Source organism: Schistocerca nitens, chromosome 6 (genome assembly GCF_023898315.1).
Source record: "Schistocerca nitens isolate TAMUIC-IGC-003100 chromosome 6, iqSchNite1.1, whole genome shotgun sequence".
NCBI classification, from domain to species: Eukaryota; Metazoa; Arthropoda; class Insecta; order Orthoptera; family Acrididae; genus Schistocerca; species Schistocerca nitens.
The window spans coordinates 513,251,638-513,828,353 of NC_064619.1; the positions used below are offsets into that span (position 1 = coordinate 513,251,638).

At 41.6% G+C, this 576,716-nt stretch overlaps 2 protein-coding genes, 1 non-coding gene and 1 pseudogene across 6 annotated transcripts; 2 read left to right on the plus strand and 2 right to left on the minus strand.

The window, feature by feature from the left end:
• Positions 1-23,363: 23,363 nt before the first annotated feature.
• On the minus strand, positions 23,364-134,926 carry LOC126263193 (bromodomain-containing protein 7). Of its 2 annotated transcripts, none has more exons than XM_049960255.1 (11): positions 134,791-134,926; positions 108,184-108,491; positions 101,189-101,369; positions 99,987-100,246; positions 71,931-72,256; positions 69,818-69,932; positions 65,621-65,804; positions 50,988-51,123; positions 33,145-33,431; positions 32,877-33,053; positions 23,364-24,677 (listed from the first exon to the last, which is right to left on the minus strand). In XM_049960255.1, exons 1-11 carry the CDS (start codon positions 134,813-134,815, stop codon positions 24,217-24,219), a joined length of 2,460 nt encoding a protein of 819 aa, XP_049816212.1. In that variant the 5' UTR covers positions 134,816-134,926; the 3' UTR covers positions 23,364-24,216. The 2 variants fall into 2 exon arrangements, with proteins under 2 accessions (XP_049816212.1, XP_049816211.1); XM_049960254.1 differs by lacking the exon at positions 134,791-134,926 and adding an exon at positions 134,503-134,681.
• A 53-nt stretch (positions 134,927-134,979) lies between these two features.
• On the plus strand, positions 134,980-262,187 carry LOC126263194 (cytoplasmic tRNA 2-thiolation protein 2-A). Of its 3 annotated transcripts, XR_007546862.1 has the most exons (10): positions 134,980-135,235; positions 161,972-162,046; positions 162,127-162,326; positions 176,438-176,687; positions 176,813-176,948; positions 188,123-188,254; positions 195,741-195,899; positions 214,067-214,375; positions 250,781-251,185; positions 259,424-262,187. XR_007546862.1 is itself a non-coding variant. In XM_049960256.1 (9 exons), the coding sequence occupies exons 1-9, from the start codon at positions 135,171-135,173 to the stop codon at positions 214,698-214,700; spliced, it is 1,425 nt and encodes a 474-aa protein (XP_049816213.1). In that variant the 5' UTR covers positions 134,981-135,170; the 3' UTR covers positions 214,701-216,565. The 3 variants fall into 3 exon arrangements, 2 of the variants coding, with proteins under 2 accessions (XP_049816213.1, XP_049816214.1); XM_049960256.1 differs by lacking the exons at positions 250,781-251,185; positions 259,424-262,187 and adding an exon at positions 214,602-216,565 and having other exon boundaries at positions 134,981-135,235; XM_049960257.1 differs by lacking the exons at positions 134,980-135,235; positions 250,781-251,185; positions 259,424-262,187 and adding exons at positions 155,894-156,030; positions 214,602-216,565.
• Trnas-uga (transfer RNA serine (anticodon UGA)) lies at positions 180,599-180,673 on the minus strand. The gene has a single exon. It is a non-coding gene; the product is annotated as a tRNA-Ser (tRNA).
• Positions 262,188-509,689: 247,502 nt separating the features above from the next.
• Positions 509,690-509,807, plus strand: LOC126263756 (5S ribosomal RNA; annotated as a pseudogene).
• Positions 509,808-576,716: the final 66,909 nt, after the last annotated feature.

Genomic DNA, 576,716 nt, shown 5'->3' on the forward strand with positions numbered 1-576,716 from the left:
GCTGGTCTACTGACTACACTACAAAGGAATTAAATATTTCTACATATACGGTAAAGCAAGCTAGGAAAATAAAAGCAACCCAAGGAGTGCTTCCACAACTTCAGCAGGCTCAGGGTAAGCAATTGAGTTCAGAAATAAAGGTCCTAGTGTCAGAGTTTTATGAAAATAATGACTACAGCCGAATAATGCCTGAAAAAGAAAAGCCTATGTAACGGTGAAAATGGGAAATGTACATGTACAGATGTAAAAAATACTGTTGCTATGCAACATATCAGAACTATTTGTAGAATTCAAGGAAAAGTATCCCAATACCAAAGTAGGTTTATCGTCTTTTTTTCAATCTCTGGCCAAAATGGGTTGTGCCTGTAAGTGCAAGGGGCACACATAATGTTTGTGTGTGCGAGACCGATCAAAATGCTAAGCTGATGTTTGCTGCTATAAAGGATTCTGGTCTGGATTACAAAGGTGCAATGAAGCTGCTAGTGTGTGACATCAGTTCCTACCAGTGCATGATACACAGGTGTGAAAAGTGTCCTGGTAAGGCAAATCTTGCAGAACACATGAATAACAAACTGTACGGTGAACTCCTTATGGATGACGATGAACTTGTTTCTTATAAACAATGGACACACATGGATTGCACAAGTCTTGAAACAAAGCAAAGTACAGTGGAAGAGTTTGTTGAAATGTGTTGTCAAAAAATGGACAAACTGACCACACACGGCTTCACAGCAACAGCACAATTGGCTTATCTCCAGTTTTGTAAGGATAATTTGAAACAAGATGAAATTATAGTAATACTAGACTTTTCTGAAAATTATGCATTTATAGTTCAAGATGCCATCCAAGGATATCACTGGGACAACAGTCAAGCAACTCTCCAGCCATTTGCGATTTACATCAGGTGATGTGTCTGTCATGAACCTGTGACTGTTTAATTCACGATGCTATTGCAGTTCATGCCCACATTTGCACTTTCATCGCATATGTGAAAAACAAGCTGCCTCACATGCATTTTGCGAAATACTTTAGTGATGGGCAGATAGTCAGTACAAAAACTGTAAAAATGTCAAAAATTTATGCATGTGTTGCCACGATTTTCAGATTCACACAGAATGGAATTTTTTCGCAACAAGTCATGGTAAAAATGTATGTGATGGTATTGGTGCTGCCATTAAGCGCATGGCATCATGAGCTAGGCTGCAGCACCCCACAGGTCACATTCTAACACCTCTTCAATTATTTACCTGGGTACAGAAAAATATCTCTGGCATACAATCATTATGTTTTGAAAGATGAGGTGAAATCAGTCGAAGAGTTGCTAAAAAGCAGACTAGAACACGTTAAAACTGTTGCAGGCACAAGGAGCCATCATCACTTCTCTCCAGCGGACTATGACAATGTGCAGGTGAGCAGACTGTCCGGTTATAACTACAGGTTCATGCACAACATGTGTCTTCACAGTGTGTCTGACTCAGGATTCAGAAGAAAAAGCAGCAACATACAATCAGGTTGCTATGTTATTGCTGTTTATGATGACAAATGGTACTTGGGATGTGTTGCAGAGTGCTGTGAAGCAGAAGGTGATGTATTTGTGAACTTCATGGCACCAGCTGGACCAGCAAGATCATTTCATTGGCCATGTTTGTCAGTCAGATGTTGGATTCCTTTTGAACATATTCTTATGACAGTTCCAGTTCCTACCACAGTGTCAGGAAGACAGTACGATTTGCCACTCAATGTACAGAGTACAGTAGCTAAAGTGTGGGAGAACTTCTGTTCGAAGCACAATTGACTGGTTTTTAGCAGTTAAGGTGCAGTAAACATTAATGATAGGTTCGGTTAATCTGTCTATATGTTGTTGCTTAGTGATTAAACAGTTGTGGAAGAGGATAAGAAGAGGCAGAGCAGTTTACGATATGTTTTTACAAAACTGTGTTGTGGAACAATGACCACATCACCAAATACATCTGTCAACTTCCATTGTACACAAATGTCGTGCAATAACATGCTGAAATTGTGATATATATCATTATGGTCTACTTATGCAGTGTGTGAAATTTGGCTTGGATACCACTTGTCCCTTTTGTGCTACCACACTTCGAAAATCCATGTTTTTCAGGTAATTTTTGTATTTTTGTGTGCATGTAACTCAGTTTTTGTGACTGATATGGGCATGATGAGTTCTGTGTTTGTTTAGGCCACATTAAACTTACCACAAAAAAATTTAGGCCCTATACCCTTTTTGAGTGAATTATATTTGGCATAGAGGGCACCTACAATGTGTACCTTTTAACGTATTACATTTTTAAAATCACATTTTGGATTTTTTTAATTTCCCTCAGAAATATGTTGTTGGTGTTTTGATTCATGGATGTTACTGGGTTGCAAAAATTTCACTGGACTGTGTGGAATAGTTCCAAAGTTATTAAGACCTAAATTTGGGTTGCAATTTCCGGGTCACGCCACCTTCTTTCACAAGTCATAATTCTGGAACTAATTGGCAGGGGAAACTAATACTTTGTACACGAGTGTTCCACACCTGGTAGAATTAGTGTACTGAATTTCAGTCAAATCTGAGACTATGAGCTGGAGCCCTGGTTGAACTGACATGGAATGACCATATGAAGGAACAAGTAATCATTTACTGAGTATGTTGCAAAAGAAGTGCACAAGAAGTGTCTCCAAAACATGATGTGCCTGTTAGCTAAAACAAACTTGGTGGTCACACTGAATGTTCCCTTGCAACACAATATAAAAACAGGGAATTTAAAAATTTAACAGCCAAGCAAAAAGGGCCTTTTTATTTTTTTTAACCAACATTGTATAGAAAAATGGAAGAGAGGCCAACCCGTCACCATCTTCTTTCTTCACAGACAACTGATAGCTTTTAAAATTATGCATTCTTTGCCGAAGTGGTGCTGGATGTCAAAATTATCAAAATTATAGATGGATCTAAGTTTCTCTTCAGCGTCATAAAACTGAACAGCTTCTTGTTTGGTGATATTCAAGAGTTATAATCTCTGTAGACATTAACTCTCTTCTGTAACTCATTTTGAAAAGTTGATGTAATATTAGGATATGGCATTTGCATTCTTCTACAGATCCCAACACACTCCGATCCTGTTTCTTCTTCTAGACATTTGTCTTTGTCTTCTGAGTCAGGTGATTCATCAAAGAATCTCCTGCATTTAATGTCACATTTCCTTCTTTGATTCTCATCAGCTAAAGGAGGTGGAACTGTTTCTGAATTCCTGATCTCTTAAAGTTTCTTTTCAGGTGAATCCTTGTGAATTGAAAAATATGCCTGAGTCTTAGATAAAAACATTGCAAGTGTGTCATACATTTTAACAGGAGTAAAAATGTCCACATCCCTAGCTTGCAGTTTTTCCATTGCTTTGTCAAACTAATGCAGAATACAACCCCACACTGATGTCATGAAAGCTACCTCAATACTACTTAATTTTCCAAGAAAACCTTCGCTTCACATCTAACTGTATCGCTTTCACTTTCTGCTATTGTCCTTAAAGCAGAAAACACAGCTTTCCAATATGCATTCAAACTCTTACAAGCATCATCACATGCACGTCACTGTGCTGTGGACAGTGACTTCGATGTAATACTTGCAGGATAAAAAAATGTTTTCAGGGTGTTCATCTGCCTGCAGAATCTGAAAAGAATTTGTATAAACCTGAATTAACTCGAAAAACTGTATTGCAGCTGTGCAGAATAATCGTATGACTGACCTCTACAGCTGTCAAATTTTGGTCCATGTAGTTCTAAAAAATTCAAAACTGTTTGAGAAAGCTTCTCATTCATTGTGGCCTGCCGATTTTACAAAACACAGGAATCTTTCAACTGAGAGCCCATCTTCATTTATGTATCCAATTATCATACTTAACTTGTCATTATGGGATATATCTGGTGTAGAACCTACTATGACTGAAAAATATTTAGAAGAAATCACTTCGTTACATATTTTTTGGGTCAGTGACCTCTCCATAACACATATTAAATCTTCATAAGTTACTGATGACAAGTCTGATGGAAATCCTTTTCCAGGGTTAACAAACTTTTCTATGGTCAGCCAAAAATGAATCATACTCCGCAGTTAATTTCAGACAAATCATAAAACTTCCATTTGTCACAGAGCCAGACACCACCTTGTCTCCACAAAACTACTAGACACTTAGAAATCAGCTTCTTAACTACAGAAACAACTCTCCTTATCACACTTCTCCATTATGTAACTTCATATTCACACTTGGTGAGCAACCATCTGTCAGTTCCATTCATCTCTCTTGCTCTGTTTTTCAATTTTAAAATTCAGTCTCTGTGATTTTCATATTCAGCTCTCCAATCACTAACACCAGGTGTTGCAAACTGAGAACACCATCAAATAATTTACAACATGCACAGAACCACGGTCCTTTCCTAGGAGAATATACAAGATATTTACATTGATAATTTCCCCGTACACCAAATCCTTCTGAAAAAAAATTTTTCTGCAAAATCGCCGAGATCTGTCAGCACATCGGCGTGACGTGATAGAATAAGATCAACATTTTTGTTTTGAACAATGCCTTTTTTAATCACGTATACAGTGTCTGGTCATTGTTTCCCCAATATAATGGGTCATTACTGGGAACAGGAAAATCCTCTGCATTAGAGCTTGTAGATTCTTGACATCCTTCCGGAAATCCGAAGGTTAGAAATTCTGCATTCTGTTTGCCATTTATAGCTCAAATTTTGTCTGCACTTATTGGGCTACACTGTTCACTGTTAGGCTAGGCGCGCACAGGCGATTTTTCAGTCGGCACGACTTAACAATCGCTGTCGCGGAAGTACATTGTGGTGCGCACACAGCGGCAGGAAAATCACAACTACTCTCAGTACCAGCATGGATTTCATCGAAACAGCTTGTTTGGTGGCGCTTTTACTACGAAGAAGAGCGAGAAAACAGCACAAATGTCGTTACTGGGTGCATCCGATTGTAAGTCAAAGAATAGTGAAAGGGCAGTTTTACAAATTACACGAAGAGTTACAAAATCACCCAAATAAATTCTTTCAATACTATCGAATGAGTAAGAATAGTTTTGGTACACTGCTTCAGACAGTAGGACCGAATATAACAAAACAAGATACGACATGGAGGAAGTGTATACCACCTGAGGAGGGCTTATCAGTGACTTTGAGGTGAGCACACAGTATTTCATTCAACAATTTTTATTGCCCTTTTACATTATTGATTAGATACATCAAGAAAATCACTACTGCAAGTCGAAACTGGCGAAACAGCGTGTTTTTGATTATAGACAATATCGTGCTCGTAGAATGGTGGAATGTACTTTGGGGATTTTGGCTAACAAATGGAGAATATTTCATCGACCTATGGATGTGGATGTTGGTTTTTCAGACGTAATCATAAAAGCATGTTGTATTCTGCATTATTTCGTAAGACGAAGTGACTGTGCACGAACTGAGGACGAGCCGTACAAATACCTTCTGCAAGGCTGTGAGCCTGTAGGAATAAGAGCTGATGTGTGTGGTAAGCAGATAAGGGATTATTCTGCAAACTACTTTGTGACTCCACAAGGATCAGTATCTTGGCAATAGGAAAGAATTTAAATTGTTGTAACTGTGATGTCTACATGAATCAATAATATAAGTGAACTATGAAATACCTTTGTTAGTCTTTTCTGGTCCAGACAGTTCATTCCAGTTCCGAATTAGGCTGCAGCATACTTCTCCCCATAGTTTCTCTTTCAAATTGTGATCACTGTATTCTTTTAATTTCCTGTTGTAGAGAGCTGGTTGCTTTTCTACTTCTGCAGTTAGTCTTTCTGAATCGACAACACAACTTACAATGTCATCGGTAGCGCAACTCCCGTTATCAGACATGCTGCTTGCGCACTGAACTTGTGTGTATGCAACACAGAGCGAGAGCGACTGACTGAGAAATTGCGTCGCTAGTGCGCGCGGGCCCATGCCAGTAACTGTGAATCATTCCATACATGCGACAATCGCGTCGCGCGTGAAATAGGGCTGGTTGCGTCTTTTAAATCGCCGCACCTTTTTGTCGCACGTGCGCACGCTCCTATTCGAGCCACTATGTTTCATTCTTGCGACAAATAAATCGCGCGACGGAAAATCGCCAGTGCGCGCCTAGCCTTAATGTTCTGAGCCACAGCTTCACCTGATGTTCAGAGCCACATGGATCCTTTCACATTTACCACTAAAATGTGTGTCCAGTCGCCGTATTTTCTTTAAAAGTTTACTATACCTCTGTCTTTTTTTCTTCAGCTTGCTTTTGATATGCAGCTCGAACTAACCTTGATTGTCCATCCATACCACTACCGTGAACTTAAGATGAAAAATATCTGCAATGTAAAGTGTTCAAAACTGAACATATACGGTAGTAAACTCCAGACTATCCGGCTGAATGTGGTGAAAGGTCAAGGTGAACAACAAAAAAACCGGATAGGTTGGAGTTTCATAATTTTCTCTTCCGACTGCACCAGCACCATTAAATGCACCCTTTTTTATTCTAAAACCCTATTTTATTAACATTTTCCGACTTCCATACTTACAAAAGTTTTTGCGTTTGTCACCCACTTCGGACTCGTCAATTAAAAAAACAAAGGACCATACAAAGTAACAATTTAACAACGAAAGCACTATGAAAATCTGATCGCAATAGAAGAAACAATGAACACAGGGTTGCTAAGAGAACTGCTCTCTACGTTGTCCATTGTTGTTTGTGTGGGCTTCTAAGTATTGCTTTATGAAGAGTGGTTCCCGTGATTTATCCAATATTATAATTGTGACTCCAGATATGTCAGAAGCACAAAAGATGTTAAATAATTTTGAAAGGCAACGCAGCATTGTAGCCAGCACCTGCTTCCCAAAGCTCTGAAAAAGTACAGTAGATACAATAAATTAATCCTAACTTTGTTACGGAGAAGTATTATTATGATATTAATTAAATAGGCTGGAGAGTCACGAGCCGGTTAGTAGAGAGTTCACTGTACTTTGGTTATCACAAATACAACAGCACCAACTTCATTATGGCTAATTAGGAGTCGAATTACATACCTTGTTGACAACCACATCAAATATTTTGTTGTGAATGATGGTACCATCACTTGGGGTGATTTGGAACTACTGGGGTGAAATGGAACACGGTATCCATTTCAACAAATCATCTTTGCTGTGGTGTGATACTTTGGTGTAACTAATGAAAGCAGGGATTCCCAAAGTGGCCGATATCGACCCCTTGGGGTCGATATCGGATTCCTAGGGGTCGACATAAACGAAAACTGATTTTGGGGGTTGACGAGGTCTAAAAATCGACCCCTATTAAATTAAAACAAGTTCTTATTTAAAACTTTCAAGATAGGTAGCATTGCTAATTCTCACTCTTGTCTTCTTCTATTGACCTAAGTCAGAATGAAAAATAAAACTCTGTAGCAGCTGTTTTAAGTTAGCGGACCATTATGAATAAGGGGGTTGATCTTAAAAGTAGGTAATTTGGCCATGGGGGTCTGAGGTAACATTTCATTTTGGAAAAGGGGTCACTTGTCCAAAATAGTTTGGGGATCCCTGCTCTAGAGTAACCACAGATATTAGTTGTTCCAGTGATATACAAATTGTATGTGTCAAAGAGGTATGTGATATTTAAAAAAATAATGTATTTAAGTGTAAACTTTACCTTTTTTCTAAAACTCTGGAAACAAACTGTTGCACAGCTACTTTGGTAATAGTAATACAGTTCTCTGAGATTGGAATGTGGAGAACAACTATCAGTGATGATGTTTGAAAAGTTAGGTTAGGTTTGGTCATGTTATTCGTTAGCTGCAAGCACAAATGTAGAAAATCTTATTTTTTCAGGGTGAATTGGAACATGCCACAGGTATAGAAAAAGAAGATTGGGCCAGCTGGCTATCAAAAATACAGCAAGACAAACCTGCAGAAAGCTGTCAGTGATGTCAAGGCAAGTAAATTATCGCTCAGGAATGCATCCAAAAAATATGGTATACCACCTAGTACACTTTCAAGGAAATTAAATAACAAAAATCCTTTGAAAATAGGTGGACAAACTGTTTTGAGTTTAGAAGAAGAGAAGACATTAGTCAGTGGATTATTTAAATGTGCAGAATGGGGTCAGCCATTAACGACAAGTGAGATAAGGGATATTGTAAAGAGGTACTTGGGCTGAAGGGGAAGAGTGGAAGAGAGGTTTGAAGACAATTGGCCTGGATATGAGTGAGTGAAAAATCTGCTTTCACATCACCACAGTCTTACTGTCCGTTTGATCGAAAATGTAATGAGAGCTAGTGCTCAAGTGAACAGAGATGTCACAGCAAACTATTTCGAAAATTTGGAGGAGACTGTGAGAGGTGTTCCACCTAGCTACATAGTCAACTATGATGAGACAAACTTCTCCGAAGATCCTGGTGCTATCAGAGTGTTGGTCAAGAGGGGATGTAAACATCCTCATAGAATCATAGACTCATCCAAAAGAAGCACATATGTAATGACAGCTGCTGCAGGAGAGGGACATCTTCTGCCACCTTATGTAGTTTACAAGGCCACTCATCTGTATCCAAATAGGACTGAAGGTGGAGTGAATGGTACAGCCTACAACTGAAACCAAAGTGTATAGCTTTGCTGTATCTTAGAAGGCTTGAGGGGTTCAAAGTTCTGATAGGAGACAATCTCTCAAGGCACATTTCCTTGTTTGTAGTCTCCCAATGTGAGACGGAGAATATTAAGTTTGTGTTGGTCCCGCCAAATGCAACACACATCTGCCAGCCTCTAGACGTGGCACTCTTTTGCCCAATGAAGATAGCTTAGCGAAAAGCTTTGACTGATTGGAAGAAAGGCAATAGGGGTGTTCTTCCAAAAAGCGACTTCCCTAAGACATTGAAGGCGACATTTCACTACATGGGTGAGAAAATTCGAGACAATGTTATTGCAGGATTTCGTGCTTCTGGTCCAGGAAAAGTTCTCTCTCTCTCTTACCTGTTACTACTTTGGAAAATGAAACAGGTGACCAAATGTCTTTGTGGAACACTTGAAAGATGTTCGTTATGGATTTGTTAATTCCCAACCCAAAAAAGCTCGTGGTAGAAAACTGGAAGTTCTCCCTGAGAAAAGTGTCACGTCACAGACAGAAATTTCAGACAATATTAGAGAGGACAGCAAGGAGAAGGAAGCTGATGGTCCCAAAGTTTTGGAGCAAGAAACTATATCTGAGACAACAACTGAGACAACCTTCTGAGGCACCTAAAATGACACTGGCCAAAATTGATTTTAAGTTTCCTGTTACAGATACTAACCATTCAAAATTGTATGTAGGAAGGATTGAGGCTATGGAGCTGTATGATGACATTAAAGTTAATTTCATGAGGAAGAAAATTATTGAGAAACAAGAATACTTTTCTTTCCTGTTGTTTTAGACATGTGTGTGGTGTCAAAAGCACAAGTTGCGATGAAGATGCAAGGAACTGATTTCCGACGAGGTAGAAAGAAATTTAAAACTCTTGAAGGCATTGACATCATGTAACGTAAAGTGTTGTATTAAGTAATGAATGATATGGTTTGTTTTTTGTAACATCATTGTCTTAGAAAAGCATTTGTAAGCTCAGAGACTTAATGGTTAATAAAGCTGGTCGCTAATATAAAAAATATTAATTGGCAATAATTAATACAAAGTTGAGGTAGTATAAATGCATTTTTCTTAGTAAAATGCTTGTTAGATGTGTTTCACATGTTCCAATTCACCTCACCACGTTTCAAATGCAACTACAGTTCAAAATATGCAGATCAAATTCAATTCAGATCAAAATTTGAAGCAGAGTTATGGTACAGCATTTTCATTCATGTAACACATTGCTGTAGGAAGGACTAGAGATGCTGTATTTAAAATTTCAAAATTATAGTACAATATTTTGATATTAATTTTTAGTAAAAATTTCACTTTCTGTACCAATTCACCCGAAGTTACAGTAACATAACCGTGTACGGATGAAGAATTGCACAACATGTCACAGACAAATACTCTCAGGCTACGCAATCACAAGGAGAGTGAGGCTGTCTAATAGGGAACAGGCAGCCCGAGCACTCAGAATACACTGTCGCCCATGGCGGTAAGCTGTGATCAACTAGAGGGCAGGCAGGAAGCGCTGATCCAGTTTTCGAATGGCGTTCGTTACGAGCAAGACAGCTGCTGTCCAGTAAACAGGAGTAGCAGTTCTCAAGATGACCAACTTTATTCGCACTAACTTTGAGGGCACAAAGAAAGTGGAAATATTAAATTAACATCAAATGACAAGATGAGGGGAAGTCCACTGACTTTACAAGGAACTGTGGCGTTGCGAAGACCATTTCTACGGTTACTTTCGAATGTCTCATGAGCAACTGAAAACGTTATACAAACTCATTTAACCGAAAATCTCAAAAGCTGAAACAAACTAAAGAAAGTCCACAGGTTCAGAGCAAATACTTGTCAATTTGTCTGAGGCAAGCTCATTTTTATTTATCTTGTTAATTGATTCTCTTCTCATTGCTTTGTAGAACATTATGATACAAAATTATTTATGGTAGAAACCATTTACTTTATTTTATTACTTACTGTAACTACATATTTTCAAAAATAGTAATAATCATGAAACATGCAACTATATAAATAAAACATAAACTGAAAAATATTGCTCAGCTACAGGTCAATAGTTAGTTGCGCACACTAAAACAAACTTTTGCTTTCGCTTACATTTCTCTAGCACTACAAAAGAGTTTGGAAGATTCCCCTGTTTCCGAAACTCCAATTCATTTTACGATTTAGTACCAGCACTATTCTGTGACACCACTGAGCTGGGTGATACGTGTGATTTCATTGTTTAATATAGCAAGCTTATGATAGTATCAACAAGAATCAACTCTGGAAGGCAATGCAAGAGGCAGGCAATAAACTGATATGACTGGTTCAAATGCTTTGAGAAGAACAGTACACAAAGTAAAGGTTGTGGGCACTTTATCAAAGGCATTTGAAGTTAACAAAGGATTGTGACAGGGTGCTGTCCACTATTCTGTTTAATGTCGCCTTGGAGAGAGTAAAGCGAAAGACACAAAGCAGCAACCCTGGCAGAACACTGTTTAATAGAGTGATGCAGGATCATGCATATGCAGATGATATTGATTTATTATCCAGGAGGAAACACGATCTGGAAGAAAAGCTTAAAAAATTAGAAAGATATGGAGCGGAGATGGGGCTGACAATCAGTCAAAGACCAAGTATATGTTCACATACAGGAAAAGGTATAACAAAGGAGAAAGAAGCATGACTTTGAATGGGAAAGAACATGAACACTTTGGGAGCTTTAAATATCTTGGGTCACTGGTAACTGAGAATAACGATATGAAAGAAATATGGGCAGGATTATAGCTGTGGTGATGTATGGTTCGGAGACTTGGACACGATGCAAAATGATGAGTTGTTGCAGAGATGGGAAAGGAAAATACTTCGGAAAATCTTTGCGCCAGTGAATGATAGAGGGGTTTTGGCGGATTAGAAATAATAAGGAGACTAGAGAGTTGTTTAGCAACCCAGATATGGTGGTAGAAGCAAAGAGTAAAGAGTAATAGACTACACTGGTTGGTACATGTAGAAAGAATTGTGGAGAGCACCACTGTCAAGAAAGTTTTCAAAGGAAAACCAGGTGGACACCGTACAAGGGACAGACCAAGGACTAGATGGCTAGACAATGTGGAGGATGACTTTAGAAGAATGGGAGTTAGGAGGTGGAGAGCCAAGCAGCCAACACAGAAGAGTGGGCGAAGATTGTCCAGGAGGCTAAGGCCATACATGGGCTGTAGCACCAAGGTGTAAATAAATAAGTGCAAACCCTCCAAATAATGTGCCAGCTGCATCATTAAGTGAGTTTGTCTTTGAGCTGGGAGTGTACTGAATGAGTGCATCACTCAAAAAATAAGTTGCCATATGGTTGAGCTCGTGCTTCTCTCTCCTGTGACTGTCTCTGGTGTGTTGGTGATTTGTGGCTGTGGCTACATCTCGATTTATTTACTTTTGTTTTCGCTTGTTCGCCGGATGAACTGACATTACGAATTCAAATTATGCTGCTTCTTTGGATCCTCAATGTCAGGAAACAGTTCCTCTGACTTTTCAACATTTGATGATGTATTACGTGTGTCAGGAAGAAACTACATATAACCTGCCGGTGGGCAATTCTGATACTTCTTGGCTCAACATGTGCCTCCATTTATGACTTTTTGGTGTTTACTGTAGGAGGCTCTTACATTCTTCCATTTTGCTTGAACAAATTCACTTGTCAATCAAGCCATTTGCAAATTATTCTATTTCATATGGTGCATTTATTACTGATTATTATTAGTTCCAGATATTTGACCACTTGGTGATTCACACCATACAGGCAACTCAAATTTACTATCTATTCATCTATAACAGAACAGTTCAACATTTCTTAGGCTGCTGTACAATCACTTCATGATCCATACTATCCTGATGCTTCTGTGAACAGAAAATTCTTTTAATTGTTCTACAGGCAAACTGTCCCTTCAGTTAATTCTATGTTTCTGCGGTACTCCTGGCCTCTGCCCCCGAAAGTCTCAAACTGACATCTATCTTACACCATTACCATTTCCTGCTGCCCCCACCGCCCACCCCCATCTCTCTCTGCCCCTCTTCCTTCGTTTTATTTAGGTTTATAGCATTATGGAACATCATTCAAATTTTTGTCAGTGACTGTCCCTTTCCATCCTCCCCCTCCTTTGAGCTGTATGTGACCACCACTGCCTCTACCAGGATGAGTTTACTCTGCAGCTCCTACTTCACCAAGCTCTTCTCTCTACATTTTATTGGCCTCTGCAATTCATCTAGTCCATCCAAGACAATTACTCAACCCACAACACTGGGACAATGTTGCTGTGTGTTGCAAGTCTGTAAGCTGCCAACATGCATTGTAAGAAAACTGTCAGTGGGAGAGGGGGGGGGGGGGGGGTGTAGCAGAAGCTAATAGGAAAAATTGAATTAACAGAAAGCAGAATATTTTGACTGGTACTGAATGCATTCTGGTTGTTACCAACTGTAACTTACACACAACACAGTATTTACAGCAGCAAACATATCAGTAGATGATTTCAAACTCACAAGGGAATGGTCCAATCTGACATGCCAAAACAATCCCCTGAAAGTTTTTATGCAGGAAGAATACACTGGAATAAACACAATGTCAAAATTTTAACTGCTAAGACAAACTGCAAGTATTTAAAAAGTGTTGAGTTGACAAATTCATAGCTCACCAAGCAGCTGGAGAAATGTACACCCCTGCTGTAACTGTAGCAGACAGCACATGGGCAACTTGTTGGGCACATATGCTTGGTTGATGGTAAACAGATAACATGGCACAATATGATCATAATTTGTAAACCAAATTTCAGTGTGTTTATAGTTTATCTGAAACAATTCAGATCCTGGTAAGAAAAGTTAGAAGTTGAAAAACTGGACCTTTCTAGCACTTCAGTGAAAGGTAAGTGTGAAGTGCCCCTAATTGCTCGAAAAATATAATGGAATTTACTGCCAACACTACTTACTTGAATTTTAAAGTAAGCTTATATTATTTCACTAGAAGCTTTATTGAATTAATTTTTTATGTCAGGCTTTCTCAAATATTGCACTTTTTGAGTTGTGTCACTATTCTTGCCAGCATATGAATTGTTTACAGTTATTATTTTCTCAAATTTACAATTTATTTATTATCTTCAAGAATGCCTTTGTGGTATCACTAAATGTTGACAACAAATATAAAACTAAATTAATTGTTTTGTGATTACTTCATATATGCTTGCTAATAGTGTCATCTGTCTCTGTGCAGGTTCCAGAGTTTCACAGTAATGTAGAATCCAATTAATGTTTTCAACATTGTAAAGATGAAATATGAAAAATGTGGTATCCAACTGAAACCACCTACTTCTCCTGAAGACCTGCATGTGTATTACTTATATGTTAATTTCATGGACATTCATTCGAATGACGTCAACATTTGAAATTGTGGAAACATTGGAAGAAACGGGAATGGTTTGGATGATGACTGTGCTAATTAAAGACAAGAACAAAAATGGAGTACCTTCCAAGCCAAAATAAAATGTATACAGAAACAGCTTTCACTGACAATGAGAGGGCTGTAAATTTTTTTGTTTAAACAAAGGAAGGAGAAAATCCTTAAACTCAAGCAGCGAGTAATGGGGCAGGGGCAGGGAGGGATAGCAGGGCGGCGGACAGTGAAGTGCTGTTGGGGAGCGCGCAAGGATGAGGTGGAGAGAGGTTAGGCCAGCTAGGTGCAGTTGGGAGGTTAGGCGGATGGTAGGGGAGAGATGGGGGGATAGCAGAAAAGGAAAGAAGTAAAAAGACTGAGTGTAATGGCAGAATGATGGCTGTGCAGTGCTTCGTAGGATATATTGCAGGGAGAGTTCCCAACTGCGCAATTAAAAAAAGCTGGCGTTGTTTGTACACAGACTGTGAAGCAGTCACTGAAATAAAGGATGTCGTGTTGGGCAGTGTGCTCTGCAACAGGGTCGTCCACTTGTTTCTTGGCCACAGTTTGTGGTGGCCATTATGCGGACAGACAGCTTGTTGGCTGTCATGCCTGCACAGAATGCAGCACAATGGTTAGCTTGTAGATGACACGACTGGTTTCACAGGCAGCCCTGCCTTTGATGAGATAGGTGATGTTTATAACCGGACTGGAGTAGGTGGTGGTGGGAGGATGTATGGGACAGGTCTTGCATCTACGTCTACTACAGGGATATAATCCATGAGGTAAGGGGTCGTGTAGAGATGGACGAGTATATTGTGCAGGTTCGGTGGAATACCAATGTGGGAGGTGTTGGAAGGATAGTGTGCACGACATTTCTCATTTCAGGGCATAGCAAGAGGTGGTTCACATACTGGCTGAGAACGTAATTCAGTTGCTCCAGTCCTGGGTGGTACTGAGTTACGAGGGTAATGCTCCTCTGTGGCCGAACAGTGGGACTTTGTGAGGTGGTGGGTAACTGTGGGTGAGGATATAGTTGGCCATGGCAGCTAGTTAAGGAGGTTGTTGGCTTGGAATCTGTCAGGCATTGGGAAAGTGGCAAGGCCATGTAATCTACAAGCTAAGCTGCAACCACTGTGCTGCATTCTATGTGGGTATGACAACCAACAAGCTTTCTATCCGCATGAATGGCCACCGACAAACTGTGCCCAAAAAAACAAGTGGACCACCCTATTGTTGAGAACACTGGCCAACACGACATCCTTCATTTCAATGACTGCTTTACAGCCTGTGCCATATGGATCCTTACCACCAACGCCAGCTTTTCAGAATTGTGCAGTTGGGAACACTCCCTGCAATATATCCTACATTTCCTTAACCCTCCTGGCCTCAACCTTCGTTAATCATTTTTTTCACCCATCCAGCCCCTTCCCTGTTTCTGTTCGAGCACTACACATCCCTCATCCACCAATGCACGCAGTCCTTTTACTTCTTTCCTTTTTCGCTCTCCCCCCCCCCCCCCCTCCACCTCTTCCGAGCCCTCTGTCTAACCTCCCAACTGCAACTATCTGCCCTACCCCCCTCCACTTCGTGCTGCACGCAGCATTTCACCACTGTCCCCTGTCCGTACCTTGCTATACCCCTTCCTCCCCATCCCAGCCGCCTCCTTACCCCCATTCAGTTGCCATTCCCATCATGCACTGCAGCTGCTACTCGCAGTGTGGCTTCAGCTGCCAGAGGCTGCAGTCGTGTGTGTGTGTGTGTGTGTGTGTGTGAGAGAGAGAGAGAGAGAGAGAGAGAGAGAGAGAGAGAGAGTTGCGTTTGGGTTGGTGTGTGATGTATTTTCGACAAAGGCCTTGTTGGCCGAAAGCTTATATTGTGGCAATCTTTCATTTGTGCCTACCTGCGACTCAGCATCTCCACTACAATGTGAGTAGCAACTTTCTTTTTCATAATATTCTTACATTCCATCCTGGATTTTTCACTGTTTGATAAATGGAAGAAAGATTTACATGAAGTACAAAATGAAACTTGCAAATGTGTGAAAAAAAAAAAAAAAAACTATTCAAAAGATTTAGAACTACTCATGGGAGTCAATGCACCGTTACCAAGGAAGATCTACGAGTCTGGGGGCTCTGAATTGCAAGTCAGATGAATATCACTGATTTCCAGACTTCTACAACCTGGTTAAACAGATTCAGGAAATTACATGGAAAGGAAACTGCACAATTATCAAGTTTATCTCAAATAAAAGTGTAGAGGAGGTTAGTAGGTAATATCATAGTGAACTTCATAGCTGATGTGAAGATGAAGCTTCTTGTCATCCCAGGTTTCATGCAAATCACGCTTAATCATGTCAAATGAAAAAGGACAGAATCACTTGTCCAGTTCATGAGTTCTATGACACATTTGTGTACAACACTGCCAGTGGTAAGTATCAGTGGATTACTGTTTCTGCAGTATTACATGTCTTAATTTTCAATCCAAAAATGTCTTACTACTTGCAGAAAATAATTAATTGATTCTGTTGGACTCTTGGCCTGGGCATCTCCATCTTTGGGATGACGAAAAGACTTTTAATATAATTCGGATTCCACATGGAAAATATTTTTGTTGCACAGTATGATTTCTGATAGTTCTTTGTCATTTCAGGTTTATCAGCAGAACAGTATTATTTGACTTCAGTCACATTTGCACTGTCAGTTTGCAATAACAGATTTTACAAATCTGATCCAAGTTATGTCTGGCCGACAACACAATATGCAGAACAACAGCCACAACCACTTTTTACTCATTCCAATTCCGTCTAAATGAAACTAGTAAAGACTTTGCAGTGCCTGCATGCATTAATGTTTCTTTTACCTGCTGTAAGGAAAATATTCGTTTTTGTCATCCAGTAGACACTTCCAACTTTGTGATGGCTACAACAAATAAATAAGGAACTGTTTCATTGTTAGTACAACACAAATTATTCAAAAATTATCGTAAGAACTGTGCAACAGAAACAGTTATGAAATATTTGATGTCAACCAATTCAAGTCCCACTTGATGGTTGTTTTCTGTAATGTATAGCATACACTGTCTCAATTTTCTTTCCTCTACTAGTCATTCACCTAACAATTATATCTGCAACAGTTTATCTGTCGATGTGAACTGCAAGTTATTCAAAAAATGAACGTTGAGACATTTTTGGCATAGTTTAAGTGCTTAAGACACGAGTGTGTGCACATTGGATGTAGCGTTAGACTGCCGTCACAGTTGCAACTGCTTATTTACCATACCATGCAGGAAGGACTGTACAAACTGCTGTTACAAGCGGTTCTTTGTGCAGCAAAAATGAATAAACTTAAACTTTTTTTTTTTTTAATATACACAGTACATCTTAGAAGCTAAAATTTGGACTGAGCATGTCTTTCAGCATACTCTTCCTGTGGGAAAAGTTTCATGCTAGGTTTCAACTTGTCACATTGGATCGTTCCCTTGGATCGTCGATGAGACGCAACATCTCAGCAAGCAACTCTTCTCTGTCCCACTTCTCCTTTTCTAGACACAGAAACACCAAACACAGTATTGTCTGTTAGCTCACACTGGCACAGGCCAGAAAGTTATAAATGTAAGTTTATGTTGTTGAATTTAAATTGATTCAGTCAGTCCCATCAGCCACCTAATAAGTATTCTATAATAGGTTAAATATTCTTGTTTACATACAATACAGATCTCAACAGCTCCATGGCATGGTTGTCTTTTCTCACTCATACTGCCATAGTAAATACTTACTATTTTAGACAGCAAGTGTACAGATCAAAAGTTTTGGGTTTACTTCATAGATGGCTCTAGTATCTTTTTAATACTACTTACCAAGCTCTGGCTTGTGTATGTGAACAAGGCCAAAAGCAGTGTGATTCCGATTCCACATTAAATGTGCACATCTGCCATTAATTGGCATGGTAATCAGTTCAGAGATTATAAATGTAGGTGAGATGTATTGATCATTCCTCCTGGGACACCCTGTATATCATGCGGTTTAAAAAATCTCTGGATACTCACCTCTGTTCAATCTGTAGATAACAACCACACAATTACTAGCATGTAGCATCACATTTAAAATCTTTTTTTTAGTCTAATATAAAATTTCTGAGACTGAATGTGGAATTTGTTTTCATTTTTTCTAGAGAACAATGAGTGTTGTTCACACAATTTTGTGCAAAATAGTCAGACATGCAACGACACTTTACACTGCATCAAAGTTGTTAAAGATTTGAGCTCTGGCAGAATGTTCAAAAAAATTCACTTTAATTTCTTTGAGCCATGAAGCAATAGTTCTGGCTTTGTGGAGAAGCACTAGATCCTAATAGAAAAAGTATAATTTCAAACTATTTCACAGTCAAAAGACTTGGTATCTAATGTGTTTTCATTGCACTTACAACTGCCTGCCATCAATTCAGACCTGGAAAAATTCTCTATTCATCATCCTATACCCAATAAAATTTTAGTTTCCTAAACCTACTCAGTTAATTATTATTTATTAGGCATCTGTCAGGATAAAATATACTCATTCTAAAAAATGGAAACTTGAGGTTGGAATACAACAATGTAAGGAAGAGATACATTGCCACTTACGATATAGACAACATGTTGCAGACGGTCACAACTGAAAGATACTTACACATTGTCTTTTGACCACAAGTCTTCGTCACAAATGGAAACACACACACACACATTCATTCAATGAAGCAAGCACACCTCACACACACTGCCATCTCCAGTACGAGGTGCATTCAAGTTCTAAGGCCTCAGATTTTTTTTCTAATTAACTACTCACCCGAAATCGATGAAACTGGCGTTACTTCTCGACGTAATCGTCCTGCAGACGTACACATTTTTCACAACGCTGACGCCATGATTCCATGGCAGCGGCAAAGGCTTCTTTAGGAGTCTGTTTTGACCACTGGAAAATCGCTGAGGCGATAGCGGCATGGCTGGTGAATGTGCGGCCACGGAGAGTGTCTTTCATTGTTGGAAAACGCCAAAAGTCACTAGGAGCCAGGTCAGGTGAGTAGGGAGCATGAGGAATCACTTCAAAGTTGTTATCACGAAGAAACTGTTGCGTAACGTTAGCTCGATGTACTGGTGCGTTGTCTTGGTGAAACAGCACAAGCGCAGCCCTTCCCGGACGTGCAGGAAGGAACTTGTTCTTCAAAACATTTTCGTAGGATGCACCTGTTACCGTAGTGCCCTTTGGAACGCAATGGGTAAGGATTACGCCCTCGCTGTCCCAGAACATGGACACCATCATTTTTTCAGCACTGGTGGTTACCCGAAATTTTTTTGGTGGCGGTGAATCTGTGTGCTTCTATTGAGCTGACTGGCGCTTTGTTTCTGGATTGAAAAATGGCATCCACGTCTCATCCACTGTCACAACCGAAGAAAAGAAAGTCCCATTCATGCTGTCGTTGCGCGTCAACATTGCTTGGCAACATGCCACACGGGCAGCCATGTGGTCGTCCGTCAGCATTCGTGGCACCCACCCGGATGACACTTTTCGCATTTTCAGGTCGTCATGCAGGATTGTGTGCACAGAACCCACAGAAATGCCAATTCTGGAGGCGATCTGTTCAACAGTCATTCAGCGATCCCCCAAAACAATTCTCTCCACTTTCTCGATCATGTCATCAGACCGGCTTGTGCGAGCCCGAGGTTGTTTCGGTTTGTTGTCACACAATGTTCTGCCTTAATTAAACTGTCGCGCCCCCGAACGCACTTTCGACACACCCATAACTCCATCAACACACGTCTCCTTCAACTGTCTATGAATTTCAATTGGTTTCACACCACGCAAATTCAGAAAACGAATGATTGCACGCTGTTCAAGTAAGGAAAACGTCGTCATTTTAAGTATTTAAAACAGTTCTCATTCTCGCCGCTGGCGGTAAAATTCCATCTGCCGTACGGTGCTGCCATCTCTGGGATGTATTGACAATGAATGCGGCCTCATTTTAAAACAATGCGCATGTTTCTATCTCTTTCCAGTCCAGAGAAAAAAAATCGGAGGCCTTAGAACTTGAATGCACCTCGTAGCTTGGACCAGAATGGACCACTGGTTGAGCTGCCGGAAACGGCGCCAGAATACTTCATACTTCTCCTCATAAAAGTCAATTATATGTGAATGATAATTATATTTAGTGGTTCCCTGAGTTTTCCAGTTTTGAGCAAGATTGTTAACAGTGGATCAGGCCATATTCAACTCTCCCAAAATTTGTCACAGTGTTTCAACTTAATTCTTGCTAATGATTTTTTTTTTTCCCTGGCAGAAAACCTTTCTCTGATACTGACACACTGAACCTACATGTTTATGCTCTTGGATGTGTAACCTGATGTCACATACAGCATGTTCAAGTGGGGTATTCATAGACTGAGGCCACATAGTGTATAAGAATTTAGTAATTAAATCGATAAGTTCGATATTGTTATGCGTGGCACTGACAAAAAATAAAATAAAGCACTGTGTCACTCCCATCAAACAGTCCAACTTCAGTGCTTACTGTGTAACATGGCGATCAATAACTTATCTTGCCTCATTTTATGGGTTAGTGCATTGTGGTGTAACATTTGGCATAATTTTTCCATATGACACACACAAGTCTGAGTTTAATCTTTTCATAAACATCTACTTCATTGTTTGAAAGAGATTGTTAACAGTTACACATTCTAAATAGTCACCAAACAAAATTTGTCTTAATTATCTCCATCAAATCAATGAGACACAAAATGTGATGTACAAAAAAATTTGATGTTTTATAAAAAAATTCTTCTTAACAACTCCTACTACTCTATACAGGGTGTTACAAAAAGGTACGGCCAAACTTTCAGGTAACATTCCTCACACACAAATAAAGAAAAGATTTTATGTGGACATGTGTCCGGAAACGCTTAATTTCCATGTTAGAGCTCATTTTAGTTTCGTCAGTATGTACTGTACTTCCTTGATTCACCGCCAGTTGGCCCAATTGAAGGAAGGTAATGTTGACTTCGGTGCTTGTGTTGACATGCGACTCATTGCTCTACAGTACTAGCATCAAGCATATCAGTACATAGCAACAACAGGTTAGTGTTCATCACGAACGTGGTTTTGCAGTCACTGCAATGTTTACAAATGCGGAGTTGGCAGATGCCCATTTGATGTATGGATTAGCACGGGGCAGTAGCTGTGGCGCGGTATGTTTGTATCGAGACAGATTTCCACAACGAAGGTGTCCCGACAGGAAGACGTTCGAAGTAATTGATCGACATCTTAGGGAGCATAGAACATTCCAGCCTATGATTCGCAACTGGGGAAGACCTAGAACGACGAGGACACCTGCAATGGACGAGGCAATTCTTCGTGCAGTTGACAATAAACCTAATGTGAGCGTCAGAGAAGTTGCTGCTGTACAAGGTAACGTTACCACGTCACTGTATGGAGAGTGCTACGGGAGAACCAGTTGCTTCCGTACCATGTACAGCGTGTGCAGGCATTATCAGCAGCTGATTGGCCTCCACAGGTACACTTCTGCGAGGTTCGCCCAACAATGTGTCAATCCTCATTTCAGTGAAAATGTTCTCTTTACGGATGAGGCTTCATTCCAAACGTGATCAAAATGTAAATTTTCACAATCAACTTGTGTGGGCTGACGAGAATCCGCACTCAATTGTGCAATCACGTCATCAACACAGATTTTCTGTGAACGTTTGGGCAGGCATTGTTGGTGATGTCTTGATTGGGCCCCATGTTCTTCCACCTACGCTCAATGGAGCACGTTATCATGATTTAATACGGGATACTCTACCTGTGCTGCTAGAACATGTGCCTTTACAAGTACGACACAACATGTGGTTCATGCACGATGGAGCTCCTGCACATTTCAGTCGAAGTGTTCGTACGCTTCTCAACAACAGATTCGGTGACCGATGGATTGGTAGAGGCAGACCAATTCCATGGCCTCCACGCCCTCCTGACCTCAACCCTCTTGACTTTCATTTATGGGGGCATTTGAAAGCTCTTGTCTGCGCAAACCCGGTACCAAATGTAGAGACTCTTCGTGCTCATTGTGGACGGCTGTGATACAATACACCATTCTCCAGGGCTGCATCAGTGCATCAGGGATTCCATGCGACGGAGGGTAGATGCATGTATCCTCGCTAACGGAGGACATTTTGAATATTTCCTGTAACAAAGTGTTTGAAGTCACGCTGGTACGTTCTATTGCTGTGTGTTTCCATTCCATGATTAATGTGTTTTGAAGAGAAAAGTTTGGCCGTACCTTTTTGTAACACCCTGTATATGCAATTCAAATTCAATTCAACTGTACATATAATGGAAGTGAAAGGATAGTTTAGTGTTTGACTATTATTAAACTTCAAAAATTTCTCAAAGTATTTATGTAGGTATCTGTGTACAACTAACATACAGCCATACTTACATTCAAGTTATGTACAAGCAGATTTTGTAAAATTGATGTGTTCCACACCATTTTGATACATCACATACATCATTTATAGAATAAGAAGTTAAACAACAACTTAATACATTCATACAATATATTTCTTAAAATTGCTCTCAAAATTCTGGAAGTGCTATTGTTATTCTTAAGGTGACACTTATAACATTGTTACAGAAACTTACAGTTCAATGAGACTTTTTATCTACTGACACTCATTTTGTATGCTACAATATGATTTTTGCTATATACTTGAAAAGTTGTATTAAGAAAAGTGACATTGAGCAAAATACATTTTTAATTTTTAGTACAACAGAACTAAATCAGAATAAGCCAGAAAAACATTTGGCACAATCTCCTACATGTCACACAGTCAAAACATCTTATTTAACGATATTTCAAGTGACATTTTGAACAGACATGAACTAGAACTAATGTGAACACACTTTACACATGAAACAGCTATGATGCAAAAATGATTGATCCAGTGTCTATAAAAATTTGCAAGCTTGTTTTATCACAAGCTGATAGTTTTTTAATGTAATAATGTTCAAATTTAAATTTGGTTTCATGTACACACCCGCAAACAGGTGAAATGATCACTCAACATCCAATGAACCTACATTTTTAAGAAAGAATTTTATGGTTTATGTGGAATTCGTTCTTATTGAAAATTAAGGACGTTTATTATCAGCAGTAATAATTTATCTCACAATATTTCTAAACTATACAGGGGAAACTACAGAGAGGGAGGGAGAGATGAGAGAATTACACCGAAGTAACTGTATACTATTTGAATTTTTTCTTTTTCTGGGGGGGGGGGGGTGATGGGTTATATATGTGACTGACTGGCATACTGCCTTCACTATGAGAAGCTGTGATTATACAAAAATATTGTTGAATAACAATAAAATATTTTATAATGGGGAAGCTCTTCATCACAGCAGATGGAAGTTAATGTCTATAGTTGCCGACATATGGGGTTTGGAGACTGGAGAATAGGACATTTCAGGCGACAGCCATTATTGTAGTACAATTTAACTTTCCCCATTACTATGATACCTTAAATGTATTTACACATTAACAACATGTACAACAGCGCATTTGGTGGGAGCATTAGCATTGGGTCTAATTCAATAATGATTTTTTTTACATGAAGTTAAGGATAACACCAAGCACCATATTCCTGTCCTCTTACAGGAACTTAACATTTGATTCTTTCAAGTGTACCATACTTACAGTGGGCCATCATTCTCCCCCAATAATTATTCCAAAAAGATTTAACAGCACTGACACTTCATTCTATTGGATATCACAGTTTTTTTCAATGCCTGACACAGTTTGTAACAAACATTGAGTAAGTACTGACATTTGGCTTTTATGTTAAGACTTTCCATTACAATGTAAAAAATAAGGATTTTTGTATATATAAACAGTCTGTTAAGTGTTATAATATTTTACAACAAACTCAACTTAGAATTGAGTTTTACAGTTAAAATAAATTATCTAAAATCATAAAACTTGATGTATGTATCACATATACTATAAACAACAAATCTGTCATATTTTAAATAAAGTGTAATTTATAAAATATATGGAATTCAAATGACATTCTTATCATCAAATTGTAAGCTGTCATCAAAAATATCCCACGGGAGAGCATTATATCATGATTCTGAAAGAATCTCTTCTATTGTTTTGTCGTCATGAAGGGGAGAGTTACTAAGGGCAGGTTCACTTTCTAAAAATTCCCTCAGTTCTGATTCTAAATCTGGCACAAGGCTGACAGATGCTTCATTATGCTCTGCATGTGATGAAGTGCCTTCCACACCAACGTCTATTACATGTCCACTTGCTAAGGGTTCACTAAGTATTACTGGCATCTCACTGCCACTTGTTTGGGTTAATGCACTCTGTACAACATTATCAACGTCCATCATAACTGCACTGGTCTGATTCACTGCCTGCTGACTTCTGACAGCCATAGGTAACTTTTCAAAGTTTATGTTTGGAGGAACAATTTCACTTGGCAAAATTCCCATCGCCTTCCTTATAGATGGAACGGGAGCAACTGAAGCAGGTGGCAACTTTTTAGCCATATCCTTAAGACTTTCTGTTATTCTATCCGCTGAAATACAATCAAAATAAATGTGGTTAAAATAGCCATAGTGTATTATTAGAAAATAATTTGTTGTGAAAGTAACTAAGAACATGGAATAACTAAAATAAAATTGTTGTGTGTATCTAAATTGCAAATTTATTACGAAATATAAAATATGATTGTTGTGAGGTTAATTTATAGACTGCCATAATGTATAATAGTAAGATATGTGGTATTTTAATATGAACAGTGTGTGTGTGTGTGTGTGTGTGTGTGTGTGAAGCTGAAAGCTGTTCGGTGACTGTAAATCTATTGCAGAGAAATCACTGACTTCCATTTGATTCACATAGTTATACTAACCAAGGAAGTTATTTTCATCTGTTAGAACATGAGCAATACCCATCATTGCTCACTAAGGCAAAGCAAACATTCCGTTCTTAAAACAAGTATACTCATATATTTGACATTTCCTCTCTATATATTTATGGTGTGGTATGATTAATAAATCAGTTCGTTACCTCACTGAATCATTTTAAAGGGAACATGATTGTGGATTTCCTGGAAAAGCACTCTCCATCAAAACTGGTAGTTTTTGTTGGCAACAAACCGGAGCAGGCACTTTTAATATTGGACACTACTTGTTAATGACTGTAACCTACAACCTAACAAACAGGAGCAGTAGTGTCTGTTAATGTTTCATTGTTTTCAAAGGAACACAGTTACACTTTATCATGCTTTAAAATAGTAAAGTGAATGTTTAGGTCAGAGCTTCCAAATTTCTGATTAAGCCTTTTGGGTATGGAGAGGGAAGTACAGCATTTCTGTACTTTTTCATTTTTTCTCCCTTTAACTATGTCACTTTGTCTGGTATTTAGACTACACCATGTTTTTTGGTCTAATCTATATGCACTGTGGTAAATGTTCTGTTGCAACTGTAAATTGATGCAATACTGCAACAGTACACAACCAGACCAACTTCTAGTCCAGTATTTCAACTGTACACTGACCATCATCTTCATATGATGTGCTATTACTTAATGTTATTGGAGTGATTTTAATATTAGAGAGCAATCTTCTAAGAACCAAAAGCTTTCAGTTTGCCTCCAATGTAATGTATACATACAGCACTATCATGTGATAACCACTGGCTAGAATGACTTACCATTATTTTAAATTGCCATAAAAACTTCATTCAGCCAAGCCAGGTTGCATTTTGTTTTGATGCAGGTTAATGCAGATTAAATGTTTTACGTAAAGCTCTCATCTACATTCAACTGTTTATTACTATCCACCAATCTAATAAAGGGACATATCAACTATCGCCGCTATGGTGGATTTACCAGGTTGTAGCAGCAATGTTCTGTCTAACCAATATAAGCTTTCCCATACTGATACAGTATCTTATATACATCAGGATTCCTCGACCTCAAATCATTATTAAGACAACTAAGGAGAGCTCTAATTTTGCTCAGTTGGTATATTCAAACAGTGCATGGAGGTACTGGTTCTTATTTCTGAGTTTACTGTAAGCACAATGTCCTGGAGTTTTATCAATACATGAGGGCTTCCATTACTCTCTATTTCTATCGTAAACTTAATGCTGGGATGAAAATAATCAAAATGTTATGAGAAATAGTTAAGAGCATCTATTCAATGTGACCTGAACTTGAACATTTTGTCAAGGACAACCAATCTCTGCATAGATGAAGCATTCATGTAAAAGTAAATTATTTTAATTTACTGTCCCTTTCAGCTACTGTTATGGAGATCTTTGTTCCATTATTCATTCACACACAGTTTTTCAAAGATCCCATCATGAGTTGAATACTCATGGAGGCTGTAGGAGTTGAAGCATATAGTACTACAGAGATACAGCTATGATGATTTGCTTTTTTAGTATTTGTAATTATTACTTCACACACACACACACACACACACACACACACACACACACACACACACACACAAACAACCAAACGGCTCTACAGCCCCATTTTTGTTCATTCCAAACATGCAGTGTAATTAATAGCATATAGGGCTCATTCCAAATCAATGCTCTAATTTAATGGTGTCAAACTGCAGCCCAAATAAAATATTCGCACAGCCCATGGTTCTCAGTGTAACACTATTAGCTGAGTACTCAGCATTGCCAGAGTATGTACTTACTCCAAATTTCTACGAGTTCCTCTCTTACTCCTCTCATACACTCTATCTCCTACTCCCTCCTCTCTCTGTCCGTCTCCTCCTACCCCTCTCCCTGTCCATCTCATTCTCCTCTCTCTCATTGTTCACCACCTTCTTCCCCTCTCTGCTCATCGCTCCCTCTTCCCTTTCTACATCTACATTTATACTCCGCAAGCCACTCAACAGTGTGTGGCGGAGGGCACTTTACATGCCACTGTCATTACCTCCCTTTCATGTTCCTGTCGCGTAAGGTTCGCGGGAAGAACGACTGCCGGAAAGCCTCCGTGCGTGCTCGAATCTCTCTAATTTTACATTCGTGATCTCCTCGGGAGGTATAAGTAAGGGGAAGCAATATATTCGATACCTCATCCAGAAACGCACCCTCTCGAAACCTGGACAGCAAGCTACACCGCGATGCAGAGCGCCTCTCTTGCAGAGTCTGCCACTTGAGTTTGCTAAACATTCCATAACGCTACCACGCTTACCAAATAACCCTGTGACGAAACGCACCGCTCTTCTTTGGATCTTCTCTATCTCCTCTGTCAACCCAATGTGGTACCGATCCCACACTGATGAGCAATACTCGAGTATAGGTCGAACGAGTGTTACAGAAGTAACTGCTACCAGTGTTTGTTCCGCTATACATTACATTTGTCTGTGTTAAGGATCAGTTGCCACTCCCTGCACTAAGTGCTTATCCGCTGCAGATCTTCCTGCATTTCGCTGCAATTTTCTAATGCTGCAACTTCTCTGTATACTACAGCATCATCCACGAAAAGCCGCATGGAACTTCCGACACTATCTACTAGGTCATTTATATATATTGTGAAAAGCAATGGTCCCATAACACTCCCCTGTGGCACGCCAGAGATTACTTTAACGTCTGTAGAAGTCTCTCCATTGAGAACAACATGACAACATGCTGTGTTCTGTTTGCTAAAAACTCTTCAATCCAGCCACACAGCTGGTCTGATATTCCGTAAGCTCTTACTTTGTTTATCAGGCGACAGTGCGGAACTGTATCTAACGCCTTCCGGAAGCCGAGGAAAATGGCATCTACCTGGGAGCCTGTATCTAATATTTTCTGAGTCTCATGAACAAATAAAGCTAGTTGGGTCTCACACGATCGCTGTTTCTGGAATACATGTTGATTTCTACAGAGTAGATTCTGGGTTTCCAGAAATGACATGATACGTGAGCAAAAAACATGTTCTAAAATTCTACAACAGATCGATGTCAGAGATATAGGTCTATAGTTTTGCGCTTCTGCTCGACGATCCTTCCTGAGGACTGGGACTACCTGTGCTCTTTTCCAATCATTTGGAACCTTCTGTTCCTCTAGAGACTTGTGGTACACGGCTGTTAGAAGGGGGCCAAGTTCTTTCGCGTACTCTGTGTAGAATCGAATTCCCGTCAGGTCCAGTGGACTTTCCTCTGTTGAGTGATTTCAGTTGCTTTTCTATTCCTTGGACACTTATTTTGATGACAGCGATTTTTTCGTTTGTGCGAGGATTTAGAGAAGGAACTGCAGTGCGGTCTTCCTCTGTGAAACAGCTTTGGTAAAAGGTGTTTAGTATTTCAGCTTTACGCATGTCATCCTCAGTTTCAATGCCATCATCATCCCAGAGTATCTGGATATGCTGTTTCGAGCCACTTACTGATTTAAGGTAAGACCAGAACTTCCTAAGATTTTCTGTCAAGTCGGTACATAGAATTTTACTTTCGAATTCACTGAACGCTTCACACCTAGCCCTCCTTACGCTAACTTTGACATCGTTTAGCTTCTGTTTGTCTGAGAGGTTTTGGCTGCATTTAAACTTGCAGTGAAGCTCTCTTTGCTTTCGCAGTAGTTTCCTAACTTTGTTGTTGAACCACGGTGGGTTTTTCCCATCCCTCACAGTTTTACTTGGCACTTACCTGTCTAAAACGCATTTTACGATTGCCTTGAACTTTTTCCATAAACACTCAACATTGTCAGTGTTGGAACAGAAATTTTCGCATTGATCTGTTAGGTAGTCTGAAATCTTCCTTCTATTACTCTTGCTAAACAGATAAATCTTCTTCCTCTTTTTTATATTCCTATTTACTTCCATATTCAGGGATGCTACAACGGCCTTATGATCACTGATTCCCTTGTTCTGCACTTACAGAGTCGAAAAGTTCTGGTCTGTTTGTTATCAGTGGGTCCAAGATGTTATCTCCACGAGTCAGTTCTCTGTTTAATTGCTCGAGGTAATTTTCGGATAGTGCACTCAGTATAATTTCACTCGATGCTCTGTCCCTACCACCAGTCCTAAACATCTGAGTGTCCCAGTCTTTCTGTCCAGTTCCCCTTCATCTCCTCTCTGTTCAATTCCCCTTCATCCCCCCTCAGTCCACCTCCTCCTCCTGCCTATCTATGTCCATCTCCTCCTTCCCACTCTTTGTCCATCTCCTCCTGGCCCCTTGTCTCTCCATGTTATCACTCCCACCCCAATAGAAGGTTGCTGGTTTTTAACTCCAAAGTATGTTTTTCCAGATAGTAAGTAACAAGTGCACAAAATTTGGTTGAATTCGAACCAGGGGTTTAGGAGCAGTTTTTTCCCATGGCCTTGCTCACATACTCACATGTCACATATATTTCACTGCAATCTAATGTATTTCAAACATATTTGAACACACAAAGTGTGGGGCAAATAAAAGTGGCCCGGACCATATAGCCAACATTTTGAAACTACTTGCAGCAGCATTAATGGAGGAAGAAAAGGCCTATGGTTATTTCCAACAGGATGGAGCAACTGCCCCTACAGCCGACTGAATCTTGGAGCACATTTACACATCTTCATGCCTGACAGAGTTGTTGGTAGAGGTCAGTCTGATCACTGCCCTAGCTGGCCACCTAGGTCACCTGACCTGTCAGTGCGTGATTACTTTGTGTGGGGAGCCCTCAAGTCTAAGGTGTATCGCAAAAACCCTCATAGTCTTCAAGAACTACAGCAGAACATTTAGGACGAGACTGCAGCAATTCCAGCAGTCAAGCTTCGATCAGCCATCATCAAAAAAATGCTTCAAATGGTTCTGAGCACTATGGGAGTTAACATCTGAGGTTATCAGTCCCCTAGAACGTAGAACTACTTAAACCTAACTAACCTAAGGACATCACACACATCCATGCCTGAGGCAGGATTCAAACCTGCAACCATAGCGGTCGTACGGTTCCAGACTGAAGTGCCTAGAACCGCTCGGCCACTGCAGCTGGCAGCCATCGTCACCTTGCTGACCAGGGCCCAGAAGTGCCAAGAGATGAATTGTGGTCACTTTAAACATCTGCTACAGTCCGGTTAGTAGTATTTTCTTTCCTCTGTTGTGTTTCTTTGTACCTTGGAACTCTGTTCTCCAGCCCACTTTTATTTGCCCCACATTGTATAACACTTGTACTCCTCTAGAAGTTCACCTTGCAGTTTTGTTTCCATGCAGCTCAATATATGTGAGCTCATATCACCTGATACATGTGAACACCATCTTAAAAATGTGTTACAAATAGAGTTAGTAGTTAAGAAGCAATAAAGTAAAAGGTCATTTCTAAAATGGTAGTTATACTGCATAAATAGTGAAACTGTAGTAAGCAATAAACTTTTTTCCTTTCGTCATTTTACGTGGGACGTCAGTGAGAGAAAGTCCTGTAAAAATTGTAATTTATGTGTAAAGTTGGTTGCAAGTCACTAAGTACTCTCATCCTCAGGTACAGGATGAGTATAGTAGATACAGGATGAGTGTAGTATTTTACTCGTCTTCAGAAACTGTTTTTCTATTAGTTGAGCTAATGAGCATTCATTTACACACAAGAAAGTTTTTCCTTTAATCAGTTTCAGGAACCTAGCGCCCTTTTCAGAAGGTTACAATGATCAGCGTGACCACAGCACTATGCTACATACATCTTATTTTTCAAAATCACAAATAATGTGATGATTACAACCTTCTGAAGAAGGGCACTGGATGCCTGAAATCGGTACAGGAATAAAATTTCTTTTTGGCAAATGTTGCTGATTTTTTCAACAACAAGACTGAATATAGTCTGGCCATCTGTGTGGCGTGAAGTACACTTCTTTGTCACTGTCCCCCCCCCCCCCCCTCATTTGAGAGGCAGATGGTGGTTTTTACCCAGTGGTTCTTTGAAGACCCCATGCGATACATGCACCAAGTTTGGATGAAATCGACCCACTGGCGTAGGTGTGGATGCGGAACATACATACATACATACGAACATATACACATACATCCACTTTTATAACATATATGGATGCATCTAGTAAGTAACAGCAGCTGAATCTAAAAAACTTCAGCTAAATATAAGAGCTTTGAAGGAGTGAAGTTTTCCTGCTCACAAATAGTAACAAATAAAAATATTTACACACACATTAATTATTTTCCTTGCCTCAGGAGCAGAAGGATAAGTACAGTAGCTACTGCGGAATTAGAGGATATGAGAAAGAGGCTGTTTGATTTTTTTCTTCCCTCCATTTCTAACAACTCCTGGCCGTGTGTGCTTCGTATCGATCAGCTGATATGGTACACATTTCAAGTGCAAGTAACATGGAATCGTGAATGGGCATTATAGAGACGATCATGTTCAAATGCAGTACATATATGTAGAAAGGAATATGAAATCAAATTAAGGCTGTTGTAACACAACACAGCAAGTAGAAGGAAACTGAAATTCAAAGTATATAGTAAACTTTTGTGATCATGTCGCATATTGCATAATGCATTTAAATATAAGTACAATTACTATAATTGATCAATTAATCATCTGCTCCCAGGACACAATAACACTCCATCAGGCAATTACGGTGTCAGAATGTTGGGGTTGCTGAACGTTACAGAGATTTGAAGCAGACAATGGTTGACAAGAAGTGTTTTGAATAGTGCTGACTTTTAACAATCAGTGCTGTGGGGCTGGGAGTCAACTTATCACACCCTCACTGTAGCTGGTGTATTGGAGGCTCCTAACATACTAATTTATGTAAGTTACCAATCAATAATAACACTGACAAATATGTATCCCGAGATGCCAGCCAACAATGTCAGCATTGGCTCTTGATCAAAAACGTTCGATGAACACTGGTCCAATTCATCAAAAAGATGGTTGGAAGTGAACAATCTAGTCCGTTAAATACAACTGTTCTTTTTCTGCTAAGAACAGTATAATGATCCCAGATAACAGGTCCTTGCTTCGCAGACAGGATGATGCAAGTGAAAAGTAAATATATTTCAACCCATTGACAACTGCTTAAAGCTTTCACATGGACATCTGTGTTCATTTTTTTTTATTGTCGTCTGCCCCCCCGCCCCCCCCCCCCCCCAAAAAAAAACACCTAGATATTGCCTCCACACCATTTTAAAAGATCTTCCACTACCCCACAGACCACCGTGAATGTCAGGATTATCCTCACCAAGTTTAACCTCATGATGATGATGTGTTCAGTAGCTTTAGGGCAGCTGAGTCCTATTGGCTCTCAGCGGATTGTTCAGTCATTGTCCTCTGTACCTGACCTGCAGTGAAAGTCCACTGCACCAAATGACAAATGATCTGATGACTGCTTTGTACAGTATTCTTTGGAGTTCAGTTGACACTATCATTAATTACTTAGGCTGTGCAGATAATGGGTTTAGTGCTTTTAGAATAGTTCACTTCATAATAACATCAGTAACAGTGGACCTGGGCCCACAGAACACCAGTGTATGTTTTATGACCAAATTCCTGAATTTGTGGAGTTTTAAAATTATGCCAGGTTCAACTAACAGAATTGTATATGATGTCTTATTCTGATAAAAAAACACACCAGTGATGCTGATGCATTGAGCCTCCGCTTACATAGCTTTGAATGAATAATCTACAACCAGAAAAAGTAAAACGATGAGGTTGTCTGGAGACGAGACTCCTGGTTTCATTGTGTGTGTGTGTGTGTGTGTGTGTGTGTGTGTGTGTGTGTGAGAGAGAGAGAGAGAGAGAGAGAGAGAGAGAGAGAGAGAGAGAGATAGAGAGAGAGTAAAAATACATACCTAGATGAACTTCTCCATCTGAAGCATGTGGTACTTGTGATAAATGCATAGGTGGAGGAAGACTCAACCTGTCATTCTGAACTTGTTGGAGCTTCTGAATGAGAGATGAAGTTTGTTCTAACTGGGACTGCATTGCTTCATCACCGGCTTTTTGCTCACTGGGATAAAATGACTTCTCTGAAAGGAAATTTCATGGAAATGTAATGTAGAAATGAAATTTTTCATTATTTAATATAAACTACGTAATAGAAACACACAGTATACTCACCTAATACGTCAAGAAAACAAGTGTCTAAACCAAAATCCTTTATTGTCTTAAGCTGGTTCATATCCACTTTTTTCTCCTTTAAAGGCGGCACATTTTCATTATTTACTACGTTGGAATAATTTCCTTTGCCTTCTAACATCTGTTTTATTTTTTCCTCCTCTTCGCGTAACTTTCGCCTTTCCTCCAAAATCTTTTTTGTTTTGCTATGTTCCCCACTAGTCAAAAGGTCCAGTAGATTGTCTACCATTGTGAGGGTATAATCGTTATCCTTAGCAAAATCCAAAATGCTGAAAAATAAATGAAGATATCATCATTTAATATCCATTTGTGAATTCTTAATCACAGATCACAGGTCACAGTAATCCTATGCAACAAATAAATAAAGTAAGTAACAAAAATGAGTAAAAATCAAACAAGAAAACAAAGGAAAAGAACAGGAAAGAAAAATACTGAGTTTAATGTCCTGTCAACAAGGCCATTAGAGACAAAACTCAAGCTTAAGTTGGGAGCAGAATTTGACCACATCCTTTTCAAAGGAACCACCCAGGCATTTGCTTTAAGTTATTTGAGGAAACCATGGAAAACCTAAATCTAGATGGCCCAAAGGGCATTTGAACCACTGTCATCCTGAATATGAGTCATGTCTTACCACTGGGCTACCTCGCTCGGTAGTAAAATAACAGGCAGGCAGAGAGTAAAGGCTGTGAAACAAATAGCAACCCACGTAATGAGCTTTACTAACAAAACGACTACATCGAGTACTACTATTACTCGATTAAGTGAACTATTCATCCAGTCAAAGTGTGAACTAAGCTGATTACATGACTAGGCACAACCACATTCCAGTTCAAAGTAGTGTGCTTTTTCGTCTCATAGTGCAAGCATGGGAAGTGATTATGGAAAATGTCTTCTTGGACAGGTATGAAAGCCTGCTGTTATTGATAGCATTAAGGTGAAATGAGTGACAGTGCTGATGATATGCGCAAGAAAATGTTAAACTGGAAGAAGTCGATTGCATGCTAATTATAGAAGGGACACAATGCGGGGCAGGGTGGGATTCAAGTATTTACCCCAAAAAAGAAGAAGCAAAGTGCACACAGTAAATATTCCACTTATGATGGGGATATGTATTATTAGGTAGCAATTTCTACAGTAGTAAGACCAACACAAGGAAATACAAACTTCATGAAAATTTCACAGCCCTACTCGCAAAGCTTCAAGGATAGAAAAGACGCTCTGAGAAAAACAGTTCTTGTCTATGGGGTTTTGTTTTCCAAGGTGGCAGAACAGACAAGAAATCATGTGTGAACAAAGAGGACATAGTAGCAGAAAGCACCCATAACATTAAGGAAGCTTCACAATTAAAGCAGCCAGTAGTTTATAACAATGTGTTTTCATACAAATTACAGAGTGAACAAATATTGTTAAAATTACAATGTGTGAAGAGAATTGACAAACAGAAGTAATGGCCAACATATAGTTTTGTCCCTTGAGCTTTTCTCAAACAGCAAAAATTCGGACTATCATTCAAACAAGGATTTTAAAAATTTCAGAACACACATAAAGGTGCAGTTTATTTCAGGATTACATCCTAGAAGAACAGGGTGTCTACATGGACCAGGAAAAATAATTCCCGGATTTTTCCCCGATTTCCCAGCTGAAAATACACTTTCTTCTGGGTGAAAATACACTTTTTCCTTGTTAAGTGACAGTATACTTTTTCTCGGCACTTATCAATCCTTTTATGGTTTATGATTTTATATACCGGCGTAGAATTTACCGGCACTTTAGAAAATGAAACTCAGGGGAAAAAAACACGTTTTGGAAAGATCTTTCATGTGCAGCAACATATACACTGCATATTTCCGTGTTACAAAGGTATAAATTCGAATTCCACCAAACACCGCATGTTACTTTCCGAAGCATTAAAATCGAGATTGCGACGCGCTTTTGTAAGCCAGTCACAGCTCATGTCACCTGATCTCGCCAGCTGATGACAGCATTTGACACGTAATGTAGTCAGCCAATAGCAAGATCCGTGAACACACAAATAAGAAAAATTAATGGCTTAAATTAATGTACAATTATTGCTACAAGAAAAGCAAAGCTGCAAGAGAAGCTAAGCTTCCACTCTTTTTTGCGCGTCATACATCACATAAATGCGCCAGTAAAATTTTTTAATAATGACGTAAATGTCTGATCTTCTGGGCTCAAAATTCTTCATATGGTTGTCCCCAAAGAGTTGATTTTTAAATGTGAGCCAAATGCTCTGTGATTTAAGAAATTCGTCATACGCTCTCTCACATAGTTTATCTTACATAAAAGGAAATTTCCTTTGAAAGTAACGCTTTTCAAAGCAATATTTGCAATATTTTTCCGTGACCTATTAGAAAGGTACGTTTCTGCAGTTGCCAGAGAGCGCCAGATAACAGGCGTCACTGCACTTGCGCAGCTACGATGACGAAGGAAGCCCGCATGTTCATACGTGTGGAACATTAAAAGATCTTGCATTAAAACGAATCTAATGTAAAAAACTGTCACGTCACACTCATTGGAGGCAATTTGTTGTTAAGAAGCACTGCACTGTCTTCCTAAAGCCTTTGACACACTTTTGTTGGCAGACGCTTCTATGAGCATTGTGTTTTGTTGTTGTATATGGCGCATTTTCTTTGCGACTTAAGTTTTATTTTCATTTTTTTCTCTCGTTCATGTTTTGTTGCTGCAGTATTATTTTGCAGAAGCGGGATACAGTAAATTCTTTTGTTAGAGTATTGGTTCTTACCAGTCAAAATCACAAAAATTTAACTGAAAACTAAAACAATGAAAAATTCCCAGAACTCAAAAAGATTCCCGGGTTTTTTCCCGGTTTTCTCCCGGATCAAAAAATTCCTGGGTTTTTCCCGGATCTCCCGGGTCGTAGACACCCTGAAGAACAGTCATTTCTGATAATGCTCCTAGTCACACAAGAACTATGAAAATAAACCACATTCACATAATTTGCTAGAAAAGAGGAATAATGCCATGGCTGGCCAGTAATTGCATACATTTTGAGCAAGATGTAATGAAAACTGAGTTTTTAACATTAGTTATTTAGCACCGACCTACTCTGTTTATTTCACTGCCAAAATTTTGGAAGAAACTAGATTTACTTAATTTTGATTGCCACCACACCATCCAGAATTAAACACCACAGAATTGATTTGGAATCTTGTAAAGAATTTTTTTTAAGTTGTTATTATTAGAATAGGGGAGGAAAGTGGTAGGTCGCATGAAAAAAATATTTGACAAGAGATGCTTTGATGAACGAGAAAACTGTAAACATAATAATATTATTCATCATGAATATGAGCGAATAATCGTCTTCATGAGTCTTGACTGAAATGGCAGATAACGAACTGACAGGTATAAATGAGATAAGATAAATACACTGTAGGCCCTGTTTCTGTTCTTGTACTTAATTGACATTTAATGTGGAAATGCATACAGCAGGAGAACCTCCACATATAATCGTTTGCAATATTGACTGTGTGTCATGCAATATTTCCACTTCACAGCTTAGATACTGCACAGCTCAGGCTGCTAGGATATACAGTGAAGCAGTGTCAAATTAGGCATGGAGCACTGCCGTAGGTGTGGGGGTAGACAGGTGCTTGCTTATTATTATTATTACAATCACGAAAAATTGTGGGTGGAATACAACCAATAGGATGAGAAAAGATCCCGAGGCAGAACTATCTGTGAAATCAGATATCATACACCAATTACCAGCAATTCCTGCACATTTTTTAATCCCATAAGATTTGCAGAGACAAGATTAGACAAATTATAGCACATACAGAGGCTTTAAGCTGTCAACACTTTCTGTGCTCCAACTGTGATTGGAATGGGGAAAAAACCACAAGATGTGATACTGTCTTAAGTACCCTCTGCCATGTGTTTCACAGCACTTTGTATGGTACGTACATAGATGTAGTTTCAGCTTCTCCTCTCACTACTTCGTAGAACAATGTCACATTTATAGATGTAAAACACAAACTGTGTACATTCTACAGTATTAAGTTATTCAGTGGAACAGTTTTCAACTTACAAGCCCATCGTCAACAAAAAATCATAAAAAGCAATACAAGACTGGTATATAACTTTAAAAAAATATAGTACACACAGAGTGCCGAAGCAAAAACAGAGAAATAGCATGTTTGATAGTGTTGTTGAGAACAAATAAGTTAAACAGTACAAGTTGCATTCCAATTATAATATTTCAGATATTTTTCTCTCAAAAAAAGTCACACAAAAACTGTGGATATAGTGTCACTTCTAGGTATAATTTTCCAGCAGCCATACACATTTTTCACAATTTTGATGTAATGATTCCATGGTTGTTTTAAATGCTTCTTTGGGAGTCTGGTTTGAACACTGGAAATATCACTGTTGCAATAGTGGCACGGTTAGTGAACGTGTCACCACAGTGAGTGTCTTTCATTGTTGGAAACTGATAAAAGGCACAAGGAACCTGGTCAGGTGAGTAGGGGGCATGAGAGATCGCTTCAAAGTTGTCATCACAAAGAGAAACAGCAGTGTCGCACTTGCAGAATGTGCTGTCTTGGTGAAAGAGCACACGTGGTGTCTTTTCCAAGCATTTTTCATGCAATGCTGTAAGGAGCCTGTCCTTCCAAAATGTCTTGGTAGGATGCGCCTATTACCATAGTGGCCTTTGAAATGCAAAGATTCAAGGACTGGGTGTTGTGTTGTCCTAATCATCATCATTTCATCCCCATTGACGCGAAAGTCGCCAAAGTGGCGTCAAATCAAAAGACTTGCACCAGGCGAACCGTCTACCCGACGGGAGGCCCTCGTCACACAACATTTCATTTCATTTCATTTAAGGATTATGCCACCGCTGTCCCAGAACATGACCATTATCATTTTTCCAAGCACTGGCACTTACCCAAAATTGTTTTGGTGGCAGTGAGTGTGTGCGCTTCCACTGAGTTACCTGGTGCTTCGTTTCAGGATTGAAAAATGGGATGCATGTCTCATCCATTGTCACAATTGATGGAAAGGAATTACTACTCATGCCATCATCACACCTCAACATTGCCTGGCAACATGCCACATGAAAGCCTTGTGATCACCTGTCAGCATTCGTAGCAATGACCTACGGGACGGGACACTTCTCTCATTTTCACACCTTCATGCAGGGCTGTGTGGACACATCCCACAGAAATACCAACTTTGAGGCTGATGTGTCCCACACCCATTCAGTAATCCTCCAAAACAACTTTCTCCACTTGCTCGACCATGTCGTCAGCCTGGCTGGAGCATAGAACACCAAAGCATAAGAAGTGTGAGGCCCACATCACAATACAGAAACAGAGAACAGCAGCAGCACTCTAAGTGGCCTGGCAGTGAATTTCTACATGAGAAAATATAGTGTAAAACCCCACATTTTTAATTTGAAAGTGTGATTCACAAGACACTATTTTCCACTTATGTTTATGGGTGCACCTAGTAGTCTAGTAGTAAAGTGTGCGCCTGGAAACTGAAAAGTTTTAGAGACCTTGCAAAGTAATATAGTCAAGATATCTCAATAAAAGCTAATATTAACTTCTGTAAGCTGCATGTCACCATGTAAAATTCTGTAGATGACATGGTGGTTGCCTTCTCACTATAAAATTATTTACAGGTAAAACCCAATACTGGAATACTAACTATGTTATTATTATCAAGTAGAAATAACTGTGCTCTAGCATACGTCAGAACCTCGGAATCATCTGAATTGACATGATATAGAAGCTGGCTTCATTGCCTTGTGTTCATGATCACAACTTCTTGTGTGTATTGTGCACTTTGAACTGTATTGTGAATAGGTTGCTTGTACACTGCTTTATTTTGGCATGTACCTGTAATACCATTTGGAGCAAATGATTCCACATTTGTATTTGTTTCATATAAAACAGAAGCTGATTTCAATCACATGGTGTTTAGTGTTCTATGGGCTTGTGTATTTATGTTCCTGCTTACAAATCTGTATGAACAGCTCAAATGATTTTGTTGTATGAGGGTATGCTGGAAAGTGATGCCTCCGATTTTTTTTATTCTGTTCTCATTATCAGTTTAGGTATACCATGCACATTAACCAGTCGACTTTCCTGCTTTGCCGACAGAAGTTAAAATCCTTTGCCACAAGAGGGCTCTGAATTGTATTCAGGCTCCCACTCTCGGCTGATATATGTTTACAGATCAGTAAGTTAAGTGTTTATGTTTTTCTGTGTTTCCATGTAGTATTTTTATTAAATTTCATGTGTGTTTCTCTGTTTACGAGGTTTAATCTTGCATTTGTGTAAGTGTAAATTCATTCAGTCTGTAGTGCAATAGTTGCTCACTGAAAAGCCAGCTATGTAGCTTATTAATGCATCCACATCCATCGGTGACACATCAGGAGGGTAGCAAGTTACATATCTAGGATTGTCTGCTTTTATAGTTCACTTCTTCAGTTGGTCTTCATAGGATGGCTAGGATGTGTGCACACTGTGTGTGGACACAGGAGTAGCCGATTGCAGTTTGTGAATAGTTGAATGTACTTTTGGATAAGGTCAGTCACCTTCAGGCTGCTGCCTGGGGGTGTAGCATGGCGGAGAATCTCATGCATCACTGGGGACACCCCAAGTGTATAGTTTGTTTTTGCCAAGTGCTCTGCCTCCAAGGCACCTCCTAGTGCACCCAATGTTGTGGATCAGCCCTCACAGCTGGGTGAGCTGTGGGTGGTAACGCGTTCACGTCGCACAAGGCGGAGGGCCATTGTGGAGGCTGGCTGCCTGGCCTCGCCCACACACCCTGTAAGTGGACAGGTGGTTTTCAGCATGCTCTGAGCAGGCACACGGTGAGAGGGATTTACTAGTTATTGGGAGGTCCAATGTCAGGCACATTGTGGAACCCCTTAAGCAGACAGCATTCAGGGCAGGAAAGAAAGCCAATATGCACTTGGTACGTCTGCCGAAGGGCCTCATCCGAGATGTGGAAGCAGTCTTGCCTGGGGATATCAAGCGTGCAGGGTGCAGTCGTCTGCAGCTTGTGGCTCATGTCGGCATCAAACATGCCTGTCACGTGGTTTCTGAGGTGATCCTCAGTTCATACAGGCCCTGGCGGTAAAGACTGCTGGCCTCACGTGCTGGGTGCAAGCAGAGCTCGCAATTTTCATCAATCCCAGAGTTGATCAGGGTCCTTCGGTTTGGAGCCAAGTAGATGGTGTCAACCAAAGGCTTCTTCGACTCTGATGGTCTTGGTTGCAGATTTGTAGGACTCCCCTTGATAGGTCAGGGGTGCACTACATAAAGGAAGCAGCTACTAGGGTAGCAGAGTGAAGTGCACATGCGGGTTTTTTAAGGCTAGGCAGTAATTTGAGGTGCTCTGGTGAACACTCGCCAGTCAATATGCAGCAAGGGAAGTCAAACTGAGTTCAGAATACAGAACTTCTACTGTCACAATTTTATCAATAAACTTTCGAAGTATTCATAATGAAGTTCCTGAATTTACTGCCCTCCAGGAAAGTTCTCGTGCTCATATTATTCTTGGGACTGGTAGCTGGAAAGTGAATGTGGAAAGTGCAGACATATTTAACTAGTAATGGGAAGTATATCAGAAAGACAGATTAGAGGCCATAGGACAGGGAGTGTTCATAGTGGTTGACAAAAATATGATCTCTATTGAGGTCGTAGTTGAGTGTGAAAGTGAGGTCATTTGGTCGCATATAACAAGTGTAGATGAAACCAAGTTAATTGCTGAATGCATTTACCAGCCACCCGATTGTGCTGTGACAGTTCTAGAGTAATTCAAAGAAAGTTTACAGTCAATAGCACTTATATACGCAGTCATGTTGGCGAGTGCTCATTGGGATGTCTATGGATTCATTGCTGCGGTACAGATAACAGTCATGCAAAATACTTTTGAATACATTTTCTGAAAATTGTCTCGAATGGCTACTTCAGCAGCTCACACACTATGGAAATATCTTAGAACTTGTAGCTACAAATACACTGGACCTTATCAATAATGTCAGCAAAGAAACAGGGATTAGCGAGCATGAAGTCATTAAAGCATCTACGACAACAAAAGTTAATAAGTCAGTCAAGAAGACTAGGAGACCGTCTCTGCAAGATAGAGCAGTTATTAACATCTCACTTAGACAGTGAATTGGCATCATTTAGTTACTGTTAAGATGGATGTAGAGGAATTATTGGCAAAGTTTAAGCAGATTGTAAATCGTGGTCTGGAGAGTTATGTGCCTAGTAAGTGGATAAACAATGGAAAAGCCTACTATGGTTTAATAACAAAATTCTGCAGATGCTGAGGAAGTAGAGGCTGTTGCACTCTTAGTTCAAACAGAAAGCATAAATAACGACAAGTGAAGGTTAGTAGAGATTTGTGGTCTGTGAAAACAGCTGTGCACAAAGCATCCAACAACTACCACTGTCACACTTTAGCAAATGATCTGGCAGAGAACCTGAGAAAATTCTGGTCGGATTAAAATCGTCAAGTGGGCCTAAGGCTTCCGTCCAGTCCCTTGACGACCAGCCTGGTGAGGCAGTTGAACATAGCAAAACGAAAGCCTAAGTTTTAAATTTCACGTTCAAGAAATCGTTCACACAAGAGAATCATACAAACATACCATCATCTGACCGTCAGACAGACTCCCATAAGGACAACATAGTAATAAGCATACCTGGTGTAGAGAAACCAATGAAAGATTTGAAAGTAAATAAAACTCCAGGTCTGGAGGGAAACCCAATTTGATTTTACAAAGAGTACTCTACAGCATTGGCTCCTTAATTAGTTTGCTTTTATCGTGAATCTCTTGCCCAAGCAACTAGAAAAAAGCACAGGTGATGCCACCATATAAGAAGGGTAAAAGAACAGACTCACAAAATTACAGACCAATATCCCTAATTTCTGTTTGCTGCAGAATCCGTGAACATATTCTCAGTTTGAATATAATAAACTTTCTTCACGAATCAGCATGGTTTTAGAAAGCATCACTCGTGCAAAACTCAGCTTGTCCTTTCCTCATGTTATACTGAGAAATATGGATGAAGGGCAATAGGCGGACTCCATATTTATAGATTTCTGGGAAGATTTGATATGGTGTCCCACCGAAGAGCATATAAAATAAGTTCCGATACATGAGTGGCTCAAAGACTTCTTAAATAATAGAACCCAGAATGCTGTCCTGTACGGTGAGTGTTCATCAGAGGCAAGGGTATTATCAGGAGTTCACGAGGGAAGTTCTTTATATACAGAAGTGATCTGGCGGACAGAGTGGGCAGCACTCAATTACCCACCAGCCTAGTTCAAAAGCAGATTTCCAGGCCATTACATCCAATCCTGGTAAGGTTGATCCTCCCCCCCCCCCAAAAAAAAAAAAAAAAAAAAAAAAAAAAAAAAAAAAAAAAAAAAAAAAAACAACAACAACAACTTCGGAGCACAAGTCTTATCACTCAGTATTATCCTTGTCTTCAATGTATTAATCAGTTACTTCGACAAGGCCACGACTTCCTAAAACCATGCCCTGAGATGAGATCCATTCTGTCTGAGATTTTGCCCACCACATCTCAAACAACTATTTATCTTTCTGCCAATCTCTGCAATGTAATTGTTAGACCTTATGCTCCCACTGCCGCTGTCTCCCTAACCTACGACTCCTACCCCAGTGACAATCCCTGCTGCAAAACTTGCCCTATGCACCCTCCTACAATCACCTATACCAGCCCTGTATCTGGCAAAACATATACTATCACACAGAGAGCCACCTGAGAAACAACACTTCAAACACTAGCTATTCTGCAAACACTGTCAGCATGACTACTACCAAGTTGTCAGTTAGGACAAGTGGGCATAGGCAGAAGGTGTATATCAGTAACACACAATATCCTGTTATAGAGCACGTTCTACAACATGACAGTTGTGACCTAGGTGCCTGTTCCACCACACGAACCACATGGATTCTTACGCCAGACACTAGTCTCCCAGAACTTTTCAGGTGGGAACAATCGCTATTAAGTGTTCTTGGTTCTTGCCACCCACCTATCTTAGATTTACATCAATCTCTTCCATCTCAGCATTTCTTCACAGTAACTACTGCTTTCTTCACCCTGTTTTAGTTTCAACACCTTTCATTTTCTGAACTGTCTACTTTTCACCGCCCCCCTCCCACCTCTATTACATACAATTCTCTTAGTTTTCACTTGCATTAACTCGTTTATGATTTTATAGCAGTAATTTCTTTCTTACGTATTACTCTGTCTTCCACCTTAAGGTATCAGGTTTTCAAATCTTGTTCGATGTAGCCTCAACAATCAGTTTTTCCTTCAATCCAATCCAATAAGTCTGCCCCAATCTGTGGTTCTCGATGATCTTTCCGAACTCTGCCCCTTTTCCTAACTCCTCCAGTTCTTTTCCTCCACCCCTCTTCCTTACCCTTCTGCCAGAAGAAACAGCCACTGGCTTCAAAAGCTTGCATGCCTGAAACCATTTTTCGTATGTTTGTTCTCCTGCCGCTTCTCGGCGAGTAGATTTTATCTATCCAATTACTTTTTAACTATGTTGGCATGTGAAAAAACTCTCAGAAAATTAGAAGTATAAATCTGAAGAGTTCATCCAGACATGGAGCGCATTTCCCTTCAGCATGACAATGCAAGACAACACACAGTTCCAACTTGGCCCCATCCAATTTTCGTTTGTTTCCAAAACTTAAAGCACAACTTTGAGAATCTCACCCTGATAGTGATGAAGTCGTGTAAGCAGTGGTGAGGTTGAGGCTCCATCAAATAAGTCAAACATTCAACAGTGACGGTATCAACCTTATTTCTTGTTGGAAGGAATGTGTTTGTCGGCAGGGTGACTAAGTTGAGAAATTAATGTGTAAACATGAAGAATAAAGATGTAGAATGTTAATAATGTTTGTTTTATTTAAAAAGCTTTAAGAATTTTGACATAAAAAATTGGAGACATTACACTTTAGAACTCCCTTGCAAGTATAGTGTTCCTATTCTATTTCCTTTTAGTTTACAACTGTTTTTCTTACTTTCTTGTATTTAATGGAGAAATCCATGTGAGCGATTTCTGACAGAATTGGCATTCAGTTCTATTAGATCTTGTTACAGAATGATTACATATTTCTGCTTTGAATGGTGCTACTTCTTCTCACTGAGTATGCTTTGTATTCTTAAAGACTAGGCATTCTTCCTTGCAAATACTAAAGATGCAACAGTAGTTACGTAAATGTGTTAATACATATTAACAAGCACTGAAACAACACAATTTAGCAGAAATCAATGTTCTAAAATCATCCTTTCATAACGACAAAAATTTAAAAGCAAACACCACACATCCTCTCACTTTCATCACTGGATCTACTAGTTAATGCTGTGTAACTACAGTTCACTAAATCCAGTAGCATTCAGTATGGTGGAAGTAGGCTCAAACTATACCACACAATCCCACTTACAAAGATACCCGTTGACATAGAACATTTTTTGCTGCATAATAGTACCTTGCACAATAACTATATACTTTGTCACTAATAAGAATATAATAATCCCAATCCCAAAGAAAGCAGGTGTTGACATATGTGAAAATTACCGAACTATCAGTTTAATAAGTCACGGCTGCAAAATACTGACGCGAATTCTTTACAGACGAATGGAAAAATTAGTAGAAGCCAACCTTGGGGAAGATCAGTTTGGATTCCGTAGAAATATTGGAACACGTGAGGCAATACTGACCCTACGGCTTATCTTAGAAGCTAGATTAAGGAAAGGCAAACCTAGGTTTCTAGCATTTGTAGACTTAGAGAAAGCTTTTGACAATGTTCACTGGAATACTCTCTTTCAAATTCTGAAGGTGGCAGGGGTAAAATATAGGGAGCGAAAGGCTATTTACAATTTGTATAGAAACCAAATGGCAGTTATAAGAGTTGAGGGGCATGAGAGGGAAGCAGTGGTTGGGAAGGGAGTGAGACAGGGTTGTAGCCTCTCCCCGATGTTGAGCAAGCAGTGAAGGAAACAAAAGAAAAATTCGGAGTAGGTATTAAAATCCATGGAGAAGAAATAAAAGCTTTGAGGTTCACCGATGATATTGTAATTCTGTCAGAGACAGCAAAGGACTTGGAAGAGCAGTTGAACGGAATGGATGGTGTCTTGAAGGGAGGATATAAGATGAACATCAACAAAAGCAAAACGAGGATAATGGAATGTAGTCGAATTAAGTCGGGTGATGCTGAGGGAATTAGATTAGGAAATGAGACACTTAAAGTAGTAAAGGAGTTTTGCTATTTGGGGAGCAAAATAACTGATGATGGTCGAAGTAGAGAGGATATAAAATGCAGACTGGCAATGGCAAGGAAAGCGTTTCTGTAGAAGAGAAATTTTTTAACATCGAATATAGATTTAAGTGTCAGGAAGTCGCTTCTGAAAGTATTTGTATGGAGTGTAGCCATGTATGGAAGTGAAACATGGACGATAAACAGTTTAGACAAGAAGAGAATAGAAGCTTTCGAAATGTGGTGCTACAGAAGAATGCTGAAGATTAGATGGGTAGATCACATAACTAATGAGGAGGTGCTGAATAGGATTGGGGAGAAGTTTGTGGCACAACTTGACTAGAAGAAGGGATCAGTTGGTAGGACATGTTCTGAGGCATCAAGGGATCACCAATTTAGTACTGGAGGGCAGAGTGGAGGGTAGAAATCATAGAGGGAGACCAAGAAATGAATACACCAAGCAGATTCTGAAGGATGTAAGTTGCAGTAGGTACTGGGAGATGAAGAAGCTTGCACAGGATAGAGTAGCATGGAGAGCTGCATCAAACCAGTCTCAGGACTGAAGACCACAACAACAATTGTCACTAATACTACAAAGCTTAACAGTGGGAAGAAGCAACACCTTTCAAACCAGAAATACATACTCATTCTGTGACAAGATGAAGTAAAGCTGAATACCAGTTCCGTCAAATGTTGCTAACATGGAATTCTCCATTAAATGCGAGAAATTACGTAAAACAGATGCAATGACGATAGAGTACGAACAATACATTTACATGCCAAGTTCACACAAGGATTCCTAGGCAGGAACATATGTTCGCAGAACACTACATAATGAAACAAGTTTCCATTTTGTGTGAATCAAAAACAAATATGGAATCAGCTACTCCACCCAATACTGCAGCTGCAAGCAAAACACAAGCACAATGTTATGAAATATTTTCTGTACTGAATGAAACTGAAACAAAAGTGGAAGACAATAAGAAACTGAGATGATGGATTGATACAGTTGCAGAGTTACAAGTGGCCTGGCTGCCAACCAAGGTTGTGTAACAAATCTTGTGGGCTGGCTCCAGGCTGAGATTGTCTTGGTTTGTTGCCTTCTTTGAAGAGTTGCACCCATGAATGCACATTACACACATTCAAGACATCCCCACCACACACCTCACTCAACTGATGACGATTTTCACACCATGTAAATAGAGGAAAAAAAATGACTACACAGTGTTTTTATAATGAAAATATCGCCATTTTAAGTATCAAAAACAGTCCTCACTCTTGCCACAGCTACTAGGGTTTGTGTGCTGTACAGCGCTGCCATTTCTTCCACACATTCACAACAAGTTATGTAACTAAATGTTTAAGGGAGGGGAGGGAAGCACTAATGGTATCAGCTGCATGAGGACTTTGTGAGGAATCAGCAGTGACGAATGAAAATGCTTGCAAGATCAAGATTTGAACCTGGGAACTCCTGCTTACAAAGCAGTTACATTAACCACTACATCATCTGGACATACTGTTTATCACAAATGCATGGGCCGTCTCGGCACACTCCCCAGCTGACTCATACTCCCACCTAGTGCAACAATCCGCAGCCTCCATTCATGACCTCCATGCTCGATAATTTTACATCCCCACTGAAGGTCAAACGAACTGTGCGCCCAGACTGAAGGTTGTGGATTTATTGTTCTACAAGGAAAATCAATTATATGACTGCAGGGTGTCTATTCTTTTGGACAGGTCTGGATAGGTGGCCCTAGATGGGAAGGTGATTCGTTTGGAGAGTGTTCCAAAATAGTCGTGCATTTGCGATAAAAACTGTGTCTGGATGGTGCAGTGGTTAATACAACTGCCTCGTAAGCAGGAGATACCAGGTTTGAAGTACAATCTGGCATACATTTTCACTCGTCGCCACTGATTCAGCATAAAGTCCTGATGCACTTGATACTATTAGTTCCTTCCCTTTCCTTTTATTCCCCCCCCCCCTCCCCTCCACCTTCAATTTGTTTATTCTTTCAGACATGTCAGAAAGAACAGACACCACACATTCACGTAATTCACAAAAAGTGTATGCATATTTTAAAACAAACCACATATTTCTATTTCTTTCCAGTTCTGAGGAGGGGGGCAGGAAGAAGTAAACAAATGTAATAATATCGAAGGTGTTGTAACTTGACTGCACCTCAAAAGTGAATGAACCACACAGCATTAACAATAAATGTCATTTTAAACCAACACAGAATATATTGATGCAGCTACACTAACAATCTCATTCAGTTATATATATATATATATATATATATATATATATATATATATATATATATATATAAAACAGAGGGAAACATTCCACGTGGAAAAAATATATCTAAAAAGAAAGAAAGTGATGAGACTTACCAAACAAAAGTGCTGGCAGGTCGATAGACACACAAACAAACACAAACATACACACAAAATTCTAGCTTTCGCAACAAACTGTTGCCTCATCAGGAAAGAGGGAAGGAGAGGGAAAGATGAAAGGAAGTGGGTTTTAAGGGAGAGGGTAAGGAGTCATTCCAATCCCGGGAGCGGAAAGACTTACCTTAGGGGGAAAAAAGGACGGGTTACACTCGCACACACCACACATATCCATCCGCATATACACAGACACAAGCAGACATTTGTAAAGGCAAAGAGTTTGGGCAGAGATGTCAGTCGAGGCAGAAGTATAGAGGCAAAGGTGATGTTGAAAGACAGGTGAGGTACGAGCGGCGGCAAATAGAAATTGGAGATTAGCTGAGATTGAGGCCTGGCGGATAGCGAGAAGAGAGGATATGCTGAAGGGCAAGTTCCCACCTCCGGAGTTCCGACAGGTTGGTGTTAGTGGGAAGTATCCAGATAACCCGGACGGTGTTATCTTCCCTACAGCCTAGGTCTTCGTGGCAAACGAATCTGCTCCAGTCTGGAATCCTTGAACCATTACACCAACAACCTGAAAACAGCTTTCACATCCCGTAACTACCCTCCCGACCTGGTACAGAAGCAAATAACCAGAGCCACTTCCTCATCTCCTCAAACCCGGAACCTTCCACAGAAGAACCCCAAAAGTGCTCCACTTGTGACAGGATACTTTCCGGGACTGGATCAGATTCTGAATGTGGCTCTCCAGCAGGGATACGACTTCCTCAAATCCTGCCCTGAAATGAGATCCATCCTTCATGAAATCCTCCCCACTTCACCTAGAGTGTCTTTCCGCCGTCCACCTAACCTTCGTAACCTCTTAGTTCATCCCCATGAAATCCCCAAACCACCTTCCCTACCCTCTGGCTCCTACCCTTGTAACTGCCCCCGGTGTAAAACCTGTCCCATGCACCCTCCCACCACCACCTACTCCAGTCCTGTAACCCGGAAGGTGTACATGATCAAAGGCAGAGCCACGTGTGAAAGCACCCACGTGATTTACCAACTGACCTGCCTACACTGTGAAGCCTTCTATGTAGGAATGACCAGCAACAAACTGTCCATTCGCATGAATGGACACAGGCAGACAGTGTTTGTTGGTAATGAGGATCACCCTGTGGCTAAACATGCCTTGGTGCACGGCCAGCACATCTTGGCACAGTGTTGCACCGTCCGGGTTATCTGGATACTTCCCACTAACACCAACCTGTCGGAACTCCGGAGGTGGGAACTTGCCCTTCAGCATATCCTCTCTTCTCGCTATCCGCCAGGCCTCAATCTCCGCTAATCTCCAATTTCTATTTGCCGCCGCTCGTACCTCACCTGTCTTTCAACATCACCTTTGCCTCTGTACTTCTGCCTCGACTGACATCTCTGCCCAAACTCTTTGCCTTTACAAATGTCTGCTTGTGTCTGTGTATATGCGGATGGATATGTGTGTGTGTGTGCGAGTGTAACCCGTCCTTTTTTCCCCCTAAGGTAAGTCTTTCCGCTCCCGGGATTGGAATGACTCCTTACCCTCTCCCTTAAAACCCACTTCCTTTCATCTTTCCCTCTCCTTCCCTCTTTCCTGACGAAGCAACCGTTTGTTGTGAAAGCTAGAATTTTGTGTGTATGTTTGTGTTTGTTTGTGTGTCTATCGACCTGCCAGCACTTTTGTTTGGTAAGTCTCATCACTTTCTTTCTTTTATATATATATATGTGTGTGTGTGTGTGCTGTAGAATACTGGTGGACTATTTTGAAAAAGTATTACACACTGACTGTGATAAGACAGAGAAAGTAAGAGTTATCTCTGGCAATTGTAACATGGCCAGCTCATGGCGAGAAATGGAAGAGGAATCAGAACACAGCAGCTCAGCACAAGAAACTGTTTTCAATGAGACTATTTCACAGCTGCGAATAGTTCTATGGTGATGTATCGCTTCACTGTAGCTGGTTAGTGCCTTTCATGGAAATTTATTTTCTAAAACTGTTGCACTGATGAAGAATGACAATGAAACGAAACATACCTGTTTTAATTGCTGAGACAAAGAAGAAGGGGCTACTAGGTACAAAATATATTTGTTATGACTGGTGCAACCTTATGATGAATGTCATTTTCGGATAAAGTATAAATTGACATTAAATTGTATTTTGTAACTATTTTATTCACAGATTTTGAAGTCTGTCAGTGAACTTCTGCAGGTAAATTTAATTCTCATTACTGTAGAGAAAAGTTGCTCCACAAATATGTACGTCCAAACATAAAAAAAAAAATCGTAGATTGAAACCTGTGAAGTTATGGAAATTTACATTAAAGAAAATTTTTATATGAGTCTACAAGGCATATTTTACCACGAAACTTACCACACAAATGATTGTCACACTGGAATCTATAAGGCCCAACTGTAGCTAGACGTGTTAGAAATCGATACTAGTGTGTTTGACCTTCACTTTCAAGTTCTTAATCCAGCCACAATATTATCTTTTGTCAATTTTAAAAGAGCTACTCTGCACTTTATGCATTGTGCAGTTAAATATACAGGTATATGCTTGCATTTAAAACTATGGCAAACTTAACATATTGTCATTCTCCTGAAAACACTGCACAGTTTGCACTATCCTCTAATATTATTATTGTTTATTTATCTAATATTATTATTGTTATTATTATTATTATTTATAATGATGTCTGACAGCCACATTTTACAGTGAGCACTCACTACTCAAACAGCAGGTGACCATGATCACTCCTGATTGTCTGGCTGCCTCCTGGACAGGCCTCGCTAAACCACATATGATGCCTTCTCAGCGATCTCCCTATCTATTGTGATCACCCCTCCCTGAGTTTAGCCAACTTATGACAGCTCTACTGTCAGATGAGTAATGGACATCATTCGTTTTCTTGTCAGTCCTGTGTCGGGTAGTTGTAAGAAATTGGGTAACCACAACCAACAATTTTCCAAATGAACAAGTACTTACACAATATCTCTTTTAGTATTTAAACAATAATTAGTATCCTAAATTAATATATGAAACTGATTGCAGTGTTCTTAAAGTTACTGGGGTATTACTTTTTTGAAGAGTGTGAAAATTGGGCATCAAACATACCTCTCTGCATACTGCACTGCAGTTTCATCTCCATATGTTTGGTAAATAAGTTCTGTCTCTTCTTTTGTCAAATTAGCAAAAGTAGAATCGTAAGATGGTGCGTATGATCCGAAAGCTCCATAATACAAAGGTTTAACTGCAAAGAAGAAAAAATATTATTAGTAGTGAATACTAATGACTTCATTGTACCTATAAAACTGTAAAATGCCATGAAATGCAGTATTAATGCAAGAGTAAGACAGTGATCCTTCTATATTCATATTCTGTAAATAATCAAAATACGATGTGTTGGAAGCAGCTAATGCAACAATTATTTGCACCACTTCTTGTTCTATTCATTGATGCTGGACAGTAAGAATAAGACCTTGTAGGTTTCTGTACACGTTGCATTGCCTCTCTAATTTATTCCTTTCAACTCTGTGCTTATAACGTGAGAGAAAGAACACAAGAACAGAATCATCTGTGGAGTGACAGTCTTGAATCTGTAATAGTTTACCTTTTAGTACTGGTTACCACTTTTCTTTTCCTATAGACCAGTATTGTAAAATTCTTAGGACCGAGACTTGTCACACACATCCCCAACTCTTATTTGACGTTTTATTATTTCTCTGTAGAGCTAACAATGAGAGGAAGGAAGGATGATTAATGTCCTACTGGGATGAGGTTACTGGAGATGTAGCACTAACAGGTATTGGATAAGGGTAGTCGTGTCCTTGGAAACCATCATTATATTTTCCTTAGGCATGTTAAGAAACTTACATAAATCTGAATCTGAGTGGCCCGATGGAGATTTGGCCTTCATTCCTACTGGATGCTATTCCAGCGTTTTAACTCCTGCACCACCTTGCTCGGTAATCTTACAATGACTGTATGTCAGGCAGCAGGCAGTACTTCAGCATGAGTAACATAACATTTCAAAATCCACTTTCTTTGTAACAATGTGACGGCTAGACAGATCTATCCACAAGAACCAATTATAGAGTTTGCCCTCCCTGCTGTAAGGTTCACAGGACCACTACACTGTATTATCTTTTGAATCATCACAATGACATACTTAACCATGTCACTAACTGATGATCTTTGATTACGTTACACTGAAACTAACACACATTTGTTTGCTATAGGCAAATAAGATTTAGCTTTGCTGTTAATGCAAGAATTTTACAAATGACAAAACACACTGTACAAATACTGAACACGGTCCTCTGAGATTCGAAGTTGATTAGGAAACTCAATGACTGAAAACAAATTATCTGTAACACAACAAGAATCTACTGTGGTACTGACTGCACTTGGCACAACAATGATTTATCAATAGTACATATCTACAACATCAATTCAAACTGCTGGTCTCAGTTCTGAATTTAAAGTCAGAACTTCTGCCTGTTGTTATATTCAATTACTTACAACGATGTTAGCAAGAAAAGTATATGGGCATATTATTCACAACTCTTTCTGTTTATTATTTTTTTTCTCTTCTTTGAGTCAAAACACTTTGTGTTATCACAACTTTGTTTGCTCTGATACCACCTCACCACTCTTGTTTTTGCAAAGGATACCTTGTATTAATTGTATACTGTTTAATTCAGCTTCTTCAGAGTGATGGTGAAATATGTTACAAATGGCTAAGGTGGTTTATATAGTGACCGAAGTAACTCATAAATTCTTATTGTATGTGTGATTGTGGATTAGGGGCACTCAATGATGAGGTTATCAGCACTCACATGAAATAAGTTGAACTGAATGTGGTTAAAAAGCAAGAAAAGATTAAAATCAATCTGAAATAAAATCCCACTCAATCTCCACTATAATCACCCGCACAATCATATTAGCTCACATCAAGAAAAAAAAGAGTTGAAATTGTTCTGATGTCCTTAAAAAAAATCTCAGCAAGACAAGAGGAAAACTAAAATAGATTCACAGGAATATGCGGCTGGCAAATTGCTTAAAAAATATGGATGAGCCAGCCAGCCTGATAACACATTAAAAACATTGCCATAAAATTTTAGGGAACAATTCACAAAATCTTAAAAGTCGTACCACATTCATTCGATTCCCAATTTAAAAAGTGGGCAAGTCTATCTGCAAATAAGCTGCTGCCCTTTGGTCTGAATATAAAGCACTGTCTAGTAAAATATGGCACACTGTGATCTGCACACCACAAGCGCCACACATTGGAGGCTTCTTCTCACCAGAGCAAGAGCCATGTGTCATAGGGCTGTAACCTATGGGAAGACAAGTAAGAAGGACCTCGTTCCGCCTGCAGAGATGGAAGGAAGTATCCCCAGCTGTATCATGGACTTTGTAGACTGATGAGGGTCCTGGATATTCTGGACTACTTTATCTGCTTGGTACAAGCATTGTAGAGAGGGATACACTCAGGGAGTCATAACAGACAAGGAATGTAGCACTCCAAACACATTGCATCTGCTCTAGTGCCCACAAGATCATGTATACTTCCACATCGAAGACAGTAAAGTCTTGAGGCGATTGGGCACAATCAATGAAAATGACAGTGCAACCAACAGAGTCCTCAGTTAAGATTTCATAAAACAAATGTGTTAAAGATATATGCAGGAGTGAAACCTCTCCTCAACTGCAGTACATCTAAATGACTCTAGGTCCTTGCAGTAACCATGGTGGCATGTGGTTAAAACCCTTGATTTTGGGTTGTATTTGCTCTATACCAAGAAACTGCAGGTGGATCCCAAACAGCCTTGTTGCTTGTGGATGATGGAAGAAAAGGCTTTCCAGAGATGGACGAACAACATTTTGGTAGGCTGGTGAATTAGGAGGAGTGAGGATCTCACATACCTGACATACCATGAGGAGCTGCTCATAGATAGTGAGTAGCGGTACCTCAGGCTGAACACAGACTGGGTATCGAGGGGGGGGGGGGGTCCTGTAAGCACCCGTGGTCAGCCTAATATCCTCATGGTGGACAGTATCAACGATCTTCAGACCTCACTGATCCATACACTGTGCACCCGTCATCTAGCTGTGACTGCATGAAGGCCCTATAAAACTGAAGCGCACACACCCTGTCAGCTCCCCAAGACCTGGGGCTAAGGCACTATAAGAAACTCAGTACCTTAAGGTGTGGTAACCAAGACAGTTTGGAGTAAAAAATGAGGCCCAGAAACCCCAATGAGTCTTTAAAATGTAGAATGGTGTCCCTCATATGCAAGACAGGTAAATAAAAAATATGAGAACCCCCCCCCCCCATCCCACCCCACACTTATCTGCAGAAAAATGAACACTTGTCTTTTCAGCCCACTCCATTAACCTCAGCACTGTAAGTTGTGACTCATGAGTCACTGTTGCAATACTGAAGGAGAAACAGAAAACTGCAAAATCATCTACAAATAAGGAGTATTGTACAGGACTCCTTACCATAATTGTGATGCTGTTTATTGATATGGCAAAGAGGGTAACACTTAAAACACTGCCTTGAGGAACACCATTCTCCTGTTCAAAATTCCTAAAAAATGCTTCGGTAGGAAGCATCATACGAAGAAGGGGAGGTGGCCATGAAAGCCCCACTGGTGGAGCTGCCCTAGAATAATGTGTCCCCAAGTAGTGTCGAATGCCTTACTGATATGAAAGATACTGAGACAGTGACATAGGAAACCCTGCTGGATACAAACCTCTAAAAGTGCCAGGTTGTCAACAGCAGATCGAAATCTCCTGAATCCACACAAAGAGCAGTTAAGGAGTTGCCAGCTAACATCCAGACTAGATGACGGTTAACCATTCATTCCTAGGTCCTTCCTACACAGCTCATTAAGGTGACACTTCAGTAATTATTGAGATATGTTCAGGCCTTTCCTTGTTTGAGGAGAGGTATCAAAATAGCCTCTCTCAACAAGTTGGGAAAGTGGTCTGTCTGCCATATGAAATTAAAACATTCAAGGAAGATTTTCTTTGACACAATTTGCAAATGTCGGAGCACATTGTAACGAATTTGATTGTGACCATGTGCAGTATCATTAGCATCAAACAGTGCTGATCCCATTTGGACAATGGGCAACTGTAAGACTTTGAATTATTAGGTCTGAAGTCCAATTGGACCCTCTCCACAGTCACGCATTAGCAGCATACTGCTGGATCCTGGCTGGAATTTTGGCAGTAGCCGTTGCAAAATGCTCTGCCACTGGCTGGCTGATGTATCCGAGTGTGGTTTGGAGACACCCTTGTTTTAGCACTGCTGTGTCTGGCCATCCTGATTTAGATTTTCGTGATTTCCCTAAATCGCTCCAGGCAAATGCCAGGATGGTTCCTTTGAAAGGGCACGGCCAACTTCCTTCCCCATCCTTGCCTAATGCTATGAGACCAATAACCTCACAGTTTGGCCTCTTCCCCCCAAACAACCAACCAACTGCTGCTATTGGTAAACGACTGCGTTTACTGGAAATCCTCCTGATGGCTTTCTATACTTTTGTAAAACAGTGGAACAGTTGATATAGGCCAGTAACATTTGCTATGACCTTTTCTTGCTCTCCTTAATGATGTGTCGAGCCTTGGTCCTCACCACTCGAAAGGTTGCGAGGTTTTTTGCCATTGGGCGGCACTTGAACCATCGCAAAGCCAGACTCAGATTACTGAATGGTACTCATCAGTCCAATAAGTGACAGGTTGTCTTAAGAGATGACTAGAGGATGTCGGGTTGGAAAAGTCAGTGGCACGGTGGATCACATGCGTAACGGTAGCAGCATTCAAACACAGCCAGCTGTCTCAATAATGTCTAGTCAGCTCTGTTGATCATCCAACATGGCTGGATCCCTTCAGGGACAGGTCTGTCCAGTAGGTGAATCCGGAGTGGGATGTGGTCACTGTAATGGGGGTCATCAGTGACTTCCCACTGAACAGCATCCATGAGGGCAGGAGAACAGAAAGAGAGGTTGATGGCTGAGGATGACCCAGTTGCAGCACACAAATGAGAGGTAGTGCCTGTGTTCATGATGCTCAGCTTGTGAGATGTTATGAGGCTTCCAAAACCTGACGCTGAGGGCAAGAAGAGGTCGAGCCACATAATACATGAAGACTTGTTCTACAAGAAACTGTTTGAGGCTCAGAGTGAGCCGCAACTTGTAGAGGTAAATACAGCCAGCAGCAATCCTCCAACACACATGAATTTCAACTGCTAACACTTGCAATCAAGTAGACAGAGGGAGAGCAGAGCAGTGGTGCACATTATCGACAATCCAGAGTTTTGATTTCCCAGTTAGAAATACACTTTTCCTGGGTGAGAAATACACTTTGTGTTAAGTAACAATATAATTTCCCTTGGAACTGCAAAACTTTTACATATCAGCATAGAGCTTCCAGGGACTTTTGTAAATGAAACCGAGGAGAAAAAAGGAAAAATGCTTTTTGGAAAGATCTTTGATGCACAGAAACATGTACACCGCGTATTTTCGTTAAATATGAATTCCACGAAACATATAACGTTAGTTTCCTAAATCCTGAAACTGAGATTATGATGCATTTTTCTCAGTCAATCATAGCTCATGTCATGTTATTTCATCAGCAAATGACGGTAGATATTCAGAGCAGAGGACACATGATGTACTTAGAAAATAGCAATATCAATATTAAGAAGCACAAACACATAAATAGGAAGAGTTCATGGTTTACATTGATATGCATATTGTATAGCCACAAGGAAAGCTAAGCTTTCACATACACTATTGGTCTTTTTGCATGTGTGTTGCCCTTTAAGATATATCAAACACAAATGTGCCAGTAAAATTTTAAATGATGGCATAAATGTCTGGTTTCCTGGGCCCTAAATTTTTCTAAGCGGCTGGTGCTTAAGGTGTGAAGTTTTGAATGAGCATCAAATGCTCAGTGATTTAAGAAATTCATTGCACATTCTCACATGTAACATAATTCATTGTGTAAAAGGAAATTTACTTCAAAGTTCTCAAACCACCATTTGGAATATTTTTCTGCAACCAGTTAGCAGCCTAGAGGAGGTACCAGATAAATGTTAAAAATGTTAATTTTCATGGAAGGCAGATATGTAAGTGTCTGCTTAAGCTTTTCAGTGTGGTTTCTGGGAAGTCAGTTTTCTTGGAGCATCAAACTGTATTATCTCGTATTTGGTTCTTTATTGTGGCATAATGCCATAGGGATGGCTGGAGGACAAATGTAAGGAAGGCTGCAGAGGTGCATATCACTAGGGGTAAGATAGATACTCCATACAGGAAAATTAAAGAGACCTTTGGAGAAAAGAGAAAAACTTGCACAAATATCAAGAGCTCAGATGGAAACCCAGTTCTAAGCAAAGAAGGGAAAGCAGAAAGGTGGAAGGAGTATACAGACGGTGTATACAAGACCGATGTTCTTGAGGACAATATTATAGAAATGGAAGAGAATGTAGATGAAGATGAAATAGGAGATATGATACTGCATGAAGAGTCTGACTGAGCACTGAAAGACCTAAGTTGAAACAAGGCCCCGGGAGTAGACAACATTCCATTAGAACTACTGACAGCCTTGGGAGAGCCAGGCCTAACAAAACTCTACCATCTAGTGAGCAAGATGTATGAGACAGGCGAAATGCCCTCAGACTACAAGAAGAATATAATAATTCCAATCCCAAAGAAAGCAGGTGTTCACAGATGTGAAAGTTACCGAAATATCAGTTTAATAAGCCACGGCTGCAAAATTAAAAACACGAATTCTTTACAGATGAATGGAAAAACTGGTAGAAGCCGACCTCAGGGAAGATCAGTTTGGATTCAGTAGAAATGCTGGAACATGTGATGCAATACTGACCCTAAGACTTATCTTAGAAAATAGATTAAGGAAAGGCAAACCTACGTTTCTAGCATTTGTAGACTTAGAGAGAAAGCTTTTGACAATGTTGACTGGAATACTCTCTTTCAAATTCTGTAGGTGGCAGGGATAAATACAAGGAGTAAAAGGTTATTTACAGTTAGTACAGAAACCAGATGGCAGTTATAAGAGTTGAGGGACATGAAAGGGAAGCAGTGGTTGGGAAGGGAGTTGTAGCCTATCCCCAATGTTATTCGATCTGTATATTGAGCAAGCAGTAAAGGAAACAAAAGCAAAATTTGGAGTAGGAATTAAAATCCATGGAGAAGAAAAAAAAAACTTTGAGGTTCACCAATGATATTGTAATTCTGTCAGACACAGCATAGGACCTGGAAGAGCAGCTAGGATATAAGATGAACATCAACAAAAGCAAAACGAGGATAATGGAATGTAGTTGAATTAAATCAGGTGATGCTGCGGGAATTAGATTAGGAAATGAGACGATAAAGTAGTTTTGCTATTTGGGGAGCAAAATAACTGATGATGGTCGAAGTAGAGAGGATATAAAATGTACACTGGCAATGGCAAGGAAAGCGTTTCTGAAGAAGAGAAATTTGTTAACCTTGAGTATAGATTTAAGTGTCAGGAAGTCATTTCTGAACAGTATTTGTACGGAGTGTAGCCATGAATGGAACTGAAACGTGGATGATAAATAGTTTAGACAAGAAGAGAATAGAAGCTTTCGAAATGTGGTGCTAGAGAAGAATGCTGAAGATTAGATGGATGGATCACATAACTAATGAGGAGGTATTGAACAGAATTGGAGACAAAAGAAATTTGTGGCACAACTAGACTAGGAGAAGGGATCGGTTGGTAGGGCATATTCTGAGGCATCAAGGGATCACCAATTTAGTATTGGAGGGCAGCGTGGAGGGTAAAAATCGTAGAGGGAGACCAAGAGAGAAATACACTAAACAGATTCAGAAAGATGTAGGTTTCAGTAGGTAATGGGAGATGAAGCAGCTTGCACAGGATAGAGTAGCATGGAGAGCTGCATCAAACCAGTCGCTGGACTGAAGGCCACAACAACAACAACAACAACAACGCCATACAGGCCATATGATGAAAAAGTGCACTTGAAATTCAGAGAACAGTTCAAACCTGCTAATAGTGTGGAATGAAACATTTCATTTCAAATAAATTGACTGCCTCTGTGGAAATGATTAATAAAAGCCAAATTTCTCTAGCAAATCAACAAAAATAACTTCATTTTTCTGCTATGCAATTAATGCTTGATGGCCAATAATGTGGAAATATAATAAAATCAAAAACTGAAATTACTAACACACTTTAGTTGTCCACAATTATTTGAATGTCTTGAAATTCATTCAATAGCTCTCAGCCACACAAATATATTTTGTTTCATTTGACATGAGAGCTGTAAATCAAGAGAAAATTGCACAGTCATCAAATGTACACATGGGTCATGTGGATACTACTCCCCACAACAGCTGTCACTGCTCTGCGCATGCACAAATCTGGCAGCTTGGATGTGCCAGAAAATTTTTTCTGGATGGGCATCTGGCTGCTAGCAGCTACTGCTTAAACATCTAATAGCCACACTTTAAGTAGTGAGTAGAAGAAGATGGCGCTGTTCGTATGTGACTCCAGCTCTGTGCATGTGCATGAGCCCACTGGCAACTGCTCAGATGAACCTATTGGTGTCACAGGTGTGATACCACGCACATAGAAAGCAGTTTGTTGTTATGAAGTATTTCGTAGTCTTTGTCCTACAGCCTTCGACACATTTTACTGTTGGCGAATACTTGTGTGCGTACTGTGTTTAGTTGTTGTAAATGGTGCATTTTCTTAAGTTTTATATTGGTGTTTTTCTCTCATTTGTTTTATTGCTGCAATATTATTCTGCAGCATTGGGGACCAGACAACTAGGTCATCAGTCCCTCGATCTCAGAGTGACGCATCTACCAAGTAGAGGTATCCGCCAAGAATGTTTTCTGATCTAGCTGGGAAATTCATAAGGGAAAAGGCAAGAAGGCTAAAAACATAATGGACAGCTTTTGTACCGCCAATAATAAAATGAAGATGAAGGATATATGGAAGTCAGCAGGTGAGCGTCCCCAGGGTGACAGCAAATATTCTACTCACAGAAATGTAATACTGAGAGAATAATTTGACAGAGTACTGAAAGACCTATGTCAAAACAAGGCACATGAGTCGGCAACAGTCGCCAGAATTAAAGGCTCTGAAGCAGAGCTGCCCTGATAGATACATTAAATTTATTTTTCAATAAGGTATTGTAGAATTTAAATTATTAAAATGCATTTAGAATATTTTCCACTCACATTTTTCCTCAGAAAATATCAATCCTTTGAATGGTTATGGTCTTATACACTGGCGTAGAATTTCCCGGCACTTTATAAAATGAAACTCAAGGAAAAAACACATTTTGGAAAGATCTTTGATGTGCAGCAACATGTACACTGCATGTTTTCACATTACGAAAGTATAAATTCGAATTCTACCAAACACCACATGTTGCTTTCCGAAGCATTGAAATCGAGATTGCGATGCGTTTTTGTAAGCTAGTCATAGCTTATGTCACGTGATCTCACCAGCCAATGATAATGGATAATCAGAGCACAGGATATGTGATGTAGCACAGGATATATTAAGTAGTGCGAACACACAAATTGGAGAAGTTTATGGTTTAAATTAATATACATAGTGCTGCCCAAAAAAAAAAAAAAAAAAAAAAAAAACTTTCACATATAATATTTGTCTCAAAGATTAATAAGCTGCAAGAGAAGCTAAGCTTTCACATATAATGCTGATCTTTTTTGCGCGTTACACTTTTTTAAGATACATCACACAAATGTGCCACTAAATTTTTAACGACATAAATGTCTGATCTTCTGGGCTTGCAATTCTTCTAAACAGTCATCCTCAAAGAGTTTATTTTTAAATGACAGACATACACTCTGTGATTTAAGAAATTCATTGTACATTCTCGCACATGGTTCATCTTGCGTGAAAGGAAATTTACTTTGAAAGTAACGCTTGTCAATATTTTCCTGTGACCTGTTAGAAATAGGTTTGTTTCAGCAGTCGCCAGGAAGTGTCAGCAACAGGCATCACCGTGCTTGCGCAGCTACGATGATGCAGGAAGCTCGTACGTTCATATGTGTAAACCGTTAAAAGATCTTTCATTATGTCATAAAAGAAACAAGACAAGAACACCTGAATTTCATGAACTACAATAGAATACATAATTCGGCTTAAAGTGTACATTCATATAACCAGATTCGAGTTTATATTTTCTTGGAATACCCGTACCGTATTATCACGTGTTTGGTTCTTTATTATGGCATACACGCTGGAAGATGAAAATGTGCACTTGAAAAGCAGCGAACAGTTGAAACTAGCCAATAGTGTGGAATTAAACACTGCCTCAGCAGAAAAGATTAATGAAAGACACGTTTATTTAGCAAGCCGATAGAAATAACTTCAGTGTTCCACAAGGCGATTAATGCTCGACTGTCGGAAAGGTGGAAATAAAAAACAATCTGCAACTGATAACATGTTTTAGCCTTCTGTAATTATGTGAACGTATTTTAATTCACTTAATAGTTCCCGGCCACAAAAATCCGTTTTGTTTTTATTTGACATGACAGCAATAAACGAAGAGGAAACATCAAAATCACTAAATGTCAACACGGGTCACATGGAGACTACCCACTCCCCACTAAAACTCAGACTGCTCTGTGCAACAACCCCGAATCTACGATATTTCCGAACCCCACCCCCAAGTCCGAAGTATTTGAGGTAGGATGTCAAAAGTTTTTAAAATATCGACTTTTAAGAAATATGTTCATTTTGTAGCGCACATCTTTCTGAAGAGTCTGATACATAAAACATACATGTTCGAGGAAATGTAAGGCATGTTATTTGGCCTTACGTGTGCCGAAGTTCAGCACCACACCTCTTCACACACCATTCTTCTATCGCATTCAGGACAGTGGAAATTAAAATGTCCCATGGTGCCTCTCTTGCTCCTTGCCGGTTTGACATCCAGCCCCCCCCCCCCCCTTTCTTTTTAAAAAACCTTCACAGTTAATACTGAGTGGGATTATTTGTAAACGGGAGAATAAGAACTTTTCAGAAAATTTGCACTTTTTTTTTGCCTATTAGCTAATAATGTGCGACATAAAATTAAATATAGGATACATAAAACCAGTGAAGACAAGAGACAAGCAAGACAGTACACATTTCTTCAATCCTTACATCCTAGCATTTTTTATCTCTAATCTTGCTACAGATTTAGATGCCTTGCTTTCCTTTCTGCGACAGAATCTATTACCTCATCAAAGTTCGTCAAACGTTTTGCTACATAAAAAATCAAAATGTTGTTGTCTAATACTGTGTAAGCTGTTAATACAAATAGTATCCAAGACTGTGTGGTTTCTCAATCTGATTACGTCTATTTTGTCACAGTCTGCTAGATGAAACGAAATAGGCTTGCCTAATATTGCAGCAATTTTAACACATATCGAATAAATGAGATTGGTTTGGCACAAATGGTCATTTTTATAACACGACAGAATATAATTCATGAAGTACCAATATCAAATGCCTATTCGGCCTACTACAAGCAAAAAAGCTTTACGTTAGGAAATAGTTTCACATTTGATTCATATGCTTCAGCTTCTCAAGCATGAGATTGAAAAGTAGTAGTACAAAATTTTTATATAAATTTGGAATCGTTATATTCTTCCATAATTTGTGTGATGTCCCAATTTCTTCTCCTTCCTCATTCTCACAAACAAGCTTGTCATCACTAATTCTGTAACTATTCCTGCCACTGTCAGAAATTATTCTCATTAACTACACTCACCCTGCCGCAACCACCTGTTTAGTTATCCCACGATTATTCTCCGGTTAGGCGTTATTAATTGTTCGTACAATGCATTTTCCGTGCTACTCCCACAATAGAACTTAAGTGGCTGCTAGCCGGGGACTGTACAACTGGCCCTTACTAAGGTAGCAATCTAGCCAAAAATCTTGTGTCAAAATTTCATTTTATTGGGTACACCAAGAAGACAATACGTAATCTTTCTTCTCTGTTATTCCTGTTAGTCATTTATTTCCACTCTGGTAGTATGAATCTATATATTTCACTAGTAGTTATAACAATGCTGATCATTCGAAAACCCAGTCATCCACATAGCAGCAATTGACCTTCACCCATTTGGCTTTATTCCACTCAGCTCATATGGCCCAGTCCCCTTTTGTCTGCAGAAAAGTTTTTCTAGATGTGACGGGGATTCCCCTGGCAGAGACATCAAGTACACTATGTCGCATTCAAAAGTCAACTTATGATTCATTCAGAAATCAACTTAGAATGTGTTCAAAAACCAACAGAGACACGTTTCAAAGTCATATGAATAATCAATAGACCAACGTGCGCTGGATGCTACGCTCTTTGTGAAACAACATTTTTTCACTCAAGAATATGAATTTGGCACTCCCCCCCTCCCCCTGAAATTGCAGCCGGGTTAGATACCCCAGTTTGCTCCCCGCGCATGTGTGAATCTGGCAGCTTGGGCGCACCAGTCAAATTTTACCGGGTAGCATCAGGCTGTTTGCTGCTACTGCTTATACAGCTAACAGCCACATTTCTGTAGCCAGAGGCCAGAGAAGGTACTACTCATATGCAACGAAACTGCGCATGCACTTGCTCACAACAGCTCAAAGAAATGTAATGTAAACAGTTGTGACGTCACGCTCATTGGTGGCAATTTGTTGTTATAAAAGCATTGCATAGTCTTCCTAAAGCCTTTGACACAGTTTGCTGTTGGCATATGCTTGTATAAGCACTGTGTTTTGTTGTTATATATGACGAATTTCCTTTGCAACTTAAGTTTTACTTTCGATTTTTTTTTTCTCTCATTCATATTTTATTGCTGCAGTATTATTCTGCAGTAGCGTGATACAATAATATCCTTTGTTAGAGTATTGGTTCCTAGCAGTCAAAATTAAAAAAAATTAACTGAAAACTAAAACAATGAAAAATTCCTGGAATTCCAAAAAATTCCCAGACTTTTCTCATTTTTCCCTCGGATGAGAAAACTCCCGAGCTTTTCCTGGATATCCCAGTTGTCATGGATCGTATACACCCTGTATACACTACAGCAAGCAAGTTCATATCGAAATAGGTTGCAGTAGTTATTTAGAGGTGAAGAGACTTAAACAGGATAGACGAGCATGGTGAGCTGCATTAAACTAGTCTTTTGATGACCACCACCACCACCACCACCACCACCACCACCACCAACAACAACAACAACCACCAACAACAACACGACATAAGATTGCCAGAACTCTTTCATGAAATGAAAACTATGACTGTGAGGTAAGCAAGATCATTTCAAATCTTCAGCCACTGGTTTAATTTAAAAATTCCAGAGCTGGTAATTTTGTCAGTTAATTATTTTATTTAATCTCTGCATTGCATATTCTTGAGTGCATTATAACATCTCAAATATGATGTTTCCTCATGCCAGTTGCTATATCATTTTAGTGACTTCACTGTAACATAAAGACATGCAAGCACCTAGAAATTTTTTTACTTTGAAAAATATAAATGGTCTGTTAAGAAGAAGCTCACTATTCTATTACTTAAAATTTTCTTTCTGTTGACTGGTATACTACAAACGGGTGACACTTCATGATTGAATTCCCTTTATTCTTTATTTCCCTACAAATAAAATTGTTTTGAATTAATGTAATCTTTGTTCAATTAATTTATTTTTCCATTTCTTGCTACTGACATGGCCTTGCCGCAGCGGATACACCGATTCCTGTGAGATCACCAAAGTTAAGCACTGTCAGGTGTGGTCGGCACTTGGATGGGTGACCATCCAGGCCGCCATGTGCTGTTGCCATTTTTCGGGGTGCACTCAGCCTCGTGATGCCATTTGAGGAGCTACTCGACCGAATAGTAGCGACTTCGGTCAAGAATACCATCACAACAACCGGGAGAGCGGTGTGCTGATCCCACGCCCCTCCTATCTGCATCCTCCAATGAGGATGACACGGCGGTCGGATGGTCCTGATAGGCCACTCGTGGCCTGACGACGGAGTGCTGCACAAGGTTATCTCACTTTCCTGTGTTTCATATCTTTCTCTCAATTCCTCACTCTCCTCTTAGGCTACTTTGCCGGCTATGTAATCTCACATATTTTCTTCCATAATTCTGCAAGGGACCTGGCTCATACTTTAAACCCATTTCTCCAACTTCCTATAATTATAGCACAATTGCTATTGTTAATATTTGAGAGTCTCTTTATTTCATAACTTACCTTATTATCTAGTCAGGTACTGAAGATAAAAGCTTTGCAAAATCAAACCATAAAAGTCAGTTTGTTTCACAAGCCAGTATAATCTTATCAGTATAACACCAATTCCTGTCTTTAATAAAACATGAAAACTACAACAAACTATGTATTTTTTAGAGAGAAGAGCAACGATAAATTAATTGTACCATTAGCTCTTTCCTACTTTCTCATGTTGCCAATCTGCCGTCATCAGTGTTTAAGAATATGTCTCTCTTTACTGCTCTCTGTTCAACATAAACCTCAAAAACAATTAATTAAAAACTATTTAATGCTCACATTCAGTTACAGGCATTCATATAAAATAACAGTAAACTACTGTAATAAACACGTAGCTACAACTTTAAGCAGGACAGAAAAATGTGTAATTTGAGACAAAAACAATGACAATTAATTTGTACAGTTTACAATCAAAATAAATATATCACACATAGTTACCTCCTTTAGCTATGTTACGTCGATCTTCTCTAAATCCTTGAAGCTGTCCTGTGCCATGTGATAATTTCCCTGACAGCATGCCCAATGAAATTGGGCGTTCATTTGTGCCTGGAGCTATGCCATCATTTGGAACCAGGATGGCGAGAGAAGTACTACCATCCTTGTTCTGTCTTAAGAAGCCCATCTAAAAGTAAAATTTTCACTTTAATAAAGCCACAAATGTGTAAACTAAGTGTAGAACTGAAGTTTTGGCTTCTAAAAAAAGTTGTCAACTTTTCCTTGAGAACATTGTAACTGGTGACTTTCAGTTGAAACAACAAGGAAAATTAATACAGAAATAAATGTCTAAGGAAGGAAATACATCACAGTAAAATGACTCACTAACTGTCATCATGAGAATAAATTGCAGTGGCAAGACTCATATTAAAGATAGCAGTGACAGATGTCACTATATCTCGGGATGAGCAAAATTTCAATAATAGGACTGAATCATAATTGCACATTTTTATTTATGTATTAGTTGGTGTTGTTAGATATGATTAACACACTAGCAGATATTGCAGTCTGTTTTTCACAGTTGCTCACGCTCAGCACTACGGAAGGGTTGGAAAGGAACAGTGACACTTGCTTGGCTGACTGCCACGATGATTGCGAGAAGAAGAGTGGTGAGCGAGCAGCAAATTTCATGTTGGCAACCATGGGAATCTATACCACGTACTTTGGCTCTTTATGAACATCTACCACATTTAAACTGCAGTTTGCCTAAATCCATTTGCAGTCAGGATCGAAATCCAATATGCATTCTGGAGAAATAGCAACATAGTTGGAAGAAATAGCCAAATATTTGTGACAACAATGATACAAATTTCGCAGCTGTGCTGTTATGAGGACGATGCTGCTGCTGCTGCTGATGATTAAAAATAGTGATACCACAAACTATGAGGTTAGTAAGCAAAATAGGTAGAAAACAAAACAGTCCAAAAATTAATGTAAACCATTTCTTTTTGTTTATTTTATTTCTCCTAGTATTATCAAAACGTAGACGAGCTGCAAGCTTGTCCTTGAGTGCAGCCCTTTTGCTGCAAAGGTGGCTTGCATAAGTTTGGAATAGGTATAATGTTAACGTTTTGGCAGATGCTTTGTGTTAGTAAAACAGTTAGTAATTTTGATTATTCAGAATATGTTAAAAAATTTTTCCTAAAGGAGCCTCTTAAAAACAAGGGGGTGGGCAGGTGGAGGGGGAGGGGGGGATCTCACTAGGTCACGGACTGTCAATCGAGTCTGGTGTCAAAGGAGGCTAAGCAGCGTAGCTGCTGTTCCTCCCTTGCCCTCTCTGGTGTTAGTAATAGCCTCTTGTGGGAACTGTTATCGTGCTACTGCTGCGAGATCTTCAGTGGCAGGCTGTCTTCTGCCAGAGCGCCACTCCTCCTTCAGCCACTTCTCCACAACTTGGTAGACATGCTACCAGTCACGGGGGTGAAGATAGGGTGGGTGTTAATCAGGCGCAGCTCCTTCCGAGACACCACCTCGTGCTACAGACCACGGGTGTGGTGAAGGTTGTACCGATGATGGGAAGGAGAGGCTTGTGCTTGTCCGGCGGCATGAAAGGATAAGGATTGTCCTAATGTGGGTACAATCCATTAGCTCCTTGCACAGCTGCTGGAGCCGGCGATGGACAGCTGCGAGCTCAACCTTGAGTGCAGCCCTTTTGCTGCAAAGGTGGCTTGGAAGCCGGCCATTGCATCATCAGTGGCAGCTTCGAGGTGGCGCAGCTCGCACCCTTCGCCAGAGTGGGGGTGTGGGGCGGCCATCTTGGCACCAGACACCGCGGCAAGGCGTGTCGCGATGTGCTGGAAGCAGAACTCCTTGAGGTAGCCGCAGCTATGCGAGTCTGTGTTGTGTGAGCAGCAGCAGTTTGCGCATCTGCAAGCCACCCCTCGTGGCTTGGCGCAATTTTGAGTGTCGTGCACTGCCGCGCACTTCAAGCACATGATGGAATTCTTGCAAACACTCAAAGTGTGCCCCATTTGCTGGCACTTGTAGCACTGCATATTCTTCTGAGTACACTTCGGCTGTTGTTTGCGGCCGCAGTTGCTCCAGATTGCATCGATGAGGAGGTCCAACACAGCTGCCAACTTGCTTCCCTTGTGTCAACCCTTACCTGCTGGCTAGTGGCGTAGGTGAGAGACAGTAAAAAAATGAGCCACAGCGAGTCGAGCAGCAGAATGTGTGTGTGCGTGTGTTGGGGGGGGGATTGGATGTCGTCTTGTATTCAGGGTCGTCATATACTCGGATAAATACGATATGTGGGCATGACCACAAACCTTTTGTATCTGCAGAGGAAACCACCAACATCCCAGTCAGCGACTGTTCACCCAGTGGGTATGGATGCCTCTTAGCTCCAGGAACCAACAATGCTTGGCTCTAATGTGCTGGACAATCACAAAAAGATAGCATCGTCCCAGGTGGTAACTTATCCACCAGTTGACAGACAGCAACTGAGCACTTGGCTTTTGGAAGGCCTGGACAGTCATCAAAGCACAGTTCTCTGGCAAACTTCCATCTAGAATTCACACATACACTGGCAGCTTCATCACCAACAATATAATTCAATCTGTAAAATTATGTACTGTAGTGTCACTGTTAGAGCAACAAAAAATCCTGATATTAAGCCTCCAAGAATACTATTCACTGATGGCGGTCCAATGGACTACGATACCTATTGGATCTTGAAGAATTTGAAAATCACCTTTGTGGTACACAAAAATATAGTCAGCTCAATCGGAGAAGTCTCTACATAAACAAGTGCCTCATGGCTATGTGCTTACAATGTGCCAACAAGAAGTACATGTTTGATCTATGTCCTTGCACTCACAAACATATATACAAAAGAGACCTAGTGAACACCAAAAAGTTCTGGGTCAATCTCGAGAAAGTGATGGTAAAAGTCACAAGATGCAAAATTCTGCCATGTAACTTCCATGCAGAAACTGGCAATGAAAGAAAAGTCAGGATACCAGCACATAGATCCATGAACAAAAATGGCGCAAGACTCATTGAACCATACCAACAAAACAATTTAAAAATCAAGTCAAAAGTTTGAGAAAACTTCCGAAAAAACTTGGACGTCCTCCATAAAGGAAATAAATGAATATCCGATTGATCACACAGCCATTTCCTACCCTCTGCAGTCAGAAATCCATGAAGTTCAAATCTGCAGAGGAGCGAACATTGGCTTGGACCACTATTTAACAAAACTCAAAATGAACTTTGGACCGAAGATGATATGTCAGAAAAAGCTTATGTATAAAAAATCGACACAAGTAAAATCAGAGAAACCAACAGGAAAGGAGAATAGGCAAATCAACATACAAACAACTGGAAAAAAAATCCACATCAAAATCCCACATAGAGCCAAAGAATTAATTCCATCGAGAAAGAACTCCAGACAACCCTTGTGGGATCCCAAATGTGGAAAGGCACTGGAAGAATGCAAAGATGCTTCCCTAACCACAGAAAGCTTCATAAACTGGAGCAGCAGGTTGTTCAGTACTTCCAAAAGAATGACACTTAATTCCCCAACTAAACAAGAAATTATATGAATGAAGGTGCTGGAGATTAAGAGCAGTCTTCCAACTGAGTGCATTACAGAATTCAAAGCACGTACAGACTGGCACATGATAGTGATGATGAAGAGGGTGGAGCTAATGTTACGATGCTGAACAACACTAGCTCAGCAATTTCCCAATGCATATAATGAAAAATGGCTTGCACATCATCTCTCCAAGAAAACACTACCTGTACTACAATTTTAGGCAAATCTTAAGATACTTTTGATAAAAAACTTTTTCACAATATGTTAAAAATTAAAATTTCTCTAGGAGCATCTTAAAAAAATATATATAAAGAGAGGGCTGTCTTATAGTCAGGTATACTGATACATTAAAAAAAAACTTCTATAAGAGATCAAATAATCCTACACTGGTTTTTATTATTATTATTATTATTATTATTAAGGAAAACCAATCTGTGGTTGTGTTTCACTGCAGAATTACCTTAGACAGACACAAGAGAGAACCTGATAGAATATTGGGGAAAATATATTACAAGAGTCAAAACTGTACACATTACTTGGGCATTTGATTACCCTCACACAATATAAAAACGAAATGATGAAGACTGAAAATTTTCTCTTACTTTTGTATTTACTCGTTTCATTGACAGCCTATCAGCAGCGGCCTGGGCTGCCTTCTGCGCTTGTTCCAGAATTTCTTCAGGTGTCATATCATCTGGAATTGCTTCAAATTTGTTCCTGGAATGAGTAAATTGTGACACATGACATGATTATTTCCTTGTTTGTGGTGTAGCAGTTAAAGAATTCCCGGAATTCTAAAAATATCCTGGGTTTTTCCCGGTTTTCTCCCGGATGAAAATATTCACGGGTTTTTCCCGGATCTCCCGGTTGTCCCGGGTCGTATACACCCTGAATTAAAATTAAACAATGAGAGCCACAAACAACAGTAGTATTATCTTGATTGCCTTAGTAAAAGAAATGTTCCAATTTTGTTGCTACTTCATGATTGATTTGGATAGAAATTTTGAACTAATTCTGTCATTTTATTGGTATGTTGATGTTTAGCCAATGAAAGAGACCTGGTATTGATATAAAGATAGGGTGCTACTGCTTCACATAGTTAGTTAATTTAGAACTTGTCACTTTCCAATTTCATTCTGGAAGTAACTATACTGAAGTTCAGTTTCGTGTTGGATGGATGTGTATCTTAATACATGCTGAAGCGCCAAAGAAACTGGTATAGGCATGCGTATTCAAATACACAGATAAGTAAACAGGCAGAATACAGCACTGTGGTCGGCAATGCCTATATAGGACAACAAGTGTCTGGTGCAGTTGTTAGTTCGATTACTGCTGCTACAATGACAGTTTATCAAGATTAAAGTGAGTTTGAACGTGGCGTTATAGTCGGCACACGAGCGATGTGACACAGCATCTCTGAGGTAGCGATGAAATGGGGAGTATACTGTGAATATCCGGAATCCAGTAAAACATCAAATCTCTGACATCACAACGGCCAGAAAAAGATCCTGCAATAACGGGACCAACGATGACTGAAGAGAATCATTCAACATGACGCAAATGCAACACTTCTGCAAATTGCTGCAGTTTTCAATGCCGGGCCATCAACAAGTCTCAGTTTGCGAACCATTCAAGAAAACATCATTGATATCGGCCGAAAGCCAACTTGTGTGCCATTGATGACTGCACTACACAAATCTTTATGCCTCGCCTGGGCTCGTCAACCCAACATTGGACTGTTTATGACTGGAAATATGTTGCCTGGTCAGACGAGTCTCATTTCAAGCTGTGTCAAGCGGATGGACGTGTATGGGTATGGATGTGCATGGGTGCAGAGACAGCAGGGGACTGTTCAAGCTAGTGGAGGCGCTTTAATGGTGTGGAGCGTGTGCAGTGGAATGATATGGAATCCCTGATACATCTAGAAATGACTCTGACAGGCGACGCCTACATAAGAGTCCTGTCTGATCACCTGCATCCATTCATGTCCCGAGGCCTACATAAGAGTCCTGTCTGATCACCTGCATCCATTCATGTCCCGACGCCTACATAAGAGTCCTGTCTGATCACATGCATCCATTCATGTCCATTGTGCATTAGGACGGACTTGGGCAATTCCAGCAGGACAATGCAACACCCCACACATCCAGAATTGATACAGAGTGGCTCCAGGAACACTCCTCTGAGTTTAAACATTTTCGCTGGCCACCTAACTCTCCAGACATGAACATTATTGAGCATATCAGAGATGGCTTGCAACATGCTGTTCAGAAGAAATCTTCACTCCCTTGTACTCTTACAGATTTATGGCCAGTCCTGCAGGATTCATGGTGTCAATTCCCTCCAGCACTACTTCAGACATTAGTCGAGTCTATGCCACGTTATGTTGCAGTACTTCTGCGTGCTCGCAGTGGCCCTACACGATATTAGGCAGGTGAGCAGTTTCTTTGGCTCTTCAGTGTAGTTGCAGTTTAATGATACTTTACCATTAACTTTACAATATCAGAGCTTGTTATGTCAAATGGTAGGTCAGTTTGAGCTACATAATTAATTTTATGCTACAAATATATAATGACCATTGTGATTACATTATGCTGAATGGATATTCTGCATTAAGCCTAACCTCAGACATGTCACAACATAAGGAGACACAAAAAAACTTATATCCAGGTTGTTACACCTTTATAGAAAAAAATGATCCAAAGGAATACTCACAATGGCCTGTTATTTTCCTTCATTTTACGTTTATTTTCTTTACTGGCATCTGAGTCATCATCATTCACACAAATTCCATTTTCAGTGCTTTCTAATGTTGTATTTTGGGCACATGCAGATATAGAAGATTCATCAAAGCCCAGATCAAAACCAAGTTCTTCTCGAGACAGCTCCGACATATAAACCAGGACACTTCTAAGAGGCTTTAACTTATCAGGGCTCATCATTTTTACACCAACATGCAATAATTTTTTTGCAGCTTTATAATATATAGTATCTGGGTGGTTGTAAACCATAGCATTATTGCACATTAGTTTGAAGTCCTCCTGCAAATAAAGGAGATTATTACTTTAATTTCAAACAATGGAAAATCCAGGATGGAATAATGACAATATTATGAAAAATATAGACTACTATTCACAATATAGTGGAGATGCTGAGTCACAGGCAGGCACAAGAAAAAGATTGCTAACAAGTTATGCTTTTGGCTAAAACACCTTTTTCTGCTTTAGACAAATAACACACACATTCATGCAAACATGGCTCTCATTCATGTGACCATTGTCACTGGCACTTGAGGCCAGACTGCAAGCATAATGAGAGAAACAATCTGGGTGGTGGGGCTAACAAGGAGGCTGCGGTGGGGAGGGATAGCAGAGTAGGGGTGGGGGATGGTAAAGTGCAGATTGTGGGAGCATACAGGGCCAAGGTGGGGAGAGGGTAGGGCCGTTAGGTGCAGTCTGAAGGTTAGACAGGGGGCGGAGGAGGGGGCGCAGTAAAGAAGACAAGTCCTTTTCCTCACCCTCTCTGCCCTCCCTCGGCCTAACCTCCTGACTGCACCTAGATGCCCTACCCTCTCCTCACATAGTCCCTGTATACTCCAACAAGCAGCACTTACCCTCCCCCACCCATACCCTGCTATCCCCTTCCCTCCTGTCCCAGCCTCCTCCTTATCCCCATCCCCCACACTGCTTCTCCGATCATGCACTGCGGTTCACAGTCTGGCCTGAGCTGTCACTAACAGTGGTCATTATGAGTGTGAGTTGCATTTGTGTGAACGTGTGTCTTATTTGTCTAATGTAGAAAAAGGCTTTCTGGACAAAAGCGTAATTTGTTAGCATTCTCTGTTGTGCCTGTCTGTGATTCAGCATCTCCACTATACGGTGAGTAGTAATCTACCTGTTTTATAATACCAACATTACTTTAATTTCTGAGATTCCTTTAAAAAAAGTACTTAAAATACGTAAAATATGTTAGATCAATTAGTATCACATATCAGAATTTCAATACAGACACACAAAAAATTACTACTTTGAATTACTGTGACTGTTCTACCCTACCTATTTAATAAAACAAAACACAGATCAACCAAACAAGGAAATAAACATTTTAAAAAATGCCTAGTAAAATTAAAAAAATTTTGTTTATTACATGACCTACTTCATTACAAGATACACTAGGTCACATTGAGTTTTGACAATTTCAGTTGATAAATATATCATCTTTCTAATATCTTTTAATGCAGTCCACTGTCACACTTATTTTTACATTGATCTCCACATTCATTCTTAACATAATCTTCAGATTCATCATGTTCGCGAAACAGCCAGTCAGTTTTATGTGGTGTGTACAGCATACATAAATCAATAATGTACATAGAATATAATGGCAGGATTCTTAAACGAGTGGAGGGATGCACATGAGGAGGTGCAGTCCTCTGTGTATGGTACATCAAGATCATGAAGTCATTTTGCTTAATACAAAATCAGAATAGAATAAAATTTTGCAGCTCACTCCTTTATGTGAGAATTCAGTCCTGCGTCTTGAGAGAAGCAGCACACTCAAGAAGCAAAACAATAAACTATGTTCAAGACATTAACAATCTGACTTTGTATAGCATTCTTAATTATATTTTAAAACTACGAGTGCATGCTAAAAAGTAATGCATCCAAATTTTTTACGTGAAAATTGTTAGGGCTTTATACATAAAACAAACATAATTGATGTTCTACATGTCTACAGGGTGGCCCATTGACAGTGACCGGGCCGAATATCTCACGAATATCAAACGAAAAAACTACAAAGAACGAAAATCGTCTAGATTGAAGGGGGAAACCAGATGGCACTATGGTTGGCCCGCTAGATGGCACTGCCATAGGTCAAACGGATATCAACTGGGTTTTTTTAAAATAAGGACCCACATTTTTTATTACATATTCGTGTAGTACGTAAAGAAATATGAATGTTTTAGTTGGACCACTTTTTTCGCTTTGTGATAGATGGTGCTGTAACAGTCACAAAAGTACGTGATATCACGTAACATTCCGCCAGTGCAGATGGTACTTGCTTCGTGATACATTACCCGTGTTAAAGTGGACAATTTACCAATTGCGAAAAAGGTCAATATCGCGTTGATGTATGGCTATTGTGATCAATATGCCCAACGGGCGTGTGCTATGTATGCTGCTCGGTATCCTGGACGACATCATCCAAGTGTCCGGACTGTTCGCCGGATAGTTACGTTATTTAAGGAAACAGGAAGTGTTCAGCCACATGTGAAACGTCAATCACGACCTACAACAAATGATGATGCCCAAGTAGGTGTTTTAGCTGCTGTTGCGGCTCATCTGCACATAGTAGCAGACAAATTGAATGAGAATCGGGAATCTCAAAAACGTTGGTGTTGAGAATGCTACATCAACATCGATTGCACCCGTATCATATTTCTATACACCAGAAATTGCATGGCGACAACTTTGAACGTCGTGTACAGTTCTGCCACTGGGCACAAGAGAAATTACGGGACGAAGACAGATTTTTTGCACGCGTTCTATTTAGCGACGAAGTGTTATTCACCAACAGCGCTAACGTAAACCAAAGTGCAACATCAGCTACCTGGGCAGGTTAATGTATGGTGTGGCATTATGGGAGGAAGGATAATTGGCCCCCATTTTATCAATGGCAATCTAAGTGGTGCAATGTATGCTGATTTCCTACGTAATGTTCTACCGATGTTGCTACAAGATGTTTCACTGCATGACAGAATGGCAATGTACTTCCAACATGATGGATGTCCTGCACATAGCTCGCGTGTGGTTGAAGCGGTATTGAATAGCATATTTCATGACAGGTGGATTGGTCGTTGAAGCACCATACCGTGGCCCGCACGTTCACCGGATCTGACGTCCCCGGATTTCTTTCTGTGGGGAAAGTTGAAGGACATTTGCTATCGTGATCCACTGACAACGCCTGGGACAACATGCGCCAGCGCATTGTCAATGCATGTGCGAACATTACGGAAGTGGAACTACTTGCTGTTGAGACGAATGTCGTTACACGTACTGACAAATGCATTGAGGTTGATGGGCATCATTTTGAGCATTTATTGCATTAATGTGGTATTTACAGGTAATCACGCTGTAACAGCATGCGTTCTCAGAAGTGATAAACACAAAAAGGTACATGTATCACATTGGAACAACCGAAATAAAATGTTCAAACGTACCTATGTTCTGTATTTTAATTTAAAAAACCTACCTGTTACCAACTGTTCGTCTAAAATTGTGAGTCATATGTTTGTGACTATTACAGAGCCATCTATCACAAAGCGAAAAAAGTGGTCCAACTAAAACATTCATATTTCCTTATGTACTACACGAATATGTAATAAAAAAAATGGGGGTTCCTATTTTTAAAAAGGCAGTTGATATCCGTTTGACCTATGGCAACGCCATCTAGTGGGCCAACCATAGCGCCATCTAGTTTCCCCCTTCAAACTAGACAAGTTTCGTTCTTTGTAGTTTTTTCGTTTGACGCTTATTTTGAGAGATATTCGGACCGATCATGATCAATGGACCACCCTGTATGTATTTGCATCCTCTGTCACTAGAGGGCTCCGAATTGTAGTGCGTAATATGGCTGTGTGTAACATAACTATGTTGGCTTGTGGGAAACGACATGCTACAATTGAGTTTCGACTTCTAAAGAGTTTGTCATCCAATTTTCTTGTTTCCAAAACTTAAAGAATACCTTCAAAGACTTCACTTCGATTTTGATAAGGTGATGCAAGCAGGGGCAAGGTTGTGAATCCATCAACAATGTCAATGATTCTATAGTGATGGTATCAACGAACTGGTCTCTCAGTGGGAGGAATCTGTTCATCGCCAGAGTGATTATGTTGAGAAATAAATAAGTAGACATGAGGAGTAAACATATGTAGACTGTTAATACTATTTGTTTTACTTCAAAAGCTTTAACAGATTTCAAATAAAAACATTTGGAGGCATTATTTTTCAGAATGCTCTCACATAATTGAACACTCTCTATTACATTAGATACACTTTGTCCCAACCTGTCTCCCTCTGTTCTCCCCAGTTTTGCTGAAATCATCATACACTACCAGCTGTGACAACAGAGCTTTCCATGCTACTTATTGCATTTCTAGATGGACAATATGACAATACTAGAGGGAATGGCATGTTCATCATCATATAACTTGCATTACTACTATTTGTGAGCATGTGGTGAGCAGTTTAACTTGCAGTTTCAAAGAGGAACATCTTTCCGTAATAAAATGATGGCAGCTGCTTTTCCTTTGAATCTGATGACCGAAAATCCACTAAGTTGATATCTATCAATCTTCAAAAATACAAAAAGCAGTGATACATAGATGACCAAGTATACTGTCGAAGAATCAAGAAGACCGCTGCTATAGGCAATAATGTCTATGAATTTGTTTCTTGCACATGCAACCTCTTAAGTCTGTTCTATTACAGTACAATCCATAACTGAAAATATCAGGCTACAGATGCAGTCTATGAGTTGATTCCTGACACAGTTTATCAATGGAATTGGGATACAGACTGAGGGATGATACAATTTAGCCCAAATGAGTTGGAAGCACACTCCTCCTCAGGTTGAAGGGCAGGTCACAAACATTTTGAAACTAACAGAAACAACTGAAAACAAACCACCTGCTGCTCAAGGCACGTATGTCAGTGGCCTGTGTTGTCGCTAGGATGATTGCCCATTAATATCTGCTCTCCTTACACATACTTCCCTTACTGTCCAAGTTCCCACAATGCCACCAGGTGCATTCAATCTCACGGTGGGCTGAGATAATATTGTTTTGGCTCATCCGTATATATACAGTGAAACCTCACTTTTACACTTTTCAAGGGACTTCAAAAAATGGTGTAAAACATGGGAAAATGTTTAATGTGGGAAATAAAGTTTTAAGTTGTGAAAGTTACGTATAGGATACCCTCTTGCAGTTTATGTATGATATATGTACATAACAAGCATCAAAAGACTTGTCAGAGGCTTGTTTGTTATCTAATGAAGGTTTATTATCAAATAAAAATCGCTGATGTAACTGGAACTGATATTGTCTGGGAAGTAGGAACATTCGGCTCAATTTCATAGTCATAATCAATGTTTTTGAAAGCCTGCAGCTGTCATTCATTATTGAAATAATGAACACTGCACTTGTTACGTATTTTTTCATGGTTAGCATGACACTTTTCGAGAATTCTCTCTTGTTGTCAATTGCAAATATGTAAAATAAGTATTTTGTATGGTGGTTGAATATGTGTTATTCTGCGTCTCTTGCACTGTATTCGTCTTTTTGAGGTTATCAAGTAACAAAACTACACATACACGCAAATTAGCACTCACATTCTTTGTTTGTGTAACATCACAAAAAATACATACATAAATATTGAACTTGACAACGAGAATAAATTCTCAAAACACATTTTGCTCAGCATGAATAAAATATGTAACTGGCACTGTGTTTAAACTAAAAACATCTGATCAATGAAAATTGAATGACGGTGTCAATTAGTGCTCCAAGTGGCCATATGCCGAAACACGCTAAATATGGTTCGACAAAGATGTCACGATGATCACAACAATCACAAAACTGCGTTTGCGCAGTAGAGATAGTTTGGAAATGGTTGTGATTGTTCATAATATCGTGATTGTTCATGATATCTTCATTCAAACGAACCTAGCTACTCATATCAGCCACCACACCAAGTAGAGCTTGGAAACGGTGGGAGATACGGCATGAATTGTTCCAACTTTTACACCTTTACCGGTTCAAATCCACTGAGTAGAGTACCCTGGTGTCAAAAAACTTAACCATGTAATATTTGTAAATAAATGCTATTGGACAGCCAACATCATGCCAGCTTAATTTTTTTCTCCACAAACATTTTTTCGTAATGCATAAACTGCGGGCAAATTTTAAATGTGTCAACAAAAAATCAGGTGCAAATTAACACTGTGGGCATAGGAAATTTGACGGGACTGATTAAAAAAATGTCGTAAACGGTGGGAAAACATTAATTCCGGGACTGAAAAAGTTGAGTTATATTGTAATTGAGAATTTTCAGTTAATTAAAAGTGACATTACGTGGGGATTTCAAAGATTAAGTTACACATTGTTATGGTGAGTCAAATAACTTTTGTTGAATACTGCACTATATGTCAAAGTGACACACATATATACCACTATTTTTCAATGAAGTCATGAAGTCTCTAAACAATGATCAGAGCATTCTACAACTGTTCAATACCTCGACGATAGAAATCTGCTCCTTGGTCACAAAGCAATTCGAGAACTGCTGTGTGAACATCCCCAATGTTGGAAAAGCACTTTCCCTCCCATATGTTCTTTCAACTTGCTGAAAGGATGGAAATCACATGGTGCACGATCTTGAGTTTCCAACCAGCATGTCCCACATCTGTGCCTCCTTGGCCAAACTGTTGGCACCATTCCGCTACGGCTGAACACACACTGCATTTGATCCATATACCATCAGAATTTAACAGTGAATCTATGTGCAATTTAGAAATTTCAAATCTTATTCTCCCATGTACTTCAATTTTGGAATATGTTTCCAGTTGTCATCCATATCACAGGACAACTGTCTCTGAAGGAAACCTGAAAAAGTACTCTCTTCTAACAATACATTACTGTTCTTGCACAATGGTCTTAGTGTGGGATGAACTGTAACTTACTTCTGAAGTCTGTACGTACATATCTGAAGTAATGATAATTGTTTTCTTCACATAAAGTTTCTTTTAACAGCCAGTTCAATTTTTGATGCAACTAAAATACACTGGAAAGACAATTTATTGATCTACACAGTTAGCATGGGGTGCACAGGTTACTTCCTGGTTTAATTTACTTGATTTCTTCAGTGAGGAATGGAAGAAAGCAAGGCTGCACCAATTACAACCAAAACATACTTTCATCATCATGACTGCACCTGACTTTTTTCGATGAGTCACTATTTTCTATTTCAGTAGAGGACAATGAATACTTACATGAGGAAGGTAGCTCTCTGACAAAGTTGAAAATTTGCAGAATAAAAGGATGTAGAAAATAATGGGGTACCCATTTTGCCTTAGGTGCCAACACACAATAGTTCCAAGTAAATGATGATCAAAGCATGCAGAAAAAAGAAAGGAGCGAGCTTGTAGTGCAGTGACTAAGATTGCAGTACTGAATTTTTGCGCCCTGTGTTCAAATCCTATCTCATGTTTGTTACTTTTTTTTTTTTTGTACAAATACATGGCATCAATATTTTAAATACAATGGCATTACTGACAGAAAAAACACACTTCAAAACAATACAAATCTAACAGCAGTTGAAACTGAAAGAAATAGAGTGTTCATTAAAAGTAACTTCACCAAAGCGTATGCTGTCCTGTCAACTCTGCAACATATACTTTTACAGACAGGCAAAGAACTACAAATCCTGACTGCAGAAGTACCGGATTCTCAATGCACAGTAACAGGAAATCACAAGTTGAAGAATATAATTAAAATACAGGCCTTGATCCATAATCAGCTGCTGGTTTCAGATTTCAAGAATCTACTTCGATATGTGTGTTTCGCCACAAAATTAACACCAGATCGCAATGTAATTAGCAACTTAACAAGATTGCTTTTCCTAAAGATATTCACACTAAAGATGTGACTACGGCATTCTGCACATTACTTGTGCTCCAAATTTTTATGCTTTCAATGTTTTCCTGACAAATATCATCTTGCAGTATAAACTGGTTCTCTCCACATATAAAACCAAAAACCAAAGCAAAACTTGAAATGGTAAAATTTACGTTTTTCATTTTCAGTTATTGTGAATTATATAAAATTTGTAATGATAAAAGATAAAACCTATCAAAACAAGATTTGAATTTTTTATTTCTTTTGACAATGATTCCACTGTATTTCACAATGTCACAAAAACATATTGATGTCACATACTTCTGTGAAGGAGGAAAAAAATCATAAGACTGGATCTGAACAGGGGGAAATTAAATTGGGGGCTTTGACAGAGTACATGGAAGGAATGACCAGAACCATAATTCAAGTACATTTAGGTGATGTAATTACAAAATTATCAATATGCTGTGCTACAAATTTAAATACATAAACACATAATCTTCACATTAGAACAAATCCCTCAGTTATTTAAAAAAATTCAAGAAGGGTCATTTGTTTCGTTCTTCGAGCATACTTTAGTGAAAGAAGTTGGTTGATATAAATTAGAACCAATTCATTTACATCATCTCCTACTTCAATGTTCTTTCACAACGATTTCATATAACCTTGTGTATGAATTCACGATGTTATTATCACAATGAAGTTCTGGAATGTATTTTTAGAAATAATAGAGAGCCTCCTTCACTCATATTCTGAAACAGTGGCATCTTCAACACCAACTGATGCACCACAGCCAGTCTTCGTGAAACAGTGTTCGTAATACAGTCTGTTGTGTCACAGAATTCCAGGCAGCAACAAATACATACATAGACTGTAGACAGCTAAGTCTCATCATTTCATTCTTCTCAAGCTACACTATGTGATCAAAAGTATCCGGACACCCCCAAAACCATTCATTTTTCATATCAGGTGCATTGTGCTGCCACCTACTGCCAGGTACTCCATATCAGTGACATCAGTAGTCATTAGATATCGTGAGGGAGCAGAATGGGGCACTCCGTGGAACTCACAGACTTCGAACGTGGTCAGGTGATTCAGTGTCACTTGTGCCATAAGTCTGTATCCGAGATTTCCACACTCCTGAACATCCCTAGGTCCACTGTGTCCGATGTGATAGTGAAGTGGAAACGCGAAGGGACATGAGCAACACAGAAGCGTACAGACCGACCTCATCTGGTGACTGACAGAGACCGCTGACAGTTGAAGAGGGTCATAATGTGTAATATGCGAGACTTCTATCCAGACCATCACACAAGAATTCCAAACTGCATCAGGATCCACTGCAAGTACTATGACAGTTAAGCGGAAGCTGAGAAAACTTGGACTGAAGGTCAAGCTTTTGCTCATAAGCCACGCATCATGCTAGTAAATGCCAAATGACACCTCTTTTGATGTAAGGAGCGTAAATATTGGACAACTGAACAGTGGAAAAACGTAGTGTGGAGTGACAAATCACGGTACGCAATGTGGTGATCCGATGGCAGGGTATGGGTATGGCGAATGCCCGGTAAACGTCATCTGCTAGTGTGTATAATGTCAACAGTAAAATTCGGAGGCGGTTGTCTTATGATGTGGTCATGGTTTTCATGGAAGGGGCTTGCTCCCCTTGTTGTTTTGTGTGGCACTAATCACAGTACAGGTCTACATTGAGGTATTAAGCACCTTCTTGCTTCCCACCATTGAAAAGAAATTCGGGGATGGTGACTGCATCTTTCAACATGATCGAGCAACTGTTCATAATGCACAGCCTGTGGTGGAGCGGTTACACGACAATAACATCCCTGTAATGGACTGACCTGCACACAGTCCTGACCTGAATCCTATAGAACATCTTTGGGATGTTATGGAACGCCGACTTCGAGCCAGGCCTCACTGACCGGCATCGATACCTCTCCTCAGTGCAGCACACCGTTAAGAATGGGCTGCCATTCCCTAAGAAACCTTCCAGCACCTGATTGAGAGTGGAAGCTGTCATCAAGGCTATGGGTGCGCCAACACCATACTGAATTCCAGCATTACCGATGGAGGGTGCCACGAAATTTTAAGTCCTTTTCAGCCAGGTGTCCGAATACTTTTGATCACATAGTGTATAAAATTGACATCTGCCTAACTGCACTGATACTATTTATTTGGCTTCAATAGAGTATTTTATGCCCAGTTCCAATTACTGCACATAATTTGTGCAGTTCAGAGGAAGGAACTCAACATTTACATTCAGATAGGTTTCCTTGGGATGTACAAAGCATCAGGCAATAAGAAAGAAGTTTCATGCCTGCTACACCCATTTTGGCATTTAAATGCCTGAAAAATATCGTAAAGGTTTCTGACGTCATCCAGGCACTGCTGTTGTAAGCGCAAACTAGGTTTTTATGTTTTTCAAACACGTGGGAATTGTAAAATTTCCTATTATTAGTTGAGGGAAACTTTCACTTCCATCATTATTAACACATAACAGTGTCATCTTATTTTCTTTACCCCATTTTTTTCTTTATCTCTGTGGCTTTTCCTCTCTTCATGGAATATGATTTTGCAGGAAGTAAATCATAAAAGACATCAGTTTCACCAAATTTGAAAATGTCTCTGGGCTAGTAATCCTGTATCAGTTATGGTGATGCAATGTTCTTCCAGTAGTTTACACTTTCTATGAGCACAGCCTTATGTTTCCTCTTACAGTTTGAAATGACATATTATGCCTATTCTAACTCCATATACAATAAGAAACATGGCTGTAAGAAACTAACAACCTTTGAGTCACGGTGTGACAGCATAACGAAGACAGAACCTAATCCTTTAGTAACTTGTACAATGGAGACAGGCCAGATCTGGTACAAGACAATGTAAATGGTATACCCCTGCGAGGAGCCACTAGCTTCCAGCCGCAGGTGAATGAGGCGCTGTCCATGGTCGGCAACCTCCGATGGAATGCCTGAAGCTGCTGAACATTGAGCTACTTAAATGAGGCGTGCGCCACAGCCGTAGTGGCAGAGGTGTAGTAACGTATGAGACTACACTCCTCCCTCCTTGAGGGGAAGAGTGCCCACATGCTGGCTCTTCTGCAATGCTCTGATGGTTGATATGTCCACGGTGTTGTATGCTATTGTCCTGGACATGAACAGCTCCCCACCACGTGAATGTGCTTTAGGAGCAGAAGTAGTGTGTGTGGGCATGCATGTCTTCCTTTCCTTACTGGAGAGCAGGCAGAGGACTCTCCCTCCTCATAGGCAGTGGGCGTGGTGGCGTCAGATATGATGGCGGAGGCTAGGAGCAGCGATGCCCAGAGGCAATGTCGAAGGGGTTGGCAGGGGGCAGCAGGAAAGCCAGTGCCGAGTCAGTGGAGGAGGTGCCCTTATTGGTGTAGAAAGTGCCCATATGTAGCTAGACAGCCAGCAGAGCAGCAGGAGATCAAATCAGGAAGGTGGGTGGGCATGGTGTGGGCAGCATGCTGCCCAGAGTGAATGGCTATGCCAACAGAAGAGGCACTGGTATGGTGGACTGCCTTGAGATGTCAGTGACCAACAAAGGGTGCAGGAGAGTGGAGTGGTGCACCACAGGGCACTCAATATGCACAATGAACACATGGTGCCCACACTGACAGTGGATGATGCCAGGAAGCCAATGGGCATATCGTCCAAACCTTCAAAGCCAGCTCAGAGTGCTAGGTGCAAATCGTGATGATGGTGCCATTGCAGGTTGCCTGTTTGGAAGTACGAAGTAGAAGATGGACCAGCTTCTGTGGCTGCTGGTCATCCAATAGTTTGGTCAGGCTCTTGTCCTGATTAAAGTCCTCCTGTAAGAACTGAGAAAGAACGTAAGGGCCTCTTCTGTTGGGAATTCCATCACATACTTGTGTATTTGCATTTTCAAGTTCGTCTGAGTAGTTCTGCCTCGCCATTGGATTAGAGATGAAAAGCCATGGTGTGGTGGACACCATTGTGCGAGCAAAAATCTTTAAAGGATTTGCCACAAATTGTGGAACATTGTCTGAAACTACCACGAAAAGCAGGACTTTGATATAAAATAACTGATGACTGAGCCTTGTTCATCGCTTCTGCCATAGTGGACAGAAAACACAAGGTAGTGGGCGGTGGGGGGGAGGGCGGGGGAGGGGGGAACGTCCAGCAAAATCTATATGGGAAAAAATAGCGCATCATGCCACCTGTTGATTGGAACAATGGCAGCAAGCTGCAACCAGGCGCTCCACTTCATGGTCAATACCAGGCCACAACATGTGCCTACATGCAAACTGTTTAGTGTGGTGGGTTTCCCAAAGACCTTTACGTAACATGGCGAGAACCTCCCAGCACAGCGGCAGGGGAATCACAACACAAGGAGTTTTCCCTTCCATCAACAAGAGAATTAGACTAACCAACAAGGAAAAGACAATCAGGAAATCGCAGAAGTTCTGTAATGGGTCAGACCACCCGCGTCGTATCATGCGCAAGTTGTTTAACCCTCGAGCAAGTGCACCCATTTTTCGTAACACGAGTGGGCATGTGGAATACTTTGCACACATGAAAAGAACAGCTGCTTTAATGTTAGCAGGGTAAACATGTTTGGGCAAATTCACAATTTAATCTTAGTTTAATTAAATAACGATACAATTAACTTACAAATTTATGAACTAAAGCACAGTTTAACTACACAATAATGAAATAAACTTTCATTATATTTTTCTGTTGCCACGGACAGGTGTTCCCCACTGTAATGATAACTCGAAGAATTATACACAGTAGTTGCTTCAGATCCCAGCCAACCGCTTATTCAATTACTAATTATGTCGTAGAAAACTGCCTCATTGTGGGAGTGTGCTGTCAGCTTGTGATCCGAGTAATTTTCTTGCATGGAACGTAAATTTTCCCTCACCTAGCTTCATGTTTATTTTACATTACTGCTGTTCATTTAGGAAACATAGCTGAAGCAATAGCAAAGTAATAGCTGAAGCAATCAAAAATGTATTTGTGGTTGGAGTCCTTTATACATAGGTGCACCCACTTCAGCGTTAAGCACTGGGTCTGCAGCAACCTCTGATGTAATCCTGGAGCTGGTAATGGGGGAAACCATAAATGGCCTGTCATTCTTCTGTGTCAAGTTGAAAACACAACAGTTCTTCCTGATTAAACAACAGATCAGATGATGAATCTACATTTGTGTGATGTGATGTAGGTCAGAAATGGATCTCGTAATTATACCCTGACAAAAATAAGATCCAAAGCTGAAGGTGATAAGTGGCTTTAGCATGTAAAGCAGCTGAAGGATGAAACAAGGAAACTAAAGGTTCATGATATGTGATTAATTGGTATTTCATATTGTCGCAGAAGAAGCTGAGTAGCACCGTGGTGTAGTTGTTATGATACTAAAGTGTTGCGTGGATGGTTGTAAGTTCAAAACTCACCTGGACTGTACAATTTTAATTTCTATATTCGGTTCAAGTACATTCTTGAAGTATCCACAAATGTCAAGAATCATTGTACTGGAATGTTCTGTAGCTGTAAGTGTTCTGGCTGGAGGCAGTTCGCTCCGCGCTCTTGTATGTGCAAGTGCTGAATAAACCTTCATTAAGTGAAGTTAGTGTTCGTCATTCATCTAATTATATCTTCTTCTACGTGATATTATTCTGGTGGAGACTCTGGGTATTGGAACTTGTGATAGCGCACATTATCGACGACAAAATGGCTCCCATCAGGCCACGACAGAGCCGTTGTTTACGTGGTGAGAAACCAGAGTTCGAGCCATATTCAACAGATCGCAATCTAACTGAGACAGAAGAATAAGAAGAAGAAGAAGAAGAAGAAGGGGACGTTATGATGACAGCAACTGTGTGCCATCACGTGAGACATCCTTCCGGGTCCTCTGGTGACGATGACCAAGATCCAAACAAGTACCTGAAGGTATATGAGCATATAGCCAAATTTAACAAATAGGATGACGCTGTGCGTTTGGCTAACGTATTCTTCTACTTGGAGGGCACAGCCAAGCAATGGTATGAGAACAATGAGGAGAAGTTCACAAGCTGGGAAGTATTCCAGGTGGTACTGCGCAAGTATTTTGGCGACACACAATGACAGAAGTGCAAGGCTGAAGATAAACTAAAGTGCCGGGCACAGCGTCTAGAAGAAACTACAGCATCCTACATTCAAGACCTCTTGGAGCTGTGTAAAATAGTGGATCCTAGAATGAAGGAAGAAGATAAAGTTGTAAATCTCACGAAGGGTGTTGTTGAGGACACGTATCAAGCCCTACTCCTGAAGCAGGTTTCGACAGCAGACGACTTCATAAAATGGTTCCAGTACATCGAGACAATGCATCAAAACAGAATTACACATAAGAAGTTTGAAAACTTCCAAACATTGTATCGATGTCTATGATGGAGGAAGGAACTGATTTCACAAGTGTTCTTCGTCAGATAGTGAGAGAGGAAGTTCAGAAGACACTTGGATTGCATGGCGAGCAAAAAACCGAGACGCTTCAAGAGGTCATAAGGGAGGAAGTGGAACAGACATTGAACCCAATCTCTCATCCTTCATTTCCCTTGAAAACGGCGAAAAATTTGAGACCCAGGCGAAGTTAAGTTCCTACAATGCTGCATTAGGAACCTGTTTGGGCACCAAGGAAGACTGACATCTGGAGTACCCAGCATAACCAACCAGTATGCTTCCACTGTAGACGACCTGGACATGTGGTGTGCTATTGTCGAGAAAGGCGGCGGATATTTGATGACACCCGCGCACGAAGGCAGCAGATTGAACTTAGCCGACGGAAATGAACAAGAAGATGTGGGTGGAGGGCGACGTAGGTCAACATCGCCGCAAGCTAGCCACAGGATAAGACGCTCCCCAACACGCCGATCTAGGTCTCCAGTGCCGTTTAGACGCTCCAGCCGATCAACTAGCCGACACAACCTGGAAAACTAAAGGGTGCGACCTTCCTTGGAGGGGAGGCCACCGAAGAGAAAAATCCTCTGCCATCGATCACTACAAAAGTGATAGGAAGCTACGTCGATCTCATGGATGGTGGCCAGCCCAAGCTCTTGTGGACTCTGGAGCATCATATTCAGTCATTTTGGAGAAGTACCGCCGCCAGTTGCAGAAAACCGTATTCGTCAGCAACAAAACATCTCTGCTGAAGGTGGCTAATGGGAAATATGTAAAACCTACAGGAAGATGTGTCATTCATGTGGGTATAAGTGGCCATACACAGCCCTTACAATTCATCGTCTTACAAGAGTGTAGTCATGAAATCATTCTCGGATGGGACTTTTTGAAAGCGTCTCAGGTTTGTGGTCGCTCGAAGATTCAGCTAGATGAGATGAGATATTATAGACAGGAAGATGCCCATCCGAGTGCGTGGAGGCTATGTGTGCTGGATGAAGTGATCATTCCTGCAATCAGTGCTAGAAAAGTAACTGTCACATGCCATACTATGCATCAACCCATGGATCTTGTAGTGCAATATACGAGAAGCATTCCACTGAAGAATAACTTGGTCATCCCAGCCTCTTTTGTCTCATTTAAGAACGGATTCGCTGAATTGTGGATAGTTAACTGTCGCTGAGAACCGCAGATCCTTCCAAGACGCACATGCGTAGCAAACACTGAGCCGTTAATTGAAGAACAGCTGAGCATCATAGAAACCTCCCATGCCGAGTCTGTGGATTCAATTAGCATTACCACTATGAGACAAGATCTTCTAGCTCGACTATCACCAGATCTCACTAAGGAACAACAGAAGAAACTACTTGCCATTCTTCAAGAGTTCTCCAAATGCTTCAATCCATAGGTGAAGAGCAAATTAGACAAACTGATGGTGAAGCACCGGATTAGCACTGGAGACCATCAACCAATAAGCCAGAGAGTTTATTGTGTGTCAGCAACGGAGTGTTGAATAATTCATGATGAAGTAGAGAAAATGATGAAGAATGACATCATTCACCCTTTGCAGAGCCCATGGGCCTCACCAGTGGTCCTTGTCAGGAAGAAGGATGACAGTTGGTGCTTTTGTGTTGATTACAGGATACTTAATAAGGCAACTATAAAGAACATTTACCCTCTTCCACGAATTGACGATACACTAGATAGGCCCCTTCAGACAAAGTTTTTCTCACCATGGACATGTACTCGGGATACTAGCAAATCGAAGAAGATTAGGCTGATCGTGAGAAAACTGCATTCATCACCCATGAGGGCCTGTATGAGTTTAAGGTATGCTGTTTGGTTTGTGTAATGCACCAGCAACTTTTGAACGGATGATGGATGATCTTCTAAGGCACCTGAAGTGGAGAATGTGACTTTATTATTTAGATGACATTATAGTGTTCTCAGAGACATCTGATGAACATATAAAAAGACTGAGGGCCGTTCTTAACTGTCTCCAACAAGGCGGACTGAAACTTAATCCAAGAAAGTGTCTCTATGGAGCAAAAGAAATCAAAATACTCGGACACCTTGTGTCAAACGAAGGTGTGAGGCCAGACCCAGAAAAGGTGAGATCTATAACGAAATTCCCTATTCCTAAAAGTATTAGAGATGTGAGAAGCTACATCAGATTATGTTCTTATTACCGTTCTTTTGTATCAAAGTCAGGGCACTCCAAGAGTGGTTAAAAGCTGATACTAAATTTATCTGGGGTGGTGCTCAATGAGATTCTTTCGATGTACTGCAAAAAGCTCTGACGACTGACCCTGTACTTCGTCTGTATGAGGTGTGAGAACCTACACAAAGAGAATGTCTTGCTGTGATCTGCGCCATGTGCAAATTTCAACAGTATCTCTATGGAAGGCCAATCACAGTTGTTACAGACCATCATTCACTTTGTTGGCTGATGGGTCTTAAGCATTCAACAGGACGACTCGCCAGGTGGACACTACGTCTTCAAGAGTATGACATTACCATAGTGCACGAAAGTAGCAGAAAACACTAAGATGCCGACTTTCTCTCAAGAATCCCTGCGCAAGACCATCAAGACTTTGATGAAGATAGTGTCTCGCAGCAGGATCTCGCTGTTAAGCAGAAGAAGGATGCCAAGTTATCTCAAATTACGCTTGCCTTAAATTGGTCAGAGGATGTGAAAGGACAATTTAAGGTAGTTAAGGATTACTTTGCAAGAAAAACTTTGATCTGTTTGGAAAGAGGTGGCTACCAGTGATTCCTAAACAGGTGTGCTTAGATGTTCTACAAAAATTCCATGACACACCTGAGGCCGGACATTTAGGATTTATTAAGACCTATGATACGCACTGTAGAGTGCCAGAGGAGAAAGACAGTTCCTCAGAAACTACCTGGCCGACTCATACCAATTCCACCAGCTGAAAAGCTTTTCCATCGTGTTGGGATTGACCTCAGATGATTTCCAACATCTGCTATTGACAATAGATGGATTATTGTTTACACTTATTAATTGACATGCTATGCCATTACAAAAGCCATGAAAACAGCCAAAGCATCTGAAGTAGCCAAATTCATCATGGAAGACACTGTATAAAAACACGGTGCCCCAAGGCCGTTAATTACAGATCAAGGGAAATTTTTCAATCGAATCTTGTGACAAAGATAAAACATCAGTGCAACATTACTCATCACATGATGAATACGTACCATCCGCAAACTAACGGGCTTGCTGAACGCCTTCTTGGCCAACATGCTATCAATGTTCGTCATTGTTGAGCAGAGGAACTGGGATGAGGTGCTACATTTCGTGGCATTTGCCTACAACATTGCCAAATAAAACAACACAGGATTTATGCCATTTTTCCTGGTGCACGGGCATGAGGAGACTACGACCATGGACACTGTGTTTCCGTTACATCCTGATGACGTGGATGATGACTACATCAGCCAGGTGTTAACCAGAGCTGAAGAAGCTCGGCAGTTAGCTCAACTTTGTGCGCTACAGGCTCAAGAAAACGATCGCCGAAGGTATGATGCGAGCCACCGCCCTGTTGTCCACCAGCCCGCTGACCTTGTCTGGATCTTCCGTCCTGTTCGGAAGGTTGGTCTCTTTGAGAAGCTCCTCAGGCGGTACTTTGGACCATATAAGGTTGTAAGACAGTTGTCTAATGTTACTTATGAAGTTGAAGATTTCGACCCTGACGCAAGACGATGAAAGTTGAGATACAGTCCACGTCCTTCGAATGAAGCCCTCCAAGGATCCTGCCACCCAGGGTAAATTCAAAGCTCCAGCGACAGGCAACAAGCGAAAAGGTGACGAAGAGCGTAGTGGCAAAAGAAGTTCTCAGAAGATCACCACCAGAGCGAGAATCAGTCATCAGGAGTCAGAGTATGCAGGATCGATAACTCATTCCTGGACTAGGAGGATGTAACACCAAGACGCTGTTCTCTTAAGGAGGGAGCAATGTCGCAGAAGAACCTGAGTAGCACCATGGTGTAGCGGTTATGATACTAAACTGTTGCATGGAGGTTTGTGAGTTCAAAACTCACCTGGACTGTACAATTTTAATTTCTATATTCAGTTCGAGTATATTCTAGAAGTATCCACAAATGTCAAGAATCACTGAACTGGAATGTTCTGTAGCTGTATATACACTGTATGTGTTCTGGCCGGAGGCAGTTCGCTCCACGCTCTTGTATCTGCAAGTGCTGAATATATCTTCGTTAAGTGAAATTAGTGTTTGTCATTCATCTAATTACACCTTCTTCTACATGACAATATTATATACGAATACATGAAGTATTCTGATTCATAAAATAATTTTTTCATAATGTGGGGCAACAGTCATAATATATTCCTTTGAAGTCAGTACCGCCATTACACTGTTGTTTATTTACAGTGTTACATTTACACGTACACAATCATGATTTCGGCTTCAAAATGCCATTATCAAGTGTTTTCTGAAAGCAAGTTAGACAGTATCAGTGAAACACGTAACAAGTGATATAAGCATGTAAGAATCCATATTTGTAATGCTTACTTACAAGTGTTATAAATTGCCTAAGGTAGCATACTGTCATATTAAAATACACTATTAGACACAATGTCTAAGAGTCGATATTTCTGGCAGAGCCTACTGCTTTGTTTCATTACAGAGTACACCATCTTGACTGAATGACAGTTGGCTAAGTGTCAAATTGTCTTGGTCAAAGAAATTCCTGTTACAAGCAGGTGACCTTTTTTTTAGTCTTTGGACTCAGTGTCTGGTAGGATAGGAAAGGTTCGGAGCAATTTATTTTCTTTGGTAGTTGGTACATCTTTGCAGTACCTGTTTATCTTAGTATACAATGAAGTTGCCTGCTCATAAACATAAACAGTAACAAACCTCTCGATAATATTTGCAGCATCCATAAATATAAAAGCCCAGTTAGCCATTGACGTAGTTTAAAGTACATTTTAGTAGGTAAATATACAGCTTTGTATGTGAAACTGACACATGGCCAACTCTAAGCTGTGTATTTTGTCTTAATTCAGAATTAGTAAATACAGTGCAATTACTTATTCTACTAACTCATTAATTAACCAGCAAGGTTTGAAGTGATATTTATGATGTACGTGTCATCAGGTATGTAAATCCTGTTATATGTGTTGGAACATTACTTAGGAATAAGTGCAAATAACAGAGGTATGTGAAACATGTCATGTACATAAAAGCATTTAACCACATGAAAGAATCAAAGGACTTCATGTTGAACAGCACATATAAATTTAACATAATATAAAGAGTAGGGATATCCTAGGATTTGTTAATGGTTGATGAGATACAATTACAAACATTGTTATGCACGATTCCTCTACTTCAGCACCCCCCACCCCCCCCCCCCCCCCCCCGCCCCCTGTATGTATTGTTAACATGCCCATAACCCCCATCAGGGATTATTGCCAACCACTGATTCACTAACCCCTTCCTCCCTCTGAGACATACAACTTTTATGAGGAATTAATATCCCTCTTCATACCTCACTCCGATTTTCTATCACTAACCAAAGGACAAACTGAGTAAGTCTCAATAAAACGTTTTATTTTATTAAATTTTTGGAGTCAATTTTAGTATCACAACTACTTGATACATAAAATACTAGGATATATGAATCCAGACAGAGAATATACTGATACACACTTAAGCCATATCTTCACTTTGGACACATCATTCCCACACAATGCCCTAACATATGCTATATTTGGTCCTAGATTTTAAATTTAAAAGTGCCCAGTTACCGTTTTGTCCCCCACCATGCCCACGTTGTTGTTGTTGTGGTCTTCAGTCCTGAGACTGGTTTGATGCAGCTCTCCATGCTATTCTATCCTGTGCATGCTTCTTCATCTACCAGTACCTACTGCAGCCTACATCCTTCTGAGTCTACTTAGTGTATTCATCTCTTTGTCTCCCTCTACAATTTTTACCCTCCACACTGCCCTCCAGTACCAAATTGGTGATCCCTTTGATGCCTGAGAACATATCCTACCAACCGATCCCTTCTTCTGGTAAGTTGTGCCACAGATCCCTTTGATGCCTGAGAACATGTCCTACCAACCGATCCCTTCTTCTGGTCAAGTTGTTCCACAAACTCCTCTTCTCCCAAATTCTATTCAATACTTCCTCATTAGTTATGTGATCTACCCATCCAATCTTCAGCATTCTTCTGTAGCACCACATTTCGAAAGTTTCTATTCTCTTCTTGTCTAAACTATTTATCGTCCGTGTTTCACTTCTATACATGGCTACACTCCATACAAATACTTTCAGAAACGACTTCCCGACACTTAAATCAATACTCGATGTTAACAAATTTCTCTTCTTCAGAAACGCTTTCCTTGCCATTGCCAGTCTACATTTTATATCCTCTCTATTTCGACCATCATCAGTTATTTTGCTCCCCAAATAGCAAAACTCCTTTACTACTTTAAGTGTCTCATTTCCTAATCTAATTCCCTCAGCATCACCCGATTTAATTCGACTACATTCCATTATCCTCGTTTTGCTTTTGTTGATATTCATCTTATAACCTCCTTTCAAGACACTGCCCATTCTGTTCAACTGCTCTTCCAAGTCCTTTGCTGTCTCTGACAGAATTACAATGTCATCGGCAAACCTCAAAGTTTTTATTTCTTCTTCACGGATTTTAATACCTACTCCGAAGTTTTCTTTTGTTTCCTTTACTGCTTCCTCAATATACAGATTGAATAGCATCGGGGAAAGGCTACAACCCTGTCTCACTCTCTTCCCAGCCACTGCTTCTCTTTCATGTCCCTCGACTCTTATAACTGCCATCTGGTTTCTGTACAAATTGTAAATAGCCTTTCGCTCCCTGTATTGCCACACCGACATCCCACTATAAAAGTCATCTTATAAGCCCCCTCCATCCTTCCTCCCCCCCCCCCCCCCTACACTTAACATTCCATATGCCTACAGTCGACAATGAATGATTTATAGTATTTTAGACCTTGTGTATCTTCTCATTTGTTTATTACCTCTCTAAGAAGTAACTATGATCAATAATGTTGCATTTATCTTTGTTGTTAAGAAAGAGGAATTAACATGCTTGTGGCTTTCATATGTGGTAGCTGATTGAGTTGTTAATATTACTATGTCTCTTTACGTCATATAAATAAGATGTCACTACTGTAACATGTAAATAAGATTTATAGCACTAAGATTACAGAAATATGAATAAATACCACAATGCCCTCATGTTTGTAATTGTATCTCATCAACCATTAACAAATACTAGGATAGCCCTACTCTTTATATTATATTAAATTTAAATGTACTGTTCAATATAAAATCTTTTGATTCTTTAATGTGGTTAAATGCTTATATGTACATACATATTTCACACACCTCTGTTACTTGCACTTAATCCTAAGTAATATTCCAACACATATAACAGGATTTACATACCTGATGATACATACATCATAAATATCACTTCAACCCTCACTAGTTAATTAATGAGTTAGTAGAATAAGTAATTGCACTGTATTTATTAATTCTGAAATGAGACAAATACACAACTTAGAGTTGGCCATGTGTTAATTTCACTTACAAAGCTGTATATTTACCTACTAAAATGTACTTGAAACAACATCAATGACTAGCTGGGCTTTTATATTTATGGATGCAGCAAATATTATCAAGAGGTTTGTTACTGTTTATGTTTATGAGCAGGCAACTTCATTGCATACTAAGATAAACAGGTACTGCAAGAGTCCAGAGACTAAAAAAGGTCGCCTGCTTGTAACAGGAATTTCTTTGACCAAGACAATTTGACACTTAGGCAACTGTCATTCAGTCAAGATGGTGTACTCTGTAATGAAATAAAGCAGTAAGCTCTGCCAGAAATATCAAATCTTAGATATTGTGTCTAATAGTGTATTTTAATATGACAGTATGCCTTCCTAGGCAATTTATAACACTTGTAAGTAAGCAATACAAATATGGATTGTTACACACATATATAACTTGTTATGTATTTCACTTTTACTGTCTAACTTGCTTTCAGAAAACATTTGATAATGGCACTTTGAAGCCGAAATCATGATTGTGTAAGTGTAAATGTAACACTGTAAATAAACAACAGTCTAGTGGCGGTACTGACTTTAAAGTCATTCGTGATTTTTTAAACTGGGAATACTACTGCTGAGCCGCACTGAGCATTTTGAACATAAAAGCCATAGGTCGGTCAGAGCCATCTGCATGAATACAGGCCAGAACCACTGGCTGGGACGCATCGGTGGCCAAGACTAAATGTTTACCAGTTTGGAACAATGCAAGGCAAGGCACGGAGTGTAAATTATTTCTGAGTTCTCACAAGTTATCAATCACCTGACAGGAACATTTGTACGAAGCAACTGGTGCAGAGAGTGAACCAGAGGGGCTGCACCCATGAGAAACCAGTGATAGTAAACTGCCTTACCAAGAAATGCCTGCCGTTCCCACAAATTGAATGGACGAGGCAAAACTGTTCCAGGGATTGAGCACCCTGCTGGGAAAGTTCATAATTGAGATACTCAATAGAGGGTTGAAAAACACTGTGACTTACTAAGATTACACTTAAGTCTTGTGGTGTACGAGAGGACACAGGTTACGTGTTTTACTGTTACAGTACCAGTGACAACATCATGACAGTTAATGCAGCATGGAACATCAGCCACAAATTGTTCCAAAAAGCTATGAAATATAGCCGGACACTAGTCACCCCAAACATTAAACACTAATACTGATAAGGACCAAAAGGCACGATTGCAACAAGCACTTGTTCTGAGGCATCATTCCAAGGGAACAATCAGGTAAGACAAGTCAACCTCGGAAAAGAATTAGCACCTGGCCAATTTCACAAGTAACTCACTAAGTTGACGCAGAGTGTATGTGTCAACAACAAACTGAACATTTATGGTAACTTTAAAGTTGCCACAAAGTCGGATCTGACCTGCGCATTGAAAAAAAAGCGGCCGAGCTGAAGGTTAAAGTGTGATATGTGCCGTGAAATTGGTCGCAAGCCCTAAACCCTTAGGAAACAAATCCGAAAATTCAGAACACAATGAATCCAGGGCTTGATAAGGAATTTGAATCAACACAAGAGGTTAGAATTAGTAATAGAAAATTCCAAATCAACAAAAGCATCTATTACAAACAAATTCTCAGTTGTTGTTGTTGTGGTCTTCAGTCCTGAGACTGGTTTGATGCAGCTCTCCATGCTACTCTATCCTGTGCAAGCTTCTTCATCTCCCAGTACCTACTGCAACCTACATCCTTCTGAATCTGCTTAGTGTATGCATCTCTTGGTCTCCCCCTACGAGTTTTACCCTCCACGCTGCCCTCCAATACTAAATTGGTGATCCCTTGATGCCTCAGAACATGTCCTACCAACCGATCCCTTCTTCTGGTCAAGTTGTGTCACAAACTCCTCTTCTCCCCAATCCTATTCAGTACCTCCTCATTAGTTATGTGATCTACCCATCTAATCTTACTTCCATACATGGCTACACTCCATACAAATACTTTCAGAAAAGACTTCCTGACACTTAAATCTATACTCGATGTTAACAAATTTCTCTTCTTCAGAAACGCTTTCCTTGCCATTGCCAGTCTACATTTTATATCCTCTCTACTTCAACCATCATCAGTTATTTTGCTCCCCAAATAGCAAAACTCCTTTACTACTTTAAGTGTCTCATTTCCTAATCTAATACCCTCAACATCACCCGACTTAATTCGACTACATTCCATTATCCTCGTTTTGCTTTTGTTGATGTTCATGTTATATCCTCCCTTCAAGACACCATCCATTCCGTTCAACTGCAATTCCAAGTCCTTTGCTGTCTCTGACAGAATTACAATGTCATCGGCGAACCTCAAAGTTTTTTATTTTTTCTCCATGGATTTTAATACCTACTCCGAATTTTTCTTTTGTTTCCTTTACTGCTTGCTCAATATACAGATTGAATAACATCGGGGAGAGGCTACAACCCTGTCTTACTCCCTTACCAACCACTGCTTCCCTTTCATGTCCCTCGACTCTTATAACTGCCATCTGGTTTCTGTACAAATTGTAAATAGCCTTTCGCTCCCTGTATTTTACCCCTGCCACCTTTAGAATTTGAAAGAGAGTATTCCAGTCAACATTGTCAAAAGCTTTCTCTAAGTCTACAAATGCTAGAAATGTAGGTTTGCCTTTCCTTAATCTTTCTTCTAAGATAAGTCGTAAGGTCAGTATTGCCTCACGTGTTCCAGTATTTCTACGGAATCGAAACTGATCTTCCCCGAGGTCGGCTTCTACTAGTTTTTCCATTCGTCTGTAAAGAATTCGTGTTAGTATTTTGCAGCTGTGGCTTATTAAACTGATTGTTCGGTAATTCTCACATCTGTCAACACCTGCTTTCTTTGGGATTGGAATTATTATATTCTTATTGAAGTCTGAGGGTATTTCAGCTGTTTCATACATCTTGCTCACCAGATGGTAGAGTTTTGTCAGGACTGGCTCTCCCAAGGCCGTGAGTAGTTCCAACGGAATGTTGTCTACTCCAGGGGCCTTGTTTCGACTCAGGTCTTTCAGTGCTCTGTCAAACTCTTCACGCAGTCTCGTGTCTCCCATTTCATCTTCATCTACATCCTCTTCCATTTCCTTTCTGCTTTCCCTTCTTTGCTTAGAACTGGGTTTCCATCTGAGCTCTTGATGTTCATACAAGTGGTTCTCTTATCTCTAAAGATCTCTTTAATTTTCCTGTAGGCAGTATCTATCTTACCCCTAGTGAGATAAGCCTCCACATCCTTACATTTGTCCTCTAGCCATCCCTGCTTAGCCATTTTGCACTTCCTGTCGATCTCATTTTTGAGACGTTTGTATTCCTTTTTGCCTGTTTCATTTACTGCATTTTTATATTTTCTCCTTTCATCAATGCAAATGATTAACACCCAAATATGTGATAGGACGGACAACAGATTTGTAAGCTGTGGCAGCCGTAAATTAACCAAGAACAGAAACATGCTGTTTACTGTAGTTTACCAGACAGCAGTTGACAGGAGCCAACGATGGGGAGCCCAGCCACATACATGTTTGAGAGCTGAGGAGTTAAACAGCTGGTTTGATGACCACTTGCAATGATAATATTTTATGCAGTACACACACTTCAATAAAAGGCTTATTCTGACCTATGGACGAAACTGAAACAGAATGAATGTCCATGTCCATTTGTTCAGAGGAAAGCTGAGAATGACAAACTGACTCAATGTGGCCTTTTTTGTGATACCTGTGACATGTTGCCCACTGCCTGGGCATGCTGATCTCTCATGTTGCACAAAGCAAGAGGGGCAGAATGGAAATGCTGCATGTTGTCCTTGTCATTGTGTCTGCCACCAGGTTTGTCCACCATGATCAGGTTTCCTGGTTTGCATGGCATTTACTTCCTCTTCATTTGGCAAGCCTGTTGCTATTTGCCACAGTGGTTCACTATAATGATGGCGACATTCCCCAATGCTTCAATTTGGTGACCCGCTGTGCAGGTGACCTCAATTTGGTGAACATCTGTGCAGGTGGCCTCAAGTCTTTGAGTAATGTTTAACACTTCATCCAAGGACAGATCTTTGCACTGAAGGGACCTCTGATGGACTTCCTTGTCAGGTACGAGATGGATGGTTGTGTTGTGTACCATGGAGTCAGTCAGCATAAGATTCTATAGTTTTTAGCAATAAAGCGACACTTAACAGCTTAGACCCCGCAGCTCCTCCACCCAAGGTCAATGTGACTGATGTTGCTAGTGGCACTGGGAAGGCTCTACGTGAACGGCAATAACACGGATGCATTTACGAAGATACAAAGACAATAAATTACACATTTCATCACAGAATATTGTGGCCATTCCTGCAAGGGTCCCAAATGTCACAATAACTGATACATGCGAGAAGGAATTCAATGCTGGTGCAGCTGTTTTCCATAGGCTTCCCAATCTTTAGCAGTTGCCGTACGGCAGAAATGGCAGTGGACTCACCGGAGACAGTGGATCCTGAACAGGCAACGTAGCCCATTTTTTCCAAAGTTGTCATAATGAGTTGTTGCTAGTTGAGAACATATTGAAGGACAAGTTCCATACAGAAGTTACAAGAAAAAACAGTCACTGAAGATGAGCACACACAATTCTACTTGTCGACACTTGTGGCCTAATTCAGAAGAAAATAAGAAACCAACGATCTTTATTTGAGTCACGGTGTGACAGCATAACAAAGACAGTACGTAATCCTTTAGTGACTTGTACAAAGGAGACTGGCCAAGACTGGTGCAAGACAATATATAGAGTATTTGCCTGCCAGGGACCACCAGCTTCCTGCTGCAGGTGACTGGGATGCTGTCCATGGTCAGCAGCCTCTGGTGCAAATGTCTGGAGCAGCTGAATGGTGCACTACTTGAACAAGACGAGTGCCATGGCTGTAGTGGAGGCGGTGTAATAACATGTGAGTTACTACAATGATGTTTCGTAAAATGATACAACCAGCCATTCAATGTACTGAAATTTTCAACACCAGTGTTAAGAGCAATTTCATAAGTTTTCTCTTGCAGTCTGTTTATGCTTCTAGGAATGCTGCCATGTCTCATTCCTTAAAATCACTTTACAGAATATTTTCAATATCATCAAATGTGTACATATGAATGTTCTTCTTGACGGATCTACAGGAATACATTGTTTCAGCAGTTAAGAGTGCTTCTTTGTTTTTGAGTAAGCTGCACACATAGGCGGCGCTAAATTTTATTTCTTTTGCATGTCAAGAAGTTTTGGGTTACGACTACCATTGAGAGTGCAAGCAATTGTCAGCTTTTGCAGAATTGTAAGCTTCCTATGTTCGCAGGCCGTAACTCCATAAAAGTACAATTAATAACTTTGATGTTTCAATAAAAAAGTTTTTGCAGTTCATATGCTGAGTTACAGTGACATCAGATCACATGCCACAGGTTGCATACTAGACTGAGCAGCAATCTACTTCTGATTCGTTCAATGCACCTACCAGCACTGCTGCAAGGGAAGTAGAGTTACTGACTATAACCTCAGTACATTTTGACTAACTGAATCAATTACTATTTACTGCACAACAGAACACAACAAAGCATACAGTCTGTGTGAAACTGAAAGAAACCTCAGGTATGTCGGTAACTGCGTAAAACTGGATTTTAATCTACACAATGTTTCTTGTTTATTCCTTAAATGCAGACTTTTTCTCGAAGTGGGGTTCGTTAAAAGCAAGGAGGAATAGCATTGCTCTTATGGAAGTTTTGCCAGGACCAATAGCAATATTTGTTAAACAGATTTCGCTAAAAGTGGGTTTGTTACTTCAGGTTTTACTGTAGCAACAAATCTGATGCATCTTCCACTATATGAATTAATTTCTGTAGAATCTCTGCTGATTTTTAAATGTATTATTTTTGAAACTACCATATAATTAAAATGTTTCTTTAATTCAGAGCAGCTTACCACATCAACAGACCATTAAAAAAAAAATAGTAACAACCGTGGATCCAGGACCAAAGAAAATTCACACAATTAGTAATTAGTACATAATGTTTTTATGTGAATAACTGCTGCATTTAAAAAAGAATACTTACGATGAACTCATGAAGTGTAGAGTATAGATTGTCATCTATTTTCTGTTTCATTGAACTGAAATCCATTGGATTCTGAATTATCTGGGAATAACCAGGAGCAATATGATCTGTGACAGGCCATGCAAAAAACTGTTGAGGATCTCTCTTCTCAAGGCCTTTAAGCAGATAATCGAGTAACTTCTGTAATGCACTTCTCTCCTGCCTCTGTCGCAGAACGCAAGATCTGGGTTCCCGGGACACAGCAGGTGTCTGTATCCTAACTGGAAATAGAAAAATGACATAACCAATTTTTAGCTTTGACAGCCAACTACTTGCAAAGGCTTTTTAAAGGCAACTTCCATAAGGAAAATAAAAAGACTACCTGAAACACCAGAAGTTTCTAGTAAATAAAATACCCACAGTACATTAAACACAGTTCACTCCTTAGTTAGTTTCTTAGATATATGTTCCTTAGATCATTTGAATGACTCTTTCATCGAAATGATGTGGAATGAGTCTTGTGAAAATATAGAATCCCGAATCTTTGAAAATCCTCTAGTTACTCTATATCAAGCTGAAGGTAAAGTGCACAAATTAAAATACTGTAGGGGAAAATATCAAATGGGAAGAATGTTTTCATAATTAATTTATATGTTATATGCCCGCCCCTCCCTCCACACACACACACACACACACACACACACACACACACACACCACTCTGAATAACTTTTACTCCAATCTATTACATTTCCTACCCACTTTCTCTTCCATTATAGTGCCTTCTGGTGCTTAACATAAAGGGACTGTCGAGATTTTGTACTGGCTCATGTTTGACATTTTATGTTCAATGATCACTAAAAAAAAAAAAAAAAAAAAAAAAAAAAAAAAAAAAAAAAAAAAAATACTCAGAATTTATCTTAGACTTAAAATTTAAAGTTGCTAACCCAATGTGTCAGTCCTACACCAGTGAATGTTAAAGGTAATCTCTGAAATAACAGCTCGGTGAGCATCATAAAGCACAATATGAAGGTCTAACAACCAAATTTCAAGCAATGCCTTTCCACAAAAATTTGAAAAATACAGCTTAACATCTTTCACCCACAATTTAAAAAAAAAAAAAACTAGAAAACACATTTGAATTTTTGCATTTCTCAATATCATAATGGAAAACTGTAAGTAGTGCTGAATAATAGAATAATATTGCATTTTTTTCATTGGTACCTTGTCCAGATTGCTCACTTCCCAACCCCTGACCTGAATGTTGAACTTCGCCAATGGATTTTGGAATAGGTACATTGCCTTCCAATAATGTCCTCTTATTTGATGGAGGTTCTGAAAGAGACTCCTCACCCATACTGACATCCTCTTGACTAGACTCATCACGGGGTCTTTTACGTTTCTCCTATGGACATAAATTAATTCATTTACAATTAAACGCAATGAAATGAGAAATTTGATGACCAACATATACCATCATAACTGATAGCTTAAATAATGATAAATCACTGAAAACAGAGACAATAAAAATAATATTCTCAACAAAATTTGTATGTGAGAATCAATTGATGGTCACATCTGAGATGTCATGTCAAGTTGTCAAATTTAAAAACTTGACTGCAGGTTTTCCTTTCTTTATCTGTACCTGCTGTTAAGTACTAGAATACTATTATCTATCACCTGATGGTACACAATTTCTAGAATAGTATAATATTAACAATAGCCAAAGCCAGAAGGAATGTTAGAATAATGTGACAGGCATTTATGAATTTGAAGTTAAATTTTGTCTACTTATCTGGAAAGAAAGAAAGGAATGTCAAAGTCATCTACATGGTACCACATTGATCATAAGTGAAATTGACACAGAGAAGGATCTGAAATTGTTACAGTGTGGAAGATCAATGTATGCATATCAAAATGATGGATATCAAGATAATTGACTGCAGAGCAGAAAGTGAATTAAAACTGCTCAACATGGCAAAGCAAACTGTATCTAACAGAAGCCTGTACAATTTTATACTTCTTACACAAAAGAAACTGACTCCTTCTACCACCAGTTTCTCATATGTTGGTGCAGAATTGAAGGATTCCAAACAACTGGGAAAAGCCACAGGTTCTTCTTCTATATATTCAGGATAATAATTGGCAACCAATGCTGTACAATCACAATAATGTTCAATTGACTCTTTCATTAGAACATGTTACGCGTTTCAGGATTACACCCATCTTCAGACATCGCAAACTTCAACTGCTTCCTAACCAACCAGGCATACAGCCTTGACAACTCAAAGAAAAAGTCAAGGCTGTACAATTGGTTGGTTAGGAAGAATTTGAAGTTTGTGATGTCTGAAGATGAGTGTATTCCCGAAACGCGTAACACGTTCTAATAAAAAGAGTCGATTGAGCATCTCATGACTTTATTGTGATTGTACAGCACTGGTTGCAAATTATTAACATAAAAAATGATCACAGGCCTCAGACGGAATTTTATGTTGTGTATATCATCTTCAGGATAATTGTAAAATTAACGCTTATGTCAAACAATGGAAATCCAGGATGGAATGTAACAATATTATGAAGAGGAAAGTTGCCACTCACATATAGTGAAGATGCTGATTCGCAGATAGGCACAACATAAAGACTGTCACAAATAAAGCTTTCCACCAGTAAGATCTTCATCAAAAATAGATGACACACACACACACACACACACACACACACACACACACACACACACACACACAACTGCAGACTAAGGCAACTGAGTGTGGCACCAGTTGCCTGAGACTGCGGTCGTGTGTGTGTGTGTGTGTGTGTGTGTGTGGTCTATTTCTGACGATGGCCTTACTGGCCGAAAGCTTTACTTGTGACAGTCTTTCTGTTGTGCCTATCTGCGACTCAGCATCTCTGCTGTATGGTGAGTGGCAACTTTCCTTTTCATAATATTATTAATAGTTTACTGTTTGGCAGAGAGTTAATAGAACCACTTTCAGACTATATCTTTATCGGTACACTCTCAAATAACATGTGGGAAAAACAAACACCTAAATCTTTCCACATGATCTCCGACTTTTCTTATTCTGTCACAATGTTCATTTCTCGTACGTAGGTGGCAATCAACAAAATATTTTGGCACCCGGAAGAGAAAGTTACTCACTGTTGTTTTGTCAAAAGATGTCAATAAAACAGTCTTTGTTTTAATTACTGGCACCCCACATCATTTATCAGATCTGCATCAGTCTTTGCCTATTTCCTGATGTATGCAATTAGTTTCTCAGCATTATTAACAGGTGTTCTGTACATAAGTGTCCTGACCTATCACCAGAGAAAGTAGTCAAGAGAAGGTAATGTCGCTGAGCAAGCCCTGGATCACCCCGCCCAATCCAATGTTGACAATAAGTTGTATTCAGGTACATACATCAAAGGCTGTAACGGAGAGGGGGGGAGGGGGGGAGGGAAGGGGCATGATGCTGAAACCATACGGCAGAACAATATGAAAGGGGGGGGGGGGGGGGGGTGATACTGAAACCATATGGCAGAACACATTGCAGCAGGTACATGCACTTCGACCAATAGCTGCGGCAGTACTTGCTGAAGAAAGTCGAGATAGGCTGCACCTGTCAAATGTTGGGGCAGCAAGTACAGTCCAACAATGTGGCCATACGTTAACTGAAAACCATCTCTGAGCTGCAAGTGTTCTTGTTGCATGTGGGTTTTCCTCTGAGCACACATAGGTGTTACACAAAATTAACATTCCCTCCCATAAGAGAACCGACTCATCAGAGAACAAAATGGTGGCTGCAAAATGGGGATCCGTTGTGCAGATTGTAAATATAGCCATGCAAAGGCTACTGTGGAACAAAATTGTCTGTCTTTGTCCATTAACTGCACATCCTGGGAGTGACAGGGGTGCATGGAATTGTCAAGCAGGATCTGCATGACACTGCTGGGGGAAATCTCGACACATCTGGCGATAGCTCGCTTACTGGGGCTGGGATTGTTCTGCACTACCGCCAGCATAATCTCCTCATTGTTACCATTGTTATTGTTCACTCACACTGTTGTGTCCCCTCGCTGAAGGATCGCCTTCCAGACTACCTCCTATGCAAGCATGGAAAGAAGGTATGGAAGGGAGTTTGCCTCATGGGGTAACACTGGACATACAGCCACAGTGCACCTCACTCACTGCAATTAGCAGTCCTATATTCCAGATTCATATCAGTGAGCTCCACATCAATGTAACATGCCATCCTACTTTCACTCTGTTGGCAGGCAAAATGAAGTTTCACAGTGAATGCAGTCCCAACAGCCATAAATGTGCTGTGTTATCTGACGTTGCAGAGTACATATCACCATCTACTGCATACAACAGCCAAAGCTGTCCCACCATTTTAACTGTACTAAGCATAATAAACATGTTTTCTCACCCTGTTCGTACTTCCCTTTTGTTTTGTGTCATCACTATCGCACCAGGAAAGCATTTCCAACCACGCACAGTTATGTGATTTTATAGCATCTAGGTGCACTCTTATCTTTCCTGAAACTTTGCATCCACTGTGCTGGAACATCCTGTATATAAATGATCTAGTGGAATACATATGAAGCTCTGTGAGGCTGTTTGTTGATATTCTATTGTCAAACTAATTAAATTTTAATGGCCTGGCAATAATGAGGACTTTTACAAAAGTTAAAAAATGCTCAGGTAGGACAAGGCTGTGGAAGGAAATCAGTTTGATAAGGAACTACTCTACATAGGAACGTTGTAATTGCAGAACACTGAAGTAGCATACAGGAACATGTGCAATGGACCATATTGAGAAAAGATCGGCATGATTCATTATGGGTTTGTTCACAAAGTGTGAGTGTGTTATGGAGATGATAAAACTTCAGTGGTAAGCACTACAAGAGACGGCGTGCATCAGAGTGGTTTACTGTTAAAATTCCAATAGCGGACATCAGGAAGAGTCAGCAATAGCTTGCTTACTTCCTTCCACATACATCTCGTACAATGAGCAAAAAAGGAAAAAATTTAGAAAATTAACCCTTTCAAGACCACAAGCATATATGTACGCCTGGCAGTTACAATGCCCAGACGCCTATAGGCTAATATGTATGCCCAGCAGGTGAAACGACTGGATGGCTATGAGTATTCATTTACATCTGGCAGATATGAAGGTCTGACAGCTAAGGGCATTTATGTGTGTCAGGGCTTGGGAGCAGGTAAACTTGCATAGTAGAATGGCGACTCGCTGTTGTCCATATTTCAACAATTCTGTGAATGCTGTCATTATCAGCTCTTATTTGTGATGGCGAAAAGCACTACAGCTTTCACCTGCTCCTGTTTCTTTCTGCTTATCAGCTGATCAAATAGGTACAATTTGATTTCCTCGCCAACACACAATGGAAGAACAAACATACATAACCTGAAGGGCATGACTTATCCTAATGAACTGACTTATCATATGTTGCGAAAGAACAGTGCAGTAGATGCATGCCACTTCTCAGTAACACCCCATCATGTGGAACAGAAAACAGTGCACATGACGCGCAAATGAAATCTGATTTTGCAACCTATAAATTTCATGACACAAACATACATAATCTGAAAGGGCATGAACAGCCCTACATATCTAACATATCAGATGTTGCAAAAGTAGTGCTCCAACCTACGTTCAGTATCTTAACAAAACCCGATGCCATGTGGAACTGCAAATGGCATGCACTGCTGAACAAATGAAATTTGATTTCCTAATCCACAAAGTAGACCACAATACAAATATACAGAGGGGTCCAAAAATATGTATCCACTGTTTAAAAGTCCATAACTGGCAAACTAACTGATGGAGTTGTCTCATCTTTGGTAGTGTAATAGTTTGTAGTTCCGGCTGTGTTAAAGAAGTGCACAAACAATGATCTGGACGACTTGTAACAGTAACAAGTTCTGCTAACTCCCGTCGTGTGTTACAACAATTCATTCGTTCACCACAGAAGTCTGAGAGACAGTGTGCCCGTGAAACTGGAGTGAGTCGTTCAAGTATTCGGCAAATTTTGAAGACAGCAAAGTGGAAGTGCTACATCCCACGATTGCTACACGCAATGAATGAGGGCGACCCAGATCGTAGAATGGAGTACTGCGAGTGGTTTACTAACATGGTGCGCAACGATGAAGAGTTTGCAGAGATGATTGTATGGTCTGATGAGGCACAGTTCAAACTCAATGGTACAGTAAATCGCCACTATTGCATCTACTGGGCCACCGAAAATCCGAACGTCCATGTAGACAAAGACATGAATTTGCCAGAGTAAATGTGTGGTGTGGGTTGTCTTACCGGGGCTTGATTGGGCCATTCTTCTTTGACGGCACAGTTACCGGTGAGGTGTACCTTCAGAAGCTTCAGACATCCATTTTACCCACCACCTGAGACTTGTATGGAGATGGAAGAGTTTACTTCCAACAATATGGTGCCCCAGCCCACTACCAAAATCGTATTAGGGCGTATTTCGATGAAAAACTACCAGGAAGATGGATAGGCCATAGAGGTGCTGTGGAGTATCCACCATGTTCCCCAGACCTAACTCGTCTGGACTTTCACCTGTGGGGAACACTAAAGGACGTCGTTTATCGACAAAAGCCACACACACTGGATGAACTCTGAGAATCCATTGTACATTCATGTACAAATATCCAACTAAACACATTGCAGTCAGCATTTTTTGCTGCAGTTTGGCAGCATAGTTTGTGTGTGGATGTTAATGGTGACCATTTTGAACACCTACATTGATACCTTTAAGTTGGACTTTAAGCTACACTTTCACCAAAAATGAGACAACTCCATCAATTAGTTTGCAAGTTATGGACTTTTAAACAGTGGTGACATTTTTTTGGACCCCTCTGTATATCATCTGAAAGGGCATGAATTGTCCTACAGAACTGACGTATTAGTTGTTGCAAAAAGTGAATATTGCAGCAAAAGCAGTGCAGGTTCTCAACAAAATTAGCTGCTGCATAGAAATAAAAACAGCACAGATGCCCAAGTAAATATAACCTGGTTTCCTAATCTACAAAGCACACGATACAAACATATATAATCTGACAGGGCAGAATTATTCTACAGAACTTATGTATCACATGAAGCAAAAGGCAAACACTGAAAAAATAAATAAATAAATAAATGTGGTTTCTCAGCTGCTGTGCAGAGCAGAAGACAGTACAAGTTTCAGGTGTCTTCGGTAGGAAGTGCTTATTTTAAAACTATATACTGTATCTTGAAATGTGTTAATGCAATGTTAATGAAATTTTAATGAGGTATGGGTAAACATTTTTGGAGTTTACATCTAAAGTCACAAAGTTTTCCAATAACAAATAAAAATGTATCCTTTTTTTAAAAAAAATAACTTTTTCTCAGTCCAAGATAAACTTATAACAGAAATCTTGGATTAGCTCTGAAGCTCTCTTCCATGGTTATCGGAAACTGCAATCACTGTAGTGTCCTGATTTTATGAAGAGCAGTTCGATGAATGCTGGAACATGCGATTAGCTTACAGTGACCATTACCTGCAGTGGTCGTCGTGCTGAGTCAGCTGCCCTACAGTCATGTGCACAATACATTGGCCCCCGTTAACTGGCTTGGCAGGCAGGGAGCTTGGCCTTCGCAGCCATGAAAGAGTTAATGTTCAAACACAGGCTATCGAAACGTATTCCTTTCATGCATCACTTGTAAATCGAATAGGGTAAGGGGGAAACAATAGTGGTATTAGGAGCACCCTATGTCACTTTTTTTTAAAGGAAGATTAGGGTTTAATATCCTGTCAACATTGAGATCATTAAAGACGGAGCACAAGTTCGGAATGTTTTAATGACAGGGAAGACAATTGTCCATGCCCTTTCAAAGCAACCATCCCAGCATTTGTCTGGAGCAATTTAGGCAAATCACAAAAACCCCAAAACATGATGACCAGAAGCAGGTTTGAGCTGTCGTCCTCCTGAGTGTGAGTCCAATGTGCTAACCACTGCATCATCCCATTCAGTGCCACATGCTTAAGATGGTTTTCAAGTATACATGAACATGTATCACTGAACATAACAGCTTCGCAGTAAATGTATCTCCAACAAGTTATTATTTTTTTGTCTATATGAGTATCCTAAAAACATTTATGGTGTATTTTGTACTACAGGAAGAATTGCAATGTCCAACTATTATGAGCTGTTGTTCTTTTACCTTATGGTGATGTTTATGTTTTTTCTCATGCTTCTCCCTGTCTTTGTCCTTTTCCTTCTTCTTCTTTTTCTTTTTTGCTTTCTTATGTTGTTTTTCAATGTAGGACTCTTCCTTTATTTGTACAGATGCTGCTGAATGTCGAGATTCTTCATCTGCAGGTACAGATCCCATACCAGGGCCAGCATGTCCTAAAGTTTGTGGTACAGCAAGAGCCGGGCCAGAAGCATCATTGCTATGTTCAGGTGTTGATGCGTTATTAACCTTTAGGATCAATTTCAGTGCGGGCTTGTCAACTCCAAACTGCTTCTCTACAACAGCCAAACAGTAATGAATAGCAAACAAGTTTACAAACAACCATGGAAATATAGCTGTTTTATACATGTTCATTTGAAACATATTTGTAAACTGAAGAAGGGTCACGTGTACTACAAATACAAAAGGATAACACCAAAATACATGTGTTTGGTATGATATTATTTAATATAACTAGTGTCTTATAAAAATAATACAGGATGATCAAAACAGCATAACATGATCATATGTGACGTTAAGAACAACATAATATAATCAAAATAAAAGTCAAAAGTTAATTAAGATTAAAGTTAACATTACTTCAAACATTCAGAAAACTGGATGTCTGCATTTCAGAAAGAGTCACAAAATCTTGAAAATGGTACCTAACCAGAGCTCACACAAAAAGAAAGTGAAGAAGGCAAGATGAGATACGATGAGGATGTGGAAGAGGATAAACAGGAGGAGGGGGTGCCAAGTGTGTATGTCTGCCACACTCATATCCATAAAACTAAAAGATTCACTTATACCAGAAAATTGGTCATGGGATAAGCCATTCACCAAGACTTCTTGTGACACTCAAATTACGGGACAGAAGAATGCGTACTGATGCACGACAACACACTTATAGACTGCTTCCATCACAGTAACTCTTGGTAAGAAAAATGCAGTGGTATATGTGCTATTAACATGGTGCCACCATTGCCATGACACAAGCATCACTTAATCAGCTCCTTTATAAAGTGCCACAAAGACAAAGACAAGAATCTTACATTCCATAAATGAAACATTACCACAGTGTTCCTGGTGACACTACATTTGTTGAGCCACATAGTGTCTTTGCGTTGCAGGACTTTACCAGGTAGGTCACCAAGCTCAAGAAGCAACCCCCTGAAATAGGCTAAATGCAGCAATTACCCAGAGGCTGCCAAGGCATCTCTACCAATGACATGTATGTACACTGAACTGGTTGGACATCTTCGGCAAGATAACAATGCTGCTGCTGGGTTGTAACACATCAGCAACCTCAATCATAATGCCACAGAATGTTTCATTTTTCCTCCAGTTTTCTCTACAACTGTGAAATGGTCCTATGTTATGCTTACAACTCACAGTACGTTTCATACTGTGGTTGACAACAGATCAGCAAATGATTTGGCAGCATGTGATAATGATATAAAAGAGTTTGCTGTGGACATAGCTTCTCCATGACTAATTCTGTGTGACCACACACACACACACACACACACACACACACACACACAAACTACTTCAGCCAAAACCTCTGCCCACACGGATTGCAACAGGCACACTAAACAACTATTTTACACAGATAAGCTACATATGTCATACATTTCAGAGTTTTGCCACCAAAGCTGATCCATGCAGTATCACCATGATGCAATAGTTTCTAATGGCTCACGGGGACAAAAAATGGAGTCTTACTAAACCAAATGCAGCGCAATCAATTAGGATTACATTCAGAAATGAATTATTGATATTTACAGAATAATGTACTTAACTTACTGTGGTTTTAAACACACTTACAATAGAATGTTGACAGCAAGAATAACTAATACCAATGTATTACAACAAATACACAAACAGCTAGATAGGTTTACAATCTTTAAAAGAAGAAAAATTGCGTACCTAAGACACATCTTACACAACACCATACATAAAGTTCTACAGCTGATAACAGAAGGGAAGATCAAGGTAAAAGAAAAATATATTGGTTACATAAAATGAAGCTTATCACCAACAGCAGATTAACTACTACATACTGCTGTTCATAGAATACAGATGCATCATGTGATTGTTAGCATCCATTCATTGATAGTACATGAAGGAGGAGGAGGAGAAGAAGAATTCTTAAGCCCTTACAAGCAAAATAATCTGTCTCCCTTTGTCCACAAAACAGATGGGCCTACCCTCAATCTGGAGCTGAATGACCTACGTCTTTCCAACCTTTAGCACCGGATCCCCCCCCCCAGTTTAAGTTCTTAATACTAGGATGTCAACAGTATTTGGAATTTCGTCTTCTAGAGGTAAATAATGGCCAAATTACTGTGAGGGTCGTTCAATAAGTAATGCCCCACATTTTTATTTTTTTAAGCGCCATTAATATACATACACAAACGTCCTTGTTGATGCTTCACATTTGATATTTGTTCTGTGCACTGGTGAAGTTTCAAACCGTTCTGGCAGATGGCAGAGCCACTAATTTGGGTTGGACATCATGGAGTCATTCACCCTACAGTCCAGACCTGGCACCCTCAGACTTCCATATCTTTGGGCTGCTTGAAGATTCTCTATGGGGGACACACTTGGAAAATGATGAGAGTGTCAGTCATGCAGTGAAAACATGGCTATGCCTACAGGACAAGAGCTTTTACCAGCAGGGAATACACGTTCTTCCACAACGTTGGCATATGGCCATAGAACATGCCAATAACCACCAACAAGGACATGGACAAGACATGTTGATGTATATTGTCACCAAATTCTGACTCTTAACAATAAATATGTCCTGAGAAAAAAATGTGGGGCATTACTTAATGAACCACCCTCATAAATTGTATGAAGTATAGATACTGCTACAAGCAGTGGTACAAATGATCTAACACAGTCACACCAGCAGCACAAAGTGCACTGTGTTTCAGAAGATAATTAACAAGATACATCATAGAAATGGTTGGAGATCCTACACATATGTAATGAAAAACAATCACTCTATTCTTCAGAAAGTTGGTCATGATATTGGTATCAGTAAAAATTGAGATCACAAGGTGAACGCAAGCCAAAATGTAACAGCAAATACATATGATAAGCTGCATCAACCAGTTAGACTGGTGACGGAATGGGGAAAGAAACACCAAAAAAGTGAGTTCCTGGGTGATGAAAACTTTATTAATATTGTGAGATTGTGTGTAGAAGAAAGGAGTGGGGTGGAAGAGAGGACCTGAAGTTCTATTGCCACAAGATAATCATTTAATTTCCTTACACCTAAAACTCTCAAAATAAAACTGAACCAAAATCCAAATAATACAAATCTCGTCTCAGCTCGCTAGGTATTTGGATCCGTATCATGACAGTGTATTGTTTCATATGTCATATCTAGTCCATGGCTGAATGAAATAGCATTTTGTCCTTCTTGAGATATACTTAACAGCATCATGTTTTGCCTGAGGCATGTTGTTATTTTACACACTTGTGACCAGCGAAAAAAGTTCACTTTGCTCCCATTTTAACTGTTGTCCCTAATGTTGTGCTGCCTCCGCAACAGTTTGAGAACTTGTAATCAGTTACACAACTGTGCTTGCATAGTACGAGGCAACAGCAGAGAAATATGAAATGGTTCCAGAAGGGTTGAAATTAGTCTCGATTGCAAATTAGACAAAAACCACGAGGAAAGAAATTATTACTGGCCATTGTACCTTTGTAACAAGTGATTTAGGAAAATAATGCGATGTAGGGCATTTCTCATCTTTAAAAAAGATATGAGTAATAAGACATTTGACATCAGTTAGGACTGAGTATCGTAGAAAATTTTCCTTCAATGAAACAAATGGACGGCTGCAAATAATACTTAAAGTACAGAATAAAAATGAAGTTAAATCCAAAACAATATAAATATTTCTAATTTTCCATGAATAGTAGAGAGTAGTTCGCATATACTAAACAGCTCTTAGGGGCTGGATAAACTAAGTGAACTCAAGAAAAATGCAAGTTGCCAGAAAAACGATTACTGAAAGTGACCTTTAACTGTAATTAAGATCAAACACTATTCAATTATAAATTTAGTATTTCCAAACATAGAGCTGATCAAATGTGTCATTTATGAACAATCTTACTGCTTCAAATCAGGTTCACTCTAAATATCTATTTATGAATGTTTACAAATAGTTCAATCTCTTGATTTTAAATAACAACTATAGACATGGGAACTAATAAAATATCTTATCTTGAAGATTTAGCCAACTTTAATGGTAATTAATAACTTGGATCATTTTAAAATCAATCTTCATTACAATGAAAGAAAAAAATAGGAAACTTTTATCACCTCAATAAAAGTTTTAAAGACAATAATAATATTTTAACTGGTAAATTCATGGGTAAGAAAACATCACCAGGCCAAGCATTCATTAGGAAATGTGCAGAAGCTTTTTAAAAATCAATATAACATTTCAAACAAATGACAACTTCAAACATGTACTAATAAAAATTATCACAAGGCCACTGTATCCATTCAAGGAATGTTTTCATGTAGTCATACTGAAGAACTAAAGAAAAATTCCTAATAAACCACTATATTGACCTGCCACTGACTTAACTTCTACTATATTTTTAAATTAATATCCACAGTTTTATACGACTTAAGTCATAAGAGCAAGACTGGATTTAATATTGGTAGTGTGATTAAAACAGCTTGTGACTTTTGAAGTTTAGCTCACAGACAAAGAAGTGACACCACTGCTCGACCAACACCAACGAAATGTCAGCTTCCTCTGCTACACCACCAACAGTTTAGTTGCTACAATGCTCCCTGTTGCCGCACCAGTTAACAGTAGTGTACTGTGCTGAGAATCAGTGGCTTGTGAGTAGCACATTTGACATATGCTGGAAAAACTGCAACTCTCCAGTCAGACACTAAACTGTCAAAATTCACAAGTTATTTTAATCAAACTATAGTTTTTTGTTGCTATATGTACCTCTTTTCTCTGATGCTGCTGTCATGTTTTGATAGATGCCAGGAGAATTTAAATTTAGACTGCTCTTCAACTTATACTTTATAAATGGTACTAAACACTCTGCATGTACAGCATATCATGTTCATGAACAGCATAGTTCTCAGAAGATACTTCCAATTCAGTATCTGCATTTATGTCAAGCAACATATGTTGGTTCCACACAAAATGCCGCAAAATTTTTTCCGATGCATTCTTCACATAACTACACACTCATAATAAAATGTGTACACTGCAAGAACAACATATCCCTGAATATAATATGACAACAATTACTAAATTCACTGTTACTATAAAGGTTTGCTGGCAGCGAAACTATACAATATTTCTCACTTTGACTGAAGACATAATTTTCATTTTGATGCAACATACATTAGTTTTCACAAATAAGGGAAAATCAGAAAAAGACAACTGCAATAATTTCAGGTTGGCAATTTTCATTATCATTCTACATGAACTGGAAACTGTTTCTTTTGAACTTGAAACTTTCTTGCAGTAGGCCATGGCTATCAGATGTCGCAATCCATGTTAATTATAATAATTTGAAATTAACATATTCAATATTTTGACAATAAATATTACTGTTAAATGTGTCTGAATTACTATTTACATGTTGTAATGATATGTCTTATGTTTGTGTGGTAAAGTTGTTCTAACTGTATGTTTTTAAGAAGCTATGATGTTGGACATAACCACCAAGTGCTACAAATTGGTTGTGTCATATGGACACAGCACACAGCAGTGTATCTGGGAGTAAGGAGTCTCTGTTTTGAGGGTAAGAACAGACAGGCAGGTAGCCAATGGTCTAATAACATTGTTGCATCATTTATTGAAAGAACTCAAGTGATGGGAAACTGTAAGAATTGAGGTAGGTCGAACTCAACTAGATATGGCCAGGGGATTAAATGTGCATTTTTCTGCTGATCATAGTTATCTCAATAATTTCTAATTAAAAGTTAGGTAGCCACAACACTCACTCAAGAAGGTCAAGAGCTAAAACATATGCTACTTACAAATATTTACTGTTACACATTGGAAGACACAGGACCAACACTCCATTCTAAGTGCAGCTGTCCATTTTTTAGACATTGGAAGATCATATCATTTAGTACTGTGTGTAGAATGATCCTAAATGACAACTTGGCAAGTGTATAACACTTGTTACGATAAAGGGCATTTACACAGGGCATGGCAGCATATTTATTGGACTGCAGAATAAGTAAGGACTAATCACTTCTTGGATGAATGCTGGTTTAGATTAAAACATGAATATATAGAGCGTTGCAGCGCATAGTTCAATGTTGCATTTCTGACAAACCTTTGCACTATTGACTTTCCAAGAATTACGAAGTTACTTGCGAGCTTAAATACGGCCTTAACTCTCTCTCTCTCTCTCTCTCTCTCTCTCTCTCTCTATATATATATATATATATATATATATATATCTAAAAAGAAAGATGATGAGACTTACCAAACAAAAGCGCTGGCAGGCCGACAGACACACAAACAAACACAAACACACACACAAAACTCAAGCCCTCGCAACAAACTGTAGCCCCACCAGGAAAGAGGGAAGGAGAGGGAAAGACGAAAGGATGCGGGTCCCAAGGGAGAGGGTAAGGAGCCACCCCAATCCCGGGAGCGCAAAGAGCCACCCTAGGGGGAAAAAAGGACGGGCACACACTCGCGCACACACGTGCACACACACACACACACACACACACACACACACACACACACACACACACACACACACACATACGCAAGCAGACATATTTAAAGACAAAGAGTTTGGGCAGAGATGTCAGTCGAGGCGGAAGTGCAGAGGCTAAGATTTTGTTGAATGACAGGTGAGGTATGAGTGGCGGCAACTTGAAATTAGCGGAGATTGAGGCCTGGTGGGTAACGGGAAGATACGATATATTGAAGAGCAAGTTCCCATCTCCGGAGTTCGGATAGGTTGGTGTTTGTGGGAAGTATCCAGATAACCCGGACGGTGTAACACTGTGTCAAGATGTGCTGGCCGTGCACCAAGGCATGTTTAGCCACAGGGTGATCCTCATTACCAACAAACACTGTCTGTCTGTGTCCATTCATGCGAATTGACAGTTTTATGCTGGTCATTCCCACATAGAATGCATCACAGTGTAGGCAGGTCAGTTGGTAAATCACGTGGGTGCTTTCACTCGTGGCTCTGCCTTTGATCGTGTACACCTTCCGGGTTACAGGACTGGAGTAGGTGGTGGTGGGAGGGTGCATGGGACAGGTTTTACACCGGGGGCGGTTACAAGAATAGGAGCCAGAGGGTAGGGAAGGTGGTTTGGGGATTTCATAGGGATGAACTAACAGGTTACGAAGGTTAGGTGAACAGCGGAAAGACACTCTTGGTGGAGTGGGGAGGATTTCATGAAGGATGGATCTCATTTCAGAGCAGGATTTGAGGAAGTCGTATCCCTGCTGGAGAGCCACATTCAGAGTCTGGTCCAGTCCCGGAAAGTATCCTGTCACAAGTGGGGCACTTTTGTGGTTCTTCTGTGGGAGGTTCTGGGTTTGAGGGATGAGGAAGTGGCTCTGGTTATTTGCTTCTGTACCAGGTCGGGAGGGTAGTTACGGGATGCGAAAGCTGTTGTCAGGTTGTTGGTGTAATGGTTCAGGGATTTCGGACTGGAGCTGATTCTCCAGATGCTCCATCACATCGAGGCATTTCCTTTCCATTTCCTTTCACGCCGATCACCTGCCACCCTACCTAAAACCTCTTTCCTCATTACCTTAGCCAGCTTCAGCCTGACCCACAACTTCTTCACTTTTGAAGGCCAGACATACCAACAATTAAAGGGAACAGCCATGGGTACCAGGATGGCCCCCTCGTACGCCAACCTATTCATGGGTCGCCTAGAGGAAGCCTTCTTGGTTACCCAGGCCTGCCAACCCAAAGTTTGGTACAGATTTATTGATGACATCTTCATGATCTGGACTCACAGTGAAGAAGAGCTCCAGAATTTCCTCTCCAACCTCAACTGCTTTGGTTCCATCAGGTTCACCTGGTCCTACTCCAAATCCCACGCCACTTTCCTTGACGTTGACCTCCATCTGTCCAATGGCCAGCTTCACACGGCTGTCCACATCAAACCCACCAACAAGCAACAGTACCTCCATTATGACAGCTGCCACCTTTTCCACATCAAACGGTCCCTTCCCTACAGACTAGGTCTTTGTGGCAAACGAATCTGCTCCAGTCCGGAATCCCTGAAGCATTACACCAACAACCTGACAACAGCTTTCGCATCCCGTAACTACCCTCCCGACCTGGTAAAGAAGCAAATAACCAGAGCCACTTCCTCATCCCTCAAACCCAGAACCTCCCACAGAAGAACCACAAAAGTGCCCCACTTGTGACAGGATACTTTCCGGGACTGGACCAGAATCTGAATGTGGCTCTCCAGCAGGGATATGACTTCCTCAAATCCTGCCCTGAAATGAGATCCATCCTTCATGAAATCCTCCCCACTCCACCAAGAGTGTCTTTCCGCTGTCCACCTAACCTTCGTAACCTGTTAGTTCTTCCCTATGAAATCCCCAAACCACCTTCCCTACCCTCTGGCTCCTATCCTTGTAACCGCCCCCGGTGTAAAACCTGTCCCATGCACCCTCCCACCACCACCTACTCCAGTCCTGTAACCCGGAAGGTGTACACGATCAAAGGCAGAGCCACGTGTGAAAGCACCCACGTGATTTACCAACTGACCTGCCTACATTGTGATGCATTCTATGTGGGAATGACCAGCATCAAACTGTCCATTCGCATGAATGGACACAGGCAGACAGTGTTTGTTGGTAATGAGGATCACCCTGTGGCTAAACATGCCTTGGTGCACGGCCAGCACATCTTGGCACAGTGTTACACCGTCCAGGTTATCTGGATACTTCCCACCAACACCAACCTATCCGAACTCCGGAGATGGGAACTTGCTCTTCAATATATCCTCTCTTCCTGTTACCCACCAGGCCTCCTCTCTTCCCGTTACCCACCAGGCCTCAATCTTCGCTAATTTCAAGTTGCCGCCACTCATACCTCACCTGTCATTCAACAAAATCTTTGCCTCTGCACTTCCGCCTCGACTGACATCTCTGCCCAAACTCTTTGTCTTTAAATATGTCTGCTTGCATCTGTGTATGTGTGGATGGATGTGTGTGTGTGTGTGTGTGTGTGTGTGAGTGTGTGTGTGTGTGTGTGTGAGTGTGTGTGTGTGTGTGTGAGTGTGTGTGTGTGTGTGTGAGTGTGTGTGTGCGCGCGCGCGAGTTTGTGCCCGTCCTTTTTTCCCCCTAAGGTAAGTCTTTCCGCTCCCGGGATTGGAATGACTCCTTACCCTCTCCCTTAAAATCCACATCCTTTCGTCTTTCCCTCTCCTTCCCTCTTTCCTGGTGAGGCAACAGTTTGTTGCGAAAGCTTGAATTTTGTGTGTATTTTGTGTTTGTTTGTGTGTCTATCGACCTGCCAGCGCTTTCGTTTGGTAAGTCACATCATCTTTGTTTTATATATATATATATCTGCTTGTGTCTGTATGTGTGGATGGATATGTGTATGTGTGTGTGTGCGAGTGTATACCTGTCCTTTTTTCCCCCTAAGGTAAGTCTTTCCGCTCCCGGGATTGGAATGACTCCTTACCCTCTCCCTTAAAACCCACATCCTTTCGTCTTTCCCTCTCCTTCCCTCTTTCCTGATGAGGCAACAGTTTGTTGCGAAAGCTTGAATTTTGTGTGTATATTTGTGTTTGTTTGTGTGTCTATCGACCTGCCAGTGCTTTTGTTTGGTAAGTCTCATCATCTTTCTTTTTAGATATATATATATATATATAGGGGAAACATTCCACGTAGGAAAAATATATCTAAAAACAAAGATGATGTGACTTACCAAATGAAAGTGCTGGCAGGTTGAAAGACACACAAACATACACACAAAATTCAAGCTTTCGCAACAAACAGTTGCCTCATCAGGAAAGAGGGAAGGAGAGGGAAAGACGAAAGGATGTGGGTTTTAAGGGAGAGGGTAAGGAGTCATTCCAATCCCGGGAGCGGAAAGACTTTTGTGTCTGTATATGTGTGGATGGATATGCGTGTGTGTGCGCGCAAGTGTATACCCGTCCTTTTTTCCCCCCTAAGGTAAGTCTTTCCGCTCCCGGGATTGGAATGACTCCTTACCCTCTCCCTTAAAACCCACATCCTTTCATCTTTCACTCTCCTTCCCTCTTTCCTGAGGAGGCAACAGTTTGTTGTGAAAGCTTGAATTTTGTGTGTATGTTTGTGTTTGTTTGTGTGTCTACCGACGTGCCAGCGCTTTTGTTTGGTAAGTCACATCATCTTTGTTTTTAGATATATTTTTCCCACAGGGAATGTTATATATGTTCATTTTTCTGCTGATCATAGTTATCTCAATAATTTCTAAATACAAGTTAGGTAGCCACAACGTTCACTCAAGAAGGTCAAGAGCTAAAAGATATGCTACTTACAAATATTTACTGTTACACATTGAAAGACACAGGACCAACACTCTATTCTAAGTGCAGCTGTCCATTTTTTAGACATTGGAAGATCATATCATATAGTACTGTGTGTAGAATGATCCTAAATGACAACTTGTCAAGTGTTTAACGCATCTTTATAGCTGAATTTGTTGGGGCTCCATGTCTTTCCACATTGGAAAGGCTTATAGGAATGGCGCCCTTATTGCTAATGGATGTTCTCATCTTGATGCAATAAGATTATGGTTTCATTCTAAAAGAGATAATGATGGATCAAACAATGCTTACTCCAAGGACATATATCATAACTGGAGGTGGGGAGGGAGGGGAATCTATGAGCCATTAGCATATTTTTCGGCCAACTTGTTCTGGATTGAATATACAGACAGGACCTCTATGAGATGCATTTGAATGGGATTTTGTTGACTAAAATATTCACCTCCAAACCTATGCTGCACGGAGAGCAGTTTTGTAAGAAGAATGGTGTTCGAGTGTTAAATTGGATATGTTACATTGATTTTCGTGATAATCATATTCTGTGTTGACACCCAATGGTGCGGTACCAAATTGACACCTTCACTCTGTTCATTTTACATGGATTTCAAAACACAAATTGTCTTCTTTACTTATGAAGTTTTAAGTTCGTAACACTTTAGCCAAGTTTCATCATGATACTTTTTCATTGCCATCATTTTTGTGATTTCTCCTTGATTTATGGAAACCAATGTACAAACAAAGAAATTAACTATAAACAAATGTTTGAAAGGTCTTAAAATCCGATTTTTAACCTGAAGTCTTTGCTCAGTTATACAAAATAGTCACTAATAATAACAACAAAAGGAATAGTAATGTGTAAGAGGCATCACTATTATTCTATGCTTCCATTTATTGTAACTATATATAACTTTTCTTTTGCAATATTGTCATTATAAAGTAAGAATATTTGTTGTGAAATAGTTGGAGTAAAATAAACAATTACTTAAACCTGTGTGCAACACAACTTGAAGACGTACCCAGAAAACTATACAGGGCACAGTTAAGAGTGTGAGAAATCAATTACTCTGAATTGTACATTTCAATATCCCAACACAATCAAACACTTATTAGATGAGCATAATACTAATGCTGCACACTGTTGCTTTTCAAGCAACTGCAGTAAAATACCACTACCCTACCGCCAACGTGGGTACTTTGTAATGCCATGTGTCAATTTCAATGTAAGACCTCATTTACATTGAGTTCTCAATCAAGGTAACATCTGTCATTGCCAAACCCCTCAAAATTATTCTGCAGTTCACTGATATTTCTGCAAAATATTTGAACACCTGTTAATAAGTTGTTATATTACATGTGCTTCCAATCATAATGACGACACAGCAAAGGTAGCTTTGGTATTCTGAATAAGAGATAACAGAATGTTACCAGCATGTCAGAAAACCTTCAAGTGAGGAGAAAAATGTGGGGATTAGCTACCAGCATTCAGAGACACAATAATTTATTGTAAATGAGGGTAGTGTATTGAACATTGTAATACTGTCCTACTGGAATACTGTTTCGACCAGCGGTGACAACATTTTATTTATTGTTGTTGTGGTGTCAGGCAGATATGTGTTACAGACCGGGCTCTGGCTTAGGTTGGAATACACTGTAGTATTTTGTTGTCAACCAGAAAAGCCAATGGACATATCATGTAATCTTTCAGTTTTGGCCAAACTGACAATGATCACACATCGTTCCTAGTAGTGCTTTGCATGAAGGTGGTGGTGTAATTATTTTCTAGGACATTTCATCCAAGCTTCCACAGGTCTCAATGTGTGCTGTCACTGAAGGACCATGGACAATTTCACCTGCCTGAAGTAAAAGTCCCATTTCATTTTCTTCGAAATTATGAGATATGAGCAGCTGTTATCTTCTGTGAAAACTGAAATGATGGCTCATAATTCTGCTATTTTCAAACTGTTCCAGTGAAAAAAGATAAAATACAAATTACACGAGTAAAAGAGAAAGAAGGTTGCAGTTCAACGTAAGGTTGAAAAGGTAGTCACATAGACAAGGTGATGGTGCGACTGAACAAAGAAGAGGGCGGAATTTTGGTTTTATCATACAGTTCATAATTCAGCAAAGGCTTTCCCATGAGCTTGTATGATTAGAATGAGTCAACTGAAGTTTTGGTAACACCCATCTGCTTTGACCCAAAAGGTAACAGTGTTGTGTGACATCATGGTCGTGCTATGTATTTGAAATTGATAGTGTTTGTGGATGGCATATTGCAGTATATGGTGGCACTCTCTAGTGTGGGATTTTTATGTTTTTAAATTGTTTGTGTCTAATGTTAGTGAGTCATTGAACTTCCTGAGTGCTGTTTGTAAGAATAATACTGAAAGAGTTAATGGCAGTCTGTTAGCACATTATTTTGGTTTTGGCAGAAATGGATACTAAGATTGGTTTTCACATTTGAAATTGTGAATGTGGTGTTATTTACATTTGTAAATTTTAATTTTTTGTTGGTTATGGATGACAACAAAGTTCACGAGTAGGTCTCTGCATGCCGCAATGAGTGACAACAGGTTGACCGCAACTAAATTCATACAGTTATTCTGTTTAATTTTCGAATATTTTAAATGTTACATTTGTAGAGGACATATGAGAGTGACCAAAGTTACTGCATCTTGGACAATGTGTGTTTTGCCAGCAGGACAAAACATGGCATTCTAAGCACAGGGCGGTCTTGGTTTGAGAAGTCCATGGCAGACATTTGAGAGACTGTGCTGATGACATATGATTTTGGGCTATGAGAGTTTTTATGCATAATTGTATGGTTCTTGTAAATCAAAATTGATGTTAATGCAATTTTTTATTAATTTTTGGCTTGTGTTGTTGTTGGTAATTATGTTGTATTGTGATTAGCAGGTATTTTGGAATGTTATTTACCCACATTGGTCAGGTAAGGTTTTCGATATTAGTTATGCAGGGTGTGACAGGTATAAGTACAGATATTTCTCCTGGTGATTGAGAACGGCATATTGAACTAAATTTCATCAGTATTTATGGCATATGCAGACTAATAATTGCAGGGATTACAAGTTGTATGTTTTTAGGTTGGGTGTTACCTCCAAGTACATCTGACAAGAGCAAGCTATTAATGATTATTTCCCCCTGAACAGTAAGTCAGTTGCTGAAGTGCATTTGTAAACTGGTTAGTCTATAGTGACCGGCATAGCCCACTTAGTGGTGCAGTTATGTTCATGCCGAAAACATCAGGTTGTAAAGTTTGTGAGAATATTGTTCGAAGCAGAGGAAAAAAAACAACCGACATAATGATGTTGTGTGAATATTACGGTACCACATATAAAAGTATCTGAACATACATCCATTGCACACTGTATAACAGTTTTGGTTTTGTGCTAGTGTTTACTTCATTTTAGCTATATGGGTCAAATAACGTGTAAGAAATGGGACTTGTTAAGTTGTGGTATCATGGATTTCGTTTGAGCTGTGTGGCCTCGTGACATTTTCACTACTGGGTTTTGGATCTATGTGTGGGTCCATGGTATTGTGGACTTCGTTTGTGCTATATTGGTTACATGAAATTTACAGTATCATGTTATTAAGCTATGAGTAGATTTGTGGTCCAATGGACTTCATTTGAGCTGGATAGGTCAAGTGGAATTTGAATACCAGTTTTTTTCAGTTCCCCCCCCCCCCCCCCCCTATTGTTTTGTTGATAGTTGAGGATTTAGTTTGCTTGATCTTTGGGTTAATATTTGTTTTGGTTATGTTTTCATTATTAGGATCATAGTAGTAAACTTCAGTTTGTCCCCACCCAAAAACCACAAATTTCCACCGTTGTCCTGTTAGTATTACATTATTACAGCAATTAAATAAATTTTCATATTATATCTGTTTGTTCACATGTGTAGTAAGTGACATAATGGTTGCCACATTGTAAAAGTCTGAAACAGGGGTGTACTTCATCTTGATGATTTCATGGGTCAAGTTAAGCTGGTGGAGCTGCAACCTTCAATTTTGTCAATTAGAACCTATGGGAAAAGAAAAGCATACACAAAACCTAATGTTTCTTTCTAGAATTTTATTGCAGGAAGAAAGCACTGTCACCCACTAACTCTGGCAGCCACATTTGAGCAGCCAGAAGTCACTCAATTCACTACTAAATGATTGGAGGCTACTGATGAATTGGCCTGTTTGACATTTAACTCTTGTACGTTTAAAAAATTTTTTATGAGTAATGTAAACATTTTCCCCAACTTATTATCAATAGTGTGCCACTGGTGCTCTGCACAAATTAAACAAGGAACAGTGGTAGAGGACAATACTAAATAAACATTGATCCAATGTTTGCTCTCTATAATTAAACACAAACAGGAGCAGGAAAGATTAGGTTCAATGTTCCATCACCAACGTAGTCCTTAAAGATGGTAAACAGACTCAGATAGGGTGAGAATAGGGAAGGGAGTGTGCCATATACTTTTGAATCATTCTGGAATTTGCCTTGAACTACTTAGTGAAAGCACGGAAGACCTAAATCTGGATCACTATATGATGATTTGAACCTTGCTCCTTCCAAATGTGAGTGTACTGTGATAACCAATATTCCATCCCAATTGATAACTGATTACAAATGTAAACAGTATTTCTGCATACAGGTCAAGAGTGAATGTGCCACATAACTATTTTAAAGTTTACTGAAAAAAATGTATGTTAAAGTTCCACATGAAACCTCTCCAAAACTACAATATTTTGATTTTGTGATGATTTCTTAAAACGCTACGGACGTCTCTAAATGAGAGTACTTGTGAAAACGCCATAACAAAAGAGAAAATCGAAAAATTGTAATAAAGAAACATCAAGTGAGTGATAGAGATTTCAATTTATTTTTAATAAATATTTTGTTCCCAGTAGTATGAGACATGATTAACACACACACACACACACACACACACACACACACACACACACACACACACACACACACTTCTGGGCTTTTTTCTTTTTTTCCCCTTTTTTGGAAAAATAAACTATAAAAATTTGTAACTTTTTGCAAATTCCAAAATTATGTTTTGAAAATATGAATAGTCACAGGATGTTAACTGACTTGAGAACAAATAAAGAGGAAGTTTTTAAACATTTTGTGGCTGTGAGTCCAGCAACCATATATGCAATTATGTAAAATGTAATAGCCAGCCAACCGGTTGTACACAAATCAAAAAAAACATTAACAAGATTTCAATAGTTCTAAGACTGTTTTCATCAGAATGGTAAAAGTCACATGAAATCACATAACTTTAAAATTTCAGCATAAATGACATGTTTGTGTGCCATGAGTCAAGAATAAAAATGATAATAAAAATGATGATAAAAATGAGTCATCACAGAACGATAAAACCATGGTTGCAAGTGGCGACACAAGTTAACTGCTATAGTCTTTTTTTTTTTTTTTTTTTTTTTTTTTTTGTGGTTTTCGGGCGCACAACTTCAATGGTCATTAGCGCCCTGACTACTCTAAGAATGCACCGCGAGGCACAAGTTGACAACAACAACTAAAAGGGAAAACACAATAAAAGACAAGACTGACAGGCATAGGATTAAAAAACATCATCAAATGTCCTTAGCGAGGTTTGTCAAATTGATAAAACAAAGAACACGAGCAGCTGCTCGTGGGTCATCCGCTAAAATGGCATCTAAAGTAGTAGGCAGGTTAAGATCGAGGCGCAGTGTTTTAAGATCGGGACAGGACATTAAAATGTGACGAACCGTCAGCAAGTGCCCACATGGGCAGAACGGCGCCGGCGCAGCCGTCAGCAGATGGCGATGGCTGAACCGGCAGTGTCCAATTCTTAACCTTGCTAAAACGACCTCCTCCCGCCGAGAAGGGCGTGAGGAGGACCTCCAAGCCACGGGAAGAGGTTTTAAGGCCCGAAGCTTGTTGTCGGTAAGTGCAGCCCAATCGGCATGCCACAGCGACACAACGCGCCGACAAATGACCCTGCTAAAATCGGACGAAGGGACACAACAAGAAGCTGTCCGAGGCTGGAGGACCGCAGCCTTGGCCGCGGCATCTGCAGCTTCGTTCCCAGGGATACCGACATGGCCAGGAACCCACATAAGGCTAACCGGCGTACCGACGTCCACCAGCTGCTGAAGAGAGCGTTGGATCCGGTGTACGAAAGGGTGAACCGGGTACGGATCACTGAGGCTCTGGATGGCGCTCAGGGAATCTGAGCAGATGACATAAGCAGAATGTCGGTGGCGGCAGATGTACAGAACAGCCTGGTAGAGGGCAAAGAGCTCAGCTGTGAAGACCGAACAATGGCCATGGAGCCGGTATTGGAAACTTTGTGCCCCGACAATAAAGGAACACCCGACCCCGTCATTGGTCTTAGAGCCATCTGTATAAATGAAAGTCATGTTGTTGAACTTCGAACGAAGTTCCAAAAAACGGGAGTGGTAGACCGAACCGGGGGTGACCTCTTTTGGGAGCGAGCTGAGGTCGAGGTGAACGCGGACCTGAGCCTGGAGCCAAGGTGGCGTGCGGCTCTCGCCCACTCGAAAGGTTGCAGGGAGTGAAAAATGAAGGTGTTGAAGGAGGCGACGAAAGCGAACTCCAGGGGGTAGCAAGGCAGAGACATACAACCCGTATTGAAAGTCAAGAGAGTCGTCAAAAAAGGAACGATAAGAAGGATGGTCGGGCATTGACAGTAGCCGACAGGCATACCGACAAAGCAGTATATCGCGCCGGTAGGTGAGTGGCAATTCGCCAGCGTCAGCATGAAGACTCTCTACGGGACTGGTATAAAATGCTCCGATCGCAAGTCGTAAACCCCGATGTTGTATGGAGTTGAGGCGGCGTAAGATGGATGGCCGTGCAGAGGAGTATACGAAGCTCCCATAATCCAGCTTGGAGCGGACGATCGACCGATATAGACGAAGTAGGACGGTTCGATCCGCTCCCCACGACATACCACTGAGAACACGGAGGACATTTAAAGAACGGGTACAACGGGCGGCCAAATATGACACATGTGGAGACCAGCTAAGTTTCCTGTCAAAGGTAAGGCCTAAAAATTTGATTGTCTCCACGAGTGGGAGAGCAACGGGACCGAGTCGTAAGGACGGTGGGAGAAACTCTTTGTAGCGCCAGAAGTTAATACAGACCGTCTTCTCGGCAGAAAAACGGAAGCCATTGGCGACACTCCAAGAGTAAAGACGGTCAAGAGAACGCTGAAGACAGCGCTCCAGGACACGTGGACACTGCGCGCTGCAATAGATGGTAAAATCGTCCACGAAAAGGGAGCCTGATACATCAGCTGGGAGGCAATCCATTATTGGATTGATCGCGATGGCGAAGAGAGCGACGCTCAAAACTGAGCCCTGTGGCACCCCATTCTCCTGGCGAAAGGTGTCGGACAGGACAGAACCCACACGCACCCGAAACTGTCTATCCATTAAAAAGGAACGAATAAAAAGAGGGAGGCGACCGCGAAAGCCCCACGTATGCATGGTGCGGAGAATGCCCGCCCTCCAACAGGTGTCGTAAGCCTTCTCCAAATCAAAGAACACAGCCGCGGTCGGGCGCTTCCGCAAGAAGTTATTCATGATGAAGGTCGACAAGGTAACCAGATGGTCGACAGCAGAGCGGCGCCTTCGAAATCCACATTGTACATTGGTAAGTAGGCGTCGAGACTCGAGCAGCCAAACCAATCGAGAGTTAACCATTCGCTCCATCACTTTACAGACACAGCTGGTAAGCGAGATAGGTCGATAACTGGAAGGCAAGTGCTTGTCCTTCCCCGGCTTAGGAATCGGGACAACAATAGACTCGCGCCAGCATGCGGGAACATGTCCCTCAATCCAGATGCGATTGTAAGTACGAAGAAGAAAACCTTTACCCGCAGGAGAAAGGTTCTTCAGCATCTGGATATGAATAGAATCAGGCCCTGGAGCGGAGGACCGTGATCGGCCAAGTGCGTTTTCCAGTTCCCGCATGGTGAATGGGGCATTATAACCTTCACGATTCGAGGAGCGGAAGTTAGGTGGCCTCGCCTCCTCTGCCTGTTTGCGGGGGAGGAAGGCAGGGTGGTAATGAGCGGAGCTCGAAACCTCGGCGAAAAAGCGGCCGAAGGCATTGGAGACAGCCTCAGGGGCCACAAGGACTTCATTCGCGACCTTCAAGCCAGAAACTGGGGAGTGGACCTTAGTGCCAGATAGCCGGCGCAGGCTACCCCAGACAACAGAAGAAGGAGTAGAACTGTTGAAGGTGCTGGTGAAAGCAGCCCAGCTGGCTTTCTTGCTTTCTTTAATAATACGACGACACTGAGCACGTAATCGTTTATAATTAATGCAATTCGCCACTGTAGGGTGGCGTTTAAAGGTGCGTAAAGCACGTCGACGAGCACGTAAAGCGTCCCTACATGCTGCGGTCCACCAGGGGACCGGTACGCGACGTGGAGAAGAGGTAGGGTGAGGGATGGAATATTCAGCAGCAGCGAGAATGACTTCCGTGAGGTGTGCGACCTGACGATCGCAGCTTGTGAAGGTTTGATCCTGAAAGGTCGCCCTGGAAGAGAAGAGCCCCCAGTCTGCCTTGGAGATGGTCCAACGAGAGGAGCACGGAGAGGGAGTATGCTGCAGGAGATGGATAACACACGGGAAGTGGTCGCTCGAATATGCATCAGCAAGTGCATACCACTCAAACCGGCGTGCAAGTTGGGGAGTACATATAGAGAGGTCTAAATGGGAATAGGTATGAGATGTGTCCGAAAGAAAAGTAGGGGCGCCAGTATTGAGGCAGACAAGATTGAGCTGGTTGAAAAGGTCTGCTAACAAGGAGCCCCTCGGGCAGGATGCTGGAGAGCCCCAAAGAGGATGGTGGGCATTGAAGTCTCCAGTTAACAAAAATGGTGCAGGTAGCTGAGTAATAAGTTGCGTCATGTCTGCCCTGGTAACGGCAGATGACGATGGAGCGTAAACGGTACAAAAGGAAAACGTGAAAGTGGGGAGAGTAATGCGGATGGCTACTGCCTGCAGGCCGGTGTGCAACGTGATGGGATCGTAGTAAATATCATCCCGGACCAGCAACATAACCCCTCCATGAGCTGGGATACCTACCACAGGGGGTAGGTCAAAACGCACAGAGGTGTAGTGTGCCAAGGCAATTTGATCGCATGGGCGTAGCTTCGTTTCCTGGAGGGCTACGACGAGCGGACGATGCGAGCGGAGCAGCAACTTCAAGTCCTCTCGGTTGGAGCGAATGCTGCGAATATTCCAGTTAATAAGTGCCATCGTAAGAAAAGGAAGATGAGAGAAGTGGTCACCTCGAAGGCCGCTTAGGGCCTGGCTTCGAGCGAGCACTGCCGCCGCTAGCAGGAGGCAGACAGTCATCGTCCATGGGGTCTATAGGGTCATCGGCCATCTCAGGAGGATGGCCGGGAGGGGGAGCTTCCTCCGCCGGTGAAAGGCCAGATGTTCGGCTACCAGCGGTGCGGCCAGGCGAAACGGATGACGGCCTGGGGCGGCAACCGCTGGGTGGTGCAGGAGAAGAAAGGCGCCGCGGCGGAGAAGGAGAACTGTGCTTCCTATGCGCCTTTTTAGAAGGACGTTTGGTGGAAGTACCGGTCGAAGGCTGGGAGGTCGAGGAACGGAGGAAGTCTGCACGGGATGGTTCCTTCTTGAAGGCCCGTGCATCTGACTTCGGGGTCTTCGACTGAGCAGAAGCTGAGGAAGTGGCTGGTGTCTGTGGGGTGATGGGAGGAAGAGGAGACGTCGACCGCGCGATCTTAGCACTGGCCGAACGGACGACCGTGGTGCTGAAGGTCAGATCGCATGTCTGGGTTGCTACCTCCCGGGTAGTCCGAGGAGAGGCGAGGACAGTGCTGTATTTCCCCGCTGGGAGCAGCGTGGGCTTCCTACTAGCCAATAGCTTGCGAGCAGCCGAGGTGGACACTTTCTCTTTGACTCGAATTTCCTGGATACAGCGTTCTTCCTTATAGACAGGACAGTCGCGGGAGGATGCGGCATGGTCACCCTGACAGTTCACACAACGAGGAGACGGAGGTGGACAGTCACCCTCATGGGCATCCCTGCCACAAGTGACACATTTAGCCGCATTGGAACAAGACTGTCGAGTGTGATTGAAACGCTGACACTGGTAGCAGCGCGTAGGTGTCGGGACATAGGGGCGAACTGAAATGACCTCGTAGCCCGCCTTGATGCGCGATGGCAGCTTAACACTATCGAAGGTTAAGAAAAGTGTCCGGGTCGGTACAAGGTCATTGTTGACCTTTTTCATGACCCTATGGACAGCCGTCACGCCCTGCTCAGCGAGGAAAGATTGAATCTCCTCGTCAGTCAAGCCGTCGAGGGATCTAGTATAGACCACACCACGAGACGAATTCAAAGTTCGGTGAGCCTCCACCCGGACAGGGAATGTGTAAAGGAGTGTGGCCCGAAGCAGTTTTTGTGCCTGAAAGGCGCTCTCAGTTTCGAGTAATAGGGTACCGTTACGCAATCTGGTACAAGATTTGACAGATCCAGCTATGGCATCGACGCCCTTCTGGATAACGAAAGGGTTGACAGAGGAAAAATCCTTTCCTTCCTCAGATCGAGAAACGACGAGGAACTGTGGGGCAGGCGGTAGTATTTTTGTCACTGTTGGCTGGTCACGTTTCCGTTTGTGGGTCGAAGTCGAAAGCGATGGAGTAGAATCCATTGCGGAGGAATCCCCCATGATTGCCAGCGTCTCCGATGGCGCGCTCCTTCCTTGTGGGGACCCTCTCAGAGGGCACTCCCGCCTTAGGTGAATGTTTACACCTCAGGTCACACCTCCCGAGAAACAGACGGAGGGACCAATCGGCATGGTCAGAAGGTATCAGCTCAGGCAATCACCCCTCCCCGGGCCTGGCCTTTACCAGGGGGTACGCGCGTGCCTTACATGTCTACCCAGGGCGGGGACTTACGCGTTACCCCGTCACCGGCTACGCGTGCGAACGCGTGGGTCGGCCTTCAGACACGCACAGGGAGGAAGGAAGAAGAGGAAAAAGAAGAGAGAGGGAGAAAGAGGACAGACTGTCTCAAACGCCGAGGCGGAGACCAGAGAAGGCAAGGAGAAGAAGGCAATGAGAAAGCAAGGAGAAGGAGGCAAGGAGAAGGCAAGGAGAAGAAGGCAATGAGAAGGCAAGGAGAAAAAGGCAATGAGAAGGCAAGGAGAAAAAGGCAATGAGAAGGCAAGGAGAAGTCAAGGGAAAGAGTAAGGAAGACAGTGAAGTGGAGAAGAGCAAAGAAAGGAACCAACAAAAGGAATGAAGAAACGAGAAGTGAAAAACCAAAAAGACCACGATTATAGGTCGGGAAACCGTCCGTCTCCGGACGCAGGCGCTAACTACCCCCGTGAGGGGGATGGTCTCCTTTTAGTCGCCTCTTACGACAGGCAGGAATACCTCGGGCCTATTCTAATCCCCGGACCCGCAGGGGGGTGCTATAGTCTGATGCCTCTTACACTCTGTATGTGCCAGTCTCAGTCAGCTACAGCAGTTAACTTGTGCCCCCACTTGCAACCATGGTTTTATCATTCTGTAATAACTGTCTGTCTTCTTTTATTATGATTTTTATTCTTGACTCGAGGAATATGGACTTGTCATTTGACGAGCATTGTTGCTGAAATTTTGAAGTTGTTATGTGATTTCATGTAACTTTTACCATTCTGATGAGGGCAGTCTTAGAACTATCACAACTTGGTTAACGTGGTTTTTTTAAAAAAAAAAAAAAAAAAAAAAAAAAAAATGTGTGCAACTGCTTTGCTGACTATTACATTTTATATAATAAAGTGGAAGGACTGTTAAGTGTCAGCTACGACATTCTTAAACTGTGAAAAAATTCTTATGTAAAGAGAAAGAATCTAAAACTTTTTGGTTATTCAGAAATTATTTTTCTCCAAAACCCTCATCCTAAATGTTCTACAAGTTTCATGATACATTAGTTGTTTATTGTACAAAATGATTGTGTGGCATTGTTGGCCAGGAGGCTCCTTGCAGGAATTCCTGCCGTGGGGTTGCAAATCTTATTTCAGGGGATGCCAAACTGGGCAACTTGTGTGTTGTTGTTGTTGTTGTTATTGTTGATGATGATGATGAAAGGATTATGAGGGCAACACAACACCCAGTCCATGGGCAGAGAAAATCTCCATCCCAGCCGGGATGGGCCTACTGTGTTGTAGGCAAGACCCACTATGATTTAACAATGAAATTAGAAAAATGCAGAGGAAGCTAAGTTGTTGCACTCTCGGTTCAAAAATGGGTGTGAAATGACAACAGGCAAAAGTTAATAGAAATTCGTGCGTCTGTAAAAAGATCAATGCACGAAACTTACAATTACCATCGTCATTACTTAGCAACAGATTTTACCAAGAAAATTCTGGTCCTAGGTGAAATTGCAAATGGGTCTAAGGCTCCCATCCAGTCACTCGTAACCAGTCTTGTGTGACAGTAGAAGACGGAATAGGGAAAGCCAAAGCTAAAAATTTTGCACGTAAGAAATTGTTCATGCAAGAGAATTGCACAAACATACTGTCGTTTCACCATCCTACCGACTCCTGTATGGAGGACATAGTAAGAAGTATCTATGGTCGGAGAAACAACTGAAATAGTTGAAAGCAAGTAAGCTGGTAGGTCCTGAAAGAATCACAATTCAGTTTTATAAAGTGTAATCTGCAGCACTGGCCCCTAACTTGGCTTGCATTTACAGCAAATATCTCACCCAACGCAATGTCCCAAGCAGTCGGAAAAAAGGGTAGGTGACTCTTGTATATAAGAAGGGTACAAGAATGGACCTATAAAATTACATATTCACAGTTCAAATACAACAAATTTCCTTGACAGTGAAAAGCTTCCGTCCGCAAATCAGTGCAGTTTTAAAAAGTGTGATTTGTGCATAACTCAGCTTGCCCTCCACTCACGATATCCTGGGAACAATGGATAATGAGCAACAGGCAGTGCCAAACTGCCAAATGTTAGTGAAGATATAAGCATATGGAACAGTTTCCCAGATATGTGAGTGGCTTGAATATGTTGACCTCGATGGCAAGTGTTCATCAGAGACGAAGGTATCGTCACGCCCCTGGGAAGCGAGATAGGACTGCTGTTATTTTCTATATATGTAAATGATCTGACAGACAGGCTAAGCAGCAGCCTGCAGCTGTTTGCTGGTGATGCTGTGGTGGATGGGAAAGTGTCACCATTGAGTAACTGTAGGAGGATACAAGAGGAGGCATACAAAATTTCTAGTTGGTGTGATGAATGGCAACTAGCTCTAAATATAGCAAAATTTAACTTAATGTGGAAAAGTAGGAAAAATGAACTCTTAACATTTGGTTACAGCATTAGTAATGTGTGCTTGACACAGTCAAGCCAATTAAACATCTAAGCATGAAGTTGTGAAGCAATATGAAATGCACTGAGGCCATAAGGAGTGTGGTAGTGAAGATGAATGGTTGACTTAGTTTATTGGGAGATTTTAGGGAAGTGTGGTTCACTTGGAGTGGTTGACTTAGTTTATTGGGAGAATTTTAGGGAAGTGTGGTTCACTTGGAAAGGAGACTGCATATAGGACACCAACATGGCCCATTGTCAAGTACTGTTTGAGTGTTTGGGATCCACACTAGGTCAGCTTAAAGGAAGACAATGAAGCAATGCAGAGGAAATCTGCTACATTTACTACCGATAAGTTCGACCAACATACAAGCATTAAGGAGAGGCTTCAGGACCTCCAATGGAAATCACAGGAGGGAAGGCAAAGATCTTTTTGAGCAACACTTATGAGAAAATTTAGAGAACCAGCATTTGCGGCTGACTGCAGAATGATTCTACTGGCGCCATTATACGTTTCACATAAGAGCCACATAAGATAAAATTAGACAGATTAGAGCTTGTACACAGGCATATAGCCAACTGTTTTTCCCTTGCTCTATTGCAAGTGAAACAGGAAAGGAAATAGTTAGTGTGGTACAGGGTACCCTCTGCCACGTACCATATGGCGGCCTGTGGAGTATGTGTGGATTTGGGAAGGTAACATCCACAGTCTTGGACACTAGATCGGGCCTGAATTTGTCTAGGTTAATCTAATTCTTATTAATATATTTGTAATAAAAATGTCTAAAAAAGAAAAACATAACACTGTTACGGATGAGGAACAAATTGACCAGGATACCTGCAGAAATATCTACTCTTGTAGGACAGCTGGCACTGCTCATCACAGACCATAAATCACTTGAAGTACAACTGGTAGAGTACGATACGGAACTATTATGGGTTACTATGTGTTTGGTTAAACATACAAGTGAAATGTGCCGTTCAATTACACATGTGTATTCAAAACACAGGTGTATTTTGTAATAATCAAGCACTCTGCACCAAGTGGGCCTGTATGAATATGAACTAATAACACTTCGTTTCTTACACACCATTAACAATTTGCTTCCAGTGTTTGGTCAAAACTGGATATGAAACATAGGCCTATTGTGTGTAAGATCTCACAAGCATCTCTGGCTACAATGCCCCCCCCCCCTCTTCCAAAAAAAAAGATTAAGTAACATGTCAAACACAAAGTTATTTTATGCAAGCTATATTAAGTGTGGAGTACAAAGACTGAGGGATTAAAAATAAGTTGGCCTTTTATTCTATTTATTAGATGACTATATACAATTCAAGATCAAAGACTATTTGTAGGTTCATTGTTACCTGACTACAGTTCCGTTCAAAAAGCGAGTAGGCTATCAAGCATATTTCTGTCGCTAATATTCAGCTGTAGGATTTTGCACTGTCCTTGATTATTTGTAAATATTGCAATACAAGCGCAGTATAGCTAATGGGAATGCTGTTACATTAGAATCAAGAGGCGAGGGGCTGAATAAACGCACACAAAACGTTTCCCGCCATGCAAAAGTGAAACACTGCTATTTTTAAATATTTACTAATACACAATCATTTCCCTAGTAAAATATGCACATTATGCCATACTGCTGTTGGTTACATACCTTTTTTGGCCATTAAGTTACTATCTTCAGTTCACGATTACAACAATAACAGTAGTGCGCATTAGAAATTACAATCCGCAGAATAATTATATCGCTCTAGGGCAACAAAACACTTAATATCGGGATATTACGTTAAAGGCAGTTTTCCAAGCATTTATCTGCGGCAACACCTAGCTGTTACACCAAAAGATAGCACCTTTACGTGTGAAACGATGGTATCAAGATGCACCCACTTTCCCTTGCACACAAATACAGTCAACGTGACAACGCACTGCTTTACTAGTTCGTTATCCTCACTCCTGTCGAAAATGCAATGCAATCATGTTTACTCTGATTTCATTAAAAACCACACAGTCCATAGTTTTGCTGCCGATGACCTTCAATAAGTTGCCCACATTTATTAGCACTAAGAAAATTAAATCTGCTGTTCTACAAATCAGCCTGGTTATAATAGTAGCTTGAACTAAAATGTCATGGAGATTTGACGTTTGAAGCCATTCGTCTACAGTCTCAGCATTGGTAGGGTCATACCACTTCAATCGGTTTTGGATTTAATCAATACCACACTATCAGCTACGTACGAAAACAATGTCAATACTACGCATGCAAAATACTCAAAGGCAAGATAGTGCACCAGTAGTCTAACAGAAAACAATCCACAGAATGCAACATCTGACAGTGACAAAATACGCGGGCTTGTTTGTGTACACTCTATTACCTTCATAACGCTCCCGTTTTTCCGATTTATGTTTCTTGTGTTTCTTCGAACCCATAATAAATAACGCCACCGTCGACAGCCAACAAAATAATTATGGCCGAAGTATGTAGTTTTATAAAATTAGCGAACCATTATCACAAAAACCTGACCAACGCTCGCAAATTCACAAACACATGCATACAAAGATAATAAATTGACTAAATGTTTGAGCGTCGTTGGTAACACATCATTAGCAGCGCTTAACGTGTGTTTCAACAACATATATCGTAAATTAGATATCACACTTACCTTTAAATGCAGTTACAAAAGACATAGCTCGGTCTATTGAACAGAAATATGTCAAGAAGCAGCCTTGCAGTGTTATTGCTTCAATAGACTTTCTTTTTCACTTGAAACAATCCGCTTTTTGCCATCATGTTGTTGGTGACACTGTGAGAATAACTGAGATATCTTTCAGAATAACTGCAATTACCGGTCAAAGTGCAACATCTTCATCGGTGATTATCCGAGGCAGCTAGGTTATGATGTATGTTGTGTTTACATGTTGAATGTGTAGATTTGCGTGGTGCAAATAATAAGTTAATCTTGTTTGCATACGTGTTGTCAAGTGTATTAACATTTACTTTTGACCGCGTGTTAAGTGTACCTCGAAGGTGTTTTGTTTGACAATGTGCACTGTGGGTGATGAAGATGTGGGAGAGAATTCTTACATGCAGCCGAAGAACAAATCACCGTACGTACTGTAGTGTTTATGATGAATTGTTATCCAGTTAGTGACATCAAGAAAAATGTCTCAAGCTTCTTCTTATATTAAGAATGAGAGCGGAAGACTTGTTAGATTATTTATTTATTTTATTCATTCATTCGTCCACAAATCATTTGCTACGATAATATCGGACATGTCAGAAACGACAGAAATAATATATACATCTCTAATATTAACAAAAATATGATTAGATGAGAATAGCGCAGGAAATGACCTAATCAAAGTAGCCATCCCATCATTCATCTTAGCGACAAAGGGGAAACGAAGGAAAATCCAAGCGAGGATAGCCGGACGAGGAGTCGGTACGTGATTGGTGGGCAGTCACAAAATATATCGTCTGCACTGTGCGCAAGATATGCACAGTAAGTAAATAAATGAAAAAGAAATTCTGAAAGTAAAAACACTACTGAAAAGTGAAAACACATGCACAAATTACATAACATTGCAGAAAAGTACAAAAGGCACATTAAGTAGGTGATACATGAAACTTTGATTTAAAATACCAATCAAAAAATAAAACACACTAACATATTATGTAACATTGCTAAAAAAGCACAAAGCATGAACACCCAGAAAACCTGCCGATACTTTAACCATCACAATTATGCTAGCACCAGATAGAGGTGTATCACACTGCATTTCAAACAGAAAACCAACAGCAAAAACGTTCTTTGCAAAGACAAACACAGCAGCAGTGGTGCATCAGTTAACAGAATCAAAAGAACCCAACAATGAATGAGTGTCTAGTAATCTTATTAGCTAACTTATTCAGCAGCAAATGATTTTAACCCTGATCTAAAAACCGTTTCCATGTCCTTCTCATAGATGTTGGCAGTGCATTATAAAGAATGCCATCTAGGTGGTTCGCATGTTTACACACACACACACACACACACACACTCTCTCTCTCTCTCTCTCTCTCTCTCTCTCTCTCTCTCTAAACTGGTGATGTCTCAGAATATGGTCTATCAGCCAATCCCTTCACACACACACACACACACACTCTAAACTGGTGATGTCTCAGAATATGGTCTATCAGCCAATCCCTTCTTTTCGTCAAGTAGTGCCACAAGTCTCTTGTCTCTCCTATTTTATTCAGTACTTCCTCATTAGTTACACGATTAACCCATCTAATCTTCAGTGTTATTGTGTAGCACCACATTTCAAAACCTTCTATTCTCTTTTTATCCAAACTGTTTTTTGTCCATGTTTCACTTCTGTGCGTGGCTAAATTCCAGAAACATACCTTCAGAAAAGACTTCCTAACATCTAAATCTATATTTGATGTTAACAGATTTCTCTTCTTCAGAAATGCTTTTCTCGCTATTGCCAAACTACATTTTATATCGTCTCTACTGCGGCCATCAGTAGTTATTTTGCTGCCCAAATAGAAAAACTTATCTGCTGCTTCAAGTATCCCTTTTTCTAATCTAATTCCCTCAGACTCATTTGATTTAATTTGACTACATTCCATTATCTTTGTTTTGCTTTTGTTGATGTTCACCTTGTATCCTCTTCTCAAGGGGCCACTTTCCAACTGCTCTTCCAAGTTCGTAACTGTTTCTGACAATTATAATGTCATCGGCAAACCTCAAAATTTTTATTTCGCTTCCCTCAATTTTAATTCCTACTCCAAAATTTTCTTTGGTTTCCCTTACTGCTTGTTCAATGTACAGATTTAATAACATCAGAGAGAGGCTACAACTCTGTCTCACTCACTTCCCAACCAATGCTTCCTTTTCATACGCCGGACTCTTATTACTGCCATCCGGTTTCTGTACAAGCTGTAAATAGCCTTTCACTCCCTGTATTTTACCCTGCTATATTTAGAATTTCAGAGTATTCCAGTCAACATTATCAAAAGCTTTCTCTAGGTCTAGAAATGCTGTAAATGTAGGTTTGCCTTTCCTTAACCTATCCTCTAAGGTAAGGCGTAGGGTCAGTATTGCCTGGGCTTTCCTACATGTCTCTGGAATATCAAACAGATCTTTCCCGAGGTCAGCTTCCACAAGTTTTTTCCATTCTTCTGTAAAGAATTTGTGTTAACAACTTGCACCAATGACTTACTGAACTGATACTTCGGTAATTTTCACATGTGACAGCAACTGCTTTCTTTGGCATAGGAATTATCACATTCTTCTTAATGTCCGAGAGTGTTTCGCATGCCTCGTACATCTTTCACACCACAAGGAAGAGTTGTGTCATGGCTGGCTCTCCCTAGCCTATCAGTAGTTCTGTTAGAGTGTCATGTGCTCCCGGGGCCTTGTTTTGACATAGATCTTTCAGACTTCTGTCAGATTCTTCTTGTGTATCTCCCATCTCATCTTCATCTACCTCCGCTTCCCTCTCTATAATATTGCTTCCAAGTTCATCTCCCTTGTATAGACAATCAAAATATTCCTTCCACCTTTCAGCTTTCCCTTCTTTGCGTAGGACTGGTTTACCGTCTCAGCTCTTGATATTCATACAGCTCCTTCTCTTTTTTCCAAAAACCTCTTTATTTTTCCTGTAGGCAGTACCTGTCTTTCATCTATCAAAATATGCTTCTAAGTCCATACATTTGTACTTTAGCTATTCCTGCTTAGCAATTTTGCACTTCCTGTCTATCTCATATTTTAGATGTTCATGTTCCCTTTCACCTGCTTCATTTTTAAATTTTCTCCTTTCATCAATTAAATTCAATATCTCTTGTGTTATCTAAGAATTCCTACTATGCCTTGTCTTTTTTCCTATTTGTTCCTCTGCTGCCTTCACTATTTCATCTCTTAAACCTACCCATTCTCCTACTATATTTCTTTCCCCTGTTCTAGTCAACCATTGCCTGATGCTCCCCCTAAAGCTCTCAGCATCCACTGGTTATTTCAACTTATCCAGGTCCCATCTCTTTAATTTCCTGCATTTTTCCAATTTCTTCAATTTTAATGGACAGTTCATAACCAATAAAATGTGGTTAGAGTCCACATCCACCTCTGGAAATGTCTTGCAATTTAAAATCTGATTCCTAAATCTCTGTCTAATCATTATATAATCAATCTGAAACCTTCCGGTGTCTCCAGATCTCTTACATATATGCAGCCTGCTTTTATAATTCTTAAGCCAAGTGTTGTGTTGTTGTTGTTGTCTTCAGTCCTGAGACTGGTTTGATGAAGCTCTCCATGCTACTCTATCCTGTGCAAGCTTCTTCATCTCCCAGTACCTACTGCAACCTACATCCTTCTGAATCTGTTTAGTGTATTCATCTCTTGGTCTCCCTCTACGATTTTTACCCTCCACGCTGCTCTCCAATACTAAATTGGTGATCCCTTGATGCCTCAGAACATGTCCTACCAACTGATCCCTTCTTCTAGTCAAGTTGTGCCGCAAACTTCTCTTTTCCCCAATCCTATTCAATACTTCCTCATTAGTTATGTGATCTACCCATCTAATCTTCAGCATTCTTCTGTAGCACCATATTTCGAAAGCTTCTATTCTCTTCTTGTCTAAACTATTTATTGTCCACATTTCACTTCCATACATGGCTACACTCCATACAAATACTTTCAGAAACTACTCCCTGATATTTAAATCTATACTCGATGTTAACAAATTTCTCTTCTTCAGAAACGCTTTCCTTGCAATTGCTATTCTGTATTTTATATCCTCTCTACTTCGACCATCATCAGTTATTTTGCTCCCCAAATAGCAAAACTCCTTTACTTCTTTAAATGTCTCATTCCCTAATCTAATTCCCTCAGCATCACTCAACTTAATTCGACTACATTCCATTATCGTCGTTTTGCTTTTGTTGATGTTCATCTTATATCCTCCTTTCAAGACACTGTCCATTCCGTTCAACTGCTCTTCCAGGTCCTTTGCTGTCTCTGACAGAATTACAATGTCATCGGCGAACCTCAAAGTTTTTATTTCTTCTCCATGGATTTTAATACCTACTCCGAATTTTTCTTTTGTTTCCTTCACTGCTTGCTCAATATACAGATTGAATAACATCGGGGAGAGGCTACAACCTTGTCTCACTCCCTTCCCAACCACTGCTTCCCTTTCATGTCCCTCGACTCTTATAACTGCCATCTGGTTTCTGTACAAATTGTAAACAGTTTTTCGCTCCCTGTATTTTACCCCTGCCACCTTCAGAATTTGAAATAGAGTATTCCAGTGAACATTGTCAAAAGCTTTCTCTAAGTCTACAAATGCTAGAAATGTAGGTTTGCCTTTCCTTCTAAGATAAGTCGTAGGGTCAGTATTGCCTCACATGTTCCAATATTTCTACGGAATCGAAACTGATCTTCCCCGAGGTCGGTATCTACTAGTTTTTCCATTCGCCTGTAAAGAATTCGCGTTAGTATTTTGCAGCTGTGACTTATTAAACTGATAGTTCGGTAATTTTCACATCTGTCAACACCTGCTTTCTTTGGTATTGGAATTATTATATTCTTCTTGAAGTCTGAGGGTATTTCGCCTGTCTCGTACATCTTGCTCACCAGATAGTAGAGTTTTGTCAGGACTGGCTCTCCCAAGGCTGTCAGTAGTTCTAATGGAATGTTGTCTACTCCCGGGGCCTTGTTTCGACTCAGGTCTTTCAGTGCTCTGTCAAACTCTCCACGCAGTATCATATCTCCCATTTCATCTTCATCTACATCCTCTTCCATTTCCATAATATTGTCCTCAATTACATCACCCTTGTATAGACCCTCTATATACTCCTTCCACCTTTCTGCTTTCCCTTCTTTGCTTAGAACTGGGTTAGTGATGATTAAATTATGCTCTGTGCAGAACTTTGCAGCTTCCTCTTTCATTCCTTACCCCCAGTCCATATTCACCTACTATTTCTCCTTCCTTTTCCTACCATCAAAGTCTAGTCCCACATCACAATTAAATTTTCGCCTCCTTTAACTATCTAAATAATTTCTTTTATCTCATCATACATTTATTCAATCACTTCATCGTCTGCAGAGCTAGTTGGCATATAAACTTGTACTACTATGTTAGGCATGTACTTCGCGTCTTTCATGGGCACCTATTTCTGCATTACTCATATTTGATTTTGTATTTATTACCCTCTATTCACTAGACCAGAAGGCCGGTTCTTCCTGCTACTGAACTAATTCCCACTATATCTAACTTCATCCTATCCTTTTCTCATTTTAAATTTTCTAACCTACCTGTTAAGTTAAGGAATCTAACATTCCATGTTCCAATCTGTAGAATGCCAGTTTTGTTTCTCCTGATGATGACATCCTCCTGAGTAGTTTCTGCCCCGAGATTCAAATGGGGGATTGTTTTAACTCCGGAATATTTTACCCAAGAGGATGTATCATCATTTAACCAGACAGTACAGCTGCATGTCCTTGGGAAAAGTTATGACTGTAGTTTCCCCTTGCTTTCAGTGCTTCATAGTATCAGCACAGCAAGACCGTATTTGATGTTACATGGCCAGATCAGTCAATCGTCCAGACTATTGCCTCTGCAACTACTGAAAAGGCTGCTGAGAAACCACATGTTTGTCTGGCCTCTCAACAAATACCCCTCCATTGTGATTGTACTTACAGCATGGCTATCTGTGTTGTTGAGGCACGCAGGGCACCCCACAGACAGCAAGGTCCGTGGTTCGTGGGGGGGGGCACAGTAAGCAATCCAACTTTTCTAATAAATGCTTGCAGTGAGCCCTAACTGAACTGTGTATTAAGATTCAAATAGCCCTTTCCTGTAATGTAAAACTTTTATTTAATTGAATATTAATTTTACTCTAGAAAACTATTTCATAAGCTGCAAGGGACTGCAGCAATAAACAAAATAATCCAGTCTAGCTCCATTTGGGGAGCAAAGTTAAGGAATAATTCTCAGAGCAAAACACGCAGGACTGACTTTCTGGGAGACAGTAGTTACATGGTCTTTCCAGTCTTGGCCAACATATATTCCGAAAAGTTTTGTACATCGTACTCTTTCTAACTCATTTCTAACCAATACCAGATGGAGATCTTGGTTTTGTCTCATCTTCTCAAATTGTATGTAATTTTTTTCTCTTCACATTTAGGGTCAGCTGGTGGCATCGAACTAGGAATGTAAGGGCTGTATCTGTTGTAGTGGGATGAGATTCCTTAACGTCACTTACTATTACACTAGTGTCATCTCTAAGCAACAAGATCTGGACTGCGGTGTCTGATGTGTGCATATCTTTTGTGTAATAAAGAACAGGCGGGAGACTAACACGCTATCCTGGACTCTCTTTGCATCAGATACTAATCTGATTTCATGATTAACATGAGCTGATGTAAGTTCCACAACTTCCAATCTTTTTTGCAAATTTGATTGAAGCCACATGTTTTCTATTCATTTTATTCCCATTGCATTCTACATAGCTAAAAGGCTTTAATGACAAACTGTGTTAAAAACTTTAGAAAGATCTAAATTAACTCCTACAAGACTATTGTCATGACATATATCCTAATTACTAAATGTTTCATAGGTGTAATCATTTATCATTGTTTTTGTACCTCTCCATATTAAAATCCTTGAGTGAAATGGGTCGGTAATTTTCAACTTGGTGCCTATTTCCACAATTGAATAGATGTATCACTATCAATACATTTGATCTTTCGGAGAACTCATCGTCAGTGAATGATAAATTAATAATGTGAGCCGATGGCTTTAGAATTTGTGAAGTAATGTTGATCATAAGTCACACTGGAACATCATCTACACCAGCTGACATTTTGCATTTGAGGCTTTTCTCACATTTACTAATGCATCCTTATTAGTTGGAACTAACCTCAAGCTGTATGCCAGTGTGAAAAACCTAAGTTTATTCATATTTGTGATTTAAGCTAAGTGTTGAGGGAAGCATCTATAAAGTACTCATTTGTGTAATTAGGCAGGTCTTTTTGTCAATATTGTATTGTCAGCATTTATTAGAGTAATTTCCTGTGCTTCATGTATCTCTTCTGCCTTGGCAATTACTTGTTGACATATTTTCCTATAAGTCTATGCATATTTTATAAATTAGTGATCTGTGGATCTTTTCATGTGAGAACTGAACATTTTTAAAGTCCAACAAGAAATCTGGCAATCTTAAAACCTGTTGTATTCCAGGAACTGTATTTAGTGATCCAGTGTGATTTAGCTATCAATTTTGCAGGAAAATACATTTCAGAATTGGACATAAGCATTGTTAGCACTTGACTGTGAAAGAATTTCTGACCAGGACTCATTACTGAGACTACCAACAAAACTACCACAATTTTCTGCAGAAAAAAATTTTTTGTAAGAAAAAAGTCCATTCCTCTCTTTTACAGATAAAGCTGGCATTGTAAGGATGAGGGTATTATGATCAGATAGCCTTAGGTAAATCAGTATTAATAATTTGTGTTTATCTATGTGGTACCAATATTTGAAAGCATATTGTCTATAGTGCTTTCCGTTCTATTTGTTATTTTTGTAGGGCTGTTTGTAATAGGAAACATGTTAAAGCTGTGCAGCACACTAAGAAACAGCTTCATAGATGCAGATCCATGCATAAAGTCTATATTGAAGTCTGCACAGGTAATTATGGTGGCTTTTTCAGTAAACATAATGTCCAGTGGAGACTCCAATTAGTGAACGTGTCTATGTCACCACTATATGCTCTGTAAACTGCTGTAATTATCATGTTACCCAGGTCTCCATGCAGTTGAACAGCAGCTTCAAAATGTTTCTCGATACGCAAAGCTGCTGCCTCACTTATCCTTTTATACTCAACATTAGAAACATAGGAAAATATGAACCCCACCACTTTGACATTCTTGTTACAAAACTGTCTACCAAACTTGTAATGTTTAATATTAACAAAATGCAATTCTAAATCCCAGCACCAGTGCTCCTGATACACATACAGTCAATATTGTTATCCTTAACATCAACTTCAGGTTCAAAAGATCCATTTCTCAGACTCAGGATATCATAGCTTAAAATATGAAAACCTCTGGAATAGAGACTGGTGACAGATGTACTCACACTTTGCCGTGTCATAGCAGATGCTGTTTAGAGGTGAGATACCAAAAGTCCTTAAGTGGTATGGGTTTTCTGTCCCTTGCAGCTCTTCCTTTTGGCTGCATTTTACTGGTGAGGCTTACTATACAGCTGCCAGCAAAGGGTCTCCCACTACTGCTGTTCTCTGAGCTCCAGCAAAGTCTTCCACTGCCTTCAAGGTTCCTTCACCCCTCCCCCTGCGGGTTCGGGGGTAAGAATAGGCCCGCGGTATTCCTGCCTGTCGTAAGAGGTGACTAAAAGGAGTCTCACACGTTTCGGCCTTCTGTGATGGTCCTCTCTTGGGTTTGACCTCCTTTTTTCCAAATTTCTGTTGTTAGTGCGTGCCATTTGGGGAAGGACGCCTTACGTGGTGTTTTTCTATTGGTCCCTCATGCACCACCATCTTGCATGTTACCTATTGTCGTGTGGGGGGGATTCCACCCAACATCTTGTGGGTTGTCTCCTTCTCGTCTTGTGTGCAATCCTCTTCTTAGTGCCCACGACAACTGTGGACCCTTTCAACACCTAAAATCCAGCACGGTAGCCAGTCCGTTGTGGTGGGGTCGTCATGTACCCTCTTGGTGGTAGCCCCCTGACCACGCAGGGATCGCACTACAGATGCCAGAGCTGTTTCCTCCCCATGCATGCCAAGGAGTATGTGCCCATCTTGTCTGGGGCACGGGGACTCCGGGCAACGGGATATCGGCCAGGTACCCGTTGCTTTGGCTGGGTGGCGCCCTTGGGGAGAGCCCTCGTTCGGAGTAGGTGGCATCTGGGCGGATGTGGCGCAATGAAGCGCAATAAATCACACCAAGCTGGTGGTCGCACGGCCACCAGCGTCTCTAAGCGAGGCAGAGTAGACTTTGATGCTGCGCAATATGACCCTCAGTCGTTCCCCTCGTTGGCTGCACCATGGGAGGGACGTAGATCTAGTGCCAAACGGGAGCCTTATGTACCACAATACCTTGTCTGCAGCAGGACTGATGGTGACTCCTTTCTTACGACAAAGCCTCTGTTTTTTGTGGAACACCTGGAGGATAAGTTTGGGGAAGTGGCGGGGTTGTCTAAAATGAGGAATGGGTCCATCCTCCTCAAGACGTCTTCCCCAGCCCAGTCACGGGCGTTGCTCTTGTGTGATAAGCTGGGTGCCGTCCCTGTTACCGTTACTCCCCACAGTAGCTTAAATATGGTCCAGGGGATTATTTACCATCGTGACCTCTTGTTACAATCCGATGACGAGCTGAGAGCCGACTTGGAACGCCGTGGTGTACATTTTGTCCGTCGTGTACATAGAGGGCCCAAGACTAACAGGGTGGCCACCGGTGCCTTTATCTTGGCCTTCGAGGGTGATGTCTTGCCCGAGAAGGTCAAGGTAATGGTTTACCGTTGTGACGTCAAGCCATACGTCCCTCCCCCGATGCGGTGCTTCCAGTGCTGGAAGTTTGGGCATATGTCCTCCCGTTGCCCATCCAGCGCTACATGTCGAGATTGCGGACGCCCCTCTCATCCCGATTCTCCATGTGCGCCTCCGCCTGTATGTGTCAACTGTGGGGAGCACTACTCTCCATGCTCGCCGGATTGCCCCGTTCTTCATAAGGAGCGGAAGATAATGGAATTTAAGACCCTGGACCGGCTTACTTATCGAGAGGCAAAACTGAAATTTGAAAGATTGTATCCTGCTTCCCTTCGCCCATCTTATGCTGCAGCCACGTTATCGTCGCCCTCGCGAGCGACGGTTGTCGCCTCCTCTGTGCCGCCTTCAGTGGGCCCTCGGGGCCGTGCATCTCTGTCTGCCCCCCTCGTGTCTGGAGGCAAGCCTTCCTCTGTTGCCCCCTTAGCGGTTGGGGGCACACCCTCTTCTGTCGCTCCCCCCACGCTTACTTCGGGGGTGACATCTCCTCCAAAACCGGGGGGCTCGATCCCTCCCCCTCCTTCTCCACCGGCGTTGCCTCTGCCGGTTCCTCTCTCGCGGAAGGGGTCCCTCGGGACTCTCCCTTCCTCCGTTTCTTCTCCTACCCAGCCGGATGTCAGCCAGTGGCTGAAGGTTCCGCCACCTGCTGGTCGTAGGGCTTCTGCGTCGTCGTCAGCCTCTGATGCTCCTTCAGAGAAGCTCTCCCAGCCCTCTCACCCTAAGGGCCGACGCGAGAAGAAGGAACAGAATGTCTCCAAGAAGAAGGACGTTCCGGCGGTTTCAGTACCGCCTGCTGTACATAGTCCTGGCTCCGGGGATGAGGTGGAGATCCTCGCCTCTGCTGCGGATCTCGCCCTCATGGAACCCTTGGGGGCCTTTCCTATGGACACAGCTGACTCTCCCTTCCTGCTTCCATTCTCCAGTGGAACTGCAGCGGTTATTTCCGCCACCTGCCTGAGCTCCAGATGCTTCTGAGTGTTTCCCCCATTCTCTGCATTGCTCTGCAGGAAACTTGGTTTCCTGCAATGCGGACCCCTGCCCTTCGCGGTTATCGGGGATACTATAAGAACCGTGCTGCCTGTCACCGAGCGTCAGGTGGGGTTTGCCTCTTTGTTCACCAGTCTGTCTGTAGCTTGCCAGTACCCGTTCAGACGCCTTTGAAGGCAGTCGCTGCCAGCGTTGAGCTCTCGCCGGCTATTACTGTTTGCTCTGTTTACATTCCTCCAGATGGGGAGCTCCCCCGCCATGTCTTGGCTGCGCTGCTGGCACAACTCCCGCCACCATTGCTGCTTCTGGGCGATTTCAATGCCCACAACCCTCTGTGGGGTGGGACTGTCTCCGATAACCGCGGTCGGGCCTTGGAGCATTTGTTGGCTCAGCTCGACCTTAGCCTCTTGAACACCGGTGCTCCCACGCATTTCAGTGTGGCCCATGGCTCGTTCTCGGCCATCGATCTCTCTCTTTGCAGCCCCGGACTTGTCCCATCCCTCCACTGGAGGGTGCATCCTGACCTGTGTGGTAGTGACCATTTTCCCATCTATTTGTCACTGCCCCAGTGTCATTCTTCTGGGCGCCTGCCCCGCTGGGCTCTCCACAGGGCTGACTGGCCGGCTTTTACTTCCGCTGCAACCATCGAGTCTCCCCCACAGGGTGACATTGACGAGGTGGTCCGTGTCTTAACCACGTCCATTCTTTCGGCGGCCGAGGCTGCCATCCCCCGCTCTTCTGGACTCCCTCGGAGGAAGGCTGTCCCCTGGTGGTCGCCGGAGATTGCTGAGGCTATTCGCGACCGTAGGCGGGCTCTCAAACGTCATAGGCGGCACCCGTCTCTGGCGACCCTCATCGCCTTTAAGAGGCTCCGTGCCTTGGCCCGTCGTCTTATTGCACGGCGTAAGCAGGAGTGCTGGGAGAGGTACGTCTCACCCCTGGGCTCCCGTGTCTCCCCCTCGCTCGTGTGGTCCCGGATCCGGCGGCTTTATGGATACCAGACCCCTATGGGTGTCCCTGGGATCTCCCTGGACGGCGCTGTCTGCACGGACGCTGCCGCCATTGCTGAACACCTTGCTGCGCACTTTGCTAAGAGCTCTGCGACTGCAACTTATCCCCCCGCCTTTCGCTCTCTCAAGGAGCGGGCCGAGCAGACGCCATTATCATTCCACACACGTCGTTCTGAAAAATACAATGCTCCTTTCAGCGAGAGGGAATTCCTCGCTGCCCTCGCCGATTGCCCTGATACAGCACCAGGACCAGACTGCATCCACGCACAGATGCTGAAGCATCTCTCCAGGGACTGCCAGCGACACATCCTCACCATCTTTAACCGCATTTGGAGTGAGGGCGTGTTCCCGTCGCAATGGCGAGAGGGTGTTATTGTCCCCATCTTGAAGCCGGGTGCGGACCCATTGGCGGTGGACAGCTATCGTCCCATTACCCTCACCAACGTTTTGTGCAAATTGCTCGAACGTATGGTGGGGCGGCGTTTGTGTTGGGTCCTTGAGTCGCGCGGTCTCCTCGCTCCATCCCAGGGTGGCTTCCGTCGGGGCCGGTCTGCAGCGGACAATTTGGTGCGGCTGGAATCTGCTATCCGTACGGCCTTTGCCCGACGTCAGCATCTCGTTGCTGTATTTTTTGATCTGCGGAAGGCGTATGACACCACATGGAGGCATCACATCCTTGCTACGTTGCATGAGTGGGGTCTTCGTGGTCAGCTCCCGGCTTTTCTTCAAACCTTTTTATTGCGCCGCTCTTTCCGGGTGCAAGTCGGTGCCGCCTCTAGTTCATCTTATATACAGGAAAATGGGGTCCCGCAGGTTGAGCGTCTCCTTATTTCTAGTGGCCGTTAATGGTCTGGCTGCAGCCGTGGGGTCGTCGGTGTCTCCTTCTTTGTATGCCGACGACTTCTGCATCTCATTTGGCTCAACGACTACGGGAGTCGCCGAACGCAGGCTGCAAGTAGCCGTTCGCAAGGCAGCATCATGGGCTCTGACTCATGGTTTTCAGTTCTCTGCAGCCAAGATTCTGCAGGCGTCGGACGGTCCACCCTCATCCTGAACTTTACCTCGATGGGCATCTGCTTGAAGTGGTGGACACTTGCCGCTTCTTAGGACTCGTGTATGATGCCCAGCTCACATGGGTTCCTCATATTACTCAGCTGAAGCAAAAATGCTGGCGGCACCTCGACGCCCTCCGCTGCCTGAGCCACACGTCTTGGGGTGCAGATCGCTGCACGCTGTTGCGATTGTACAGAGCCTTTGTGCAGTCCCGGCTTGATTATGGGAGCCTGGCCTATGGGTCTGCATCACCCTCAGTGTTGACGATGTTAGACCCCGTACACCACTGTGGGGTTCGGCTTGCAACTGGCGCTTTCCGTACGAGCCCCGTGGATAGTCTACTGGTGGAGGCCGGGGTTCCCCCGCTGCGGGTTCGCCGCCATCGACTGCTCGCCGACTATGCTGTCTACGTGCATTGCTCGCCGGGCCATCCCAATCGTCGCCTGCTTTTCCCTGCCATGGTCCTCCATCTGCCCGAATGGCGACCTCGGTCTGGGCTTTCCATAGCTGTCCGCGTCCAGTCCCTGCTGTCGGAACTGGGGTCATTCCCTCTTCTGCCTCCCTTCCGGGTCCGTGCACCTACGCCTCCCTGGTGTTTGCCCCGGCCGTCCGTCCGTCTGGACTTGGCACAGGGACCCAAGGACTCGGTTCCGCCTGTGGCCCTCCGACGCAGTTTTCTTGCGCTCCTCGCCTCATTTTCGGGCTGTGAGGCTGTCTTCACTGATGGTTCCCTGGTTGATGGTCGCACTGCCTACGCTTTTGCTCACGCTGCCCATGTTGAACAGCGCTCCTTGCCGGCTGGCTGCAGTATTTTTACTGCAGAGCTGGTGGCCATATTGCGCGCTCTTGAGCATATGCGTTCCTGCTCAGGTACGTCCATTGTCATCTGCAGTGACTCCCTGAGCAGCCTCCAGGCCATCGACCGCTGCTATCCCTCTTCTCCTGTGGTATCCTCTATTCGGGAGTCTGTTTCCGCCATTACCCGCTCTGGTCGTTCGGTGGTCTTTGTTTGGACGCCAGGTCACGTTGGCATCCCGGGGAACGAACGTGTTGACAGGCTGGCCAAAGGGGCGATCGACGCCCCAGCTTTGGAGATCGGCCTCCCAGCTCGAGATCAGCAGTTGGTGTTGCGCCGTAAGGTGCTTGGGATGTGGGCTGCTGAGTGGCGTGGTCTGACGTCCCCGAATAAACTGCGGGCTGTTAAGGTGACGACCGATGTGTGGCGCTCCTCCCTGCAGGCTTCTTGCAGGGACTCTGTAATCCTGTGTCGGCTGCGCATCGGCCATACCTACCTGACGCACGGCCATCTTTTGCGTCAGGAGGATCCCCCCCTGTGTCGGTGTGGGTCCCGGCTGACGGTAGCCCACATTTTATTGGAGTGTCCCCGACTGCGCACCCTCCGGCAGTCTTGTAATCTCCCGGGCACTTTGCCTTTGGTTTTATGCGACGATGCCTCCATGGCTGATGACGTTTTAAATTTTATCCGTGGTAGTCCTTTTTATGGTTCTATTTAGGGAGGTCCTCCACCTTTCCCTTTCTGTGTCTTTTCTCCTCGTGTCTCTCAAAATTTGTTGCTGTTATGGTGTATAGTCGGATGGTTGTCTCTTTCCCCTTTTTTTTTCTCATGGTCAGTCAACCAGTTTCCGGCCATCTTCTTTTCTTCTGTTTCCTTTTGTCTGGTGTTTATCTGTACTCTTCTTGTCTGTAGTGTTCGTTGCATCATTTGTGGTCTTTTAGCGTCTGGGGGGGGGGTGTCTCCTCTCCCCCCCCCCCCCCCCCCCCCACCCTTTGGTTTTTACCTGCTCCACCGATTTTCGGCTCGCCTGTTTTTGGAATGGGGGACTGATGACCTTCGCTGTTTAGTCCCCCTTAAACATCCCAACAACCACCACCATCCTTTACCCCTGCTGGTGAGATGTCCTCCACTGCTTGTGAGGTTTTCTTTTGCCAGTGAGATGCCCTCTGCTTTCAGTGTCGTGTCCTCCAGTGCTGGTGAAAAGCAATCTGCTCAATATTCAATCTCATTCTTTTAACTTTAGAAAACCGAGCAAAGGTAGCACATTGGACTTTTACTCTGAAGGTGTTAAGTTCGAATTTCTGTACAACCACAGAGTAGTAACTCCATCTGGAAAGGACATGACCAGTTCTTTCCACTCATCCTTCTTCATTCTACTCTGTGACTGTTAGATGGCAGTAGGCTGTAAACTGTTATAGGTGTGACAAATTGTCTCTAGCCTGCCAATGGATAGAGAATTTAGTATGAAATATATAAAGATTATAATAGCAAACTGAATGATGGTGATTATGGTTTCTCATCAATGTAGGCCCGAAATATTGTGTATCAGACCCACAAAATGTCGTCTTCACTGTTTATTAGGGGACTCAAATTTTTCAGAGAAAGGTGTGTAAATGACTTGCTGTGTGAGAGTTTATAAATTACTATTAACTCGACAAGAAGAGAGAGAGAGAGAGAGAGAGAGAGAGAGAGAGAGAGAGAGAGAGAGCGCGTGTGTGTGTGTGTGTCCTTCAACAACTGTATTGGTATAAAATACTGGTTGTTGGTTTGATGTGTTGGGAAGCCTGCAGTATCCCATGTCAAGGGGAGGCAGGTGCGAAAGGATTGGGGTATATTAATCATTAGCAGTTGTTGTAGTCTTCATTCCAAAGACTGGTTATAACTTCCATCATCAAATTAACTATTCCAGCTATTCCTTAATGCCTCAGGCAATGTCATGTCCTGCCAAGTTGTAGCATAAAGCACATTTCTTCTCATTTCTGTGCAGTACCTCCTCATTAGTTACTCAATGCATTCATCTATAATGCCATATTGTAAAAGCTTCTATTCTCTTCTCCTCTGAACTGAATATTATTCACATTTCACTTACATACAAATTTACACTCCGTACAATTGCCTTCGGAAAAGCTTTCTTAATGCTTAAATGCATATTCATTTTTAACAGATACACTTTTCTTGCTTTTGCCAGTCTGCATTTTATAAGCTCCCTGCATTGACCATTGTCAGTCATTTTGCTGTCCAAATGACATAACTCAAACTAGTTTTAGTGTCTCATTTCCTAATCGAATTCCATCACCATCGATTTAATTTGAATCATTGCTTTACCTTTGTTTCACTGATATCCATTGTATAACCTCTTTTCCATTCAACACTCTTCCAAGTCCTTTGCCATCTCTGACACAATACATTGTCATCGGCAAGCCTTTGAGTTATGTTTCTTCACCCTGCCCTTTAATTCTCTTTTCAGATTCCTTTTGGTTTTCGTTTACCATTTCCTCAATATGCAGGATGAATAACATCTTTCACTACTTGCTCAGTATAGGCCCTTACTGAATAACACTGGGAGAGACAAGTACTATATTTCACTTCTCAGTTGCTACTTCCCTTTCATACCCTTTGACCTTTATAACTGCAGTCTTGTTTCTGTACAAGTTGTTACATAACATTTCGTTTCCCAAATTTCACTGCTATTAGGCTTCAGAGGATTTGAAGACTGTATTTTAGTCAGCATTGTCAACCACTTTCTCCAAATCTACAAATGCCATTAATGTAGGTGTCTTAGGGTCAGCCTCACATATTACTACATTTGTTTTTCCAATCCTCTGTAAGTAACCTGCATCAGTATTTTGGAATCATGATTGCAGTGCCAGCATTATTCCAATTACAATGCATAGTTCCTCTGAACGTGCATGTGTGCGGGAATATATATATATATATATATATATATATATATATATATATATATATATATATATATATATATATATATATATATAATGGATGTTTATAACATTTTGCAGGACATCACTCTTTGCTCTGCTTATTCCTTCTATATTTAGCTGGTAAATCCTGAGGCAAGGTCCAAGTTTTCTTGTCAGCGGGCCATGAGAATGACCGATGGGTTTCTTCTGTGCCATTGTGATTAGGATGTGCTATTAAATAGCCAGGAGATCAATATGATTGTCTGGCTGCCAGTTAGTGCTAGTTCTTTTTGTTCACATCTATAATTAGATGCTATTCAGGGTGCACGTGTAGTATTCTACTAGGGACACGAACTAGCCTTACACCCCTCAAGAATTCATCTATGATATAGAAGGAGTTGTCAAGGAGATATGATTTCAATTTATTTTTGGAACTATTACTGCTGTCTGTCGGACATTTTATTTTATCTGGAAATGTATCGGAAAGTTTTACAGCAGCATATTTTACCCCCTTCTGTGCCGAAGATAGGTTAAGTAGAGGATAGTGTAAGCATTTCTTTCTTCTGGTATTATAATCAAGAATGTCACTGTTGTTTTTAAACTGGTCCATATTGTTGAGAACAAATGTTATTACTGAGTAACTTTGTTATGAGGCTGTCAGTTTAGCTTCTTGTTTCAGATAAGAAGGGAGGTCATTCACATATATCAAGAACAGAAGGGGCCCCATGATCGAACCCTGTGGAACACATAAAGTAATTTCATCCCAGTTAGATGAAGTAGCAAATTTCCTTAAATTACTTAATCCATATAAAGAAACTTTTTGCTTCCTGTTCTGTATATATGGCTTAAACTGCTCATATGCTGTTCCATTTCTTCCATATAATTGTAATTTCTGTAACATAAAGTCATAGTTCACACTATTAAGTGCTTTGGATTAGTCTCAGAAAATTCCTATTGGTGACATTTTCCTATTTAAAGACTCTATTATGTGGGAACTGAAATTGTATATTGCTGTCTCAGTGGAAAAGCATTTTTGAAATCCGAACTGTGATTTACTAAGTATCCCATTACTGTTGAGATGGCTAACTACTCGAGTACATTACTTTCTCAACAATTTTTGAAAATGGTGTAAGCAAGGATACTGGCTAGTAATTATTGACATCTGTGCTTGTCTCCTATTTTGTAGAGAAGCTTGACTATGGCATATTTTAAACTGCCTGGGAAAATGCCTTGAGTTAGTGATGCATTATATATGTGACTCAGAACATCAGCTTCAACTGCTCTACATTGTTTTAATATCTTGTCAGATATGTCACCTACTCCAGCAGAATATTTATTTTTCAAAGATTTAATGACTTTCCTTGTTTCACAAGAGGTTGTTAGCTGAAAATTAATCTTTCGTAGGAGAAGAGAAACATATTAGCCAAGATCGCAATAAAACACAATAATAAACACAATGAAATGCAGTAATAACCGGTTTTGGTAAACTGTGTTACAATCATCAAGTCTTTGTACAGGTTATTACAAATGTCTTGTGCCAGATGCACACACAATCTTTCCACTAAATCTTCAGACACACAACATATGACATGAATGATACGTTGGCACGTCAAAAGTAAAACTTAAAATTACTATGTACACAAATTGCCACAACATTGCATCCATATAACCACACGCCATGCCTTCTAGGGTGACACAAGACTGACTGTCAACAGCCAATGCGTAAGATGAATTTATGCATTGGCTGTTGACAGTCATTTTGTGTGTCGCCCTAATAGACAAGATGTGTGATGATATGGATGCAATGTTGTGCTGATTTATGTACATAATAATTTTAACTATATCTAAAAACAAAGACGATGTGACTTACCGAACGAAAGCGCTGGCAGGTCGATAGACACACAAACAAACACAAACATACACACAAAATTCAAGCTTTCGCAACAAACTGTTGCCTCATCAGGAAAGAGGGAAGGAGAGGGAAATACGAAAGGATGTGGGTTTTAAGGGAGAGGGTAAGGAGTCATTCCAATCCCGGGAGCGGAAAGACTTACCTTAGGGGGAAAAAAGGACGGGTATACACTCGCACACACACACATATCCATCCACACGTCTTTGTTTTTAGATATATTTTTCCCACGTGGAATGTTTCCCTCTGTTATATTAATAATTTTAACTTTTACTTTTGATGTGCCGACACATCATTTATGTCGTATGTTGTGCATCTGGAGATGTAAAGGAAAGATTTTGTGTGCATCTGGAAATTTTTTGGAAAGTTCCTATGGGACCAAACTGCTAAGCTCATCCGTCCCTAGGCTTAATCTAACTTAAACCAACTTACGCCTACTTACACCCATGCCTGAGGGAGGACTCGAACCATGGGAAGGTGCCTCAGACCGCATGGGGTAGTGCATCTGGCATAAGATGTTTATAATAACTTGTACGAAGATCTGATGTTGGTAACATAGTTTACCGAAACCAATGTTTTATTGCGATCTAGGCTAAGAAGTTTTTCTTCTCCTAAGAAAGCAAATACAGATTGCCACTTCATACTCAATATGAGTAAACTAATGAAAATTAATCTAAGACTTCTCAAAGTTGAGTCTTCCACATACTGCTTGGCTTTTTCTTTTGAACTATTCTCATCAAATTTTTACACCTACACTTAAGAAATGGTTGTTAAATACATTAGCTGATTATGTACTGTTGGCAGGATGGTCTCATTCTCTTTAATAGTAATACTACGTAGCCCAGTGGCAACTTTTCCTGCCTTCCTTGTAACAACATTCTGTATTGATTTGATTTTATTGTGCGAATTGTTAATTTCAACTCTAACATAGATATTTTTGATTTTCTGACAACTTTTCTCAATATATTACAATAATTTTTGTAGTTTAAAATTACTTCTTAGTCTTTACTAATTCTTGCTGTCTCATACAGTTTTCTTTTTGTTTCGAACAATGGAAAATCTAGGATGGAATGTAAAAATATTATGAAAAGAAAAGTTGCTACTCACCATGTAGCAGAGATGCTGTCACAGATAGGCACAACAAAAAGTCTGTCACAAATATAGTTTTCGGCCAGTAAGGCATTTCTCAAAATTAGACGACAGAAACACACATACACACTCATGCAAATGCAACTCACACACACATGACTGCACTCTCAGGCAACTGAGGCCACTTTGCGAGCAGCAGCACCAGTGCTTGATGGGAATGGTGACTGGATGGGGGTAAGGAGGAGGCTGGGTTGGGCAGGGGAAGGCACAATAGGCTAGGTGTGGCAGACAGTGACATGCTGTTGGGGAGTGCGCAGGGCGAGGTGGAAAGGGGGTAGGGCAGCTATGTGCAGTTGGGAGGTTAGACAGGGCAGCAGAGAGGTGGGGAAGGGGGGGGGGGCAGAGCAGAAAAGGAGAGAAGTAAAAAGATTGGGAGCAATGGAGGAATGAGGACTGTGTAGTGCTGGAATGGGAAGAGATAGGGGGTTGGATGGGGGTGGACAATGAAGGTTATGGCTAGGAGGGTTACGGGAATGTTGGATGTATTGCAGGGAAAGTTCCCACCTTCTCATTTGAGAAAAGCTGATATTGGTGGGAAGGATCCATATGGCACAGGCTGTGAAGCAGTCGTTGAAATGAAGGATGTCATGTTTGGCAGCGTCCTCAGCAACAGGGTGGTCCACTTGTTTCTTGGTCACAATTTGTCGGTGTCCATTCATGTGGACAGACAGCTTGTTAGTTGTCATGCCCACATAGAATGCAGCACAGTGGTTGCAGGTTAGCTTGTATATCACATGACTGGTTTCACAGGTAGCCTGCCTTTGATGGGATAGGTGATGTTTGTGACTGGACTAGAGTTGGTGGTGGTGGGAGGATGTATAGGACAGGTCTTGCATCTAGGTCTATTACATGGGTATGAGTCATGAGGTAAGGGGTTGGGAGCAGGGGTTGGCAGGGATGTACGAGTATATTGTGTAAGTTTGGTGTACAGTGGAATACCACTGTGGGAGGAGGGCGAAGGACAGTAGGCAGGACATTTCTCATTTCAGGGCTTGATGAGAGGCAGTCTAAACCCTGGCAGAGAATGTAATTCAGTTGCTCCAGTGCTGTGTGGTACTGTGTTACGAGAGGAATGCTTCTCTGTGGCCGAACAGTGGGACTTAGTGAGGTGGTGGGAGACTGGAAAGATAAAGCATGGGAAATTTGTTTTTGTACAAGGTTGGAAGGATAATTACAGTTTTTTAAGGCTTCAGTGAGACCCTCGGTATATTTCAAGAGGGACTGCTCATCACTGCGGATGCGACGACAACTGTTGGCTAGGCTGTATGGAAGGGACTTCTTAGTATGGAACAGGTCGCAGCTGTCAAAGTGGTGGTATTGCTGGTGGTTTGTAGGTTTGATATGGACAGAGGTACTGATTTAGCCATCTTTGAGGTGGAGGTCAACATCTAGGAAGGTGGCTTCTTGGATTGAGTAGGACCAGGTGAAGCAAATGGGGAAGTTGTTGAGGTTGTGGAGGAATGTGGGTAGGGCGTCCTCACCCTCAGTCCAAATCGCAAAGATGTCATCAGTGAATCTGAACCAGGTGAGAGGTTTAGGATTATTTCTTTTTCTTTCTGTAGACACTTTAATACCTTAGCAGTCCAAGGTTTCTTTCTAAACTGTTTGGTGTTACACTTAGTAATTTTTTGGGCAACATAGTTCAGAAAGAGATATAAATTTATCAAGAATTGTTGCATTTATCATTAACATTTGGCTTATTCTATACATCTCCCCTATTAATATTTCTTAAACTTCCTCTCAAGTTAGATTTTGTAAGTTAATCAATTGTATGTCATGGTCTGATAATCCATTTATCAAAGGGAACCTGTACAAATACATTATCTATTATAGTGCTACTGTCTTGAGGTATTCATGTAGGGAAATTGATCACTGATTCTAAGTTATATGTCATTAATAACACTTCTAGTTCACTTTTCCTATCACAGTTGCTTAGAAAATTTACATTGAAATCACCACAGATTAATAATTTCTTCTTTTTGTCTGGTAGACAGCATAATATGGAGCAAACCTTTTTATGAATAGCTCCAAATATCCTAACGGGTACCCGTACACTGTTGATAATATCAACACTACATTATCTAGCTGTAGTTCACATCTACAAACTTCAAAGTGCTGATTGACACAAAACTTGCTTATTTGTACAGTTTTATATTTATACCCTTCTTTTGTGTAAATGGCAGCCCCTTCTCTATCCATGCTAGATTTGCAAATGTAAGATACTAAATTATACCCATTTATACTGACACTTTCCATCCCCACAGTTTCATGGTGTTCAGACAGACAAAGGATATCAATCTCATTCTTATTTTTGGGGTCATTCAAACACACTGACAGCTCATCTACTTCATTAATTATTCCCCTGATATTTTGATGAAGTAAATTGATACTACCCTTAGCTTTATTCCTATTGACTATACATGAAGCTTCTTTTATTCTGCCTTTTTTGGTTGTTGTCTGTCTGGACTTTGGCTTTAACCTAAAAATATGTCTGCCTGGTCCCATTAACCACAGGGGTCATCCCTTGTGTGACTGTGCCCCCCTTTAGAGCACCTGCTAATAGAGAAGCTAGATTATCTTTTCTGTTCCTATTTAGGTGCAGGCCATGTGTAGTGTATCCCCACCTACCAATAGCATCAACTATAACAACACTTTCATGAGATTTTGCCGATGTGCAGCAGCCTTTCTTCTCGAAGTGTTATAAACACTGTTTTATCCTAGAAGAATTTCCTTTTATCATCTGTCACTGCTGACTGCCTGTTGCACTTCCATGTCACATGACCTGGTGCTCCTTTACAACTATACTCACATGAATTGCTGCATCCATTACAGATAGCTGGGATATGTTCTGTGTCAAGTAGTACATCATTCCCTCTGACAATTTCATGTATCTTAAACTAAGCCTCCCCTTTACATTTCAGAATAAACTGTAAACATGTCTTTCTGCTGTTGCTTATCCTGGAAATATGACCATTACTGTAGGATCCACACTTTTATTTCCTGTTTAATTGTTACAAACTGTTTCATGTTTTCCTTTGTTCCTTGTACAGTTCCCTTCTTCAGCCAGTGCTGGTACTCTACGTCCTTCTTTGTTACTTGCAGCTCTGTTGGTCAGATTCCCAGAATAACTTGGATGGCTCCAGTTGTATCATCATATATGCTTTTGTAAAACAAAGAATGATGCTTTGTTGCATATAGTACAGGGCTTTTCTTGGATTCATAACATGCAGCATGTGCCCAAACACTGTTTCTGTAACCTACAATTGCTACCAAAATGGTCTTGTGATATATTCTGATAGTTTGTAATTGGTGTCCAAACATCTTCTCTTGTGTGTTTACTAAATTGTTCATTATGTGATGTCCATTTTTGCATAGTTCTTTTTGGGTGTGGGAGGAGAAGTATTATCTCTTGGCTGACAGCAGCCCCAGATATCTGGTGTTTTTTAGTTTTTTAGGTGTTCTTCACTTCTTTTACTGAAAAATTTCTGCTATTTGACAGCTTCCCATGTAGCAATGCTACTGACATCACTTGATTTTTGTGGCATCCTCCATTGATTTACAGCTCTTAAACCCATACTGGTTAGGGTTTACACCTGCAAGACTTCTGTGTGTTTATAATTGGCGACAGAAACATTTTTCCTGATTGTTTTCCATTCCATTTATGAGACATATTGACCGATATGCCTGCACTGCTTTTGAGTATTTGTCCCTCCCTTTCCAGTAAGATGATTTCCCCTGCCTCTCAAACATTTGGTATTTTTTCTTGAAGAATGCATTGGTTGTATAGCCTGCAGAATTGTGGATTTTATTCCATAAGGCCCTTAGTCTTCTTCAACATTAGAATGGACTTCTTCAGGAAAATGATTAGTACATATACATTATTGTAGAGCAACTTTATCTTTCCTATTGGCTGTTTTTGTTATCCTGTGTCATCTTTACAGTTGTTGTCTAGAACCATGGTCCCCATTAATAGTTTTATTGAATTCTTACAAGTTCTTATCATGTCACTCTCTCCTCTTCCCATAGTGGACACATGTGTGATTATATTTTCTATCAGTAGTTTGTACAGTGTTCCACAGACATTATTGTTAAGGTGTAGTTATTCGTATTTCTGTTTGGTGTTCCTGTAAATTCGTAGTTGTTTCTCACACTCTTCGGTATATAATGCTTTCTGGTACAATTTTCTGTATTTTGTTTTTCTTCTTAGTTTTTGCACATAGCTGCTCCCCACTCCCTGTAGATCTCCATAACTAAACTGTTTAAGGTCCGTTACCATTCTTTGCACTATCTGGGTTATTATTGCTGGCTGTTAAACCTTCTTCCTCTGTCCATGACATTATCTTGTTTCAGATGTTCTGATTGGTCGATAGCATTATCTCAGTATTGGAGAATGTGGGAGGGCTCTGAAGTCTGTTGATGACCAACAAATGCACCATATACAGTGAAACACAAGATAATGACCATTAAAGATGAAGGCATAGCCATTCACTTTGCCCAGTACTGTGTGGTTTTGTGCAAATGGAGAGAGTTGACAGATTCTAATCTCCATCTCCTACCATCTGCATATTTTATTTCCTATGGTGCCCCTAAATGAGTGACTGTCCCTTATAAAGGGCAGAACAATAGGTCTATTGAACAATACAATACATGAATATATTCTTTGCAGTGTGGCACTGTACATTACGCAAATCTCATTTGTAAGGATCTTCCTTTTTTCGACATCCTTGAGGATGTCTTCACTGTGGATCCACAGAAAATAGTGTATCTACTATCTACCTATTTGTCTATTGGTGTATTGGTCTAGTGGTGAGCATGATTCATTGAGGGTCTTTGGCTTGTACCATGTTGTTTGTTAGAACTAGAAGCCTGTATGTCTAGTGAAGATGGTGATCTATTAAGGGTAGAGTCTTCCCCTGTACAATTCAGCATGTTGTAGACTAGACATATTTAGATCATGTGGAAACAGAAACAGAAATCCTTGTAAAATTATTTCATTCAAATGTGATGTAAAATTATTTCATTCAAATGTGATAGTGCACTCCTCAAAATCTTGGTTTAGGGACAGATGGATCTGTACCGTCACTCAAGGACTAGTTAAGGGCAGAAGGCTATAGTTGGTTGGAAGCCAATGTTACTTTTAACAGTAAGATTGGCAGATGGTTGTCTTTCTCCTGTACACATACTTATGAAACAAAATATTAACAGGCACGAGACGAGTCTCTCTCTTAATGCACATAAAAAGGTGTTATTCCTAAAGCAAGTCCCCCACCCCCTCTCTCAATATCTTATGGATTTGGCATGTTCATATAGTGTATGTGTATATATGCCACCCAATCCACTGTACAGTACACATGCTAATATTAGTCATAATCTGCTATTACATTTGTGTATGGGGTGAGAGCAAAATGACTGTTGTACCCCTCAATATGTCCGCTAATCCCTCTTGTATCGTTTTCATGATTTCTAAGTGAGATATGCAGAAGAGGCAGCTGAATTGTACAAGGGAAGACTGGAAAGTAACACACAATGATTTTACTATCAAAAGGTTAAGAAGGTAACAGAAAAAAAACACAAATGAACTTACAGTTTTTACCTACTTTTCTACATAGTCACCAACATTCTCAATACATTTATCCCATAACGGATTTTCTCATGAACTAGAGCAGCAACATGGGGGCGAGCATTGCCATAAAGAACATTAATGTTATGGTGTTTGTCACGAAGGGTGTGACTCAACTTAACCAAAGTTTTAATGTAGGTTGCAGCACTCACAGAGGTCCCGTTTTCAGCAAATTCCACCAATAACACACCATGCATATGCCAGGATATTGTCACAAGCACTTTCGTAGCAGATTGAATCATTTTGAATTTTTGTCATACTGGGGAACCAATGTATTTCGACTCTATGCACTATATCAGACGAATGTTCTGGATTTTGAGCACAACCTCAGAGATTTTAGCCTATAAATTATAAGATGCAGGTGTACCTTGTACCTAAGAGAGCTCACTGAGCTGGGGAAGAAGGGTTACTTACTTCGCCTTTGTTGACCTTTCATAGACTTTGGAGTTTTCTTCCCCTGGGTTTTGCGCAGTAGGCTATCTGTGATCTGTCTGTCTGAAGGAAAAATGGACTGATGACCCCACAGTTTCGTCCCCTTAATCGCCCTACCAACCAAGCAGCTTGCCAACCAAGCAGGGTTAACTTGTAAAAAAGCATGAATATGTCAAGATATTTTCATTTAAATATATTTGAAGCTTACAGCTAAGTCAAAAAGCTAGTTTCCTTGTTTTACATCCGTAACTGTGCCCATGACATATTTGTCTTTTTGAGTTCTATGATAGGAGCTCTTTTCATTTTGATTCCCAACATTCACTCTACCATAATTTTGATATTAGACTGCCATAGCTTGGCAACTGTTGTACATTTTAGTTGACTAGGGTGACAACTAATCTGGTATAGGTATTTTTATTGCCTTTTGAACCACTTTGCTTATATCATGACAATGAATAAAGCTTTCACAAAACAACAGGGTGACCATTAATTATAAGTATTTATCTACCGTCTTACAAAATTTGAACTGATTCACACAAGTTTGAAACATAGAAGTGGTGTGCTTAAAAAAAACTCACAGCAAACACGTTTTTTGCATGTAAAATCCAAATGAAGCTAGATTTTTGAAGTGAGTTTTCAATTTTATGTTAAGAGTGAATCTTTTATTTATTTGAATCACTTTAAAGTGTTTCTGCGCATTAAATTTACTTAAGAATTAATTTTACGTGGTACGTTTGGCATGACTTTAAGCTATTGTATCTCAACACACTAAAAAATTATTGGATGAAAAAAAATCATTTTGCTACGATCCATTTATGTACCATTCTGCAAAATTTGAACCAATCTATATAAGTCCAAAGTATAGATATGGCAAGCGTCATAAACCTCCCAGAAAAACGTGTTTATTGCACATAACATCTGAAAGGTGTGCATACAAATGGTGCCATTACATTAGCATTAATTTCAGCCCAGTTAACATCTTTTGCAATAGCTCAACTCTTTTTGTTATTCAAATCTTGCTTAATATACTGTAACATAGATGCAGTAAGACATATTCGTATGGCTATGCAAAAGACTACTGATCCAGGCGAAACCAAAAACCTTTTACTGTACGTCCATAGTTCAAAGAGGAACTGCGCATCAAGATGCCCCTCAAAACTGTGATTCTGTGCATGCCTATCTCAAATCTATTTATTACAGTGCATTTGCTTGCTAATGATTCCATTAAGAGAATGTTACTCTCAAGTTCTGTGCAATTGTATTGTAATAGTGAAAAGCTGCATGAATTTTAACATAATTTTGATGGCAGGAAGATATGCAGGAAAAATTTATGTACAAATAGATTAATTGATGTTTGTAATTATTTCATTGATTAAAAATTTTGCTTGCTTATAATCCTTTTTCCCATTTACAGTGTCAGTAACATCTGTAGAAAATGTAATGAAAATCGTGCAGAAGTAGTTCTTCGAAAGAAACATCCCTATTGCAGGTATTTATCTAACCTATAGTTTCTTTGAATTTGTTAGTTTTTGATGCATTGTACAAATTATTTGTCTTGTTCTGTTTCAGACTCTGTTTTGTGCAAGCAGCAACTCATAAATTCAGAGCAACTCTTGGGAAATCAAAGATCATTAGAGCAGGTGATAATGTAATGATAGCTTTTTCTGGCAGTGAAGCTTCAGCTGCACTTGTTCATTTGGTGTCAGTTGGCTTAAATGAAGGAAATCACAAACGACTCTGTTTTAATCCCATTATTTTGTATGTCGATGGTAAGTAGGCATGCTGTTAACAGTAGTTCATTTTATGGAGGCACATACTGGACATTTGTGTAGAAGATAAATATTATTCACAAGTAATAATAATAATAATAATAATAATAATAATAATAATAATAATAATACAAGTATGCACCACAAAATGTACTGGAGAACGATGAATACAAATTATACTGGAACAGAACCATTATAACAGATAAAACAACACCACATAACAAACCTGACATCATATTCGCCAATAAAAAAAAGGAATTAACACAACTAATCGAAATATCCATACCCAATACAACAAATATACAAAAGAAAACAGGAGAAAAAATTGAAAAATACATCCAACTGGCTGAGGAAGTCAAGGACATGTGGCATCAGGATAAAGTTGACATTATACCAATTATACTATCAACTACAGGAGTCATACCACACAATATCCACCAGTACATCAATGCAATACAACTACATCCAAACTTATATATACAACTACAGAAATCTGTAATTATTGACACTTGTTCAATTACCCGAAAGTTTCTAAATGCAATGTAACATATACCGTACAGTTAAAAGGAAGTCACGCTTGATCAAGGTCCGCGTCACCTTCCATTTTTAACCAGACATAATGTCTGAGACAAGTAAGAAACAATAATAATATGTGTTCATTCTTTAGTCTTTTGTACATTGATATGAACAAGTTAATTCTAAAGTAGTATACAATACACAGAATGTAGATAATATAACGCAGCAACAAATTTATAAGAACATAGGCTTCCGTGGCCGGTGTCGTAGTGATTAAAATTGTTCTGTGTATTATACCGCGTCATTGATAAAAACTAACAATAATAAACTAAAACCGATGTTTCGGCCGAATTGCAACAGCCTTCCTCAGGGGCACGATTGGTTTTTCATGGGGATAGGTGCTTCTATTTATTACTGACTATCGATGTCCTACGTCACTGATGTAAAATTTTTAATTGGCCCTCTAATATGATTGGCTAGTCATGACGTAAGGGAAGATGGAAGGAAAGAGGCTATTCATGGATTACGTTATCAGCGAAGGACTGGGATAACATCGACTGAATAACCCACAACCAGGCCTGCATGGAGGAGGATTTGGTCAGCAGTCGACAGAAAAAGAAATTTGAGGAGCTAACGGGAAACGAACACCACTCACAGTACAGCTCGTACTGTGGTTAACATCTCATCACAGACCATCAGTGAGGCAGCGACATCAGTTCTGTCCACAGGGTTAAATTTTGCAGTTACGCCCACAAAGATTCCCACAGAAGAGATCATTCAATCTCCACCAAGTACCACGTGTCGAAGCAGAAAAGATAAGGCAGGAAACTGTAAGAATTTTACAAACATCAAAACCACCCAGAGCCAATATCACATGAAGAAAGACAGGCCATAAAGGAGCTCAGGAATAACAAGGATATTGAGGGTCTTACATGCGGACAAAAGGAAACATGAACATTTCTGAATATGAAAAGAAGATTGACGAACTGCTAAGCGATCTCATTTACACAGTACTAAGGAGTGACCCGACAGCGAGGATAGGCAGAAATACGAAGGCCCTCGTAAAGGACTCGAGAATTGATCCTTACACAGCCAAGAGACTAATCACCAAGGTGCCTGTTCCTCCTAGAATTTACGGAGTACCTAAGCTCCATGAGGAGGGTTATCCGCTGAGGCCCATAGAGAATGGAATAGATTCACCTATGAATTAGGTTGCGAAAGATCTGGCACCTAAGTTATGCCGTTTTGTGGGACAAACAGACTCCTACATGAAAGACTCTTCCCACTTCATACAACTGATTAGGGAACAGCAAATAAAGCCATCAGACATTATGGTCAGTTTTGACATGAAGTCTCTCTTCACTAACGTACCTATTGAGGAGACTATGCGCATTCTACAGGATCAGATCCCACCAGATATCTGCAATTTGGTGCGCTTATGCCTGTCATCTACGTACTTCACCTGGTGGGGAAAATGTTACGAACAGTTAGATGGAGTGGCCATGGGTTTCCCCCTCTCCCCTGTAGCTGCGGACATATTCATGGAAGCCTTTGAGCAAACAGCCCTAGCTTCTGCTCCATTACGTTCCAGTTGTTGGCTACGATATGTGGACGACACATTCGTTATCTGGCCTCACGGTGAAGCGGAATTGGGAAACTTCCTCCAGCATTTAAGTAGCCTGCACAAAAATATAAAGTTCACACATGAGACTGAAAACAATGGTACCTTGCCATTTCTGGATGTGGAAGTATACAGAGCTGCCGAAGGTAAACTGGGACACAAAATGTACCAGAAACCAACGAACACTAATCGGTACCTTCACGCGGAGAGTCACCACCACTCAGCTCAAAAGTATTCTGTTCTGCATACGTTAACTGCCCGAGCCTACCGGATAAGCGATGAAAATAACATCAAAGAAGAATTAAAGGAGCTACAACACACGTTTAGTGCCAACGGTTATGATGACAACATCATAAGTAAGGTAGTTAAAACCAAAGGGAGCAAAACATGAGAAGAAGGCAAAGAAGAGAAGCTTCCACTGGTACACTCACCATATGTAAAAGGCGTCAGTGAACGGCTAGGCAACGTCCTCCGCCGCCGAGGTTTCAAACCGATTTTTCGAAGCAGTCACATGATCCACGAAATGATAGGTTCCACCAAGGATGTAGTCAACAATCTTAACCCTGCAGTTGTTTACGAACTACAGTGTGAGTGCGGAGCCGCCTACATAGGAGAAACAGGGAGACCTGTCAGCTTACAAGTAGCAGAACACGAACACTATGTACGATTACAACAACATAATAAATCGGCAATAGCGGAACACCACCGTGACTGTGGACAACCTATCAGGTTCCAGGAAGCCCGAGTACTGGCGAAATAATGGAGAATCATGGATGCGAGAATGCAAAATATGGGAGGCGATCGAAATTTTTAAGTAGCCTGACAACATCATCAGTCCAATGGGCTGCGAGCGCTCGCGGGGCAGAAGCTACGTGGGACACGGACGTATCTGCACAAACAGCTGTAGAGCAACTGTCAGTCCACTTCTGCGCACACCAGGAGGAAAACTTGCCGACCAGAAGCCGAACGCTGATTGGCTGACAGCTAGCAATTGTTGACATCATGGACATCCACGAATAGCCTCTTTCCTTCCATCTTCCCTTACGTCATGACTGGCCAATCATATTAGAGTTTTACAACAGTGACATCGATAGTCTGTAATAAATAGAAACACGTATCCCCATGCAAAACCAGTCGTGCCCCTGAGGAAGGCCATTGCAATTCGGCCGAAACGTCGGGTTTAGTTTATTATTGTTAGTTTTTAGCAATGATGCGGCATAATACCCAGAAGAATTTTAATCACCAGCAACAAATTTGTTTCTTAATTATGTACTAAAACAGTGAAGAGAGTAGGTTCTAATTGTTCTCTAATGTATCTCATCACTTTGATGGTCGTATGCTGGGTGATTCAAAAGGTTATGCACAGATTGAAGGACTGATAGTGATGTTGAAATACAACTTTAGAACAGGAACTTATTGTTTTGGAAGTAATCATTAGCTAGTGAAAGCTTTTGAATATCAGAAACAACAAGGACAATCAATGCATATGTACCATGAGTTCAGCTAAGATAATCTGCTGTTTATGTATACATTAACTGCCTGTCAACATTTGTTATCTTGCCGTTAATGTCTTGAGCCAATATTAACAACAGTCATGTGATTAGACTGTTGAGTTTACACTTAACTAACACTCTTTATTCCACATTCTCTGTACACCCATATAGTGGACAAGAAGTCACACAGTCCAAGAGTAGCATGCATCTGAGGCAATAATTGTCATCACATAGTAGCCAGCATAATATGCGGATCATATGGAGCAGCAACAACAGCTGGCATTCCTAGCAGAGCACCCAATAATATCAGGCAAGTCGGCCACAGGATCCCGCCATGTGACACGGTGATCGCTTCAAGGACAAGTCTTCTTTCCAGCATTTGTCTTGTGGCACCCACTCGCAACTCGCAGTGCCATTGGCAGGGCAGGCGGCAAGTGTGAATTGATTTCAGACAGTTGTGATAACTCCACCTCACTGTCCGAGTCAGTTAATCATGGACCAAATGAACTGCAATTGTGTTTAAATGGAATCAAATTCAAGGTCTTCATTGAACAAGTTCTTCCAAGACTTTATCACTTAACATACATAATCAGACGTGGGAATGGAGTGAGATACGAGATCTTCATTGAACAGGTGCTTCCGAAACGATTAGAGGCTTTACTACATCACATGCATCATCTTATATGTATAGAATTAGATATAGCACACTTTTCTTCGCAAGCAAGTGACATACTCAATGTCACATATCCATGTGTTGGCCCAGAAGGGGACATCCAATTGTGTGGCCACCTCACTTCCCTGATTTGACACCTCTTCATTTTGTATTTCTGTTGAAGAATATCAGAAGCCTTGTAGAAATGACACCAGTTCCTGATGATGAAACACTTGTCATCAGGTAACCTGCCGTGTCTGATGAGGTTCGTGGGATGTGTAATGTGCTTGGTAAAGTGCGCCAGAATTGGTATGGCTGTATTGAACGTGGTGACAGCCATTTTGAACACCATCTCAATATTCATTGTTGAGGAAACGGTACATTACCTTTGCCGAACTTACAATGTGTGTGCATTTATTGACATTGTTGTTCCTGACATTCCAAAGCAGTCATTTCTTCTTCTTCTTCTGTAGCACTACAGCCCTTGGTGAACCTTGGCTTCTTCAACTATTTTCCTCCATGCTTCTCGGTATTTTGCAACTCTTTTCCATTCCTGGACTCCCATGCGGGTTAGCTCTTCTATCACATCATCAATAGACTTTCTTCTCGGTCTCCATCTAGCAACATGGATCATATCTTTTACCAGTTTCATTTTATTCTTTCCTACACCATTCTCTTCATATGTCCAAGTCATTGTATTTGTTGTGACTGGACAAATTTTACAATATACCTTCCTTGCATTAATGCTTGTAGCTCGGTGTTGTAGCATATCCTCTAGGCTTCTTCCTCCATCCTTGGGTCATAAATTTTATGTATTACTCTAAAATCAAAGATTCTTAAAGTGTTTGTTATCATCTGTCAGTGTCCTTACCTCTGACCCATATGTGACAACAGGGTGAACTAGGGAGTTAAGTTTCAGAAGTTTTGTTGTTCTTGTAATGAGGCTGTTTCTGAAGAGCTGTAAATGTGCAAAGTAAGCTGTGTTCCCTAGTTGTATACTTTCCCTTACAGTCTTTCCACTGGTGTTATCATCCGATATTAATGCTGCCAAGCAACTTAAAGAGGACACTTCTTTGAAACTTTTCCCATTTATATTTGTCTCTTAAAGGGTTCTTCTGGTCTCAGAGTGTGATGTTACCACATATTTTGTTTTACTTTCATTTACTATGAGGCCAATGGTGGAGCGTGGGCTGAAGTTTAAGCGACTAATCAGTAAGAATCAGCGCAGAAAGAAGTGGGATACGGAAGTATTAAGGGATGAAGAGAGATGCTGAAAGTTCTCTGAGGTTCTAGATACTGTGATAATAAGAAGCCCAGTAGGCATTTCAGTTGAAGAGGAGTGGACGTCTCTAAAATGGCAAGTCACAGAAGTTGGAAAGAAAAACATAGGTTCAAAGAAGGTAACTATGAAGAAACCATGTGTAATGGAAGAAATACTTCAGTTGATCAGTGAAAAAAAGAAGTACAAAAATAATCAGGGAAAATCAGGAATATGGAAATATTAGGAATGAATTATCTGGAGGTATGGGGAAGCTAAGGCAAAATGGCTGCGAGAAAAATGTGAAGAAATTGAAACATAAATGATTGCCAGAAGGGCTGACTCAACGTACAGGAAAATCAAAACAACATGTAGTGAAATCAAAAACAAGGGTAGTAACATTAAGAGTGCAGTTGGGATTCCATTTTGAAATGCAGAGGAGAGAGTTGATAGATGGAAATAGTACACTGAAGGTCTTTGCAGGAGGGGTGGACATGTCTGATCACATAATGGGGAAGAGAGGAAGAGAGAGGGGATCCACTGTTAGAATCAGAATTTAACAGAGATATGGGAGTCTTAAGATCAAATAAGGCAGAAGGGACAGATAACATTCCATTAGAATTTCTAAAATCGTCTGTGACATCAGGTGAAACTTCTGGTGTATTTTCTAAATTTCAGTTGTAGTATTTTGTATCTGTTGCCTACTGGAGAGCTTTTTGAAAGATTTTGGACATTTTTAAATCCATCTGGTAATCATGCTTCCTCCTCAGCAGCTTGTATTAAAAAATCCCAACTAATGTCCAAGAACAGAAAGAAAAAGTAACTTTATTAAGTTATGATAGTGCTTACAACACGTACAGCCAACATGCAGGGGTCTGAACAAATGTAAGAGAACTGTATCATTTCACATATTATGTGCATTGTTATGCACACCAACTGAACTTAATTCTTGGTCAAGCTAAAAGTCAAAATAAACAAATGAAACTGTTTTTCAGTACTATTGCAGAAGTACAAATCTTCTTCTCTCATTCATCTCGAAGGGTGGTTGTTCTAGATGCAGTTGTAAAACAAGGATTTCCTCATGGATTACCCACAAGATGAACATCCTATCCTCATTCCTGCACAACTTCAACACCTTCTCTCCTGTCTGCTTCACCTGGTCCTCCTCAACCCAACCTGCCACCTTCCTGAATGTTGACGTTCAACTCTCAGATGGCTCCAGTCATGCCTCTGTCAATATCAAACCCACAATCACTAACAATATCAGCATATCAATGGCTGACATCTCTTCCACATCAAAACCTCCCTCCCGTACAGCCTGCCACCCAGAGACAACATATTGGGAATGACAAGAAGTCTCTTGTTCAGTATGCTGCAGGTTCTGACGAGTACCTTCACAGACAGACACCCCTCCCAAACGTAGTCTGCAAACAGAGTTCCTTTGCCACATCCTCACAAATCCCTACCTCTCCCAGACCCCCCCCCCCCCCCCCAAGAGTTGACATCAAAGGAGCGCCCCTCTCACCACCCAATATCTACGTGTGTGTGAGTTGATAACAGATCCAAGCATGAGTAATACCTGTTTCATGTGAATGTAGATAAATTTCTTTCAAGTGATATCTTCAAGATATAAATCTAAGTGTTTTGAACCATTTACAGTGCTGAGAATTTACACATCTCTGAAATTATCCCATGCTAGGGACTTGCTTGGAACTTTCATACTTTCATAGTTTTAAATACTGGTAGTATTTGAAATAGGTGTAGTCGTTGGGTTGAGGGCAGTTGTGATAATGAAAAGAAAAACTCTTTAAAAATGAACCGAACAACATGAAATAATAATCATTAATTTATGATACCTTCTTGTATATACATTTCCATGCATTATTGCTTGTAATTTCTAACTTTTGTCCGTAATATCTACATTTACACATATTTGAATGGAAGTTTTATGAGAAATATGAATATATATAAAGAAGTAAATAAACGTGAAGTGTGTAGGTTAGGGCATAGTGTTCACTTATTAGTTGGTATATCACTAAAGCCACAAGAACCTCTAACTGTATTTTGAGATTTTAATTGCACTTCTTACTTTATGTACGCATGATAGGCTGCAGTAGCAATAGCTGACAGTGATAAATATGCTCATTGTTTCAGAAAGGATATTCATTTAGAAAAGTCACCTTATACAACAGGCAGAGTTAATGGGCTTCCGCTGTGTTCACGTTTATTACCTGTGACAATGCTATACACAAATTATCCAGTTAATAAGTGCTTTAAAACAAGTAAAACGGTATTTGTAATAAGATAATATAAAAAGAGTGTCTCTTACACATGATTAATAAGTTATGAATCTAATAGAGGGAAACATTCCATGTGGGAAAAATATATCTAAAAACAAAGATGATGTGACTTACCAAACGAAAGCGCTGGCAGGTTGATAGACACACAAACAAACACGAACATACACACAAAATTGAAGCTTTCGCAACCAATGGTTGCTTCATCAGGAAAGAGGGAAGGAAAGGGAAAGACGAAAGGATGTGGGTTTTAAGGGAGAGGGTAAGGAGTCATTCCAATCCCAGGAGCGGAAAGACTTACCTTACTTACCCTCTCCCTTAAAACCCACATCCTTTCGTCTATCCCTCTCCTTCCCTCTTTCCTGATGAAGCAACCGTTGGTTGCGAAAGCTTGAATTTTGTATGTATGTTTGTGTGTCTATCAACCTGCCAGCACTTTCGTAAGTCACATCATCTTTGTTTTTAGATATATGATTAATAAGTTAGCCTCATAAAATATAGGTATGAAGCTGTGCATCCAAGATGCGCTTTTACTATGAAAGTTTGAAGTCTCTTTTATGTTAAAGTTTTCCACAAATAGTAAATTTTAGCACAAAATCTGTATGCAGCATCTGCCTGTTAAAGAACCTACAATTAGTATGTGTTGAGAAAAAAGGATAGTGACTCAAGAAATAATACGTATGGTTAATGTTTTACATATGAAGGCTGTTTTACTACTGCTGGCACTTTGTACCTGTACAAACTACACATTTTTCTATAATTCAGGCATGTCCAAACCACAGTTCAAAGAAATGCCCATAATGTGTCAATTTTTAACAACACTGATATCAAAAAGCTATTTGTAGTTATGTCTTCAGCTGAAATTGCTCTGAGAATCTCAAGTATGTAATGATGCTGAAAATTCTGCCCAGTTGCTGGTACTTTCTGCAGAATTGTAACGACATGGACATATAAAAATGAATTTCTGTGTTAAACAACACTTTGAATCCAGTTTTCCTTTGGTGTAAGGATGGGTTAGCCCCCCCCCCCCCCCCCCCCCTTGAATCATGGACCTTGCCGTTGGTAGGGAGGCTTCCATGCCCGAGCAATACAGATAGCCGTACCGTAGGTGCAACCACAACGGAAGGATATCTGTTGAGAGGCCAGACAAACATATGGTTCCTGAAGAGGGGCAGCAGCTTTTTCAGTAGTTACAGGGGCAACAGTCTGCATGATTGATTGATCTGGCCTTGTAACATTAACGAAAACGGCCTTGCTGTGCTGGTACTGTGAATGGCTGAAAGCAAGAGGAAACTACAGCCGTATTTTTTCCCGAGGGCATGCAGCTTTACTGTATGGTTAAATGATGATGGCGTCCTCTTGGGTAAAGTATTCCGGAGGTAAAATAGTCCCCCATTTCGTATCTCTGGACGGGGACTACTCAGGTGGATGTCACTATCAGGAGAAAGAAAACTGGCATTCTGTGGGTGAGAGCGTGGAATGTCAGAGCCGTTAATCGGGCAGGTAGGTTAGAAAATTTGAAAAGGGAAATGGATAGTTTTACATTAGATATAGTGGTAATTGGTGAAATTCAGTGGCAGGAGGAACAAGACTTCCAGTCAGGTGAATACAGGGTTATAAATACAAAATCAAATAGGGGTAATGCAGGAGTAGGTTTAATCATGAATAAAAAAATTGGAGCTTGGGTCAGCTATTATGAGCAGCATAGTGAACGCATTATTGTAGACAAGATAGACACAAAGCCCATGCCTACCACCGTAGTACAAGTTTATATGACAACTAGCTCTACAGGTGACGAAGAGATTGAAGAAATGTATGATGAGATTAAAGAAATTATTCAGATAGTGAAGGGGGATGAAAATTTAATAGTCATGGGGGACTAGAACTCGATAGTAGGAAAAGAGAGAGAAGGAAAAGTAGTTGGTGAATATGGAGTGGGGGTAAGGATGAAAGAGGACGTCACCTGGTAGAATTTTGCACAGAGCATAACTTAATAATAGCTAACACTTGGTTTACGAATCATGAAAAAAGGTTGTATACATGGAAGAGGCCTGGAGACACTGGAAGGTTTCAGATAGAGTATATAATGGTAAGACAGAGATTTAGGAACCATATTTTAAATTGTAAGACATTTCCAGGTATAGATGTGGACTCTGACCACAATTTATTGGTTATGAACTGTAGATTAAAACTGAAGAAACTGCAAAAAAGTACGAATTTAAGGAGATGGGACTTGGATAAACTGAAGGAACCGGAGTTGTAGTGTGTTTCAGAGAGAGCATCAGGGAACAACTGACAGGAACAGGGGAAAGAAATACAGTAGAAGAAGAATGGGTAGCTTTGAGAGATGAAACATTTAAGGCAGCAGAGGATCAAGTAGGTAAAAAGACAAGTCCTAGTAGAAATCCTTGGGTAACAGAAGAGATATTGAATTTAATTGATGAAAGGAGAAAATATAAAAATGCAGTAAATGAAGCAGGCAAAAAGGAATACAAACATCTCAAAAATGAGATCAGCAGGAAATGCAAAATGGCTAAGCAGGGAGGGCTAGAGGACAAATGTAAGGACGTATTGGCATATATCACTAGGGGTAAGGTAGATACTGCTTACAGGAAAATTAAAGAGACCTTTGGAGAAAAGAGAATCTCTTGTATGAATATCTAGAGCTCGGATGGAAAACCAGTTCTGAGCAAAGAAGGGAAAGCAGAAAGGTGGAAGGAGTATAAAGAGGGTACTTGAGGGCAATATTATGGAAATGGAAGAGGACATGTATTTGCTGAAAAACTGAGATACGAGGTGTGGCTAGAAAAAAACTGGACTAGTACTGGTGAAACAATAAAACAAATGCAATAAGGCTGAAAGTCGCGTGGCCTGTCACGTGACTCTCGCTCCGCCTACTGCTCGAGTTTCATCTGCCTCGTGCACTCAGTCTGCCCGTGGCGTCTGTTTTAAGTAGTTGACGTTTTGTCTGTGCGTCGGAAAATGTTGAGTGTACAGAAAGAACAGCGTGTTAACATCAAATTTTGTTTCAAACTAGAAAAATCTGCAAGTGAAACGTTTGTAATGTTACAACAAGTGTACGGCGATGATTGTTTATCGCGAACAGAAGTGTTTGAGTGGTTTAAATGATTTAAAGATGGCCGCGAAGACACCAGTGATGACACTCGCACTGGCAGACCATTGTCAGCAAAAACTGATGCAAACATTGAAAAAATCGGTAAACTTGTTCGACACTTTCCTTGTCAACTCCTGTTAACTCAGACACTGCTCTGATTGTTAAACGGCGATCTTGTCGAACAAGTTTACCGATTTTTTCAATGTTTGCATCAGTTTTTGCTGACAATGGTCTGCCAGTGCGAGTGTCATCACTGGTGTCTTCGCGGCCATCTTTAAATCGTTTAAACCACTCAGACACTTGTGTTCGCGATAAACAATCATCGCCGTACACTTGTTGTAACATTACAAACGTTTCACTTGCAGATTTTCCTAGTTTGAAATAAAAATTTGATGTTAACACGCTGTTCTTTCTGTACACTCAACATTTTCCGACGCACAGACAAAACGTCAACTACTTAAAACAGACGCCACGGGCAGACTGAGTGCAGGAGGCAGATGAAACTCGAGCAGTAGGCGGAGCGAGAGTCACGTGACAGGCCACACGACTTTCAGCCTTATTGCATTCGTTTTATTGTTTCACCAGTACTAGTCCGGTTTTTTTCTAGCCACACCTCGTATGTAATAGTAACACATATTTATGAAAGTGAAGGTAAGCAAGTGACCTCTAATCATTAGTCCATCTCTCACTCTTCCATGTCCTCAAAAATGTTTGAGAGTGTAATTTACAGGAGAATAATGAACCAATATTTCTGAAAATAACCTTTGAACAGTAATTTAGTTTGGCTTGCTTCTATAAAAGGTTCTACGTGGAGAAAGCAATATATAATGAAATGAGTTCAGTTCTGGTAGAACTAAACAAGGAAAATTATCATGCTGACATTTTCTGTGATTTGCCAAGGCCTCTGATTGCATAGTTTATAAAATTGTGCTGCACAGTCTGAGGCGTCTTGCCACGGTCCGTGCGCCTCCCCCATTGGAGGTTTGAGTCTTCCCTCGGGCAAGGGTGTATGTGTTGTCGTTAGTGTAAGTTAGTTCAAGTTAGATTAAGTAGTGTGTAAGCCTAGGGACTGATGACCTTAGCAGTTTGGTCCCATAGGAATTTACCACAAATTTCCAAATTTCATAAAATTTTACAAAGAAAACTATAATATTATGGCATTAAATGCATTATCTGTGTATGCATGGAGTCATATCTTAACAATAGAAAACATAGTGTCGCAAAAACCAATTATATCACAGGAATAAAACTAGATTTTCAATAGGGAAACATTAAGTATGACGTTCTGCAAAGTTTTGCACTGGACCCACTCCTATTATTGATGTATGTAAATGATTTACGAGGGATGTTGGAGGACTCTTTTTTTTTTTTTTTTTTTTTTAAAAAAAAAAAACCACTAAACTGTGATATTGCTGAAGACACAAGTATACCCATAAAGAGCCCCAACAAATCTATACTAGACAGTTACTGGAGAATAATGGCAAAAGGATTACAACTGCCCCGCAGTAAACAGATTAACCCCATATCATATTATGCAGTTTCAAACATATAAAAATAACTTGTAGTTTAAGTAGGTGTCAGTGGGCCCACACTGGATGAGGTGCCATCTGTGAAGCTCTTATGCATTTGAATGTGTAATAAATTGAAGTGACACCAACCAGCATGTGGAAAGTGAACCAAAGAACTCCATTTTGCCTGCTTTTCACATAGAAATCTCTGTCATTAGACTGACCCACAGACAGGATCACTAACATACTTTGCAGCTTTCATTCTATACTATCCTGTCCTGGACATCCCAGTCAGCAAATACAAAAAAAGGTCAAATAGGGGGGAAAATCATGAAGTCACAAGTTTTTGTACAGCAGTAGGAACAATTCCATGAATAGTATGCTAAAAATCTTAACCAGTGGGGAGTGAGTATGTGGCCGAGGGAGGGGGAGGGACATTTAAAGTTAACTTTTTATGTTTTTCTTTAATAACTCGAAAACAGTGGTTTCTAGTGAAAATGTTTCCTATTACATAATCAAACCACATTACATTTCCTGTTAAAACAATCCTATTAATTTTTTCTGTAGGACTAACAGTTTTCATATTGCAAGGGGTACGTTTATTGTTAAATGAAGTGGTTTAAGAACAAATACTACATATGTATAACACATCTAAGTGCAGTAGAGCTGCATTAAGGGATAAATTGTGTTCTTGCAGTGTAAGAGAGTGGAGGAGTTGTGGTTGTGGTGGTGGTGGTGATGGTGGTGGTTGTGGTTGTGGTTGTGGTTGTGGAGGATGAGGTAGAAGGTGCATATGTGAGCAAAGGTAGGTCACCGGATTGTGTTCATGCTCTTCTCTCCTTCATAGATCTGCAAAATGAAGAGTGAGCTTGTAAGTCCTCACTCTCTCTACCACAATTACATCACAAAAAGCAACTGTAGGGTGTTTCACAAAGTTATATTGATCTTTCTGCAGTTTGCGATATGAATCATTAGTGACACCGTGCACATATGTGCCTGGACGGTGTTGCTTTTCCACAAAGTTCATTAACATTAAGTGGAATAGATATATGAGCTGCTAATAATACTAATGCAGAAGCAGATATAGACAGATTCTACTTACATCTCTCTGTACACTGTTCTACACTTTTAGGAAACTGATTCTTAGTCAATGTGTACGGCAGTTGTAGTGTTTTTCTGAGGAAGGTGGCTTCCCCCACTGCATGGTCAGAACTGAAAAGTGTGACATGTTGTGACAGATGGGCATATAACACATCTGTGCAGAGCTACAAGGATTGTTCACTGTGGTTTCAATGTCATCTATCAGAGGTTGGGAAAAATAAGTAATTAAAATAAAATAGCCCCCCGTTTCTGCAGACAGCCACTCCAATTAATACTTGCTTTTAACACGATATTAATTTAAAGCACACATCACATTTATCTGTTGCAAAAGATAAGCAGGGGAGATTTCAGCATCATAGTGTAAGGAATCCTGCTACATGATGTTATAGTAGATGGATATTCTCTCTGTGTTACTGGAAGAATTACATAGTTTTGGTTTTTAGTATATTAGTGTACAAACAGCAACAATTTTATGACTAATAATAAGTTGTGAAAAAGTTTACATTGTTTTGAACATTATGTAGACAATTGTGTTTCAATGTTCATACAGAGGGCTGCATATTAGGTCTGTCACGGGATGAACGAAAAAATATATCTGATGCTATTAACAGAAGTTTGGAAACATATAGGTTACCTACATATATGACTTCTTTGGAAGCATTTTTTAATACTCAAGAACTGAATTGCTGTAAAGTTGGCACAGAAATGTCACTTTCTGTTGAGAATGAAGAAAGACTCCATAAGTTGTTCAATCAAGTAAAAAGTTTAACTTCAAAAGAAGAGCTTTTGAAAATTTTAAGGTAATTGTGCAATACTGTGTTAGATGTACCTTATTATATGCTTACACCTTTAAAGTGTTGCAAATATTACGCATATCTTTGTTTGTAATTGATAATTATCATGGGATGTTGATGTTTTATTTCAGATTTAAGATACTCCGTAGAGCAGCAAAGTCTTTGAACTGCTCAAAAATATTCGTTGCAGATACTGCAACAGGATTAGCCACAACTTTATTGACCAACGTGTCGTTGGGGAGAGGTGTTCATTTACCTCTTGATGTTGTAAGTGCTCAATTCTACTAATTATGGATTTTGAATAATGATAAATGAAATTCCCTTCTCTCTCTCTCTCTCTCTCTCTCTCTCTGGATATATCTAAGGTTGCACACAAAGAGAAAAGTTAAATGTTTAAGGTCTGGTCTGCCACAACAGAGTTTTTATCTGTCAGAAACTTTCATTATACCTTACCCTCCACTGCAGAGTGAAAATATCATTGTGTGTGTTATTTCATCTGAAAATAATGTTTATATTCACAATTATGGTGGTGTCTTTCCTTCAAATTACGCAACAGTCATGCCACTCAGAGAAATAACATCTGTGTCCTTGTAATCTTCCCCTCCACCTTTTTTTAACTGTATGCTCATATTTTACACGTGTGCAATATTTTGCCTGTTCTTCCGTAGAATATCATTTGTGTAGCTTGTTACCTATTTTAGTCATTTGTGTTATAATACATGTTGTACCAGCTACGTGAATGCCAAAATACACCCATTAAAATCAAATGACTATGCTTAAGCTGATAACATCATACATCGTGGAATAATGCACTAATGTTTCCTATGTGAAACATACTGGTCAGTAACTGTGAAATTACAGCAGGTTAAGTTGTCCATTGTATAAAAACTTCTGGAACAACGTTTACGTATTTTCTGGCTGATCTTGTTGGAATAATACGATTCTCTTTCTCTGTTGCTAGAGTGTCAATCATTTGATTTGTAGTCATCTGCCTTTTTTTATTGCCTGTATGCAATGGGCTCTTGTAGCAGCTACTTGAATGCTCCAAACTTCTCATTACTTCTTTGTTATATTTTCACTCTTCAGCATTTCTCTTCACAAGGAATATGGGGTAATGGTTACTGAAGGAGGGTACATGGCCTCTTACTTTCAGCATAAATCCACAGTTTTAATGAAAACACTGCTGCATATTCCTAGAATACTTGCACCAGATCAGCTTCCATGTATCTCACATGGGAAATTCCCCAATGCAGCCCCCTCAGATTTAGTGGTAATAGGGCCCAGTGGATTGCCCGTCAAAAACTGAACACCAATCAGGCATGAAAACAGGGAGAAGATGTACTGAACTGTAAAACATTCTGTAACCAGTGTATAATATGGCAACTGCCAAGACTACAGAAAGAGAACAAACATTTCAGTGACTGAATGGACAGTTCACAATATTGTGGGAAATATATCACACACACAGCATTGTGAACTGTCTGTCTGATCATTGAAATGTTTGTTCTCTTTCTGTATGGCAGTTTCACACTGGTTACAGAATATGAGTCACCTGGTGAGAATATGTTACTGTCATAAGAAAATGTTATGAATAGTGAGAGCTGGCGAGATGCCACATACACGTCTCACAGAAATGAAAACAACAAACAAACGTGTGGGAACTATGTTACAACAAAAGAATTCAAGATTCGAGACTTTCAAAATGGAGCACAACTTCAAAATGTTAAAAACATATGTTTTGACAGAACACACAGAAATTGTTGCCTTCATTTATTGCAACTTATGTGACAAACTATTATGTTTTCATCATTTCGTTGGGAGTTATCACATTCACATTCATACAAACACCTATATCTGGTAAGGTGGCATGTCTCACTTGCTTACCAGTTGTACAAATTAGGTGCATTTATAAGAGTTTCCTATCATATGACACACATACTATCACTAATTCTATGTATGAAACACCAGACGTGTTTTCTGGTGGAGGATTCGTCTGACTTGTTGCCTTGTCATCAAACGTTTGTGGTTCCCATTCAAAAGTTGCTTGCTTTCAGCTGCCTGATAGAGTAGTAGAATCATCTGGCATTAAAGGTCCCTACCTTACATCTTGCTGTTGCAGACAGACATTACACTGAAACACAGATACAAATTTGAAAAAAAAAATAAATAAATAAATAAAAATAAATAAAAAGAGAGAGAGAGAAAATATTGGCCCGAGGGAGGTTTGAACGTGGCTCACCTACACAGCAGTCCAACACCATAACCACCTAACCACAATGCCATTTATATCCAAGGTTGCTCTGTTTTGCACTTATTTTCCTTGGACCGGTCACTGTTTCTATTTTCCTCTTTTTTTCATAGTCCAGTACACTTTCTTCCTATTTTCATGCCTAATCTATGTTCGGTTTTTGACAGTCTGTCCACTGGGCCCTCTTACCGCTAAATCTGAGGGGGATTGCAATTGAGAGTTTTCCTTGTTAGTGGTTCTTTTTAATTCTGCTATTCTTTTTGTACACTATTGTGTATTCCTCCTATCTTTGCCTTCTTTGTGGAAGCGTCTTGTAACTTACCTTAGGGAATGATTTTTCCTGGGTTCACATTCGCTATGGATGTTTTTAATTGTGTACCATCAACAACATGTTATTTCCTTACCTCTTCTTCCTCCACTTTCCATGCCCTTAACTACCATTTCCTCAGATAAAACTTACTTATAGAAATGGACAGTTTAAAGACATGCTGATGGCACTTGTACTGCTGTGTTGTGTATTTTAGCAAACCTATGTCTGTGCGTTTTGCATGCCTTCTTGATTTTCTCGTTCAGTTCATCACAGTTTCTCCAGATTGCAACTGAACACCACTAATGTTTGTTTGTTTTGCACTTCTTTTAGTATCCTTCATTCTGTTCCCTGTTTTTTTCACTGCAGTCATATTCATTCCTTGCATCATTATTGCAATTGTCTTATTATTCATCGCATGTTACTTATTGATCCCATTTATGTTTTACACCTTCTGTTTGTCTCATCTACTATTTACATTTTTACCGCGCTCTGTTGCTTTCCATATTTACCAGAACTGTATGTCTTCTCCCACCCCCACGCTTTTCTCCCAAAATTCAACTTGCCATTTGTTCTGTCTACCAGTTATATTCCTGGTTTTATTTGATATTATAACTGAATAATTTTAGACTTTAATGATGTAGTTTGTATATATCTGATCTGATCTGTTTTCCATGTATCCACCATCCACGGTGTTGTCACCTACTAGATAATTATTATTATTGGGTTTGTATCCTACTGCAGCAGTTGCTGGAAGCACATCATGTGGGATTGCCATCTGGAGAATAGATGCTGCTTGTAATAAATGACATAAGTGATGAAGCAAATGCCTGTGCATGGCTTGATTAATTAAGTTAAAAATTGTAGTATTGACTGTATTTCAAGTAAAATAATTTATTACATAATTGATTTACATCTCATTCTGTTGTGCAGTCTCTCCTTGAGTCTCAGCTCAGTACAAGCAATAGGACCTTTGCCTTCAAACTTGTTGTCCCTTTTGTCAGTGAGATTAATGTTTCTGACACCTTTTGTAATTTTATATGAGTCAGTTGATGCTGCTTAGTAGGTTGTATTTATGTGGTATTTATTGAGTTTTATGTCAGTTTTGACACATGTATTCTTTTCTTTCATTTTAAATCAAGCTTTTCTTTCATGTTATTCCTTATTCTTCCTGGGACTTCCTACACTAAAGCATCTAATTTTTTTTTTTTATTCTACTCGAATACAATAATTTGTAACATATTTCTTTTATTTGTGTTCACTTGATCTTGAAACTGACATCTTTTTTAGTTTTCAGAATGAGATTTTCACTCTGCAGCGGAGTGTGCGCTGATATGAAACTTCCTGGCAGATTAAAACTGTGTGCCCGACCGAGACTCGAACTCGGGACCTTTGCCTTTCACGGGCAAGTGCTCTACCAACTGAGCTACCGAAGCACGACTCACGCCCGGTACCCACAGGTTTACTTCTGCCAGTACCTTCTCTCCTACCTTCCAAGGCAAAGGTCCCGAGTTCGAGTCTCGGTCGGGCACACAGTTTTAATCTTTTTTAGTTTTCTTTTTTTGTCTTTTTTTTATAAAACTTTAGACTCTTATTTTGTAAGCTTTTTATCAGAAACAACTATCCCTCTTTCTCTTGATTTTATCAGCTCTATTATATTTTCCTAATTAATGCTGCCAGTTTCAAATAATACATACTGTTGTTCTTTTTTAATGCATATTTGTCTGTTGTATCGACTATGGTGGGAGTCAGCACTGCACAAACAAGGAAGGAGAGAAATTGCAATGGCCAGTAACAGGAATCCAAAATGATCTGTACATTAAACATTCAGATGATTACAATACTTCTAAAAAGAAAATAAATAAAACTTAACTTGAACTGCTGCTTGTGCCTCCTACAAGCAATTACTATTACTGCTCGCAGAACCCAAGCTAAGTATCCTCTTCCTAACACTCATTACTGAGGCTCTCAAAGTGTTTGACTGAACTGGGGCACAACCAGCGATAGGCAGCTGAACATTGTCTTCCTCGAGGTGTGGTGCTGCCCACTCTTTCCATTGGCTCACGTGTTAGCACCTTTTTGGTACCATTTTGCAGTGCTGCACCGGTCCGTGTGCAGTCGATGCCTTAGGACTGCAGGCAGGCGCCCCCCTCCCCCCCCTCCTCGCCAAAATGCCACACCGTTGTCTTATAGGGAGCCATCTTACAACGATTGGGAGGGGGGGGGGGAGTCAGGAAGCTGGGTGGCGTGAGGAGGTGGGAGTCGCAGCAGGGACTGAAGCCAAGGCCCCAGCCACGCACTGACTTCCGTCCTGTGCTCCGAGGTGAATGTTAGTTGGAAAACCCGGAAAAATGCCCACCATATTCCTGCGCCAGTCTGACAAAAAACAAAAAGGGCAGTGATGGCAATGTTGACTATGGCAGGTGCCGGGATGAGTGCTGGGGAGTTGAGATGCTGCAGTGGCTAAGGCGATGGGTGCAATTCCATTGGTTCCGCAGGAGGTGGGTGCAGTTCCATTAGTTCTGCAGGCGGTGCCATAGAGGCACCTGGGGGCAGCCGTGCCGGTTGCAAGATCCCAGTAGGATGCAAATCTGGTAAAAGAAAATCTGCAGAAGAATCTTGTACTCAACAAGTGCAAATCTGGTTCTGATGGTGATGCAGCAACCCATCAGGACCTTAAATTAAGTATGTGCAAGCACCCAAATTTTGAAGCTTTGTTCCTCTCTTCCAGAGCCTGGTGCAATAAAAAACCCTGAAAAGAATAGTCATTAGGCACAAAGCAATACTTGCAGAGCATGTGAGGTGCCGTGCACTTTGGTGGGTGCAGCATGTAGAGCAGCGTGTGGTGGCACTGACTATGTAGAAGCTACACTGGTGACGGACTGTCACGGGATTGGGAACGGTAGGTTGCAAGGAAGAGGTACAGCAACTGTTTTGTGCGTACAATTCCCTAGTGACCTTGGTGGAGCAATCACAACATTTTTGCAACAATTTAGAAATAAGCCCATGCTATTGTTCATAGTCATGTTGCATTAAAATCACACTGTGCTGGACAAAGAGGCTGTGCCGGGAGCAAAATATCAACACGTAGAAAAATTCTGAATGTTTTTCACTAAACAAGGCCCAAGCGTTATGGATGTAGTGCAACAAAGGTTCAAATCAGGGTCTGCTTCTGTGGCCTGTGCAATTTTCCTATAGCACAGATGAGAAATCCATGAAGTTCAGTGTCCTACACATTGATCTGACAATGAGAGAAGCAGCAGCATCGAATTCAGATCCAGGACCAACAGTAAGGCAAGAAAGGACATCAAGATTTGCATGCTTCGACATGGGCTGGTACGATATTTTCTACAGATACTGTGACAGCCTCTGAGCCATGTGTAGTGGAACATGTTAGGATGGATGATACAAATATTGAAGTGGCTTATGGTCCATCATTAGGTAAAACTTCGGACCAAACAGATATGGTGAAACTTTGTCACACCATAGATAATAACAATTGGCCTGTCCTGTGAACCAAATCTGTGCAAGAGCACACCTTTAATTCTTTACACTATGTGATCAAAAGTATCCGGACACTCCCCAAAACATATGTTTTTCATATTAGGTGCATTGTACTGCCATCTACTGGCAGGTACTCCATATCAGCGATCTCAGTAGTCATTAGATATCATGGAAGAGCAGAATGGGGTGCTCCGCGGAACTCACTGACTTTGAACGTGGTCAGGTGATTGGCTATCACTTCTGTCATAGTCTGTGCATGGGAGTTCCATACTCCTAAAAATCCCTAGGTCCACTGTTTCTGATGTGATAGTGAAGTGGAAACGTTAAGGGACACATACGGCACAAAAGCGTACAGGCCAATCTCGTCTGTTGACTGACAGAGACCGCTGTAAGTTGAAGAGGGTTGCAATATGTAATAGGCAGACATCTATCCAGACCATCACACAGGAATTCCAGACTGCATCAGGATCCACTGCAAGTACTATTATAGTTAGGCGGGAAGTGAGAAAACTTTGATTTCATGGTTGAGCGTCTGCTTATAAGCCACACATCTCGCCAGTAAATGCCAAACGACTCCTCACTTGGTGTAAGGAGTGTAAACATTGGGCAATTGCACAGTGGGGAAATGTTGTGTGGAGTGACGAATCACAGTACACCATGTGGCGATCCGATGGCAGGGTGTTGGTATTGCGAATACCATCTGCCAATGTGTGAAGTGCCAGCATTAAAATTTGGAGACTGTGGTGTTATGATGTGATCTTGTTTTTCATGGAGGGGGCTTGCACTCCTTGTTTTTCATGGCACTATCTCAGCAAAGGCCTACATTGACGTTTTAAGCACCTTCTTGCTTCCCACTCTTGAAGAGCAATTCGAGGATGGCGATTGCATCTTTCAACGCCATCGAGCACCTGTTCATAATGCACAGCCTGTGGTGGAGTGTTTACACACAATAATATCACTTCATGGCAGGTTAAAACTGTGTGCCCGACCGAGACTCGAACTCGGGACCTTTGCCTTTCGCGGGCAGAAGTAAAGCTGTGGGTACCGGACGTGAGTTGTGCTTCGGTAGCTCAGATGGTAGAGCACTTGCCCGCGAAAGGCAAAGGTCCCGAGTTCGAGTCTCGGTCGGGCACACAGTTTTAATCTGCCAGGAAGTTTCATATCAGCGCACACTCCGCTGCAGAGTGAAAATCTCATTCTGGCACAATAATGTCACTGTAATGGATTGGCCTGCACAGAGGCATAACCTGAATCCTATAGAACACCTTTGGGATGTTTTGGAACGCCGACTTCGTGCCAGGCCTCACTGACCGACATCGATACCTCTCCTCAGTGCAGCACTTCTTGAAGAATGGGCTGCCATTCCCCAAGAAACCTTTCAGCACCTGACTGAACTTATACCTGCAAGAGTGGAAGCTGTCATCAAGGCTAAGGGTGGGCCAGCACCATATTGAATTCCAGCATTACCAATGGAGGGTGCCGCAAACTTGTAAGTCATTTTCAGCCAGGTGTCCGGATACTTTTGATCACATTGTGTATGAAGAAGCATCCACTGTCAAAGCCACAGGCTTAAGCGGGATCAAAATGAACAAGGCATCTTTCACTCAACAAAGCATTTTTAAGTTTCTGGAAAGCATACTGACAGTCTTTGGTCCAAGCAAAATGCACATTCTTCCAGTGCAAAGTATATAATGGAGTCACAAACTGACTGCAATTCCATCACATTCTGTGGGGCAGGGAGGTCCTAGATAGCCAGCAGGTGTTTTTTCAAGGGGATGAACACCTTTGATATTAAGAACATGGCCTATGTTCAGACTGAAAAAAGGCACATTTGTCCAGGTGATACTTCAAACCTACAACTTGAAGCTCTTGAAAAAGCGTACAGAGGTTACTTATACATTCCTCCGGTGTATGTCCTGACACCACAACATCACCCAAGTAATCTGAACAGAGTGGAACGTTTGCAGTAAGCTGTTCTAAGTAGAATTGGATTATGGCAGGTGCAAAAGTGCTGCCAAAGAGTAAGTGCAAAAATTTGAACAACAGTAAATGTGTGTTGACCACAAACACTTTCTGAGACTCCTCATGTGGCAGAATTTGCAAATATGCATCGCATAAGTCAGTTTTTGAAAAATAGCTGCCTGAACCAAGCCTGTCCCTTAATTCCTCAGGGTGAGGCAATGGATAGTATCAATTATTGTTCGTGGATTCACAGTGGATTTATAGTCAATATAAAGACAAAGCCTTCCAGAAGGATTTAGTAAGATTACTAAGGGAGAAGCCCATTGACCAGTCTGGATAGGAGCAATAACACCATTGACTTGTCAGTCTTTAAGTTCACTTGCAACTTTATCTCTTAAGTGCCCTGAGGGACAGGTTGCGCCATTGTCCTTCATTGTAACATGTGGCACAAAATTATTTGTTCTGCCAAAATTCGTTCAGAATATAAATCAGGAAACTCTTCTGTCAATCAAGTTACACTGTCTTTTGGGTTGCAAGTAGAAACAGAAAGTACATTGTCCTGAATACAAAGACCAAAAAAATGTAACCCAAAAATATTTTCAGTCTTGCGAATGCAAAATTGTACAGGTCACTGTTCTGGTGTGAGGCAGGAATGTGACAGGCAGACTACATGTATGAAGCTCTGGAATGTCCTGCCCATTATATGCAGTAAGTTGCATGCAAGATTTTGTCAGCTATTGTGAGCCTAACTGTTCATAAGTGGCATGATTAAGCGATGTAACGGAAGTGCCACTGTCTAACTGAAGTTGCACAAAGTGTCTAGCAGTGATGAATTTCACAAACAGTTCAATTGATTGTCGTTGCACAGCACTTGGGCAGAGTGAAGGCACATCTTGAGTTTTGTAATTACTAGTACTGGTTGCTGGTTCAGAAAAAACTACATTCACTGAGTGAGAAGGTGCTCTGCACTTATGAGAGCAAATGTGGATGGAGTTGGTTTTCTGCTGCAAGCATATAGACTGTACATGACTTGGCTTGGCAAAGCAAGTCACATTCTGCGAAGTATAGTTTTGTCTTTTATGCATGGAAAAGCAGTGGGGACATGATTTCACAGCAGATACGTGCATTAACACTTGTTTACTCTCACTGTGGCATTGTGGCCTACTTGCACGTGGTCACTTTGCATTACACTGCAAATGGGAGCTTCCTCAAAGTTTTCTATGGCACTATCACACGACTGCTGATGTTCAATAATATATAATACTATTTTTCAAAGTTGGTTTAGAATGTTTGAGAATTTGTTCATGAATACTACTGTCTGGCATATTGTACATAATTGCATCATGGATCATTGCATCACTACAGTACTGTCAACAGCTACATTGAAAATGACACTGTTGTGTCAAACCTTGAGGTTTAGAGACTCTTTGGCGTTATGTGTACTCTGGTTCTTTCCGCAGTCAAAAGAACATGTAATGAGCTGCACCAACCTCTACTTGATCCTCATAATATATAGTGAGGGCACAAAATAAATCTTCAAAAACTATCAACTCTGGTCTACTAGTCAGGAATAACTCCTGAACAAGGCGGTAAACTCCTGTGCTGGGCATTGACAAGAAATAAGAAAGTTTCACAGTAAATTTCACTTGATGTGTAGCACAGTGAGCATGGAACTAAGCATAGTACTCATTCCATTCCTCTTGTTACGCGTCAGAAGCTCAGAACGGTGGAATGCACAGAGGTGGTCCATGGATGGGGCTGCCTGTTGTGGTAGAGTTGATGCAGCAGTGGTTTGTGAGTTAATGAGCTGTTCAACGACTGTCATCAACTGTGACTTTTGTTAGTTCTGAAACTGAATTAACTGCATTAGATCAAAGCCAGCAGCAACTGGAGCCGTAGGCGCAGATGGTGTAGGAGGCGTCTTAGAGGCAATTTTATTGAGAGGAGTGCTGCATTAAATTATAAGTAGAAGCAAGGCAAAAGAAAGAACAATTAGTAGCAATGCACCTCTGAAAGAAAAGGGAGAAATATTAGTGGTGTGCTATGGCAGAGTGACAGAGAGTAAAGGCAGCATTGTTTCTGTAATTCTTGTCACTAGATGTTGTGTTGGCTACTGTGGGAGTCAGCACCGACACAAACAAGAGAGGAGAGAAGTTGCAGTGGCCGGTAGGAGGAATCCAAAATGATCTGTACACTAAACTTTCAAATGGTTTCAATACTTTCTGTTTAGAAACAAAGTAAATACATAATCAAAATATCCATGGGTGTACTGCCGGTCTACAGTGTCCAAAGGGAACAATATTTCGGCAATCATACATGTCGCCATCATCAGGTGAACTGACGGACTGAGCTCCTGTGAACATGCCGGCACGGAGATCCGTATGCTACAGCTGCTCAGAGGGAACTGGGTTCGGTCGCGGCAGCGGCTGATTTAAATACCCTCTGCCCGCGGTGCACTCCCTCCGCTGTCTGCGCCCCGCACCACGGTCGCGCGGTGGAACAGATTGCGACGACATCTGAGATGACGTCATCTCAGACGCCCTTGCAATCTGTTCCACCGCGCGACCGTGGCGTGGGGCGCGGACAGCGGAGGGAGCGCGCCGCGGGCGGAGGGTATTTAAATTGGCCACTGCCGCGACCGAAACCAGTTCCCTCTGAGTAGCCATAGCGTACGGATCTCTGTGCCGGCACGTTCACAGGAGCTCAGTCCGTCAGTTCACCTGATGATGGCGACATGTATGATCACCGAAATATTGTGCCCGTTGGACACTGTAGACCGGCAGTACACCCGTGGGTATTTTGATTATCAAATACGCCGGGAGAAACTCAAGAATCACAAAGTAAATACATGTTAATTTGAGGTGCTGCTTGTGCCTTCTACAAGCAATTACTGTTCACTGTTACTACTCACAGAACACAAGCTAAGTACTGTCTTCCTAATACTCAGTACTGATGCTCTCAAAGTCTGTGACCAAACTTGGGCTCAACCGGTGATGGGTGGCAGGTGAAATCAACATTGACTCTGTCTTCCAAAAGAAAAAGATAAAGAAATATGTCTCAAATACTGTCTGCACCCTCAGAAGTTGCTGTTACTTTAATGAGCATCTCCACATTTTCTTGAGACAATTACTTGCACAAGGCATGCACACGCACGCCCACACACACACCAGCGTTGTCACACACACCAGTGCTGTTAGATGTAGCAAATTTTCTGGGTACTTGAACCCTAATGTTTGTGGCCATTAAATCATCTTCTCATCTTTTGAATATGGTTTCATCCTATACCATTACTCATTTTCGAATAATTAATGTTAATTATATTATTTTAATAAATTTATATCTTAAAATGCTAGTGTAGAAGAAATTTTTTTACATTTCTTTTATAAATTTGTTTTTTTTTTTTTTTTTTTTTGTATCTAGGGATTTTGCGATGATACTGATAACAATCTGTTAATACTTCGCCCCATGCGTGATTTCATGAAGAAGGAAATTATCTTTTACAATGTTTTCAACAAAGTCAGTGGAGTTCACATACCATCAATTGTTACAAAGGTAAGAACTGAAATGGGGGGGGGGGGGGGGGGGGCTGGAGGAACAGTTTTGGAATTAAGACAGTGATACACTTTTATTTGTTTTCATCCGTGTTTCAGCTTCAGTTCACATGTCAAATGAATATTGTTTCCAGTAGCTGTTATTGCTGCTCCAAGTGCCATTTGGAATTATTTTTGATTTTTTGTGATCTGTTTGGGTCCCAGCTTAATATGAAATTTGATTAACTAACTTGTCTCATGTTAGTATAGACATGCTGTATAATATACAAGCTTCTCTACATCGTTGATAATCTTTCATTTTCAGTGCCACGGAAAATATGGAATTTTTAAAATTAAGTAGCAGCAGAATGTTTGCTTATCAGAGTTATTCTCTGTTCTAGTGTTCAGAAAGTACAGATCTCACATACATCAGTTCATGAATAATAAATGTCTAAGTAAGTACAATATTGGTTTTTACAATGTTGAATACTTACTAGTGGGGCAATACACAGCTCAGCCGTTTGGTGTGCAAATGCAGAATCATGTATGATAATGAGCAGTGGTTAATGGGAGTATTTATCTTCAGAGGCATCACAGAAGGTGAACAGCACAGTATAATTGGTGAAAAATTTTATACAGAACTTGGACATGTATGTTGGATGTGTATGTATCTTGTAGACAGTTCTATTTACTAACAGGGGAAACTCCCCCTCGCACCCCCGTCAGATTTAGTGGTAAGTGGGCCCAGTGTACAGCCCTTCAGAAACAGATCACAGATCAAGCATGGAAACAGTAAGAAGGTGGGGGGCGGGGGGTAACAATGAAGGGGTCAAGAAAAGAAGTGCAATATAGAGTATTCGTGAAGAGAAATGGAATTGTGGTGTGGTTAAGCGGTTACAGTATTGGACTACCAAGCAGATGAGCCGTGTTCAAACCCAAAGTTAAAAAGAAAATTTAAAAAAAGCAACAAGTCAATGGAATCCCCCACCAAAAAGCACACCTGCTCTGTGTCATACGCAGCATTAGTGACATACATGTGTCATATGACAGGAATCTCTTATCGATGTACCTAATTTGTATGACTGGTGAGTGAGATATGCCTCCTTGTCCGATATAGGTGTTTGTATGAATTTGAATGAGATCACTCCCAGGGAAATGATGAAAATGTAATAGTTCGTCATATAAACTGCAACAAATGAAGGTATCAGTCTCACAATCACACAGTTTCTCTGTGCTCTGTCAAAACATAAGTTTTTAACATTTTTGAAGTTGCGTTCTGTTTTAGAAGTCTCGACTCTCAAAGTTTCTTCTTGTAATGTAGTTCACACCCGTTTATTTGTTGTTTTCATTTCTGTGAAACGTCTGTGTAGTATCTCGCCTGCTCTCACTATTTGTTGTAACCTGTTGTAACCGCAACTGGAACGGTCACAGGGTGGCCGAGAAAGTGCAGCGGGACCAAACATAGAGGTGGCCCACGAACAAACAAACAAACGGAAGGGATGGACACGAAACAACGACGGACGATATAGAGAGACCTCACAACGACAACATGCAAGAAGCAACGGAGTGACAGAGACAACCAGATGAATCCATGACGTCCACCACCAGTAATAAAAACAAAGAACGGTAAACACGCTGTCCGTTGTCGAGGCGAGATGTCAAGACTCACGCAATGATTAGACTCGCTGGCTGAGCGAGAGGCAGGCACTTAAATACTCTATTGGGGGCGCCGCTATTGGCCGTTTGAACCACGTGTTCCACTGTGGCGCCCTCACATTAAATACGGGCCAAGAGGCATGAGCCGCCACAGCTTACGGTGTGATGGTGCAGAGACCTCTAGAGATCTTCAACGTCCATGATGTCTTGCGGGGATTCAAATTCCGCGGAGCATGGTACCAGATCCCTCCCCCGTGAAACTTGTGCCTAGGGGCGGAAATGCCCCGGACGGTGCCGAGGTGGGCGGCAGTTGGGAGAGGAGCCCGGCTCATCAACTGCTATTGGCGAGGAGGAAGGGACACCCGAGGTATCCATGACAGCTGATACAGAGTCCAGGGTGGGGGAGGGAGCCGCCGATCAACCCGGGGGCAGAGAGGGCCGGCCCAGGCCCGCAGGGAGATGGCAACTGGGGGCAGGGACGGTGACTTGAGGACCACATCTGCACCCGAAGGAGGTAGGGGAAGAGGGGGCGGCACGAGTCCTGTGGAGGCACGCGGGCAGAGCTGATTATGATGGTGGCGCTCCAACCCTTTCAAGGTCTGCACTGACGTCACACGCCGCCCATGGGCCGTGGCGACCATGGCGGGTGTCCAACCCACCTTGCGCCCAAACTCGCGGGCCCACACGGCTGTGCCAGGGGCATACCGCTGTGAGGGCCAGGAGTGGGGCCGGGAGGGGGATGGTGTCAGCAAATGGAGCAGGGTCTGTGGCTGTTGCCCATTAAGGAGCTCTGCCAGACTGCGTCTGTCAATTGGCATAGTGTGATAGGTGCTCAAAAACAGGGTGAGGGCTCATTGGTTGGAGATGTGTCGACCGCCTTTGTCAACTGGTGTTTAAAAGTGCGGACAATCCCTTCCGCCCCGCCATTGGACAAAGGGGGGGGCTACGGATATGTTCAATACCGTTGGCCTGACAGAAGTCATGGAAGGAGGACGCCATGAATTGGGGACCCTTATCGGAGACCAACATGTGTGGCAGGCCCTCAATGGCGAGAACCTGAGCCAGGGCCGTGAGTGTAGCCTCCCTGGTGGTGGATGCCAAGCGGACAACATATGGGTATTTGGAGTTGTCATCAATGATGAGTAACCACATGGACCCCAAAAACGGGCTTGCAAAATCGATATGGATGCAATCCCAGGGCCAGCGAGGCACAGGCCAGGGTGCAAACGACTGAGGGGGGGCTTGCCTGGTGACGCGCACAGACATTGCACCCACAGACCAGATGCTCAACATCGCCATCGATGCCGGGCCAATACACATGCCGGTGACCCAAAACGTTCATACGGGACATACCCCAGTACACGCGGTGTCACAAACTGAGTATCTGAAGCCGCAATGCCGGAGGGATGACCATCCGATGGGCATCCGACTCCGTGGCCAACAGAAGGACATCATCGACCACAGGGAGCCTGTGGGACAGGTGGTGCCAGGGGCTGAAATCGGACTGCATCTGATGAATAACATAGGAGGGCCACTCGTGGACTACATAGTGGAGAACCTGCTGCAAGACAGGGTCACGGGGAGTGGTCTCAGCAATGTGAGCAGCCATCAGAGGCAGACTGTCCAGCGCATCCCGGCAGGCGGAATCAATGTGAAAGCAGAGGACCTCCTGTTGGTCAAAGGCAGGATCAGGACCTGCTGGGAGACGTGACAAACTGTCCGCATTAGCATGGTGGGCGGTGGGCTTATACCGGATAGTGTAAGCGTAATTATGTGAAAACAAGGCCCAGCTTTGGAGACGTTGAGCCGTCTGCTCTGGAAGCTGAGAGCGGGGTCCAAAAAGTGTAATTAAGGGTTTATGGTTCGTCAGGAGGGTGAACTTTGCCCCAAAGAGATAGGTGTGAAATTTTTGGACGGCGAACACGATCGCCAGGACCTCCTTTTCAATCTGGGAGTAGTTCCGTTCTGCTGGGGTCAACGTCTTAGAGGCATAAGCGATCGGCTGTTCAGAGCCATCGGCATCCTGGTGTGCGAGGACGGCCCCAATGCCGTATGCCGACGCATCAGCCGCCACAGCCATGGAGTGGTCTGGAGAGAAGGGAGTAAGGCAAGGGGCGGACTTCAGCATCGCCTTTAAATGGAGAAAAGCCTGGTTACAGGCAGGAGTCCAATCAAAAGGTACCCCTTTGCAACGCAAGTGATTGAGGGGTTGAGCAACAGAGGCAGCCTGGGGCAAGAACTTTAAGTAATAAGTAACCTTGCCCAAAAACACCTGGAGTTCAGATAAGTCCTTGGGACGAGAAAGGGCCTCAATGGCTGCGACATTATGACCCGAAGGGCGAATGCCATCTTTGCTAAGCCAGTGGCGTAAGTATTCCACTTCCGGTTGGAGGGGGGGGGGGGGGGGGGGAATTGTCCAACCAATAATGTAAACCAGCAGATAGCAGAGCGTGAAATAAGGCACTGAGGTTTTGCAAATGTTCCTGGAGGGAACACCCAGTGACCAAGATGTCATCCAGATAATTCACACAGGTGGGGATAGGCTGTGTAAGCTGCTCCAGGAATTGCTGGAAAATGGCCGGCACTGAAGAGACACCAAAGGGAAAGCACTTGTTCTTATACAATCCGAAAGGCGTGTTGATAACCATGATGTTTTGAGATTCGGCATCCAAGGGCAACTGGTGGTATGCCTCAGCCAGGTCGCTCCTTGAAAAATACTCTCCCCTGGCAAGCTTGGTGAGAAGGTCTTCCTGTCGGGGAATGGAGTAAGTGTCAACAAGGGACTGAGCATTGACTGTAATGCCAAAGTCCCCACACAGCCGAAGGGACCCATTGGGTTTCCATATGATCACCAGTGGCGTTACCCAGGCACTGTAAGTTACAGGCTCCAGAACGCCAGCGGCCTGGAGCCGATCAAGTTCCTGCTTGACCGCCAGCCATAAGGCCACTGAAAGAGGCCCGGCCCAGGAAAAGCGAGGCTCTGCATCCGGCCGTAGGGTGATGTGCGCCTGAAAACCGGAAGCACATCCAAGATCCGTTGCAAATGACGCAAAAGCGGAGCATAGATCGTCCAAGTCCTGAAAAGGAACAGCTGCGGAAACGACCTTAACTTTGTCGGAAATTGAAAAGTCTATTCGAAGCTGACAGATGGTCGACAACAAAGAGGGTAAGGAACCAGGGAACACGCTTGTACGTCACGTGGATGACGAACTGCCCACGAAGGGGAATGGAACCGTCTCCGTAGGCAACCAAACAGCGAGAGGGAGGTGACAACTCAGGAGAGCCCAACCAGGTATATGTCGCCATATTAGTCAGGGAGACGGTGACCCAGTGTCGACCTGAAAACTGACATCCTCTGTGAAAAGGCAGAGCGTGGGGAAAAGCTTCCATGCTGATGGGTCATCCTGTGGGACAACCGATTGCCGAGCATGGACTGAATCTTGAGGCCCAGGAGGGGCAGGACTGGAGCGAGCCGGCCTCTGTCGGCCGGGCCACATTGACATCACGAGGGCTGACCCCCATGACGCCGCGATTGCCGCCACCTGCAGTCGCGCCATAAGACGCTCATTAGCCGCTTGAGCAGTTTCAAAGGAGTGCGCAATGCAGAGAATCTCTTCCAAGGAGGGGTTGTCGAGTTTCAATGCCGCAGTGCGGACCTCAGGATCGGGAGCCAGATGAACCACCACATCCTGGATCAGGGAGTCCACATACGAAGCCTTGCACTACTGATTGGTGCGCATAAAATCACATCGACGGCTGAGACCCTGCAAGTCCGTGACCCAGGAATGATACGATTGATCAGGCTGTTTATGGTACTGGTGGAACCCCAGCCGAGAGGCGACCACATGGATAATAGTTTGTCAGCAAAAAGCATATCTCCTGGAAAGAGAGAGCCACAGGATCGGACAGTGGTGCCAACTTGCGGAGAAGAAAAGAACATGTCTGGGGAGGCCCAAGACAAAAACAAGGACCGCTGTAAGGAGTCGTTTGTGACTTGAAAAGCCGTGAAATGTTGTTTCAGCTGATGTAAGTAGGTTCCCAGTCCTCTTTAGCGTCACTAAAGGGTGGAAACGACGGTGGACATGGGAAAGCATCGGACACACGAGGACTCGGAAGCTGTTGTGGTAATGCGTCCCGAGCATCGACTTTGTCCGTTAGCAACTGCAGCGACTGTTGTAAGACGTCTAACTGGAGCTGCTGCTGCTGTTGTTCCAGAAGACAGACCAACTTTGCCTCCATGTAAGCAACTACTGCCGTTTACCTCATCGCCAAAGATGTTGTAACCTGTTGTAACCACGACCGGAACAGTCACAGGGTGGCCGAGAAAACATGGTGGGACCAAACGGAGAGTGGCCCGTGAACAAACAAACAAATGGAAAGGACAGACACAGAACGACGATGGACGATCGAGAGAGACAGTACGACAACACGCAAGAAGCAACGGAGTGACAGAGACAACCAAATGAATCCAAGACGTCCACTAGTAATAAAAACAAAGAACGGTAAACACGCTGTCTGTTGTCGAGGCGAGATGTCAAGACTCACGCAACAATTAGACTTACTGGCTGAGCAAGAGGCAGGCACTTAAATACTCTATCGGGGGTGTCACTATTGGCCTCTGGAACCACGTGTTCCACTGTGGCGCCCTCACACTAAATACGGGCCAGAAGGTGCGCGCCGCCACATGCTGCAGAGACCTCTAGGGGTCTTCGACGTCCGTGATGTTTGGCGGGGATTCAAATTCCACGGCGCGCGCTACCAGACTATTCATCACATTTACTTGCGATGGTAATGTATTCTTACCATGTGACTCATATTCTATAACCAACGTATAGAATGATAACTGCCAAGGCTGCAGAAAGAGCATAAACCTTTCAATGACGAGATGGGCAGTTCATAATGCTGTGAAAAAAAAGAAAGAAGGAATGTCACTAGGGAGTTTTGAACACAGCTCACCTGCTTGGCAATCCAACACCATGATCACTAACTCACGACACTGTTGTTGTTGCAGGCTGCTCTTTATTGCAGTTTGTGTGAGTGGACCATTCACCGTTTCTACTTTGCTTTTTTTTATTATTTATTTATTTTTATTATTTTTTTTCTTTCTTTCTTCGCAGTTCAGTCCACCTTCTCCCTGTTTTCATGCTTGATCTGTGTTCAGTTTTTGACAGGCTGTCCACTGGGCCATCTTAGCACTAAATCTGAATGGGGTGCAATGGGGGGACTTTCCCATGTGAGGAAAACTGTGAGTACAGAAAACTTTGTTGAGAACTTATTGGCAAAATATCTCTTGGTGAATTATCTGGTATGTGAAGCTGCCTTGTTGTGTGTATCAGAATAGAATAAATTGCTTTTTTTGGACTGGCCAGCTTACATCAACTGAAATTGGGAAGAAAATTGTCCTTACTCAGCTTCCCATGTTTTTCGAAATTCAGTCACATTTTGTTGTTCAGACAATATTTGTTGTCAGCAAGATCAGCAGTATTTGATTGTAGCTACCAAGCATTTGTGCTACATTTGAAAGCTGCTAAGCATTCAGTATTCTATTTACTTGGTATTCACATATTTTACAGGACTATCATAAAATAAAGAACTGTAATCAGTATGATGCTTCACACTGTTTATTTTTCACGATCTTCCCATTGTTTCAATTATTACTCTGTCACCCTGAAAGCTATCCAAATTTAACTTTGTGCTGGGGTTGCAGTTTTTCAAAATCATACTTTTCTGGTGTATGTAGTGTTATTTCACTATATATTGTTTATTTAAAGACAGCATAAATATGTGTTTGCATTTGTCCCACTTGGGTTTCTCAGTTGTCTTACAGATGATTTTTATACATACTGTTTTAGGTTAGCTCCAACCAGAGCATTCAGAAGCTAACTGAAAAATTTGTAATGGAGCTTCAGCAGGACTACCCATCTACTGCATCTGTAGTGTTCCGTACTGGAGAAAAGCTTAGTATGCCAAGGGACATCAAGCTTTCAAATGAGACTTGTTCCCTCTGTGAGGTATAGAAATGATATTTTCTTAGAATTTGAATTTACTTTAAGTGTGTTGTTATTAGGCACTGAAACACTGAATGTGCGTCTTTACAAGAGGAGGAATTATTCAAAGTATGTGTTTACTATGGATGAATGAGAAGAAATAAATTCACACAATGCTAGAACATACTGGTAAAACAACTGGAGAATGAGAGAGCCTTCACATTGTGCACATAGGAAGGTGTACTTTCAGCTATAGTGTCATTTACAGGAGCAGTAGTTTGCGACTCAAGTAATGAGAGGACAATTACTGCACAATTGACAAAGCTCCTAAAAACATTAGACAGCTGTATGGTGGGAAGTAACTCCAACATGCAAAGAGTCCATTGTACCTGTGTAGCACAGATTTAATGAGATTATCAGTGAGTTTCTGAGTGACAAATTCTCCATCCTCAAAAGGTTCAATTTGCTGCACAGTAACAGTCATGGCAGATGCTGGCCATTTGTAATATGGGTTTCAAGTAAATTCTGTTGATTTTCAGTAGGATTCAGCTATGGGATATTCATTGGCCATGATGTTATACTAATGATATGACTCAGTGGACCTTGGTTAGATGCTTCCGGAGCAATTCCTAAAGCTCTTATAAAAGTTTCTTTTTTTCTATTGTCAGCAAACACTGAACATAGTGCTAAACTTTTCAGTTTTGCAAATTACCTGTGATAAATGTGCAGGGAGTCATGAATCGTCCCCTCTGAAAAAATATACTGACAGACAAAAAAGTGAAGCACGTAGAAGGGGAGGAGGAAATGAAATGGAACTTCATCACTTGGAAGGGTATGGGCTATTACTTAAGTGATTACAAATTCAAATCAAATTTACAAAGAACTTGGCAGTATGAGCCCACTTATCAGTATGACATTGCATCCCCTCTGTCCTTGCATGCACTGATTCGATTGAGATGGATGTCATAAAGCCCCCTCCTGAGGCAATCTGGCTTCACAACTGTTGTAACTGGTCCTTGATACACTGGCACTGAGGTGGAGTTAACCGAGCTCGTCTACACGTGTTCTAATGGGAACAAATCTGGGCATCATACTGTGCATGAGTCAATTCATAGAGGTATGTAGCGTGCATGGATGAGCCTTGTCCTGTTGAGAACTGGTACCAAGATACTGTCATGTGAGAGGTAACACGTGAGGACACAGAAAGTACATTGCATGCCATTGTGTTATTGGAGTCCCATCAATTACTACAAGCTATGACCTGAAGTACGAGGGTGGTTTGAAAAGTTCTCGGACCGGAATAGAAAAAAAGTACTTATATCACTGAAGCTTTTTTTATTTTTCAATGTAGTCTCCTTGTAGATTAATGCACTTGGTCCAACAATGTACCAGTGCCTTGATCCCATCTCAAAAATGAGTTTCCTCTAGGTCTGCAAAATAGTTGCCAACTCCAGCTATCAATTCTTTGTTTGAAATGAATCTTCGTCCACCAACTAAAATTTTAAGTTTTGGGAAGAGATGGAAGTCTGACAGAGTCATATCAGGTGGGTAAGGTGGGTGTGGCAACAATTCATACCTTAGTTTGTGTAATTTTGCCGTGGTGATGGCAAGTTTTCGATCCAGCGTCAAGAGTCGCTGCACCCATCTTGCAGATAATTTTTTCATTTCTAATTCTTCAGTTAAAATATGATATACTCTTTCTGATGACATCTGGCAAGCATGAACAATTTCACGCACTTTCAATCAGCGATCCTCCATGACCATTTTGTGCACTTTTGCAGTGATTTCTGGAGTAGTGACATCTTGGTCGACCACTGTGCAGATCATCATCTAAGCTCTCCCGACCAAATTTAAATTCATTTGTCCACTTTGCAACAATTGAATATGAAGGAGCAGAGTCCCCCTGTGTATCCTGGAAATCGACATGAATGTCCTTTTTCTCTCATACCTTTCTTTATGAAGTATTTAATCACTGCTCGAATCTCGATTTTTTTTTTTCCCCTCCTCTCTCTCTCTCTCCATCTTTGTAAATCACTATGCAGAACAACAGCAGAGCCACGTCACCGCCACACCTCACTTCCAAGAGTACTGATGTGGCTCGTGTTTATAGGCAACAGTCCCATGAATATCACATGAACAACTCATTGCACTAGTGCTGACCTCTCATGGTGATTCCAAGAACTTTTCAAACCACCCCTCGCAATACCCAATGGCTCCCCACACCATGGCACCAGCAGTGACACTAATGTGCATCTCAGAAACATTGGGAGAATGGAATCCCTATTCACATTGCTGCCGTCCTTGCCGATGATGATTATCTGGGGTAATGGAGAACTGTGATTCACACTGAACACATTGTGATGCCATTCATCAGCAGTCTGTGCTTCCCAGCCATGGCACCAATCTAAACATAGACTTTTATCTTGTGTTGCTAACAGCGACCTAAGCAGGGGACAGTAATTCCCTAGTCTGGCTGCTGCAAATCTCCGACCAACGCTGCAGGATGGCACGTAATGTTGCAGTGAGTCCACTACTTGTCCCTGGATGCCAGGCACAAATGTGAAGGGGTTATAATGTGCTGGGTGCACAATATGATGATGCAGACTTGACCGACTAGAACCTTGACGACAAGCATACCTGCTGTCACATTTCCATGTAAAACATTGGGCCACTGTCACATCCAAATGCCTCACAAATTTGGATATTGTTTGATTCAACCAGCTGGCCAAATGGTGAACCACAATGAGGTCTCTTCCAAACTCTTATCAGGTGCTGATAGCACTGTGTCACATGTGTCTGTTGCATCTCAGTGTCTTTCACTGTGATCACTCTAAATCTGTCGCTGTTCCTGTCCCTGTCCCTTATATACCCTAACAGGCATGGTAACAGCACTAATGCAGTCTGGTGGCCATTATGTGTCGCAGAGAACTTTAAACATTTACAAATCCGTCAATGGTGTGTATATGTACAAAGTCACCTTGACATCAAACCATGTCTTGTGGGTGCTTCACTGTGGTTTTTTGTCAAGTAGTGTGTTTTCTTGTATATTGCTCTGTTAAATTGTCCAAGCTATCTTCCGACTATATGTTTATGCCACTGATTTAGTTATACTACTCTAGCAGACATGAAATTTTCATATTTGCAAGCCTCCTTTGACCACAATAAATAATGACTATGCATAGGTTTCAGCAGTAACAGTACAAGCAGTTTGTGCATTATGTATGTTTTATAACTATTACTAAATAACAAGAATATGAGCCCCCAACTCTCCTTATCCAGATATATCACAATAGCATAAACAAAATGTCCCACTCTTACACAGTGGACCTGTTAAATTGGGTGACACAATGCATGCAGAGTTTGGAGATAGGAAAGCATCCAGGGTAGTATTTATATTTTTACTAAATGTATTAAGAGCAAACAAATTATAGTATACACCTTATCGCAAATCCCATTATTATGTAGTACATGTCTTAAAATACAGGAATGAAAATAATAATACTAACAAAATTTTAAAAGCAGTTAATATGTTGCCTGCAAACATAACACGACGCTTGCCTGTCTGAATGCATGTAGTCCACAGTCTCCTCTCAAACAGGTCACACGGGGTTAGCACACTGCACTCACATTTGGGAGGACGATGGTTCAAACCCATGTCTAGCCACGCTAATTTATGTTTTCTGTGATTTCCGTAAATCGCTCCAGGCATATACCGGTACGGTTCCTTTGAAAAGGAATAGCTGATTTCCTCCCCCATCCTTGACAAAGTAACATGCAGCCAGGCACAGTACACATGGCACTGCAATCACTTACAAAACAGGCTACACAGCTAGCACGTGTTGCTCAAGAAAGAACTACAATTGGATAGCAGCTGGCCTCTTCCAGTAGACTCACTGAAACATCAGTCACAAAGTAATTTTAATCAGAATATAATTGACTAATTAAAGAACATAGAATATTTAAATAGAAACATTGTAGGGCTAATAACTAATCTAAACTAAGTTAAGAAAAACAAAAAGTGACACACATCTCTACATACTGCACTACACTGGTAAACAGAGTAAAAACTAAGTTTGTGCATGGCAGCTATAGCATTTTCTTGCAGAAACCAGCTTCCTTTAATATTGCACAATGCAGATATTTCCTTGCTCAGTAAATTACACTTGCACCAGGAGAAGTCATCACATGACATCTCCGAGTAATGCCATTAAGTACATGAGCACAGCAGCCTGACAGTCACTGTATAGTATGAAACTATACATCACATGCCATTCAGTATCTCACCACCAACCTGACTACTTCTCACTGTCTTGCTTTTGACTTGCTCCTTGGCTATTCTAGTTTGGATGATGATGATGTGTATTTTGTAGTGGTTTCTGATTCTATGTTACAGCCTTTGTGAATTTTCACACCCTTCTTGCAACTGCCCATGCTAGTTGTAAGGTTGCTGGTAGCTGCACTACTCTGAATGTATCTGTTTACGGTCCACCACAACCTCCTGTGGTCCGTCAGCTTACAGGCACAGTGCTGCCTTTTCTGACCACTTCTCTTTGATTCTTCATTTATGAGCCAAAACATTATAACCACTGCCCACTGTGAGATTGAATGCCATCTGTTGGTGTTGAGGGCATGTGAAGTGAACCAAGGATGAGTGGGAAATCCACACATTGACAAGGTACAGATTGCTGTGGCCCAGTACCTAGGAAAGAGCAGCTCAGAAATAAAAAGGTGGTGAGCTGTTTGCATGCTAAATTCATGAACACTTATTGAAAGTGGTGGAAGAACAGTGAAACCATGAGTAGATGACAAGGTGTTGGACATCCACATCACATTGGAGAACGTGGAGGTTCATGGCTTGTCCATTCTGTAAAGAGTTATTCTGTAAAGAATTATTCACCAAAGATCGTTAAGTGATACTTACATCAGCAGGATAAATACCGGCATTAGGGAACAGTGCAACAGACTCGGTGCAGTATTATTGACCCAAACAAGTTCTTAAACTATAAGTGTCTGGGAAAAGATGGCCTGCACTTGAATAGATTAGGCTCTGTGAACCTTAGTAAAACATTCATAGACGTGTGTAAAATCCTAAGAAGCAAGGGAAACTAACTCATTCTGATAGGGGTGACAAAGAAAAAACTCAAACTGAAAATAAAAAGTTTAGGTACCAAACAAAGGATGTACGTGAAATAACTAAAAGCCAAAATGATCTGTTGATGCACTGGAATATAAATGGCTGAGAGGCAGAACTACCAAATCGTAAATACTCAAAAATCGACGAACTAAAAATTCTGCTTTCAGAATCCATAAATTTTAAAATAATCTACCTAAATGAATACTGGTTAACAGAAGATAGTATAAAAGTATCAAATAGTATTAACAATTTTAAGGGTAGCTGCTAGCTTTTGTAGAATAAGCAAATCTCGTGGAGGCTCCTGCATTCTTGTCAATTCTTCTGGAAGTTATACAGTAAGAGATAATTTTAATTATTTAAATGAAGAGAGCGTGTTTGAAAGTTGCTCTATAGAACTAAGTGATCTGAACACACTGGTTATAGCAATCTACAGAATGCCTGGATGTGCGGTAACAAAAGTGTTTTTAGCCAAATTTGAATGCCTCCTAGAAAAACTCCATAAAGAAAGTAGAAAAAAGTTGTTATAGCAGTAGACTTCAACTTAAATGTCTTAGTTGAAAGCATTGATTCCACAAAATTTTGTGACTTAATTCAGAAATCTGGTTTCAAGATAAATTTTTCTGAAGGCGCTAGGGAAAACAGCAGTTCAGTGACCTGCATTGACAATATTATTACTAACTACAAATTTGACAGTGGAAATAAGCACAAATACTGCTTAGACTTGGGTATTTCAGATCACTCAGCTCTGTTTATTGAACTCCCAAAAGCAAATAACCTAAAGCCTCCAGAAGTGTATATAAAAAGGGATCTCAGTAAAAGTAAAATGGATTTATTCCACAGTAAATTAAGTATAATAAGCTGGCCTGTGAAATATTGTATCCCGGCTAAGACACAAGTTGAAAATATGGTCACTATTTTTTATTTACTTAAATTTGCCATATTTCGTGACAGTACCTTTTCCGTTAGACGTTTGCAAGGCGATATTAGTCTTGGCTTCAGTTGTCTAAGTATGATTCCACAATGCATCTTTGTCGGCTGCAGAAAAGACGTGGTTCAACGTGTTTTCCTTCATTTTGGTGTTTCAAATACCATTTCTTCAAATGTAGTTTCTTTTTTTATGGTTAATACAAAAAAATAGTAACAAAATTCAAAATTATTTATAACGGCGACCTTCACATTGTTCTTCCGTCAACACACACCAAGAGTTAGCTGTCGACTGACTATAGTCAAAGACGACTTCAGCGTCAAAGATATTTTACACAACACACAAGCTTCCACTTGTAATCAGTCTCTTTGCTATTCTTTGATACATTTACTAATAGTAATCAATATGCTTTCACTCTCAAAAACATAAGTAAATTAACATATAATAAGGCAAATTACAATAAATTCTGACAGAAAGTATAAAAAAAAAAATTTACAATTTGGTATCGACAAATACAGTAAAAAAAAATAACATCTCCCAGATCCATTACAACTGCTCCCCAGGGCTTTTGTTGTTATGGACATATACAACAAAATCCCGACCACACTCAGTGATGGATCTGTATTACACAATTAGTACATTAATGATGCAGTCTGATAACCTCTTCCAAATTTGGACTCTTTGAATCTGTGGACTTGTTACTGGCTGTTGTTGCAATGATACTTCCCCATCAATCCCATACACAAAAAAATCAAGTAAAGAAATTATTTGACATGACAAATATATATGGTATAAAACATACATGAGAAATATTCTAACATACAGCATACAGATTGAAAATAATAGGAAGGTAAAACTCATTTTCTAGAATAAGATTTAATTTTTTTTTATTTGCCTTATATATATATATATATATATATATATATATATATATATATATATATATATATATATATATATATATATATATTGATTTTTTTATTATTTTTTTTATTCATGTTTTTTCTTTTGTATATTTTTTTGCTTATGATTTTCTTTTTAAATTTTTTTTACTCATGGTTTTTTTATTTTGTATTTTTTTTTTTTTTGCTTATGATTTTCTTCTTTTAATACAGCTAAAGATACATCAGTATTATCTAAATTTTTTGCAATTATTTATGTACACTTGCCTCTTTACTACAATATTACTACAAGTCACATTCTTGTGAAGAGTACTTTCGCTCCCCACAACATCAGTATAAACAACAATAAATTGCTCATATATCATGAGGCTTTATCTAAAATTGTTTTTTGAAACTTATACCTTTGCATGCATGTCCTCACATGCATGCCTTCACCCACAGGGAAGACTTAGCTTCCAAAAATTAGAAAAATTCAGAAATGCTCACTATGGAGACTTTTTTTTGTAAAAAAAGTAAAAATAAATCTTTCTCTCATTCTTTGTGACAACAGTGTTTTTTCATCAGTTTCAAATAACATGTGACTTCAAATTATTAATTTATACATGCAAATACACATACTTGGTTGTACAGGCAGTTTTGTTCTAACAAGCATATTCCAGTGGAGGACTTTTGTTTTAGATAATAATAGGTTATTTAAATTTTGAAATTATGATTTCTGTTTATATAGTTTCAAAGAGACAACATTCCTGAGACCAAATAATTTCTTTGACTTAGGATACACCAAACGATAAGCATTAGGGTGTGGATTTTCTATGACTTCAAAAGGCCCAATATAGACATCAAAGAATTTTTTAATTTCTGAAGTTAACATTTTTGATTTTTCATGAGATTTGACCAGAACAAGATCCCCAATTTTGAAAGTGGTTAATTTTACCCTATTGTTATGTCTTTTATTCCTCTTTTCCCCTTGTTTCCTCATAGTTTCCCTGACAATATCTTCTCTCTCTTGCTTAGTTAAAGGTGTACATTTAGGAAATTCAATAAGTTCTGATATAAGATTTGGAGGTCTAATATTAAACGTAATCTCTTACGGTGAAAATCCTGTGGAACTATGTTGTAGGCTATTCATAATATCTTCAAAATTTCGAATGTGCTCAAACCAAGTTGGATGTTTATGGCTACAATAGGTTCTACAAAGTCTCCCAATTTCCCTCATATATCTTTCTGCAGGATTGGTGGACGGAGAATAAACAGATATAAGTATATGCTTCAATTTTGATCTTTCAATAAACTTTTTCCAAATTTTAGAGGTGAACTGTGAACCATTATCTGATAATATAGCTTTTGGTTTACCCACCTGTGCGAAATAATCTCTTTCAATTTTTATTATAATTTCATGGCTAGTAGCTTTTTTCACTGGATATAGTTTAATTAATTTTGAAAATACATCTACCATAACAAATATGTAACAGTGACCACCTTTACTCTTTGGTAACATTCCATATAAGTCCACTGCGATAAGCTCTAAAGGTTTTTCCGGAATAATGTTTTGCATCTCTCCACCACATCTTTGATTGCTCACTTTAACTCTCTGACATTTGTCACAGGTTGCCAATTCTTTTCTTACCTTCTTTCCAATATTGTAAAAATAAACATTTTCTTGTATCTTTTGAATGCACTTCTGTATCCCACAATGACCAAAAGTTTCATGTATGTAAATGATCAGCTTATCAGCATCTGCCTCTGGCCAACACAGTTTCCAATTATCAGAATCTACATCTGTTCTCCGAAATAAAATCCCCTTATGTAATTTGTAAAATTTATCAAGTTTCTCATACCCCTTCTTGCCTAAACATTCTTTGATTAATTTCCAACTCTGATCTAAATTTTGATTTTTTCTAATTTTGTTACACATAGCTCTAATTGTTTTTTTCATTTTCCACCCCTTTCAAGTATCTAATTTTAAATTGCTTTTCCTCCTCTTGTTCAAAAATCTCCTTTTCTCCCCCAATTGGTAACCTTGAAAGTGAGTCAGCTACTACATTCTCAGAACCTTTTATGTGTTTGATTTCAAAGTCAAACTGTTGCAGAAATATTGTCCATCTGGTCAATCTACTGTGGTATAATTTGCACTCTTGTAAGTAACTCAAAGCTTTGTGATCCGAAAATACTATGGTTTTATGTCCAATAAGGTAAATTCTAAATTTTGTAAAAGCCCAATGAATTGCCAAAAGTTCCTTCTCTGTGACTGTATAATTTTTCTCATGCTTGAGCAACATTCTGCTTGCAAATGCTATGGTACAATGTATCTTAACTCCATTCTCTACTCTTTCTTGAAATAACTCTGCTCCAAGCCCATAATTACTGCTATCAGTGTTCAAACAAAATGGTAAATTAAAATCAGGTCTGTGTAATACGTGTTGCTTCCTCAACTCTTGCTTAATTTTATCAAACTCTTCCTGACAACTTTTATCCCAAACCCAGACAGTGTTTTACTTAAGTAACTGACTTAAACATGGTGCATTCAGACTCTGATCACTTATATGTTTTCGGTAATAACCGCATAACCCAAAGAACGACTTTAATTGTTTTTTAGTCTTAGGAATAGGAATTTCTGAAATTGCTTTAATTTTTTCTGGATCTGCCAAAATTCCCTTGTCTGTGACAACATGACCCAAAAATTTTAATTCAGAAACTGCAAATTTACATTTCTCTAATTTCAATGTCATCCCCCCTTTTCTAAGTTTTTCACAAACTGACTTCAAAATCGAAAAATGTTCCTCCCAATTTTGCCCTGTAACCAAAATGTCATCTACATAAATTATCAGTTTAGACGCAAGTTCTTGCCCCAGTACATGATCCAAAGCTCTTATAAATTCAGAAACAGAAGAATTTAACCCAAATGGCACAACACAATATTGGTAACTCTTACCATTGTACAAGAAAGCAGTATATTTTCTAGAATTAACCGAAAGTGGCACCTGATGAAAACCTGAAGTTAGATACAAACTTGACATATATTTTATATCTGTAAATATATAGAGTAACTCATCAATATTTTCGGGATGGTCTGTCTGTCTGAACAAAATTTTGTTTAAGTGTCTAGAGTCCAAAACCAATCTTACTCCACCATCTTTTTTCTAAACTACTACTAGAGGATTATTATATGCACTGATACTCCTTTCTATTATATTACATCCTTCCATCTTTTTCAGCTCTTTCTCAACAGCAGGTCTTTTTGATATTGCAATACTGTATGGTTTTATGAAAAATGGTTCATGAGGTTTTACCTGAAGCTCACACTGATAAACCTTTACCCTACCAGGTATGTCACTGAAAACATCACTGTATTCCCACAGCAGATTTTCTAACTGTTGTTTTTGCTCCCCAGATAAATTTTGTGTTTCTGAAATTTTCAAATTTGCTAAATTCCCAAATTCAACTTCATCAGTATCAAATCTATGAGTTTCAATATTCTCCAATCTATTTTCTTTTAGTAAATTGATACTGTAAAAATTTCCATTACTCTGATCACCAAGTGTGTTCACAAAATTTGTCTGAATGTATTCCCTTCCACTAGTTTCTATCAAAAGTTTTCTTCCAATCCAATCAAATGCTATATTTACTTTTACTATCCAATTCATAGCCAAAAGAAAATCCTTATTAATTTCCTGAATTACAAAACATCCATGTGTGAACAACTTGCCTTCAATTAAAAATGTCACTAAAGCCTGGCTTTTTACCAATTTACTGCTCTTCCCAGTAGCACCTTTTATCTTTACCCCAACAACTGGCATTTCAAAATAATCTTTCCCCAATTTCAATTTCTTGCTTAACCTTTCAGATATTCCCGAGATCTCACTTCCTGTATCAATTAAACATTTACCAATCCATGACCCAGTTTGAACTTTTATATAAGGACTGCAAAATTGATCACTTTTCTCAGAACCTGTATCCTCATGTAATAAATCACTTTCAATTTCCCCAAACCTATACTTATCAGAATCATATGGTATATCATTACATGTATTATTTGTCACAGTTATAAAATTTGCACAAGATACAAAATTGTCATTAGTACTCTCTATTATCTCAAATAACCAAGAATTTTCATCCAAATCACATTGTATACTATTGAAGTACTTATCCTTCAGCTTTTCAAAAATAAAATATCTCATCTTTTTCCACCACTCAGGACATACAGTTTCACATACATTAATAAGCATCTTTCTAAAGTTCTTGTCAAAAGAAATAGTTTCACTGTTCAGCCATATATTCATAAGAAATGTGTGTGTATCATTAGTATCTGTAAAAGTTTCACTTAGGCTAGAAGTTATACATGTGTCATCGTTATTTGTGTAGTCAGATTCTTTACCAACAACATCAAAATTCACACTTTCACATACATCCAGCTTGTGAGCTTTATTCATCCTGGTAACATCCCTGGGAATTTATATAATATTCTCACTATTTAATCCATTTTCAACCATGTGTATACCCAACTCCCTATTTAAACTAATGAAATACCTTTCCTCAACATCATCATCAATACCATTACCATCATTATCAACTTTATCATCAACATCATTATCATTACACATATTCAGGTCATACACATTCAAATTATCCCCCAAAATATTATTTTCCCTTTCTAAAGTTACCAGATCCCTTTCACCAACATTTTCATTCTCACAGCATGCATTCTCTCTTTCATTCACACACATCTCTGAACTACTACAAATTACATCATCTGACAAAGTGTTGTTCTTTTCTGCCCAAGTGTAAAACTCTGTTAAATTAAATGAATCACAATTACTTTTATCTACTGTGTGTTCTTGTGTACTGAAAATGTTATCTTTATCATCATTATTTTCCTCTTGAAATTTCTTCAATAAGTAACAACTAATGACCTCATGTGATAGCTTAGGTTTGGAACTGTCATGTTTGGGTTTATGATAGTCACATCCATTGGTCCTTTCATCATGCTCACCTTCTGCCTCAACCTTGCGGACCTTCAAGGGGGCGTCTACTCGTTTTTTATTTCCGGTTCCTGTTTGAACTGCTGATTGTGGTTCTGCCAATGTCTCTGATCAACATTTCTGTTCCCATTCCTATGCCAAACATTACCTGATTGTTGGTAGTTTCTATTGTACTGATCTCTAACAAAATTTCTGTGATTTTGATCCCCAAAGTGTTCTCTATTTTGTTGATTATATCCGCAAAAATGCTGTTCTTGTTTTGGATAAAAATTATGGTCCCTCTTTTGAAAATTGTTATATCTGCATGAATTTTGACTGACACCATGATAATTGTTTTGTTCCCTTTTTTGAAAGTTGTCATTTCCCCAATTTTGACCATTACCTTTCTGAGTAAACCCACTGTGTGTTCTTGTTGTTACCCTATCCAACTTTTCAATATAATTGAGAAACTGCTCTACATTACTATCAGGACAATGAACTAAACTCAACTGCATTGCTGATGGCAATCTTCTCTTTAAGGTATCAATTTTGATCAAGTCATCCAAAGGTTTTGTTAAATGAATAAGTTCACTTTTGCAAAATTGTTTCATGTTCCCATCTGATTCTCTATAGTTTCTCCCATTCAAAAATTCACTTTTGATTCTAGTTTGTTTAAGATCATCCCAAAAATTTTCCAGAAATTTTGATTCAAATTCTGAAAAGGTCATCCCCAAAGTTACAATCTGGTTTGCCCAAGTCAAAGCTTCCCCTTCCAAGAATTTTTTCACAAATTTAATTTTCATATCATCTGGTGAGTGAGGTAAAAAACAATCCTTACAATACTGTATATATTCAACGGGATGTAAGGGTCCATCTACCGAAAAGTGCTTCACTGGAATATTAGATACAAGATTGCATGTGTTGACATTGTGATTTTTGCTTTGAAATTCAATGTCAAAACTTTCAATTTTTTCGCTAAGTTCTCTGACAGATTTTTGTTTTCTAAATCATTGCACTCTATTTTTTTTTCTAGAGTAACCAAACGATTGTCAGTTTCTTGTTGTACATTTTTTACTAAAACTTTTGTGTTCTCATCCAAATTTTTAATTTCCCCTTTTATCTCATTAAATTCAATTAAATTTCTTTCCCTATCTACCAGTAACTCATTTTTTACAGTATTAATTTCACCGCTCAATTTAGCATCAATTTCATTTACTTTTGCTTCCACAGATTCAATTTTTTCCTCAACACTGCCAACTCTGTTCGAAAGATCACCCACTTGGGTATTGACTGCTTGGACTTGCAACAAAATGTTATCAATTTTTTCATCCCAGTAAGTCTTATTGTCATCAACTGATTGTTTAATTTCTTTCGTGAAATTTACAAGAAAACTTTTTAAATCAAATTGATCGGTTCTTTCTGTTTCATTTGACCTGTCCTGATTTTCGAAGTCTATTAAATTACTACTTTCTACTTTAGGCACAATACTCTCGAATATCTCATAAGTCATTGCGAAGAACAAAAATTTATACACAACAATACAAAACAAGATAAAAATATTGTTTTAACAAAATACGAGGCTTTTGTGACTTATCTGGAACACTCTTCTACTGTTGCAAATCCACGTTTTCCATCCATGTGATTGTTGACCAAAATTCTTGAAGTATTTTCTTCTGTCGAAAATTATATTTTTTGCCGAAACATTTCTTCTCAAAACTTTTACTTCCCGATGAACTGTAACACACATTCTGAAGAAACTGGTATTAACACACAAAAATTTTCTTCCTCGTAGCACTGTTGAAGATCTCGTGAACACAATATCCCGGCTACAGTCCCCAGTTGAAATATTGTATCCCGGCTAAGACACAAGTTGAAAATATGGTCACTATTTTTTATTTACTTAAATTTGCCATATTTCGTGACAGTACCTTTTCCGTTAGACGTTTGCAAGGCGATATTAGTCTTGGCTTCAGTTGTCTAAGTATGATTCCACAATGCATCTTTGTCGGCTGCAGAAAAGACGTGGTTCAACGTGTTTTCCTTCATTTTGGTGTTTCAAATACCATTTCTTCAAATGTAGTTTCTTTTTTTATGGTTAATACAAAAAAATAGTAACAAAATTCAAAATTATTTATAACGGCGACCTTCACATTGTTCTTCCGTCAACACACACCAAGAGTTAGCTGTCGACTGACTATAGTCAAAGACGACTCCAGCATCAAAGATATTTTACACAACACACAAGCTTCCACTTGTTATCAGTCTCTTTGCTATTCTTTGATACATTTACTAATAGTAATCAATATGCTTTCACTCTCAAAAACATAAGTAAATTAACATATAATAAGGCAAATTACAATAAATTCTGACAGAAAGTATTTTAAAAAAAAAAACATTTACAATTTGGTATCGACAAATACAGTAAAAAAAATAACAACTCCCAGATCCTTTACACCTGTAGACCACAATAGTTCAAGCTCGATGAACTATGACAAATTCTTAAATTGTTTCTTAGAGGTATTTAATGAATCATTTCCTCGTAGATATAAGCAAAAGAAGGTAAATGGTAAACTCAAATCGATTACAACAGGAATAAAAATTTCTAGTGCCAGAAAAAGAGAGCTCCACAATGAGTCAAAATCAAACAGAAATCCGGATTTTGTTACTTATGTCAAACAGTATAAAGCTGTATTTAGGAAAGTTGTAGTGGCAGCTAAAAAATGGCAAATAATAAATTCATATGAGAACACAGAAATAAAACAAAAGCAGTGTGGTCAGTTGTTCGGTCTGAATTAGGAGCCAAAGTAAAAATTCATGAGATTTTGAAAATTAGACATGAAAATGAAATCAGGTTCAGATGTCAAGTTGTTTCAATGAATTCTTCCTAAATGTAGTAAGATTGGATGTGGATATGACATTCTGTCAGGGCATCACAAATTTGGAAAACAGCTAGAACACATCTTTTAAACAATTTGAAAAAATCACCCAAAGGGATGGGGAAAAGGAAATATTGTCTCTAAAAAACAAAACCTCACATGGGTGGGATGAAATAACAACATCTGTAATCAAGTATGTGTACGATATTATTTCTCAACCACTGTCAACTATTATAAATCAATCTTTTGAACAGGGATGCTTTCCAAATGTATTGAAATATGCTGAGATCAAACCTCTATCCAAGGAAGGATCGACAGAAGATATGGGGGATTACCACCCTATCTCTCTCTTGCCGGTCTTCTCTAAAGTGTTTGAAAAGATTGCAGCAAAACAAATTAATGAATTTCTTACTGTAAATGATATAATTTTTAAAAACCAGTTCGGATTCCAACAGGGTAAAAGCACTGTGAATGCTATAAATGAGTTTATCCAAAAAATATGCTCCACATTAGATAAAGGTAGAAAGGTCACAGGAATATTCTGTGATCTAACTAAAGCTTTTGATTCAGTGAACCATTCATTACTCCTCCACAAATTATAGATGTATGGAATCAGGGACACTGCTTTAAAATGGTTTAGCCCTGTCAGGAAGGAAACAAGAGTAATTTTAACTTCAAATGGAACCAATTATTCCTCAGACTGGAAAACAGTTCCCCACGGAGTCCCACAAGGTTCGATATTGGGCCCCTATCTGTTTCTTTTTTACGTAAATGACCTACCACTTGCAATTGATGTTCATTCAGTCTTATTTGCTGATGATACATCAGTTCTAATTGAAAATGAGGTATCTGAAAATATTCCAGAAAAAGCAAAAAATACTTTAGAAAAACTTGAATCTTGGTTCTATCAAAATGGACTAAAACTAAATGTAACTAAAACCAAAATGGTGCAATTTGAAGCTAAATCAGTTGAAAGGACTGAAATAAAGATAACTTGCAATGATCAGGACATCACAGAAGCAAACCGCGTGAAGTTCTTAGGCCTAAATCTTGACAAAATTTAAATTGGAAGGTACACATAGATTACTTAGCAAATAAACTGAACAACTTAGCATTTGCAATGTGTATTTTGTCAGGTGCCACAAACATGGATACCAGAAAGATAGTTTATCACTACTACTTTGAGTCAGTTATTCGTTATGGCATAATCTTCTGGGGAAATACAGCAAATGTCAGGATCCTAGTATTACAAAAGAAAGTAATTAGAAACATGTGTGTGTGTGTGGGGGGGGGGGGGGGGGGGGGGAACCAACGGGAATCATGTCGACCATTGTTAAAAAATTTAAAAATACTATCTATCCCCTCACTTTACATGTATGAGATGGTGGTGTTCCTATATAAAAATCAACATACTCTAGACACTTTCCGTTTTGATCACAACTACAGCACTCGCCACAGAGATAACTTCAAACTTCCAACACATTGTTTAAAACTTTATGCCCAAATGCCAGAGTATATTGGGTTAAAAATTTTCAATAAACTAAAAGGCAGTAATATATTTAAAATGGAGCTTGGTTCAGTGAAAAGATTGCTCTTTACTCTTCTGGTGGAAAAGTGTTATTATTCTGTCGATGAATTCATTGAGGACAGCTTCACAGTCTGAACACAGGGATTGTATTACATGTATTACTTTATGTACATGTGTAGCTGTAACTTAGAAATGAAAAATATAATGTAAACTTTTGTATTTCTCTTAAAAAAGTGAAAAAAGTTTCTTTAGTTAACCTTGACATGTCTCCTGTACATCAAATCAAATGATTTGAAAATTGTACGTAATGAGATGAATAAACCACATATCACAAGAATCGATAGCATACAAGCTATTGGTCATTCCTATAAAAAGAAGAAGAAAAGGAAAGAAAAGTACTGTTTGAGGAGGATGACCATTAAAGACAATGCCCACACAAGTTTTCGGAACAGAAATTATATATAGAAGCAATTGGATATATTATGAGGAATGGTTGAGTGATTGATTCTTGAGGTGGTGGTGGAAGCAGAAGCACAGACACTCTGCTACTAATATCTCAGCAATGCCCCCTGGTCCCCCCCCCCCTCCCTTTTTCGTTCAGAAAAAGAAGAATGACCATCATCTTTTTACACAATGATCTTGGAAAACTTTACTTCCTCAGTGGAGAGTCATTTGGAAAGAGCCTTACAGCTGACTGACTTGTATCAGGCTCATACTGATGTACTAAACTCTCATTTGAAGCACAATGCTGCACGAATGATGGGAGGCATCTTTATTGAAACCCTATAATTATGCCTTTAACCCATGCCACGGCCTGTTCTCAGTGAACTAATGGGTACTTTCTGAGAAAAACTTGCTCAAGACTTCTGAAAATTGCAGCAAATGATGAAGACCCAACATGTTGTATAAGTTATTTTTGGATCATTTCACACTAGATTATACAGGTGAACTATGTTTCACTTTGTAACTGCAGTTGGTGAGTTGGTGGACACACTGTTTGATCCTCAAGCTGCATGCATATCTGACCCACAGCACCGAGTTCAATGAAGAAAAAGGTTTTGGTGCAGCATGGTACATCGAGCCTTGATGGCAAACTGTGCCACACTGCACAACAATGAACAAGTTTTGTGCAGTGTCGATACATCAAATGAATGTTTGTTCATGCACACTCTGTTTGCACAGAGTTTCTCGCTACTGAACTGGAGTGTACCAACAGAAAGTGTGTAAATTCTGCGGCTGTCCAAGACTGTAACTTCTATGTTACAGATGTATTAATTAATAATATACTGATTCAAGATACACTAATTTTTTTACTAATTTTTGCACAATGTGATTTGGAGCTACAACTCCATTTTCAAGGACTGATTCATTTCTTTCAGTATGTCCTGTAAGTGTTCTCTGCTTTCACTTAGGATAGCCTGTCATCACCGAATCTTACAACTGGCATCCTACTGATCACTTCTGATACAAAAATCACTTAAAAGCTTAATTTCCCAACATAGCTTTCAACTTTTTGGTTCTGGTGTCACCCATCAATGATGTTCTCTAAGTTTCCCCCCTTCACCTTATGGTGAACAACGCTGAAAGCAACACTTGTGATTTGTCTCCAATTTTTTGTCAAACTAGACCACCACCACCACTTCAACAACATAGAACACACACCTGTGCACACACTGGAACATTGCTGTGCATATACGAACACTGCTTCAGTCTGTGCATTTCTGTGCTGTTATGCACAGCTGTGTGCCACATTTGTGCTTGGCATTGCGTGGCCAGTGTGGACACAGCTTCATATTTAAGCATGGGTGGGTCATATGCATTGTGTTATGTTACTAACTTCTGATTAACAGAATTTTTTTTTTTTCCAGGCACCACTAGATGACAGAAATATGAAATCATCTTCTCTTCAAGCTACTGAATTTTCACGTCTAGCTTCCCATCTAGGACCTTCTGGATTCAGTGCTGACAGCATTATGAGTGACTCTTATTCAGCGAAAAACAATTTCCCAAGTGAAATAAAAGAAGAATGTCAGTCAGAAAGTGCCGATAAAGTGGACTGCAGTTCATTCACAGATGGTTGTGATTGTGAGCATAAGTGTAGTCCTGACATGAAAATATGTATTTCTGATGCTGAAAAATGCTTTTGCTATAGCTGTCGAATTATTTTGAAAGAACTAGTAAGTATTACTTGGCATATTCTCTTTACATATCTGTGTGCATATTTTATGTCCGGTAGTAGCATTTTCCTCTCTGTTACATCTTTCTTTTCTTTTTTCTTATGTTCAAGTTATTTCTACTGTAATTTAATTATTTTTCAGTTGAAGTACTGGTATGCAGTATTTCTGTAAAGTGAGTGCCTAATAATCTTATCCCTCCCTTTTATTTTATTTTTTATTTTTACAGGGCTCTGTAGAGGTTCTACCACAAGAAGTCCAAACTAAGATCCGAAATCAGCTTAGTTTCAGAAATATGAGAAAGGAAATTGCAGATTTTTTATTATGACACAGAGTTTTATCATAGCTTTTATTCATCTCTGTTATACTTCTGTGAATAAAACCAAGGCACAAAGCCATTTGTAACTTGTGCTGTATACAGTTAGTGTTGATGATGGATTCTATCATTGCTTTCATAGCTTCTATAGCATGCTGTGTTTGCTAACTGAGCTATATATTATTCACATGCGAAAATACCTTTAGTGCTACGAAGGCAGAAGAGAAGCTCCAGTATCTTGAGTAAATTTGAGAACGAGGCACATTTTTGAGTTGGCAAAGTGTTATTAGCAGTCCATTCACTGATTTGCTCATCAGTTACGAACTGTTTGACAAAGGCGTACTCATCATATATTTCAATTTCTGCAAACTGGACACGTGGTACAGTTTTGATCACTAGAGAAGTTCTTTGAGATGATCCCATAAAGGTATTTGATTTACCGTAACCAACTGTAGGATTCCAAGTTCTGGAAACGTTCTTCAGTCCACATTTTTTAAGTAGGCTAGAGCAGTTTAGTAGAAAAATATTACAGCACTATGAAATCTTTTTACCTCTGCTGGAAACAGACTTACTAACACAATTAACCACTTTAGTAGAGTGACCATCTATCCTTCAACAATTTTCACTGCTTCATGAATCGGTGAAGCCTGGCTGTGAACAAAGTATAACCATCCTTCAGAAAAGAGGCTCGGAAAGCTTCAAATGAACAGTGGGCATTTCTTTTCAAATTGGAAGTATGATTATGATGGTTAAACAATTTAATGACTGACTCAATAGCAGGCAGTAGGGCTAACCACCTTTTTTTGGGCATAACCCAAATTAATTGCAAAATCTGTTTCCACATAGCTACTCAAGCCCTTCAGAGTTTCATCTCTCAAAGTGTATGTTTTTTAATACAGAAATATTTTGGAAAATACCATCTCTACACCTACAGGCAAAATATCAGTAGCTGCTTGAACAGTACTATGTAATAAAGTAGCAGCACACCCATCCCATGTCAGTCCATGGCCGAGTTGCACTTGTAGAATGATAAAAAACATTGTTCTGAGCTTCTCTTACAGCACCTCAAAAATTGCAATTAGCATTATCTGCACACAGTCCAACAACTTTTTATCCTAGACCATTTTTTCTGAATTTAAAGTTGCAGTAAACACTGCTGCAAAGATTTTGTTTTATGTTTGTCATTTTGTAAGTGGAGTCGTATATAACCATGTCCACTGTGACTTATTGAGTAACTAATGGGTGCCTGGGAAGTAGGGACGAATTTGAATTTTGTGCCATTTCGTCATATGAGGTAGCCATGGTTTTTTTCATGTTTGTTATCTGCCATCCTTCTAATTAGTAGCCTGATAGCCTTTGTGTGGTGACCATTGTTGCCTGATGTTTATTTTCGTCATGGAGGAGATGATGACTGACCAACGTGTCTAAGTGAAAAAACGTTATTACAAAAACAATGTAAGTCCCATGGCAGCTGTTTGTGAATTGCTTGTGACACTTGGATGTAATGCTGCTGTAATTGAATCATCAATTTTGAAGTTGATCCGGAAGTTTGAGACCATGGGGTCTGTTTCAAATGTTAAGAAAACAGGATGACTGCATTTTGTTCGAACACAAGAAGACATTGCTGTCGTGTATGATAACGTGATCTTAAGCCCCAGAAAATCTGTTTGCTGACGAACTCAACAACTGAATTTATCACCAAGTATACTGTATGAAATCCTTTCAAATGATCTGAAAATGCATGCTTACAATATTTGACTTACACAAGAGTTGAAGCTTGCAGATCACGGAAAGAAACATCAATTTGCTCAAGGGCCTTGGCTCGACAAGCAGAGAATGAGAACTTCACAAAAAAAAAAAAAAAAAAAAAAAAATAATTTTCTCAGATGAGGCACACTTCCACCTCAGTGGTAACGTCAATAAGTAGAAGTGCAGAATTTGGGGAATCAAAAATCTGAGAGTGACTGTGGAAGATGAGATGCATCCACAATGCATGACCGTGTCGTGTGGGTTCTGGACAGGAGCAGTGATCAGCCCATACTTTTTTTTTTTTTTTTAATGATGAGGGAGTTGCCATCACTGTGAATAGTGACCATTACCGAAACGTGCTTTCTGATTGGTTTTTCTCTCTTATTGATGAAAATGAAGATTTTTGGTTTCAATAATATGGTGTGACATGTCACACATCCTATGAAACAATTGCTCTGCTTAATGAAAAGTTTCCTCAAAAAACTATCCCTTTGCATGGCAACCAGGAATGGCCTGACAGATCATGTGATATTACGCCTTGTGACTTTTTTTTGTGGGTATTTGTGAAATCAAAAGTGGACGTGAACAAACTGCAAACAATACACCAATTGAAGGATGAAATTAAAAGAGTTATTAATGGCATCTCATCAGATGCTTGTTAATGCATCATTGAGAACTTCAATGAATGCATTGCTCATTGCCGCACAGCCTTGGTGGTCATATTGAGAATATGATTTTTCATACATAAATGAGAGTAGTTACTTAATGTGTTTGTAAAAAAAATTACATTTTCAATAAATTTTGTATGTTGTACAGCGTTTAATATCCGTCCCCACTTCCTGGACACCTTCTAGAAAGGCACATGTTACATATGATTCTTTCCTTTTGAGTCCTAAGAAATAATTTCACTGATGAATGGAAATTCTTTTTGAAATTGTTCATTGAAAGAACACTTGCACTTCTGTGAGGTCATTCTTGCCAGGAAGTATTGCTATTGTAAAGAAAAACAACTAAACTTAACCAGTGTAATACAGTGTAACACTAAGTAGCACATAATACAAATCTGATATAATTTTGCGCGCACAGATGTCACAGTAGTGGAAACCAGCTTTGTGCATTGTAACCAACATGCACAGTATTGGTGACACCAAAACAAAGAAGATTGGCTATTGCAATGCAAATGGGTATTCTAGTAAGAGTAGAACCTCTTTCTCAAACAGTTTCACCAACTAATAATAAAATATGTCTACAGAGATGAAATTAATATCTAACTCAGCATAAAGCATTTCTTAATAATTAAACTCAGGACAAATAGGTGTCCAGAATTACCTTTGAAAAATTTAGGACTGAGCTCCAAAAATTGTGGCTGTCTCATAGTGGACTGGGGGTGGTCACATTAATTATTTGAAGAGTGTTTACTCATTATGTATTTGGGATTTGTATCTGTAGTTGGATAATTTTCATAACAGCTCCTCATAGTTAGATTGATTCATGTAATCATTTTTTTAAAATTTATATATGGGGTCATAAATACCTCCAGGTCTCAGAGGCTGTGGAAAAGGGGGGGGGGGGGTAGTGAGAGAGAACAGGAAAAAATATGCACAAGTGGAAGTGAAGTTATCCAAGGTTTGATTGTAATTGTTGCAGTGGCATAGTTACAGACTGCAGCACAATGAGCCAGTCATCTCAGATGATGGTGGATATGGGAGAAGATCGTGTGCATTGTCTGTATTTGAATTTGTTAAATGTGTGCCCAATACCATGCAGAAATATGTAGAATCAAAACAGTTCATAAGTAGTACAAGAGAATCAATGAAATTTTCTTCTTGTGCTGTGCAAGAAACATGCACCTGGAATGGATCCAACAATTACTGGAATAATGTGACAATTTAATTTTACGACATGATGGTTTGCTGCCACCTTTGTATTTGGATTCCTATAATGCTCACCGTAGTGCAAAATTGGTTAAGTATGATAATTGGAAGTTCTGGCAGAACGTAAATGATGCCCTGGGTTGTCGACAGGCTAATAAACAACACAGAAAACTGGGAAGCTTTTTCAAGCTAGAAGGAACACACACACACACACACACACACACACACACACACTCTGTACAATTACATTTTGCCAGATGAATACAGAGTACCTCAACTGCTGGAGGATTATGGGAATGAAGAATGTGCTGCAAGATGGTGGATAGGACTTGTTTCCCTCCCTGACTGTCATCATCTTCATCACTGCCTTTTGTTCTAACTTCTCCACCTACTTCTTCTTCCTCTCTCTCTCTCTCTGTCAAGATTGCATCAAGAAATATCACAAAATGTGTATTAACTGCAAGGAAGTATTGTAAATGCAGTTACTATTCACCAACATGACATTTCAGAGTGTGTGTGGCAAGATTAGGAATACTGCATTGATGATTGTATCACATAGGTCAGTCATGTTGAAATTGAAAACTTGTAAGATTTGTTGGAAACTTCTGGCAACTGATTGATGTGTTTCTTTTTTATGTATGTGTTTTGAATCTCCATGGGTATTTAAAAATAGCACTGTGGTGTAGTAGCTTGTGCTTTATATCTGAGATATAAGCAGGAAATTGGCCAAACATTTACTATCATAATATAATGTTCTTTCACTATTGTTGTAGTTTAGGTCTCTGCCTTATGAATTAATGCTCAATGTGTACCATATAATCTTGTTCATTTTTTGAAGCTTGGATTTCATATGGCTACAAAAGGTCATTTTTCACACATAAATGTCGACAAAAATTGCTTGCATATGTTTTCTGTTATTTATTGGAACTTTTATGCTGGACCAGTTTTGGGCATCATTTGTCCTTTTTAATAAGAGACAGACATCTCATAACATTAATAATAAATCAAAAGAGTGCAAACTTTGTCAATTCCCAGTACACATTACAGCATATATATTTTAAGGGTCTTAAAATGCACCATCTTTACAATGTCTTGTTGCAGCCTGTTGGGAAACCCCATGACAGGTAAGTAAGACAAAGGTAAATTAATCCCACAAACAAATTAAAACCAGCAAGGGCGTTAAATTTTGAAATATAATATGAACCTTTTTCTTAAGTATGGGGAGTATGTGAGAGACATAATAGGTAAAGTTAACAGTGTTAAACTTAACTCTTCTCTCCTTACCCCTACCACACCCCGCACTACTACCTTCTACATGCTTCCTAAAGTCCATAAACCCAAGCACCCAGGACACTCCATTGCGGCTGGTTACTGTGGCCCCACAGAGAGAATCTCTTCTCTCGTAGACCACCACCTTCAACTACTTGGAACCTACCCTCCTGTATAAAATATACCAACCATTTCCTGTACTGACTCTCCACAGTTCCTGTCCCTTTACCATACGGTGCCCTGCTCTTGTCACTATTGATGCCATGCCCCTTTACACTAACATCCCTAATGCCCTTGGCCTTACCACTATTGAACACTACCTTTCCCCATGCTCAACAGGTTCCAAACCGCCCACCTCCTTCCTACTCACCATGACCAACTATATCCTCACCCACAATTACTTATCCTTTGAAGGCATTACCTGCAAACAAATCCGGGGTACGGTTGTGGGCACCCAAATGGCATCATCCTGTGCCAATCTTTGCCATCTAGAGGAATCCTTCCTAAACACCCAGAACCCCAAACCCCTCATCTGGTTCAGATTCATTGATGACATCTTCATAATCTGGATTGATGGTGAGGACACCCTACCCACATTCCTCCAGAACCTCAACACCATCTCCCCAGTTTGCTTCACCTGATCCTACTCAACCCATCAAGCCACCTTCCTCGATGTTGACCTCCATCTCAAAGATGGCTATGTCAGTACCTCTGTCCATATCAAACCTACCGACCACCAGCAATATCTCCACTTTGACAGCTGCCATACAAGAAGTCTCTTCCACACAGCTTAGCTGCCTGTAGCCATTGGCTCTGTAGTGATGAGTGGTCCCTCTCAAAATGTACTGAGGGTCTCACTGAGGCCTTTATAGATCATAATTACCGTCCCAACCTTGTACAAAAACAGATCTCAACAGATCTCATGTGCCTTATCTTTCCAGTCCCGCACCACCTCCCAAAATCCCACTGTCCGGTCACAGGGGAGAATTCCCCTCAGTACCACCCATGACTGGAGCAACTGAATTACATTCTCTGCCAGGGTTTCGACTACCTCTCGCCATGTCCTGAATGAGTAATGCCCACCCACTATCCTTCCATTCCTTCCAACAGTGGTATTCCACCACCTACCGAACCTGCACAATATCCTCGTCCATCACTGTACAACCCCTGCTCCCAACCCCTTGCCTCATGGTTCGCATCTCTGTAATAGACTTAGATGCAAGACTAGTCCCATACATTCTCCCACCACCACCTACTCCAGCCCACTCACAAACATCACCTATCCCATCAAAGGCAGGGCTACCTGTGATCTACAAGCTAAGCTGCAACCACTGTGCTGCATTCTTTGTGGGCATGATAACTGACAAACTGTCTGTCCACATGAATGGCCAAGAAACAAGCAGACTACCCTGTCGCTGAGCATGCCGCCCAACACGACATTCCTAATTTCAATGACTGCTTCACAGCCTGTGCCCTCTGGATCCTTCCCACCAACGCCAGTTTCTGTGAATTGCACAGGTATAGACTCTCCCTGCAATATAGCCTACGATTCCATAACCCTTCTGGCATCACCTTTCATTAGTCATTGTCCTTACCCATCTACCCCCTTCCCTACTTCCATTCCAGCACTACACAACCCTCCATTCCACCATCGCTCCCAGTCTTTTTACTTCTTTCCTTTTCCGCTAACCTCGTCCCTCCGTCTAACCTCCCGACTGCACCTAACTGCCCTACTCTCCACCTCACTCCTGCACGGTCCCAGCAGCACTTTACCATATCTCACCCTTATCCTGCTATCCCTTGCTCTCCCTGCCCCAGCCACCTTCCTTGCCCCCACCGAGTTGCCTCTCCCATGGTGCACTGCTACGTGCAGTCTGGCTCCAGCTGCAAGAGACTGTGGTCATGTGTGTATGAGTTGCGTTTGTGTGTGTGTGTGTGTGTGTGTGTGTGGTCTATTGTCTATTCTTGACTAAGATCTTGTTGGCTGAAAGCTAATGTTCTGACAACCTTTTTGTTGTGCCTTTCTGCATCTCAGCATCTCTGTTACATGGTGAAAGCAGCAATTATCCTTTTCATTATATTGTTAGATTCCATCATGAATTTTCCATTGTTTGAAACATTTATATAACTTTACTTACCAATTGCGTCTGAATATCGGACAACCTTTTACCTCTTTGGAACATCATCTTGCATGTTGGTACAGAAAGCAATCTTTTACAAAGTGATGAGACTGCATGTAATGGCTGACTTGTAGCAAAGTAAATACCATGACATGAATCATCCACAGTGTCACTGCTGCCTGTTTGCAAGCATGAGTGATCGAACACCACGAGGAAACTAATCATGCAGTAATGCCTAGAAGCAGCCAAACTTGTTGTACAAGAGCAACAGCTCAACATACTGGTACTACCAAGGTTAATGTAATGTACTTGATGTAAGGAGAACAACATAAGTGAGCACTATGGTTGGGGAATTTCATGACAGCCTATACGAACATGGTTATACATGTATACTTACTAAAATAGAACCTCGATTATCTGACTTTTGATTAACTGACCCCTAATATTATCCTGCCATGTGTCCAACCATCTGTCTGTACTCTGCACCAAACAGCATGTCAGCATTATCAATCGATTTTACACTTGTCACGACTGGTGTCCATCTGTGTCGAGCTGCTCATGCATGCTCAGTTGACAAGACTGCAGTACTCTTTAATCTTCTGCTACATTTATGCATTTTTAAGTTTATTACTGTATTCCTCTTAAGCTTCAAGATTAAAGTGTAAGATGTGATTAAGGAGCATAAGGGATTCTGAAAGACTAAAAATTGCTACAAATTGGTAAAGGAAATAAGTTTTGTCCACAGTCAAACAGAAACTAAGTGTTCTGTGAAGACTTGAGAGAGGTGAGGCAGTTACTAATTTAGGCTCTGAAACGGATGTTGGAGTGACAACCATTAAAGACTGCAAAAAGAACCAAAAAGGCTGTTGAAGCTTTTTGTTAACTGTAGATGGTAAAAATGCTTTATAAACAAGAAAACCAGAGCTTGAGTTCTTGGATGACGTTATGTGGGTTTGCTTTTTCAGAAAAGACATAAGGGCCCCATGTTCAGGCACTATGGTAAAATAGGAAGCTATTTAGTTGCATTAAAAACTGAGGTGGGGGGGAGAGAGAAGAAGACAGATTCCAAGGAAGTGAAGGTTGGCTTCACCAGTGGAGAATAGTCACAGCATTAGGCAAGTTGCTATTTCAAGTGAAAAACTTTTTGCTGCTGATGATGCAAGTAGGGAGTTCATTGAAAAATTGGAAAAAAAAGTGACAGAAAATAATCTGTTAGCTGAACAATTTTACAACATTGATGAGCTGGGCTAAAATGTAAAATGTTCTCTCAAAAAACACATTGTCTCAAAGAATGAAACAGTCATACGTACCAAACTAGGAAGCTGACCATTGCAACACGCAGCAACGCAACTGTTGACTATAAATTGGCATATTTTGTAATTGGCAAATCTAAGAAATGAGGAATTTGCAAAAACATAAACACATCAGCACTTCCCGTCCATTACATAGCTCAAAAAATTGCGTAGATGAATGGTAATTTGTTTAAAGAATGGTTTTTTGATGCATCTGTTGTTAAAAAATATTTGAAATCAAAAAACCTGTCACAACATGCAATTTAATTCCCCCCACCCCCTACTGGAACCCCAAGTGACTCCAATATTCCAACCAATTGACCAGCGCATTACTGAGTGGTCACAACAATGTTACAGGAGGAAATATGTCAGTGCTTTGTTAGAGAACACAGAAGAGGATTGTGATCCTTTTAAAAGCCTCAACATGAAAGTTGCAATTTAAACAGTTGCTGAAGCCTGGGAAGCACTCAATAAAACCACCATAAAAATCATGGAAGAAAGTTGCCTAGCCTAATCCAGGAGCAAGAACTCCTAGAATCTGATGAGTCAGACATTGCAGCTTTAGTCACTGATTAGCAAACTCTTCAGAATGATATCCAGCATGCTGACATATAGGAATGGCAGGCCATCAGAGGATACTCGGAGACCATCGGAATTTTGTAAACCATACTAAAATGCATAATTCGACCTAAAGAGCACATTGGTATGCCCATATTCTCAAAGAATTAGGCCCCAAGCTAATATTAAACTTTTCAGTTTGATTTTGGGAATGCAAATATTTTTTGGAGTACCAGTACTGTATTATCTCATGTTTAATACATTGTTGTTGTTGTTGTGCTCTTAGTCCTGAGACTGGTTTGATGCAGCTCTCCATGCTACTCTATCTTGTGCAAGCTGCTTCTTCTCCCAGATTTTTACCCTCCATGCTGCCCTCCAATACTAAACCGGTGATCTCTTGATGCCTCAGAACATGTCCTACCAACCGATCCCTTCTTCTAGTGAAGTTGTGGCACAAACTCCTCTTCTCCCCAATTCTATTCAATACCTCCTCATTAGTTATGTGATCTACCCATCTAATCTTCAGCATTCTTCTGTAGCACCACATTTCGAAAGCTTCTATTCTCTTCTTGTCCAAACTATTTATCATCCATATTTCACTTCCATACATTGCTACACTCCATACAAATACTTTCAGAAACGACTTCCTGACACTTAAATCTATACTCGATGTTAACAAATTTCTCTTCTTCAGAAACGCTTTCCTTGCCATTGCCAGTCTGCATTTTATATCCTCTCTACTTCGACCATCATCAGTTATTTTGCTCCCCAAATAGCAAAACTCCTTTACTACTTTAAGTGTCTCATTTCCTAATCTAATTCTCTCAGCATCACCCGAGTTAACTCGACTACCGTATTTACTCGAATCTAAGCCGCACTTTTTTTCCGGTTTTTGTAATCCAAAAAACCGCCTGCGGCTTAGAATCGAGTGCAAAGCAAGCGGGAGTTCTGAAAAATGTTGGTGGGTGCCGCCACAACTAACTTCTGCCGTCGAATATATGTAGCGCCACATAGGCATGCTTTGTAGGCACAAAGATAAATACTGGCACCAAAATCTCTGCGTCAGTAAATAAATAAAAAAAAAGTGGAAGACGAGCCTTTTTCCTCCGCCCAGAGTTTCGACCACTGCATTTTGGTACATTATTCAACGAAGTAAATACAAATTCTGTATTGTTGATCTTCGAATGTAGCAGCATTTCAATGTACTATGAAAATCCGACTGGCAAGACTGTTTGGGATGTTTGTCAATATGGCCAACTCTACGTTCTGAATTTTTTCCTACCTGTGAGAAGAGATGGTTGCTAATAGGAGCTTTTATGAATTGTGAATCACATGTAGTATTCTCTTCGCCATAAGATTAATACGAATATAAACATTTTGCCATGTATTGTTTCGTGTTTGCTACTATCTCATTTAAAGCCTGTCTGCCTAATAAACTACGAAACTAGAGTGAGACAACAGCAAACGCGGAAGAATATACATATCATGTCATGTTTATATTCGTATTATTCTTATACCTGATAGTGATACAGTCAGAAATGAAGCACGGCAACTGACTAGATTTTTAAATCTAAGATGACTCTAATTTCTGTGCAGAATGTAATGAACTAAAGAGGCACCTGCAAAGATTTTCAAACGGAGAAAAATTTTCGCTAAAATTTTGTTCAGATTATCATCTATCATACGTAGTCTATTATTTGGTTCTTGTTGATTATTATCAAAGAAAGCAGTAGTGTAAGTAACAACAAATGTTTCGCTAATGAAACGATTCCTCTTTATTTTTTATTTGTAAGCGGCGGTAGCGCGCACAAAAGCAAGCCACGCCGCGAGCGGCGACAGGCCGTAAACACGCACTATCAGAATGCGACAAACAATGCATGACACAGTACAGTAATGCATTTTCAGCTTAGAGTGACTTAAACACCTATAACAAAGAGAACGGCACTTATCAGATCAAAGAAAAATAAGCAATCAATTCAAACCAGACGAAGCACGTGAAAAAGGAAGGATATCCGTATAAATACGGACGGAGCGCGTGACGCGTAGCAATGGCTACCTGGTAAACCGTAACTGCTAACCTTATGACTCGAACCAAACTACTGCAGCTGTATCGTCATTCATTCGACCTAAATTGTGTCTCATATTACAATTAGACGAACTTTGTTTCGATTTGGAGGTGCGACCTAAAACTTTTCTCTCCCCTTGAATTTCGAGTCTCAAATTTCAGGTGCGGCTTAGATTCGAGAAAATTTTTTTTCCTTGATTTCGAGTCTCATTTTTCAGGTGCGGCTTAGATTCGAGTGCGGCTTAGATTCGAGTAAATACGGTATATTCCATTATCCTCATTTTGGTTTTGTTGATGTTCATCTTATATCCTCCTTTCAAGACACTGCCCATTCCATTCAACTGTTCTTCCAAGTCCTTTGCGGTCTCTGACAGAATTACAATGTCATCGGCGAACCTCAAAGTTTTTATTTCTTCTCCATGGATTTTAATACCTACTCCGAATTTTTCTTTTGTTTCCTTTACTGCTTGCTCAATATACAGATTGAATAACATCGGGGAGAGGCTACAACCCTGTCTCACTCCCTTCCCAGCCACTGCTTCCCTTTCATGTCCCTCGACTCTTATAACTGCCATCTGGTTTCTGTACAAATTGTAAATAGCCTTTCGCTCCCAGTATTTTACCCCTGCCACCTTCAGAATTTGAAAGAGAGTATTACAGTCAACACTGTCAAGTCTACAAATGCTAGAAACGTAGGTTTGCCTTTTCTTAATCTAGCTTGTAAGATAAGCCGTAGGGTCAGTATTGCCTCACGTGTTCCAACATTTCTACAGAATCCAAACCGAGGTCGGCTTCTACCAGTTTTTCCATTCGTCTGTAAAGAATTCACGGTAGTAGTTTGCAGCCGTGACTTGTTAAACAGATAGTTCAGTATTTTTCACATCTGTCAACAGCTGCTTTCTTTGGGATTGGAATTATTATGTTCTTCTTGAAGTCTGAGGGTATGTCGCCTGTCTCATACGTTTTGCTCACCAGATGGTAGAGTTTTGTCAGGACTGGCTCTCCCAAGGCCGTCAGTAGTTCTAATGGAATGTTGTCTACTCCCGGGGCCTTGTTTCGACTTAGGTCTTTCAGTGCTCTGTCAAACTCTTCATGCAGTATCATATCTCCCATTTCATCTTCATCTACATCCTTTTCCATTTCCGTAATATTGCCCTCAAGTATATTGCCCTTGTATAAACCCTCTATATACTCCTTCCACCTTTCTGATTTCCCTACTTTGCTTATAGAACTGGGTTTACAACTGAGCTCTTGATATTCATGCATGTGGTTCTCTTTTCTCCAAAGGTCTCTTTAATTTTCCTGTAGGCAGTATCTATCTTACCCCTAGTGAGATAAGCATCTACATCCTTACATTTGTCCTCTAGCCATCCCTGCTTAGCCATTTTGCACTTCCTGTCGATCTCATTTTTGAGACATTTGTATTCCATTTTGCCTGCTACATTTACTGCATTTTTATATTTTCTCCTTTCATCAATTAAATTCAATATTTCTTCTGTTACCCAAGGATTTCTACTAGCCCTCGTCTTTTTACCTACTTGATCGTCTGCTGGCTGCACTACTACATTCCTCAAAGCTACCCATTCTTCTTCTACCGTATTTCTTTCTCCCATTCTTGTCAATTGTTCCCTTATGCTCTCCCTGAAACTCTGTACAACCTCTGGTTTAGTCAGTTTATCCAGGTCCCACCTCCTTAAATTGCCACCGTTCTGCAGTTTCTTCAGTTTTAATCTACAGTTCATAACGAATAGATTGTGGTCAGAGTCCACATCTGTCTTACAATTTAAAATCTGGTTCCTAAATCTCAGTCTTGCCATTATATAATCTGTCTGAAACCTGTCAGTATCTCCAGGCTTCTTCCATGTATACAACCTTCTTTTATGTTCTTGAACTAAGTGTTAGCTATGATTAAGTTATGCTCTGTGGAAAATTCTACCAGGCAGCTTCCTCTTTTATTTCTTGCCCCCAATCCATATTCACCTACTATGTTTCCTTCTCTCCCTTTTCCTACTATCGAATTCCAGTCACCCATGACTATTAAATTTTCATCTCCCTTCACTATCTGAGTAATTTATCTCATCATATATTTCTTCAATTTCTTTGTCATCTGCAGAGGTAGTTGGCATATAAACTTGTACTACTGTAGTAGGTGTGGGCTTCATGTCTATCTTGGCCACAATAAGGCGTTCACTATGTTGTTTGTAGTAGCTTATCCGCACTCCTATTTTTTTATTCATTATTAAACCTACCCCTGCATTACCCCTATTTGATTTTGTATTTATAACCCTGTATTCACCTGACCAAAAGTCTTGTTCCATATCTAACTTTAACCTATCGATTTCCCTTTTTAAATTTTCTAACCTACCTGCCCGATTAAGGGATCTGACATTCCACGCTCCGATCCGTAGAATGCCAGTTTTCTTTCTCCTGATAATGACATCCTCCTGAGTAGTCCCCGCCCGGAGATCCGAATGGGGGACTATTTTACCTCCGGAATATTTTACCCAAGAGGATGCCATCATCATTTAACCATACAGTAAAGCTGCATGCCCTCGGGAAAAATTACAGCTGTAGTTTCCCCTTGCTTTCAGCCGTTCGCAGTACCAGCACAGCAAGGCTGTTATGGTTAGTGTTACACGGCCAGATCAGTCAATTATCCGGACTGTTGCCCCTGCAACTGCTGAAAAGGCTGCTGCCCCTCTTCAGGAACCACACGTTTGTCTGGACTCTCAACAGATACCCCTCCGTTGTGGTTGCACCTACGGTACGGCTAAATGTCCCAAAAGATAACAACGTACACTTGAAATTCCGCAAACAGTTGACACTAGCCAGTAGTGTTCCAAATAAATTGACTGCCTCTGCAGAAAAGATTAGTTAAAGCTTTTTTTTTTTTTTTTTTTTTTTTAGAAAATTGACAAAAATAACTTGATTGTTCTGCAAGGCAATTAATAACCAACTGCCAAAAACCTGGAAATAAAATAAAATCAGAAAACAAAGTAATAACATACTTTAGTCTTCCATAATTATGCGAATATTTTAATTCACTTTAGAGCTTCCAGCCACAGAAATTCATTTTGTTCTTGAGAGCTGTAAACCAAGATGATACAGCAAAATCAGTAAACAAATGTAAACACGGTTCACTTGGAGACCACCCCTCATCCCACAATTCAGACTGCTCTGGTAGCTTGTGTGCGCCAGAAAAATGTTTCCGAGTAGCATCTGGCTGCTTGTTGCAACTGCTGATCAGCTTGTGTCTAGTTACCTTGGATACAGCTAACAGCCACACTTCAAGTAGCCAGAAGCAGGAGATGGTACTGTTCATATGCGGCTCGACTGTGCATGCGCAAAAGCCCGCTGCCAACTGCACAAACAAATGTAATGTTAACTGTTGTGACGTCCCGCCCATCGAAAGCAGTTTGTTGTTATGAAGTATTGCACAGTCTTTGTCCTAAAGCCTTTGACACATTTTGCTGCTGGTAGATGATTGTGTGTGCGCTGCGTTTCGTTGCGGTGAATGGCGCATTTCCTTTGCAACTTGAGTTTTATTTATTTTTTTCCTCGTTTATGTTTTATTGCTGCAGTATTATATTGCAGTAATGGGCGAAAGTAAAATACTTAGTCAGAATATCAGTTCTTACCAATCAAAATTACGAAAATGTAACTGAAAAATAAAACAACGAAAAATTCCTGGGTTTTTCTCAGTTTTCTTCCGGATGAAAAAATTCCCGGGTTTTTCCCAGTTGTCCCGGAGAGTATACACCCTGCACAAAAATATACCTTACGTGCAACAAAGTCCACAATTAAACAGTCATACCAAGTGCAGATCATGCTCTGGGTAGATACATGTCATATACTTTATATATATATATATATATATATATATATATATATATATATATATATATATATATATATATATATATATATATAGAGGGAAACATTCCACATGGGAAAAATATATCTAAAAACAAAGATGATGTGACTTACCGAACGAAAGTGCTGGCAGGTCGATAGACACACAAACAAACGCAAACATACACACGAAATTCAAGCTTTCACAACAAACTGTTGCTTCATCAGGAAAGAGGGAAGGAGAGGGAAAGACGAAAGGATGTGGGTTTTTAAGGGAGAGGGTAAGGAGTCATTCCAATCCCGAGAGCGGAAAGACTGACCTTGGGGGGAAAAAAGGACAGGTACACACTCGCACACACACACACACACACACACATACATATCCATCCGCACGTACACAGACAGCTTGTGTCTGTGTATGTGCGGATGGATATGTGTGTGTGTGTGTGCCACATATATATATATATATATATATATATATATATATATATATATATATATATATATATATATATATATATAAAGAAAGATGATGAGACTTACCAAACAAAAGCGCCGGCAGGTCGATAGACACACAAACAAACACAAATATACACACAAAATTCAAGCTTTCGCAACAAACTGTTGCCTCATCAGGAAAGAGGGAAGGAGAGGGAAAGACGAAAGGATGTGGGTTTTAAGGGAGAGGGTAAGGAGTCATTCCAATCCCGGGAGCGGAAAGACTTACCTTAGGGGGAAAAAAGGACAGGTATACACTCGCACACACACACATATCCATCCACACATACAGACACAAGCAGACATATTTAAAGATGGTCTTTAAATATGTCTGCTTGTGTCTGTATGTGTGGATGGATATGTGTGTGTGTGCGAGTGTATACCTGTCCTTTTTCCCCCTAAGGTAAGTCTTTCCGCTCCCGGGATTGGAATGACTCCTTACCCTCTCCCTTAAAACCCACATCCTTTCGTCTTTCCCTCTCCTTCCCTCTTTCCTGATGAGGCAACAGTTTGTTGCGAAAGCTTGAATTTTGTGTGTATATTTGTGTTTGTTTGTGTGTCTATCGACCTGCCGGCGCTTTTGTTTGGTAAGTCTCATCATCTTTCTTTTTAGATATATTTTTTCCACGTGGAATGTTTCCCTCTGTTTTATATATATATATATATATATATATATATATATATATATATATATATATATATATATATATATATATATAGTTGTAATAGAGGGAAACATTCCACGTAGGAAAAATATATCTAAAAACAAAGATGATGTGACTTACCAAATGAAAGTGCTGGCAGGTCGACAGACACACAAACGAACACAAACATACACACAAAATTCAAGCTTTCGCAACAAACTGTTGCCTCATCAGGAAAGAGGGAAAGACGAAAGGATGTGGGTTTTAAGGGAGAGGGTAAGGAGTCATTCCAATCCCGGGAGCGGAAAGACTGACCTTAGGGCGAAAAAAGGACAGGTATACACTTGCACACACACACATATCCATCCACACATATACAGACACAAGCAGACATATTTAAGGTTTGGGCAGAGATGTCAGTCGAGGCGGAAGTGAAGAGGCAAAGATGATGTTGAATGACAGGTGAGGTATGAGTGGCGGCAACTTGAGATTAGCGGAGATTGAGGCCTGGTGGGTGACGGGAAGAGAGGATATATTGAAGAGCAAGTTCCCATCTCCGGAGTTCGGATAGGTTGGTGTTGGTGGGAAGTATCCAGATAACCCGGACGGTGTAACACTGTGCCAAGATGTGCTGGCCGTGCACCAAGGCATGTTTAGCCACAGGGTGATCCTCATTACCAACAAACACTGTCTGCCTGTGTCCATTCATGCGAATGGACAGTTTGTTGCTGGTCATTCCCACATAGAATGCATCACAGTGTAGGCAGGTCAGTTGGTAGATCACGTGGGTGCTTTCACACGTGGCTCTGCCTTTGATCGTGTACACCCTCCGGGTTACAGGACTGGAGTAGGTGGTGGTGGTGGGAGGGTGCATGGGACAGGTTTTACACCGGGGGCGGTTACAAGGGTAGGAGCCAGAGGGTAGGGAAGGTGGTTTGGGGATTTCATAGGGATGAACTAAGAGGTTACGAAGGTTAGGTGGACGGCGGAAAGACACTCTTGGTGGAGTGGGGAGGATTTCATGAAGGATGGATCTCATTTCAGGGCAGGATTTGAGGAAGTCGTATCCCTGCTGGAGAGCCACATTCAGAATCTGATCCAGTCCCGGAAAGTATCCTGTCACAAGTGGGGCACTTTTGTGGTTCTTCTGTGGGAGGTTCTGGGTTTGAGAGGATGAGGAAGTGGCTCTGGTTATTTGCTTCTGTACCAGGTCGGGAGGGTAGTTGCGGGATGCGAAAGCTGTTGTCAGGTTGTTGGTGTAATGCTTCAGGGATTCCGGACTGGAGCAGATTCATTTGCCACAAAGACCTAGGCTGTAGGGAAGGGACCGTTTGATGTGGAATGGGTGGCAGCTGTCGTAATGGAGGTACTGTTGCTTGTTGGTGGGTTTGATGTGGACGGACGTGTGAAGCTGGCCATTGGACAGGTGGAGGTCAACATCAAGGAAAGTGGCATGGGATTTGGAGTAGGACCAGGTGAATCTGATGGAACCAAAGGAGTTGAGGTTGGAGAGGAAATTCTGGAGTTCTTCTTCACTGTGAGTCCAGATCATGAAGATGTCATCAATAAATCTGTACCAAACTTTGGGTTGGCAGGCCTGGGTAACCAAGAAGGCTTCCTCTAAGCGACCCATGAATAGGTTGGCGTACGAAGGGGCCATCCTGGTACCCATGGCTGTTCCCTTTAATTGTTGGTATGTCTGATCTCTTTCAAACTCTTTTCTTAGAGAATTTACTTTATTTACTAGTGATTCATCAAGAACATTAACACATTTAAGCGTGGAAGTAGTTGCCAGGGAGTAACTGATGGAAATGAAATTACCTTTAACAAATGGGAATTTTTTCCATAAAAGCCTTTTCAAAAACAGATTTAAAATTTATAAGCAGAAAAGCACCCTCGAAATATCAAGTTACAATTTTATTTAGAGGCAGAAAGAACAATATTGACGGTATGAGCCTTCGGGCTGAGAAGCTTGCCGCTCCCTTTTAACACAGCCGTAGTCATGACCGCTCACAACAACCTCTGAAAGACTACACTGGTGAAAATCTGCAACACACCATATTATTTTAAACTAAAAATTTTAGCAAGTCACACAAACACATTAACTATGCACCCTGTAAGAGGGATGGAAATGGTACAAACACTCACACTAGGAAATTATTTGCCACCGAAAGTGCAATTTGTTTTTAAAAGGACTCTTACGATGGAAGGGTGGCAACTTTATAAAAATGACTATTTAAATAAGACCCATGAAATTCAGACTTACATAAAATGCACAACATGCTCTACATTACACATATACCGCCTCACAAGTGATAGGCAAAATAAAAACATATTTCAGAATTTGGCCTTTACACCTTAATTCTATAAATTTGTTAACACTGAATCCGACAAACATGGCAGAGGCAGCTATTAACATACGGCAGACTGGCAGACACACAGACAGACACTAACTGCCAAACAAATGCGGACGAGAGACAGGCGAGCAAGCTGGGGACGAGAGACTGACCAAGAACGCAAGTAGAATTTAACAATTAAATGAAACAACACATCACAAATCACTTAACTTTTAATAAACTGCGATGTCTGGCGAAGACCTGGCACAGCATGCCCAAAACGTTCTCCCAAACCGTCCGCTGCCCGCCGCTTCAACAGACGCAATCTCACAGCTTCAACAGACGCAATCTCACAGCGTTACAGCTCGCGCCGGCCAGACCGATGTCATAGGTTGACTCCTGTTGCTCTCGTGTCGGCCGCGAAGCCACTACCCCTCACTATATGACGCGGGCCACTGGACTGACGTGGCGACCTCACATGCGCCGACGCTCAATACGGACAAGTCTCCTTGTGTCCCAGTGTGCGACCGACCAACCGGTCGATCCAACCGCCAATGACCATTGCCTGAACAGACTGGCGGCCTAACACATACTAGCACTCCGGATGACAGTCAGACACTGACTGCCCCACACTGACCCGGCTGACCAACTGACCAGACTCGCCGAGACTGAAAGACTGACGAACTCAGACTGACCGACTGCCAAGCTCATTGTGTCCCTTAAATTCACGTGAACAGGCAACTTTTCCCCTTTCCCGCCAGAGGGAGACACCAAAGCTGCGATTGCCACAGCGGCGCCACCGCCAGAAACGGAGGGCTACTGCTTTACACTACATGCTGCGGCGTGCTCTTCAAAACAGCAATTTTTTCCACGGCTCAGTACCGAAAAAAGAAACATTGTGACGTGTGTACATTGTAGGTAAATATGAAATCTGAGAAAATGAGTGAAAAGATCCAAAGTGTGAACTAGCTGTTTACACAGAGACTATCAAAGTTTGGAATATATTGTCTATTGCATCATTCTGTTTTTCCATTAAGCATCCTGCCAGGAAACCTCAGTTATGCAAATATTTCAAATTCGTCTAGAATATTAATAGTGTATTATTGTTTGCAGTATGTAAAACTGACATACATATTGGCAGATCTGCTTTACATCCCTGCTGTGGGTGAAAAAAAGCACAAGTTCCCTAGATCTCATTCCAGAACTTCTGATTGTCTTGTCACAGTTAACAAAATTCAGGCTTGTAGCCACTGAATTGGGGGAAAAATTAGATCATTGTTCAAGAGGGTGGCAAATTTGTGTTATGAGAATATTTTGTGACATGAAGCCTGATGGATGTGAGGCTTTTGAATATGGTATTTCGTCTTATCATGTACAGGACTCCAATATGATGAAATGACAAAATATGTTTTTTCTTTATTGTTACATATCTTTGTTAAGGCCACATTATATTTTATCGTCATCGTGTATTATACACAATTTCTTATCTATAGTGAATTGATGCGTGGAACACAGAAACACTTAACAGAAAACAGGATTCACACTGTCTCTTTTTCTAGCAAAAGTATACACATTCACACATGCAACCACACAGACACCCACACGCACAGTCCTGTGGCCATTGCAAGCCTTGCCACAGGAGTGTACATTTAGGTGTCCACTTGGTTGTGTGCGAGAATGCATCTCCTTTTGCTAGAAAAAGAGCTAGTGCTTAACAGCTAGAGTGAACTTTGTAGTCTGTTACATTTTTGAGTCTTTGCTTTACCTTATTTTATGCATTTCTCCATCCAGGCACTTTTATTATTGGTATGTCAAATATTGTAGGTTTGTAGCCATTCCCTTAGTGTCACCAAAACTCATTTTCTTATTCTGTTCATATTCAGTTGTATAAATGAGATTTTTTATGGCTATTGTTAAAATGTAAAATAGTTAATCTACTCCATCTCTTTCATCCCTTGAACAGAATCCATGTGTCATCCACATCGTAATAATAGTGTGTGTTATGATTCTGTTCAGTATGAGTATTGAAAAATTTTTATTTTCAAAATAATGTAGGAAAATGTTAGCAAGTGTCTTTGCCAGATAGAGTCCCATTGCTAAACACTGCTCGTGCATACACAACGTGATTATCAGAGGAAAAGTAATTCTAAGATAGAGCTACCATAAGCAGTGTTATAAATTCTTCTACTGGACAGCATTCATTCTGTTTTGCAGATGCAAGTTTTAGTTAGAAATGTCTATAGTTTCTTGTTCTGTGATAGTAGTGCACAAGTTAGTGACATTCGTCATCGGTAGTGCCTAAACATGTTATCCCCTTACACCAAGTACATTACGTTAACCTTGGTAGTGCCAGCAAGCTGCAAGATGGCATCTTTTAAATAACAGGGCTGGTCGTATCTAGACATTACCTACATGATTATTTTTCTCATGTTGTGGGATTATTGTTTGTGCTTGCATGTAGACAACGGTGACACTGTTGGGAGTTTGGATCACAATATTTACTTTAACAGAACCAACCAATGTTTGAAAAAATAATGCAAACTTTCAGAGCAGGTTTTTTTATATATTCAATTACAATATTTACTGGGCTACATGTGAGCCATACCATGCAGGCTCCTTTGAAGGCATCACCTAGAAAAAAATGTTGGGCATGGCAATGGGCACTCGAACAATGCCATGCTATGCCAACCTATTCATAGGCCATCTAGAGGAATCCCTCCTAACCACTCAAAATCTCAAACCACTCACCTGGTTGAAATTCATTCATGATCCCTCCTAACCACTAAAAACTCAAACCACTCACCTGGTTGAAATCCATTGATGGCATTGATGTGATCTGGACTGAGGGTTAGGTCACTCTATCCACATTCCTCCAGAACCTCAACACATTCTCCCCCATTTGCTTCACTTGCTCCTCGTCAATCCAACAGTCCACCTTCCTCAATGTTGACCTTCAGCTCAAAGATGTCTACATTAGTGCATCCATTCATATCAGACCTACCAACCACCAGCAATACCTCCACTTTGACAGCTACCACCCGTTCCATAGCAAAAAGCCCCTTCCATGCGGACTTTGTAAAAGATTCTTTTCTGTACCAATATACAAGAAAACGTGCAAAAGAGGTAAATGGTCATCTGATATCCACTCACAATTGTTAAATAATCTTATACAAATGTTCAAACAAAGGAAAAATCCAGTGTGGAATAATGGCAATATTATGAAAAGAATAGATTGCTACCCACCATATAACAGAGATGTTGAGTTGAAGACAGGAACAATAAAAAGACTACTAAATATGTAAGCTGTTGACCAGAAGGCCTTGTGAAACCGACAACATACACCCACGAATTCATGCAAATGGAGCTCATATACACTTGGCCACTGCCTCTTGCTGCAGAGGGCAGCCGGCCGCACTGGCCGAGCGGTTCTAGGCGCAGGTTCGAATCCTGCCTCGGGCAAGGATGTATGTGATGTCCTTAGGTTAGTTAGGTTTAAGTAGCTCTAGGGGACTGATGACCTCAGCAGTTAAGTCCCATAGTGCTCAGATCCATTTGCAGAGGGCAAGCTGTGAACAACTGCGCATGATGGGACAAGCAATGTGGGTTGTGTGGGTAATGGTAAGGAAGTGGCTGGGGCAGGGAGGAGCAGGGTACGTTGGGGGACAGTGAAGTGCTGCTCGTGGGAGCGTACAGGGATGAAGTGGAGAGAGAGTAGGGCAGCTAGGTGCACTCGTGAGGTTAGATGAAAGGTGGGAAGGGGGGTTGGAAAAGCAGAGAAGTAAAAATACTGTGGGTGTACTTGTGGAATAGAAGGCTGTGTAGTGTTGGGGTGGGAATAAGGAAAGGAATAGGTGGGTGAAAGACAACAACTAATGAAGGCTGAGGCCAGAAGGGTTACAGGAATGTGGGATATATAGCCAGGAGAATACCCACCTGTACAGTTCAGAAAAGCTGGTGTTGGTAAGAAGGATTCTGAAGGCACAGGCTGTGAAGCAATCATTAAAATGAAGAACATTGTGTTGGGCAGCATGCTCGGCATCTAGACTAGCCAGCTGTTTCTTGGCCACAGTTTGTCAGTGGCCATTTATGCTGACAGACAGCTTGTTGGTTGTAATGCTGCCATAGAATGAAGCACAGTGGTTGCAGTTTAGCTTGTAGATCACATGACTGGTTTCTCAGGTAGCTGTGCCTTTGATGGGATATGTGATGCTTGTGGCTGATTCAGTTGCACCTGTCTTGGGTGGTAATAAGTCACGAGGGGAATGCTCCTCTGTGGTTGGACAGTGGGAATCAGTGGGCGACTGGAGAGATATGGCATAGGAGATCTGTTTCTGTGCAATATTTATAAAAGAAACCATCCATTTCCGTAACTGACTCTCTGCAGTTCCAGTTCCCTTACCACAACGTGCCCTGCTTATCACTATTGATGCCATGTCCCTTTACACTAACATCCATAATGCCCATGGCCTAGCTGCTATTGAACACTATGTTTCCCAATGGCAGACAGATTCCAAACCTAGGACCTCCTTCCTGGTCAACATAACAAACTACATCCTCTCCCACAATTACTTCTCCTCTGAAGGCATCACCTACAATCAAATTTGGAGTATGGCAATGGGCACCCACATGGCACCATCTTATGCCAACCTATTTGTGGAACATCTAGAGCAAAACTTCTTAACCGCCCAAATCCCTCACTTGGTTCAGATTGACTGACGACATCTTTGTGATCTGGACTGAAGGTGAGGACACCCTGTCCACATTTCTCCGGAACTTCAACATCATCTGTCCCATTCATTTCATCTGGTCCTCCTCAACCCAATAAGCTACCTTCCTCAATGCTGACTCCACTCAAAAGATTGCTACATTAGTACTTCTGCTTATGTCAAACATCCACTTTGACAGCTGCCACCCATTCCATACCAAGAAGCCCCTTCCATGCAGTCTATTCACCAGTGGCTGTCACATATGAAGTGACGAGCCCTCTCAAAATATACCAAGGGTCTTCACAGACAGTAACTATCCTCCCAACCTTGTACAGAAACACATCTCCCAAGCCTTATCTCTCCAATCACCCACCACCTTCTGAAGCCCACTGTCCAGCGACAGAGGAACATTCCCCTTGTGACATAGTACCACCCAGGAATGGAGAAACTGAATCACATTCTCTGCCAGGGTTTCAACTGCCTCTCATTGTGCCCTGAAATGAGAAATGTCCTATCCACTATCTGCCTCACCCCTCCCACAGTGGTATTCTGCTGCCCACCAAACTTACATAATCCTCTTCCATCCTTATACTGCCCCTGCTTTCTGCCTCTTGCCTCATATCCCCGTAATAGTCCTAAATGCAAGACCTGCCCCATCATCCTCCCACCATCTCCTACTCCAATCCAGTCTCAAGCGCCATGTATCTCAACAAAGGCAGGGCTACCTTGGAAACCAGTCAAGTGATCTACAAGCTATGTTGCAACCACAGTGCTTTGTTCTACATGGCCACGATAATCAATAAGCGGTCTGTTGGCATGAGTGGCCACTGACAAACTATGGCCACACTTCCCAACACAAACATTCTTTATTTTAATGACTGCTTCACAGCCTGTGCCATCTGGATCCTTTCTACCAACACCAGCTTTTTTGAACTGTGCAGATGGGGTCTCCCTGCAACATATCCTATGCTCCCGTAACCCTCCTGGTCTCAATCTTTGTTAGTAATTATCCTTCACTCACCTATCCCCTTCCCTGTTTTCCCTCCAACATTACACAGCCTTCTATTCCACAAGGACAATCACAGTCTTTTTATTTCTCTCCTTTTCCAACCCCCCTCCCTCCTCCTTCTCTCCGTCTTACCTCTTAATAGCACCTAGCTGCCCTAAACTCCCTACTCCCTCCACTTCATCCCTGTATGCTTCCAGAAGCAGCACTTTACTGTCCCCCACCCATACCCTGCTCTCCCTTCTCCTCTTGCCCCAGCCGCCTCCTTACCCTTACCCATGCCATCCAGATTGCTTCTCCCATCATGTGCAGTTGCTCAAAGTTGGTTTCAGTAGCCACAGACAGTGGCCATGTGTGTGTGAGCTGCATTTGCATGAATGTGTGTTCTATGGCCAGTAGTAATCTATCCTTTTCATAGTATTGTCTTTATTCCATCCTGGATTTTCCATTGTTTGATTTTACCTTATGGCTTTTCTTCCTTCCCATTACCCAGTACTGTTTTCCTGTGTTCTAACACTAGTGTACTCAGTGCTCATTCTTTTCTTTCTCTTCTTTACTGTGTTCTGTCACCTTCCAACTGCAATGCACGCGCATACTTCTGAGCCACACTGCAACAACCGTCTTGTCCACACACAACACATGATTACAAGACTGCACTGATTGCTGGTGCAGCATCTCATGTCCCACATTACTCCTGCTGATATCATTAATCCTAGACTTTCAAAATGATCACTCTTCTTGCGTCACTCTCGCATGTTACTTTCCGTACCCTCATGTGACACATGAGCTTTTACCTCATCCTACCAACCCCCCTCCAGCGCTCACTCTATCTCCTCTCTTATTAAAATCCACACATATTAATTTCACCTGATATAGACACATCTCCTGTCCCTCTTCTTCATACGTATCCGCCCACGTCAATTGCAGTTTGTCATCCCCTTCCCCTATTGGAGTTCTCCCTCAGGTTTCATCTTGTTTCCCCTTACTTCATGCATTCTGCTATTTTTGTGATTTTCCCAAATATTTTGGTGTATTTTTGTCCATTATTTTGTGCATATTTAGTGCATATTTATACATTATTTAAATATTTTTACACGTTTTTATCCTCCACCATAGACGCTTTCCATCTTGCATCTGCATCAATAAAGAAAAAATTGCTTATCCTTAGCCAAAATCCAGTCCCACATACTGTTCCTGCATTGTTGCTTGGCTCATGGAACCCCCCAAATGGCCTTACCATCAAATTATCCTTCTCCAGCTGCAATCCCTCCTTTCACAATGACCTAAATCTGTTTGGACTGTGCCAGTCCTTAACTCTCATCTACATAGTTCAGCAAAACCATGTCAATCAGGCCCAAACCTCCTTACAATACCTCCTCTCCATCTGTAAAAGTCTGCTGTTGTTCATTTTCAAATTTCTGGATCCCATCTTACACATTGAAACTTTTGCCTTCCAGGAACTATAGCAGCATGCACAATGCCACCTCAAAAACTTCTCCAACATGTTCACTTCCTACTCCCACCTGGACTACCACTATCCACCCCCAGGCAGTGATCTTGGAGTGTAACTGTTTCTCTTGGCCTCTTCACACCTAAACTGGTCACACGTAATGTGATTATTCAGTGGAAAAGTAATGTATCTTTCTGTCACCTGCTGGAATTACAGCACTACTGCAATTTGCTTTGCTCTACAAGGAACATGCTTTACTGATGACCATTCTCCAACACTCTGTGGTTATTGTGCATTTTGTTGAAACTATTCTCGACCCAAGAGTACATTTGGAGGGGTTTACACACTGGTTCACACATATGTCACACATGAGTGGATTTCCGTTTGTACCATGTTGGAAGCAATAGTGGTGCAACTGAAAACAAACTTAGCAGTCACAATTTGTAACATTCATTTACCACCAGGCAGGCCACTTACTTGTGCTGGGTTGATCACATTAATTCAACAACTTTGACCCTTTTCTCCAGCTTGGGGATTTCAATAAGCATCATTCCCTGTGAGGGAGTACCTCTGCATCTGGTAGGGTCTGTCTGACTAACCAGCTCCTTATCAAGCATGATCCATATTTCCTCAATTATGGTACTTCTACCCAATGCAGTGTCGCCTACGGCACCTTTTGAGCTGTTGACCTAACAGTCTCTTCCCCCAGTCTCATGGCCTTGCTACATTAGTTATTACATGATGATCCCTGTGAAAGAGACCACTTTCTGGTGAATCTATCACTTCATTGCCGCCACCAGATGGACCAACTTCCACAGTGGGTGCTTCGAAGAGCCAACTGCCAGTTGTATTCCTCTGCCATTACCTTCATCCTCTCTCTGCCACACTGCATCATTGCAGTTGTGCACGACTTCTCCATCACAATAACCCGCACTGATGGAGCTGCTATTCTCCTTTCTACAAAACCTCTGCATCACTTGTATGTGACTCTGAACTAAGGTTCGCTATCTAATTAAATGCACTAACAAGGGAACCTCCCCATCGCACCCCCTCAGATTTAGTTATAAGTTGGCACAGTGGATAGGCCTTGAAAAACTGAACACAGATCAATTGAGAAAACAGGAAGAAGTTGTGTGGAACTGTGAAAAAATAAGCAAAATATACAAACTGAGTAGTTCGTGGGAAGATAGGCAACATCAAGGACACTGGAAACGCAGGAGCGCTGTGGTCTCGTGGTAACGTGAGCAGCTGCGGAACGAAAGGTCCTTGGTTCAAATCTTCCATCAAGTGAAAAGTTTAATTTTTTATTTTCAATTTATGTGACAAACTCTTATGTTTTCATCACTTTTTTGGAAGTGATTATCACATCCACAAGAAAACCTAAATCGGGCAAGGTAGAAGAATCTTTTTACCCATTCGCCAAGTGTACAAGTTAGGTGGGTCGACAATATATTCCTGTCATGTGACGCACATGCCATCACCAGTGTCGTATAGAATATATCAGATGTGTTTTCCTTTGGAGGAATCGGTTGACCTATGACCTTGCGATCAAATGTTTTCGGTTCCCATTGGAGAGGCACGTCCTTTTGTCTTACTAATCGCACGGTTTTGCGATGTGGTCGCAAAACACAGACACTAACCTTATTACAGTGAAACAGAGACATCAATGAACGAACAGACAGATAATAACTATGCAAAAATAAAGTAAGTAAAATTTTCACTCGAGGGAAGACTTGAACCAAGGACCTCTCGTTCTGCAGCTGCTCACGCTACCATGGGACCACGGTGCTCCTGAGCTCACATAGTCCATGATGTTGCCTATGTGGCCCATGGACTACTCAGTTTGTATATTTTGCTTATTTTTTCACAGTTCCACACAACTTCTTCCTGTTTTCTCAATTGATCTGTGTTCAGTTTTTCAAGGCCTATCCACTGTGGCAACTTGTAACTAAATCTGAGGGTGGTGCGATGGGGAGGTTCCCTTGTAAGAAGGAATGGTTGGAGTTCTATGCCTCCTCCTTTGGAACACATGTTTCTTCCTCCCACATGTGGGCCAAGCTTTGAACTTTTTTGGACCACCATAGTTCAATAGCGGTTTTGGGTTTTGTCCTTCAGGTTGGTCTTTGTACCATTGCATTAATTCTTAATGAACAGCTTGCTGCCCACTTTCAAACAGCATCAGTGTCCTCTTCTTATACTACCTTTATAATGCAGAAATGACAAGTTGAAGACATCCTCTTATTTTGCAGCCCCCACCAAGCCAAACTATAGAATGAACCGTTTACTGACAGGGAACTACTTCAGGCTCTTGCCTCATCTCACGATATGGCTTCAGGCCCTGATTCAGTTCATAATTGGTGGGTGTTCAACCATATTCGGCTAGAAGGTGTCTTTCCTTTGTAGTGACACGGTGGTATCGCTGGGCCATCATTAAATCAGGCAAAAACCCAGTGTGTCTCAATAGCTGCTGACCAATTAGCCTCACCAACATGCTTTGCAAACTGGTTGAAAGGATGGTAGCCTGCAGATTACTAGGATGGGTGATCCACAACCTACAACCTTTTAGGTTGGAAACAGGAATCCAACAGGCTTTTTTAAAATACTATCACCAGTCTTCTTTGACTTACGTAAGGAAAACAGCACTGGTTGGTGTCATCACATTTTATTTACGCTACGTAAATAAGGTGGGTAGATCACGTAACTAATGAGGAGGTATTGAATAGGATTGGGGAGAAGAGAAGTTTGTGGCACAACTTGACTAGAAGAAGGGATCGGTTGGTAGGACATGTTTTGAGGCATCAAGGGATCACAAATTTAGCATTGGAGGGCAGCGTGGAGGGTAAAAATCGTAGAGGGAGACCAAGAGATGAATACACTAAGCAGATTCAGAAGGATGTAGGTTGCAGTAGGTACTGGGAGATGAAGAAGCTTGCACAGGATAGAGTAGCATGGAGAGCTGCATCAAACCAGTCTCAGGACTGAAGACTACAACAACAACGTTATAGAGCTTTTGAATCTCCCTACAGATTCTTATTTGTCGATTTTTATCCCTTTTTGTTCTGGGTTAGAGTTGGTACTTCACTTAGCTCTCCACGGGTCCAAGAGAACAGCACTTCACAGGGCTCTGCACTGAGTGTCACACACCTACTCATTACCATCAATTGGCTAATGACCTCTGGTGGATTGCTGGTCAGCACCATGCTATACGCCGACTTTTGCACATGGTACAGCATCCACGCAGTAGCCTTGGCTGAACAACAACTCTGAGCTGCCATCTTAAGAGCCTCCACTTGGACACTTTCCCATGGATTCCATTTCTCTCCTGCAGAAGTACAGGTCACACGTTTATGTTGTACCGTGGTCCATTATGACCCAGAACTCAACTTGGATACCCAGACCTTAGACATTGTTGCACAGTTCCCCTTTTTTTGATAAAAAGGTGACTTGGCTGCCCCACACTCATCACTTAAGGATAGCTGCATATAGAAGCTTACCACTCTCTGCTTCCTTCCCCATACCTCTTGAGGTGCAGATCATGCTACAATTTGCTGTATTTATAAGACTCTGGTCTCATCCTGTCTGGTTACCAGGTTTATGGCTCAGCAGTACCTTTAGCTTTGAAATTATTGGACCCCCATCCATCATCATGTCACACGACTGGCCACTGATGCCTTCCCAACCAGTCCTGAGACAGTCTCTTTGTCGAAGTGGCAATCTTCCCTCTTTAGTTCTGATAATACGAACTGTTAGTGTCCTATACAACTGATATTCGATACTTTGCTGATCATCCAACATGCCCCATTCTTTTTGCATAGGGAGGACATTGACCCCTGATACCCATCCTCTGGTGGGATTATCAGTTAGAATTCACCTCACAGTCGCCTGCTAGGACCTCAGTCTCTTCTCCCAGGAATGCACTCCCCATGTTTGCTTGTGGTCATCCCCCCCCCCCCCCCCCGATTGGATTGGTACACAAACCAAGAAATTTCAAGGTACTTAAGTCCCAGTCTCTCTCATGACCTTTCAACATTCAGCACTTTCAGGTTGCTACCATCTTTTACACTGAAGGCTCAAAAATTGTGGGTAAAATGAGATATGCTTTTACACTGCCTGCACAGGTCAGGAATACTATTCATTGCTGGAAACATACAATTTTTTATGGTGGAGTTAATAACTATTAAAAGGGCCACTGTTGACTACATTTTAATAAGTAGTGACTCAGTGAACAGTCATATTGGCTATTAATACACGCTTCAGCTTATTTAGCCCTTTATTACTGGATGACTTTGTGACTGTGTCCCCTGTATGCAGTTCGGTATAGATTGGAGAAGTGATCACTGTGGTACAATTTGTTTTGGACCCATCCACTATATTGGAATTTGGCATTTTTTAATCTATGACATATTGTCTTTTAGTGGTGGTTTGTTTTGATGGACAATGAATTTTGGGTAAAAAGATTCCTAACTTTTCCACTCTAATGTTTTAATTATATGTTCACCTGAAGATGTGACTTTTAGTGCCATGAAACCAGTAGTGATCCAGTAATAAACGACTAAATACAGCTGGAGCGGTTATTAATACCCAAGATGAATACTCATAACTGTGGTTGCCCCACCTACAAGGTTTTCCGTGAACAGTCTCCAGGGCATTGACTGATGTTAACTATTGTCACCCTGTGGTCTCTGCTATTCTTGTTGAACATAGTCATACTGCTTGCTTGGTTGTCTTTCTCAAGATCCGAAGTCGTGTGGGTATCCCTGGGAATGAAATGGTCAAACATTTGGCTGGAGGAGAGATTTCTCACTCTGCCTCCCTCCATTCTCTTTGACAATACCAGATGTCAATTTGCAGATGCAAATAAGGCCTTTACTCACATAGAACAACATGTGGTGGGCTACTGTTCCCATTCATCTACTCCACACTGTCAGGGAGACTATTGTTGTACAGGGCTCCTCCTCCCATTCCTCGCTGAAGGAATCCACTATCCTATGTTGCCTCTTAATCGGTCATACCGTACTAACCCGTAGTTTTATTTTGTGTAAGGAGCTGCCTCACGTTCTGGTTGTGGAACCTTACAGGCAGTAGACCATATCTTGGCATAATGCCCCCTCTTTTTGGCCCTCCATGCTAAACATGGTCTTCAGAATTCTGTGCTTCTAATATTGACAGATCGTTGAAATGATTCCCTGTGAAAACGGTTTTAATTCTCAGATGCAAGCTTCTAAGCTACCTTTTTTTTTGGGGGGGGGGGGGGGGCATGTTGCCTTATGCTGGGTCTGGGGAACGCCCAACCCCCACCTTGTTTACCAGTTCATTTTTTCCTTCCTCTTTTACTCCATTTAATTGCTTTTAGATGTGGTTTGCCTCCTTTTCTGCCACACCCTATTTTCCTCCTTAGGGGTAGTACCCTGTTGAACAGCGAGTGTGCTTTAATGCATTGACTGTGTCTCCTTTTCTGCCACTCTGTTTTCCATTTTAGGGGTTATACTCCGCTGAATAACGAGTATTCTTTAGTGCCTTAACTGTATAATGGACCCCTGGATCAAGGGACTGATAACCTTGTTCTTCAATCCCTTAACCACCAATCAGCCAACCAACTTATAATACGCTCTTTGAAATTCTAAAGGTAACAAGGATAAAATACAGGGAGCGAAAAGTTATCTACAACTTATAGAACAGTAATGGGGTACTTTTTGCGCAAAAAACTGGATAGGAGATTTTATTTATTTATTTATTTATTTTGATCTTGTGTGTATCGATGAGAGTATGTTGAATCCAAGTTTTCGACTCCAAAATCCTATGGACAACTTTTTGTTGCCAAAAACTCAAGAAATTTTTGTACTTTTTTCAGGTTTTCACCTATAACTCGGAAACTATGGATTCTACTGAAAATGTAATTGAAAGAGCATTAAATATTGCGTCGAATTACCTACTTTAATGTCTCAGTCGGTGCAGCTGTCTGGACGTAATCAGGTGTCAAAGTTCGTTCTTTTTACCAACTTGGCTAAAAAAAAAAAAACTAGCTTTTCAGTTTTAGGCACTATGAAGCGTTCATACGCTTGAAAGCCAAAGTAATTCCATTTTGTTGTCTTTCTTTGAAACCAAAGTTGCATGGTGAAATGAAATGTCCAGTAGGAAGACCGCTGTCTTATGAGTACATACGTGCTATCTGTGTATATTTATCCATGCCTTAATTGCTAAGTGTGGGTTGCTAAAATAAAAACTGACTACATAGTAATGGCCAATATGTATTTACGTATGAGTATTATAAAAATTTGTACATCTGAACAAAAAAAAGGAGTATGACAACATTACAAAGAAATTTAAATATCAGAGATCAACATTTTATCAAATTACATTCCATCGAGGTCGTTTGGGAGACTGCGGCAGGCCCTGCCCATCCTCAGATCTTCAGGATCCATTGTGACAGCTTCACCAAATTCCTCGTCCTGGAAGATACGTTCTAGCTCTTCCTCATCCTTGACGAGCACGATTTCTAGGCCGTTCTCGCAAGGTAAACCACAACAGTGTTTGCACATCGAGGAGCAGTTCAGTCCAGATTTCTGACATCCACATACTGCTGTGCATTCTGTTTTGCATGTGCAGGAAATCATCTACAGTAGTTTGGGTGCTGCCGAATCTTTCGTCATTGTCACGGGAAACAAGTCTGATAAATTTTTCTTCCAGCCCCAGTGGCATGGATAAGTTTTCTTTCCCTCAAAGACTGCACTTGATGGTAGGATCGCAATGAGTGCCACCTTGTCACATCTGATGTTGACTATAGCCTTTCACGTTTGAAAGATTTTCTCAGAGCAGACCTTAGAAAAAACTCGTGCCTGAGCTGTCCAAAGTCCCGTAGTTGGAATTCCCATGCAGTGCTAACATTGGCTGCTTTCCTATCTGTGCTCCTACGTTTTGAGGAACTAAGGGTTTAACAAATTCAGCAGCTTGCGCTTGGGGGCGTGGCTGTTGCTCCCTAAGGTTTAGTAAATTCCCTTTTCCTTGGCCAAAAAAAAGAGGGTGTGATATCACATCCTATGAAGGGATGGTTGAAAGGAGTAAAGAATTACTGGAGTACCACACTTCTGCCGATTTCGCTCTTCCCGGATCGTGGAAGTACAAGTTATTGTACTTGTTTCCGCGACCCGTTAGGAGGACAGGCACGCCAATGTCTTCACTTACGATTGCCATACTGTCAGACTCAGCAGTTTGGAAAATAGCTGTTTCCACAATTAATGAATCCACACCTTCTCCTGCTTGTAGCACTTGAATACCTCCATCCCCAATTTCCCTGTGAGCATAAAAATCAAATGGTTGTTGTTGATCTTATTTGCGAGAAACTTCTCCTGTCAGACTGCAGCATTTGTACCTTCATCGAAAATGATATTTGATGAAGAACCTGGTGTCTTTAAACTATGAAATCTTTCAGAAGATTCTGTTCCGTTTCGAGAAGCATCAATTGAGTAGGCAAAAATTCAGAAGTTGAACGTCTTCTTTCCTGATCAATCCACTTGTCAGACTACCTAGTTGTGTAGGGAGTGATTGCCTTGATTTCTCCTACGGAATGGAAGTTATTCAACCTATAAATCATGCAGATGTTAAAATGGGCGTTACCAGAGATGAGCTGGACGAATCCTTCAATGGTTATGTTAGGATGCTCAAGTCTTGCAATTGAGGACGTCTCAAATAAGAAATCTTCAGTATATGGAGATCCGAATCCAACTGCACTAACAATAAAACCGGTGTTTATTAAAATACAATACCTTCTTGTATGATCGAAATTCGATGTTGGCGGTGCAATGCCTTTTACCAAACACGATCTAATCAGTTTGTAGTTACTGTACTTCTTGTGACAAACAGTGTGCCCTTCAACTAAGCCAGGCCAGTTAATAACACACGATGTGCTGCGATGTTCCTATCCTTACCGGACTGTAGTAGCGTTTCCAGTCGTTTCTGTTTCACTTTAAACACATCACTATCTGCCAAACTGCTATCACATATAAAACACACCTCCATACGATCTGAAGCACCCATTTTAAATGCGCTTTGTGCAAAACGAAAGAAGCTCAAACAAGGAAATTAGAGTTTTGTATGCATTCCTCGCACAACACAGGAAGACTGAGTACGGTTAACAATGGAAACAATGACAAACGAATGGAGGAGATGGCACACACGAAGGTGGGGCATATTTATGTCATCTTATTGGAAATTTAATTTCATTGAATACATTGACTTAAAAAAAAAACTACTTTGGCTTTCAAGTATATGAACACTCAATAGTACCCAAAACTGAAAGACTAGATGCTTCGTAACGTGAAATGTCATGCTCTACACGTTTGGTAACTTGACATTTTTCATTTGGAGTAGCCTTGCTTGGAGCTGACTTTTTAGCTAAACTGATAAAAACGAACGAACTTTCGCAACTGATTCCGGCCAAACGGCTGCACCGATTTTGATATTGAAGAAGGCCATTCGACGCAAAATTTAATGCTCTTTCAATTTGGTAAGAGTAACATTTTCAGACGTATCTACAGTTTCCGAATAATAGGCGAAAACCTGAAAAAAGTGCCAACATTTCTTTTGTTTTTTTGCCATAAAAAGTTGTTTTGAGGGTTTTGGAGGTCGAAAACTTGGATTCAGCATACTCTCAATTATATATACAAGATAAAGAAATAAAATCATCTGCCTCATTTTTTGCAAGCAAAGGACTTTTTTGTGATGCTGTTACTGGACTATTATACAGAAACCAGATTGCAATTATAAGGGTCGAAAGACTTGAAAGGGAAGCAGTCATTGGGAAGGGATTTCCAGACAAGAAATCACAAATGCAGTCGCACAACTGAGACGACACTCAGGACATACAATTTGACAGGAGCTACTTATGAGGAAGAGTGACAAATCTAGGAATATGGAATCTATCTGAGATTCCCTTTCGATAACACTCATTAGTTCATGTGAGAACTAGTTGGGTTTCAAAAGAACAATATTTTCTGAATCCCTGCTGACAATCTGTTAATAAGTCATTCAGAAAGCCGGGTTCCCACACACAACAAAAGTGACGCCACAGCAAGTAGCATGACGGCTAATACGGCGATGGCGCTGTGTGCTACTGTTTCCACATACTCCAGCCAAAATTCTTGTAGCACTCTTTTCAGCATGTCGGCTGAGAGTATTCAAATGCACACAGGTGTTATCATTCAGGTTATGGGATTAGAACTGAGCCAAGAATCTAATAAGAAGAGAAAACACAAACGTTGCATTTGGAAGTGGATTTTATGTAGGAATAGTTTAGCAGCATCAAACTAACTTTTAGTGGACATGGTGCGTGTAAACTAAGACCCGTTCATGAATCACTTTCGAGCTACAAAAATTCAGTTTCGAGTACTTGTAGAGCCCGGACTCGAGCTCTATTAAAGTATCTGATACTCTAATAGACGCAGTCCCATGTCAAGTGAGACTAAAAGTGATATTTGACATCTGGAGGTTATCTGTCATCTTTCTAATATTTGTATCACATTCTGAAAAGTAAAATTTCATAGTTCTTGTTTGATATATTGGTTGCTGTGTACGATAAAAAAAATCTCATTACAACCTGAAATTTTTAAAACTATTATGAAGAAACAAGCAAAACTGACCAGTCAGCAAAGCTTACGTCTGGCTTCGATGGCAGCAAACTCAGTAACCTTTTCTTCATAGTTGAGACGTCCACCAGTTAGAAGGTCAGTATCGATGTGAAGAACGGACTAGGTGTTCAGTCTCTCCTCAGACAAGGTAGGACGTAGGTATGATTTCAGCCTTTTAAGAGCAAAAAACGGGCATTCTGCTGAACAATTTGTAAGTGTCGTACATAGAAACATTCTAAGAACAATGTCAATATTCGGAAATACGGACTGTAACCGTTCCTTCCGCAGAAATTAATCCATTTCGAATGGTGCGTCACTAATCTCACAAGATTCCAAAAGTGCTGTGAAATGTACACATTCACTTGGGCTGGAAGATTTTAAATCAGTTTCGTATTACACTTGGAATTTTGCTCTGCGTTCAGAAATAACATCTGGTGAACTATTCTTAAGTTTACTGAAAACTATGAAGGACTCTTAACAGCGGATTATAACTTCCCTTTCTCCTTACTAATTCAGCGCACAAGTTGTCCAGTACGGGGGAAAATATTTCGATTTACAATTTCTCCGTACCTGTCAGAACAACTTTTTCAGTATCCGCTTCTCGATCAACATGAAGTTTGCGTTTCCTTTATCTTTTATTGGTGCGTTCTTAGTCTACTAGTATAGAGAAATATTTGGCCTGCTTGATATCACTTATGATAATTACTTTTATTTGTTCAGAAAGCATCTCTATTATTTCATCACAGATTGTTCAAAATGCCTGACTTGTGCGCACTGGCGGATTAAAGGGGGGGGGGGGGCGGTCACCCCCCCCCCCCTTTACTCTGCTTTACCTAAATGAAAAAAGTTCGTAAGTCTTGGAGTAACTAGAATTTCATCATGTTATATTTTCGCCCTGCTGTATGCGCTGAGAATTTTTTTTATTTAAAATTAAAATTTGACCTCTTAAGTGGTACCCCATTTTAGCCAGATCTAGAGTGTATCACTTTGTTCTCTTATCTGCTTTTCTCTAATCTCTATATTTTTGATCATGTCTATGTTCTATTTCAGGTCAAATTTTGTGTCCACGTACTGCTTGTGACTTACCTATACAACTGTATTAATCAAAGTTGAATCCCAGAACAACACCCACATCGACGCCCATGGGGGGATTCTAACCCCCAGCCAGAACAGCCCAGCCGTCCACAGCACGACTATCCTGCCCGGCTTATCTGGGAACTGCCCGCTGGGATTTCTTGACTTCCGTGGCCTCGACCAGTGGCGAGCGCTGCGCTAAGCCCGCACCGTGCTTGCTGCCTGCCGTGCCTTCCTTATTGTCAGTGTCTCATCTCGGGCTGAATAGCTTATATGAACATTTCCTTATACTGATGTCGACTGTTTCATTTCTGTCATCTGCTTACCATGAAACGAGCTTCAAAGATAACATCTTTTCTCTCTAAAAACAGAAGACAGCAGGTGAGTTCATTATAGCGTAAGATTATGGTTCGTGAGGTGCTATATGGACAAAAGTTGCTTGTTCATGTATATGTATTTCTTAATTTTGGAATTGAGTTCTTAAAGTCAAGCTATTTGAGATTACACTACAATTTTTATAGGAAGAAGCGTTTGGTATATTTTCTTCCGTAGTTGTTAATTTGTTTTCATAAGCTGCGGCTGTCTACTTAAATTGGAAAGTAGACAGTTTTTCTATGTTACTTTACTTTACTTATTGGGCATAAAGTATTTTATTGGCGACCCATCATCTTTGTGATCGATGAATCAAACCAAATTAATTTTATGTTCGAGACAGTGGCAAGTAATATTTTCAGAGGCAGAAGTACTTGTTTTAAGGAGTATTTTTGTGGAAATTGTACGATATTGCAAAGAACAGCCTTACCTTTCCCGTTTCCTTGTGTTTTTACGAACTGTTAAACTTGGTATCAGTGACGTCTACGGGAAGTAGCTTTGTCTCGGAGGTTATTTTCAGCTGGGGTAAGGGACATTCTGATGATAAAATTGCCAGCGTTCGGTCTCGTTTGAGATCTGCAGGCAGATTGACCGTTTCTGAGAGTACATAGGATGGTAACATTTGAATATGAAGTCTTAACAATGTATTATTACAAAAGATTGTTGCTTCCGCGCATCGTTCCTACAGTAGCAAGCGACTGGCATTCTCCTTGCGTGCCACGTTGCAGGCCCTGCAAAAACTGCCTACTTAACTTTTTTCTTGCCGATGGATATAAATACGATACACTACAATTGCTACACCACTCGCCATTAAAATTGCTACATCACGAAGATCACGTGCTACCGACGCGAAATTTAACCGACAGGAAGAAGATGCTGTGATACGCAAATGATTAGCTTTTCAGAGCCTTCACACAAGGCTGGCGCCGGTGGCGACACCTACATCGTGCTGACATGAGGAAAGTTTGCAACCGATTTCTCGTACACAAACAGTAGCTGACCGGCGTTGTGTGGTGAAACGTTGTTGTGATGCCTCGTGTAAGGAGGAGAAACGCGTACCATCACGTTTCCGACTTTGATAAAGGTCGGATTGTAGCCTATCGCGATTGCGGTTTATCGTATCGCGACATTGCTGCTCGCGTTGGTCGAGATGCAATGACTGTTAGCAGAATATGGAATCGGTGGGTTCAGGAGGGTAATACGGAACGCCGTGCTGGATCCCAACGGCCTCGTATCACTAGCAGTCGAGATGACAAACATCTTACCCGCATGGCTGTAACGTATCGTGCAGCCACATCTCGATCCCTGAGTCAAAAGATGGGGACGTTTTCAAGACGTCAACCATTTGCACGAACAGTTCGACGACGTTTGCAGCAGCATGGACTATCAGCTCGGAGACCATGGCTGCGGTTACCCTTGACGCTGCATCACAGACAGGAGCGCCTGCGATGGTGTACTCAATGACGAACCTGGGTGCCCCAATGGAAAAACGTCATTTTTTAGGTTGAATCCAGGTTATGTTTACAGCATCATGATGGTCGCATCCGTGTTTGGCGACATCGCGGTGAAAGCACATTGGAAGCGTGTATTCGTCATTGCCATACTGGCGTATCACCTGGCGTGATGGTATGGGGTGCCATTGGTTACATGTCTCGGTCACCTCTTGTTCGCATTGACGGCACTTTGAACAGTGGACGTTACATTTCAGATGTGTTACGACCCGTGGCTCTACCCTTCACTCGATCCCTGCGAAATCCTACATTTCAGCAGGATAATGCACGACCGCGTGTTGAAGGTCCTGTACAGGCATTTCTGGATACAGAAAATGTTCGGCTGCTGCCCTGGCCAGCACATTCTCCAGATCTCTCACCAATTGAAAACGTCTGGTCAATGGTGACCGAGCAATACGCCAGTCACTACTCTTCATGAACTGTAGTATCGTGTTGAAGCTGCATGGGAAATTGTACCTGTACACGCCGTGCAAGCTCTGTTTGATTCTATGCCCAGGCGTATCAGGGCCGTTATTACGGCCAGAGGTGGTTGCTCTGGGTACTGATTTCTCAGGGTATATGCACACAAATTGCGTGAAAATGTTATCACAAGTCAGTTGTAGTATAGTATATTTGTCCAATGAATACCCGTTTATCATCTTCATTTCTTCTTGTAGCAATTCTAATGTTCAGTAGTGTATATTAATCTATAAAATAAAATTGTACAGTTAACAAAAAATGGTTCAAATGGCTCTGAGCACTATGGGACTTAACATCTTTGGTCTTCAGTCCCCTAGAACTTAGAACTACTTAAACCCAACTAACCTAAGGACATCACACGAGGCAGAGAAAATCCCTGATCCCGCCGGGAATCGAACCCGGGCGCGGGAAGTGAGAACGCTACCGCACGACCACGGGCTGTGGACTGTACAGTTAACAAACGAAAAGAAACAACTCATGGTAGCAAATTTACAAAGAAACAGAACTAGATTCTTGCTTCATCATTTTGTCAGTATCATGGCAATTTACCTATCAGGACACGTTTAAATCTCATCTTCCATGCGAAATCATCCAATGTGTGATCTTTAGGCTTAATTACAATATATCACTTACAAGTGATAATTTATTTTTTTCGAAAACATCCTAAGGGTCTACGGGTTGCATGCAGCCGTACGGTACATAACACGCGCTTGCCAGCTGGCCTATCTGGAATGATGACAATTTGCTTTGTCACAGTACACGTCTGTCCGGCCGGCATTGTGACGCAGAGTGACTGGCCGCCGTCCGCAGCGTGCGGCATAACTAGCGTGGCCTAAGGCGCGAATATGTCTCTCTTTCTTAGCTCACCACGGAGACTTTCGATATGACCGTAATTAGCCGGTGTTAGGATATCAGACACAGTGATGATGGGTGCACGTAGTGTGTGTGTTTTATAATCAGCCTTTGTTAATAAAACTGTTTAAACTTACTTCTCGGTGTTCGCATATTGCCGTACCTCAAGGACCCACCGCTTACAAATCCTGACAAATATTTCGTGTAATTATTATCCTGGGTAACAACACAAAGAACCCCCTTATAGACGTGATGTCAGAAGTGGGATAGTTATGGAAAATCTACGGTTCTTTAGAGGTGCAGCACAACGTGAAATTCGAGCAGCATGAACATCTTTCGACGACGTGGGGACATCCAACGCTGGAATTAAGGTTGGTCTACTCCAGTTTGGCTAGAATACGAAAGGCAGTGATGGATTTTTATTTTACATTTGAGTAACTCATTGGCGTTAAATTAGACGAAATGTCGCAATCCAGTCCGAGTAACGCTGTCGATCTACAAACTGTTATTAATGAACTGTAAGAAGAGATTTGACAATTAAAAGCAGAAAGAAGCGAGCGTAACATTCCGAAAGACTTGTCAAATTATATTTCATGCAGTACAGGTACAAACACAATAAATAATTTTTCATTATTGCCACAGTACCAGTGTTTAGTGGGGAACCCGAAGATGTGAAAGTGTTTTTTCGTAAACTTGAAGGTGCCGCCCTGTTTGGATCCTGGACAGTTCCGATAAGCTAGTGGTTGCCAAATTAAGAATTCAGGGATCAGCTCAAGATTTCATTAGCGCGGAGCCTACTTGCGTGAAGACAGAAGATTACAATGAATTTAGAACGATTGTTGTTCAGAGATTTAAACGTAAAAACGCGATCAGATTCTGCAGAAAACAGCGTTACAGTTTGCGAATGCGACGAGAAGAATCTACCGAGCAGTTCGCCGACATAATTCGAATCATCAACGCTCAAACGTACGAGTTAGTAGAAAATGAAAATCGCAATCAGTTGTTCGAAGCCGACCAGAGAGCCTTGGACACATTTATTCATGGGTTGCACGGAGAAGAAGTAAGCAAAGCTGTTCGATTGGCACGACGTAAAACGTTTCAGGAAGCAGTAAAATCAGCTGTTGGTTTCGTTGAAGCACTCAGACGACCGAATGAGACGCAGAAACAAGAACGCAGAGTTTTCAACACAACAGTACAATGCTACATATACAAGAAGCTGGGTCACAAGCGTAAGGATTGTAAAGAGAATCGAATCTGCTATCATTGCGGGATGCAGGATCATGTTTCAAGAGATTGTCGCAATAAGAAGAAAGGTAATGCGAACAACAGAAAAGCTGCCAGACCTTTAAATGAGTACGGGGACGTACGGGCCCCCACACCGTCCGCCCTTTGCCAGAGACAGTGATTCCTGTTAGTTCCAGCGAAAATCAGACCGAAAATGATTTCGTGATAGGTGCTGTATATCGTGGGAGAAACTTCAAACTACTCATTGACACAGGAGATCTCATTAATGTGGTGTGGCATGGATAAACGGGATAAACTGAAACTGCCGCTATTAAAAGCGCAAGGGTTGAACGGAGGAAAACTACGTAACTATGGAGAAGTTGAAGTAGAATTAATTCTTGAGCAAGACCAAGATGAAGGTGAAAATAAAGAAGCTGGGTCACAAGCGTAAGGATTGTAAAGAGAATCGAATCTGCTATCATTGCGGGATGCAGGATCATGTTTCAAGAGATTGTCGCAATAAGAAGAAAGGTAATGCGAACAACAGAAAAGCTGCCAGACCTTTAAATGAGTACGGGGACGTACGGGCCCCCACACCGTCCGCCCTTTGCCAGAGACAGTGATTCCTGTTAGTTCCAGCGAAAATCAGACCGAAAATGATTTCGTGATAGGTGCTGTATATCGTGGGAGAAACTTCAAACTACTCATTGACACAGGAGATCTCATTAATGTGGTGTGGCATGGATAAACGGGATAAACTGAAACTGCCGCTATTAAAAGCAAGGGTGCAAGTGGTTTCAAATAACGAAACGCGTTATGACGGTGTACTTGGATTTGATTTCTTGTCCGCTAACGAGGCGGAGATATTTGTCGCAGAAAGAAAGATCAGACTAGACCGTAGCAACAACAACCTAGGAAATCGTTCTTCAGATAGTACTCAAAGGAGCAGCAATACTGACGTCGTGGGAATGGACAGCCCAAACGATGCATCAGTTCAAACCGTCCAAGTAGATGTTCAAATTGATCAGCCTCAGCAAATTCCCAAGGGAGCAGGAAAGACAATCTACGTTGAAGTCAAGTCACCCCGATGCAAGGAAGGAACTTTGTTATTACTTGAGCGATCTGAGAAAAGTGAGTTACTGGATACAGTGGATTGTTATGTTGCTAGAAGTGTAGGTGTTGCTACAAAGGTAGACAGAATGTCGCAAAAGTCCCGGTTACAATAACCAATATGAGCAATGAGGATGATGTTTTGCCACGAGGAACGAAAGTTGCTGATGTGTCGAACGTAAGTAAAAGTGACGTTGTACAGATTCCAGATGAGGTAACAAATACTGCAGTTATAAACACAGATTTTTGTAACAGTACCGCAAAATTGCAATGTAGCAAACGAAGTTAATAATGAACTGAAGCGCAAGATTTGGAAGAAGATAGAACATTTAACAGCTTATGAACAGAATATTTTAGCGCCTGTTTTGTTGGAGTATTCCGAGAACGTTCAAATTTACCTGTCACCCATTTAGTTCAGCATCGTATTCATACAGGGAACGCAGCCCCAATCACACAGAAACCTTACCGAATACCATTCAGTCAAAGAGAGTTGGTAGAAGACATGGTTAAAGAACAATTAGAACCCGGAATTATAAAACCAAGAGATCCTTCAGACCCACCATGCCGTTCACCTGTTGTAATTGTAAAGAACTGAAATCAGTTTCTGGAGAACCACAGTTCCGTTTTTGATTACCAATCTTTGAATGCTGTGACCATACTCAACATTTACCCCATACCAAATTTAGTGGAGACCTTGGATTACTTGGGCAGATGTCGAATTTTTTCAGTATGTGATTTAACAAGTGGTTATCACCAGTTAACAGTGCATCCAGATGATCAAGCAAAAACTTCATTTGTAACAGCAACAAGAGTATACAAGTATCTTCATATGCTGTCTGGACTTCGTAATGCTCTAGCTACATTTCATCGCCTGATGGATTCAGTTTTACAAGGGCTCTTCCCAACACAAGCACTTGTTTACTTTGATGATGTAATAGTTGTTGGTGAAAACATGAGGTAGCATACTGAGAGGCTACAAGCCGTTTTTGAGCGTATAAGAAGTGCAAACATGTCTTTATCAATAGATAGCTGTCGTTTTGCACAAAGTAAAGTTAACTATCTTGGTCATGTTGTAACCAGTGAAGGTGTTCGACCTGATCTAAAATTAATTGAAGATGTAAGGAATTTTCCTGAACCAAAGAATATGAAAGAACTACAATCACTCTTGGGATTGTCAAATTTCTACAGACGATTTATAGCCGGTTATGCGAATATAGCATGTCCAATGACACAGCTACTGTGTGAAAAGGAGCCACATTTAATTGGTCAACAGAGTGCAAAAAGGCAATGGAAGAATTTAAAACTGCTCTAACCACAGCCCCAGTGTTAGCCTATCCAGATTTCAGTAAACCTTTTATTCTTTCAACAATGCATCCAGTTTTGCCATACATGCAATCTTGTTTCAAGAAGTTGATCGTCATGAACATCCAATCTCATTTGCTTCCAGACAATTAAACAAAGCTGAATGTAATTATACTACTACTGAGAAGGAGCTTTGAGCTTTGGTTTTTGGTATAACACATAACAGTTGTTTCTTAACAGGAAGAGAATTCATGGTTATTATAGATCATGCCGCACTTAAATGGTTATTGAGCTGGAAGGATCCAAGTTCCAGATTAGACTGAGTGAGTACCAATTTGAGGTTATTCTCCAACCTGGTAAACAACATGTGAATGCTGATGCCATGAGTCAAAAGGTCAACATTTGTATTACAATAAGTGGAGAAAAAGAGTTAAAGGCAGCTCAAGAAGAAGATTCACAAGGCAAATTATGGAAAAATGACCAACGTTTTGTCAAAATAGATGGATTATTGTACAAAATCACTAGTAAAGGAAACTGCCTAATTATTCCAGAAAGCATGAAAGAGCAAATCATGAGAGAACAACACGATTCTTTATTATCAGGACATTGCGGTAAAAGAATAAACAAACATTAAAATAGCTCAAATGTTTTGGTGGCCGAACCGCAAAGCTGACATTTTCGAGTTTGTCTCACAATGTGATTCCTGTAACTGACAGAATAATGTAGGAAAAAGTAGAGCACCATTGCAAGAACTGTCAGAGACAAGTGAACCATTTGAACGAGTAGGGCTAGATGTCTAAAGATGGAAACAAATACATATTGATAGTGTTAGATCATTTCTCTAGATACCTTCTCATGATACCAATACCTGATCAGAGTGCTGAGACTATAGCTAAAGTTTTTGTAAAAAAATGAATTCTTAAGTTTGGATCACCATGAAGTATAATTAGTGATCAAGGAACGAATTTTATGAGTGAACTGCTTAAAAAGACTTAAAGCTCACACAAATAACTCAGTTAAGGACTACACCAGCACACCCTGAAGGAAATGGAAGAGTCGAGCGAGTCCACAGAACAATTATTAAAATGGTTAGCCATTACATGAGCAGCAAACACAACAATTGGGATGTCTGTTTACCGTACTTGGTAAGTTGTTACAATGCCAAAATGCACAGCTCAACTGGCCTAAGTCCATATGAGATTGTTTATGGAAGAAGAATGCATTCACCCTTGGACTTTGCATGATCGACTGCCAGAATCAGCAATGAACACATAAGGGATCTAGCACACAAACTAAAGGAAGCTTGGAGGGGAGTGAAACAGTGAAATCATCAATCCTTTCTTCAGCAAGCAAGACAACACTACCACCAAGCAGCAGTGCCACAGTATTGAGTTGGAGATCTTATGTATCTGAGCAATGTGGTGTTAAAGAAGAGTCAAGCAAAACGTTTAAGTTTTGGAAAGGACCACATCCAAACTTGGAGGTGTTGTTGCCCGTCACTCTTAAGCCGGCCGGAGTGGCCGTGCGGTTCTGGGCACTACAGTCTGGAGCCGAGTGACCGCTACGGTCGCAGGTTCGAATCCTGCCTCGGGCTTGGATGTGTGTGATGTCCTTAGGTTAGTTAGGTTTAATTAGTTCTAAGTTCTAGGCAACTGATGACCTCAGCAGTTAAGTCGCATAGTGCTCAGAGCCAGCCACTCTTAAGCTCCAACTTCCCTTTCGTTCGATTGTCATTCATGTCAATTGTGTAAAGCCAATTCTGGGTAGATTTCCTGTAGAATTTTGCAAGACGACGAGGACCAACTGAGAGGCAGACCTGCTGTTCTCAAACCCAGGAAGCAAGAGTCGTGAGCTCGCAGTCCAGACTTCAAGGCCGATGCATCGCCATGTTCCGAGTGATCCTGTTCCAGACACCGCTATAATCTGCGTAAACGTGTGTAGTGTGTGAGAATGCAATGCGTGTGTTTATTTCAACCATGTGCTTATGTGAATGTGTTGTGAAAATTTAGTATTGAAACTATTGTATGAGTGCACAAGTGAAACTAAACCTTTTATTCCACAGGTTACCAAAAGAAACTCATTTATTTTATGTTCATTGTTAACTCTAGTATTTAGAACTAATTAACCATGTTCATTTTTATTCTAATGTTTGCTATGATAGCATATTCTACTAATGCTGTAGTAACAGTACCACAGAGAACAGATGTTTTGTTTGAACCATGATCAGACATAGTAGTTTCAATGAGTAATGCAAAACTTGACCTCAAGTACAATCTGAGTGAAATCCAGCAGGAGCAGTTCAATTCTGTAAAGAAGCAAATTGATCTAATTCTTCAGGCTTTCCTGGCGATCTAATGACATCTTGGGTTGTCGGGTGTTCTGCCGGATATCAGCGTCGTACTTGCATGATATTTCGGTAGCATAACTCGTTACCTTCAACGAGTTACGATACCGAAATATTGTGCAAGTACGACGCTGATATCTGGCAGAACAGCCGACAACCCAAGATGTCAAATTGATCTAATTCGTTCTGTTAAGAGTAATGATACAATTTTGGAAACGGGCACATCTTGGTATAATAACTGGATCACAGACAAAATGCATGTAGAGTCTACATTTGCTAATTGTGAACAAGAGATTTACTGTTTTTTAAAGCTTTTGTCACACAAAACTTTAATTAGGCGTAAACGTGCCTTGTTTGATTTTGGAGGGCGTATCCTTGATACTGTATTTGGTACTTTAACTAGTCAAAAGATCTACTGAAAGTTAAAGGCAAAATATTAGCTCTTGAACAACAGTCCAGTACAGATTCAACTAACCTCTCTAATGAAATTATCGTATTAAAGAATATGCAAAGAACCATTACTAACCACACAGTTTTCATTGAACAGATTTAAAGCAATTTATCTCACATTTCCATGTAATTCGTAATGAAACGAACACAAATATCCAAGAACTAGTCCAAAGATTAAATTCTGTGAGTGCACACTTAGATTTAAAAACTTTTTTTGTTAAGGATTACTGATAGTTTATCAAATGCTAGAATTGATGCCCTTAATGTTAGAACAGCCTTAGAAAGTAGTTCAAATGATCATTTGAGCAGCGTACTACTACATCCAGAACAATTTTTACAGATTCTACTATCAATTGAGTGAAAGCTAGATCAAACCTATACTATGATTTACCCTGTCAACTCTTACAATTTATGTGATTACTATAAGTTAACACCACACACTCTTTAATGATTGAAGATGAATTAACTGTTATTGTTTCTATACCCATTGCTAGATCAAAGCATAATTCTGAAATGTATAAGATTTATATTTACCCTGTGAAATGGAGACAGGCAAGTATTCATGTAAAATACATACTGAATGATTATCTACTGATCAGCAAGGATCGAAGATATTTTGTGTCCCTAAATGAAAATGATTTGCATATGTGTAAATGTAGTCATAAGTTAATTTGCCCTGACTCGACAGTATTCTTAGATAGTAGAATGTACAGATGTAAGAAAGAATTGTTTATGAGTCATCCCCCAAGAGATGATTGCCCTTGAATTTTAACGCAAGTTTATCACCCATTTCTTAAACAGTGTTCTGAAGGTATAATTTTCTCATTTAACTCCACTCTTGATTTCACATTTAAATGTAAAAATTACCCCTTACATTCAAACTGAATACTAGTGGATTAATCTTGACTGCCACACATTGTGATTTATCATGTGAACTATTTGATATGCCTAGTGTATTGCCAACTACATTTCATGCAACTGGACATTTGCCATTAATGAGAATGTTATCTGTTTATTACAATGATTCATACATATTAACATATGGAAAACACTCCTTATCAAGTTTTTGTGAAGACAATAATTTAATTAAGGACATCCATGAAAATTTGATTTCTTCCAATTATGAGTTAAACTTCATTGAAGCAGCAAATAGAATTAAGTCCTTTGACTCATCCAGTAATGTTAATTCATACTTGATTGTCAGTATTGTGTTTTTATTGCTTTTATTAATTTGTCTTTTGTCAACAGTATTTGTCATGTACGAAATTGTCATCCTGAAAGCACACTTCTCTGTACCGAATGTTACTGTGTGTGCAAATGAAATACATGTTGCAATGCCTTCTGATGCCACAAATGGCGAAATAGATTTATAACGCCCAGGAGGTCATTTTGAGCCACCTATGGTTGCTCTTTTTCTCCGGGGAGAGTGATGCAAGTGTCTACGGGTTGCACGCAGCCATACGGCATGTAACACACGCTCGGCAGCTGACCTGTCTGGAATGCTGACAATTTGCTTGATCAGTACACGTTCGTCTGGCCACAGTGTGATGCAGGGAGTAAGCGTCTGGCTACTGTCCGCAGTGCGCGGGATAACTAACGTGGCCTCGGGTGCGAATATGTCTCTTTTCCTCAGCTCACCATGCAGCCTTTCGATATGAATGTAATTAACCGGTGTTAGGCTGTCAGATACAGTGATGATGGATGCATGTAGCATGTGTCTTTTATAATCAGCCTTTGTTAATAAAACTGTTTAATCTTACTTCTCGGGTGTTTGCATATTGCTGTACCTCGAGGACCCACCGTTTACAAATCCTGACAAATATTTCGTGTAATTATCATCCGGGACAACAACACAAACAACCCCCTATAACATGCTCATTTCCTGCACACTGTGATCTAAAACTGAAATGTTTGACTACTAAAAGGTAAGATATTTTGACGCAGTAGAACCTGAAATATCAGTGTAAATGGAAATAAACGCAAGTGTATCTTTTTTATGCGCAGCATGTATATATTTTTAAAATGGTGAATATGTCAAATGGTTCTGCTACAAGACAGCAGTTATTACCACAGCTTAGATGTGCTTCATTGTAATTTTCTAAATAAGCCCCCTTATTTCAGTCAACTAACTAGAAATTCACGAACAGAAGGGTCTTTGAGGACTTCCACATCTACTAAATTATGGCGTAAAGCTCTGTGTCAGATGTGATGTCTGACACGAAGCTTTATTCCATCACTGACAATCTATAAAAAATTATCACAAATTTGGAACCAGTTATGTGACTGATGAGAATCTTTTTAATTAATAGATAAATACTCTGGTTGTGTTTTAGTATTTATTTTGCTACTTTAGGTAACAAATGGAAGAAGCAATGTTGATTATAGTCAGTCAAGCTGGCCAATAATTTGATGCCAGTTAGCAAAAAATTTGATGCCAGTTAGCCAGTGTACTCTTTTGTGGTATGCTGCGTGAACCTTAGGTTCTATATAAAATTACACAGCACAGAATTAAAGATCTCAGCAAGATCTAGATTTAAAAAATGTCAAAAAACAGCTTAAATCTCTAAAACACAACAAAGCTCCTGGGCCCGACGGAATTCTTGTCACGGAATTTGCGACCGAATTAGCCCCTTTCTTGACCAACGCGTGCTTTTTGAAGGAGGAGTTATCCCCAGTGAATGGAAAAGGGCACAAGTCACACAGATTTACAAAAACATTTTGGCCAGTAATATGGAGCAAATGTGCGGGGCCCCTATCAGGTTGGACTAACAGGAGATATATAGCAAATACAAAGAAGGCCAGCACGAATGGTAACAGGCTTCTTTGACTGGCGAGAGAGCGTTAGTGATATGTTGAGAAGTCAGAATTGGCAAACACCCGACGAAAGGCATATATCACGCCAGGACCATCTTGAAAAATTCTAGACGCAAAATCTTGGTAGAAGCGATGCATATTCTCCTTCCTCCTACGCATCTATCTTGCGAAAACAAAATTATGTAAGGAAGAGACTAAGAGCTCGCACAAAGGCATTTCAACAGTCATTCTTTCCATCCGGGAATGGAATAGGAAGAAACCTTACTGTATGGTACCCTAGAGTACCCTCTGCCACACACCACATGGTGACTCACAGAGTGTGGATGTAGATGTAGATAGTATTAAGCCTTTGATGCGCGTTTAGGCCAAAAGTCTATTAGCAGAGTGAGCAGCCAAGTATTCATTTATGCCAACAGCTGCTTGTGCGTACTAACTGTGGTATGGCATGTAAGTTTGTGAGCAGGAGGGTTGAACACATATCATTTATGACTTTGGTGCAATGTATTCTTTTCAGTTTCCACATCAGATGAGCATAAAGAGATTGAGGACTCAGCACCGCCAATGCCTGCCACTTCGAATGATCCAGGTGATCAGATGAGCTGCACTTCAACTTCATTACCTGCAGATAACTCTTCCGTTTCAGAGGTACATTACGAAAATGACATCGGTCTACATATTGGGACTAAACCATCTGATAGTGTGCTTGCCACCATACGACAAGATCACTGGGAACGTCCTGCTGAATACAGTTACCCACGTTCTACTCATAATAAGGGTGGGAAGACTGAAAGAAGGTTTCTGACAAAAGAGCACTTAGATAAATATAAAGCATGGTTTGTTTTGTCTCCATCCAAAGAAGGTCTATTTTGCAAAGTGTGTCCTTTCTTTGCGCCTACTGTTAAGGGTGGGTATCTTGTGGGAATGAAGTTAAACACATTAGTGACTGTACCTCTGACATAATTTGCTAAGTTATTAGGTAAAGATGGTGACCTGGAAAACCACAGTAGAACAGTACATCATCAGCAAGCTTTAGGACATGCCAACAACTTTTTGGTTTCTTACCAAAATCCAAATAAATCATTTGAAAATCAAGTTGACACCTACAAAAACAAAAAAAAAAAAAAGGGGGGGGGACGAAAACTGTTGTCATTTCCTTTGCAGAATGTCGTATTTCTTGGAAGGCAGACCATACTTTTTAGAGGGCATCGAGATGATGGCTCTGTTTTTTTGAATGATCCCGGACTATTAAATAAAGTCAACTTTAAAGAGTTCATGAAATTTCATGATGAAGAACGTGGGGAAATTGAATTAGAAGCACAGTATAGCTCTGGTAACAAAAGACGCACATTTTTAAGTAAAACTGTTCAATATGAGTTGATTGAATGCTATGGCGAAGAAATTATTTCTCAGATAATAAATAGAATCGAAGAAAACAAATTCTACAGTATTGGGTTTCATGAGACAACTGACATCAGCCACAAAACTCAGATGTCAATTTTTTAAAGATATATTTATAAAAATGTGATCAGAGAAGATTTCATTGGTTTCATCAATCCATGCGAGCCACAGACAAATCTGTGGAATCAAAACTTCAAAGCTGGATCCAAAAGTAATAAAAACGAAGAGTTCTCTTCAACATCTGACGATGAAAATGATCAACTTGAGTCTTTTGAAGATGGTTGTTTTTCTAATAAATGTAACAAAGATAGAGCAGATGAAGAGGATAAAGATCCCAGAATGACTGGAATACATTTAGGTAAAACTGTGATAAACACTATGAGACATCTTAATCTCTACCTTAGGAAATGTATTGGTATTGCAACCAATTGCTGCACTGTCATGAGTTCCGAGATTGTTGGAGCAGTTGCCACAATAAAGAAAGAATGTATTAATGCTGAAAGATCTCCCTGTTTCAATCATTCTTTGAATTTATCTATTTCTAAGTGTTCTGGTGTGCAACAAGTGAGAAACTCAATTGGTATCATTAAGGACATTGTTTCATTTTTTACAGCCTCTCCAAAAAGAAATGCTGTACTCATTAAGCATACAGGCAGTCAGCTTGTCTACATGTGTGAAACAAGATGGGTAGAAAGGCAGTTATCTTTAGTGTCATTTCTTTAAAAAACTGAAAAAATCGTGTTGTGCCTTGAGGAAATATCACAATGGTCACATTTTTCAAGTGATACCTCTAATGTAACAGCTACGGCACTTTTATATGAGGAATGGAGAATTTATCTTAACTCTAGCGTGCCTTGCTGATGTGCTCTGTCAAACATTGCTTCTCAGTAGATATTCCCAAAAAGAAACCGTTGATGTTACAGAAGCAATTGATACCGTAAATGACACTTTTATCAGTCTTAAAAACAAAGCAAGATAATGCAGTTGCAAAGTTCAGTCTCATTTATGATGAAGCCAAGGGAATCACAGATATTGTTGGAAGCACCATCCAAACACCCAGAATTGCATCTTGCCAAATTAACATATCTAATGCTGCTCCATCAAATCCAGAAAGTTATTTTAGGGTTAATGTCTTCATCCCCATTCTCGACACAATTAGCAACGATCTTGAAAGCATATTCTCTAAAAAAGTTCTAATTCTCTTCAACCTGAACACGCTTCTACCATGAGTCTGTTCTTCGTCGACAAGGTCCATGGAGTCAGTGATTAGTGATACCAAAACAGTGGCTAGAAAATATTATAAACTGTTTGGAAAGGTTGAAAGTGACTGCATCTCTAATTTGATGGCAGAAGTCAAGTTGTGGGTGACAAAGTGGAAAAGGGAAGATGCAAAGAAAACACTTCTACCAAGTTCTGCAGTTGAGTGTTTGCAGGTTTGTACTACAGACATTTTCCCTTTGATTACATCTTTAATGTTGATCCTTTCCCGTCTTCCTGTCTCAACTGCAACATCCGAAAGGTCTTTCTCTACACTGAAATTGATTAAGACTTGGTTAAGAAATCATTGTGGGCAAAACTGGTTACTTTATTGTACGTACATAGGGACATTGTTATTAACAAAGAAAAAATCATAGCTAGATTTATTGCAAAGGGTGGAAAGAGGAGAAGATGTATGCTTTCTGAGGTCTAGATGTTGTAAAGCCAGCTGATGAGAAAAGATAGAGTAATTAATAATTATGAAACTATATTAGTTTTTGCACTTTTATAAGAACTGTGAGAACAACAAACCACCTGCTAATATGCATAAAACAAATCAAATATGTACTCTACAAATAGAGGGCCAATACAAAAATTGTTAACGTAACTTCTACAAAATTTAAATCACTCACTACACAGAAATATATCATATTATATTCAAAATTATTTTTTTATATCTCTTATATAAGTTTGTAATGACTATTGCTCATACTGTTTTAACACAACTAGAATCATTCTAAACTGTTTAAAAATTGAAAACGTAAAAAGAACTATGGATTAATTTGCAGCTTTACTAATATTCTTTTAAAATAAAGTTTTTGTGTTTACAAAACGTTTATGTAACTTGATACATTCCTGTTAACAATTATGTAAATGTAAATACCTATGTAACGACTTTGAAGGCCAGACATTTGAAGAAATTTTAGACGTCTGTATCCCCAAAATAAAGCACGTCTTTCCCGTATCTTTGATATGCTTTTTAAGTCTCAAAAAGCTTGAAATGCTACAGTGTAAAGATTTTTTTTCTTTCTTTCCTGGGGAGCACCCCCAGGTTCTCTTTCTGTTCGAGGCAACTGGCCCCCCCCCCCCCCCCCCCATAAAATTCCTTTAATCCACCACTGCTAGTGTGTCCGTGACCCAGATGTCAATATCATTCAATATGGTCTGTGAGAAAAGGATCAAACTGGGTTATAGGTTCAAGAAACATCATAAATTGACCGTTATGTAATGAATGGAATTTTTAATGTTTCAAAGTAGGAGGAGGACGCGAGTTGTTAGCTTCTTCACTACTGCGAACATCCTTTTCAACACATTGCACCAGTACATGTGACTCAAAATGGTTTCCTACTGTTCCAACTGATTTTTTTCTTGTTAAAAATGATAACTCAAAATTTTTGTGTTCAAGTGAATTTTCATGAGATAAAATGTAAGCAATATTTATGCAATCTGAAATACTAATAGCAGCAGTCACGGTCTTACCTCTGAACAATTTAGATGTTGCACAAAAAATATCACTGGTGCTAAAGAAGTACAGGGCTATTACAAATGATTGAAGCGATTTCATAAATTCACTGTAGCTCCATTCATTGACATATGGTCACGACACACTACAGATTCGTAGAAAAACTCATAAAGTTTTGTTCGGCTGAAGCCGCACTTCAGGTTTCTGCCACCAGAACGCTCGAGAGCGCAGTGAGACAAAATGGCGACAGGAGCCGAGAAAGCGTATGTCGTGCTTGAAATGCACTCACATCAGTCAGTCATAACAGTGCAACGACACTTCAGGACGAAGTTCAACAAAGATCCACCAACTGCTAACTCCATTCGACGATGGTACGCACAGTTTAAAGCTTCTGGAAGCCTCTGTAAGGGGAAATCAATGGGTCGGCCTGCAGTGAGCGAAGAAACGGTTGAACGCGTGCGGGCAAGTTTCACGCGTAGCCCGCGGAAGTCGACGAATAAAGCAAGCAGGGAGCCAAACGAATCACAGCCGTCGGTTTGGAAAATCTTACGGAAAAGGCTAAAGCAGAAGCCTTACCGTTTACAATTGCTACAAGCCCTGACACCCGATGACAAAGTCAAACACTGAATTTTCGGCGCGGTTGCAACAGCTCATGGAAGAGGATGCGTTCAGTGCGAAACTTGTTTTCAGTGATGAAGCAACATTTTTTCTTAATGGTGAAGTGAACAGACACAATGTGCGAATTTGGGCGGTAGAGAATCCTCACGCATTCGAGCTCGCATCAACGATGCTTTCGAACTCATTGATGGGGACATGCTGCGCCGAGTGTGGGAGGAACTTGATTATCGGCTTGATGTCTGCCGAATCACTGAAGGGGCACATATCGAACATTTGTGAATGCCTAAAAAACTTTTTGAGTTTTTGTATGTGTGTGCAAAGCATTGTGAAAATATCTCAAATAATAAAGTTATTGTAGAGCTCTGAAATCGCTTCAATCATTTGTAATAACCCTGTATAATAAGTAATCACAGAAAGTCGATTCAAGATTTATAAGTTAACAATAAAATAAATTTTTGTTCATATATCTGGTTTTACGGCCTATTGACCTTTGCGAATTAGAAAAATCACCGTTACAATTTTTTTAATGCCACAGCATTAAAGAATGTTGATTGTTGATTCATTAATACAAAATTGCGCAACCTCATCACTAACAAGATTATTTTTTTTAAAAAATATCTGATTCAACACTTACCGGGTAAGCTTTTGTGAGACTCGAATTCAGGATCAATTTGTTTTTCTTCGCATTTACTTCTTTCACTACCGGTACAGCTGTAGTTCTATAGTTATCAATTTGTCTGCTCTACCGAGCAGTTTTAGGACATTAGCTTCTCGTTCTCGCTTTCCCGAAATGCTGCAACCAACACCAACAAAAAAGAAAATAAGATTTTAAATAAAGACCATTCAGTTCAAAATCGTTACCATACGGCACATGAGCACAAAGCTTTTTACTTTAAGCAAGAAAGTAATCAACTGACTATCTTGCACCGAACTCTGCTATGAAATAAAATTGTTAAGTCAAGAAAGACAATGAAAAATAATTTAATTTCATTGTCGCCCCTTTCTCTGTTCTCAATGAACAGAAATTAGAAGCCGACAGCATTCTCGGAGTAATAACATTTCAGAACTCTTTATTCGCATGAAGTAATGGCCGCTATCGACGGGATCTCAAGTTGATTCCGTATTTCTAGATTTCCGGAAAGCTTTTGACACCCTTCCTCACAAGCGACTTCTAATCAAGCTGCGGGTCTATGGGGTATTGTCTCAGTTGTGCGACTGGATTTGTGATTTCCTGTCAGGAAGGTCGCAATTCGTAGTAATAGACGGCAAATCATCGAGTAAAACTGAAGTGATATCAGGTGTTCCCCAGGGAAGCGTCCTGGGACCTCTGCTGTTCCTGATCTATATAAATGACCTGGGTGACAATCTGAGCAGTTCTCTTAGGTTGTTCGCAGATGATGCTGTAATTTACCGTCTAGTAAGGTCATCCGAAGACCAGTATAAGTTGCAAAGCGATTTAGAAAAGATTGCTGTATGGTGTGGCAAGTGGCAGTTGATGCTAAATAACGAAAAGTGTGAGGTGATCCACATGAGTTCCAAAAGAAATCCGTTGGAATTCGATTACTCTATAAATAGTACATATATGCCAAATAGTTATCATTGTGCAAAAAGTAAAGAAACAAAAAAGTTTTGTGTAGAGAAACATATAGAAGCATGTGCCTGTGAGCTAAAATTAAATAAAGGCACATTTATAATTGTAACTGTATATAGGTCCCCATCGGGAAATTTTCATCTATTTCTGAAAAATTTGGACTCCTTGTTGTGCTATCTGTCAGACAGGGGGAAGCAAATTATTATTTGTGGGGACTTCAATGTAGATTCTCTGAAAGAGGGTAATAGGAAAAATGACCTTGAAGTATTACTCGTTTCTTTCAATTTGACAACCGTTATTGATTTTCCTACTCGGGTGGTAAAGGATAGCAGCTCACTATAGATAACTTCTTTATAGACCAAGATAAGTTTAACCAGATAAATGCTCAGCCTGTTGAGAATGGTCTTTCTGATCATGGTGCACAGCTGGTTACAATATATGACATAGCTCCATTCAGCAGTACTAAACAGTCCTCCAAAGTAGTATGTTCAGTCAACGATTTAACAATTGCAAATTTCAGGGAAAGCCTACAGTAATAAGAATGGGATGAGGTGTACCGTGAACCTGATGTCATTTTAAAATATAATTTATTTCATGACACTTTTGTAAATGCATTTGAAAACTGCTTCCCCACGAAAATAGTTAAATATACTCGTAAGAAACCATGTAACAAACCATGGCTTACTAAGGGTATAAAAATATCTTGTAACCAGAAAAGGGAAATGTATCTGACAGCAAGAAAGAGTAGTGACCCAGAAACTATCAAACATTATAAAAACTACTGTGCTATATTAAGAAAAGTTATTAAAAAATCCAGAAGTATGTGTATCATGTCTGAAATCAGCAACTCTGATAATAAAATTAAAACAATTTGGAATATTATTAAAAGAGAAACAGGTCAACCAAGAGCACAGGAAGACATTATTACCATCAAATTAAATGAAAACTTTACGAACAAAAAGTCAGAAGTGGAAAATATTTTTAATGATTATTTTCTAAATGTTTTGGATAAAGTAGGATCCAGGTGTTCATTAGAAGATGCTAGGCTGTTAATGGAAGAGGCCACAATTGAAATCTCACCCACTTCTCCCTCTGAAATTAGGAAAATAATAAAATTGTTTAAAAGCAAAAACTCACATGGGATTGATGGCATTTCCAGCAAAATACTAAAAGCTTTTTCTCAACAGATAAGTAAGATTCTCAGCCACCTGTGAATAGCTCTCTGGAACAGGGCATTTTCCCTGATAGACTGAAATGTGCTATTGTTATACCTTTGCATAAAAAAGGGGATGGATCTGATGTCAGCAATTACCGTCCAATCTCCCTTCTAACAGCTTTATCCAAAATTTTTGAGAAAGTAATGTATTCAAGAGTAGCTTCACATATCTGTAAAAATGAAGTACTAACAAAATGTCAGTTTGGTTACCAGAAAGGTTTTTCAACAGAAAATGCCATATATGCTTTCACCAATCAAATTTTGAATGATCTGAATAACCGAACACCACCCATTGGGATTTTTTGTGATCTCTCAAAGGCTTTTGATTGTGTAAATCATGAAATTCTGCTAGACAAGCTCAAGTATTGTGGCGTGAGTGGGACAGTGCACAAATGGTTTAATTCGTACCTAACTGGAAGAGTGCAGAAAGTTGAAATAAACAGTTCTCATAATATGCAAAGATCAGCACATTCCTCAAACTGGGGAACTATCAAGAATGGGGTTCCACAAGGGTCGGTCTTGGGTCCTTTGTTGTTCTTAATGTATATTAATGACTTGCCATGCTATATTCATGAAGAGGCAACGTTAGTTCTCTTTGCTGATGATACAAGCATAGTAATCACACCTGACAAACAAGAATTAACTGATGAAATTGTCAATAATGTGTTTCAGAAAATTACGAAGTGGTTCCTTGTAAACGGACTCTCACTGAATTTTGATTAGACACAGTACATACAATTCCGTACAGTGAATGGTACGATGCCATTAATAAATATAGACCTCAATCAGAAGCGTATAGCTAAGGTAGAATATTCAAAATTTTTAGGTGTGTCCGTTGATGGTGATTAAATTGGAAGAAACACATTGATGATCTGCTGAAACGTTTGAGTTCAGCTACTTATGCAATAAGGGTCATTGCAAATTTTGGTGATAAACATCTTAGTAAATTAGCTTACTATGCCTATTTTCACTCATTGCTTGCATATGGCATCATATTTTGGAGTAATTCATCACTGAGGAATAAAGTATTTATTGCACAAAAGCGTGTAATCAGAATAATAGCTGGAGTCCACCCAAGATCATCCTGCAGATGTTTATTTAATGATCTAGGGATATTCACAGTAGCTTCTCAGTATATATACTCTCTTATGAAATTTGTTATTAACAATCATACCCAATTCAAAAGTAATAGCAGTGTGCATAACTACAATACTACGAGAAAGGATGATCTTCACTATTCAAGATTAAATCTAACTTTGGGACAGAAAGGGGTGAATTATACTGCCACTAAAGTGTTTGGTTACTTACCAAATAGTATCAAAAGTCTGACAGATAACCAACAAGCACTTAAGAAGAAATTAAAAGAATTTCTGAATGACAACTCCTTCTACTCCATAGAGGAATTTTTAGATATAAATTAAGAAAAAAGAAAAAAACCAAACAAAAAAATTATATAAAAAAATAAAATAAAAAAGTTGTTATATTAACTTAATTATGTTGTTAAATTAACTTACTTATGTCATGTATTGGAAAATTTGACTCGTTCCACATCATTACGAAAAATCGTATTCATGATCCATGGAACTAGTATTAATCTAATCTAATCTAATCTAATTCTCAAGGCTGTCAATTCAACTAAGTACCTGGGTGTAAAAGTTACGAACAACTTCAGTTGGAAAGACCACATAGATAATATCGTGGGGAAGGCGAGCCAAAGGTTGCGTTTCATTGGCAGGACACTTAGAAGATGCAACAAGTCCACTAAAGAGACAGCTTACACGACACCCGTTCGTCCTCTGTTAGAATATTGCTGCGCGGTGTGGGATCCTTACCAGGTGGGATTGACAGAGGACATCGAAAGGGTGCAAAAAAGGGCAGCTCGTTTTGTATTATCAAGTAATAGGGGAGAGAGTGTGGCAGATATGATATGCGAGTTGGGATGGAAGTCATTAAAGCAAAGATGTTTTTCCGCGTGGCGAGATCTATTTACGAAATTTCAGTCACCAACTTTCTCTTCCAAATGCGAAAATATTTTTTTGAGCCCAACCTACATAGGTAGGAATGATCATCAAAATAAAATAAGAGAAATCAGAGCTCGAACAGAAAGGTTTAGGTGTTAGTTTTTCCCATAAGCTGTTGGGGAGTGGAGTGTTAGGGAGATAGTATGGTTGTGGTTCGATGAACCCTCTGCCACGCACTTAAATGTGAATTGCAGAGTAATCATGTAGATGTAGATTGTCAATTGTCATCCTGATAGCTTACTTTAAAATATTATTGAACAATTTCATAAACACGATTCCAGACATTAAATGGGTGTCTGAATTTCCATTCAGTCACCAAGTAAACTAATAATATTTCAAAACTTGTTTTGTTGATTCTCTTCTTACAGCATGTTTGAACTAGCAAGTTATTTCACTATACAAATAATTTTTATCATTTATATGAGCAGTTATTTTAAAAAGTATAATATTACAAAAAATACAGTGCAAAAATACCACCCTCTAAAGCTGCCGCCTCTAGGCACGTGCCTAGTGGGTCTATATGAAAATCCACCTTGGAACTGATGTTGGCAGTACTAGAATCTGAATATTCTCTTAGTATTGCATTAGTTTTCACCATTTATAGAATTAAGTTAGCTGCTGTGAAACTAAACCTTTCTCTAATTACACAATAATACTTGTTTACTCACACACAGATCTTATCCATGCACCATATAGTAGAAATATCATATACTTTCACTACATAAATTACCATTATAATCCATTGTAGGCGAAACTTTTAACTATAAGCAGCCTCGAGTATAGAGAGTTAACATGATGTTCTCGTTAAAATACACACCACATTTTCATGGTACAGGGCACGTACTGTGACATACATGTCATATTGTTATAGTTTCTTGGTACTCACCATAAATGCTGAAATCACACCCCACATCATTTTGTAGCAATTACAGCTGTGCACTTACCATACAGCATAAAATGATCAATTTTTTGCAGTGGGTTAAGTTCAGTAATAGCATTATTTTTATCAAACTTTCACAATTACCTCAGAAGTATTTTAAATAAAATGCAGGATTTTTATTCTAAATACACACACAAGAAAAGAAGAGGATAATTTATTTTATTTACAACTACACAATTTTCAGATATCAGTTCTCTTGGGTGCCTTTTGGACCTGTCGATGCGCCATTCTTATAAAATTTTAACACTTCCTTGTGTTGACTGAAGTAGGCATTACGAATGCTTTTGCAATATGTAAGTCCAGGTTGTGACATGTATGGATTGTAAATAATCTAGAGCTCAGGCTATACTACACCTCAATCTGTCACCACAACCAAGATTTCAAAAGGGGGAGGGGGAATATCATACACTAGCCAAAACTTTGCATATTGTGTCTGTGGTGTCACAGCTAGACACCACACGTGCTAGGTGGTAGCTTAAATCGGCCGCGGTCCTGTAGTACAAGTCGGACCCGCGTGTCGCCACTGTGTGATCGCAAACCTAGCGCCACCACAAGGCAGGTCTCGAGAGACTGCCTCGAACTCAGCCCAGTTGTACGGACGACAGAGCTAGCGACTAGACGTACGAAGCCTTTCTCTCTCATTAGCCGAGAGACAGAATAGCCTTCAGCTAAGTTAATGGCTACGAACTAGCAAGGCACCATTAGCCTTACAGTTATTGTAATTAAAGTCTCCTTTGTGCGATGTACCACAATGAGTGATTAAAGATAAGTATAATAACAGCTACGTACTTTTCTTCATAGCATTAATTACGTATCCTGTTCCAGTACTTCACGCCCGTCTGCGTTAGTCTAGCATGCATTAAGCCACCTCTATCTACAAGGTGTTGGCCCAGCTGCCGACACATCAGTGTCTTCATTCTGTTTCATAACCAACTAGTAAATAACACAAAAGTCTACCTTCAAGATAAAATCTGTACATACCGTATCATATTTATCCACTAATGTCATGTTTCTCAATACTTCATAACAACTATTGTACTAAAAGACAAATTTTGGAGAGAGATTTTACTCTGTGTATGGTAGCTTCATTGCATGCTTAATGTTTTTCACTTTTTCAGTTCTTAACCTAAGGGATTTAATGCTTTGTGTGTGTTTGTTCTATGACGTTCATGAGTTCACATGATGAAACAATAATGTTTCGTGATGTCATGGGTCTTGTGCTGTGATTGTGATTTTTGGATGAATACATTAGTACTAAATTGTGATTGAATCAACCAGTGATACAGAAAACAATCTTTGCCTATATTCCTTACCATATTGACACAGTGGAACAGACTCACTTCTGAGAAAGAAAGCTGGTTTACTTACATAGCTTCTAATATTACAGAACTACTTCTGTTATATTAATAGGAAAGTTTCAGAAAATGCAAAGGTGAGTAAAAACAATTTAGAGACAAAAGGACACAAACCCATGAAGTCGACACTGTTAACTCCACAACACGTGGCTATATCCACTACATTACAATAATCTTCTCATCTTATATAACATAATCTCTGATGTGAATTAGTTGACATTTTATTACAACAAATCATACCAAGCACAGCGCAGGTTGAATGAATGAAACAGTGAAATATAAAAATCTGTTAACCACCAATATGATGTTTTTCATCATTTTCGTACAATAAATTGACCAATAACGCATTTTTCAGAGCTCCTCAATGTGCTAGTGTTTTGAAGCAGCATTTATTCATAGGATGTAAGCCATAAAAACCAACAGTTATCGACTTCATTTGATCAAGATGAAACTCAATATGCCACCTCCCAAGTTGGGCTTGTGGCATAGACATGATGTAATGTGATACAGGATGGCTGGACTGAAGTGACGGCCTTCAGGCAGCCAGTAAGGGCTTTGCTTTGTAGAAGCCACACCTCTACGTCTGCTACATAGAACTAAGTGGCGTTTCAAGGTGCAGCCTTATGACTAGCTACTGTCTGTTCAAAAAGCATCGCTTGATATCAGATATCAACAGGTCCAAAAGCATTGCCTGATATTATGTAAATTCGTGTTGGAAATATTCTAAATAAGTCCTCAGAATTTAAATTTGTAACCTGTTATTGAGAACTGTATTTCAGTATATATTTTGGGGCAACTCACCCTCAGAGCCTTTAACTGCGAGTTACTCCTGTGTAGATCACAACTGCAGGCATTTTCGTTCACACCATCGACAATTTTAAGCGATGCTCGGTATCTTCCCTTGTAGTACTCATTTTTGTTTTTCCATAAACAAGATCACTCCTTGTAGAATTCAATAAATTATACAGCTGTTGCTAACAACTACTTTTCAGACTTTCTTGAATACTGTGGAACACATAGCAGCAAAATTATTGACATAAAAACTGAAACACTACAATGAATCTTCGAAATTCAGCCATGAGATGGCAGTGTTGAATGACGCTAATCGGTGATGGGGGTAAGAAAATGGTGTCCTGAAGTTACCAAGCAGGTGTGCTTCTTTTGTTGAGTGAGCAGTTTCATATGGTTGTTAAGTGTAGAGCTGTTGTATCAGTTTACACTCAAAGGATCCCAACTGTTACAGTATCTGGACTGGAAAAATCCCTTTATTAAGTAATTTAAGATGCTTCACTACAACGAGGATATCTGTACTACAAAGTTGCTCATGTTAGCATCAGCTCTTGATTTGAATTCTGGAATATTTATTTTGTCTTCTTTGGTGGAGGAATTACAGAAAATCATGTTTAGTATCTGCGGTAAAGTGTCTCTGTTATTAGTAACATAAACATTGCTATTTCACAGTGAAGGAATTTATTGCATCTTGCCTCGGCTTTACTTGAGATATAATCAGAATCTCTTCGGATTTTCTGCCAGATTTCGAGACAGAGTTTCATGAAGAATATCTCACACTGAAGCCTCCTCTACATAACGAGCTTCTGTGAAAAATCCCCAATCTTGGAGTTTTTTGTTCTTTTAATTATGGTATGCTTTTTTTTCGGCTCTGCAACAGTGTTATAATCCATCTCGAATACAGTGGAGGATCTGTTTTGTCACTTTTTACTTGGTAGAAATCTCTCAACTGCCGTCAATACTATTTCTTTGAATTTAAGTCACATTTGGTCTACCCCTGCATAGTTAATTTGGAAGGATTGGAGACTGTCCCTTAGAAAGCTGTCAATTGAATTTTTATCTACTTTTTTAAATAGGTATGTTTTGCATTAATTTCTGGTGGATTTGGATGCTATGGTGTTCAGCCTTCCTACAGTGATCTTGTGGTCACTAATTCCTGTATCCATTATGATGCTCCCTGTTTGCTTAGGTTATTTGTTGCTAAGAGGTCAAGTGAGTTATTGCCGGCATTTACACTTCAAGTGGACTCAGATATTTAATGCTTACTGCGGACTTTAAACATGTATTTTTGGATACATATTGGGGTAGATTGAAACCACCACCAGCTGTAATCGTATGAGTAGGATACCTTTTGAAATGAGACTCAAGTTTTCTTTGAACTCAAGCTTTCTTTGAAACTTTTGGCAAATGTATCGTGTGTGTTTGGGGGGGGGGGGGGGGGTCAGTTATAACCTCTACCCATACTTTCTCACATGAACTATGTACTTCAATTTCACTACAAGTACTTCTAACAGCAACAATCATGCCATCAACAACTGTATTTACTCTATCCTTTCAGAACACCATTAAAGCCTTTTGTAAAAATTTCAGCTGAACTTATCTCCGGCTTTGGCCAGCTTTTAGTTTGTACTTATAATGATTTGAGCTACATTGCTTTTTAGTGGTGCTTGGAGATCTGGTTCTTTCCCAGTATAGCTACAACAGTTTTCATTTACAATACTGATGGTTCCCAGGTCTCCCCTCATCCTGTGTTTGACCAGCAGCCTTTTAGACTGAAGACCTTTTTGTACTTTCCCAAGACCCTCTAGCCTAAAAAATCACCCAGTCCACTCCACAGAGCCCCACTACCCATGTAGCCACCTTCTGTATGTAATGGACCCCTGGCCTATTAAGTGGAACCCAACATCTCTCCACCCTATGAAGCAAGCCAAAGAATCTGCAGCCTACACAGTCGCAAAATTGTGTGAACCTCTGATTCAGACCCTCCAGTTAGCTCTGTATTAGAAGTTGACAATTGGTGTTGTCAGTGATGCCACAGATGTTGAGCTCTGCCTTTATCTTGCAAGCAAGACTGACAATCTCTATCTCTTCAGATAGCCACTGTTAGCCACAGATAGCCCTACAGTTGGCTGCACCATGTGCTCTTTGTGGCATCTGGAAGACGCCATTCCATTCCTGGGATGTACTCCCCCCCATCGTCTACCCACTGGTGTGCACACAGAGTGCACACTGATTTCTTCCCCTCCTTGGCAGCCACATTCCTAGGGAGCCCCATAATGTTCCTAACACTGGAACTTGCAACTACCAGTAATTGCACCCTCAAGGACGGAGTACATCGAAAAAGTTCAAAGAAAGACAGCACATTTTGTATTATTGTGAAATATGAGAGAGAGTGTAACAGAAATGATACAGGATTTGGGCTGGAAATCATTAAAAGAAAGGCATTTTTCGTTGCTACGGAATCTTCTCACGAAATTACAATCACCAACTTTCTCCTCCGAATGCGAAAATATTTTGTTGACACTGACCTACTTAGGGTGGAACGATCACCACGATAAAATAAGGGAAATCAGAGCTCATACGGAAAGATGTAGGTGTTCATTCTTTCCGCGTGCTATACGAGATTGGAATAATAGAGAATTGTGAAGGTGGTTCGATGAACCCTCTGCCAGGCACTTAAATGTGATTTGCAGAGTATCCATGTAGATGTAGATATGACTGCACGGATCTCACAGGCCAAGAGGCATCCTATGAAACAGTGCAAGCAACTGCATCTGGCTCAGAATCTCTGTCAGTGACTTACAGCTCTTGAAAGCTGTTTGTTAGACAAACTGGGGAGTCCTTTGCTACCTGCCACATCTTGAAATTACCTCCGGGACATGGGTGAGAGGTCAACCTCAGTGTGGGCAGTAACCAGACTGCGCACAATAGTGGACCAATTGGGGGACAGGTGGAATGAGCTGGATTTCTCTTGGTTTTCTGTGTCCAGCCCTCATAGTGATGGTTGATGGCAACAGCCTCAAGCTGCATGACCTGGAGCTTTGAATGTAGGGCCACCAAGTAAGCTCACATTCAGACACAGCATTTATAGTTGGAGAAACATGACACTAGACAAGTACTAAATCGCAAGACTGTATGTAGTTAACACACAAACATGCAAGAAATTTAAGTATTAAACTACAAAAAAACACAATTGAAACTGAAAAAGTTGCTTCTTGTTAGAAGCTCATAAAATAATATACAAACAAATGGTATACTGCTGCTGCTGCTGCTGGAACAGAGGCTATTGTCTGCCTAAGCCGTCTACAATGCTAGTTGTTTTCAGACAAGAGTTAATTAATTTTATTATAAAGAAATGCTTTTACAGGATTGACTGATAAAAGTAAAATGTTAGAATTGTGAAACTGAAACATTTGCTGCCAGCTGACACTCTAGCTGCTCCATTAAGAAAAGTAACTGAGTTCTTGTAAGCACATATTTGTGATAAAAGCTCTATGTCATGCACATTATTATTGTAATTACAGACTTCAGTTAAAGCAATAGTTATATGTATCAATGGAAAGACTGGGCTATCATCACATATACCCTCCTGCTTTATTGTGGAGCTTCAGCACAAATCACATGATAGAATGATCATTAAGTGTATACAACTTATTGGGGTATTTCCATCACATATGCCACCTCCTTTATTGTAGAACTTCAGCACAGATCACATGTTAGAATTATCTTAAGTGTATGCAGCTCTTGCATATATCTCACCTTGTTAAGAAGTGAAACATTCATTCTGTTTGTTTATGAGTAAGTTTCCAAATACAGAACACAAAAATGATAAATTCATCATCTTTATGCATGTGAAAAAATACTTACTGTCTAAATAGGTAATTTTACAATTTAAATAAACAGTTATGAGAAAATTACATTTTAATGTATAGAACATTGCGTATGTTACAATAGATAGCAAAGGCTTTCACTATTCCACAGCATCCCTAAACATACCAGGAAGTTTTACCTTCAGCTAAATTTACTCCATAAATTAATATCATTTATTATATAACTGTCAAAGAAATACTTTAGATGTAATTATAAAATTGTAACTTGTCAAATTACCATACTTTCGGTAAAAAACACCAATTTGACTAGTCATTATTCTCTACCAATCAGATTCATCTCACAGATAAAGAGAATAGAAGTCAAATTACAAGAAACAAGGAGTAAATCACTTATATAATTAAATGAGAGTAGAAAGCATTAAGTTCGATACTACTGTAAATTGGCAGTGTGAAATAAAGAAATAAAAACATTAGTGATGCATTCAAGCATATAAATGTATTGTTTTTCCACAAAAACATCAACATTCACAAAAAAATCTAGCTGCTTAATCTACAAAAAGTCTATTACTACTGTGTGCCAGGTCACTAATATACAACATAAATAACAAAGATTTCAGTGCACTTCCATATGGCACAACTGAAGTTACTTACACTTCAGTCGAAAACTTTCCATCCGAGATACCATGCTGCGTACTGCCTACGAAAAAAGCCTCAGCCCAAAAAAAATTTTTTGATACCCCATATAATCCTACTTTTGTTAATAAATGTTGGCATGGTATCATGTTAATGGTTTTCAGAAGTCAAGGAATTCTGCATCCACTAGGCTACCTTGATACATGGCTTTCAGGATGTAATGTCAGAAAATTGCAAGTTGGGATTTACATGATTGTCATTTTCAAAATCCATGGTGGGGGGGCATTGAGGAATAGATACCACATTAGGTCTGAATTCAGAGCAGATGACTGTCAATGAGCCTGGACAATAATTTTGTAGCTCACTTCCACTACCCATCTTGGAGATGGCTGTCTTCTGATCACTGGCTACAGTTTTTTGTTTGAGGGATCTATGGTGTATTATGGTTAAAATATAAACTAACTCCCTTGCAAATTCTGTATCAGATCTGACAGGGGTCCCATCAGGCTCTGGAGCTTTCTTTAGTTTTAATGATTTTAGCTGTTTCCCAATGCCACTGATACTATTATCTGTATGGTAATTTCATGATAATGTTACATTCCTTCAGGGATGATGGAAAAGAGTCAATGTATCAATTTGAGGAAATGGACTTGGTCCAGAAGTGACAGAATCGAAAGCTATAAGTGAAAATCATTCTGATACCTCTGACAATTGAATACATCTACCAGTACAGTTGTTGCTATTACTGTGGGACAGACAAATTTCAATGTATCAATTTGAGGAAATGGACTTGGTCCAGAAGTGACAGAATCGAAAGCTATAAGTGAAAATCATTCTGATACCTCTGACAATTGAATACATCTACCAGTACAGTTGTTGCTATTACTGTGGGACAGACAAATTTCAGATGTGGTAGTATGGACCAGAACAAGAAAACAGTTTAGTAAATATTGGCTAAAATACATACTTTAAGAGCTCTGAACACTTGTTCATCTTTGCTAATGTGAAACACATCTCTGCTATTGAAGAAGTGCCTATAGTTCTTAAAGTATACATTTTAGAGCCCACATTTACTAGGCATTTTTTTTTCTTGTTTTAGTTGATGCTTCCTCCTTCCAAAAAATAGAAATCAAAGAGTCTTCAGCAGAAGAGATATATTTCACAGAATTGAAAATGAACAAATACTCATAGCTCTTAAGGTATGCGTGCGTTTTAGAGCCTGTGTTCGCTGGACATTTTTTTTTTTTTCTTGTTTTGTACCATACCGCCTCCTCTGAAAGTTGCCTGCCCTAATATCTTAGCAAAGACAATACCGATACATGTATCCAACTGTCAGAGGTATCAGAACAATTTTCGGTTATAACTTTTGACTTGATCATTTCTGGATCATGGTCTCTTACCACAAATTGATAAATTTACCCTTTTCAATGATCTCGGAAAGTGTGTATCATCATCATCATCATGGAAACACCCTATATACCGTTCATATCTGTAGTAGTGGGAGATGTATTCTGGGGCAATACATCTTTATCTTCAATATGGAATTTCACATTTCTGATTTTGCTTTGCAACCCTTAATTTATGTTCCTGTGTCATCCACTTACGTGCCACAGACAGCCTTTACATATGACCAGAATTTCTTTATGTTTTATGAGAGAACTTTCAAATAGTTCTGCTGAAGTAGTCACTGAGGAGTTCATGCATTGCTCTGTTGATAATCAAAAGTGCATCATTCTGCATCTTTATGTCTATTGTTCCATATTTTGTGATATGAATATAGTAGAGGGAAGCATTCCATGTGGCAAAAATATATCTAAAAACAAAGAACCTGTAACTTACCAAACGATAGTGTTGGTATGTTGATAGAGACAATAAAAACAATAAAAAACACACACACAAATTTCAAGCTTTCGCAACCCAAGGTTGCTTCGCCAGGAAAGAGGGAAGGAGAGGGAAAGACGAAAGGATGTTGGTTTCAAGGGAGAGGGTAAGGAGTCATTCCAATCCCAGGAGTGGAAAGACTTACCTTAGGGGGAAAAAAGGACAGGTATACACTCGCACGCGCGCGCGCGCGCGCGCGCACACACACACACACACACACACACACACACACACACACACACACACACACATATATATCCATCCGCACATATACACACACATGCAGACATATGGGGCAATTGGATTAGTAAACAAATTATATGATGAAGTATATACTTCTGAAGGTTTTCGACTGCACAAAAATGGCAACAAATATTTAAAAAGACAAATGATGGTTTTACAAATTTGTACAAATTATTTTCATTTCTTTTGTCATCTTGCCACTTTGGCATTCACAGAGAGTTTTTTCTGTGATGAACTTTAATTGGTGGACGAAAGTGTCTCTGAATCTGATAAAAATGAATTACTTATTTATTATAGTTTAAATGAAAACTGCAATGAAGCTGTGAAAATTTTGTAATGTCAATTATTTGTTACATAATGTCAAAAGCAATAAAATATATTTTTAAATTAAATAATTAAGCCAAATAAACCATACTTTACTTTCATACACCGTAGTTTTTTCCCCACTTTCAACAATCAATCCACTTCATTTGTTCAAAAACAGCTGATCAGCTCCTCATGAGCCACACGTGTCTGTAGTCAATGCTAAGTGACACTTGAGGTGCTGTAAAGAGCAATGTCACTGGACAGTAGATGACTGGAAACAAAGATTTGAAGTGATGAATTATGCTATACCCATGGCAATCTGATGGGAAGGTTTGCATTTGGTGAATACCAAGAGGTGGTACCTGCCACTATGTGTAGTGCCAATGCTGAAGTAGAGAGGAGGTGATGTTATAGTTTAAGGATGTTTTTCTTGGTTAGGGTGTGGTATCCTTAATGCGCTTCAGAAAATGCTAAATGCTTTGTGTGCTGTGGACAGTGGAGGAACAGTTTGGGATGATGATTGATTGTATCAGCACAGCAACGCTCTCTGTCATAAATCAGCATCTGTGAGGCAATGATTGCTAAACAATAACTCACCTGAACTGGAATAGGCTGCTGAGATGCCTGGCCTGAATCCAATGAAATAGCTCTGGGATGAGGTAGTGAGTCGACGTTGCTCCAGATTCCAGTGTCATGCATCACTACCTTCTCTGATTTCAACTCTTGAGGAAGAATGGGCTGTGATTCCTTCACAGCATTCAGATACCTCATTGAAAGTCTCCCCAACCTATGTAAAGGCAAAGGGTGGACACAACCCATGTTATTGTCCACTAATAAGTGTTTGGATACTTTTGGTCAGTAGTGTACAAAATATTGTTTTGAACTAGAGGTACGATGATTTCTTGGACATTTTGAAATGATATTTAATGTAGCTGTGGATTTACTATTATATTTGCAAAAGTGGAAATGTTTTTAATCTTGAAATGAAATGAGTGTATGGCATCGTTGGCTTGGAAGTTTGGCCACCAAGTGGTAGTCTTATTTCAGTTGACACTACATTGGGTGACTTGCGTGCCAGTGATGAGGATGAAATGATGATGAGGACAGCCCAACACCCAGTCCCTGAGCAGAGAAAATTTCCAACCTGACCGGGAACCGAACCCGAGCCCACTTGCATGGGAGGTGAGCTCATTACCATACAGCTAAGCAGATGGACTTTAGCCTTGAATATTATACAGGGTGCCTCAAAAAATGTATACACACTTTGAACTGTCATAGACAATTTATATCCCGTTCTACAAGGTTAAATACCTGTGAGAAAGTAATGTTACGTTCCTTCAACAGGGGGCAGCAGTGGCAAGGCAGTAACTGCAACTTGCCAGACGTGCGTTTGAGCTTTGAAGTGCGGAAGCACATAATTAAGTGGTACTTGGTCGGATGAAGCCCAATTCAAACTCAATGGAACTGTCAATAGGCACAATTGTGTGTACTGGGCTGAAGATAATCCTCACATTACAGTTGCAAAAGCTGTGAATTTGCCTGGTGTAAATGTGTGATGTGGTTTGTCTGCAAGGGGACTCATTGGGCCTTCCCGCTTTGAAGATACTGTTACTGGAGAAACGTACCTAACAATGCTTGCTGACTCCATATTCCCTGCCATTCGTGCATTATATGGTAATGATGAGTTTTTTTTCCAACAAGAAGGCGCCCCACCACACTATCATAGGGACGTACGAGCATACCTGGATCACAATGTGCCAGGCCAGTGGATAGGACGCAGGGGATCAATCGAGTTTCCTGCACGCTCTCCAGACCTCACGCCGCTGGATTTCTTCTTATGGGGCACAGTAAAAGATGAGGTGTACAAACGTAACCTGGACACACTTTGGAATGAGATTCAGGCGGTGTGCACAGAAATCTCATTGGACACTTTGGTACGATGTACGGAATCCTTGGTGACTCGTAGTCAGAAATGTATTGTTGCTGAAGGCCACCAGTTTGAACATTAATCACATTTGTAAAGTACATTTATTTTTCCAATTGGACTTTAAGCTTTCCATTTCCAGAAATTTAATATTGTAGAACGGGAAATAAATTTTCTATGACGCTTCAAAGTGTGTATACATTTTTTTGACGCACCCTGTATATGCACTTTGGAAGAAAAGAAATAGCTACAGGAGTACCTATTGCTAGTATTAACAAGCGCACACGTATATATTGCTCAAAACACTTCTGCGGCTATCAGGCTTCGATCCAGGGTTCAGTTTTTGGCCAGAGGGAGGTCACAGTTGTTATTCTTTACATTGATTGATACTGAATGTCAGAAGTCTCAAGTAGGAAATAATCAAAAGTGAGAATACTGGTGGTTATAAACAAAATTGGCCAGTCATAAAGATCCTTTGACTGATCTTCCTCGAAAGTGATAATGCAGATAACAAAAGTACATGGTGCTGCACTTGCCGTCCTGTGAAACCAAACAACGCTCCACAACTCGCTGTGTTTAGCTATTGCTGATAATGTTATGAATACTATGACAGGGAATCTGATTCCACAGCAGTTCGGAAATGGCTCATAGGCACCTTGACAACAATACTCCAAAGAAAGCAATAAAGATAGTCGGTATGTCACACAAGAGCGACTTTTTCCAGCCTTTGTTTAACCTGCGGAACTGCAGTGTGCTCATTGTTAGGTAAAGCAGAGCGACTTACAAACGAATAAAACCAGTGCTCCAAAGTCAAATGTCTACTGTTACGTTTTCTAAAGAGAATATGGTAGCGTCCGTGCAAGATATGGTGGCCGATGTGCAGTGACCAGTTTTCGTCCAAAGCGCCGGGCGAGTCCATCCGTTTGTCCAGAAGGGGAGGCCGACACCGTCTGGCACCTTTCGGACGGTCGGTGATGACGGAATCGAGGTGCACGCCCTGAAATCTTTCTCAAACGGTTCAACAGAAACTATTTGGTAAAAAAAAATCACTTTTGCTTTACTTGTAGCATTATATGTCCGGTTCATTATGACGTGCCCATCATTTCGTTAATGGCCATAGTTATTGTGATATTTACTTGGAAATAAGACACTGTGAGGCATTCGAAAATGTTTCCAAAGAAAAAGAGAGGTCGCTATGATTTTGCCTTTGGTGCATATTACATAATATGTTCCTGTGTATGAAATTTGGCTAAAATACTGAATTTTTGTTTAGACTTGGGTGGAGATCTATGTCTGTCACCGATCTCGAGAAAATTGATCTAATGTAGGACACTCATTTGCGATCGCGCCGCGCCAGCGATAAAGCCACAGTGAAATATCCACAATATTCCTCACACTTCATAAACGGTTTAAGACATCGAAATGGGATGTTGGCAAGTGATAGCGCGCAAAGAGGAGAATATTTTGCCGTAAGACTTTTATGCAAAACTTCATTATCTTCCGTGTCATTCGACTAACTACAGCCTTTTTCGATGAAAAAATGTAATTTTAAGAGCCATCCATAGCTGGTGAAGCGAGAAATGCTATGGCTTTTGGAACACCATAAGTGAAGACATTACATGTTTATTTTGTACTGAGGATGTGATTTTTCGTAAGTTACTTACATTTCCTCAGTTCCTCACTTAATAAACCACTCCTTCAGAGTTCTCTAGCACTGCATCTGCACAACATGCTAGTGAGGTAAGACTGTAAACTTCGGTGTGTTTTGGCAAAAAAAAAGCAAATTTTGATATGATAACAAGAGAAACATGTAGCTTTTACTCAAAATTCGCCACTCCATTGTACTTCTCTGAAAGTTACTAATGGTTAACAAGCCAGGCGAAAATAAAACGCTGCATTTTCGTCGGAATACTTTTTAGATACTAACCAAAGCAGAGGTGACAGATCTTTTTGAATGGTCACTATGCAATTGTTGTCGTGGAGGGGCCCCACTTAATATTTCATATAATGTGAGTGTAGGCTTCAGTTTAGAACGGCATTTCCTCTCTAGCGCTCGCATTTCCAATAGCGCCTGCCCCCGGCCCCCACCACTACCGCTGTCCCCACACGTGCCCTGCCGTCTGCGCATCTACCGGCCACAGTACTGTATTTAATTGCCAAAGCGTTATCTCATTGCAATCAGCCACACAGCGCCACAAGTTGCTAAAGGAAAGGTTTTACAGAATAACAGAAATTACTTCTAGAAGTGTATGAGAATTTTGCAATGAATGAAAACTTTCTGCTTCAGATTCTGAGGGGGGGGGGGGGGGGGAGTCCACTTGCCCTTCCCCCTTCCCCTCGAATATGGAGTACAGAGCATCGCACACATAGCTACGGACGCCAATGGTCGTAATTTCCCGCGAACATCTACAGTCATACTTCGTAAGTGACTGGCAGAGGGTAACTTTGGTACTTGATCCACCCTTCTCTGTTCCACTGGTGAATGGCGCCTGGGAAGATTGATTGAAGATAAGCCTCTGTATTAGCTCTAATTACTCGATTGTTCTCAACTGCAACAAAAAAAATGCAATATATACAGTGATCGCTGAAGTAACAGTATTTCCCGCCGGGATAGCAGTAAACGTACTGTTCGGTAGAGTCGCTGATAACCATTGCTAGAAAGTGGCAAATGTCTCCCCCTACCCTCTTCTCCCCCTTCCTCCCGTCCTTGCGGATCCTGTGTACTGGACACATGTTCACCAAGCAGCTACGATGCAACTGTTTGAATGTTGGGGCTGGCAGCAGTTGAAAACATAGCGTCATTCTCATGAAGACCACCAACTTGTGGCGTTACGTCTCAAGTGGAACTAGCGAGCAAAGTGACAAAGTGGCACCACAGTTCCCAAACGTAGGGACAGGTCCATACGCGTAGGGACTTTCGGCTCTTTTTTCCAACATGTAGGGACGCATTTCCGAACTCTCTGTAAAACGTAGGGGCTTTTTGTCCGATAAAGAAAAACAACAAAATAAATTAAAAAAGAAAAAATTGCCGAACTGTATAAATTTTAAACACTGTATACATGTGTTGCGAGGTGCTGGGGCTAGCAGTGTATTTAACATTAATTCTTCTAGAATCTTCATATGGAAATGATGCTCTAAGCTCCCCCTTTTCTAACTCCGACTTTTGCTGTTGCACATGGATTAAGAAGAAACGCGAACTGACTGTAATCGACCCTGCATGCAAGTGGAGTAGAAAAGAGTTTGGCATCTGCAATAATTTAATTTGATAAAGGAAAGTTTCATTAACGTAGTGAGAAATGAAAGGGTTGCTTTACCGATCCACAGAATGAAAATTCTGTCCAAAATAACAATTTGATTTATTATGACTAAACTCAAAATAACAAAACACATGAAACATTTACAATACGTCAAATTGGATACTCAAATAAATGCTGTGAAGGTGAAGTTGTCCATAAACTAGCTTGTGACGTTTATGACCAAGTGGTATGTGGAGCCAATTCCTTGCAACACAAATCTTAAGAGAAACACCCAGCCAACCCAACATTAATTGCTGATACAGTAGTGAGAACTCAGGCAATGAACATCCAAGACAGAACCACGGAAGAAAAGATGGGAACAGGCGCCCTCTGCTGGGCTCTTATTATCACAGAGCAAATTCTCTAATCTGCCGGTGCTGCGGACATACGTTACCAAGCTGTCTTCTTAACTGCAAGGACACGATCTGGCGTACCGGAAGCGATGGCTGGTTGCTTCGACGTCCCATTGTGGTGATGATAATGTCGCGAGTATAGCCCGAAACAAATTATCCTGGTCTGGTTGTTTCAGACGAAAGACTTCCTATCAATACAAATGCGCCTCTGAGGGAGACGAAGAAGGGTCGCCACACAATCACTGACGGTACAGTGATTGATTTTAACAAGCGAAGTCACACAGTAACTCCAATAAAGTCAACTTTAGCCAAAACTGCTCAAGACGGACAACATAGGGCGCTTGTACGCAGAACGCTCAATTGCCAACTGTACTCGGAAAATTACGTTGAAGTCGAAACTTCAGCAACTTCGTCAAACAGTTACAATTAAATGAAAGTATATTAGACAGCCAATGGAAGGCAGGCTGTCCAGAGCAGTGAGAGCTCAGTCTTGTAACCTACCCCAACTGAAAGGCGAGAGCCGACCCTCTCAAGGGCACCCGTACAAACCGAATACAGAACATTCCCGCCCCCACGACAGTGGCCGTGGTTAAACGTTCCAATCAGCAACTCGAAAACCGGCGGAAAATTTCACTCTATTGCCGAAGCACTACCATTCCACCAATGAAGATTCTTGGCGCCAATTTCTGCGCCGATTTTGCTACGTCACGGAGCTATGCCCTGAGGAAGCCAATCATAGTTACGATTTTGCAGATAACGCGGGAATTTGCCCGCCAAGACTGCCTGGGAACACAAGTCATTCCCACGCCTCGCTGGTAGCCTGCCAGAAAGTGTTTTCACTAAGTTTCTGCAAAGTAACGGAATCTCTAGCCCAGCCGCCCCTTCTGGCCTCTCTGGGTGTGTCGCTCCTGCTCTTATGACAATGTCAGCGTCTGGCAAGCATCCACTCAACTCCCTCACACCCGTCGGCTCAACCCTTTCAAGCTCAGCAGAACTCGACTGTCACCGGACCACCCGGGAGATGGGAGACGCTGCGTGGGAAGTTCGCATGTGAAGGAATAGCAACTTTTCACTGCATGCAATTAGAAAGGAAAATCGAATTACTCAGAGTAAGATAGAAATATGAGGGGGGGCTCATGCCACCTCTCAGTGTCTCCATAGCGAACGGGAAGTTGGCCATAAGAGCCTATCTCAGGGCCGAGACGAAACGAGGTGCAGGAGGAAAATATTTTAGTCACTGCCTGGAGAGGGTAAGTGACAGAGGAAATACTGACATGTTTGTTGTTTAGCGACCCACATGCCGATATCCCTCTGCCTCCAAGGGTAACGTAGCACAAATTGCTGAGCAAAGTAATAGATGCATAGCAAACTGCTTGCACAATGACGTAACGTCTGTACACGAGAACGCGCATGCCTACATGCAGGTCTTTCTTCAAATTTTTGTGCATGCCCTTTAGTTCCCGTGCAGCAGCAATTGAGCACGAGGAAAGACGCATCATGTGGACATACCTTTACTGTGCCAAGTGCTCTCTGTTTCATCACGAGCTTTACGTTAATGGAGTGCGTAAGACGCGCAAAGGGACTCAAAAGCGGTGGTGAAAAAAAAAATAAAGTGGTCCATAAAAAGCAGCTGTTGCGTTCTTATGTACGGTACCCCGCGTAATGAGACTAATATACTACGTACCACAGATATGCATGAATGTCTCTGTAGGGCACTTCTATGAAATTTTGATACTTACGTGCGTCATTTCGATCACAAGTATTGGGTAAGAAACAAGAGCTGCGTAAGTTGTTGGAAATGGGGACTATCTTGTGAATGTTAGCAGGGGATTATTTCAGCGCTTATCCTGCACCTGGTTTGTTTCACCACTATACAATAAAAGGTCAGCATTCAGATGCAAATGTTTATTTTTTTAAATACGCGTGCAAATACGGTGCAAGATCAGGCGAACAAGCTGGGTGCGGAATCACTTCCCAACCCGGTTCCTCTACTGTGTTTTGTTAGTGTAGCACAGTGGTCGGCAAACTCATTAGTCAAAAGAACCATTTATTAACAGTGCAATGATGGAAATTTTTTATGAGACCCAACATTTTTAAACTTAAAACTATATAGAACACATACGTAATTAGGATACTCCTAAACTGGCTTTTGTAAAAATCCCTTCAGTCTGTACCCTTCTCAGTACTCGACACTATATCTTCTTCCACTCTACAACCGCCCTAAAATTAACTTAAAAACTTTACTTATAGTTTTAAGTCTTACTTAAACGCCAGGTGCACTGAATGAAACTTGCTCTTATACTTAGTCACGATACTATTTAAAGCCCGACAGTGACTGACAAATACTAATGTGAACAATGACCTTGCATCTCCTTGGAAAGTTTGGCTAATATTAGGTAAGATTTCAGGTTCTCTGGAGTAAGACTGTTTCTCAGCACTTGCCTAAAGATAAAGACACAAATACCAACTAAGCATATAAAAATTTTTCTTTATTATTACACAGTCTTATATTTATTTGTCCCAATCATCGTCTGTTGAACTTATTTACGATTCGTAGTTATGATTAAATCACTTCCAAATGGTTCATTATTTGTGCTGGACGTATTAATGACATCCAAATTTCTACACTCCAATCATCTCTGAATGTCCTCCGTGGCCAGGAATGGTGCATTCTGGCATACACACTTGACGACGACAGTGGCTGTGATTGCAACGGTAGTTTTCACTGACCTTTGAACATTGGCGCTGGCGGATTATGAGGGGGTGGGCACTCTGTTTGTGGCTTGATCCGACCAACAGTGGTGCACTACAGTACGAGAGAGAGAAAGAGAGAGAGAGAGACAGACAGACAGATGGAGGGAGAGAGAGAGAGAGAGAGAGAGAGAGAGAGAGAGAGAGCAGGTGTTTCTTCAGGAATTTCTCGGGTATTGCCGCCAACTGATGATTTTGTTCGGGTATTGGTCTATCAGTCGTTGGGTCTGAGTGGACACTCTTGGACCGCAGCGCATGGCACGGTAGCTGATGGACAAGTTGCTTTGCAGGATCCCGAGTGGTCTGCAAGTGTGGTGCTGTGAGCCAGCGGTCTGTCAGGGCCAACGGACGTCTGATGGTGGAAGGTGTTTGCTTCAGAATAAAAATATTTTTAAATGTGTAATTACGTGTGATGACTTTTCATGACAGTATTCCTTGGACGATCGGAATAAAAAAAAATAGATTCAATTACTTCTTTTCGATGTACTTTATAAGACCTGTACCATCCTAAACAGCAGAGAATGATGAACAAGGGAGATCCATTCCCTGCAAAATGAATTTTTTTATAAATAAGCAATATATCCTCTGTCATGTAATTGAATTTCCTGTCCTGAGATCCTCTCCAGCACAGAGCAACCGCTTTCCAAGTAGAGGGGTGGGGGGCAGGGGAGTGATGGGGTATTTATCAGAGGGGGATGGGTTAGTTAATTGATAAATTTAATTAATTAGTCAATCAAATTGATAGACCGGGAGGGGACCATTCGGATTATTCAGGCCTCAAAGTGTTCCTGTATTAACTAGGGGGAAGGGGAGGGTTGGAGGTTTCCTGAGGGGTTGGTAAGAGGAGAGGGATGGGGAAGGGTGGGAGTTTCTTGGAAAACCACTTAACCAAGCAACAGGTTAAGGACCTGTCAATGAAAAGGACGGATTATCCCCAGGGTGTTGTAACTCTCTTAACAGAACAATAGGTTATGGACCTATGAATCAAAAGAGGCCAATAAATTTGCCCCTGAATGTATGCTTGCCCCTGATGTAGGCAATCTGCACTAACAAATCTCACCCTCCTGTGCCCTGCTACTCATATGAATTGTTGTTCATCAGTGTCCAGGATGTGACAGTTGGGACAAAGTGGAGAGTCCGTTAATGTGATAGTGTGGAGCCGGTTTCCTGTCATATTTTTTATTGTTGACTTGATACCACATTGCACGCACAGTGGCTGCAGAAAGTGGGGGTGTTTCGTTTTCCACACTCGTGGCCAATTGACAATTGGGTACTTTGTTTCTACCACGTTACGCGGAACTGGCCGCAGCAGGGTGGTGTAAAAATCTTTAGTCTTCGGCGGGAGCATTTTTGGGAGATCCGAGGCCACATAGCCGTATTCCAGAATGAATGTCGATACATGGGAGTGCTGTGACCCAACATGCACCACCAAAACTGGTGGGACGTGAGAGGCTGACATCAGGACATCCAGTAGGCGTCCCCTGAGGGAGGCATGTTGACTGGTCCACCATTTCCACATACTGCTCGTATAAAGGGCAGCTGCCTGAGCTCGGACATTAACCAGTCCCAGCGGTGCATTGCATAGGGGGAAGATATGTCCCTTGTGGATATGAAATAACTGAAGGCCGCCAGAAGTCTGTGACCTATTGCCCCTCGTAGGGAGAGGACCTGTGTCAGGTGATTGAGTTTTGATGCCATGTAGATGTTCAGGTATTACACAAGCAGTGGCTGGTTCAAGTACTGGAGCAGGTTCTGGCGCACCATCACGCGTAAAACCTGTAGTAACCGTCGATAGTTTGCCGCGGCCGTTCCACGCATGTCCTTTGTAATCATGACCCAGATATCTCAGTTAAGTAACTGACGGGAGGGGGTCGTCAGCGCCCAGCCCGAGGCCGCTTCCGATATCTAGCGCCGCCGACTTGTCGATGTCCAGAAGACTGCCCACAGCTTGTCCATATCGATCGATCCACTTTAGTACCCTGTGGACTTCATTTGCAGAATGAACAAGCAATAGCAAGTCGTCGGTGGACGCCCTAAAGCGGAAGGTGGTGTCTCACAAGGTGATGCCAGATAGCCTGTGGTTGAGACACCCGAGAAGTGGGTCGAGCGTGATTGCATAAAGGTAGGTAGAAAACCTTGTCATAGAAACCTCTTGATGGGTATTGGACCCACTGTCTGTCCGTTGACCTGGACCTGAAAGCTGGCTACTACCAGAAGGCGCTGCAGGGTGTCAGTGAGCTTGGGAGGTAATCCTGTATGGTCCGTAACCTTTAGTAGAAAGTTGTGGTGCACGCTGCCGAAGGCCAGAGTGAAATAGATGGAGACGATCGCGGCTCGTAGGCAGCGTGCCGAGGCGATCGCTATTAAGTTCCTGCAGTCACTGGTGGCCATTTGTATGTTGGCTCTCTCCCCTGTAATGTCTGTTCTGGGCCAGAATCGTTGGCAAAGTCTTCTTAATGTGGCTTGTTAAAAGTCTGGCGAATATCTTGGAGTCGGCGTTCAATATTGTAAGTGGGCGATAGTCATTGACTGATTGCCCTCCCTCTCGCTTGTGTAATGGTATGAGAAGTCCTCCTAAGAAGATAGGTGGTATGGTGCAGTTTGGGCACATCAGTTCTGGGGACATTGTAATCCAGCGAGGCTAAACTCGACTGGTAATCCACTGGGCCCAAGAGACTAGTTGACCGCACAAGGCAACGTCCACCTCCTCAGACGAGACTTCCTGTAATTCTTCCGTAGTGGCCACCTCGTCTACAGCTCTTTCCAGGTGAAGATGACGAAAGTGATCCCCCATTGGTTTCATTATGGTTGCGACCTTCTTGCATCGTAAGGTATGTGATTAACTGTCTGCGGTGTTGGCGCATGTGCGCCACAATGTGGTCCATGGCGGGAACCTCTCCTGCTGTTCGCTTGTGTCGTCGCGAGCGGTGTCGTTCTCTTTGTCTGTCCGGTGATGGGGGTAGAGTGTCGAGGTCCCTGAGCGCCGCATAGTGAAAGTCCAGGGCCTGTCGGTGCCACACTGCCGTGTACTTGCCGAACTGCATAACTGTGTTGTGGACTGCCAGTTTGGCGCAGAGGAGCCACCACGCCAAAGTCGATTGCTATCGGGAGTGACACGTTCACTGTTGGCCCACGTTTCGACGATTTGACGATGGCTGTCCTGGAGGTATCTTACATTCATCTTCGAAAGGCTGTTACTACTCCATACTTGTTGACTGTGGAGATACACCGTGCAGATGTAACCACTATGATCAGAAAAGGCCAGAGACCATCGTTCGGTGCCCATCACTCCCTGTGTAAGACCTTCTGACACATGTATGTGATCCAGTCGGCTCGCCAAATGACTGGTAAGATGCGTGTGTCTAGAAAAGTCGCCGTTTATCTTTTCCCACGTGTTGCACAAATGAAAATCGCGAATCACCATACCCAGTCGCAGACAAGGCGTGTAGTGCCGGATTTGGTCCTTAGGATAAAGGACACAGTTAAAATCGCCAGCGAAGACATTGTGTTCGTGCCGTCCTGGGAAAAGGGGGTCCACGTCAGTTGAGTAGAACCTGGCCCGATCACGACGTTTAGTGGTGCCCGACGGTGCATAAACGTTAATGAATCGGGTATCAAGTGCCGTGACTGCTAATCCTCGTGCGGAAGGTAGCTATGTGATATCGGAGGCTTCGTTACGGTTACGCACTAAAGTCGCCGCGCTAGTGTCCTTGGAACCACCAGACACCACTTACGTTGCGTAGCCATCAAATTTCGGGAGTGTGGTCGTTCGCACATCTTGCAGGAATGCAAAGTCGACTCCTGTGGCTCGTATTGTTTCTCTTAGAAGTCGCATTTTGGCAGGAGAGCTAATCACGTTGATATTCATCGTGGCTAGCCGGTAAGTATGAAGCTGTGGTGGTTGGGAAGGGTTATCCATGGTAACGGTGGAGAGAAGGGGACGTCGCAAGTGACGTCACAACCCGCCGACCGCGGCACTCCCGGTGTTGTTCAGACCTCAGCAGCCCCGGATCGGGGTCCTGGTGAGCCTCGACGTCCTCGGCCCACGATGTGAGCGTGGAAATCTGCTCATTCATCGTAGCTAGGCGATAAGTCTGGCGCTGTGATGGTTGGGAAGGGTTGTCCATGGTGACGGTGGAGAGATGCGGACGTCGCGAGTGACGTCACAGCCCGCCTACCGCGGCCCTCCAGCTATTGTTCAGACCTCAGCAGCCCCGGATCGAGGTCCTGCTGAGTCTCGACGTCCTCGGCTCACGATGTGGGGGGCGGTAGTGCGCTCATAAGATGATGGTGGTTGATAGGGAAAGACTGTACGGCTTCGCAGCCTGCAATGGAACTTCCCTATTAATCACTGTTCGTCGCAGAGGACTGTGGACGGGCTCCGCCCGCCCCGCCGTCCCTTCTGCAAGGATAGAGTCAGTGCCAGTCTCGTGGTAGGCGTCCTGCTGGATTAGTTCTTCTTCCTCCTGCGAGTGGGCGCTGCCGTGTTCCGACGTAGTCCCACTGCGTCTTTTTCGGCGTTTCGGAGGATGTTTTTTTCGTTTGTGGCCTTCGGTGTCGGACGATGACACTGACCCATGCCTCGCAAGCACAAAGGCTTCGGTCAGTACATCGATTGCCATCCTGCTGTCGGCAGTGCCTGCAGTGTCTGGTGATAGCGATGTCATTGGACAGAGTTCTGCCACTGGCCAGTCTGACTGATCGGCTCGGTGTCGGACTGCAGATGGCGGTTCCGGTACAACGCCGTCAGTCTCTTGCGCCTAGACGGACGGAGACGTCGTGAGCACCGCTGCGTAAGTTACGGGGAGGACTGTCACCGTCAGTTGAGGTGCCACGTCCTGCGGTAGTAGTAGTTGTGTGATCCGACTTTGGAGGCACTCGGAGCATACGAGCAAGTGACCTTCCTTGCCGCATCTGGAACATGTTTCAGGCTGGCCGTTATAAATAACTGCGCCCCGCAGCCTCCTATTTGGAGATATGATGGTACGTGCCGTCGGAGTTAAATGCGCACGGGATACGTTTTATATTGTGTCCACATTTCTGCCACGTGTTCATATACTATACCATAGGGGCAGAGCGCCGCCATGACGTAAGCCGCCGGGAGATCGAAGGGCAGTTCAAAATTTGCGTATAGTCTGCAGTCCCAGTCCGGAATGAGCAACGTCGACGTTGCCAACACTTCCGACTGCATAACAGAAGCGTAGTACTCGTCTCACGTTTTGCAGAACCCTTCACATCTTGCATCGTTAGTAGGTTTCAGATAGACCGTTTTAGTTACGATCAAAAAGTGGATGCCAACGATGTCGGCAACCAGAATCTTGGCCTCTTGCTTTAAAAAGCTCTCGACATCGAGTACTTCTGGTCTAGCAAAGTTGTTTCTAAAAGCGAATCTCAATGCTGATTTTCGGTATTGATTCGACATGATCTTGTAGCACTGCGGCGATACGTTAGTGTCGTCCGAAGAAAGTAAATAAGGCGAGAGGGCCCGCATTGTGGGCGGAAACACACAAAGCACGTCCGCAATGCTCGGCCACTAAAGCCGTACTCCCCCCCCCCCCTCCCCTCCTAGACCCCAAGTACACTTTTCTACCTAACTGTATTGATAGCCTCGACGGAAAGCACATCAGAGTTAAAATTCCTGTCAAATCTGGATCACCATTTGATAATACTGTACAATGACTCTCTTTCCGTAGTCTTCTTAGCTGTTTAATATCATGTACGTGGATTCTTTTTAACAACTGACATTGGGGAGTATAGCCGCAACAGTGATAGGAGAGTATTAAGAGAAAGTTCTTCCAGGAAAGCATTGATTGCAGGTGCGCAGTTTTGCCCCAAGAAGGCTACAAATTTTCTTGTTGTTTTACTGTGGACGAAGCTTTTCCGTACTGAGACCACGTTTTTGAAGACAATTAACTAATGAAAGACGTATTTTTAATTGCTGATTATCTTGGGGAAGGAGGTCTGTAGAACGTTACTTCGACATGTTAATGTGGAAGTTACGGGAGATGGGTACTTGAAGAAATTGTCACATGAATGAAATCGACGTAATGGTTCAAGCTGTTTATATGTTAGATACCTTTCAACGGTTTCATGATAGTGTAATTTCTAATCCATTTGTGCAGCACAATGTAGATCATTCTAGTAGAACTCGCTTAAAAACCTGCAAATAAAGAGAGACGTACAATCAATGAGATGGAGATGAAAAATCGTCTCTGTAGTTTCTCTTTCAGCCCATGCGGAAAACTGTAATGGCAGAACAAAGTTTGTATGCAGCTGCGTACCGAATGTTCAAATGTGTGTGAATTCGTAAGGGACCAAACTGTTTAGGTCATCGGTCCTTAGACTTATACACTACTTAAACTAACTTGAACTAACTTATGCTAAGAACAACACACATACCCATCCTCGAGGGAGGACTCGAACCTCCGGCAGGAGGGGCCGCGCAATCCGTGACATGGCGCCTCAAACAACGCGGCCACTCCGCGCGGATGCGTACCGAAATGATCTGATATTACATTAGGCCCATCAAATCAATTATTTTATAGAAAACTGCCTTCATATTTCTGTTTAATTATAGTCTTCTTTCTCTTAAAAAAAAGTATTACTTCAGTTACTGTACCTGTCTCTCACATTTCACTTGCAGACCGTTCCTACTCTTATTTTTGAGCGTTCCTGTTGCTGTATTCACCACTGCTGTGATCATAAATAGATGGATATTTCTCCACAAGACCACAAAATGAATACTGAACTCAGGATCGTTTCTCATTTTCCGAGGTACAGAAACAATCGCAAAATCAAAGCGGAAACTTTCGTAAACTGTTAGTAGCAGGGACGTAGTGCGTGGCAAAATTGAAACAGGCCGTATTATTCTGGCAGTGGCGTAGCATGCCATACGACTTAGGCTGAGTTCACAATGGCACCGACAACGGAGGCCAGACACCTTCACGCTGCGCCGAGTGGCCGCGGTTTAGGACGCCGTGTCACGGATTGCGCGGCCCCTCCAGCCGGAGGTTTGAGTCCTCCCTCGGGCATGGTGTATGTGTTGTTCTTAGCATAAATTAGTTCAAGTTAGTTTAAGTAGTGTGTAAGTCTAGAGACCGATGACCTAAACAGTTTGTCCCACTGCGGCCTCTCTCCTTCGTCAATTTTTGGCGGTACGAAGGAGGCTAAGTTAGAATCTGTTGCATCAAGAAGATTAAATTTAATCTCCTTGGGCGGGAAGGATGCTACGACACATCTATGCTTAGAGACAATTGCTGCAGTGTGGATTTTCATATTAAAAAGACTGCGAATGAATATGAATCAACTATATCTGCCTCGAAAAGAGCGTGGCGGGTATCGTACAGTCTTTCCTCAGTTACTGGAATAACCAGACGAGTTTTACGAATATATGTGATGATAGATGGTAAGATTACAATCACTTTACACAACTTTAAACAAATTCAATGAAACAGACATATGTCAACTTCCAGTGACCGTCATTCAGAATATGTCTGGAAGACAAACAAATTTTAGAAACAAGACACTCTCAACATTACAAGTTCAGAAAAATGGAAAAAAGTTCACCACATTTGCAAACTGCCTCATATAACAGAATCACCACTATGCTGACATAAAAACGCCAGTAAGCACAAATATTGAGTTGTAGACAGCTAATGCTCACCTACAACAACCCAAAAGTGATGCGTCACGTTAATTTTAAGAATAAGATACGCCACACTTTTCACATGAACATATTATTTCCAGGTTATAATTTATACCTAAAACTTCAGATAAAGCAAACAAAGGTATTGCCTACTTGTTTCCGATAAAGCTGTGATTTCAGTCCATACATTCCGAGCTATCACTGATGATATTTTTAATTGACAGGATGCTATAAACTCTTACTTTCTTGGATAAACTTATGAGTTTCTCACTTTACAAATTTCGAGTGTGAGAACGCACGTTAGTACTGTAGGCGCTGCTGTAATTCTTTGGAAGCCAGCTTCTGCCTTGTGCCATCCATGCGCCACACCACGTGATACGCCACTTTGGTTTGCACCCTTCCTTGGTTTTCACGCTACACTAGTTTCCGAATGTTAGCTGTGAAATTTGAAAATCTATATACAGGGTGACAATTATTGAACTACACCATGTGATCAAAAGTATCCGGACACCTGGCTGAAAATGACTTACAAGTTCGTGGCGCCCTCCATCAATAATGCTGGAATTCAATATGGTGTTGGCCCACCCTTAGCCTTGATGACAGCTTCCACTCTCGCAGGCATACGTTCAATGAGGTGCTGGAAGGTTTCTTGGGGAATAGCAGCCCATTCTTCACGTAGTGTTGCACTGAGGAGAGGTATCGTTGTCGGTCGGTGAGACCTGGCACGAAGTCGGCGTTCCAAAACATCCCAAAGGTGTTCTACAGGATTCAGGTCAGGGCTCTGTGCAGGCCAATCCATTACAGGGATGTTATTGTCCTGTAACCACTCCGCCACAGACCGTGCATTATGAACATGTGCTCAACCCTGTTGATAGACGCAATCGCCATCCTCAAGTTGCGCTTCAACAGTGAGAAGCAAGAAAGTGCTTAAAACATCAAACTAGGCCTTTGCTGTGATAGTGCCACGCAAAACAAGGGGTGCAAGCCCCCTCCATGAAAAAAACGACCACACCATAACTCCACCGCCACCGAATTTTACTGCTGGCACTACACACGCTTTCAGACGCCGTTCACCGGGCATTCGCATTCCCACACCCTCCCATCGGATCACCACATTGTGATTCGTCACTCCACACAACAATTTACCATTGCTCAATTGTCGATTGGTTACGCTCCTTACACCAAGCGTGGCGTCGTTTGGCTTTTACCGGCGTAATGTTTGGCTTATGAACAGTCGCTCGACGATGAAATCCAAATTTTCACACCTTCCGCCTAACTGTCATAGTACTTGCAGTGGATCCTGATGCAGTTTGAAATTTATGAGTGATGGCCTGGATAGATGTCTACCTATTACACATTACGACCTTCTTCAACTGTGGGCGGTCTCTGTCAGTCAACAGAAGACGTCGGCCTGTACGCTTTTGCGCTGTACGTGTCCCCTCAAGTTTCCACTTCAAGATCACATCGGAAACAGAGGACCTAGGGACGTTTAGGAGTGTGGAAATCTCGCGTACAGACGTATGACACAGGTGATATCCAATCACCTGACGACGTTCGAAGTCCTTGAGTTCCGCAGAGCGCCCTATACTGCTCTCTCACGATGTCTAATGACTACTGAGGTTGCTGATATGGAGTAACTGGCAGTAAATGGCAGCACAATGCACCTAATATGAAAACGTATATTTTTGGGGATGTCCGGATACTTTTGATCACATAGTGTACATCAAATAAAATCGTCATAACGTCTGAACGATTTGCGTTAGGACTTTCAGACTGCACGGTTGGCCGCGGGGCGTGATGAGAATTAGTATTCGCATCTTGATATGGTTTGGTTTTAGAGACGAAGCCCGCTTTCATTTGGAAGGGTTCGTCAATAAGCAAAATTGGCACATTTGGGGGACTGAGAATCCAATTTTCGCGATCGAGAAGCCTCTTCACCATCAATGGATGACTCTGTGGTGTGCAACGTCCAGTTACGGAATAATCGGTGCGATTTCCTTAATGGCACCGTGACTACCGAACGATACATGAAAGTTTTGGAAGATGATTTCATCGCCATTATCCAAAGTGACTTTGATTTCGACAAGATGTGGTTCATGCAAAACGGAGCTCGACCCCATCGGAGAAGAATAGTGTTTGATGTCCTGGAGGAACACTCTGGGGACCGCATTCTGGCTGTGGGGTACCCAGAGGCCACTGGCATGGGCCTCTATTGGCCGCCACATTCTCCGGATCTGGACACATGCGACTCCTATTTGTGGGGCTATATTAAAGATAAGATGTACAGCAATAACCCCAAAACCATTGCTGAGCTGAGAACAGCCATTCATGAGGTCATCGACAGCATCGATGTTTCGACACTTCAGCGGGTCAGGCCGAATTTCGCTATTCGTCTGCGCCACATCATCGGCAATGATGGCAGGCTTATCGAACATGTCAAACCTAAATCCGAATATTTGTAGTGACGTTTACACGTTGAATTAAGAGTGTTCACGCCGTAGTTTGTAACTAATTTACGTGTTTTTTCATATAGTTCACTAATTTTCACCCTGTATGTAAAATTATAATTACCTCAAGCTAATTTTTCGGGGCTGGGGCGGTGGAGGGGGGGGGAGAGGGAAGAGGGGTGTTTATGACTCACATGCACGCCCCTACCTTGGATCCTCACTTGGTGACTGCGGTGAATGCTGAGAATGTAAGGCGAGCTTTCTCAAGCGTTTCCCGTAGAAATAGAATACCGAGAGAGGCAATACCACAACCCAGGGAAGCAAATTGAACAGCTCTCCGTCATGTTTTGTATATCAAACGAAATGGGTGTAGTATAGGATAGTGGCAGTTAATGTGTCAAGTAACTACGAAATAACATCCAACTTTTAGTGCTGGACAGTTGTAGGCAGAAGCGAAATTACCCCTGATAACGACGGACGAACATTTGCCATATATCGTCTTTGAGCAAAGACTGTAATACATGCATACAAATACTCTACTCCCAGACGATTTGTCGCGTGGCATTTCAGAACAAGCGGACATGATCCGGAATATTTAGTTTAGGATGAGTCTTCATGTGCCTTAATACACTCGTCACTGTCCAGAAAAATTCCGAAATCAGTTGGAGATACGCGTAACCCACAACTTTCGGAGAAGTTAAAAGAGAAAAATTACGGTAAAAATTTCCTTGTATATAAGTTGTACGTAGCATATGGTTAAATTTGAATTTGAGATAAGTTAGATAAATTGTGTATTACGTGGATCAAATATGGAACTCTGACTCGCGGATCAGGCACATCGCGACCCAAACGACACAGCCAGTGGAATACACAACAAAGTTGATGGGTGACCGTAAGTTTATGAAATTAATGCTCAAAACATTACCTAGCTAAACAATCTTTCTCATGTGTTAGTTTATCATCTGCTCATTTTACAGATCCAAACTTTGCAAAATGACTACCCATGTGCAAAAGGATGCCAAGAGTAACTTCGTCATTTTACTTTGTATGCAAAGGGTTATTACTACAATTTGATAGAAGTAACCATTTGCTTACAGGAAATTACAGGTCTTTCTGTCTGTAATCCATGTTTCCTAATGTGAAGGCATACTTCATTTAAAATTTCCAGAAAGACACGAAAATAATTATTGGAGTATTGCCCACAGGAACTGTCAAAAACTGAAAAACTTACTACATAATACTTCTACAAAAAGGATGTAATTCACCGTACCTCGCATGCAGCAACAAATTTTTCAAACAAAACGAAAATTACTGTCTTGTGTTACTGACGTTTCGGAAGTGTTAGAAAGTACTCGTATGATGCTAACTTTCGTCAAGATTATCCATCATCACGAAATTCTCGGACTATCGTGTGACTTGAGATATATGTAAAGAAGAACTTGAAAAAAAAAAAAAAAAAAAAACTATACCACACTAGAAAGAAATACATCAATGACATACAATATACAGCTTGGTTACAGAACATATGTAAAATATGTATACAAATCTTTAATCTTTTTTCGAGCTAACTGCGTACGTTTATACCCTGAGCGCACGGATGGTACGACTCCGAAAATAAATTCAGCAGTTGTGTACCTTCCAAAACCTTATACCCCTCCCCCCCCTCCTCACCAACAGAACAACTGCAGAGTATCTACACAAAATATGGCGGCTAATAACATGATTTAACATAACAGAATACAGGGTGAACATTAATAGAACCGACAAACTGCAAGGACGGATTCCTAATTGGAAATGAACGAAAAAATATCCTATGGACATGTGCATCGTAGCTACGGTAAAAGGTGCTGACGAATGAAAGTTCCTCTGACCAGGTGCTGTGTGTTGCAGGCTGTGTGATTGACGCAGCGTACTGTAAGCAGCAGAATGGTCCTGTATTTATGTCGTCGGGAACAAGCCGAGATGGTGTCTGTGTACGGCCAAGTAGCTGGAAAAGGTCGAGAGGCAGCACGGTTATACCAAAACAGGTACTTTCACAGATACCAAACACATCACAAGACCTTTTTTGGGCGTTTTGTGATCATATGTTCTTTTCAGATAGAGGAACTTACAGGGAGGTGGGTTTGGATTGTGCGTACACCAGATTTTGAGGGCCGAGTTCTACAGGATAGTCAAACGAACTTAGTATAAGGTCCAGAGTTGGTGTACGCACTGTCCGCCGCCTCCCTGCATGTTCATCTATCTGAAAGGACCCATGATCACACAAACGTCCGCCCCCGGTAGCTGAGTGGTCAGCGCGACAGAATGTCAATCCTAAGGGTCCGGGTTCGATTCCCGGCTGGGTCGGAGATTTTCTCCGCTCAGGGACTGGGTGTTGTGTTGTCCTAATCATCATCACTTCATCCCCATCGACGCGCAAGTCGCCGAAGTGGCGTCAAATCGAAAGACTTGTACCCGGCGAACGGTCTACCCGACGGGAGGCCCTAGTCACACGACATTTATTTATCACACAAACAATCAAAAATGGCTTGAAAAGTTGTTTGATGTAGTTGGTGTTTGTGAGTGTACTTGTCTAGGTATAACCGTGCTGCCTCTCGACCGTTTCTATATGCCTGGCCGCACACAGACATAATCTCGGCTTGTCCCCGACAGAGAACATTCTGCTGCTTACAGTGCTCTGTGTGAAACACACAGCCTGCAAGACACATGGAACACATGGCACGTGATCAGAGAAACTGTCATTCGCCAGCGCCATCTACCGTGGCAACGATGCATCTCCGAACATACGTTCATAGGACCTTTTTTTCTCCATTTCAGGATGGATATCCGTCCCTGCAGTTTGTCAGTTTTATTAATGTTCACTATGTATGCTCATTTTCGGGAAGAGGATATAGACCGAACATCAGTTTCATCAGTCCGTATTAAACATAATGCAGGCCTACGAAAGCAGCCTTTTTGCATCACGTATTTCTCTTCTTTGTCACATAGAAACTTATAACAAAAATAAAGTTGCATTAACGAGATCAATCCGTCGTATTACTGGATCAAATACCCATTTAGTATAAGAAAAACGGTTGAAAATGCATTCCTCGCATCCTAACATTTGCTATTTAAAACAACTGTTCCGTGCGCACGACAGAAATTAAATCGTAAAACAGTAATCTGCTAATGTTTTGGGGCATAACATGGCGGCGCCAGCTTCAAAGAAACTTATAGCGTAACTCTGTAGTGCCATCTCCCCTTTCCAGATGTTTAAAATTGAACATCGGGGTTTTAAGACTTTGAAGCATTTATTACATTAAACTTACAAATATAAATAATACATCAAATGAGAGCGCAGCTCAAACGTTTTATTTCTATACCTCTGCATATGCGCATGCACTGTTTCCTGAGTCTTCCATTTGAAAGTGCTAGTAGCAAAGATGGCAGATAGTGAACAGAAAGCTTTTTGTGTTTTGCAGTTTGCAAGAACTGAATCTATTGTTACAATTCAACACGTGTTCCATATTAAGTTCCACTGTAATCCTTCAAGTGATAATAACACCCGCAGATGGTATCGTCAGTTCGAGACTCTGTCTTTGCAAAGGAAAGAGTACGTGGCGACCAAGAGTCACAGAAAAACGTGATAAATGAGTGAGAGAATCTTTCTCGCGTAGCCACACGGAATCAGTTCGGAAGGCTAGTCGTGAATTAGCAATTCCAGTGAAGTCTATGTGGATACTTTTAAAGAGACGCTTACAACTACGTCTTTATCGTTTGGAGTTGTTAAAGTTCCAAAGCCGACAGACTACCAACTTTGCAAACAAAACGTTGCTCACGACGATGAAGATTTTCTGGATCGCGTCGTCCTCAGTGATGAATCGACATTTCACCTAAATGGAAATGTGAGCACACATAAAGGCGCATCTGTGAACTAGTAAATCCCCAGTTGCAAGGATACTCTCCAAAATTGAATGTTTTTTGTGCCGTACTCCGGTGGCAAGTTTATGGGCCTTACTTTTTCGGTCAAGCGACTGTAACTGTTGCCTCTTATTTTGATGCACTAGGACTTGGATCTTCGCTCAGTTGTAAGAAGCTGAAGCACAGAACTTTATTTGGCAGCAAGGCCGTGCTCTGACTCGCTGGCATACCTCACAACGCCATTGTTTAAACGATGTTGTACCCGACCACTGGTTTGGGTGCATGGGGTCGGATGAGTTTGTTTCACGTAGCCTGGACCCGATGTGACACCATGCGATTTTTACCTTTAGGGGGTTCATAAAGGATCGTGTGTACGAGTCTCCACTAGAAACTGATCTACCCGACTTAACAAACGGGACTGAAGCAGTTGTTGCAACAGCTACACCAGACACACTGATCAAAGTTTGGGAGGTACTCGCCTATGGACTCGATGTTTGTCGTGTGACGAATGGTGCTCGCACGAACACTTGTGTGCCGTGGAACCTCAACTACTCAAGTTAAATGTGGAAAATGAGTGCAGAGAGACATTTATTAAAACATTAATATTACATTTATCTGATATGTTACCGAAACACTCATAACAAAACTCCCATAGAAAACATAATACAATTAGGTTCTGGAGTGGGAACAGTCTATAGACAACAAGACGCCGCAGAAAAAGGCATTAAACTCCATGACACTTCAACACCATTTAAATTCGAAAGAAATGCCACACGAGTACTCTAATACTTATTTTCAAACATATAAGTTATTCCACATTTCATAGCGAGAGTAAAAACTTCATAATTCGAACAGGACATATAAGGCTCCAAAACGAGCCCAGGTCAGAGTTATTCCAACACAGATTTTAGTGTGAACCTTCCTTGTCTTCCCAATTGTCCTATGTCCCTTATATCCCTATGTTATAATTTTCCACAGAGATACTCCTGCACTCTCATTTGAAAATTTTCTCTTAAGTCTGATTCAAACAATAGCATTACTAAATTCTAAAACTAGAATCTCATTCACTCATTAATAAATTTAAAAGCATGTTAGTCTGGAACATAAAGATTCAAAACAAACGTTTACATAACTTGCGAATATCGGAAAAGTGGCTCATGCAGTTGCGTTTTTTATCATCAGCGTGGCACGCTTCCAGTCATCTTACCGCCGTGACTTGTTAGGGCTTTCTTTTTACTGTTCACACAGATGACTGGTAGTTACCATATCTAAGGGTCATCTGAAACAGAGATAATACACGATACACCGTGTTCTGCCCAGCAAGATACAGAAAAATCCAAGTGAGGTCCGATAACACGGTTAGCACCCCACAGTTAGGTGAAATGATTTGATACCAAAAATGCGCTATAACCCAGGTCCCACAACACCGTACTGTTGACTTTATACTCGCACCACAGTATACGCACTAACCCAAGAGGCAAACCGAGTGAGGTAGCACAGTGGTTAACACACTGGACTCGCATTCTGGAGGATGACGATTCAAACCCGCCTCCGACCATCTTGGTTTTGGTTTCTCATGATTTCCCTAAATCGCTTCAGGCAAATGGTGGGATGGTTCCTTTGAAAGGGCACGGCCGTTTTCCTTCCCCATCCTTCCCTAATCCGACGGGACCGATGACCTCACTGTTCTGCCCCCTCCCCCAAATCAACCAACAAAACAACCGAGAGGCAAACAATCACCAATAAAGTCAGTTCCGTTATGTAACTTCTATATCGCTTAGGGGGGCCTCTAGGCAAAGACCAATTAGCCCGTGAGTTTGCTGCAAAATACAATAACAACAAGCAATAAATGATAGTTTAGAGCAGGAAATTTCTTTCAGCACGGAATTACTCAGAAGGCGTACCACATAATAGTCCCTTGACTCGGCCCATCTGTACTACAAGAGAGGAAGCTGCTCCCATCTATCAAGTTCCATCAAAAGCAACATACCATTATGTTAATGCTATACGGGCCAGTAACCACTGCAGACATCCACGTCATTTACAGAACACCAGTTACCGTAGCTCTACTTGTTACATACACGTTCCATTACGCCCTGTCCCACGTACAGCCCGCACTTGCTTGTTATCGCTGCAGAGCCTTCCCCCCCCCCCCCCTCCCCCCCCCCAACGTAACAATTGTCCTGGCTGTCGCCGCCGTCCTCCCAGCTATGCACGACACGCAGCCCATCGACCGCCACACACCTATCGATAGGCAAAGACGTGCCAACCGGCACAAGTGTGAGAAAAACTGTTCGTGTTGCTCCTTTATTCGATGTAATATTTATAATTGTACTTTGGGTTGTAATAAATGTCATATAGCCTTCAAACACCGATATTCATTTTGAAAGACCCGGTATTATATCTACAAGCGGCCCACAGCCTCTCGACGTATGCTGTATGTCTCTGGCGTCGCCGAGTCCTCTCCGCCTGTGTGTTCCGCTGCCCGCTGTACTGCTGCCGGACGCCGCTTTCCGCGGGCAGCTGGTCGTCGTGGGTGGGTGAGTGGGTGGCTGTCCGGCAGGCATCGGGCGGGTATTTCCCCGGGGGCGGCCGGCGGCCACCACGGCTGAGTGATGCCGCCGATGATAATGGGCGCGTGCCAGCTACACGCGCGCCGTAGCCAGAACTTTTAATAGCCCGGCCCTGCTCGGTTTATTGGACGGTAAATCGAGTGTAAGGGCGCCTCTCGCCCTGCCCGCTCACGAGATTGCGTACGCTCAAGAAAGAGAGAGAGGGATAAGACAGACAATAGGAGCGCGCAGTGAAGGAACAGAAAAATGGACGGTGTTAAAAAGAGGCAAGAGAGGTCAGCATCAGGCAGCGGTGGAGAGAGTCCGGCGCGGTCCGGGATGTGGGGACCTGCGTGGGGTGGCAGGCGGAGGTAAGGATGGCAGCAGCAGAGCAGGGGTGAGGGAGAGAGGGGGAGAGGTGGAGTGGTGGTGGGAGGGGAGAGAGAGAGAGAGAAGTCTGCCGGCCAAGTGTCCCGATTTCAATCAGCTTAAAAGAGTCCGGCAAGGCTGAGAGGTCATCAACTAAGATGGACCTTTTCTTATTTGGAGAGTCGGAAAATGACCGTATCTAAAGGCCGCCACGCGATGGCGGCAGATAGCGGGGCTCGCGGATCCCCCAGGACGCCTGCTGGCCACGTCCGGCGTCCGGCGGGCAGTTCGCTCCTTGAATAAGTGGACGGCGCCGCCGCCACACTTAAGGAGAATGAAGTCGCCGCGGGAGCCCGCCCCCAACCCCACCGGTGCTTGCTTTGTTTCCCTTTCTCCGTCTCTCTATCTCCCTTACAAGTTCTTGTACCAGAAGCCAGAGCTCGCGATATAAAGATGCGGTAATGTAGGCAGATACACAGAACGTACGGATAAAGAATTCCATATTTTGATAGGGTGTAGTGTGGACCGAAAATATCCAGTAGACAGCGGCTCTAAAATGCATACCTTAAGAGCTATAAGCACTCTATTAACTCCATCTGTCTCAGTTCGCATGTAAACAGTGTGTAAGAAAATCGGTTTGTTGCTATTTGCGTTAAGGATGTTGACATTGGCAATAGCTCATGCAATTCACATCATTTCACGATGTTCGGAACTTCGCGCTCGTTCAACGCTGTTGCATTCTTATGGTGAGTAAGTTCAGTTCTGATGATGACATGTATACATGTCGGAGGACTTCAAAGTTTGACATGTGTTCTTGAAGCAAAATCTTTTAGGGTACACATTGGTAATGGCCTAAAGGTCGAAACTACAATTGTGAAAAAGAAAATCTCTACAGCCAATGGCGAATATGACGTACTTAAAAAAAGAACAAAAAAAAAAAAAGCTGCTGATGAGCACTTGTTCATCTTCGCTACTGTGAAATCCTTCTACTGCAAACTCGTTGCTATTACGAACGACCTACAGTAAACAAAAGACGATACATTCGTCTATATTGCCCGGGGATACGACATACAGTAAACGCTAGCTTTAATAACATAACAGTATTCACAGTTCTGGGTAAGTGCAGAGATACATTAATTCTAACGAAGCCAGTTTGTGTTTTAACAAGTTTCTGAAAGGCTTTTTCAATTTTTGCTCTTACCAGTGTAATGGAAGCCTATTCTTCCACACAGGAAATGGCAGACATGATGTGGTAAATGGAAGCAACCGCCCTGTATTCTGAAAATCGTCCAGAACGCCGTGTACCCTATGCACAACTATTCGCTTATTTATTCGTTTGCTTAGCACATCCTGTAGGTCGTTTGGAATAGAAAATAGTCTGCAGTAGAACAGATGTGTTTCAGAGTAGCGAAGATGACTAAGTGCTCATAACTCTTAAGGGACGAATTTTTGTCTTGTTTTGATCCATACTACTGCCTATCCTTATCCGATATTGCTATTGGCCTCCTTTACCATTTTGATTTTTTTAATCAAATCCAAAGAAACGAAAGAGAAAGGGCGACAGAGGAGATAGCGATAGAAAGAGAGAGAGAGAGAGAGAGAGAGGGGGGGGGGGAGGAATGTCTCTTGTCATGGAGAACGAAGGCTGGTCTTTTACACCTTTTCTTCCACTCAGCTGTGCTTACTGTCTTAATTTTATTTGCAACCGATTTCGAAGCAACTACAGCTTCATTTTCAGACATTTTTGCACTCTATTTGCCGTTAGGTTAACGCTGAAAATTGAGGAGGCTAAGTGTCCTATGATGGGAACAAATGTATTTGAAACGACTAGTTAAGGAAATCTTCAGAAAAGGGGAAATCCCGAGAACAATATTGAAGTTCAGTAGTTATGTATTTTCTGTATTCGAGCGTAAGCGACTATACAAGAAATACTCAGATGATGCGGAGGAACTACACAAAATATTCAAGTCCTACTAAAGGTATAGTGCTGCCAGTGCTAACTGTGGAGAGGCGAAACGCGAAACTGATTAAGTTCTACATCACTGGTAGGCAATCGACAATCACAGGCTCGGTGAACCTATTACTGAAGCGAGGGAAACTATGTGCTCAAAAAAATAACAGGCTTTTATTGGCTAGGATTTCTCTTTCCACCTTCCCCTGAGATGGGGACAGGCGGCCAAACCCGCGCGATGGATTCCGAGAGCATCACTGAGCTATCCGAAGTGAACTCGTCTCCCTTCGTGAGGCGTCGAGGTGGAGGGTCCTTGCCTTGTCTGGAATACGTGATATTAACAGTTATGGGTACGAAGAGTTTGAAGAACGAGCGTTGAACAGTACTCCCATCCGTCCGTCCTGCTTCTTCAGATATGTTGATACGTTTTTAATCTGACTGCGCCTCGTGATGACTGGGTGTTGTGTGATGTCCTTAGGTTAGTTAGGTTTAAGTAGTTCTAAGTTCTAGGGGACTGATGACCATAGATGTTAAGTCCCATAGTGCTCAGAGCCATTTGAACCATCTGACTGCATGTCAACAAGGTGCTGTAGCAATTCGTTGATCATTTGAATTGTATACATCTCAACATATGGTGGAGGTGCAGAAGGACAGGAAGTTACTTGTCGTAAATGCGTTGATCGAACGGAAATCATATGGACGACTCGGCCACATAAAGTGCGTTTGTGTTTCTATCTGTTCATCCGTGTCAGTTTACTCTCCTAGCTACGGGTTACTTTCTCTCTCTCTGTCTATCTCACACCCACCCCTCTCCCACATATACACGTACACATACACACAAATCAAGAAGAAGTGTTCTTTCTGTGCTGCAGTTTTCATACTCGCCCGCCCCTCTAGTAAATGCCACATGCTATATTCTCCCACGACCCAACAGAAGAAAAGCAACTGAATTAATACTACAAATCGAACAAAGACCAGAACGGTAGAATTGGCAGACATCCACGGAGAATATTCAGTGAAATGGAACCGGTTTCAGAGAATGCGAGCGCAACGTCCTCTTACTTGCACTTGAGAAGTCAAACCACTGAACGAAACCTAATTTGAACTGAACTGTAATTGTCTGAATGCAACTTCTCTTAGTATTAATTGCAAAAATGAAATAAAACAATTATCTGGCCACAAACAAAATTCCCACTTACCCTTCGCGTCTTGACAATATTGTTGCAGATTTCTTGAAAGCCCGACAGCAAACAGTAAGCAGGCAGCGGCTAAGCTAGATTTCTATTTTTAATTAAAATTTCCAAGCAGTATTCAATCTGTTGCATACCTTACGGTGCAATGTAGTAATGCGTAATGATAAACCTTCTTTAAGCGGTTGGATGGGGAAAGTAACTATTCCTATGAAATGACATTCCAAGACAACAATTTTAGAATGAAGAACGTACCCAAAAAGAAAGAGTGAAACTTCGTGTGATCTTCACACATAACATTGGTCTGAATAATACTATGCTTAACAAAGTGAACAATGATTTGAGAAGAGTACAATGTTACGAAAGATTTCCTATAAAAATCAGACAGCTTAATCAGTTGGTATCTTGACGCGGGAAAGTGGAGCGGTCTTTCTCTCAGCTGCAGGCAGGTTAAAAAATGGTTCAAATGGCTCTGAGTATTATGGGACTTAACATCTGAGGCAGGTTAACTAACTGAAGATAATCATTCCGACAAACAGCCTGTGCAGTGCTACAGTCTTACCTCAGACTTCTTCTCTTCAAAAAGAAAAAAAAAAAAAATCTAAAATTATTCAAAATTTATATTCTTTTCGCCTTCCAATAAGTACATCATATTCATCCTTGCTGTCCTTTGCAATAAATCTTTCTTCATCTAACAGATATAATCACTACTGAATCACAGCACTACTGAATACATCCATCACCTACCACATTTCAATTAAGAATGTATCAGACTGCGCAGAGGCAAAGACTGTGCCACAACAAGACCAAAGATTGTTTAATAGTAACATTATTTGCTCTCTCTCTCTCTCTGACTTGCACATCGATAACCTTAAAAAATCAAAATGACATGTCCACCTTACAATTGTAGCAAGAATCCCTACTCCTAACATTTCATATTTTTAAAGACTTTTTTAAAAGGTCTCATCGTCGTCTTTGACTGCTGAAATTTTATTAATAAAATTCCCTAACGTTATGTTGGTCATTTAACCATTTCCATGTGGCATGGAGCTAAAATTTTATGCCTGAACAAATGCTAAAATTTTAAAAATATCTGACATGAATACGTCATAATCACATCCATAGGCTGATATTCTACATTATTGGCATCTTTTGTGCAGATAATATCAAACTATTTGGTCATGTTCCCTGTTTGATGACAACTCCGTTATACTTAAAAGAGTGATGTAGTTTATAATTTAGTTTACATATTGCTGTGAACATGAAGAAATACAGTAGGAAAACATTTGAAATTAGTTTCTTACAAAGAAAAAATTGGCCATAAGTATATAAAGAAACCGGAAAGGAAATAAAAGCATTGCACAAGTAAATAATCGTTTTACACGTATGGAACACAAATGGAACCTTACACACTGACGAACGACAAGCGCATAGGCACGAAAAATGTGAAGATGTTTTTATGGCATCCATAGAGTTTTCTTTCAGCTGCTGCTGAGCATCTGGAACACAAATGGAACCTTAATACTGACGAATCAATAGCGTATTAGACACGAAAAATATAAAGAAGTTGTTGCTGCTGGTGCTGCCCTAGCTCACATGGATTAGCTGTGCAGACAGTTCGTTATTTATTTATTAATTTTGCTGTTGTATTATTTCCAAAATATATCTTCTTTGGAAGTTGTTGTTGTTGTTGTGGTCTTCAGTACAGAGACTGGTTTGATGCAGCTCTCCATCCTATTCTATCCTGTGCAAGCTTCTTCATCTCCCAGTACCTACTGCAATCTACATCCTTCTGAATCTGTTTAGTGTATTTATCTGTTGATCTCCCTCTACGATTTTTACCCTCCACGCTGGCCTCCAATACTAAATTGGTGATCCCTCGATGTCTCAGAATATGTCCTACCGACCGATACCTTCTTCTAGTCAAGTTGTGCCACAAACTCCTCTTCTCCCCAATCCTCTTCAATACCTCCTCATTAGTTATGTGATCTACCCATCTAATCTTCAGCATTCTTCTGTAGCACCACATTTCGAAAGCTTCTATTCTCTTCTTGTCCAAACTATTTATCGTCCATATTTCACTTCCATACATTGCTACACTCCATACAAATACTTTCAGAAACGACTTCCTGACACTTAAATCTATATTCGATGTTAACAAATTTCTTTTCTTGAGAAACTCTTTCCTTGCTTTTGTCAGTCTACATTTTATATCCTCTCTACTTCGACCATCATCAGTTATTTTGCTCCCCAAATAGCAAAACTCATTCACTACTTTAAGCGTCTCATTTCCTAATCCAATTCCCGCGGCATCACCCGATTTAATTTGACTACATTCCATTATCCTCGTTTTCCTTTTGTTGATGTTCATCTTATATCCTCCTTTCAAGACACTGTCCATTCCGTTCAGCTGCTCTTCCAGATCCTTTGTTGTCTCTGACAGAATTACAATGTCGTCGGCGAACCTCAAAGTTATAATTTCTTCTCCATGGATTTTAATTCCTACTCCGAATTTTTCTTTTGTTTCCTTTACTGATTGCTCAATATAGAGATTGAATAACATCGGGGATAGGCTACAACCCTGTCTCACTAAGTAAACGAAATAAATTAATTTAAATTAAATATCGATGAATGTTTGTTTACTGTGCCTCACTTTACGAAAGTGACCTCAGAACTTGTAAGGACAGTTTGGTCGTTGTTCTGACATATACAGAGCGTCAGAGCTTCCTTCTTTCTTTTCTAGGTATTATAACACTGGCGACCCTGTTATTCAATACTTAATTAATTTACTTTTATCCTGTGCGATAGTTACCAGTTGACTTGAAGCAGGGTCCTAGTTCAACAGTACAATGTACAAGCTGTGACTATGTGGAAATGAAACGATGTTGCTAAGGTAATAAAGGAGCTAACACTGTGTAGTTTTTTTTTCACATTGCCCTTCAGCACACTGAGGATGCGATGGGCGCGACCTGACAGAGGCTCAGCGAGTCCTCTGCGTAGCCCTGACGCGCTGCCCACACGCTGCACAATGACGAAATTTCTCCTCGGAGGACCAGTCAGAGGGAAAACGGCCGTGTGTTTACTTTGAGCCTCCCGACGGACCGCTGCGCTGTTTGTCAGCCCCCACTTCCGCCGCCCCCGGCGCTGCGCGCCCCGTCTTCGTCGCTGGACAAACTAATGACGGCAGTATGAGAAATTAATAATGCAGTAATTGCTCTGGCCTCTGACCCACCGGACGCGGCCGACGCGGGGGCGGGTCCCGCCATCGCTCACTGCCACCTGCCGCACGGCGACCCCTCAATCGGCCGCCCCCGCCGCCTCCGCTGCCTCCGGCCCCCGCATGGGGTACCAGCCCTCACTCCTCCGCTGAGAGCGCTGCCTGCGCGGCTTGCACCAGAGTCTGAACTGTCATACACCGAACAGAATTCTTTTACGACGGGCCGCAATGGTCCTTAGGTAGCCGCAGAGTACGGCATAACATATGCTGGTCCCTCTGAAATGGAACGAAACTAATGCATTTCATCATAAACAAACTGACAGCATTCAAAAAAATGGTTCAAATGGCTCTGAGCACTATGGGACTTAACATCTATGGTCATCAGTCCCCTAGAACGTAGAACTACTTAAACCTAACCAACCTAAGGACATCACACAACACCCAGCCATCACGAGGCAGAGAAAATCCCTGACCCCGCCGGGAATCGAACCCGGGAACCCGGGCGTGGGAAGCGAGAACGCTACCGCACGACCATGAGATGCGGGCAAACTGACAGCATTGAGAACAGGGTAGGTCGACCACTTATAGAAAATAAAGTTCACCAGACAAAATATTAGTTGAGCCGTAATAAAGTTAGCTTTGGAAAGCGCGCCGCAGCGCGTAGGGTGAAGCAGTCGCCCTCCGTTTTCTGGCGGTGGCGCCTTTGTCGCAGTTGAAGGCTTCGGTGTTTCCCTCTAGCGGTAAAGGGGAAAAGTGGGCGGTTCGCGTGGGTTTAAGAAGTGGCTGTATGGGCTCTCGAGGTGAGTTGGCAGTCGGGGCATCAAGAAGCGACTTCTAAAAAAATGTTCAAATGTGTGTGAAATCTTATGGGATTTAACTGCTAAGGTCGTCAGTCCCTAAGCTTACACACTACTTAACCTAAATTATCCTAAGGACAAACACACATACCCATGCCCGAGGAAGGACTGAAGCGACTTCTCTGTCGGTGTTAGAGGGACCGCACGCAGACCGCGGCATCAGCATAAGCGACGCGAGCAGCGGCTCCGTGTTATGGGGTGTTAACTGCTCGTCGCGAAATGAATCTTCCTGAGCGTGGGTCCGCAAGGGGCCTAATCTGCAGTTCGGCCGTATGCTGTGGACCGGCGAGGAGGTTCTGAAAATAGGCGCGCCTTCCTGCGTCCGTTGAAACGGCTGGCAGCGGGCGGCTCGGCAAAGCATTTGGAGGTGCTCCGTTGGTTCAGTGCTGGGAGTCGTAACGCACCAGAAGTTGAGTATTGATTGTTAACAGATTTTATGCAGTTTGATTGAATTCAATACACTTATTCTTCTTAATTATACCAGCCGTATTTTGGGGGGGTTTCCCGCCATTCATTCCCGTCTGCCCACCCGCGGGAAGGTGGTAATATTAGAAAGGGTGGTCCGTTTGTCCCCTTTTGAGGACGAAAGAGGGCGAGTCAGAGTAAATCTGTGGTTCGAATTGTTTCTTTCCCCTCCCAGCTTACTTACGGGTTTTATTCGCCGGCCGCGGTGATCTCGCGGTCCTAGGCGCGCAGTCCGGAACCGTGCGACTGCTACGGTCGCAGGTTCGAATCCTGCCTCGGGCATGGATGTGTGTGGTGTCCTTAGGTTAGTTAGGTTTAAGTAGTTCTAAGTTCTAGGGGACTGATAACCACAGCAGTTGAGCCCCATAGTGCTCAGAGCCATTTGAACCATTTTTTTTTTTTTTTTGGGTTTTATTCGACTGTTAGCCTCTTCCATGTCTATGAAAGTCTAAGGCACCAATGACTGTATTGTTTAAAATGCAAGGCACTAAGACCTGATCCATTCTCTCGCCTGCCATAACTAGTATTACTAGACTCACGTGTAAAAGGTACTCTAAGAAAGAAGAAAAATTCCTTTTGTCTCGTGGTAAGAACTAGTCGATTGCATAACGAATTCCTGCTCATATGGAAGCTGTAACTTACGTAAATTTGTGTTTATGTATATTTGGCTATAATCAAGCAAGGTTAATGTGCGCCGTAGTGGATTTTTATATTGTTTCTAGTCAGCAAAAACTGTTGTGTGTTTTTCCAATTCAATACCTTTTAAGGCTTTTACTCAACGTGCTTATATGTTTTATATAGGTAGTTGGTTATTAGTGTGTTTTCTTGCCATGCAAAAATTAGCCATTTCATTACGGGTAGAAATTGTTGCCTTGAAAGGAGAACGTTGTAAAAGTTCGCAAGTCCTACCTGGCGAGCGTGTGTGTTTGCCATAAGTTCCGTAAGTTAAATGGCAGAAATTTGTAAAATTTGTTTTTTTATGTATTTTGGAAATGTTAATGTTATTAACTGTGAATGTCCCCCGTGTGCATGACTCATGCGTTTTGGTTTTTCTATTTTGAGAACTTTTGTAAACAGGATTGTCTTTATATGTAGGAGACAAGTTAGATTCTGGGCCATTTAATGAATGGAGTGAAACTCACCTGTAATTTAGCTGAGCTTGAAATACACTCCTGGAAATGGAAAAAAGAACACATTGACACCGGTGTGTCAGACCCACCATACTTGCTCCGGACACTGCGAGAGGGCTGTACAAGCAATGATCACACGCACGGCACAGCGGACACACCAGGAACCGCGGTGTTGGCCGTCGAATGGCGCTAGCTGCGCAGCATTTGTGCACCGCCGCCGTCAGTGTCAGCCAGTTTGCCGTGGCATACGGAGCTCCATCGCAGTCTTTAACACTGGTAGCATGCCGCGACAGCGTGGACGTGAACCGTATGTGCAGCTGACGGACTTTGAGCGAGGGCGTATAGTGGGCATGCGGGAGGCCGGGTGGACGTACCGCCGAATTGCTCAACACGTGGGGCGTGAGGTCTCCACAGTACATCGATGTTGTCGCCAGTGGTCAGCGGAAGGTGCACGTGCCCGTCGACCTGGGACCGGACCGCAGCGACGCACGGATGCACGCCAAGACCGTAGGATCCTACGCAGTGCCGTAGGGGACCGCACCGCCACTTCCCAGCAAATTAGGGACACTGTTGCGCCTGGGGTATCGGCGAGGACCATTCGCAACCGTCTCCATGAAGCTGGGCTACGGTCCCGCACACCGTTAGGCCGTCTTCCGCTCACGCCCCAACATCGTGCAGCCCGCCTCCAGTGGTGTCGCGACAGGCGTGAATGGAGGGACGAATGGAGACGTGTCGTCTTCAGCGATGAGAGTCGCTTCTGCCTTGGTGCCAATGATGGTCGTATGCGTGTTTGGCGCCGTGCAGGTGAGCGCCACAATCAGGACTGCATACAACCGAGGCACACAGGGCCAACACCCGGCATCATGGTGTGGGGAGCGATCTCCTACACTGGCCGTACACCACTGGTGATCGTCGAGGGGACACTGAATAGTGCACGGTACATCCAAACCGTCATCGAACCCATCGTTCTACCATTCCTAGACCGGCAAGGGAACTTGCTGTTCCAACAGGACAATGCACGTCCGCATGTATCCCGTGCCACCCAACGTGCTCTAGAAGGTGTAAGTCAACTACCCTGGCCAGCAAGATCTCCGGATCTGTCCCCCATTGAGCATGTTTGGGACTGGATGAAGCGTCGTCTCACGCGGTCTGCACGTCCAGCACGAACGCTGGTCCAACTGAGGCGCCAGGTGGAAATGGCATGGCAAGCCGTTCCACAGGACTACATCCAGCATCTCTACGATCGTCTCCATGGGAGAATAGCAGCCTGCATTGCTGCGAAAGGTGGATATACACTGTACTAGTGCCGACATTGTGCATGCTCTGTTGCCTGTGTCTATGTGCCTGTGGTTCTGTCAGTGTGATCATGTGATGTATCTGACCCCAGGAATGTGTCAATAAAGTTTCCCCTTCCTGGGACAATGAATTCACGGTGTTCTTATTTCAATTTCCAGGAGTGTATTATACAGCGTCGCGTTGTATACGTTAAATTGCTTAGCTGTACTTGCCTTTTACTGGCGTGAAATTTTTTATAGTAATTTAATAATTTAATAGTCCTTTCCTATCGTAAATTGTGACTTATTTGTTAAATGATTGTTTTTTTTAAAATATCGTGAAGTCTTGCACCAAATTTTAATAAAGAGTGTTACTGAAAATTGTGTGTAATTTCACCAGTTATTCCTTGGCACCTACTTTCGCTTTACATTTTGTGTACTGATTGAGATTAATAACCTTTAGTGAACCAGTAGTAATTTTACGGTTCAGCCACCACCTTGAAAAAGAACACTGAACTCCATGAAGCGCTGTACAGGCACTATAGGGCGGTCATGTGATTCTCCACATCTGGCCCAAGCCAGGGTAGTGAAGTGGTGAGTATGTGTTAGTGGGTTGTACAGAAGCAGGAGGTGCACAAAAATACCGAAACACCGAAAACGCAATACGTTGCCATGCCTAATACGGTGTAGGAAACACGTTGACATTCAAAATAGCTGATCCTCTTGGAATGGATAAATACAGGTCCTGTATAGTTTTCAAGGGAATCTTAGACCATTCTTCTTGCAAAATATTGGCCAGTTCAGGTAACGATGATGTAGCTGGATAGGAATCACGTACCATTCTTTCCAAATCAGACCATAAAGACTCAATAACATTGAGATCTGGTGGCTGTGGTGTCCAGGGGAGATGCGACAGTTCACCCACATGCTCACAAACCAGTCCTGGACGATGCGAGCTCTGTGAACAGGGATGTTGTCATCTTGGAACACAGGTCACCCCTGGGGAACAAACTTTGTACCATTGGATGGAGATGATCAGCGAAAATGGGCACATAATCCTTAGCAGTAATGCGATTTGCACATGAGGCGATATCGAAGACTATGTCTCAACCTCACAGTCTACGATAAGTGTCCGTTAATAATTCACATACGACAACTTCTTAATGACCAGATGCAATTAAGATGTTCAGATTATTCAATAATATTTATGCCCAATTAGCTCAAATAACCTTTCACGATCGTTCTGTATGTAAGTGGCGGGTGGTAACACGTTCGCGTTGCTCGAGATGGAAGGCCACTGTCGAGGCTGACCGTCGGGCCTCGTCTATTCGTCTTGTGAGTGAACAGGTGGCTGTTCCTTCAGCAGGGTCTAACAGGCAGGCGGGTGGTAATACGTTCGCATTGCTCGAGGTGGAAGGCCACTGTGGAAGCTGACCGTCGGGCCTTGTCTATTCGTCTTGTGAGTGAACAGGTGGCTGTTCCTTCAGCAGGGTCTAACAGGCAGGCGGGTGGTAATACGTTCACGTTGCTCGAGGTGGAAGGCCACTGTGGAGGCTGACCGTCGGGCTTCGTCTATTCGTCTTGTGAGTGAACAGGTGGCTGTTCCTTCAGCAGGGTCTAACAGGCAGGCGGGTGGTAACACGTTCGCGTTGCTCGAGGTGGAAGGCCACTGTGGAGGCTGACCGTCGGGCCTCGTCTATTCGTCTTGTGAGTGAACAGGTGGCTGTTCCTTCAGCAGGGTCTAACAGGCAGGCGGGTGGTAATATGTTCGCGTTGCTCGAGGTGGAAGGCCACTGTGGAGGCTGACCGTCGGGCCTCGTCTATTCGTCTTGTGAGTGAACAGGTGGCTGTTCCTTCAGCAGGGTCGAACAGGCAGGCGAGTGGTAACACGTTCGCGTTGCTCGAGGTGGAAGGCCATTGTGGAAGCTGACCGTCGGGCCTCGTCTATTCGTGTTGTGAGAAACAGGTAGCCATTCCTTCAGCAGGGTCGAGCAGGCACACGTGAGGAGGTGTTTGCTAGTTATCAGAGGCTCCAACGTTAGGCGCGTTATGGAGCCCCTTAGGAAGGTAGCGTTCAGAGCTGGAAAGAATGCCAATGAGAAATCGGTATGTCTGCCGGAGGCGATGGGCGGGGGCGGGGGGGGGGGGGGACGGCTCATCCAAGATGTGGAGGCTTATCGAGCGTGTGCAAGGTGCAGACGTCGCAAGTAGTTGTGTCTGACATCAGCATCAACGATGCCTGTCGCATGGGTTCTGTTGTGTCCATTCCCAAGGCGGCTGGCGGTGGTGGTGAAGGCTGCTGGCCTCACGCACAGGGTGCAAGCAGAGCTCGCGATTGGCAGCGTAGATCCGAGAGTTTGTCGGGGTCGTTTGGTTTGGAGATGAGTGGAGACCATCAGTCAAAAGCGTCGTCGACTCTGTGACAATCTTGGCAGCACACTTCTAGATCTGTGTTATCGGGCGAGGATTTGAAGGACTCCACTTGATAGGTTAGGAGTGACTACACAAAAGCAGCTGCAACCCGACTAGCAGAGTACTTGTGGAAGGCGCATGGGTTTTTAGTCTAGGCGGTAGTTTGAGGTACTCTAATGAATACTCGCCAGTAGATGTACAGAAAAGGAAGTCAGATCGCGTTCAGAGTAAAGACACTTCGACTGTGAAACTTTCATCAGTAAACTGGCGAAATATTCGTAACAGAGTTGACGCAACTCGGATACACAATTACATCTGCGAAGTATAATAGTAAAACATTAACTGTTGCTAGATTATTTATGAATTCCACTGCAGGGCGCAATATCTGCCGTCTTTCTGAAGAAATTTCCTAATATTACATGTCTTATTTTCTACGGCCCATGGGCAAAAATTCTTCTTATATTATTAATGAGCAATATTTAAGTCGAATCTCTTGGAATTAGGGGTATCGTAATCTAAATTCAATGTTTCTTCCGTTGCTATGGTTCCTAGAGATCATACACTCTACACCAGATCAGTAAAGAGCATAACTATTACAGTAACGTCTCGGCTTTTACGTAACGACAGATTATTTGAAGAACATTCGCCCGACTTCTGATAATATTTTAGGATTCTATGACGTAATCTTTCATCATAACCCTCAGTTAAAATATTCTCACTTCACGGGATCACTCTGTCTATCATAAACTTCCAATTTTCCTAAGTATTACTTTTCAAAGATATGACACTTTGTGGTAACTTCCTGTAGGCGGGAGATCACTCAGTCCTCCAGGTAAAATCCTCTTGTTTCATTTGGGTAGGTCAATAATTTCTTCAAAGTAGATAGTTTGAGCATTAAATTCACAACTCAGGTACATACATTTCCAATAACAAATCCAGCTCAATGTTTTATTTCACAACAGTTGTATTACAAGTGACCACTTGTGTCGAACATTCACACTGAGGCGCAGTTTTGGGGCTGAAAACTAACACTGACTGACTTCATTTTACAAACAGAACGGTTTTCATTTCACTTACAACTACGTAATTTCATATTTTAATAACATAGGAAACGACCACAATGACGACGGCTTCTTCTTCCAGCCCGTGGGAGCTGGCTGAGTTACAATGACGTCCAGCTTCTCAGGTTGCAGCACCCGCGTCGGGAATTCTGTTGCTCTAGTGTCTGAATCCTCGTGACCATGAAACAAACACAAACAAACCAACAGTATTCTGTGACAGAAGATATCTTATTCTATACGTTGTTAGCATCAAGTACATACATCGTAGTAAGTAACCATGGGACCCATGGAATACCACGGTATGGCAGCCCAAACCATCACCGAACCGCCGCCATGTTTCACTCTTGGGACGTAAACTCGGCCAGAAGTTGGAAACAGTGGAAAATAAGACTCATCCGTCCAAATGGATTCCTTCCATTGCTCTACAGACCAGATTTTATGGCTTCGGCACCAGTTTTTCCTATTACGGGCATTTGACACACTGATGTGTAGTTTTGGATTTCTAGATCGCCCAGTAATCCCCTGCTTATGGAGCTCCTTCGTGTTGTTTTGACCCTGCGGATGCGACATTCAGTTCTGCAGTGACTTTTCCATTTGCCGTCCTCTTATTTTACGTCACAGTCCTCTTCAGTGACACACTGTCACTATCACTGAAAGCATATTTTCGACCGCGTTGTGACTTAGCGGATGATATATTTCGGCTTTCCTCGTATGCCGTGTAATTTTTCGATACGATGTCCTTTGAAACAGCCGTTACTTCGGCTACCTTGGTTACGGGAGCATACATCATACGAGTACCAACAATCTGTCGACGTTCGAATGCACTTAGCTTTGACATAATGCACTCACAACTACACAGAACGCTGCTCTGAGCAGGACTGGCACTTGCAACGCATTCAGCACATTGCACAGGCGGCGTTCGTGGTCAAATACATCACCACAACCTGCAGGCTTGGCTAGCATCTGCGTTTACACTGGAGAGTCAAAGAAATTGGTACACCTACATAATATCGTGTAGGGCTCCCGCGAGCAAGCAGAGGTGCCGCTGCAAGACGTGGCATGGACTCGACTAATGTCTGAAACAGTGCTGGAGGAAACTGACACCGTGAATCCTGCAGGGCTGCCAATAAATCCGTAAGAGTACGAGGGGGTGGAGATTCTTCTGAACAGCACGTCGCAAGGCATCCCGGATATGCTCAATATTGTTCATGTCTGGGGGGTTTGGTGGAGGTTAGCGGAATAGTTTAAACTCAGAAGAGTGTTCCTGGAGCCACTCTGTAGCTATTGCGGACATGTGGGTGTCGCATTGTCCTGCTGGAATTGCCCAAGTCCGTCGGAATGCACAATGTGCAATGGACATGAATGGATGCAGGTGATCAGACAGGATACTTACGTATGAGTCACATGTCAGAGTCGTATTACCTAGACGTATCAGGGATCCCATATCACTCCAAATGCACACGCCTCACAGCATTATAGAGCCTCCACCAGCTTGAACAGCCCAGGGGCTGACATGCAGGGCCACGGATTCATGAGGTTGTCTCCCTACCAGTACACGTCCATCCGCTCGATTCAATTTGAAACGAGACTCATCCAACCAGACAACATGTTTACAGTCATCAACAGTCCAATGTCGGTGCTGACGGGCCCAGGCGAGGCGTAAAGCTTTGTGTAGTGCTGTCATCAAGGGTAACGAGTGGCCCTTCGGCTCCGAAAGTACATATTGTTTTTGTGGTCTCCAGTCCTGAGACTGGTTTGATGCAGCTCTCCATGCTACTCTATCCTGTGCAAGCTTCTTCATCTCCCAGTACCTACTGCAATCTGCATCCTTCTGAATCTGTTTAGTGTATTCATCTCTTGGTCTCCCTCTACGATTTTTATCCTCCATGCTGCCCTCCAATAGTAAATAGGTGATCCCTCGATGTCTCAGAACATGTCCTACCTTCTTCTAGTCAAGTTGTGCCACAAGGTCCTCTTCTCCCCAATTCTATTCAATACCTCCTCATTAGTTATGTGATCTACCCATCTAATCTTTAGCATTTTTCTGTAGCACCACATTTCGAAAGCTTCTATTCTGTTCTTTTCTAAACTATTTATCGTCCACGTTTCACTTCCATACATGGCTACACTCCATACAAACACTTTCAGAAACGACTTCCTGACACTTAAATCTATATTCGATGTTAACAAATTTTTCTTCTTCAGAAACGCTTTCCTTGCCATTGCCAGTCTACATTTTATATCCTGTCTACTTCGACCATAATCAGTTACTTTGCTCTCCAAATAGCAAAACTCCTTTACTACTTTAAGTGTCTCATTTCCTAATCTAATTCCCTCAGCATCACCCGACTTAATTCGACTACATTCCATTATCCTCGTTTTGCGTTTGTTGATGTTCATCTTATACCCTCCTTTCAAGACACTGTCCATTCCGTTCAACTGCTCTTCCAAGTCCTTTGCTGTCTGTGACAGAATTACAATGTCATCGGCGAACCTCAAAGTTTTTATTTCTTCTCCATGGATTTTAATACCTACTCCGAACTTTTCTTTTGTTTCCTTTATTGCTTGCTCAATATACAGATTGAATAACATCTGGGATAGGCTCAACCCTGTCTCACTCCCTTCCCAACCACTGCTTCCCTTTCATACCCCTCGACTCTTATAACTGCCATCTGCTTTCTGTACAAATTGTAAATAGCCTTTCGCTCTCTGTATTTTACCCCTGCCACCTTCAGAATTTGAAAGAGAGTATTCCAGTCTACCTTGTCAAAAGCTTTCTCTAAGTCTACAAATGCTAGGAATGTAGGTTTGCTTTTCCTTAATCTTTCTTCTAAGATACGTCGTACGGTCAGTATTGCCTCACGTGTTCCAACATTTCTACGGAATCCAAATTGATCTTCCCCGAGGTCAGCTTCTATCAGTTTTTCCATTCGTCTGTAAAGAATTCGCGTTAGTATTTTGCAGCTGTGACTTATTAAACCGATAGTTCGGTAATTTTCGCATCTGTCAACACGTGCTTCCTTTGGGATTGGGATTATTATATTCTTCTTGAAGTCTGAGGGTATTTCGCCTGTCTCATACATCTTGCTCACCAGATGCTAGAGTTTTGTCAGGACCGGCTCTCCCAAGGTTGTCAATAGTTCTAATGGAATGTTGTCTACTCCGGGGGCCTTGTTTCGACTCAGGTCTTTCAGTGCTCTGTCAAGCTCTTCACGCAATATCATATCTCCAGTTCATCTTCATCTACATCCTCTTCCATTTCCATAATATTGTCCTCAAGTACATCGCCCTTGTATAGGCCCTCTATATACTCCTTCCACCTTTCTGCTTTCCCTTCTTCGCTTGGAACTGGGTTTCCATCAAAGCTCTTGATATTCATGCAAGTGGTTCTCCTTTCTCCAATTAATTTGCCTGTAGGCAGTATCCATCTTACCCCTAGTGAGATAAGCCTCTACATCCTTACATTTGTCCTCTAGCCATCTCTGCTTAGCCATTTTGCAATTCCTGTCAATATCATTTTTGCGACGTTTGTATTCCTTTTTGCCTGCTTCATTTACTGCATTTTTACATTTTCTCCTTTCATCAATTAAATTCAATATTTATTCTGTTACCCAAGGGTTTCTACTAGCCCTCGTCTTTTTACCTACTTGATCCTCTGCTGCCTTCAGTATTTCATCCCTCAAAGCTACCCTTCTTCTTCTACTGTATTTCTTTCCCCCATTCCTGTCAATTGTTCCCTTATGCTCTCCCTGAAACTCTCTACAACCTCTGGTTCTTTCAGTTTAACCAGGTCCCATCTCCTTAAATTGCCACCTTTCTACAGTTTCTTCAGTTTTAATCTACAGTTCATCACTAATAGATTGTTGTCAGAGTCCACATCTGCCCCTGGAAATGTCTTACAATTTAAAACCTGGTTCCTAAATCTCTGTCTTACCATTATATAATCTATCTGATACCTTTTAGTATCTCCAGGGTTCTTCCATGTATACAACCTTCTTTTATGATTCTTAAACCAAGTATTAGCTATGATTAAGTTATGCTCTGAGCAAAATTCTACCAGGCGCCTTCCTCTTTCATTTCTTAGCCCCAATCCATATTCATCTACTATGTTTCCTTCTCTCCCTTTTCCTACTGACGAATTCCAGTCACCCATGACTATTAAATTTTCATCTCCCTTCACTACCTGAATAATTTCTTTTATCTGGTCATACATTTCATCAATTTCTTCGTCATCTGCAGAGCTAGTTGGCATATAAACTTGTATTACTGTAGTAGGTGTGGGCTTCGTGTCTATCTTGGCCACAATAATGCGTTCACTATGCTGTTTGTGGTAGCTTACCCGTACACCTATTTTTTATTCATTATTAAACCTACTCCTGCATTACCCTTATTTGACTTTGTATTTATAACCCTGTATTCGCCTGACCAAAAGTCTTGTTCCTCCTGTCAACGAACTTCACTAATTCCCACTATATCTAACTTTAAGCTATCCATTTCCCTTTTTAAATTTTCTAACCTACCTGCCCGATTAAGGGATCTGACATTCCACGCTCCGATCCGTACAATGCCAGTTTTCTTTCTCCTGATAACGACGTTCTCTTGAGTAATCCTCGCCCGGAGATCCGAATGGGGGACTATTTTACCTCCGGAATATTTTACCCAAGAGGATGCCATCATCATTAACCATACAGTAGAGCTGCATGCCCTCGGTAAAAATTACGACTGTAGTTTCCCCTTGCTTTCAGCCGTTCGCAGTACCAGAACAGCAAGGCCATTTTGGTTAATGTCAGAAGGCCACATCAGTCAATCATCCAGACTGTTGCCCCTGCAACTACTGAAAAGGCTGCTGCCCCTCTTCAGGATCCACACGTTTGTCTGGCCTCTCAACAGATACCCCTCCGTTGTGGTTGCACCTACGCTACGGCTATCTTTAACGTTGAGGCACGCAAGCCTCCCCACCAACGGCAAGGTTCATGCTTCATGGGGGGGGGGGGGGGGGGGGCGAAAGTACATATCGATGATGTTTCGTTGAGAGATTCGCACGCTGACACTTTTTGATGGCCAAGCATTGAAATCTGCAGCACTTTGCGGAAGGGTTGCACTTCTGTCACGTTGAACGATTCTCTTCAGTCGTCTTTGGTCTCGTTCTTGCACTATATTTTTCCGGCCACAGCGATGTCGGAGATTTGACGTTTTACTGGATTCCTGAAATTCACGGTACACTCGCAGAAGGGTCTTACGAGAAACGCCACTTCATCGCTCGTAAACCGACTATGACACCACGTTCATACTCACTTAAATCTTGATAACCTTCTATTGTAGCAGCAATAACTGATCTAACATCTGCGCTAGACACTTGCTGTCTTGGATGTGCGTTGCCGACCGTATCGCCGTATTCTGCCTGTTTACATATCTCTTAATTTGAACCCATGCCTACACCAGTTTCAAATGGTTCAAATGGCTCTGAGCACTATGGGACTTAACTTCTGAGGTCATCATTCCCCTAGAACTTAGAATTACTTAAACCTAACTAACCTAAGGACATCACACACATCCATGCCCGAGGCAGGATTCGAACCTGCGACCGTAGCGGTCGCACGGTTCTAGACTGTAGCGCCCAGAACCGCTCGGCCACCTCGGCCTGCTATACCAGTTTCTTTGGCGCTTCAGCGTATATTCAAGCGCCCATTCCTCGCTGTTTCCGTGTTTTTGTCCAACCGCTGTAGGTTGACGTGGAGATACGACGGAATAACAGAAAGGAGTTATCATGCTTAGACTTGACGATGACCACATTGTGAATAAAGTTGCCCTATGTGTTGGTGAATCAACGCAGTCGGCCTAATGTATCTACAAGAAATGATGTGCTACTAGCAGCCACGCAACACAACACAAGAACAGTGTTCGTAAAAAGTTTCTACCCAACATTGCAGTCGTTTTCAAACGCGACATTTCGCTGATCTTACTGAATGCAGTTCCATCTCAACATTGCGAAGGTTAGTTTACGCAACGCTCATGTGGACTCAGGTACCTCGCAAAAGGTTATTGTTCACGGCTGTACATCTTTAATGGGCCAAACGATACAGAAAAGGGACGGAAGCTGACTGGAGACACGTAGTGTAGCCAGGTGAGTTTGCTTCATTTCAAATTATGCAAGGCGTCGACTGTAACGACAACCCACTGACGGTGGGGCAGCAAAGATTTACTATAAAACTTTGTACACCTTTAGTAGGTCATTAAAACAACACAATGCACAAATAGTAAGGTGCACTACTCTGGCAATTCCGAGAAAATCACATGAGAGGTTTTACGCGCCTATTATGTGGCTTATGTATCTGTGAGTAGTCCTGCTCAAACTTAAATTTTAATCTATACTATCGGAGGAAAGAGAAATTTTTCAAAACGTTAACGAAGTGTGTTTTCCCTCAGAAACTCTGAACATTCCTTCTAAATGCTGGAAAACTGCATTCATTCGGTGTAGTAGATGCCGTTACAATTTACGTTTTCCATGTATGTATGACAAATGCCATCCTACTACGTGCGATGTCGTGAGCACATCCGACGAGTTATTGTACATTACTCTTACGGTCTGGCACATTCTCACTTACTATCTTATCGAATAACGTCATTCGCATAATTATTTATCGAGGTTTGATTCGGGCTTTCCAAGCCTGTCTCCGTCCTTGAAAATTTAATTAAAAACAGTAAATAATCAACTAACGTATGAAATTCTCTACACCTTCATGAAAATGCACGTGTTTTTCATCGTATTACCTCTCAAATGTCATATAAATTAAATAACGTTACCACTGACGAAAAAAATATAGATTGAAAAATAAGTGTTAGCAGGATTCGAACCATCGCCTCGTCCACGAGCCCATTACATAGCGCGAACAGTAACCCCCCCTTTTTTGTTGATCTCATTTTGTCCGTTATCGTTCGTTTCATTTGTTCACGGCGGACGTTCCGTGGCGCCCGTTCAAGTTCATTGTTAATCTATTCACTAAGGTCTTTCGATACAGAGGTCAGCTTACTCTCTGATCGAACACGCTGACCTTTCTTTTTCACAAGACAGCCGTTCAATCTGATCGTTGATTCCTCTATTCAGTTTTTTTTATTATTATTACAGGAGGCCAGCAGCCCTCTGAGCGAACACGCTGAGCTATCTTGCCGGCACCTACCGTGCCGACGCGACTTGACCACAGTGTCTTCTTACAGCCAGCCCCTTCCATGGATACATCAGTAACATAATAGACGCGTAAGACTTCTCTTGCGATTTCCTCGGAAACGCCACAGTGTGCACCTTACTGTTTGTACATTAAGTTGTTTTAATGGTCTACCAAGGGTGTACAAAGTTTGAAGTAAATCCGTTATCCCAACATCGTGGCCTCCCCTTTCGAGTTTGTTAAGATTTGAGTTCAGGCCGGAGGTGGTTTTGTAATGTTTTTGGGACGTTTCTTGTGCGATGACTTACAGTGTACTATGAACTGACATCTTCAGCTTCCTGATAAACTTTATAGAAACATTTCGAGATGCTGCCGAAAGTATCCGAGAATTTAAATGTGCCGATAAAAGCAATAGTAGTAGCACACTCCGCCGCTAGATGTCTCGAGGTACACGTCTTAGCTACTGCGGCACAAAGTTGCATCATCTTTGGTGCATGCTGCTGTGCACAGACGCCGACTCCATAGGACCTAAGGGGGCCCGAGTTCCCAAAAATTCGTTTGCGGGGGCGGAACCCCCCCTCCCCCCAACTAATTTAAGAAAATTATTAGTTATATTATGCATCGTAAAATCACAAAATTATGTTGGGATTTTTTATTTTCCTTGTTTGACGATTGTTACATTTTAAAATACATTCAGTAATGAGTAACACAAATAATTATTACGGTGGTAAGCAGGTTAACTGAAAACAAGTAGCCGGCCGATGTGGCCGTGCGGTTCTAGGCGCTTCAGTCTGGAACCGCGTGACCGCTACGGTCGCAGGTTCGAATCCTGCCTCGGGCATGGATGTGTGTGATGTCCTTAGGTTAGTTAGGTTTAAGTAGTTCTAAGTTCTAGGGGACTGATGACCACAGCTGTTAAGTCCCATAGTGCTCAGAGCCATTTTTTTTGAAAACAAGTGGTGTGAACCATGATAGTGTTACGGTGCTGCGGGAACACTTAAAATTTGTCCTGGTGCTCGAACCTTCATCAATTTGTTACCAAAAAGGCGCGCTTGGAAGTTGATGATACTGCAAGTCAACCTCCAACAATTTATTGTGTCGTCAATTGCTTCGTCGTCTTCAGGCGAGAACCGTTCACAGCCGAAACCTGGACAATCCGGTACGGAAAGATCATTTCAGAAGCCTTGGTTGATCGAATATACATGGCTAGAATATGAAGCAAAACCTGCGAAGAGGCAGATGCTAAAAATCTAATACAATTTCATCCAAAAAAAGGAGATGCATTTACTTCAGTAGGGTTTTCTAACTGGAAAAAGGCTTTGAAAAAATTCTGTCTTCGTGAAAATACGTTTACGCAAAAAGAGGGTGTCCTGAATTATTATATCACTAACCGAAGTGTGGCCTCCCAATTGAATGAACTGTTAGATAGTGATGTGAAGAAAGGCTGTTTAGCTCTTGAGACAATTTTTACTACCGTGCAATTTCTATGCCGACAAGGACTAACAATTAGAGGGCACGAAGATGTAAACTCAATTTTTTTTTCAACTGTTGGAACTCCGAAAAAATGACATACCTGAGTTTGAAGATTGGTTAGGGCGTTCGGGGTATAAGTGGACGTCCCACGATGTTCAAAACGAGATCGTTGATCTACTAGGAAAGTCTGTGATGAGAAAGGTATTAGCTTCAATCAAGAAGACTGAACATTTTTCTCGTATGGTTGACAAAACAAGTGATTCTTCGATTCACGAACAAGTGTCATTTTGTATTCGTACTGTCGATGATTCCTTAATGATCAACGAAGACTTTATTGGCTTATACGAGACCCACAACACTGCAACACAAACTCTGTTTAGTATTTTAAAATACGTTTTTCCTCGTCTTGATGTGTCAATGGATAACTTAAGAGGTCAGTGCTATGATGGTGCCTCGAATATGATGGGTAATTTAAAAGGACTAAAAAAGTTAGTTTTGGATATACAACCAAAAGCACGTTATGTGCACTACACTGCTCACAGTTTATACTTGGCATAAGGTCTTGGCATACAGTCTCCGCCATCTTACGTCTACGAAGGATATTATGGCTTTAGCCAAGGAATTAATAAACACCGTAAGGGAATCCAACAAAAGGATGGGACTTTTCAGAAGCATACGCTGTGAGAGCGCCAATGACCAAGCTGATCTACGATCCCTTTGCCCGAGTCGATGGACTATGCGAGCTTCTAGTATCTTGAGAATATTGAAAAACTTTGAAGAGCTTCTAGAGTTTTTGAAACATTTTTTGCAGATGACAAATGTCAAGGCTACCTTGAATCAATATTACAATTCAAGACTTATTTCTTTTTACGTCTTTATTGCCATGCAATGAACCCAGTATAGGATGTCAATGAAAAAATTCAATGCCCTCATCTAAGTGTCGCCGATCTGGAAAAAAATATATGAGGGCTTGATTTGTATATTGAATGGAAGGCGTGATAGTTTAGAACACTTTTGGGAATTGTGTTTAAAAGAAAAACCTTCACAAGTTGATGATCTTTCGCTTCCTCGGAATCGAAGTATGCCAAATAAGTATGGAAACAACGAAGCCAGCTCACCGCACACTTTCAAAACCCCAAAGGAATACTGCAAAGCTATTTACACTGAAGTTTGTGAAACGGTGCAATCTTGCATTACTGAGAGGTTTGCTTCAACTGGACTCACACAGGCCATTGCAGTTGAACAAGAGTGCCTGCTTTAGTAAACAGAGGTGAAACAAATTTGGAAAAATTCAACTGAGTTTTCAAAAATGACCTAGACATTGAGAGACTGCGCTTACACTTGAATATGTTAGCCGATAGCGCTAATAAAAAACAACTGGCCTTAAAAAAAAACGTGTGTGATGTAAGAAAGAGCCCGAAGTTGTAGAAATATTATGTGAAGTAGCGAAGTGCATTAAGCTTCTCCAAGTAGTTCCAATCACGACAGCAACAGCAGAACAGTCATTTACTGCCCTTAGACGTATGAAGTCATATCTCCGATCAACAATGGGACAGAAGGGATTGAACAGCTTGGCTCTTCTTCATGCCCACCGAGGTGTTTTGTTGTGAATTGGATAACCGACCATTCATCAACGACTTCATATTCAGTAATCCAGTCAGACGGTCGACATTTGCACTCTAGTCCTAATATTCGCGTTTAGAGCAATATTAAAAATCTTTATAAAATAGAGAATTAAATACATACATGATGTTAAATTTTCAGTTTCGAAATATTAGTAATAGTTTAGTACTGTACTATTATATTACTACAGTACTATATTAGTTATTTTCAAATACTTAAATATTTTTAGGGTGTAAGACCCAATTAAAACCCGCTATTTACATACTTTTTGACTGAAAGTATTGGGCATACTGTATTAATTTTATTAACTATATTAACTCTGAGATATTTTTTTATTTAATGAACCCTGAGCCTTATTCAAAGTAAGCTTAAATTAGCTATTTCACTTATTAATCAAAGTGCTATTACTGTGCGACAGAAATATTTTATATTTTATTCTTGTAATGATAGTTGAGGACTTATTTAAATATAATTTCAGTATTTTCAGAGCTATATAAAAAAAAAAAAGATGGGTCAAATGGCTCTGAGCACTATGGGACTTAACATCTGAGGTCATCAGTCCCCTAGAACTTAGAACTGCTTAAACCTAACTAACCTAAGGACATCACACACATCCATTCCCGAGGCAGGATTCGAACCTGCGACCGTAGCGGTCGCGCGGTTTCAGACTAAAGCGCCTAGAACCGCTCGGCCACTCCGGCCGGCTTCACTGCTCTGTAATAGTCTATAAGCATGATTATTACTGCAAATTAAATCAGCCTTTTACGAAAATATCGTGCGTGTTTATGTTTTGTTTCTTTTTTCAAAGCCAAAAAATGGGTCAGGCTTGTCGAGTTTCCCGGACTGTCGAGTTATCGAGAGTCCAGTTTTAGGGGTTCTAATGTTGATCATATGACTCTAAAATGCTTAAAAAAAACTTTAAAAATCACTATTTTTCATCCAAAATTTAGAAAATTTTCCGGGGCAAGACCCCCAGTAGGCCCCCCCCCCCCAATATTTTATATAAATCGGCGTCCCTCCTTCTGTGAGTTGTAGTGGTGCATGTCAGGCGTGTTTCAGTGCTTCTGCGAATTGTGAAATGGATACTGTAAAGAAGCATCAAATTCTGTTTCCGGTCGAAACAAACTGCAGCTGTAACCCACCGCATGCTGACAGAGACGTTTGGTGAGAGCTGACTGCGTCAATCAAGAACACTTGAGAGGCGCAAGAGCTTCAAAGAAGGCCGAGAATCTGTGGGAGATGACAAACATTCTGGTCAACCATCAAAATGCACTACAGCGGAAATGATTACGAAAGTGTGTGACATGATTCACGAAGACAATTCACGATGTTTGTAATAGACTTGGGCTGTGGTACAGTACATATCAAAGAATTCTAGCCGATGAACTGAACATGAGACGAATTGCGGCGAAGTTTGTCCCTCGTCTTCTCGTCATCGACCAACGAAACCTCAGGATTCAGACATGCACTGAACTGCAGCAAAGAGCTCGATAGTGTCCAAAATTCTTATCCAGAGCTATAACAGGTGATGAATCTTTGGTCTATGGTTATGACCCTGAACCGAAGCAGCAGTCATCACAATGGAAAACGCCATCTTCTCCAAGGCCGAAAAAAGGTCGACAAGTTCGCAGTAAAATGAAGTCAATGCTGATCATTATTTTCGACATTTGGGGAATAGCGCGTATGGAGTCCGTCCCATCTTGTCAGACTGTCAACAGGCAGTTTTATTTCGAGGTTTTGAGGCGACTGAGGGAAAATGTTGGACGCAAACGGTCAGAGTTGCGGAAAAATAAAGGCTGGTTGGTGCACTATGACAACGCATCCGCGCACATCTCGCTCGTTGTGAAGGAATTCCTGGCCAAAAACAACATGGCGACGACGGTCCTCTATCCTCCCTACTCGTCAGACCTAGCCCTTTTCACGAAGATGAAAATCGCGTTTAAGGGGCGACATTTTCACGCGGCTGAATACATCCAACTGGAATCGCAACTGGTACTGAACATTCTTCATCGTGCGGACTTCCAGGAGTGCTCCCAAAAGTGAGAACAGTGCTGGGGTCATTGCATAAATGCCTGAGGTGACTACTTTGGAGATGAGAGAGGACATTAGGACGTAAGTACAGTTTTCTGATTTTTAAAGTGAAATTCTCGGATATTTTGTGTAGCACCTCGTAATAGTTTGGTCCCGCGACGAAGAGGAATTGAGAGAGTTCCTGGGATATATTGACTTCCTGATTGGAAATATGAAGATCATCACAAATCCGTTTTTGGAAATACTCGTTCGACGTAATTAAGATGAGTCACTAAGGCAGTCTGTTTGCCGCAGGCCGGAATCCAAATGCTATCGTCCATCGCGTACTACCTATTGTGTTAGAATGCTGCCGTGATGTGATCCTACGATGATAAGAGAACAGGGAGAAATAGTACATGTAAAGCCTACATCACTGGGTAGTGGTTACTCATGCTGAAGGTCTGACAGCCATATGTGGGGGTTAATTATGGGAGAGAGCACTGATGGTGTCAAGTCGACGTCTTCCCTTTCTTACGTGTGGAGGATTTAACCCAAAATAGCCAATCTCACGAATATAAACGAAGTCCATACAAACTTCTTTTCATCGTAGACGTCGGTACTCTGAAGATAATCTGCTACGACAGAAGGCTCGAGACTACGTAATTCCATGCCTAGGTGACGAGTGCTACATGTGACAGACCTCATACTCCTTACAGTAACAGTGCATTGCATATTAACGGTACCAAAACCTCTGCTGTGGCTGAGTATCATGTGACCACCATCCAATGAAAGACAGATCCTGGGTAAAGTCTCATCATCATTGACTCTACTGACAAGAAAGCAGTGAAAAAACAAGTGGCATGGAAGGTAATCAATTACGTCGATGCTTTTACGAGGTGCATTCAAGTTCTAAGGCCTCCGATTTTTTTTCTAATTAACTACTCACCCGAAATCGATGAAACTGGCGTTACTTCTCGATGTAATCGCCCTGCAGACGTACACATTTTTCACAACGCTGACGCCATGATTCCATGGCAGCGGCGAGGGCTTCTTTAGGAGTCTGTTTTGACCACTGGAAAATCGCTGAGGCAATAGCAGCACGGCTGGTGAATGTGCGGCCACGGAGAGTGTCTTTCATTGTTGGAAAAAGCCAAAAGTCACTAGGAGCCAGGTCAGGTGAGTAGGGAGCATGAGGAATCACTTCAAAGTTGTTATCACGAAGAAACTGTTGCGTAACGTTAGCTTGATGTGCGGGTGCGTTGTCTTGGTGAAGCAGCACACGCGCAGCCCTTCCCGGACGTTTTTGTTGCAGTGCAGGAAGGAATTTGTTCTTCAAAACATTTTCGTAGGATGCACCTGTTACCGTAGTGCCCTTTGGAAAGCAATGGGTAAGGATTACGCTCTCGCTGTCCCAGAACATGGACACCATCATTTTTTCAGCACTGGCGGTTACCTGAAATTTTTTTGGTGGCGGTGAATCTGTGTGCTTCCATTGAGCAGACTGGCGCTTTGTTTCTGGATTGAAAAATGGCATCCACGTCTCATCCATTGTCACAACTGACGAAAAGAAAGTCCCATTCATGCTGTCGTTGCGTGTCAACATTGCTTGGCAACATGCCACACGGGCAACCATTTGGTCGCCCGTCAGCATTCGTGGCACCCACCTGGATGACACTTTTCGAATTTTCAGGTCGTCATGCAGGATTGTGTGCACAGAGCCCACAGAAATGCCAACTCTGGAGGCGATCTGTTCAACAGTCATTCGGCGATCCCCCAAAACAATTCTCTCCACTTTCTCGATCACGTCGTCAGACCGACTTGTGCGAGCCTGAGGTTGTTTCAGTTTGTTGTCACACGATGTTCTGCCTTCATTAAACTGTCGCACCCACGAACGCACTTTCGACACATCCATAACTCCATCACCACATGTCTCCTTCAACTGTCGATGAATTTCAATTGGTTTCATACCACGTAAATTCAGAAAACGAATGACTGCACGCTGTTCAAGTAAGGAAAACGTCGTCATTTTAAGTATTTAAAACAGTTCTCATTCTCGCCGCTGGCGGTAAAATTCCATCTGCCGTACGGTGCTGCCATCTCTGGGACGTATTGACAATGAACGCGGCCTCATTTTAAAACAATGCGCATGTTTCTATCTCTTTCCAGTCCGGAGAAAAAAAATCGGAGGCCTTAGAACTTGAATGCACCTCGTAGTTTAAATGATATCTGGAACTGTTTACAAGCATGTCTCCAGTATACATGGTTTCTTCGTTCTAAACTTCCGTAATTTTGGTATCTCATAGCTGACACTGATTTGTATGGCAATTCATCTGACTCATACTCTGACGATGTTCTTCTCGGGTCTGCTGCCGGATCATGCAATAATCTGAACACGATTTTTCCGCGGTCCACATGGCCGCCATCTTCAAGTGAGAACGCTGTGCGCCAACTGTCGTGTCGTCCGAAGAGCGCGGTGCCAAAGCAGGGTTGGTACCTCGCAACGCAACCACAAGAGAAGACAACGCTGCGAGCCGCATCTACGAATGAGCGATACCGGCGTAGCCACACCCGTAAAGAGTCTCGCCACGCCGCCGCAACAGCTCTTCTACTTACGGACGAGCACAGTACCTCTCAGCCCGGTCTGCAATCATCGACTAAGACTACAGCATCGTATTCCAGCAGGCCAGCTGATGAATGTATTAGCCAGAAATCTACGTGACAGTTGTTAAATTTTCTCTGAATGAGAGACTTGTGTTTTGTCTGTATCAAGTGATACTTCAATATTTAAAACCAGTTGCAAATACTCGTGACATTCCTAGGAACTAGAGGGTACAAAGTTCGGTAATTCTCCTTATCTATGTTATAATAAAGTGAACGAATGTGTGTTATAGTATCCACTCGGTCTCCTCCTGGAGCTAAGTAAAGAACTCACCATTGTACCGACGAATGCATTTTCGTCTGGTACAACAATAACCTCGCCGGAAATGATTCATACCTGAATCGCTGTCGAGAACCACTGTCAATATACGTATTCTGCCGACCGAGTTAATGACTGTCGATTTTTAATGTCGGATGAAACATGACTCCAAATCTTGCTTCAAAGGCAGCCCTTGTGGTAATGTTGTGTGCCAGTCTAACTTCGGTAGCTTCCTTTAAAACACTGTCCCTAGAGAGACGTAAGGGTAGCAATTGGTAGCTTATAGTAAAACATTTTGTGTCCATTGGTAAGACAGCGCTCCGCCACCGCAGATTTCTTAGGCTCCATCAAACGTGCATGGCGGTGGTACTTAGTACATCTATGTTGAAAGTTGCGTCTGGCCAATAAACGATTTTCCAGAATAGCAAGAAATTTTTGAACACTGGACTTCCTGAATAGTAGCTCATTTTTTAACTAGTGAAGGAGTGCTCTAAGCTTTGCTGGCGGACGAAATACCATTTTGATATAGTATCTTTTTAAAATTCCTTACGTTTTTGAAGATATGCTCTCGGTACAAGGTAGAAAAGCCACCGATTTATATGCATCTGCACGAGGTTACGGCGCAGGTCCAAACACGAAGGCATGACCGAGCTTTTTGTCTGTGTAGCCATTCTACTTGAACACGAGCTTAAGGTGAGCCAGCTCTTGTGTCAAGATGTCTGCATGTGAGATGGCGTAAACCATCTTAACCAATATTGGCAGGAGCCCCTGCGTTTTGCAATGGATGTTACCTTGTGACGTGCAGATATCGATCCGCGTGCGTCGGATTTCGATAAACACTTACTTTCAAAGGCCTTCGACAGCGTGTGGCACGCTGACCTCCTATATAAGCTGCTGGTTGGGGGTACCCGTGTCGCACGTCTGCCTGCTTCAGTCCTCCCTGCGCGGGCGTAAATTCCATGTGCGTGTGATCGTGGTGAGTCAACGGCGCGCCACATCCGAGCCGGTGTACCGCAGAGGTCCGTGCTTGGCACCCTGCTGTATTATCTTTACACCGCCGACGTACCGAAGACGACGCCGAGGGTACAAGTGGCGCTCTATCCCGATGACACCGCGCTCTACACGCGCAGCATGAGCGCGCAGCTGATGCGTAGCCGCCTGCAACTCGCCTGTAAAGAGCTCGGAGCTTGGGCTATGAAATAGCGGCTCAAGTTCAATGCCGGCAAGAGCCATGCTGTGGTGTTTACACGCAGGCGAATTTCCGATGCGCTGCCACAAATCCGGATCATGGGTGGCCACATTCCGTGGTCACGCACTGGGATATACCTCAGCACTGCCGCCTGGCGCCTGACTTGGGAACCACACATCCGGGAGTTGAGAGGTCGAGCGCTCGGAAAGATGCGCTTGCTGCATCCTCTCCTCTGCTCCACCTCACGACCACGCCGCCCCCATCCCCACCACAATATGGCATCTAGCTCCACTTGCCAGGCCGGTGCTCGAGCACGCGGCCGTGGTGTGGGAAACGCGGCGGGCACCCATCTGCAGACACTGCAACGAGTGCAGAATAAGGCCCTCCGGCTGGCGCACCATCTGCCAAGAGACTTCGGCACAAGGCAGCTTCACGACATAGTGGGAATCCCGACGCTGCAGCGCCGCTTCCGCGGGCTCGCGACGAGGCACTACGCGAAACCTGCTGGTCAGTGGTCTGGGCAACCAACTTCACTGGCGCCCAGCCACCAGATGGCCTGACCTACTTCTGGAATGATCACCTGGCAGCAACAGAAGGAGAAAGCACCCCTGTGACAACCGAGAAGACGAACCAAACTGAGACGACAACACATCCACTAAGATTCCCGAAGCAGTAACAGCAGACTCTGCTTAACCTGCACCCACCGTGCATGGACTGCATGTGAGTCACGACTCACGCACGCACGTAGCAACCGCGCTTATTCAGACGCGACGCCCATGCCCCCAGATTGAATTATTTAATCTTTGATACATTTCTGTAACAATTAGTGACTACCCAAACTGTACGTTGAACTGCAGACGTCCAGGGGTGCCGGATGAAGAGCCTCGCGTTTGGTGGCCGCAATGTTGTAGTTAGGAAAGGAAAAAAGTCATTAGAAAGTAAAAGAGAAAAAAATCTTTCCGAATCTGCGCTAACATTTCTCTGTTACATCTCGTGTAAAAAGTGAACCATTTAGAAAGTATGTTTTATTCGTTCATACCATTTTCGGGGAAAACAACACCATGAGCTGAAGAAGCAGTCGATGAACTAGATATTATATTAGCCAAATTATTAATTACGTGTAATGCAGTAAATGAAGTGTCGTAAACTGTGCGTACGCCACTTGAACAAAGTTAACATCGTTTGCTCATACATACTACGACAAACAAAAATTACGTTTAAGCTACGCAAGAGTTCCTTAATTACAAAATGATCTTAACGTGGGCAAGGGCTATTACTTTTTTATGTGAAGCGAAATACATTACCGGCATTTATGTTGTCACACATTATTATAGAGACAGGTACTGCCTACGTTGACAATGTATTACCTCTCAACAAGTCATTAAATGTTGAGTTTCCAGGAAGACAATCTTCAATTATGGGTACTACAAATAGTATGTTACGGCAAAAAGAAAACAGATATTGGATTTCTGATGTAGCCTTCCAAATGCTCGTCAATTTTCTGCTGTATATGTGCAGTAATGCGCCATTCATATTTTAATTTCATAAATTAATTAGAGTTCTTTATTACCATATGCTGGAACAAAACAACAAGAGATATTTTGAAATTATTTACCTTAAGGGAGGAATACTCTGGATATGTGACAGTCATCTAATGAAGTACTATAATCCAGTGCTTTCTCCGCTCAGGGACTGGGTGTTGTGTTGTCCTAATCATCACCATTTCATCCCTATCGACGCGCAGCTTGCCGAAGTGGCGTCAACTCTAAAGACCTGCACCAGGCGAACGGTCTACCCGAAGGGAGGCCCTAGCCACTCGACATTTCATTTCATTTCATCTTGTGCTGATCTGACAGTTCCCTGTTCAAGATATTGTCATCGTCATTCACACACGATCTGTAGCAGAAATAAGTAAATAATCCTTAATGACGCACAAGCCTAGTGAAAAGTTTTTGCCCTAATTGCAAAATGGCGGACAGCAAGAATCTGCAGGTACGTGGAAATTCTGTGCTCCAAGAAAGACTTCTGTACCCAGGCGGAAGAGCTCACTGGTGACAAGCCATTTAAGTTTCTTGAAATGCCTGGGCTAGCAGGACAAAGCCGATTAGGTTGTGGAAAGGGACCAAAATGAGTTCCTGTCAGTTGCACTCAACATACAAACTTTGTTTATCAATACACAATATTACAACAAGGATGCAAAACACTCAAAACTTTAATCGACCTCCTCTGATTAACTTCAGATCGGCTGAAGGCCAGAAGGCTTAAGCAAAATTAAAATACAAGGTTCTTCTGGAGGTTGCACCCAAGAATATTTTCTAAATCTTCAATCTAACCGGCTGAAGGCCTTAGCAATTTAATTTTAATTGAACTAGGCTGGAGGTCGCATATTAAGCAATAAGAGGAGTTTCAATTAAAAGGCAGAAGGCCTTACCTTAAAACATATCATGCAAATTGGGCTGAAGGCCCCATTCAAAAGCATAACAATCTTATGCCTTAAGGGCAAGAGACGAAGATTAATTTAAGGCCGCTCACCAACAAATCATTTAACGGCTTAAGCCCTAGAAGAAGAGTTTCAGGTTTAAAGGGCAGAAGGCCGTATCTGAAAACATTTCATATCAAATAAAGAGTAACAATCTCATGCCTTAAGGGCAAGACAAGGACATTAATTTAAGAAATATTGATGCTCGGTTGAAAGCCACACATCAACCAAATAACTAAAATCCTAACAGGGAAATTACTATATAACACACAAGGAACGGCACTCAGAAGTTTCCAAGAGTCGGCCTGGGATTGTAACACTAACGCCCATTTAGGTGAGACAGGCAGCCTGTCCAACAGGCCGGCCGGAGTGGCCGAGCGGTTCTAGGCGCTCCAGTCTGGAACCGATTGACCGCTACGGTCGCAGGTTCGAATCCTGCTTCGGGCATGGATGTGTGTGATGGCCTTAGGTTAGTTAGTTTTAAGTAGTTCTAAGTTCTAGGGGACTGATGACCTCAGAAGTTAAGTCCCATAGTGCTCAGAGCCATTTGAACCTGTCCAACAACTTCTTAATCTGGAGGCAACCCAACCGACAGACCGCTGACCGACCAATCAACCAAATCAGTTCTGTTCCACGCAACCAGCAAAACGACCACAAGATTTCAATACACGACACACAGAATATTGGCGCCCACAACGACCAGCAACACCTCAGCTGTCGAACTACACACTGCGCTGGACAGCAACAACACGATGAGGAAAATACACTGCCTAAAATTACGTCAACGACCAGGGGAGGTAACCGGAAAGTCAACGGCCACAAGGCAGAAGATACCGCTGGTGAACTTCAAAAACAGGGAATAAATAAGTTAAGTTAAACTCCACAGGAAGATGGCTCGAATCTTAGCCGACTCACGGGAATGTTGCTCACGGGAATGTCCCAAAAGTGACAACCAGGATCAAACGAAGAAATGTAAACAGTTGAGGCTCGATAGTAAGTTAAGTGAGGATTCAACTTTCATCTCCAAGATCGGTGGGCGACGAACTTCGTAGCACTCGCAAGCAGCACCTCACACTCCAACCGCGAGTGCAGGCCGCCAGCGGCTCCAGCCCGACTCCGCGCGACGGGGGATTGCTTGCTACTCCACGCCAACCGACCGACTGGACTGTTGGTCCGTCCACGACTGCTGCTCCGTCTCGACTGCACTGCTGGTGCGTCTCCCACTCAGTCTACCCGACACATGACGACCCGAAAATGCTACCGGTCGCTCCAGAGATGGTATGACAGTGCGCTTATCGATACGCGCTGCTGCTGCCACTCACGGGCAAGTAAGGAAGGAAGTTAGTGACGCCAGTAAATGGAATTAGAAAACGAGGCAGCACTACCGTAATAGAAGATGACAAACAATTAATGGGATGAACATGAGCCGTACACGGCTCATTTCTTTTTAGTTTCCGTGAAATTTTCGTAAACACTGTCCAACAAGTGGATGACGAAGTTTCTCGTATTATTCTAGAACAATTTTTCAGCAACAGAACGGTGTGAGACCTCATAGAATCTTTTTTTGCACCTATAGGACACAATTACAAATTCACAAATCGGTCGATGTTGACAACCAAGAAATGCCACAATTTACTTGAAATGAGACTTTGTCCTGCGCTTTAACAACATATTGCCGGAAGCAAAATGGCTGATTTGTAAGTTAGCATGCTGATTCATGTCTAATGGATGTGTCTATAAAGTAAAGTCGTGCACATTATTGCACCTCTTTGGTGTTTTAAAATAACTAATTGGTGAGTTCTAGTGGACCATATGGTTGAGGGACAGTTCAGTTTTACAGTCCTCATCCCGCTGATAATTCTGCTTCAAAAGTATCACAGGAGGTCCATGTTTAAGGAACATTTCCGCACAATCTGGTGATGACGATCTTTACGCCATTACAACTGCTCTCTTTGCAAGCCGGATGTTTGTGCCAACCATCCCTCCGACCACTACGGCTTGAACCATCAAGCAGCACTAATCTTAGCTACGGACCTAGCCATGTAGCTGAAACCTCAGAATATCGTTGAAGCATCCTCGTTGTTGTTCGCCGAGGTTCAGCCTCGCAGAAGAACGGAAGCTCTTTCCAACCGCGCATATAAAGTATTTCTTCGGACCCTCAATGATGTGATCGCTAAAGCAAAAGGGAACTTTGTCACTCCTATCTACTGAAAACAATAGTGCTTCATTGTCTCAAGCCGTACACAGAACATACAAATTCTAACGATGCTGACAATATTTTACGTCATTGTAATTTTAAATAAGAAAATTCTGTATACAGTACTGCTAGACATTTCCAGCGAAGAATGCAGTCATCTGTTGTTGTTGTTGTGGTCTTCAGTCCTTAGACTGGTTTGATGCAGCTCTCCATGCTAATCTATCCTGCGGAAGCTTCTTTATCTCCCAGTACCTACTGCAACCTACATCCTTCTGAATCTGCTTGGTGTATTCATGTCTTGGTCTCCCTCTACGATTTTTACCCTCCACGCTGCCCTCCAATGCTAAATTGGTGATCCCTCGATGCCTCAGAACATGTCCTGCCAATCGATCCCTTCTTCTAGTCAAGTTGTGCCACAAACTTCTCTTCTCCCCAATCCTATTCAATACCTCCTCATTAGTTATGTGATCTACCCATCTAATCTTCAGCATTCTTCTGTAGCACCACATTTCGAAAGCTTCTGTTCTATTCTTGTCGCTCCTGATAACGGCGTCCTCTTCAGTAGTCCCCGCCCGGAGATCCGAATGGGGGACTAGTTTACCTCCGGAATATTTTACCCAAGAGGACGCCACGATCATTAACCATACAGTAAAGCTGCATGACCTCGGGAAAAATTACGGCTGTAGTTTCCCCTTGCTTTCAACCGTTTTAATATATGTTAATTGACCCTCTCTTTTTTTTTATCTGGAGAAATAATGTATAGAGCCTTTTTCGATAGTTAACCCGACATGAAATTTCATTTCAGTCGTTAAAGTGCACACCTGTTAGCTGTAGTGGATTAAGTGATTGGAAATAATATAGTTTTATTACTGATAATTATTTTCATATAGATAACTATACTTGACATTTCCTTACATTTAAAAGGCACTTCCAATTATACGGTAAGATGTACGCCTGAAGAGCAAATTAGACAAGTTACATTTTATTTCCTGGCAGGTTATTATTGTTCCGTCCATCGTTATACCACATCACTCAATAACTTCCCCGGGTTCCCGGGTTCGATTCCCGGCGGGGTCAGGGATTTTCTCTGCCTCGTGATGACTGGGTGTTGTGTGATGTCCTTAGGTTAGTTAGGTTTAGGTAGTTCTAAGTTCTAGGGGACTGATGAGCATAGATGTTAAGTCCCATAGTGCTCAGAGCCATTTGAGCCAATAACGTCGGTAAACACATATACACGTATCCTCTCCTCCGACGGAATAGCTAATTTTAACTTGCGCGGAAGGCCGTTATCAAGTTAATTGAAGGAGCTGATATAAGTGGTTCAGACATTCCTTTACCAATTTGGGACAATTTCCTTACACCGAAACAAGAAAAACGTCCAGTAAACAAGGTCGCTAATATGGGTATCTGAAGAGCTATGAGCAATTGCTCAGCAGACGAGATGTGATTCACTGAAGCGGAGACGAACATGTGCTTTTAGCGTTTAGTGCCCATTTTACTAGACATTTTTTCTTGCTTTGGTATAAGGAACCCGTCCCCAAAGTTTGTAAAAGCATTTTCGAAACACCCTGTATATAAGAATTTCCGTGCAGGGTGAACATTAATAAAAACGACAATTTGCAGGGACAGATTCCTGACTGGAAATTAAGGAAAAACGTGCTATGAACATGTGTCCGGAAATACATTGCTGCCACGGTAGGTGGCACCCACGCATGACAATTCCTCTGACCACATGCCCTGTGTTCCTTGTGTGTTGCAGGTGATAGCGATAGTAGCGATTCTCATGCAAGACACACATAATCACACTTTGCCTTACACCATGTTGGCGGGCCAGTTTCCTGGAGCTTGTACTAGGGTTCGTCTCAATATTCTGTAGATCCCGGACCTCCAAATCTGGTGTACAGTCCGCCACCTCACTGCACGTTCGTTTGTCTGAAAGAATCCATAACCACACAAACTCCCAAAAAGGACATGAAATGTTGTGTGATGTGACTGGTGACCGTGAAAGTATTAGTTTTGATGCAGCCATGCTGTGACTGGCGCAGCGTACTGTAAGCAGCAGAATGGCCCGGTATTCATGTCGGGAACAATTCGAGATGGTGTTTGTGTATGGCCAAGCAGATGGAAACGGCCGAGAGGCAGCACGGCTGCATCAATACAAATTCCGGGTGATCAAAAAGACAGTATAAATTTGAAAACTTAATAAACCACGGAATAATGTAGATAGAGAGGTAAAAATTGACACACATGCTTGAAATGACATGGGGTTTTATTAGAACAAAAAAAAAAAAAAACACCCTGTATTGCTAGACGCGTGAAAGATCTCTTGCGCGCGTCGTTTGGTGATGATCGTATGCTCAGCCGCCACTTTCGTCGTGCTTGGCCTCCCAGGTCCCCAGACCTCAGTCCGTGCGATTATTGGCTTTGGGGTTATCTAAAGTCGCAAGTGTATCGTGATCGACCGACATCTCTAGGGATGCTGAAAGACAACGTCCGACGCCAATGCCTCACCATAACGCCGGACATGCTTTACAGTGCTGTTCACAACATTATTCCTCGACTACAGCTATTGTTGAGGAATGATGGTGGACATATCGAGCATTTCCTGTAAAGAACATCATCTTTGATTTGTCTTACTTTGTTATGCTAATTATTGCTATTCTGATCAGATGAAGCGCCATCTGTCGGACATTTTTTGAACGTTTGTATTTTTTTGGTTCTAATAAACCCCCATGTAATTCCAAGCATGTATGTCAATTTGTACCTCTCTATCAACATTTTTCCGTGATTTATTCAGTTTTCAAATTTATACTGACTTTTTGATCACCAGGTACTTTCACGGTCACCAGTCACATCACTCAACATTTCAAGTCCATTTTGGGAGTTTGTGTGGTTATGGGTTCTTTCAGACAAACGAACGTGCAGTGAGGTGGCGGACTGTACACCAGATTTGGAGGACCGGGATCTACAGAATATTGAGACGAACCCTAGTACAAGCTCCAGGCAAGTTGGCCGCCAACATGGAGTTAAGCTAAAGTGTGATTATGTGTATCCTGCATGAGAACCAATAGTATCGCTATCACCTGCAACACGTAAGGCACATACGGAACATGGTCAGTGGATTATGATGGTCCCCTAGACATGTTTCTTAATAGGGTGTGTGATCAGCACGGACAGCAACGCATGCTCTGCAACGTGACGTGCTCCCACGTTGACTAGAAGGAGTTCTTATGGTAGAACGTCTTTCCTCCACGAGAGCGGTTGACCACTGCTGAAATGTCGTTGGTGCATGTGAGCGTGCGGCAGTACGTCTCTGCAATGCATCCCACATGTGCTCGATGGAATTTAAACGGGGGAAACTGGCAGGCCAATCCACTCGCCGAATATCCTCTCTTTCCAAGAGCTCCTCCAGCGGCGCTGTTCGAGGCTGTTGCGCATTGTCATCCGTAAACATGAAATCCGGGGCGAAAGTATCCCTCAAACGACGCTCATGGGGCAGGAGTCTAGTGTCACAATGACGATGACCAGTGAGTGTATTGTGTTAAAAGATTTGGAGGTCAGTACGTTCATGTAACATTATACCTCCCCACATCACAACATAGGGACCACCAAAACAATCATGTTCGACGATGTTACTGCGAGCATTACGTGGCTCCACCTCTCACCACATGAGGATGAGTCCAGCGTCATTACTCAGACAGAACCTGCTCTCATCCGAGAAGAGAACGCGACCCCTATCCTCGCTGGTCCAGTCCCTGTGCTCTCGGCACCTTCGCAAAGGGCGCCGCCGATGTGCAGGAGTCAACAGAACACAAAGTAGTGGTCGTTGGACAAAGAGACTTCCCCCTTGCAGTTGCCGCTGCACTGTGGAGTGGGATATTGCTTACCTTGCAGTCCTGTTGAATGTAGTTGCAATTGCAGCGGCTGTTTGGCGTCGGTCTCTTCTTGCTGTCACACAATGTAGCGGTCATCTGCTGTAGTTGACCGTGGTCTACCATCTCCTCTCCTTCGAACAACAGTGGCTGCTGTGCGGAACAAATGCGGGTGAAACAATCCTGTGAACAATACCAAACTCCTGGGCTACATTCGCAACACTTTGTCCTTCTTCCAGGTTCCGATGATTCTTCCCCGTGTGAAGTCATCCAGATGTTGTCTCCGGGTCACATTGTAATGAATAAAACCACTATAGTGCACCGTAAGTGCTAGCTTATTGACACACACTGTCTCTTTCATTCCTTCAACTGCCTCGGGTTGCGGGTCCAGCCCTATTTGGCGCTCGTTGTTTTTTTTTTTTTTTTTTTTTTTTTTTGGTTGATCACATTTTGTTCTATATTGTTCGTGGAATCTGTTCGGGGCGGACGTCCGATGACACCCGTTTAGGTTCTTCGTTGATCAGTTCACGCAGTTTTTGTATGACAGAGAGTAGCTAACCCTCTGACCGAACACGCCGAGCTACCGTGCCGGCGCCATCAGTCGGATAGACTTAGAACTACTTCAACATCTCAAAATTTGGTAGAAAATCCGAAGAAATTCTGGTCGTATGTAAAGTACACAAGCGGCAAGACGCAGTCAATACCTTCGCTGCGCAGTGCCGATGGTACTGTTACCGACGACTGTGCCGCTAAAGCGGAGTTATTGAACGCAGTTTTCCGAAATTCCTTCACCAGGGAAGACGAATGGAATATTCCAGAATTCGAAACACGAACAGCTGCTAGCATGAGTTCCTTAGAAGTAGATACCTTAGGGGTTGCGAATCAACTCAAATCGCTTGATACGGGCAAGTCTTCAGGTCCAGATTGTATACCGATTAGGTTCCTTTCAGATTACGCTGATACAATAGCTCCCTACTTAGCAATCATATACAACCGCTCGCTCACCGATAGATCTGTACCTACAGATTGGAAAATTGCGCAGGTCGCACCAGTGTTTAAGAAGGGTAGTAGGAGTAATCCATCGAACTACAGACCTATATCATTGACGTCGGTTTGCAGTAGAGTTTTGGAGCACATACTGTTTTCAAACATTATGAATCACCTCGAAGGGAACGATTTATTGATACGTAATCAGCATGGTTTCAGAAAACATCGTTCTTATGCAACGCAGCTAGCTCTTTATTCGCACGAAGTAATGGCCGCTATCGACAGGGGATCTCAAGTTGATTCCGTATTTCTAGATTTCCGGAAAGCTTTTGACACCGTTCCTCACAAGCGACTTCTAATCAAGCTGCGGGCCTATGGGGTATCGTCTCAGTTGTGCGACTGGATTCGTGATTTCCTGTCAGGAAGGTCGCAGTTCGTAGTAATAGACGGCAAATCATCGAGTAAAACTGAAGTGGTATCAGGTGTTCCCCCAGGGAAGCGTCCTGGGACCTCTGCTGTTCCTGATCTATATAAATGACCTGGGTGACAATCTGAGCAGTTCTCTTAGGTTGTTCGCGGATGATGCTGTAATTTACCGTCTAGTAAGTTCATCCAAAGACCAGTATCAGTTGCAAAGCGATTTAGAAAAGATTGCTGTATGGTGTGGCAGGTGACAGTTGACACTAAATAACGAAAAGTTTGTGGTGATCCACATGAGTTCCAAAAGAAATCCGTTGGAATTCAATTACTCGATAAATAGTACAATTCTCAACGCTGTCAATTCAACTAAGTACCTGGGTGTTAAAATTACGAACAACTTCAGTTGGAAAGACCACATTAATAATATTGTGGGGAAGGCGAGCCAAAGGTTGCGTTTCATTGGCAGGACAGTTAGAAGATGCAACAAGTCCACTAAAGAGACAACTTACACTACACTCGTTCATCCTCTGTTACAATATTGCTGCGCGGTGTGGGATCCTTACCAGGTGGGATTGACGGAGGACATCGAAAGGGTGCAAAAAAGGGCAGCTCGTTTTGTATTATCACGTAATAGGGGAGAGAGTGTGGCAGATATGATACGCGAATTGGGATGGAAGTCATTAAAGCAAAGACGTTTTTCGTCGCGGCGAGATCTATTTACGAAATTTCAGTCACCAACTTTCTCTTCCGAATGCGAAAATATTTTGTTGAGCCCAACCTACATAGGTAGGAATGATCATCAAAATAAAATAAGAGAAATCAGAGCACGAACAGAAAGGTTTAGGTGTTCGTTTTTCCCGCGCGCTGTTCGGGAGTGGAATGGTAGAGAGATAGTATGATTGTGGTTCGATGAACCCTCTGCCAAGCACTTAAATGTGAATTGCAGAGTAGTCATGTAGATGTAGATGTAGAAACCTAACTAACCTAAGAACATCACACACATCCACTCCCGAGGCAGAATTCGAACCTGCGACCGTAGCAGCAGCGCGGTTCCGGACCGAAGCGCCTAGAACCGCTCGGTCACAAAGCCGGTATAATTAAATGATAATGAGGACAACACCCAGTCCCTGAGCGGAGAAAATCTCCGACCCAGCTGGGAATCGATCCCGGGCCCCTTAGCGTAACAAGCCGCCGCCCTGACCACTCAGCTATCGCGGCGGCCCCCATAATTTTTTTTATATATATGAAGAAGGCGCTGTAGTCACCATGACCTCACACCATGTGACGTCCAAGTTTCTAAGCACGGCTGAGAGACCTTTGGCAACATGCTCCCGCCGAGTAGTTAATATGTTATGTTAATCTAGATCGTCCTTAAGTTCTGGAGAGCAGTGGTCTCAGGAAGAATAGTTAGTTTTCAGGGATATGACGGGAACGATCATTGAAGCAAAAAATTCTAGTAAACATGGGCATTAAAATGCATAGTTAGGCAGAAGTAGCGCGTACGAAATTCATTTTGGCAACTCATACACACCGAAGAAACGAATATTTTTTACTCATTTTGCTTTCTGCACTATAGCTACATTTGGGAAGAGCCTTGTCCAAATTCATTCCGTTTTCTAAATTGGACATGCTGGCGAACGCATTTTTTCTCGTAGATTGATGTTTTTTGCAATCGTACGGAAAACTTCTATCTCGTTGAATATCATGTTAGTTTATTAGGACACCTTGTATTTCCGACTTCTTTACGATATTGCTTCCCATTTATAGCACCTCGCTGCAGAGAAAATAGAGGTTGAGATGAAAAACTGCGCATTATGTTAAGCAGTGACTGATTGTGAGACGCTGACCAGCGCGAACAAACACTTGACTATAACGATAAGAGCAGCAAAAGAAAATCACAAGTAATGTACAATATTTCTCTCCAGAAATTTTAAAGATTCCCAATAGGGAATTGTCGGTAAGGATAAAGCCTTGTGCACTATCAATGAATATATTGTGTGACAACTGCGTCGAAAAAAGACCACACACGAAATACTTATTTTAGACCTTCTGGTACTAGTAGGGTCGATTTTCCAAGGGCGCCAACAATGAGCGAGCGATTTGCGACATTGACGATATGTTCATAAAGAAGTCTAGTACAGTGTTTATAATTGGCCGAAATAATAGATACTCATTCACAACCTACTTAAAAGAACATTCAGTTCAAACCAAACAGACGCAGAACAACTGTGGTTAAAACCCAGATGCATCATAACACGTGTACTAGTAAATAATTGCCAAGTAAAGTAATAGATGACGGAAAAGACACCTTGGTTTAATAATGTCTTTCGGAGAACGTAGAGAAAATAGACTAATACAGTCTTGCTAGAAAAGAGGCTTCAAGGGAGCTGACAGAAAACTTAAAGGGATCTGTGCGTCCGTAAGAAACCTACAATAACTTCAACTTTCAAATCCTGATGAAAGAGAATTTCTGAGAAATTCGGATACATGCAAAGTAGATGAAAAGATCCAAAGCTTCTACTCAATATCTCGTGAACATGTCTGGTATCGAAACTGAAGACAGCATAAAGAAAGCAAAAACATTAAATTCTACATTTAAAAATATATTTACACTTGAAAGTGTTATCAGACAAATGTTTGACTGCCGCACAGATCCACAAATAAGGGATATTGACAAAATTAACACCAATATCGAACTTCAATTAAGACCACACAAAACGAATTAGGTCGAAGGCAATGAGAGAATTGTAATTAGTTTTACACTGTATGCATTGCGGAATTAGCCCCTTTCCTCGCTCAAATTTCTACTGACTATTTAGTGCAGCGAATAGTTCCGCCTGATCGGAAAAGGATGTGGGCACCGTCGCTGTGTTTGATTTGTATCACATCATTGGTAAATTCGTCTCTATCACTGTTCTGACCAGTTACGTGTTACAGTAAGAATTCATTATAGAGACATAAGAGCTTGTAGTTCATTACACTATGCCACGCACTGAAAACATTATATTCACTTCTATTTGTATTATCACTCTCCAGAAAATCCAGAGAATATGCAAATTGCTCACAGACGAGGAAATTCGTGAGACCAGCTTAGAGCTAACGATGAATGGTTTATCTGTTGCAAGATCAGAAGTCTGAACAAGTGTTGTTAATAATGCTGCCTCTTTAACTGACGTAAATTCAGTATAAATTGGCAAATGAAACAGTTCTTTGTCGCATGAAAACTGGAATGTCTCTATCAACTTTTATCGTCATTTGAGCGAAAGGGACTGAAGCAATGATGTTTACTTCGGTAGGCAATACCTTCATCATACTATAGAAAGTAAAAACAATTCAAGAAAAAAACTGGAATTATTTTTCCTTGATGTTACTTCTACTCCATAAATGAATTTCAGAATAAACCCAACTACTAAATTAAAACTAATGCAAAAGCCAGTGACGTACAGCGACAGCATTTAGCTATATTTTCATTCAGAGAATACATTATGTTGTGCCACCTGGAGCAGTTCATTGACGTCATTAGAAGAAGTTTTACTTTTCATAGAAAATGCAAACTCATAAATATAGTTCACCTAAGTATTCATACATATCAACTAGTGACTTCCACATCACATCTAGGTATCCAATATATGATCCACAAGACATGAAATGATTTAAACTAACCCAAGTTGCGTCATTAAAAATGTAGTATGTAGAATGAAGTGATTTTTATTGGGAGGTTATAGATGTTATTACAGGGAGCATCTGAACATTTTGTAAATAGAACGATGCCTACAGCCCAAAATGTATCAACATTGAGTACATACATATGGAGAAATTCGTCCGGAAATGTCACGTAGAATTGGCACACTAGGTATAACACAATTCCTTTTATTTTAATACTTCATAAACATGGGCATACAAACGTTGGAAGATACTATCTGCTCACAGGGGATGGCTGGTATCCGGTCACATCATTTATCATAAGCCAGGCGCTTTGTGACTGACTGAAACAACAAAGATTCCAATGGGATTTTCCGCCAGAATGTTCCCTAGTTAAACAAAGGGCTGGAAGTTGTCGCCAGTTCGCTTTTGCAAAAGATATAATAATGGTGTCATATCACTGTCTAATCAAAAGCATCCAGGCATCTCTGTGTAATGCGGAATCGATCACTGGATGTCACGACAGGCATACCCACCAGAAAAAGGAGGCGGAAAGAATTGTGTTGTCGGCAGAGAACCAATAACAGTAGAATGGATCGATCAGGGGTGCTCAGTGGCTTCGAAAATGGAGTAGTCACTGGATGTTGTGTAAGTAACAAGGCCATCAGGAAGGTTTATACCCTTGTAATGATGCCCAAGCCGACTGTTGATGATATGACTGTGAAATGGAAACTCGAAGGAACAAACACAACGAAAACAAGACCACACAGATCTTTTGTGCTAACGGACAGGAACCTTCGATCACTGCCGAGGGCGTTTGAAAAAAATAGCTTGAAATCAACGGAAGGAATAACTCGTGAGTTCTAAAGTGCTACCAGTAGTCCAGCTAGCACAATGACTGCGTAGGGAATTAAAAAGAATGGGTAGCAGTGGTCGAGCAGCTCCCTATAAGTCACACATTTCTGTGGTCGATGCTAACAGGAGGACCGTAAGAACTTCCCCTCACCGATTTGATTCACAATGACAGGCTGTGTAGACCACGACTAGGTCAGCTCTCAACCGTTTTCGAGAAAATCTAGTTTGGACATTTTATGCGTGAGTTAAATACTTCGTATGGTCGTTATTAATCAAGGATTCCGCAGCCAAGCGAGGTCTGTGGATCGAATCTGGCTTCTGGTGCCCTTTCTTGTTTCATCCCCGCGTAATTCTAACAACAAATATGCATGGTACGACGCGAAACTGTGTGATGACCGAGCGCCGTTTACGAATGTAACCCGAGTTTGTTTTGCAATATTCACAATGAAGAAAAAAAAAAAAAAAACATTCACATGCAAAGATTCGGAGTGCATTACAAGTCTTCTGTGTCACAATCATTATTGTTTCCTGTGTTTCCAAGATCAGTATAAGCGCGATTCGTACAGTGCTCCATTGGTCACAGATTATACGTGCCACACATGTAGATAAAATAATATAAATAAAATGACTATGCTGGTTTGATTGGAAGTTGTTGTGTAAAATTTTTTTTCACAATATCATTACCAAACTTTTTCTCCATTTTTCAGGATAAAGATTATGAAAATAAATAATGAATCTTACAGTAATGACAGATTGCACGCCGGCCGCGGTGGTCTCGCGGTTCTAGGCGCGCAGTCCGGAACCGTGCGACTGCTACGGTCGCAGGTTCGAATCCTGCCTCGGGCATGGATGTGTGTGATGTCCTTAGGTTAGTTAGGTTTAAGTAGTTCTAAGTTCTAGGGGACTTATGACCACAGCAGTTGAGTCCCATAGTGCTCAGAGCCATTTTGAACAGATTGCACAGCCATAATAATTACATGGGAAGAAAAAAAATGTGCAGGCGGATATATTCGATCCATGGACCTCGCGCTTCTGAAGCTAAATCATTTTGTTCGTTATTGTTCGTTGCATTTGTTTGGGGCAGATGTCCCATGACACTCGTTCAAGTCCATCGTTTATCCATTCACTCAGTTTTTTTTATAACTAACCCTCTGACCGAACACGCTGAGCTACCGCTCCGGCGTACGCTCGGCTGCTGGCTAGAGGCCACACAAAATACACACATAAAAAAAAATTGCATCACCTCGGTTCCGAGACTTCCGGAACATGTACAAAAAACTGGAGTAGAGATCAAGATGAACATCGTTTTCGCTCTTTTTATTGCTCATGAAAACCACACATTGCATGTTATACCACCATACAGCGAGAGCTGTTTGTCCAGACTCCTGTACCCACTGGTACCTCTAATACCCAGTAGCACGTCCTCTTGCATTGATGAATGCCTGTGTTCGTCGTGGCATACTATCCACAAGTTCTTCAAGGCCCTGTTGGTCCAGATTGTTCCACTCCTCAACGGCGATTCGGCGTAGATCCCTCAGAGTGGTTGGTGGGTCACGTCGTCCATAAACAGCCGTTTTCAATATATCCCAGGCATGGTCGATAGGGTTCATGTCTGGAGAACAGCGATGTCGTTGTCCTGAAGGACGTCATTCACAAGATGTGTACGATGGCGGCGCGAATTGTCGTCCATGAAGACGAATGCCTCGCCCATATGCTGACGATATGGTTGCACTATCGGTCGGAAGATGGCATTCACGTATCGCACAGCCGTTACTGCGCCTTCCATGACCACTAGCGCCGTACGTCGGCCGCACACAATGCCACCCCAAAACAGCAGGGAACCTCCACCCTGCTGTACTCGCTGGACAGTATGTCTAAGGCGTTCAGTCTGACCGGGTTGCCTCCAAACTCGTCTCCGACAATTGTCAGGTTGAAGGCATATGCGACACTCATCGGTGACAAGAACGTGATGCCAGTCCTGAGCGGTCCATTAGGCATGTTGTCGGGCCCATCTGTACCGCGCTGCATGGTGTCGTGCTTGCAAAGATGGCCCTCGCCATGGACGTCGCGAGTGAAGTTGCGCATCATGCAGCCTATTGCGTACAGTTTAAGTCGTAACACGAAGTACTGCAGTTGCACGAAAAGCATTATTCAACATGGTTACGTTGCTATCAGGGTTCTTCCGAGCCATAATCCGTGGGTAGCGGTCATCCACTGTGGTAGTAGCCCTTGGGCGGCCTGAGCGAGGCATCTCATCGACAATTCCTGTCTCTCTGTATCTCCTACATGTCAGAACAACGCCGCTTTGCTTCACTCCGAGACGCCTGGACACTTCCCTTATTGAGAGCCCTTCGTGGCACAAAATAACAATGCGGACGCGATCGAACCGGGTATTGAGCGTCTAGGCATGGTTGATGCTGTGTTGGCAGAAGAGCCAACACCGTATTGCTAGAGGAGGCCGAAATGCACGCGTTTAATTACACGCAGACTGGCGTGAGGTCTGGAACAAGGTAAAGTAATTGAGTCTAATAAAAAAGAACGTAGTTCTTGGAATACTTAACTTTAATCCATACTTGGTGTACATCGCTCTTGATGATACAAAAGTATAATCCCAATATAACTGGTAATGGCGCCTTGCTAGGTCGTAGCAAATGACGTAGCTGAAGGCTATGCTAACTATCGTCTCGGCAAATGAGAGCGTATTTGTCAGTGTAGCATCGTTAGCAAAGTCGGCTGTACAACTGGGGCGAGTGCTAGGAAGTCTCTCTAGACCTGCCGTGTGGTGGCGCTCGGTCTGCAATCACTGACAGTGGTGACACGCGGGTCCGACGTATACTAACGGACCGCGGCCGATTTAAAGGCTACCACCAAGCAAGTGTGGTGTCTGGCGGTGACACCACAGTTGAACTACAGACAATACGAGCCGTGTACCTCCTTCCTAGTGGAATGACGGACTGATCGGCTGTCGGACGCCCACCGTCTAATAGACGCTGCTCATGCATAGTTATTTACACCTTTGGGTGGATATAAGCGTAGGCTTCCGCGGCCGTTGTCTTCTTCAATAAAATTCTTCAGGGTATCAGACCGCATCGTCATAATTTTAAAATGCGCCAACGTTTCGGCCAGCGTTGCAGCTAGCCTTCATCAGGGCCTTACGTTAACGTTAACGTAAGGCCATGATGAAGGCTAGCTGCAACGCTGGCCGAAACGTTGGCGCATTTTAAAATTATGACGATGCGGTCTGATACCCTGAAGAATTTTATTGAAGACCTTTGGGTGGGTTTAGCGACATCTCTGAACAGTCAAAGGGACTGTGTCTATGATACAATATCCACAGTCAACGTCTATCTTCAGGAGCTCTGGGAACCGGGGTGATGCAAAACTTTTTTTGATGTGTGTGTATAAATACGCTCGGTATTATCGAAAGGGTGAGAGTTGCGCCTTCCAGTTTACATAAGTTGAAGTCGTGCGCTGATGAGTTCATCAACCTGATTCCGATGAGTCTCGTCAGTTGCCGTACGCTGTGCGTCACACACGCTGAGCTTAGTACTAGCGCTTCCTTCATTACGAGCACGAGCAACCCCACGTCGCACATTAATTGTTGAATCCTTGTCAGCCGCTTTTATGTCATCTCGTTGTCTCTGTAGAGCTGCACCATGGGAAGCAAGGAGAGGATGTTGGCTGGAGGCTGGTATCCTCATTCTATAACACAAGCTGCATGCAATTACTAACTACGTTCTTTATTAACATAAACAAAGAGCTACTTCACTTAAGCTTCCACGTGCTGTGGTACAAGCTGTCCTTCATAGTCCACTTTAACCTCACTGCTGTTGAAGTACAAAGTCCGCTATGAACATTGTTATGTTCGCTATGTGCTGCCTGATTGTAAGCTAGAGGCTGTGGCTGTGGCTCCATCTTGGTGACATGTACAACTCAGACGGCGTACAGACTCAAGCTAACTGAACTAACTTGCCGTCTGGTCCGCGGTGACTATCTAAATACTGACGGCCGAGAGGGTATTGGCGGCACGTTTCCAGTGAGTCTGTCGTTGGCCTCTATCGATGCTCTCATAACCTCTATGCCTCTTGGTGTGCTGGCGCCAGCGTAGGGCAGCTCATTAATACACTACTGGCCATTAAAATTGCTACACCACGAAGATGACGTGCTACAGACGCAAAATGTAACCGACAGGAAGAAGATGCTGTGATATACAAATGATTAGCTTTTCAGAGCATTCACACACGGTTGGCGCCGGTGGCGACGCCTACAACATGCTGACGTGAGGAAAGATTCCAACCGATTTCTCATACACAAACAGCAGTTGATCGGCGTTGCCTGGTGAAACGTTGTTGTAATGCCCCGCATAAGGAGGAGAAATGCGTACCATCACATTTCCGACTTTGATAAAGGTCGGATTGTAGCCTATCGCGATTGCGGTTTATCGTATCGCGACATTGCTGCTCGCGTTGGTCGAGATCCAATGACTGTTAGCACAATATGGAATCGGTGGGATCAGGAGGGTAATACGGAACGCTGTGCTGGATCCCAACGGCATCTTATCCGCATGGCTGTAACGGATCGTGCAGCCACGTCTCGATCCCTGAGTCAACAGATGGGGACGTTTGCAAGATAACAACCATCTGCACGAACAGTTCGACGACGTTTGCAGCAGCATGGACATCAGCTCGGAGACCATGGCTGCGGTTACCCTTGACGCTGCATCACAGACAGGAGCGCCTGCGATGGTGTACTCATCGACGAACCTGGGTGCACGTATGGCAAAACGTCTTTTTTTTCGGATGAATCCAGGTTCTGTTTACAGCATCGTGATGGTCGCATCCGTGTTTGGCGACATCGCGGTGAACGCACATTGAAAGCGTGTATTCGTCATCGCCACACTGGCGTATCACCCGGCGTGATGGTATGTGGTGCCATTGGTTGCACTTCTCGGTCACCTCTTGTTCGCATTGACGGCACGTTGAAGAGTGGACGTTACATTTCACTGCGAAACCGTACATTCCGGCAGGATAATGCACGACCGCATGTTGCAGGTCCTGTACGGGCCTTTCTGGATATAGAAAATGTTCGACTGCTGCCCTGGCCAGCATATTCTCCAGACCTCTCACCAATTGAAAACGTCTGGTCAATGGAGGCCGAGCAACTGGCTCGTCACAATACGCCAGTCACTACTCTTGATGAACTGTGGTATCGTGTTGAAGCTGCATGGGCAGCTGTACCTGTACACGCCATCCAAGCTCTGTTTGACTCAATGCCCAGGCGTATCAAGGCCGTTATTAAGGCCAGAGGTGGTTGTTGTAGGTACTGATTTCTCAGGATCTATGCACCCAATGTGCGTGAAAATGTAATCACATGTCAGTTCTAGTGTAATATTTGTCCAATGAATACCCGTTTATCACCTGCATTTCTTCTTGGTGTAGCAATTATAATGACGAGTAGTGTAGTAATAATCTTAACAGTTTTCCCTTTATCCAAAGACATTCTTGAATTCGTTCTTGAATCGGCGTAACTACTCGTATTATTGTTGATATGTTTGTCGAGTTGACGCTACTTTTATCGTTGATACGTTTATCGAGTTGACACCAAAAATCTATTATCGTTGATAAGTTTGTCGAGATGACACTAAAAACTACTTTCGTACATTTCATCAGAGGTTCACATCGTGTCTTATCGATATAAGCGAAATGATACAATTGTTGTGATTTCATATTAGTCTCATCAGTTTTTTAACTTCTTTCATTTTTGAATTCATTCTTCAGTTGGTGTGACTATTATCGCTGATAAGTTGGTCGAGTAGTAATAACGCCTTTCCGAAACTGTTATAACTTTGCTTCTGTTTATGCCCAAGATAAATGAGCACGACTGAGAAGATTAACAGAAAGTGAAAAGGAGCGTGAAGAGCGTTTAGAATCGCAGCGTTCTAGAAATGCGTCGCTCTGAATGTGGGTATTCCCAATTATGGTGCTTCAGAGCCTAACCCCTCCGAAACTGTGTAATGCAACTCGCCTTAAAGTGGTGTAGCTTCGTAATAATATTATAGAATCTGAAATCCTCACGGACTGCGGAGCTGGTGAAGTAGTTTTCGTACCACGCATACCTCTCATTCACTACAGTATCTCTCGCATTCAGGAGGACGACGGCTCAATCCAGCGTCCAGCCATCCTGATTTAGGTTTTCCGTGATTTCCCTAAATCACTCCAGGCAAATGGCGGGATGGTTCCTTTGAAAGGGCACGGCCGACTTCCTCCCCCGTCCTTCCCTAATCCGATGAGACCGATGACCTCGCTGTTTGGTCTCTTCCCCCAAACAATCCAATCCGCGACAGTATCTCTTTCCAATTGAAACGCATGCAGTTTTCCGTGAGCATATGTTCGCCATGCTCATCAAGTCGAAAGGACAGACGCAGCGAGTCGCTGTTGTGGACGTAAGGGCGAACTGTTTCTCACATGGACAACTCTACGTAGGTTACCGGGTCAGATAATTTGTTTATAATGGTTGCTATGGGCAAAACATCGTATGCTGTATACAAAGAAATTCTTTAATTTTCGTAATTTCTTTAAATACCATACTTGGCTGTTCCCCTATTCAGGTCTATTGGTATTTCATATTTCAAATATCTGTATCTGTGCTTACAAACACATCAGTTCTTTACCATTGACAGCTTCACATTCAGTTTTTTATATCCGTTTTTCTCACCGATAATAAGCGTCAGGAGTTTTAAAAATTCATACGGGTTTGAAATCCATGCGCACGAAGTCGCGGTGAAACGTTTGTTATAATATTGATAATAATTATTATTACTATTGCTGTCATTATATAACAGAGGGTGTGAATGTCCTAATATTGTATTTATTAATAAATAAATAGAATGAAAGAGGTACGTAATTAGCTTTAGTAGCTTTGCTTCTATCTTTAGAAACAAATTGTAGAGAAACCAAACCCATAGTTGGATCCAATAGACGGCAGTTAATTAATACAGTTTGCTTAATTCCCTTGCAGCATAATTTGCTCAGTGGAGAGAAAGGAGGGGATGGGCAAAATCGCGGTAGAGCGTCTTCGTGCTCTGGAGGCAGCGACTAAAGGGGAGAGGGGGCAGAACTGAAGGGAATGACGAGTCGACAAGTTGCGGCGGGAACCGTGCAAATGCGGAGAGGCGCCTTCACCCCTTCAACATTCCGCCCCCCATCCCCACCCTCCCGCACCACCATCGCGGTTTGGCATTACCGCAAAATAAACTTAGTCGCTAAGCGCGTGCGCGCGCGCACACACAGCTGGTGGCGCAGACATAACTGTTGACATGACCCGCGGTGCTCGCAGCTATCATTTCAGGTAACTGCAGCGGCGGCGGCGGCAGCAGGCGCGCGGGCTGGTTGATTATACATGCAGGCAACCCGACGGCGGCAAGCAATACATGCTGAGTAGGTTTGTTTAGAGCATGGCAAACAAACAGGGCGTCCCGCCTGTATGTAATGAAAGCGGCCCTCGGCTACGTGCGAGCAAGGCGGAGGCGTCGCGGCGCCCGCCTCCAAATACGCGACGCCGAACGCCGGCAGCGCGGCTCGGCCACACCCCGCGCGTGTCGGCGCCGTTCCCACACGTCGCTCCTGCTGCTACTCCTACTCCTGGGTGCTTTGTGCGCGCCGCAGACGTCCGCCGCTAATGTTCAGCCCGCGGGCGTCGAGCCATCCCGTCTCACGCTCGACGGCCCCTCTTATTACCACCTCCTGCGAGGCAGCTGCCTCGGAAACTGAAACGTGTCAGGCGGTAAACGTCTTACTATAGTGACGACTCGAGGAACATCAGAAGTTTCATGGAATCGATGTCTTTACACACAGAGCATCGAGTGACATTATACTGAGTGCACTATCCGAAAATTACCTCGAGCAATTAAACAGAGAACCGACTCGTGGAGATAACATCTTGGACCTACTGATAACAAACAGACCCGAACTTTTCGACTCTGTAAGCGCGGAGCAGGAATCAGTGATCATAAGGCCGATGCAGCATCCCCGAATATGGAAGTAAATAGGAATATAAAGAAAGGGAGGAAGGTTTATCTGTTTAGCAAGAGTAATAGAAGGCAGATTTCAGACTACCTAACAGATCAAAACGAAAATTTCTGTTCCGATACTGACAATGTTGAGTGTTTATGGAAAAACTTCAAGGCAATCATAAAATGCGTTTTAGACAGGTACGCGCCGAGTAAAACTGTGAGGGACGGGAAAAACCCACCGTGGTTCAACAGCAAAGTTAGGAAACTACTGCGAAAGCAAAGAGAGCTTCACTGCAAGTTTAAACGCAGCCAAAACCTCTCGGACAAACAGAAGCTAAACGATGTCAAAGTTAGCGTAAGGAGGGCTATGCGTGAAGGGTTCAGTGAATTCTAAAGTAAAATTCTATGTACCGACTTGACAGAAAATCCTAGGAAGTTCTGGTCTTACGTTAAATCAATAAGTGGCTCGAAACAGCATATTCAGACACTCCGGGATGATGATGGCATTGAAACAGAGGATGACACGCGTAAAGCTGAAATACTAAACACCTTTTTCCTAAGCTGTTTCACAGAGGAAGACCGCACTGAAGTTCCTTCTCTAAATCCTCGCACAAACGAAAACATGGCTGACATCGAAATAAGTGTCAAAGGAATAGAAAAGCAACTGGAATCACGATTCTGCACAGAGTACGCGAAAGAACTTGTCCCCTTCTAACAGCCGTGTACCGCAAGTCTCTAGAGGAACGGAAGGTTCCAAATGATTGGAAAAGAGCACAGGTAGTCCTAGTCTTCAAGAAGGGTCGTCGAGCAGATGCGCAAAACTATAGACCTATATCTCTGACGTCGATCTGTTTTTGCTCGCGTATCATGTCGTTTCTGGAAACCCAGAATCTACTCTGTAGGAATCAACTTGGATTCCGGAAACAGCGATCGTGTGAGACCCAACTCGCTTTATTTGTTCATGAGACCCAGAAAATATTAGATACAGGCTCCCAGGTAGATGTTATTTTCCTTGACTTCCGGAAGGCGTTCGATATAGTTCCGCTCTGTCGCCTGATAAACAAAGTAAGAGCCTACGGAATATCAGACCAGCTGTGTGGCTGCATTGAAGAGTTTTTAGCAAACAGAACACAGAATGTTGTTGTCAATGGAGAGACGTCTACAGACGTTAAAGTAACATCTGGCGTGCCACAGGGGAGTGTTATGGGACCATTGATTTTCACAATATATATAAATGACCTAGTAGATAGTGACGGAAGTTCCATGCGGCTTTTCGCGGATAATGCTGTAGTATACAGAAAAGTTGCAGCATTAGAAAATTGTAGCGAAATGCAGGAAGATCTGCAGCGGATAGGCGCTTGGTGCAGGGAGTGGCAACTGACCCTTAACATAGACAAATGTAATGTATTGCGAATACATAGAAAGAAGGATCCTTTATTGTATGATTATATGATAGCGGAACAAACACTGGTAGCAGTTACTTCTGTAAAATATCTGGGAGTATGCGTGCGGAACGATTTGAAGTGGAATGACCATATAAAATTAATTGTTGGTAAGTCGGGTACCAGGTTGAGATTCATTGGGAGAGTCCTTAGAAAATGTAGTCCAGCAACAAAGGAGGTGGTTTACAAAACACTCGTTCGACCTATACTTGAGTATTGCTCATCAGTGTGGGATCCGTACCAGATCGAGTTGACGGAGGAGATCCAAAGACGAGCGGCGCGTTTCGTCACAGGTTTATTTGATAAGCGTGGTAGCGTTACGGAGATGTTTAGCAAACTCAGGTGGCAGACTCTGCAAGAGAGTCGCTCTGCATCGCGGTGTAGCTTGCTGTCCAGGTTTCGAGAGGGGCGTTTCTGGATGAGGTATCGATTATATTGCTTCCCCCTACTTATACCTCCCGAGGACATCACGAATGTAAAATTAGAGAGATTCGAGCGCGCACGGAGGCTTTCCGGCAGTCGTTCTTCCCGCGAGCCATACGCTACTGGAACAAGAAAGGGAGGTAATAACAGTGGCACGTAAAGTGCCCTCCGCCACACACCATTGGGTGGCTTGCGGAGTATAAATGTAGATTTAGATGTCGATGTAGTTGGTCTGAATCATACTCAACAAACAGGATGTATACTTAACAAAAGGTCGTGCTGAATAATTCAGGCAGTGCCGGAAATGTAGAAAACTTTAGTGACTGGGTAGAAATCACAAAGGGAGTCCCACAGGGTTCAATTTTCGGTCCACTGCTACTCCTCACAGACTGACAGAAAAAATTTGCTACACCAAAGAATAATTAATGCAGAGTAAGGAAATGTGGTGAATACTTTTGTCTAAGTCACATGTCTAAATGATTAACATTGCAAGGTCACAGTTTAATGTAAGCGCAAGATAAGCCATTGCAGATATGCAATTCTGGTATGTTCATAACTTGTGTAACCAACGGAATGTTGAATGCAAGCATTCAAAGCATTCAAACGTGCGTGCATTGTGTCGTGCAGGTGCCGGATTTCAGTTTGTGGGATGGAGTTCCAGGCCTGTCGCACTTGGTCGGTCAGTACAGGGGCAGTTAATGGTGTATCTGGATGACACTGAAGTTGTCACCCGATGATGTTCCGTATGTGCTCTATTGGACACAGATCATGTGATCGAGCAGGCCAAGGCAACATGTCGACTCTCTGTACAGTATGTTGGGTTACAACAGCAGTACGTGGGCGGGCGTCATTCAACCGGGAAAAATCCGGTAATGACAGCACAACAGGTCGAATACCAGATTGACATATAGATTTGCAGTCAGAGTGCGTGGTATAACAACGAGAGTGTTACTGCTGTCGTACGAAATCGCACCCCAGACCATAACTCCAGGTGTAGGTCCAGTGTGTCTAGCATACAGACAGGTTGGTTGCAGGCCCTCAACTGGTCTCCAGCCAACCAACAGACGGCCATCACTGGCTCTGAAGAAGAACCAGATTTTATCAGAAAACGCAACAGATCTTCACCCTGTCCCCCAATGAGCTCTCGCTTGACACCACTGAAGTCGCAAATGGCGGTAGGATCAGTGGAATGCACGCTATAAGGCGTCTGGCTTGGAGCTGCCCTTGAAGTAACCAATTTGTAACAGTTCGTTTGTCACTGTGGTGACAAATGCTTCTGCAGATGCTGTACGATGCGCCAGAGCCATACGCCTATTACGATGGTCTTCCCACGATGTAGTGTCACGTGATTGCCCAGAGCCTCGTCTTCTTTCGACTGTACATTCTCGTGACCACCACTGCCAGCGATCATGTACAGTGGCTATATTCCTGCCATTTCTTTCTACAATATCACAGAAGGAACATCCAGCTTTCCGTAGTCCCATTACATGATCTCGTTCAAAGTCAGTGAGGTGATGATAATGGAGTATTTGTCATTTTGTAGGCATTCTTGACTAACATGAAGTTAAAACGTCCAGGCTCGAAGGTAAATAACGCTCACGTCCTTTACAGCACGTATTTAAAGCAAACCTGGCGCTACTAGCGCCACTCTTAAGCGACTGGCGCGAAATTGGAATAGACATCAGCTTTCAGATGTAGAAACAAGCCTATCAATTTTTGTTTATGTCGCACAATTCCTTCTTGGTGTTTCTTCCGTCAGTGTATATGAGAATGATCTTTCACTTAACATTCAATAATCGAAACTGGTATTTTTTTCAGACGATACTACTGTTATAATAAACCCCATTAGAGAGAAACAACAGAAGAGATGGTACATGATATTTTCCCTAAATTTTAAAGAGAAATACTTCATTCAGCCCTGTACAACAAATAGAGGCATACAAACAATTAGTGCAGCATATGGAGTCAGTAAAGAGGTGTATGTATTGCTGAAATCTTGAACTAGAAGAAGCATATTACTGGGCTTCTCAAACAATTAAGTTCAGCTACTTTTACTCTTAGTATAATTCCTAATCTGACATATTTTGCGAATTTCCACTCAATAATGTCTTACGGAATAATTTTCTGGAGCAACTCATCACTTAGAAAGGAAGCAATGATTGCTCAAAAGTGAACAGCAAGAATAACACGTGGTGTTCAAGCACAGATGTCATGTAAGTACCTCTTCAAGGAGCTAGGCATTTTAACTAAGCCGTTACAACACATATGTTCGCTTACGAAATTCGTCGTAAATAACTCATCATCACAGTTTAAAGAGAACAGTGATGTTCACATCTACAACACTGGAGGGAAAAATGACCATTATTACCCATTCTTAAAGCTATCAGTGGCTCGGAAAGGAGTTCAATGTGCAGCAACAAAAAATTTTAAACATTTGCACAAAATAGCTGACAGGTAGCGAAGCAAATTTTAAATCTAATTTAAAATCATTTCTCCTGGACAGCTCCTTCTATTCTATTGACAAATTTTTATTTAAGAACCGGTAGCCAGGAAAAAAATTGTAGTAGTTGCATGAGTAGGACTAAAATCAATGTGTTCATTCATGGTAACACCAATTATGTATACACATCTGTAGACAGACTCGTCCCACATAACTTCGATAAAAAAATCGTTCAAACGATCTATGGAACATGTAAGTACTAACTGACTACGACTCAGTCAAGCATGCCGAACGAAAAGTTCTCCGCGGGAGACATCACGATAATATCACGTAACACCGTGGATGAAGGAAAAAGGCAGAATGCGTATTTCTTTATTTCCGAAAAAAGTGTTGTACTGTGGCCCTCTGCAGACTGTTCGAAGATACGAGCATGCCGATTAGGTTCCCATACATGTGAGTGGCGCGAAGACTTCTTAAGCAGTAGAACCCAGTACGTTGTCACTGACGGCGAGTGTTCGGAGTACTGCCTGAGCATCAGGAATCCCCACAAGATCGGATTTACGGAAGATACCGAACACCCATCGTATAGGAGTGGTCTTTGTAATAAAAAACTGATTGAAGGGTTCAACAACGAACTTAAACGGATGTCATGTGACTTCCGCTACGGCCGTATACAACGAACAATAACGAACAAAATGCAAAAAACAGGAGGTAGCGTCTTTGTTTAGTAATGAAAATGTCCTCGGTCCCCGGTACGGACCCCGTCAGTGCTTAAATTCTGATTAATAATCAGCTTTGGCGGCCCAAACCTTCCGACATAAGTCACCCTCATTCTGCGAACGGCCTTGTCAAAGAGGGCGGAGGAGCGGACAGGTGTTCACGGCACTTTCTTGTCCTTGGGGTGGAAATTGCCCCTAAAGGCGGAAGAATCAACAATGATCTACGGCATGAGGATGCAGAAGGCAATGGAAACTACTGCATTAAAGACACATAATGTGTATTCAGACACATAATGTGTATACACAGGACATATGGCCTGTAATTGGAAAAGTGTCATAATGACCTCTCGAGTGGCAAAAGATTCCGGAAATGTCGCCCATTCTGGTCTCCGGGAGAGGACTGCCAAAGGGGAGGTGACCATGAAAATAAGGTTGAGTAAGCAACGAAAGGACAACGTCGAAGCATGGAATGTCAGATGCTTGATCGTTATAGGGAAGCTAGAAAATCTGGAAAGGGAAAGGCTTAATCTAGATGTAGTAGGGGTCAGTGACGTGAAATGGGAAGAAGACAAGTTTTTTTCTGGTCAGGTAATATAAATAGCAGTAGAATGGGAGTAGGAGTAGTTATGAATAGGAAGGTAGGGCAGAGGGTGTGTTTCTGTGAGCAGTTCAGATAGAGTTGTTCTTATCAGAATCGACAGCAAACCAACACCGACAACGATAGTTCAGGTACACATGTCTACGTCGCAAGCTGAAAATGAAGAGATAGAGAAAGTATATGAGGATACTGAAAGGGTAATGTAGTACGTAAACGGAGATGAGAAAATGTAATAGTCATGGGGGGGGGGGGGGGGGCTGGAATGCAGCTGTTGGGGAAGGAGTAGAAGAAAAGGTTACAGGATCATATGGGCTTGGGACAAGGAATGAGAGAGGAGAAAGACTAATTGAGTTCTGTAATAAATTTCAGCTAGTAGTAGCGAATATTCTGTTCAAGAATTACAAGAGGAGTAAGTATACTTGGAAAAGGCCGGGTGACACGGAAGGATTTCAGTTATATTACACGACGGTCAGACGGAGATTCCAAAATCAGATCCTGGATTGTAAGGCGTACCCAGGAGCAGATATAGACTCAGATCACAAAGTAATAATGATGAAGAGTGGGCTGAAGTTTAAGATATTAGTAAGGAAAAAATTCACAAAGCAGTAAGACACGATAGTACTAAGAAATGAGGAGATACGCTTGAAGTTCTCTAAGGCCATAAATACACCAATAAGGAATAGCTCACTAGGCAGCACAGTTAAAGAGGAATGTACATCCCTAAAAAGGGGAATCACCAAAGTTGGAAAGAAAAATATAGGTACAAATAAGATAACTGCGATGAAACCATGAGTAACAGAAGAAGTATTTCAGTTGAGCGATGAAAGAAGGAAGCACAAAAATGTTCAAGGAAATTAAAAAAATACAGAAATACAAGTCGCTGAGGAATGAAATAAACGAAAGTGCAAGGAAGCTAAGACGGAATGGTTGCTTGAAAATTATGAAGAACACGAAAAAGAAATTATTGCTTGAAGGACTCAATCAGTACATAGGGAAGTCAAAATAACCTTCGGTGAAATTAAAAAGAAGAGTGCTAACATTAAGAGTGCAATGGAAATTGCATGGTTAAATACAGAGGAGAGAGCGGATAGTTACAGAGAGTACACTGAAGATCTCTAAGTGTGGGAAGACTTGTCTGATGACTTAGAAGAAGAAGCAGCAATCGATATAGAAGAGATAGGGGGTCCAGTATTGGAATCAGATTTTAATAGAGCTTTGGAAAACTTAAAATTAATAAGGCAGAAGGGATGGATAACATTCCATTAGAATTTCTATCATCAATGTGGTTAGTGGTAACAAACGACTATTCACATTGATGTATAGAATATATGAGTCTGCCGATATCCCATCTGACTTTCGGAAGAACATCTTCCATATAGTTCCGAAGATTGCAAGATCCGACAAGCCCGAGAATTATCGCCCAATCAGCTTAACAGTTCAAGCATCCAAGTTGCTGACAAGAACAACATACAGAAGAATGGAAAAGAAAATTAAGGATTTGTTAGATGAAGATCATTTTGAATTTAGGAAAGTAAAAAGGCACCAGAGAGGTAGTTTTCAGGTTGCGGTTGAAGGAACGAAGACGAAAAAAAAATCAGGGCACGTTCATAGGATTTGTCGACCTGGAAAAAGCGTCCGACAATGTCAAATAGTGCAAGATGTTCGAAATTCTGAGAAAAATAAGCGTAAGTTATAGGGAGTGACGCGTTTATGCAATATGTACAAGAAACAAGAGGAAATAATAAGAGGGGACGACAAGGAATGAAGTGTTCTGATAAAAAAAGGTGTAAGACAGGGATGTAGAGTTTCGCTCCTATTGTTCAATCAGTACATCAAAGAAGCAATGATGGAAATCAAAGAAAGATTCAGGAGTTGAATTAAAATTCAAGGTGAAATGATATCACTGATACGATCCGCTGATGACATTGTTACCCTGAGTGAAAGGGAAGAAGAGTTACATGATCTGCTGTTAGTATGAACAGTGTAATGAGAACAGAATATGGACTGAGAGTAGATCGAAGAAAGACGAAAGTAGTAAGAAGTAGCAGAAATGAGAACAGCGAGAAACTTAATGTGAAGATTGATGGTCACGAAGCAGGTGAAGTTAAGGAATTAGTCTACCTAGGCAGCAAAATAATCAATGACTGACGGAGCAAGGAGGACATAAAAGCAGAACAGCAATGTTAAAAAGGGCGTTTCTTGTCAAGAGAAGTCTACTAGTGTCAAACATAGGCCTTAATTTGAGGAGCAAATTTCTGGGAATGGACATTTGGGGCACAGCATTGTATGGTAGTAAAGAAGGGACTGTGGGAAAACCGGAATAGAAGAGAATCGAAGCATTTGAGATGTTGTGCTGCAGACGAATTTTGAAAATTATGTTGACTGTTGAGGTAAAGAATGAGGAGATTTTGCACGGAATTGGAGAGGAGAGGAAAATGTGGGAAACTCTGACAAGATATCATGGAATGCTTTCCGTGGTACATTACGTAGCAGGAGGAGGCAAATATTGTAGAGGAAGACAGAGATTGGAATACATTCAGCAAATAATTGAGGACATAGGTTGCAAGTGCTATTCTGAGGTGAAGAAGTTGGCAAATGAGAGGAGTTCGTGGCGGGCTGCATCAAACTGGTCAGAAGACTGATGACTAAAAAATTAGAAGCAATTCAAAAGCATGCTACTAGAGTTGTTAATGATAGATTCGATGAACACACAAATACTACGGAAATGTTCCGTGAACTTAAATGGGTACCCCCGAAGCGAAGTCAAAATTTTCTCAATAGTGTTTCGCGAAAAGAACATTCTTTTTGCTAAACACTACTGAGGAAATATCGAGAACCGCATTTATGTATTGCATCTTTGGTTGACGAATGGTGTACATTCAGAGTTCTCCTAAAGATCACTATTTAACTGAGTAATAACAATTCATTAAGGCAATATTACATCATGAATAAGTAAATTAGTGCCTATTGTAGACCTGAGCTATCAATTGAAAGTTTCAGGTTTTTTGCGTATTTTCTAGAAAAAGAAAACATTTCATAGTCGCGAATTTTGGACTAGGATTTGTTTGCGTTATCGTATACTGTAAGTTACGTGATTAGTTTAATAAAGTAAAGTTCTTGTTGTTAGTGTATTTCTGCAAGCTATTTCTTTGATTTTCTAGTAAGCAGCCGAAGTGAAAAGTTCCGAAATAAGTGAAAAGTTTATATAATGTAGGCTCAGTTTTTTGTTTACGTTTTGTTTCGTCACGTAAACAATACAGTTTTAATCTTTTTTTTTTTTTCTCTGGAAGTTTTGAATTAGTATCCGAACTTAAGGCCTAAACTTTCTAAGTATAAGGGGGTGCAGTTTGTGTTGTTGCCCTGGATGATAATTACACGAAATATTTTGTCAGGATTTGTAAGCGGTGGGTCCTTGAGGTACTGCAATACGCGAACACGAGACGTAAGTTTAAACAGATTTATGAACAAAGGCAGATTATAAAACACGCACGCTACGTGCACCCAACATCACTGTGTCTGACATCCTAACACCTGATAATTACGGTCGTATCGAAAGGTTCCATGGTGAGCTAAGAAAAGAGACGTATTCACGCCCGAGGCCACGCTAGTTAATACTGCGCGCTTCGGACGGCAGCCAGTCGCATACTCTCTCTGCGTTGCAGTGCGGCCGGACGTGCGCCTACTGACCAAGCATATTGTCAGCGTTCCAGGCAGGTCGGCTGGCGAGTGCGTGTACGTACCGTACGGCTGAGCGCAATCTGTAGACCCTTACATAAGAAATTTAATATAGTAATTCTTGTTTAACTTAGACTAAAACTAAATTTTTTTTGGCATGAATGAGAAGTGTATGACTTGCCGTAGGACTGTTAGTTCTGGGGTGTGGTGTGAGGGTTGTTGCAGTTTCTTTCATACGGGTGACTGTAGTGGCGTGGGAATTGGGGAAATAAACAAGGCTCATTGGTTGTGTAGGATTTACTGAAGAGATAGGAACGTAGTGGAACAGGAGGAGAAGTCTGCTGCCCTTCAGGTGGAACTAGATAAAGCGAAACAAGATCCAGAAAGGCCAAGGGGAGAGAAGGGAAAAGAGAAGGGAAAAAGTCTCAGTCAGGTGATAGAGTATGTAGGTTCACTCTGCAAAGACTTCACAAACGAAGATACCATGCTAATAGTGGGTGGGGAGGGTAACAGTATGGACAGGAACCCTAATTATTCAATTGAGTGTGACCCAGTAAAGATAGCTTCAGCAGCAAGACATATTGGTGTTGGGCTCGTGTCTTTTCTGAGGCACCATGAGCAGCCTCATTTAAACTATTCTATTAGGAGAGTTAATTTACCGGTGTAACAGCTGCCTGTATCGGGTATGGGATCTCATATTGGTGTGGTTCCTGTTGACTCCATCAGCAGCTGGAATTATGCTAGGCATGGCCTTCACTCAACAGGAAAGGGAAGGGAAAACGGTCTGGGCTAATAGCAAATAAATTATTGGTGAGGGGGGGGGGGCGAGGGAGGGGGCACTATCCGAAGCGGTAAAGTACCAGTGGTTATAAGAGACAGAACGGCAGTTTTTTAAGGTGGGGAGGGCAGAAACAAAAGATGTTCAGAGACAGGTTGAAAGTAACATCCACATTGATAAAACAGGCAGCCAGAAAGCAAATTTTAATGCACACAATTGATGCAGACAGCCTCTGATTGAAACTAGAGATTCTCAAAAACTGACAGTAAAATTACGTTCATTCAGTTGTAATTCAGCCAATGGTAAAAATCAGACAGTTATCCCTACTGCATTGGAATATCTGACGACTAAGGGGTAAGCTTAATGAGTTAATTATTTGTGTTGAAGAATGAGAGTTGAGCAATCCAGCTGATATAATCTGCCTCTCTGAACATCATGTGACCAGTGGTATAGATATGTTAAATGTAACAGGATTCAGGTTAGCTTCTTACTTCTGTAGAGTAAATATGGATAAAGGAGGAGGTGCCACATACATCAGAAACTATTTTGATTTAAGCAATATTGATAATAAATTTTGCTCAGTACAGTACTTAGAAGCTTGTACAACAGAAGTAGCATTTCATAATAAGTCCTTTATAATAGTAAGTATACACAGATCACCTTCAGGAAAGTTTTAAACTCCTCACAAAAAATCTGGAATCTCTGTGGTCCCATCTCACAGTAAAAAAAAACAAAAAACAAGGAAATAGTGGTTTGGTGATTTTTAATGTGGATTTATTGAAGAGCTCTCTCAGCGAACAATTATTGCAATCACTAACAATATCGTTCAATTTAGTTTCTATTGTGAAGTTTGCAACTAGAATATGTAAATGCTCTGAGACACTATTGATGATATCTTTGTTGACAAATCTAGGGAAAAACGTCATATCACAAAACCAATAGTAAATGAGCTATCTGATCATGACATGCAGCATCTTGTGTTAAATATTGAAACTTGTCAGGATGAAAAATTCTATTAAATCTGAGGATGGGAGGGTAATAAATCACTTAAAAACTGAGAAATCCAGGAATCTGCTCAAAGTCATGAACTGGATAGATGTTTAGAATACTTCTGACTCAAATGGAAAATACAGATCATTCAGTAATAAAGTTACATCCACTTTTGAAAACTGTTTTCCCCTAAAGGTACCTCAAATCACACAGAACTCAAAAACTAAACCAGGGATCACACAAGGAATAAAAATATTACGTGGAACAAAAAGGAGACTGTATCGACTATCAAGGAACAGCTCTAATACTAGCATTGTAAAACGTTATAAAGAATACTGCAAAATATTGAAGTAAGTAATTCAGAAATCGAAGCAGCTTTATTATGAGAAAAAAGGTAATTACCTTATGCAACAAAATAAAAACTGTATGGGATATAGTGAAGGCAGAGACAGTTGAGGCCAAAAAGGAAGAGGAACTGGTAGCTCTATAAATAAATGACCCTTTGATAATAAGTGCATGTAGTGCTGCATACCTCTTAAACAAGTACTTCATTTCTGCTACTGACAGCTTGGGCTTATCAGGTTTGGTGAACAGTGTAATGGAGTGTCTGATTCCAGTCTTGAAAAATGACTTCAATAAAATGGAAATGACACTCACGTCTCCCAAAAAAGTAGTATCTATCATAAAATCCTTAAAATCTAAGTGTTATAGTGGATATGATAACATATCAACTAAGTTAATCAAAAAGTGCTCATGTGAGTTGAGTTCTATCTTATTTGTGTAATCACTCTCTTATCACCTTAAAATTTCCAGACTGGCTAACGTATGCCAATATTAAGCCTGTTTACAAGAAGGGGGCAGAGGAGATACCATCAAACTAACGACCAATTTCTCTTTTGCCGGCTGTCTCAAAAATATTTGATAAAGTTGTGTTCAAGCGTCTCCTTAAGACTCTGACTGCAATAATATATTGCCCGTGTCACAGTTTGGGTTTCTTAAGGGTTCTGATATGGAGAAAGCTAATTACACTTACAGTGAGAATGTACTTGATTCATTACATAATAAATTAGAGGCTACTGGCATTTTATGTGACCTATCAAAACCTTTGACTGTGTAAACCACAGCATTTATTAAGCAAATTAGAATATTATGATGTCACACCGGCAGTGCTGTGAAATGGTTTGAGTCTTGTCTAACTAACAGGAAACATAGGTTGTTGTTGCAAAATACCTGTGCGGTAAGCAGTCAGTCTTTATCTGATTGGGAATTAATTACATTTGGTGTTCCTGAAAGTTCCATCTTGAGTCCGTTGCCTTCTCTCGTGTACATTAATGACCTCTCGTCTGCTCATTGCCAGATGCTAAGTCTGTTTTGTTTGCAGATGATACAAACATTGCAATGGGCAGCAAGTCAAGTACAGATTTAGAAATAGGTGCTAATCAAATTACCAGAGATATAAATAAATGGTTTAAAGCTAATTCTCTGCCATTAAACTGTGAAAAGACACACTATATGCCGTTCAGAGCCTGCAAGACATTTTATTGCAGCATGTGTATAAAAAATAAAGACACACAGATCGAGGAGGATGACAGTGTTAAATTTCTGGGACTACAACTCGATAATAATTTCGGTTGGGAAGGGCATACCACAGAATTGCTTAAGCAGCTAAACAAGTCTCTATTTGCAATGAGAATGACGTCACATGTAGGAGATATAAATATAAAAAAGCTTGCATAGCTTGCTCACTTTCATTGCATAATGTCATATGGGATAATATTACAGGCCAACGACGAAAAAACTTTTTTTGTCAAAATACCTTATTCTTATGTTTTTTAGGGAGGGAAATCCAAATATGATACTTAAAAAAAACTGTATCACCCACCATTTTATCACATTTTACAATTAAATTTTATAAATTGAGCGATTTTTAAGAATTTAACAGTTTTTATGTAGTTGAAATAATTTAAAAAGGAGGTGTAATAAATGTAGATGACATTGGTAGCACTGCTGAAAAACACTTGCTGGCAGAAAAAAAGGTCGATTCTATTTTTGTGTTAACAGACGGTGTTTTGTCTATGGTCAACCTAACCTCACTTTCCCCTTTCCTGTACATGTGCTAAGTTTAATGTCTAATCATTGTTGTAAAAACTCTGCTCACAATTTTTGTTATAATTGTGGTGAATTTGTGATTAAAAACGCCAAAGAAACAGTATAGACTTTGTGAAAAATGTTTATCTACATACTTTGGATCTAAACTTGGTGATCAAGATAAATCTTGGCCGTTGCATGAGGTATGTTACGTGTGTGTGTTGAAGATCTGAGAAAATGATCCAAAATGGAGAAAAGAGCCTTTAGATTTGCTGTTCCTATGATATGGAGGAAGCCAAGAAATCATTCTGATGATTGCTACTTTTGCAGTGTTGATATTACTGGTCATAATTCGAAAAACAAGAAGGTAATAAGCTACCCTAGCCTTTCATCTGCCATCCGACCGGTAGGGCATGGTGTAGATTTTCCAGTTCCTGAACCACCAGATGATTCAAATTCTATTCCAACAGAAGTATTTTCTGATGTACAATCTGATTTAGATGAACCAAATGGTAATGAATTCCTTTGTAATGCTGAAAGTCTAGAGCCCAAATTGTTTACTCAGATCGAGCTTAACGATTTGGTTAGGGATCTGGGCTCAACGAAAGAAAAAGCTGAACTGCTTGACTCTAGATAAACAGAAAACTGAATGGCAGATGGAACCAGCGTATACATGAGTAGAAAGAGAGAGCAGCAATTTTTCAAGTTTTTTCAACAGGAAGCATCTATATCTGTTGGACATTCTGTACATATGATAGAAAGCTATGAAAACCTAGAAATAGTGCTAAACAAAATAGGCTGCTCAGCTCATGCTTAGATGATATGTGGCGATCTAAAAGTGACGTGTATGCTCCTTGGTCAGAAAGGTGGCTTTACCACATTTCCATATTTCTTGTGTGAATGGGAGAGTTGGGCTAGGGATCAACACTGGTACAGAAAGAGCTGGCCTATGAGGGAGTCTTTAGAAACTTGGTGAAAAGAACATTCTACGCAGAAACCATGTGGATCCAAAAAACCTACTCCTACCACCTATACATACAAAGTTAAGCTTAATGAAACGGTTTGTAAAGGTTTTGCCTAAATATGGACCATGTTTTAAGTATCTCTGCCAATAGTTTCCACACCTTTCAGAAGTTAAACTAAAAGAAGGCGTCTTTGTCGGACCTGACATTAGAAAATTGATGTTTGATGTTAAATTTGAATCCACAATGAGAAAGAAGTATGGGTATCATTGAAGCAAGTCGTTACAAAGTTCTTAGGACATGAAAAAGACCCAGAATATGTTTCTATTATAGCTACAATGTTAAAGAAGTTTAAAACTTTAGGATGTTTAATGAGCCTGAAAGTTCACTTTTTGAACAGTCACCTTGATTACTTCCCGGACAGTATGCGAGATGTTAGTGAGGAGTAAGGAGAGCGTTTTCACCAGGACATTAAAGTGATGGGAAAATGCTACCAAGGCCGCTGGAACACCAAAATAATAGGGGACTACTGTTGGTCACTTCACCGAGAAGTTCAGTAAGCAACTCATCATAGAAAAAGCTATACAAGAAGCTTCATTGAAAAAAGGGAAAGAAAATACAAACCCATTCCAGCCGATAAGTGAAACCTCTATTAACACATATCATTGTTTTAAGTAACTTACTGTAAATACAAACCATGCTTACGTTGTAACAAAACGTTTCATTAATTTCCCCATTTACTGTATAGCATAGGATTTTTATACTATATAGTAAAATGCATATTGCTTGAAAACTATGGGCGATACAAAAAAAACTAAGGCTAGATTTGGATTCAACTCATAAAAATCTATATAGATCAGCTATCAAAGTAAAAAAAGTTTTTTAAAAAAAAATTCGTTGGCCTGTGTATTCTGGGGTAACTCATCAACCCGAGCAAAAGCTTTTAGCGTGCAAAAGAGTTTAATAAGAATCATTTGTGGTGTAAATTCTAGAACATCATGTAGAAACCTTGTATTCTAATTACTGCTTCTCACTATTCTTATTTCTTAATGAAATTTGTTGCAAATAATATATCTCTGTTCCAACCAATAGCTCAATACATAGGATCAGTACTAGGAATAAGAACAATCTACAGAAAAACCTAAACTCACTTACTTTGGTCCAAAAAGGGGTCCAATGTTCAGGTACACAGATTTTCAATAAATTGCCAACAACCATTTGAAATTTGGTTTCAGGTAAAGCACGGTTTAAACAGAGTTTGAAATTCTTTTTGATAGGCAACTTCTTCTACTTTATAAATGAATATCTTAGCAGGCACTGTTAGACCATCTTAAGTAAAATGTCTGTAATATTTCATTTTTGATAGCATTTGGTCACAACAATCAAGATTAGGTATTTTGTGTGTGATAAATGTATTAAAAGTACACAGCAGTGTTTCATTCTGACAGCGTGTTAATTCTGTAAATATTAGCAGTTCCGGTTTACTGTAATGTATTCACCTATTTTGACATTCTCCTTACAAGTGAAAAGGGTAGTAGGTATTATATGTTGTTGTGTACATAGTTCCGCTTAGTCAGCGCGTACACAACTTTCCCACTAGAGCGCGCCCCGCTAAGCACAACAGCGCAGGCGCAGCGTTCGTCCGTCTCCGCACTACGAGATGACGCTGCCAATGAGACGGACCAAATTCTGCTTCCGCCGATCCGCGTATTAATATATAACGCAGCCAATGAGATTGCTGCTAACGTAGAACCTTTTCTCCTCGCGGATCACACTCGCGCAGTGATACATGAACGCGCGATGTATTATTACGAGTGTACAGACCTCCGATTAGTCAGTCTGCATTAGTCTGCACCAGTCTGTACCAGTCTGCATTAGTTTGCACCAGTCTGTACGAGTTCTACATTTATCTGTACCAGTCTATAGTCAAGTTTCAGTCTGCGGCTAATAAGATTACCATATTCCTGTACATAGCCATGAAGATAAATGTATACACACTTTTGTCAAGTATCAGAGATATGTGAGAATAAGATTAACGTATAAATACCAAAGGAACTTCAGATTGTCAATTGTAAATAGCATCCAGAACCAAGTTAAGTAATTTTTATGCTCGTTATTATTTTAATAAATGTGTGTGAAAATTAATCAAGTTCTGTTTAAAGTTGGTCACCGTCAATCTGCTACTCTAAGTGTGCAAGTGGCATTTCTATCGTCTGACCTAATGGCAGAAGATAAACACGCCACGATAACACCACGTGACATATTGCTGACACTCGCCTACTTCGTTTGAGCGACAAGGCAAATAATCTGATGGTGTGTGTACTGAAGGTCTTACAGTACGCACACCACATATGTTTTATGTTATACTTTCGGACTTGTTGCACACCCACGAGAATCAACTAATTTTTTGGGTCTATAGAACGAAAACTGAATCTAATCTAATCTTTGCTGCTGGCTGTAGAAGAATTATACTACCGCCAACGTACATTTCGTGTCAGGACTGGGAAGACAAGATATGAGAAACTAGGGCTCGTTTCTCCCTCTGTTCACTGGACAGGAAAGCAATGACTAGCGATACAAGATAACATCCGCCATACACCCTCCGGTGGCTTGCAAAGTGCATATATATATGTAGACACAGAACATCTCCTATGGCCTTGACAATCGCCTCAGTTCGGTGAGGAAGAGAGTATACAATTTTGTTCACGTACGCCATATTTAGCTGAAACCACTCATTGATGATCAAACTCTGTGCGAGTAGAGCTAGCAAATTGCTGGAGCGTAAATTGTTACGTTTCACGCGCTATTCCAAATACTCCCAAAAATTTTCTGTGGGCTTAATATCAGGTGATTTAGCGGACTAGCTAATGTGAGATTGGATGCCTGAGTCCTCGTCAAACAGGGAACGTACGGGTGATCCAGTACTGTGGAATAAACAAGGAGCTTAGAATATACTGAGACGCCCTTACACTGAAAAAGTGAAGCCTGCTTCGGCCATTTTGCTGAGTCGTAATGAAGTGTTCATACAGCAGTGCTGGTCTTCGATCTCATTAAAAACGAGAGTAAAAGGTTCGGCTGTTTTGCCGCGATGTGCACCATGCTCGACAAGTGAGAATTTGTATTAAAAATTTATGTTTTCAACTGTCTGATGATGAGCACTAATCCACGAAAGTATATTGTTTTAGTGTACTTACTCAGAACTGACTGTCAATTAAACGCACTAACAGAAAGAGAATGGATTTAGCACAAAGCTTTAACAGAGAAAGATGGCGGACAGGCTTCAACCGACGTCTGTGCTCTGAATAGATAACGCCACCTCCCGTCCTTGGGAGGAAACGCTGTTGCCAACAAGAGCTTCTGTCAAAGATAATAGTTCATGGGTCTACGAGTAAAGCAAAGCAAGCGCAAAGTCAACAAATCCACAGTGCTTACGAATCATATGGTTGATCCTTAAAATGGTTAGCGTATTTTGGAACACGAGGCAGTAAAAAATGAGAACAAATCTTCAGAATAATAATTCCCCTGAGAACTTAGACGTGGAATTAGTCGTTTCCAGGTTCTGTCGAGCTATAAACCCTCATCTCGGTTGTATGTCCACGGCTCCCTTGACCTCTTATAACACTACCACTGCTCTTTATTTACGTTCTGAAACTATATTGGTGATCAGTTATGGTATATAGCAACAGTGCAGTGTTACCCTCCGAAAGGACTTTTGTTGTGATGACCGTGATGTACCTAACGGAGGTGGCTTATCGGAAGTGGAAGTCATAATTATGTAAATATTTAAACAGTAACAAACAATATTTTATCTATCCACACTATTCAATGAATAAAGAAATCGGTCGCCAGCCCAATAAGGCATGAGAATGATTAACATTCTTGTTTAATGAAATGGATATGAGTAACTTTAATGGACAGACACAGCCTATACTTTGTCACACGAGAATACAATGCACTCTGTCACTAGCAGATATTGACGTTAAATAAAATGCAAACAGTTAAAGAAGAACAAGGCTATTTGCATAAACACAACATATAGTGATACACATTTTTGCATTCAGGGTTTAGTCAAAGTGAATAATTTGAATAACATTACTATTAAAGATTACTGTAGAATTATAAAATTAGGCACGACTTTAGTCCCTCTTTCCCAAATACTTTTCTACCTGATATGAAATTAAAAAGGAGTTCACTAGCAAACAATTACTCACTGTCCTATGAATAAAACAAATTACTACTTTCATAGAAAATGATCCTTCTGTCAATAATTTTCTATCGGTGAGCACAGCAGACAAACTATGGATCCTGTTGCACTGGTAATAAGCACTTTTAACACATATGAGGATCAAGAATTTAGCAAGTATAGGTATATAACTTTCAACAGTGACAGTTTTTAACTTTTACTGCAATGAGACACAAACTAACATATTTATAAAACAATGACTCACCTTTTTGCACTATTTCAATAGACTGCACAATAATTGTTTACTAAGAAGAACATTTCAAGCCAAACTTTAGTAATATTTACTTTTAGAACTAACCTCAAGATGGTTTATTGTCTGTCTTTATTACCACAGTCTTTTACTTTAAAGTCAATGATTAAATAGGTAACTTTGAAAGTCCACAAAACTTTAAATTGGATTGTTTCAGTCACTGGGAAGCTTTCACAAAGCATCATTTACTACCTCCCACAATTTTACCAAATCCACAGTAAATATGAACACTCCATTTCAATATCAAACAATATTACTTAATTAACTGTTTGGCTTTGGGACTTTCATTTTTCCACAATAAGGACACTCGGTAATCATAGTTCAAACGGAGAGGAACCTGAGAGGTGTTGTAATAAGGAAAAAATCGAGGTATGTACATAGATTCATGTATAAGTTACCTTATATTTGAGCACACTAAAACATCCAGTGAGCTAATCCTTCACTTTACATATCTTCAATTCCTCCATTCCGTTAAAGTGATTGCGCAATGTGGTGGCGAGTGCATGTTGGTAGGTGGATTTGCAGGTAGAAATAATGGAATCTGTCATTTCTTGGTAGGGACGATCCTCAGATTAATAAGTATCATTTCCAGAATAGAGCCAATTTATGTATACTTCCATCCGAGGCTTGGGCACATTGAAAAACGGCACAAAAAGCCTCTCGGCACAAGCACAATACACGACTTTTACATAGCTGTTGACAGTTTGGTAGCTCGTCCCCGACTGATTCTTCCGTCCACCTTTCTATCCATGCCAATCGCATTTTGCGCGCTTTGCATGATTCCCTTCCTGAGGGGAACCACAACACCTTTTTTACATATAAAGAACTAATAACCCTAAGTGAGAATCAGCAATTACATAACAGCAACCAAACATATTAAATAAAACGGAACATTTGCCCATATTGACATTTCTACAAAAACTTATTCAACCAAATTCCAGTTTTGTCTCCCTCCAAGTGAGGCAAAATGTTTAACTAATAAAGACAATACATTGCATATGTTTTTACCAGGACATCAAAGTTTTTACAAAGAAAAAGTAAACACTATTATTACGACAAAATGTTAAATAATCTAAAAAGGGCAAACTAAATCAGTAGAGCCTTAGAGCTATGGTGTTACACTCTGAATTGCAAAAGGACGAGGCTGCGGAAAGTATCTCCTTTTACAAGAAGCTTGAGGCCGGAAAAGATTCCTCGAATTTGAGCCAAGAATACTCCACATGGTGAGGATAAGAAATGTGGAGGTCCTGAGCAGAATCTGTGAGGAGAGGAATATCTGGAAAACATCGGCAAGAAGAAAGGACAGGATGATATGACGTGAGTTAAGAGATGAAGAAATAACTTCTTCCATGGTCACTGAGGGAACTATTGAGGGGCCGGCCGGGGTGGCCGAGCGGTTCGAGGCGCTACAGTGTGGAACCGCGCGACCGCTACGGTCGCAGGTTCGAATCCTGCCTCGAGCATGGATGTGTGTGACGTCCTTAGGTTAGCTAGGTTTAAGTAGTTCTAAGTTCTAGGGGACTGATGACTCAGAAGTTAAGTCCCACAGTGCTCAGAGCCATTTAATCATTTGAACTATTGAGGGTAAAAACTGTACAGGATACAAGGATTGGAGTATATCCAACACATAACTGATGGCGTTGAGCGCAAGCGCTCCAATGGGGTGAAGAGAAAGGAACACGAAAAGAACTGCTGGCGGGTCGCAACAAACGGACATGTAAACGTAGGTAAAATTCCGAAATACAATAAAAAATTGCAGTATTTACTGACTCATTAACCGACAATAGAGTTATGGTCATATTCCTGCTCCTTGAGCGTGTCAACATTGCTTTGTAAATTTGGTCTAGAATCTGAACGGACTCTGCTGGGTGCAGAGAGGCGTGGCGGTGGCATCAGAGGCGGCGAGACTGCCCCGAAGTCCGAGACAGCGCCCGTCTCGCCGGCAGTAAGTCGGTCTGGCCCTGCCGCCGCCGCCGCTGCAGCTGCTTCTGCTGCCTTCCTGCCTCCCACAGCCTCGATAAAATTACCTTCCATTCTCAATTTCCTGGCCGACCCCCAATTAGATAACGAACTACCAGAGAGGTCAGCCGAACGGGCTGGACAGGACAGGGGAGCGGGGGCTCCACAGTGGAGGTCCGAGGGCGCGGTTGGGCAGGAGGAGTGGCAAGGAGGGGGGGGGGGTGAGGGAAAGGACGAGCGGAGGAAGCGGAAGAAAAGAAGGGCGCGGAGAAAGAATAGAGCAGCGCCGCCAGAAGAATACAGAAATACAGCGCAGTGAAATCTAAGAAGCGGCTGGCGCTTCCCCGGGGCGGCAACTTGTGTCCGCGATTTACTTTCACGACGCTCCAGCCATCGGCCTCGCGGCGCGTTGCGGGCAGTAGCTATCTGGTGGGAAGGGGCAACGTCTGCCGAACTGTCTCCTCAAGTTCCAGTACAGTGTCTCTCTTCAATATTCGGCCACCCTGCTGTATACATGTTTCTGTGGAATAGTTTAGAAAATTAATACACAGGATGGAGATACAAACCAACAATGTTAACAGAAATACCCGCCACAGTATCAGCACTGTAGTGTTCATTTATTTATGCATTTATATCGCCTGGCAAGTCTAAGGCTTTTAGGTCTTCTCTTGCTACTAGTCATAAATCCATAGTGAGTCAAAAGAGCAATATGCATAGTATCTGAATATTAAATAATGTTAACAAAATTTTAATAACGATAATAGATTTGGTAATTGTTCTTGTTGTGGTCTTCAGTCCTGAGACTGGTTTGATGCCGCTCTCCATGCTACTCTACCCTGTGCAAGCTTCTTCATCTCCCAGTACCTACTGCAACCTACATCCCTCTGAATCTGCTTAGTGTATTCATCTCTTGGTCTCCCTCTACGATTTTTACCCTTCACGCTTCCCTGGTGATCCCTTGATGCCTCACAACATGTCCTACCAACCGGTCCCTTCCTCTAGTCAAGTTGTGCCACAAACTTCTCTTCTCCCCAATCCTATTCAATACCTCCTCATTAGTTATGTGATCTACCCATCTAATCTTCAGCATTCTTCTGTAGCACCACATTTCGGAAGCTTCTATTCTCTTTTTGTCCAAACTATTTATCGTCCATGTTTCACTTCCATACACTCCGTACAAATACTTTCAGAAACGACTTCCTGACACTTAAATATATACTTGATGTTAACAAATTTCTCTTCTTCAGAAACGCTTTCCTTGCTATTGCCAGTCTACATTTTATATCCTCTCTACTTCGACCATCATCAGTTATTTTGCTCCCCAAATAGCAAAACTCCTTTACCACTTTAAGTGTCTCATTTCCTAATCTAATTCCCTCAGCATCACCTGACTTAATTCGACTACGTACCATTATTCTCGTTTTGATTTTGTTGATGTTCATCTTATATCCTCCTTTCAAGACACTGTCCATTCCGTTCAACTACTCTTCCAAGTCCTTTGCTGTCTCTGACAGAGCCGGCCGCTGGTGGCCGAGCGGTTCTGGCGCTACAGTCTGGAACCGCGCGACCACTACGGTCGCAGGTTCGAATCCTGCCTCGGGCATGGATGTTTGTGTTGTCCTTAGGTTAGTTAGGTTTAAGTAGTTCTAAGTTCTAGGGGACTTATGACCTCAGTAGTTGAGTCCCATAGTGCTCAGAACCATTTGAACCATTTGTCTCTGACAGAATTACAATGTCATCGGCGAACCTCAAAGTTTTCATTTCTTCTCCATGGATTTTAATACCTACTCCGAATTTTTGTTTTGTTTCCTTCACTGCTTGCTCAATATACAGATTGAATAACATCGGGAGAGGCTACAACCCTGTCTCACTCCCTTCCCAACCACTGCTTCCCTTTCATGCCCCTCGACTCTTAAAACCGCCATCTGGTTTCTGTACAAATTGTAAATAGCCTTTCGCTCCCTGTATTTTACCCCTGCCATTTAGTAATAACTATATTGAATTTAAAATATGTCAATCTCATTAACAATGTGTTGAACAGTTTTATCATTACGCTTCTGTCAAGTATGAGTCATGACAACTAATGGTAATTGTGACAGAAGTACGGAAGGGATCAATGTGAGAAGTCGATTCGTCAGAAGAAATAATGGGGTAAGATTAGATGCACAGATGCCAAAGACGAATCGCATATAGCCAGGAATTAGAAACACACCCATTGTGTTGACAACGTGACGGAGATACTGCTTCACTTTCGGGCAAAGCGAAACAGGATTTGCTTAGAGGGAAGCTACGCCGATGATAACAGGTAAACTTTTAATGTCCTCTTGAATTCAGAGTGATTTTGGAGAACGCAGGTTTCAGGACAGTTTGTTCCAGAGTTGTATGGGTGAAGTGGACGAGACGTAGAAAGATTCAGTGAGGTGTAAAGGTAGCCAAGATGCTTGTTGTATCTGTTTACGCCTGAGAAGGGCGAAACGGAGATAGCAAACGGCAGCAGCATCAGCATCATCATCAGCCATTTGCCATTAACCACAGGATGAAGGCTCCTCTTACAACTGAAGGGCTTATTTCAATACTGGTACAAGTCCATTTTTGTTCATTCTGAAATACAGAGTCCTAAAGTTAAATGAGCGTTGAAATATCTGCAGTTGAGATACCAGGAATATTCAAGTGTATATACTTGAATATTTCTGGTACCGGTATCTCAACTGCAGATATTTCAGCGCTCATTTAACTTTAGGACTCTGTATTTCAGAATGAACAAAAATGGACTTGTACCACTACTGAAATAAGCCCTTCAATTGTTCCATATATTACGGACTTCAGCGATGTGCATCCATGCTGGTCCTTCGATTTTTCTAATGTCACTACTTATTTACCATTAGCTCGAAGTCTTAGTGTTTTCTCAGGTAGCTGAAATACAGTAAAGTTTCCTTGGTCCATCGACTATCTAATCGCCAAGCTACGAGCCCCACACACCACCGTTTATTTTTCATGAAAGTCTTAATTACTCCTTTTGTGGTGTCGTCTGAAGAACAAGGTACCAAAAAAGTCGGTATCTCACGACGGAACCACAAGTATGAACAGTCGCAGCCAGAGGCAACGACAAATGAGAGACGTCAACGTAGACACGCACTAATGAATTCTTTACGCCGGCGCTGCAGCATGCGTATTTACTTGAGAGCCGAGTTCCGTTCAGCACAGTCTACAATCATCGCCGAAGGCGACAGCATCGTCTCATAGCAGCCAGCAGGGTGAGAGTTGTATTAGGCAGAACTATATAGCGAATGGTTGAAATGGCGCTGAGCACTATGGGACTTAACATCTGAGGTGATCAGTCTCCTAGAACGTAGAACCACTTAAACCTGACTAACCTAAGGACATCACACACATGCATGCCCGAGTCAGGATTCGAACCTCCGACCGTAGCAGTCGCGCGGTTCCGGACTGAAGCGCCTAGAACCGCTCGGCCACACCGGCCGGCAACTATACAGCAAAACTTAGGGTCAATTGCACTTTGAGGGAATAGACTATCATCTAGTACTATATCAACAGAGACGTTAGATTTTAGTGACTGTAATAAATACACATGACATTCCTGTGACCATAGATTGTTACAGTATTTCATCCTGTTCAAGTTATAATAAAGTGATCTAATATTTTGTGTGTGTTGTAGTATCAAATCGTCCTCCGCCAGAGGTAATCTAAGAACCCATGACGGTGCCAATAATAGTGAACAAAGTCAAAATGAGCGCTGTCTGGATTATTGGCAAATTTATTCAAGATGGCGGTTTACCCAGGGGTTCCCTACACACTCGCCCTGGGGGGGGGGGGAGGGGGAGGGAGATGTGGCAATGTTACGCTGATGAAATCATCAACCCCATTCCTCCCCCGTCCTCCACTTCCTCTCCTATCTACCACTTCTCCCTCCCCTCCCCCAATTCGCCTCCCCTCCTTCACTTATGCATTCGCGGGAAAAAGACTCAGCCTATACTGAGTTGCTGGAGAGAAAGGAAATAAGGTCTTGTCTTTATTTATTTATTTTATTTATTTTTGAGGGTCTTATGCTGCCGCTGGATTACTCTGCAGCTGTCTCCAAACTCTGCTGCCCCGCGCCCTGAGTTCCACCACACGCTCCTTCCCCCCCGCCCTCCCCCCCCCCACTCCCCCCTCACTTTTACCAAACGAGGGTGTGTTTGTTCGCCTCAAAATTTGAAGACCGACTGCTCTAGACCACAAAACCACCACCAGAGTGTGATCGAAACTGTCCAACCCCCCCCCCCCCCAGGCCTACTTACCAACACTCCCCGCCCCTAAACTTTTCCGATAGTGTCTCGCTCTCTCTCTCTCTCTCTCTCTCTGTGTGTGTGTGCATAGCCAAGTTGCTGTGCCCTAGTCCATAACACCATTCGAACTTGGTGGATAACTGTGTTACGGCCACTGCCAGAAGAATTGCTCCTACTTATCTACAAGTGTAAAGTTGCTGAGGAAGTTGTACACAGATAAACGATATGAAGGGATAGGGCAGCAGGCTACCATTGAAGCGTAAGAGGAGTTGCCTCCTACCTATCTACAAGTGTATAGCTGCTGAGGAACTTGTACACAGATACATGGGAAGAATGGGAAGAAGGTATAGGGCAGCAGACACTGAAGTGTAGGAACAGCTGCCTGCTACAAACGTTCAAGTGAAATAGCTTTTGAGTAACTTGTACACAGATACATGGTAAGAAGGGAAAGGACAACAAACCATCACTGAAGTGTAGGGAAAGTTGCCTCCCACTGACCCACAAGTGAAATAGCTGCAGCGGAACTTGTACACAGATACATAGTAAGAAGGGATAGAACAGCAAACTGTTACTGAAATGTAGGAACAATAGCCACCAACCGATCGACAAGTGTATAGCTGCTGAGGACCATGTATATACGTAGATACACGATAAGAAGACATAGGGCAGCAAATAGCACTGAACTGTAGGAAGGCCAAGACATGCTACCACAACTAATGAAAAATGCTTCACTGCTCTGATTTAGTAATCGTCGTGAAAAAACCACCACTCGTAAACAGCAGATCATGATGCAACACACGCAATGGTAATTGAGAAAAATCATTGTAATAAAACAGCTACTACAAAATACCCCAAAAGCTAGGAGAGAGTGGCGGCATCTGCAAGTGTGTTCCCCTCGATGAGTGGATACAAACTGAGCAGTGCAGATGGACAAAAGACTCGAGACCTGAACGCTTCCTGCAAGCCATTAAACGTATTTCTCAGAAAGGCTGCCCACCTGGAACAATAGCGAAATACCTGACTATATATCATGGATGAAGAACTGAACGATCAACAGTGGTGTTCTTTCAAACTTTCGGCATATACCGACACTGTCTGAAAGTGGTGGTCGGCTAAGTAAAATCACTCTCATGTAGGAAAACCATTGAAATACTATGTCCTGCATAAATAAGATGCACATGGATTTTTATACTAGTCGTCTCAATGTGCGCCTATCTGCTCGCTATGCCCCTGACATGTGGAGAGCAGTGTCTGCACTCACTCGTCTCCACCGCTGCATGCAATAACCGGCCATCGCTTCTTGAGGTAAACTGTCCAAAGGCAGGTAAACCGTCAAAAGGCTGTCTAGTTGAGGTTTCAGATGCTCTCCTGTACCAAACAACAGCTTTGTGTGTGTGTGTGTGTGTGTGTGTGTGTTCTCGAAACAGTGAGATTCCTGCTGTACAGACGGCGGAGGAATAGCTGGTGGAGGAATTTTACACATGTCACTTGCTCCTCATGGAGTAACACACTGTGTGTATGCCTAAAGTGTTGCTATTCTTAACAGCTCAATTGCTGCGATATCAGCTCAGTTATTTAAATAAAGTGTCTGAATAAACACAGATACTCATTTGCTGCAGAAAATATTATCATCAAGTATTCTTAAGATGTGATTCTTATGCTTGCTACAGTGAACATTCCACCGAGATCACTGAATATTGCACTGAAAATACTACAAAATAAGCACTTAACACCATCCAGCAGTTCTAAGCAGACATCAGCTAGAAAGTTCCACACACTATGATAAGTAGAAGACTTCGCTTATAACGTTATGCTAGTAGAACCAAACAACCACATGATAACCATATTCCGGGATGGATAGAAGTACTTTTCGTTGTAAGTGGTACCAGCATGTCTTACGAGGAGACATAATACTCTTAATAAGCGAGCAACTGTTATAAAACACGCAACAGCAACCACTATGTTACACGATAAGTGTATCCTGGCATTGTTTCTACAGGAAGACGAAATGTAAAAACATCACACAATCATCCACCAGAAAAATGAATGTGTCTTCAACTTGCTGTGTGTATACAGACTAAGTAGCGTAGAACCAGTCTTAGCTCCCCTCTTTCCCCCCCCCCCCTTCCCCCTTCCCTCCCACTCTTCCCCCCCCCTCCCCCCGCCGCTTATAGGTAGGGCTCTGGTTTTCCAGGGCTGTTCTAACCTGTCGCTGATGGTACACAAGGAGGTCTACCCACTGCAGGTGCTCTGGTTTGGTCGACAATGATATACCGTTTCTGGTCTGCAGCTGGATCCTTCTGTAGCTAGTGATTCTGCTTTCCCAGGCCTGTTCTAATCTCTCGCTGGTGGTACACGGAGAGATCAACTGCTGATGATGATCTGCTTTGGTCGGTGTTGGGGTGACAATGATATGCTACTTCAGGTCTGCAGAATGTCAAACATATTTCCAGGAAATGCCGATGACTGGCAGCCATTGAGGTTGCTCTAGGTAGTCGCTATTGAATACGCCGGCAGCAACCATTCCCGCCGCCGCCGGTCGCTTCCAGCAGCCTCCCATAGCCTATGTGCTCTCTTAGCCTCAAAGCGCTCAAAATTAGTGTCTATGGAAGCGTTGTAAATATATTATTGCGCGTGTCGGTATACCATACATTGCATACAGACACACAAATAAACGGCGGCTTTCGCACTATCTACCCGCATGTAGCAGAAAAAGCACAGTCAATTTTGCTCGCGACAGCAAGTTATAATTCGCGTCCCCCACCTTCTCGTTATTTCGAAACCTCAAACTGAGTAAAACTACCAACTCAGTCTAAGATACTATCGTCGATGACGGATGAGCAAACCGTCAAGGCTGGAGCTGTATGATAATACATCTGCTACATGTAATAACTTATCACACATCTCTTTTACATGTCTACCATATGAAAAATCGATAAACATATCCTAAATGAATCGAAAACTTGCACTATTTTGGTGTGAAAACTACCCATCACCGCAGAATGTCCTTGTTATGTCAGAATAAAAGTGAGAACTTTAATCTCTGTAGACGTTTAATCTACCGAAAGATCCACATTATAAGATGTTGTGTGGCGAAACTTTTCAGTGGAATTGTTGAATCTAACGTCAACTTATATCTTATAAGCGAACAATTATTTAAAAAAAAACACATTGGCGATAGTAATAAAGCAATAACGGTTTCACAAGAACAGATACAACCAACTTCTTTCCGTTTGATGGACAAATTGGCATAGTTGCGAGCATTCCTCGTGTTCAAAATTTGTATGTGTGTGTGTCTGTGTGGAAGTGTTACAAATAAATTATCGTTGCACACGGATACTAAGCGAATTTCCGACGCATGAAAAATCAATACAGAACAATAAATTTCATGCTACCTATTCACATGTCGCAAAAAGCAACAGTCATTTTACTTTCAACAGCAAACTACAATTCACATCTCTCTCTTTCCTCGTTATTTTGTAACATCCAACGGAGTAAAATTACTAACTATAAAAGCTTTGCTAACGTCACCTAGTAGAGAACTCGATAAGATTGTTACTGCCTCTCTCTCTTCCGATATGTCGAAAACAAATACTGTCCTCGTGTTGACTTCTAGGATACGTGGCGATCCGATTAAATATACGCGTACTGGTCCACTGGGGCAGATGGCTAGTGTTTGAAATGCTTCCACAGAACTGTTCGAAGTTCCTTCCACAGACCTGTGTAAAGTTTTGTCGTCCTTACTGGAATGAGACCATAGCCCACAGACTATTAGTCACAATAGAAGGTTTCTGTGTTTAGTTTCGTAAGCAGCTTCGTAGATTGTCATACATTCTCTTTTCGTTCTACTGCTTTGAAGTCTGTATCAGGCGCTAAACCGACATTAACATTTCGATTCATTACATCGTGTGGTGTAGGGTGTGCACATACGGGGTGGTGGAAATAAAAGACAGAGATGGTGTTTCTTATTGACAAAAATGTTGAAAACATGAAAACAGGAAGAGTTTGCAATATTGTGGAGCATTCAGAAATAGCTGTCCAATAGCATGTTCCATAGTGTCGGGGTAGCGCTGTTCCGTTGTTCGTTTTTGAAGAGACCAAGAGCATGTCGAGCGATTTGGGTGGCCAATTCATTCGTTCAAATGGTCCAGAATGTTTTTCAAACCAATCGCGAGCAATTTTGGCCCAGTGGCTTGGTATTGTTGTTGGCAACATGAAGACCGTGAATGGCTGGCTGCAAATGGTCTCCAAGTAGCTGAACATTACCATTTCCAGTCAATGATCTGTTCAATTGGAGCGGAGCCCACACCATTATGGAGCCACCATTAACTTACACAGTGCCTTGTTGAGAACTTGAGCCCTGGCTTTGTGGCGTCTGCGCCACGCTCGAACCATACCATCAGCTCTTAACCAACTGAAATCTGACCAGGCCACGGTTTTCCAGTCGTCTAATATCCAACCGAAATCATCACGAGCCCAGCAAAGGCACTGCAAGCGATCTGCTGTCAGCAAAGGCACTTGCGTTGGTCGTCTACTGCCAATTGACGCCAGATTTTGTCGCAGTGTCCAAACTGATTCATTCGTCGTACATTCCCCACTGGTTTCTGCACAGAAAAGCAGCGTTTCTTATCTGTTAGCATGACTACGTACCCGTGGTATAGGGGTAGCGTCTTTGATTCATAATCAAAACGTCTTCGGTCCCGGGTTCGATCCCCGCCACTGCCTAAGCTTTGATAAATAATCAGCATTGGCGGCCGAAGACTTCAGGCATAAGAAGTCAGCTTTATTCTGCCAACGGCCTTGTCAAAGTGGGCGGAGGAGCGGATAGAGGTTCAGGGCACTCTCTTGTCCGAGGGGTGGGAAATTGCCCCTAAAGGCGGAAGAATCAGCAATGATCAACGACATGAGGATGCAGAAGGCAATGGACACGTAACGTGTATCCACAGGACATGTGGCCTGTAATTGAAGAAGTGTCATGATGATCTCTCCGGAATAGTCCCCCATTCGGATCTCCGGGAGGGGACTGCCAAGGGGGAGGTTACCATGAGAAAAAGATTGAATAATCAACGAAAGGATAACGTTCTACGAGTCGGGGCGTGGAATGCCAGAAGCTTAAACGTGGTAGGGAAACTAGAAAATCTGAAAAGGGAAATGCAAAGGCTCAATCTAGATATAGTAGGGGTCAGTGAAGTGAAGTGGAAGGAAGACAAGGATTTCTGGTCAGATGAGTATCGGGTAATATCAACAGCAGCAGAAAATGGTATAACAGGTGTAGGATTCGTTATGAATAGGAAGGTAGGCCTAGCTCACTCATTTGTTACATAGTTTAATTCTTAATTTCTTTGCGTGTTTTTGGTACTTGCATTGTTTGATACATAAATTTCGGGCGTATTATAGTATTTGAGAGTTGTAGCATCGCGTTTTAGTACCTGAATAGTGTAAAATCGCGTAGTCTCCTTCCGCCGACGAGCAGTGTGTCAGCAGTGCGCAAGTAGCAGCATTACTGCATTTACTAGGCAATCTTGTATTTTAATAACCGTTTAAATTTTGTCGATTTGTTTGCGCTCTCGGTAGATTAGTTCAGACGTTCTTTGCAAAACAGTTTTTAGCATGGATAGGGACTGCAACTGCTGTGTTCGGATGCAGGCTGAGTTGGCATCCCTTCGCTCCCAGCTTCAGGCAGTGTTGGCTTCGGTCACACAGCTTGAGGCTGTTGCCAATGGGCATCACTGTGGGGGTCCGGATGGGGGTTTGTCGGGGACGGCCAGCTCGTCCCACGCATCCCCCGATCGGACTAAGACTGTGGTTGCCCGGGATACTGCCCGCATCGAGGCTGATCCCTCACCTGTGGTAGAGTGGGAGGTCGTCTCGAGGTGTGGCAGGGGGCGAAAGACATTCCGGAGGGCTGAACGGAAGGCCTCTCCAGTTTGTCTGACGAACCGGTTTCAGGTTCTGTCTCAGGCTGATACTGATCTTCGGCCTGACATGGCTGCTTGTCCTGTTCCAGAGGTTGCCCCTCAGTCTGCAAGATCCGGACGGTCGCAGAGGGTGGGCTTACTGGTAGTTGGGAGCTCCAACGTCAGGCGCGTAATGGGGCCCCTTAGGGAAATGGCAGCAAGAGAGGGGAAGAAAACCAATGTGCACTCCGTGTGCATACCGGGGGGAGTCATTCCAGATGTGGAAAGGGTCCTTCCGGATGCCATGAAGGGTACAGGGTGCACCCATCTGCAGGTGGTCGCTCATGTCGGCACCAATGATGTGTGTCGCTATGGATCGGAGGAAATCCTCTATGGCTTCCGGCGGCTATCTGATTTGGTGAAGACTGCCAGTCTCGCTAGCGGGATGAAAGCAGAGCTCACCACCTGCAGCATCGTCGACAGGACTGACTGCAGACCTTTGGTACAGAGCCGAGTGGAGGGTCTGAATCAGAGGCTGAGACGGTTCTGCGACCATGTGGGCTGCAGATTCCTCGACTTGCGCCATAGGGTGGTGGGGTTTCGGGTTCCGCTGGATAGGTCAGGAGTCCACTAGACGCAGCAAGCGGCTACACGGGTAGCAGGGGTTGTGTGGCGTGGACTGGGCGGTTTTTTAGGTTAGATGGCCTCGGGCAAGTACAGAAAGGGCAACAGCCTCAAAGGGTGCGGAGCAAAGTCAGGAGATGCGGGGACCAAGCAGCAATCGGTATTGTAATTGTAAACTGTCGAAGCTGGGTTGGTAAAGTACCGGAACTTCAAGCGCTGATAGAAAGCACCGAAGCTGAAATCGTTATAGGTACAGAGAGCTGGCTTAAGCCAGAGATAAATTCTGCCGAAATTTTTACAAAGGTACAGACGGTGTTTAGGAAGGATAGATTGCATGCAACCGGTGGTGGAGTGTTCGTCGCTGTTAGTAGTAGTTTATCCTGTAGTGAAGTAGAAGTGGATAGTTCCTGTGAATTATTATGGGTGGAGGTTACACTCAACAACCAAGCTGGGTTAATAATTGGCTCCTTTTACCGACCTCCCGACTCAGCAGCGTTAGTGGCAGAACAACTGAGAGAAAATTTGGAATACATTTCACATAAATTTCCTCAGCATGTTATAGTCTCAGGTGGAGGTTTCAATTTACCAGATATAGACTGGGACACTCAGATGTTTAGGACGGGTGGTAGGGACAGAGCATCGAGTGACATTATACTGAGTGCACTATCCGAAAATTACCTCGAGCAATTAAACAGAGAACCGACTCGTGGAGATAACATCTTGGACCTACTGATAACAAACAGACCCGAACTTTTCGACTCTGTAAGTGCAGAACAGGGAATCAGTGATCATAAGGCCGTTGTAGCATCCCTGAATATGGAAGTTAATAGGAATATAAAAAAAGGGGGGAAGGTTTATCTGTTTAGCAAGAGTAATAGAAGGCAGATTTCAGACTACCTAACAGATCAAAACGAAAATTTCTGTTCCGACACTGACAATGTAGAGTGCTTATGGAAAAAGTTCAAGGCAATCGTAAAATGCGTTTTAGACAGGTACGTGCCGAGTAAAACTGTGAGGGACGGGAAAAACCCACCGTGGTACATACAACAACAAAGTTAGGAAACTACTGCGAAAGCAAAGAGAGCTTCACTCCAAGTTTAAACGCAGCCAAAACCTCTCAGACAAACAGAAGCTAAGCGATGTCAAAGTTAGCGTAAGGAGGGCTATGCGAGAAGCGTTCAGTGAATTCGAAAGTAAAATTCTATGTACAGACTTGACAGAAAATCCTAGGAAGTTCTGGTCTTACGTTAAATCAGTAAGTGGCTCGAAACAGCATATCCAGACACTCCGGGATGATGATGGCATTGAAACAGAGGATGACACGCGTAAAGCTGAAATACTAAACACCTTTTTTCAAAGCTGTTTCACAGAGGAAGACCGCACTGCAGTTCCTTCTCTAAATCCTCGCACAAACGAAAAAATGGCTGACATCGAAATAAGTGTCCAAGGAATAGAAAAGCAACTGGAAACACTCAACAGAGGAAAGTCCACTGGACCTGGCGGGATACCAATTCGATTCTACACAGAGTACGCGAAAGAACTTGCTCCCCTTCTAACAGCCGTGTACCGCAAGTCTCTAGAGGAACGGAGGGTTCCAAATGATTGGAAAAGAGCACAGGTAGTCCCAGTCTTCAAGAAGGGTCGTCGAGCAGATGCGCAAAACTATAGACCTATATCTCTGACGTCGATCTGTTGTAGAATTTTAGAACATGTTTTTTGCTCGAGTATCATGTCGTTTTTGGAAACCCAGAATCTACTATGTAGAAATCAACATGGATTCCGGAAACAGCGATCGTGTGAGACCCAACTCGCTTTATTTGTTCATGAGACCCAGAAAATATTAGATAAAGGCTCCCAGGTAGATGCTATTTTTCTTGACTTCCGGAAGGCGTTCGATACAGTTCCGCACTGTCGCCTGATAAACAAAGTAAGAGCCTACGGAATATCAGACCAGCTGTGTGGCTGGATTGAAGAGTTTTTAGCAAACAGAACACAGCATGTTGTTATCAATGGAGAGACGTCTACAGACGTTAAGGTAACCTCTGGCGTGCCACAGGGGAGTGTTATGGGACCATTGCTTTTCACAATATATATAAATGACCTAGTAGATAGTGTCGGAAGTTCCATGCGGCTTTTCGCGGATGATGCTGTAGTATACAGAGAAGTTGCAGCATTAGAAAATTGTAGCGAAATGCAGGAAGATCTACAGCGGATAGGCACTTGGTGCAGGGAGTGGCAACTGTCCCTTAACATAGACAAATGTAATGTATTGCGAATACATAGAAAGAAGGATCCTTTATTGTATGATTATATGATAGCGGAACAAACACTGGTAGCAGTTACTTCTGTAAAATATCTGGGAGTATGCGTGCGGAACGATTTGAAGTGGAATGATCATATAAAATTAATTGTTGGTAAGGCGGGTACCAGGTTGAGATTCATTGGGAGAGTGCTTAGAAAATGTAGTCCAGCAACAAAGGAGGTGGCTTACAAAACACTCGTTCGACCTATACTTGAGTATTGCTCATCAGTGTGGGATCCGTGCCAGATCGGGTTGACGTAGGAGATAGAGAAGATCCAAAGAAGAGCGGCGGGTTTCGTCACAGGGTTATTTGGTAACCGTGATGGCGTTACGGAGATGTTTAATAGACTCAAGTGGCAGACTCTGCAAGAGAGGCGCTCTGCATCGCGGTGTAGCTTGCTGTCCAGGTTTCGAGAGGGTGCGTTTCTGGATGAGGTATCGATTATATTGCTTCCCCCTACTTATACCTCCCGAGGAGATCACGAATGTAAAATTAGAGAGATTAGAGCGCGCACGGAGGCTTTCAGACAGTCGTTCTTCCCGCGAACCATACGCGACTGGAACGGGAAAGGGAGGTAATGACAGTGGCATGTAGGGTGCCCTCCGCCACACACCGTTGGGTGGCTTGCGGCGTATGAATGTAGATGTAGATGCAGATGTAGGGTGTGTTACTGTGAACAGTTCAGTGACCGGGTTGTTCTAATCAGAATCGACAGCAGACCAACACCGACAACGATAGTTTAGGTATACACACCGACGTCGCAAGCTGAAGATGAACGGATAGAGAAAGTGTATGAGGATATTGAAAGGGTAATGCAGTATGTAAAGGGGGACGAAAATCTAATAGTCATGGGCGTCTGGAATGCAGTTGTAGGGGAAGGAGTAGAAGAAAAGGTTACAGGAGAATATGGGCTTGGGACAAGGAATGAAAGAGGAGAAAGATTAATTGAGTTCTGTAACAAGTTTCAGCTAGTAATAGCGAATACCCTGTTCAAGAATCACAAGAGGAGGAGGTATACTTGGAAAATGCCGGGAGATACGGGAAGATTTCAATTAGATTACATCATGGTCAGACAGAGATTCCGAAATCAGATACTGGATTGTAAGGCGTACCCAGGAGCAGATATAGACTCAGATCACAATATAGTAGTGATGAAGAGTAAGCTGAAGTTCAAGACATTAGTCAGGAAGAATCAATACGCAAAGAAGTGGGATACGGAAGTACTAAGGAATGACGAGATACGTTTGAAGTTCTCTAACGCTATAGACACAGCAATAAGGAATAGCGCAGTAGGCAGTACAGTTGAAGAGGAATGGACATCTCTAAAAAGGGCCATCACAGAAGTTGGGAAGGAAAACATAGGTACAAAGAAGGTGGCTGCGAAGAAACCATGGGTAACAGAAGAAATACTTCAGTTGATTGATGAAAGGAGGAAGTACAAATATGTTCCGGGAAAATCAGGAATACAGAAATACAAGTCGCTGAGGAATGAAATGAATAGGAAGTGCAGGGAAGCTAAGACGAAATGGCTGCAGGAAAAATGTGAAGACATCGAAAAAGATATGATTGTCGGAAGGACAGACTCAGCATACAGGAAAGTCAAAACAACCTTTGGTGACATTAAAAGCAACGGTGGCAACATTAAGAGTGCAACGGGAATTCCACTGTTAAATGCAGAGGAGAGAGCAGATAGGTCGAAAGAATAAATTGAAAGCCTCTATGAGGGTGAAGATTTGTCTGATGTGATAGAAGAAGAAACAGGAGTAGATTTAGAAGAGATAGAGGATCCGGTATTAGAATCGGAATTTAAAAGAGCTTTGGAGGACTTACGGTCAAATAAGGCAGAAAGGATAGATAACATTCCATCAGAATTTCTAAAATCATTGGGGGAAGTGGCAACAAAACGACTATTCACGTTGGTGTGTAGAATATATGAGTCTGGCGACATACCATCTGACTTTCGGAAAAGCATCATCCACACAATTCCGAAGACGGCAAGAGCTGACAAGTGCGAGAATTATCGCACAATCAGCTTAACAGCTCATGCATCGAAGCTGCTTACAAGAATAATATACAGAAGAATGGAAAAGAAAATTGAGAATGCGCTAGGTGACGATCAGTTTGGCTTTAGGAAAAGTAAAGGGACGAGAGAGACAATTCTGACGTTACGGCTAATAATGGAAGCAAGACTAAAGAAAAATCAGGACACTTTCATAGGATTTGTCGACCTGGAAAAAGCGTTCGACAATATAAAATGGTGCAAGCTGTTCGAGACTCTGAAAAAAGTATGGGTAAGCTATAGGGAGAGACGGGTCATATACAATATGTACAACAACCAAGAGGGAACAATAAGAGTGGACGATCAAGAACGATGTGCTCGTATTAAGAAGGGTGTAAGACAAGGCTGTAGCCTTTCGCCCCTACTCTTCAGTCTGTACATCGAGGAAGCAATGATGGAAATAAAAGAAAGGTTCAGGAGTGGAATTAAAATACAAGGTGAAAGGATATCAATGATACGATTCGCTGATGACATTGCTATCCTGAGTGAAAGTGAAGGAAAATTAAATGATATGCTGAACGGAATGAACAGTCTAATGAGTACACAGTATGGTTTGAGAGTAAATCGGAGAAAGACGAAGGTAATGAGAAGTAGTAGAAATGAGAACAGCGAGAAACTTAACATCAGGATTGATGGTCACGAAGTCAATGAAGTTAAGGAATTCTGCTACCTAGGCAGTAAAATAACCAATGACGGACGGAGCAAGGAGGACATCAAAAGCAGACTCGCTATGGCAAAAAAGGCATTTCTGGCCAAGAGAAGTCTACTAATATCAAATACCGGCTTTAATTTGAGGAAGAAATTTCTGAGGATGTACGTCTGGAGTACAGCATTGTATGGTAGTGAAACATGGACTGTGGGAAAACCGGAACAAGAGAATCGAAGCATTTGAAATGTGGTGCTATAGACGAATGTTGAAAATTAGGTGGACTGATAAGGTAAGGAATGAGGAGGTTCTACGCAGAATCGGAGAGGAAAGGAATATGTGTAAAACACTGACAAGGAGAAGGGACAGCATGATAGGACATCTGATAAGACATGAGGGAATGACTTCCATGGTACTAGAGGGAGCTGTAGAGGGCAAAAACTGTAGAGGAAGACAGAGATTGGAATACGTCAAGCAAACAATTGAGGACGTAGGTTGCAAGTGCTACTCTGAGATGAAGAGGTTAGCACAGGAAAGGAATTCGTGGCGGGCCGCATCAAACCAGTCAGTAGACTGACGAAAAAAAAAAAAAAAAAAAAGCATGATAACTCTACTCAAACGCATCTTCTCTCGGTCGTTGAGTGAAGGCCGTCGGCCACTGCGTTGTCCGTGGTGAGAGGTAATGCCTTTAGTGTGGTATTCTCGGTACACCCTTGATCTCAGAATATTGAAGTCCCTAACTATTTACGAAATGCAATGTCCCATGCATCTATCTCCACCCACCATTCCTCATTCCCGTCATGCGGTCATAACCACGTTGGACACCTTTTGACATGAATGATCTGAGTAAAAATGACAGCTCCGCCAATGCACTGCCCTTTTATACCTCGTGTAACCGATAATACCAACATCTGTAAATATCCACACCGCTATCCCACGTGTAGGCATAGGATACCGTAAATTGCCGCGCGGGATTATGTATGCGAGTCAACTATCTCATCTGCTAGTAGCAGTGTACCTTGTTTCGCTGGAGGAGGGAAGAGTTCCCAGTGAGTGGAAGAAAGCGCAAGTCATTCCCGTCTTCAAGAAAGGTCGTCAAATAGAAGCACAAAATTACTGGCCTGTACATCTTACGTCTGTCTTTTGGGGAATTTTGCAACATGTTTTATGCACGCGTATTATGACCTTTCTGGAGATCGAAAATCACTGCTGTCGGAGTCAACATAGGTTCGGAAAAACACGATCGTGTGAAAACCAACTCGCTCCGTTTGTCCAAGAGGCACTGAAACCAGTAGACTGAGGTGCCCAGGTAGATGCTGTGTCCCTTGATTTCCGGGAGTCATTCGATGCAGTTCCGCGCTGCCTCCTAATAAATGAAGTGCGAGCGTACGGAGTGTCAGATCAGCTGTGTGGCTAGACTGAAGAGTTTCTAGCAAACAGGACACAGCACGTCATTCTCGTAAAAGGCACTTCGGGCGTAGCTTAGGGATATGTTACGAGACCATTGTTTTCCACAATAATATAAATGATGTTGTGGTTAATGTTGGAATTTCCATGAGGCTTTTCGTCGATGATGTTGATGTGTACAGAAAAGTCGCAACACTAGAAAATTATTGCGAAATGCAGGGAGACCTGCAGAGGCTCGACGCTTGGTGCAGAACTGCCAGTTGACAGGCAACGTAAATAAATGTCACGTGTTATACATAAATAGGAAGAAAAAATTATTGTGTAGTTACACGATTGCAGAACAGTAACTAGAAGGAGTCTCAACGATAAAAGAGGAGGACGTGCTGAAAAGGATATCAATATCAATACATCAATGCCATGCCTGTTATTCGGACGACTATCCCACTTCGGTGTCGCGAGTTGCAACTCTTTGCTACAAGAGGTCTCCGAATTGCAGTATGTAACGTGGTGCTGTGTAACGTAACTTTCTCGGTGCGTGAGAGACCCTCAAAAAACGGAAGGCACGAATTCGAAGAGTTCGTCCACACATTAAGCACCCTCTCCTTCAGCAGTGCCGGATCACACACGAACGCTGCAACATTTGCATCAATCGGACGCCTTTGGTTCACCGTCATAAAATTCCGACTTGGCTCTTATCGATTTTAATCTTTTTCCAGACCTTAAAGAACACCTTCGAGGACTTTATTTTTATAGTTTATTTTATACTGTTTTGTTTTAGCGCGCAGAAAAGAAAACGAGGATCATACGCGTCCATGTCAAAACTGTAGAACACGAAGACAAGGAGAGGAGTCAAAAACGACTACATGTCAATCCCAAACAACGGAACACAAGACAGCTAAAAACAGGGACATGGAGGAAGGTCTATAAAATACGCCATAGAGAAACGGAGGTCCAGAACTAAAAAGTAAGTGGCTTTTGTCATATTGCTACGACGGATAAAAAGTAAAACGCGGTCGACAGCCCTTGCGTCGTTCGTTAAAACGACCGATATCATAGACAGCAAACACAAACTGGAACGTAAACGGTTAAAAAAAGGGCATTCCGTCAGGAAATGGCTGACAGCTAAAAGCTAGACGCAATGTGCACAAAGTGGTGGGGGAGCACTACTTAACAAATGGAGATGGCTATTAAGGCAGCGCCTAACAGGCAAACTAGTTAAAATGACCTCCTCGAGGCGGAAGGGCCGAAGGGAGGTCGTCGAAGCCGCTAGTAGAGGCTTAATAACATAGAGCTTATTCACATGAATGGTGGACCAGTGGCGATGCCAAAGCGACACTACCTCCTGACCGACGGCAACACAGAGATCGTTGGAGGGAATATAAGAACTGGTGGGCTGAGGTATGAGGACTGCAGCCTTGGCAGCAGCATCAGCAGCCTCGTTTCTTGTCAGACCTACATGATCAGGAACCTACATAAACATCACAGTGGCTCCATCAAGAATGAGCAAATGCATTTTTCCTGGACCCGTTGCAATAAGGGATGGACGGCGTACAGCGCACAGAGGCTTTGAAGGGTGCTGAGAGAGTCTGATCAGATGACAACTGAAAAGCCTGTGTCTCTGGATGTTTTCTGTAGCCTGATACAGGGCGAAGAGCTCTGCTATAAATACTGAGAAGTATGCCGGAAGCCGATACCGAAAAACTCCGGCGCCAATGATGATACCACGGTCAGTCTGAGAGCCATCAGTGTACACAAAGGTACTTTCACGACGTTCTACGTGAAGGCCGTGAAACTGAAGGCGATAGAGCGAAGCTAGAGTAGTGTTCTTAGAAAGCGAACGAAGGCCAAGGTGAACATGGGCCACCGCACCAAGCCAAGCTGGTGTAGGGTTCATACCCACCGGGAAAGTTGCAAGGAGCGTGAAGTTAATCTGTCGGAGCAAGATCCGAAAGCGAACTCCAGGAGGTAAAAGAGAAGTGTGACGCGCTGCATACTGGTGATCAAAGGAGTCATCAAAGAAGGAGGCATAGGATGGGTTGCCACGCATGGCAGACAAACGGCATGCATATCTGCTGAGGAGAAAGTCATGTCAGTAGGACAGCGGTAGTTCGGCAGGTTCAGCATACAGACTCTCAACTGTGCTAGTGTAAAAGGCACCAGTGGCCAAACGGATGTCACGATGGTGGATAGTATGGAGACGGTATAAGAGGGACTGTCGTGCAGATGCATAAACAAAGCACCCATAGTCTGGTTTCAAACAGAGAAGGACCGGTACAATCGGAGGAGGGTGATTAATCTGCACCCCAGGAAGTATCATTGAGGACATGTAGGACATTGAGGGATTTCATACAGTGGGCCAGGTAAGGAGGACCAAGAGACTTTCCTATCGACCATGGGCCCCAGGAATTTCGTAGTTTCAACGAGCGGAAGAACAACAGTCCCATAAGGTAAAGATGGTGGAGAAAACCAACTGCTCCGCCAGAAATTCATACAAACGATTTTGTCAGTGGATAGAAGAAAGCCATTGTCGATGCTCCATGAGTAAAGACGATCGATACATCTCTGAAGACGCCGCTCAATTAGGCAGGTCCTTGGAGAACTGCAGTAGATGGCACAATCGTCAACGAAAAGGGAGCTGAAGATGCCCAGTGGGAGCCAGGCCATTATACGTTTAATGGCGATAGCACTCTGTTTTCCTGGATAAAGCTGTCCGACCAGGCAGAACCCATATGTACCTTGAAAACTCAGTCTTGTAAAAATTCCTCGAGGAAATGGGGCCGGCGGGCATGTAAGCCCCACATTTAGAGAGCAGGAGGATACCAGTGTCTTAGGTTTTCTCCAAATCAAAAAACTGGACCACAGTCTCGGATTTCCGCAGAAAACCATTCAAGACATGGGTGGACAAACTGACGAGATGGTCAACTGCAGAACGCCGCACTCGAAAACCACTCTGTGCAGTGGTTAGTAAATTGCGAGACTTGAGCCACGATACCAGCCGGGCATGAATCATACGTTCCATCACCTTGCAAACACAGCTGGTGAGAGAAATGGGGCGGTAGCTAGAAGGAAGGTGTTTGTCCTTACCGGGCTTAGATAAGGGTATGTCAGTGGCTTCACGTCAGCGTCTGGTAAATGTGCCGTCTGGCCAGATGCAGTTGTACATATTAAGCAGAAAGTGTCTTGCCCACAACAGAAAGGTGCTGCAACATATGAATGTGAAAATCGTCTGGCCGTGGGGCGGAGGATCGGGATGAAGTGGGAGTATGATCTGGCTCCCTCACAATGAAGGCCGCATTGTAACACTCACGATTCTTAGAAGAGAAGGGTACCACCCGAGCCTCCAATGGAGGAAGGCCGGGTTGTTGTGGAAGGAGCTCGAAACTTTCGCAAAATGGTGGCCCAAGGTGTTGGAGATAGCAATAGGGTCCACAATGACATCATCTGCTACTGTCAGGCTGGAAACGGGGGAATGGATTTTGGTCCCAGAGACGCGTCGGAGGTTGGTCTATATGACGGAAGAGGGAGTGGAACTGTTAAAAGAACTAGTGAATGGACTCTAGCTAGCTTTTCTACTACCCTGAAGAACGCGATGACACTGTGGACGCATCTGTTTATAATGAATGCAGTTTGCCATTGTAAAATGACGGTTAAAAACGCGGAGGGCACGTCCCCGCTCGCGAATTGCGTCGCGGCATGCCTCAGTCCACCAAGGGACTGTGGGACACGGCGTGGTAAAGAGGAAGTGCGAGGAATGGAACGTTCCGCAGCGGTAAGGATAACATTTGTAAGATATTCCACCTGGTCATCACAACTGGGGAAATCTTGTTTGTCGAAGATCGCCAGTCAGCCTTAGTAAGATGTCATTTGGGTGTGCACGCAGGCTGGGTAAGAATCAACAAACGGATAGCACATGGGAAATAGTCGCTCGAGTAGGTGTTAGGAAAAACAGAGCACTCGAGACGTTGGGCAAGCTGGGCAGTGCAGAAGGATAGGTCCAAATGGGTATAGGTGTGTGAGGATTTTGAAAGGAACGTTGGTGCTTCTGTGTTAAGGGAGGAGAGGTTTAGTTGATTAAGAAGGTCAGCCAAGTAGGCGACTTTCGGGCACGTTCTGGGAGAACTGAACAGGGGATGGTGTGCGTTAAACTCACTGAGCAGCAGAAATGGTTGAGACAGCTGCCAATAAGCTGGAGGATGTCTGCCCTGATGACACTGAATGACGGCAGGATATAAATGGTCGAAGGGAACAGGTCAAGTGAGGAAGGAAAAGGCGAACTTCAAAAGCTTGAAGACAGGTAGTTAGGGAGATGGGTTGACTATGAACGTCATCCCACACGAGCAGCATGACTCCCCCATGAGAAGGAATGCCGACCTTGGGGGAAGATCAAAACTGAATGGGAAGAAATGGGAATGCTCAAAGCGGTCATGAGGACGCAGTTTTGTTTCCTGAACGCAGATTATAAGTAGACGCTGTGATTCAAAAGCAGCTGTAAATCCTCTTTGTTGGATAGAAAACTGTGAACGTTCCATTAGAGGAGAGTCATGATGAGGAAAAAATGAAGGGGTGTCACCTTGGTGAACGCCCAGTGCTAGACTCGCTGGTACAGGGCACAGAGGCAAGAGGATCCTCTTCCATGAGGTCCACAGAAGCATCGGCTCTCTTGTGCCATTGGCCTGTAGACTCCAACGCAGGAAAATGATTGGTGGTGTGCACCAACGACATGGAGTCTGGCCGGGCGAGGCTATCGACACTGTTGAAGAGCATCTTCGAGTCAGCGATGGAGAAGACCGTTTGCCTTTGTTGGACTTCTTCGAGCCTTTCCAGTTGGCAGAGGGAGACACAGATGTTGGTTCGCTGGAGGGACGTAGGAAGTCTTCATGGGAGTATTCCTTCTGTGCTTTCCGGCCTGCCGTTTGTGTAGCTGGTGACTTCGCCCCGTGAGGCGAGAGTCTGATGGCTTGCTGCAAAGCTGGATGGCGATACTACCATGACACTGGGCGATTTCACAACGTCAGAGCTGAATTTGAGGTCGCATGTCTGCGTGGCCATGTCCTCCATGGAGCGAGATATATCAAGAATGGTACTATAAGTGCCAGACGGTAGAACGCAGGGTTTGCGACTAGCGAACAACTTGCGAGCGACCGGGTAAGATACTTTTTCTTTTACCCAGAACTTCTGGACAGCCCGCACATTGAGATACACGGGACAATCTCGAGAGGAGGTGGCATGGTCACCACTGCAGTTGATACAGTGGGGAGAAGCAGGCGGGCAATCGCCCTTGTGTGCATCCCTACCACAGGCTACACATATGGCTGGGTGTCGACAAAACATTCGAGTGTGGTTGAAACGATAACACTGGTAGCAGCGCATTGGGTTCAAAATGTATGGTCAGACTGTGATAACTTCGTAGCCTGCTTTGATCTTGGATGGAAGCACCACTCTATCAAAGGTGAGTAAAAGAGTGTGTGTGGGCACTAAGGGGGCATCTACCTTTTTCATCATCTGATGGACGGCAATGACACCCTGATCAGAGAGGTATGTTTGATTTTTAGCCTCTGTCAGACCATCGAGCAGCCTTGTGTAAATAACACCACAGGAAGAATTCAGAGCTCTATGGGCCTCAACACAAACAGGATAGCCGTGGAGAAGCAAAGCTGCTAGCAGCTGTGCTTGAGAATCAGAGGTAGTCTCCAAAAGCGAAGTGCCATTCTGTAAACAAGAGCAAGTTTTCACAAAGCCTGCAAATGCATCAACAGATTTCTGAGTAATGAACGGATTTATCATTACGAAGGACTGACCGTCTTCAGTATGTGAAACCACAAGGAACTGTGGAGCAGCTGGAAGAGGCTTTGAATCGTTAGACTCATTCTGTTTACGTTTCGTAGACGTTGATTCTGAAGATGATTGGCTCATTGTGAGAAAATCCCCCATGAGTGCCAGCATTTCCGATAGCGCACTTCTTCCAACTGGGGGCCCCCTTCACGAGGGGGTGACCTCACCTTAGGTGATTATTCACACCTCAGGTCACACCTCCCGAACATCTTACAGAGGAACCAATCAGCAATTTGGGAAGATAGCAGCTCAGGCAATCCCTCCTCCCTGGGCCTGGCCTGTACCATGGGGTACATGCGATCCCTACCTGTTGACCCAGGGCTGGGAATTACGCGTGAGCCAGCCGCCTGTTCCGCGTCAGAGACGTGGGCCTGCCTTCAGGAGTGCACAGGGAGGAAGAAGAAAGATAGGAGCCTCAAACGCCAAAGCGGAGGAAGAATAGGAGAAGGTGAATGAAGAAAGAAAATGGGAACGAAAAACAGTGGTGAGACGGTTCTTATATCAGCTACGGACAATGTGGAACATTCCCAAAAATACCACAGACATGTTCCCCATGGGAGGGGAAAAAGGACAGCAAGAGGATAGACATGCAGCGTGGAAGGGAATGCTGCAAAGGCCGGGGCCTCGTAGCAGCCAAGCATGAACCCATCAAAGAGTGGGAGCCCCCTTAGGGGGACTATATTTTGGCAACAATGAAGCAGTGCAAGAGGAGGTGAGGTTGTGACTCTGTCACAAAGTCAGACATTCTACAGCGACGGTATCAATAACTTTGTCTTTCGTTGGGAGAAACGTGTTCGTCGTCATGGTGACTACGTTGAGAAATAAATATGTAGTCATGAAGAATAAAGATGTAGAATATTAATAACGTTTGTGTTTTTTAAAATGATTTTTAGAATTTTCATTTTAAAAAGTTGGAGGCTTTATTTTTCAGCATGCCCTTGTAGCTAGGAGTATATATACAGAGCTATTTAAAACAGAACCACTACATAATGCTAATCGAATTTAAAGCAGATGCAAGACAGATTGATTGGAAGAGTCCTCAGGAAGTGTAGTCCACCCACAAAGGAGATAACTTTCAAAAACCTCATTCGACCAGTATTTGAACATTTCTTATCAGTCTGGGATCAGTACCATATAGGGTTGATAGAGGAATCAGAAAAGATCGAAGATGAGCAGCGGGGTCTGGGTTACTGTTAAAGTTCCGAGAGTGTACGTTCCTAGAAGAATCAACCAATATATTGCTTCCTCTTATGTATATCTCGCCCGCCAAAAGACCATGAAGGTAAATTTACAGAGATTCGAGGTCACACAGAGAATTTCCAGCAGGCTTTCCCGCGAACCATTCGCGGCTGGAAGGGAAATGAGTGAAGAGAAAGTGGTACACAGATTACCTTCTACCATACACAGTCAGGTAGATTGCGGAGTACAGATGTTCTAGATAATAGGCAAACAGTACAGGTGTCCTGGGTGTAAGGAGCTGTGAGAGGAAATTAGATTTCTGTTAGAAGTATCCATATTATGGTTGATGGAGGGGCTAGATTAACCACAAATCTTTACTACTATATAAAGACAAGTCGTTATTTAACGTTGTTACCAAAAACCTTCAAAAATTCTTGACTGATATACTTCAAATTTTTACGTGATGCTCTAATAAACGTTCAGACGGACATAGGCTACATATTTTCTAAATGTATATAGTTTTGAACGATTTACATCAGCTATTTACTCGATACTCTAATAAACCTACAAATGGACATAGGCAACGTACTTTCTTAATACATACAGAATATGAATAAATAAATGTATAAAACCATTACTACTAATTTATATAAAGACGAGTTGTTGTTTAGTGTTATACCAAAAAATCTCAAGAAGTTCTTTCATTTACTTCAGCTTTTACACGATACTCTAATAAAAAATAGAGAGAAATAGACTGTATATTTTTAATATCTATAATACCTAAATATATAAGTAATGTGTAAATGGAGACGTTGTTGTCAAAGATCTCGAAAAGTTGTTGACAGATTTACGTCAAATTTTTACGTGATAATGAACATTTGGACAGACATAGACTATACAGAGTATGAGAGAAACCTCTCCAGCTGCTGGCTGTGTGAGGATAGTAGCTTCAATGACACTATTTCACATAGTTTTAATCTGAGAAGAGGTAGGATTACAAAGTTTCGTATGATTCAGATTTCTCAGTAGTATTCTAGTCATAACCCGACAGCCCATAAACTTTTCTGTTTTCCGTAAATCAGACAACAAGGAAGCAAACAAAACAGCACATTGACATAAACAGTTTTTGATTAGATTTGTATGTAAGTAGAAGAGTATATATGCGAGAAACGATTTGTCTAATGATTTACATACCTTGCTACCAACGAAACCGTACATTTTCACAGCACAGCATTTTCTTTCTCGCGGTTGGTTTTAACAGGAAAGCTGTATATTATCGTTTAAAAAAATTATTTGTGATTGTTGTATGAATGGCTACTAGCGTTGTTGTTGTTGTAGTGGTCTTCAGTCCTGAGACTGGTTTGATGCGGCTCTCCATGCTACTCTATCCTGTGCAAGCTTCTTCATCTCCCAGTACCTACTGCAACCAACATCCTTCTGAATCTGCTTAGTGTATTCATCTCTTGGTGTCCCTCTACGATTTTTACCTTCCACGCTGCCCTCCAATGCTACATTTGTGATCCCTTGATGCCTCAAAACATGTCCTACCAACCTATCCCTTCTTCTAATCAAGTTGTGCCACAAACTTCTCTTCTCCCCAATCCTATTCAACACCTCCTCATTAGTTATGTGATCTACCCATCTAATCTTCAGCATTCTTCTGTAGCACCACATTTCGAAAGCTTCTATTCTCTTCTTGTCCAAACTACACTCTTGGAATTTGAAATAAGAACACCGTGAATTCATTGTCCCAGGAAGGGGATACTTTATTGACACATTCCTGGGGTCAGATACATCACATGATCACACTGACAGAGCCACAGGCACATAGACACAGGCAACAGAGCATGCACAATGTCGGCACTAGTACAGTGTATATCCACCTTTCGCAGCAATGCAGGCTGCTATTCTCCCATGGACACGATCGTAGAGATGCTGGATGTAGTCCTGTGGAACGGCTTGCCATGCCATTTCCACCTGGCGCCTCAGTTGGACCAGCGTTCGTGCTGGACGTGCAGACCGCGTGAGACGACGCTTCATCCAGTCCCAAACATGCTCAATGGGGGACAGATCCGGAGAGCTTGCTGGCCAGGGTAGTTGACTTACACCTTCTAGAGCACGTTGGGTGGCACGGGATACATGCGGACGTGCATTGTCCTGTTGGAACAGCAAGTTCCCTTGCCGGTCTAGGAATGGTAGAACGATGGGTTCGATGACGGTTTGGTTGTACCGTGCACTATTCAGTGTCCCCTCGACGATCACCAGTGGTGTACGGCCAGTGTAGGAGATCGCTCCCCACACCATGATGCCGGGTGTTGGCCCTGTGTGCCTTGGTCGTATGCAGTCCTGATTGTGGCGCTCACCTGCACGGCGCCAAACACGCATACGACCATCATTGGCACCAAGGCAGAAGCGACTCTCATCGCTGAAGACGACACGTCTCCATTCGTCCCTCCATTCACGCCTGTCGCGACACCACTGGAGGCGGGCTGCACGATGTTGGGGCGTGAGCGGAAGACGGCCTAACGGTGTGCGGGACCGTAGCCCAGCTTCATGGAGACGGTTGCGAATGGTCCTCGCCGATACCCCAGGAGCAACAGTGTCCCTAATTTGCTGGGAAGTGGCGGTGCGGTCCCCTACGGCACTGCGTAGGATCCTACGGTCTTGGCGTGCATCCGTGCGTCGCTGCGGTCCGGTCCCAGGTCGACGGGCACGTGCACCTTCCGCCGACCACTGGCGACAACATCGATGTACTGTGGAGACCTCACGCCCCACGTGTTGAGCAATTCGGCGGTACGTCCACCCGGCCTCCCGCATGCCCACTATACGCCCTCGCTCAAAGTCCGTCAACTGCACATACGGTTCACGTCCACGCTGTCGCGGCATGCTACCAGTGTTAAAGACTGCGATGGAGCTCCGTATGCCACGGCAAACTGGCTGACACTGACGGCGGCGGTGCACAAATGCTGCGCAGCTAGCGCCATTCGACGGCCAACACCGCGGTTCCTGGTGTGTCCGCTGTGCCGTGCGTGTGATCATTGCTTGTACAGCCCTCTCGCAGTGTCCGGAGCAAGTATGGTGGGTCTGACACACCGGTGTCAATGTGTTCTTTTTTCCATTTCCAGGAGTGTAGTTATCGTCCATGTTTCACTTCCATACATGGCTACACTCCATACAAATACTTTCAGAAACGACTTCCTGACACTTAAGTCTATACTCGACGTTAACAAATTTCTCTTCTTCAGAAACGATTTCCTTGCCATTGCCAGTCTACATTTTATATCCTCTCTACTTCGACCATCATCAGTTATTTTACTCCCTAAATAGCAAAACTCCTTTACTACTTTAAGTGTCTCATTTCCTAATCTAATTCCCTCAGCACCACCCGATTTAATTTGACTACATTCCATTATCCTCGTTTTGCTTTTGTTGATGTTCATCTTATATCCTCCTTTCAAGACACTGTCCATTCCGTTCAACTGCTCTTCCAAGTCCTTTGCTGTCTCTGACAGAATTACAATGTCATCGGCGAACCTCAAAGTTTTTACTTCTTCTCCATGAATTTTAATACCTACTCCGAATTTTTCTTTTGCTTCCTTTACTGCTTGCTCAATATACAGATTGAATAACATCGGGGATAGGCTACAACCCTGTCTCACTCCTTTCCCAACCACTGCTTCCCTTTCATGCCCCTCGACTCTTATAACTGCCATCTGCTTTCTGTACAAATTGTAAATAGCCTTTCGCTCCCTGTATTTTACCCCTACCACCTTCAGAATTTGAAAGAGAGTATTCCAGTTAACATTGTCAAAAGCTTTCTCTAAGTCTACAAATGCTAGAAACGTGGGTTTGCCTTTCCTTAACTTTTCTTCTGAGATAAGTCGTATAGTTAGTATTGCCTTACGTGTTCCAACATTTCTGCGGAATCCAAACTGATCTTCCCCGAGGTCGGCTTCTACCAGTTTTTCCATTCGTCTGTAAAGAATTCGCGTTAGTATTTTGCAGCTGTGACTTATTAAACTGATAGTTCGGTAATTTTCACATCTGTCAACACGTGCTTTCTTTGGGATTGGAATTATTATATTCTTCTTGAAGTCTGAGGGTATTTCGCCTGTCTCATACATCTTGCTCACCAGATGGTAGAGTTTTGTCATGACTGGCTCTCCCAAGGCCATCAGTAGTTCTAATGGAATGTTGTCTACTCCTGGGGCCTTGTTTCGACTCAGGTCTTTCAGTGCTCTGTCAAACTCTTCACGCAGTATCTTATCTCCCATTTCATCTTCATCTACATCCTCTTCCATTTCCATAATATTGCCCTCAAGTACATCGCCCTTGTATAAACCTTCTATATACTCCTTCCACCTTTCTGCCTTCCCTTCTTTGCTTAGAACTGGGTTTCCATCTGGGTTCTTGATATTCATACAAGTGGTTCTCTTCTCTCCAAAGGTCTCTTTAATTTTCCTGTAGGCAGTATCTATCTTACCCCTAGTGAGACAAGCCTCTACATCCTTACATTTGTCCTCTAGCCATCTCTGCTTAGCCATTTTGCACTTCCTCTCGATCTCATTTTTGAGACGTTTGTATTCCTTTTTGCCTGCTTCATTTACTGCATTTTTATATTTTCTCCTTTCGTCAATTAAATTCAATATTTCTTCTGTTACCCAAGGATTTCTATTAGCCCTCGTCTTTTTACCTACTTGATCGTCTGCTGCCTTCACTACTTCATCCCTCAGAGCTACCCATTCTTCTTCTACTGTATTTCTTTCCCCCATTCCTGTCAATTGTTCCCTTATGCTCTCCCTGAAACTCTCTACAACCTCTGGTTCTTTCAGTTTATCCAGGTCTCAACTCATTAAATTCCCACCTTTTTGCAGTTTCTTCAGTTTCAATCTGCAGTTCATAACCAATAGATTGTGGTCAGAATCCACATCTGCCCCTGGAAATGTCTTACAATTTAAAACCTGGTTCCTAAATCTCTGTCTTGCCATTATATAATCTATCTCAAACCTTTTAGTATCTCCAGGATTCTTCCAGGTATACAACCTTCTTTTATGATTCTTGAACCAAGTGTTAGCTATGATTAAGTCATGCTCTGTGCAAAATTCTACAAGGCGGCTTCCTCTTTCATTTCTCCCCCCCAATCCATATTCTCCTACTATGTTTCCTTCTTTCCCTTTTCCTACTGACGAATTCCAGTCACCGATGACTATTAAATTTTCGTCTCCCTTCACTACCTGAATAATTTTTTTTATCTCGTCATACATTTCATGTATTTCTTCATCATCTGCAGAGCTAGTTGGCATATAAACTTGTACTACTGTAGTAGGAATGGGCTTTGTGTCTATCTTGGCCACAATAATGCGTTCACTATGCTATTTGTAGTAGCTCACCCGCACTCCTATTTTTTTTATTCATTATTAAACCTACTCCTGCATTACCCCTATTTGATTTTGTATTTATAACCCTGTATTCACCTGACCAAAAATCTTATTCCTTCTGCCACCGAACTTCACTAATTCCCACTATATCTGACTTTAACCTATCCATTTCCCTTTTTAAATTTTCTAACCAACCTGCCCGATTAAGGGATCTGACATTCCACGCTCCGATCCGTAGAACGCCAGTTTTCTTTCTCCTGATAACGACGTCCTCTTGAGTAGTCCCCGCCAGGAGATCCGAATGGAGGACTATTTTACCTGCGGAATATTATGTTGAAATGTGAGGTAGAGCGATGAAGAACGTTTCGAGATTTTTGTTAACAACGTTCCCCGAATTAAAATATTTATTCATGTATACATTGATATACATAACTTGTATGGAGGAATAAAGTTTCCAAGACTTATAAATAGAGGGCGAAAGCTTTTACCGATCACGCTAATATATATATTAGGCCCCTAACTAGTTCTGTATATAACCTAATAGTCTGTCCATTGTTTAATTTTAGCGCTTTTTCGACGTCACTGCAATATTCTCTATTCGCTCATCTTTGCAGTTGTCTGACAATAAAACCGTGTCAGCACTCCTGGATTTTCCTTTTTAAAGAAACGTTTGAAAGCGGAGCTCGGCATTTTGCTTTGCTACCCTCAAATTCAGTTCCTGTGTCATCCAAGAGTGTGTGGATACAAGCCCTGCTTCCAATGGCAGCATTTCCTTAAAAGCATCATTACTTTAACTTTTGTGAACTGCCAATAAAACTGTGCTCCAGTAGTTTTTGAAGGCTTCATATATTGCCCTTTCGACAGCGAAAGGACTTTCATTTAACACCTCTCTATCTATAGCCCAATACTTTGTTTTAATTATACCATTGTTAAAGAGTGGATACAATCAAAAGAAGACTGATGAAGCATCACATTGTCAGGGAGGAGACAACGGTCTTAATTTGGTTTATTAAATAAAATTTTTTAAATGTATATACCTAATTCCTATTACAATTAAAGTACGGTAACTAAATTCAGATGCTATCTACAGCCATCTCCAGATCGTTCAAAATGTAAAAAAGTGGTGAATATGCATTGGAAAGCATCATTAGCTTTAGTCAGGCTGTGAAATGCATTCGTAAATACAAAGACAAGACAATAAACAATTTAAAAACAATAGCGCGAGCAAGCCAGGTTGCAGACCGTAATTAGTGATGTTTTTAAACTATTTACTGTCATCGCCTTGGTATTTACGAATGCAAGTCATTGCCTGAGTACAGCTAATGATGCTTTCCAATGCACATTCACCGCTTTTTTACATTTTGAACGATCTGAAGATGGCTGTAGATCGCAACCGAGACTAGTTATCGCAATTTAATTGTAGAAGGTAAATTGTGGTAGAGGCATTAAAAGCTTTTTATTTTAAAATTTTTTATTTAATAAAAGAAGATTGATGAACATCCACTTACAACAACTGTAGTGGACTGTTAAGGCAGCCAGTCCACAGTGAAGTAGCCGATAGGGCACGCGTCAACTCACGCCGTCTGGCGTTAAGTCTGGAACAGGATTCGTAATGAATGTGATAAAGAAAAGAACGTAGCTACTAGAACACTTAACTTTTATATTGTCCTTTGGTATACAGCATTCTGGATGTTACAAGGGAGACTCTATCTTGAGGTACATGCAACGTTACAAATGGTTAATGGCGCCTTGCTAGGTCGTAGCCATGGACTTAGCTGAAGGCTATTCTAACTGTCTCTCGGCAAATGAGAGAAAGGCTTCGTACGTGTAGTCGCTAGCAATGTCGTCCGTACAACTGGGGCGAGTGCTAGTCCGTCTCTCTAGACCTGCCATGTGGTGGCGCTCGGTCTGCGATCACACAGTGGCGACACGCGGGTCCGACATGTACTAATGGACCGCGGCCGATTTAAAGCTACCACCTAGCAAGTGTGGTGTCTAGCGGTGACACCACAACAACCTTCCGGAAGCAGCGAGGAGATGAACCTTGGGGAGGACAAGGAAGGATTTCTTGAGACCCTCAGAGCAATCTCTCAATCTCTACACTTTGGGTGGCAACTCGCAGCACAGCCTCTATAAATCCTGAATTGTGCCTCAGCACACAGACACCAGGGGCTAACTATCCAAACAAAATGACGAAACCTAGTTCGGTTGTGATAACAAATAAAAAAAAAAATGAATGAATGTTGGGGTTTAACATTCTGCCAACAACAAGGTCATTAGAGATAGAGCACAAGCTGGGATTATTTCAAGGATGGGGAAGGAAAACGATCGTGCCCTTTCAAAGGAAGTAACCTGGCATTTCCCTGTAGCGATTTAGGAAAACCACGGAAAAACTAAATCAGGATGGTCGGATACGGATTTGAACCATCGTCCTCACAAATATGAGTCCGTGTGGTAAACTCTGCGCCACTTTGTTCTGTGATGCCGACTAGAGTAGTTTAGTGCAATGCTGTGAAGTTTAGTGTCATGAACAACAGATAATGTATGAAATACCGAATTGTCGCTAGATGTCACGAGCATGTGCCAGTATATAAGGAAGCAGAGAGTATTGTGTTGTTAGTAGAGAAGCAATAACAGCAGACTGGGTCAGCCAGACCAGTGCCTTTGAAAATGGACTGTTCATTGGATATCACCAAACAATTTCACTATGGACATTTAAACCCTTCTTAAGCTGCCCAAATCGACCGTTGTGACTATGGAAACGCGAAGGAACAAGGAAGCCAAGAACGGGCTGATATAATGTAGTAAGGGACATATGGACACGGACCGTCTAATATTGGGGGGGGGGGGGGTGTTGTACAAAATGGCATGAAATCAGCGGAAGGAATCACTCGTGAGTTCCAAAGGGTTACAAGAAGTCCATATAGCACAATGACTGTGTGCTGGGAGTTAAAAAGAATTGGGTACAATGCTCGAGCAGTTCCTCATAATCCAGTGTTAAGCGACGCTTGAAGTGGTGAAAGGAGCAACGCCACTGGAGAATGGATGACTGGAAACTATCGATTTGGACTGATGAGTCACGTTCTACCCTATGGAAATTCGATGTAAGGGTATGGGTTTGACGAATGGAGAATGTTTTCTGCCCCCATGTGTAATGTCTGAGCTGTGCAGGTTCATACTTCAGTCTATTAATGCTCGGTTATTTTTGTTGAGCAATACAGGGAATTTCTATGATCTGCCGGAAGGAGGTGTGGCGAGTGGTCGTGAAAGGTGAGTCGCTACGACAGAGCTAGGATGGGGGCGCTACGCAAATTGGGGTGTTTTTCCTTGTGGTGGTGGTGCGTGCCGTTTGTCTATATTGGATGTTAGACTACCTGCTGCGGAAACGGTAGTTATCTGTACTTCAGTGATGAAGGATCCTAAACTAATTTATTTTGGCTGACCTTCATTGCTCATACGGAATCTGTGGCTCCAAAAACAACCTTATGTAGCGACCAGTGTTAAACGAACTTAGGATTGCACTTGCTTGCCGAGGTGCTGGTTATGCCGCCATGGAAGTCGCTCTTGGGCAGATGTAATGAGAGAGTACACACTCATGAGGGGCTGTTAGTTGATATTTATGTATTGGCTCATCTTAATCTTGATACAAAGTAGATACAGCATTATGTAGTCAACATTTGGCCGTATGTAATTGTACATCATAAGATTATTTATACGAATTTCATGACTGGTGTTCAATGAAGCCTTAAAATGCTTAAAAATCTATTGTTAGCACTTTTGTGCCACGTCGTAGTGAGCGGTTATGCTGTAATTAATCAACAGTACGTAATGTGATGAATTAATCCTGAAATCAGCTTATTTTGCATTTAATGAAAACTCACTTAAACAAATATTCTTTTTAAAAATTATTATTATCGCCATTTTAGCTCTGTATCTGCATTTCGTAATTTAACGGTGACTGCTCAGCATAAGTCACTGCTCAAGTTGTTGAAGTACTCTTTAACCTGCCTTAAGGAAAATTTTATTAAGAGTTAGTTTGGTCATTTTGCTGCTATGTTGTATCCCACAGTTTAATTTAACGATGATTGATCATTAGTATTTAATCTGATAAGTCATCGCTGAAATTATCGAAGTAGTATTTAACTTGCACTTATGAATATTTTCTTGAAAGTTGGTATTGTCGTTTTGGGGCTGTGCTACATTCCACAGTAAAACTGTAATCATTCATTATTTGTGTTCCTTTGAGTATTATTAACGTCTTGGGGCTAAGGCCTAAGTTGTAAGCACAAGGCAATTATCAATAAACTATGATGTTCCTATTAAATAAAAGATTATTTCTGGCACCTACTGTTTCCCAGACAAATCCATCCCATATCGGTGACAATGGTGAAATATAGAGGAGATGATGTTTTGGTATGGGGGTGTTTTTTGTGGTTACGATGTGGTCCCCTTATCGCACTTCAGAAAATGCTAAATGCAGAAAGATGTGAAGACACCTGACAAAATATGAGTAGTTTGGAGACGATGGTGGCATATATCAACATGACAATGCACACTGCCATAAAGCAGCTTCTGTGAGGTAGTAGTTTGCAGTAGTGTGGCACTTCTGGTTCTGGCCAAAGACGTTGACACAACAGGTGTCAGCACGTTTTTACCTATGGTGCCACATTACAGCTGAGAAAATTACACATGTCGTATTCTGCTGACCTCCTATACAATTCTGGGAACCACATGCCAAGACCAAGGAGAGGAGAGAAAGGGGTCTGGGAATTATGCCATATCATAATCAGCATTGCCTTATCTCCATTAGCATTCTGGTAATTATGACATTAGCAGCAGCACATCCAGCCATGTGCCAGGGGCACGTGGAGGGGGGTGTGGGGAGGAGGCGGAAGCGGGTCTCCATGTCCGCCCCTGCTCGGCAGCTAAATACGATAAAGTATCTAAACTACCCTAAATACCGAAAGTCTTGTCACCTACGTTTGCGTTAATGGCTTCCAAAAATTCGTTTAAGGGCTGCAACGCCAGTCACATTGGTGCATTTCATTTGAAGCTATATATCATTCGCCATGGAATACTGGAATGAGTAAAAAGCATATTTCTCTATAAATAATCAAAAATCAAAAGTTGCATATAAAATTTAAATACTCGTTCAAAACTATTTTTACCTTAAATACTATCCCACAGACCTTGCAAATGCAAAAGAAAGTCAAGTCCTGTTTCACATACCACTTGCTCCTGTCACCAGCAGATGGCTGCACTGTAGAAAATGAGCGCAACTGTCATCAGCGGATCGCTGCATCATAGTAAACGACTAAAGTTCGTTATTTGTAGCACGATTTTCTTTGAGGTTATTACTGCCAACAATAAACGATTGCACTACAGAACTGTGGGTAGTCTGTTCTTTGTATCGTGATTAGTAGTTCTCACTATCACCACTTTTAAGAAACGCAACAGAGTCTTAAATTATTTATTTTCGACATCTTAGGTGTTGAAATATTCTAAAATATTTGAAAGATACTCAAAAAGCGTGACATTTACAACGATTATTTAGGAACTAGGCGAAGTTGAGTACATGAAAATCAAGTATTGTGATGTCACAATGTCACAAAAATTCGTCTGGAATATAAAACAAAATGCTAGTTAATTTCCACATGTACTGATATTCATCAAATTAGTGTCCAGAAGTCTGAAGTATGTACTCCAGTGCTAGTTTGTTCCATGCCTAATAACAATTGACATTTTTGAAGACCTAAAATCAGTACACACACAGGTTGAATATTTCCATATTTAAATTGTTCTCAAGAAACAATTTAGGAGGAACAAAGACAATGCATCATGTTATTCAACAGAAAAACGGCAATTTTTGCTAACGATTGTCAATTATTCCTATTATTACACATGACAGAGGCTTACTGAAGGCTATACACGATAACAGCAGCCTGCATTCAGAACTATGGTGGTAAGGCTGTCTAAAAGCTTTATAGAATGTACTATTTTCCCCACCCATGACGTCACATATATCAAAAAGGTTTGCAAAATATGTCAGCAACGTGAAAGTTCAGTATTTACAACGAGTGTCTAGAATCTAATTCAGATTAAGTACAAGAAAAAACCCTATAAGACTGAAATCAACATATATGATAGCATAATATTCTAGAAATGCGTCGGAAAATGTAATGTTTACTTGCAGCAGTATCTAAAAATGTGGAATTTGTTTTCAATCTGAGCAGCTGCATTTTGGGGAACTACTGCTCGTGAAAATAATAAAACACACACACACACACACACACGCATGTGCGCAACATAATTGTGTTATTAGGGAAAGAAGGAATAAGATACTTTATTATGATGTATCACTTAAATCACAGAATGAAAGGAACAGTTTATAAACACATGGCCAATGGCTGTGACAGTGAGAGGCAACCTTTCTAAAGACAGTGTCAGAGCTGATATGTAGATGTAGATGTGGAAGTCGTTAGGTTCTAAAATGTTTAGGTCATAACTGGAAACGACGTTATGGATACAATCGACCCTTGATGTAGCCTCAGTTGTAATATACGCTTAATATCAAGTTCTCGACCACATTGGTCGTGTTTGGACCAGACGTAAGCAAAGCTTAAACAAAAAGGGTAAGTATATTATGAGGTACGGTACATCAACATTGTAGTGTGACAGCATGAGCTTGCCAGCTTGCAAATACGAAGATATCGATCTTGTGATACACAGAAAACAGAGACAAAATAATGTGATTACAGCAGCAATAGCAATGGGAAACAGCAAAAACATTTGTTTCAATGGTAATGGTTTCCATCAGTATATGGCCATCCTTTTTCAGCAGTTGATGTTCATGGGGTCACAACAGTCGATCCATTCAACGCCACCGCCTATCATCACCGGCGTCGGTCTGAGAATGGTCAAGTACTGACCGAAACCTGGCACCATCGAAATAAATTATTTTGAGGTCGAGACTGTTTGTAACCCATTTTTAAGTAAAGTAACTGCCTGCTGCTACATGCTGGTAAAATCTAAGCGACAGCCCAGGTCCACAAGGCCCACTCGGTATGAGCCAAGGCCAACAACCTGAGAACCGGTGACTGGGCACTGCGCCTGGTGCAACCAGGGAAAAAAATGTCTCCAGGTTAGCAGCTGCCGCTGCACTGCGTCTGCTGGAGACATGAACGGCGGCGGAGCCATAGCACTTCTGTCGAAGTCACTTATTCCTTTAATAAATAAATACAATGTTTTGTTCAAATACTCTTTGTTTATGGGTGGATTACGTGATTGTATTTTGCAGAAACAAACACCACAGCCAACCACGTGCATTTTCACGCAGTCCCATTTAGCCCACAGCATTCACGTTACGCACAATACACGTAACAGCTAATGCCTAACGGCTAACCCCTGACGCCTAACGCGTAACGCTTAATGCATAATGCCTAACGCTTGACACCTAATGCATAATGCATAGCGCCTAATGCCTAACTCATAACACCTAACGCCTAATTCCTATTGCAAGACATACTCTGCAAGCACAGCATTGTATGACCGCTAAACTCACCTACCTCCCACCGCTGTTCACTATAACTTTTACAGTTTTCCCTTCAAGTACCTCTAATTTCCAATTCTAAGATGTATAAGTAAGCACATGACTTTAAATGACTAACAAGCAGCACAATGAGCTACTTTAAAACAACTATGTGACTATCATAAGCTACTCTGTCTGTGATATACACGACACAGAAATGCTGTATAATGCAGAAAACGTGGGGGGGGGGGAGGAGGGGGGGAGAAACATTGTTCTACACAATACTGTCATTTGTTCATTCTGTTCTTCCTGATCTGACACTCTGTCACACACAAATCGCGAAATTTACACAAATCGCGAAATTTCTCAATAAATTATTCCCTTAAGTTATTACTAACCGCCATTTTTTTGCAGAATATGTTATGATGTCAGAAGTGTTGTCAAAACAAGTGATAACTTTAGGCAGGTGACAGAAAACTTAGGTCAGTTATGCAGCGACTTTGAGAAGGAAGATCAGGTCATTATAGTTGGGGGAGCAGGAAACAGCCTGCCTATGAATTCAAGATATAGTGCGAGTATTACGAGTGACCTTGAAAAAATTGTAGCAGAAACTGGGCACACAAATGAGGGGTTTGTGAAGGTCTTTCAGCGTTGTGATAGGTCCTGGGTAAACACTGCTGTAAGGCATGTTAGGGGGAGTTAGAACAGATTTTTTTCCATATGTTCGAATTTTTGTCTCATTATAAAATTTGCAATCTTCTGAATATATATATATATATATATATATATATATATATATATATATATATATATATATATATATACGCTCCTGGAAATGGAAAAAAGAACACATTGACACCGGTGTGTCAGACCCACCATACTTGCTCCGGACACTGCGAGAGGGCTGTACAAGCAATGATCACACGCACGGCACACCGGACACACCAGGAACCGCGGTGTTGGCCGTCGAATGGCGCTAGCTGCGCGGCATTTGTGCACCGCCGCCGTCAGTGTCAGCCAGTTTGCCGTGGCATACGGAGCTCCATCGCAGTCTTTAACACTGGTAGCATGCCGCGACAGCGTGGACGTGAACCGTATATGCAGTTGACGGACTTTGAGCGAGGGCGTATAGTGGGCATGCGGGAGGCCGGGTGGACGTACCGTCGAATTGCTCAACACGTGGGGCGTGAGGTCTCCACAGTACATCGATGTTGTCGCCAGTGGTCGGCGGAAGGTGCACGTGCCCGTCGACCTGGGACCGGACCGCAGCGACGCACGGATGCACGCCAAGACCGTAGGATCCTACGCAGTGCCGTAGGGGACCGCACCGCCACTTCCCAGCAAATTAGGGACACTGTTGCTCCTGGGGTATCGGCGAGGACCATTCGCAACCGTCTCCATGAAGCTGGGCTACGGTCCCGCACACCGTTAGGCCGTCTTCCGCTCACGCCCCAACATCGTGCAGCCCGCCTCCAGTGGTGTCGCGACAGGCGTGAATGGAGGGACGAATGGAGACGTGTCGTCTTCAGCGATGAGAGTCGCTTCTGCCTTGGTGCCAATGATGGTCGTATGCGTGTTTGGCGCCGTGCAGGTGAGCGCCACAATCAGGACTGCATACGACCGAGGCACACGGGGCCAACACCCGGCATCATGGTGTGGGGAGCGATCTCCTACACTGGCCGTACACCACTGGTGATCGTCGAGGGGACACTGAATAGTGCACGGTACATCCAAACCGTCATCGAACCCATCGTTCTACCATTCCTAGACCGGCAAGGGAACTTGCTGTTCCAACAGGACAATGCACGTCCGCATGTATCCCGTGCCACCCAACGTGCTCTAGAAGGTGTAAGTCAACTACCCTGGCCAGCAAGCTCTCCGGATCTGTCCCCCATTGAGCATGTTTGGGACTGGATGAAGCGTCGTCTCACGCGGTCTGCACGTCCAGCACGAACGCTGGTCCAACTGAGGCGCCAGGTGGAAATGGCATGGCAAGCCGTTCCACAGGACTACATCCAGCATCTCTACGATCGTGTCCATGGAAGAATAGCAGCCTGCATTGCTGCGAAAGGTGGATATACACTGTACTAGTGCCGACATTGTGCATGCTCTGTTGCCTGTGTCTATGTGCCTGTGGTTCTGTCAGTGTGATCATGTGATGTATCTGACCCCAGGAATGTGTCAATAAAGTTTCCCCTTCCTGGGACAATGAATTCACGGTGTTCTTATTTCAATTTCCAGGAGTGTATATATATATATATATATATATATATATATATATATATATATATATATATATATATATATATATCACTTATAAAATCACATGGGAAGTATTTAACTTTATTTTATAAATATAATCTACACCGCTTTAACATGTTAAAATTTTTAAGTGCATCACTTCAAGATCTAATAAAATCGGTAATTTTTATATAGAAGGCTGTGAATTGCTGTGTTATAACTGGACTGCGTTGGTCATGTCCAGAAGGGGATGGACACTAAGTTGAGGAAGTTGAAACGAAGTTTGAGAGACAAGAATCTTTATGATGGTAAAACCATAAGAGGCAAAAAAATGATTGATGAATTACACCAGTATTATGGGATGGCCATTAGAAATAATACTGAGGATTTGTTGAAATCGAAGCAGGCAGTATGGGCTATCTTCTTCCCCAGACTGTCAACTGATGAAAAACCAGTACACTATCTTTGCTCTCCTGGACTTGATTCATGGTGCAATTACTGCAATGCCCAGTACTCAAACAGTTCATACAACCATAAACATTCATGAATATCATAAAACCTATTTACAGAGATCTGGCAAACCATGAATTATTGAAGAAGTGTCTGCATGGTCAGACTCAAAATCCGAATGAGTCGTTCAATAATCTTTTATGGACTCGCTTACCAAAGAATGTTTTTGTTGAATGCTGCGATCTGATGGCAGGGTGTGGGTATGGCGAATGTCATGCTGTTATCTCTTTTAATGATGGTAACATTGGTAGGGTGAAAGTGCTACAGCATATGGGAATTAATCCTGGAGCAAACTGCATCAGAGAACTTGAATGAATAGACAGGGTTCGCATTGATATAGCAGAGTATGCACCACTGTTGGCTACTAACGAGTCCAGAAAGAAGAAAAGAAGAAAAAACTTGGAAAAAGATCAAGAGGATGAGATACCGTATGGTGTAGTGTGCTTCTGAGTGACTGAACATAAAAAAATGAAGCACATATTAAGTGAGTTACAGTCTTTTGAAACTTTAGAAGCCGTTTCTGAAAATTTAAATTTTCTGTTACATTTTTCCTTAAATCTTAGAAACCACTTCGATTAGATTATTCAGATTTTCAGGGAATAATAAAATACACGTCCTGAGTCTACTGACGTATAATTAAATTAAAGTTATTTAGGTTAACGTACAAAAAAGGTACACAAAATTTTAGCTATGTGATTAAAAATTGTATTTCCGAAAGCAGTGCCTGAAATGCAATTATTGTAGTTCAGTGGTCTCAGAACATACAGTTTAATGTCCCATCAAAGTTTCATGTCAATGGCTACAGTGGTTCCTGGAATACAGGGAAGCTAAGTCATTAAATTTAACGTTGTTGGGATAGGGCGTTCCAAATCCCCTCAACACTCAGCTGAACAAGTTGCTCCAGACACTGGCAAAATCTTACATAAGTTTTGTTCCAGTTGATGCTATTGGTAGGTGGGGATACACTACACATGGCCTGCACCTAAATAGGAAGGGAAAAGGTAAGTTAGCTTCTCTACTAGCAGACACTGTAAGGGGGACCACAGTCACACAAGGGATGATCCCTGTGCTTAATGGGACAAGGAAGGCATGTTTTTTACGTTAAAGCCAAAGTCCAAACAGACAAAATTCAAGAAAAGTAGAATAAAAGACGCTTCCTGTACACTAAACAGGGATAAAGGTAAGGTTGGTATCAATTTACTTCATCAAAATATCAGGGGAATAAAAAATAAAGTAGGTGAGCTATTGGCGTGTTTATATGATCTCAAAAGTAAGAATGAGATTTATATGCTTTGTCTGTCTGAACACCAAGTAAATGTGAGGGTGGAAAGTGTCAATATAAGTGGGTATAATTTAGCATCTTACACTTTCAGAGGAGCTACACAAAATAAGGGTAGAAGTACAAAACTGTAGAAGTAAGCAAATTTTGTGTCGATCAGCACTTTGAAGTTTGTGCATGTGAGCTGCTAGATAATGTAGTTTTGATGTTAGCAACCTGTACAGGTCGCCATTAGGAGATTGGGAGCTATTCATAAAAAGGTTTGACTTCCTATTATGCTGTCTGTCAGACAAAAAGAAAAAGCTATTAGTCTGTGGTGATTTTAATATAAAGTTTCTAAGAAATTTTGATAGGAAAAGTGAACTAGAAGTGTTATTAACGACATATAACTTGGGATCAGTGATCAGTTGCCATACATGTACAGATCAAGAGAGTAGCACTCTAATAGACAATGTACTTGTACAACAAGAGGATATAAAACTAACGGGTGCTTTCCCTATGATGAATGGATTATCAGACCATGGTGCAGAATTGATTGACTTACAAAAACCTAGCAGGGTATACAGTTCAGAAACCATTAAGTAAATGTGTAATGCCAGTCAACCCAGTCCTATACAGCACTTCAGAGAAAGTTTAAGAAATGTTAATTGGTGAGTTGTATAAGAGCCAAGTCCTAATGATAAATGCAACATATTTGCTGATAAATTTATATCCCTTTTTGATCACTGTTACCCCAAAAAGAATTACTAAATGTAATACCAAACAGTTTTTAAAGAAACCTTTGATTACTATAGGTATTAAAGTGTCTTCAGAAAGAAAAAGAAAATTGTATGAGACAGCAAGAATTAGTAAAGACTCAGAAGTAACTTAACACTATAAAAATTATTGTAACATACTGAGGAAAGTTGCCAGAAAATAAAAAAAATATGTGTATTAGAGATGAAATTAACAACTCGGGCAAGAAAATCAAATCAGTATGGAATGTGGTTAGAAGAGAGACAGGAAAAGTAACTACTACAGTAGGTAAGAGAATGAGACCATCTTAACCAACAGTACACAAATAATTAACATATTTAACAACTCTTTCCTAAGTGTAGGTGAAAAAATAGGTGAGAACAGTTCAAAAGAAAAAGCCAAGCAGTATGTGGGAGAGTCAGTTTTGATAAATCGTTGTCAGGTTAATTTTCATGTAACGTCATCTTGTGAAATAAGGAAAATCATAAAATTTTTGAAAAATAAATGTTCTATTGGAGTAGACAACATCCCTAATAAGATATCAAAACAATGCGGAGCAGTTATACCTGAAGTTCTGAGTCACATCTGTAATGTATCACTAACTCAAGGTACTTTTCCAGGCAGGTTAAAATATGCCATTGCCAAGCCTCTCTACAAAAATGGGGACACCACAGGTGTCAATAATTAATGGCCAGTATCCTTGCTTACAGCATCTTCAAAAATCGTTGAGAAAGTAATATACTCAAGAGTAGTTAACCATGTCAACAGTAATGGGATACTTAATAAATCACAATTTGGATTTCTAAAACGCAGTTCCACTGAGACAGCGATATATAATTTCTGTGTCCACATAACAGAGACATTAAATAGGAAAATGTCACCAATAGGAACTTTCTGTGACTTATCCAAAGCATTTAATTATGTGAACTATGACATTATGTTACAGCAATTACAATTATATGGTAGAAATAGAACAGCATGTGAGTAGTTTAAGTCATATCTACAGAACAGGAAGCAGAAAGTTTCTTTATATGCTTTAAGTGATTGAAGGAAGTTTTCCACTTCATCTAACTGGAACCAAATTACATTAGATGTTTCACAGGCTTCGATCATGGGTTCCCTTCCGTTCTTGATAATGTGAATGGCTTCCCTTCTTATCTGAAACAAGAGGCTAAACTGACACTGTTTGCTGATGATACAAGTATCATTATTAATTCAATAAAAGAAACTCCAAAAGAAAATGACACAAATAATGTCTTTGGGAAAGTTATTGATTGGTTTTCTTTTCAATAAATATAACACATCAGCAGAAGTCAGTAGCCAGGGTAGAGCATACTACGGTTTTGGGTGTACATATAGATGAGAATCTTAATTAGAAAATTCATATTTTGAATCTCCTAAAGCGATTAGGTCCAGCAACTTTTGCAATCAGATTAATTGCTAATTTTGAGGATATAGATATTATCAAGCTAACATATGTTGCATACTTTCACTCGCTGATATACGGAATAATATTTTGGGGTAACTCAACACTTAGGCAAAAAGTATTCACTGCTCAAAAGAAAGGATGTGTGCGGCCCATAGTCGCACATCTTATAGGCATCTGTTTAAAAGCTTAGGAATTCTTACAACAGCCTCACAGTGCATTTATTCAGTACTGAAATTTTTCAGCAACATGGACCAGTTTAAAAACAACAGTGACATTCATGATTATAACACCAGAAGAAAGAAAGACTTACACTATCCTCTACTTAACCTAACTTTGGCACAGAATGGGGTAAAATGTGATGCTGTTAAACTTTTCGATAAATTACTAGGTGAAATAAAATGTCTGACAGAGAGTAGCAGTAGTTTCAAAAATAAATTGAAATCATATCTCCTTGACAACCCCTTCTATACCACAGATTAATTCTTGAATAGGAATAATTAAGTCTGTAAGTATAATATATGCATTTTGTGCCATTTAAGGGAATGGGGCAGGTAATAAAAATTTTAAGCTTAAAAAAAACCTTGATTCATGTGTGCATTTCTTATGCACTTGACACTTTCCACATCGTAATGGTTACCGTGAGATTGATCAATGGAACACGTAACTAACGATATAACTTTATTTATACACGGCGCACGTGGGATTCACAAACCATTCTGCCTCACGAAACTACACTATAAATCTACTTTAGCGGAGCCAGCCTGCTTTGTATAACGACATCATGTTTTTTTTCCGTACTCACACCCACCTACCATCGCTATTCGCTATTACTCTTACTGGTTTTTTTCCTCCAAATTCGCCCTTCGTGAACATTCTAGGATATATAACCAAACATGCGATTTTAAGTGACTAACAGGTAGTACAGTACGATATTTTGAAACAAATACCCCGATAACATACACTAAAACAAACAGCACAGCACGATAATTTAGTTAAACATTAAAACCGTACGATACAGATATAAGCTCGCTGGCTGCTAGAAAATGTGTATCATAATACCGCACTTATGTAGAATACATGCCTGATCTAAGGTGATACACATCTACTCAAAGCTGCTGCAATAATTACATTCTCCTCGGTTTAGTGTTAAGCTGACATCAGCGGAGATCACAATGCGGTGTGGGTTTACACAGTCGATTTTCTACTTATTCAGAATATTTAATTCCTGAAGGTGAAGCTGTGTTCCAATGCGACAAAGGCCCTGTTCGTACAGCTCGGATCTTGCATGATTGGTTTTGTGCACATAAGAATGAATTATCGCATCATCACTGACGTTCAAAGCCACCATATCTCAATATTATTGAGCCTTCGTGATCTACTTTGGAAAGATGGGTGAGTGATCGATACTCATTGTCGTTATCTGACCTTGTCACTCCTCTGCAGGAAGAATTGTGTACGATTCCCTTCAAAAACGTAAAGGACCATTCCGAAACGACTGGAAGTTGTTTTGAATGCCAACGGTTTGCGTTTGGTGTTTCAATCCTTTTGTAAACCCCCTGTATTTCTTTGAGGCATGCCCACAGCAGGGGTTCAAAGCGCTGGAGTCGGGATAAAGTACAAGTTTTAGGACTGCTTCTGTCCTTCCTATCCAGCAGTCGTGTGTGTTAATGGCCAGTGCATCTCGAACGGTGTGACAAATGTGCTAAAGTCCATCAAACATAAACCACTTAATTCTTTTTATGTCTGGGACAGTTTTAGGTAGAGGTAATAAGGAGATTGACTTTAATCAGTAGCCTCACTTATAATGACTTTGCAGTAATAAATCAAAGACGAAACATTTTCACTCATACGTTTTCATGATCGTTTTTGTTGTATTGGTACATAGTTTCTATGTTGATGCATCCTGTGCACACACTGTCGCAGTGTGCTTATGGAGTACTGCTATACTTACAATTAGTCATTTAGAAAGCTCATTACCTAGAACCGTAAGCAGAAATAATACAAAGTTACATACAAATAAATGTAAGTGGTTTCTCTACCGTAGTGTTACTTTTCAAAGAAGTCATTACCAGGATTGAGACTTTTAGGGGATTATGTTTCGTATTCCTGTGGCTGGTGTTGGATCCACTGTGTGACAACTTATTGCTCCTTTCAGTTTCTATGCAAATTGTGACTAGGCACAAAAATTTCATAAAGTTTAATAAAGATGGAAATCGACGGGAACGAGATCAGTACAATAGGCTACATCTGTTTATCTATTTCGTTATTGTTAATTCAGCAGACCAGATTAGTGTTTTAAGGGCCTCTCTTGCATTGGATCGGGAACAATATGTACAAAAAACTATATTATAAAAATTCTAAATTTCTATGCGAATTTATGGTCCAATTATATACATATGGGAATTAATTATGAGAACAACTACAATGACCAACGCAATTATTAACAGCTAGTAATACTAATTGTCATTAATAATAATAATAATAATAATAATAATGAATAATTAAAATTAGCATTTACAATAATATTGATTAGTTTACCACATCTGGAGCCATGTTTAGTTTCATCAGGGATAATGAAAAAGGAGAAGATTGAAATGATAATGATACACGACTGTTAAGGATGAACAGAATGTCAATAGTGGACTCAGTAGACATGGGGAAGGTCAAGAACTTTGGAATGTAACGGTAGCATAAGTGTGTTCCCTCTGAGCTATATGACGAAGAGCGTTTTTTAGGATCAGTACACTTCGAGAACTAAATATCCCGCATCTCTTATTCTGAATGGTCGTTACAATTAACAGGACAGAAATATCTATGTTAAACTGGAACCTGAGTTTTATAATTTTAAAGATGGTTTCTTACAGCCGCTACTAAAGTACTCCAGAATGTGGTTGTTCACGAACGACAGTAACCCACCGCGCTCATCCTCACAGGCGTTTTGACGACTATGGAAAATTAGCTGTGCCATCTGTTCCACTATATTAACACAGGCACTTCATCTACAGCTATCTTCGCAGTTTCCAAGGAAAAGAAGCGTAGTCATAATTTTCAGCTTTATATCAGCGCACCTGCTTTCGCTTGGAATGAGAAACTGCACGTAAGACGGAAGAGTCAGCATTGATTAACGGCATGGAAATGCAGATGGCAATTCGAAACACTGCATTAAAGACACAAAATGTGTATCCACAGATGCAGTCCGTAATTTAAGAACTCATGGAGGCCACATGAAATTAAAAGACTCATGACTGCAGCGAATTGACGCATGGTGCAGGGAATGGCAACTGAATCTCAATGTAGACAAGTGTAATGTCCTGCGAATACATAGAAAGATAGATGCCTTATCATTTACCTACAGAATAGCAGATCAGCAACTGGAAGCAGTTAATTCCATAAATTATCTGGGAGTACGCATTAGGAGTGATTTAAAATGGAATGATCATATAAAGTTGATCGTCGGTAAAGCAGATGCCATACTGAGATTCATTGGAAGAATCCTAAGGAAATGCAATCCGAAAACAAAGGAAATAGGTTACAGTACGCTTGTTCGCCCACTGCTTGAATACTGCTCAGCGGTGTGGGATCCGTACCAGATAGGGTTGATAGAAGAGTTAGAGAAGATTCAACGGAGAGCAGCGCGCTTCGTTACAGGATCATTTAGTAATCGCGAAAGCGTTACGGAGATGATAGATAAACTCCAGTGGAAGACTCTGCAGGAGAGACGCTCAGTAGCTCGGTACGGGCTTTTGTTAAAATTTCGAGAACATACCTTCACCGAAGAGTCCAGTAGTATATTGCTCCCTCCTACGTATATCTCACGAAGAGACCATGAGGATAAAATCAGAGAGATTAGAGCCCACACAGAAGCATACAGACAATCCTTCTTTCCACGAACAATACGAGACTGGAATAGAAGGGAGAACCGGTAGAGGTACTCAGGGTACCCTCCGCCACACACCGTCAGGTGGCTTGCGGAGTATGGATGTAGATGTAGATGTAGATGACCTAAATATACAGTGTGTTAGGGCTATATATACAGATATTTTGATAATTAGCACCTTAAATGTACCCACTACAGTGTGTTAGTCTTTTTTTCTCTACATCTAACAGCCTTTTCAAAAGAACATCACATAATTTGCAATCTGATGTTTTCTGCACGATTGTAACTGCGTTACGAATGGTCTATGTCTGTCAGTACTGATTATCGATTTTGCGTCCACGCATCTATACTTCAATACGCGACATGTGCTCAAGGGCAAGTGAACATTAATGGCTTGCTTGTGTCACACATACTTGAAGTTACTAGCCAACCTAAAAACATACTACTCGTAACAGCTACAATTATTAATATGTAGATGGAGTAAATACTGATGTAACATTGTTCAGTACACTGCTCTGAGATATCAATAGAAATATCTGCACTTATTCCTCTACATCGTTATATACGATAGCTACATCATATGTTTGACACACGGGGGCAACTGCGTTTCACAGTGCATGATGTACCTTATTTTTGACGGTTTGAGTAATTTACTTTCTACGTGTAGCAACAAGACAGATTATGAGAAGTATCACTCATCGACACTCCAGCTGCAGAAAGACAAGAGAAAATTCCTTATGTTTCCACAGACACGGCTCTAATATCAGCTAAATTTTGCTTTTCTGAAAGACAGTGCTGTCCTATTAAGATGAACCCAATGGATATTTTGCGGCGTATTTACTACAGTTTAAAACTATACTGAAGAAATAAGAACAATAGCGAATGGGAAGCGAGCGTTCAGAAAAATACATCGATTTTTGTCAGCAAAAACAACAGGAATTGGTCTAAGAAATACAATTGATAAATACTTTATTTGAATTGGATTTACAATTGGCTCATTAAGAGGAAAAGGGAAAATACCTGTAAAGACTACAAATCTGTCCCTGTAGAATAATGGAGGAAACTGAATGGATGTATGCATACAGGTGGGGAGAATCGGCTGCTAAATAATCATTAAAATTCATGGTGAAAACCTTCAGCTGTCTTTTATTTTGCACATTGGTACTAGTTTCGGTCTTAGACCATTTTCAAGCTTAGGAGGCATAAGCAGCAGGAATGTTACACCGTGGTATAAACGATTACACGTTGCTGTTGCAGGCCAATGAGAGTCACCAGGAGTTTCAATGAAACTGAGTGGGTTGACGTAATAAAAGTTACTGAAACGCTCGAAAGAGTAACGCAAAGAACTTCCCTGAAGTATATAAAAAATAAGAAAGCGAACCGAGTAGGGCAAATTTAAGGATAAACTGATTGCTGAAGGGAAAATAAGAAGAGATAGAATAATGTGTGGCATGATAGTAGATTTGAGAGAAAGATTATCCTACCAGTAACGGAAGGAAACAGCAAGGAACTAGATATCACAGAGGTCGAAGTTCAGCTTAAACCTAACTTTCGACAGAATTTTTAATGTTTATGATGGTTTACTGCAGATGAGACATGCAAAAACTGAGGCATCTGAAGTACGAATTGTTGGAACTATCGTCCTATTTACTAGATTTGACTCCCTTGACTTTCACGACTGTCGACTTGAAATTTGCGGTTGGAAGACGTTTGGAGAGTATAAAGCAGCCGTAGATGTGTATTTTTACAGAAATCGCGTTTTAGAGATGGGAAGAAAGTTGGACAAAGCGCAGTGACCTAAAAGCATAATTTGTGGATAAAAACTGTTCGGAAGTGTGTCGGTTTAGATCCCCGTCTAGCCACCCAGATTTCTGTTTCTGTGATGTCCCTCAATCGCTTAAGGTGAATGCACAGAGTGGTTACTTGAAAGGGCGCGACGGGTTTCTTTTCGCGTCCTTCACCATTCCGACCTTATGCTCCGTATCTATGATCTCGTTGTCGACTGGACGTCAAACGCTAATTTTCATTTAAAGACAAATGTAATCTATCGGTTCCCTGCGTTCAGCAGCCTTCACTGTGTCGTGTACTCGTAAGAGAATATAATAATCCTTTGCTTGCAATTCACTGACTGCCGGTGGACTTGGAAATCAACAAACTGCTTTCTTGATTGCCTCGGAACTTTATAGCCTTAAAACCAAAGCGTATTTTATTCAATGGTAGAAAATGCCATACGTTAAAGAAATAAATTATAAGTAGGCGTATATCGTCGACGCGTATTCAAAATGTTTTTGTCATGCATCAGTTTTCAGGCATTTTAAGTTAGAAGGACACTGGAGAGCAGTCAGTTGATTTCAATGCCTTTCAGTAGTCGGTGAATTGTATCTTATAGTCTGGAGGTGTACATCTGCTATTTCTTGATCACCATTTTCGAATTTTGGTGCAACTTGTCACTGTTTTGTGACCTGCTGGGGATGTACTGCTCGCGATAGCCTCTAGGTATACACTTATTGGCAGTCCACATTTTGGCACCAGAAGATCTTTTGTAGTTTCTTCTGGAAGGGGTATCCAACTTAGGCATTTTTCTAGTCCTGTAGAGGACATGACCAAGTTGGATTTCTTTAGATTTCACGTTGGGCGGAGTATAGGTGCGACCTACCACATTACGGCAAAGAAATGAAATGGTCGTATGACATTAATGGCAGGGAGTCCCCACGTGGAGAAATTCGGCCGCCGAGTTGTAAGTCCTTTCAGTTGCCGCCACATTGGGCAACTTGCCTGTCGATGATGGTGCAATGATGATGGGGACAGCGCAATATCCGTTCACCGAGCGGTGAATATTTCCGACTCGGTCGAGAATAAAACCCGGACCCGCAACATGATATGCTATTTGCCTTATTATGATCTTCAGCCCAAAGACTGGCTTGAGGCAGCTCTCCATGCTAGTGTATCCTGAGCAACCCTCAGCATCTCCGTGTAACTTCTTCAGTCCACATTCATCTGAAACTGTTTGCTGTATCCCTGTCTTCGCATCCCTTTACAACTTTAACCCTCCCCCGCCCCCCCCCCCCTCCCACAGTTCGTTGCATTGCAAAATTCACGAGTCCTACATCCTGCAGGATGTCTCCTGTCAACCGACCGCTTCTTTTAGTCAATTTGTGCCACAAATTTCTTATCTTGCCAGTTCGATTCAGAGCCACTTCATTAATTATACGATTTACTCATCAAATCTACAACATTCCTTGTAGTACCACATAGTGAATGTTTCTATTCCATCTTGCCGGAATTGCTTATCGCCCACGCTTCAGTTTTATGCGATGTTACAAGCCAGACAAATACTTTCAGTAAAAACTTCCTAACACTTGAATGTATACTCGATGTTAACAAAGTTCTCTTTTTGAGAAAAACTTTTTTTGCTATTGCCTGTCTGCATTTTATATGATCTCAGTTAGCTTGCTGCCCACATAGCAAAACTCTTCTACTACTTTTAGTGTCTTATGTCCAAATCTGTCTCAGCATCACCTGATTTAATTGAATCGCTTGTTTCAGAAGGCCCCTACGTCTATCTCACATAGTTTTGAGAAAAGTGGAAAAAACTGTTTTAATATTTTACAGGGCATTTTCGTAATTGCTCGCAGTCACCCTGTGAGAGATACCAATATGAATAATTATTCTGACTTTTTATTCACTCAAATATTACGTCTGTTTATTGACCAGAAGTGTATATTTCTCTTGGACGTAGGGACTTTCTGAAATAAATCAGAAATAAAAATCTTAAAACCTTTATCTCACACAAACAAACTGTTTAATGAACATGTAGGTAAATGTTAAGGACAATGTTTAAAGGATACACAATATCTGTTCATGAAAACAAACTGTTTATCAGTACTGGAAATCACAAATCACACATCTTCTGTGTCCGTTGCTTCCGTAGCAATTGGTCACTGACGAACAGTATTCCAGAATTCTTGGCTATGTTCTTCCTGCGCTATGTAAGCAAATGAGTTCTTTATATATGTCATCTTCTTTGCGTTGACAGGAATGTAGTCATCTGAATAGGATCGAACAGCTGGGAAGTTGACGTTCGATTGAGAAACTATAAGAAAGTCCTAATCGGAATTAATCTGAATGTGTAGGTATTTGAACCATTGATCATACCGCAGACTGTTACAGTCCGAAATACCCAATCACTGAAGACAAAATGATAGGATGTTGAAACACTGAATGCTGCTTTGAAGTCCCTTCTTGGTTTAGCTGTCTTCAGTGAATGAGTTGTCCTCTTGGTAAAGTCTCGTCCCTCACGACATGAAATCCAAGATTTCATCTGTTGAGATAACCTTCACAGAGAATTGTCATCTTGCACTCGATGATATGATCCGTTCAAAGTAATTCATAATAGTATATACTCTATCAATTCTTTGCAGTGATCTCTTGACTGTGCCAAAAGCTTCATCAGACGGTAAGATTGTTCCCTGACAGGAAAGAATACCTCTATTTTCTGAAACTTTCCAGCGTCCACGAGAGCTTGACACAATCTTATTAAACAGCGGTTTTTGTTTTGCCCTGGGCAGTTATCACATAACAGATAAACAATTTTTATGTCCTTGGGGATTAACGTGGTGAGGTACAAGAAAGTGTACACATCGTTAGGACCTCTGTGGGTGAAAAAACCGTGATGAAGGTAATGAAATTACGTCTTTCAGATTGTGAATGCCGAAAATATTAACCGTCAGCTGGGGGAGATAAAACAGGTCTTGACCAAGTACTGTTGGTAGATGAAGATTCCGCAAGGAACCAAAGCTCGGTCTCAAAATATATTTATTTACTTTGCACATCCTTTCACTTACATTCAGAGCATTATACACTGAAGAGCCAAAGAAACTGGTACACCTGCCTAATAACGTGTATTGTCCACAAGAGCGCGCAGAAGTGCCGCAGCACGACGTGACATAGACTCATGTCTGAAGTAGAGCTAGACGGAACTAACACCATGAATCCTTCAGGGCTGCCCATAAATCTGTAAGAGTACGAGGGGGTGGAGAACTCATCTGAACAGCACGTTGCAAGGCATCCCAGATATACTCATTAATGCTCATGTCTGAGTTTGGTAGCCAGCGGAAGTGTTTAAATGTCGCATTGTCTTGCTGGAATTTCCAAGTCGCGTCGGAATGCGCAATGGTCATGAATGGATGCAGGTGATTAGACAGGGTACTTACGTATGTGTCACCTGTCAGAGACGTTTCCACACGTATCAGGGATCCCATATCACTCCAATGCACACGTCCCACACGCTTGAACAGTCCCTTGCTGACATGCAGGGCCCATGGATTCATGAGGTTGTCTCCATACCCGTACACGTCCATAATTTGAAACGAGACTCTTCCAACAAGGCAACATGTTTCCAGTCTAATGTCGGTGTTGATGGGCCCATGCGAGGCGTAAATCTTTGTGTCGTGCTGTCATCAAAAAATGGCTCTAAGCACTATGGGACTTAACATCTGAGGTCATCAGTACCCTAGACTTAGAAATACTTAAACTTAACTAACCTAAGGACATCACACACAGCCATGCCCGAGGCAGGATTCGAACCTGAGACCGTAACAGCAGCGCGGTTTCGGACTAAAGTGCCTATAACCGCTCGGCCACAGCGGCCCGCGCGTTATCATCAATGGTACACGAGTGGGCCTTCGGGTCCGAAAGCCCATATCGATAGTGTTTGGTTGAATAGTTCGCACGCTGACCCTTGTTGATGGCCAAGCATTGAAATCTGCAGCAATTTGCGGAGGGGTTGCACTTCTGTCAGGTTGAACGATTCTCTTCAGTCATCGTTGGTCCTGTTCTTGCAGGATCTTTATCCGGCGGCAGCGATGTAGGAGATTTAATGTTTTACCGGATTCCTGATATTCACGGTAGACTCGTGAAATGGTCGTACAGGAAAAACGCCACTTCATCGCTACCTCGGAGATGCTGTGTCCCATCGCTCGTGCTCCGACTATAACACCACGTCCAGACTCACTTAAATCATGATAATCTGCCATTGTAGCAGCAGTAAACGATCTAACAACTGTACTAGACACTTATTGGCTTATACAGGCGTTGCTGACCGCAGCGCCGTAATCTGCCTGTTTACGTATCTCTGTATTTGAATACGCATGCCTATACCAGTTTCTTTGGAGCTTCAGCATAAAATATCTTGGCTCTTCTCTTGTTCACCATTAAATAACAAACCGCAGTCCACCGAGATGCCTCATTCAAACATTTATTTTTAATTTTCATCATTAATTGCCCACATTCACAACACACATCTACAAACGGTCTGTGGAAATGAACGTCAGAATCCTAGTTAAATGTTTTCACGTGGTATTCTTATTTGATCGGAGGAAGGGGATTTACTTCTTTAGTCATACATGATCTTTCTATTCAAGTCAGCACTCAAATAAAGGTACAGTTTACCAGCATAATGAAACTTTTTCGTCAGAAATGATGATGTGTGCTTATGACCTTGGTAATTTCAAGCTATAATATTGAATTACTGCTCTTTTTATTTCCCTCGTTCACATTTAGGGCTTTTTCCACAGAAGTAGGTGTCTTACCTGTCTCAATCGTTTTTCGCCGATTGTAAATAAGATTAGAAATACTTGTCTGCATATTTGGATATGATTTGTGACCACTTTGCAATGATATTTGAAAGAATTTGTATTTAGCCCTTGGGCTACGTCGTTTTACTTTCTCTGCCTGTGTTAGGCCCTGAAGGTTGTTAATATTTCCTATTAAGATCCAGAAAACGTGTGAGAATTGATAACTTATCACCTTGACTAATGGATTCAAAATACTTAGAACTAAATGTATAAGGTTGTCAGACAGATTTTGCTGGTATTAGCTTACGTCGGTAATTAGTATACTTCAATTCCTTTCGTTTAGCAGTTTGCATTACATTTCGTTCGTCCTGCTCAGGATGACATACACCTTTCCTCCGCAACCAGATGCAGTCATACTGATAGAATAAAAGATACTGTGAGGACACAATATCAAATCCTAATGCTTGCTCTACAACAATGATTTTGAAACAAACCATAGATACATCATTTATATCGTTCTCTTGGGTTTTCTAAGAATCACAGCATCTTAGCGAAGTGCGTGGAGTTACTCTTCAGAATTGTGGAGAGCAAAAGGGTCCTACGCCCTGGACATAGGACTCTTTTGAAATCAACAAGCAGTTCTCTGCCGTATATTTCGGCTATTTGATAAAACACGGAGGTCCTTTCCACACTCAACGACGAGTCGGCCCCTAACAACAATGTACAGTCGTGGACAAAACGAGCGAGACCCCTCGCCTTTTCGTTATGCTGATCCGCACGGCTTTAAAGTCTGCTACACAGCATAACATGCAAGGCGACGAAGTGCTACCAACATACTATGCACAGGCGTGAAATTGACAAACTATCTGAACTTTTTTAGACTGTTTTCCATAATTTGTAAGACTATATTAATGCTGATTAGTGTGTTAAATACAACACGTAAATATAAGACAGAACTGAAAGAAGAAACGCTAATTTGTATGAAACGGACGAATAAAAATGAATTTCAACTTATCCAGATAACATAACTGTTTCAGTAAGACGAAGAACCCCAGACCGTTACGAAGTAGCAAAATATTATCCGCATTCGGCCGCGAAACGGTCTGTGTCAACGTTCAGACCAGTCATACTGGATTACCATTGCTGACCTACCATGAAAATGTGCAAATTTAGCAATGCGTGAAGATTCATAACAAAATTCACTTAAACATCATTCAGTGCCACACTTAAGTCAATTCCATTATTGACAGAAGCGGTAAAAGTAGGCAGTAACATGTATGAAATTCTACAAGAGAGTCATATTGACATCCACAGAGCGCCAGTACAGAATAAAGGTAGCGATAAAACGTATTGGGTGCGCGAGAATTTCTTAAAATTGCTTTACTGATATTCTACCTGCCTCCATAGAGATTAGAACCGAAAACAAATCAGACCTTCCTTTCACTATGCTAGCAGACAACCTAGGCAAACAGCCCTCTATTATTACCCCAGACATGAACATGCCGGCAATTTCGCAATGAAAATCTGCAGTTTCTGTTGCATAGAGCTTTCTGGACTCAAAAACATGAATTTTCTTCCTTTATGTCACCACTTATGTGACAATCATTCGGGATGATTATCGAAATAACAAATTACTGTTATTAGAGAGTAAATTTTGTAGGATAATTCTGCACCACCCCAGGAAATAAACGGCTGCATAGCTGCCAAACGTATTCTACACTGTTTCGAATTCTCCTCTAGACTCGCCACAGCCAGAAAACATTCATTAGCCGAAGTGTTTCTTAAGCTAGCTAGCAATGGGAATGTTCGTACTTCTAAAACGCGGTGGCATTAATACTGGGATGTGAATTACCACGTGTATAGGCAAATGGATTCTATTTGCATTCCTGTAAACGTGACTTGGATCGAAAGCGTAGCTACGATTAATATGCTGATGTATCGACTGCAACTAGAATATTTCGAATAAAGAGTAGCGGGTGTTATTTATGCGGCCCTTATCTTCAGTAGCTGTCGTAGCTGATTTCGTTGTTAGGATTTCGTCACTTAAATCGGTAAAAACGGAACCCTACTAGTCTCACTTTCTTGACCGTCTATCGGTCTACCCAACCCTTAAAACCAGTTTACCTCCAGAACGGATGGACATAATAAGCGGAAATGTATCGCACTTCTTGCTGTAACCGGTCCCTTGGTGGTGTAAAAAAGTGAGCTTCTATGTCAACGCAATCTAAAGATACGACGGTTTATGTAAAGAAAATTTACGCGAAACGTCAAAAAATGGCTTCAAGAACTATGCGACCTAACTGCTTAGGTCATCAGTCCCTAGACCTGGAACTACTTAAACCTAGCTAGCCTAAGGGCATCACAGACATCTATGCCCGAGGTAGGATTCCAGCCTGCGACTGAAGCAGCCGTCCGGATCGTGACTGAAGCGCCTGGAACCGCTCGGCCACCGCACCCGGCGAAACCCTACTCACCTCATGTATAATGATAATGTATACTGTCTAGTGAGGATAAACTGTATTCGCCAGCAACTCAGATCGTTTGATCACGGAACTTTTACGAAGCTACATTCGAACTTTGTTCGAAGTCGTCTGCAATATCCATTTATAAACACCCTAGGAACGTCGTATGCGATATCCACTTCTGAAGACGCTGGCAGATACTGCAGTACTATAACAAGTAGGTGGGAATTTATTGTTATTGGTCCATGCATGACACTTTATTTCAATATCACACTTCGGTCTAAAGTTATGAGTCTGATTGAGTATCGAAGATAATTCGCTAAACATTCTACCCACCAGCAATAACAAGTATTCCAGAAACAACTCCGCAGGACAGCTCGTGGATGCGACGCGATCATAACAGCTTACTCTCGAGAGTTTCCTCGCGCTGCAGCGGCTACCGGCCACCCGCCAGACGCCACCCGCTGCCTGAAATCCGGGGCCGCCCATGTGAACGCAGCGCCGCGCTTTCAGTGTATGTATCAACTGTCATTTTCGAATTTGAGGTTCTAGTTATCGACTTGCAGTTAAGCACTGGATTTTGCATACTTGACAATCATGAAATACAGTTAAGCATTGCAAAGTTGAGTCCCAAGTGGAAGTAGGTGTAGCATCTGCAACATAACGTTTACTTTTGGAATAACAGAGGGGTGAATGCAGAGGAGGCAGCTAGAAAGATTTGAACTGTGTTTGGAGCGAGTGCTTTTGGGAAAAATACGCCAGAAAAAGATATTGGTGTTTTAACAAAGATCGTTCTGGCATGAATGATTTTCCACATTAAGGAAGTCTCGACTGCTGATATATGTGATAGATTACCATTTTACCATCATGCGACTTTTGCATTCAACAGGCAAAGTTCAGAAGTGTGGTGTAGGAGTACTGCGTGCTCTAATTCGAAACAACAAAAATCAACGGAGTGACTATTATTGAACGTCATCAGGTCACTCATCGAGCATTCCTATGCAGTACTGTTACTGGTGACGTGTTATGATGCCTTTATCGTTAACTTCCTAAGAAGAAATGAAAGGCTGAGCCCCACCAAAAGACGTAAACTCGAGGAAAGAGTAGTGTGAACATAATATTTTACATCTGATAAATCCAAAAGTGTGTTTTGGACTACGAATTCTGCCCCCAGGGTGTGTGCAACACAGCTGGAATTTGTTGCCAACAACTGAGACACCTTTCGGTCACAGTGTAAGAAAATCGAGCAACAAAACTACATCACCTGTGCTACTGCATGATAACGCACTATGTTGATTTGAGAAACATAACTATCCAGGAGATTGATAGGAAAGTCGTCTCGCAGGCACTTGTATTGATAGGGAAGTCCTCTCTCAAGCACTTATCCCTCTCGTCATATGTTTGTAAAATTTTACCTTTCCCACTCTTGATCGATCAACCGTCAAGGCAATTCATTTCTAGACGAAAATACTGTTTAAACTACTCTGAATTAACGACATCGTTAGAAGCAGTAGGTTTCTACAGGCGTAGAATTTGTAAACAACTTTAGCATTGTCATATCGTTTTAGATATCGTGAAAGAAAATTCTGCTGCTAATTAATTTCTCTTTGATAATTACTGTTGCGTTTAGTAAACTAATGGAAAATGCAATTAAAATATTCACTGTACTAATACAAATTAAATTCAGCTTACTACAGAAACATCACGACGGAAGTCTATCTTAATAAAGCATTAAGTTTCTGTGAGACGATTGAGCCTATTTTAACACGAATTAGTAGGATATTACAGACTTTACACTTCGAAAAGATCTGTATTTATTTCATTTCCTGTACCATTCGTAAGTATTATCAAAATGTGACATTTCATAGATAAAATTATGTGTTCACAACAACAACAAAAATGTCGTCAGAAAACAAAAGTGGCGTTATGAATCTGGCAGTACCGTAAGGTTTTCGCTCTGACACTAAGAGTTACTGAAAGTAGCAAGACGAATTTTGCTCGAGCGTTGTCTTACGAGTCCCTTATTAAGTTTTTATCTGCCTGCTTGTAGATGTGCTACAAAAGAATTAAAAATCTGGCTTTCAGCAACTCTCGAAAGGCGAACAAAAGCAGCTTGCACCTGGTTACTAGGCATGTTACCTGGGAACTGGTTTTTTCTTAAAGTGGGAAGACATCCTTTTGTGGTTCAATTGGCAAATGTCAGTCAGACGTGTGACGTTAGTCTAACCGTTTCGGTGTGTTGAATTTGTACCAATGATTTTTCTACAGGTTTTTTCTGTCCCAAATAGAGAGTTGAAGTCTCCCATTAGTATCTTCACATCATCTTGGTGAATTTTGCTCATGGTATTTTCGAGTGTGTTCCAGAATTTTTCAACATTGTCGGTGTTTTTCTTATTTTCGATGTTGGTGGGTTCAAATGGTTCAAATGGCTCTGAGCACTATGGGACTTAACTGCTGTGGTAGCGGTCGCGCGGTTCCAGACTGTAGCGCCTAGAACCTCTCGGACACTCCGGCCGTCGATGTTGGTGGGGACACGTGCATTGATGAGTGTATATGTTTTACTGGGGCTCTGAATGACCATAGTCATAAGTCGCTTGTTGACGGGCCAGCCGCGGTGGCCGAGCGGTTCTTGGCTCTTCAGTCCGGAACCGCGCGACTGCTACGGTCGTAGGTTCGAATCCAGCCTTGGGCATGAATTTGTGTGATGTCCTTAGATTAGTTAGGTATAAGTAGTTCTAAGTTCTACGAGACTGATGACCTCCACTGTTGCGTCCCATAGTGCTCAGAGCCATTGGAACCTTTTGATTGTCGATCGGTGTGATTTCTTTGACAGAGTTGATAGATCGGTGTTCGAGAAATGCAATGCCGAAGATTGGTACGCCTTTCGCTACCTTTTGTTGTATTCTGCTCTTGAAGATGCAATGGTTTCCCTAATGCACGGTTTCATTGTCAGTTAGTCGTGGTTCTTGAAGTGCAAGGATGAGAATTTTTTGTCGGTCCATTTCTTTTGTGAGATTATTTAGTTTTCGTGTTTGGATCAAGGTATCGATGTTTACTTTTAAATGCATGTTTTTTGCTTGTAGGGAAATTTACCAGAGATCTTCGATATTCTCTGTCGTGCTAACCTGGACTCCCCAGAATCCGAAAATCCAACTGCCGCCTGTCGACAGCCGGGTTGTGTACCACCTGGGATAAAGTTGACTTTGCTTGCATAGTTTACGTTTGCTTGTGTTTCATTGGTTGTGCTTGGGTGATACCAGGACCGGACAGGACCAGAGGGTGTTGAAGCCTTTGAAAGCAAATATTTTCAGCCAGGCTCATTGAGCTATCAGACGGTGACCAGAGTAGCGGTGATTTTCACTCAGACGTGTCTGGATTTTGCGTTCAACGGATTGAGTAGCCGTTCAGGATTGTGTTAGTATTTGGTTCACCCCTAGTATTTGATTTCCTCGGTGCCACCCATATGGGGGAGGGTTTCCACTATCCGCCACACACGATTATTATTATTATTATTATTATTGTCATTATGTCTCAGCAAATCCGATATGGTGTATCTTCCCACCACTGAAATAGATGTGTATTGTTCGATTCAGTATTTCCATCACTTAAATGTGGTTTATAATTACGTTACATTGCTACTAGTAGCCATTTTCTCACTTTTTCTTAGACAGTTGCTACCTGTTACTCCATCATAGGAATTTATGTGCGAAGCATTGTTGCAATACAGACGTTCAAATTATCCGATTTCTGTAATTTCATTTCGATACCTGATCGTTCTAATCGGATTCAGCCAGGTAGTCTTAATGTGGATATCCGACCACGACTGTCATCATATGTTAGACTGTGTAAACCACATTCTTTATCGGACTGTTGAATATAGATCACTTATCTATGACAGGACCTGAATTCTTAAACACTGTGGAAAATAATAATCCGATGTGCTTATTACAAATACGTTATTTCAATATAAATATGTGAACTAACGAGATAACAGTTTATTTACAGGAGCAGAACTAAAGTTCAAATGTTCAAATGTGTGTGAAATCGTATGGGACTTAACTGCTAAGGTCATCAGTACCTAAGCTTACACACTACTTAACCTAAATCATCCTAAGGGCAAACACACACACCCATGCCCGAGGGAGGACTCGAACCTCCGCCGGGATCAGCCACGCAGCTCATGACTGCAGCGCCCCTGACCGCTCGGCTAATCCCGCGCGGCTACTAAAAGTATGCTCGTCCACAAAACCCATGTGGACAATTATCTGATAATCGGTCAAGCTTTGCTTTGTCGCAGCTTTTTAGGATACAAGTCCATTTACTTTCAGGGGTCTCCTTACAATTCTTGCAATGCAAGGTAATTGAAAAATCTCATCCACTCGACGCCAACTGAGGAACTGACTGGTGCATGTGTTGTTCAACACACAGTAGTTGTCACCCTCACTGGAATCAATGAGTGTGTGCGTGTGTGTGTGTGTGTGTGTGTGTGTGTGTGTGTGTGTGTGTTTGTGTGTGTGTGAGTGTGTGTGTGTGAGTGAGTTTTCGTGTTCATGCTCAATCTGAATCAATACTATTAACATTAGACAGACAACCGGCTATAAATATTGCATCAAATACGACTGTAAAGTATGTTAATGCGATGGGAAGTTACAGACTGAATTTTCACCCAACCCACGTCCTGCATATTACGTTAAGTAAGATGTATTAACTCCATAGTATCGTTAGCAGAGAGTGCGCTCTTGTTGTCGAGGCCTGCGACAAGCGCAGCGATCAGCAGTGCCCAATGCCGCCGCGATTTGTTTATGTTGGCTGAGCGTGGACACTGCAGCAGATGCTTCGCCATAAACAGAAAGAAATCACCTTGGCTCTGACTGCAGTGAGCGGATATCACTGCCTGCGTGTTCTTATAGTAACCAACGTGAGACTCTACTCACAGGTGCCATGGAGCAATTGCAACGAGTATCATGTCATTAGTCATGAGAATATTAACCAGTGATGAAATGTCCACTCTATTTGAATCCTAAGCAAATAGGAACCTTCTCACAAAGGAATGTGAGGTGATATCAAAATTTATCCAACATACAAAAATTAACTGCAGGACTTTCATGTATGCAGTAGTAGCACACAAGGAAATATTATGTCTTGGAAGCGTATATTTCATTTCCTCTTGTCATATTAACGTCCTTGTTTTAGAATGAAGTGAGAAAATTAACACGAAAAACTTAAGTTCCTGAGAAGCATATAAGTCATTTACTCTTCTCATATCATAGCTTTTGTTTTAGTATGAGGTAAAAAAATAAACAGTTTACGGCTCTGAAACATAATATGACACCAGATTCTTATCGTAGGCGCTATCGGAAACGCAAAAAGCAGGGAGCTGTCCATTCTTTTGTCCTAAAGTCTGTTTCCTTTCATGCATTACTCACGCTAGGAGGTTCTTATTTAAGGACTTGTGGGCATCAAGTTCTTCAGCAGAACAAGCCTTATGTTATTGTGCTAATTACGGCATGGAAAAAATGCAAAAAAGACGAGTTCCCCTAGAGCAGTGAGGATATTTGCACATGTCTGTATTCAGCAATGACTGCCAGCTGCCACAGCACTTCACAGAATCCTTGCGGCAGGCAACATAACTGTGCGTGCACTTCAGACTTCATTCAGTAAGACGTCAGGAGATGGTTGGAAACGTCTAATTAACGTTGCTTTCCGAGTCGTATTCAATCCAGAATGAGGTGTTATTAAGGTAGTTGAACGTTCTAGCAATTACACTTCTATAATTCCCATATGAGCATTCCGATAGCCAAAAGAACCCGTTAGTGTGAAAACATCTGGAACTGCATTAACATCAAACTGCGAGAACTCGAGACAATACGTGGACTCTTCTCTTCGCTAGGTGACCTATTACTGATATTTAGGATTCTCTCCGTCCTCGGCGTAATGGAAATGGAACTTCAGAGGCGCTTTCCGATATTCTTGACAAACATGAGAAACTTGTAATCACTGCGAGTTACAACTGCGTGATGATAATGGTTCAGGTTGTCAGTAGTTGTGGTGGTGTTATGCTGTCAAACAGCTTACAGCAACGTTAATGGTGGCGCTCATAATTTAGCGCTGACTACCTACTTATGTAGAGATAGTGTTGTGGCGTCGTCGCTTGACTTTATTTGGCCTCAGCTTGAGTAATCCAACTTAACGAACATAGTACTACATTCGCGGGCTGCTAATGATACAGTATGACTACAGAGATCATCGTGCGGATATTACATTAATTCTGCAATGAATTGCTTAAAAAATATTACCCTCAGCTATTCAGGTGGAATGACTCATTACGCAGGTACTCTATGTTGCACTTGGTTAAGTGATTAGTTCGCTGCAATCCTGCTTCTACTGCTTGTAAATACTTGTATACTTCAAAAATGGTTCAAATGGCTCTGGGCGCTATGGGACTTAACGTCTGAGGTCATCAGTCCGCTAGAACGTAGAACTACTTAAACCTAACTAACCTAAGGACATCAGACACGTCCATGCCCGAAACTGGAGTCGAACCTGAGACCGTAACTGTCGCGGGGTTCCAGACTGTAGCGCCTAGAACCGCTCGGCCACACTGGCCGGCATACTTGTATACTGACCATACGTTATTTGACTAAATATGAACTACAATCTAATTCGCATGTATATGACATGGGTTAGCGCCGGCACAAAGGTATGACTAAGGATTGGATGCCGTTGGAGTCCCGTTATTTTGATGGCAAGACAAAAGTTCGCAAATCACCTCTATCGCCTCAAAAAATATCGAAGGACCGACGTCCACACTGTCACAGCGCGTTGAAATACAGCAACGACGGCAGATGAAAATTTGTGACCGACTGAGCTTCGAACCTAGACCTCCTGCTTACTTGACAGACGTGCTGACCACTGCACTATTTTTTTTTTTAAAAAAAGTTTGAGAAGACTTTCCGCACCAGGTAGGCGGAGGCAAAGAGGGCAGGGGTCGAAAATCCGAGGCCTGGCCACAATGCCTCCCCCATACCTGTCACTGAGCAGCTGCATTATTCACATGTATTCCATGTTTGCTACTCATATATTCCTTTAAATTGTAGAACAAAATTGAAGTAGTAATTAAGGTAAAATAAATTAAAGATTGTCGCCTCCAATGGCGTGCGTTCCTTGTGGAACATAACTTATAACAGTGAACAGGATGACGGAAAAATACATAACAAACATTCATTCAGAAATATATTCACAATTTAAGTTATTATGCACTGGGTGCATATGAGGTCTGTACGGAAGCCATATATTTTTCAACAAATGAAAAAAATTTCGGAGCCGGAGGGGTTTTGCCAAATTAGAACAGTTCTGATTTTAGAACCAACGTAAAGGAATATTCCAGGAATAAAAAAAAGTGGAAGAATAGTGTTCTTCTTCTAATAAAAAAAACTGTCCACCTCTCCGTAGCCCACATAAAACAATAGATAAAAAAATTTGAAACCGTTCGTTATATCTGTTATTCTTCTTCAGCGTAAAATGTTCTTCTGCAATATAAAACATGTACTCTTCTAAGTTCTAAGTTTATACCCAGAAGCCACGAATAACTGTTATTCTTTGCGGACGGGTAACTTTTCCAGTCGGGTTGTAAAGCTTCAGTTACCGGTATATGACTTTCTGCGGTTCTGTTGATAGTGCTAATTTATTCCTAGTCCAGTTCCAAATTCTGAGTCTATTTTCACGTAAGAAGGTGTGCGCTACAGTTTCTACAAGCCGACATTTGTCGCAGTATGGAGATGCTCTCAATTTGATTTTTCAAAGTCGTTCCGCTGTGGGTATGGTTTCGTTTACAACGTCGTACCATGCGGCACTGACTCTAGTTGGTAGAATTTTATTGTTGATATTTTTCCAGACGTTCCTCCAGTTTTTTGTAGGTCAGTGTAGACGATGTCTGGTAATATAATCATAGACGGTTCTAGTGTTGGTCTGTTATGGTGGAAGTCTTATACAGCCTTAATCGCCATAGTACTTTCGGACGTAATCTAGGTTGGCGTGCAACATTAACAAGAGCGTTCCTATCACCAGGATCTAACGAGAGGAACAGAAATTTCGTGATGCCTGTCTTAGTGGCGTGTATTAGTTTAATAGCACGTCTTTAATTCCAAATCCTCTGTCTTTCCTCTGCAAAGTCGCCGTGTGGAAGGCTACTTTGAAGATATTTTGTTTCCACACGTACCAAGAGGCTACAGCCAATATTTTATGTGCAGTGACCTGCAGTATCGGTAAGACTGCTGCGACATGACAAATTTTGCTATGTATCTATATATTTATAAACTGAATTTTCTGCAGTCAGTCTAACGATCGCATTTCATGGGCCTTCAACAAGGTTCCGATGACATTAAGTTTCCGCTCCCAATTGTTCGTCGCCATGTGGTTGGGGTTCGCCCTTAATGACAATCCGAGTTGGAGTCTCTCTTCAGTTACATCTAACCAGTGCGCACCTATTGCACTATTGTAAGAACCGGGATGCAGTATTTTGGATTTAAAATTTAGTAAATTTGTGGTAAGATCTTATGAGAACAAGCCCCCCCCCGGCCATTATTCCACTCGCTCGCCCCCACACTGTATTCCCGCGTGGGTTCGGACGATGTCGTGCGTCTAGCACTGAAAACTTTAGATGAGCCGCCGAGACCCAAATAATTATACAGGATGTTTCAGGAGAAATAGTAAATATTTTAGGAGGTGGTAGTATAGACAAATTGCAGAAGAAATGCCAAATAACATGTGTCCAATTTTTATTTCGTACATACAGCTGGGTTAATGCATTTCCGCTTCGTATGTTGGTCCTTACAGGACCCAGTTGTCTACACTTCCTTGAAAATGACATCCAGCGTTATTGGAAGAGGTTCATTTGGCTACAGGAATGCCTATGTTCCTCCAGCATGACGGGGCTCCAGCAAATTCTAGTCGTCAGGTGACACATTATCCAAACCTAACATTTTCTGGAAGATGGATCATTAGATATGGGCACTTTTCTTGGCCTTCAAGGTCCCTGGACGTTCTCTCTTTGGATTTTTGCCTGCGGGGATGGTTAAAGCCGAAGTCTACATAGAAAAAGTAAACCTTAGAGCCGATTTGTTCGTTCGGATTATGAATAGTGCAGCACTCATAAAAGAACGCAAAGACGACCTCAGAAGAGCTACACGTGGTGTTATCAAGAGAAGTCAAATGTGCATTAAAGTTGGAGAGGAATTTTTGAAAATCAACTTTGAACGTCCTCATTTGCCTGTGATTTGAGTTTGTTAGGGTTACGTACTAACAGCTGTATCTTTGTCCTCAAGTTCCTCTTGTTAGATCCTGGGGATAGGAACGAACCTGTTAATGTAGCATGCCAGCCTAGATTTCGTCCAAAAGTACTATGGCAATTGGATCTGCATAAGACTTCCACCAGCACACACCAACACTAGAACCGTCTATGACTATATTACCAGACATCGTCTTCACAAACCAATTCCGGTAAATTAACCTACAAAAAACTGGAAGAACGTCTGGAAAAATATCAACAATAAAATTCTACCAAGTAGAGTCAGTGCCGCATGGTGCGACGTTGTAAACGAAACCATACCCACAGCGGAACGGTTATGAAAAATCAAATTGAGACCATCTCCTTACTGCGACAAATGTTGGCTTGTAGAAACTGTAGCGCACACCTTCTTATGTGAAAATAGACTCAGAATTTGGAACTGTACTAGGAATAAATTAGCACTATCAACAGAACCGCAGAAAGTCATATACCGATAACTGAAGCTTTACAGCCGGCCGCGGTGGTCTAGTGGTTCTAGGCGCGTAGTCCGGAACCGCGGGACTGCTACGGTCGCAGGTTCGAATCCTGCCTCGGTCATGGATGTGTGTGATGTCCTTAGGTTAGTTAGGTTTAAGTAGTTGTAAGTTCTAGGGGACTGATGACCACAGAAGTTAAGTCCCATAGTGCTCAGAACCATTTGAACCATTTTGAAGCTTTACAACCCGACTGGAAAAGTTACCCGTCCACAAAGAATAACAGTTATTCGTGGCTTCTGGGTATAAACTTAGAACTTAGAAGAGTACATGTTTTATATTGCAGAAGAACATTTTACGCTGAAGAAGAATAACAAATATAACGAACGGTTTCAAATTTTTTTATCTATTGTTTTATGTGGGCTACGGAGAGGTGGACAGTTTTTTTTATTAGAAGAAGAACACTATTCTTCCACTTTTTTTTATTCCTGGAATATTCCTTTACGTTGGTTCTAAAATCAGAACTGTTCTAATTTGGCAAAACCCCTCCGGCTCCGAAATTTTTTTCATTTGTTGAAAAATATATGGCTTCCGTACAGACCTCATATGCACCCAGTGCATAATAACTTAAATTGTGAATATATTTCTGAATGAATGTTTGTTATGTATTTTTCCGTCATCCTGTTCACTGTTATAAGTTATGTTCCACAAGGAACGCACGCCATTGGAGGCGACAATCTTTAATTTATTTTACCTTAATTACTACTTCAATTTTGTTCTACAATTTAAAGGAATATATGAGTAGCAAACATGGAATACATGTGAATAATGCAGCTGCTCAGTGACAGGTATGGGGGAGGCATTGTGGCCAGGCCTCGGATTTTCGACCCCTGCCCTCTTTGCCTCCGCCTACCTGGTGCGGAAAGTCTTCTCAAACTTTTTTTTAAAAAAAAATAGTGCAGTGGTCAGCACGTCTGTCAAGTAAGCAGGAGGTCTAGGTTCGAAGCTCAGTCGGTCACAAATTTTCATCTGCCGTCGTTGCTGTATTTCAACGCGCTGTGACAGTGTGGACGTCGGTCCTTCGATATTTTTTGAGGCGATAGAGGTGATTTGCGAACTTTTGTCTTGCCATCAAAATAACGGGACTCCAACGGCATCCAATCCTTAGTCATACCTTTGTGCCGGCGCTAACCCATGTCATATACATGCGAATTAGATTGTAGTTCATATTTAGTCAAATAACGTATGGTCAGTATACAAGTATGCCGGCCAGTGTGGCCGAGCGGTTCTAGGCGCTACAGTCTGGAACCCCGCGACAGTTACGGTCTCAGGTTCGACTCCAGTTTCGGGCATGGACGTGTCTGATGTCCTTAGGTTAGTTAGGTTTAAGTAGTTCTACGTTCTAGCGGACTGATGACCTCAGACGTTAAGTCCCATAGCGCCCAGAGCCATTTGAACCATTTTTGAAGTATACAAGTATTTACAAGCAGTAGAAGCAGGATTGCAGCGAACTAATCACTTAACCAAGTGCAACATAGAGTACCTGCGTAATGAGTCATTCCACCTGAATAGCTGAGGGTAATATTTTTTAAGCAATTCATTGCAGAATTAATGTAATATCCGCACGATGATCTCTGTAGTCATACTGTATCATTAGCAGCCCGCGAATGTAGTACTATGTTCGTTAAGTTGGATTACTCAAGCTGAGGCCAAATAAAGTCAAGCGACGACGCCACAACACTATCTCTACATAAGTAGGTAGTCAGCGCTAAATTATGAGCGCCACCATTAACGTTGCTGTAAGCTGTTTGACAGCATAACACCACCACAACTACTGACAACCTGAACCATTATCATCACGCAGTTGTAACTCGCAGTGATTACAAGTTTCTCATGTTTGTCAAGAATATCGGAAAGCGCCTCTGAAGTTCCATTTCCATTACGCCGAGGACGGAGAGAATCCTAAATATCAGTAATAGGTCACCTAGCGAAGAGAAGAGTCCACGTATTGTCTCGAGTTCTCGCAGTTTGATGTTAATGCAGTTCCAGATGTTTTCACACTAACGGGTTCTTTTGGCTATCGGAATGCTCATATGGGAATTATAGAAGTGTAATTGCTAGAACGTTCAACTACCTTAATAACACCTCATTCTGGATTGAATACGACTCGGAAAGCAATGTTAATTAGACGTTTCCAACCATCTCCTGACGTCTTACTGAATGAAGTCTGAAGTGCACGCACAGTTATGTTGCCTGCCGCAAGGATTCTGTGAAGTGCTGTGGCAGCTGGCAGTCATTGCTGAATACAGACATGTGCAAATATCCTCACTGCTCTAGGGGAACACGTCTTTTTTGCATTTTTTCCATGCCGTAATTAGCACAATAACATAAGGCCTGTTCTGCTGAAGAACTTGATGCCCACAAGTCCTTAAATAAGAACCTCCTAGCGTGAGTAATGCATGAAAGGAAACAGACTTTAGGACAAAAGAATGGACAGCTCCCTGCTTTTTGCGTTTCCGATAGCGCCTACGATAAGAATCTGGTGTCATATTATGTTTCAGAGCCGTAAACTGTTTATTTTTTTACCTCATACTAAAACAAAAGCTATGATATGAGAAGAGTAAATGACTTATATGCTTCTCAGGAACTTAAGTTTTTCGTGTTAATTTTCTCACTTCATTCTAAAACAAGGACGTTAATATGACAAGAGGAAATGAAATATACGCTTCCAAGACATAATATTTCCTTGTGTGCTACTACTGCATACATGAAAGTCCTGCAGTTAATTTTTGTATGTTGGATAAATTTTGATATCACCTCACATTCCTTTGTGAGAAGGTTCCTATTTGCTTAGGATTCAAATAGAGTGGACATTTCATCACTGGTTAATATTCTCATGACTAATGACATGATACTCGTTGCAATTGCTCCATGGCACCTGTGAGTAGAGTCTCACGTTGGTTACTATAAGAACACGCAGGCAGTGATATCCGCTCACTGCAGTCAGAGCCAAGGTGATTTCTTTCTGTTTATGGCGAAGCATCTGCTGCAGTGTCCACGCTCAGCCAACATAAACAAATCGCGGCGGCATTGGGCACTGCTGATCGCTGCGCTTGTCGCAGGCCTCGACAACAAGAGCGCACTCTCTGCTAACGATACTATGGAGTTAATACATCTTACTTAACGTAATATGCAGGACGTGGGTTGGGTGAAAATTCAGTCTGTAACTTCCCATCGCATTAACATACTTTACAGTCGTATTTGATGCAATATTTATAGCCGGTTGTCTGTCTAATGTTAATAGTATTGATTCAGATTGAGCATGAACACGAAAACTCACTCACACACACACACTCACACACACACAAACACACACACACACACACACACACACACACACACGCACACACTCATTGATTCCAGTGAGGGTGACAACTACTGTGTGTTGAACAACACATGCACCAGTCAGTTCCTCAGTTGGCGTCGAGTGGATGAGATTTTTCAATTACCTTGCATTGCAAGAATTGTAAGGAGACCCCTGAAAGTAAATGGACTTGTATCCTAAAAAGCTGCGACAAAGCAAAGCTTGACCGATTATCAGATAATTGTCCACATGGGTTTTGTGGACGAGCATACTTTTAGTAGCCGCGCGGGATTAGCCGAGCGGTCAGGGGCGCTGCAGTCATGAGCTGCGTGGCTGATCCCGGCGGAGGTTCGAGTCCTCCCTCGGGCATGGGTGTGTGTGTTTGCCCTTAGGATGATTTAGGTTAAGTAGTGTGTAAGCTTAGGTACTGATGACCTTAGCAGTTAAGTCCCATACGATTTCACACACATTTGAACATTTGAACTTTAGTTCTGCTCCTGTAAATAAACTGTTATCTCGTTAGTTCACATATTTATATTGAAATAACGTATTTGTAATAAGCACATCGGATTATTATTTTCCACAGTGTTTAAGAATTCAGGTCCTGTCATAGATAAGTGATCTATATTCAACAGTCCGATAAAGAATGTGGTTTACACAGTCTAACATATGATGGCAGTCGTGGTCGGATATCCACATTAAGACTACCTGGCTGAATCCGATTAGAACGATCAGGTATCGAAATGAAATTACAGAAATCGGATAATTTGAACGTCTGTATTGCAACAATGCTTCGCACATAAATTCCTATGATGGAGTAACAGGTAGCAACTGTCTAAGAAAAAGTGAGAAAATGGCTACTAGTAGCAATGTAACGTAATTATAAACCACATTTAAGTGATGGAAATACTGAATCGAACAATACACATCTATTTCAGTGGTGGGAAGATACACCATATCGGATTTGCTGAGACATAATGACAATAATAATAATAATAATAATAATCGTGTGTGGCGGATAGTGGAAACCCTCCCCCATATGGGTGGCACCGAGGAAATCAAATACTAGGGGTGAACCAAATACTAACACAATCCTGAACGGCTACTCAATCCGTTGAACGCAAAATCCAGACACGTCTGAGTGAAAATCACCGCTACTCTGGTCACCGTCTGTTAGCTCAATGAGCTTGGCTGAAAATATTTGCTTTCAAAGGCTTCAACACCCTCTGGTCCTGTCCGGTCCTGGTATCACCCAAGCACAACCAATGAAACACAAGCAAACGTAAACTATGCAAGCAAAGTCAACTTTATCCCAGGTGGTACACAACCCGGCTGTCGACAGGCGGCAGTTGGATTTTCGGATTCTGGGGAGTCCAGGTTAGCACGACAGAGAATATCGAAGATCTCTGGTAAATTTCCCTACAAGCAAAAAACATGCATTTAAAAGTAAACATCGATACCTTGATCCAAACACGAAAACTAAATAATCTCACAAAAGAAATGGACCGACAAAAAATTCTCATCCTTGCACTTCAAGAACCACGACTAACTGACAATGAAACCGTGCATTAGGGAAACCATTGTATCTTCAAGAGCAGAATACAACAAAAGGTAGCGAAAGGCGTACCAATCTTCGGCATTGCATTTCTCGAACACCGATCTATCAACTCTGTCAATGAAATCACACCGATCGACAATCAAAAGGTTCCAATGGCTCTGAGCACTATGGGACGTAACAGTGGAGGTCATCAGTCTCGTAGAACTTAGAACTACTTATACCTAACTAATCTAAGGACATCACACAAATTCATACCCAAGGCTGGATTCGAACCTACGACCGTAGCAGTCGCGCGGTTCCGGACTGAAGAGCCAAGAACCGCTCGGCCACCGCGGCTGGCCCGTCAACAAGCGACTTATGACTATGGTCATTCAGAGCCCCAGTAAAACATATACACTCATCAATGCACGTGTCCCCACCAACATCGACGGCCGGAGTGTCCGAGAGGTTCTAGGCGCTACAGTCTGGAACCGTGCGACCGCTACCACAGCAGTTAAGTCCCATAGTGCTCAGAGCCATTTGAACCATTTGAACCCACCAACATCGAAAATAAGAAAAACACCGACAATGTTGAAAAATTCTGGAACACACTCGAAAATACCATGAGCAAAATTCACCAAGATGACGTGAAGATACTAATGGGAGACTTCAACTCTCTATTTGGGACAGAAAAAACCTGTAGAAAAATCATTGGTACAAATTCAACACACCGAAACGGTTAGACTAACGTCACACGTCTGACTGACATTTGCCAATTGAACCACAAAAGGATGTCTTCCCACTTTAAGAAAAAACCAGTTCCCAGGTAACATGCTTAGTAACCAGGTGCAAGCTGCTTTTGTTCGCCTTTCGAGAGTTGCTGAAAGCCAGATTTTTAATTCTTTTGTAGCACATCTACAAGCAGGCAGATAAAAACTTAATAAGGGACTCGTAAGACAACGCTCGAGCAAAATTCGTCTTGCTACTTTCAGTAACTCTTAGTGTCAGAGCGAAAACCTTACGGTACTGCCAGATTCATAACGCCACTTTTGTTTTCTGACGACATTTTTGTTGTTGTTGTGAACACATAATTTTATCTATGAAATGTCACATTTTGATAATACTTACGAATGGTACAGGAAATGAAATAAATACAGATCTTTTCGAAGTGTAAAGTCTGTAATATCCTACTAATTCGTGTTAAAATAGGCTCAATCGTCTCACAGAAACTTAATGCTTTATTAAGATAGACTTCCGTCGTGATGTTTCTGTAGTAAGCTGAATTTAATTTGTATTAGTACAGTGAATATTTTAATTGCATTTTCCATTAGTTTACTAAACGCAACAGTAATTATCAAAGAGAAATTAATTAGCAGCAGAATTTTCTTTCACGATATCTAAAACGATATGACAATGCTAAAGTTGTTTACAAATTCTACGCCTGTAGAAACCTACTGCTTCTAACGATGTCGTTAATTCAGAGTAGTTTAAACAGTATTTTCGTCTAGAAATGAATTGCCTTGACGGTTGATCGATCAAGAGTGGGAAAGGTAAAATTTTACAAACATATGACGAGAGGGATAAGTGCTTGAGAGAGGACTTCCCTATCAATACAAGTGCCTGAGAGACGACTTTCCTATCAATCTCCTGGATAGTTATGTTTCTCAAATCAACATAGTGCGTTATCATGCAGTAGCACAGGTGATGTAGTTTTGTTGCTCGATTTTCTTACACTGTGACCGAAAGGTGTCTCAGTTGTTGGCAACAAATTCCAGCTGTGTTGCACACACCCTGGGGGCAGAATTCGTAGTCCAAAACACACTTTTGGATTTATCAGATGTAAAATATTATGTTCACACTACTCTTTCCTCGAGTTTACGTCTTTTGGTGGGGCTCAGCCTTTCATTTCTTCTTAGGAAGTTAACGATAAAGGCATCATAATACGTCACCAGTAACAGTTCTGCATAGGAATGCTCGATGAGTGACCTGATGACGTTCAATAATAGTTACTCCGTTGATTTTTGTTGTTTTGAATTAGAGCATGCAGTACTCCTGCACCAGACTTCTGAACATTGCCTGTTGAATGCAAATTCAAGTGGTTCATAATTATGTTAGTAAATTCACTCGATATTTTTATGTCCTTTAAATTACATTTGCTACATGATTCGCATTGAAGACGTAGGAAATGTATGTTATTTGGTCCGGGAAGCACGTTCCAACAGAAACTGATGCTTAAATTGACATTTATGTTGCGAATTAGTCGTCTTATCCATCACATGGATAACGAGGATGCTCCGTTTTGCTACAGTTGTTTCATAGCTAACAAGGGAACCTTCCCATCGCACCCTCCTCAGATTTAGTTATAAGTTGACACAGTAGATAGGCCTTGAAAACTGAACACAGATCATTCGAGAAAACAGGAAGAAGTTGTGTGGACCTATGAAAAATATAATCAAACTTAACAAACTGAGTAGTCCATGCGTATGATAAGCAACATCAAGGATAGCTTGAGCTCGGGAGCGCCGTTGTCGCGTGGTTAGCGTGAGGAGCTGCAGAACGAGAGGTCGTTGGTTCAAGTCTTCCGTCGGGTGAGTTGTTTGATTTTTTTATTTTCAGAAAATCATCACCACACGTACTGTTTATCAACAAATGTAGGAAATAATCATACAGATGTTCGATAATCGTTCGATCCCTTAAGGAACTTTCCGATGCCTTACTGTTCGGAAAATATTCATTGACATTGTTATTGAAGTCACGAGCTATTTTTGCTGGATTCATATTGCCCACGCAATGCATCTCACGTATTTAATACACCCTCGTCCAAAGTAGCGAACCGTTAACTGCCAGCCAGGGAGCCTCGTTAGCAGGAATACTCTCTCTTCCGTGCGCTGTAGTCGACTGACGTCATGTCTTTCGATGTTTGTTTAGGTCATCATACTACGGCGCGGTTACCTCGCATCGGACGGACGGACGGACAGATAACAATTGTCTGAAAATAAAAATTAAACTTTTCACTCGAGGGAAAATTTGAAGGAAGGACCTCTCGTTCCGCAGCTGCTTACGCTAACCACGGGATCACGGCGCTCCTGAGCTCACCCTATCCTTGATTTTCCTATCTTGCGCATGGACTACTCAGTTTGTATATTTTGCTTATTTTTTTCATAGTTCCACACAACTTCTTCCTGTTTTCTCGATTGATCTGTGTTCAGTTTTTCAAGGCCTATCCACTGTATCAACTTATTACTAAATCTGAGGGCGGTGCGATGGGGAAGTTCCCTTGTTAGTGGTATTGTGTGTTGGTGGCGTTGCCAGTTTACATACTGTGCATGTAACTCACAATAAATGCGTTGGATGCCTCCTGTGATCAGTTTACTTGAAAAACGTTTGTTGTCATCGTAATTTATGTAACTGGCTCTCCGACTTCCAATTTGACAATTTGTGGAAAAATTGTTTACCTTGTTAGTCCTAGTTTCAAACATTGTCAGATAGGAAACGTAGGCATGAAGGAGTCTGTAAAAGCAATTAATCGCTATTATAGCAAACTTTTGAATCCACTGGACACTTGAATTCTATATATTGATTCTGAGAGTTTTGTTATTTCTCTTGTTATTTACTGTCCCAATGTCATCCGTGAGAATAAAATTAAAGGCAGTTGGATTAGGTTCCTGATCTAAATACGCTATTCCACAAATTAAAAACTTCCAGTTATTCTTCATATCTTGAAACTTACTACCGTTGACTTTCACTGAAGGAAAGATACATAATAATAAAATGAAATCAAAGATTAGAATGTCAAAGCATAGTGTGAATGGTTAAAATGAAATGAACTAAAAATCATCTTCTTGTCTAAAACACTTTACTCTTCCAGAGAACTTCGGTACCTCTCAAAATTTTTTCAGCTCTGATGTTTAGCCACATGTGGAAAAATTGTGGGTCTCATGATGCAGCACTGTTTAGCCGTCACAAAGTAAAGCCTCAAAAATCAGTAAATAAAACTATTCTTGTACAGTTGCTTCGAATCGCATATACCAACCGCCATTTGCTGCGACAACGACTCAAAGTCTATTGGGTATTTGATTTTGCTCTGCTTTTTCGGGCCTCCTTACCTCTCCTTCTAGCCCAACCTTTGTTCTGCAATTACGTCTTCATCGGCGAGCTTCTCCTCAATATTTTTATTTTGTGCTGAACTGTTTTGTACCCTTCTTGCATACACACGTGTGTCACGTATTTTATAGAGACTGAATGAATATATAAGGTGAGTATTTCTTCTCTTATCAAATTAAATATTACATATCTTGCTGTGAATTAATTTGTTTGTCCCCATTCCACTTACTGCGTTTACTTGAAATTATATAAAATATAATTCTGTAAAAAAAAATCGCGTATAGCCTCCTTTGGCTTCCACAACAGCTGGAAGTCTGTGGGCATTGAGCCCACAACTCGAGCCACAGAACTAGGAGATTCAAGTAACTCATTCCAAGCGTCATGAATTTGCTGATTTGTCGTGCGTTGACAAATGGATGGTTCTCACTGAAACGGCGTATCTGCTGATCCTGAGCTGCTGTTGTTTTGCGGCGACGGCCATGAGGCCTCCCATTCAGGTTACCACTCTCTTCCTTTCGTCTGATCCACCTGGCTACCGTCGACTTGTGAAAACCCATAGTTCTTGCTATGTCGGCATTTGAAGATCCCTCTGCATTGAGTTGTATTATAGCGCCCTTGTCTGCCTCAGCCAGATGGGCCATTTAGCGTTGACTGAATGATTCGTCGCGGTTAATATTGGCTGCGGAAACAGCGCTGGCAGGAAACAGACTGCCTCCTCCAAGATGGCAGCCGCAACGCAGTGGCCAAGTATGTGTAACACGGAAATCGATGGCATAAAAGAGAGATCGCAAGCCCGTACCCGTGTCATTACATAGTGGAGCAACTTAGAATCTCTAATTTTTCTCAGAAGGGACTGGTCCAGTCTTGTCATGTCTTATCCTGATAAATATTACATGAAATGAAATGTTTACGTTTTGCATATGCGTCAGGCCTGACGCAAGAAACATTTCTGAAATATCTGAGGCAACCTGAAGAACATTTCGTGAATTTTATCTGTAGAAGGTTGCCTTATAAGAAGGAAAACGTGTTTATCCCCGCTCGCCGTGTTTCCAGGTGGCGCAGTTTACTCGGAGGCATACATAATTCTCGCCGGGCGTAAGAAGCGACTCGACGAGCGAGGGGAACTCGCCAAATGTCGTAGGCTGATTGTCCCGAAACTTTGCTCAGTGAAGGAGAGGACAAAATAAGCGAACATGTGTTTCGGCTTATCTGCAGACACTCGACCGTTTCCAAGAAAAATACGGTCAAAGTTATCAACGCGCTGTTGCTCTAGTGTAGATACCTTCTGCAGCCGAGAACGCAATTGAAGCGGTGGCTCAGTGGCTACCGTCGTTCCTTCTTAACATTGATTCCCGTGTTCGAGACCATATTGGGTTGTTTATTATTTTATTTTCCTGCCTCTCTATCAGAATTATCTACGAATGTTTTTTTCTATGTTGAAATAATGTTGTCATTATTCGCCAATTAACTTTATGTGTAATTAATGAATTAAAAAGTAATAAACGAATGAGACAAGCTGATCTAAAATCATCTGGACTGCCTCATGTATCGTTATAACCAAATATTTTATAAATGTTAATCTACATTCAGATCCGATGATGGCACCTTTAGTGTGTTGAAACCGATTATCCAGTAAACAATATTTAAGCGATATTGGCTTCTGAATTATTTCTACAACAGAGTGATCGCCCCACTACGCACTGTGTGTTCCCTTTTTAACTTATTTCTTTACACAGTAAATTAACTGACGAATAACGACAACAGTGTTTCATCATAAATTGGAATAAACATTCGTAGATAATTCAGAGAGTGAGGGAAAAAAAAGGAAATACCGGGTTCAAAAATGGCTCTGAGCACTATGGGACTCAACTGCTGTGGTCATAAGTCCCCTAGAACTTAGAACTACTTAAACCTAACTAACCTAAGGACATCACACACATCCATGCCCGAGGCAGGATTCGAACCTGCGACCGTAGCAGTCACACGGTTCCGGACTGCGCGCCTAGAACCGCGAGACCACCGCGGCCGGCGAAATACCGGGTTTCGAACTCGCAGCGCAAAGTTCCGAAGTCGCTATGGTAGCCGCAGAGCCACCGCTTCAGTTGAATCCTTACCCGCTAAGAGGTATCTACACTATAGCAACAACTCATTGAACACTTTGACCGTCGTTTTCTCAGAAGCGGTAGAGTGTAAGCAGATAAGCCGAGACACGTGTTCGCTTATTTTGTCCCCGCATTCACTGAGCGAAGTTTCAGCAAGATCAGGGTATTTCCTCGGGAACTTACACAGGAAGAAACCATAGTAATAATGTAATTCAAGGCTCGCAAGAAAAAATTTAAGTGGTCCTTTTTCCCGCACACTGTTAATGAGTGGGACGGTAGAGAAATAACCCTAACCTTCTGCCAGGCACGTAAGTCCGGATTGCCAAGAAATCCTGTTGATGTAGTCATGTAGATGTAACAACGAAATTATGTTTTAATTACGACATGTGACTTTCATTTGATTTAAACATCGAAGTTGTTTGCTGTTTATTTACTTCTTGTTCAATAGTTTCAGCCATATACAAATACCTAGGCGCGTTAAATTGATATTGAAATAAAGTGTCATGCGTGGGCCAATAACAATAAATTCCCACCTACTTGTTATAGTACTGCAGTATCTGCCAGCGTCTTCAGAAGTGGATATCGCATACGACGTTCCTAGGGTGTTTATAAATGGATATTGCAGACGACTTCGAAAAAAGTTTGAATGTAGCTTCGTAAAAGTTCCGTGATCAAACGATCTGAGTTGCTGGCGAATACAGTTTATCCTAGCTAGACAGTATATATTATCATTATACATGAGGTGAGTAGGGTTTCGCCGGGTTGCGGTGGCCGAGCGGTTCCAGGCGCTTTAAAAAAAATGGCTCTGAGCACTATGGGACTTAACATCTATGGTCATCAGTCCCCTAGAATTTAGAACTACTTAAACCTAACTAACCTAAGGACAGCACACAACACCCAGCCATCACGAGGCAGAGAAAATCCCTGACCCCGCCGGGAATCGAACCCGGGAACCCGGGCGTGGGAAGCGAGAACGCTACCGCATGACCACGAGATGCGGGCCCAGGCGCTTTAGTGACGAACCGCACGGCTGCTTCAGTCGCAGGTTGGAATTCTACCTCGGCCATGGATGTCTGTGATGCCCTTAGGCTAGCTAGGTTTAAGTAGTTCCAGGTCTAGGGACTGATGACCTAAGCAGTTAGGTCGCACAGTTCTTGAAGCCATTTTTTGTCCTTTCGTGTAAATTTTCTTTACATAAACCGTCGTATCTTTTGATTGCGTTGACATAGAAGCTCACTTTTTTACTCCACCAAGGGACCGGTTACCGCAAGAAGTGCGATACATTTCCACTTATTATGTCCATCCGTTCTGGAGGTAAACGGGTTTTAAGGGTTGGGTAGACCGACAGACGGTCAAGAAAGTGAGACTAGTAGGGTTCCGTTTTTACCGGTTTAGGTGACGAAATCCTAACAACGAAAACACTGAAGATGAGGGCCGCATAAATAACACCCGCTACTCTTTATTCGAAATGTTCTAGTTGCTGTCGATACATAAGCATATTAATCGTAGCAACGTTTTCGATCCAAATCACGTTTACAGGAATGCAAATAGAATGTATTTGCCTATACACGTGGTAATTCACATCCCAGTATTAATGCCACCGCGTTTTAGAACTGCGAACATTCTCATTGCTAGCTAGCTTAAGAAACACTTCGGCTAATGAACGTTTTCTGTCTGTGGCGAGTCTAGTGGAGAATTCGAAAAAATGCAGAATACGTTTGGCAGCTATGTAGCCGTTTATTTCCTGGGGTGGTGCAGAATTATCCTACAAAATTTACTCTCTAATAACAGTAATTTGTTATTTCGATAATCATCCGGAATGATTGTCACATAAGTGGTGACATAAAGGAAGAAAATTCATGTTTTTGAGTCCAGAAAGCTCTATGCAACAGAAACTGCAGATTTTCATTGCGAAATTGCCTGCTTGTTCATGTCTGGGGTAATAATAGAGGGCTGTTTGCCTGGGTTGTCTGCTAGCATAGTGAAAGGAAGGTCTGATTTGTTTTCGGTTCTAATCTCTATGGAGGCAGGTAGAATATCAGTAAAGCAATTTTAAGAAATTCTCGCGCACCCAATACGTTTTATCGCTACCTTTATTCTGTACTGGCGCTCTGTGGATGTCAATATGACACTCTTGTAGAATTTCATACATGTTACTGCCTACTTTTACCGCTTCTGTCAATAATGGAATTGACTTAAGCGTGGCACTGAATGATTTTTAACTGAATTTCGTTATGAATCTTCACGCATTGCTAAATTTGCACACTTTCATGGTAGGTCAGCAACGGTAATCCAGTATGACTGGTCTGAACGTTGACACAGACCGTTTCGCGGCCGAATGCGGATATTATTTTGCTACTTCGTAACGATCTGGGGTTCTTTGTCTTACTGAAACAGTTAAGTCATCTCGATAAGTTGAAATTCATTTTTATTTGTCCAGTTCATACCAATTAGCGTTACTTCTTTCAGTTCTGTCTTATATTTACGTGTTGTATTTAACACACTAATCAGCATTAATATAGTCTTACAAATTATGGAAAACAGTCTAAAAAAGTTCAGATAGTTTGTCAATTTCACGCCTGTGCATAGTATGTTGGTAGCACTTCGTCGCCTTGCATGTTATGCTGTGTAGCAGACTTTAAAGCCGTGCGGATCAGCATAACGAAAAGGCGAGGGGTCTCGCTCGTTTTGTCCACGACTGTACATAGCACAAGAGGCTATAAAGGTGGACTTAGGGCCCTTCTGAAATAAGCTATTGAGTTACATTATATTCCATTATCCTCTTTTTCCCTTTCTTGGTATTTATTATACGTACACAATCCATCCAAAAAGTTCCAAGAATGGTTGTATTCCTGGCGTGTAAGGGACGTCAGCTCAGCAGCTATGGAGGCAGCTTGAACTAACATCACAAAACAGCTTACGTTCTTTCGACCAGTCAGCTGCGAGTGGGCAGTGTTAAGAAGTGGACGTGCGGCCGTAGTGTGTCGACTATGAGTCACAAACCGCAATGGACCAACGTCTCTAAATCAAGTGTTATTCTCTAGAATGTTTAGATGAAGGGAAAAGTTTCGAACAGATACAACGACACGAGGACACCTGCCACGACTTGACTGATGAAATACGAAACCCGCACGACTGTTTTCTCAAAACAATCATCACGTGTAGTGAGACTTGGTGTTATCAATACGAACCTACCACGAAACGATGAAGCGCAGAAATTCACATGAAGGTTCAACGCTTTGACGACAAAACAGACATTTAAAGCAATATGACGTGTGAGCTGAACAACATTCGAAAGGAGGACTTTCATGACAGTTTCACATGCTTGTATCAATGTTCTGAGCGTTGCAGTCAAGTGGGCGGAGACTATGTGGAACAGTTTAAGAATTTAAACCATCTTCTTACCTTTTCTCTACGTTTTTATTAATGTAGTCTGAAACTTTTTGAACTACGGGGTTATACTTACAGTATATGTATGCTACTCTCGAGATGTGTTTCTATAATCCCCTGAAGTCACTTGAAAGTGTAAATTATAAAATAATTGTATGCCCATAAGAATTGTATACCCACAAGAATGAATATGAATTTCTGTTTTATTCTGTGTGTGATATACTTTATATCTTTAAAACCAGAAGATATACACCTGGCCAGAGACTTTACGCATGAGACAAGTTTACTGAAACGAGTGCAATCTGTGTTCACCGATCGTAAAAATAAGCGAAAAAGCCTTACTTCAGTTTTTCTCACCATATTTAGGCGCTCTTTTATAGCCTGGCAATTGCAACGTAAGTATCCATGTTTCTGTGTTCCGTAATTTTTATTTAAATAGAGAGTATTCATTCATCTGCGTATAAGGAACTTATTTAAAATATTACACCTGATTATCTCGCACGTAAATAACCATAATTTTGTAGAGTTTTTTAATTTTATTTTTATTTTTCAGAGGCCATATAGAAAGGAATGGTAATGAATTGTTCGAGAGTATAACGACCGAACCCATCACGTGTTCTCTCGTCATTTATGCTGTATCGCTAAGCAAAACCTCCATGAGACTGATTTTGCAATCATTTCTTTTCATTCTTTGCGTTTTTTTTTTTTTTTTGCGTAAGACTCTTTTTAGGGTGGTCGGCCAATTGCTTTCGAACAACAGTGTCGGCAAACGCTTCACTGCTTGATGTATCGTGCCTCACCAAAATCGACAGGCAGAAACGATAAATATGAAGCGAATTCGTCATAATCATCTTTCAACAGGAATCATTAATTCCATTTACCAAAAATTTTCGATCAGGCTTTCCGTCTTTGGACGTTTCTCTCGCTCGTCGCTGTGTTACAATTACTTCTTTAATAATAATTTTTTATTCTTGCCATGACTTACTACTAAAACTCTTATTTGGTTAAAATGGCTCTGAGCACTATGGGACTTAACTTCTGAGGTCATCAGTCCCCTAGAACTTAGAACTACTTAAACCTAACTAACCTAAGGACATCACACACACCCATGCCCGAGGCAGGATTCGAACCTGCGACCGTAGCGGTCGCGCGGTTCCAGACTGTAGCGCCTAGAACCGCTCGGCCACCTCGGCCGGCAAAACTCTTATTTAAAATAACTCAGGTTTTTCCTTGTAATAAAATTAAGAGGGAAACGCTTCGTGCTATGTGGTACGCTGCATAAAAAATCATTTTTAAGTAAAAAAAACAACCATTTTTCATTGTCAAGCTAAACGTTCCTCTTGCCCTCGTACATGCTTGACAGTACAGATGTGGCAAATGTGACCGTACTGTTGGATACCATCAAGACGTCGCGAACTGAAATGGAAGAGGAAGCGAGACGGAAGTGGCTTGGGAGGGAACAGGGAAAGGACGGGAGGAAGTCCTTTTCACCGGGAGACGGGTGCCGATGCTCGGAAGAAGGGGCGAAAAATCCTTTCGGGAAATAAATGACCGTCCACGACGTCAGCTCCGGAAGCGCTAGGACCGTCCTACATAAAGCGAGCCGGGGCGAGGCGCGACACGCATATGAAATTCAATTCCGCGCCCGCGATTTCTCTGCGAGCGGCGCGACGTATGACCCGACACCGGGGGAGGAGTGGGGGTGGAACGGGAGCGGATCCAGGGTGTCGTGCTGATGGAACGCTCTGCGAAGGAAGGCGGTCGGGCGGGATTAATTTTTACATGGGCTCTCGTTCCGAGAACGGGCCGAGAGACGTCGCGGCGGCGGAGTCAGTGACGGGCGAGCCGCCCGGCGGACGCTGTCAGCAGGAGAGGGGCGGGGGGGCGGTGGAGTAGTGGTGGGGGGGAGGGGGGAAGAGCAGCCAGCGGCGGCGACGCGACAGCGACTTTTTGTTGATCCGTGTCGTGTCGCCCAGCGCGCGCTTGATATTGCGCAAGCGAGAAGAATTGAAGCCGTTAAAATTTAGCACGGCCCCGTCGCGGAATGCATTGCAATAGCTGTCTGCTGAGGAATGATGGTGGGAGACAAACGGGCGACAGGCGGACAGGCAGCCGCGCCAGCTGTATTGGGGGCGCCGCGTCCGCCCCCGCCGCCCCCGCCGACGCACGATATAATGCGGGGCCCGCCGCTATATCGCCCCATTTGTCCTCCCGACCCCTGCCGCCGCCTCCGATACTGGGCTGTTACGGCTCCCGGTTTTTGTTTTATGGACTTTTTCCAGAAAGGAGAGAAAGAGGAGGAGAGTGGGGGTAGGGAGAGCGAGAGAGAGTGATAGTCAACTGTCGAAGAGAATGGCAACGTCAGAGCGCGAGGCGGCGAGCGCAGGGGCTCGCTGGCTAGCCAATACCGGGACGATCTGGAGGTGCTGCACGTTTGTGGTCTTGGTTGAGATTCGAGCTTCTTCATCGTAACGAAGGCTGCGTATTTATCCAGAATATTGCGACCTAAGGAGCAATTAATGACATTAAAATTATCATTATGTCTGTGGACTGGGTGAAATGGAATAAGTGACAGAGCGATGATCGACGAAACCCTAACTCACATCCAAAATCTATGTGAAAGATTGTAACTGGGACCAATAAGGCCAGACGATGATACATCGTGCAGTAGGAGGGTACATGGCGATCCAAATAAACCTGTACTACTTCAGTGGGTCAAACCTTACCTCCGACAGTTCGCAGAGACGGGAAAGTTGTTTTAATCACCTCAGTAGCTCTGGAAGAGTCAGAACCCCATGTTGTTGGCAAGTTGATTACTGTTTCTGCGCATGAGTTCCTTTGTCCAGTTTGTCCAGTATAATGCCACCGCTTGCTCGGCTCGAATTGTTCGTTCGTACTCTCGTCGGTTGCGGTTTGTGAAGTTTGTGAGTGTGTATTCGGGCCGCGAAGCAATAAGGAGCAAATTACTGATTCGTTCGCAGCCTTTAGCTGACAGAAAAGTGTAGTACACACTTAGAGAGCGGTTTTCATTGCAGGAACTGACTGGAACACAGAATCATTGGTTGGAACACAACGGGCATTTCGGACAGAATTCAATGATGATGACGTTTGGATTGTGGGACGCTCAACTACGCGGTCATCAGCGCCCGTACAAACCCCCAAGTTTTACATAGTTCAATTTTTTTAAGCACTCCAATCACAGAATTCAATGTGCGCGATGTTCTAACAAAGGCAACAATTTTGTCTATAGTAAAGAAGGTGGGGACAACAGGTGTACTAAACAGTGACAGTGGTAAACATAGACGATCATTATTGAGTGCAGAGGTTATCGATAATGTTGGAAGACGCTTGGAGAATTCTCCAAGGAAATCGTTGCGACGATTAAGCGAGGAGACAGGCATTTCATATGGCACATGTCAGAGAACTGCGAAAAAATCGGCATTGCGACCATACAGACTGTACATTGTGGGATCCTTCCCACTCTTGTAATATAGGGTGTCTAGGGAGCTAGACAACATAGAAACAAATCATATCAATGGAGTTTATTACAGTAATTGAATTGATAATCCTTAACTTTCGTTTCTACATGATGAGTCGCAAGCAATTGGCGACATGCAAATAATCAATGTCCTTCGATGTCTACAATTTCCATGCAAGCTAATCACACAAGTTCATAAGTCACTGTTATCGTTAATATCACTGCTCGTCATCTAGTGCGGCTCTTCTAGTGCGGTCGAGGTTGGCAGGAGCGGCGCTTATATTCTCTTCGGACAGAGGCCGCTCCTGTCGTGTTGTCCTAGCCACCGTACTATTGGCTGACGTCGTCTGACAGTCTTCTCTGCGGTTACGTTACGTTCCGACGTGCAGGTGCTTGATGTTACGCCGGAACATACATGACGCAAGCATTGCAAGAAACAAATTATGACAAAAATGCGTTACTGTCGATGGTTTCAGGGACTTCTTATTCAATGTCCAGACATTCTCTCCATCATTTGGTTTAAGATAAGGCATGATTCCATCTTTTAGGCTACACCAACACACAAGACAGTAAATACTGGTGTTGTGTAAACACCTATATCATCCACGAAACACCACTGAATGATGAATAGACTGGAATGTGGTGTACAGTGTCAGATTCCAGGATTATGTTCCTATTTTCTGTGATACGACCGTAAACACTGCACTTTACACCGCTATCAGCTGGATGACGTCGTTCTTACAGACGGTTATTTCCAACAAGACGGAACAACATGTCACACGTCTAACTCTCCTATGCAATTTGTAATCATTTTCTTTGGTATCCGAACAATGTCAAAAAATTTGTGGCTCCCCCGAACACCTGACCTAACCCCCTCTCCCTGGATTTTTTTCTTGTAGCGTATCTTAAAAGCTGAGTGTTCAAGAATAGACCACGGATAACTGCAGAACCACGTAAAGCCATTACACACAAAATAAACAACAATGGCGGGGACAGACTTCACAGGAAGTCGCGGAATATAGTGAAGCGAGTACACCTGAACATGGATGCTGGTGGAGGGCACGTCCAACAAGTGCTGTGAGGACTTTGTATGTATGTGTATACGTATTTAATCTCGAAATCGTGTGTTAACGCCTTCCAAAACTGCATATGTGTCCCATAATTGGTTTAAATGTTTTGGTCAAAAATAGTTCAGGTTTATGTGGATCGCACTATGTTTTCAGGTGCTCATGCCTTGGACGTGGAGGTTTTCGAAGTGTTTGTTAAGGGGATCAGTATAATGCCATAAGAAGTGCTTGCGTGATAATGGTGATCTGTGGAGACAGGAGAGGCAAATGTTGGCAAGAATTTTATCATAAAGGTTAAAGAGTCTGCCAAAGTCACATGAAGACAAGGATGGGAGAAATGTGCTGGTACATTTGCGGCACTGGCTCAGTTTCGATGTGGTGTCACCGCTAGACACCACACTTGCTAGGTGGTAGCTTAAATCGGCCGCGGTCCATTAGTACATGTAGGACCCGCGTGTCGCCACTGTCAGGATCGCAGACCGAGCGCCACCACAAGGCAGGTCTCGAGAGACTGACTAGCATTCGCCCAGTTGTACGACGACGTTGCTAGCGACTACACTGACGAAGCCTTTCTCTCATTTGCCGAGAGACAGTTAGAATAGCCTTCAGCCAAGTTAATGGCTACGACCTAGCAAGGCGCCATTTGTACCATTGCATGTATCTCAAGATAGTCTCACTTGTATCATCCAGAATGCTGTATACCAAAGGACAATATAAAAGTTAAGTGTTCTAGTAGCTACGTTCTTTTTTTTATCACATTCATTACGAATCCTGTTCCAGACTTAACGCCAGACGGCGTGAGTTGACGCGTGCCCTTTCGGCTACTTCATTGTGGACTGGCTGCCTTAACAGTCCACTACATTCGACGAAGAATAGGAACAAACCAGTAATACAAGAGAAGAAGATCTACTTCCATACTTCAGACAAGATTACATTATTATTACTTAAATGTAAGTTATAGATCATATTGTAATAGATATTGTCTAATTACTTCCACCTTATTATACTTTTAATAATATATTTTTGCAATTATAATTTTTGTTTTACATAATTCTTTTCATAGTTAAGCATGAGATCTTCACGTAGAGGTTGTTTCAACTCTCCTGATGTGTTCTGCTATATTTGCAGAGTGTGCTCCCTGCCGCCGTTGGATAAGCAGCTGCAGCAGCAAGTCGTATACTCTTAGCTCACTTATTTGTTACATAGTTTAATTCGTAATTTCTTTGCGTGTTTTTGGTATTTGCATTGTTTAATTCATAAATTTCGGGCGTATTGTAGTATTTGAGAGTTGTAGCATCGCGTTTTAGTACCTGAATAGTGTAAATTCGCGTAGTCGTCTGTCTTCTGTTTTTGTTTTGAACGGCCAGTGTCGGTTGGTCACAGCCAGTGTGCTCCCCAGGGGGGTGAAACTGATATAGGGATTTCCGGTAACACGACGTTGGTTTGGTCCCAGGCCACTTGGAGCGCTGCAAGTTTAGCAATTTATAGTCTCGTGTTCCTATTGGATGACGTAGTCTTCCATAACTGTTTTGGTATCATAGCAACGTGATCGTGATTTTTCGTTTAAATTGCAGTGTAAGTATGTTGCTATTATTCTGCTTAATTTTTGGATGCATTCGTAATATTTGATGGTGTGATGATTCAGTATTTACTTTTTTACTTTTGTTTCATATAAAACACGAGGTTGTATCATCACATTACGTTCTGTGGACTCTTGTATATTTGTTCCTGCAAAGAAATACAATTTCCGTTGCTCAGTTTACGTAAAGGGTAAGTATATTTCTTAATTCTGTTAATATTTCCTTGTATTTCATAGAGAATCCCATGCTAGCAGCTTTTGACATAGTTTGTATTCAACTTTCCGAATCCTGTAATGGAATATAATTCTGGCTTTGATTCATCTTCCTTTTTGCCACGAAGTGACATAATAAGTGTCATTTATTGTGCCGTTTACTACATACCAAATATTGGACGTGTTACAATTGATTCGTAATGCCTTGAGTGTGTTTTATCTCCCGTTTTCGACAGTAAATATTCTGTACAGTACATAAAACTCTATCCAGGTAAAAAGTGTTTGTTGCTGTTGTATCGACAAAGGTTGTGTTCTCACATAATAAGACATTTGTTTCGAAGTCACACAAAGGAGGTCCTTCAAGCAGTTTAACATTTACACGTATTGTGGCAATATCCAATGCAGTAGAAATCTTCTCGCACTTTAATGCTCAACACAATGTAATACAGATTTAGAGCTGTAACTGTTACTGATAATGTACAGTTGAATTTGGTATCTACCATGGTATCTAGATGCTGAAATATACTGAAATGGTACAATAAGCAGTGTTTCTACCGCCTGATAGCACTGTTTAACGAAGTAGTTTTGAATATAGAATATAGTGCAACTACGCTCACGCAGTTATATATAGAGTGATGTGCATATCCGTAGTAGAAATGAGAATTTGTTTCGTTTTTTTCACGATTTTGTAGCAATAACACATCAGATTACAAGCCATGATAGCAGTTGTCAATACTTCAGTACAGGATAGCTGCATTTAGACATAAGCTAATATGATTTTTGATAGTGAAATTAATTTCACGTTGAGTTTTCTTTAACATTAATCAATGTAAATCATACCTGATGTTTTTCTCGTTCCTAATTTTTGGTTTGAATAACATTTCAGACACATGAGGATGGATCATACAGGAAGAGAAGAATCCAGTTTGAGATTGAAATTGAAATACTCGTGCAAGTTTCCTGGATGCAGGAGTAGTTATTATGTAAAAATAAATTCCAAACACAAGAATAAACATTTCTATAAATTTCCAGCTGCATCAAAAAGTGAGACTTTAAAGAAGTGGAAATTGATCTGTAATATAGATGAAGGTGTCAACTGTAGTTATTATTATGTGTGTGAGGGTCATTTTTATGAAGCAGATTTTGTGAACTTTACTAGACACAGGCTAAATCCTGGTGTTATACCAAAGCACATGGAATTGGTGTTGTATCATCCTCCCCCCACCCATCTGTGTTACACTGGTGGTGGTGGTGGCGGTTTCACCACATCGGGTGCAAATATAAGTGTGCAAGAGACAGGTCACAATGCAAAATCTACAGTAATACAACGAAGCAGTCCCCCTTTACAGAGCACAGATGATGGTGAGTACAGCTTTTTATCCTCACCTGTTTATGATATTGAAAGTAGTGCAGGTGTAATGGGATCTGGCGTTTCTAAACGTGATTTAACTGCAAGAAAACACAAAATGTATAAATTGCATAGAATTACAGTTTCCAGAGTGTGTAAATTGAAAAAAACAGCTACAGAATTAGAGGAATAAATTGAAAATTCTAAAAGAGTTGTATGATGACAGGAAATTTCAGTTAATTGAAGAAGAGTTGAATGATGTGACTAAAACTTTTATTAATAGTCATTTAAGAAATGCCAATATGCAGTCCACAGCAGTACGGTGGTCTATAGAAGATAAGGCATTTGCTTTATCTATTTATAAGCGTAGTCCCCAGTTGTACAGATATTTGCAGCCCACAGCAGTACGGTGGTCTATACAAGATGAGGCATTTGATTTATCTATTTATAAGCGTAGTCCCCAGTTGTACAGATATTTGGCCACATACTTCTCCCTTCCATTGTCAGGCTGCTCAAGGGAGTGCTTTCCCACATACCATTTGATACAGGACTTAATCCAGCTTTATTAAACTTTTCAGCAAGGGAAGTAAGTAATATGCATGAAAATGACAAGTATTGTGCTCTACTTTTTGATGAAATGTCTCTGGATGATGGTATGTACTATGATGCACACAAACAGCTAATCTATATTTGAAATCACCCATTGTTCATATCATAAGTGAACTACAGAATATTGGGTTCAAAGTGGTTTGTACTGTATGTGACCAGAATGCAACAAACCAAAAGGCCCTTAAGCAACTGTGTGAAGCAAATTTGTTGAAGCCCAGTATATTTCATTTTGTCATCAATAATCAACCAATTGTTACCATTTATGATGTACCACATCTGCTCAAAAACACTAGAAATGCTTTGATAGATAATAAAATTCAATTTGAACCTCACAAAGTAGCAAAGTTTGAGTACATCAGTACAGTGTTCTTTTTGGATAAAAAAAAACAGTTCAAAACTAAATTAAAAGCACAACACTTTAACTTTTCTGATTCCCATGTCAAAATGAAGGTAAAAGTTGCTGCTGCACAAATGAGCCATACTGTTGCAGCCACAATTGAAACATATGTTTCTACTCACACATTACCATCTGAAGCTATACACACAGCTGAGTTTGTGGAAAAGGTAGATAATCTCTTTGATTCACACAACAGTAATGAGCAATATCCCAGGGATGGAAAACAATTTAGGTGTGCTTTATCAGAAAATTCGCCACATTTAGAAATGTGGTATAGCATGTTGAGGGAAATAGGCAGCTGGCAAATAATAGATTTAAAAACGGGAAGAAATAAGACTAATATGTTTAGCTTCATAAAAGGTTGGCAGATTACATTACAGTCTATTATTTTCTTGTGGAAGACCTTGAAAGTGGTTAGCTTTAAGTACTTAATTTAAAGGCGTTCAATCAGATGCTTTAGAAAATTTCTTTTGTTGTATAAGACAACATGGTATTGCTAATACAAACCCAACTTGTTTTCAGTTTGTACAAGCTCTGAAGATTTGTGTTGTCAATCATATGACTTTGCCTTTCAAAGCCATGAGTGTAAGTAACTGTGAAAATGGTGATTACAGTCCCTTGAGCAGTTTGTGTCACTTTTTGGCAGCTAGTGGTAGGAGTGAACATTTAAGTGAATGTGAGAGGAAAGACACTGATACACCAGAGCAAATTTATTCTTACTCAGATGGTATCATCGAGTCTGTAGAAGATCAACAATCCTTAGCCTATGTAGCAGGCTATGTACTAAAAGCCATAGATGTACCAGATGATTGTGAAACATGTAATACTAGTCTCTACTCCTCTGTTGTGACTGAAAATCATTTGTTTACCTCATTTAAAGAGAATAGTGAGGAACATACTCTTAGCTCACTTATTTGTTACATAGTATAATTCTTAATTTCTTTGCGTGTTTTTGGTATTTGCATTGTTTAATTCATAAATTTCGGGCGTATTATAGTATTTGAGAGTTGTAGCATCGCGTTTTAGTACCTGAATAGTGTAAAATCGAGTAGTCGTCTGTCTTCTGTTTTTGTTTTGAACGGCCAGTGTCGGTTGGTCACAGCCAGTGTACTCCCTGCCGCCGTTGGATAAGCAGCTGCAGCAGCAAGTCGTATACTCTTAGCTCACTTATTTGTTACATAGTTTAATTCTTAATTTCTTTGCGTGTTTTTGGTATTTGCATTGTTTAATTCATAAATTTCGGGCGTATTGTAGTATTTGAGAGTTGTAGCATCGCGTTTTAGTACCTGAATAGTGTAAAATGGCGTAGTCTCCTTCCGCCGCCGAGCAGTGTGTCAGCAGTGCGCAAGTGTTTGTTTTGAATGCAGTCAGAGAGAGTCCCTTTAGTCAACCATAGTGCCAGTAGTGCTAGTGTTTGTTTTCAGTACAGTCCAGAGACAGGTAGTGCTATTTTCTTTGTTTTCTACAAGAAGTGGCTAGCAATCACAGTTTAGTCAATAGTCAGCCGCCTTTAGTGAATTAGCAGTCTACTTAAAAGTTGATTAACTCTCTTCAGTAAATTGATTCCTTAGGATGGATAGGATGTGTGTCTGCTGTGTACGGACGCAGGAGGAGCTGGCCACTGTTCGCGAACATCTGAGCGTGTTGATGGCCGTGGTCAGCCGTCTTCAGGCTGCTGCCTCGGGGTGTAGCGGCAGTGGGGAGTCTGGTGCGTCGCAAGGTACACCCCAGGTGTTACATGCTTCACCCACTGTCCCTGCTGTCGAGACATCTTCGCGGGTACCGGGCGCGGTTGGGCCACCCTCTCCCCAAGGGGAGTGGCGGGTTCAGCGGCGTTCGCGGCGCACGAGGCGGAGGGTAAATGTGGAGGCTGGCCGTGTGGCATCGCCCGCTCTGCCTGTGAGTGGACATGTGGCTGCTCCTTTAGCAAGGTCCGAGCAGGCACACGGGGGGAGGGGTTTATTAGTTATTGGGAGCTCCAACGTTAGGCGGGTGATGGGGCCCCTTAGGGAAATAGCGGAAAGGTCGGGGAAGAAGGCCAGTGTTCACTCTGTCTGCTTGCCAGGGGGTCTCATCCGAGATGTGGAGGAGGCCATACCGGCGGCGATAGAGAGCACTGGGTGCACCCGACTGCAAATTGTTGCTCATGTCGGCACCAACGACTCCTGCCGTCTGGGGTCAGAGGTCATCCTCAGTTCGTACAGGCGGTTGGCGGAATTGGTGAAGGCGGAAAGCCTCGCTCGCGGGGTGGAATCAGAGCTAACTATTTGTAGTATCGTTCCCAGAACCGATCGCGGTCCTCTGGTTTGGAGCCGAGTGGAAGGCTTAAACCAGAGGCTCAGACGATTCTGCAGAGATCTGGGGTGCAAATTTCTCGACCTCCGCTATCGGGTGGAGAAATGTAGGGTCCCCCTGAATAGGTCAGACGTGCACTACACGTCGGAAGCGGCTACAAGGGTAGCGGAGTACGTGTGGAGTGCACATTGGGTTTTTTTAGGTTAGATAATTCCCTCCCTAGGCCCGACAAGACGCCTCCAGAGACGCGGCAAGGTAGGAGTAGGCAAAATGCAACAGGGAATAACAATATTAATGTGCTAATAGTAAACTGCAGGAGCGTCTATAGAAAGGTCCCAGAACTGCTCTCATTAATAAACGATCACAACGCCCATATTGTACTAGGGACAGAAAGTTGGCTGAAACCAGACGTAAACAGTAATGAAATCCTAAACTCAGATTGGAAGTATACCGCAGAGACAGGCTGGACAGTGAAGGGAGAGGCGTGTTTATAGCGATAAGAAGTGCAATAGTATCGAAGGAAATTGAGGGAGATCCGAAATGTGAAATCATTTGGGTGAAGGTCACGGTTAAAGCAGGCTCAGACATGGTAATTGGATGTCTTTATAGGCCCCCTGGCTCAGCAGCTGTTGTAGCTGAGCACCTGAAGGATAATTTGGAAAATATTTCGAGTAGATTTCCCCACCATGTTATAGTTCTGGGTGGAGATTTGAATTTGCCGGATATAGACCGGGAGACTCAAACGTTCATAACGGGTGGCAGGGACAAAGAATCCAGTGAAATTTTTTAAGTGCTTTATCTGAAAACTACCTTGAGAAGTTAAACAGAGAACCGACTCGTGGCGATAACATATTAGACCTTCTCGTGACAAACAGACCCGAACTATTAGAAACAGTTAACGCAGAACAGGGAATCAGCGATCATAAAGCGGTTACGGCATCGATGATTTCAGCCATAAATAGAAATATTAAAAAAGGTAGGAAGATTTTTCTGTTTAGCAAAAGTGACATCAAGCAGATTACAGATTACCTGACGGCTCAACACAAAAGTTTTGTCTCAAGTACAGATAGTGTTGAGGATCAGTGGACAAAGTTCAAAACCATCGTACAATATGCGTTAGATGAGTATGTGCCAAGCAAGATCGTAAGAGATGGAAAAGAGCCACCGTGGTACAACAACCGAGTTAGAAAACTGCTGCGGAAGCAAAGGGAACTTTACAGCAAACATAAACATAACCTTGCAGACAAACAAAAATTACGCGAAGCGAAATGTAGTGTGAGGAGGGCTATGCGAGAGGCGTTCAATCATTTCGAAAGTAAAGTTCTATGTAATCACTTGGCAGAAAATCCTAAGAAATTCTGGTCTTATGTCAGAGCGGTAGGTGGATCAAAACAAAATGTCCAGGCACTCTGTGACCAAAGTGATACTGAAACAGAGGATGACAGACTAAAGGCCGAAATACTAAATATCTTTTTCCAAAGCTGTTTCACAGAGGAAGACTGCACTGTAGTTCCTTCTCTAGATTGTCACACAGATGACAAAATATTAGATATTGAAATAGACGACAGAGGGATAGAGAAACAATTAAAATCGCTCAAAAGAGGAAAGGCCGCTGGACCTGATGGGATACCAGTTCTATTTTACACAGAGTACGCGAAGGAACTTGCCCCCCCCCCCCCCCCCCACCCCTTGTTGCAGCGGTGTACCGTAGGTCTCTAGAAGAGCGTAGCGTTCTAAAGGATTGGAAAAGGGCACAGGTCATCCCCGTTTTCAAGAAGGGACGTCGAATAGATGTGCAGAACTATAGACCTATATCTCTAACGTCGATTAGTTGTAGAATTTTGGAACACATATTATGTTCGAGTATAATGACTTTGAGACTAGAAATCTACTCTGTAGGAATCAGCATGGGTTTTGAAAAAGACGGTCGTGTGAAACCCAGCTCGCGCTATTCGTCCACGAGACTCAGAGGGCCATAGACACCGGTTCACAGGTAGATGCCGTGTTTCTTGACTTCCGCAATGCGTTCGATACAGTTCCCCAAAGTCGTTTAATGAACAAAGTAAGAGCATATGGACTATCAGACCAATTGTGTGATTGGATTGAAGAGTTCCTAGATAACAGAACGCAGCATGTCATTCTCAATGGAGAGAAGTCTTCCGAAGTAAGAGTGATTTCAGGTGTGCCGCAGGGGAGTGTCATAGGACCGTTGCTATTCACAATATACTCGTACATAAATGACTTGGTGGATGACATCGGAAGTTCACTGAGGCTTTTTGCAGATGATGCTGTGGTGTATCGAGAGGTTGTAACAATGGAAAATTGTACTGAAATGCAGGAGGATCTGCAGCGAATTGACGCATGGTGCAGGGAATGGCAATTGAATCTCAATGTAGACAAGTGTAATGTGCTGCGAATACATAGAAAGATAGATCCCTTATCATTTAGCTACAAAATAGCAGGTCAGCAACTGGAAGCAGTTAATTCCATAAATTATCTGGGAGTACGCATTAGGAGTGATTTAAAATGGAATGACCATATAAAGTTGATCGTCGGTAAGGCGGATGCCAGACTGAGATTCATTGGAAGAATCCTAAGGAAATGCAATCCGAAAACAAAGGAAGTATGTTACGGTACGCTTGTTCGCCCACTGCTTGAATACTGCTCAGCAGTGTGGGATCCGTACCAGATAGGGTTGATAGAAGAGAGAGAGAGAAGATCCAACGGAGAGCAGCGCGCTTCGTTACAGGATCATTTAGTAATCGCGAAAGCGTTACGGAGATGATAGATAAACTCCAGTGGAAGACTCTGCAGGAGAGACGCTCAGTAGCTCGGTACGGGCTTTTGTTAAAGTTTCGAGAACATATCTTCACCGAAGAGTCAAGCAGTATATTGCTCCCTCCTACGTATATCTCGCGAAGAGACCATGAGGATAAAATCAGAGAGATCAGAGCCCACACAGAGGCATACCGACAATCTTTCTTTCCACGAACAATACGAGACTGGAACAGAAGGGAGAACTGATAGAGGTACTCAAGGTACCCTCCGCCACACACCGTCAGGTGGCTTGGGGAGTATGGATGTAGATGTAGAAGATGATGCACTTCTTTACTACAGTGACATCCCTGGTTTACCAGTAAAAGTGGGGCTACCAAAATATCTCCCTCAAGACTGGAGGCTTTTTATCGACAGTTCAACCAGAAGCCCGAAATGTGTGTTGCTGCATAATGGTAACTGCTATGTACCCATTCCAATTGGCCACTTGACAAAACTTCATGAGGAATAAAAAAATATCCAGATGATTCTCCAGAAACTTCATTGTAGTCAACACCCATGGCCTGTCTGTGTTGATTTAAAAATGATTAATTTTTTGCTTGGACAGCAAAGTGAATACACACAATTCCCTTGCTTTATTTGCATGTGGAACAGCAGTGCAAAGCATCATCACTGGGAAAAAGTTTCATGGCCATCAAGAGATAGCTTTACTGTAAGAGCAGCTAATATCCTAAAAGAACTATTAGTTGACAGGGGCAAAATCATTCTTCCACTCCATATCAAGCTTGGTCTAATGAAGCAATCTGTGGAAGCACTGCAAAAAAGTAGTGGCTGGTTCAAATAAATATACAATACTGGAATCGGTAATGAAAAATTAAAAGCTGGTATATTTGATGGTCCCCCAATTCAGAAGCTTATACATGATTTGTAATCCATTAAAGTTATGAATTGCATTGAAGTATCTGCCTGGAGCAGTTTCGTCTCTGTTGTCAAGAATTTATTGGGAAACCACAAAGCACATAATTACGAGGAACTAAAGCAAAATGGGTTCTGAAAGTTCAAAAACTTGGGGGCTAATATGAGCATTAAGATTCACTACCTCCACAGCCATCTCGATAGATTCCCAGGCGATCTTGGTCACTACAGTGCGAAACAAGGTGAAACATTCCATTAAGATTCTCAAGTGATGGAAGAATGATATCAAGGTAGATGGGACAAGCGTATGATGACAGACTACTGCCGCGCGGTATTAGCTTTAAGTTCCGTTTCAGCCGCGCTCGCGAGTGGCCGCTGTTAACTGTTGCGCTGCACTTCAGTGTTTACATTGCTGTACTTGTGCTTCGCCGAGTGCCGTCCGTCCGTTAATCTCCGTGTTCGTTCCTGTTCCTTGTGATCTGATCGCTCTTTCTGGTCTTGCTGCTGCTACTTGGAATTTCGGTTGTTTAACCGAAATTGCTTCGCTGGATTAACCATGGCTACAAACCTCAGGAAGAATACTCTGGTATTTGCTTTTGACAAAGAATCCCGTCCTGTTCAGCCGACATCCCTGGAAATAGATGACTGGATTACACAGGTAATTGGTCTAAATTCTGAAACCGTTCATACCTGGCAACTGGATCAGGAAAAATACTGTGTTTTTGTCAAGTTAATCAGTGCATCGACTGTTGATAAAGTGTTACGAAAGTGGGGCTATGAAGTAGATTTTGTGCATAGAAATGGTTATAAAAGTAAGGTTTCCATCTATAGAGCGGACATTCATTACAAAACCGTTCGTGTCTTGAATCTCCCCATTGAAATTGAAAATGATAAGATTAAGGAAGCTCTTTTAAACTACGGAGACGTTAAATCAATTGCAAATGAAAGATGGTCGCCTCGCTTTAAACTGCAGTGTTTTAACGGGGTCCGCTGTGTAGAGATGGACGTTAAGACGAATATTCCGTCTCACATAACTGTTTGTGGGTATAAGGCACAAATTGTTTATACAGGTCAGGAAGCTACATGTCATATATGTAACGAAACCGGCCACTTCAGACAGGAATGTCCGCGGCGAACTGTTGTGCTTAAAAGTAATTTGATACAGCGTCAGAAGCTTACCTTAAATGATCTGTTACCAAAGAATAGCCCGGAACAACTGGTTGACGATGTTAACGCAGCGGGACAAGCTGATGTCTCCCTTCACGATAACAGTCAATTTCCCCCGTTAACAACAAAAGGAAACCCCGTTGTCACTACTCGTGAAACTGAAATGCAACCGAAAAAACGACCTCTGGACATAACTGATAGTTGTTCAGAGGACGAGCTGTCTTGTCCCTCTCCCTCACTTCGCAAGCAAAAACAGTGCGATGAGGAGGCAGAGGAACCTGAAGGCAAAATGCGAATGGAAACTAATGAACAGAAAGATAATACACATACGGTACCAGAAAATGAAAGGGGTATAAGCAGCATTAATTTGCAAGAAACAACAGGTGCAGTAGCCGATTGCAAAGATCAGAATCTATCTGTTAATAAACAAATTCAGGGAGAGGATGCAAAACTGCAGTCTCCATTTGTTTCCCTCGATCAGAAAGTGAGTGAAATTAATAAAGAACGAGGAAGTGGTGGCCAAACTGAAATCACGGTCAACACCTCAGGGCAGGCGCCGGCAACCGAAATTGCTAAAGCGTCTGCTGCTGCTCCAGATAAGCCGCGAAGTAAAATACCGACGCAACCAAATGAGAATGTAGCTCGTAACCAAGGGAAGGGAAAATCCAGTAGGGGCGACCCAAGCCCAAAGAATGTTCAGTCCGAAACGGTCGTACACGAATCACTGGAGGAAAAATCAGAAAGTTTACCAGGAAATCAGTCTGCTTGCGGTACAAGAGAAAACATCAGAAGTAGAAAAAAACGGGACAGTAACTAATAAACTGATTGAAGTGTTATTCCATGTTCAGCCTTCCGAGAAAACTGTTACAGCTTAACTGAACCCTGAACCACAGTAAACTAAATTAGTTCAACAAAACAACTACATAGTGACAGCACAATGACGCAATCTTATTCTGTCACCACTATAAACATAAATAAAATCACGACCGGTTTGAAATTATCGGCCCTTAAGGAATTTTTGTACGAATCCGCGACTGATATTGCCCTGTTACAAGAAGTTCTAATTTCGGATTTGATAATTCCCGGTTTTGTCAGTTACATAAATGTGTCTCCCGAAACAAGTGTTGGAACAGCTATTTTGTTAAGGGAAGGGATTACAGTAAGCGAGGTGGAACGACTGGAATCCGGAAGGGGAATAGGACTAAATATCTATGATGTGACTATCATCAACTTGTACGCCCCTTCAGGAAGTTCTCATCGAGCTGACAGGGCACGATTCTTCAAGGATGACTTGATATACTTGTTAAGGAAATCACCAAGACAGTTATTACTTGGAGGTGATTTTAATTGTGTTTTAAATCGAAAAGATCAGTTACCTAATTTTAATTTCTCAAGTGAACTAAAACAATTAGTTACTGGTTTAGAATTAAAGGATATATGGGAAATCAAATACCCCTCCACTGTTGAGTTCACTTATGTCACGGCAACATCACGTAGCAGGATTGATAGACTATATATTTCTAAAAATCTTGTAACTTCCGTGACAAAAGTAGAAACCATTCCTACGTACTTTTCAGACCATTCAAGTGTCTTAGCTTGCATAAATCTAACAAGACAGCCGGTTCGCCGATTCAAGAATCAGTGGAATTTGAACACTTCCTTGTTAGTTAATCATGATTTAGAAGATCTGATTAAAGAAACATGGGCAATATGCCTGCGAGCCCGTAGTAGATATGCCACTGCTATTGACTGGTGGGTTAAAATGGCAAAGCCAAAGTTGAGGAAAGTTCTTATTCAATACAGTGCACAGAGCGCAAGGGAAATGAAATGCACTATAGAGTATTACTATTCCGTTTTGAGAGATCTATATGATCAAGTCTCAGCAGGTTCCTCACTTCGGATAGCAGACATAAAAAAAGTCAAAGCCAAGTTACTTAATATCAAGAGAAGTCAAATGGAAGGGTTGAAAATAAAATCGAAGGCAAATTCGGTGTCAGCAGATGAAACTACTTCCCTATATCATTTAGTGAAGCATACGAAAAACAGGAGAAGGACTTTTATTGAAGAAATTCGAACAAAACACGGCACGATTCTCAGAACCCAGCAGGATATCATGGACGAGATTTATCGCTATTATTGCGAGCTATATTCTGTACATCAAAGTAGTGATGCTTCCTTGGAAGAATTCCTTGACATCCTAGCCCCACAGCTGACAGAAGATGACAACGAAAATTTTCTCGAGGTTGTCAGTGAAGAAGACGTGTATGAGACTCTGTGCGCCTCGCCACCAAAAAAATCCCCAGGACCGGATGGTCTGCCAGCGGAGTTTTACATCCATTACTGGCCAATAGTAGGTGCGAAAATCACGGACATTGTAAATGAGGTTATTCAGGGTAAAATGATTCCGGCTGAGTTTAAGGAGAGTAAAATTGTTCTGGTGCCAAAAAATAATGGAAACAAAGATTTAAATAATTTTCGTCCAATTTCACTGCTGAATTCTGATTATAAATTAATAGCTAGAGTAATAAACAAGAGAATTTCATGCCTTACAGATAAAATTATTAGTCAACATCAGAACTGTGCGCAAGGCAGAACCATTTTTCAAAATCTAGCGGAATTCAGGGATATCATTGCAATAACTTCTGTAACAAACATAAAGTGTGCTTTATTGTTTTTAGATTTTTATAAGGCGTTCGATGTAGTAAACCATGAATATCTTCTACGGACATTGAAGAAAATAGGTTTCAACGATAGGGTTATACAGTTGATTAAGAACATAGCAACTGGAATAAATGCTAAAATAGCGGTGAATTGTCAACAATCCAGGCCGATGCAAATACAACGAGGTGTTCCTCAAGGAAGTCCTCTGTCCATGTCGCTCTTCGCAATTTCGCTAGAACCTTTCCTCCGACATGTCCATGCTACATTAAAAGGCTTAACATTATCAGGAAACAAAACAGTTATAAGAGCCTATGCTGACGATATAGGGGTCATTATAAGGAATAATGACGAGGTAACCACGCTAGCAACAGTGATTGATTCGTACTGTAGAGCATCTGGAGCCAATGCAAACGGAAAAAAAAGTAAGATGTTAAATCTCAGAGGTTTTGATAATATCAACGTCGAGTGGGCAAAATTAGTCCGACAACATAAAACACTTGGGATCACCCTGACAGCGTGCCCTATGAAAATGACGGCTTTAAATTGGAAAGTTGCAGCAGATAAAGTGCAAGGAGCCATTGTAGAGAATTTAACTCGATATATGAACCAAGTTCAAAGAACACAGTATATCAACTCATGCATCCTTGCTAAGGCTTATTATACTGCCCAGCTGTTTCCAATACCGAGAATGATAGCAAGAAGAATAATGTCCAAAATCACAAAATTTTTGTGGAGAGGTGAAGTGTTCAGAGTACCTGCTAAAGTAGCCACTTTTGATCCTAAAAGTGGTGGACTAGGATTAACTGATATAACGGATAAAGCCTCTGCTCTTTTTATCAAAAGGCAAGTTAATTTAATAAGAGACTCGCGAGAAAGCATCCCCAGCCAACTTTTCGAGATCATTAAACCTCCAAGCCTGCTTCCCCCGATTGACGTGCAGAATATCAACAGTCGCTTACAGCACGTGAGGATTTTCTATGTTGAGTTTAGTTATGTCAGTGTCGAACTCAGGCAGTCCCGACACTTAACATCGAGAGCCATAATGCGGGAACGAAAGAAAAGCGAAGAAAGAAACAAAATAGAACGACAGTTTCCAAACATTGAGTGGACTGAGATTTGGAAAAACATTAGTTCCAATGTTCTCACGTCTAACATAAAAACATCATGGTACAAGACAGTTAACAACATAGTTAGCACCAATGAAAGACTGCACGCAATCGGACTCAGTGAAACAAATTTATGTCAACAATGCCATCTAGTTGACACAGTAATTCATCGATATACTTGCAGTGGTCACATGAATAGTTGGAAGTGGATCCGGGAGCAAATAGCTCTGATTACAAGAACATCCCCTGAGTATATATCGCTGTCATTGATACACAGGCCTGAAGCACGCTATTTCCCAGAAGCAAAAAATAACGCTGTGTACTGGTTGCTGGGAAATTTCGTCAACTACGTCCTTAACAAATTAGGATCCGATAGCATCATAGAGTTCAGGGTACACATGCTATGTGAGTTCCACAAAATTAGAAGCTATTCGAATCACAAGAAAAAGTTCGGTAATATGCTAAAAATTGTATTTGAAAGAATGGGCATTGGTTAATATAAAAAAGAAGACTGTGTTGACAGTGATGTATTGTAGTTACCCTAAGGATACTATTTAAGATTTTACAGTATATTTATGATGTGTGCTTTCTCTACTTCAGAGAGTAGTTTTTTGAAATTTATAAGCTAATGTACAGAACTTATGTGCCATTGATATTGTGTGTCTAATAGTGCCAAACACAAAACATGAAAGGTGCATTATTGGCTTATACTAGAAATTTGGAAATAGACAGTTTTTATAGAAATCTCCTTATCGATTGGTTAAAACCATAAGATTCTATCCGATAAATGTAATATTCAATGGCTGGCACATTGCCCTGTTCATTTTTGCAGTGAAAGACTGATTATATAGATCTGATCACTTCAAATACTTAGATCCAATTAATGTCCAGAAAGTGTAGTTGGAAGGCTAGTCAACTTTATTATATATCTCCTTTCCGCCATTCTCAAGTATTTATGTTTAATTTAATTCTTTCTGGTGATTTAGTCAGTAACACAATCTTCTGTTGTCTTTCCTTAATGTCAGCGCAATTGAAATGATCAAACCGCTTTGTTTAAATAACTTCATGTATGTATAACTTAGTATGTATTTGCAATGTGTAACATTGTTTTTTTAATAAAGGTTTTATTTAAAAAAAAAAAGCGGTCTAGGGCGCTGCGGTCGTGGACTGTGCGGCTGGTCCCGGCAGAGGTTCGAGTCCTCCCTCGGGCGTGGGTGTGTGTGTTTGTCCTTAGGATAATTTAAGTTCAGTAGTGTGTAAGCTTAGGGACAGATGACCTTCGCAGTTAAATCCCATAAGATTTCACACACATTTGAACATTTTGAACATTTTTGACAGACTACTGCTGGAATCTTCAGCCTGACTGTATTGACGATCTACATAATAGAAAATCACACAGGTGGAGTTTTTCCATATGCTAATTGTAATATTTTTAAGAGACTGTCTGTGTTTTCCTTTCTTCTTCTATTGCATGCTGAATCAACAATGAAACTACATTTTTGTAATCCTTTTCGTATGTTTTTCTCATTTTCATTTGACTGTGTACGAAATGTGTTGTGGTAGCAGAAGAGCCAACACCGTGTTACGAGTGGAGGCCGAAATGCACGCGTTTTAGCTTACGCAGGCTGGCGTGAGGAGGGAAGAACTATACTGACGTGAGGTCTGGAACATGACAAGGAATGAGAATTCAGAAAGCGGACGTAATTAGTTTGATACTTAACTTTAATCCATTAATGATGAACGTCGCTCTTGACGGTACGTGATTCACAATATTATCTGTTCAGAATACATTCTTAAAGTAATTATAGTAACTGAATATGGCGCCTTGCTAGGTCGTAGCAAATGACGTAGGTGAAGGCTATGCTAAACTATCGTCTCTGCAAATGAGAGCGTATGTAGACAGTGAACCATCGCTAGCAAAGTTGGCTGTACAACTGGGGCGAGTGCTACGGAGTCTCTCTAGACTAGACCTGCCGTGTGGCGGCGCTCGGTCTGCAATCACTGATAGTGGCGACACGCGGGTCCGACGTATACTAGCGGACCGCGGCCGATTGAAAGGCTACCACCTAGCAAGTGTGGTGTCTGGCGATGACACCACAAAATGTATCTCAATTAATATTTTGAATTTTTGTTTCTTTGTTTATCTACATATTGTACGTTACCACAATAAACAGAGCCAATCTAGCCAAACGAGTGACCTAGTCAAATTCAGGGTCATAAAGTACCCTAAATTCACTGTCAATTAATTGATAACAAAATCACTGTTGGCCAGTGTAATAGACATAGAAACGTATTCCAAAATACATTTTTTCTATTACTTGCTGGACATCGCTATAACAAAATTTGATGAATGTTCGGACTTTGAAATATAAACCACACAGCTTTCTCCTTTTCGAAGAACTTACGTAATTGGGAAAAAATTAGATCATAAGAGAGAAGGAGGCTCTGTTCAAGTTTAAAAAATAAACTGAGCAGCAGCTTAAATATTTATGAAAACGAGCAGTTTACTGCAACAGGACTTTTACCATTATTTGTAGATCTCATAGATTTTAAATTGAATGAGCGATTCAATAATATGTGCTTTTTACTGAACCCTAAAGCAAAATCACCCCAATAAATTTTTGAATAGTGTGATTGAATTAGCAGGCCTGCTAGTCAACTTCACCATCAGGAGAAGGAGGGGGACGCTAAGATAATGCTCGCACCCCGGGTTTGAGTAGTACATGGAAAAGTTACTATTACCTGGTCAGCCGAGCTTCGCTTAGAAAGCTTGTGAACTTTTGTTAATACATGATCAACAGTGAAAAATTAACTGTGTATGTAAAAAATGTTTATTTGTACGACAACTCTCACTGGATCTTTGTCTTGGTAGTTCAAACAGTTCAATGTATCACATAATCAGGAAACCCAGTGCTGGATCAGCCACTTTTTGCTTCTTAAAAAATAAAAATTCCAATGAAATGCTCAATCATTACAGCTGTTGCAATATAAGTAATCTGTGGTTTCCCCAATTTCTATAAAATACTATAAGTAAAATTTTTAATGCATTACAGAATCCGCATATGCATGCTTGCTGTTGAATTTGTGAGTTAAAGAAATACATTGTATAAGACATTATGCTTCCAACATACTTTATTGAGGATTACTTAGCAAGTGACATTGCAACAATGAAGTTCTAATTCGTCACGTAATGTGATGCAAAGTGGACTTCTCGAAATGTGGAAACTACTTTGAGAGATGTAAGAAAGACTTTTTGAAATATTTGGAGAAATATTCAGTAATTTTCTATAACAGAAATAATGAAAATCAGTTAAGAATGGGTTTAGATTGCTGTCATATTAGAAATGCCAAATAAATTGTTAGATTACTATTTTTCCACGTTCTGCTTTGTGTTGATTTCAGACAGTGTTCCTTTCATTTTAAATTCATATTTTGGTGCATATTTCCCTCGTTTTAGGGTATGTTCCCAGTAGTTTTATGTATATTTTAATGCATAAATGTATACATTTGGCATGGTAACGCTAACTGGGGATCTAGCTGCGACAGCAGGACCGTCATGATTACTTTAGAAAAAAAAAAGTTAAATGTAGTTGATACAAAATCTACTGCCCTTGCAAACAAAGTTGACTCTCAGCTCTGTGGCTTATGGGAACGACCGTACATGGTAAATGTGATTGTGATTGGGCCTATCAGCCACGGCGTCAAGTGTGAACTTAGTTTGCATGGACCGTACATTATTCTGTATTCTTACATGTCAGGGCTACTCTTTATAAAAAAAACACTGAATCAAAACGTATTTTTATCAGTACGCTCTAAGCCCATGCAAAGTCGTGGCTGAGTTAGTACTTAATAAATTGCTGTTCTGTTTGTACTAAGATTCAAAGAAACCTCAATCCACTCAATCCGTAATTTTCATCTAAACTATGCGATCTGCAAACACAAACGCACACACACACACACACACACACACACACACACACACACACACACATATATATATATATATATATATATATATATATATATATATATATATATATATATATATGTGTGTGTGTGTGTGTGTGTTTGTGTGTGTGTGTGTGTGTGTGTGTGTGTGTGTGTGTGTCACTCTGATAATGTCTAACCCCCTAAGGCATATACAAATCGTAATCGTTACGAAAAATGATAGATGAATATATTTGTTCAAAGCCACTGGGATAAAGGAATAATGGCAAAATTAGCTGCTGCAACGCTAATCATATACACTGTTGCTAGATTTCACAAGAGAAAACCACAAACGGTGGTGTCGAGGTCTGTGTCGTTTATCTCTACACGCTGCACTCGACGAGTCTGCTCAAATAGCAGAGTGCAGGCAGCCTAGGATCGACTGTTGGGTATATCTTTGAGGATGCTACATACCAGTAAATGAGTGTGTGAAAAAATTGTATCTTAGTAACGAAACGAGACTAGCAGAACTATTTGCCTTTTATATCAACATTGAGTGTGTCATGGCGGCTGCAGTGTAACACGTGTTAAGTTCGGCTCGCGAAATTTAGTCGAATTCGAAGGTGTTCTCGCAGGTGGTGTTGTCTAGTACAAGTGGAAATCGTGTAAACAACAGTGTTCTGTGCAGTAGTGCTATTTTTTTTCTGTGCTCCGCCAATATCTTCGAGAAAATGGTAAACAGAAGAGTGAACAACAGCGCGTCCAGCAGCGGGGAAGCAGCAGGTGCGGCGGGCCCGCTCTTGGCGGAAGGTGCGGCCGCGGCTCCCGGCATAGCGGAGCTGGTCCGCTCTGAGGTAAACGCTGCGCTTCGCGATAAAAACAATCTCGATCTGATAGCAGGCACTATATCAGACACTGTAACGGCAGCAGTATTGGCCAAAATGCGTGAAACTGTTGAGGCCAATACTGCCGAAATTACAGCACTAAAAAAGTCTGTGTCTGAATACGAGAAAAAGGCACGAGAGTTGGAAGTGAAACTATCTGCCGCAACTGACGAACTAGAACAGTACCAAAGGCGAAATAGTCTACGACTGTTTGGAGTAGTAGAAAATAAAGAAGAAGACACGGACAACCTGCTTATACAAGTTGCGCGTGAAAAATTAGGCGTAGAAGTGACCAAGGCAGACATTGACAGGAGCCATCGGGTGGGACGAAAACTACCAGGTGCCACCAAACCTCGTCCAATAATAATTAAATTTATCTCGTACCGAAAAAGGGCAGAGATCTTTACCCAGAAGAAGAAGTTAGCAAGGACAGGGCTTACAATAAGGGAAGATCTGACACACGAACGGCTAAAGCTTTTAAACAGTGCCATATCCCATTTCGGTCTTCAGAATGTGTGGACTCAGGATGGCAGAGTAATCATTAAGACGGCAGCTGGAAAGAAGACAGTCACAAACATGACAGAACTGAATAGTATTAAGTGAAGCTACTCGAGCCAAAAGTGCAAACTTAACACCATTTGCAAATTGTAACAGCCCTATACTCAGATATAGTCTTGTAATTTTATTAATTTTTTAATTATACCCATATTTGTACCTTCAACCAATTGTTTTTGTAACTGTATTAACTTTTCACTATTTTTTTGTGTCTGTAGCTCTAACCATTACTTAATTTTAGTTACTGCTAATACCTTTTTCATTTTCTCAGTTTATTCTCTTCCGTTCTGAATTAGTTCTATTGCAATTATTAGTCTCTCCTTTAGTTCATTAATCACCCATCTCTTCGGTTTAAATTGTTCATAACAAAAATCACTATCAGTATCACTTTAGCAAATTTCAATCTAATTGTAGCTTCCTACGATAATCACTACCAGCATCACTTTAGTAAATTTCAATTTAATTCTAGCTTCCTACGATAATCTATTAATTATTAAGCTTACTTCTCTCTGCTGGCAGCATCGGCCTCTTAAATCACTCCCTTTTCCCTTATTTCCACCCTAAGCTGTTTCAAATACGCTAATTACATTTCTCCTCGTACGACAGAGGATACACAGTGACACACAGCCGTCACTGTTTTGGTCATATTCTCCTTGCACCGAATACCACTAATCCATTTTCTATACTCCCGCAACCTCAGGAAATCTCTAGCAGTCGCCTTTCTTTCGGCACTCGCGGTGTCACACACAGGGCGCGCAAAATCTCGGACACCCCTGTGTTATGTCACTTGGCGGAAGCAGCGGCCAGTGCCCCTCGCGGCAGGTAGTGCCTAACAAAGGGACAAACCAGTCTGCCACCCTACTTCAGGCTGCTCAGCGGAACGCGTCAGAGCTTTTAGCAGCTCACTGCAACATCCAGTCTTTACCTGCACATTACGAAGAACTTAGCCTCCTCTTCAACCAACTAAACTACCACGTAATCCTCTTATCCGAAACGTGGTTGAAACCACACATATCCTCTGCATCTATTCATCTCCCAGGGTACACATTTCTTAGGGCAGACAGATCAAAAAAGCGAGGTGGCGGCGTCGGCGCGTATATACGAACAGATCTCAAAGCGAAAGTCTTATGTACGTCAAATCCTGTTGAAGAAAAAGAGGCTGAATTCATGTTCATTGAAATAAATATACAAAGTCGGAAATTCTTGACTGGCGTCGTGTACAAGCCGCCAAAAATAAGCTCAATGAGTTCCTTCCAGTCGGAATTACATTCACTTCAGTGTCAATATGAACATGTCATCGTAATGGGTGACTTGAACATAGACCTGCTAAGAGACACTCCCTCCGCAATAAACCTAAGAAGACTGTTTAGTTGCAATAGCATGAACATTCTTCCATTACAACCTACACACCATACGGCGCACAGTCATACTCTTATAGACGTAATCGCAACGAAACAGACTGACAAAGTAAGAGATGTTGGTCAAACATCGGCCCCTGGCCTCTCAGCACATGATGTAATATTCCTGGCCTACTCTGTGCAGCCCCCAAGGATCAAATCGCGTTACATAACTTGTAGGAACATGAAACGTATTGACCTTGACGCTCTAACAGCCGATTGCTCAGAAATCTCATGGCATCAAATAACCAGAAAACCCACAATCGACGGCAAAATTAATGAACTTGGTGATAAACTCACTGCCCTCTATGACAAACATGCACCTGTGCGCACAATCCGTGTAAGAAAATCTCCTGCTCCATGGCTGACAGCTGAATTACGTCAAATGATGACTAATAGGGATGCTGCCCACAGGCGTTTCAAGGCAGATCCGAAACCCGAGCGTTTCGAAGAATATAGAAAGCTACGGAACAGAGTGAAACAATGCATTCGCAATGCTAAAATCAGGCACGCTCGCTCCCTTGTATGCAGCGATCTGACGCCCACGACTCTATGGAAGAATCTCCGTAGCTTGGGGGTCGGAAAGGCAAAATCGGAAACCACTTTTCATGTGTCAGCTAACGAATTAAATGAATTCTTCTCTGCACCTCTGAATACCAGTACAGCTGATAATTACCGTCCACAAGAATCCCTAAACAGGATAACTAACAACGATACCTTCCATCTAAAACATGTAACAACAAATACGGCAAGAAAAGCAATAATGAGAATCTCTTCTGATGCAATAGGCAACGACAGTATCGGTATAACCATGATTAAGAATGTTGCCGATATCTTAGTGCCTGTCTTAACTGACATATTTAATTTTTCCCTCGTGAACGGAATATATCCCACTGCATGGAAAAGAAGCCTAATTCGACCCATCCCTAAGATCGAAAACCCGCAACTGCCTAGTGATTACCGACCAATTAGCATACTGCCTGCTGTTTCCAAAGCACTTGAATATATTGTTCATGACCAAATCACTGAACACTTGCATGAATTCAGCCTATATGACAAATTTCAATCCGGTTTCCGTAAACATCACAGCACAAACACTGCTCTAATTAAAGTAACTGATGACCTGAAATATGCCATCGACAATCGAAAGGCAACAATATTGACGCTACTGGACTTCAGCAAAGCTTTTGACACTGTTAATTTTGACATAATGCTCAGAAAAATGCAACAGCTTAATTTCTCTGAAAGTGCAATGAGATGGTTTGAAAGCTACTTAAAAGACAGACAGCAATGTGTTGTCTGCGTAAATGAAAAATCTTCCTGGAAACATGTTTCCTCGGGAGTGCCACAAGGATCAGTCTTAGGACCACTTTTGTTTTCTTTATATGTCAACGATATTTCATCGGTTCTGTCCTCCTGTAAATATCATTTCTATGCCGACGACCTCCAGCTCTACCTAAGCGTCAGACCTGAAGATGTAAACACTGCAATCGCTCAGATGAACGATGATCTGTCTTCAGTAGTGACATGGGCAAAAAACCTGGGGCTTAAACTAAATGCAAAAAAGACGCAAGTAATCTTAATAGCCCATCAGAAATTAATAAGTTCAGATTTCCGCGAACGGCTACCTCCTATTCTGCTCGACGGTACTCCAATACCATATCAGAAAACAGTGAAGAACTTGGGTGTAACTTTGGATGAGCATCTCAACTGGGCGGAGAATACAGTCGCAGTGTGCCGAAAGACGTCTGCTTGTCTCTATGCTCTCAAAAAGTTTCGGAACATATTTCCACAGGACTTGAAACGCCAGCTCGTGCAAGCACTCGTTCTACCGAACCTCCACTATTGTGATGTGATTCAACAAGGCATGAGCAGTGAAAACAAAAGACGGCTAGAGCTAACCATGAATGCCTGTGTGCGTTACACCTGCAACATTCGCCGATACGATCATGTTAGTGCTTCATACTCCCAGCTAGGGTGGCTGCGGCCGGACAAATTGCGCGACTACCACACTCTATGTCTACTCCACCGACTCCTCGAGGCGCAAACACCCCAGTACCTTGCTTCAGAGATTAAAAACCTGTCATGTCATCACAATCGAAACACGAGGTCACTCTTATTTGGTATCCTAACTGTGCCCACTCACAAAACAAAAACTTTTGCAAACTCCTTCTCAGTTGCCGCTGTCCGCCTCTGGAACAAACTGCCCCTTACCTTGCGCAAAATTCAATCTCCTGCTGCTTTTAAGAAGAAGTTGAAGCATTTCCTACTATCATCCTCACAAAGTTCTCCACAAAATTAATGTACAAGGACAATCCCCTCATCTGTCAAATAGCAAAGCTAGCGTCTCCTATGTTGCTCCTGAGATGCCTTCCTCTTCATCTATCTCTATTAGCCACGCAATATTCTTTTCCTTTATATTTCCTTAATTATGTTTCATCATGTCTCTCTATTCTTCTCCTCCCTTCACCATGAGTCTCCCTCATACTCCCTGCTGCCAGCACTCCTATCTCAAATCTGTCTGTTCAATAATGTCTAATTATAACAGTACTTGTGATCTAAGATTATAAACTCTATATGTATGTATTTTTCCAGGTGTACCTTTCAAATTGTTTATTTCACTTTTTGTACTAGATGTAGTTTAACATGCCTACTAAAACATATGAATGTAAAATAAGTAGAATGCCTGGTTAGATGTAAGAGAGGGCCTGATGGCCCTAATCTTGCCAGGTTAAATAAATCAATAAATAAATAAATAAATAAATAAATAATTATAATTTTATGATACCAATCTGATATTCTATTTCAATATTTTGTAGTGCGTGTCAACAAGACTAAAAATGTAAAAATTATGGTTATGGAAAGCAAGTGAACTGAAAAGCAGTAGCAGAAGTCTGTAGCCAGCGATCTAATGAGCCAGACGTGCCTCCTAATGTCCTGATAATGTACTCATGCGGGAGACGTGGTGGTGATGACTTCGCCATCCTATACCCATCCATCTACCATTAGCAGTGGAAATAATTTAGATAGGATGAGAATAAACAAGAAGGACTTTCGTTCTGGGTAGTTGCTCAACGCTTCAAAATTCAGGTGATATGTTCTAGGATCTATTAGATGTAAAAATTTATACATCTTCATTCACATTTTGCCAGTTTAAAGACATAAAAGCAGATTATAACGTTAAACTTGAGAAAATAGTTGTCCTACATCAGAACTCCTAGATACGATTGTCGCACAAAAACAAAAACAGAAAACTCTTAGAGGTACATTAAAGTCATTTTAATGCCAGTACTAATATTTATCTTATTTGATTTTAGTTAAATTTGAAACTGCTACACATCTAAACAGTAGTGCTACTATAATTTTCAGGCTGGTTTGCTTCAGTGGCTTGCAGTACAGCGAACCATTCATAGCACATTCGAGACATAGTTGGTAAATGTTCGTGCTTAATACTATACTCTTTTGTAGTGCAAGTGTTAACTGAATCCCTGGATACGTAAAGTTAGTGAAAATTCATTTATTTTCAGCACTTATATGTTCCTGATTCTTGTTCTCAAACAAATGGCTGTACTGCTGATTTATGCCAGAATAGTAGTCTTGTAATGTCTGTTTCATGTACAAGAATCTCAAAACTCGCCTCTCCATCTTGCATTTGCCCTTTCTCTAGCACTTTATATCTTTGCAATTATAATTTTTTTTTCTTTACCATCGGCCATTATTCCAAAGTGATTTAAACACTGTGTATGAGTTCTTTGATTTCTTCCAGTATATTCCTTACACCTAATCTGAACCTTAAATCAATATTTTAGATGTGATCATCTCTTGCGCACCCTGAGATCAAGCATAGAACGTCAATTCTGCTCCCTTGATTCAACGTTATTGTTTTTCTGTCAGGATCCAACGCTCTTATCTGTAAAGGATTGTACGAACTGTAATGTCTCTATAATGACTACTGATTGACTCAACACTTACTTTGTTACCTAATATTCTGTTAGTTGTGCTGTATGAACTGAAAATGGTTTAATTTTGGTGTCAATGTCACTGGAGTTGTCTAAACTTAAAATTATAACAGATACATTTAAAAACTTTGGCGTATGCCAAAGGTTTATCTTGTATTTAAATTTTTGCTCTTACCAACTAATCTCAATGAATGCTTGTATCCTAGCTTTGTGTACTCAAAGTTACATGATTTTATCACTGAGTCAACTCGTGGACTGGAGTGGGGGTGGAGTGTTGTCAGTAGAGAAGTAGTATAAGGAGAATGGATTGGTCGGGATAGCTCAGACTTCGAACGTGGACTACTCATTGGATGTCACCTGAGTAACAAATCCGTCAGGATCATTTTAGCCCTTCTAAAGTTGCCCAAGCCGACAGCTCGTACATGTCTGTAGTCAATGCTAAGAGGGGCTTGAGATGCTGTAAAGAGCTACGCCACTAGGCACTGGATGGCCGGAAACGAGTGATTTGAAATAGTGAGTCACGCCATAGCCTGTGAAAGGCATCACAAATGCCTTGGGAACGTTATCCGCCATCACGTGTGGTGCCAACAGTCAGTTACGGAGGAGGCGGTATGTGGGCGTGTTTTGTGGTTAGGGAGTGATCCCATGTTGCGCCTAAGAAATCACTTAATGTGGAGTTATGTGAACACATTTTACAGACCTGTGTACTGCATACAGCAGAGGAACAGTTCGGAGGCGATGATTGTTTGCATTGACATGGACAATGCACCGTGCCCTAAAGCAGAAATTGCGAGAGAGTGGTTTGTGAACAGTAACTTTCGTGAAGTAGAGTAGCCTGTTCAGAGCCCTGACCTGAACCCAATAGAACTCGTTTGGAATGAGTAAGAACGTCGATTCCATTCCCGGTTTTACTACCTTCTCTGTTTTCGGCTCTTGAGGAAGAGCAGACTACCATTTCTCCACAGCCATTCAGACACCTCTCTAGCAGAGTTGCAAAAGTTATAAAGTTGGAGGATAGACACACATCATATTATGCCAGTGCCGGCCGTAGCGGCCGAGCGGTTCTAGGCGCTTCAGTCCGGAACCGCGCGACCGCTACGGTCGCAGGTTCGAATCCTGCCTCGGGCATGGATGTATGTGATGTCCTTAGGTTAGTTAGGTTGGGACTGATGACCTCAGATGTTAAGTCCCATATTGCTCAGAGCCATTTGAACCATTTTATGTCCATGTGTCCGGATACTTTTGATCAGATAGTGTATATTGTGGACATCTGATGCACCACAAAGACTAACCACATTGATCAGTAGGTAGGTGTGTTTAAACCTTGGAATAGTAATGAACAACGTGTACAAAAACTGACCTAGTTATAAGGCAGCTGGGCGCCGCCTCCGGCGCTGGGCAGTGTCCGCCTCCTCTGGCCGGGCTCTCAGGGGTCCTCCAGCATCGCCTGTGCCGCCCTGACCCACAGCTGGCTCGGACTGTTTGCCCGGGCCGGGCCGGTAATTGATTCCTTTGTGGCGGCTCGCTGCTCGCAAGACGTCCTCGGGGAAGGTCGGCTGGAGAGCCCGCCGCCCCGCGCCGCCCCGATGACCAAACACGGCCGCTCCTAATGGAGTTTTCACTTGAAAAATCCGCGCCGCCAGTGCGTCTGACAGCTCTCTCTAAATCCCCGGTTCGCCTCCCTCCTGTTTTTAATCCTCGCAAGGTAAGTAGCTTAGCCAAATAAGTTAGCCGATCCGACGAGCGCCGCTGTTCCCCTGAGCTCCTCTCGAAATAAGAGCGAAACACCAGGAGCGAACGATCGCAGATGCTCTTTTCTCGAGTTTAATTAGCCGATTGGCAGCATTTCACGAGCAGTAGTCGAATTTTCCCAGTAACTGTCTTGGAACAAAGTAAATCTTCCATACCATCTAACAAACTGGTTGACGTCTTTCTAACGCCATTACCCCCGAATGCCACCAACACTTTCATTATGAAAAGGACGAAAGTTGATGATATTTAATTTTTGTAGGTGTTTTATTAAACCATGAACCAATGACTTTTGGTAAAACTGTTTATTTCTGTCAACTTTTTATTATAGAATGATGAACCAATTTTCAGTGGATTGCGAGTGCTACATCCAACTCCTGCCCAGAAGGCAGCTAGCCAAGGTCCTAATGGAGGTGGTTTGCCGTTGCCTTATTCCGACCGTAGTGGGGATAAATGATAATGATGAAGACTACACAACACCCAGTCATCTCGGAGCAAGTGAAAATCCCTGACCCCGCCGGGAATCGAACCCGGGACTCCATGCTCGGTAAGCGAGAACGCTACCGCGAGACCACGAGCTGCGGACGGTAAGAGTAATGATCTTCTAAAATAATTTAGTTTCGTGACGGAAACACAAGTAAACAATTTTTTTTTTGGTCATCAGTCTACTGACTGGTTTGATGCGGCCCGCCACGAATTCCTTTCCTGTGCTAATCTCTTCATCTCAGAGTAGCACTTGCAACCTATGTCCTCAATTATTTGCTTGACGTATTCCAATCTCTGTCTTCCTCTACAGTTTTTGCCCTCTACAGCTCCCTCTAGTACCATGGAAGTAATTCCCTCATGTCTTAGCAGATGTCCTGTCATCCTTCATAAATTTACATTTTACCTCTCAGGGGGTAACGAACTCCTGGTAGGGAATCACTGATCTAATAGATCTCAGCCTATGTTTCATGTAGCAGAATCTTATCACCTTAAAATGCCGTAAGTATTTACAAAGAACGCTCCTGTAAATACATTGAAGGACAAAAATCGTAACACCAAAGAGTAATTAATGCAGAGTAATGAAATTTGGGAATACATTTCTCGAGGTAACTTATTTGCGTGATTAACCTTGCAAGATCGCAGGTTAATGTAAGAGCGAGCTAAGGTCTCGCAAATGTGAGCTGCTGGTACCGTAATAATGGGTGTAACCGCGAGAATGTTGAGTGCAAGCATGCGAATGTACATGCATTGCGTTGTACAGGTGCCAAATGTCTGTCAGTTTGAGGGGTGGAGTTCCATGCCTGTTGCACTTGGTCGCTCAATACAGCGATGGTCAATGCTCTTTGTGGACGACGCTGGAGTTGTCGTTCTCAATGATGTGCCGTATGTGCTAGATTGGAGACAGAGTGGTATCTGAGCAGGCCAAGGCAACATGTCGACACCCTGCAGAGCATCTTGGGTTAGAACAGCGGTATGTGGGCATGCATTATTATGTTGGAAAACATCCCCTGCAATGATGTTCATGAATGGCAGCACAACAGGTTGAAGTTAGATGTTGAAATTTGCAGTCAGAGTGTGTTCAAATGGCTCTGAGCACTATGGGACTCAACTGCTGAGGTCATAAGTCCCCTAGAACATAGAACTACTTAAACCTAACTAACCTAAGGACAACACACACATCCATGCCCGAGGCAGGATTCGAACCTGCGACCGTAGCGGTCGCGCGGTTCCAGACTGTAGCGCCAGAACCGCTCGGCCACCAGCGGCCGGCAGAGTGTGTGGGATAACCACGAGAGTCATACGAAATAGCACCCAATCCATAACTCTGGGTGTAGGTCCAGTGTGTCTAGCTCACAGACAGGTTGGTGGCAGGCCCTCAGTTGATCTCCTTCTAACCAACACGTGGCCATCACTGGCACCGAGGCAAAACCAATTGCATCAGAAAACACAATAGATCTCCATCCTGCCCTCCAATCAGCTCTCGCTTGACACCACTGAAGTCGCAAACGGTAGTGGTTTGGGGTCAGTGGAATGCACAATACAGGGTGCCTGGCTTGAAGCTGTCCTTCAAGTAACCGATATGTAACAGTTCTTTGTGCCACAGAGATGCCAACGGCTGTTCAAATTGAAGTCATGCGCGGAGAAACGGGTAACCCTCAAATGCCAAAACTTAAAGATTAGTGTTTCCACATGTTGCTTGGAATGGGAACTATGAAAATTGACATTGAACTCACCCCTAAATATCAAAATGTGATATTTATGGGTCCTCACTGGTCGCTGTACTGTGTACTAAGCACTTCGTAACGCCTGCACACATCCGCGCCTCCATCCGAGAAGAAGCAGTGGACTTCTTGCAAAATTCTGTGTCATTCTGCACCACTGCCAGCAACCAATCTAAGCAACCGTTAACACCGCAAAAGGAATGGGTTCGTTTGGAGTGCTATCGTGACTGGCAATCACGGACTGCTGATAAATGGCGTCACATTATGAATCACAGTTGTGCACGGCCATCATATGCGAGTATAGCGGCGACATGGGGTGAGGCTCCATTCTTTCAATGTTGGCGTCATGCTATGGGGAGCCAGTAGGTGTGACGGTGTGACGTCAGGTCACGGCTGGTAGTGACTGACGCCACAATGGTAAGTCACGGACATCATGGGTCCTCCTGTGTTACCTCTCATACGATGGTATTGTGATGTCATTTTTCAGTAGGACAATGCTCGTCCACACATGGCACGCGTTTCTATGACTACCTGCCAGATGTTTACTCCTATGGCCAGCAAGGTCTCCAGATCAGCCACCGATAGAACATTTATGGGACAAACTTGGTTAATTACTTGTTACAGATACAAATCCGCTATAAATTTTATGATGGAGCGTGGCAACGGAACAAAGGTAGACCACAATTATACTCTAAGACACAAAAAAGACCCTCCACGAAGGAACATCCGAAAGAGCCGAAAATCGGTAGATGTGACGTCCATGTACAAACAGACAAATGATTAGAATTTCAGAAAAAATGGCTAATATATTCACGATAAAGAGGTTCACAAATTAACATTTCAATTTCATATTGGCCCATCTCTTGGCCTTATGCAAGCAGTTATTCGGCTTAGCATTGAGGGATATTGTGCCAGCTTGTACTGAATTGGCGCCTTAAATTGTCAAAATCCCGAACTTGGAGAGCCCTGCTCACAATGTCCGAAACGTTCTCAGCTGATGAGACATCCAGCAATGTTGATGGCCAAGGTAGGGTTTGGCAAGCACGAAGAGAAGCAGCAGAAACTCTCGCCGTGTGCGGGCGGGCATTACCTTGCTGACATGTAAGCTCAGGTTTGCTGGCCATGAAGGCTGACAATATCGTCGACGTACCACTGTGATGAACGGGTGCTGCAGATGACAACCAAACGGGTCCTGTTATGAAATGAAATGGTACCGTAGACCATCACTCCTGGTTGTCGGGACGTACAGCAGGCGACAGACAGGTTGTTATCCCACCGCTGTCCAGTGCGTTTCCAGACAGGTCTTCGCCGGTCATCGGGGCTCATTTCGAAGAGCAAGGTAATGTACTCCGTTCGATGAGATTCTAGGCTGAATGTGCCGCACACCACTGCAAACGGGCTTGCTGATGTACACAAGTCAATGCTAATCAGCTAGTGAGCTAGTGAGATAGTGAGCTAGTGAGCTCAGCCCCCTTTTCTGTGAGTCACCTACTAATGGTCCTTGCGGTCACCAAAGCATCAGTTGCACGTCGTATCGACGATAATGATGGATCCAGGGATGTGAGTACCTCTCTGACAATTGCTCGGTCCTCAAGTTCTGTTTTCTCTCTAGGTCGACCGCTTCCTTCTCGACACTGTGTTCGGCCATGGTTCACTCAGTCATACCAACATCATCAATTAAGGACATTGCTCCTATTAAAATGTCGAGCGATTCGTAGATTACTCCAACCGGTTTCTCGGAGCTCAACTATACGACCTCTCTCAAACGGTGATATCTGCGTATATAGTCTACGCGCCTGCCTGCGTGGCATAGTTACTGTCCAACTGAGTACACGGAATGAAATTCGCAGAGAATTTATGTCCTGTTATCAACATGTCCTGTGTTTACTATCCTTACCAGCTGCACGGTGAACTGCTCTGCACCGTCAAATATTCATCCATCGGTCGTCAAAGTTTGCAGTTTTGCGCTTTCCGTCGATACCTGCAAGAATATAAATTTGTAACCAATTTGCATAACTCTTTGTGGTGCGTCCTGTTTTGTCTTTATATACAGGGTGGTCCATTGATCGTGACCGGGCCAAATATCTCACGAAATTAGCGTCAAACGAAAAACCTACAAAGAACGAAACTTATCTAGCTTGAAGGGGGAAACCAGATGGCGCTATGTTTGGCCTGCTAGATGGCGCTGCCATACTTCAAACGGATACCAACTTCGTTTTTTAAAATAGGAACCCCAATTTTTTATTACATATTCGTGTAGTACGTAAAGAAATATGAATGTTTTAGTTGGACCATTTTTTTCGCTTTGTGATAGATGTACGTTTGAACATTTTATTTCGGTTGTACCTTTGTGAACTTATCATTTCTGAGAACGCATGCTGTTACTGCGTGATTACTTGTAAATACCACATTAATGCAATAAATGCTCAAAATGATGTCCGTCAACCTCAATGCATTTGGCAATACGTGCAACGAAATTCCTCTCAACAGCGAGTAGTTTTGGTATATTGCCAAAGACTTTCGTAGCTGCATATTTCACCCATGTTTTTGCAAAGCTAAGTTCATTAAAGGGTAATGCACATCATTTTAAATTCTACTGTTGAACTTTTGAATATCTCCTTTATTTTCAAAATCTGGTGAATAGTTGATAACAAATTTAGTAAGCGATTAAATGTACTGTGAAGCTGTGTTTAATATTTCTAGCTGCTTGTGTTAGTGTTATGTCTTCTGAGAGGGTGAGGAAGTTATTGCCTAGTATGTTTAGCTACTTGTTATATTCTGCATATGGTGTGCAAGAAGAGGAACTGTCGGTAAGCATCTACATTGTAGGGTCTGTGTATTACTTGTCTTCCGCTAGGCCTAAGTCCTCTGTATAAGTCCTTCGAGAAGCAAATAATAAAATAGGCTTTTGTTAATGGGATTAACAACATCCCTGGATATCTGCCAGATCCCATGACTTCCTTGGGCCAATGACAATCCCAACAATCGCATTCGTCATGCTCTCACAAGCGCTTTTAGCGTGAGTGGATATCAAACCACCATGGGCTGTGGAATGGAATTAAAGACCAGGCAACTTTCTTATCTGTTGTATAATCCGCTGTTTATTGCGTTTCCTGAAACGATAATGGATGTAACAGGTATTTACAGTAAGAGAACATACATTGGCGAAAAAAGAATCGCAAGACCAAGAAGGAGTTTTGCGAATAAACGAAAGTTGGTAGGCGTGTTTCTACAACTGAAAGATGATGTCTATTCACATATGGGCCCAGTCGCTTACGATTGAACTGTTGACGCCACTATGACGCTGCAAATCAGGTTTACTTTAAATACACGCTGTAACGGTCGTGAGTGTTAGTTGTTGTAACGTCTTTTTTGATTTTCGGTAATTTAATTGATTTATTCTAGCTAAAGTATTATTTTTGCCATGAGTGAGAAGTGCCTGACTTGCCGTAGAATTGTTAGTTCCGGGGTTTGGTGTGATGGATGTAGTAGTTTTTTTCACTGGGGGGATTGCAGTGGCGTGGGTGTTGGGAAAGTGGATCAGGCTCATCAGTGGTTATGTAGGATTTGCAGCAGAGATAGGAAGATAGTGGAACAGGAGGGGAAAATTGCTGCCCTTCAGGCTGAGCTAGATCAGGCTAGGGAAGATGTGGATAGGTTAAGGAGGGAGAAGGGCAAAGAGAGGTGGAAAGTGGCAACAGGTAGCAGAAGGAACAGGCCTAGAACTAAGTCTGACAGTTTTGTGGTGAATGTCAAAAATAAGTTTGACCTGTTGCTTCAGTTAGAAACTGATGAGCCTCAAGCAGAGGTAGGTGTAGACAGGACACAACAAAATTTCAATAGGAAATTGAAAAAGAATGTAGGAAAGTTATCGAAAAGGAAGAAAGTTTTGTTGTTAGGCAGTTCTCATGCCAGAGGTGTAGGCCAACTTCTGCAGGAGGAATTAGGACCAGAATACCAGGTCACAAATTTTTTCAAACCAAGTGCTAGTCTGGATCAGGTGACAGAGGATTTAGGTTCACTCTGTAAAGGATTTACCAGGGAAGACACCGCGGTTATTGTGGGAGGGCCAGGGAACAGCATCGACAGAGATCCAGGGTACAGTATAGAGTGTGACCTGGTAAAGATTGCGTCGGCATCGAGACACACCAATGTTGAATTTGTATCTGTCCTGAGACGCCATGACCGGCCTCATTTGAACTCTTCTGTTGGGAGAGTTAATTTGGAGTTGGAACGGCTGCTTGGGTCGGGTGCGGGGGCTCATATTGGTGTGGTTCCTGTTGATTATCTCAGTAGGTGGGACTATACCAGGCACGGCCTACATCTCAACAGGAAAGGGAAGGGGAAACTGGCTGGGGTAATAGCAGGAAATTTAAGGGGGGGAGGCACTGCCATGAATGGTAAAATACCAGTGGTTACATGTATTGGAGCAGCACCTTTTTTAGGATAGGTAAGACAGAAAGATGTCAAGTTCTACGAGAGGTCAGGATTGAAACAAATCTTCAGTTTAGGAAATAAATTAAACAGCACAATTCTAGCACATTGGATCACCAATCACAGCTATCAATTATAAATTTTCACCAATCACCAGAAATTTTATCTCCACCAAGTTGTATCTCAGTCCTAGGTAATTGCATTGATGAATTAAAGTCACCCAACCCAGTTGACATAATCTGCCTCTCTGAACACCGTGTGACCACTGGTATAGGAACTAGGCCTAAGCACAATGAGAAACTCAGACAGGAGAGTACTGCAAATGTTAGAATAAGGAAAGGTTCTCATAAAAGTATAATTAAAAATAATGTAAGTATATTTCATCAAAATATTGGGAGTTTAAAGAATAAAGTAGATGAGCTTCTGGTTTGTTTAGAAGATTTAGAAGCTGAGAATGAAATAGATATACTATCCCTGTCTGAACATCACATTGTTACTGATATGGATAAGGTAAATGTAAGTGGATATAAGCTCTCTGCACATGTAATGAGAGAAAATATGGAGAAAGGAGGAGTTGCCATATATGCCAAAAGTTATCATTGTGCAAAAAGTATAGAAACAAAAAAGTTTTGTGTAGAGAAACATATAGAAGCATGTGCCTGTGAGCTTAAATTAAATAAAGGCACATTTATAATTGTAACTGTATATAGGTTCCCATCAGGAAATTTTCATCTATTTCTGAAAAATTTGGACTCCTTGTTGTGCTATCTGTCAGACAGGGGGAAGCAAATTATTATTTGTGGGGACTTCAATGTAGATTCTCTGAAAGAGGGTAATAGGAAAAATGACCTTGAAGTATTACTCGGTTCTTTCAATTTGACACCCGTTATTGATTTTCCTACTCGGGTGGTGAAGGATAGCAGCTCACTGATAGATAACTTCTTTATACACCAAGATAAGTTTAACCAGATAAATGCTCAGCCTGTTGAGAATGGTCTTTCTGATCATGGTGCACAGCTAGTTACAATATATGACATAGCTCCATTCAGCAATACTAAACAGTCCTCCAAAGTAGTACGTTCAGTCAACGATTTAACAATTGCAAATTTCAGGGAAAGCCTACAGCAGTTAGACTGGGATGAGGTGTACCGTGAACCTGATGCCAATTTAAAATATAATTTATTTCATGACATTTTTGTAAATGCATTTGAAAACTGCTTCCCCAAGAAAATAGTTAAATATACTCGTAAGAAGCCTTGTAACATGGCTTACTAAGGGTATAAAAATATCTTGTAACCGGAAAAGGGAAATGTATCTGACAGCAAGAAAGAGTAGTGACCCAGAAACTATCAAAAATTATAAAAACTACTGTGTTATATTAAGAAAAGTTATTAAAAAATCCAGGAGTATGTGTATCATGTCTGAAATCAGCAACTCTGATAATAAAATTAAAACAATTTGGAATATTACTAAAAGAGAAACAGGTCAACCAAGAGCAGAGGAAGACAGTATTACCATCAAATTGAATGAAAACTTTACGAACAAAAAGTCAGAAGTTGAAAATATGTTTAATAATCATTTTCTAAATGTTGTGGATATAGTAGGATCCAGGTGTTCATTAGAAGATGCTAGGCTGTTAATGGAAGAGGCCATACCTATGCAATTTGATACAATTGAAATTGTGGTGTCACCGCTAGACACCACACTTGCTAGGTGGTAACTTAAATCGGCCGCGGTCCTGTAGTACATGTCGGACCCGCGTGTCGCCACTGTGTAATCGCAAACCTAGCGCCACCACATGGCAGGTCACAAGACACGGACTAGACCTCGCCCCAGTTGTACGGACGACATTGCTTGCGACTAGACGTACCAAGTCTTCCTCTCATTTGCCGAGAGACAGATAGAATAGCCTTCAGCGTAGTCCATAGCTACGACCTAGCAAGGCGCCAATTGTATCAGTGCTAATAGCGTACTAATATTCAAGAGAGATGTATTCCAACAAGAGAATAAAAGTTAAGTAACATCTATGTACTTTTCTTCTAATTCATTAATAAGTCTCATGTTCCAGAACTTCAAGCCCGTCTGCGTTAGTTTAGCGTGCACCTAGCTACCTCATTGTGTCTATGCTGTATGAGCTAGACACAACAGAAATCTCACCCACTTCTCCCTCTGAAATTAGGAAAATAATAAACTTGCTTAAAAGCAAAAACTCACATGGAATTGATGGCATTTCCAGCAAAATACTAAAAGCTTGTTCTCAACAGATAAGTAAGATTCTCAGCCACCTGTGTAATAGCTCTCTGGAACAGGGCATTTTCCCTGATAGACTGAAATATGCTATTGTTATACCTTTGCATAAAAAGGGGGATAGATCTGATGTCAACAATTACCGTCCAATCACCCTTCTAACAGCTTTATCCAAAATTTTTGAGAAAGTAATGTATTCAAGAGTAACTTCACATATCTGTAAAAATGAAGTACTAACAAAATGTCAGTTTGGTTTCCAGAAAGGTTTTTCAACAGAAAATGCCATATATGCTTTCACCAGTCAAATTTTGAATGATCTGAATAACCGAACACCACCCATTGGGATTTTTTGTGATCTCTCAAAGGCTTTTGATTGTGTAAATCATGAAATTCTGCTAGAGAAGCTCAAGTATTGTGGCATGAGTGGGACAGTGCACAAATGGTTTAATTCGTACCTAACAGGAAGAGTGCAGAAAGTTGAAATAAGTAGTTCTCGTAACATGCAAAGATCAGCACATTCCTCAAACTGGGGAACTATCAAGAATGGGGTTCCACAAGGGTCAGTCTTGGGTCCTTTGTTGTTATTATTATATATTAATGACTTGCCATTCTATATTCATGAAGAAGCAAAGTTAGTTCTTTTTGCTGATGATACAAGTATAGTAATCACACCTGACAAACAAGAATTAACTGATGAAATTGTCAATACTGTCTTTCAGAAAATTACTAAGTGGTTCCTTCTAAATGGACTCTCACTGAATTTTGATAAGACACAGTACATACAGTTCCGTACAGTGAATGGTATGACGCCATTAATAAATATAAACCTTAATCAGAAGCATATAGCTAAGGTAGAATATTGCAAATTTTTAGGTGTGTCCATTGATGAGAGATTAAATTGGAAGAAACACATTGATGATCTGCTGAAACTTTTGAGTTCAGCTACTTATGCAATAAGGGTCATTGCAAATTTTGGTGATAAACATCTTAGTAAATTAGCTTTTACGCCTATTTTCACTCATTGCTTTCATATGGCATCATATTTTGGGGTAATTCATCACTGAGGAATAAAGTATTTATTGCACAAAAGCGTGTAATCAGAATAATAGCTGGAGTCCACCCAAGATCATCCTGCAGACATTTATTTAAGGATCTAGGGATATTCACAGTAGCTTCTCAGTATATATACTCTCTTATGAAATTTGTTATTAACAGCCAAACCCAATTCAAAAGTAATAGCAGTGTGCATAACTACAATACTAGGAGAAAGGATGATCTTCACTATTCAAGATTAAATCTAACTTTGGCACAGAAAGGGGTGAATTATACTGGCACTAAAGTCTTTGGTCACTTACCAAATAGTATCAAAAGTCTGACAGATAACCAACAAGTATTTAAGAAGAAATTAAAAGAATTTCTGAATGACAACTCCTTCTACTCCACAGAGGAATTTTTAGATATAAATTAAGAAAAAAAAATATTAAAAAAATAAAAAAAAATAAAAATAAAAAATAAAGAAAAACAAAAAAACACAATAAAATAAAGTTGTTATATTAACTTAAGTATGTTGTTAAATTAACCTAATTATGTCATGTATTGGAAAATTCGACTCGTTCCACATCATTACGAAATATCGTATTCATGATTCATGGAACTAGTATTAATGTAATCTAATCTAATCTATCTTTCAGACTGGAGATTGTGAGTTGATGTTAGTCAAGAATGCCATCAAGGCTGCAAAGACGCCAATATCAGTACCTCAGTGAGCTTGGACGTGGTCTGTAATAGGGCTACGAGAAGTTGGAAGTTCCTTCCGCGATACTGCAGGAAGACTTGGCAGATATGGAGGCACTGTACATGATTACTGGGAACGCTGGTCACGGAAATGTGCAGCAGGAAGAAGACAGGGCTCCTGGTATCCACGTGTTATTACTGAGAGGGAAGACCACAGTGTTCGGCGAATGTCTCTGGCACAACGTACTGCATCTGCATCAGCAATATGAGCAGCATTTGGCACCAGAATGACACAAAGAACTGTTACAAATAGGTTACTAAAGGACAGCTCTGAACCAGACTTCCTGTATCGTGCATTCCGCTGACCCCAGACCACTGCCATCTGCGACTTCAGTGGTGTCAAGCGAGAGCTCATTGGACGGCAGGGTGGAGGTGTGTCGTGTTTTCTGATAAAAGCTGGGTCTGCCTCGGTGTCAATGATTTTGGGGGGGGGGGTGTTTTCCAACAGGATAACGCCGCCCACAAATCGCTGTGCCGGCTGGAGTGGCCGAGCGGTTAAAGGCGCTACAGTCTGGAACCGCACGGCCGCTACGGTCGCAGGTTCGAATCCTGTCTCGGGCATGGATGTGTGTGATGTCCTTAGGTTAGTTAGGTTTAAGTAGTTCTAAGTTCTAGGGGACTGATGACCACAGCAGTTAAGTCCCATGGTGCTCAGAGCCATTTTAACCATTTTTGAACATATCGCTGTTGCAACTCAACATGCTCTACTGAGTATTTACATGTTACCTTGGCGCGCTTGGTCACCAGATCTGTCTCCAATTGAGCACGAATGGGACATCATCGGACGACAATTCCAGTGTCATCCCCAACCACATTAACCGTCCCTGTATTGATTGACCAAATGCAACAGGCATGGAACTCCATCCCACAAACTGACATCCGGCATCTGTAAAATACAACTGCCTGCACGTTTGCATGCTTGCATTCTATATTATGGCGGTTACACCGTTTATTAATGTATCAGTATTTCACATACGGCTTATCTCGCGCTTACATTAACCTGTGATCTTGCGAAGTTAATCACTTAAATACATTACCTAGATAAATGTGCACCCAACGTTTCATTACTCTACGTTAGTTATTTTTTCGTGTTGTGATTTTTTTCATTCAGCGTATATGTCGTCATGAAAAAGACGGAAACAGTGCACAGTACTTTCTTTAGACACGCAAGCGAAATATAACGAATTGCAGGGGTGGAGGAGAATAGCCATTAAGCTGGAAAGCAATTAGAGGCTTGAATGATCGGGTACAGCTTCTTTCTTAGGTGGAATAAATTTTACTTCTTGCAAGTGACGGATGAGAAATATCAGAAAGTGTCCGAATTTGCTCATCGCTCATCTAGTAGTTATTCTGACGAGTCGTTTGAAATACCTGCATTCATCTTCCGCAACTAATGGTCTTCCCTGCTGCATTGAGAACCGAGTGGCCGGTGGAGGGCTTTACAATGGACAATACTACCTGCTTGCAACACTAAGGGACAACGCTCTCTTTTCACTAAGGCACTAACTCTGTTGGCGTTGCTTGATCACCCAAGCAGTGACGGGGGAAACGGCTGTGCGAAGATCAGGACGAGGCACCGCTTACTTCGTCCGTACGCGCATTGAAAATGGTGGGATGACTGGAAGCGAACGGCGGAGTGCTAGTATGACATCCCCGCTGAATTAGACTTTTATTCATGTTAGTTACAGGGGCTGGTCGCCGCTGGATGGGAGGCCGTTGACCCCGAGATAACATAGTGAACTGCAGAGTTCGGCGAGGCGCGGTCGACAGAGGTGCCTCGGCGGTGGCGTGTATAGATAGTCACCCGTTGATGTCAGCAGGACGGCAGTAGCAGGCAGAGGCCGCGCGCCACAGCTGTTGAATGACAGGCCCGTTCAGGCTGTTGGCCCACCTCAGGCCGCGGAATACAAGTAAGGCCGCTACTCAGACTGTAAGCTCCCAACATGATTGACGTCGAGGGCGTGTGCTCGCCCTGCGCGCTGGGGAGTGGCAGGGTAGTCTACAAGAATCAGAGTGTGCCGACACGGTGTCCCACCCGAGAAGTGGACGCCCTCAGGAGGTAGTGGCCAAACGCTTAACTTCGCGATATGAAGGCACCAGGTAGTCTCCATAGAATTTTCTGCTCAGATGCATGCAGTTTCTGGAGCCCAAATCCAGAGTAGGCGCCTGGCTGCATCTTCTTGTAGTGCAAACAGTATTCGTCTCGAAGCTAGAGCCTGGCGCGGGGGCAGCTCGGTATCACGTACACAACTGGATACTGGCTGGGAACATCTGATCGCAGTGAGAGAGAAATCAATAAGACTTCAGCTCTGACCACAGATACAAAACGCATACCCTTCTGTAGAGTTATCTACTTTTTAATATTCACATTTCAGCGATCACGGTGTTACTTCGCATATATCATTGTTTTATACTGAGACACTATTGTTAGAATCAGATCATAGACTCTTTATCCAGATGTTCCAAGGTAACAGTTTGATGTTGTCAGTGTTTGTCAGACGTTTCAATGTACACCTTAATTTAATAAACTGAATCAATTGCAGTTTTTGATTTATTTCGTAGCTATCGAATTCCCTATCCATTATTTTGGAAGAGCTACGATTTTCTACGATTTTTTAATGTCAGGTTACGGGACTAATTATACACGAGGTGAGTGAGAAAAGTAATGAAGTTGATAACACTGCAAGCGATCTGGCAACGCTGTGTTATTCTACTTGTATAGAGCGGTGTGTTCATCCCCTCCAGATGCTCAGTCCGAGTTTCAGCTCTGTGCAGCTATCACGAGTTTTTTGAGAGCGCCATCAGTGTAGTTGTGTTTTTTTATGGGACAGCGGAATTTAGAGCAAAGTTACGCAATCAAATTTTGCGTTTAACTTCGGGAATCCGCGAGGGAAACACTGCTTATAAAGGACACAAGTTTTTCTCTGGCACAAATCATTTTTGGAAGGCCGAGAACACGTTGAAGATAACACCTCGCTCAGGGAGACTTTCAACTTCAAAAATGTACTGTGAAGCTGTGTCGAATGAGTGCGTGCTTTGTGAAGTCGGACCGACGTTTAACAATAAGAAACGTCGAAAACCTGTTAAACAATTTCCCGGTACTTCAAATTTTGACCTAAGATTTGCACATATGAAACATATGTGCCAAAATGGTGCTGAAAAAACTGACCGCTCAGGACAATCGAAGAGAGGATTGCCAATGACCACATGACAAAGTAAGGAGTAGCATACTAAGACATCTCCTCGACCAAGAAAAGCTCGAATGGGCAAACAAAGACCAAAACGATGCTGATTTGTTTTTTTGAGAGTAGGCGTATCGTGCATAAAGAATTTGTTCCTCCGGGACAAATTGTCAACCAAGTGTTTTACGGAGATGTCCTTGAAACGCTTAGGAAAATGGTGAATCGACTGAGACCCGATACTGCAGAAAATGAATGCTGCTTCACGAAATTTTTACCTCAAAAAGCATCCCTGTGTTTCCACAGCCCCACTGTTCACCTGATATGAGCCCTTGTGATTTTTTCCTTTTCCCGAAATTGAAAAAGTCTTAAAACGACGTTATTTTATGACCTTGGATAACATTCAAAAGAATATGATCGACGTATTAAAGACTCTACCAGTTGAAGTCTTTGAACACTGCTACCAAGGCTGGGAACAAAGACTTCGCGGGTGTATAATTGCCGAGGGGAACTGCCTTAAAGGGGACAATATTGTTGTTTGAAAAAAAAAAAATCTTATGGAAAAAGTATATGGCTAGATGACTATACAATGTAGTTTTACTCCGTAACTTCTTGTTCTGTTCACGTCACAAGTGTTAGTTCTTAACCAAGTCAGACATTCGATAGATGAGAGACGACAGCCCTGTTTAACCCTTCCCCCAGTTTTAATTACTTGGGTCATCTCATCTCCTGTTCGTATTTTCATCTCGGAGTAACATTGGCACCATACGTCCTCAATTTTGTTGTTGTAGGCATTCCAATCTGTCCCATATACTTTAGTTTTTATCCCCTATAGCTTCCTTGGTGTTTATTAGTTTCCTTTCTTTGTACTTAACTTTGATCTTCTTCAGGATATCAGAACGTTTACTCCAGCGGACTCTATTAGAGGCTTTTTACAAGTTAACAAAATCTGTACAAACTTCCCAACCTGGTTATAGGCATCTTTCCCCCGAATGGGAAGTCTTATATCTTTACTCTTTCTAAAGCTAAATTTTTTCATCCAGTGTTCTCTGGATTTTTGAGGTGGAAGCCTGTTTCTGGTGTTTCTTCTCACACTTTATTCTATTTTATTTGCATATGAGACTCTCTTGCTTCATTTACTTTCCGATCTAGTTTTTGCTGTCGACTTTCCAACTGTACCTGAGTGGCTAGGGGGTAGCGTGTGGCAACGTAGGTACTCCACTCCTCTGTGCCTAATCTAAGATTTCATTCTTGTAGAAGTTTTTTTTTCTCAATGAATGCATCTAGTCTTGATCAGTGTAACTCCTCCTCAATTGGAACGAAAACAGGACGAAATTTCGAACATTCTGGAAGAGCTCCTGGTCGCTTAGAGTGCATAGTTTCACGCATGGACAGCTGGACGACTCTTTGCAGGGATTATCCTTCTTGCTCAGCTTCTGTGGACAATTAGCGGCGGAACGGAAGGCTAGTGTCCTCGGAAGCAGAACAGGAAACCAGTGGCGGAATGGATTAGAACCTCGCTTTGTTAGTAAACTAAGAGTTGAGTCCTCAGCTGCCCACTTCCCAGTGTGCTACTGTGTGTGGTCTCCAGACACTTCTCCTCAAGCAAAATATAGAGTCACTTGTGTGTCTACAAATTTCCAAACTTTTTCCTTCCCGACAAACAAGTCCGGACGCGGGAACGGGACGGCCACGTCACCCGTCCCTATATATACGTATCTCATGGCGAATACATTTTCATTTTATGGTGGTAGCTCTGGGACGGACGTCCAGATTCCTGACTGGAAGAGCACTCATGCCCTTTCTGCGATTTGCTAGAAAGGATTGTGCCGGGTGCCTTTCCGTGGTTTGAAGGAAGGGTACCAAACTTCAGAGAGGCCTTTCGTGCTCTGATTCCTATGATTTTTCTGATTCGAACCTCTATTTTCTGATGCTACTCTGGACTCCGCGCTCATACTTGTTTTTCTTCACTTCGGCCCCTGCTAAGTCTTCGAATTCTATTTGAACTTAAGCGCATCCGCGACGAGTAATCAGGCGGGTGATGAGATCCGCGATTCGCAATCACATCACATCGGCTCAGCCCAGCAACAGTTAACAGCGGCCGCAGTTCTGCGCTCCCCGACTTGTCAGCAACCACCTGAATCGCAGTCACGGTAAGATCACATTTGCAGTACACACTCCAGACTTTGGAAATCGCGATATATTGAGGGAAGAGGAGTTCATTTCTGGTTTCTATTTTTTTAGCCTTCCGAGCTTGATCTACGCCAACGGCGTTGCCGCAGTGGTAACTCCTGTTCCCGTCAGACCACCGAAGTTAAGCGCTGTCGGGCTGGGCTAGCACTTGAATGGGTGACCATCCGGTCTGCCGAGAGCTGTTGGCAAGCGGTGTGCACTCAACCTTTGTCATGCAAACTCGGAAGCTACTAGATTGAGAAGTAGCGGTTCCGGTCTCGTAAACTGACATATGGCTGGTAGAGCGGTGTGCTGACCACATGCCCCTCCATATCAGCTTTCAGTGACGCCTGTGGGCTGAGGATGACACGGCGGCCGGTCGTACCGTTGGGCCTTCATGGCCTGTTCGGGCGGTGTTTAGTTTTTTAGCTTGATCTACGCTCTTCATGGAGCACCATCTAATCCCACAACTGCCAGCATCGTGCTGATGGCGACCCTAACAACCATTCATTTTCATATCATTGTTCTGTTATAATTATGTAAATTCATTCTCAAAATCTTTTATAGCCTCGAGGTTTGTATGTCCTGAGTATTTCTTACACACTGTTTGAATAAATATTATTATTCCAGATTAAATTCTGTCATTCAGCAACCAATAAAGTAATTTATTCAACTGAAATGCACATGTCCTCCAAACATAAGCAATAGACGATGCCCGTGACGAGTTCAGGAACATATCAAATAACGTTTTCCGATGTGCGCAGCAGTCGATTCTCGAGTAGCTATCAACTATCTGCATTCCATGCAGTTATGGCTTGTCATATGTTGGTGAGACCATCAGAACCGTGCAAGACGGTGTACAGAACATCAGCGTCTTACACGCTTGCAACAGGCAAATCTGTGATTTTATAAATTGCCTTAGTACTGATCATCCGGTAGATTATAACTACACAGAGACTCTAGCGTGCACTTTCAGCTAGTCGGACAATGTTGTTAAGGAAGCAGCTGAGATAAAATTAGCAAGCAATCTTATTAATAGAGATGAAGGTTTTTGCTTAAATTCTGCTTGTAATCCTGCTCTGCACCTGGTAGAAGAAGAGAAAGACAGAGTCGTCACTTAGTGCTCACCCGTTGTTTGTTAATTAATATTTCACTGTAAATAACGTCAGACGATGATTACCTTTGCTTTTGTGGCGGCGCTCGTTGCTTGTGATGTGTCTTGTATTTCTGCATACTTCGGTTCCCGTTATTTTCGTAAAAGTGCAGGCCCTCCACGACCACACTTGCTTAGTGAGATATGTGAAACATTCTAATGACACCTCTGTGAAGGGGTTAGTTTGATACCGTGGAATTCACAGAATGCGGGTTGGATGTTGTCTATCCGTCTGGATGCGATCATCCATCAATAAGGCTTCATCTAAGACCCAGTACACATAAGTATTTGTATATGGCTTCATCTAAGACCCAGTACACAGAAGTACACTCCTGGAAATGGAAAAAAGAACACATTGACACCGGTGTGTCAGACCCACCATACTTGCTCCGGACACTGCGAGAGGGCTGTACAAGCAATGATCACACGCACGGCACAGCGGACACACCAGGACCCGCAGCGTTGGCCGTCGAATGGCGCTAGCTGCGCAGCATTTGTGCACCGCCGCCGTCAGTGTCAGCCAGTTTGCCGTGGCATACGGAGCTCCATCGCAGTCTTTTAACACTGGTAGCATGCCGCGACAGCGTGGACGTGAACCGTATGTGCAGTTGACGGACTTTGAGCGAGGGCGTATAGTGGGCATGCGGGAGGCCGGGTGGACGTACCGCCGAATTGCTCAACACGTGGGGCGTGAGGTCTCCACAGTACATCGATGTTGTCGCCAGTGGTCGGCGGAAGGTGCACGTGCCCGTCGACCTGGGACCGGACCGCAGCGACGCACGGATGCACGCCAAGACCGTAGGATCCTACGCAGTGCCATAGGGGACCGCACCGCCACTTCCCAGCAAATTAGGGACACTGTTGCTCCTGGGGTATCGGCGAGGACCATTCGCAACCGTCTCCATGAAGCTGGGCTACGGTCGCGCACACCGTTAGGCCGTCTTCCGCTCACGCCCCAACATCGTGCAGCCCGCCTCCAGTGGTGTCGCGACAGGCGTGAATGGAGGGACGAATGGAGACGTGTCGTCTTCAGCGATGAGAGTCGCTTCTGCCTTGGTGCCAATGATGGTCGTATGCGTGTTTGGCGCCGTGCAGGTGAGCGCCACAATCAGGACTGCATACGACCGAGGCACACAGGGCCAACACCCGGCATCATGGTGTGGGGAGCGATCTCCTACACTGGCCGTACACCACTGGTGATCGTCGAGGGGACACTGAATAGTGCACGGTACATCCAAACCGTCATCGAACCCATCGTTCTACCATTCCTAGACCGGCAAGGGAACTTGCTGTTCCAACAGGACAATGCACGTCCGCATGTATCCCGTGCCACCCAACGTGCTCTAGAAGGTGTAAGTCAACTACCCTGGCCAGCGAGATCTCCGGATCTGTCCCCCATTGAGCATGTTTGGGACTGGATGAAGCGTCGTCTCACGCGGTCTGCACGTCCAGCACGAACGCTGGTCCAACTGAGGCGCCAGGTGGAAATGGCATGGCAAGCCGTTCCACAGGACTACATCCAGCATCTCTACGATCGTCTCCATGGGAGAATAGCAGCCTGCATTGCTGCGAAAGGTGGATATACACTGTACTAGTGCCGACATTGTGCATGCTCTGTTGCCTGTGTCTATGTGCCTGTGGTTCTGTCAGTGTGATCATGTGATGTATCTGACCCCAGGATTGTGTCAATAAAGTTTCCCCGTCCTGGGACAATGAATTCACGGTGTTCTTATTTCAATTTCCAGGAGTGTATTTGTATGGTAGATGTCTAGCAGGGGAAAGGAAGTGCCATAACAAGCGGCAGGAAAAACCCTTTGCGACAGCCTGGGCGATTGGTAGTGTTCTTGGCGGATTGTGCTGCCATCAGAGGGGCAGATCATGGAAGGATGCAAGGATTGTTAGTAGTGGGGTGGTTAGCGTTGTTGCTGGGCACCGACGGTGTCTCCTGGGCCTTCGCATTGATCTCGCTCGTGCAAAATGCCAAAGCCATCATTAGAGAGGTTAGTTTGTAAAATCGGCCGCTCAATGTAAATTACCATGTAGCTTTTGTTTTCTGATTTACAAAAAATGGTTCAAATGCCTCTAAGCACTATGGGACTTAACATCTGAGGTCATCAGTCCCCTAGACTTAGAACTACTTAAACCTAACTAACCTAAGGACATCACACAAATCCATGCCCGAGGCAGAATTCGAACCTGTGACCGTAGCAGCAGCGCGGTTCCGGAATGAAACTCCTAGAACCGCTCGGCCACAGCGGCCGACTTTCTGATTTACGGCGTTAACAGCTTCGCTGTCGATGCAGCCCCGACTACTGAGAGTTTAAGTTGCCAGGCACCGCGATCTCTCGTTTCGTTTGTGTCTTGAAAGTGACGATGAGTTCACCAGTCGAAATATCGGCAGTTCTCGAGAATGTTACCCACTTGCATTCCTGTAGGTTATTTGTGCTTTTCCGTTGGTCGACACACGTCCATGAATTCATTAGAGGTGGGAAAAGCACCAAGCGTAGATTGTGTGTCAAAGTGAGACAAAATACAAATAAGAACCCAGCGACTCCGGAAGCGGGCATCAATTTTCAATGCCACGGACGAGAACTGCGAGAAGGTTGGTAGGAGCTGGGGACGGCACCTCCGGCGGTAATCCCCGGACGGGCGCGGGCCGTTTTCAATTTTAAATGACGGAGGACGAGAAGACGGCGGACGGCGCCGGCGTCTGCGTCGGCGCCTTCAGCTTAGCGCCTAATGCGCTCAGCTCGCGGTCATCTGCCGCGCCTGATTGCTGGTCGCAAGTCCGCATCTGTTCCGGAGCTCCCACCCCCTGCTCCCCTCCACCCCGCCCACTTTCACACCACTCTGGTCTTCTTCTCCGCGTTTCCATTCCTGTAGACCCTTTTTCTTGCAAGAATGGGATGGTGGAAGTACCCGGACATTCAACACTTCTTCGTCCTTGGTTTTGTCTGGAGTCTGGTGAGTACTGCATTTTGTGCGCACCTGTGTTTTGCATTAGGAAGTAATTACTAGAAATCGGAAAAGAAATGATTGTCGGGAGGACTGACAACATACAGGAAAGTCAATACAAACTTCGGTGAAATTAAAAGCAAGAGTGCTAACGTTAAAAGTGCAATGGAAATTCCACTGTTAAACGCAAAGGAGAGAATGGGTAGGTGGAAAGAGTGCATTGAAGGGGGAGCAGTGACGTGATACAAGTCGATATGGAAGACATAGGGGATTCAGTGTTAGAGCCAGAATTTAAAAAAGCTCTGGAAGACTTGAGACCGAATAAGACACAAGGGATAGGTAAGATTATATTGCAATTTCTAAAATCATTGGGGTATGTCCGTCCCCGGTAGCTGAGTGCTGCCGGCACGGTAACTCAGCGTGTTCCGTCAGAGGGTTAGCTGCCCTCTGTAATACAAAAACTAAGTTACTGGATCAACGACGAACTGAAACGGGTGTCTTACGACGTCCGCCCCGAGCAGATACAACGAACGAAAACGAACAAAATCAGATAAATAAAAAAGTGGTCAGCGCGACAGAATGTCAATCCTAAGAGTCCGGGTTCGATTCCCGGCTGGGTCGAAGATTTTCTCTGCTCAGGGACTGGGTGTTGTGTTGTCCTAATCATCATAATTTTATCCCTATCGACGCGCAAGTCACCGAAGTGGCGTCAAATCGAAAGACTTGCACCCGGCGAACGGTCTACCCAACGGGAGGCCCTAGTCACACGACATTGGGGTATGTGGCAACAAGACGACTGTTCAAGTTGCTGCGTAGGATCTATAAGATTGACGATGTGGTACAAGACTTTGGGAAAAATATCATCCACTGAATTCCGAAGATAGCAAGGACACGTAAGTGCGAGAATGATCGCACAATCAGGTTCACGGCTCATGTACTCCAAGTTATTGACAAGACTAATATACTCGAGGAAGGGAAAGGAAATTGAGGATCGGTTAGATGACGATTAGTTTGGCGTTGTTCTTGAATATGGAACAAGACTGGAGAAAAGTCAAGACACGCTCGCTGGATTTGTGACCTGGAAAAAGCGTTCGACAACGTAAAATTGTCGAAAATGATCGAGATTCAGAGAAAAATAGGAGTAAACTATAGGGAAAAACGGGTGATATACAGTTGTAACGTGCGCGTGGGGCACACAATACTCGTTAAAGCCTGTGCTGTGGTAATTGAGCGGGGTTCACCTTATGAGAAAGGATTTTCTTACAGATATCGCCCGCGTGTACCTGAATCGTGGCAAATCAGACTTACACCCACTCTGTAATAACAATGATCCGTCAAGTAAGTTCAAAATGCAATTACACGTCAGTATGGACCAAAAGCAATACTGAAGATGCTACCAATTTGATAATAATACGGTCGCCAGCCTAATTAGGCATTAACTGAGTTTCTTCCCTGTACAAGTTGGTGTATATTCATGCAAAACAACACGTAGTAACATTGCATAATATAGTAAAATTTTAGAACCAGAAAATCTATTGAACTGATAGTTTCATGTTCTGTACTGATATGGAAAAACCATGAATACATAACACTACACTATAATGTATACTACAAAACTTCGTACTGTCTATTGATCTGATTAAAATCGGGCATAGGTTACCCTAGAAATAGCACTTTCGAGCCACACACAAAATGTCAATTTTGATAAAGATAAAACACTGATAAATTTTGACTTATATATTGACTTTAACTTTTGCTGGTCAAACCAATTTAGAACACTTCAGAATTCAAATGAATAAAAAGGGGGGGGGGGGGGGGACCCTGAAACTGTTATGATCACTCTATTAAAAAAAATTGATTACTGAATTTATTATGCGTTCAAGATTTCCTGTATATGAGTTACTATTCTTTTTACCTTATTTACTGCTCATCTAAATGCCTTTAAATCTGTCTCGAAATAATAAACTTCATTACTATATCAGTATGAAAGTTATCTTTCAACTTCGTTAGAATCTACTAAAATGGCTCTGAGCACTATGGGACTCAACTGCTGTGGTCATAAGTCCCCTAGAAGTTAGAACTACTTAAACCTAACTAACCTAAGGACAGCACACAACACCCAGCCATCACGAGGCAGAGAAAATCCCTGACCCCGCCGGGAATCGAACCCGGGAACCCGGGCGTGGGAAGCGAGAACGCTACCGCACGACCACGAGATGCGGGCAACTTCGTTAGACCTTCGTTATTCATTTACTGGTTCATTAACAAGACAGTTCTTTAAACACCATTCTAACATAACTAGATCTGCAAGTAATTATTATTAACACTAAATTTAATTTTTCATTTCGGGACACTCGGATTGCACATTTGGAAAGGACCCTGTCTAGGTTAGTTCTGAGGATAATTAAATGAGGGGAAAGTTCTGGTAAAATTTAGGTTATTATTGAACCGTTCACTCTATGGTCCATACGAATACAGTACCAAAAGTTTCAACCTGCTTTTATCGATGCGGCGGTTGGCGAGCGGCGAGATGGCGAGGCACAGAGCACACATACAACCACAGCTATGGCTCTTGACGTATCGGCACTTTAATTCTTTTTAGCGTCGCAATACTTTTCCATTTAGTGCCTATGGAATTTTGCCATGCTGTGTGGGCGTTGGAACAGTATACCCGAGGCTCAGTGAAACTACGTCTTCCAGGAGAGCCTCCTCGCTCCAGAAGGTGTTGCTCAGACCAATGCCAAACTCCAACTACTACTGCTGAGCTCGTTGTGCCGTGCAGTACCCGTGCGCATTTTCCCGCGCTCGCCTGCCATCCATCTTTTACCGCTCCCTTACATACAGGGTATTCACCCGAGGTTTTGCATTCTACATATCCTATAACATTGCCTACGTATGGACCAGACGCACAGTTACAATTTTAAACATCTTGCAACAGTCTCAACATTTGTTACATTTCAATTCTATTACAATATTGCTTGACATTTGACATAAACATTAATTTTCACATTGAAACTCGTTTACAGTTTTCTTAACACAATGGCATGAAACAAAAAAGAAATGAAATCAGAACATTAATTACACAAGTTTTTCGAAAAATCAGAAGAAAAAAAATTACTTATTTGTACAATAGTACAGCGTTGTTGTTGTTACACAGTACGTACAAGAACCAAGGATGAACAATAAGAGCATAAGACCAAGAATGATGTGATAGGATAAAAATCGTGTAAGACAAGGATGTAGTGTTTCGCCCCTACTATTCAATCTATACATTAAAGAAGCAATGACGCAAATGAAACAAAGATTCAAGTGTGGGATTAATATTCAGGGTGAAAGGATATCAATAATAAGATTCGATGGTGACGTTGATATCCTCAGTGAAAGTGAAGAAGAATCAGAGAATCTTTTGAATGGAATGAACAGTCTAATGACTATAGAGTACGGATTCAGAGTAAACTGGGAAAAGACGAACGTAATGTGAATCGTCAGCATTGATGATCATGAAGTAGATGAAGTTAAGGAATCCTGTCACCTAGTAAGCAAAATAATCTATGACGAACGAAGCAAAGGTGACATAAAAATCAGACTAGCCCAGACAAAGAGGGCATTTCTGGCCAAGAGAAGTCTGACAGTAACAGAGATAAGCCTTAATTTGAGAAAGAGATTTCTGATATCGTACGTCTGGAGCATAGCACAGTATTCGAGTGAATCATGGAAGTAGGAAAACTGGAATAGAAGAGGATCGAAGCGTTTCAGATATGGTGGAACAGAAGAAAGTTGAAAATCGGGTGGCCTGATGCGGTAAGGAATGAGGAAGTTTTTCGTGGAATCAAAACACTGACAAGAAGGGACAGGGTGATTTGACTTCAGTGGAGACATCAGGGGAATGACATCCATGGTACTAGAGGGAGCTGTAGAGGCCAAAAATTGTAGAGGAAGATAGAGCTTGTAATACGTACAACAAATAATTGAGGATGTAGGTTGCAAAGGTTACTCTGAGATGAAGAAGTCAGCGCAGGAGAGGAATTCGTGGCACCCCGCATCAAACCAGTAAGAAGTTTCCAGAATGAGATTTTCACTCTGCAGCGGAGTGTGCGCTGATATGAAACTTCCTAGCAGATTAAAACTGTGTGCCGGACCGAGACTCGAACTCGGGACCTTTGCCTTTCGCAAGTAAGTGCTCTACCATATTTTTTTCTTTTTTTTCCCTAAATCTCATTTTGTTCGCTTTTGTTCGTTGGATCTGCTCGGGGCGGGCGTCGTATGACATCCGTTGAAGTTCGTTGGTTGATCGATTAACTCAGTTCTTTTTATTACAGAGGGCCGCTAACCCTCTGACCGAACACGCTGAGCTACCGTGCCGGCCCCATCTGAGCTACACAAGCACGACTCACGTCCCGTCCTCACAGCTTTACTTCCGCCAGTACCTTGTCTCCTAATTTCCAAACTTCACAGAAGCTCTCCTGCGAACCTTGCAGTATTGGCGGAAGAAAAGCTGTGAGGACGGGGCGTGAGTCGTGCGTGGGTAACTCAGATGAAAGAGCACTTGCCCGCGAAAGGCAAAAGTCCCGAGTTCGTGTCTCGGTCCGGCACACAGTTTTAATCTACCAGGAAGTTTCATATCAGCGCACACTCCGCTGCAGAGTGAAAATCTCATTCTGGAAACATCCCCCAGGCTGTGGCTAAGCCATGTCTCCACAATATCCTTTTTTACAGGAGTGCTAGTTCTGCAAGGTTCGCAGGAGAGCTTCTGTGAAGTTTGGAAAGTAGGAGACGAGGTACTGGCGGAAGTAAAGCTGTGAGGACGGGGCGTGAGCCGTGGGTGGGTAGCTCAGATGGTAGAGCACTTGCCCGCGAAAGGCAAAGTTCACGAGTTGGAGTCTCGGTCCGGCACACAGTTTTAATCTGCCAGGAAGTTTCAGTCAGAAGACTGATGACAAAAGAAAAGTATTTTTAAGTGCACGGCAAAGTAACAGCTCGCCCAGGGTTAGAGAGAGAGAGAGAGAGAGAGAGAGAGAGAGAGAGAGAGAGAGAATGGATTGAGCGAGGGAGGGAGAGAAACTTCATAGACGATGGTATTTTGAGGCTGTGCCCTATCTCGAAAGCCACTCCTCAGGCATCGATGTACAATAGTACAATTTTTCCACCTAAAAATCTTAACTTTTTCCCTACTTTTTTTAGTACATGTAATTTCCGATCGCCTGTGTAGCCGATTGTTTGTGGCGCTGCCTTTGGTGTGGAAGGACGCGACTTTGGTTCTGGGTACATCCTCAGATTTTTTCTGAAGTAGGCAGGTATGGAACGGGGTTCACTCAGGCTCGTGAGGCTAAGTGAGGGGCTGCCTGAATAAAGAAACAGCAGCATCCTCAGCATTCATCTACTGGCAATAACGACTGGAGGGACTAATGGCATGTTCGTCACTTGCCTGACGATCACAGATCGCTCCTGTTACTTCATTGTAGGCAGCAGTCGGTCAGGCGGAACAGGCCTAGGAGTGACTTTCAGGTAAGGTAAAGCTTCAGAATACTATCAGCTATGTACGAAGTATCTCTCCATCCCACATCCCTCTGATTTCTAACCGTGGGCGAGCACTTACTTTGCTGTGCACGTAAAAATTATTTTTTTGCCATCAGTCTTTTGAGTGGTTTGATGCGGCCCTCCATGCATTCCTCTCCTGCGCAAACCTCCTCATCTCACAGTAGCAATTACAGCCTAGTTTTTCAGTTATATGTTGTGTGTATTCCAATATCTCCTCTACATTTTATGCCCTTAACGGGTTTTTCTAGTGTCATTGAGGTTATTCCATGATATCTTAACAAATGTCCTATCAGCGTGTCCATTCTTCTTGTCAGTGTTATCAATACATTCCTTTCCTCAGTTATTCTGCCCACGCCTGGGTTCCCGGGTTCGATTCCCGGCGGGGTCAGGGATTTTCTCTGCCTCGTGATGACTGGTTGTTGTGTGCTGTCCTTAGGTTAGTTAGGTTTAAGTAGTTCTAAGTTCTAGGGGACTGATGACCATAGCTGTTAAGTCCCATAGTGCTCAGAGCCATTTGAACCAAGTTATTCTGCGCAGAACTCCCTCATTCCTTACCTTATCAGTCTATCTAATTGTTAACATTTGTCTGTAGCACCACATCGTAAACGTTCGATTCTCTTCTGTTCCGGTGGTGTTTACGTTTATATATCATTTGCTACCACTAAGTGTGCCTCGGTTGGCACTGTTACAACGTCTGACTTAAGTTGGCAATCCTTCTACTGTCTACGATTTAGGAGATCGCTGCCAGAAAGAGTGTATCGTGGGCCAGCAAGGAGGAAATGCAGAGTGACAGTATGGAGCGGGAGGAGGAAGCGAACGGTTATGACGGCTTTCGTCGTAAACAGATGTCCGCAGCTAGTCTGGCGTATGCCCTTCGTATTATGCTCCGAAAGTCGGACGTCGGACGTCTGCTTTCTGCTGGCCCTGTACAGGGCCAGCAGAAAGATGTAGATGGTAGAGTGTGCATTTGTGGTGCTTGTAGCGAGTTTGGGCTGAGCTTACTCTTCGTGCTGCTAGGTACTGTCATATTTGCTGGGTTCCGTGTTGGATGGCCGTGAGCTGTATGGAGTCCACCGACAGCTTGTGCTGCTGTATTAAAGCACACAGAATGTTCCTCTGGGTACTGACGTTCTTGATTGCTACTTTCTGAATCCGAGTTGCACTTACATGATTAATTATTAGTTGTTGGGATGTGTTCTGATATTTAGGCTGGCTAGCAGTTGTAGTGAAAGGGAGAAGTGTTGAACTGCCTTGGTGTTAAGAAAAATGATCACTGGCTGTTAGTTATAATCTGCTGCAGGTTAGATTCCCTTCACATTTAGTATTTGAAGGAATCGATGTGCTAAATGCGTGCACATGTGCGAGGCAGAGTGACACCGGTGTAGCACGCAGTGATCAAGAGAAGCTAACATTGTTTATGCCTTATATTATCATGAATGTACTGTATCTGTTAAAATAGCATTTTCTAATGTTATATGGGCTTGTTGAAAGACATTTTTCCTTGTGATTGCTGTAACAAAAATGGTTCAAATGGCTGTAAGCTCTATGGGAGTTAACATCTGAGTTCAGCAGTCAACTAGAACTTAGAACTACTTAAACCTAACTAACCTGAGGACATCACACACATCCATGCCCGAGACAGGATACGAACCTGCGACCGTAGCAGACGCGCGGTTCCGGACTGAAGCGCCTAGAACCACTCGGCCACCGCGGCCGGCCTTGCTGTAACAGTTTCGAAGAGCTTCATTCCCTATGTTTGCGTAATAATGTGCCGAAGAGAACCATATGATCAAGAATTTCCTTCGGTAGCTATGGTTGGATATGTGTATTGCCTGGTTTAACCTTCTACAATTAAGCCATACTTACCGGCCTATCTTAACTAAAGTAAATTTTCCTCGAGGAAATTAATTCTTTCTTCAGATATGAATTCTTGAGTGTTGCGTTGCGTACGAGTCTTTTTCTAGTATTGTGTTTTCTGAATTCACAGTTACTGGCAAACCTGTTTAAATAATCGAGAGGGTATGGCTAAAGCTGTCTTGATGAGAGGTTGTAAGTAGGCTGTTCAGGTTTTTATATTGGTAACGCCACGTAGCGCTCTGTATGAAAATCACTGGCTGTGCTGTGTGCAGTCTGTGGCTGGTTGGCATTGTTGGAATATTCGCTATTGTAGTGTTGAGCAGTTGGATGTGAACAGCGTATAGCGTTATGCAGTTGGAGGTGAGCCGCCAGCAGTGGTGGATGTGGGGAGCGAGATGGCGGAGTTTTGAGAGCGGACGATCTGGACGTGTATCCATCAGAGAAAGTAAATTAGTAAGACTGGATGTCATGAACTGATATATATTGACTTTTGAACACTATTAAGGTAAATACATTGTTTGTTCTCTATCAAAATCTTTCATTTGATAACTATGCCTTCAGTAGTTAGAATCTTTTATTTAGCTGGCAGTATTGACGCTCGCTGTATTGCAGTAGTTCGAGTAACAAAGATTTTTGTGAGGTAAGTGATTCGTGAAAGGTATAGGTTATTGTTAGTCAGGGCCATGCTTTTCTAGGGATTATTGAAAGTCAGATTACGTTGCGCTAAAAATATTGTGTGTCCGTTTAGTGATGATTAGAATAAGTAAAGAGAGAAATGTCTGAGAATGTTCAGTTTTGCTCAGCTGTTTGAGAATCAAATAACGTAAGGGGTTTACCAGCACAGTAATTCATTAATTTTTCTAAGGGGACGTTTCATATGGCGACCCTTAGCCGAGATTACCTCACTGGAATCTTCTGATTTCTTCTTTTAGTTTGTGTAATTAGTGTAGCTATTGTTTATTGCTAGCGCGTAATTGTAGAGAGAATCTTCTTAGTTTTTCATTGTTGTACAGTAAAACAGATGTGGCATGCATGTAGATTTGCACCAGTTATTTCGCAGCTGTGCTTGCAATTAATTAGATATTATTTTCAATGCTGTGTTAATCTGTTTTCTTATTTTTCTCTTCAAATTGTGCTTTTCTGTGTTACCATGTGAAATATTATGACAATAATGGCGTGTGCAAAACGTAATACTAGGCTCCAAAGTAAATTGAGAAATGACAGTGAAGACGAAAGCAGTGTGTTAGCGCCACCGTGTAATGAATTAACTAATGTTCAACATAGTAATTTGGTAATTGTGCATAGGGGAATGGATCAAGCAATACATAATCGTGAAGACAGCGAAACAGCTTGTGAAGAGGGTAGTAATGTCGATCGATCGGTCGGCAACAGCTCGCCACAGGGATCCGAAATGACAGGACACAATTTTGCAAATCCGTAGATTCAGGTTTTGCGTCATTACCCGTTTCTCAATCAAGTCAAGACACATTTTCTGCTTTTCAAAATGCGAATATTGGCTTTTCAAATGCACTGCGGAATAGCACTGAGGAACATGTTTCAGACACCAGTGCATTGTTATTACGATTAATGCAACAAATGGGACAAAAGCTTCAAAAGTTAGACACAATGGAACAATATCTTCAAAAGTTAGACACAATGGAACAAAATCAGAGACAAACACAGCAACAGTTAGACACGATGGAACAAAATCAGAGACAAACAGAGCAACAGCTTCAAAAGTTAGACTTAATGGAACAAACGCTTGAACAAACACGTGAAGGTTTAACTGCTGAGTTATTTAAAATCGAATCGAAATGTCAAAAAGTCTGTAATGACGTTAAAACACAAATTTGTGAGCATTTTCAACCTATTTTTTCGTGGCATGAAAATGCATTACAGAATCACGAAGCAGCCATAAAAGGACTGCAAACTATTGTTCATGAAAATCACACAAATTTAAACACAAATGGACACTCTGAAACTTGGTTCAGAAAAACACACTGAGGAAATCAGTTCATTATCAGAGAAAGTAGCCGAACATTCGGATCAGTTCAGTAACTTATCTACTAAGGTAGATGATCTGAATGACACAAGACCCGTAGCCTTCACTGACACAGAAGAGTATGAACAAATTAAGAAATTTAAACAAAATCAAAATCAAATTAATATGGAACACAAAAGAGAAATCCGGTAAGTCCAAGATCAGTTGACACAGGTGATACAAGAATTACATATTTCAGAGGACACTCGCGCTTCAATACGGGAAGAGGGACATAGAAATACGGAACAGCCACCAAATAATAACACAGGGCACTTCGGAAATTATGAAAGAAATTGGCAAGGTACACCGAATTTTGAGATGGAACCGCCGAAACGAAGTAACAATGACCGATATGCGACTCGCCGACATGATGATTTTGACTATAAGCTGTTCATTACTACACGTAAATTCAAAACATTTAAGAATTCTGGCAACGACGTTCATCCACAACCATGGCTTCATCGATTCTCTCATTGTTTTCCTCCCAACTGGTCATTGGAGCACAAGTTAGAATTTATGTGTGGCTACTTAGAGAATGAACCAGCTGTAAGAATGCGATCGGTCATTCACGATTGTCACAGTGAAGGAGAATTTTATCATGCCTTCCTCTCAGCATATTGGTCTCAAGCTACTCAAGACCGAGTAAAATATAGCATCATAACGATGAAACATTTCGAACAGTCTGAATTTTCCAGTCTTGTCAAATATTTTGAAGACATGTTGCATAAGAATCAGTATCTTTCAAACCCATACAGCCCCTCAGAACTCATCCGCATTTGCTTAATCAAATTGCCTGAACATTTACGACATATTATTTTGGCAGGACGTTGCAAAGACGACATTGAAACTTTTCAGGGACTGTTACAAGAATTGGAAATTGACACTGACAATCGCGGAACGCGAAAACAGGAACACAACAATTACAGATCACATCCGTCACAATTCCGCGATGACAGAAATAATAACTGGACACGACAAGGCTAGTCTTACAATGCAAATCGTGACGAAAACAGACACCACCCTATGACAACCGTTGACAGAGAAGTAATAATTGCAGGGAAATGCCGACCGTGGTGGCCGAGCGGTTCTAGGCGCTTTAGTCTGGAACCGTGCGACTGCTACGGTCGCAGTTTCGAATCCTGCCTCGGGCATGGATGTGTGTGATGTCCTTAGGTTAGTTAGGTTTAAGTAGTTCTAAGTTCTAGGGGACTGATGACCTCAGATGTTAAGTCCCATAGTGCTCAGAACCATTTGAACCATTTAAACAGGGAAAGATCACCTCTCCCTGGTACTGACTATTACAGAGACAATCAGAGAAACAGACAATATGGAAACCAAAATAATTAATATCAAGGGAGACAGAATAACTTCAGACGCAACGGTCCACCGCGCAGTTACGATTCCGGGAGAAATTCTCCACCACATGACCGACAAACAAGAAAGTATGTAAACTACCGACATAATGACAGACCTGAATTTCATCAGAACTGGCGGGATTGAAACAGGGCCGGGCCCTCTCGATAAGGTGAATTGTAGAAATTAGATCTCCATTTCCCAATAACGACGAACGCCAACAAAGAGACAGTAGGCAATGACTCACACTGCTGGCGGCTCACCTCCAACTGCGCAACGCTACGCGCTGTTCACATCCAACTGCCCAACACTACAATAGCGAATGTTCCAACAATGCCAACCAGCCACAGACTGCACACAGCACAGCCAGTGGTTTTCATACAGAATGCTACGTGGCGTTACCAATAAAAACCTAAACAGCGTACTTACAAGGTTATTTGCTAAACTGTTTTCTTAAGTGATTCATATATGTGATTCTACGTAATTTCGGGTCATTTTTAAATTCATATTTCTTTGAACTGCGATTTCATGTAAGTTGGCTTTGGCTCGTTGAAATGGGTAAATGTTAAATTTAACAATGGTTTCAACAAATGTTTTATGTAAAATGTAGGGCCCAGGCTCGACCAGTTGCTCCAGGCTTTTAATCCTGATGGCCCAGTAATGTGCAACAGAAGGGAAGCGCATCCTACCCCAGACCCAACTAATTGCAGCACCCAGTTCCTTTCAGCCAAATGCCAGGCGCGCTTGATAGTTGGACACAGAGGGTCACAGTTGGGATTGTTTGGGGAGAGATTTCTAGTTCCGACATTTGTCTTGTAACCGAGGAAAACTTTCCGAAAGTCTTCGACGGAACTGGGTGATTGGGGCTACTTGTAATTTAAATTTGGTACGAAACTTAGTTAGTGCAAAAGGATTAGAGACTGGATTAATAAAAAATGAAGAAACGTTAATATGGTGGTTTTAATGCTACAGGTACTCTCTAAACAGTCCTCCCCCCGCCCCACATGAGTAGAACGCACAGAACGTTCTTCAAACCATGTGAAACTCTCAGAAAAATTCTTCTTTGGGATGGGATGTTATTCAACTCGCGCGTCATACTGGCGGTACAAACTTTGCACAGACTTTGCTCTTCTTCTAAACATTCTGGAGAATGCCTTGAACACTTGGTTTAGGGATGTTCAGTTCGTTGCTCCAGTACGATTTGGGACACAACAACGTTGACACATTACGACCGCACATCCACTACATAAAACTACTTGGAAGGATAGACAGCATTGGTCGTATATTTTTGTTTATTATCGCAAAATCGATTTTCGGTCACTTAGTGACCATCTTCAGTGCTGTAATATATAACTTAAATTAGTAAGCACTGGTGTCAATAAGCTTACGGCGATCACATAGTCAGTCGCGGTGACCGAGCGGTTCTAGGCGCTTCAGTCCGGAACCGCGCGACTGCTACGGTCGCAGGTTCGAATCCTGCCTCGGGCATGGATGTGTGTGATGTCCTTAGGTTAGTTAGGTTTAAGTAGTTCTAAGTTCTAGGGGACTGATGACCTCAGATGTTAAGTCCCATAGTACTCAGAGCCATTTGAACCATAGAGCCAAACTTGAGCGAATCGATTCAAATTTTGTTAGTAGTTAGACAGATATGCGTAATTAATGGTCGTCCTGTTGTTTTCTGAAAGATTTATCCGTTCCCACCATACAAGCAACATGATTCGAAAGACAATACAACAAGCTATATCATATCAGTCGTCGCCGGAGTCAATAAAAATCTACATCGGTTGCCAAACTATGGCGGTCTAATTTCAAAATTATGATAGTGTAAAAGCTGAAAACCGGAATGAAAAATGCACCTATCATAACGTAAAAATAGGGAACTATGTCCTGGGCAGAGTTACGGATGTAAAAGAAGTGAATTAGTTTTTCGACTTATCTGTCAACGTCAAAGACATTTAAATCAAAACATCTCGACATATTCGCGCTCGACATGTATAGTGAAGAGTGTAAGAACAAACAGACCCAAATTCACGTGCTTCTAGATAGTGGGGTGTGTCTACAATAGGAAGTACCTGAAAGTGGGAGTGCATCTTTATTAGGAAGCGTCCCAGAGAAGGGATGCATGCATCCTAAATTTTAATGACAAGTTGGGTCATATTGCACGACACGACAAATTCCATCTTGCATGAGAAGCAGACGAAATGAATTTAAATTTGTGCTGCGGCCGGGACCTTTTTTTTTCCAATCTCATTTTGTTCGTTGCATCTGCTCGGGGCGGACGTCGTAAGACATCCGTTTAAGTTCGTTGTTGATCGATTAGCTCAGTTTTTTTTTATTACAGAGGGCAGCTAACCCTCTGACCGAACACACTGAGCTACCGTGCCGGCAGACCTGAACCCGGGTCTTCTTGCTTGCTAGGTAGAAATGCTAACCATTACACCACCGCAGTACGATGGTCAACGCTGTTGCATGAACTACCTACGCTGGGTGCCCTCCCAAACACAAACTTCAATTCATTTTTCCCTTACATATTGTCACTACTGCCAGGGATCTCCGATATTGGCAAGCACCCCAGCACTGGACGTAATGAGACGGCCTTGTACCATTGTTGAGCTTATAGATCTTATAATTAAATGTTTTCTTGAGATATTTAAGTCTCATTATTATCTACGATAATTATCTAAGCCAGGGCTTCACAACATACGTGCTCGCGGAGCAAGCTGTGAGCAGCAAGGCGGGAGCACGGAGCAGCGCGAGCACGCTACCCCCACTACCGGACCAGAGCGGAGAGTGGGGAGAGCCACGTGGGGCACACAACAGCTGCCGCCAGTCAATGTAAATCCGCGGCCACCTGCAGGGATATCACTCACGAATTATCACTGCGACAAATGAAACAAATAAAGGAGAATGTACACCTGCCACATAATTTTATTAGCTTAGTGTATGCCTCTACATTCGCATTTATTTGTGAACTGTTACACAATAAAAGGCGTCTCTGAAGTGTGGGATTCTCGGTTGTCTTGTACTTTTTGCCCTTTACAATTGCATCTATGTTCGGAGTAATTGTTCTTGTGCATTTTAAATTTCGATCAGACAATGCGTTTCTCAGGCGCATCTTGTCAACATTTCATTGCAGAGAACAGTTGCTCACAAACATACGTGGAACCGAACATTGATATTATTGTAGCCGCCAGTTTGTGCAAACGAGGAAATCTATCCCGAGGGAAGTGTCTGTAGAATTCCAAAATGTGTTTCTTGTTCTGAAATTTGTCTCCGTATTCTCTGTCACACTGCAGGTCAATAATTTCTTGCTGCAGCTCAGGACGAATCTCGTAAATATTCGCTGAATATGGAGAGAACAGATCAAAATCACTGTCTAGTGCTGTCAGATCTTGAAAGCGCCGATCAACTAAACTATGTGAATAACGTTCACAGTCTTTGTGAACATCTTGCATGGATGGTTGGTTGGTAGGTTGGTTGGTTGGTTGGTTGGTTTTGGGGAAGGAGACCAGAAAGCGTGGTCATCGGTCTCATCGGATTAGGGAAGGATGGGGAAGGAAGTCGGCCGTGCCCTTTCAGAGGAACCATCCCGGCATTTGCCTGGAGTGATTTAGGGGAATCATGGAAAACCTAAATCAGGATGGCCGGACGCGGGATTGAACCGTCGTCCTCCCGAATGCGAGTCCAGTGTCTAACCACTGCGCCACCTCGCTCGGTGCATGGATGATAATTTAGGAAAATGAGCTAGTTTTCCTGTTTCCAGCTGACTCACCCAAAGTGTCAATTTCATTTTAAAAGCTGGTATTCGATCTATGAAATGAGTAATTAGCAGATCTTTACCTTGTAGTGAAATGTTCAAAGCATTCAGATGGCTAGTTAAATCTGCTAAGAACGCGAGATCACATTCAAACGTGCGCGCGCATTTCCCCTCCCTCCCTACTCCGCGACCTTGCACCTGCTCGCGAGCACGTGCCTGAGCAGACGCGAGTACTCGCGCTCAAAACCGGCCAGTTGTTAAGCCGTGATCTAAGCAGACGAAATGAATTAAAATTAGGACTGCGGCCGGGACTCGACCCCAGCTCTTCTTGCTTACTAGGCAGAAATGCTAACCATTACACCATCGCTGTATGATAGTCAACACTGCTGAACCAACTACGGAAGCTGAGTGCACTCCCCAACACAAACTGGCTCAAGCGTTATTTTCTTTCATGTACAGACATTTTAGATGCGCTGTTTACTTTTATTGTAGTGATTTTATTTCTGTCATTTCGCTTTTGGATTTCTATCAGTACAACTCGAGAAATGGGCACAAACGAGCTTCATTCAGCATATCTCTAAGCAGTTTCTTTACTGTTTGACTAGGCATATCTATATCAACTCCCTGATTGGAGTCAATGTCTTCTGCCAGTTACGATTTTTCCCATCGCAATGAAAACCTTTTGGCAAGAGTGGCTTGTGTAAAAGCGCCGCTTTCGTAGATTTCAGTAGCTTACACGTTAGTGATAACTTTATTTTGAAAATCTGCTACTGGTTAGTGTTTGCATATGGGATTGAGGATCCAACTTGATGCAAAACTGTTTTGTTGTATTTATTCTCTTTCCCAGACTAGACTATACGACAATGTCCCAGACATCAGTGGGTTTTTCATTACTCTGAAACATGCAAAATTAGCAGCGTTAAAACATGAAGAAACATTATTACATGTGTGTTTTTTGGTTTCAAATATTGTATTCTGTAAATAGTTTCATAATACCTTATTTACCTCAAGTCACAGCATGGTTTATAAATTTGTTGCCGTTATTTTCTGCATATTTCCTGTGTTTTTGTTGCTGTTTCTTCAGCATACAGCATGTCATCTGCATTCGTATGAGTGGCTGTTATTAACAAATATGAAAACGTGAATTTATGTACGTCAGAGTTATAGTGTTTTGGATATAGTTTTAGTGTGCACTAGGTTGTTACGGAATATGTCATGTACTCACGTTCGTCGGTCGTCTTGTAGTTGAGCCGGCCGTTGTGGCCGTGCGGTTCTAGGCGCTTCAGTCTGGAACCGTGTGTCCGCTACGGTCGCAGGTTCGAATCCTGCCTCAGGCATGGATGTGTGTGATGTTCTTAGGTTAGTTAGGTTTAAGTAGTTCCAAGTTCTAGGGGACTGATGACTATAGATGTTAAGTCCCATAGTGCTCAGAGCCATTCGAACCATTCGTCTTGTAGTTGCTTTTAAACACAGAAAAACATAACTTTTGCATCTTCGTCGTAATTCAAGACATTACGCTATCTTGCTGTTCGAGTGTGTCCGAGAATCTATCGCGTGCTGCGAGAAGGTTTTGAAAATTGTAGCGGGAGTTCTGATAAATTCTGTTTTTATTTATGTCTATGTGTCTGATGGGGATTGATTATGTTTGTGTGTGTGTGTGTGTGTGTGTGTGTTTGTTTTGCTCCTGTTCTGTGGCCTGTGTGAGTTCTCTGTGAGCCGTGAAGAATGTGTTGTTGTTAAGTGTTGTGTTTTCATTTATTACGTTTTTCCCCTCCTATTATAGCCTTTTATATGTCACAATTTTCTTCTGTTGTTAGTTTTCCTGTGTTTCAGGATGTGTGGGTTAATTTCGATATTAACGGGGTTGTGGTTTTCATTCATTAGGTGTTCTGCGAAAGTGGAATGCGTTGGGCTTGGCAGGAGTTACATGTGAGCTAGTTATCGTTCTGCATTGCTGAAAGTTTCTGAGGTTCTTTTGCTGATCTTAGCCGTTGTTGCACTGTGTTGTTTGGTCTGAATGTTACTAGGATCCCTTGCCTTTTTAATATGTTTCCAATGCTGTGTGCTATTTTATTATTGCATATTAGCGTGTACCATCAGTTCCTTTTTTCTGATGTGGTGTGGTTTACGTTGATAGTGTGTCCTGCCTCTGTGTTTTCGGACTCTTCGGTTGTGCTCTTGAGTGGGTGGCCACTATCAACATCATTTATTTTTACCTTGTTGTTGAGCTTGTTTTTGGTGGTTGTTTTGTATTCAGTTTCAACAACGATTTGCTTGATTATATTTAGTTGGCGTGCGTAGTTTTCTGGTTTTAGAGCCCAATAGTAGGACAATAAAGCAGAAACGTCTGAACAAGGTACACACACCAAATGAGAGCTCTGAAGACTGACAGCACACATTTCACTTTCGCAGAACATAGAACTACCACCCAACTAATATCGAACTGATCTACACATCCTGAAACATAGAAACAGTTTGCATCGAAAACTAACAGTAGAAGAAATGACTAAATACAAAAGGCTATATGAAAGAGAAAAACGTAATAAATGAAAACACGACACTTCACAACAACACACTCTTTACGGCTCTGGGATAACTCACACGGGCCACAGAACAGGAACAACACACACACACACACACACACACACACACACACACACACAGCCGGCCGAAGTGGCCGTGCGGTTAAAGGCGCTGCAGTCTGGAACCGCAAGACCGCTACGGTCGCAGGTTCGAATCCTGCCTCGGGCATGGATGTTTGTGATGTCCTTAGGTTAGTTAGGTTTAACTAGTTCTAAGTTCTAGGGGACTAATGACCTCAGCAGTTGAGTCCCATAGTGCTCAGAGCCATTTGAACCATTTGAACACACACACACACACACACACACACACACAATTACTCCCCCCTCACACACAGAGATATAACACAATCACTCTCTCATCACACACGGACAAATAAATGAGAAACAGAAATCGTCAGAGCTTCCACTACAATTTTCAAAGCTTTCTCATAATGTTCTATATACTCTCGGCACACGCGAACAGTAAGATGGCGTAATGTTTTGAATTACGACCAAGGTGCAAAGGTTAAGTTTTTCTTTGTTTAAAGGTTATGTAACACCCCAGTGCACACCCAAACTGTATCCAAGGTACTACCGCAATGCCCAATATTATAACGCTGCCATACGTAAGTTCACGTTTTCATATTTGTTAATAACAGGCGCTCGTTCAGTTACAGATGACATGCTGGATGTTCAAGAAACGGGGACAAAACACAGAAAATATGCCGGAAATAACGGCAACAAACGTAGAATCTGTGCTGTGACTTAAAGCAAATAAGGTGTTGTGAAACTATTCACACAATAAGGTATCTGGAACCAAACAGTGCACATACAATAACGTCTTATAATGTTTGTAAAGATACTAATTTTGCATGTTTTAATGTAAAGAAAACCCCACTGATGATGGCGATGTTTTCGCTGAAACTAGTTTGGGAAAGAAAGTAAAATAAGTGTTTTGCATCAAGGCGGGACGGTAACGGAACGGTGGTGGTGGTGGTGGTGGTGGGGGGGTGGGGGGTGGGGGGGGGGTAGGGTGGAACAAACAGTGAGATATGAAGTAATTTTAATATTATGGGAGATGAATGGTGATTTATAAGTAGCTGTGAAAAAGTTGCAGTTCTGACCCTGTTAAAAACCTTTGTAATACCAACTTTAAAATCATTTTCATCAAAGAGAAACACCTGGTTACACCATATTTTTTCCTTTCTCTGACGGCAAGGGGGAGGGGAGTGGGAGGAGGAAGGCGAGGGCGGCGGACCCCCTTGCCCCGGGTATGGACGCCCTTGACACTGACAGTGTAAAACTCACATGAAGATGGCTGCCTTGGTTGTTAGCCGAAAAATAGTGCAAGATGTCGATGTCACCTGGTTGAACACCAGACGTTTATGAAATGTTGTACATGCAATAATCTTTACATGAAAGATATTATAGACAGTGCCGTAGAAGGAAAAGAAACTTTGTTACGTATCTGGTGAGGGTTGAGTAAAAATGGATAGTCGATTTTATTTTTCCTGCATCTATGCTGAGCTAAGAAGGGTTAGGAGACGTGAAAAAAAAAGTGAATTGCAGAGAGGATTGCTTTTACGTAATGAGTTTATTCGTAGATTTCAACCCTGCTAAAACACCCGCTGATGAATCTAATACCGTACGTGCATATTGTCGGGGTGAAATGCAGATGTCTACCCAGGATAGCCTTGTAATCGGTCATTCGTCCAACATGTACTTTTTAAGAAGCTAATTGATAAGAATTTAACACACATACTAGCTGTGCAACGTTATAAGTAATATACGGAATGTCCTGAAAGTCCTACAACATTCATTCGCATGCAAATGTAAAAAGTAAGTGAAGGTATCGAAAGTAACGGGGCGTTCGGTCGGTGGTGCGCTCTGCTGGCAGAACTTGACACTATATACTAACTCTCGCCGAGCCAGACGCACGCTCGCTCTGTGGAGCGCTTCTGGCATTTGTCCTATTTTGTTCTGCAGCAGCCCTGTACATTATCTGTTTCTTTCTCGCATCCAGCAGGGAAAAAAAAGAAGAGGAAATCCTGCAGGCGGAAGAGACCGACCTTCCGAGGCCTCGGGTATTCTTGCGAGCGAAAAGGCATAAGAAAGGAATAACGGAATGCACTCCGAAATAAATCTCGCGCGCAGAAGAAATCTGTCCCCGGCTAAACGGGCGGCAGGGCAGCAAATCGAGAGCTTCCGGAATACCAGCGTGTGTGCGTTCTGCCGTACAGACAAAGGCGGCGCGACGTAGAAACAGTTGAGCGCTGCTCGCGCTGCGACAAAAGAAAGTAATGGGGAAACAAAATCGTGGCGGAACGGGCCGTGGCGTTGTTGACTCAACGTAAACAGAGGCGGGCAAAGGCGGCTTGTTTGCCCAGGGCGCCTCTAGCGAAGCCGGCGCCTGCCGTAATGAACACCTGCTTACCGCCGCAATTGTCACTGTCGTGTGCTCGTTGAGTGTACTGCACGCGTGTGTGTGCGCGAACAGGTGTCGCAGAAAAAGTGTACGAGACGTTCAACCAATGTTCACCACTGCAATAAAAATCATATTTCCCTTACTCTGCAATCCAACCAATACAAAAAGAATCTACGTAACTGACCTCCCTTTTTTTGTTCAACAAACAATTGAATTTACCGGACCTTATTTGTGAAACAACAAGTGAGCTTTACAGACTGCCTCTACGATTTTCTTCTTTCTTACAGAGCCCTGACACCAATTTCCTAAAGCATAAGATGCATTTCTCAAAAATCTCCCAGTCTTACTAGCATAATTGCAGTTAGTGTAACATATAAGTATAGCAACGTTCTTTTTTTCCTTTACTTTTATTTAGTATCTATATTTATTACACAATGGGAGATATACTTAACAAATATTAAATCATAATTTTAATATGAACATCTTTTGAATTGCTAGTCATGTGAAAATAAATTAAAATCTGATACCGACATGTGAAATGGCTTAGTATTAAATGGAAAAAACTATATACAGCTTTATTACTGTTCAGTCTCTAAAAACAAATAAGTCTTTTATTTTCTATTTGATGCTTCGCAATTTTGTACAAAATTTGAGTTCATTGTGAATATTTGCTTCGTATATGCAATTAGTAATTAAAAGTGAAAAGTGTTATTTTTACTAAAAATATGATTTTATATATGTCTATTAACATACCCAGCTATTAATAAGTTTGGAATTTTAAAAAAGTAAAAAAGTGTTAATGGCGAAATTTGAACAGTGACTTTACAGTTATGAAACCTTACCATTGTGCACTCAGATAGTTATTTTTTCAAAAAATTCTATTTTCTGAATTACTTTATTTCTTAGCTTATGATTTTATTCATTAGAATACAAAATTTTCTTCTAAAATAGATGCAGCTCAAAAGTGGGTATTTTAGCTGAAGTTTGTATTAATCTACTAAGACTGGTTTGTTACCTGTTTTTTTAAAACATATCTTCATCAGTTAAAAATGTAATAACAGTGTGCAATAATTGATCTAGAAATATAACAATAAAGAAAACCTTTCTAAGAATTACTTTTTTTTTGTTTTCAAACTTAAATTTCTTTTTTTATAGTACTATGTACTCTTCCCTGTCTTGCTATAGTTCTCCTATACATTAACCTGTTCCAAGGTTTTCAAATGTTATTTCCTACATGTTGCTGAACAGTGGCAACATTATTAATTAAAAATGATGCAGTCTTTAATGGCAATTTTTTCGAGGTGTTTTGAAACTTGTGTCTACTGTTTTAGAAAACTGATGTCCAGGTATTGAGCTTTAAATTCTATAAGCGTGATGAAAATCGGGGAGAGGCTGTCCGGGAGGTTTCTTTGTAAGATATCAGTGTATTTTTGTATGCACATTAGTAGTAGGGCGCCAGCACTGCTGGTGAAGTTTGTTAGTGCAGGTTTCCTACATCTGGGACAGGTATGCACTCAGTGTCAAACCCATTGTTCTCTATTGATTAACAGGGAATGATCCTCTCAGTATAATCCCTGCTTTTTATTGACAGGTCCTTAACCTAGCATTCCTCCCACCACTGTTCCTTCCCCTTCTTCTCCCAACCCTTCAGAAAATCTCCAATCCACCCACCTTCCCCTTGCTGTTACAGGTACATTTTCGTATAGGTAAGAAAAGGGGATCCTATGCTATCAACTGCCTAGTTTCAACTAAAGATCATCCAACCACCCACTTCTACGTGAAAAATACATGCACATAGATCGTTGTACCGGTATATAGGAAATATCTTAGGTTTTTGGTGGGTTAGCGAATAAGAAAGGTAAATATTCTCATACAAAATATTTTTTAACTTTTGCATATACATTTACACACGGAAAACAGTTCTTTACTTATTTTTGTTAGGTGTACTTTTAATAATGGCCAATTTAATTTTTAACTTATAACTTACATCCACATCTGAAATATCTATTTTTTTCTCCATCAGTAATCTGACAAATAAAGGGAAGGTATATTCTCGAATTCTAATACATATCTAATTTTTCTCCCATAAAATACTTGTTTTATGTCTTTAACTATTATCTCAGTTCCTTCCTGCAGTTATTCTAGACGAGAGCATTAGGGGATTTTAATTTTTCCTCATATCTCCTCCATGACGCTATTGGTAAGGCGTTCCACGTCTTCCTGTGTGTATGTCGGCAAATTTTCTGCTGCACCTTCTTGTGGGATTTCTGTACAGAACTTTAGTTTACAACTTTTGCAAACGAGTGTCCATTTTTTTATACCATCAGTTTTAAACTTGGCAAATGGCTGCTCTGTTGCTAGGTGGACAACATCCAGCTCGCCACCCTTAGATAGAATATAACCATCCTTTTTAAGCTGATCCAAATGGGAATAGAGCTTAATAAACACATTTTCGTGTATCCCTTAACATAGTAAACGTTCTCGACTCCATTGATTCAGTCAGGACTCCAACACATGACCGCTTTCCATTGCTATTTACTGTAAATGCCAATATTTTGTATTCTCCCTCTTAGTCAGATTTTTCCATACACTATATTTAAATCCGTATGCAAACCTGGCCTGCACATCTGCAATAGCCTGCTCCTTTCCATTTGCAGCTTATATTCTTCCTTTATGGCAGCTGTCTTCTCTGTATAGTCTAGTTTTCTTTTCTTTGGTTCGATGTCTTCCATTTCTAGTTTCCTTTTTCGTACACATAAAATATTAACTGCACTTAATGGAGTAATGTCTTTATTGGGGAATGGTTTAAGTCTGTGTGATACATTTACTCTTTTTCTCAAGACTTGAGGTATAATAATATTTATAGGAGCCAGTCCCAGTGCAGTTAATATTTTATGTGCACGAAAAAGGAAACTGGAAATGGAAGACATCGAACCAAAGAAAAGAAAACTAGACTATACAGAGAAGACAGCTGCCATAAAGGAAGAATATAAGCTGCAAATGGAAAGGAGCATGGTATTGCGGATGTGCAGGCCAGGTTTGCATACGGATTTAAACACAGTGTTTGGAAAAATCCGTCTACGAAGGGAGAATACAAAATATTGGCATTTACAGTAAACAGCCATGGAAATTGGTCGCGTGTTGGAGTACTGGCCGAAATCAATCGAATCGGGAACGTTACCTATATTAAGGGATACACGAAAATTGTTTTTATTAAGCTCTATTCCCATTTGGATCAGCTTAAAAAGGATGGTTATATTGTAAGTGTGGTGAGCTGGATATTGTCCACATAGAAACAGAACAGCCATTTGCCGAGTTGAAAGCTGATGGAATAACTACTTTTAATGGATACTGGTTTGCAAAAGTTGTAAACTAAAGTTCTGTACAGAAATCCCGAAAGAAGGTGCAGCAGAAGAGTTGCCGATATACACACAGGAGGATGTGGAACACTTTAACACGAGTGTTATGGAGGAGATATGAGGAAAAATTGAAATCTCTAAATGCTCTTGTCTAGAAAAACTGCAGGAAGGAACTGAGATTCTGTAAAATCTAAAGGCATAGATTGGCTTAACTGACTGAAATTTACGCTTTTTGAAATCATTCATCTGTATTTTTACCTAACGAAGTAAAGACACTATTTTACCAATGATGGCTTGAGAACTGCGTAGCAGTTTAATTTTATGTAAGAGTCCGGCATAAACAGATTCATTGAGCCACGAACAATTTGTTTCCCTCTTTTCACAATAGCAAATTATAGTAACTATAGTTATCATAAATTAAATCCGCGCAGCGGCTTATTTATGCTCGATGCTCAAAATCATCACTCTCATTATCGTAATCAGTGTAACTGATCGGTCATTGTTCCCTGTTCTACACTACTGCCCATTAAAATTGCTGCACCACGAAAATGACGTGCTACAGACGCGAAATTTAACCGATAGGAAGAAGATGCTGTGATATGAAAATGATTAGCTTTTCAGAGCATTCACACAAGGTTGGAGCCCGAGGCGACACCTACAACGTGCTGTCATGAGGAAAGTTTCCAACCGATTTCTCGTACACAAACAGCAGTTGACCTGCTTTGCCTGGTGAAACGTTGTTGTGATGCCTCGTGTAAGGAGGAGAAATGCGTACCATCACGTTTCTGACTTTGATAAAGGTCGGATTGTAACCTATCGCGATTGCGGTTGGTCGTATCGCGACATTGCTGCTCGCGTTGGTCGAGATCCAATGACTGTAAGCAGAATATGGAATCGGTGGGTTCAGGAGGGTAATACGGAACGCCGTGCTGGATCCCAACGGCCTCGTATCACTAGCAGTCGAGATGATGAGTCAACAGATGGGGACGTTTGGAAGACAACAACCATCTGCACGAACAGTTCGACGACGTTTGCAGCAGCGTGGACTATCAGTTCGGAGACCGTGGCTTCCGGTACCCTTGACGCAGCATCACAGACAGGAGCGCCTGCGATGGTGTACTCAACGACGAACCTGGGTGCACGAATGGCAAAACGTCATTTTTTCGGATGAATCCAGGTTCTGATTACAGCATCATGATGGTCGCATCCGTGTTTGGCGACATCGCAGTGAACGCACATTGGAAGCGTGTATTCGCCATCTCCATACTGGCGTATCACCCGGCGTGATGGAATGGGGTGCCATTGGTTGCACGTCTCGGTCACCTCTTGTTCGCATTGACGGCACTTTGAACAGTGGACGTTACATTTAAGATGTGTTACGACCCGTGGCTCTACCCTTCATTCGATCCCTGCGAAACCCTACATTTCAGCAGGGTAATGAACGACCGCATGTTGCACGTCCTGTACGGGCCTTTATGGATACTGAAAATGTTCGACTGCTGCCCTGGCCAGCACATTCTCCAGATCTCTCACCAATTGAAAACGTCTGGTCAATGGTGTCCGAGCATCTGCTCGTCATAATACGTCAGTCACTACTCTTGATGAACTGTGGTATTGTGTTGAAGCTGCATGGGCAGCTGTACCTTTACACGCCATCCAAGCTCTGTTTGACTCAATGCCCAGGCGTTTCAAGACCGTTATTACGGCCGGAGGGGATTGTTCTGGGTACTGATTTCTCATGATCTATGCACCCAAATTGCATGAAAATGTAATCGCATGGCAGTTCTAGTGTAGTCCAATGAATACCCGTTTATCATCTGCATTTCTTTTGTGTATTTCATTTATGTCTACATCTCCTTTTTGTGAACCATTGTTCGGTGTGTCGGCCGGAGTGGCCGAGCGGTTCCAGGCGCTACAGTCTGGAGCCGCTCGACTGCTACGGTCGCAGGTTCTAATCCTGCCTCGGGCATGGATGTGTGTGACGTCCTTAGGTTAGTTAGGTTTAAGTAGTTCTAGGTTCTAGGGGACTGATGACCTTAGAAGTTAAGTCCCATAGTGCTCAGAGCCATTTGAACCATTGTTCGGTGTGTGGCGGTAGATTCGTAGCATACCGCTATTATTTAGTCCGTTAGCACTGCGTTCGTGGGTGAAATGATGATTTAGTATACGCCTATTTTATTAATATAGTAAACTTTTGTATGTAAGCTGGTGGAAATCACTCTCGAAAAAGTACCTAGCAAAGCGATTTAGTTATGACTTAAAGAAAATTGCTCTGAGCACTATGGGACTAAACTTCTGAGGTCATCAGTCCGCTAGAACTTAGAAATACTTAAACCTAACCAACCTAAGGACGTCACACACCCATGCCCGAGGCAGGATTCGAACCTGCGACCGTAGTGGTCGCGCGGTTCCAGACTGTAGCGCCTAGAACCGCTTGGCCACCACGACCGGCCCCAGTTATCATTTAACGAGTGCCATTTATAGAAGAGAGAGTGCGTAATTACGCCATCTTCTCTCCAAGGATTCAGAGTAGCGTTTATCTTTTAGCATCTACTGTAGCTATCGGTGTGTAGGAGTGTTTATTTACTAAAGTGTGTGTTTTTTATTGTGTCATTGTGGGGCGTAAAGAGCAGAGAGGAAGCAGTTAGACTGTTTTATATTGACGTAATTCTTCCTCAATCAGATGCTCTATTTCCAGGGATTCCATTGTTCAAAATGCTACTGTAAGTCTACATCCATGCGTATTATAAAAATGGATGGGGTATGTATGTACGTTCCACATCTCCTCCTAAACCACTGGATCGATTTCATCCAAAACTGGTACACATATCACTTACTATATGGAAAGAACCGCTGTGGGGATACCATTTTATACCTATCAAAGGTGCGGTGGTGGAAGTGAAAAAGTAGTGTAGCTCACGATACGTGAATTTGTAGATTTCATTCATTCAGTATTTGAGAATGAGAGCACTTTGTGACTTCCAACAAATATGATTTCAAGCCTTTACAAAACTCTTCCTCGCTAACAGGCCGCTAAAACTGATGAAATGAAATAAGCTTATCGCTTATTACATTTTCGTTGTTCGTATAGTAAAACTGCCGTATCGCGCGTGACGATTAAATTTGTTACTACTTTGCTGCTAACTCAATTGGCATCACCGTTCACAGACAGTATCAAATTATGCCGCTGAATGTACTTACAAAATCGTATGGTAGTACAACACATACTTCAGAAGATGCGTGAAAAACTGCTGCATCATACATGGCATTTTAATTTATTACTGCTTTACTGGTAACAGTCTTCCTGTAAAATTTCTCAGGCAGTATTCACCTACACCAGTGACTGTACCTGCAAATTATATCACAGTAGTTCAGAAGATAAGATTTCAGAAACACTGAGATTTGGGAAAAACTGCCGCATCATGCGTAACGTTTAATTTATTGCTTCTTTACCACTAATTCTATCCGCAACGCGTTTCATGGACAGTATCCAAGTACATCATCAGATGTACTTGCAAAATTATATCGCTATGGTGTCATAAAGATTGAGCTGCGCGAAATTTAAACTGCAGGGGAAATTAACTACCGGTACAGGTGATATATATGCACAAATATGTGTGAAATTTGTTATAAGTATTTGAAATATATGAGATGTGCATACTCTGGCAAAGCCATGGGTAGAAAGCTCCTCCTAAACACCTAGACCGATTTCAACTAAACTTGGTACACATGTTACTACCCAGAAAGAAGTCCAGTGAGGTGAGAATGAGCAGGAACAGATGGAGAGGCAGAGAGGGGGAAGAAAGAAATGGTCACAGGTAGGGGGGACGAGAAGATGGACAGAGAGAGGGGAGAGGGGAAATGATAGAGAAAGGGAAGAGAAGGAGATGAGCAGAGAGAGGGAGTAAGAGGATATGGAGGAGGAGATGAACAGAGAGAGGGGGGAGGAGAAGACAGAGTGAGACAGGGTGGAGGACGAGATGTAGAGAGAGATAGAGAAGAGGAAATAAGCAGAGAAAGAGAAGAGAAGATGGAGAGAGAGAGAGAGAGAGAGAGAGAGGAGAGGAGGAGACAGACAGAGAGTGACAAGGAGGAGATGGTCAGATGAAGTGGAGAAGGAATGAAGGGATTGGGGAGGAGATAGAGGGGCAGGAGGGATGGAGTCAGAGTGGGGAGGAGGAGGTGGAGAGAGGGGAACTGGCAGATGGTCAGAGAGGGAGGAGCAGACGAACAAGTGGGGTAGCAGCAGATGGATAGATAGATGAGAAGTAGCATACTGACAGAGGGAGGCATAGGAGGACATAGAGAGTTGAGGGTGGAGCAGGTGGGTAGGAAGAGGTGAGGAGAAGGAGATGGACTGAGAGGAGGGTGGAGGAGATGGACAAAGAGAGGGGGAAGGAAGAAATAGGCCAATAGAGTTGGTATAAGTACATACGTGGGCAACGCCAGGTACTCAGCTATTATTTCTATAAAAGCTTGCTAATACCTTTCCTAAATAATTTTAGACACTTTTTATACGTTCTACAACATCCGTGGTGTCGCCATGGTTCACGTTTTGTATAGGTCTTCCACTTTTGCTGGATGATTTGTTACACACGTCATTATTTCATTTTTTATCTTTAGCCAATGAATTTCGTGTATTTTTTATGTCTGTCTTACTTCATCAGCTCATTGCCTTCTTGATTGCTGTATTTACTCTGATTTTGTAGCTTTCTGTTCCAAATTAAAATATAATTTTGTATATTTGCTCTACATCGTTCGTTTGTTTCGGGTACATTCATAAAACTAATTTTCTTTCCTTCCCAAATCTATGCATTTTTATAATTTTATATATTTTTAGTTTTTTTATAGATCTTGACGTTCCGTATAGTTCAGGAAATGATCAGCGCAGTTCTGTTTCTTATTTTATATCTTCTTCTTCTGTAAATTCGTTAGCATTAGTTGTTACTGCGATTTTTCTAATAGTACAAGATGGTGATTTCGACGTGAACCTCTACCAGGTCGCTGCAGACTTTAGAGAAAAAAACAGTGGTATCATTTGAGATACAAGTTCTTAAGAGTCGTTGATTTTTTCAGAAATATTCTTTTTGATCTGTTTCAGCCCAGTAGATCTCAAAACTGTAAACTCAAAAGTAATAAAACCTTTGCCTTTGGTTGTTTCACAAACTTGCACACAAATTATGAACAATATTTGAATGGCTGAGTGAGGACTCCTAGGCCACTTGACATGGAATCACCCCATGGAAACTATCTTGCAACTGTAGCCAGTAAAGCGCTTGAATGTGGAGATTATAGCATGTTGGAGCATTCCGGCGTACTTCCCACCGAGTGAGCCGCCACGGTGACTGGGCCACTGGATTCGAATTTCGGAGAAAGGGGATTGAGGTTTAAGCTTTCCGTGGTTTCCCTAAATCGATCAAGGAGTGCAAGCGGATGCTGTAAATTTTCGATCCTGTACTTTCCCAGTTCTAACTTGGGCTCTGTCTCTAATGACATCACCGTTGACGAGACATTACTATGGCTTGTTAGCCAAGAGGAAGGCGTGATAACTGATATTAACAGTATTAATTAAATTTGACGTTGTTTAACGGTTCTTGTGTTATTCTATATCTCTTTGTGAATCGATCCAGTCCCTATTACACTATGGCATCTAACTGAAAACTTCTTCTTCTGCTCATCCACCTCTTCCTCTTTTTGTTACTATTACTTTTCTTGTTACGGCTTCTCTCAGGAACACAATTAACCCCTTCATGGACTGGGCTGCTTTCCCCGCTCACAACATCTCCGTCCTCCTACTCCTCCTACCCCACCCTTCTCCTCAGACCTTCAGTAACGTGTTTCCTTGTCTGTTCCTTTGGTAGCGGTCTAACTTCTTCTGTCGTTGTTTATCGATCTGTGACATTTTAGAAGGTACGTAGATATTTTTCCAGTTCTCTTTCACTTTGACTTCCTTTTCCTTATCTCAAGAACCCACTTGGTTTCTCTCTTTTCTCTCGTCATACACAGTGTATTCCGTACTTTTGTGTTAATTTTTGGCATCTTGGTCTTGATAACATGTTCAGCAAATCTCGTTCTTTAATGTTTCCTCACATCTTTGGCCTATGCCTGCTCAGCACATCATCTTCTTAAGATGTTTTCGCGCTTCTTCTTCTATCTGTTCTTTACCATGTCTTCCTAATGTCGTTGTCTCAGACACAAATAATTCCCCATTATTTACTGTTGTTTTGCAGTAAGAAGAAATGACGATTATGTTCATCAGACACGTACCACAAGCTCTGATTGGGGAAGAAAGCTGACAGTGTGCTTTTTAGAGGAACCAGCGACTTAAAGAAAACTACGGAAAACGGGGCTTTGAATTACTATTGTCACGAATGTGTCTATCGTCTTACACTGCGACACCTCGCTCGTTGTTGGTTGGTCCTGTAGTTGGTTCCGATGCTTTCAGTGTAATAACTTCTCTGGTCTTGCTGTAGGCCTGTGTCCTCTTCTCCCCCCATGTACGAGGGTTTTTTAAGAAAGTAAGGTCCGATCTGTCGCGAAATGGATACCACATTGAAAATCAAAAATGTTTTATTTGCAACAATTAGTTACACCTTCCAGCTATTTCTGAGTTTCTCTATCTAGTCGCCACTCCGACTTAGACGCATGTCGTAGCGTTGTACCAATACCCTAGTCATAGAAGGTAACCGCCTGTGCTTTCCTTCAGTTCTCTGCGCTGGTCTGCAACTTTTTGTATGCGCCATAATGTTGCCTTTGTAGCGGTTCATGTAAGCGGAGATGAACATCAAAGGGAGCCAAGTCCGGGTTGTATGGCGGGTGATCAAATACTTAACATCGAAAATGCTGCAGTGGTGTCCTCATCGCCCCAGCAGTGTGCGACCGGGCCGAAACTGTCATGAAGAATGGAACGCACGACAGTGCCGTTATGTGGAGTTGCATGAAATCAGTCGAAACTTCTCACCAGGCACCTATCCTTGGCGGGAGACATTTATGTTCTAGGCGCCTTTACAAGCTCAACTGAGTGCTCAGAACTGAGAAGAGCGGTGTGACACGATCGACAGGTATGTTAGGGACACTGCTCAACACATCTGTGTAAAGTTTCTTCGACTTTTCGCTGCGATTTCCATTTCGCAACCGATCGGAATCTTACTTTCCGAATAACCCTCCTATTTAAATTTTGTCCAAATTTTTCGTGGTGTTACCTAGTGTCTTCCAGTCACCATTCGTATACATTGTTTCGTTTCAGGTGATCTTTAACGTTAGTCTTCTGGCAATTTTCCTCAGATTGTCAAGAAATTCCTTGCACATTATGTTGCATCACATATCATTATGTCGACCTCAAAAACTAGGCAAGTCACCTGTGTGCCGTCCTTCTTGTTACCCCTCGTGCTTCTTTGGTATACCCATCCCGTCTCTATGTTACTCTCCATTGCCTGATCACCAAGTGTTCTACTGAACAAAATCTGTAAAAACCTATCGCCTTTTTTTGCTTCTTTATTAATATCAGAATGTTGCGGCACTTCTCCCGTGGCTCTCATTCTTGCTCTTGAATCTGGCAGTACCTCTCTTATTAGTTCTCAATATCACCTACTCCCATGTTCATAAGGATTGCTATTATTGGTTGCCTATTATCTGCCTATCAGTGGCGTGATACACCTTGAAATCCACGAATGTTACTGCTGTATTTTTATGAGTTGTTTCTGATTGAAGTCATGTTTTACAGCTTTTAATACTTTATTTTCGCGAAGCCCACTTGGAAGTCCCCATTTGTATTCTCTAATTGTTTTTGTACTCCCTCCAACGCGAAATTTCAGCAGCACTTTGTAATCGAAATTCAGTATGGGTATCTCTCAGTGCTTCTTCGACTCTATTTTTAATGTCTCGGTACCGCGACTGCGTACTTTCATCCTTCAGGTACTTTCATCGTTCGTCAGATGAGGGTAATAATTATCTGCAGCAGTAAAAGAAGGCAATTTTCCATTCTGCACATAAATTTTTTATTTTATTTATGCATGTAGACGCGTTTAACATTTTTCATAATGCATCTTAAGTGGGTGTCCTGAAATGTTACATGATTTTTTTCGTTGTTATCTATTGGTTTTAGATTTTAAACTGTTCACTGACGTTTTTTGTAATAAAACGAGAAGATACTTACAGTAAAGCGTCTCATCCATTATATGGCAAGCAGGAAGTTTTCCCTTCGAAAAGACAGACGACTTAGATAAACATACATACACCCACACAGAAAAGAAGTGAAAACAGAAAATGGGGCAAGCTGCCATAACTTAAAAGACAAATGACACGCTAGATACAGAAAATGGCAGTTGAAATGTTATGTTACGAAACCACAGTAATTACTACTTGAAGTGTTCGGAAAGTTCAGCAGATTCTGAAAATATTCTTTCAGTACAGTTGGTTTAATCACCTATCTCGTCTCTTATAAATCGTTTTCTTCTTTCTCCAGTCAGCTGAGTTTCAAAATTCCCTTAAAAAGTCTCTGTTCTTTTTCTTTAAAAATCTCTTGCTTAATCTTTTGTGCCATATTACTATTCTTGCAGCTTCAATCGTCGATTTTACGAAGAACTACTTTTTTCCCGTCTCTCCAAGTTTTCCTGTTTTTATAACTATTTTCTTACAATCCTTGCTCCATCAACATTCTTTTTCTTCCTTGCGCTATAACTTTTCCTGTTTCCTAATGCTCGTTTCCTGTATTCCCATACACTGTTCGCTTCAATTGCTTTTCGAACATGTTCTTAAAGTGCTAGGTTGACTCCATTTATTTTGTGTTTTCCATTGATGTATTTGTTTGTGCCAATCTTACCACTATTTGAAGTAGAGCGGCGCTTGAATTCTTTGAGGTGATTATCTGACTTCGTTATTATGCTCTTCGTGATCCTCGAGTTCACAATATTTTACTGACTATTGCTGCGTGATCGGTCTAGAATTTGTCAATTCTGATGTGACAGCTTTCCCACAATTATTGATTCTCCTTAGTTTGACTCTGAAGGGTGTTGTCACGACGCTCGTTTAATGCTCTCGTTACGGTACAGTTAATATTTCAATTTTGATGTAGGTCTTCGTATGTGCCAAGTACCCGCTGACGATTCCCTGATTTTTGTTGTCTCTTCCATATCTGTATCACAGTCTTCTATGAGTTTCTTTACTTGTCTGATTTGTATCTATGACTGTATCACATTTACTCGTATTTATGTATTTATCCCGACAAGACCATCAAGGCCCTCTTACATCTAACTAGGCATTCTAGATATTTTACATAATGTATAAATAACGCCACGAATGTTATAAAGAGACATGTTTAATATGGAACCCAACACTCAGGAGTAACTATAACATAAATAGTGAAAAACAGTTGGAACTGCAGTAGAAGAAAAAGAGTTTATATTAGTTCATGTAAAGTTGTTGTGTACATAGTTCCGCGTAGTCAGCGCGTACACAACTTTCCCACTATAGCGCGCCCCACTAAGCACAACAGCGCAGGCGCAGCGCTCCTCCACCTCCGCACTACGAGATGGCGCTGTCTTAGAGACGGACCAAATTCTGCTTCCGCCGATCCGCGTATTAATATGTCACGCAGCCAATGAGATTGCTGCTAACGTAGAACCTTTTCTCCTCGCGGATCACACTCGCGCAGTGATACCTGAACGTGCGAGGTATTATAACGAGTGTACAGACCTCCGATTAGTCAGTCTGCATTAGTCTGCATTAGTCTGTAGTCAAGTTTCAGTCTGCACCGAATAAGATTATCATATTCCTGTACATAGCCATGAAGATAAATGTATAGACACTTTGTCAAGTATCAGTGATATGTGAGAATAAGATTAACGTACCAAGACCAAAGGAACTTCAGATTGTCAATTGTAAACAGCATCCAGAATCAAGGTACGTAATGTCTATCTTTTTATTATTTTAATAAATGTGTGTGAAAATTAATCAAGTTCTTTTTAAAGTTGGTCACCGTCAATCTGCTACTCTAAGCGTGCAAGTGGCATTTCTATCGTCTGACCTAATGGCAGAAGATAAACACGCCACGATAAGACCACGAGATATATTGCTGACACTCGCCTACTTCGTTACAGCGATAAGTCAAATAATCTGATGGTGTGTGTACCGAAGGTCTTACAGTATGCACACCACAAAAGTAGAACAACAATGGCAGATTTCAATCAGGCAGATTTAAACTTTATCGCACTGGTGGCAACTAACGTGAGAAAAGAGGATGGGGACGCTGAGAAAGAGAGGCGTGAGAGAAAAACAAGTAATGAAGATGTGATATGACTGATTGAGAAACGAAAAGAGAAAGAAATGTCAATGGGGGAAAATGAAGACACTTATTTTAGTGTTTGACGGGGAGAAAACTGACTGTGTGTCTTAATTTTTTAGGGAAAAGTTGTGACGTTAACATAAGGAAGTGCTTCAGCTTTTTCACAAATGCAGCAGGACTTTGAATTATCGACAGAGGACAGGGTAGCTTGTTCCAGAGAAAGGGGCAGAGAGATGGAGTTTGTAAATGTTTTTGTTTGATGGTCGGGCATAGCTAGGTTCAGATGGCTCTGAGCACTATGGGACTTAACATCTGTGGTCATGAGTCCCCTAGAACTTAGAACTACTTAAACCTAACTAACCTAAGGACATCACACACATCCGTGCCCGAGGCAGGATTCGAACCTGCGACTGTAGCAGTCGCGCGGTTCCGGACTGAGCGCCTAGAACCGCTCGGCCACCACGGCCGGCGCATAGCTAGGATAATAGAAGGTGAGATCTCGTGTCGCGATTATGGTGAGCTGAGAGGTGTTTGATTTCTTATATGAAGTGCAAGTGTACTAAGGAGTCAATGAAGTAGACATAGTGTATGGTTATCACGTATGTAGTGTGGCAGCAACCATTCTAACTGAGATATGAGACAATGAGATGATCAAATGAACGGTTGTAGCAGATGTGTCACACAAGCATTCACGGTTAATTCTAACCGTTTGGTTTTCACCAATCATGCCGTTTTGAATCACATCGCAATAGTAGAGGTTCGGCAGAATGAGTGAATGTAGAAGTGTACGTTTTTTGATGGGATACTAAAAATTACTTTTGACTTCTTCGCATTTAGTTTATGTCCCAAATTTTACGCCCAACTGACTGCAGAAAATAGATAGTTATTCGTCTGGACGATGGCAATACTGATATCTTCATATCTAGAACTCAAGTAACGCTGGGGGTCGTCAGCATGTAAAAGATATATAGTGGAGGACAGATTCGACGAGCCCTCACTGACATACTAGGAGAACAATAGTGGACCCAAGACTGTCCCCTCTGGCACTCCTAAGAGAATATGTCCTAGAAAGGACGATTTTCATTCCAACAGACAACCCACACCCGTGAGTTTCTCAATTTGCTTTCAAACCTATTAAGGACGCCATCTGAAGATTTTAGCTGTCACATTTTTCTAAACAGTATGTCATTGTTTTCTTCCCCCCATGAACCATGGACCTTGCCGTTGGTGGGGAGGCTTGCGTGCCTCAGCGATACAGATAGCCATACCGTAGGTGCAACCACAACGGAGGGGTATCTATTGAGACGCCAGACAAACGTGTGGTTCCTGAAGAGGGGTAGCCGACTTTTCAGTATTTGCAAGGGCAACAGTCTGGATGATTGACTGATCTGGCCTTGTAACAATAACCAAAACGGCCTTGCTGTGCTGGTACTGCGAACGGCTGAAAACAAGGGGAAACTACGGCCGTAATTTTTCCTGAGGACATGCAGCTTTACTGTATGATTAAATGATGATGGCGTCCTATTGGGTAAAATATTCCGGAGGTAAAATAGTCCCCCATTCGGATCTCCGGGCGGGGACTACTCAAGAGGATGTCGTTATCAGGAGAAAGAAAACTGGCGTTCTACGGATCGGAGTGTGGAATGTCAGATCACTTAATTGGGCAGGCAGGTTAGAAAATTTAAAAAGGGAAATGGATAGGTTAAAGTTAGATATAGTGGGAATTAGTAAAGTACGATGGCAGGAGGAACAAGACTTCTGGTCAGGTGACTACACGGTTAAAAACACAAAATAAAATAGGGGTAATGCAGGAGTAGGTTTAACAATGAATAGGAAAATAGGAATGCGGGTAAGCTACTACAAACAGCATAGTGAACGCATTATTGTGGCCAAGATAGATACGAAGCCCACACCTACTACAGTAGTACAAGTTTATATGCCAACTAGCTCTGCAGATGACGAAGAAATGGAAGAAATGTATGATGAAATAAAAGAAATTATTCAGATAGTGAAGGGTGACGAAAATTTAATACTCATGGGTGACTGGAATTCGTTAGTAGGAAAAGGGAGAGAAGGAAACATAGTAGGTGAATATGGATTGGGGGGAAGAAATGAAAGAGGAAGCCGTCTGGTAGAATTTTGCACAGAGCACAACTTAATCATAGCTAACACTTGGTTTAAGAATCATCAAAGAAGGTTGTATAAATGGAAGAACCCTGGAGATACTAAAGGGTATCAGATAGATTACATAATGGTAAGACAGAGATTTAGGAACCAGGTTTTAAATTGTAAGACATTTCCAAGGGCAGATGTGGACTCTGACCACAATCTATTGGTTATGAACTGTAGATTAAAACTAAAGAAACTGCAAAAAGGTGGGAATTTAAGGAGATGGGACCTGGATAAACTGAAAGAGCCAGAGGTTGTACAGAGCTTCAGGGAGAGCATAAGGGAACAATTGACAGGAATGGGGGAAAGAAATACAGTAGAAGAAGAATGGGTAGCTCTGATGGATGAAGTAGTGAAGGCAGCAGAGGATCAAGTAGGTAAAAAGACGAGGGCTAGTAGAAATCCTTGGGTAACAGAAGAAATATTGAATTTAATTGATGAAAGGAGAAAATATAAAAACGCAGTAAATGAAGCACGCAAAAAGGAATACAAACGTCTAAAAAGTAGTAAAGGAGTTTTGCTATTTGGGGAGCAATATAACTGATAATGGTCGAAGTAGAGAGGATATAAAATGTAGACTGGCAATGGCAAGGAAAGCGTTTCTGAAGAAGAGAAATTTGTTAACATCGAGTATAGATTTAAGTGTTAGGAAGTCGTTTCTGAAAATATTTCTATGGAGAGTAGCCATGTATGGCAGTGAAACATGGACGATAAATAGTTTGGACAAGAAGAGAATAGAAGCTTTCGAAATGTGGTGCTACAGAAGAATGCTGAAGATTAGATGGGTAGATCACATAACTAATGAGGAAGTATTGAATAGAATTGGAGAGAAGAGAAATTTGTGGCACAACTTGACAAAAAGAAGGGACCGGTTGGTAGGACATGTTCTGAGGCATCAAGGGATCACAAATTTAGCATTGGAGGGCAGCGTGGAGGGTAAAAATCGTAGAGGGAGACCAAGAGATGAATACACTAATCAGATTCAGAAGGATGTAGGTTGCAGTAAGTACTGGGAGATGAAGAAGCTTGCACAGGATAGAGTAGCATGGAGAGCTGCATCAAACCAGTCTCAGGACTGAAGACAACAACAACAACAAACACCTATTCTGATCAACACTAAGCTGACTTTCAAAAATCCCTACAAAAGAATGGCCCTGACTAACAATAACCTATACCTTTCATGAATCACTTACCTCACAAAAATCTTCGTTACTCGAACTAATGCAATACAGCGAGCGCCACTACTGCCAGCTAAATAAAAGATTCTAACTACTGAAGGTACTAACTACTGATAGAGATGGTTATCAAATGAAAGATTTTGATAAAGAACAAACAATGTATTTACCTTAATAGTGTTCAAAAGTCATTATATATATATATATATATATATATATATATATATATATATATATATATATATATATATCAGTTCATGACATCCAGTCTTACAAATTTACTGTCTCCCATGAACACACGTCCAGATCATCCGCTCTCAAAACTCCGCCATCTCTCTCCCCACATCCACCACTGCTGGCAGCTCACCTCGAACTGCGCAACGCTACGCGCTGTTAACATCCAACTGCCCAATACTACAATAGCAAATTCCAACAATGCAAACCAGCCACAGGCTGCACACAGCACAGCCATTGATTTTCATACCGAGCGCTACATGGCGTTACCAACATAAGAACCTAAACAGCCTACTTACATAGCCCCCATGCTCCCCACAAAAAAATTTACAAATTGTTTTGGGCCGTGGCCAATACATATTTGTGGCACCTAGAAGGGTGTGATGGCCTTAGAGCACTTGAGCATACCTACTTCACTAAGTTATCTCTAACGTCGATCAGTTGTAGAATTTTGGAATACGTATTATGTTCGAGTATAATGACTTTTCTGGAGACTACAAATCTACTCTGTAGGAATCAGCATGGATTTCGAAAAAGACGGTCGTGTGAAACCCAGCTCGCGCTATTCGTCCACGAGACTCAGAGGGCCATAGACACGGGTTCACAGGTAGATGCCGTGTTTCTTGACTTCCGCAAGGCGTTCGATACAGTTCCCCAAAGTCGTTTAATGAACAAAGTAAGAGCATATTGACTATCAGACGAATTGTGTGATTGGATTGAAGAGTTCCTAGATAACAGAACGCAGCATGTCATTCTCAATGGAGGGAAGAGTGATTTCAGGTGTGCCGCAGGGAAGTGTCATAGGACCGTTTCTATTCACAATGTACATAAATGACCTCGTGGATGACATCGGAAGTTCACTGAGGCTTTTTGCAGATGATGCTGTGGTGTATCGAGAGGTTGTAACAATGGAAAATTGTACTGAAATGCAGGAGGATCTGCAGCGAATTGACGCATGGTGCAGGGAATGGCAATTGAATCTCAATGTAGACAAGTGTAATGTGTTGCGAATACATAGAAAGATAGATCCCTTATTATTTACCTACAGAATAGCAGGTCAGCAACTGGAAGCAGTTAATTCCATAAATTATCTGGGAGTACGCATTAGGAGTGATTTAAAATGGAATGATCATACTGTATAAAGTTGATCGTCGGTAAAGCAGATGCCAGACTGAGATTCATTGGAAGATTCCTAAGGAAATGCAATCCGAAAACAAAGGAAGTAAGTTACAGTACGCTTGTTCGCCCACTGCTTGAATACTACTCAGCAGTGTGGGATCCGTACCAGATAGAGTTGATAGAAGAGATAGAGAAGATGCAACGGAGAGCAGCGCGCTTCGTTACAGGATCATTTAGTTATCGCGAAAGCGTTATGGAGATGATAGATAAACTCCAGTGGAAGACTCTGGAGGAGAGACGCTCAGTAGCTCGGTACGGGCTTTTGTTAAAGTTTCGAGAACATACCTTCACCGAAGAGTCAAGCAGTATATTGCTCCCTCCTACGTATATCTCGCGAAGACACCATGAGGATAAAATCAGAGAGATTAGAGCCAACACAGAAGCAAACCGACAATCCTTCTTTCCACGAACAATACGAGACTGGAATAGAAGGGAGAACCAATAGAGGTACTCAGGGTACCCTCCGCCACACACCGTCAGGTGGCTTGCGGAGTATGGATGTAGATGTAGATGTAGAAGTTATCAGATGAGAATCTTAACAGAATGTTCAAGAAGTCTAGAGCTTATCTTTGGATATATATATATATATATATATATATATATATATATATATATATATATATATATATATATATATATATATATATACAGGGTTATTACAAATGATTGAAGCGATTTCACAGCTCTACAATAACTTTATTATTTGAGATATTTTCACAATGCTTTGCACACACATACAAAAACTCAAAAAGTTTTTTTAGGCATTCACAAATGTTCGATATGTTCCCCTTTAGTGATTCGGCAGACATCAAACCGATAATCAAGTTCCTCCCACACTCGGCGCTCACTGCAGGCCGACCCGTTGATTTCCCCTTACAGAGGCATCCAGAAGCTTTAAACAGCGCATATCATCGCCGAATGGAGTTAGCAGTTGGTGGATCTTTGTTGAACTTCGTCCTGAAGTGTCATTGCACTGTTATGACTGACTGATGTGAGTGCATTTCAAGCACGACATACGCTTTCTCGGCTCCTGTCGCCATTTTGTCTCAGTGCGCTCTCGAGCGCTCTGGCGGCAGAAACCTGAAGTGCGGCTTCAGCCTAACAAAACTTTATGAGTTTTTCTACGTATCTGTAGTGTGTTGTGACCATATGTCAATGAATGGAGCTACAGTGAATTTATGAAATCGCTTCAATCATTTGTAATAGCCCTGTATATACAGGGTGTTTCAAAAATGACCGGTATATTTGAAACGGCAATAAAAACTAAACGAGCAGCGATAGAAATACACCGTTTGTTGTAATATGCTTGGGACAACAGTACATTTTCAGGCGGACAAACTTTCGAAATTACAGTAGTTACAATTTTCAACAACAGATGGCGCTGCAAGTGATGTGAAAGATATAGAAGACAACGCAGTCTGTGGGTGCGCCATTCTGTACGTCGTTTTTCTGCTGTAAGCGTGTGCTGTTCACAACGTGCAAGTGTGCTGTAGACAACATGGTTTATTCCTTAGAACAGAGGATTTTTCTGGTGTTGGAATTCCACCGCCTAGAACACAGTGTTGTTGCAACAAGACGAAGTTTTCAACTGAGGTTTCTGTGGGGACACTTGAAAGACCAGGTGTACCGCCAGAATCCAGAAACAATTGAACAGCTGAAGCAGTACATCTCATCTGCATGTGAAGCCATTCCGCCAGACACGTTGTCAAAGGTTTCGGGTAATTTCATTCAGAGACTACGCCATATTATTGCTACGCATGGTGGATATGTGGAAAATATCGTACTATAGAGTTTCCCAGACCGCAGCGCCATCTGTTGTTGAAGATTGTAACTACTGTCATTTCGAAAGTTTGTCTGCCTGAAAATGTACTGTTGTCCCAAGCATATTGCAACAAACGGTGTATTTCTATCGCTGCTCGTTTAGTTTTTATTGCCGTTTCAAATATACCGGTCATTTTTGAAACACCCTGTATATATATATATATATATATATATATATATATATATATATATCACGTCACACAATCATCACGGTTTAAGGTAGCTAGGTGGGTGTCTCTGATTCTTCCAAAGTGTGTCTATTAACGTACGAAAATCGAAACATATATATATATATATATATATATATATATATATATATATATATATATATATATATATATATATATGCCGAATGTAGGAGGCCAACGTACAAGCTGGTGTTATAATGATCCTCGTGTAGTGATTGCTAGGGCTCATATTTTTAGGTTTGCTTAGACAGATTCTATCCCATCATTTTCTTAGAAAAGCCCTCTTTAGATTTCAAAAAATTGAGATTTGTAGGAGTCTTTTATAGAAAAATACTCTTTATGACCGAAAAAACGACGCATCACAAGGGAATTATCGCATTGGGAAGTATATCGGAAGACGTGAAGTACATGTACAGACTAACGACTAATTACAATGTGAGAAAAATTGGATGATTTATTCCAGAGAAAGAGCTCCACAAATTGAAAATGTCAACAATGCGTTGGTCCACGCCTGGCCATTATGCAAGAAGTTATTCAGGTGTTGGATGTCCTTCTGAGGGATATCGTGTCTAATTCTGTCCAACTGGCGCATTAGAACGTCAGCATGTGAGCTGCAGAACTTTTTGTTGAAGGAAATGTGCCTATTTATTACGGCTTACTTAAAATTAAAGAAACGAAAATTAAGAACATGGCAGTAACTAAAAGAAAATAAGGACGTCATCCATCAAGATTTGATCGGATCATGTCAAACGTCAGCTTCAATTGAATCACATACGCAAGTCAGTAAATTAACTTTAAATTTTGAATTGAAAATCCGAGGAAAGAAGGCTAGCAGGAAGACCGGTAGATAAAATGAAAAAAATAACCTGTGTTTTCTTTCTTGTTTTTGCAGATTTGTCAGAATATGACTCGGTCGTCAGTTGTGAAGTAGCAGTCTTCTCCAATCCACTGCCGGAAAAGACCAATTTGTTACGATTTTTTCAGGTGTGACGCAATTACTCTTACAGCACACTACTCCGTAGGAGTCAACACATCACGCAACTTTACTTCATAGCTACAAAAATAAAGAACCAAGCCTGGGCGTCACCATCGACAGGGATCGTGGGAGGGAGGAGAGAGTCGTCGTCCCCCCCCCCCCAATAATTTTTTTGAGCCTTATTTGACAAAAAAAATGAAATCATTGAACGAACATATTCAAGCTTAACTGCCGATATGGTTCACTATCGGTCGGAGTATGGCATTCACGTATTGTACAGCCGTTACGGCGCCTTCCATCACCACCAGTGGCGTACGTCGGCCCCACACAATGCCGCCCCAAAACAGCAGGGAACCTCCACCTTACTGCACTCGCTGGACAGTATGTCTAAGACGTTCAGTCTGACCGGGCTTCCTCTAAACACGTCTCCGACGATTGTCTGGTTGAAGATATATGCGACACTCGTCGGTGAAGAGAACGTGATGCCAATCCTGAGCGGTCTATTCGGCATGTTGTTGGGTCCAACTGTACCGCGCTGCATGGTGTCGTGGTTGCAAAGATGGACCTCGCAATGGACGTAGAGAATGAAGTCGAGCATCATGCAGCCTATTGCGCAGTTTGAATCGTAACACGACGTCCTGTGGCTGCACGAAAAGCATTATTCAACATGGCGGCGTTGCTGTCAGGGTTCCTCCGAGCCATAATCCGTAGGCAGCCGTCATCCACTGCAGTAGTACCCCCTTGGGCGGCCTGAGCGAGGCATGTCATCGACTGTTCCTGTATCTCTGTATCTCCGCCATGTCCGAACAACATCACGTTGATTCATTCCAAGACGCCTGGACACTATCCTTGTTGAGAGCCCTTCCTTGCACAAAGAAAAAATGCGGGAGCGGTCGAACCGCGCTATTGACCGTCTAGGCATGGTTGAACTACAGACAACACTAGCCGTATACCTCCTTCCTGGTGGAATGACTGGAACTGATCGGCTGTCGGAACCCCTCCGTCTTATAGGCGCTGCTCATGCATGGTTGTTTACATCTTGGGCGGGTTTAGTGACATCTCTGAACAGTCAAAGGGACCATGTCCGTTACACAATATCCAAATCAACATCTGTCCGCAGGAGTTCTGGGAACCAGGGTGGTTCAAACTTTTTTTGATGTGTGTGTGTGTGTGTACTCGGGATGCAAACAAATTTTTATTGAGTTGAATAGTTTTTTCTTCGAAGTAACTGACATAACGCATAAAACCGTATTACTTAACGATCGGCAAATGTTGAACTAATTGCAATCAGTGAAATACTTCGTTACTAACTAGTTAAGCGCTCACTGCTTCGCTCGCGTAGACTTTGTGGTCTGCACAGGTTTTTTTGTTTGTTTTTCTATAATCGAATTCCTATGTTGCTCACAATATGCAACGTTTTCTAAACTTTTCACGCTAATTAAGGCAACAGTAGCATGGTATTTTCCGATTGTACTTCTAACCAAAAGCGATTCTGGTTGCTTGAGTCGGAGGTCTTTGTTTATCATTCCTTTTGACTTCTTGGGGTGATATTTCCCTGATACGTATTTCTTTAAAAGTCAAATACTAATTTTCATAGATTTTGCCTTGGAAATGTTTTAATAAAACAAAACATTTTCATAAATATTTTCATCCCATGTTTCACACCCTTTTGGGCTTGAATTTCCAAAAACACTAAAACTCGTATTTTTATTTCGAACCGAGAAACCAAATACAAATTTCTTAGATTTAGCTTAAAAACGCTTTCGGAATGAAATATTTTCATAAAACGTGTCATCCCATATTCTACCCCTTAAAGACAGAATTTCTAAAAGCACTGGAACATGTTTAATAAATTTAAACAACATGGTCCATAGTTGGCTGTTATGTGATTTTTATTTATTTAATCGTGCAATTAGCATAGCAGTGTATGCAAACAATGTAGTGCTTTTCCATGTTGGTTTTACAAGTGCTTGACAATGATGCTTAGTCAAAATTAGCTAATTGCACGATGAAATAAAAATTGCATTACATCCTACTAATGGCCATGTTTACTTTTATTAAACATCTGGAGGATGTGGATCCCGACAAATACAAAATTTTACTGCTACATGTAAATTTTTTTATTTCTAACCAAGAAGCCAAACGAAAATTTTTTGAGATGCAGCTTCAAAACGGCTTGGTATTTCTTTAATAGTTAATTACTTAAAGAAATTAACCTACTATTTCACCCCCATTGGAACTAAAGTTCCAAAAATGCTGAAACACGTATTTCTGACCGAGAAATCCAACGCCAATTTTTGTAGTTCTAGCTTCAATATTACCTTAATAGATACACATTTTCAAAAAATATTCCATCCCCTATTTCACCTCCTTAGGGGTAGAATTTCGAATTATCTCTTCTTAAACGATGCCTTAAGCGTGAGATCAACATCATCGGCAAATTTTAAGTTTCTGTCTTCAACGGTCTGGGTTGAACGATGGTGAGTAAGTCAGTCAGTCAGAACATTTCCTTTCATACAATTAGAGATAACCATCAGCGGTTTCGTTTCAAGTGCAAAGGCAATTACGGATTCATAGTAAAATTAACATTTGTACAAACTACATCTGAATTGTGGGCAGATTTGTGCTTTGGCACACGACGGTGTTGCTCAGATGGCGGCTGAAGAAGTAAAACTGAAGAAGTAAAACTCTGACTCTTCGTAGTGCAACTCAGCTCTGGTGCGGCTTACCTCGGCAGCGCTAGGCTATTTCCGAGTTGAACTATTAACATCGGTTAATTCAGCTGTTTATCTCAGTGGTGAACCGAACAAAGAATATATCATACCCTAATTACATTACTTGTAAACCTTCCCATTTGATTAACGCTTCACTCAACAAGTTGTTATTAAATTAATAACAATTTTATCGACGCAAGTGTCTCGCCATATGTTTCAGTTAATCCTTGTAGTCAACATATTACCGACCAATCACAAGTATATTTTGCTTCTGTGCTCGAGCATCTCTTGTGGCTGTATGTTGCACCTTCCCATGCCACCATTACAACTCTCATCTCACGTCATCAGCAGCTAGCTATGATTCGTAGGTGACGTGACAACACTACCAGTCGGATAAGTGAAGTGCTGGGCGCATAAGCTAAGCAGTAAGTGTGGCTGAGAAAACAGAAATGATGCTAATCGTTGAAGAATGAGAGTTTCTCCATTGTGGCGCATCAGGAAAAAAGCTCACTTCTTGCTTCCGCAGACCTTTTCAATGGTTTGGTCTCCTCTCCCTTGCTCCTTCTGTTCGGTACTATTGATCCGAAGTAATGCGTTTTTCCACAAATGATGAAGACTTTTTTTTGCATTTGGTCTTCTGACTTATTAGATTCGGCCCAACATTAATTCCTTTCCTGTGCCAACCTCTTGCTTTCAGAGTAATACTCGCAACCAACCTTCTCAATTATTTGTTAGTTATACTCCAATCTCCGTCTTCCTCTACAGCACGAGTGGGCAACCTGCGGCCCGCGAACAGGATCCAGCCCACGATTGGTTTCAATCTGGCCCGCGGAAGAAATTCGTGGGAGAGAACCATGGGCGCTATTTCGGGTGTTTCCGCCGACGCTCGGCTCGCTTTGGGTATGCGGCTCATGGAACGACCAGTGATTATTAATTTATTTAATGTCACAGTGCACGCCTATACCATCAGTCATCAAAAGTAGTTTTGAACAAATATGTCAAAAAGGCTTGGAACTAGTGTTTTTCGATAACAAACTAAATTTCAAAGCCTCGAATAGCGTGCCTGTGGCCAAAAATCGCAAAGTTACTCGTAATTGCTTTTTCGACTAGAATTGCTTATGTTATTTCCGTATTTTGTTCTTCTAGTCTTTTTCTTCTTAACATTAGTAAATAATTCTTGTTCGTTGTGAACGTATTAGAGCTCTGCAACTGTTGAAATGGAAGGTAATCTATAATGGATTATCTCCAGCCAGTTACTTTTTCCATGATGACATTTGAAAATGCCTGGCACCCCATCTTCAGATGTTTACGTTTATTTATGTGACCTGAACATTATTTCCTTACTAATGGCGTTGTAGAATTTTGCAACGGAAATTTTAAGAAAGCAATTGTTAATCGTCGAAGTACAGAAACAATGTTCGCGACGTGTAAATAAATGTAAGCATCTGTAGATAGGGTGAACATCAAACGACGGAAACGGAATTGCATTCATATCGTTGGATTACCCCCTGAACATTAACGTCACAAACGCTACAGTTTTGGGTTTATACCCCAGGGGCGCTGCTGTAGCGTCACGTGACTAGGCGGTATGCAGGATTAAGTGAGGATGTGAATCAGGCCCGCGAGTCACCAGCAAGTTTCCATGTCTCCTCTACAGCTTTTACACTCTACGGCTCTCTCTAATACGTTTGGATGTTATTCCTACCCTACTGTTCCATCTTCTAGACATCTTTTTCCAGATTCCTCTCCTCGTCGATTTGCAGGCTATCTCATTTTCAACAGTCTTCAATAGAATGCATCAGAAAGGCTTCGATTCTCTTCTTTTCCGAGGCTTCGATTCTCTTCTTTTCCGGTTTTATCATAGTTCATAATTCACTACTATACGATATATGCTACAAACATGCATTCAAAGAAATTTCATCCTCAAATTAATGGTGATGTTTGATATTAGCGACTTCTTTTGGCGAAGAATACCCTCTTTGCCTGTGCCAGTCCTCCTATTATGTCTTCCCTGCTTTGTCCATCATGGGTTATTTTGCATCAAACGTACAGTTCTCTAAACACGTTTACTTCGTGGTCCCAATTTTTTATGTTAAATTTATCACTTATCTTACTTCTGCTACTCCTCATTACTTTCCTCTTTCTTCAGTTCACTCTTAACCTATAGTGTGTACTCATTCCATTCAACAGGTCCTGCAGTTCTTCCTCCCTTTCACAAGGGATAACAATATCATCAGCGAATCTTAACGTTGATATGCTTTGACACAGAATTTCAATCTCACTCCTGAACTTTCTTGTACTTCTGTCACATCTTCTTCAATGTATAGGTTGAACAGTAGGAGCGAAAGACTTTGTCTCTTTCTTATACCCTTTCTAATCCGAGTAATTCCATTCTTAGTTTTTTCCTCTTAGTTATTGTATACCTAGTATATTACACATCTTTGTCCAAAGTTTGCTTCCTTTCATATCAGGTTTTCGAACATCTTGCAGTATTTTACATTGTCGAACGATTTTTCTGGGTCAACAAATCCACTGAACATGTTTTAGTTTTTTTTTTAAGTCTTGCTTCCATACCGAGGGCAACGTCAGAGCTGGCTTTCTGATGCCTTTACCTTTCCCAAAGCCAAGCGGATCGACATCTGGCAGATCCTCAATTTTTCTTTCCCATTCATCTGTATAGTATTTTTGACAGAAACTTGGATGCATGACATGTTAAGCCGAATGCGCGGTAGTTCTAGGAATTATTTGCCCTTGTAACTTCTGGATTGCTTAAAATTTTCCGAAAATGCGGTGGATTGTCTCCTCACTAGCAGATACGACGTAATAACTTACATAGTCGTTTGTTTGCTATTTCCCCCATTGGAGTTAGATGTTATTTATTTCTTCTGCCTTATTGTATCACAAGTTTTCCAAAGCTGTGATTAACGCAGACTGATACTGGACCCCTACCCTATGTCTTCCATACTGCCTCCCGTTTCTTCTTCAGTCATGTCATCAGACAAGTTCTACACCTCGTACGAGCCTTGAATGTACTCTTTCTGTGGTATCGTCCTGAGATCTCGGTATCACACCACAGTCGGCAATACGAATCAATACCATGGGCATTAACGAGGTCTCGCTGCAACCCACAACAACCAGTGGGAGACTTCCCAGAAGACCACGCCTCTCTCTCAGCATGGCACCGCACTCACGCTGAGGTCATACAGTGTCGAGCATTCAAGAGCTCATCCCAGTTCATGATCTCATCTCAATGAGTCAACAACATAGTATAGGACCAAACGAGTTATTAAAGTTTCTGATGAGCTTGTAGTCTACTAAAGTATGAACATAGTACCTCAAGAGAACAGTTTTCAACTTAGGGCATCAAATGATGCTGTGCTAGTCCTTGACAGTTGTGAATTATCCAGTTACCTTGTGGCAAAGAAGTGTGTTAAAATTAAGTAAATCTTTTATTCATTAATATAATAAAGTGAACTAATATTTCACGTGTTCTAGATGGATGATACACGTTTCATCGACAATTTCATTCAATTTTATATTTAATTACTTGAACAGCTGTATTAAAAAACTGTTTACTGTATGTATTGTCAATCAATCATGTATAACTATTTTATCTGTGGTTGCCCCAGTTTTTAAATTTTCTAGATTGATGAGCCTTGTCCCAGAGCAATCTAAGAACCCACAGTTATGGCTGAACGACTGTAGTTTCATCTGGTCACAACAAATTTATCTGTTTGTTCCTCTCCAGCGCTTAACAGCGGACTTCTCATTCCACCCTTAATGTTCACACCCTTGCTTTTAATTTCACTGTAGACTGTTTTGGGTTGTTTATATACTGAATCAGTTCTTCCGACAAAAATTTCGTCTTTGATTTCTTCACATTTTCCATCTATCCATTTCGTCTTTACTGCGAGCAGGAGAGCTTCTGTAAAGTTTGGAAGGTAGGAGACGAGATACTGGCAGAAGTAAAGCTGTGAGTACCGGGCGTGAGTCGTGCTTAGGTAACTCAGACGGTAGAGCACTTCCCCGCGAAAGGCAAAGGTCCCGAGTTCGAGTCTCGGTCGGAGGAAGTTTCATATCAGCGCACACTCCGCTGCAGAGAGAAAATCTCTTTCTGGATCCCAACACTTCTTATTTATTTAGTTCCTAAGTGACTTACATTGCTTTGGTCCTGAATTTTCCTGAACATTTTTGCGATAAGTTGAAGAATTTCTTCTGTTACCGAACGTTTCTTTGTAGTTGTCTTGCTTGTACATATGTTTGTCTGACTTCTGTGACAGCCCTTTTTAGTGATTTAGAGATGTCCACTCCACTTCAATTGAATTTCCTGTTGTGTTACTCATTATGGCAGGATCTACAGTCTTGGAGAACTTCAAATACCCCTCATTATTCGTTACTACCTCAATAACCATATTAGTGGGACGAAGTTTATTCTGGCGCACTCTGTTTGTGCGGGTTGCATACTTTCAAAGGCAAGTATACATTCAGAGGCAAATTGCCCCTCCCTCTCCACTTGATCTATTATTATGCTATTTGATTTATGATGCTGTGGGGGTTGATTTATGACCTCAGGGGATAATACACTCCTGGAAATGGAAAAAAGAACACATTGACACCGGTGTGTCAGACCCACCATACTTGCTCCGGACACTGCGAGAGGGCTGTACAAGCAATGATCACACGCACGGCACAGCGGACACACCAGGACCCGCGGTGTTGGCCGTCGAATGGTGCTAGCTGCGATGCATTTGTGCACCGCCGCCGTCAGTGTCAGCCAGTTTGCCGTGGCATACGGAGCTCCATCGCAGTCTTTAACACTGGTAGCATGCCGCGACAGCGTGGACGTGAACCGTATGTGCAGTTGACGGACTTTGAGCGAGGGCGTATAGTGGGCATGCGGGAGGCCGGGTGGACGTACCGCCGAATTGCTCAACACGTGGGGCGTGAGGTTTCCACAGTACATCGATGTTGTCGCCAGTGGTCGGCGGAAGGTGCACGTGCCCGTCGACCTGGGACCGGACCGCAGCGACGCACGGATGCACGCCAAGACCGTAGGATACTACGCAGTGCCGTAGGGGACCGCACCGCCACTTCCCAGCAAATTAGGGACACTGTTGCTCCTGGGGTATCGGCGAGGACCATTCGCAACCGTCTCCATGAAGCTGGGCTACGGTCCCGCACACCGTTAGGCCGTCTTCCGCTCACGCCCCAACATCGTGCAGCCCGCCTCCAGTGGTGTCGCGACAGGCGTGAATGGAGGGACGAATGGAGACGTGTCGTCTTCAGCGATGAGAGTCGCTTCTGCCTTGGTGCCAATGATGGTCGTATGCGTGTTTGGCGCCGTGCAGGTGAGCGCCACAATCAGGACTGCATACGACCGAGGCACACAGGGCCAACACCCGGCATCATGGTGTGGGGAGCGATCTCCTACACTGGCCGTACACCACTGGTGATCGTCGAGGGGACACTGAATAGTGCACGGTACATCCAAACCGTCATCGAACCCATCGTTCTACCATTCCTAGACCGGCAAGGGAACTTGCTGTTCCAACAGGACAATGCACGTCCGCACGTATCCCGTGCCACCCAACGTGCTCTAGAAGGTGTAAGTCAACTACCCTGGCCAGCAAGATCTCCGGATCTGTCCCCCATTGAGCATGTTTGGGACTGGATGAAGCGTCGTCTCACGCGGTCTGCACGTCCAGCACGAACGCTGGTCCAACTGAGGCGCCAGGTGGAAATGGCATGGCAAGCCGTTTCCACAGGGCTACATCCAGCATCTCTACGATCGTCTCCATGGGAGAATAGCAGCCTGCATTGCTGCGAAAGGTGGATATACACTGTACTAGTGCCGACATTGTGCATGCTCTGTTGCCTGTGTCTATGTGCCTGTGGTTCTGTCAGTGTGATCATGTGATGTATCTGACCACAGGAATGTGTCAATAAAGTTTCCCCTTCCTGGGACAATGAATTCACGGTGTTCTTATTTCAATTTCCAGGAATGTATGTCCTTAAGAGAAACCTCCACCCCTCCCTCTCCTTCCCCACCTCTCTGAGAAATTCCCAACTCCCCTTCGTGCTTGCTGATACAAGCATACTTTTGATATAACATTAAATGACTAATTAATTAAATTGGACGATTAATTACCCTCAACTTCCTGGAATATCCCCCAATTCCCCCACCCCCCTCTGCCATCTGGAAATTGGCAAGAGAAAGACTCAGTCTGTGCTGGAGAGGAAGGATCTCACAACATGAAATTCAAATCAATGTCAACAATAATAAATTGTTCAAGGTAATTTGCATTTTCTTTCTTTAATCAGTTTGTGGAAGACAAGGCTTCTCCCAGATGGGAAATAGCTCAGTTTCAGTACATTCACTCTTATGATGTTACTGGTAGATACTGGTCAAAATGCTTACTGCGTCGATACCTCAACTCCTCAGTTCACTAAAAATATTGCGAAACTTCTGGTTGACTGCTTGCATGACTGGCAGGAAATATCAAATTGATTGCTGTGTGGAATACTGCAATTTGTGGAAAAACACAAATCATATATCAGAGATCTTGTATGCAGCAACACATGATTACAGAAGCACCCTTCTCCATTACCACAATGCTTATCCTGCAAAAAAATCTTCTGATGATGTCTTTTTCACACTGACCACAGGGCAAACATGCCATGGACTGTGCCAGACAGGACATTGTGTCATTGCGTGCCCAGACGCCAGCCACTTCACTGCACCCACTCCATGCACCACTGCCACTGGCTGGGAAAGAACAGGAAGCCTGCCTGCAAATCAGCCCCTCTCAAGTGGCTGCTTCCTGCCCAACAATGTTTCAGGTGGTGGCAACCCTTTGATGTTTGGTACCTGGAAAACCACCCCTGCTTTCTCTCCAATGACTACTTCGTGTTTGTGTGTGTATCAACATCTCCAAACATATGGCAGAGTTTTTCATCCCGCCTCGGAATACTGTGTTGCTATTGGCTAATGCTGGTAACAAGTGGAGAGCACATGCATGGCGTGAAATAGTCCATTTGCACTACCCCAGCAAATTAATTGCTTAACAACTTATAGGAGATAAATAGATCACCGAAAAAACCACCACCACCACCTTGCTATGATTCTTGTTCATAATAAAAAATATTTTCAACGTTTGAGAATCACATGCAAACATTATGCAAATTAACTAATTCAATTTGTGCCACAAATAAATCGTAGCGCTAAATATGTCTGAAGTCTTTTATGCACTGATGTTTGAGAACATAAGCACCGTCTTCCACCACAACGTTTCCTCTATTAGGGTGGAAAAGCCTTCTGATCACATACACACATGATCACAATGCACTGCCATTCGCTGACTGCCGTGGAGACATAGCTGCACCGGCCATGCTGGAAGTGGCAAGCTCATTTTCATGTATCCACACGCTAGCTGTACCGGATGCTCCAGAGCCAGAGAGACTGTCACTGTGGCCGCCTCGTTGTCAACCAATCAATTTACACGAGGAGATTTACCGTACAGTGCAAACATCCGATGCAAAACACTTGTCCACTTCCGTCGCTGTGCTACCAGTATACTGACTAGTTCACTATTCAGTAATCCCCACTTGCCCCCACCACTCCATGCAAGAGCCAACAGATTGGAGCATTCTTTATACCCGCTGCTTGCGCGAGGCTAAGCTGTGGCTTCCAGTTGGCCGCTGGCTGCAGACACTGTGAGACAAGCAGGTGTGGCTTGGACGTAACAGTTCTAACTACAGTTCCACCCCAACATCACCAAATGAAAACGGGGATATTGTTGTCCACACACATCGAATTTCTCACACACAGTGTAAATCCCTTCCTTTTATACTACACTACTGGCCATTAAAATTGCTACACCACGAAGATGACGTGCTACAGACGCGAAATTTAACCGACAGGAAGAAGATGCTGTGATATGCAAATGATTAGCTTTTCAGAGCATTCACACAAGGTTGGCGCCGGTGGCGACACCTACAACGTGCTGACATGAGGAAAGTTTCCAACCGATTTCTCATACACAAACAGCAGTTGACCGGCGTTGCCTGGTGAAACGTTGTTGTGATGCCTCGTGTAAGGAGAAGAAATGCGTACAATCACGTTTCCGACTTTGATAAAGGTCGGATTGTAGCCTATCGCGATTGCGTTCTATCGTACCGCGGCATTGCTGTTGGCGTTGGTCGAGATCCAATGACTTTTAGCAGAATATGTAATCGGCGGGTTCAGGAGGGTAATATGGAACTACGTGCTGGATCCCAACGGCCCCGTATCACTAGCAGACGAGATGACAGGCATCTTATCCGCATGGCTGTAACGGATCGTGCAGCCACGTCTCGACCCATGAGTCAAAAGATGGGGACGTTTGCAAGACAACAACCGTCTGCACGAACAGTTCGAAGACGTTTGCAATATGCAGCAGCATGGAATATCAGCTCGGAGACCATGGCTGCGGTTACCCTTGACGCTGCATCATAGACGGGAGGACTGCGATGGTGTACTCAAAGACGAACCTGGGTGTCCCAATGGCAAAACGTCATTTTTTCGGATGAATCCAGGTTCTGTTTACAGCATCATGATGGTCGCATCCGTGGTTGGCGACATCGTGGTGAATGCACATTGGAAGCGTGTATTCGTCATCGCCATACTGGTGTATCACCCCGCGTGGTTGTATGGGGTGCCATTGGCTACACGTCTCGGTCACCTCTTGTTCGCATTGACGGCACTTTGAACAGTGTGGACTTTACATTTCAGATGTGTTACGACCCTTACTCTACCCTTCATTCGATCCCTGAGAAACCTTACATTTCAGCAGGACGTTGCAGATCCTGTATGGGCTTTTCTGGATACAGAAAATGATCGACTGCTCCGCTGGCCAGCACATTCTCCAGATCTCTCACCAATTGAAAACGTCTGGTCAATGGTGGCCGAGCAACTGACTCGTCACAATCAACCAGTCACTACTCTTGATGAACTGTGGTATCTTGTTGAAGCTGCATGGGCAGCTGTACCTGTACACGCCATCCAAGCTCTGTTTGACTCAACGCCCAGGCGTATCAAGGCCGTTGTTACGGCCAGAGGTGGTTGTTGTGGGTACTGATTTCTCAGGATCTATGCACCCAAATTGCGAGAAAATGTAATCACATGTCAGTTCTAGTATAATATAACTGTCCAATGAATACCCGTTTATCATTTGCATTTCTTCTTGGTGTAGCAATTTTAATGGCCAGTGGTGTATTTATTTTCGAAGAGGGAAGAAATCGGATCATACATGTGTTTTCGTATCGCTAAAGTATCGTTACATGTTATGAAAATCCAGTATAACAATATGACATAGGCTATATTTCCTCTAAATATCCCAGTGAAAAAATCTGTTTTTATCAGCCGAATATGTGTTACATCCTGCATCACATGATTAGACTATTAAACTCATTTTTGGTTCATGATACAGTGATAAGAGCATGCTGCACTACCAGGGTAATACTACGATCACTTTATAAATTCGAAAGTGTAGCTGATTTTATTATGGTGGCCATATCTCCCTGTGTAGGCAGGATAGTGAAATTTCGTTAAAAGATCTCGGTGCAACGAAAAAACGCCTGATTACCGCTCCCACTAGCGAATCATATAAATGGTATTATCGCTCTCTGTACCACCCACCCAATGGCACGACATTGATATTAAATTGACTGAGTAATTAAATTGATTGTGAAGCCCCTTTGTACAATTACCCTCACCTGTCGGATTACCCTCACCAGGTAACTCAAATGGAAATCGCGTGAGTGAACCAGATATTCTTTTCAAGGAACACTATTGAGAACAGACTTTGCAGCAAGCTGCAGAAGGATTCTACCGCCGCCAACATACATTTCGTGTGGGAACCACGAAGATAAGACACGAGAAGTTAACTCTTATATGGAGGTATATACACAGTCTTTCTTTCCTTCACTCTATTTGCGAGTGGAATAGGAAAGCAAGTGACTAGCAGTGATACAGGGTACTCTCCACCACGCACTGTACAATGGCTTGCTAAGTATGCGTATAGATGTAGATGTAACTTCACCCTACCTGTTAAGATGTTAATTTGCCCATTTATACATACACAAAACTCACAGAAGAATACTGTCCGTTATTTATTGAGAAAACAAAAGACGGGACTTCTGCTGCTGATTGTCTCCCGCTAAAAACCTTCGTATTAGCCTCTAATTTTCTCACTGCAGTTACTTTGTGACACGTATATGAGGTCACCTCTCTACTCCCCTTTTGTCAGAGTATTGCTTACCTCACATAACCTCACAAATTGTCCAGTCTTCGATATACAGCATTTCGACAAGTAAGGGATGTCCTCCGCCAAGTCACAGACCCTTGCTAATTCTCTAGAAAGTCGATCACGTTTCATCCTCACTTGTCCATTAATTACAAGACCGTACCGAGTATATATGGGCTGTGCAAGGAAATTCAGGAGCATAACACATACAATTCATTGATTTCGAATGTCTGTCTATAAATATCCCTCTGTACATGTCCTAATCCCGTTTATTATATTCCTATGATTACCACGCTAGAAATACGACAGTTTAATGATGTCGGAGTCTTCATTGGTAGCACAGCACCTCTCTCTCCACGCTATGTTTGTAATATCCAATGGAGTAAGAGTACGAACTATAAAAACTTCGCTATTATCATCTGATAGAGAACTCAATAAGATTTAACCACATATCTCACTCCCAATATACTGGAAAAATACCATCTGCATGTTGACATTGACCATATGTGGTGAACCCATTAAATATACTTCTATTGGTCCACTGGAGCAAGCGGCCAGTGATCTAAGATGCTTCCATGAACCTGTGTAAAGTTTTTTCGTCTGTACTGGAGGAAGACTACATACCACAGATCAGTATTGCCAACTTAGTGAATTTTCCACTAAAACTGGTGGTTTGTACCCTCCTTCTAGTGGCGAAATATTGCTTCCAGCTGCTGGTGGATTTTATGGTGGTTTGGTAGAATTCAGTTTCTGTTACTGTAAGTGCGATCTCACAACCACTAAGTTATTTATATCTTTCGAAATATGTTATTTCTACTTTATTTGATTTCAGGAGTACTCAACTTTTACTGCGAAGATAACACTGATGGATTACAATGTGACATCAAATGAACCATCACACTCGATAGACTACATGCGGGGATTCGCTTTAGAATAAACAGTTTTAGTAGCAAATATTTAAAGTTCATTTCACGAGCGAAGGCGCCTTCCGCAAGTGCAGGAAGTACAGCAACCGGTTTCAAACAATGGTTGCTCACATTTTTCACTGTCGCTTCGAATAATCACTGAGCGCTTGTTGGCTCACGCAGGGCGCGTCACGTCAGATGCGCAGACAAAGTAACCCGACTGTCGTCGTTTGTGATGTGCACTGTGCAATGAGAGTTCTCAGTGTATGGTATAATTTCACGACTTCATACGCATATAACTATGCCGAAACCACAATATACGCAGAAGTTTCGGGATTCTTAGCTTCAAGACCTACATTTAAAAGATTGGTTTCAAGTTATTGAAAGTACAACGGGTCAGGCAGCGAAGTGCAAATTTTGTGGTACAGTTTTAAGGAGTCACTATCATGGAATGTCAAAGAAGCATCTACAAAATAAAAAGGTAAGCAACCTTTTTTCTTAAGTGATTATTCATTTCATTGATCGGTTTTACATGTTTGACCACTCTTTGACTAAGTAAATTGTCGTAACTATGCAGCCTACAATTGCTTTTAACTCAGAGCTCATTGGGAATAAAAAAGGAAGAAGCAAGACTTTCATTATTCACTGCCATGCATACCAGTATACATGTAGTCGACCATTTGGGAGAGGTAATTAATGACAATCGTGAGAAATACATCGAAGAAGTTCAACTGAACTCAACCAAGTGCACTTCGCTATAAAAAACGTGTTAGCAACGCATTTCACTGAAATTCTAAAACAAGACTGCAAAGATCAACTATTTAGAATATTAATTGATGACTTTACTGATACTTCTGTACATAAATGCTTGGGATTGATTATAGTTTAATACAATAAATTACACAAAAAAGTTGTATCTACGTAACTTGACTTTGATGAATTGCACGAGTGTAATGCTGAATCTATTGTCTCTGCTATAAAGAAGACGCTTCAACGATTCCATTTGCGACTTGAAAATTAAATGGAATTAGTACAGATAATGCCTCTGTCATGGTCGGAGTAAATGGCTCTGAGCACTATGGGACTTAACTGCTGTGGTCATCAGTCCCCTAGAACTTAGAAGTACTTAAACCTAACTAACCTAAGGACATCACAAACATCCATGCCCTAGACAGGATTCGAACCTGCGATCGTAGCGGTCGCACGGTTCCAGACTGTAGCGCCTAGAACCGCTCGGCCACTCCGGCCGGCTCGGAGTTAATGACGGAGTATTTACGAAATCGAAAGAAGCCTGTACCGCGCTTGATTTTAGTACGTTGATTGTGCCATTCCTTGCAACGGGCTGTTTCAGCTAAAGAATTTTTACCGAGAAATTTCGAGCTTTTAATTAAAGAGAGACATGACTGGTTTAGTCTCTCCTCTTCCAGACAATCTCTTTATAAGGAGCTATACAAAACCATCAACGATGGACAGAAACCATTGAAAATGGTTCAAACGTGGCAGATAAGGTGGTTATCAATAGAATCCGCTGTATCAAGAATATACACGTAATGGTCAGACCTAAAAAAAGACTTTTCCGTAGCTAAAATGCGCGAAAGGTATCACATGGCAGAGTTATTGCGCGCTATGTATGTGAACGAGATTAACTACGCATGTACTTCATTTTTATATCCAATATTAACTGAAATAAACAGAGTCAATAAAATTTTCGAGTCGAAAGAAATCACACAAAAATCTTTGATGAGTTGACCCACCTGATAGATATGTTTGTCAGCAAAGTTACGTTACCTGCAAATAAAGTTAGCATTTTTACTCAAAATATTTGTGATTTCTTCGATCGAAGATGTTATCTGGGATTCCACTTTGAAAATCAGTTGCCTGAAATGGAGAAAAAGTATTACCTTGTAAGACGATGAAATATTACGTAATCGGTGCATAACATTTACAGTAAGTCTGATTGAAGAGATAAAAAGCAGGTTATCAGATAATTTGACGTTGATCAAAAAAATTTCCAAAATAAGTGTTGAACAAGCACTTAATCGCAACAAGAGAATCTAATTGATATAATGGTTCAATTCAATAAAAGTGTAGAATTTATAGCAAGAGTGGATGATCAGTGGCGACAAATCCGCCTGTTGAACTGGTATGAGACAAAAAAATTTTGAAATGAAGTATTGCATTTCAAAGATGCTCAAGGGAAATCCAGATTTGAGGAATTAGCGACTTTGCGATTACTTTCCTCATACTGCAACATTCCATTGTTGGTGGTGAGAGACTATTTAGTAGTATGAGTGTAATAAAAAAACAAGTAAAGGAATAGAATGAAGTTAAGTCTTTTAACTACTGCATGAAGAATACACTGTGGTTTGAGGTTGGAAGGAAAATGCTGCAATGAATATGAAATTTCAACAAACGTTGTAAAACACATAGGTACGAAAGTATCGTTTCAATCTGAAGCCGACGATGATGATGATGATGATGCTGACAAATATGATTCATCTGAAGAAGATGAATTCATTTAAATAATTAGATATTGTAATAGAACTTTTTGTATGTTCCTGACCTTGACTTGCTTATTCCTTTATTGTATGTTCATTTAATGATCATGAATATTTTATTACTTAATAATAAAGGAAACTAATTACTAATATACTTATTGTTTTCTTTCATAATAATTTAAAAAAAATAGTGGAAATTTTAGCGATTATGAGAGTAGAGACATTTTTGTTTGTGGTTTTCTGGTGGTTTTTGCACTCTAAACTGGCGAGGAACTCACTTTAACTGTTGGCAACTCACAGACTGTGTTGATGTTTCAAAAGCAATCTGATATATTGTTTTTCGCTGTAACACATTGAAGCAGTGTATGACTACAGCTGTGTACATAGTCATACATATTGTTTTTCTACCATGACTTTGATGTCTATGACAGGTGCTAAAATGTCATTAACACGTTTCAGTCCATTGACTCTCACAGAAATCTGGACATTGCGTAGTATAAACTAAGCTGCTCACACAACACACATGATAGTTGAAATAAAAGACTAAGGTGGTATTTACTGCCAAAAATGTGGAAGAATCGCAACATATGGAAAATGGAGGAGTTTGTGGCATTGTGGAGCATTTCTGCATGGCTGTCCAAATGTGAAGACCTCTAAATTTAATATTATCTTCCACAGTGATCAGGTAGCAAAGGTCTCAGTGCTCCATTTTCGAAGAGACCAAGAGCATTGACTCCTCATACTGGTGGTGCATGTTAAGCCCAGGTATATGATCACTGTTTCTGTGTCCTACATGATGGTCATCCTGCACTCCCATCTCTGGACATTGCATCTTTCATTTTTATGATTTACAATATATAGCCGCATGTGGGACAATGGGATATTCTGCTGGACTTAAACCTGTAGAGCATGGGTAGTTTGCACCATCTGTTGTCTGACAGGTGGGGGAGTGGAATGATTTTAGAACACCCAGGTGAGTGTGTAAGTACCCTCATTCCTCCAAATTTTTGTTGTATTTTCATTAGTATTACGTTTTTTCCATTAATTTTCGTAATTTTATCAGGTTTTCCATAATTTCAGCTCATTTTACCCAATTAATCAAGGTCCAAACCAACAATATCGACGTCTTGTCATGTCATATAGATACGAAACGAGGGTTGCCTTGCCTTCAACTACCTGGTTTCAACTACTTTTCAAGGTCATCCAACTACCAACTACCCACATCCAAAATACATGCTCATAGATAATCGTAAATAGGGAAATTCTTGGAATTTTTATTAGGTTAGGGAATAAGACAAGCAAATATTCTCATAAAAACGTTATTAATATCTACATATGCATTTACACACAGAAAACAGGGTCAAAAACACGATCCATTTTGTAGTTGTATATTGTAGCCTCCAATCTGGTAATACCGTGCTGTTTAGCCAAGGAGGAAGTGAAAGTTTCTCATAGATGTCAAGACCCTTCATAAAATCGATAAGGTAGCTACTGATAACTTTGTTCACACCTGGGTTTGTGATTTGATGTATACATTTGTCATATACATTTACATAACAGTTGGAGGTCATCCACATTAAACAGTCTATTCTAATTGTCTTATCGTTGTCCACAATCACATTGTTACTTCCCTGGCAGTCTCTTTCGATGCAGAAGTCGTGGTTTGATATTAGCTGTTCACACATCTCAATTTTATTGAAATCCCGCATTATGTCCAAATCCGAAAGGTAATAGTCGTCTACTCATGGCTATTGCAATATCCCAGGCAGCTCCTCCATTAGAACATTCATTTTAACGTGAGCTACTTTCACTTTATTTGGTATACCCACAGGATTTTTATATTTCTTCCAAATGGTTTCCAGTGCTTCTTTGCCAATGTTATCTAATACTGCTCTTGCTGTCACACGGTTGCTCCCATGTAGGAGAAATGGTAACTTTGCCTTGACACCACATCTTGCAGTACGAACATGGAAAACATATTATTTAGTAATAGTTAAATGAGCCAAAAAATTTCTTCCTTCAGTGTTACATATTGTCATTTACTAAATGATCCTGACAGACTACTTGATGACAGATTTCAACTACCATAATCTTATCGCAAAACACTTCCGTAATATGAGTAAGCACATTTAAATTCTTCTTGCTAAGGAGTGTACCATGTTCGGTGTAATTTATGTTGCCAATGTCAGAAACAAGACTGTCCATGTTGTCTGGTGGTAACCATATACCAAAGTGTTGGTAAGTTGGTCTTGTCCTTCTCCCAACTAGTCAAGGCTTGTTGAGCACTTTGAAGGAATCCACAATGACTCTTTCAACTACCACAGTAGAATGATCGGCTGCAGCTGTCAAGTCTCCTTTTATATTCTAAAGGTCCAAGATGGTGGCACTTTGGGTCAAGTGATTTTCTGGTAACACATTCTAAATCTGGTTGTACTTGCAATCCAATTGTAAACTCCTAGCTCAGTTGCGCTATTTTGTGTGCAAGGTGTCTGTGAGAAGGAGGGAGACCACCTCTCATGATCCCTGTATGGACCTCCAGTCCTGTCCCAGCCAGTGGTGTGTGGTGGGGTCATGGTAAAACAGCCTGTGTGTGGGCATGTCCAACCATCATCGTCCCAGTCACATCTGCCCAGCAGTTCATGCAAATATGCAATCATTAGGTTTTATTGCTGGATTTGTCTTGTGATGGTGGGAGAGGGTGCTCATATAATCACGTGTAGGTGCATACAACATCTCAGATACATGAGAATGAGATTTTTTACGCCAAATATGCAAGTGATGCATCAAAAGTTTTTCAGTATTTCTGGGGAACTGAGGCATTGTGGGATTGAGGCAGTAAGGATTTCGACCAGTATCTGCTAGGTACATCATAAGAATGGCAGTACTGCAAGTGAGATATTTCCACTGGGGTGGACCCTTGACTCCAACAAACTGATTAAATAAAGAATTTGCTAATTGAATTGAACAATATATCTTATTTTGGAAATTCGTTTGAATTTCAATCCCGATTGGGTCATAAATCAGTTAGCATAACAGTAGGTTAAGGGAGGGGCTAATTTGCCCTTGAATGTATACTTGTCCATGAACGTATGCAACCCACACAAACTATGTGCGTCAGAACAAACTTTGTCCCACTACTCACCATATTCTTCAACTTTGATACTTCCAATCAATTCTCATAAATTTTAGTCTACTCTTCATCATTACTAAATTGTGCTTGGAGTTTTTATCTGCTCTTTGGTGCACTAACCATTCTGTCTAACCATGATGTAACTCAGCTGGAATCTTCCTGTGTCTGGAGCCTTTTTCCAAGTACACTTCCTCATCTTATGATTTGTAGAACTGCGTGCTCACTATTATAAGATAAAATTTATCGCAGAATCCTATCAGCCTTTTTCTTCTCTTTCCTACCACTGAGTCCATATTCTCCAGTAACCTTGTCTTTTATCTCTTCCCCTACTACAATGTTCCAAATATCCATGATTATTAGTTTTTAATCGCCCTTTTCATACTGAATTAAACGTTCCATATCCTGACATATTTTCTCTGTCTCGTCATTTTCCTCTTTCCACCTCGGCATGAATACTTGGACTATTGTTGACGGCGCTGATTTGCTGTCGATTTTGATAAGAATAATCCACAATTTTTTGTTGTTGTGATATTACCTCACATTTTCTTCTTTCCATTTCTCTTCACTGACACCCACTATATCGAGACTCAGACACTCTATTGTTCTATCTACGTTTTCTAGCTTTCCTACCAAATTCAGACTTCTCACAAGACGATTTGTGATTTGTATAATCCCTTTCATTGGTTATTCTGTCTTTTTCTCGTGGTCACCTTCCTATTGGCAGGCCCTCCTGGAGATCCGAATGGTAACTAATCCGGAACCTTTTACCAATGGAGAGATGATTATATCACTTCTTCAGCTAAAGGCTACATGCACCGTGGATGCACCTTATATGTCTTTAATGTAACGATCTCCATTACCTTCTGCATGCTCGTGTAGTTGATTTTTGCTGATTCTTCCCACATTTAGGAGTATTTTTCACCCCAAGGGCAAGAGAGTGCGCTCAACCTCTGTCCGCAACTCGTCCCACTTCCACAATGCAGAGGGAAGGTGACTTCTTAAACAGCAAATCATCGGCCGCCATTGCTGAGTGTAGTAGTCGAATTAACTCAGGTGATGCTGAGGGAATTAGATTAGGAAATGAGACACTTAAAGTAATAAAGGAGTTTTGCTATTTGGGGAGCAAAATAACTGATGATGTTCGAAGTAGAGAGGATGTAAAATGTAGACTGGCAATGGCAAGGAAAGCGTTTCTGAAGAAGAGAAATTTGTTGACATCGAGTATAGATTTAAGTGTCAGGAAGTCGTTTCTGAAAGTATTTGTATGGAGTGTAGCCATGTATGGAAGTGAAACATGGACGATTAACAGTTTGGACAAGAAGAGAATAGAAGCTTTCGAAATGTTGTGCTACAGAAGAATGCTGAAGATTAGATGGGTAGATCACATAACTAATGAGGAGGTATTGAATAAGATTGGGGAGAAGGGGAGTTTGTGGCACAACTTGACTAGAAGAAGGGATCGGTTGGTAGGACACGTTCTGAGTCATCAAGGGATCACCAATTTAGTATTGGACGCCAGCGTGGAGGGTAAAAATCGAAGAGGGAGACCAAGAGATGAATACACTAAGCAGATTCAGAAGGATGTAGGTTTCAGTACGTACTGGGAGATGAAGAAGCTTGCACAGGATACTCGTAGAATAGCATGGAGAGCTGCATCAAACCAGTCTCTGGACTGAAGACCACAACAACAACAACGATTATTCGGCTGGCTTGCGGAACGACTTACGGATGTAAGGATTTATGGCTGCTTTACAAGCTTCAAAATCTCTAAACTAAGTAGAACGTTTATAAAGAGTCCACTGTCCACCATTGCACCTTTGCGATACTGTTTCTTCTATCTTGCACTCACTGAAAGTCCTCTGCTATTCTGTTGATCTTCTGCTGTAGCCCCTCAATCTTAAATCTTCTTGAAGTTACCAGAACGGTCTCAGTGGCTTCTCTGATCTCTCACTTGGGAACCACGAGACAGTCTGCCTGAAATAGTCTAAATAGTCCCCTTAGGCACTTCCTTCTATGGCGTGGCAGCCAATGAAATACTTAATAATACTATTGTTTAGTGAAAGCGCGTCCTCATCTTTTCCTATGCGCCCATGCATTAGCACTATCTACTATGTAGATTTTTATAGTAGCAATAAATTCACGCTGATAAGCTGAAACATTATTACCGCCTGCTTCCTTGCTGGTTGGTCCACCTTTTCAATGCAATACAGCAGTAATTCTGCATGGCAAGGATTTGACATGTCCTCATTAAATTTTCGGTTTTATGTGGTTCCAGGTGTCTACGCGAAAGTCACTCTGTTTACCAGTTCGATGACTTTGAGACACTGACATTTATCCCGCCTATAGATGATATCGCTGTCTGGCAAGACACCAAACGTCAAGGAATGCAGATGGACCGCAATAAAGTTCTTGTAGTCCACCCCTGTCATGGTGCCTTCCACTTCTATCATGTCTCTTGAGAGCACAGGGCCGGCCGCGGTGGTCTAGCGGTTCTGGCGCTGCAGTCCGGAACCGCGGGACTGCTACGGTCGCAGGTTCGAATCCTGCCTCGGGCATGGGTGTGTG

Coding starts and splice junctions, on each gene's coding strand:
- LOC126263193 (XM_049960254.1), bottom strand. CDS start 134,557: ATGGGTTCGAAGAAACACAAGAAACATAAATCGGAAAAACGGGAGCGT. Junction 101,370..108,183: donor AACATAAACATCACCATAAG/GTAAAAGAACAA, acceptor TTATGTCCATAG/GAGAAACGTAAAAGACCCCG. Junction 33,054..33,144: donor TTGTTTTCTTGACGTATTAG/GTGAGTATACTG, acceptor ATTTCCTTTCAG/AGAAGTCATTTTATCCCAGT.
- LOC126263194 (XM_049960256.1), top strand. CDS start 135,171: ATGTGCACTGTGGGTGATGAAGATGTGGGAGAGAATTCTTACATGCAG. Junction 135,236..161,971: donor CAGCCGAAGAACAAATCACC/GTACGTACTGTA, acceptor TCCCATTTACAG/TGTCAGTAACATCTGTAGAA. Junction 162,327..176,437: donor CATTATTTTGTATGTCGATG/GTAAGTAGGCAT, acceptor ATGTTCATACAG/AGGGCTGCATATTAGGTCTG.